Source organism: Mus caroli, unplaced genomic scaffold (genome assembly GCF_978045245.1).
Source record: "Mus caroli unplaced genomic scaffold, Mus_caroli_1 scaffold_8, whole genome shotgun sequence".
Taxonomy (NCBI): Eukaryota; Metazoa; Chordata; class Mammalia; order Rodentia; family Muridae; genus Mus; species Mus caroli.
Genome location: NW_028227263.1, coordinates 90,946,246 through 91,522,961, shown reverse-complemented (window position 1 = coordinate 91,522,961; position 576,716 = coordinate 90,946,246). Strand labels below are relative to the sequence as shown.

The window sequence follows — 576,716 nt, the reverse complement described above, 5'->3', positions numbered from 1 at the left end:
TTTTTAAAGGACCAAGAAGTGGGAGTGAGTGGGTAGGGGAGCAGGGCGGGGGAGGGGGTAGGGTATGGGGACTTTGGGGATAGCATTTGAAATGTAAATGAATAAAATATCCAATAAAAAAAGAAAAAAGAAAGAAAAAGGAGCTATAGAAAAAAAATCTGGATCCGGGCGTGGTGGCACATGCCTTTAATCCCAGCACTAGGGAGGCAGAGGCAGGCAGATTTCTGAGTTCGAGGCCAGCCTGGTCTACAAAGTGAGCTCCAGGACAGCCAGGGCAATACAGAGAAAACCCTGTCTCGAAAAAAACAAAAACAAAAAACAAAAACAAACAAACAAACAAACAAAAAAGCTGGAAAAGAAGCCTCCTCTTCAGCTCTCTGTTGCCCTCCAGTTGGGGGAGGGGCTTCATTCTATAGGAGAGGATAAGGTTTGGAGCAGCACAAACACAACCATTCTCTGTAGACATGAACAGCTTAGTAATCGTTACAAAGAATAGATACACACACAGCTTTATCCAGTCCTTTAAATTGATTGCCTCCTGTGAATTCTGCTTTCATTATTGACAGTGTAGATCAAAATTTAGAGGTACATTTTTTTTGTGGATCAGTTTCATTGCAAGTCTTGAAAAATAAAGGAGAACATTTAAATATAAAAGATAAATTATGTGATTCTATTTTTCAAAGCATGACACTTGCTTGAAACTGTGGAAATTAATAAAGCATCAGTTTTCAAGATAAAATAAATTTAAAATTATTATTGTCTACTCATATTTAGAAAGTGTGTCTTGTCATCTTCCCCGGTTTGTGTTATGATGCTAAGTAGAGGTAATCTTCAGAGATTTTCTTTCAGAAATGAGTAGAGGTCAGATAGAAAATGTGAAAATAAACAGTTAATATTCATTGTCTAAACTACAATGAGTATTTGTATTCATGTCTTGCTAGCAGGTATGTTAAAAGGACTGGGGGTGGGGAGTTAACCAAATGGGTGTATCATGTGTAGGGAAAGCAAGAGAAGGAGAACAGAAGTCAGTGGTGGGAGGGTAGAATCTCTAGGACATGCCACAGATCTGGGACATGACACAGATCGTGTGTCCAGCATGGCTCCAGAGGGATGGAGTGACATGGTTCCCACCCCTGAAGCAGGGCCAGCAGGCATGGGTCTTCATGTTCCTCTTTCAGAGAATGTTATCCTCGCCAGGGTTATCATGGAATGTTCCCTCTATCAAGGATAATGACTCCACAATAATCAGAAACAGCACAGTTCCAGGAGGCAAGGCTATGTCTAATATTCCTCAGCAAAATGGCAGTGCTGTGACCTGCAGGACAGCCCTTAAGACTGTGAGAAAGAACTCTGAAAACATGAGTTCAAGAATATATAAACAGAATTTCTCAACTATGTAGAAATATAAGGATGCAATATAAATTGTATGAGGGGGTTTCACCAAAAGAACAGAAGCAGCTGCACTAATGAGTCAGTAAAAGGGAAAGGAATAAAAAAAAAAAAAAAAAAAAAAAAACAAGGTTTATGGTTCAAGTAATAAAAGAGACACCAGGAAGCAAGGGAGTGGTGATCAGTGATCTTAGGGCAGGATTCCACCCAGCTAAACTTTTTGTTTGTGTTTACAAAGGCAGGCAGATCTCTGAGTTCATTTTTATGTTAAAACATGTACTTGAACCGGGTGTGGTGGCGCATGCCTTTAATCCCAGCACTCAGGAGGCAGAGGCAGGCGGATTTCTGAGTTCGAGGCCAGCCTGGTCTACAAAGTGAGTTCCAGGACAGCCCGGGCTATACAGAGAAACCCTGTCTTGAAAAAAGAAAAAAAAAAAAAAAACAAAAAAACAAAAACAAAAAAAAAAAAAAAAACATGTACTTGCTATTTTTTCTAAGGGACTAAGGTCATAAAATGCTGATTCGTGGGTTAATCAAAAGGGAACCTTGGGCGGCCGGATCAGCGACAGGGTAGCGGGAGCGCAGGGTTGCCTGACACCCGCCAGCTACCCACGACCCCCGCCGCAGGATTTTGGGACTGCTGGTGAGTGGAACACAGCTTCTGCTCCAGTCCAATCACGCGGGACCTGAGACTGCTCTGGTTGGGGAGAGAGAAATCCGGCCCACACAGGGCCACAAGCCTCTTCCGGTCAGAAAAGCACCTGAGCAGCTGGGGCGCAGGGTCTGCTGACACTCGCCAACTGCCCACAACACCCGCCACAGGATCTTAAGACTTCTGGTGAGGGGAGCACAGCTTCTGCTCCAATCCAATTGCGCAGGACCTGAGACTGCATTAGTTAGGGAAGCAGAAACCAGCCTGAGTAGGGCCACAGGCCTCACCCGGCCGGATCAGCGCCAGGGTAGCGGGAGCGCAGGGTTGCCTGACACCCGCCAGCTACCCACGACCCCCGCCGCAGGATTTTGGGACTGCTGGTGAGTGGAACACAGCTTCTGCTCCAGTCCAATCACGCGGGACCTGAGACTGCTCTGGTTGGGGAGAGAGAAATCCGGCCCACACAGGGCCACAAGCCTCTTCCGGTCAGAAAAGCACCTGAGCAGCTGGGGCGCAGGGTCTGCTGACACTCGCCAACTGCCCACAACACCCGCCACAGGATCTTAAGACTTCTGGTGAGGGGAGCACAGCTTCTGCTCCAATCCAATTGCGCAGGACCTGAGACTGCATTAGTTAGGGAAGCAGAAACCAGCCTGAGTAGGGCCGCAGGCCTCACCCGGCCGGATCAGCGCCAGGGTAGCGGGAGCGCAGGGTTGCCTGACACCCGCCAGCTACCCACGACCCCCGCCGCAGGATTTTGGGACTGCTGGTGAGTGGAACACAGCTTCTGCTCCAGTCCAATCACGCGGGACCTGAGACTGCTCTGGTTGGGGAGAGAGAAATCCGGCCCACACAGGGCCACAAGCCTCTTCCGGTCAGAAAAGCACCTGAGCAGCTGGGGCGCAGGGTCTGCTGACACTCGCCAACTGCCCACAACACCCGCCACAGGATCTTAAGACTTCTGGTGAGGGGAGCACAGCTTCTGCTCCAATCCAATTGCGCGGGACCTGAGACTGCATTAGTTAGGGAAGCAGAAACCAGCCTGAGTAGGGCCACAGGCCTCACCCGGCCGGATCAGCGCCAGGGTAGCGGGAGCGCAGGGTTGCCTGACACCCGCCAGCTACCCACGACCCCCGCCGCAGGATTTTGGGACTGCTGGTGAGTGGAACACAGCTTCTGCTCCAATCTTTAAATAGTGACAACGATAACAACTAACCCCAGAGATTACCAGATGGCGAAAGGTAAACGTAATAATCTTACTAACAGAAACCAAGACCACTCACCATCATCAGAACCCAGCACCCCCACTTCACCCAGTCCAGGGCACCCCAACACACCGGAAAAGCTAGACACGGATTTAAAAGCATATCTCCTGATGATGATAGAGGACTTCAAGAAGGACGTTAATAACACACTTAAAGAAATGCAGGAGAACACTGCTAAAAAGGAAGAAGACAATAAAGAGGAAGCACAAAAATCCCTTAAAGAATTGCAGGAGAACACTGCTAAAGAGTTACAAATCCTTAAAGAAAAACATGATAACATAATCAAACAGGTAGAAGTCCTTACAGAAAAACAGGAAAACACATCCAAACAGATGATGGAAATGAACAAAACCATACTAGACCTAAAAAGGGAAGTAGACACAATAAAGAAAACCCAAAATGAGGCAACACTGGAGATAGAAACCCTAGGAAAGAAATCTGGAACCATAGATGCAAGCATCAGCAACAGAATACAAGAGATGGAAGAGAGAATCTCAGGTGCAGAAGATTCCATAGAGAACATCGGCACAACAATCAAGGAAAATGTAAAATGCAAAAAGATCCTAACTCAAAACATCCAAGAAATCCAGGACGCAATGAGAAGACCAAACCTACGGATAATAGGAGTGGATGAGAATGAAGATTTTCAACTCAAAGGACCAGCGAACATCTTCAACAAAATTATAGAAGAAAACTTACCAAATCTAAAGAAAGAGATGCCCATGAACATACAAGAAGCCTACAGAACTCCAAATAGACTGGATCAGAAAAGAAATACCTCCCGACACATAATAATCAGAGCAACAAATGCTCTAAATAAAGATAGAATACTAAAAGCAGTAAGAGAAAAAGGCCAAGTAACATATAAAGGCAAGCCTATCAGAATTACACCAGATTTTTCACCAGAGACTATGAAAGCCAGAAGATCCTGGACAGATGTTACACAGACACTAAAAGAACACAAATTCCAGCCCAGGCTACTATACCCAGCCAAACTCTCAATTAACATAGATGGAGAAACCAAAGTATTCCACGACAAAACCAAATTCACACATTATCTCTCCACGAATCCAGCCCTTCAAAGGATAATAACAGAAAAAAACCAATACAAGGACAGGAACCACGCCCTAGAAACAAAAAGAAGGTAATCCCTCAACAAACCTAAAAGAAGACAGCCACAAGAACAAAATGCCAACTTTAACATCAAAAATAACAGGAAACACCAATTTCTTTTCCTTAATATCTCTTAATATCAATGGACTCAACTCCCCGATAAAAAGACATAGACTAACAAACTGGCTACACAAACAAGACCCAACATTTTGCTGCTTACAGGAAACTCATCTCAGAGAAAAGGATAGACACTACCTCAGAATGAAAGGCTGGAAAACAATTCTCCAAGCAAATGGCATGAAGAAACAAGCTGGAGTAGCCATTCTAATATCTGATAAGATTGACTTCCAACCCAAAGTCATTAAAAAAGACAGGGAGGGACACTTCATACTCATCAAAGGTAAAATCCTCCAAGAGGAACTATCAATCCTGAATATCTATGCTCCAAATACAAAGGCAGCCACATTCATTAAAGAAACTTTAGTAAATCTCAAAGCACACATTGCACCTCATACAATAATAGTGGGAGACTTCAACACACCACTTTCACCAATGGACAGATCATGGAAACAGAAACTAAACAGGGACACAGTGAAACTAAGAGAAATTATGAATCAAATGGATCTGGCAGATATCTACAGAACATTCTATCCTAAAACAAAAGGATATACCTTCTTCTCAGCACCTCATGGTACCTTCTCCAAAATTGACCACATAATTGGTCACAAAACAGGCCTCAACAGATATAAAAATATTGAAATTGTCCCATGCATCCTATCAGATCACCATGGACTAAGGCTGATCTTCAATAACAAAATAAATAATAGAAAGCCCACCTTCACGTGGAAACTGAACAACACTCTTCTCAATGATACCTTGGTCAAGGAAGGAATAAGGAAAGAAATTAAGGACTTTTTAGAGTTCAATGAAAATGAAGCCACAACATACCCAAACTTATGGGACGCAATGAAAGCATTTTTAAGAGGAAAACTCATAGCTCTGAGTGCCTCCAAAAGGAAACTAGAGAGAGCACACATTAGCAGCTTGACAACACACCTAAAAGCACTAGAACAAAAGGAAGCAAATTCACCCAAGAGGAGTAGACGGCAGGAAATAATCAAACTCAGGGGTGAAATCAACCAAGTGGAAACAAGAAAAACTATTCAAAGAATCAACCAATCAAGGAGCTGGTTCTTTGAGAAAATCAACAAGATAGATAAACCCTTAGCCAGACTCACTAGAGGGCACAGGGAAAGCATCCTAATTAACAAAATCAGAAATGAAAAAGGAGACATAACAACAGATCCTGAAGACATCCAAAACACCATCAGATCCTTCTACCAAAGGCTATACTCAACAAAACTGGAGAACCTGGATGAAATGGAGAAGTTCCTAGACAGATACCAGGTACCAAAGTTGAATCAAGATCAGGTTAATGATCTAAACAGCCCTATATCCCCCAAAGAAATAGAAGCAGTCATTAATAGTCTCCCAACTAAAAAAAGCCCAGGACCAGATGGGTTTAGTGCAGAGTTCTATCAGACCTTCAAAGAAGATCTAATCCCAGTTCTTCACAAACTATTCCACAAAATAGAAACAGAAGGTACTCTACCCAACTCATTCTATGAAGCCACAATTACTCTGATACCTAAACCACAAAAAGACCCAACAAAGATAGAAAACTTCAGACCAATATCCCTTATGAATATTGATGCAAAAATCCTCAATAAAGTTCTTGCTAACCGAATCCAAGAACACATCAAAACAATCATCCATCCTGACCAAGTAGGTTTCATCCCAGGGATGCAGGGATGGTTCAATATACGGAAATCCATCAACGTAATCCAGTATATAAACAAACTCAAAGATAAAAACCACATGGTCATCTCGTTAGATGCGGAAAAAGCATTTGACAAGATCCAACACCCATTCATGATAAAAGTCTTGGAAAGATCAGGAATTCAAGGCCCATACCTAAACATGATAAAAGCAATCTACAGCAAACCAGTAGCCAACATCAAAGTAAATGGTGAGAAGCTTGAAGCAATCCCTCTAAAATCAGGGACTAGACAAGGCTGTCCACTTTCTCCATACCTATTCAACATTGTACTTGAAGTCCTAGCCAGAGCAATTCGACAACAAAAGGAGATCAAAGGGATACAAATTGGAAAAGAGGAAGTCAAAATATCACTTTTTGCAGATGATATGATAGTATATATAAGTGACCCTAAAAATTCCACCAGAGAACTCCTAAGCCTGATAAACAGCTTCGGTGAAGTAGCTGGATATAAAATTAACTCAAACAAATCAATGGCCTTTCTCTACACAAAGAATAAACAGGCTGAGAAAGAAATTAGGGAAACAACACCCTTCTCAATAGTCACAAATAATATAAAATATCTTGGCGTGACTCTAACTAAGGAAGTGAAAGATCTGTATAATAAAAACTTCAAGTCTCTGAAGAAAGAAATTATAGAAGATCTCAGAAGATGGAAAGATCTCCCATGCTCATGGATTGGCAGGATCAACATTGTAAAAATGGCTATCTTGCCAAAAGCAATCTACAGATTCAATGCAATCCCCATCAAAATTCCAAATCAATTCTTCAACGAATTAGAAAGTGCAATCTGCAAATTCATCTGGAATAACAAAAAACCTAGGATAGCAAAAACTCTTCTCAAGGATAAAAGAACCTCTGGTGGAATCACCATGCCGGACCTAAAGCTCTACTACAGAGCAATTGTGATAAAAACTGCATGGTACTGGTATAGTGACAGACAAATAGACCAATGGAATAGAATTGAAGACCCAGAAATGAACCCACACACCTATGGTCACTTGATCTTCGACAAGGGAGCTAAAAACATCCAGTGGAAGAAAGACAGCATTTTCAACAAATGGTGCTGGCACAACTGGTTGTTAACATGTAGAAGAATGCGAATCGATCCATTCCTATCTCCTTGTACTAAGGTCAAGTCTAAGTGGATCAAGGAACTTCACATAAAACCAGAGACACTGAAACTTATAGAGGAGAAAGTGGGGAAAAGCCTTGAAGATATGGGCACAGGGGAAAAATTCCTGAATAGAACAGTAATGGCTTGTGCTGTAAGATCGAGAATTGACAAGTGGGACCTCATGAAACTACAAAGCTTCTGCAAGGCTAAAGACACCATCAATAAGACAAAAAAACCACCAACAGATTGGGAAAGGATCTTCACCTATCCTAAATCAGATAAGGGACTAATATCCAATATATATAAAGAACTCAAGAAGGTGGACTCCAGAAAGTCAAATAACCCCATTAAAAAATGGGGCTCAGAACTGAACAAAGAATTCTCACCTGAGGAATACCGAATGGCACAGAAGCACCTGAAAAAATGTTCAACATCCTTAATCATCAGGGAAATGCAAATCAAAACAACCCTGAGATTCCACCTCACACCAGTCAGAATGGCTAAGATCAAAAATTCAGGTGACAGCAGATGCTGGCGAGGATGTGGAGAAAGAGGAACACTCCTCCATTGTTGGTGGGATTGCAAGCTTGTACAACCACTCTGGAAATCAGTCTGGCGGTTCCTCAGAAAATTGGACATAGTACTACCGGAGGATCCAGCAATACCTCTCCTGGGCATATATCCAGAAGATGTCCCAACCGGTAAAAAGGACACATGCTCCACTATGTTCATAGCAGCCCTATTTATAATAGCCAGAAGCTGGAAAGAACCCAGATGTCCCTCAACAGAGGAATGGATACAGAAATTATGGTACATTTACACAATGGAGTACTACTCAGCTATTAAAAAGAATGAATTTATGAAATTCCTAGCCAAATGGATGGACCTGGAGGGCATCATCCTGAGTGAAGTAACACAATCACAAAAGAACTCACACAATATGTATTCATTGATAAGTGGATATTAGCCCAAAACTTAGGATACCCAAGATATAAGATACAATTTGCTAAACGCATGAAACTCAAGAAGAATGAAGACCAAAGTGTGGACACTGTGCACCTTCTTAGAATTGGGAACAAAACACCCAGGGAAGGAGCTACAGAGACAAAGTTCGTAGCTGTGATGAAAGGATGGACCATTTAGAGACTGCTGTATCCAGGGATCCGTCCCATAATCAGCTTCTAAACGCTGACACCATTGCATACACTAGCAAGATCTTGCTGAAAGGACCCAAATATAGCTGTCTCTTGTGAGACGATGCCGGGGCCTAGCAAACACAGGAGTGGATGTTCACAGTCAGCTATTGGATGTATCACAGGGCTCCCAATGGAGAAGTTAGAGAAAGTACCCAAGGAGCTAAAGGGATCTGCAACCCTATTGTTGGAACAACATGATGTACTAACCGGAACCCTGGAGCTCTTGTCTCTAGCTGCATATGTATCGAAAGATGGCCTATTCGGCCATCAATGGAAAGAGAGGCCCATTGGACTTGCAAACTTTATATGCCCCAATATAGGGGAATGCCAGGGCCAAAAGAATGGGAATGGGTGGGTAGGGAAGTGGGGGGCGCTATGGGGGACTTTTGGGATAGTATTGGAAATGTAATTGAGGAAATTATGTAATAAAAATATTAAAAAAAAAAAAAAAAAAAAAAAAAAAAAAGGGAACCTTGGGTAAATGACTGAATTGCTTTGTAAATGAAAGACTGGTCTTTGGTATGTAAGAGCTGAGCTATCTAGAGAGCTATTTCAGCTCCTTTAGAATTTTTCTTGCAGGTTTTTTGACTTTGTTTGGAAAATCCAAGAGCTTTCTAGAAAGCTAACACATCTCCTTCAGAAGTTTTGTCTAGTAGGTTTTCAGACTTTGGATGGAAAACCCAAAAGCTATCCAGAGGGCTAATACAACTTTTTTGCAATCTTTCTAACTGGCTTTCGAGCTACCTAGAGAGCGATCTAGCAAGCAGACAACAGAGCTGTCAGCTTGCAGCCCATCATTGACTTTGAGTTGTTTCTTCCACCGCCCCTAAACACCTTCCTCAGGACCCAATCCCAAACCAAGGCTGGTCCTTGGCACTGGGATGGGGCAAGGCCCCAGGGAGTCTATGGGAGTGACTCTAGCTGAGACTCCTAAGACTGGAGGAGATGGAGCCTGAAGTAACCACCTTCTGTGGTCAGGCAAGACTCCCAGTAGAGAGATAAGGACAGCAATTCACCCACAAAACTTTCAACCCAGAATTTATGGAGGGAATGACCAACCAATGACTGGTCCAACTTAAGATATATCCCAAGCACCAATCCCTTACACTATTAACAATATTTTGTTATGCTTGTAGGCAGAAGCCTAGCATCACTGTCCTCTGAGAGATTCCACCCAGCAGCTGACTAAAACAGATGCAGAGACACACAGCCAAACATTGAAAGGAGTTCAGGTACTCTTATAGAAGAGTTGGGGGAAGAATTGAGGGCCCTGAAGGGGATTTAAAACTCCACAGGAAGACCAACAGAGTCAACTAACCTGGAATCTTGTGGGCTCTAAGGGACTGAACCACCAACCAAAGAGCATACTCAGGCTGGACCTAGGCCCCCTGCACATATATAGCAAATGTACAGCTTAGTCTTCACGTGGGTTGTCCAACAACTAGAGTGGGTGCAAAAGCTGTTCCCTAAAGCTGTTGTCTATCTATGGAATATGTTACCCTAACTGGACTTGCCAAGTCTGGCCTCAGTAAGAGAGGATGTGCCTAGTCCTGTAGAGACTTGATGTGCCAGGGTGGAGGGGTGCCCAGAGGGGGCCTCCACCCTCTCAGAGGAGAAGGGGAGTGGGGAGGGAAAGGACTGTGTGAGGGGGAATCAGGAAGAGGACAGCAACTGGGATGTAAAGTGAATTCATTAATTAATTAATTTTAAAAATAAATTAGAAACCAACAATCCAAATAACCCAATTTAAAAATGGGGTACAGAGCTAAAAAGAGAATTCTCAGCAGAGGAATCTCAAATGGCCAAGAAGTAAAGAATTTTTCTGCATCCTCAGTCATCAGGAAAATGCAAATCAAAAGGACCCTGAGATTCTGTCTTATACCAGTCAGAATGGATAAGATCAAATACTTAAATGATAGCACATGCTGGCAAGGGGAACACTCTTCCATTACTGGTGGGAATGCAAACTTGCATAACCACTTTGAAAATCAATTTGGCAGTTTCTAAGAATACTGGAAATAGTTCTACCTCAAGGCCCAGGTATACCACTCCTGGCCATCTACCCAAAAGATGTTCCACCATCCCACAAATACACTTGCTCAACTATGTTCATAGCAGCTTTGTTTATAATAGCCAGAAACTAGAAACAACTTAGATGTCCCTCAACTGAAGAATGGATTAAAAAAAAAAATGTGGTACATCTATACAATGGAATACTATTCAGCTATTAAAAACAAAGACATCGTGAATTTTGCAGGCAAATGGATGGAACTTGAGAATATCATCCTGAGTGAGGTAACCCAAAGACAGATAGGCATATGTGGTAGGTACTCACTTATAAATGAACATTAGCCATAAAGTGCAGTTCAACCATGTTACAATCCACAGAACCAAATAACTTGGAAGTAAGGAGGTCTCGAGGCAGAATGGGTGAATCTCACTCAGAAGGGAAACTAAATAGTCTTTGGAGGAAGATGGAGAGAGGGAACTTGGTAAAAGAGGAGAAGAGGAAGGGGATGGGGATGGCACTCAGATATGTGGGAGGCAAGAGAGAGTTCGGAATGAAAATGGAAGGGGGGGGGCATCTCTGGTGACTAGCTAGAGGCCTGGAACAGCCGAGGATACAGGGAGTCTGTGATAGTTTATATATGCTTGGCGCAGGGAGTGGCACTATTAGGTAATGTAGCCTTGTTGGAGTAGGTGTGCCATTGTGGGAGTAGGATTTAATACCTTTGTCCTAGCTGCCTGGAAGCTGGTCTTCCACTAGCAGCCTCCAGGTTAAGATGTAGAACTCTCAGCTCCTCCTGCACCATGCCTACCTTGATGCTGCCATGCTCCCGCCTTGATGATAATGGACTGAACCTCTGAACCTGTAAGCCATCCTCAATTCAAATTTGTCCTTATAAGGGTTGCCTTGGTCATGGTGTCTGTTCACAGCAGTAAAACCTAACTAAGACAGAGTCTAAGGGGGAACCCTAGCTGAGATACCTACCAAAGTTGTATAACAGAGACTGAAGTGGCCACCTCCTGTAGCCCAGGCAGGACTTTCAGATGAAGAAGGGAACATCCACCCATAATATCTTCAACCCAAAATTCACCTTGTTTACAAGATGTTCAGGGACCATGCTGGAGCAGAGACTGAGGGAACAACCAACCAATGACTGCCCCAACTTGAGACCCACACCATGTGAGAAACCAGTTACTCTGACACTTCTAACAGTACTCTGCTATTCTTGCAGACAGGAGCCTAGCATAACTGTCTTCTGAGAAGCTTCATCTAGCAGCAAATGGAGACTTTAGAAATTTTAGCATAATATTGTCTTAGTCACTGTGGTAGTTTGAGTAAGAATAACCCATATAGGCCCATATATTGAATGTTCTGATTAGCAGTCCCATCAGCATCTATGAGATGGGAAGGGCTCCTGCAGATGTTATGAATAGAGCTGTAATTTGTCTGCATTGAAACAGTTCTCAGTATCTCATTTTCTCCATTGGTAGTACATGGTACTTGGTAGTACATAAGGATCTTTCTTTCCAATCATCTCTTTGCCTTTCTTTCACTCCTTACTCTCTGTTTTTATCATCTATTAATGTCTGGATGGGAGGGTCTGACTTTTCCCTTTGGCTCTTGTGTCTGTGAAGTGGCAAGAGAGTCCTGGTGGCCAGGAACTTGCCCAGAAAGAGCTCACCAATGTGGCCCCAGCTTGGCCAAATACCCAAGGCACATACTACTCTAGTGTACCCAGCAGAAAGTCTCTGTAATTCAGATGGAAGAGGAGTATACCAAGAACAAGTATACCAAGTATACCAAGAACAGAGGAGAACCAGCCAGCAAGCTCCATTTTACTGACATCTTCCTGTGGGACTGCTCAACTTGGGGTCCTGGCATTCTCCTCTGTTGCACAGCAAGTGGGCAGCCAGAGAGCCAACTCTCTCTCTCTGAATATCTGTCATCCTGGCTAAAATCAGACAGACAGACCTTGGAACTTCTCAAGCAGAATAAAGGACAACTGAAATCAGATACCCAGCCAAGGCATGGAAGAGCGGTCCTTCCTTCCTTTCACTAGAGTGGCAGAAAGAAGAAAAAGGGGGCACAAGGAAGAAAGGATGACAGAAGTAGAGTCTCCAACGAGAACATGGATAGCCACAGTGCACCGTGGAGCAAGGAGCAGAGGAGAGATAGACCCTGAACCCTCCATAGGCCATCCTTCTTAGTTCTTGACATCAGACACCAGAGAAATAGCTGACTCAACCGACAGAGGCACTGGCTCTTCCCTACAAGTCTCCGTCCTGATAGAGCTTAACACTGATGACACCATTTTGTTTCAATCTATCAACAACTTCCTTACAAGAAGGTGATAGGTGTCAATTCCTCCAATGGGCATATCATTCCTGGAAAGGCAAGCCTAATGGTTTGTCTTCTGCCTTCATAACTCTGCACCAAGTCACATCAGAAAGCATGCTCCCATGCCTTTAGTTGGAAATGCTCCATCCAACAACCAATCAGGGCCTGACCGGCTAGCCTCAAGCTTGTCCCTGTCGTACCCCCCAGTAAAGCTCACGGCTGTACCTCTCCCTAGCACTGCACTATCTTCCTATCCAGAGTACAACCTGGTGGATTTAATACAAGACTGAAAAATAAAAACTGCCTGGTTAGTTTCTCCTGGCATATTCTCTCTCACCTCTCTCCCTGCCTTTTATGTAAAAACGTCATCTAACACCTTTAAAAACATGTTCCTGAATCTGCAACACACAGCTGCGTGAAGTATTTCTTTCCTTCTCTCATTCAGCAAGTATTCAGTGCTTGGTTTAAGCCATGTCATCCTGCAGGGTCAAGTGTATATTCAGAGAGGAGAATTATTCCACAGGGCAACTGTCTTCACTTGGGTAGGTCAGGACTGGTCATTGTTGTCCAGTGACAAAGAATTGCGGCACTTTTGAGGTGAAAGTGTCAGGAGTATTCAGAAGCTGCTTGGCAACCAGCTCTGTGCCACGGGCTTAGAGAGCAAAATATCCGTCCTCCCTTGTCCAGTTTGCTAGCAGACTAGCTCAACAGATATTCAGCCCAAAAAGCTAGTATAAAATAATAATAAATAAATAATAATAATAAATTACAGCAAGGATCACTCAGGAAATGTGGTGCATGAAAACACTGACATTTTGTTTAGCCCTAAACTGAAATGATGAAATTCACACTGTGGCAGATAGAAGTAGAAAATCTATACGTGAGGCAATCCGGACACAGGAAGAAGATGCAGCAAATTCTATCTCGTATGCCACACTGCTACTCTTTGTAGAGTAGTGGGTAGTTTATATGTCAAGAAACTGGAAGAGGAAGGAAATGCCAGGGGAAATGCTTTAAAGATGAGAAGTGGAAAGGGGAAACGGGCAAGAGCATTGTGAGAGAATGGGGGATGGTGAAGAACAGCAGTGGAAAGAGCAGAGAAAAAAGAGAGGACCGGCCAGAAGGAAGTGAGCCTGAAATGCCATGAGTGGGCAGGGCAGTTGCCTTAAGAGAATTCATTGCTTTTAAAGAAAACCCAGGGTTAGTTCCCAACATCCCCATGGAGACTTACAACTGCCTGCTACTCCAGTTCCATGGAACCCAATTTACTCTTCTGACCGCTGAGGACTCCTGCATGTACCTCATGTGCATACCTACACTCAGAAACAGACATACACATAAGATAAAATAAGTAGCCAGGCAGTGGTGGGACACGCCTTTAGTCCCAGGACTTGTAAGGCAGAGGCAGGCAGATTTTTGAGTTCGAGGTCAGCCTGGTCTTCAGAGTGAGTTCCAGGATAACCAGGGCTACACAGAGAAACCCTGTCTGGAACAAAACAAAACAAAACAAAACAAAACAAAACAAAACAAAACAAAACAAAACAAAACAAAAAATAAATTAAATAAAATAAAATAAGTAAGTACATATTGATTTTTTTCTGGCATGGTATCACTTTGTATCACTTGCATGTCCTAGAACTCATAATGTAGATCAGGATGACCTCAGAGGAGATCTACCTGTCTCTGCCTTCCAAGTGTTGGCTTAGAAGGCATACATCACTATACTAGCTTTTAGAAAGAAGGAAAGAGAGAGAGGGAGAAAGAGAGAGGGGGGGAAGGAAGGAAGGAAGGAAGGAAGGAAGGAAGGAAGGAAGGAAGGAAGGAAGGAAGGAAGGAAGGAAGGAAGGAAGGAAGGAAGAATATGTCGCTGGGCAGTGGCTCACACCTTTAATCATAAAATAGGCACAGGCAGAGGGCTATACAGAGAAATCCTATTGAAACAAAGAAAAAAAGGAAGGGAGGAAAAAAGGAAGGGAGGGAGAGAGGGAGGGAGGAAGGAAGGAAGGAAGGAAGGGAAAATGACATAAGGAAAACTGTTTCTATACTAATTGTTTAAGTAAGAAAATAATGTTAACAAAAGAATAAATGACTGGGATTTTTTTTGTAAAAATATTTCTGTTTTTCAGATACATGTGCATATGTGATATATACATATGTACATATACATGTGTATATATAGTATATATCCATTATATAATATATATATATATCCATTATATACTACACACACACACACACACAAACATATATATATATATATATAATACTAAGGTTCAGTACTATACTACACTTTTCTGTTTATTTCATTTTCATCTGTCTGTACCTTAATTCTGATCCCTCCTTTTTCTCTTCATAATTTTTCTTAGATTTATTTATTTCATTATTTTATGTGTGTTAGTGTTGTGTACCTCAATGAATGATGTCTGTGTACCATGTGCATTCTTGGTAAGCTAGGAGGACAGAAGAGGATATTGGGTTTCCAGGGACTAGAGTTACAGTTGTATCCTGCCATGTGGGTGCAGGGACTCAAACCCAGGTCCTCTTGAAGAGCAGCTAGCTCTCCTGTCTACTGAGACAACTCTCCAGCCGTTTTTATGGTTCCAATTTTTCTCTATCTGTGATTTTTCTTTTCTTCTTCCTTCAAAAATTAATGTCACTACTATAGCATTTCTAAATTCTATATTGGTTTTTTTCCACAGCTTGCTAGTGGTGGCAGCAGTGGTATGTTACTTACTAGTTGGCATAGTTTCTAAGCTACTTGTCTGGCTTGCCTTGGTTTGTCCTTGTCACAGATCATGACCATGCTCTTTCCAGGCATCCAGATCAACACTTTCAGTGTATTGATTAGACTCTCTATCAGTGAGCTACACCCTCAGCTAGCTGAAAGTACTTGTCTCCAACTGCTAACACTGCACTTCCACCTCCCTAAGATGTATTACGTTTTTACATTTCTTTTTACTTGTTACTATGTGTTGTAATTTTAATGATATGTATATAATTTTCATACAAGTATATACAATATGTTGTGCATATCCTCCCCATGGAAATTATTATCACCCTTTTTCACCTCTCCTATTAGTCCTCTTTATCCCTCTGGACAGTCTGACTTCTGCTTTAATATCTTATAAACATACATGCTTTCACATAGCTCTACAACATTTAGTAATTACATATGGGATAAAACACGTGATAAATATGTTGGAGAGATGTCTCAGAGGTTAATAGCACTTGCTGCTCTTGAGAAGACCTGGGTGCAATTCCCAGCACCCACACAGAGGCTAGCAGCTAACTATATGTAATGACAGTTTTAGGGCTCCAACACCCTCTTTTGGCCTCTTTGAGCACCAGGCATACACTTGGAGCACAGACATACATACAGGTAAAAGTACCCATATATGTTAAAAAACAGAAGCAGAACAAAACAAAGCAAAAGCATATGATATTTGTCTCTGAGACAGGCTTATTCCCACAATAAGGTTATCTCCAGTTGCATCCCTTTCCTTTTCAGTTTATAATACAATAATATAATATGATACGATATAATATAATTCTTCTTTCCAAATCCTCATAAACTCCCCCTCCTTGCTCTCTTTTAAATTCAAGAACTCTTTTTCATTAATTGTTGTTAGGTGCATATATGTACATACACAATACTCTTAAGTATAACCCGCTCAGTGTGTAGAACTTGTATGTGTTTTTAGAATGGCCATTCGTATTGACTAGCCGACTTAAACCCCATTGCCTTCATCTGTTCTTCTTTTGTAGGATACCTAGGCAGTCTCCATAACTTATCTGTTGTAAATAGTGCTGCAATAAACATTGGTGTGCAAGAGTCTCTCAGATAGGTTGGCTAGGAGTCCTTGGGGGCTGACACTAGTAGTCATATTGAGGCAGGAGTTATTATTATTTCGAGAAAGGGGACCAGGGTGAAAACTTGAAGCTGCTAGTAGATGATCCGGTGAGAACAGAAGCTGGAGTTACTAGAAAAATTAAGGGTTAAACCAACATAATTTGCAGTGCTAAGGAAGACCAATAAGAAGCTTGTGGCTGAGTATGAGATACCTAGGTTAGACAAAAACAGGAATAAGTCTCTGGGCAGGTCACTGCAGCCCAGCTGGCCACTTGATGCCCTTTAGAAGCCTATGGAAGGCTCTGCTGTTCTTTCATATATATTTTTTCTAATATGAATAATTATAACTGGTTAACTTATAAGATCACATCTAACAAGCCTGCACTCGATTCAGGAGATACCCCAGACCACTCGGCAGACAAGGAGTTAAATTAGCTTATGCCTATATTTTGAAATGTTTTCCTTCTTTTACCTCTAGGAATTTCAGAGTTTCTGGTCTTATATTGAGGCCTTTATAGTTTGAGTAGCTCTTTATTCAGAACTAGAGATAAAGAGTTCCCTTCATCTGCATATCAAGTTTCTCAAAACCATTCATTGAAGATGCTGCCTTTTCCTTCAATGTGTATGTTTTTATATTTGTCAGAAATCAGGGGGTGGGGGTGGCTGGGTTTTAGTATCTGGGTATTCTACTCTGTTTCATTTCTTTGATTTTTGTGTTTCAATAATGAGTTAATCTGGGCATTTCTTATGAGCAATGTCGTGTACATTTGTCTCATTCAAAGCCACAGTTTTCCTGTGAAGTCAGTTCTAGCTTTGGTGTTTGTAGGAATTTATGTCACATTGATGTACTTAACTCCTCTCGTCTTTGACCACTTTAAAAAGATTATTCAGTGGTTTTTCGTCTAAAGTACTCTCATTTATTTCCACGCATGCTCTTGCTCCAAGTAGTATCTGGCAGACACGGAAGCAAAAGCTGCTCCTGGCAAACTGGAAACCCACCCGAAGGTGCTGGGCAGGGTCCTGCTGGCTGTTAACCTCGGGAGGAAAAATCTCACATGTCCAGTTTCCTCAGACTCATAGGCACTCACTATGAAAACTTTCTGGATCTGGACCTATTCCTTCCTCTAAAACTGATCCTCTTCTGCCACCTAGTGGCAAAGATACACGCTACATACACTGTCAAAGAGGCGAGCGAGGAGGGATGTTCAAAGACAGTGACCATAACAAAGCAAGGAGCACAGTGGTGTGCATAGTGTTCTGTCATTTGTGGAGAAAGTCTGGGATGTATGTAGTTACAGTTCTGCTTGTGTCTGTGCAATAATGGAAGGATGTCCTAGAGAAGAAAAAAAATGATCCACGGAGCAAGGAAGGGTGCACCAGACCTGTTGGTCTAATAATGCTTTGTTTGATGTTCCCACTCTCTCCTTAAAGGTCTTTTGTGCATATGTTATGGTTTCCTCTATTTCTAGAGAATTTATGTGCATGCCAGTGTGTATGTCTGTATGTGTTTCTTATTTTATTTGTGTGGATCTTTGTGTTTCTATTTGTTCGTTTGTTTTGTCCTATTCACATCTGTTTGGGTTTTTTTTTTTTTTTTTTTGGTTTGGGGGGGGTAGTCTCATTTTATTATTTTTTTTAATGCCTGCTTGATAACCAATGAGAGAGAGCAAGAATGGATATGGATTTTGGTAGGTAAAGAGGTGGGGAGAATCTGGGAAGAATTGGTGGAGGGGCAAACATAATCAGAATTATTGTATGAAAAATCTATTTTCAGTTTTTGAAAATAAGGGAGAAGGATTGCCCACTAGTGGATAGTACTTTAGAAAGAGTCACGACCTATAAAGTGTTCACCTTTCAAAGAACACTTCCTCCCGCCTTCTCACTTGTGGAGATGAATAAAGGCTATAAAATGTTTAAAGTTAATTTAATTCCCTGAGAGAAAAATTAATGATTACTTTTCTACATTTTTCTTAAGTATTAAATAGTTCTTAGCATCATTTTACTCAATTAACATTAAAATCTATTAAATTTTAGTTTTTTAATGTTTTCCATTGGACAAGGCTCTTGCCTTTTGGGTAGCCAACTATTGCTTTAAACATTAAAAAAAATAAATTTCTGTTTGCATAGTGATGCCTCCTTAGAATATTCCTGTAAGATGAGGTGGTGTGGAAATAAGGGAAGCCAGACAGGAATTTGCAGAATTGTTCTTCAGTCAGAACAAGTGAAGGGCTGTAGTCTCTCTAGGGAATTCAAGAGCATGTGCGTATGCATGGGCTCATGGGGTTTTATAGGACAGAAGGAAGAGGATTTTGGGGTGAAAATGTCCATCAGCACATCATGAGCTCCTCTGCAGTCTTGAAGTGACAGATCCTAGTGGGTTTGATGTACGTAGCTTCCACGGGTGTTATTGGTCATGTCAACCCTTCTGTCCTGAGTTTCTGAGTCCATCCTGAAGCTCTTATGTTGTTAACCCTTCATTCCTGACCCTGAAAACAAATATTTTTTAAACGGGGGGGAGGGGCTTTCCTTCTGCGCCCAGAGCTGAGCCTGTGCCACAGCTCTCCTTGCCCAGATCCTGCCAGAAGAGAGCAGGTCTCCCAGGAGTGCTGACACACCTGAGAGCATAGGTAAGACCACCACTCCTGCTCAAATACCTGGCTCAAGAGGGATCTGCCCAGACCATCAGGACACAGGAACCCAGGAGCAGCCTGGGACAGGAACCTTCTAGTATCTGTCTGCACCCCAGAGCTGACCATGTGCCACAGCTCTCCATTCCCAAATCCCACCAGGAGAGAACTGGTCTCCCAGGAGTACTGACACACATGCTCACAGGAGGGACAAGCCACAGTCAGAAACAGCAAGACTAGCTAACACCACAGATAATCAGATGGTGATAAGCAAGGGCAAGAACATAAGCAACAGAAACCAAGGCTACTTGGCATCATCAGAACCCAGTTCTCTCACCACAGGGAACCCTAGATACCCCAGCACACCAGAAAATCAAGACTCTGATTTAAAATTGCATCCCATGATGATAAGAGAAGACTTTAAAAAGGACATAAATAAGTCCTTTAAGGAAATACAGGAGAACACAAGTAAACAGGTAGAAGCTCTAAAAGAGGTAACACAAAAATCCTGTAAAGAATCACAGGAAAACACAGCCAAACAGGTGAAAGAAATGAACAAAACAACTCAGGAGCTAAAAATGGAAATAGAAACAATAAAAAAAAACTCACAAAGGGAGACAACCCTGGAGATAGAAAACCTAGGAAAGAGATCAGGAGTCATAGACGCAAGCACACCAACAAAATAAAAGATATAGACATGAGGATCACGGGTGCAGAAGATAACACAGAAAACATTGACAAACAGTGAAAGAAAAGGCAAAAAGCAAAAAGTTCCTAACCCAAAATTTCCAGAAAATCCAGGACACAATGAGAAGACCAAAGACCTAAGAATAATAGATATAGAAGAGAGTGAAGATTCCGAACTTAAAGGGCCAGTAAATTTCTTTAATAAAATTATAGAAGAAAAACAGCCGCCACAGGATCTTAAGACTTCTGGTGAGTGGAACACAGCTTCTGCTCCAATCCAATTGCGCACGGGACCTGAGACTGCATTAGTTAGGGAAGCAGAAAACCGGCCGGAGTAGGGCCACAGACCTCTTCCGGCCTGACCAGCACCGGGGTACCTAGAGCACAGGGTCGGCTGACACCTGCCAGCTACCCACGACCCCCGCCATAGGATTTTGAGACTTCTGGTGAGTGGAACACAGCTTCTGCTCCAGTCCAATCGCGCGGGAACTGGGACTGCTTTGGTTGGGGGGGCAGAAATCCGGCCTGAGTAGGGCCACAAGCCTCATCCGGTCTGACCAGCACTGGGGTAGCTAGGGCGGCGCAGGGTCGGCTGACATCCTCCAGCTACCCACGACACCCGCCACAGGATTTTGAGACTTCTGGTGAGTGGAATACAGAGTCTGCTCCAATCTTTAAACAGTGACAACAATAACAACTAACCCCAGAGATTACCAGATGGCGAAAGGTAAACGTAATAATCTTACTAACAGAAACCAAGACCACTCACCATCATCAGAACCCAGCACTCCCACTTCGCCCAGTCCAGGGCACCCCAACACACCGGAAAAGCTAGACACGGATCTAAAAGCATATCTCATGATGATGGTAGAGGACATCAAGAAGGACTTTAATAACACACTTAAAGAAATACAAAGGAACACTGGTAAACAGGTAGAAGACATTAAAGAGGAAGCACAAAAATCCCTTAAAAAAAGGCAGGAGAACACTGCTAAAGAGTTACAAATCCTTAAATAAAAACAGGATAACACAATCAAACAGGTAGAAGTCCTTAAAGAAAAACAGGAAAACACATCCAAACAGATGATGGAAATGAACAAAACCATACTAGACCTAAAAAGGGAAGTAGACACAATAAAGAAAACCCAAAATGAGGCAACACTGGAGATAGAAACCCTAGGAAAGAAATCTGGAACCATAGATACGAGCATCAGCAACAGAATACAAGAGATGGAAGAGAGAATCTCAGGTGCAGAAGATTCCATAGAGAACATCGGCACAACAATCAAGGAAAATGTAAAACGCAAAAAGATTCTAACTCAAAACATCCAAGAAATACAAGACACAATGGGAAGACCAAACCTACGGATAATAGGAGTGGATGAGAATGAAGATTTTCAACACAAAGGACCAGCAAACATCTTCAACAAAATTATAGAAGAAAACTTCCCAAATCTAAAGAAAGAGATGCCCATGAACATACAAGAAGCCTACAGAACTCCAAATAGACTGGACCAGAAAAGAAATACCTCATGACACATAATAATCAGAACAACAAATGCTCTAAATAAAGATAGAATACTAAAAGCAGTAAGAGAAAAAGGCCAAGTAACATATAAAGGCAAGCCTATCAGAATTACACCAGATTTTTCACCAGAGACTATGAAAGCCAGAAGATCCTGGACAGATGTTATACAGACACTAAAAGAACACAAATTCCAGCCCAGGCTACTATACCCAGCCAAACTCTCAATTAACATAGATGGAGAAACCAAAGTATTCCAGGACAAAACCAAATTCACACATTATCTCTCCACGAATCCAGCCCTTCAAAGGATAATAACAGAAAAAAACCAATACAAGGACAGGAACCACGCCCTAGAAACAACAAGAAGGTAATCCCTCAACAAACCTAAAAGAAGACAGCCACAAGAACAGAATGCCAACTTTAACAACAAAAATAACAGGAAACAACAATTACTTTTCCTTAATATCTCTTAATATCAATGGACTCAACTCCCTGATAAAAAGACATAGACTAAAAAACTGCTACACAAACAAGACCCAACATTTTGCTGCTTACAGGAAACTCATCTCAGAGAAAAAGATAGACACTACCTCAGAATGAAAGGCTGGAAAACAATTTTCCAAGCAAATGGTAGGAAGAAACAAGCTGGAGTAGGCATTCTAATATCTGATAAGATTGACTTCCAACCCAAAGTCATCAAAAAAGACAGGGAGGGACACTTCATACTCATCAAAGGTAAAATCCTCCAAGAGGAACTATCAATCCTGAATATCTATGCTCCAAATACAAAGGCAGCCACATTCATTAAAGAAACTTTAGTAAATCTCAAAGCACACATTGCACCTCATACAATAATAGTGGGAGACTTCAACACAGGGAAGGAGTTACAGAGACAAAGTTTCGAGCTGTGATGAAAGGATGGACCATCTAGAGACTGCAGTATCCAGGGATCCATCCCATAATCAGCTTCTAAACGATGACACCATTGCATACATTAGCAAGATTTTGCTGAAAGGACCCAAATATAGCTGTCTCTTGTGAGACTATGCCGGGGCCTAGCAAACACAGGAGTGGATGCTCACAGTCAGCTATTGGGTGTATCACAGGGCTCCCAATGGAGAAGCTAGAGAAAGTACCCAAGGAGCTACAGGGATCTGCAACCCTATAGTTGGAACAACATGATGTACTAACCAGAACCCCGGAGCTCTTGTCTCTAGCTGCATATGTATCGAAAGATGGCCTAGTCGGCCATCACTGGAAAGAGAGGCCCATTGGACTTGCAAACTTTATATGCCCCAATATAGGGGAATGCCAGGGCCAAAAGAATGGGAATGGGAGGGTAGGGAAGTGGGGGGCGCTATGGGGGACTTTTGGGATAGCATTGGAAATGTAATTGAGGAAAATATGTAATAAAAAATATTAAAAATTTAAAAAAAGAAAGAAAAAATATAGAAACATAAAAAAAAATTATAAAAGAAAACTTCCCTAACCTAAAGAAAGAGATGTCCATAAACACACAAGAAACCTACAGAACTCCAAATAGACTGAATCAGAAATTCCTCACATCACATAATAGTCGAAACACCAAATGCAAAAAACAAAGAAAGAATATTAAAAGAGAAAATCTACCAATATGAGCTCTCAATTCTGAACACCTATGCTCCAAATGCAAGGGCAGCCACATTCATTAAATAAACTTTACAAAAGCTCAAAACACACATTACATCTCACGCAATAATAGTGGGAGACTTCAACATCCCACTCTCATCAGTCGACAGATCATGGAAACAGAAACTAAACAGAGACACGGTGAAACTAACAGAAGATATGAACCAAATAGATTTAACAGATATCTATGGAACACTATCCTAAAACAAAAGAATATACCTTCTTCTCAGTACCCCATGGTACCTTTTCCAAAGTTAACCATAAAGGCAAAACAGGCCTCAACAGATACAAGAAGATTGAAATAGCCCCATGCATCCTATCAGATCACCATGGGCTAAGATTGGTCTTCAATAACAACAAAAACAACAGAAAGCCCACATACACATGTAAAGCTGAACAACACCCTACTCAGTGATAACTTGGTCAAGGAAGAAATAAAGAAAGAAATTAAAGACTTTTAGAATTGAATGGAAATGAAGGCAAAAAATACCAAAACTTATGGGACACAATGAAAGCCGTGCTAAGAGGAAAACGCATAGCTCTGAGTGCCTCCAAAAAGAAACTATACAGAGCATACACGAGCAACTTAACAGCACACCTGAAAGCTCTAGAACAAAAAGAAGCAAATACACCAAAGAGAAGTATACAGTAGGAGATAATCAAACTCGGGGCTGACATCAACCAACTAGAAACAAAAAGAACTATACAAAGGAGAGGTGGCTCAGTGGTTACGAGCACCGACTACTCTTCCAAAGGTCCTGAGTTCAAATCCCAGCAACCACATGGTGGCTCACAACCATCTGTAACAAGATCTGACTCTCTTCGGGAGTGTCTGAGGACTGCTACAGTATACTTTCATATAATAAATAAATAAATCTTTTAAAAAAATAATCAACAAAATCAGGAGGTGGTTCTTTGGGAAAATCGACATGATAGATAAAACCTTACCCAGACTAACCAAAGGGCACAGAGACAGTATCCAAATTAATAAAATCAGAAACTAAAAGGGAGATATAACAACAGAAACTGAGAAAATTCAAAAAAAAAAAAAAAAGACCATCAGATCCTACTACAAAAGCCTATACTCAACAAAACTGGAAAATCTGGATTAAATGGACAAATTTTTAGACAGATACCAAATACCAAAATTAAATCAGGATCCGATAACCTGTCTAAATTGTCCCATAACCCATAAAGAAATAGATAGAGTCATTAAAATTCTCCCAACTGAAAAAAGCCCAGGACCAGATGGGTTTAGTGCAGAGTTCTATTAGACCTTCAAAGAAGACCTAATTCCAATTCTCCTCAAACTATTCCACAAAATAGAAACAGCAGGTACTCTACCCAATTCGTTCTATGAAGCCACAATTACTCTGATACCTAAACCACACAAAGAGCCAATAAAGAAAGCGAACTTCAGACCAATTTCCCTTATGAATATTGATGCAAAAGTACTCAATAAAATTCTCCCAAACCGAATCCAAGAACACATCAAAATGATCATCCATCATGATCAAGTAGGCTTCATCCAGGGATACAGGGATGGTTTAATATATGGAAATGGGGAGACAACACCCTTCACAATAGTCACAAACAATATAAAATATCTTGGTATGACTCTAGCCAAGCAAGTGAAAGATCTGTACAACAAGAACTTCAAATCTCTGAAGAAAGAATTTGAAGAAGACCTCAGAAGATGGAAAGATCTCCCATGCTCCTGGATTGGCAGGATTAATATAGTAAAAATGGCCATCCTACCAAAAGCAATCTACAGATTCAATGCAATCCCCACCAATACTCCCATTCAATTCTTCATAGAGTTAGAAAGGGCAAGTTGCAAATTCATTTGAAATAACAAAAAACCCAGGATATCGAAAACTGTTCTCAACAATAAAAGAAGTTCTCAGGGAATCACTGTCCCTGACCTCAAGCTGTATTACAGAGCAATAATGGTAAGAACTGAATGTTATTAGTATAGTGACAGGCAGAAAGATCAATGGAATAGAATTGAAGACCCACACACCTATGGTCACTTGATCTTTGACAAAGGAGCTAAAACCATCCCATGAGAAAAAGACAGCAGTTTCAACAAATGGTGCTGGCACAACTGTTGGTCACCTTGTAGAAGAATAAAAATTGGTCCATTCTTATCTCCCTGTAAAAAGCTCAAGTCCAAGTGGATCAAGGACCTCCAAATAAACCCACATACACTGAATCTAGTAGAAGAGAAAGGGGGGAAAACCTCGAACACATGGGCACAGGGGAAATTTTCCTGAACAGAACACCGATGGCTTATGCTCTAAGATCAAGAATGGACAAATGGAGCTGGGCATGGTGGTGCACGCCTTTAATCCCAACACTTGGGAGCAGAGGCAGGCAGATTTCTGAGTTCGAAGCCAGCCTGGTCTACAGAGTGAGTTCCAGGACAGCCAGGGCTACACAGAGAAACCCTGTCTCTGAAAAAAAAAAAAATCGACAAATGGGACCTCATAGAATTTCAAAGCTTCTGTAAGGCAAAGGACACTGTTAATAGGAAAAAAACACAAACAACAGATTGGGAAAAGATCTTTACCAATCCTACACCTGACAGAGGGTTAGTATCCAATATATACAAAGAACTCAAGAAGTTGGACCCCAGAGAACCAAATAAGCCTATTCAAAAATGGGGAACAGAGATAAAAAGAGAATTCTCAACTGAGGAAACTTGAATGGTAGAGAAGCACCTAAAGAAATGTTCAACATCCTTAGTCATCAGGGAAATGCAAATCAAAACAACCCTGAGATTCTACCTCACACCTGTCAGAATGACTAAGAGAAAAATCTCAGATGGCATCAGATGCCAGTGAGGCTGTGGAGAAAAAGGAACACTCCTCCACTGCTGGTGGGATTGCAAGCTGGTACAACCACTCTGGAAATCAGTCTAGCTGTTCCTCAGAAAATAGTACTTACTACCTGAGGACCCAGCTATACCACTCCTGGGCATATACCTTGAAGATGCTCCAACTGGTAGTACAGACACAGGCTCCACTATGTTCATAGCAGTCTTATTTATGATAGCTAGAAGCTGGAAAGAACCCAGATATCCCTCAACAGAGGAATGGATACAGAAAATGTGGTACATTTACACAATGGGGTACTACTCAGCTATTAAAAAGAATGAATTTATGAAATTCTTAGGCAAATGCATGGAACTAGAAAATATCATCCTGAGTGAGGTAACCCAATCACAAAAGAACACACATGGTATGCACATATACCACATGGTATGCACTCACTGATAAGTGGATATTAGCCCAAAAACTTAGAATATCCAAGATACAATTCACAGACCACATGAAGCTCAAGAAGAAGGAAGACCCAAGTGTGAATGCCTCAGTTCTTCTTAGAAGGGTAACAAAATACTCACAGGAGGAAATATGGAGACAAATTGTGGAGCAGAGACTGAAGGAAAGGCCATCCAGAGACTGCCCCACCTGGGGATACATCCCATTTACAGTCACCAAACCTAGACATATTTATGGATGCCAACAAGTGCATGCTGACAGGAGCCTGATATTGATGTCTTCTGAAGGGCTCTACCAGTTCCTGACAAATACAGAGGTAGAGGAAGCACTGGGAGACAGAGAAAAGAGAATCCTGCGTAGTCACTGGCAAGCCAGGCTATCCTATCAGTAAGCTCCGAATCAGTGAGAGGCACTATCTCAAAACACAAGGTAGAGAGTAATATAAGATACTCAGTGACCACCACGTGTGCAGACTCCTGAACACATATATGTATACATTCATACACAAAACATGTAAAGCCATTTCTCAGTGGGTATTTAAAGATTCATTTATTTGTATTTTCTACATGGGTGTTTGCCTCCATGTATGTACATATACCACATGTGTACCTGGTGTCCAAGTAAGCAGAAGAGATTGTCAGCTCCCCTAGGACTGAAGTTTTGAGCTGCCACATAAGACCTGGTAATTGAAATCAGGTCTTCTGGAAGAAAGAGCATCCTGTGTTCTTAATTGCTGAATGGCTCCAGCTCCTGAAAGGGATTTCTTGTAGTCCAGGCTGGCCTCAGCTCACTGTGCGGCACTGGCTGCAAACCTCTGTTCCTCCTGCCCCTACTTCCCAAGTGCTGAGATCATAGGTTCATATGCTTTTATTCATCTCCAAAGTACCTCATCTTGAAAATATTGCTTCAATTTGAACTTCTGAAACAAACCGCTAAGGTGTTAGACATGAGTTGTTCAAAAGATTATTATTTCCTAATGAAAATTAATTTACCGAACCATTTAAAAGAACTTAGAGCAGATGCATTTGGGGACGGGGGAGTTGGATAGCAGAGAGGCAGGAAGGGAAGATTTCACTTTCACTAACTTTGCATTTATATCCTTTGGACTTTATGCCATATGCATTTAATGCCTATTCAAAACTCTCTAAAAAAAGTTTAAAGCTCCATAGAATGTTTGTTCCTATGCTATGTGCAGTCAGAGAGACCAAATGTTTTCTTTTCCAGGATTATGCATTTTAAAAACTTGTTCCCCATTCATTGTTTTTTAATAGTATTTTAAAACATTTCACAGGTTATGAATTGGGGCTAGAGAGATGCATCAGTGGTTAAGAATGCTGACTATTCCTCCAGCGGTCCGGACCTCAGTTCAGTCCCTGCAACCACATGGTGGCTCACAGTCATCTGTAATTGGATCTGATGTCCTTTTCTGGTGTGTCTGAAGATGGTGACAGTATACTCACATACATAAAATAAATAAATCTTTTTAAAAAAAAAACATTTCATAATGTCTCTTCTGTATTTTAAATAGAATTAAAATAGTTTTTAAAAAAGAAACTGAACTCATTAAATTGCATTTGACCTAAGTTGTTCAGTTTATCCATCAGCTTTTGGTTTTCCTAATTTTGTGTGGTCCCACAAAGTTCCTTAAGTTTCTTCCCTGTTTTCTGTTTCCTCAGGGGTTGGCATCCTGTGTGAACATTTTAACTGGACCCTTTGGCAAGTATGTAAGTACTTCTAATTATGCTGGCTATATGGTTGTCTCATGAAAATAATGGGAACACTTTCTGGAGATATTTTTAAAACTCGAGTTTAAAGAAATGTATAGCATTTGCGATGTAGCTGAGTGGCAGAATGCTTGCACCGGGCTCTGGGTTTGGTTTCCAGTTCCAGAGGGGGGGAAATAATTTATCGGAATGTCATAAACTGTTCTTACTTGTCTTATACAGTCTGTTGAGGGACTGGGAACATGCAAAAAGGAACCTGGGAATCTGGAACCTGAGCAGGGTCATTAAGACGTCCCGCTACATTTGTTCTGTCCCTTGTGCTATGTGAGAGAAGGTGAGAGTGTTCAGAATGGCAGGTGAAGGACCAGGAAGAGATGAGGGGCTTGTGCTTGTTCATCGTGGTTCTGTAGGGGAGGATGCATATATGGTGGAAGCTAAATGTTAATACAAAAGAATCAGAGCTCCAAAATGTTAAATATGTATGCATTTGAAAATGTTAGAATATCCTAAGAAAAGTTCAGGGTAAGCTAGATAACTGGCAGCCACTCAGGCTCATCGGTGCATCACCCTTGCATCCAGAGCGGCATCAGTCCTGCGCTCTCCATTGGTATATAGGTAGTGGAATAGGCTCTATTACAGGAGAGTAAAAGTTGGCTTCTATTCCAGCCTTTGCTCTGAACAATGGCATAGAGACTTACATTTATTTATAATAAATAAATTAGTTTAGTTTAGGCTTTCTCCCCAACTAGCTCTTGACATATTATTCCATTTATACTAATCTAAGTCTGCCAAGTGACTGGTTACCTCTCCTCAATTTCATAGTCCAACTTTTTCCTTGTCTCTGTTGTAAATCTCCCCTGCCTCTCTCTTTCCCAGAGTTCCACTCTCTGTCCAGAGGTTCCACCTTACTGTTCTGCCTTCTGCTATAGGTCATAAGCTTTTTATATTCACCAATCAAAAGGTGCCTTAGGCAGGCAAGAAAGGACAGAGCTACATCTTCACACTGTGTACAAAAACATCACTTCAACACGGGTGCACTTTGACTTACTTGTATTTTAAAACCATAGTCAGTTTTCTTCTTCCATGATAATCCCTAGGGTTCAAACTCAGGTCACCAGGCTTGGCAGCAGGCATTTTAACAGCTAGGCCATGTCACCAGCCCCTGGAAATATACTATTTCTTCAAAGGCAATCTGCAACTCCAGGGCCCGGGTGATAGTTTACAAGTTTGATAATGCTACTGAAACACCATGTAATCCTGATGTGCATTCTGATTCATTAAAGGAAAATTAGCTCTTAATTGGTGCATATAATTTTTATATTCAGGACTATAAAACTTACTAGTGAGACAGAAAGTCAACTGTGCAGAATATTTCTTTATTGATTGATTTCTTCCTCTCTTTCTTCTTATATTTGTTTGTATGAAGAATGACTGGAGGGCAAAGAAGAAAACAATAGCTCTATGGGTGACGGCATGTAATTATTACTGGTAATTCAGTAGTATATTTTTAGTTTTTTGGTGGAGGAGTTTTCCAGCTCACTTAACAAACAACAGTAAAGGCTTATCAAATAACACAGAGTCGTCCTTGCAACTATTTAATCAACCTTTGACCTGCTTTGCTCATCACCTTTAGGCACGTTATAAAATTTTAATACAAATGAGTAATGTGTAATTCTAAATGTCTGTAGCATTAACTTTTGCTATTCATCTACACTCATAAAAGAGTCAACAAAGCCTTGCTTTCTACTCTTTGATCCTACCACTTGCAAATGTTAGCTCTTGTGCTCAGAACTAGTGCACAGCTTCAACACCAGTACTTGGGAGACAGAGGCAAGCAGATCTCTGTGAGTTTGAGGCCAGACTGTTCTACACAGTGAGTTCCAAGAAAGCTAGTGCTACATAGAGAGACCCTATCTCAAAAAGGAAAAACAAACAAAAAAGAATGCTTACTGCAGAACCCCCATCAGACAGCTCACAACCTCTATAACTCCAGATCTATGGAATGCAGTGCCCTCTCCTGGTCTTTGTGGAAAACCACAGTCACATGCACACACACAGACACACACCTGTGCATGTACATACACACCCACACAAATACATTTGAACCCGTATATGTCAATAGGGTGTTTATTCTTTCCAGGCTCAAGACAAAATAGTAGAGTTAATTAACTATACTATTGAAATAATCTAAAATGTTAAATCCAGATGTTTCTTGAATTGGAAATATTTATGTAACACTGTCAATTCTAAGCACAGAGGAGACTACTTCAAGCAGATATCCTTATGTGCTAAATCATTGTTCAGGCTACTCCATGGAGAAATTCAGCTAAAGGCTGGCAAAAGTAGAGGTGGTAAGCCTAGATATGGGATAGCAGTGGACTGGACAATCTAGTGATGGGGTTTAGGGGAGACAGATAAATTCAAGTACTCTGTCTGGAATTGGTTAATTTACAGGGAGAGTGTTTGGAAATAGTTTAAGGAAAAGAAGAATCCAGATGCTCTTAGGCTTTGTCCCTGAGTAGTGAAGAGGGTGATGAAAGAGAAGGAGGGACTGGAGTTGGAAAGCAGGGATTAGGAAGTCTGGCTTAGGGGGCTGAGGAAGTAGCTAAATGGCTAAGAGCACTGACCACTCTTGCAGAGGACCCAGGTTCAATTCCCAGCATCAATATAGTACCTCAGAACTATCTGTAACTCCAGATCCGTAAGACCTGAGTCTCTCCTGACTCTTAAAGACACCAGGCATATCTGTGGTGCACATGCACGCATTTAGGACAATACTCAGACACGTTAAATAATTGTTAATTATTTTTTAGTTAGGATAATTTTTAATTATAAAAAGCCCCTGAAGTGTCAGGAAAATACTCTAAAGTACAGTAAAAAAAAAAAAAAATGAGCGGGTGTTCATTACACACCTGAATGACCTGCAGTGGTTTCTTCTTGAGAACAAGGGCTCCAGAACTTTCCATATAATTTTATACTATGTCCCTGCTTTTAGAAGGACTTATTGAGAAGAGGACATTGAGGCATGGGAATACAGGGGACGGCATGAGATCAGACTTCAGGGAGTCACATGGGCTTAAAAAATAAAAAGAATTCTGTTTAGTGACCAGAGATGGTTCCATCGGTAAAGGCACTTGCTGCTAAACCTGACAACTTGAGTTAAATCCCCAGGACCCAACCCCCCCCCCATGGTGGAAAAAGGTTGTTCCAACTCCAATAGGTGGTTCTCTGACCACTATATTCACAAAATACCAAGTATGTGCCTATGAATGAATACATGTATGTATTATATACATATGTATGTAGATATATACATAATAAAAATAAAGATTTCTGTGTTAAACATATAAGTATAATATGCCTTTCAGACATACAAGCTCAAATGATAGTAGAAGTGAGCTTGGAGGAGGTAGGGGGTGGAAAGTGCAAGACTTGACATCAACACACACAGTTAAACAGAGAAACAGATGGCAAAGTGGCCCTAAAGACTAAGTCCAGGGAGAGCCTAGTGTTTTGTAAGGTATTAAGATTATGTAGGATGGGGAAACTAGTGTGGCAACAGTGCCTAAGACAGCAGTTTTCACAGTGGGTGAATGAATGGTCAAGTAATTCATTATGGGCTACACTAGATCCACATTGAACAATGTTAGCATGTGGTTTCTTGCCTGTCCTGGTGACAAGGAAAGACACTGGCTATGCACGTAGTGAAAAGGTGTTCTGTATCCCTAGTCTGTGGGTGGCTGTGGGAAATAATGTGCTTTCTCTGGTTGTGATGGGGTATAAGAGCCTTCCTGAGATGACACAGGCATGTGCTAGGTGTTTTTCCAGGTCCAGGCTCATTTCACTGAATTAGTCCACTCATCAAAGTCCACACACTGCCACTGTTCTCCATCTTAGAGTCCCACATTCCCATTCATCTTCAAAAGCTGTGTGACTGTGCTGCCGTTTAGTTAATTAATCCCTCCCTGTGTTGGGTCAGATTTTGTTTGGTTTGGCGTTTGTTGCGAAGTGCTGTAATTCACACCCTTTGATCACGTCACGGTTTTGTAAGAGTGCGTTCAGCAGACTCCAAGAAGTGGAATTGCCAGACCTAAGCTCTTGTACTTTACACTTTAGTTAAAGGAGCTGTATCCTCCAGACCTCACCAAAATTCTGGGCTGAGGGTTTTTTTTGTTTTGTTTGTTTGTTTGTTTGTTTTTAGCTTAAAAAGCACAATTGATTTCAGAAATGCCTGAAATGGACTTCTTGTGCCAGTTTAAGGGGAGACATAGTTTGTCACCTACATGGTGAGGGTCGCATTGTAGGGGTTCCATCGGTTCATTTACTCCAATTTCTTCAATGTCCTCTTTTCTCTCTCCATGTTCAATTGATGCTCTTTGTCCATGCCCCATGGTAAAGAATAAAGAAATGGAAAGTCAATATATAAATAAATTATTGCAAAGACAAGTGTCTTCCCAAAAGCTTGAAAAGGTGAGTTTGCTGGCATGATCCTGTCGTCTCAGCTCCCATACTGCAGACTGGCTAGTTCTTATCCCCAACCCTTTTGCTGACTAGAGAGATCTGGGTTATGAGCTGAGCTGAGAGTAGTGAGCGGATGACTTTTATCTATTAATTGTATACTGTAAATGAGTCTTATTGTGGCATATATTTTGAGAGAAAGTCTTTTTAGAAAGAAAGAAAGAAAGAAAGAAAGAAAGAAAGAAAGAAAGAAAGAAAGAAAGAAAGAAAGAAAGAAAGAAAGACAGAAAGAGAGAGAGAGAGAGAGGAAGGAAGGAAGGAAGGAAGGAAGGAAGGAAGGAAGGAAGGAAGGAAGGAAGGAAGGAAGGAAGGAAGGAAGGAAGGAAGGAAGGAAGGAAACTTAGAGAATAGAAAGTAGAAAAAGAGAAGATACATTTTTCTGAGTAATTCAAAGATGAGACATATTTATGAGGCCACATAACTTCACAGCTAGATGGGCAATTGTTTCCTGCCCATTCTCCTTGCATCAATCAGGATCTCCACGTGGTTTTGATTGGCAATTCTCTGACAGCTGAGGACAATGAATATTTTTCACGTATTCATTGGCCATTTGTACTTCTATCAGTGCATTTGCCCCTAGATTGTTAGTTCTTTCGGTGTTCAATAGTTTTGGTTCTGTGTTTCCTGCACTTTCTGTCTACAAAGATGTTGGGTGACCAGCTTGCAGTGTCTCCCATTCTGCACATAGCCTCTTTGCTCTAATAACTCTCACCTTTGCTGTGCAGAGCCTTTCAACCTCATGCAACTGCATTTGTGAATTCTTGCTATTATTTCCAGACCTGTTAGAGCCTCCATCAGAAAGTCATTGCCTATTATTTGTGTTTTCTTTATGTTTTCCTCTAGTAGTCTCAAAGTTGCTGGTCTTACATTCAGGCTTTTGACCTGTTTTCACTTGATTTTTGCAAGGCTCAGGGCTAGGGATCCAATTTCAGTCTTTGATTTGTGAGTATCAAAAATCAGCACCATTTATTAAAGGACCTGTCTTTTCCCCAAAGTATTATTTCTAGCATCTTTATTAAGATCTGTGGCTATGTGAGTTTAATTCTGCATTTTTCCTTTAATTTAATTAAGATCTGTGGCTATGTGAATTTAATTCTGCATTTATACGCCATTTTCCTCCCTACACAGGGAGGATATAGTAGCAAATGGTTTGCTGCACAGACACTGTATCTAATTTTACTATTTGTCTCACATATTCTTATTTCACTTTAAAGGAGTACTCACAGTCTTCTCTCACCAAAAAATAAATAAAACTTTATGAAGTGATGCTTCCAAAACTATCAGTGCAAAAACATGAATGGGCTTGAGAATAATGCTAAGCCTGGAAACCACTTGTGCCTTGCCATAGAAGATACAGTAAGACTTTGTTTCAGGCATGGTTCATATTTTGCAATTTTCAAATGTGTCTTCAGTGTTATTCATTCTTTATGGGTGCACTCAAAATAATTATAATATATATACATACATATATATTGTTTTATATATATATATATATACATAGTTATATATAGTAATAAAGTTTTAGGGTATCCATGTCAGACCAAAATGGATATTAATCTCATAGGTAAGGGAACAGTTTGGTATATTTTGATTTTAAAGAAGAAAGTAGGTGTCATTATCAGAGGTATGGTGTTCTTGTATGCTTCCATTTCAATTCCCTGTAGAGCAGCTGCCAATTAAAGCAGTCTTAAGTTTACTACTATGCTTTTCAGTGGCATCCTTCACTTACTGTGTCACTTTCCTTACATATGGTGCACTCTGAAAACATTTATGTATAGCCTATCTTCTTGTGGAAATATAAGCTACATGATGACAATGACCTACTGGATTTTAGCTCATCATTTAATAGGTAGGACAATACTTTAGTGTGTGGGGATGGGTATACGCACACACACACACACACACACACACACACACACATGCATGTGTGCCTTCTTTCAAAATGACAGCTCACTATGTAGCCCAGAAGAGCCTTGAACTTGCCCTGCAATGTAACAGAGTGGGCACTCCTGCTCGTTAGCTAGTTAGTTAGTTAGTTAGTTAGTTAGTTAGCCTACACTTAAAATATTTACAGAGCTGACATTGTAGTTCAATGTTAGAGCAATTACCTAGTATGCACAAGGCCCTGAATTCAATCTTTAGCACAATAAAATGGACAAAAAGATGTAACTCTGTTTTAGAAATATTGTGGGGCCAGGTGATGGTGGTGTACGCCTTTAATCTCAGCACTCAGGAGGCAGATGCAGTTGGATTTCTGTGAGTTCGAGGCCAACCTAATCTGTAGAGTGAGTTCCAGAATAGCCAAGGCTACACAAAGAAACCCTGCCTCAAAAAAGAAAAAAAGGGTGTGTCAACAAATCTCTATAAGTTTGAAAATACTATCTCAGGAAACAGAGGCAGGTGGACCTTTGAGTTCAAGAGCAGCCTGCTCTACATAATTCCAAGCCAGCTAGGGATACACAGTTCCACCTTGTCTCAAAACCAAAGAAACAAGAAACTCAACAACAACAAAACAAATAACAAAGCATAAAGAAACAAAAGAAAAACCACACATGTAAACAAACACTTGTGTGAGGAAATATTTCTCATGCTGGTGATCGCAGATGTTTCCTCTCTCTCTCTTTTCCTTTCCTTCTTCCTGTTTCTCTCTTCTCCTCCCTCCCCCTCTTCTTTCTCCCTTCCTCCCTGTTTTCATTTCTTTCTCTCTCCCTTCCTTTCCCTTTCCTTTCCTTCCCTTCCCTTCCCTTCCCTTCCCTTCCCTTCCCTTCCCTTCCCTTCTCCTTCCTAAGGGGGTGGGATGATTGAGAGAGAGAGATTGAGAGAGAGAAAGATTAAGAAAAAGGGATTGAGAGAGAAAAAGAGATTGAGAAAGAGAAATTGAGAAGGCAGAGAGAAATTGTAGCCTTCTCTGAGCCTGAAAGGAAGCCCTGTAAATGCTAAGAAAGCACTGTAGCACTAAACTGTATTTCGTGTTGGGGCAGGTCAGGAATGTGAACAGACATGCCAGTCTGCCTTGTGGTGATGTTGCAATAGGACTTGCTGTGACACCACTAAGACACAACAGAGGTACAAACACTTGTGCCCACCTTGCAATATGGTAAGGAACATGGCAGCATAAAAACAGATGTCCCTGCTCTGCTAGTCACTCTCAGACATAGTAGGCATGCAGATAAGTGATCAAATACCACCGCATGGCATTGTGGTGCCTGCTCAGCAAAATGGCAGCACTTAGACATGGTAGTCCAGAAACAGGCATGCCTAGGCCACTACACAGTGGCTCTGGGACATGTAGGAGTGCACACAGGCATTCTCAAGCAACAATGTAGTTGCCTAGACCCATCTGTTCACACATCAGCCATGGCATTGGGTCTAGGCCACCAGGTGGTGGGGTTAGGAGATGGTTGGCATGTGAAAAACCATGCTTAGACCACCATGTGGCAGCTCTGGAGCAGAGCATGCATGTGAAAAGAAGAGCCAAGGGGACATGAGTGGCTGTGATGGTTTGTATACGCTTGGCCCAGGGAATGGCACTATTAGGAGGTGTGGCCTTGTTGGAGTAGGTGTGGTGTTACTGTGGGCATGAGCTTTAAGACCCTCGACCTAGCTTCCTGGAAGCTAGTCTTCTCCTAGCAGCTTTCAGATGAAGATGTAGACCTCTCAGCTCCTCCTGTACTGTACCCACCTGGATGTTGCCATGTTCCCCCCCTTGATGATAATGGACTGAACCTCTGAACCTGTAAGCCAGCCTCAATTAAATGTTGTCCTTATAAGAGTTGCCTTGGTCATGGTGTCTCTTCACAACAGTAAAACCTTAACTAAGACAGTGGCATAAGAAGAAAAGAACTCAGCAGATTACCTTGCAACATTGGAACAAGGCAGATGTCACTACATAGTGGCCCTGAGACATGGCAGACCTACAAACAAGCATGCCTGCATGGCAGAACTACAAACAAGCATGCCTAGGCTATTATGTAGTAGAACAGAGACACAGTAAGTATGTGAAGAGTCATGCCCAGACTTTCATGTGTCAGTGCTAGTGAACAGGAAGCATGCAATCAGGCATGGCAGTGCTGCTGTGTGGTGGTGTTGGAACATGATAAGCATACATGCATATAGGCAAGCCCACTCGGCCACATAAAAAGGTTTGTGTGTGAACAGGTGTGCCCAGTCCATCACGTGGTGATATTGGGACATAGCAAGTATGCAAACTGGCATTCCAAGGCTACCAAAAGGCAGCTCTGGGACACAGCAAGTCTGTAAACAGGTGTGCTCAAGCTGCCAAATGACAGTGCTTGAACACAGCAGACTTGCAAACAAGTGTGCCCAGGATACCACATAGTGTTGTGACATGACAGATATGTAAGAAACACTTCAAGGCCACCATGTGGCAGCACTGGGATATGGCATATGTGTAAATAGGTGTGAACAGGCTGCCATGCAGTGGCCCTGGAACATGGCAGCCATGTGAACAGAGAACACAGTCCACCATATGGTATTTACTGGGACACAGTAGATTTGTAGATAGGAATACCCAGGCCACCATGTAGCAGCCCTGGACATACCAGGTGTGCAAACAGGTTATTCCCAGGCCGCTGTGGTGTGGCACTGGGACATGCAAGCATGTGAACTGGGATACACTTCATGTATAAATAGTTGTGCCCTTGTGTGATGGTTCGAGTAGGTATGAGTGCTTGCCCATAGGGAGTGACACTCTTTGGAGGTGTGGCCTAGGTAGAGTCGGTGTGCCCTTGTTGGAGGAAGTGTACTGCTGTAGAGAGGACTCTGAGGGCATATATGCTCAATCTATGCCCAGTGTGGCTCACAGTCTCCTTTGCTGCCTGCCTATCAAGATGGAGAACTCTCAGCTCTTTCTCCAGCACCAGGTCTGCCTGCATGCCACCATGTTTCCTGCCATGACAATAATAGACTAAACCTCTGAAACTGTAAGCTAACCCTAATTAAAGGTTGTCCTTTATGAGAGTTGCTGCAGTCATGCTGTCTCTTTACAGCAACAGAAACCCTAACTAGGACACCTTGCCACCAAGTGACAGTGCTCATGCGAGGCAGGCATACAGGGAGGCATGCCCAGGCTGCCAGTGGGTGTCCCTGGGACACAGCAGGTGTACAAGCAGGCAAATCCAGGTCACCACATGGTGGTACTTGTACCCAGCAGGTGTGTGAACCTGAAATTTGCAGGTTTCTAGTTAAGATGATTTCATCTATAGCAAATAAGACTTGCTGTCTATGTGGATGTTGGGTGGTGATCATATCTCAAGAGAACAGATCAGACACTGCAGTTTTCAAAAGAGAGGAAGGGGTGGCAGGTCCACAAAGCAGAGGTCAGCAGTTCAATGTTAGCTGGGTGGTCTTGGATCTGAGATGGAGCCACGTTATGGTTTCAGATGCCTGTATCAGCTGATATCTCTCAAGGAAATTTGGTGATCATAATTAATGGTAAAGCTTGCTGTATTTTTTTTCCTTCTTCAGACCTTCCTTTTTTCAAAATTTTTAATTTCCTATAAAGGCTCCGACTTTGGGGTTCTGAATCATCAGAAGTCAGAAGTATGCGTCATCCTGCTGTGTTACATGAGGAATGGGTTCAGAAGTCAGTATCATTTGTAGCCTTATAGCTTCTTTCCAAGAAATAATGAACTGAACTAGACAATGGAGGATGCAGGGTTTTATTTTGTTGTTTTGTTTTGGTTTGGTTTTTGTTTTTTTTTTCATTTTTTTATTGTTTCTTTTTTTAATTTTTAATATGTTTTATTACATATTTTCCTCAATTACATTTCCAATGCTATCCCAAAAGTCCCTCATACCGCCCCCCACTTCCCTACCCACCCATTCCCATTCTTTTGGCCCTGGCATTCCCCTATATTGGGGCATATAAAGTTTGCAAGTCCAATGGGCCTCTCTTTCCATTGATGGCCGACTAGGCCATCTTTCGATACATATGCAGCTAGAGACAAGAGCTCTGGGGTACTGGTTAGTTCATCATGTTGTTCCAACTATAGGGTTGCAGATCCCTTTAGCTCCTTGGGTACTTTCTCTAGCTTCTCCATTGGGAGCCCTGTGATACATCCAATAGCTGACTGTGAGCATCCACTCCTGTGTTTGCTAGGCCCCTGCATAGTCTCACAAGAGACAGCTATATTTGGGTCCTTTCAGCGAAATCTTGCTAATGTATGCAATGGTGTCATCGTTTAGAAGCTGATTATGGGATGGATCCCTGGATACTGCAGTCTCTAGATGGTCCATCCTTTCATCACAGCTCGAAACTTTGTCTCTGTAACTCCTTCCCTGGGTGTTTTGTTCCCAATTCTAAGAAGGGGCACAGTGTCCACACTTTGGTCTTCATTCTTCTTGAGTTTCATGCGTTTAGCAAATTGTATCTTATATCTTGGGTATCCTAAGTTTTGGGCTAATATCAACTTATCAGTGATTATATATTGTGTGAGTTCCTTTGTGATTGTGTTACCTCACTCAAGATGATGCCCTCCAGGTTCATCCATTTGGCTAGGAATTTCATAAATTCATTCTTTTTAATAGTTGAGTAGTACTCTATTGTGTAAATGTACTATAATTTCTGAATCCATTCCTCTGTTGAGGGACATCAGGGTTCTTTCCAGCTTATGGCTATTATAAATAGGGCTGCTATGAACATAGTGGAGCATGTGTCCTTTTTACCGGTTGGGACATCTTCTGGATATATGCCCAGGAGAGGTATTGCTGGATCCTCCAATAGTACTATGTCCAATTTTCTGAGGAACCGCCAGACTGATTTCCAGAGTGGTTGTGCAAGCTTGCAATCCCACCAACAATGGAGGAGTGTTCCTCTTTCTCCACATCCTCGCCAGCATCTGCTGTCACCTGAATTTTTGATCTTAGCCATTCTGACTGGTGTGAGGTGGAATCTCAGGGTTGTTTTGATTTGCATTTCCCTGATGATTAAGGATGTTGAACATTTTTTCAGGTGCTTCTCTGCCATTCGGTATTCCTCAGGTGAGAATTCTTTGTTCAGTTCTGAGCCCCATTTTTTAATGGGGTTATTTGACTTTCTGTAGTCCACCTTCTTGAGTTCTTTATATATATTGGATATTAGTCCCTTATCTGATTTAGGATAGGTGAAGATCATTTCCCAATCTGTTGGTGGTTTTTTTGTCTTATTGATGGTGTCTTTAGCCTTGCAGAAGCTTTGCAGTTTCATGAGGTCCCACTTGTCAATTCTCGATCTTACAGCACAAGCCATGGCTGTTCTATTCAAGAATTTTTCCCCTGTGCCCATATCTTCAAGGCTTTTCCCCACTTTCTCCTCTATAAGTTTCAGTGTCTCTGGTTTTATGTGAAGTTCCTTGATCCACTTAGACTTGACCTTAGTACAAGGAGATAGGAATGGATCGATTCGCATTCTTCTACATGTTAACAACCAGTTATGCCAGCACCATTTGTTGAAAATGCTGTCTTTCTTCCACTGGATGTTTTTAGCTCCCTTGTCGAAGATCAAGTGACCGTAGGTGTGTGGGTTCATTTCTGGGTCTTCAATTCTATTCCATTGGTCTATTTGTCTGTCACTATACCAGTACCATGCAGTTTTTATCACAATTGCTCTGTAGTAAAGCTTTAGGTCAGGCATGGTGATTCCACCAGAGGTTCTTTTATCCTTGAGAAGAGTTTTTGCTATCCTAGGTTTTTTGTTATTCCAGATGAATTTGCAGATTGCACTTTCTAATTCGTTGAAGAATTGATTTGGAATTTTGATGGGGATTGCATTGAATCTGTAGATTGCTTTTGGCAAGATAGCCATTTTTACAATGTTGATCCTGCCAATCCATGAGCATGGGAGATCTTTCCATCTTCTGAGATCTTCTATAATTTCTTTCTTCAGAGATTTGAAGTTTTTATTATACAGATCTTTCACTTCCTTAGTTAGAGTCACGCCAAGATATTTTATATTATTTGTGACTATTGAGAAGGGTGTTGTTTCCCTAATTTCTTTCTCAGCCTGTTTATTCTTTGTGTAGAGAAAGGCCATTGATTTGTTTGAGTTAATTTTATATTCAGCTACTTCACCGAAGCTGTTTATCAGGTTTAGGAGTTCTCTGGTGGAATTTTTAGGGTCACTTATATATACTATCATATCATCTGCAAAAAGTGATATTTTGACTTCATCTTTTCCAATTTGTATCCCTTTGATCTCCTTTTGTTGTCGAATTGCTCTGGCTAGGACTTCAAGTACAATGTTGAATAGGTATGGAGAAAGTGGGCAGCCTTGTCTAGTCCCTGATTTTAGAGGGATTGCTTCAAGCTTCTCACCATTTACTTTGATGTTGGCTACTGGTTTGCTGTAGATTGCTTTTATCATGTTTAGGTATGGGCCTTGAATTCCTGATCTTTCCAAGACTTTTATCATGAATGGGTGTTGGATCTTGTCAAATGCTTTTTCCTCATCTAACGAGATGACCACGTGGTTTTTGTCTTTGAGTTTGTTTATATAATGGATTATGTTGATGGATTTCCGTATATTGAACCATCCCTGCATCCCTGGGATGAAACCTACTTGGTCAGGATGGATGATTGTTTTGATGTGTTCTTGGATTCGGTTAGCAAGAACTTTATTGAGGATTTTTGCATCAATATTCATAAGGGATATTGGTCTGAAGTTTTCTATCTTTGTTGGGTCGTTTTGTGGTTTAGGTATCAGAGTAATTGTGGCTTCATAGAATGAGTTGGGTAGAGTACCTTCTGTTTCTATTTTGTGGAATAGTTTGTGAAGAACTGGGATTAGATCTTCTTTGAAGGTCTGATAGAACTCTGCACTAAACCCATCTGGTCCTGGGCTTTTTTTGGTTGGGAGACTATTAATGACTGCTTCTATTTCTTTGGGGGATATAGGGCTGTTTAGATCATTAACCTGATCTTGATTCAACTTTGGTACCTGGTATCTGTCTAGGAACTTCTCCATTTCATCCAGGTTCTCCAGTTTTGTTGAGTATAGCCTTTGGTAGAAGGATCTGATGGTGTTTTGGATGTCTTCAGGATCTGTTGTTATGTCTCCTTTTTCATTTCTGATTTTGTTAATTAGAATGCTTTCCCTGTGCCCTCTAGTGAGTCTGGCTAAGGGTTTATCTATCTTGTTGATTTTCTCAAAAAACCAGCTCCTTGATTGGTTGATTCTTTGAATAGTTCTTCTTGTTTCCACTTGGTTGATTTCGCCCCTGAGTTTGATTATTTCCTGTTGTCTACTCCTCTTGGGTGAATTTGCTTCCTTTTGTTCTAGTGCTTTTAAGTGTGTTGTCAAGCTGCTAATGTGTGCTCTCTCTAGTTTCTTTTTGGAGGCACTCAGAGCTATGAGTTTTCCTCTTAGAAATGCTTTCATTGCGTCCCATAAGTTTGGGTATGTTGTGGCTTCATTTTCATTGAACTCTAAAAAGTCCTTAATTTCTTTCTTTATTCCTTCCTTGACCAAGGTATCATTGAGAAGAGTGTTGTTCAGTTTCCACGTGAAGGTTGGCTTTCTATTATTTATTTTGTTATTGAAGATCAGCCTTAGTCCATGGTGATCTGATAGGATGCATGGTACAATTTCAATATTTTTGTATCTGTTGAGGCCAGTTTTGTGACCAATTATGTGGTCAATTTTGGAGAAGGTACCATGAGATGCTAAGAAGAAGGTATATCCTTTTGTTTTAGGATAGAATGTTCTGTAGATATCTGCCAGATCCATTTGATTCATAACTTCTGTTAGTTTCACTGTGTCCCTGTTTAGTTTCTGTTTCCATGATCTGTCCATTGGTGAAAGTGGTATGTTGAAGTCTCCCACTATTATTGTATGAGGTGCAATGTGTGCTTTGAGATTTACTAAAGTTTCTTTAATGAATGTGGCTGCCTTTGTATTTGGAGCATAGATATTCAGGATTGACAGTTTCTCTTGGAAGATTTTATCTTTGATGAGTATGAAGTGCCCCTCCCTGTCTTTTTTGATGACTTTGGGTTGGAAGTCAATCTTATCAGATATTAGAATGGCTACTCCAGCTTGTTTCTTCATACCATTTGCTTGGAAAATTGTTTTCCAGCCTTTCATTCTGAGGTAGTGTCTATCTTTTTCTCTGAGATGAGCTTCCTGTAAGCAGCAAAATGTTGGGTCTTGTTTGTGTAGCCAGTTTGTTAGTCTATGTCTTTTTATCAGGGAGTTGAGTCCATTGATATTAAGAGATATTAAGGAAAAATAATTGTTGTTTCCTGTTATTTTTGTTGTTAAAGTTGGCATTCTGTTCTTGTGGCTGTCTTCTTTTAGGTTTGTTGAGGGATTACCTTCTTGTTGTTTCTAGGGTGTGGTTCCCGTCCTTGTATTGGTTTTTTTCTGTTATTATCCTTTGAAGGGCTGCATTCGTGGAGAGATAATGTGTGAATTTGGTTTTGTCGTGGAATACTTTGGTTTCTCCATCTATATTAATTGAGAGTTTGGCTGGGTATAGTAGCTTGGGCTGGAATTTGTGTTCTTTTAGTGTCTGTATAACATCTGTCCAGGATCTTCTGGCTTTCATAGTCTCTGGTGAAAAATCTGGTGTAATTCTGATAGGCTTGCCTTTATATGTTACTTGGCCTTTTTCTCTTACTGCTTTTAGTATTCTATCTTTATTTAGTGCATTTGTTGTTCTGATTATTATGTGTCAGGAGGTATTTCTTTTCTGGTCCAGTCTATTTGGAGTTCTGTAGGCTTCTTGTATGTTCATGGGCATCTCTTTCTTTAGATTGGGGAAGTTTTCTTCTATAATTTTGTTGAAGATGTTTGCTGGTCCTTTGAGTTGAAAATCTTCATTCTCATCCACTCCTATTATCCATAGGTTTGGTCTTCTCATTGTGTCCTGTATTTCTTGGATGTTTTGAGTTAGAATCTTTTTGCGTTTTACATTTTCCTTGATTGTTGTGCCGATGTTCTCTATGGAATCTTCTGCACCTGAGATTCTCTCTTCCATCTCTTGTATTCTGTTGCTGATGCACATATCTATGCTTCCAGATTTCTTTCCTAGGGTTTCTATCTCCAGTGTTGCCTCATTTTGGGTTTTCTTTATTGTGTCTACTTCCCTTTTTAGGTCTAGTATGGTTTTGTTCATTTCCATCATCTGTTTGGATGTGTTTTCCTGTTTCTCTTTAAGGACTTCTACCTGTTTGATTGTGTTATCCTGTTTTTTCTTTAAGGACTTGTAACTCTTTAGCCATGTTCTCCTGTAATTCTTTAAGTGAGTTATTAAAGTCCTTCTTGATGTCCTCTACCATCATCATGAGATATGCTTTTAGATCTGTGTCTAGCTTTTTCGGTGTGTTGGGGTGCCCTGGACTGGGCGAAGTGGGAGTGCTGGGTTCTGATGATGGTGAGTGGTCTTGGTTTCTGTTAGTAAGATTATTACGTTTACCTTTCGCCATCTGGTAATCTCTGGGGTTAGTTGTTATTGTTGTCACTGTTTAAAGATTGGAGCAGACTCTGTGTTCCACTCACCCGAAGTCTCAAAATCCTTGGCGGGTGTCGTGGGTAGCTGGAGGATGTCAGCCGACCCTGCGCCGCCCTAGCTACCCTGGTGCTGGTCAGACCGGATGAGGCTTGTGGCCCTACTCAGGCCGGATTTCTGCCTCCCCAACCAAAGCAGTCTCAGTTCCTGCGCGATTGGACTGGAGCAGAAGCTGTGTTCCACTCACCAGAAGTCTCAAGATCCTGTGGCGGGTGTCGTGGGTAGCTGGCGGGTGTCAGCTGACCCTGCGCTCTAGCTACCCCGGTGCTGGTCAGACCGGAAGAGCTGTTTTTTTCATTTTTTATTAGATATTTTCTTCATTTACATTTCAAATGCTATCCCGAAAGCCCCCTATACCCTCCTCCCGCCCTGCTCCTCCTTCCTGGACCTGGCATTCCTCTGTACTGGGGCATATGATCATCCCAAGACCAAGGGCCTCTCCTCCCATTGATGGCCAACTAGGCCATCCTCTGCTACATAGGGATGCAGGGTTTTAAAAAAAAAAAAAAAACAGACTCAAATTGATCAGAGGAAAGGCCCTGCTAAAGGTATCTGTCAAGTTTTCCAATCTCAGTAGATATTCCAGAAATCCAAGGTTTTTAGGGCTTTTTTTTTTCTTTTTGGCTGTTGTCTTTTAGCTGTTTAACCACATCTCTATTACTGAATTGTTATCATGATAAGAGCATTCTTTGTTTTTACTTTTATTCTTCTCTCATACCTTATATTCCAATCACAGTTTCCCCTCCCTCCAATCCTTCCAGCCCCTCCCCCAACCTCACCTCTCCCCCAGATCAATTCTTCCTCTCTTTCCCTTCAAACAAAGAGGGGCAGGGAGCAGGCCTCCCAGGCATATCCACTGAATATGGCCTAACAAGATCCAATGAGGCTGCACAAACCCTGATGTTACAGCTGGATGCTGCAACCCAGTAGGAGGAAAAGGGTCCCAAGAGCAGACAAAACGAGTCAGAGACACCCCTATTCTCACTGTTGGGAGTCCAACAAGAATGCCACCCTACACAACCATATGGTATATGCAAAGGACCTAGCTCAAACCCATACAGTGTGTGTGTGTTTGTCTCAACAGTTTCTGTGAGCCTCTCTCTATGAGCCCAATAACAGCATTTTTAGTATAAGAATGCACTGAGGCCCTTCTCAGCTGTTAATGGATTTAGGCCTCTTCTAGTCTAGAGAAGTATTTCAGCAAGGGATTCCACATGGTTCTGTATTGTTCCTAAGCTTTAGACTTCTGTTCCTTGTCCTTTATAGCCTGATTAGACAGAAAATTGCAATGTATTTCTAAAGATAGTGTTCTTACAGCACCCCGTCCTATATCAGCTGTAGTTTACATCCTCACTGCCAAGAGGATGAGAATAGGGGCTCTTTTGATCCTGCCCGGGAGCCTCTACTGATAAAATGAGAGATTTATCGCTTTAGCTGTATATAAACTGGAGTAGAGAGTCTGCCCATTGAGGAGTGAGGCACTGGTAGGCTCATGTTCCACTGAGTAAAAAGAGGCCTGTTTGTGGCCTTCTTACAAGAAATACTTGGTTCAGCTTCTCTTTGTCTGGGCATCAGGTTTATAGTTTGATTATATGGCTCTTGCTTTAACATTCCCATCTGAATGCTCCCCTTGAGGTTTCTATAACAGCGTGGAGCCGGTATTGATAACATAATCTTTTCCAATTTGGATTCTCATAACCCCATTTCCCTTCAGTGGGAAGATACCATGTAGTTAGGCAGATAAAATATCCTGAGTTTGTTCTGATTTTAATGATTCTAAAACCTTTTGAGTGGCCCTTAGTTTTCTCATAAGGGCAGTTCTCTTTCCAATTATCCCAGGTATATCATCATATTTGTTTGCAACAATTATAAGACCTTATTTCATTCCAAGGAGAACATTCATATCATCTAGAAGGAAAGGCTGTTATCTGGGAACATAACCAAGCACAAATCAGCAAGTTTCCCCAGGATATGTGTTATTCTTGAGTATAGAAGGACTAGCATAAGCTTTTGTAGCAGGCTCCAATCCTAGAAAACCATTGGCCCAGATGCCTTTCCCAAATCTGGTCACACAACAGGGATGTAGTGGGATTATAGACATGTTGGCTCACATGCCATTTCTGAGGCTGGTGTTGTCGGAGGCTATACAAGTATGTTGGCTCACATGGGAATTCTGAAGCTGTTCACATTGGAGGTTGTATGCCAAACTGAACTAGATCAAATCAAGCAGGGTTTGAATGGGCATGTTGTAGCATGTGGCATTTCCAATCCTGTTCACATAGAAATGGGTCATAAATATGTTAATCCACATACCATTTCCAAGCCTAGTCATATCAGGGGCTGTATAGGCAGGGTGTCTTTTCTGAACCTGGTCACATTTGGGGATGCTGAGTTATAGCACAGGTGGCACTAGGACATAGCACAAGGGGAAACAGGCATGCCTGTACCATCATGTGGCAATACTGGGACAGGGCAATTGTGCAAACAACCATAACAAGGCTGCCATGTACAGTGCTGAGACACAGCAAACATGCAAGCAGGCATGCCTATGTTACCACATTGTGCTGGGACAAGACATGTGTGAGCAAAAGCACAGCTAGGCCTCCAAGTTTTAGCACAGGGACACCTAGGTATGTGAACAAGTGTGCCCTGTGTGCTATATGGCAACCCTTAGACACACCAGCCATGCAAACAGGCATGCCAGTCCACTGCTTGGTGGCTGTGACACAGCAGACACGTGAACAGGTATGCTGACGTCACCAAATGGCAGCACTGGGACAAGACAGGCATGAAAACAGGAATGCCCTAGCTGTTGTATGGCAGTGCTGGGACACAGCAAGTATGCTAATGTGTGGAGCCAGACCAGAGTGTGGTAGTGCTTGCTGGGATGTGGCATGTATATGACTAGGCCAGCACATGCCCCCACTTCACTTTACTACTTGGCAGCCCTGGTATAGGACAGGAGTAAGAACAGGCATGCTCAGGATGTCACATGGCATGCAATAGCCATTCTAACAGGCATGGCCAGGTGGCTAAGTGGCAACAGTGACAATTGTGTAAACAGGAGTTCCCAGGTCACCAAATAGCATCACTGATACATGGTAGATGGGTGAACAGGAATACCCAGGCTGCCAAGTAGTGGTGCTGGTGCGTGGCATGCATGGGAACAGGTCTGGCCAGACCCCCAAGGGGCAAAGCTGAGACCTTCCAGGTGGGTAAAGAAGCATCATGCCCAGGTTACCTCATAGCAGAACTAGGCTATGGCATGAGTACAAACAGACCTGGAAAACCAGGTATATAGCAGGTGTACAAACAAGCACTCTCAGATCACCCAGGGATGGCACAAGGACATGGCAGTTGTGTGAATAGGTGTGCTCCAGCCAGTGTGGCATCACTGGGATCTGGAAAGCTGATAAATAGGCATGCCCACGCTACCAGGTGTTGTCACTAAGAAACAGCAGGCATGTACGTTGGCAGCCCTGGAACACAGCATGGTTGCAAAAGAGTGTTCCGAGGCTGTTATGTGGCAGTACCAGGACATGGCAAACACTGCAAACCATAGCCAGGCCACTCCGTGGTTGCACTGGGACATAGCAAGCATGCAAACTGATATGCCCAAGCCACCATGTGTCAACCCTGGGACCACCACTGTAAGCATACAAATAAGCCTGTGGAGAAAAAGCCATGACAACCCAGGGACTCAGCAAGTGTACAAACAGTCCTGCCCAGGTCACCATGTGAGAGCATGGGAACATGGCAAGGGAGTGAACATGTGTACCCAGCTGCACATGTGGTGGCACCGGGACACAGCAGGCAGGCAAACAGGCATACCAGTGCTGTCATTTTGCTGTGCTGGGACAGGATGTGTGTGCAAAAACATGTGCCTAGGCCACCATATGTGAGAACAATAACCAAGTGTTGGCATTGGAACACAACAGAGGTATGAACAGGCATGCCTAGGCTGCCATATGACAATGCTGGGACTCGTCAGGTGTGCAAACAAGTGTGCCCAGGCTACTGTGTTTCGGGAATAGAAATTGCAGGTGTGTGAAGAAACAGTGGTGACAGTGGGATATGGCAGGTGTGCAAACTGGAAGACCCAGGCTCTCTTGTGGCAACCCAGTGGCACAGCAGGAGTGTGAACAGGCATGCTTATGCCACCGTGTACAGATGAGCAGATGTGAAGAAGGGTGCAGCAGGTCAGCATGTAATGATATGCATGGCATGCAAGCAAATAGGTGAGCCTGGATCACCAAGTAGGGGCATAAGAGCATGGCAAATATGCGTGCAAACAAACCTTCCCAGGTTGTCAGGTGACAGAACTGGCACATGACAATCATGTTTACAGACAGGCTGAGGTGGCCAAGTGGCAGCACAAGAACATGGCAGGCATGTGAACAAGTGTACCTACTCCACTAAGATAATTGCCAAAGCCACAACTTGATTGCATTTAAATATGGCAACTATGCAAACAGGTGTGCTTAGGCCACCATATGTTAGCACTGGGACACAACAAATGTGCAAATGGGCTTGCCCACACTGCTCCATGGCTGTGCCCATACACAGCAAGTATGTCAACAGATGTACCTAGACTGCCAACAGATGTACAGCACTGGGACACAACAAGCACACAAACAAGGATGTACTCATCCTTGATGGCCCATGATGACAGTAGGACATTAGGAGTGTGCACACAGCAGTGCCCAGGTCACAAGTTGGTGGAGCTAGAACATGGCAGGTATGTGACTAGGCATATCCACAGTGCCCAGTGGTGTTGCTGAAAAAATATAGGTGTGTTACCTGGTGTCCCTAGGCCACCAATCAGCAGATCCTGGGACACAGCAGATATGTATACAGGTGTGCCCAAGCCACATAATGCTGGCTCTGGAACACAGCAAGCATGCAAACAAGCCTGTGCAAACTACTATGTCACCACATAGGCCCTGTGATATGGCAGGCATGGGAAACAGGCATAAGTGGCCACTTTTGATGGTAATGGCAGTTGTGTTAACAGGAGTAACCAGATTGGCATATATCGGCACTGGTACACAGTATGTATGAGAACAGGCAAGCCCAGGCCACCATGTGTTAGTGCTAGAACATGGCACACATACACATGAGCAGGCATGTCCAGGACAAAGAATGGGGACTCAGGGACATGGAAATCATTCAACCAATCCTGCCCAGACTGCCAACTGGTGAAGCTGGGACATAGCAAGCACAAAAACAAGTTTATCAAGGCCACCAAGTGGTGACACAGGGACATGGCAGTATATAAATAGGCATACCACCAATACCACATGGTGGCACTGGCACAATGCAGGCACTAAAGAGGTATCCCCAGAGCACCCATTGGCAGTGCTGGGATACAGTGGCTGTTCAAACAGGCATGCCCACGGCACCAATTAGCAGCCCTGGAACATGGCAGGAGTATGAACAGGTGTGACCAGACTGCCATGTGGACACAGACATGCCCTTCTTGCTGTGTGTGGTGATGCTCAGACATGCCATCCATAAAACAGGCATACCCAGACTGCCAAGTGGTAGTACCAGCACATGGAATATGATCAAATAGGCTGCTATCTGCTGGCCCTGGGGCATGGAAAGAATGTAAATAGTCCTGTCCATGCCATCATGTGACAGTGCTGGCAAACACATGTGTCAATAAACATACCCATTTTGTTACTTCATGGACTTGGGACATGGAGACATGCAAACAGATATGCCAAGGCTGCCAAATTGCTGTACTAGTGCTTGACAGACATAGGAACAAGTGTGCCTGTGTCACAGTGTGACAAGAGCACTGTGACACAGCAGGCATGTGACCGGGCATGCTCAGCATGCTGCATGATGGGGCTGGAACGTGGCAAGTATGCAAAAGGGTGAAACAAGGCTGGAGTGTGACAGCCCTATGACATGATATGAATGCACAGCCGAGCACAGGTGGCCACATGGTGGCACTGACTCATGACACATATGGGAACAGGCATGCTCAGGCTGCCAAGAGGCAGTTCTGGGACACAGCAAGCATGAAATGCACCTGCCCTGGCCACTATGTGGTGGCACTGGGAGATGTACAGATGTGCCCACACAGCCACATGGCAACCCTGGTACAAAACAAAAGAATGTTAACACCATCCCTGTGTCACCACATAGCAGTTCTAAGATATGAGAGGCATGTAAACACGTGTGTCCTGCCACCATGAGGTGACACTCTTACACAGTAGGCATATGAATGGGATTGCCCACACCATCAAGTGCTAGGATGTGTAGCTGTACAAAGAGGCATGTCCTCACTGTCACATGTTGGCACCAGGAAAGAGTAGGCATAAACATTGTGTCTGTGACACTCCATGGCCATGATAGGGCACCACAAGTGAGATGTGCCAATGCCGCCAAGTGGCAATGCTACAAAACATCAGGCATGTGACCAGACATGCCATGGATATGCTAGACACAGAATACATGCAAACTAACATGCCCACACTGCCACGTGGTATCCATGGAACATGGCAAGTACATAAACCGTTGTTCCTGCACCATCATGTGTCACTGTGTGAACACAGATGGTGTGCAGTCTTGTTTGCATCACCAAGTGTCAATAATGGGATGTGTCAGGTGTGTGAGACAATATGGATACATGCCACCATGTGGTGCTGTTGGGCTTTGGGAGAGATGTGAACAGGTGTACCCAGGCCACAAAATGATGCTGCTAGGATGTTGCAGGTATGAACAGGAAAGATCATCCTGCCTATGGCAGCACTGGGAGATGGCAAGGGTGTGAAAGAGCTGTGTCTGGGCCACAGTAGTGATGGGACTTGGCAGATGAACAGATAGGCCTGTCCCCACTAGGTGGCACAGTGGCAGGGGACACTCATAATCAGGTGTGCCAGCGCATCCATGTGGAGGCACTGGACATGGCTAGCCTACAAACAGGTATGTCCGTGCTGCCACAGGGCAGCAGGGGACATGGCAAAAATGCAAACAAGCATACCCCTGGTGACACATATCAACAATAGGACACAGCATGTTCAAGAACAGATGAGCCCTGGAACATAGCAGGTGTGTGAACAGATGTTTCAAGGCCACCATATAGCACTGAGACATGGCAGGTGAGAAAAAAGGCATCCTTCAGCCACACGTGGTGGCAGTGCAGTATGGCAGGGGTGTAAAGGGGCTTGCCCATGCTTCTACATCACAAGGCTGGGATGTAAAATGCTTGCATATAGGTAATTACAGGCTGCCACGAGGCAAAATCAGACATAGTAGGCATGCAGACAGGTATACACATACCATAAGGAGCCAGCAGTGGGGCCACAACACCATGTGCTGGCACTGGGACTCAGCAGACATTCAAACAGACCTGGCTGCACAGCCATGAGTTAACAGTGAAGACCAGCAGATGTGAAAACAGGTGAGCCTATGTTACAATGTAATTGCACTGGAACACCTCAGAAAAAACAGGTGTGTCATATGGTGATGCTAGGACAGCAAAGGCATACAAACTGGTATATTCTGCCACCATGTGATGACACTGGTCACAGAAAGCACATGAACAAGTTTGTCAGAGGCATCACAGGGCAATGCTGATATGCCACATGTGCAAAGAAGTGTGACCCACCAGCACATGGTGGTGCTTGGATGTGGCTGGCATGTGAACAGATGGGCCCACACTACTACATAGCAGCCCTGATACAGAACAAGAATGCTAACAGGCATGGCTGTGCCATCAAGCCGCAGTTTTAGAGCATGAGAGGCATGGAATAGATGTGCCCTGCCACCATGTGGTAGCACTGGTACACAGCAGGCACATGAATGAGTCTGTACTATCATGTGGCAGCATTGGGATGTGGCAGATCTGTAAATAGATGTGCCTTGCCACCATGTGGGGTGCTTGTATGCTCATTTGCAAGCTATCCTGTGATCCTGAGCCTTAACAGCATGGGCACACATGTTCACATGTAATCTGCACTGCTCACCTTGCAGCATTGGTATGGGCAAATGTATATTCACATGCAAGTCATACTGTGGCTAAGATGATGTTGTCACTCATGCTCGCTCTCAAATCACAGTACAGTGGCATGCCACAACATTATGGGCACAAGTGTTCATGCATGCACCAGGCCATGGTGGTGTGCTACAGTGTCATCCACATTTGTGATCACACATGAGTCTCACCCCTGCATCATACCTCAATGACATGAGCATGCATGTTCCTGTGTAAGCAGCTCCACAATACCATGCTGTAGTCTCATGTGCATTCATGTTCACATGAAAGCTATGGTGTAGCATCATGTCATGGTAGGGGGGACACACGGGTTCACATATGATACAAACCATGGTGGCCTGGTTATGTTTGGTCACATGTGAGCTGTGCTGTGGCATGATGCTGCAGTAGTGTGGTCATATGTGTTCAAACATGGGCCATGCCATACTGTGATGCCATTGTGTTATTTACACACATGTTCACTTACAAGCCATGCCATGCTCTGTGTTGTGGAGAGACAGGCACATATTTTCACATGCTAGCCACACTGTGGAGGTACGGAAACACATGTTCACAAGCAAGCTGCACCCTAGCACAGTATTGGGCTGACAGGGGCATACATGTTACACATGAGACATGCCTCAGCCTCATGCTGCAGAAAAGTGGGCATGCATGTCCACACACTTCAGCTTAACATGACAACATTAAATGATGGCATGGTCACACATGTTTAAATGTGAGCCACATTATAGTACTATGTCAGTATACTATGCTGCATTGCCATTTCTTGATAACATGAGTACATATATTCACATGAACTTTGTGTCATGTCCCTGTGCCACAGTTTTATGCCATGGTATCATGAGCACATGTGTTCACACATAATCTGAGCCACAGAGTCATGCCATGACTGAGTGGACATGTATATTCACATATAATCCACACTGTTGCATCATAAAATGTAGGTGAAAGTATATGTGATTACATACTAGATGTGTTATGTTCATATATCACAAAGACATGGTCATGCATGTCCTCACATGAGCCATGCTATGGTGCCATCCTAGTGTGCCATGTCAGCATCATCTCATGTTATCTTGGGCACAAATGTTCACATTCACACCATGCCATGGTACTGTGACATCATTCCATGGTGGCATAAACATACACATTCACAGGCAAGCCATGCCATGGAGTAGTACTGCTATGACATTGTCACGTGTGTTCACATGCAGTCTATACCATGGCTCTTTACCCTGGTAGAATATATATTCCCATGCAAGCCACTTTGTTCCATGCCACAATGATCTACCCCACTGATGTGGGAGGGAATACATATTCATATATGCTGGGGGCCAGCCGCGGTGGGTCTTCTTTGTTGTTCTTGGTTCTTCTTGAGGCAGCAGAGGGGAAAGAGAGTTGGTAGGAGCAAGACTTAGTCTTATGAGATATTTAGAGTTGCTGTATAATAATAAAATGTTCATCTTTCTAAATCTAAGTTACTTTGCTACTGTAGCTGACCTGCCTGAGTCCCTTTGAGATCAGAAACTTCAGTCTCTGACATTTAGCACCTCACCATAAAACAGCAGACTATTAAGTAAAGGATTAATTGCTAAAGCCTTTCCCCTTTTGTTGGGATGCCAGGCTAGGGGGAAGTGTGGAACAATAAATTTCTATTGAACCAGGAGAAGAGAATCATGCTCGCACAAGGAAAAACTTTTACACAAGCAAATATGGATTAAACTCACATAAATTCATGCATAGATTCATTCATACAAATTTCTTAAATCTCCATTCAAACCAGTTGGGTCCAGCTTTCATACTATCTCATAATTACATACTTACACATACTCATCCATACTTACATATGTTTGTGAAACAAAAGATCAAGTGCCAGTGCAGGAAGAACTCACTCATTCCAGATGAAAATGAGCTCCAATCTTTATTGCATGGAGAAAGAAAAAGTTTCTACCCTTTTATTGCTAAATGAATTAAACCCAAGTCTGTAAGAAGAAAGCTTTGCTCTTTTTAATAAGATTAAGCCTGCCTTGCCATTAAGAAAATACCTGTTCTGTCCCATGGTAAGGAAAAGCCTGCCTGCTCCTTCTACTCTCTTTGCAGCTTCTTCGTTTTCCTCTTCTCCTTAACATTCTGCATATTGCTCTCTTAGTATTTTAAGTTGCCTTATAGTTTCTAAGTTATTCCACTCTGCACTCTCTTTCTAATCTTGCTCTCTCCTCCTGCTCTGATGTCACAATAATGCCCTTACTCTCAGTACCATTATTCCCAATGCTATGCCTTTACTTCTAAGTTCTTAGGTTTAGTTCTGTCTTAAAAATGTGTCCTCACACTCCTCCATTCTTGGTGGGTTGCAAGCTTGTACAACCACTCTGTAAGTTAGTCTGGCAGTTCCTCAGAAAATTGGACATAGTACTAGCAGAAGATTCCGCAATACCTCTCCTGGGCATATACCCAGAAGATGTTCCAACTGGTAATAAGGACACATGCTCCACTATGTTCATAGCAGCCTTATTTATAATAGCCAGAAGCTGAAAAGAACCCAGATGTCCCTCAACAGAGGAATGGATACAGAAAATGTGGTACATTTACACAATAGACTATTACTCAGCTATTAAAAAATGAATTTATGAAATTCTTGGGCAAATGGATGTATCTGGAGGATATCATCCTTAGTGAGGTAACCCAATCACAAAAGAAGTCATTAGATATGCACTCACTGATAAATGGATATTAGGCCAGAAACTTAGAATACCCAAGATACAATTTGCAAAACACAAGAAAATTGAGAAGGAAAACCAACGTGTGGATACTTCATTCCTCCTTAGAATAGGGAACAAAATACCCATGAAAGGAATTACAGAGACAAAGTTTGGAGCAAAGACAAAAGGATGGACTATCCAGAGACTACCCCACCTGGGGATCCATCCCATAATCAGCCACCAAACCCAGACACTATTGCATATGCCCCAAGATTTTGTTGAAGGGACCCTGATATAGCTGTCCCGTATGAGTCTATGCCAGTGCCTGGAAAATACAGAAGTGGATGCTCACAGTCATCTATAGGATGGAACACAGGGTCCCCAATGGAGAAGCTAGAGAAAGTACCCAAGAAGCTGAAGGGGTCTGCAACCCTATAGGTGGAACAACAATATGAACTAACCAGTACCCCCAGAGCTCGTGTCTCTAGCTGCATATGTAGCAGAAGATGGCCTAGTCAGCCATCATTGGGAAGAGAGGCCCCTTGGTCTTGCAAACTTTATATGCCCCAGTACAGAGGAACTCCAGGGCCAAGAAGTGGGAGTGGGTGAGTAGGGAAGCAGGGGGGGGGAGGGAACTTTCCGGATAGCATTTGAAATGTAAAGAAAATATCTAATAATAAAAAAAAAAAAGTGTCCTCAGCTCTGTCTCCTCTCTTTGTCTTCAGCACTTATACATCTTTCAGAATACATGATCACATGGTAAAAAGTTCACCACAAGTTTATACATAAATCCAAATCATAAATCGAATAAGAAGTTTACAAAAGAGAATGTTTACTTGCGTGTTCATTAGGAGAAATTATCTGGCTAAACATCCATCACCTGTCACCAGCTTTGCAGGTTCATGGAGGATTAAAAACCATAACTCCTGTGACCAAGGTATTAGTGAAGTTTAGTATAGATAAACCAAATCATTATTTCATCTTCTGTCCTCATACCTATAGTAAATCCCTAGTTCCCTTTTACATTGGTTAATGGTTTAACAACCTCTTGGAATGTGCTCTCCTGGGAACTAAAATGGGCCTGGGGAAAGAGACAGGAGGGAGGATAGCCCATGTCCAGCCAGAGTTCCTCCTATGCTCTGGGCAGGAAGACACAGGAGGGCTGTCAGACGCTTTCCACTAGGCTCTGGGTGGGCATCTAAGCCACTGACCCCACTCAACATGGGGTGAGGGGGTGGACAAGGGGCAGCCCCCAACCGGGGGCCAGGGGCAATACCCTGTCACCCCTGGTTATGGAAGAGAGGGCTGAGGGAGAGAGGTTCCCACACAGGTGAGAGTCTATGCAGAGGGCCTTGATGAGCAGAGACTGCCAATGGTTTTAGAGCTTTAATATAGAAAGGCAGGGGGAAAGAAAGAAGGTAAAAGAGAAAGAGAGGCCGGCCATGGCCAAGAGGAAAGAAGGGGGAAAGGAGAGAGAGAGAAGAAAGGTTAGAGAATAAGAGGGAGAGAAAGGAAGAGAGAGGAGAGGAGAAGACAAAGAGAGGAGAGAGCAAGGAGGAGTCCCTCTGAAACAGGCCCTCTGAAAATACGCTGCTATCTTTTCTGTTGCTAGGTAACTGGGGAGGAGTTTAGCCTGAAGGTCAGAAGCTTGGGACTTTGCCTATGTGACTACTAACCCTGCTTCTCTTGTGGAGGCTGTGGGGGCTGTAAGTTCTACAGGAGACAGAGTTCCAGGAGCATGAGGGAACACCTACCATGCTAGGTAGGTGAATTATCACCACTCAGGGATTCAGACCTCAGCTCAACTGGAAACCAGACTGTCTGTGTATAGCCCAATGCCCAACATGCTCTGAGTAGTAGATGCCTGCTTGCTATCTCAGAAGCAATTAACTCATGACACTAAAGATTGGCAGAGTTCTCAATGCAGTTTTTCTTATCAGAGAGAGCCTAGGAGCAGTCCCACTGTAAAAGAGCTTAATAAATACAGATAAAATTTTAGGTATTCTTATAGGATCATCATTAAGAGTTAAGAAATCATCTATTTGTCTATATAGCATCACTATAAGACAGTACATCTTCATAGTTCTATGGACAAATACCTAGTGATTTTTATATATGTTTAAAAATAACAGCAAAAGCATATTAATAACAGAAATCTTTCCTAAAATGAATTTCTCCTGGAACTTGCCTACTGAAGCAAATCCGTCATGGATTATGATCCAAGGTGGACTCATATCAGGAAGATTATCTGTGAGTTATTAGCTTCTCCTATAATGGCTCCTGACACATATATAATCTATGCTTCTGCAGTATGCTGTGCAAGCAAGAGCATATGCGTACACATGTGAACCATGCCGCAGCACTGTGCTACAGTGGCATGGGCACACATATTTAATGCAAGTTCTGTCACAGCACTGACCTGACATTGTGTGGTTGTGTGGGCGTGTATGTTCGCACGCTGAACCAAGGCACTGTACTATGGCAGTATGTGTCTGCATTTCACATGTGAACCATGCCTTAGCAATGTGTAATATATTTATTCACATGCTTATTCACACACAAACTGTACTGCAGACCATGCTGTGGTAGAGTGGGCCTACATGTTCACATTTGAGCTGCACCACTATCATGTGGTAGCCTGTTGTAGCAGAGTGCTGTGGTTATGAATATGGTTATGCATATTCACAAAATCTGTACCTCAATATCATGCTCTATGCCATGGACATGTGTGTTTATACTTTTCCTGTGTGAGCTGTGCTGATGTACCATGCCATGGTGGAATGGGCATGCATGGTCCCATAGGAGGTATGCCATGGCACTTTGCCACAGTGCCATGCTGTGGGCTGCATGGGCATGATTGGTCAAATGCAAACCTTCCTGTAGCACCATGCTGGGACAGCATATGCCTAGGAGTGGCATGGCACTAAGTGTAAGCTTATGTGTGAACACATAACCACACACTACTGTGGCATTGCCATGAAGTGGGTTGCTCCTGAAAACATGTGTTAGCATCACTGCCCCACTGCACTTGGCATGATTCACATGTAAACACTCACACCTGTGCTGTCACTGTAAGGCATGACAGCCTGGTGTCCCAGCACAGTGCCCTGGCACATCTCAGGTATGAATATGCATGCTCATGTCACATGGTACCATGGCAATGTTTGTGTGTAAACACGTGTGTCAATGCACCATGGAGCAACGCCAGAGTGTAGCTCACATGTGAACACATGAGTGCATACTGGATGGCAGTGCACTTAGCTTGGCTCACATGTTCTCTTAGTTAGGGTTTCTATTGCTGTGAAGAGACACTATAACCACAGCAATTCTTATGAAGAGAACATTTAATAGGGGATGGCTTACACTTTTGGAGGTTTAGTTCATTATTGTCATAACAGAAAGCATGGTGGAAATCAGGTCTGCATGGTTCTATAGAAGGCAGCAGGAAGTGAATTGGCTGAGGCCTCAAAGCCCACTCCCACAGTGACACACTTCCTCCAACAAGGCCACACATCCTAGTAGTGCCACTCTCTATGGGCCAGGCATTTAAACATGAGTCCAGCGGGCCATTCTACCATGCATGTAAACACCCATGTTCACAATGCCATGGCACAAAATCATGAGTCATTGCCTATGCAAATAAAAAAAGTCTCTTGATGCTGTAGCAGCACAGAGCAGCAGTTTGAATGTGAACATGTATGGCCACTAAAAGGTAAAAATATCTCAGTCGAGCAAATCCTGACACAGAAACCCCATGCCCAAGGACATCTGCTAGCACAGATGGCTCCCATCTGAAACCGCAGCTCCCATGCTCAAGGATAACTGTCAGCACAATTTCTATCTGAAACTGCAGAGGCAGAACTAAGGCTAGAAGTGTTTGCATTGGACAACCACCACCCCACAGATGGCCCTTGCCATTTCAAACTCTACAAAACCTCAGATAGCCCCTTCCCCCAGCCCCCATTCCTCAGTGTAGAACTTCCTTTCCCACAGAGAGCACACTGCCCCTCAATTAAAGAGCAATCCGCTTCTGCTGAGCTCGGGGCTGGACTCCCATTTCTTTGTTGCATTGTCCAGCTTTATCCATGATCTAACGCCCACTCTGCCACGGCACAGTGCTTTGGCACAGCTTGAGTTTGAACACACATGGCCGTGGCCTGAAACACAGTGCTGCAGTGTGTGTGTGGTTTCATATGAACACATGAGCACATGGCACTGTGACATTACACTATGACACAACTCATGTCTGAAAGGTCAGAGGTGTAAGAAACCCAGGAAATGTCTCACATGGTATTTCCAAGACTATTGGAGTCACAAACATGAAATAAAATGAAGCTAAACAGGAAGATTATTTATGTTTACTTTGTGTTATGCCATGTATGGAGGAGGATGCACATCTAATCGAGATTTTAAGATATTATACAAATTTGTAAAGCACCATTATTACTGGCTCCCTCCCCAGAGCTACCTGAGAGCTAATGGTAAGTAACAGGAGGTATTGAAAGCCTTTTGTAAAGCACATTTGCAAGAAGACTGTTACCTGTAAAAGTACAGTGTCTGCAATCTTTTCACCTTGGTATTCAGTAATTGCAAAGGACTCCTGCTCAGTCAGTAGGAAGGGAAAGCACAGGAGATTGTCCCTTCGGAAAGGAAAGGGGGAGATGTAAATGAACCTTGTCTTAAATATTTGGCTCCTCCTACTTCTCAGTCTTCTGTCTTTTGATTCAGTGGATAAAACAATTCTCTGCTAACCATTCTTCTGCATCCCTACAGTTTGGTGCTTTTGCACTATCCCCAGAGGATTTAGGTAGTTCAAATGAAAGGGGATATTGAGGTATACCTAACCTTGTCTCTTTGAAGCTCCAGGGATTCTAAACATTTTTTACCCAGAGGAGATATTTTTCACAGGGGGAAATGCATACAGAATATGAGCTGATTTCCTATAAGACACTTAGGGATTTTGAACAGGTCCTCTCTTCTTGTAGAGATACTGCTCCATATACTGTGGGAGGATAGCTGAATCAGAGTGCCCTATACCCAATGACTAGAACAAGCTAACAGGACTTGTTTTAAACCTGCTGAATTCCATCTATTCTGGATTTGGTGGCATGAGAAGACAGACCATTTCTTAATCTGTTCTCAAAGAAGTATTAGAAATGGTAGCCTTGGGCAATGCTATCAGAGAATGTTATGGGTCTGTACAGCCACCTTGAGCAGCAAAAGGTCATTTAGAAGGTTACACAGGAACTGCAGTGGCATTGAATCTCCACGCCTGCATCCTATAACTGAGATAGGATATTCTTTCAGTCTGTGGGACTTCCTGGCTCTATGCCTGTGGTTTGTCTTTATTTCTGACCCACCAAGCCTCAATACTCTTATCTTTGCTTCTAATTTTCAATTATAAAGACACAGAAGGCACTACTGAGTTGCTTATATATCTGCTTCAAATGCCTTTTCACTATGAATAATATTTTAAAATTTATCTCCATGGCTCCAGCTACATATGTAGCAGAGGATGGCCTTATCTGGCATTAATGGGAGGGAAGGCCCTTGGTCCTGTGGAGACTTGATGTCCCATCATAGGGGAATGTTAGAGCAGTGAGGCAGGAGTGGGTGAATGGGTGGAGGAGCACACTCATAGAGGCAAAGAGGAGGGGGAATGAAATAGGGGGAATAGTGGATGGAAAACTGGAAAGGGGGATATCATTTGAAATGTAAATGAATAAAATGATTGATAAGAATATTAAAAATATACTATCGCATGTGGTTTTAGCTCACTAAAAAACTGTCTCTGGGAGTTGGAGAAAGGACTGAAGGAGCTGAAGGGGTTTACAGCCCCATAGGAAGAACAGCAATATCAACCAGACAGACCCACCCCCAGAGTTCCCAGGGACTAAGCCACCTACAAAGGAGTATACATGGCCCCAGCTGCATATATAGCAGAGGATGGCCTTGTCAGGCATCAATGGGAGGAGAGGTCCTTGGTCCTAGGAAGGCTGGATAGGTGCCCCAATGTAGGGGAATTGAGGGTGGGGAGGCAGGAGTGGTTGGGTGGGTGGAGGAACACCCTCATAGAAGCAGGAGGAGGGGGGATAGGATAGGGGGTTTCCAGGAGCGGGGAAACGGGAAAAGGGGATAACATTTGAAATGTAAATAAGGAAAATATCCAATTTAAAAAGAAAACAGAAAAGAAAAACTAGGGAAAAAAGAAAGAAAGAAAGGAAGGAAGGAAGGAAGGAAGGAAGGAAGGAAGGAAGGAAGGAAGGAAGGAAGGAAGGAAGGAAGAAAGAAAGAAAGAAAGAAAGAAAGAAAGAAAGAAAGAAAGAAAGAAAGAAAGAAAGAAAGAAAGAAAGAAAGAAAGAAAGAGAGAAAACTGGCTCTGGATCTGAGACTTGGCCTGCCCACTTCAGACCCAAGCATGTTTGTTTCAAGGTTTTCTCCAAATCTTTGTCCTGAACCAAGCTGACTCTGTGACAGGAGAAATGAGACTAAAATAACAACCTAAAAGGGCACTGTAGGGCTGAAGAGATGACTCAGTGGTTAAGAGCACTGACTATTCTTCAAGAGGTCCAGAGTTCAATTCCCAGCAACCACATAGTGGAAAAATAACATCGTAACCATCTGTACTGGAATCCAAAGCCCACTTCTGGTCTGTCTGAAGAGAGCTGTCGTATTCTCACAGACATAAAATAAATAAAATAATGATTTTTAAAAAGGCATTGTGTGTTTTCTTAAGACCAATTACTAGTAAACTAGTTCCAATAGAAATCACCCCACTTCCTGTTTCAGTCTGTGCCCCAGAACTGACCCTGTGCCACAGCTCTCCATACCCAAATCCCACCAGGAGAGAACTGTTCTCCCAGGAGTACTGACACACATGCTCACAGGAGGGACAAGCCACAGTCAGAAACAGCAAGACTAGCTAACACCACAGATAATCAGATGGTGATAAGCAAGGGCAAGAACATAAGCAGCTGAAACCAAGGCTATTTGGCATCATCTGAACCCAGTTCTGACACCACAGCAAGTTCTTGATACCCCAACACACCAGAAAAGCAAGATTCTGTTTTAAAATTACATCTCATGGTGATGATAGAGGACTTTAAGAAGGACATAAATAAGGCCCTTAAAGAAATACAGGAGAACACAGGTAAACAGGTAGAAGCCCTTAAAAAGGAAACACAAAAAATCCTGTTAAGAATTACAGGAAAACACAACCAAACAGGTGAAGGAAATGAACAAAACCATCCAGGATCTAAAAATAGAAATAGAAACAATAAAGAAATCACAAAGGGAGACAACCCTGGAGATAGAAAATCTAGGAAAGAGATCAGAAGTCATAGATACAAGCATCACCAACAGAATATAAGAGATAGAAGAATCTCAGGTGTAGAAGATACTGTTTTGACTGACAAAACAGTCAAAGGAAATGCGAAAAGCTCCTCACCCGAAACATCCAGGAAATCCAGGACACAATGAGAAGACCAAACCTAAGGATAATAGGTACAGAAGAGAACAAAAATTCCCAACTTAAAAAGCCAGTAAATATGTCCAACAACATTATAGAAGAAAACTTCCCTAACCTAAAGAAAGAGATGCCCATAAGCATACAAGAAACCTACAGAACTCCAAATAGACTGAATCAGAAAAGAAATTCCTCCCGACACATAATAGTCAAAACACCAAATGCACAAAGCAAAGAAAGAATATTAAAAGCAGTAAGAGAAAAGGTCAACATATAAAGACAGACCTATCAGAATTACACCAGACTTCTCACCAAAGACTATGAAAGCTAGAAGATCCTGGGCAGATGTCATACAGACCCTAAGAGAATACAAATGCCAGCCCAGACTACTATACCCAGCAAAACTCTCAACTACCATAGATGGAGAAACCAAGATATTCCATGACAAAACCAAATTGACACATTATCTTTCCACCAATCCAGCCCTACAAAGGATAATAGATGGAAAACTCCAACACAAGGAGGGAAACTACACCCTAGAAAAAGCAAGAAAACAATCTTTTTTCAAAAAAAAAATAAAATAAAAGAAGATAGCCACACAAACATAATTCCAGCTTTAACAACAAAAATAACAGGAAGCAACAATCACTATTCCTTAATATCTCTCAACATCAATGGACTCAATTCCCCAATAAAAAGACATAGACTAACAGACTGGATACATAAACAAGGCCCAGCTTTTTGCTGCATACGGGAAACTTACCTCGGTGACAAAGACAGACACTACCTCAGAGTAAAAGGCTGGAAAAAACTTTCCAAGCAAATGGTCCCAGGAAACACCTGGAGTAGCCATTCTAATATGGAATGAATCTAGAAAATATCATCCTGAGTGAGGTAACTCAGTTTCAAAAGAACACACAAGGTATGTATGTACTCACTGATAAGTGGATATTAGGCAAAGAGCATAGAATACCCACGATACAACTTATGGACCATATGAAACTCAAGAAAAAGGAAGACCAAAGAGTGGATGCTTCAGTCCTACTTAGAAGGAGGAACAATATAATCAAGGGAAGTAGAGGGTTGGAGGAACTTGGGAGGAAGAGAAGAGGGGAAGGGGAAAAAGAGGGGCAGAATCAGGTATGGGAGGAGATAGAGGAGATGTACAGAGAGGGTCAGGAAATTGAACAGAGGTGTGTAGCAATGGGGCACGGGGAACTGAGGGTAGCAACCAGAAAGTCCCAGATGCCAGGAAAGCAAGAGCCTCCCAGGACCCCACAGGGATGACATTAACTGAATACCCCACAAAGGGGAGGGAGAACCTGTCAAGACCATATTCCAGAGGCTAGACATGCCCCCCCCCCACTGGTTGAGGGATGGGGCCACCTACCCATCTCCAAAATTTTAATCCAGAATTGCTCCTGTCTAAAGGAAACACAGGGACAAAGAGTAGAACGGAGTCTGAAGGAAAGGCAATTTAGTGACTGCCCCACCGGGGGATCCATCCCACATGCAGACACCAAACCCAGACACTATTGCTGATGCCAAGAAGTGCTTGCTGCAGGTCTGGGCCTGATGAGCTTTCAGTGCAAAGAGTGGAAGTGGATGCAAACCCCCCATCCCTAGCCCAGAAACTATTTCCAAGTGATTATCACTGGCAAATGAAAAACTAGCTTTACCTTTCTCTAACAGTGTCTCACTTTGCATACAAACAACCCTTAAGGCCAGGCTTCATGCCCAGCAATTAGACGGTCAACAGAAAACAAACTTAGTGGTAATAATGGAGGATTGTGCTGCTGATGATGATATATTGTTCTGTCACATAATGCTTTGTTTGTTCTTGTTGCTTTTTCTATTTCTTACCCTACAGGTATTCCGCTTATATATTATGGTTTCTGATTTTGTGTCTTTAGGGATGTCAATGGATGCCAATGTGTTTGTCGCTACATCTATATGTGTTTCTTATATTTTTCCTTGGCTTTGTTTTTATGTTTGTTTTTACATTTGTTGGTTCTTTCCTTTTCAGATTTGTTTTATTTTTATTTTATCTTATTGCTTTATTTTTTTTAATGCCTATTTGTTTTGTAATGACAAAGACCAAGAAGGATATGGATTTGGTTTGGTGGTAAAGATCTGGGAGGAGGTGGTATAACTATAATCAGGATATATTGTATAAAAAAAATCTATTTTCAATAATTTAATAATTTAATAATTAAATTTAATAATTTAATAATTTAATAATTTTAAATTTTAATAATTTAAAAAAAAAAGAAGTGCTTGCTGACATGAGCCTGATACATCTGTCTCCTGAGAGCCTCTGCCAGGTCCTGACCAATACAGATGCAGATGCTCACAGACAACCATCAGACACAGCACAGGGACCCCAATGGAGGAGTTAGAGGAAGGACTGAAGGAGAGGAAGGGGCCTTGTCTGGCACCAATGGGAGGGGAGGCCCTTGGTCCTGTGAAGGCTCAATGCCCCAGTGTAGAGGAATGCTAGGGTGATGAGGCTGGAGTGGGTAGGTGGGTTGGGGAGCACCCTCATAGAAGCAAGAAAAGGGGGGATTGGATAAGGGATTTGCAGAGGGGAAACTTTGAAGGAAATAACATTTGAAATATAATCAAATAAAATATCCATTTTTTTAAAAAAAAGAAAGAAACCTCCTGTCTTAGTCAGGGTTTCTATTCCTGCACAAACATCATGACCAAGAAGCAAGTTGGGGAGGAAAGGGTTTATTCGGCTTACACTTCCATGCTGCTGTTCATCACCAAAGGAAGTCAGGACTGGAACTCAAACAGGTCAGGGAGCAGGAGCTGATGCAGAGGCCATGGAGGGATGTTCTTTACTGGCTTGCCTCCCCTGGCTTGCTCAGCCTACTCTCTTATAGAACCCAAGACTACCAGCCCAGGGATGGTCCCACCCACAAGGGGCCTTTCCCCCTTGATCACTAATTGAGAAAATGCCTTACAGTTGGATCTCATGGAGGCATTTCCTCAACTGAAGCTCCTTTCTCTGTGATAACTCCAGCTGTGTCAAATTGACACAAAAATAGCCAGTACACCTCCCCACTGATTGTGATGACCACTTAAATCTGTCTGTTCCTGTACAGCTAGAGCAGCTGCTTTTCTTTTGGCTGTATCTGTCTTTGTTATAGACCTCCAGCAGGTGATTACCAAACTACCTGGTGATGTTAGTAAGGCCACTGCTTTACAGCTCAAGTATTAGGAGAAATAAATAAAGAACTAGAAGTAAGAACTGCTCTATTACAAAACTGGGCCACACTTGATTATCACTTATTGAAAGAATGTTTGGGATGCCAGCAACTCTCTGGCCACTGTTTATCTGACATTCTGAATAAACTAGTGTGTAACTAGAACAGTGAGTGGGCACTGTTTGACCTTTCTCACAATCATAGCTCTAGCCACCCCAGGTTGAATGGCTCTCCCCATTTCTTGGTTCTTTAACAGAAATGTCCCCTGTTCTTTGCTGCTTCCCTGATCTTCCCTGTGTCCAGCGTTCAAATCCCAATCTTGTTGCTCCTATATATAACTACATGCTTCGGGGTTTGAGTTAAGGTTATGTGCGAATATAATGAATTTATGATCTGGGCATAGGAGCATCCAGTGTGAATTCTGGAATGCCAGCAAACGTGTGAAGGAACACAAGAATGCCTGTGGCCTTCTTCAACTAGCAGAGACTAGTCGGGGCAAACGACGTTCCCATATGTCAGTTTTCTGAAGAAAAATAGCAGTGCTGTGCTTTGTATAACCTTGAACATGCTGGCCTGTGAATCAGGCCTCCTTGCTGAACTGTCACTTGTAACTGTTATCATGGGAGCTCTAGCCGTAAAAATGAACCTTGAGATGTCACTTGTACTCATGTGCTAGATTGCTTTGACTCCCTCCTTTCCTGTCTTAGTTCTGCAGGCAATAGTCAGGAGAGGAGCTTATCTGACCTCTCACAGTTGCCTTTCTACATTATGGATCAGGTTGTTGAGCTGGACTTGGGAAGTCATGCCTAAATCTCCACACTACGGAGGCTGAGACGGAGGATCACTACAGTTTTGAATCAGGTTGGACTCTACATAGTGAACTCCAAATCAGCCTTATGTCTCAAGGGGAAAAGTCTCTTTGTTGATATGCCCAGAACAACTTATTATGATTAAGGTTGCATTTATTCTGTAAATAAATATATTATTCTATAAATAAAACTGCGAAGACTTCCTCCACATGAATATGGAGGAATCAGTCATTTTATAGTTCTTTGATTTCTTTCATTAGTTTTATGACTTTCAATCACTGATTTGTTTTTATTACTCATTTTTCTCATTTTAAGCCTTTTATATAAGCATTTTTGAGGATTATGGAAAGACTTGTTTTTCATTGAAAATTCATAAACTAAACTTTGGTCAGTTTTCCCTCCCATCAATTCCCAGATCCTTCCTCTCTCTCTCTCTCTCTCTCTCTCTCTCTCTCTCTCTCTCTTTCCCTCTCCCTCTCGATCCCTTCTTCCTCTCTCTTTCTCTCTCTCCCTTTCAAACAGGCAACTTTTTTTATTTTTTTATTTTTTTGAGTCAAGGTTTCTCTGTATAGCCCTGGCTGTCCTGGAACTCACTTTGTAGACCAGACTGGCCTCGAACTCAGAAATCTGCCTGCCTCTGCCTCCCAAGTGCTGGTATTAAAGGCGTGCACCACCACAGCCCAACCAAACAGGCAACTTTTAAAAAATTTAAAGCACAAGAACTACATACAAAAATGTACAAAGTCAGAAACCATAATATATAAGCAAAAGACCCATAATAGTCTTTAAATTTTACCCAAAAGGTAATATGATACAAAAAAAATATCTACAAAAGTACCATTGAGGGCTGAAGAGATGGCTCAATGGTTAAGAGCAATGGGTACTTATCCATAGGTCTTTAGTTCAATTACCAGAAGCCACATGGCAGGTCACAACCATCTATAGTGGAGTCTGTCTTCTTCTGTCTGATGTTCTCTTTTGTCATGAAAGAATACATACAAATAAAGTGCTCATATACATAAAAAATATATCTTAAAAAAATACCATTGAGTGCATTTTGTCTTGGCCATCTACTGATAGTCCTGATGCCTACTCTTGACTTGTTTATATAGCCAATGAGATTCCACTAGAGAAATACAATTTTTCCTTGGCAAACAGTTGTCAATTAGACTTTTTTGGGAATAGGAAATATTGTGGTCCACTTCCCCATCTCAGCTCTGGGACTTCATTTGGCTTGGACGTCTGCAGGCCCTGTGCATGCTGCCACACTCTCTGTCGGTTCATAAGTGTGTCAGTCCTCTTATGTCTGGAAGACACTTTCCTTGGTGTCATCCATCCTTTCTGGTTCTTACTATCTTTATTCCTCCTCTTCCACCTAGCTACATGAGTCTTGAGGAGAGGCATTGATGCAGGTATCCCATTTAGAATTAAGGGGCTCAAAGACTCCAACTCTATACATTGTCCAGCAGTGGGTCTCTGAAGATGGCTAAGTGAGACACAGATCTGAGCACATATCAGAATCTCTTTATAAATAATTTTATTGTATATTCTTTCATCAGAAAAATAGTATTTGCTTTTCCCTTAGGTCCATGGCCTATGTAGTCTCATCCTCTTGGACACCTAAACAGTATCAGACGTGGGTTGTGTCTCATGGAGTGGACCCGAATTGTGATCAGACAGTGGTTAGCTATGTCTGTATTACCATTGTTCCAGAGTATCAGGTAGGCAGGTCACCATTGTTGATTGCAGGGTTTGGAGCCTAATTGGTGGTTATCTTTATCATCTTGTAACATGCAGATTGCCTTCCAGTACCATGAACACTAGTTAGTAGGGGTGAAGGCTTTGGTTAGGCCCAGCTCAAATCCTAGATGTTCACTGAGATATGCAAGCGTTGATGTCAGTAACAGGGCCTTACCATCAGCTGTGGAGAGCAGCGATTATCCTTAGTAATTGCCTGAGTTGTTCAGGGGTTCCACCATGCCCCTTTGGCCAAGACTCAATTAAATGGAACCCACTCCTGGAATGGGAAGTTTCACTTAGTGATGAAGATGTCTAGTTGGGGCATTGTCTCCCTGTTATTTGGTGACTCCATTAAGATTTCTTTCATATATGTATATATTTAAATAAGCTTCTACAGTAGTGCATTTCTCTATGACCCTCAAATGGCCCTTAGTGCTAGGAGTCCTTATTCATATTCCCTCTCTTATCTCCTAGGACATCCGTCACTCCATTTAATCCATGCATTATAGTCTTCCCCATAGCCATCTCTCCATAACTATATATTCTACTTCCCCTTCCTTAGAGAATCCTTCTCTCACCTCTAACCTTTTATCTATACCTAACCCTAACTTCTGTGGTCACATTGACTGTAGCATACCTGTTGTCTTATTTGGGTTTTATTGCTGTGAAGAGAAATCATGACCACAGCTACTCTTGTGTCATGTAGAAAACAAGTTTCTGACCTGGATCTCGGCATGGAGATCTTGAGGCATAGTTGCTATGAAAATCTTAGGCCCAGGCAAGGTAGGACATGCCTTTAATCCCAGAAGACTAAGGCAAGGAGATCACTGAGTTCAAGGTCAGCCTGGGACAAAACAAGTCCCAGATCCAGGTATGATGGTGCTCACCTTTAGTCTGGGACACACCTTATGATGGAGACCTTGGACATTGGACAAAGGAAGATTCACTCTTCTTCGACACTTGCATTTACCTGCCAGCACATATGTTGGAAACTACTGCTACAGAAGACCAGCTAAAACAACTAGCCTTGTGGGACTGAGTGAATACTAGATTCTTGGACCTCCAATTCACAGCTGACCACTGTTGGGGAGTCGGACTATAATAAATTTCTCAATATAGAAGGACATTTCATACGTTCTGTGACTCTAGAGAATTCTGACTAATACAATCATTAAATGTGAAATAGCTGTTATCACAAAAGTTTTGCCCCGGGCCTTGATTCTGTTTAGCCCAGTCATGTTTTCTTTGTACCTATGTACTTTTCTTTCTGTGTTAAAGCTGTTCTTTCTAATTAAAAGCTGGATTAAGGGCTGGAGAGATGGCTCAACGGTTAAGAGCACTGACTGTTCTTATGAAGGTCCTGAGTTCAAATCCCAGCAACCACATGGTGGCTTACAACTACAACCATCTGTAATGACATCTGATGCCCTCTACTGGTGTGTCTGAAGACAGATACAGTGTACTTACATATAAATAATAAATAAGTCTTTTGGGGTGAAAAAAAAGCTGAATTGATTTGGGGCAGTTTGGCATTTAAATCTGAAGAAGTGTTTTTAAAGACGTGTTTGTTAAAAAATAACTGGAGGAAGAAGAACCAGAGGTCAGCTCTGTACTAAAAGTTTCTTCAGACAGATTTGCTTTATTAATATAGTTAGAAATTTTAAAGTTATTTTCTTATTTATTAAACTTGTGTAGAAAAACTCAAACCCATTTATTTTTTAAATATAAACTAACATTTCAACAATGTGATATTTGCAAGAAAATTTTTAAAGGAAAATCAATTTTAGAAATGCATTTCTTAATTGGACATAGAACTACTGGAGGATCCAGCAATACCTCTCCTGGGCATATATCCAGAAGATGTTCCAACCGGTAAGAAGGACACATGCTCCACTATGTTCATAGCAGCCTTATTTATAATAGCCAGAAGCTGGAAAGAACCCAGATGCCCCTCTACAGAGGAATGGATACAGAAAATGTGGTACATTTACACAATGGAGTACTACTCAGCTATTAAAAAGAATGAATTTATGAAATTCCTAGGCAAATGGATGGACCTGGAGGGCATCATCCTGAGTAAGGTAACACAATCACAAAGGAACTCACACAATATGTACTCACTGATAAGTGGATATTAGGCCCAAACTTAGGATACCCAAGATATATAATACAATCTGCAAAGCACATGAAACTCAAGAAGAATGAAGACCAAAGTGGGGTCACTGAGCCGGGCGTGGTAGCGCACGCCTTTAATCCCAGCACTCGGGAGGCAGAGGCAGGCAGATTTCTGAGTTCGAGGCCAGCCTGGTCTACAAAGTGAGTGCCAGGACAGCCAGGGCTACACAGAGAAACCCTGTCTCGAAAAACCAAAAAAAAAAAAAAAAAAAAGTGGGGTCACTGTACCCCTTCTTAGAATTGGGAACAAAACATCCATGGAAGGAGTTACAGAAACGAAGATTGGAGCTGTGACGAAAGGATGGACCATCTAGAGACTGCCATACCCAGGGATCCATCCCATAATCAGCTTCCAAACGCTGACACCATTGCATACACTAGCAAGATTTTGCTGAAAGGACCCTGATATAGCTGTCTCTTGTGAGACTATGCCAGGGCCTAGCAAACACAGAAGTGGATGATCACAGTCAGCTAGTGGATGGATCACAGGGCCCCCAATGGAGGAGCTGGAGAAAGTACCCAAGGAGCTAAAGGGACCTGCAACCCTATAGGTGGAACAACAATATGAACTAACCAGTACCCCGGAGCTCTTGACTCTAGCTGCATATGTATCGAAAGATGGCCTAGTCGGCCATCACTGGAAAGAGAGGCTCATTGGACTTGCAAACTTTGTATGCCCCAGTACAGGGGAACGCCAGGGCCAAAAAAAAAAAAAAAAAAAAAAAATGGGAATGGGTGGGTAGGGAAATGGGGGAGAGGGGGGAGGGTATGGGGGACTTTTGGGATAGCATTGGAAATGTAATTGAGGAAAATACGTAATAAAATATATTTTTAAAAAAAAGAAAACTTGAGAATGGAGGAAATTCCTCAGTGCCAGCAAGTTGTACAGTGCTAAATTTATGTCCCTTTTGTAAGCAGTCATCCACTCTAGATGATGTAGTTGGCCCTTTCCTCTATAAAGAGGCTGCTCTGAGTTACCTCAATAAACTCATTGGCTTACCAGCCAAAAAAAAAAAAATAAAGAAATGCATTTCTTAGATTGTCTAGAGTGTCATTTCTTGAGTTCTTTGTGTATATTGAATATTAACCCTCTTTCGGATGTAGGATTGGTAAACATTTTTTCCCAGTCTGTTGTCTGCCATTTTGTCCTATTGACAGCGTCCTTTGTCTTACAGAAGCTTTGCAATTTTATGAGGTCCCATTTGTCAATTCTTGTTCTAAGAGAATAAGCCATTGGTGTTCTGTTCAGGAACTTTTTTCCCCTGTACTCATGCATTTGAGGCTCTTCCCCACTTTCTCTTCTATTAGATTCAGTGTACATGGGTTTATGAGAGGGGTATTGATCAACTTGGACTTGAGTTTTGTACAAGAAGATAAGAATGGATAGATTTGCATTCTTCTACATGCTGACCAACAGTTGAACCAGTACCATGTTTTGAAATGCTGTCTTTTTTTCCACTGGATGGTTTTAGCTCCTTTGTCAAAGATCAAGTGACCATAGCTATGTGGGTTCATTTCTGAGTCTTCAATTCTATTCCATTGATCTACTTGCCTGTCTCTGCACCTATACCATGCAGTTTCCATCACTTTTGCTCTGTAGTACAGCTTGAGGTGAAAGATGGTGATTCCACCAGAAGTTCTTTTATTGTTGAGAATAGTTTTCACTGTCCTGGGTTTTTTTTTTTTATTTCAAATGAATTTGCAAATTGCTCTTTCTAACTCTATGAAGAATTGAGTTGGAATTTTGATGGGAATTGCATTGAATCTGTAGATTGCTTTAGGCAAGAGGGCCATTTTTACTACATTAATCCTGTCAATCCATGAGCATGGGAGATCCTTCCATCTTCTGAGATCTTCTTCAATTTCTTTCCTCAGAGACTTGAAGTTCTTGTTATACAGATTTTCCACTTCCTTAGTTAGATTCACACCAAGGTATTTTATATTATTTGTGACTATTGTGAAGGGTGTTGTTTCCCTAATTTCTTTCTCAGCCTTTTTATTCTTTGAGTAGAGGAAGGGTACTGATTTGTTTGAGTTAATTTTATATCCAGCTACTTTGCTGAAGTTGTTTATCGGGTTAAGTAGTTCTCTGGTGGAATATTTGCCATCACTTAAGTATATTATCATATCATGTGCAAATAGTGATATTTTGACTGGGGTACAGAGCTAAACAAAGAATTCTCAACTGAGAAAACTCGAATAGTCAAGAAGCACCTAAAGAAATGTTCAACATCCTTAGTCATCAGGGAAATGCAAATCAAAACAACCCTGAGATTCTACCTCACACCAGTCAGAATGGCTAAGATCAAAACTTCAGGTGACAGCAGATGCTGGCAAGGATGTGGAGAAAGTGAAACACTCCTTCATTGTTGGTGGGATTGCAAGCTGGTACAACCACTCTGGAAATCAGCCCAGTGATTCCTCAAAAAATTGGACATAGTATTACCTGAGGACCCAGCTATACCACTCCTGGGTGTGTTCCCAGAAGATGCTCCAACATATAACAAGGACACTTGCTCCACTATGTTCATAGCAGCTTTATTTATAATAGCCAGAAGCTGCAAAGAACCCAGATGTCCTTCAACAGAGAAATGGATACATAAAATGTGATACACTTACACAATGGAGTACTACTCAGCTATTAGAAACTTCATTAAATTCTTAGGCAAATGGATGGAACCAGAAAATATCTTGAGTGAGATAACCCAATCACAAAAGAACACACATGATATGCATTCACTGATAAGTGGACATTCACCCAAAAGCTCCAAATAGCCAAGATATGTTCACAGACCACATGAAGCTCAAGAAGAAGAAAGACCAAAGTGTGGGTACTTCAGTCCTTCTTAGAAGTCCTTCTTAGAAGGGGTAACAAAATACGGGAGCAAATATGGAGACAGTGTGGAGCATAAACTGAAGGAAAGACCATCCAGAGACTGCCTCACCTGGGGGTCCATCCCATATACAGTCACCAAACACAGACACTATTTTGGATGCTAAGAAGTGCATGCTGTCAGGAGCCTGATATAGCTGTCTACTGAGAGGCTCTGCCAGAGCCTGACATATACAGAGGTGGATGCTCACAGTCAACCAGTGAACTGACCATGGGGTCCCCAATGGAAGAATTAGAGAAAGGACTTAAGGGGCTGAAGGGGTTTACAGCTGCATAGGAGGAACAACAATATGACTAGACACCCCCCAAGTGCTTCCAAGGACTAAATCACCAACCAAAGGGTACACACATGGAGGGGCCCATGTCTCCATCTACATATGTAGCAGAGGATAGCCTTGTGGGATATCAATGAGAGGAGAGGCCCTTGGTCTTGTGAAGGCTCAATGCCCCAGTGTAGGAGAATGCCAGGACAGGGAAGCAGGAGTGGGTGGGTTAGTGAGCAAGGGGAGGGGATGGGATGGGGGGATTCAGAGGGGAAATGAGGAAAGGGGATAAAATTTGCAATGTAAATAAAGAAAACAGCTAATAAAAGCAAAAACTGTTTAAAAACAAACAAATAAGGGCAGAGTCTTGGCTTTCTATTCTCTAATACAAGAATAGAAACTTTAATAATTTTAGATCTTAATTTGAAGAATTTGAGGGGAAATTTTCCTTACAGGATGTATTTATTTTAATACATATTTTCACCTTTTCTATTATGTGATGGTTCCTCTATCTGATTTTTCAGAAGGCTCTTGTCACCTGTTTTATTTTCCTCTCTTTTAAAAGTGCCGTGTATATATTATCCGGTTATCTTGTATATCAAGTATAATGTAGATGTTTCTTTCTCATATAGTTCTTATGGGTTTGTGTTAGTTATAGTAGAATACTTTCCTTTAGCAGTATTTCAAACATCCATTTTCTAAATGTATCTTTTGTGTGCCTTGGGAATGAAATATGGAATACTCTAATCTGTTTTCCCTCATGTACTTTCTTTGTCTTTACACAGAAAATTTGAAGATCTTTTTCTTAGCACAAGAAGCACACTTATGTACTTAAATTTAAACTGCTCTGTTTTAAATTTAGTTTTTAAAGTAGTAAGGTACTATTCTGGAAACAAAAAAGAATTGATTTCATCAGTGTTAGAATGGGAAGTAATTTAAGTTGAATACTTTAAATACCAAAGAGTTGGCTGTAAAGATTTATCACTGATCCAATTATATTGCTAAAAGCAAAATTTTACTTTTCCAAATAAAAAATGGTGTAGGAGTGCCTACATAGGAGTGGAAAAGAAACTCTGCTAGTGCTATTTTTCACATCAAGTATAAGATGAATAGAACTCATGAAAGAAATAGTGAACTTATAGAAAATTAAACTAGCCTATCAATGGTGTAATTCGTATCAATTGCTTTGTAACTAGTGATGTTATAGGAGCATTATCTGTGGCTACTTTACACTTGATTTAAATCAGAGACAAGTGTTTCCACCCTTTGAAAGTTGAGTGACGTAACCCAATCACAAAAGAACACACATGGTATGTACTCACTGATAAGTGGATATTAGCCAGAAACTCGGAATACCCAAGATACAATTCACAAAACACAAGAAACTCAAGAAGAAAGACCAAAGTGGTCCTTCTTAGAAGGGGGAACAAAATACCCACGGACAGAGTTACAGAGACAAAGTGTGAAGCTAAGACTGAAGGAATAACCATCCACAGATTGCCCCACCCCTGCCAGGATTCATCCCATAAACAACCACCAAAACCAGACACTATTGTGGATGCCAACAAGAGCTTGCCGACAGGAGCCTGATACAGCAGTCTCCTGAGAGGCTCTGCCAATGCCTGACAAATACAGAAGTAGATGCTTACAGTCATCCATTGGACAGAGCACAGGATCCCCAATGAAGGAGCTAGAGAAAGTATCCAAGGAGTTGAAGGGGTTTGCAACCGCATAGGAGGAACAACAATATGAACTAACCAGTACCCCCAGAGCTTCCTGGGACTAAAACACCAACCAAAGAAAACACATGGTGGGACTCATGGCTCTAGCTGCATATGTAGCAGAGGATGGTCTAGTAAGTCATCAATGGGAGAGAGGCCCTTGGAACTATAAAGGTTATATGCCCCAGTATAGGGGACTGCCAGAGCCAGGAAGTGGGAGTGGGTGGGTTGGGGAGCACGGGGAGGAGGGAAGGGATAGGGAGTTTTCAGGGGGGAAACTAGGAAAGGGGATAACATTTAAAATGTAAATAAAGAAAATATCTGATGAAAAGGGGAAAAAAGAAAAGAAAGTTGAAGAAATAACATCTATTATAAAGTAGAACAACTACTATTGCTATTATGGAATAAAAGGAGGAGGGTACAACATAAAGCTAAGATCAGCACCCATTTGGAAAGAGCCAGACAGTAAGTAAGACACAAAAGCCAGGCTGTTTCTGTGATACTTACTTAATTGTGCAGCTGCAGCCCAAAAGTAACTGTAGATATGATTACAAATTAATTCACCCATGCTCCAGCAAAACTGCTTTATGCCATCAGTCTGGGTTTGCCTGACAGAAGATAGTATGCTAATTCCTAAAACCATCAGCTAGGCACTTAGATAGTGTGACAGGGCAAGAGAGTGCAGAGGTTTCTCCCATCTTGTATTCTTACAGTGGCCATTTCCGGTTTAACTGAAATTTGACCTCTTGATGGAGAATCCCATAGAAAATAACTCAACTGTATTCAAGGAACCTGAGCTCAAGATGCCCCAGTTAGCTCATCTTAGCTTCTGCTAAACAGCCTACTTATGCAGAAGCCTCTCCAGCTAACTGCTTAATTATCTGTTAAATTGCCTGCTTCTTCCAAGCATCCTCCTACACCTACCTTGCAGCTGCTGAGCAAGATGCCATGATGTGCGATTTTTTGCCTTTAAAAACCCTGTGCACTGGACACTTGGGACTACACATAGGTTCAGAATACATGAGTGTAGTCTTAGCTGGCTGAAATAAAGACTTTGAGCCCGACAGGCCTTTAATCCTGCAGAGGATTTAATGCATAGAAAGGCTGTCTCTATGCACTCAAAGCTAACCTGATCTGCATAGTGCATTCCAGGACAACTAGGAATATGTAGAGAAATGCTGTCTTAAAAAAAAAAAAAAAAAAAGACTTTCAATTGGCTATAATCTGTGCTGTGTCTGAGCGGTCAGCTCTGATAGACTCCCCAAAACAAAAGGACTTGAAAACTTGATTCTTTCAAAAAGAAAATTGATTACCTAGCTCTCTCAATCCACAAAACCCAGTTGGATATGGTTAAATTTTTTCAAAATAGTTCATGAAGACCATTGAAGGAAATTAGTCCAAATATTAGCTTATCAATTTACCTTCCAAAAAAATGAGATCTTTATAAACAAGGGCACAAGAAAGCCACCAAACTGACAGGTTCGTGGTTGAGAATAATGTTTTTGTTATAGACATGAGAGAATGAAAAGTTAGACACCTTTGAGGTAGCCCAGTGTGGCCAGGGCTATGTCTCTGGGACATAGAGAAGGGCAGACAAGGGCTGTCTTTCTTGAAAACAGGGAAAATCTTTCCAGATTATAAAGGGGGGGGGAGCTGCAGCTGCTGGTGGGGTAGCATGGCTCCTTTGACCTGGAACAGTCTGGAAGTTTAGTGTTGGACTTTCATATTACACGTCAGTAGGGACTGGAGGAGTCTGGAGTTAGTGTGATGGTTTGTATATGCTGGGCCCAGAGAGTGGTACTATTAGAAGGTGTGGCCCTGATGGAGTAGGGGTGGCCTTGCTGGAGTAGATGTGGCACTGTGGGTGTGGGCTTTAAGACCCTCATCCTAGCTGTCTGGAATTCAGTATTCTGCTAGCAGCCTTCAAATGAAAATGTAGAACTCTCAGCACTCCTGCATCATGCCTGCCTGGAAGCTGCCATATTTCTGTCTTGATGACAATGGACTGACCTCTGAACCTGTAAGTCAGCCCCAATTAAATGTTGTCCTTCTAAAAGTTGTCTTGGTCATGGTATCTGTTCACAGCAGTAAAACCCTAAGACAGTTAGCACTGGCTTGTCAATAGGGAGCAGAGACCTCATCTGAGATAGGGAATATCACTTCCTGGCAGACAGGTTCCTGAAGAATGCTGAGAGTATCAACTAGTAATCCTATGTATTTCCTGCCAGTGCCCTAGTTGAGCCAAAACTGTCATTTGGACCAAGTCAATGGGCCTATACTTTGGAGAGTAGACAGGAGTGCTTTGTGTTTTTTCTTTGGACCTAAAAATCTTAAGGTATATTGAATAGGGGTATCCCTATTCAGAAAATAGGATGAACAAATTAGTAAATAAATTAGAAGGAAAATTGTTGATTAAGTAGTATAGTATGGTTTAATTTTAAGGGTTTTTTTTCTTTTTTTTTTCTTTTTTCTTTTTTTTTTTTTTTGGTTATAACATTTTTCCTCCCCTCTCATCCTTCGAAACACTCCTACATATCATCACCTTGCTCTCTTCCAAATTTGTGACCTCTTCTATTATTAGTTTTTATTGCATGCATTATACATATAAATATGTATTTCTAAATACACGTGCTCAGACTGCACATAACTTTTATGCACATTTTCAGGGCTGACAACTTGGTATTGGATAAGCAATGGCTTTGCACTTCCCTGGGGGAGGACTATTTCTCCGGCTCTCAGCATTCCTTAGTTCTTATGTAAGGTTGAGTCCTCACGGAGTTGGTTTGGTTGATTCTTTGTTTTTGAGTTCTTTGTGTACTGTAAATATTAATCCTGTAAGATATAAAGCTACCATGGTCCTAGGAATCAAATTGGGTGCTCTATAAGAGCAGCAACTGCTCTTAACTACTGAGCCATCTTTTAGCCCCAACATTTATTTTCTTTATATTATTCATTGTGACTGTGAAGAAATCTCCAAGTAGTTTTAATTGCATCTTTTGGAGGTCTCTGCTTAGTTTCAGGCTGATTTATTGACTAATCGATTTATTGATTTGATTTGATTTTTCTAGAGTGTTTCTCTGTGTAGCCCTGGTTATTCTGTGACTCGATCTGTAGACCAGGCTAGCCTTCAGAATTAAAGGCATGTGCCACAGGCTCCATTTTTAATTGGGTTGTTGACTTAGTTGGTTTGTATATTGCTGTGAAGAGACACCATGACCACAGTAACTCTTATAAAGGAAAACATTTAGTTGGGGCTGACTTACAGCTCAGAAGTTTAGTCTATTATCATCATGGCAGGAAGCATGTCAGCACACAAGCAGACATAATGCTGAGAAGGAAGCTGAGAGTTCTACATCCAAATCAGCAGGCAGCAGGAAGGGAGAGTGCCCCTGGGCCTGGCTTGAGTATTTGCAATCGCAAAGTCTGCCCACAGTGACACACTTCCTCCAACAAGAGCATCCTACTCCAAAAAGCTCATACCTCCTAATAGTGCCACTTCCTATGAACCCATAGGGGCCAGTTTTCATTCAAACCTCCACAGCTGTGTTCTCGGTGTTTAGGAGTTTAGATATGAGGTGTTCTTTGTATAGTCTAGATACTAATACTGTCAGATGCATACCTGGTGAAGATTTTTCCTAATCTGTAAGATGCCTCTTCACTGGAATTATAGTGTCCATTGCTGTACAACTTTTGTAGTTTCATGAGGTCTCATGTATTAAATGTTGGTCTTGATGTCTGCACTACCAGGGCCCTGTTGAGAAAGTTGTGTCCCAATGAGTTCAAGTGAATTCCCTAGTATCCCCTTTATAAGATTCAGGATATGGGTCTTAGGCTGAGGCCATTGATCCATTTGATGTGGTTTTATGTGGGATGAATGATAAATATCTAGTTTCACTCTTCTACATGTAGCTATACAGGTTGACCAAACTCATTTCTGAAAGATGCTGTCTTTTCTCTGATCTGTATTATTGATCTATTTATCAGACATCAGGAGTGTGAACATATGTGTGGGGCCTTAGTTCTAGTCCATGGGTCTGTTTTTATGCCAATACCATGCTTATTAGTATTATTATTACTATAGCTCTGGAAGTATAACTTAAAATCTCACATGGTAACACCTCCTGAAGATATTGTTCAAGATAGTTGGGCCATCCTGAGTCTTTTGTGGTTTCAAATGAAATTTAAGAATTTTTTTCAATTTCTGTGTATTGCTATATGACAATGTGATGACTATTGCAATAAATCTATAACTTGGTTTTGGTATGGTGGCCATTTTCTCACTAATAATTTTACCAATAAATGATAATAGGAAGCTTTTAGATAGCTTTTCAATTTCTTTTCTCAGTATCTTGCAGTTTTCACTATATAAAATTTCTATAACTTGGGTAAATGTATTCCAAAATGTTTTGGGGATATTGTGGGCTGTTTTCTTTTTCTGATTATTTTTCCTCTGTATGTATTTGGTTGGTTGGTTGGTTGGTTGGTTTATTTGTTTGTTTGTTTGTTTGTTTGTTTGTTTTACACTCCATATTTTATTTTCCCCCACCCACCCACCTTCCTACTGCTCCACATCTCATAACTCGTCGCCAAACCCCTGTCTCCACATGGATGTCCCCACTCCCCATCCCAACTGACTTCTAAACTTTCTGGTGCCTCCAGTCTCTTGATGGTTAGGTACATCATCTCTGAATGAACACAGACCCAGCAGTCCTCTGTGTATGTGTGTTGGTGGCCTCATATCAGCTGGTGTATGAAGCCTGTTTAGTGGCCAAGTGTTTGAGAGATCTCGGGGGTCCAGATTAATTGAGACTGCAGGTCCTCCTACAGGGTTGTCCTCCTCCTCAGCTTCTTTCAGCCTTCCCTAATTCAACAACAGGGGTCAGTTGCTTTTGTCCATTGGTTGAGTGCAACTATTTGCCTCTGACTCAGCTGCTTGTTGGATCTTCCAGAGTGCAGTCATGCTAGGTACCTTTTTGTGAGTCCTCCATAGCCTCAGTAATAGTGTCAGGCCTTGGGACCTCCCCTTGAGCTGGAGCCCTCTTTGAGCCTTTTGCTGGACCTTCTTTTCCTCAGGTTTCTCTCCATTTCCATCCCTGTAATTCAGACAGGAACAATTATGGGTCAGAGTTGTGACCGTGGGATGACCCTCCCCTCCCTCATTTGATGCCCTGTCTTCCTGGTAGAGGTGGGCTCTATAAGTTCCTTTTCCCTACTGTCAGGCATTTCATCTAAGGTCCCTCCCTTTGAGTCCTGAGAGTCTCTCACCTCCCAGGTCTTTGGTGCATTCTGGAGTGTTCCCCCAACCTCCTACCTCCAGAGGTTGCCTGTTTCTATTCTTTCTGCAGGCCCTCAGGGCTTCATTTCTTTTCCCTCACCCCAAACCTGATAAGGTTCCCCTCTTCCCCCTTATTGCCTCCCCCCTCCCACTTTCCCTCCCAAGTCCTTCCCTCTTTCCCTACTTGTGACTGCTTTCTTCTCCCTCCCAAGTGGGACTGAGGCATCCTCACTTAGGCACTTCAGCTTTTTTACCTTTTTGAGTTCTGAGGACTGTATCTTGGGTATTCTGAACCTTTTTTTTTTTTTTTAGCTAATATCCACTTATTAGTAAGTACATACCATGCATGTCCTTTTGGGTCTGAGTTACCTCACTGAGAATGATATTTTCTAGTTCCATCCATTTGCCTGCAAAACTCAGGATATCCTCCTTCTTTTTTTTTTTTAATAATTTTATTACATATTTCCCTCAATTACATTTCCAATGCTATCCCAAAAGTCCCCCATAGGGCCCCCCACTTCCCTACCCACCCATTCCCATTCTTTTGGCCCTGGCATTCCCCTATATTGGGGCATATAAAGTTTGCAAGTCCAATGGGCCTCTCTTTCCATTGATGTCCGACTAGGTCATCTTTCGATACATATGCAGCTAGAGACAAGAGCTCCGGGGTTCTGGTTAGTACATCATGTTGTTCCAACAATAGGGTTGCAGATCCCTTTAGCTCCTTGGGTACTTTCTCTAGCTTCTCCATTGGGAGCCCTGTGATACATCCAATAGCTGACTGTGAACATCCACTCCTGTGTTTGCTAGGCCCCGGCATCGTCTCACAAGAGACAGCTATATTTGGGTCCTTTCAGCAAAATCTTGCTAGTGTATGCAATGGTGTCAGCGTTTAGAAGCTGATTATGGGATGGATCCCTGGATACGGCAGTCTCTAAATGGTCCATCCTTTCATCACAGCTACGAACTTTGTCTCTGTAACTCCTTCCCTGGGTGTTTTGTTCCCAATTCTAAGAAGGGGCACAGTGTCCACACTTTGGTCTTCATTCTTCTTGAGTTTCATGCGTTTAGTAAATTGTATCTTATATCTTGGGTATCCTAAGTTTTGGGCTAATATCCACTTATCAGTGAATACATATTGTGTGAGTTCTTTTGTGATTGTGTTACCTCACTCAAGATGATGCCCTCCAGGTCCATCCATTTGGCTAGGAATTTCATAAATTCATTCTTTTTAATAGCTGAGTAGTACTCCATTGTGTAAATGTACCATAATTTCTGTATCCATTCCTCTGTTGAGGGACATCTGGGTTCTTTCCAGCTTCTGGCTATTATAAATAGGGCTGCTATGAACATAGTGGAGCATGTGTCCTTTTTACCGGTTGGGACATCTTCTGGATGTCCAGAGAGGTATTGCTGGATCCTCCGGTAGTACTATGTCCAATTTTCTGAGGAACCGCCAGTCTGATTTCCAGAGTGGTTGTTGGGACATCTCCTGGATGCCCAGGAGAGGTATTGCTGGATCCTCCGGTAGTACTATGTCCAATTTTCTGAGGAACCGCCAGTCTGATTTCCAGAGTGGTTGTACAAGCTTGCAATCCCACCAACAATGGAGGAGTGTTCCTCTTTCTCCACATCCTCGCCAGCATCTGCTGTCACCTGAATTTTTGATCTTAGCCATTCTGACTGGTGTGAGGTGGAATCTCAGGGTTGTTTTGATTTGCATTTCCCTGATGATTAAGGATGTTGAACATTTTTTCAGGTGCTTCTCTGCCATTCGGTATTCCTCAGGTGAGAATTCTTTGTTCAGTTCTGAGCCCCATTTTTTAATGGGGTTATTTGACTTTCTGGAGTCCACCTTCTTGAGTTCTTTATATATATTGGATATTAGTCCCTTATCTGATTTAGGATAGGTGAAGATCCTTTCCCAATCTGTTGGTGGTTTTTTTGTCTTATTGATGGTGTCTTTAGCCTTGCAGAAGCTTTGCAGTTTCATGAGGTCCCACTTGTCAATTCTCGATCTTACAGCACAAGCCATTACACTTCTATTCAGGAATTTTTCCCCTGTGCCCATATCTTCAAGGCTTTTCCCCACTTTCTCCTCTATAAGTTTCAGTGTCTCTGGTTTTATGTGAAGTTCCTTGATCCACTTAGACTTGACCTTAGTACAAGGAGATAGGAATGGATCGATTCGCATTCTTCTACATGATAACAACCAGTTGTGCCAGCACCATTTGTTGAAAATGCTGTCTTTCTTCCACTGGATGTTTTTAGCTCCCTTGTCGAAGATCAAGTGACCGTAGGTGTGTGGGTTCATTTCTGGGTCTTCAATTCTATTCCATTGGTCTATTTGTCTGTCACTATACCAGTACCATGCAGTTTTTATCACAATTGCTCTGTAGTAGAGCTTTAGGTCCGGCATGGTGATTCCACCAGAGGTTCTTTTATCCTTGAGAAGAGTTTTTGCTATCCTAGGTTTTTTGTTATTCCAGATGAATTTGCAGATTGCACTTTCTAATTCGTTGAAGAATTGATTTGGAATTTTGATGGGGATTGCATTGAATCTGTAGATTGCTTTTGGCAAGATAGCCATTTTTACAATGTTGATCCTGCCAATCCATGAGCATGGGAGATCTTTCCATCTTCTGAGATCTTCTATAATTTCTTTCTTCAGAGACTTGAAGTTTTTATTATACAGATCTTTCACTTCCTTAGTTAGAGTCACGCCAAGATATTTTATATTATTTGTGACTATTGAGAAGGGTGTTGTTTCCCTAATTTCTTTCTCAGCCTGTTTATTCTTTGTGTAGAGAAAGGCCATTGATTTGTTTGAGTTAATTTTATATCCAGCTACTTCACCGAAGCTGTTTATCAGGCTTAGGAGTTCTCTGGTGGAATTGTTAGGGTCACTTATATATACTATCATATCATCTGCAAAGAGTGATATTTTGACTTCATCTTTTCCAATTTGTATCCCTTTGATCTCCTTTTGTTGTCAAATTGCTCTGGCTAGGACTTCAAGTACAATGTTGAATAGGTATGGAGAAAGTGGACAGCCTTGTCTAGTCCCTGATTTTAGAGGGATTGCTTCAAGCTTCTCACCATTTACTTTGATGTTGGCTACTGGTTTGCTGTAGATTGCTTTTAACATGTTTAGGTATGGGCCTTGAATTCCTGATCTTTCCAAGACTTTTATCATGAATGGGTGTTGGATCTTGTCAAATGCTTTTTCCGCATCTAACGAGATGACCATGTGGTTTTTGTCTTTGAGTTTGTTTATATACTGGATTACGTTGATGGATTTCCGTATATTGAACCATCCCTGCATCCCTGGGATGAAACCTACTTGGTCAGGATGGATGATTGTTTTGATGTGTTCTTGGATTCAGTTAGCAAGAACTTTATTGAGGATTTTTGCATCAATATTCATAAGGGATATTGGTCTGAAGTTTTCTATCTTTGTTGGGTCTTTTTGTGGTTTAGGTATCAGAGTAATTGTGGCTTCATAGAATGAGTTGGGTAGAGTACCTTCTGTTTCTATTTTGTGGAATAGTTTGTGAAGAACTGGGATTAGATCTTCTTTGAAGGTCTGATAGAACTCTGCACTAAACCCATCTGGTCCTGGGCTGTTTTTAGTTGGGAGACTATTAATGACTGCTTCTATTTCTTTGCGGGATATAGGGCTGTTTAGATCATTAACCTGATCTTGATTCAACTTTGGTACCTGGTATCTGTCTAGGAACTTCTCCATTTCATCCAGGTTCTCCAGTTTTGTTGAGTATAGCCTTTGGTAGAAGGATCTGATGGTGTTTTGGATGTCTTCAGGATCTGTTGTTATGTCTCCTTTTTCATTTCTGATTTTGTTAATTAGGATGCTTTCCCTGTGCCCTCTAGTGAGTCTGGCTAAGGGTTTATCTATCTTGTTGATTTTCTCAAAGAACCAGCTCCTTGATTGGTTGATTCTTTGAATAGTTCTTCTTGTTTCCACTTGGTTGATTTCGCCCCTGAGTTTGATTATTTCCTGCCGTCTACTCCTCTTGGGTGAATTTGCTTCCTTTTGTTCTAGTGCTTTTAGGTATGTTGTCAAGCTGCTAATGTGTGCTCTCTCTAGTTTCTTTTTGGAGGCACTCAGAGCTATGAGTTTTCCTCTTAGAAATGCTTTCATTGCGTCCCATAAGTTTGGGTATGTTGTGGCTTCATTTTCATTGAACTCTAAAAAGTCCTTAATTTCTTTCTTTATTCCTTCCTTGACCAAGGTATCATTGAGAAGAGTGTTGTTCAGTTTCCACGTGAATGTTGGCTTTCTATTATTTATTTTGTTATTGAAGATCAACCTTAGTCCATGGTGATCTGATAGGATGCATGGGACAATTTCAATATTTTTGTATCTGTTGAGGCCTGTTTTATGACCAATTATGTGGTCAATTTTGGAGAAGGTACCATGAGGTGCTGAGAAGAAGGTATATCCTTTTGTTTTAGGATAGAATGTTCTGTAGATATCTGCCAGATCCATTTGATTCATAATTTCTCTTAGTTTCCCTGTTTAGTTTCTGTTTCCATGATCTGTCCATTGGTGAAAGTGGTGTGTTTAAGTCTCCCACTATTATTGTATGAGGTGCAATGTGTGCTTTGAGATTTACTAAAGTTTCTTTAATGAATGTGGCTGCCTTTGTGTTTGGAGCATAGATATTCAGGATTGATAGTTCCTCTTGGAGGATTTTACCTTTGATGAGTATGAAGTGTCCCTCCCTGTCTTTTTTAATGACTTTGGGTTGGAAGTCAATCTTATCAGATATTAGAATGGCTACTCCAGCTTGTTTCTTCATACCATTTGCTTGGAAAATTGTTTTCCAGCCTTTCATTCTGAGGTAGTGTCTATCTTTTTCTCTGAGATGAGTTTCCTGTAAGCAGCAAAATGTTGGGTCTTGTTTGTGTAGCCAGTTTGTTAGTCTATGTCTTTTTATCAGGGAGTTGAGTCCATTGATATTAAGAGATATTAAGGAAAAGTAATTGTTGCTTCATGTTATTTTTGTTGTTAAAGTTGGCATTCTGTTCTTGTGGCTGTCTTCTTTTAGGTTTGTTGAGGGATTATCTTCTTGTTGTTTCTAGGGCGTGGTTCCTGTCCTTGTATTGGTTTTTTTCTGTTATTATCCTTTGAAGGGCTGGATTCGTGGAGAGATAATGTGTGAATTTGGTTTTGTCGTGGAGTACTTTGGTTTCTCCATCTATGTTAATTGAGAGTTTGGCTGGGTATAGTAGCCTGGGCTGGAATTTGTGTTCTTTTAGTGTCTGTATAACATCCGTCCAGGATCTTCTGGCTTTCATAGTCTCTGGTGAAAAATCTGGTGTAATTCTGATAGGCTTGCCTTTATATGTTACTTGGCCTTTTTCTCTTACTGCTTTTAGTATTCTATCTTTATTTAGAGCATTTGTTGTTCTGATTATTATGTGTCGGGAGGTATTTCTTTTCTGGTCCAGTCTATTTGGAGTTCTGTAGGCTTCTTGTATGTTCATGGGCATCTCTTTCTTTAGATTTGGGAAGTTTTCTTCTATAATTTTGTTGAAGATGTTTGCTGGTCCTTTGAGTTGAAAATCTTCATTCTCATCCACTCCTATTATCCGTAGGTTTGGTCTTCTCATTGTGTCCTGTATTTTTTGGATGTTTTGAGTTAGGATCTTTTTGCATTTTACATTTTCCTTGATTGTTGTGCCGATGTTCTCTATGGAATCTTCTGCACCTGAGATTCTCTCTTCCATCTCTTGTATTCTGTTGCTGATGCTCATATCTATGGTTCCAGATTTCTTTCCTAGGGTTTCTATCTCCAGTGTTGCCTCATTTTGGGTTTTCTTTATTGTGTCTACTTCCCTTTTTAGGTCTAGTATGGTTTTGTTCATTTCCATCATCTGTTTGGATGTGTTTTTCTGTTTTTCATTAAGGACTTCTACCTGTTTGATTAGGTTATCCTGTTTTTCTTTAAGGATTTGAAACTCTTTAGCTGTGTTCTCCTGCAATTCTTTAAGGGATTTTTGTGCTTCCTCTTTAATGTCTTCTACCTGTTTACCAGTGTTCCTTTGTATTTCTTTAAGTGTGTTATTAAAGTCCTTCTTGAAGTCCTCTACCATCATCAGGAGATATGCTTTTAGATCCGTGTCTAGCTTTTCCAGTGTGTTGGGGTGCCCTGGACTGGGCGAAGTGGGAGTGCTGGGTTCTGATGATGGTGAGTGGTCTTGGTTTCTGTTAGTAAGATTATTACGTTTACCTTTCGCCATCTGGTAATCTCTGGGGTTAGTTGTTGTCGTTGTCACTGTTTAAAGATTGGAGCAGAAGCTGTGTTCCACTCACCAGCAGTCTCAAAATCCTGTGGCGGGGGTCGTGGGTAGCTGGCAGTACTCTGGTGCTGGTCCAGCCAGAAGAGGCCTGTGGTCCTACTCAGGCCGGTTTTCTTCTTCCCTAATTAATGCAGTCTCAGGTCCCGCACGCAATTGGATTGGAGCAGAAGCTGTGTTCCACTCTCCAGAAGTCTTAAGATCCTGTGGTGGGTGTTGTGGGTAGCTGGCGAGTGTCAGCCGACCCTGCGCCCTAGCTACTCCGGTGCTTTTCTGACCGGAAGAGGCTTGTGGCCCTATGTAGGCCAGATTTCTCCCTCCCCAACCAAAGCAGTCTCAGGTCCCGCGTGATTGGACTGGAGCAGAAGCTGTGTTCCACTCACCAGCAGTCTCAAAATCCTGTGGCGGGGGTCGTGGGTAGCTGGTGGGTGTCAGCCGACCCTGAGCTCTAGCTACCCCCGTGCTGATCCGGCCGGATGAGGCCTGTGGCCCTACTCAGGCCGGTTTCTGCTTCCCTAACTAATGCAGTCTCAGGTCCCGCACGCAATTGGATTGGAGCAGAAGCTGTGTTCCACTCACCAGAAGTCTTAAGATCCTGTGGCGGGTGTTGTGGGTAGCTGGCGAGAGTCAGCCGACCCTGCGCCCTCGCTACCCCGGTGCTTTTCTGGCCGGAAGAGCAATATCCTCCTTCTTAATAGCTAAGTAGTATTCCATTGTGTATATGAACCACATTTTCTGTATCCATTCTTCTGTCATGAGGCATCTGGGTTGTTTCCAGCTCTGGCTATCACAAGAAAGGCCGCTATGAACATAGTGTAACAAGTGCCACTGTGGCATGATGGAGCATCTTTTGAGTATATTCAGGTAGATCTATATCCAATTTTCTAAGGAACCTCTAGATTGGTTTCCAGAGTGGTTGTACCAGTTTGCAATTCCACCAGCAATGGAGGAGTGTTCCTCTTTCTCCACATCCTCTCCAACATGTTATCACCTGAGGTTTTGATCTTAGCCATTCTGATTGGTGTAAGGTGGAATCTCAGGGTCGTTTTGATTTGCATTTCTCTGATCACTAGGACTTTGAGCATTTCTTTAGGTGCTTCTCAGCCATTCCAGATTCCTCAGTTATGAAATCTCGGTTTTGTTCTATACCCCATTTTTTGATTGGGTTGTTTGGGTTTTTTTTGTTTGTTTGTTTTTTGTTTTTTTTTGGTTTTTTTTTGTTTTTTTTTTTTTTTTTGGTGATTAACTTCTTGAGTTCTTTGTATATTTTGGATATTAGCCCTCTATCGGATGTGGGGTCAGTGAAGATTTTTTTTCCCAATCTGTAGGTTGCCAATTTGTCTTATTAACTATGTCCTTTGCCTTACAGAAGCTTTCCAGTTTTATGAGGTCCCATTTATCAATTCTTGATCTTAGAACATGAGCCATTGGAGTTCTGTTTAGAAAATTTCCCACTGTGCCAATGAGTTTAAGGCTCTTTTCTACTTTTTCTTCTATTAGGTTCGGTGTATCTGGTTTTATGTTGAGATCCTTGATCCACTTGGACTTGAGCTATGTGCAAGGTGACAAATATGGGTCTATTTTCATTTTTCTACTTCATAAAGCCAGTTAGACCAGCACTGTTTATTGAAAGTGCTTTCTTTTTTACATTGTCTATTTTTGGCTTCTTTGTCAAACATCAAGTGTCTGTAAGTGTGTGGCTTTATTTCTGGATCTTCAATTCTTTTTTTATTAGATATTTTCTTCATTTACATTTCAAATGCTATCCCGAAAGTCCCCTATATCCTCCCCCTGTTCTGCTCCCCAACCCACCCACTCCCACTTCCTGGCCCTGGCATTCCCCTGAACTGGGGCATATAATCTTCAAAAAACCAAGGGCCTCTCCTCCCATTGATAGCCTACTAGGCCATCCTCTGCTACATATGCATCTAGAAACAAGCTTTGGGGGATACTGGTTAGTTCACACTGTTGTTCCTCCTATAGGGTTGTAGACTGGATCTTCAATTCTATTCCATTGATCAACGTGTCTGTCTCTGTACCAGTACCATGCAGTTTTTAATCACTGTTGCTCTGTAGTACAGCTTGAGGTCAGGAATGGTGATTCCCCCAGCCATTCTTTTATTGTTAAGAATTGTTTTCACTATTCTGGGTTTTTTGCCTTTCCAGATGAATTTGAGAATTGCTCTTTCCATGTCTTTGAAGAATTCTGTTGGGATTTTGATGGGGGATTGCAATCTATAGATTGCCTTTGGTAGGATGGCCATTTTTACTATGTTAATTCTGCCAATACATGAGCATGGAAGATCTCTCCATTTTCTGAGACCTTCTTCTATTTTTTTCTTGAGAAACTTGAAGTTATTGTCATACAGGTCTTTCCCTTGTTTGGTTAGAGTTACCCCAAGATATTTTATATTATTTGTGGCTATTGTAAAGGGATTTGTTTCCCTAATTTCTCCCAATGCTCATTTCCAGGGACAATGACTTTCTCCTGGCATCCTTTCCTCCATTTGGGACTCTCAAGACCTTGGATACGTCCCTACTAGCCTGCCCTGTGGTGGTTTACATATGAATGATTCTGGTAGGTTCATATGTCTGAACACTTAGCCCTCGGCAGGTGGTAGAGCTCTAAGCTTTTTGGTTACAATTGCTCTCTCTCTCTCTCTCTCTCTCTCTCTCTCTCTCTCTCTCTCTCTCTGTGTGTGTGTGTGTGTGTGTGTGTGTGTGTGTGTGTGTGTGTGTGTGTGTGTAGGCTACAGAATGAATGAGTTCAAGAGGTTTTAGAAGTGGATGGAGAAAAGATCTGTATAAACAACAAGTTAGACCAATGCCAGGAGAAAGCTAGTGGTAGAAACTGCTGGTGAAACTGCTCGAGTCAGGCTTGAGAGTGAAACTGCAAATCTGGATGCTGGATAAAGACAATAAACATGATCTGGAACAGAAAATAAGTTGTGTGTCTTGTTTGTTGATCAATATGTGAGCTCTCAATGGCTGTTTCAGCCATAATAGTCCCTAACCCTCTGCAACCATAAGCTCAATTAAACTCTTTTTTTATAAGTTCCCTTCATCATGGTATCTTATCACAGCAAAAGAAACTAACACAGCTCTTCTAGCTTGTACTGTAGCACAAAGAAACAGGTAAACTACCTGCCCTTCCTGGCAGAGCCTCTCACAACTACTGCTTGTAGAAGATTGCTCCTCCAGTATACACATCCTATGCTTTGGCCCAGCCCAGTGAATCCATCTGACACTACTCTAATTGCACCCTCCCCAATTCAGAGGCTGTTGTGGAGTCTCATAGCCAGAGTTTTCACCCAGCCTAACGAGTCCCATCTGTGCATTCTGTAAACTCCAGCCCAGATTCCTCTGTCCATGTTAGACACACAATAATAATACGATGTTTTGTTTTGGTTTTTTTTTTACAAAATGTGGAAGCAGTACAAGGGAATGCCAGGGCCAGGAAGCTAGAGTGGGTGGGTTGGGGAGCAGGGCAGGAGGAAGGTATAGGGGGCTTTGGGGATAGCATTTGAAATGTAAATGAAGAAAATATCTAGTAAAAATTTTGTTTAAAATTAAAAATGTGGAAGCTATAGGGCATCATTAAAAAAATCATTGAATTATTGTCATAGATGAAGGAGAAGAATCCCAAGTCAAGGCTATAGACCAGATCCTCAACAAGAACACAGAAGGCAACTTTCCCAAACTGAGAACAGGCATACTCATACAGTTACACACACAAAAGGCCAACTATATAAGAGCATAAAAGAAACCCCTTATAGAATATCAAAGTTAAAATGATAAATACATAGAAAAAACAAAAAATAGAATATCGAGGAAACACTAGTCATGGATTTAAAACAACAACAAAAACTATCAGAGTTAGCAGCAGATTCCTCAATGGAAAATTTGACAGTCAGAAAAGACAGGAGCAATGCATTACAAGTTCTAAAAGTCCACAAATGCCAACCTAGATAACTAGACCCAGAAAAACTAGTTGACATCATTAAAGAAGAAAGAAAATTTTTCAATAACATAAACAGGCTATAAGAATTTATGTACTTCAAAGGCAATCCTAAAGAAAATGTTGGAAGCAATACTGTAGCTAAGGAGAGGAGTCAGCATGTCCAAGATACTCTAGAAAGAAAAAAAAAAATGAAGGTATAATTATTGAAATACATAGAAAAACAGAGAGGTGGGGGACTACAACCAACACATAGCCTTTAAAAATAAATATTACCGTCAATAAGACAAAAAGACCACCAACAGATTGGGAAAGGATCTTTACCTATCCTAAATCAGATAGGAGACTAATATCCAATATATATAAGGAACTCAAGAAGGTGGACTCCAGAAAATCAAATAACCCCATTAAAAAATGGGGCTCAGAACTGAACAAAGAATTCTCACCTGAGGAATACCGAATGGCAGAGAAGCACCTGAAAAAATGTTCAACATCCTTAATCATCAGGGAAATGCAAATCAAAACAACCCTGAGATTCCACCTCACACCAGTCAGAATGGCTAAGATCAAAAATTCAGGTGACAGCAGATGCTGGCGAGGATGTGGAGAAAGAGGAACACTCCTTCATTGTTGGTGGGATTGCAAGCTGGTACAACCACTCTGGAAATCAGTTTGGCGGTTCCTCAGAAAATTGGACATAATACTACCAGAGGATCCAGCAATACCTCTCCTGGGCATATATCCAGAAGATGTCCCAACCGGTAAGAAGGACACATCCTCCACTATGTTCATAGCAGCCTTATTTATAATAGCCAGAAGCTGGAAAGATCCCAGATGCCCCTCAACAGAGGAATGGATACAGAAAATGTGGTACATTTACACAGTGGAGTACTACTCAGCTATTAAAAGGAATGAATTTATGAAATTCCTAGGCGAATGGATGGATCTGGAGGGCATCATTCTGAGTGAGGTAACATATTCACAAAGGAACTCACACAATATGTACTCACTGATAAGTGGATATTAGCCCAAAAACTTAGGATACCCAAGATATAAGATACAATTTGTTAAACGCATGAAACTCAAGAAGAACGAAGACCAAAGTGTGGACACTGTGCCCCTTCTTGGAATTGGGAACAAAACACCCATGGAAAGAGTTACAGAGATAAAGTTTGGAGCTATGAAGAAAGGATGGACCATCTAAAGACTGCCATATCCAGGGATCCATCCCATAATCAGCTTCCAAACGCTGACACCATTGCATACACTAGCAAGATTTTGCTGAAAGGACCCAGATATAGCTGTCTCTTGTGAGACAATGCCGGGGCCTAGCAAACACAGAAGTGGATGCTCACAGTCAGCTATTGGATGGATCACAGGGCTCCCAATGGAGGAGCTAGAGAAAGTACCCAAGAAGCTAAAGGGAACTGCAACCCCATAGGTGGATCATTATTAGGAACTAACCAGTACCCCAGAGCTCTTGTCTCTAGCTGCATTTGTATCAAAAGATGGCCTAGTAGGCCATCACTGGAAAGAGAGGCCCATTGGACTTGCCAACTTTATATGCCCCAGTACAGGGGAATGCCAGGGCCAAGGGGTGGGGGTGGGTGGGTGGGGGACTGGGGGGGGGAGTGTATTGGGGACTTTTTGGATAGCATTGGAAATGTAATTGAGGAAATTACCTAATAAAAAAATAATAAATAAATTAAAAAAAACAAAAAAATAAATAAATATTAATGGCTGTCTTAGTTCTGGTTTTTTTACTGTGAAGATACACTGACCAAGGCAACTCTTATAAAGAAAAACATTGAATTGGTGCTGGCTTACAGTTTCAGAGGTTTAGTCAGTTATCATAGCAGGAAGCTTAGCAGTGTCCAGGCAGACATGTCCAAGTGTGACACAGCCCCCCATCATGGATGGAATCTACTCATCTTACCGTGTTCCTCACCGTCCTGAAGCATCTAGACTGATAGAAAAGTGAAATGGCCTTGTGAAGACACAGTTACAGTGCCAATTATGTGACAGCAGACTGGAGAGCTGTGGCAGGATTCTCCAAAGGTGATATAAGCTTTGAATCGGCATCAAGTATATGGTACTGTTTCTCCTCTACTATAGCTTGTAAGTCATTCTGATAAACCCCCTTTTTAGTTGGAGAGAGAGAGACAGAGAGACAGAGAGACAGAGAGAGACAGAGAGAGAGATTCATTCTGTACACTCTTTTCTCTAGAGAACCATGACTAATACACAGGGGATAGTGGGAGAAAAAAGAAGCGGTAGTAGAAGATAACGGGGGAGGGGGCAGATATGAAAAAATTCCACTACATTGTACTTAGCTATGGTGTGTCCACAATGGTATGGCTGTGGACACATGATGGATCAGAAGGAAAATGTAATTCTAAAACACTTCACTTTGTAGACTGAACATGAACAAATAAAAAAGTTTTTTAAACACCAGAAAACAGAGAATGGCATTCGGGAAGAGGCTTGCCCGCTTCCTCCTTTAAGTCCCTCAGAACTCAGAAGCTTTCTCCTCACAAGTCACTGATAGCCCCAGACACAGTCACACACAGCAGGTTTCCGAAGCACGAATGCTTCCTCTCTTCTGGCTCAAGAGGTTATCAACCAAAAGTTATGCTCCTTGGGTGCCAAGCAGCGTGTTTCATGAATGACTGTCCCTAAATGGATCGTGGAGACTTTACACCCCTTGCTTCCCCACTTTGTGGAAGCCATTCCCATCCTTATCCCCATGTCACCTCGCCCATTTCTACTTCTGGGGTCACATGGCCTCAGCCCTGAATTAGCATCCCATCTCCCTGTGCTTTTCCCTTAGGAAGACACTTGTGATTGGATTTGAAGGCCATAGATAATCCAGGGTGCTTCCCAATGGGCAAAATCCTTACTTAGTCACCTCTACCAAGAGCACTCACAGGTGGAAGGAAACACTTAAAGGTCCCAGGCAATGGGGCCTGGGTTTCTTTGGACTGAGCTACTCTGTGGCCTTTGCCTCAAGATGTTTGTCTATCTGAACCAGCCTCCTTCATAATCTTTGTTTTCTTCTTCCTCCTGGGCATGTCCTTGGTCTCCTTGTACTTATCAAGAATGCTTAGGAAACAGTATCTTGCTGTCCTGAAAAGAAAAGGGCTGTAAAGAGGGTGACACATTACATACTGTGAGAAAACATCTAAAAGTAGGTGAGTGTATCCATGACGTGTTACAGATCCAATAAAACAGATTATAGTCAAAATGAAATAATTCCAAATTCAGAAAACAAGACACTACATATAAAATTTTCAGAGAATAAATGCAGCATGCTTAGTCCCACCCAGGACATCCACACTACACTCCATCCCCCCGCCCCCCAAGGCTCAGGAATCGTCGCAGAGGGGTAGAAAGAATGTCAGACTCACATGCAGTGAATGACTACAGGGAAACAGTGTCCTCTGTACACACCAGGCAGCTGCACACATGAACCCAGAGTGGTTGTGATAGCATGTGTAAGACTTGTGCAAACTCAAGCCGGGCCTATTCCCAAAATAGAGAGGAAAGTTAGACATGGAATCCTGCACACTGGTTGAAGAGCTGCTAAAAGTCGGTTTTCTTTAAGAGTATGGTGCCTGGTAGGTTGGCTACACCCCAGTGGATTCACACTCCCTGGGTTCACAAACCCAAGAGTATATGGGAAACACAAACAGGAATCAATGGGTGTAACTGAAAATGAGAACACAAGGGTGGGTAGATAGTGGAGATAGGGTGGATTTGATCAAAATATACAGTATAAAATTCTCAAAGAATTAATAAAAATACTTTTGAGACAGTCTCTCACTATGTAGTCGTGGCTGATTTGGAACTCACAATATAAACTAGACTCATTCAAATCACAGAGCTCTGCCTCCAAGTGCTACCCTTTAAAAGGGTGCACCATCATATCTAACAAATAAGTTTAAGTGTGTGTGTGTGTGTGTGTGTGTGTGTGTGTGTGTGTGTGTGTGTGTGTGCAAAACAGCAAATTCCATGGCATGAGAGAGCATAAGATGTGAAGGAAATAATTCCCAGCTTGTGCTTTACAAATACATCTCATATGCATGCCTCAGTGGCAGGTAGAGACATCTCCTGGGCCAGCAGCTCTGAAGACAGCAGCACTAGTGTATGGAGAGTTTGAGGTTCCTGCCAGCAGGCAGCATGGGAGGAAACCAGACACATGTTTCGCTTCTTGTTTCTAGCTCTGCAATGCCCACAGCTCACTATGTGTTTCCTGGATAAATGAGTGAGAAAACAGATGGCTTCAGTTCATCAGAGATCTTTCTCCTAAGAGAAGACCTTAGACTAAGAAAAGCTCTTAGACTCATACCTGGGTCCAGGTCCACCCCAGTGCTGTAGGGAAGTCCCTCAGAACTTGCTCTCTAACCTTCTCAACCCCTTCTTTCTTTCCTTCCTTCCTTCCTTCCTTCCTTCCTTCCTTCCTTCCTTCCTTCCTTCCTTTCTTCCTTCCTTCTTCCATCTTTCCTTTCTTCTTCCCTTCCTTCTTGTGCATATGTGTGTGCATATATTGATGCACTTATATATGCAGTGTTTATGCACAATTGTGGGTATGAGGGCCAGAGCTTGACATCATCCTCAATGATCATCTGCATCATTAAAATGTTTTTAACATTTATTATTGTATATCTTATGTGTGGAGTGTACATGTGTGCACCATGTGCATGCCCAGTGCAGGTCAGATTAAGATGTCAAAACTCTTGGAACTGGAGTTATGGATGGCTGCAAGCCACCAAATAGGTGCTGGAAATTGAACCCAGGTTCTCTGTAAGAGCAGTAAGTGTTCTAAACCACTGAGCCATCTCAGCAGTTCCTCCCCCTCAGTTTTTGAGACAGGATCTCTCACTGAATGTAGAGACAACCAATTCAGGTAGAGTGGCTGGACACCATGCTCTAGAGATCCTCCTGTCTCTGTCTCCCCAGCCCTGGGGTTACAGATGTGCACTGTCATGACCAGATTTTTATGTACATGCTGTGAATCTGAACTTAGGTCCTCACGTTTGTGCAACAAGCACTTCGCAGTCTGAGCCGTCTCCACAGCCTTTCTTCTCTGAACCACCCCCACACCCACACCCACACCCCTTTCCCTCTGCCCAATCTCTTTAATGTCTGACTGCTGGGCTTTCATGTGATCTCTGCAGATAGGAGGGAAGATTTGGGCCACCTGCTGTCCCTAGTTCCTCTTCTGTGAGCTGAAGTCTGTTGATTCTCTGCTGCTTTCCCAGTTCCTATCTGTGAGCCCTCCAGTTTGCTTACTCAAAGGAGCCCAGGCCATCTGCTGGGATGCTGCTGCCCCAACTGCTGCCCTTGCTCTGGGTGTTTAAGTGGGCATCTGGAAACTGCTTTACTCTCCCTAGAGAGGTCATAGGTACGTATCTGTCACTGACACTGGAGTTACAGTCTGTGACGGTGCAGGAGGGTCTGTGTGTCCTTGTGCCCTGCCACCTCGTTGAGTACCCCATGAACAGGTGGTCAGATGTTGCCTTTGGGTACTGGTTCCATGAAGGGGAAAATACACACCCTGACTCTCTGGTGGCTACAAACAAGCCATATCAACTAGTGCAGAAGGGGATGCAGAGCCGACTCCACTTCTCTGGGGACTGCTCCTTGGACATCAGAGATGCACAAAAGGGTGACAACGGTTCTTACTTCTTCAGACTGGAAAAAGAAGGCAAAACATGGAATTTCTGTGAGGATAGGATCTCTGTGCATGTGACAGGTAAAGTACTTGCTCCATGTTAGTCACAGAAGCTTACAGGGCAGGACCAGGACCGTAGCCTGAGAGTGACTGGGGATGAAGCAGGGAAGTGGAAGAGTTGAATCAAAACCTGGGCTTCTCAATAGCTGTCCTTCACCCCCATCCTGATCCTGCATGTCTTTCTCTCCTTACCAGACCTCACTCACACCCCCAACATCAGCATCCCACAGACACTGGAGCTTGGTCGTCCTACCAATGTGATGTGCTCTGTGCCCTGGGCTTGTGAACGGGGAACACCCCCCATCTTTTCCTGGATGTCAGCTGCCCTCGTATCCCTGGGCCCCACGACCACACTCTCCTCGGTGCTGACCCTCACTCCCAGGCTCCAGGACCATGGAACCAACCTCACCTGTAAGGTGACCTTCCCTGGAGCTGGTGTGACTGTTCAAAGGACTGTCCAGCTCAATGTCATCTGTGAGTTCAGCCCAAGGCTGGGGATTCATGGTAGCTGTATCATAGATTATAGTTGGATTGGGGACAGTGTGGACCCAGACCTCATCCCTCTTGCATTCTATGATTTCTGAGCAGTTATGAGAAATGTTGCTGAAACCTGAGATGTTAAACTCTTTTTCTTTTCTCCAAGATAATTCACAGAACTCCACAGCCCATGTCTCTGGAAGAGTTGGTCCAGGTAGGGGGAATCATCTTGGGTTGGATGAACAGGGTCTCTTTAGCCCAGAGCAGGGTTCATCCCTTTTTACCCTGAACATAAAGACCCACTTCCTAGAAAGCTAATGACCCTCCTCATTCACAGCACAAAGTTCTCCCCGCACCCCGATTCTTTCTCAATCCTTTGGGCTTCTGGACTCACTCCTGAGCCATTACAGGGATAGGTCAGCATTCACTTAACAGAATCACACAACCGAGACACTTTTAGTCCATTCATGAATCTTCCTGCAGCCTCAGCACTTGAGTCTGTCAACAGCTTTGATCTGAATGCTTGTGCAGGAGACATGGCCATATGGGGCAAACATGCAGAGCAAACACAGAGGGCTGTTCACAGAAATTCAGTTCCCTTCTCAGAACAGACCAGTGACTACACCAGGTACCAAGCTTTGGTTTATCCACATATGGCCTGAGGGAACTCGGGATTCAGTAGCCTACCCACCATTGTGCCCCCATGACTCTGGTACACACTGAGTGGATCTCGTTCTGTGGACAGCTTCTATTCTCTGGCAGCCATTCCATTGATGTTATTTTCGCCAAAAATCAATGTGCAGTAAAGAGTTTTGTATCTGTTTTCACAGGTGTGTGTGTGTGTGTGTGTGTGTGTGTGTGTGTGTGTGTGTGTGCCTGCCTACCTGTCTGCCTGCCTGCCTGTCTGTCTGTCTACATGTCTGAATTACTAATTCCCAAGTGCAAATTACAGTGGAGCTTGGTGTCTCTCTGATATAGAGAATGGTGAGCAAATGTTTCTTCATGGACGTTGGATAGTAGAACATTCCCAAAAGGAAGCTAGGAGAGTTTGTACTTCCACCAAGGCACTGTGGATGAAACCCTTTCTGTTTTGTTTTAATTTTGGTCCTAAGGACTGATCCTAGGATGAGCATTGACCCTTATTCTTGTCCACGCAAATATTTTGTATCTTTATCAATATCAGGAGATGTTTGGCATCGCCTTGGACTTTGATCAGATGTAAAGATGTTATGTACTTTGAACAGATAAAAAGAAAATGTAGTGATGGAGAGAGCTCAGTGGGCTCAGAGCTTGCCTTGCAGGGACCTGAACTCAATCCCCAGAATCTACATTTCACACACACACACATACACACATTCACACACACATACACACATTTACACACACACATACACACACACATTCACACACACACACATTCACACACACACACACATTCACACACACACATTCACACACACACATACACACATTCACACACACATACACACATTCACACACACACATACACACATTCACACACACACATACACACACACATTCACACACACACATACACACACATTCACACAAACACATACACACACATTCACACACACACACACATTCACACACACACACACAGAAAGAGAGAAAGAAAGGGGGCGGGATATAGTGTCACTTGCTTATAATTTTATAATTCCATTGCTGGGAAGATGAAGAGAGGCTCACTGGTCATTCAATCTAGCTTACCATACTGTTAACTAGATGTTAACAAGGTGAGTTGCAGGGCATTTAGCAACCCTGTCTCAAAAAAAAAAAAAAAAAAGATTGATAGTTGAGTTTAAAATCCTGTGACTATTATGAGCAGCGTTGTTGAGCTCTTTGTAACTTGTTTTATGAGACAGGGTCTCACTATGTTACCAGGTTGGCCTCAAACTCATGGAGATATTCCTGCCTCTATCTCCTGAGGGTTGAGATTAAAGGCATTTGAGTTCCTTATAAATTTAACTTATAAATTTAATAATTCTTCCCTGGAGGCTGGAGAGATGGTTTACTGGTTAAAGCTGCCCTTGGAAATCACCTGGATTCACTTCTCAGCACCCACGTGGTGGCTTGTAGCTGTCTATAACTCCAGTTCTAGGGGATTCAACAGCTTCTTTTGACTTCAGAGGGCACTAGACCCTCAGATATGCACATGCAGACAAGTAAAAATATAAATTTTTAAAAGAGTTCTTTTTGTGTGCTTGACACCAGCCTCTTACCACAATATACAAACGTGCTCCCAAATTCTGTAGGTTATTGATATTTTCCATTGCAATTGTTGGTTTTGATGTTTGATGCAGAATCTTGCAATGTAGCACAGACTGACTTTGAACCCATAATCCTATTGCTTCATCCTTCTGACTAGCAGGATCACAAATGACCACCATGCCTCTGTGACAGAGGCTCTAATCATGATAGAAAGTGATTTTTCTGATATATTGTTGGACAATGGGATGAGGGAGTCATGGTATGGACAGAGGCAGTCTCAGGTCTGGGGATGAAATTTGGAAGGCCATATCTAAGCACTACTGTGAGAGGGAGGACTCTGTCTGGGATTAGGATGTAAATTCAGCTCCATCTACCTTTCTTCAGGGAAACCAAGACCCCTGGCAGATGTGGTACAGGTAGCCATGGGAGAAGCGGCTATCAAATTCCTGCTTCTTGGGATCTGCTTCTTCTTCCTGAGGTGAGTGTTGCTCCTTGGACGAGAGAAAGGTTTGGGATTCAGGCAGGGAGTTTGTGGGTACTAACAGTTCCTCACTGTGATGGAGCTATCTGTCAAATGTGGCCATTTGGGGAACGTCAAGACAGAGTTTTCTAGAGAAACAGAACTGATAAAATGTATGTACACACACACACACACACACTCTGGAATTATTAGAGTGGCTTATGGGCTATGGTCTACAGTCCTACTATTTCAACAATGTCTGTCTTCTCACGGAAAGTCTAAGAGCCAAATAACTTGTTCAGTCTACAAGGCTGGATATCTCAGCTGGTCTCCTGAATACACTGGAATCTCAAAGAAGTAGACTCTAATACCACTGATGGGATCAACTTGCCAGAGAGAGTGAGAACAAGCAAGCAAAGAACAAACGTTTCTGTCTTCCATGTCTTTTATATAGGCTGCCACCAGAAGCTGTGGCTTAGATGTAAGGTCTACCTCCCTACCTCAAATTATCTAAATTTACAATAGGCCTTCCCAGCTTAAATGATTCAATCAAGAAAAAATCCTTCACAGGAGTACTTCACCATTTGGCTTAATTCCAGATGAAGTCAAAATGACAACTGAGAATTCCCATCATAGGAAGAAGGCAGTCTTCCACAGCTAGGAGGTCCTGTGCCCTATGTATCTCCCCCCACCCCCCAGCCACCCTTACAGTCCATGACAGGAGTTCAGGACAAGAGGAGACTACTACACCTGCTCCCTTTCATGCCCACATTGAAGGCTCTGTCTCCTCACTCAGCAAGAGATCCCATAGGAAGAGAGTGGAGAGACCAGCAACACCCATGGATCAGGCAGACGCTGTCATGGATTAGTCTCTCAGGTGAGTGATATGGGATCCCAGTGTTTGACGTGCTTCAGGGCTCTTCCCTGTGATGGACCCAGTATGGCCTGGTTTAGCATGGCCACTGGTTATCTACTTACCGTCCTGTGAGTCCACATCCCTATTGTGTCCCATGATCTCCTGGATCAGTGGTTCCATTTCTTTCTAGAACTGGTTGTGATTCTTTATGGTCACCTCTCTACACCCTCACCCCATGACCTATACTGACCCCTTTATTCACCCAATCTTGATCATCCCCAAACCTCATCTTACCATAGTCACTGACTCTCCCTGTGTCCTGCCTCTGTAACAGGGCTCCAGATCTTAGTAGGCCTCCAGACCTTAGCACCACTCATTCCATAATGGGAGTACTATTCAGGCCATAAAACTCAGCACATGAACAGTTACACCAGCCAAAATGAAAACAAAGACCTAATCCATCCAAGTCCATAGTTCTGGGAAAATCTTTAAAGATACTAACCTGGTCTTTTGGCTTCTGTAGTTCTGCTTCTGACGAACTGTACTTGTTAACTGAAATATGTCAAACTAGAACAGTGTTTTTGTACTTAAAGGCTCATGCCGAGAAAGGTTTGATCTCTCCACTGGGATCCCACACACCCAGTGCAGTTGCCAGCCAGCTAATATAATTTTTCTATTGGATTAAACCAGTGTCTCTCTGGTGGATACCTCCCAATATTTCTGGAGGTTCCATCAAGATTCCACAGAGACCAGACCCTGAGACACTGGGGGTCTCAGAGCCCATTAAAATGGGAAAGAGTATGGTAGTCAAAGAGCTCCTTGGGGAACACAGCCTAAGTTCCAGATCCCCAAGACTCCCTTTTATCAACTGCTGCCTGCAGTTTTGGAAGGGTCTGACAACTCCATTACAAAATGAAACAAATTAAAAGTCACCTGGTCTGTCACCTCCAGGGGTAAGTCTGGTTAAGGGGCCTTCTGTTTGGACACATAGGACAGGTCAGGCTGTTGATCCAGTGTCCAGATTCCCCAGGTCTGTTCAGGTGTCTGAATGTGTGCTGGCTACCCCTAGCCCCTAGTTGTCCTCTCTCTCCTCCTCTCTCCTCTCTCCTCTCTCCTCTCTCCTCTCTCCTCTCTCCTCTCTCCTCTCTCCTCTCTCCTCTCTCCTCTCTCCTCTCTCCTCTCTCCTCTCTCCTCTCTCCTCTCTCCTCTCTCCTCTCTCCTCTCTCCTCTCTCCTCTCTCCTCTCTCCTCTCTCCTCTCTCCTCTCTCCTCTCTCCTCTCTCCTCTCTCCTCTCTCCTCTCTCCTCTCTCCTCTCTCCTCTCTCCTCTCTCCTCTCTCCTCTCTCTCTCTCTCTCTCTCTCTCTCTCTCTCTCTCTCTCTCTCTCTCTCTCTCTCTGGTGTGTGTGTGTGTGTGTGTGTGTGTGTGTGTGAAAGAGAGAGAGAGAGAGGGAGCTCTGTATTGACGAGGTCAATACAGTTTCCCTGTATTGACCAGTGGCTCTCTCTGGTTTGAGAATCCCCTGGCTTAAGACCTGTGCCTCGTCCTAGTGGAGACCCAAACCCTTTTGTCTCTGCCAGGTTGCTCATAGACACTGCCCCCCTCAAAAAATAAAATAAAAACCCTCACCTGTCCATCCTACTCCCAGAGTGAGAGCACTTGCTTGTTTTGTTGCTTGACTCTTGCTCAGGGTTGGTCCCTGGGTGGAGGTGAAGAAGGACTGGGCTTCTCATAGGGAGAGGGAAATAGTTTCCCCAGGTGAGTGCTCCCTCTTCTCTGTGTCTGTTCTAAGCAGCCCCCCAAGGGAGGGGGAAAGTTTCCCTGGAGTGAGCCCAAAGGAAAAGAAAGTTCCATTCCTTTCTCTTTTATGATGTATGTCTCATTTTTAACTAATGAACAGTATAATTGGAAAACTCAAAACCCATCATTTTTTTAAAAAGTAAAAGATCTATCCCTGGGCCAGGCAGAGGGATCGTTGCCATGTGACACAGCAGGGACAGAATGGATTTCCCTTCTGTCCATCTCTGACCAAGAAGATTTAAACATCCATTAGGTTCTTTATAAAAGGATTAAAGACAGCTGCTAAAAAAGATTTCCTTTGTCACCCAGTTGGTCCCAGATATTAGAAAAAAATTGCAAAAGGTTAAAAAAAATTGCAAAAGGTTAAAAAAAAAAAGAAAGAAATATAAACAGGTTCCAATTGCTGGAGGTAGCTCAAAAGGTGTTTAACCACAAAGAACTGAATGGGACAAGACCTTTTGTACAAAGTAAAAGCTATCGTCACCATCTCTGATAATGAGACACAGACTTACAGATACCCCAAAAAATGTTGGTGTCTTACCCTCTGTCCGAAGAATATCTCTTAACTGGAAGTTCTGCCTCCAATCAAAGTCCAAAATATAGTTGGACTATCTCTCATATTAATAATAAAGGTTTCTGGGGATATGGGTAGAAACCAACTCACTAGGATTAGCCCAACACCAAGTTCCTATAATTGTTCAACTAAGCAGTTCGGCTACCCCAGATTAAAAAATATCCAATGACCCTGGAAACAAAAAGGGAAATTGCAGTCCAGATTGCTTCGCTTGGAGAGACAGGCATCTTTGTGTGCTGTCAGTCACCCTGGAATGTGCTTCTCCTGCCTGTGAAGAAAACTGTGACATCTTATTCTCATGAGTCTGAATCTTCCAAAGAAATAGGCCTACACTCTCTCAGACCTGAAAGATGCATTCTTCAGCCTCCCACTGGCAGAGGTGAGTGAACCATGTTTGCGTTTAAACAGACAGACCAAGAAGGCGTTACAGCAGGCAACATACTTGATCCAGGTTACTCCAAGACACTAAATGCAGACTTCTTGCCCTTCTGTCGGAGGTTTCCTGGGGGAATAGATTATAAAGGGACCACTGAGGATCTGCTGCAAGAGTTACAGACCTGGGGCTACAGAATTTCAGCTAAGAAAGCTCAACTTTGTACATCAGAGGCTGCCTGCCTATCTTAGCTACCGGCTGAGGTGAGGCAAAGGGAGCCTGTCTCAGAGTAGGATTGCTGTCATCCTTCAACTACCAACTCAAAAGACAGGTTTGAGAGTTCCTAAGTACTGTTAAGTATTGCTGCCTCTGGATAACAGAATTTGTGGAAATAGCAGGGTCTCTATACACCAGCAAAAAGGGGGACACTGAGCTCATAATCTGAACAGAGACTAAACCAAAACACATCTGAGGCTTTAAAAACAGCTCTGATAGCCGAAAAACCCTGTCTCAGGGGGGAAAAAAAAAAAACAGCTCTGATTTTGGCTCCAGCCCTAGCACTTCCAGACATCTCAAAACCTTTTTCATTGGTTTGTCCATGAAACAACAGATACTACAAAAGAGGTTTTAGCTTTAGGACCATGGAAACTTGTTCAAACAATTGGACACTATAGTCACAGGTTGGCCCACCTGTCAAAGAGCTGTAGTGGCTACTGTTAGTCTAATGAAAAACAAGCAAACAAGTTCACTCTGGGTCAAGATCTTATACTCACAGCATCCCATGGCACAGCTGAGGCCCTCCTCCTCCTCCGAGGAACACCAGAACACGGCTGTCTAATGCCTGTGTGACCTAGTGCCAGACCCTACTCCTGGCCCACCCTTGAGTCTAGTTTAAGAAACTATCTTCCTGCTATCTTTTTGCCTGGTGACAACTCCCAGGTGTTCACCCATGACTGTCACAAGATCAAAGATGAATCCAAGTATGTTGGAACTGCAGTTCTTCCTTTAACTTAAGCATTTTGGACCCCAGCCGGGTACCAAAGCCCAGAGAGCAGAAGCAATCAATTTGACCCAGGCTCTCAGACAGGAAAAAGGAAAGGATAGTTGCTATATTTTAACTACTGTGCATGTCCATGGTATGATCTGTGGAGAACAAAGGCTTCTCACCACTGGGGGAAAGATATGAAAAACAAACAGAAAATCTTGGCCCTTGTAGAGGCTATTCATCTTCCCTTACAATTTGCTATCACAGGCCACTGACCTTGCTATCTGACAAATCACTCTAAGACTAGTGGGGCCTATTGATATTATGATAGCTACCCAGTGCTACCTGAGACTCCATGGTAAACAAAAATGGACAGCTCAAACCCACAAGCTGATGATGAACAACAGAAGGACAGACCATTCTCCCAGAAACATCTGCCAGGACTGTGGTAACTGACCTTCACCAGGCTCTGGAATCCACAAAATAGAGTCGCTCAGACCAAGGTTTGTTATACCTAGACTGCATGCCTAGCTCAGGATAGTTTATTAGCTCAGGATATCTCAGCCAGATACCAGTTTTGTGCTCAAGTAAACCTAAAACAGATAGCCCTTACCCAGGAAGGGGTCCAAATGAGTAACCAACACCCTATCAAACTCTGGGAAAACTGACTTCACGAACATCTGGCCCTCCAGGGGAGGGTGAAAGTACTTGATAGTTTTTATAGAAACTATCCATCTTTTCCGCATAGGTAGAACCAGTCCGTACCTGGACTAAAACTGCTCAAAGAATAGCTTAAAAGCTCCTCCAGCAACTGGTTCCCTAATTGGGTCTCCCTCTAGCCAATGGGATTTAACAATGACCTGGCTCTAATAGACCAAATTTCCCAGTTAATAGTTAAAGCTTCAGAAATAAATTGAAAATTTTATTGTACATATAGACCTTAGATTTCTGGGCAGGTAGAAAAAATAACAAAATTAAAAAAAAAAAAAAAAAAACATTTATACCAAAACTCTCAAGAGTCCAGCAACTCTAATGACCTTTCTTTGCTTTGCTTTGGGCCTGCTGCACACCACATAAGAAGGGATTTACCCCGCATGAGAGTATGTTTGGAAGACCTCCCCTGCTGCTTCCCAGGCTCAGAGACCAGCGCTTGGTAGAACTCACTAATTACTTCTTTCTCAAGTCACTACAGACATTCCAGTCCTCCATAAAGGCTATTCACTGGGCTATCCAAGCTTGCTTCTAAGTCCACCACCAGTTTCCCCTTGCTTGAGTCTGCAGGTACTCTCTCAGTCAAGCAAAGTAGCCAAGGGGGCACTGAAACCAACTTGGACAGAATGCTACAAAGTGCTTCTCTTCATTCCTTAGGCTGTGAAGATGGCTGGCATTACACCATGGGTCCACCACTCTCAAGTCAAGAAAGTCATGGATGATGGTGCCAACTGGACTGTCTCTAGACTATGGACTTATTAAAATGAAATTTTAGTCTTGCTCTTCTACTCTCTGCTCCTCTACATCCTCTTAAGTCTTGTATTTTATTCTATGGGTATGAATATAGGGTTGTGGCCCCTCCCCCACAGCCCTCAGGCCTGGAAGTAGTAACTGAGAAAGATGGATACAGGGAAGGTGTTAACCAGTGTGACTATAAACCACTAACCCATAATCATCTTGATCTCTGCTCACTGATGCCCACTTTAAGTGTTTGGTTGTATTTAAAAAGCAAAGATATGGGAGTTTATCTTTTGAGATAGAAATGCAGTGTTTACAATTCTATGTGTGCACTGAGGCTGGGCCCCTTAGTTACCAGAAACAAGAGAGTTTCCACTGCAAAAATTGGGGTTATGAGACTAAGGCTTCCTGAAATTTCCTTTTAAAAGGTTCTGGCCTTTTAAAAGGAAAGCCTGGGAAGCCTGGGAAAATCAGACTCTATGCTACAGGAAGGAACAGAATCTATCAAGAGATAGAGTTAATTATTCCCAGGCAAAAATCAGTCAGGATTGCTGGTTAACCTTAGGCACCCAGCACCCAAACTACATAGGATAAGAGTGAACCAGACTGTCCTCCCATAGACTGACAAAACTCACTGTGACTGGCGCAGCCCAAATTAACATTAGAGAATTTACAAGAGACTAAAATTTGTCTAATATCCAAAACCTTCAAGCTACACACTTCCTTATTCTGATGCCTGCCCTTCAGCCTTGTGGGTTAACTCATCTGGAAAACAGCAGTACTACTGAGACTACTTGGTGAACGTGTACTAATGGCTTGACTAAAAGTGCCTCTTCTGATGCTTTCCAAACTAAGTAGACAGATTGATCAGGCCTTGCAGGTATTAAGAGCTTCTGCTGCTGAATTAAAACAACAGTTACATTCCCTTGCAGAGACGTCCTCCAAAGTTGAAGAGGCTTTGACTTAGTTCTCCTGAGATAAAGGAAACTATGTATGGCTTTCAAAGAAACCTGTTATCTCTATGCTAATTATTCAAGAGTATTTAGGAAAAAAAAAAAAAAACCACCTCAAGATTGGGAAAACAAGGGGGCTGGAGAGATGGCTCAGTGTTTAAGAGCGCCAACTGGTCTTCTGAAGGTCCCAAGTTCATATCCCACCAACCACATGGTGGCTCACAACCATCTGTAATGAAATCTGATGCCCTCTTCTGGAGTGTCTGAAGACAGCTGCAGTGTACTTACATATAATGAATTAAATAAATAAATAAATAAATCTTTAAAAAAAAAAGATTGGGAAAACAAAAAACAAAAACCCCAGTACTCTGGAGGCAAAGGCAGGAAGGTCTCTGTGAGTTTGAAGCCAGCCTAATCTACAGAGTGAGGTCTAGGACAGCCAGAGCTACACAGAGAAACTCTGTCTCAAGAAAAAAAGAAAGAAAGAAAGAGAGAGAGAGAGAGAGAGAGAGAGAGAGAGAGAGAGAGAAAGAAAAGAACAAAGAGAAGAAAAAGGAAGAAAGATAGAAAGAGTGAGTAAAAACAAAGGAAGAAATGAAAGAAGGAAGGAACACAAAAAGAGACATGACAAAGACAAAAAATAAATAACACAATATCAGTATTTGTTCTTTTGGTCACCCTAGCTAGCTACTCTGCTATCAACACTGGCTGAGCCTTTAGGTCACATTCTTTTTTTTTTTTTTAAGATTTATTTATTTATTATTATATGTAAGTACACGGTAGCTGTCTTCAGACAGACCAGAAGAGGGTGTCAGATCTCATTACAGATGGTTGTGAGCCACCATGTGGTTGCTGGGATTTGAACTCTGGACCTTTGGAAGAGCATTCAGGTGCTCTTACCCGCTGAGCCATCTCACCAGCCCCTTAAGTCACATTCTAATTAGGTTAACATTGGGGTTTTGTCCACATGGTCATCTCGTTAGATTCGGAAAAAGCATTTGACAAGATCCAACACCCATTCATGATAAAAGTCTTGGAAAGATCAGGAATTCAAGGCCCATACCTAAACATGATAAAAGCAATCTACAGCAAACCAGTAGCCAACATCAAAGTAAATGGTCAGAAGCTTGAAGCAATCCCTCTAAAATCAGGGACTAGACAAGGCTGTCCACTTTCTCCATACCTATTCAACATTGTACTTGAAGTCCTAGCCAGAGCAATTCGACAACAAAAGGAGATCAAAGGGATACAAATTGGAAAAGATGAAGTCAAAATATCACTTTTTGCAGATGATATGATAGTATATATAAGTGACCCTAAAAATTCCACCAGAGAACTCCTAAACCTGATAAACAGCTTCGGTGAAGTAGCTGAATATAAAATTAACTCAAACAAATCAATGGCCTTTCTCTACACAAAGAATAAACAGGCTGAGAAAGAAATTAGGGAAACAACACCCTTCTCAATAGTCACAAATAATATAAAATATCTTGGCGTGACTCTAACTAAGGAAGTGAAAGATCTGTATAATAAAAACTTCAAGGCGCTGAAGAAAGAAATTATAGAAGATCTCAGAAGATGGAAAGATCTCCCATGCTCATGGATTGGCAGGATCAACATTGTAAAAATGGCTATCTTGCCAAAAGCAATCTACAGATTCAATGCAATCCCCATCAAAATTCCAAATCAATTCTTCAACGAATTAGAAAGTGCAATCTGCAAATTCATCTGGAATAACAAAAAACCTAGGATAGCAAAAACTCTTCTCAAGGATAAAAGAACCTCTGGTGGAATCACCATGCCGGACCTAAAGCTCTACTACAGAGCAATTGTGATAAAAACTGCATGGTACTGGTATAGTGACAGACAAATAGACCAATGGAATAGAATTGAAGACCCAGAAATGAACCCACACACCTATGGTCACTTGATCTTCGACAAGGGAGCTAAAAACATCCAGTGGAAGAAAGACAGCATTTTCAACAAATGGTGCTGGCACAACTGGTTGTTAACATGTAGAAGAATGCGAATCGATCCATTCCTATCTCCTTGTACTAAGGTCAAGTCTAAGTGGATCAAGGAACTTCACATAAAACCAGAGACACTGAAACTTATAGAGGAGAAAGTGGGGAAAAGCCTTGAAGATATGGGCACAGGGGAAAGATTCTTGAATAGAACAGTAATGGCTTGTGCTGTAAGATCGAGAATTGACAAGTGGGACCTCATGAAACTGCAAAGCTTCTGCAAGGCTAAAGACACCATCAATAAGACAAAAAAAAACACCAACAGATTGGGAAAGGATCTTCACCTATCCTAAATCAGATAAGGGACTAATATCCAATATATATAAAGAACTCAAGAAGGTGGACTCCAGAAAGTCAAATAACCCCATTAAAAAATGGGGCTCAGAACTGAACAAAGAATTCTCACCTGAGGAATACCGAATGGCAGAGAAGCACCTGAAAAAATGTTCAACATCCTTAATCATCAGGGAAATGCAAATCAAAACAACCCTGACATTCCACCTCACACCAGTCAGAATGGCTAAGATCAAAAATTCAGGTGACAGCAGATGCTGGCGAGGATGTGGAGAAAGAGGAACACTCCTCCATTGTTGGTGGGATTGCAAGCTTGTACAACCACTCTGGAAATCAGTCTGGCGGTTCCTCAGAAAATTGGACATAGTACTACCGGAGGATCCAGCAATACCTCTCCTGGGCATATATCCAGAAGATGTCCCAACCGGTAAAAAGGACACATCCTCCACTATGTTCATAGCAGCCCTATTTATAATAGCCAGAAGCTGGAAAGAACCCAGATGTCCCTCAACAGAGGAATGGATACAGAAATTATGGTACATTTACACAATGGAGTACTACTCAGCTATTAAAAAGAATGAATTTATGAAATTCCTAGCCAAATGGATGGACCTGGAGGGCATCATCTTGAGTGAAGTAACACAATCACAAAAGAACTCACACAATATGTATTCACTGATAAGTGGATATTAGCCCAAAACTTAGGATACCCAAGATATAAGACACAATTTGCTAAACGCATGAAACTCAAGAAGAATGAAGACCAAAGTGTGGACACTGTGCCCCTTCTTAGAATTGGGAACAAAACACCCAGGGAAGGAGTTACAGAGACAAAGTTCGTAGCTGTGATGAAAGGATGGACCATTTAGAGACTGCCGTATCCAGGGATCCATCCCATAAGCAGCTTCTAAACGCTGACACCATTGCATATACTAGCAAGATTTTGCTGAAAGGACCCAAATATAGCTGTCTCTTGTGAGACGATGCCGGGGCCTAGCAAACACAGGAGTGGATGTTCACAGTCAGCTATTGGATGTATCACAGGGCTCCCAATGGAGAAGCTAGAGAAAGTACCCAAGGAGCTAAAGGGATCTGCAACCCTATTGTCGGAACAACATGATGTACTAACCAGAACCCCGGAGCTCTTTTCTCTAGCTGCATATGTATCGAAAGATGGCCTAGTCGGCCATCACTGGAAAGAGAGGCCCATTGGACTTGCAAACTTTATATGCCCCAATATAGGGGATTGCCAGGGCCAAAAGAATGGGAATGGGTGGGTAGGGAAGTGGGGGGCGCTATGGGGGACTTTTGGGATAGCATTGGAAATGTAACTGAGGAAAATATGTAATAAAAATATTAAAAATTAAAAAAACCCTAAAAAAAAAGGATAAGTCCACAAATTGACTCATTCACAAAGACCAGTGGGGAAAGCAACAGGGTCCCAGACCTTAGAAGGCCCCAAGACCTTAGCACTCCTGACTCCATGACAGAAGTACCACTCAGGCTATAGAACTCAGCGTTTAAACCGTCACACCAGCCAAAATGAAAACAAAGACCGCATTCATCAAAGTCCATAGTTCTGGGAAAGTCTCTAAAGGTACTAACCTAGCTTTTTGGCTTCTGTAGTTCTGCTTCTGGCTAACTGTTCTGTTAACAGAAGCATGTTCAAAGCTCACCCTGAGAAAGGCTCAGTGGTACATGAGCATCCCAAACATCCAGTGTCCCACTGTAGTCACCTGCCGACTAATAAAGATTTCCTGTTGGCTTACACCGGTGTCTAAGCAGTCTTCTCTGGTAGATAAACCACAATGCCTCAATGTCTCCCTAGCACTGGCCTCCAGGATGGACTTGCAGATGTGACCATCACTTCCCTCCTCCACAGTTGTGTTCTTACCATGGATAGAGACTGAAGGACATGGCAGTCTGCACACTGAGCCCTTCCACCCTGCATGATGATCCTACCACACTGCTGGTCCTACCGTCCCACACCAGAAACTGTGCATGTACTCGTCCCACTCCTAAATTCCCTTCCATTCCCTTTTTCATCTGTCCTTGTTCTAATCATCCACAGGTTTAGCCTGTGTGTCCCATTGGGTGATAATGCTTGTGATGCACACAGGGTTGTGCGGAGGAATAACGTCATCTGCTATGTGTAGACCATTAGTGATTAATACCAAGCTCTTACCAGGGACTTGCATTTTTGTAGGACTGAAGATGCATCTCCATTTCTGTTAGGAAGAAATTGTCAATCTAGTGATCACAACTTAAATGCAAAGAAATAATTAATTAGAATAAATAAGGGGATGTGTATTCAGATAAATCATGCAGAGGAGGGGGTGGTGACTCTGGAAACAGTCTCTTAGTCTGAAGGCATCTAGTGATGTTTCTCCCTCAAAGTGAAGAGGAAGAAGATCTGGTGTATTGGCAGGAGGGCTGAGGGAGTGGTCCCAGGAAGAGAGTGCATTGACTTAGGGGTAGAAACAGACTGCCCAGCGGGTCATTTGGGGACCTGTATCTGATGTCCTGTCATCCAGAGAAAGAGATGGTGATTTAGAGGAAAGAATGGCAGGATGCCAAACAAGAGGCCTTGAGAATAAAGCAGGAATGCAGAACCTTTGAGGAAAATGAAGCTGTGTGGATTTTCACATTAACAGGATTCCATGGCTTCCCTGACTAAACAGGACGGGGCAGATCCTAGAGCTGTGAAGAGAATGGTGTGTTTGTAAGCTTTCCATCACTGTGGAAAAATACCGGAGACAAACAATTCAGGAGGAGAGGTCTAGTCAGAATCAAGGTTCGAGTTCACACTGCTATTTGGCTCTGCTGCTTTTGGCCTGTGGTGACAGTGGGCATCATGGAGCAAATGCATGCTGAGGGAGGCCTATTCACCTCACGGCAGCTGGGAGGGAAGCATGCGGCCAGGGGATGTGTCAAGGTGCCAATAACCATTTCAGATGCACAACTCTAATGTCCTGTCTTCTACAAGGCTCTGCCTCCTACATGGTCCATCATACCTGTGTAACCCCATCAGCTGAGGACCAAGGCTTTAACTGTGAGTCTGAGTGAGGGACATTCCATGCACAGATTGTACTTAAGTGGAAAGGGCTGCTACATCCTAAAGGAGATGGTGGTTGCTTGAACCAGGTAGCTCCTATGAGGACATGTGTTTGATGCATGTGGACAGTTAGGCTAAAGGGGGTTGGGGGCGGGGAGGAGGCAGAGGACTCACTTGGCTGAGCAGTCTTGCATTTTGATCCAACCCCAGTTGTGTATTTTAGCTTTTGTTTCCTGTTGCGGTGGACTGGGTCATATTCAAGTACATATAGTTTCACAGATTCAAGGTCCAAAGCCTGCCTCCTGTTCTCCAGTGTTTTTTTTTAATTGATTCTTTGTGAATTTCATATCATGTATCCCATGCCCACTCATCTCCCTGTCGCTCCATATGTGCCCTCCACCCTTGCAAACTCCACTACAAAAGAAAACAACAACAGCAATGCAAACATCTCACTATGGAAGCTGTGGTGTGTCGTACAGCTTTGCTTGCAAGTGTTTATTGCATGAGTCAATATTCTGGTTCAAGACCTCTGGCTTCTGCTACACTGTAAATCCTGGTCCTCACTGGGACTCCTCTCAGATACCTGTGGTTGCCTTGTATCACGGATATCCTGCTGCTTTGGTTTCTGTAGGACAAGCCCCTTCATGTGCTCCAGCAGTTCATAGATGGAGGAGATGTTGGAGTGGGCCGACTCAGAGCCCTGGATCTGGGTCTGGATGGTAGCTGAATTGCTTAGCCTACTCGCTCTTTTTTTTTTTTTTTTTTTTTTTTTTTGGCCTCGAACTCAGAAATCTGCCTGCCTCTGCCTCCCAAGTGCTGGGATTAAGGTGTGCGCCACCATTATCCAGCAGCCTACTCGCTCTCTTACACCTACACCACCAGGAAGAGCTCTTCTATTTTGCCCTGGCAAGGGGGCCAGACAAGGGGCGGGGCCAGCTCTCCTGCCTGCCTGCAGTAGTGGTATTTGTAGGAATAATAATAATGATGATGATAATAATAATAGTAATGGTCCATTTTCAAAATGAAAATGCTTTGAGCCAGGTTAAGTCTATCTACAGATGAACAAAAAGCTTGAGCCCCTTCTAGATTTTGGTAGTCTACTCACCCCAACCCAAACTAAGAGTAGAACAGAGAATTGCTAACAGCCAAGCCTGCTTATTATCTGCAGATGTGACAAGGTCATGTATCCAATATGCTTTCAAATAAACAGGATGATCATGAACTGCCTGGCTTCACCTTGTTGGGTCTCCTGTTCTTGCCATTAGGAAGTAGGAGTCCATGTTTCTCACAGGATTGACTGGCTGAAGACCCCCATTTGACACTTTCATCCATTCTGAGCTGGTCAGTTCTTTAGCCCAAAACCACTCACAAGGGATGCTCTCATGGAGTCATGGGAACGGACGTGAGACTTAGTTGGAGAAAGGTCAGCAAAGTTGAAAGAAAGGTTGTGGATTGGGGGAGCACAGGTAGCCCCGTGGAGAAGTGTTGTCAGGTAAAGAACAAAATGATGTAATTTGAGGGAAATGAGCAGAATTGGAGATTGATATGATGAGCAGAGTAAGTTAGGCTAGAAATTCACAAATGCCATGCTGTCTGCTATACATGAAACGCAGGTTTCTTTATGCACACACACACACACACACATACACATACACATATAACATGAAAGAAGGTAGGAGACAGAAAAAGAAGGGGCAGGGAAGATGGATGAAGATAATGGGAATGTTTATGAGCAAAATGTGTGGTGTAGTGGACTGAAAGATTGTTAAGCAGTTCCTTCACAGACTGAACACACACTAATACAATCTAAAAAAAACAAAAAGGCTGTGGTCTGCTAGGGCTGTTGGATGGACACCTCCCCCATGAGCCTCTGATGGACCCTGACAGTGTCACACACAACAGGTGTCTAAATCACAGATGTTTCCTCTTTCTGTTCAGCAGGCCAGAATCTGAAATTGGATGCTCTGTGGTGAAATGTCCCTCCAGAGAGCCAGGGACTGTTCACCTCTCACCTCTCCGGGTGGTGGAAACTATTGACATGCTAACCTCCTGGCCTGTGAATCTTGTCTCTGCCTCTGCAGTTGCATGAACTTTCCCTTGCATCTGCAACACATCTCCCTCTGCTTCTCTCATAGAGGGACAATTGAAATTGGATGTGAGGACCAGTTGGGTAATGCAGGATTGTCCCTGCTCTGCAATATCCTTTATGTAGTCACTCGGTGAAACTGAGTGTGGTGTTTCATGCCTGTTGTCCTAGCACTTGGGAGGTAGGATGGTCAGGAGTTCAAGCTCATCCTTAGCTACAAAGCTAGTCCAAAGTCAATCTGAACTGCATGCAACTATGTCCTAAAGAAATCTTTAAATAAGTATAAATAGCTTGCTTTATTTCCTCTTGAAAGCAGCAGCTTCACATTAAAGGAAGAGTGATTGCAATTAAAAATAGTCCAGGGATATGGACAAACATCTCTCCAAAGCCAGACACGTGCATAGTCAATACACATGTGAGAAAATGCTCAACATAACCAGGCATTTGAAGTGCAATTCAGAGGCTGGGAATGCATCCCAGTTGGAAGAGAGCTTGCCCAGCATCATATAAAACCAGCATGGTGGCTGTGATGGTTTGAATGAGGAGAGCTTGTCCAGCATCATATAAAACCAGCATGGTGGCTGTGATGGTTTGGGTTAGAATGGACCCCATGGACTCATCGATTTGAATATTCGGTCACCAGGGAATGGCGCTATTTGAAAGAATAAGGAGGTGTGGCCTTATTGGAGGACGAGTGTTACTGGAAGTGAGCTTTGAGGTTCTCAGAAGTCCAAGCCAGGTCCAGTGGCCCTCTCTTCTTACTGCCTGTGGATCTGGATATAGAATTCTCAGCAATTTCTCCAGCACCATGCCTGCTTGCATGCTAACATGCTTTCTTCCATGACAATAACAAACTAAACCTCTGATACTGCAAGCAGGTCTCACTTAAATGTTTTTCTTCATAAAGAGCTGCTGTGATCAGTGTCTCTTCACATCAATAGAAATCCTAACTAAAACAGTAGCCCTTGCTTACACTTCCAGCATTTGGAAGATAGCAGCAGGGAGATCAGAAGTGTAACATGGATACATGGTGAGTTCAAGGCAGACTGAGAACTATAAACACAAGCGTAAATACATAAATAAAATCAGCATCGTTATGTTGTTCCCAGGAAAGCAGAGGGAATGGACATCATCGTGTTAGGTGATGTAAGCCAGACCAAGAAGTACAGGTAGGAAATATTTTCTGCTGTGTGCTATTGAGTTTGGGATCCCTAAGAAAAGACCATAGACTCAATCCAATTAAAGCTAAAAAAATTTGCTTAGCTACTGCCAGCAGGATAACAGGACAACAGTCTCTGAGCCAAATTTGAGATGGACTGAGAAAGAGAGTGAGGGAAGGATTGTTAAATGTGAAATCCACAAGAAGACTTTCAATACCTACAAGCAATCAAAGACTAGTCTGTTCTGCCAAGTGAAGTGGCTAAGGCAACTCAAAAAACTCCTTTGGGTACCTGTGTAAACAGGTTATTGAAGCCAAAAAAGCAATTAGTCGTATCATCACCAGTAGATGGCCATAGCTGTACATTTCAGAGTGGGGTTCACTGAGTCAGGGATTCTGGGAACTTATCATTCATGGATTAGAGTCAGAGACAGAGGCTACTAGGTGCTGGGCATAAAATGGGGTTTCTTTAGTCATCATAACACAAGAACATGAAAACAGAAGAGAGACAAGTAGGGATATTGGGGAAATGGGCTGGTAGAATGGGACTGAGGTGTAAGGGAGAACAGTAGAGGGATAACTGTGATCAAATCACACTCAGCACATGCATGAAAATGTCAACATGGCCCCTCAAAATGAACACATGCCAACAATAACCTACAACCACAATCAAATACCACTTCATGCCCACTTCAAGAATAACTATTGAAAATGGGAAGTGGCAGGTGCTGGCGGGGACAGAGGAACTGGAACTCCAGGGCACTTCTGCTGAGAATGTGACAGGATGCAGCTGCTGCAGACAGCTCTGTGGTGGGACCCCAAACAGACACAGACACAACACCTCTGACTGCATCCTTTCAGGGCTGAGACCAGGGTCTAGAGGGAACTTCCATGGTCACATCAATGTTAGTCACCTCAGCTCAAGGAGCAACACAGATATCCACCTCAGAGCAGCAAGGCACACATAAAAGAACATTATTCATCATGTGTGTGACAAGCAAAGACCTGGACTGCATCGTAAGGTGAAGCCAGCATTCCTGTCTAATGGGACAGGAACAGCATGAGTTCACTCCCAGGAGGTGACTGGCAGAGTCACAGATGAGCAAAATAGAAAGTCTCTAAACCAAATGGAGTACCAGCCCTAAGAGAGAACATAGACATAAGCCCCATCCATCCCCAAACCTAGAAAGTCTCTAACCCAAATGGAGTACCAGCCCTGAGAGAGGACTTAGACATAAGCCCCATCCATCCCCAAACCAGAAGCTATTTCTAGTTGATAACCACTTGCAAAGGAAAAATTAGTTTTATTCAACTGAGTCTCACTTGTGTATACAAACCATTCTTAAAACCAGACTCTGTACTGAGCAGTAGATGGCCAACACAAAAATAACTCTTTGGTATTTTTGGAGAGATATTTGGTCTCATAATACTTTGTCTGGGCTTTTTTTTTTTTTTTTGCCTTATAGATCTTTTGCTTATATATTATGTTTTCTTTTCTTTTCTTTTCTTTTCTTTTCTTTCTTTCTTTCTTTCTCTCTCTTTTTTTTTTTTTCTTCGAGACAGGGTTTCTCTGTGTAGCCCTGGCTGTCCTGGAAATCACTCTGTAGACCAGGCTGGCATCAAACTCAGAAATCCACCTGCCTCTGCCTCCCAAGTGCTGGGATTAAAGGCGTGTGCCGCCACTGCCCAGTTATATTATGTTATATTATGCTTTCTGATTTTGTTTTTATGGGTGTTGTGTGTGTGTGCCAATGTTTGTGTCTCTGCATCTATATGTGTTTTCTTCAGCTTGTGTGTGTGTCTGTGTGTCTCGTTTAGTCCTATTCTGGTTTATTTCTGTTTATCATATATTCCTGTTTGCTTTCTAATGAGAAAGACAAAGAAAGAAAGAATATAGATTTGGGTGAGTGGACAGTGTGGAGAATATGGGAGGAATCTGGGGAACCATAATCAGAGTACATTGTATGAAAAATGTTTTTAGTTAAAACAGAAAAGTGTTTTACATGTGTGGATGTTTTGCCTGTATCTATGAATATGCACCACATATGTACAGTGCCTTCAAGTACTAGAGGAAGTTGAATCCCTGTCACTGACAATACAGAGGGTTATGAGCTACTATGTGGGTTCCAGGAACAAAACCCCAACACGCTGTAACAGCTTTAAGTGTTCTTAAGCACTGAGCCATCTCTCAAGACCCTCAAGACTCTCAGCTTTTTAAAAAAGATTTATTTTATTTTAAATTATGTGTATTTGGGGAGGTGATCACGTGATCAAGGTGCTCTCGTGCTTCCCTCTCTAGAGGAGGTGGGACTTGGAATAATGGAGCTGACAAGTGAGGCGGACTAAAGTCTCAGGCATTAGCTAATGTTATACGCTGCATCAGGCAACTTGTACTCCCAGGGTTAAGTAGAGGCACGTGAGTAAATTGTACAATCACAAGGACAAACCATATGTAACAGCCAAGCCATGAGTGGTAAACAAGCTGCCTGTGACATAAGCTGCACACAGCAGACAAGCTACACACAGCAAAACATGTTTTTCCATAGAGGCATATAAATAATAATATCAAGTTGTAGTTAACAGTCTGAAGTAAACTCATTCCTATCTGCTACACCTGTGAGTGTCACAAAAGCATAATCCAAGAATAGTTCTGTGCTCTGAGGAAACTAAGATCATAGGATTCCTGTCTTGTTTCCTCACAAGCACTCAAAAAAGCTCCTCACATGACTCCATCCTTAGAACATGTCCCAACACCCACTGATTCCCCCAAGAAGACACTGAGTCTCCCCAAGTTGGAACTGTAGGTGTTTGTGAGACACCAGCTTGGGTGCTGGGCACTGTACTTAGGTCACCTGCAAGAACAACATGTGCTCTAAGACTTCTAAGCCATCTCCATCCCCAAGTCCTTGAGACTTTTTGAGACAAGTTCTCACTGCATTATTCAGGCTGGCCTTGAACCCACAGTCCCCCTGCCACAGCCTCCCAAGGGTGTGTACTATCTATCACACTTTGGAGACATCTCTCATTAAACACAAAAATTCCATCTTGGAAAGATCAAAGGAGTTGTGGAGATGGCTGGTCCTGAAGGCTACTTCTTATGAAAGTGCTTCTTTGAGTCACCTACTTATAAGTTTAAAAAGAAAAATATGGTAAATCTCTAATACAATGTTACCATAGTAAGGTAAAGATCCAAAATACATTGGTGTTGCCTTCTCCAATATATCATCATTATCATCATCATCACCACCAATGGTACATGCAAACACATTTGGCATAGTTTGCTGTTAGAGCATTACACGTGAAAACCAGGGTGAGATGCTCACATATGACAATTAAAGTGACTGAAAGTGAAGAATGAATAGATGAATGGTTAAGTACCTTCATAATTCCAAATGCTAGACTGGGTGTGGCACATACAGAGTTCAGAAACTCACTTAGTGGGGAATGCAAGTGTGTAGTCACCTGGGAAGCGGTTTGCTATCTTCACACAAATTTAGACCTGATGGAGCATATGCTCTAAATCTAATGTTTATGGAGTGTAAAGTAGAAAAAAAGCAGTGGAGAGGATCTTAAACAGCATGGAGACTTTGCAATAAATCCATTTTAGTGGCCCTGAGGCTGCGCCCATTCGCGGCATCCCTCAGCCATCGCCTACACAGTTGGAAAATCTTCCCCTCAATAGCAGCAAAAGTTAGCTGCTAGCTTTCTTAGCTGCCAGCACGGGACATTCCCAGCCTAGAAGTCTCCACTCCAGGCCCCCTGAGAACAAAACACCAGAGGTGTCTGTCTCTGTATTTTCCACCATCCTGTCTATAGCTCCTTGGTCCTCCTCTACTGAGACCTCAGAAAACTCCAGGCACTTCACTCTGCTATTTGCCTCCACCCCACTGTTAGCCAGGTCCCCCACCGGATCCAACATCCACAATCTCAAGGAAAGCTCTTAGGTGTGGTCAAGGAGATCCCATTTTTCACTGTGAAGAAAATATCAGACAATGGGAAGGATGGTGACGGGAGGGAGGGAGGGAGGGAGGGAGGGAGGGACGGAGGGAGGGACGGAGGGACGGAGGGACAGAGGGATGGAGGGACGGAGGGAAGGAATGGAGGTGGTAGTCATGTATGGGATATATTGGTCTTAGGGTCCCAGAAGTAGGCCTGGGTGGTGGGTGACTGCTCTTCAAGGGCCAAGGGCCCTGACAGTGCTGGGCTCTACATCTGTCCCTCTGAGGTAGCCACAGTCCTGGTCTCACCCCTGCTTCTAGTAGGGATTCTCCAGGCCTTCTATTTCTTAGTTACTCAGAGAGGAGCCCAGACATACATTTCTCCTTAGTAGCTCTTCAGCTTCAACTGGGCATCATGCTGCTGCTGCTGCTGCTGCTGCTGCTGCTGCTGCTGCTGCTGCTGCTGCTGCTGCTCTAGGGGATATAAGGAGTGGAGGATAGAGTGAAGGCCAAGTAGAGTTACATTCTGGAAGGGAGGAGGGAGGAGATGGTCCAAGGATGGCCTGTGTGTCCTTTTACCTAAAAGCCTGTGGCCAACAGTCACTCTAGCTTACAACTTGTATTATCGTTGTGGTGCTTTAAATAGGTTTGGCCCTCATTTACTCATTCATGTTTGATGCTTGACTATAGGCAGTGACACTATTAGGAGGTATAGCCCCATTGAAAAAGGTGTAACCCCAGTCAGAATGGCTAAGATCAAAAATTCAGGTGACAGCAGATGCTGGTGAGGATGTGGAGAAAGAGGAACACTCTTCCCTTGTTGGTGGGATTGCAAGTTTGTACAACCACTATTGAAATCAGTCTGGCGGTTCCTCAGAAAATTGGACATAGTACTACAGGAGGATCCTGCAATACCTCTCCTGGGCATATATCCAGAAGATGTTCCAACTGGTAATAAGAACACATGCTCCACTATGCTCACAGCAGCCTATTTATAATAGCCAGAAGCTGGAAAGAACCCAGATGTCCCTCAACAGAGGAATGGATACAGAAAATGTGGTACATTTACACAATGGAGTACTACTCAACTATCAAAAACAATGAATTTATGAAATTCTTAGGCAAATGGATGGATCTGGAGGGTATCATCCTGAGTGAGGTAACCCAATCACAAAAGAACTCACATGATATGCACTCACTGATAAGTGGATATTAGCCCAGAAACTTAGAATACCCAAGGTACAATTTGCTAAACACATGAAACTCAAGAAGAATGAAGACCAAAGTGTGGATACTTCGTCCCTCCTTAAAATGGGGGAACAAAATACCCATGTAAGGAGTTACAGAGACAAAGTTTGGAGCTGAGACAGAAGGAAGGACCATCCAGAGACTGCCCCACCTAGGGATCCATCCTATAAACAGCCACCACACCCAGACACTATTGCATATGCCAGCAAGATTTTGCTGACATGACCCTGATATAGCTGTCTTTTGTGAGGCTATGCCAGTGCCTGGCAAATACAGAAGTAGACGCTCACCGTCATCTATTGGGTGAAACATAGGGCCCCCAATGGAGGAACTAGAGAAAGCACCCAAGGAGCTGAAGGAGTCTGCAACCCTATAGGAGGAACAGCAATATGAACTAACCAGTATCTCCCTGAGCTCGTGTCTCTAGCTGCATATGTATCAGAAGATGGCCTAATCGGTCATCATTGGGAGGCGAGGCCCTTGGTCTTGCAAAGATTATATGCCCCAATACAGGGGAATGCCAGGGCCAGGAAACAGGAGTGGGTGGGTTGGGGAGCAGGGCAGGGGTGGGGAGATAGAGGACTTTCAGGATAGCATTTGAATTGTAAATGAAGCAAATATCTAATAAAAATTATTTAAATAATAATAAAAATGAACGAAAAGGTGTGACCTTGTTGGAGGTTGTGTGTCACTGTGGGGGGCAGGCTTTGAGTTCTCCTAAACTCAAGCTATGCCCAGTGAATCATTCTCCTCCTGCCTTCAGACTAACATGTAGAACTCTCAGCTCCTCCAGCACCAAGCACACTGACATGATAATAGACCAAACCTCTGAAACTGTAAGCCAGCCCCAATTAAATATTTGCCATATAAAAGTTGCCTTGGTCATGGTCTCTCTTCACAGCAATAAAACCCAAACTAAGACAATAATCTTGTAAAGTTTTGTGTCTTCTAAGACATGTAACAAGTTTCTTTTTTTTTCTTTCTTTCTTTCTTTTTTTTTTTTTTTTTTCTGGTTTTTTTGAGACAAGAGTTTCTCTGTGTAGCCTTGGCTGTCCGGGAACTCACTTTGTAGACCAGGTTGGCCTTGAACTCCCAAGTGCTGGGATTAAAGGCGTGTGCCACCACGCCTGGCTACGTAACCAGTTTCAAAACAAACTCCCTACCATGCTGATTTCAGTCAACTGCTATAGAAAATCAAAGCCTACTACTCAGTCAAGAGATAGTCTTATAGGCCTTCTTCTTAATGCCCCAAAGCTGTGCATAAGGATATGACAAGAGAATGGGGACAGGAGAGTGGGGACAACAGCACCCAAATTAGCATACAAAGCAAGACTGTTTTCAGGGAAACTGGACACTTCCTCATCTGAGCTTTACACAATACCAGGAGAGAGCTCAAGCCAGTTGGCAGAGGAAACACAAGCACACTTGCGTTGTGTCTTTCCACAATGTCAGAGTTTATTGAATAGCAATAAATTCACAAGGCTTGCTGGCTTTAATGACAGCAATTTGCCATAAAATCTTGGTAGCCTATGTTAGCATTCTCTCTAAGCTCAACCCCACAGTTACCTGGCAACAGCCAGGTATGCTCCTCCCCACAGTTACCTGGCAATAGCCAGGTAGGCCTGACCCACTATAAAAGAGGCTAATTGACCCCCACCCCCCCATTCTTTCTCTTCCCTTCTTGCTCCCACTCTGTCCCTTCCCCCATCTCTCCCCATTCCCTTCTCCGTCTCTCCTCACGTGCTCATGGCCAGCCTCTACTCCTCTACTCCTCTTCTTCTCTATTCCTCTCTCTCTGCCTTTCTCTGCCTCTACTACCCTCTTAACTCCCCTCCCCATGCCCTGAATAAACTCTATTCTATGGGCCTGCTGAGACACCCTCTTCTTCCATACCTCACCACAGTTCCATAGAACATATCCCCTCCTCTCTTTATCTTTTTATAAACACATCAGCCTAGATGAATACAAGTTCCAACCTTAATTACCAATATCAAGTCTCATATCACACAGCACACAATAAATATATCCAAATCTGTCCTTGTCTCTATTTCTGTCTCTCTCTGTCTCTCTCTGTCTCTCTGTCTCTGTCTCTGTCTCTGTCTCTGTCTCTGTCTCTCTCTCTCTCTCTCTCTCTCTCTCTCTGTGTATGTGTGTGTGTGTGTGTGTGTGTGTGTGTGTGTAGGCTACAGAATGAATGAGTACAAGAGGTTTCAGAAGTGGATAGAGAAAAGATCTGTATAAAGAACAAGTCAGACCAGTGCCAGGAGAAAGCTAGTGGTAGGAACTGCTGTTGACGCTTCTAGAGTCAGGCTTGAGTGTGAAGCTGCAAAATCTGGATGCAGGATGAAGACAGCAAGCCTGGTCTGGAGCAGAAAATAAGTCAGGATCAGGGCACTGCAGATTAGCTCCAGATCAGCAGGAGAACAACTGGGCATTTGAGGCAGTGGGAGGGCTACATCAACAGTGGGGGACTTAACCAAGTCCTTGATGCACACACCAAATGATAGGTTTGTGTGCAGCCATAACATCACAGTGGTGGGTGTCTATCACTTATGGCATCCACATGAGGGAGATACAGCATTTTCTCCATCTGGTATGTTTGATAAGTCCTTGTGTCTGGTTTGCCGGATTTAATACATCAGTCTGCCTTCACAGTTCCAAGTCTCCCCCATTCAACTTACAGTGTGGCTCCCTCTCTAGTCCCAGGGTCAAACTGTCTTTGCTTTACACGGTCGGTGCCTGTCTGCTGCTTTCTCTGGGTCTACTCAGCTGCAGAATAGAGTCAAAGGCCTCTTGTAAAACAGTCTCCTGGGGCAATGCACAGCTTAGGGGATAACAACTGCTTTATTCAATATGGAGTAACTTAGCCTGGCCTCAACAAAGTCCTTCCTTGTGAGGGATTCATCTAAGAAAAAGTCAGGCAAGTACCAATTGGGGTGGCAGGTGCTACCTAATGTGGACGGTTTATAAATGCTCAAAGGCTCCAGCTGCTGCTCTGACGACTTTGCCCACGTCTGCTCTCAAGAGTGCTTTCCCCTTTTATATTTTGAAAATGACGTTTTAAAATTTATTTTTGTATGGGGTGGAGGTACGCACACAAGGGAATTATAAGACTACTTATGGGACGTGGTTCTCTCCTATCATGTGGGTCCACACGATGGGATGCAAGCAGCCAGGCCTGACAGCCAGCAACTTTATTAAGTAAGCCAGCTTTTTTGTCTTGTTTTGGGTTTGTTGTTGCGGTTGTTGTTTTGATTTTTTGTTTTGTTTTGTTTTCCGAGACAGGGTTTCTCTGTATAGCCCTGGCTGTCCTGGAACTCACTCTGTAGGCTGGCCTCGAACTCAGAGCCACTTTCCCTTTCTTGAGAACTTGTTCAAGGGTTCTAACAAGAAAGCACAACTGCCTGTACTGTAACAAGAACAAGTCCTCCATAGGGAAGGTCGGCCTAACCCAAAGCTGTGGGTGCACAAAGAACAGTAATAGAAAAGCATCCCCGGCCAGATGGGTGACAGACAGCTGGCCCTCACATACATCTCCACCTTACCTAATAAACCAGCAGTTTCATCATGTGGGCAGTGACCCCCAATAGGGATCACATATCAGCTATTTACATTACAATTCGTAAACTAGCAAAAGTATAATTATGAAGTAGCAATGAAGTAATTTAATGGTTATGGGTCATCCCAGCGAGAGGAACTATATTAAAGGGTCACAGCATTTGGAAGGTTCAGAGTCATTGTAATACATAAATGGGCACTATCTCTGCTTTAACCATATGTTCCTGGTCTAATCAGAAGCATGTGTTTAGTTGGGGAGCTCTGAGAGCCCAGTTTAGGTCGTCTGGAGGAGAAACTGAAGGCCGGAGCATGAACAAATAAGTCACGATGTTCAAAAATGTCGGAAACTATACCCTGAACCGAAAAACTGGTTAGCTCAAAATGCATCAGAATTTAAACCATTAATCAAGCGTATCCAGAGTCCCTTATTAACAATGATTAATAATAAATAATGGCTAGCTGTCTGAAGACACTCGGATTTCCCAGTGTGCAAGCAGAAAGAGCACATCTCTTCCCCACACACGGACACACAGCATCCAGCTACCAGCATCCACTCCCATCAGCACCTTCCCCAGGCACAGCTCCGGGGCTGCCGAACTCTCGCGGAAACATCCTCCACATCTCGAAACCCTGGTGCCGGGCCGGGCGGAACTCTCGCGAGAACAGTCGCCGCTTAGCAGAGACTCCTGATAGGTAGGCCGCGGCTATGGCCCGGCCTAAGTCGTCCGGGAGCCGGATGGACAGACAGCTGGAGCATGATGTGTGCGAGCTTGTCCGGCAGGTTACGGGGCTGCAGGACGAGGCGGACCCCAACTTCCAGCTGGCCCTGGACTTCGTCTGGTCCAACTTCAGGTGTGGGATCGCGGCTGCGAGCTGAAGTCGCGCGGGCGGGCGGGTCCGGGTCGGGAGTGCGGCCTCCGGCACCCCTGGGGCTGCTGCTGCTGTGCCTTGGTTTCCCCCCTTAGGTGCCCTTGCGAGAAACCTGCAGTTGCAGCGGCACATTCCTAGAGAGCTGTTGACTCTGCTTACTCACACGCAGTACGGTGCACATCAAAAGTCATTTGATGGCTGGGAAAGTGAATTTTTAGCGCCAAATTCTGATCACATCCTGTTAGGGTTTTTTTGTTTTGTTTTTTGTTTTTTTAGTCTCACCAACCCCCCTCTTCTCTTGCTCGGACCACTAACAAGTTTCCCCGCTTCTATGTCCTCCCTTTGCATTGCATAAAACAAATTCAAGTTCTACTATTGAGCAACACAACTAGGCATACTATAGCATGCCTAGTAAAACTCACCCTAAACAGTGAACAGTTTGTCAGACTGTGATCCTGATTCTAAGCGCAGACGTGAGTGTCTGCCTAGTTCGTGAGACTACAGACCTCTCAGGTTCATGGGAAGCAAGCCAACGACCCAAAACCACAAGTGCAATTTCTAGTTATAATCTATAGAAAGAACAAGGATTCAAAGAAATCAGGTAACTCGAAAAGCAGATGTACCACAAGTATTTTTCTAGTGGCAGATAGGAGGGAGGGGATAGTCATTTTAGAGTTGGGAAGAGACATAGATGCTGTATAGTATAACAGAAGTATTAAAAGCATACCTATAACATTCTGTCACCAGTGTCACCCGTAGAAAACATGTGGCAGTCACCTTGTGTTACAGTTGCTTTATTTCCACACGTTGTTCGTTGTTACATCAATGACAGCCTTTGGTTCCACTGCTAAATTTTAGGTTTTGTTGTTGATGATGTTATGTGTATGATTTGACTCTGTACACATGTGCATGTGTGTGCCTGGTGCCCAAGACAGCTGATCCCCTGGAACTGGGATTATAAACAGTCTGTGGGTGCTGTGAATAGAACTTGGGGACCCTGGAACAATGGCAAGGTCTCTTAACCCCCGAGGCATCTCTCCAGACCCTTTCAAAGCTTTCTAAATATTTGATAATTGTACATGAATATGTTTGCTTTTCTTTGTATTTCATTTTGTACATTTAGCAAAATTATTCAGAGGACAAATGTTAAGATTTAACTGGGCTTCTCTCTTACATTAAAAAGACAAAGAAAATCCAGTCACAATGATGTATGCCTATAATTACATCAGAATTTTGCACTAAAAATTATACCCACTTGGGTGGCTCAGGCAGGAGGATTGCTGTGAGTTGAAGGCTATCCTTAGCTTCCTAGTGAGCTCAGAGCCACATAGCAAGACCTAGCAAAAACCCTAGGAAAATATGTTATACTGAACATAACTGTGGGACATATAAAAAGACAAAGGAGCCAGAGGACAGGTTGTCAGGGGTGTCAGACATATGCAGGGACATGGAGAGCTGTGACTCAAGTATACTTAGCTACCTGACAGTAAATACTGTCATGTAACATTGGCATTAAAAACTGTATTTTATCTTTACCAGATTTCATCGTTTCTTGGATGTCAACAGTCACAAAGTAGAAAAAACAATAGAAGGGTATGTTGATTCTCTGTCTATATGTATTCACTGATGCATTTTCAAAAGCTATTTAAGTTCTAATTGATTTTTTTTAATATTTTAGAATTTATGAAAAATTCACCATTCATTCTGATATCAACAAAGCTGCTAGTTGGAAGAGATTAACTAAGGAGTTTCTAAATGCATCTCTTCCCAGCACAGAGAAAATAAAGGTAAGCCTTCAGTTGTGAGCTCTCCAGTTATAGTCACTCTTGTTGCTATTGCTGCTCTTTGTTGTTCCGAGACAGGGTTCTGTGAAGCTCTGACTGTCCTGGAACCCACCTTATAGACCAAACTGGCCTCAAACTCAGAGATCCCACCTGCCTCTGCTTCCAGAATGTTGGGATTAAAGGTGTGGGCCACCACTGCTCACTGCTGGGCTTTTGTAGTCACTCTTTGCAGTATAATTATCATCACTGTGTTATCTCTTCATAAACGCTCTATTTAGTAGTATCCCCTGACTGGAGCAGGGCCTCAGAGAGAATGAGGTAGCTGTTGCCTCAGGTTTGGTAGGACATAAGTAGTGTGCTCTTGTTTGCTGTCTCACTTGGAATTTACTATGGTTACAGAAATCAGAGCTATTTGGTTACCTTGAATTTCTCAGATAGCAGCTGTAGCCCAAATGTGCTTTTATATTATGTCAGGGGCTCCAAGGCCACCCTTAGGTACAGTGATTTGCTACAAGAATTCTTAGCACTAGTGTCTTCTTAGTCTAGCATCATCAGTTCTATTGTTTATTACCATTAACTCATCTAGATTCCCGTCAGGAAAGAGATGAGTAGAGCAGAAAGCAGAAATGAAGCACATGCATGGTAGGCTATGCCTTCAGGGTCCTGTAAGTGTAATCAAGGAGGTTCTCTCACACAGCAGCACAGCTGCCTACTGATGTGCTTCTCAAAATGCTAAGCGATGCTTGGGGAAAATTAAATGGAGATTACATCCTTTGTTGTGTGCTCTGAGGCTTTGTATATGTGCACATGTGCTCCACTTTGTTGGTGATGGTGTTTATTGGGTCTTTTAAGAATTTCATACAGTGAATTTTGGTCATATTCACTGCTACTCCAACTCCTCTCAGACCCATACTCACCCAATTTGTGTCCTTTTTTATTCTAATGCATTAAATCTTCATTTGTGCTGCCTCTGTAGTCATGAGTATGTGGCCTTGTACACCTGCCCTGTTGTGGACAGAGAACAGTTTCTGTCTCCAAAACTACAAATCTTCCACATGATGAGCTGTACCACTCTTGGGCACACAGCCAAAGGACTCGATATCCTGCTATTGAGGTTCCTGCTCATCCCAGTCTTTGTTACTCTCACAATAGCCAGGAAGTGAAAACAGCCTACTAGTCCTACAGCTGATGAATGGATAATACAAATGTAGTGTATTTATATAGTGGAATATTATTCAGCCCTTAAGAAAAATGAGATTAGAAAATTCACAAACAAATAGAGCTAGAGATCACCAAAACCCAGCAGGAAAAAGATCGCATGCTTTCTCTCATTTGTGAATGTTAGCACTGAATCTTGTACCTGTTGTCTTAGTGTAAGGAAACAGAGAACTGGAGGGTTGCAAGTTCAAGGCCATTTACATATCAAGACATACCATCAACATACCTAAAACAAAGCTTTTCCTGGCTACATTGACTGAAGTTCCAGATTTCCTAAAGAAAAGCCCATAATTCTTCAAAACTACCAATTTTTTTTTAAATAGGACAGTATGATTCTAGATGTGAGCTTTCCCTATTATTAACCAGTTAAAAATTCTTAGAACTGTTAAACAATCCTTTTTGGAGAATGTTCAAAGCTTTGGCTGCCTGCTCCATTAATTGTTTTCTGCATAGCTAGCATTACAGTTTAGACATCAGTTCTATGAACAAGGAAAGACTCAGAAATTTGGGTCATAGAAAGGCTAACATGCAAAAATAGTACTTTTCATTAGATAGATTTGATTGGTTTATGAGAGTCATAACAAAGATCTATTGAAACTTGAAATGTCTTGACAGTATGGTTTCTAGTGAAAGAAAATCAAAAGACTTTTAGGTTTATTTAAAAAAAAATACTGAGCCCTCCATAAGATAAATGCAAACGTAACACCAGCAGGGCTGGCGACATAGCTCAGCAGTTAGGAGCAGCTACTGCTTATCCAGAGGACCTGGTTCAGTTCCAGCACCACGCACAAATGCCTGCCTGTAAGTCCAGTTCCACTCTCTTCTGGTCTAAGAGAGTGCTGCATGCATTTGCTGCATATACACACATGGAAGCAAAATACCCATACACATAAAATAACAAGTAAATCTTTAACAACAAAGGCCAAGAGCATCTTTGACTTGTCTGAGTGTAGCAAACAGGTACACTTGTACTCTGTGCAGTTATAGATGTGCAGTATTTGTGCTGAATGTAAATGTGATTCTTATAGAGGTTATAGTCAAATAGTCAAACTGTTAGATATGTTTAATCTTCAGGATGCATATTGCTACTGGAAAATAACATCACTTAGCCATAATGTCATGTTCTAGAGAATTATATTACAGTTCTATAGAAATAAAATCTTTAACCCAGTCAAATGTCTTATGCTTGTTAGAACTAGGGAACCAAACCTCATGTGACTTAGACTCCTTATATGTAAATGTTTGAGTTATGGAAGAAGTTTAGAGAATACAATTTACCTTACGATAACTCATGTTTCCTAAAATGAGCAAAGCAGGTGTGTAAACAACTGTTGTGTAGCTCTTTCATGACTCAGTCTGGCTTCAGAAGCACTTACCAACCTCAGGCTGATTCACTTATCTCTCTTTTTATTTTAAAGACAGATGCACATTATTCCATACTGTCACTCCTTCTGTGTCTGTCTGACTCTCCTTCAAACAGCAATTATGTGGAAACACCGAGAGAAAAAGAAGTGGGTATGTTACCAGATACAAATTTATTTTATTGTGTATAATCATCAGGATTTTTATTAAAAGCTAAAAATCACAGCCAAGGCTATACAGAGAAAAAAATTATTTCTTTTGCTTAGGATGAATGCAAAATTTCATTTAAAATAAAAGCTCTGGCTTTGTGAGTTAACACTTTTATTTTACAAAGAAAAAACTCAACACTTGAAGGTGAAGTAATTCAGATGGTTAAAGAGAAGTTGGAATTCAGATTTATTAAGTGTGTCTTGCTTGCTTGATCTCTTTTTTTTTTTTTTTGGTTTTTCGAGACAGAGTTTCTCTGTGTAGCTCTGGCTGTCCTGGAACTCACTTTGTAGACCAGGCTGGCCTCGAACTCAGAAATCCGCCTGCCTCTGCCTCCCGAGTGCTGGGATTAAAGGCGTGCGCCACCACGCCTGGCTTGATCTCTTTTTTTAAAGGACAGTTTCATGTAGCCCAAGCTGGCTTCACACTATGTAGGTGAGGATGACCTTGAACTACCTTAAGGTCGAGGACTACAAGTGTGAGCCACTTTGCCCAGCTGTCCTTCAGCTCCATGCTTGCTACTTCCTAGTCCCGAGTGTCTCAATATTTTCAAATTTAGTTCCTTGAATGCATTTTTAATTTTATGTGGGTTTCTTTTTACTTGTAGTTTTATGGGTTCTAGCGTTGTTGAGGGTTTTTTCTCCCAGATATTTATGATAAAACTGAGGTTCCTTTGTTAAATTGTAGAAAAGAAGGATGATTTTGACTGGGGGAAGTACCTGATGGAAGGTGAAGAAATTGGCCTTGGTCCAGATATTGATACGCCGGTAAGTGGCTTTTGTTTTGCTGATGTAAATATAAGTACTTGCCCACGTGGCAGCAGTAGTTCTAGTGCAGCCTTCTGCCATAGCACCTGCTGTTTAACAGGAAGTCTCTTCACTAAGCCAGTGAGTCTGGCTCCTCAGCTGAAGGTGCTCACTGCCGAACCAAACCCCTGACTTGCATGGTGAGAAGACGCCCCTGCAAGTTGTCCTCTGATCTACACATGTGAGCCGTGGATGAGCATACACACTCTAAATAAAATGCAAAATATTAACATTTTAATGATGTGGATTGTGGAAGGTTTATTAATATTCTGGGCTAAGTCAGTGTATGTCAATATTATTTACATATTAAATAATAATATAATTATTTGGTGTTGTTTTAAACAGAAGTAAAAGGGGAAATTTTTCAAATTACAATATCCTTTCCCAAAATAATTATTTTTAAGTAGGTCAGTGCAATAAATGTACTAAGTGATTAATTATATTTAGTTCCTATTGTACTTTTAATCAAGGAAATTGAAAAGCATGTGTTATTCTCAGTCACCGCTTCAAAGCAGTAACACATGTGGGATTCTTTTGAAATTCATTCGTGGCTCTTGCTACTTTCATTCACAGACATTTGAACTCACATATTCATCACAAAAAGTAAATCTGGCTGAGTTGAAACTAGAAACAAATTAGCTTTCACTAGCTCTTCAATGACTCATAGAAACTTCTGTCTGCACTCTGCCCTTCCTTGTCACCTCAGTCTTTATCTACACTACTCCCATGCATGTAGACATCATAGACTAAGATCTTCAGTCTTGGGGGGGGGGGGTGCGGGGAGGGCTTGTTTTAAGACAGGGTTTCTCTGTATAGCCCTGGCTGTCCTGGAACTCACTTTGTAGACTAGGATAGCCTCGAACTCAGAAATCCACCTGCCTCTGCGTCCCAAGTGCTGGGATTAAAGGCGTTCGCCACCATGCCCAGCCCGTCCTATGATTTTTATCACCTCAAATCAGACTGTCACCATTATGAAAACTTATGAGATGAAGGCGGCTTTTGCTTCTCTTCAGAAATGTTCTACATTTTTAAGCCTAAGTCACTCCAATTGTTACAGTCTCAAGAGTAAGATCTTTTTTCTCCTTAAATCAGAATTGGTCTGAAGACAGTGATGATGAAGATGCACAGCAGCCCTTGAGCAGAGAAGACTCTGGGATACAGGTAGACAGGACCCCATTAGAAGAGCAAGACCACAACAGAAAAGGGGGGCCTCAAGTCTGCTGGGAAGGTATTATACATGGTTCAGTGCTGGTGATTTCTCACAAGAGGTGTCAGGTGACAGGCTGATGACTAATGGCATTGATGAGACTATTGCTGAGCTCTGACATTTCCAGTACAGTGGTTCTCAGCACTCCTGATGCTGCAACCCTTTAATGAAGTTCTTCAGGCTGTGGTGACCCACAACCATAACATTGTTTTCTTGTTACTTCATAACTGTAATTTGCTACTGTTATGAACCATAATCAAAGTACGTGCTATTCGGAGTATCTTATGTTACCCACGGGTTGAGAACCACTGTGCTAATTGATCTTGAGTGTGTACCTAAGAAGTAGCACTATAGCTTTTATCCCTTCTGTCAGTTCAAAAAGGAAACATAGCACTAATATTCTAATATTTTAGTACTATTTTATTTGTAGTGGCGCTGCTATGTTTCTGTTTATACCATGTATAAGCCTGGTGCCCACAGAGGTAGAAGAGGGCATCAAATCCCCTAGAACTGGAGTTACAGATGGTTGTGAGCCACCATTTAAATGGCACACACTTGGGCTCTCTTCAAGAACATCCAGTGTTGTTAACCATTGAGCCATCTCTCCAGCCCTAGAATGTAGTTTTTCAATAGTAGTTCTGATAACTTGGTCCTAAATGCATTCTTTGTTGTTATAAAAGGGTTAACCATTCTGAAGTTAGTAAAGGAAGAAAGTTTACTGTAAGGTTTGTTTTTGACTTGAATGCTTATCTTTTCATCTGTCAGTGAGCAACTAGGATTGGTAGAAATTTTAGAAAATACTAGATTAAGATAAAGAAATCCTACTATACATATTTTGTCCACTGTTATTTCTTAATGCCAATCTTAATACCCCTTTCCTGTCGGCGAGTTTTAAACACTTGTTCTAATTTATTTGCTATCTATATGTCAGTCATTGCTCTGCATTGCAAACATTGTGCCTACTGGTATGGTAAATTACATAATTACATTTATATGTAAATCTTGTTTCCTTACCTTTCCTTAGAACTCACTCCTAAGATCTGTCCATATTAGCATGGGAACATCTCTTTCTCAGTTCTTAAACTGTTATTGAAGTCTGAAGTTTGCAGTTTGTATTTCCAACACACTTTCCCTTGATGATAGGCCCCAAGTTACCTCTGCTACCCCAAGCTCCCTGCTCCATCTGCTCTTGTGTGAGAATTCGGCTTTGATATAAGTTCCTGCCTCCATAATCTCCTAAGTACTAAGTATTAGGTCTGGGGAGTTGTCTGCACTTAGCTGACAACTGGTTTTTTAAAGACTTCACATATTTGTTGACTTGACTCTTCTGTGTATTTCTTGATAATTGCCATCATTTACTTGTTCCAGTGGAGTTTGGGTTGTTTGTAGACAGGGTCTCTCTGAGTCCCTTCTCTTCCCTCTGACTCCCGAGTGCTATGATTATAGAAGTGTACCATCATGCCCCACTTCATTTGGTTTTGTATCTACTGCCTTCTCTGCAACATTTCTTTGCTGATCTTAGTTCTCAAGTTAAACGTTTTGCAGATAGCTTTAATCATCTTGCTTTTTAAATCAAAAATAATCTCTGTTCCTCATATTTTTCAATCAAACCAGTGAATTTGAGCCACTGAAGAAGTGGTTGAGTACTTAAGAGAGCATGCTGCTCTCCCAGGACCAGGGGTCGGTTCTCAGCTTCCAGGTGAGCTGCTCAGAACCGCCTGTAATCCAACTCCACAGGATCCAGCATCCTCTTCTAACTTCTCCGCCACTGCAGGCACACACATACATTCACACACTCGCAAACTGTTACATAAAGAACATTTAAAATCTTAAAACAATTTTTCAGATGGTCAATGTTTGGTCTTGAAATTTTTGCTTAAAACCAACATTTTCCTGTATTTTTGTGAGGGCTTGTTTTATTATTGTTGCATTTGGGGAGGATTTATTTTCCTTTTTTTTAGGGTATTAAAATAATTGTATCATTTACCCCTTTTCTTTCTCCAAGCCCTCTCAAATGCCTCCTCCCTTTGTTCTCTTTTACATTCATGGCTTTTTTGTTGTTTCATACATGAATACAAACTACTTAGACTATAATGCTAATTTGTATGTATGTTTTCAGGGCTGACCATTTACTTTTGGTATTGGACAACCAATTGGTGTGTTCTGTCCTGAGGAAGGCTGCCCCCTCCCCAAGCTCTCCACATTCCTTGGTGGCTTGTAGTTCTTTGTGTAGGGGTGAGATCTCATGAACTTTCTCAGATGCACATTAACATGTCTGTTGTTGTTGTCCTTGTTTAGGTTATGTTCAGGCAGCCATGTTGGTGAGACTTTATGAGGGGATTTACTGACATTCCTAGGATGCAGAACCGCAGAGCAAACTCCTGTTTTTCTACAGTCTTTCTGCTTCCTCTTCTGCAGTGGTTTCTGAGCCTTAGATGCCAGGAGTCTTGAAGATGTATCAGTTGAGACTGGGCTCTACAAATCTGCATTTTGGTTGGATGTCTTTTTCTGTAGTTGTCTTCATCCTTTGCAAAGAGTTTTCCTTAATGAGAGATGAAGACTACACTTTCCTGACTAGACTCTGGATAGGATCACATTTGAATCATTAGATGTCTCCAGAGTCGGCTTTTTATATGCCATGAGACTAAAGACTAGCAACATCATTGTTTGATGGTTTTATCTTGATTATGCATCAGGTTCTCCTTTGTACTTTATTACAGATCTTCTGCCACTTTAGTATTTGTCTACCCAGGGACAGACTTGGTGTTTTTGTAGCTTGTGGTTTTCTGTCTTAATGTATAGAATACATATTCTATCCTTCACTGCTTTTCAAAATTGCCTTATCTCTTTGTGAACCTGTACTCTGTGGACATTTTAGAAGCAGTGTGACAAATAATTCCAGCTGGATTTTTAGTTAGGGTTTTAGTAAATTTATAGATTTAACTTGGGGAAGCTGACAATACCTCCATTTTTTTCTAATCATCTTATATTGTGTTAGACTCTTCTTGGAAGTAAACATACTCTACCACTGAGCATACCCCCAGTCCTATTAAGATTTGTGAGTTCTTTATTGTTCATGTTCTCTTTTATATTCTCAAGTATTCATCTAGTGGTTTCTGTGTCTCTTAGCAATTTTTTGGTTTGTTTTTTGTTTTTTGTTTTTGAGACAGGGTTTCTCTGTGTAGCCCTGGCTGTCCTGGAACTCACTCTGTAAACTAGGCTAGCCTTGAACTCAGAAATCCACCTGCCTCTGCCTCCTACGTGCTGGGATTAAAGGCCTGTGCCACCACGCCCGGCCCGCCTGTTAGCATTTTTTATTGTTATGGATCTTGAGCAATTTGTTTTACTTTGATTACGTAGGTATAGAAGAACACTGTTGGTTTCTGTGGTTTGCAGTGTTGGGCATTCTTCATTACATTACATCTTCATTGTAAATTTGGTAGTTTGTTGGGTTTTGGGGGCTTTTTAGTTTGTGGGCAGTAACAGTTTTATCCCCTCCTTCTAATTCTTTTGGGTTTTCAAGACAAGGTTTCTCTGTGTAGTCTTGGCTACCCTAGAACTAACTAGACCAGACTTGCCTTAAACTCAGAGATCCGCCTGCTTCTGCCTCTCAAGTGCTGGCATTAAAGGCATGCACTGCACCACCTGGTCCTTCTAATTCTTAAACCTTCTATCTTTGTGACAACTTGAGTAAATCTAGATCATCCCTCTCACAGACTACACTGTGGCCATGGGAGAGCCCTCATAGACATGGTTTCATCCCAAGGGAGCTACACTTTTAGTCAGGAGGAGGTGAAAGTACCTAGTCACAGTAAAAATTGATATGTATTCCACTTTTTGTGGCAGATGAGCCAGATAGCCGGAGCTGGCTGGAACAGCATGTAGTCCATCAGTACTGGACAACCAGGCGCTTCCGAATTCCACACAGTACACATTTGCACTCCAATTTAGCTGCTGTCTGGTAAGCTAAACTTCCTGTTTAATATAATGACAGAACAAACTTTGATGGTTAAGAATATAACTTTGATTTGTGATTTAAATCAAGTCTGGAATTGTAAACTTGTTAATTTTAAACAAGTGTAGTGGAATGTATGCAAGAGTGCACATAACATCATGGTGGGGATGAATTGAAGGTCTTAGACACATTAGACAGCACTGTTTTGTTGACCTAAGCCTTACCTCCCTTGAGTAATTTCTAATTAATTTTAATATCATGAAATTACTAATGGTACTATGTTTATCTTCGTTTTAAGTAGATTGGTGTATGCTAGCCTGTATCTAATTTCCATTTTAGTGCACTTTCTATAAAAATACACTAATTTTTTTTAAAAATTGCGTAGTTTTAGGCAATTGATTGAATGACAAAACAATTGTAATTGCTCTGAACATGCTTCATTAAAAAGATTTCAGTGAATCTGAAAAACGAATATAGAGTGAACTTAAGGCATTTATTGTGTTTATTTGTTAATTGCTGAGTATAAAATTGCATATATTCATTGAGACGAGTAATTTTACTTAAAACTTTTCTGTTGACCTTTGATGTTTGCTCTTTAATAGGGACCAGCACCTGTACAGCAGTGAGCTGCTGTATGTTCCAGATGACAGGGTGGTGGTTACTGAGACACAGGTCATTCGGGAAACCCTATGGTAAGATGCGTCAGCCTGGGAGCTTGTACTATTGAGGAGTAAAATTGTTTTGTTCTGTGTTTAAGGAGTAGATTCAAGAAGTTCATTCTACTTGGAGGCTAGCAACAGGCCTTAGGGATGAATTTCAGACTTTAGGTTTCACTGTGAAGCATGTGTAATTTTGATATGTTCTTTCCCATTTTAAATAATTTGGAATCGAGTTAGACCATCATTTTTGAATATCTGAATTTAAAGCAAGGTTTGCTGTTGACTCTTTCACCTGCAATGTGTCTGTGAGAGTTGTCTATGCTTGTACCCAACACTGTGAGTCTACTGCAGCCTCTGATGAGCCCCTGGGTCTAGATGGTACTAATATTCGATCAACATTCTTACAGTTTTAAACATGCAGGGGTATCTTTGTATCTTAAGGAATTTAGCGGCTGTGTCTGTCTGTGTGTGTGTGTGTGTGTGTGTGTGTGTGTGTGTGTGTCTGTGTGTGTGTGTGTGTATGGGGCGGGGCGGGGCGGGGGGGTGATTGAACTTATAAATGATGGTAAAATAAATATTTTGAGTCTTAATCCTGTGAAGTTTGACAATCTTCCCATTTTCGTGCAATTGACCCATTTTGCCCCCCAATTTTGAATTTTCAAAATAAAATTCTCAACTATACTTTAATGATTATTTTAGTAGACTTCAAGCATATTGACCTTGATCTTTTTTTATTTCATTTCAGGTTACTTTCAGGGGTGAAAAAGATGTTTATATTTCAGTTGATAGATGGGAAGGTAACTGTGAGAAACAATATTATTGTAACTCACTTGACACATGTAAGTATCTGTTGTTGCTTAAAAATTAAATTTAAAATTAAACAGTCTTTTAAATGTTGGTAATATACCTTTAGGGCATTTTACATTATCAAATTTATTGAATAAATTTAAAAACTCTAAAAAGCAAAATTAAGTTGTGCTTACTGGGCTTAACCAATTCTTAAATATTCGTGACATTTAATTTTTATTTAACTTTCTTTTTTCTTATATTCTATATTGAGAAAGCTGGATACTGTAATGATTTTTTTCTGTACTTTATGTGTGTTTTTAAAAAGTATAAGCCATAATTCTGTAGTGTGTATGAACTGATTGTTCACTGTTTCTTTTAAATATGAATGAAACTCATTATGTTCCTTTGTCATGTATCACACAGTTTGTTTACAATTGAACATGTGTGGAAGGCAGCTTTGAATACTTATACTTGACTTGTGTTCTAGAGCTGTTTACGATCTGTGCTGGAACAAATAGCAGCATATGGCCAGGTTGTGTTTCGGCTCCAGGAGTTCATTGATGAAGTCATGGGGCACAGCTCTGAAAGACCACCACCAGGAAATGGCCCCATACCTAAGAAGCAACCTGACGCTCCCTTTAGAACCTACCAGGCCTTCATGTGGGCCCTCTACAAATACTTCATTAACTTCAAGGAAGAGCTTACAGAGATTGAGAAGTGTGTCATCAGTAGTGGTAGGTCATCTTTTTTTTTTTTTTAATTCATAAGCCACCTAACTCACTTTGAATATTTTTAAAGTTATTCAGTTATTGATAAAACATTTAAAATTACATGGCAAATAAGTAATTCTTATAAATATATTCATTTTTAAAGTGATTTTAGGGCTGGAGAGATAACACAACAAACAGATAAAGACACTTGCCACCCAGCCTTACAGCCTGAGTTTAATCTGTAGGACTAGGACTAGCATTATAGAGGGGAAAACCAGTTCTTTCAAGTTATCCTCTACCTCCACATGTGCACTGTGGCACACACACATCTACCTCCCCCGGCCCCAATACACACATGCACGCGCACGAACACACACACACACAAATATGTAAATGAAATAAAAATGTTAAATAATTTTGAAGCTACCGTAAATTTTTATTTTTAAGACATTTGTCTCTAAAAATCCAAAATTACTGAAGAGCTTACAGTGATCACTTTTCTTGTTCCAGTTCCCCTGCCAAGACAGGCAGCTTCTGCACATGCTTTTAGAGAGAACTCCCTCATTTCCTTCTACAGAAAACTGTTTGTTCATACCATACCCCAATTCTCCGTGGTGGACATTGGGACTGTTCCCACTCTACTATTGGCAGTACCTGCAGTGGTTACCTCTTAGACATTGCAGTAGTTACACACATGCAGAGTGGAACTGATACATCAAAGACTTTATGTAATAACATGTGACTTTTGCTAGATTTTTCTGTATTTCTCTACAAGAGAATATAGGTACGTTTATGCTCTTGCCTGCAGGGTCTTGTTATATATTACTAAACTTTTGTTCTTTACAAATATGACAGGTGTAAAATGGTCAACAAGTATGTGGTTTTTTGTTTTTCCACCTGTAATTTTCTGTTTTGTTAATTAATTTTGTTTAATTAAGGACAGAGTAGCACAAAGAGTGCCCATGTTTGCTTGTCTCCATAATTCTAACATAGAGTCAGCTAGGAGACTGCCATGTCACTGCAGCGCATTAGCCAGACTACAGGTCCAGCAGTGTGGGGAGGCGTAGCGCCCTTGCAGTCTGCCACTTTACCACGTGTATAGAACTATACAGCTGCTTTGATGTTCAGGATAAGGAGCTGTGTCAGTGCCATTTGAGAACTTGGTTGAGCCACCTCTTTGTAACTTTACCGTGTGTAGTTTTAGTTTATGTTCTTTACATGAAGTTTAGTGCCCTTCTATTACATTGAAGACCATTTGTCTTTCTTTTCTGATTTATGTCTGTTCCCATATACATTATTTTTGTCTGAGTTACCTTTTTCTCCCTGACTTATGGAAATTCCATCTTTAAGGAAGATATGATATTAAAGATAATGGTATTAAGATATGATATTAAGGGGCTGGAGAGATTGCTCAGAGTTTAAGAGCATTGGCTGCTCTTCCAGAGGTCTTGAGTTTGATTCCCAGCATCTACATGGTGGCTCATAACCATCTATGAGATCTGGTGCCCTCTTCTGATCTACAGGCATCCATATAGGCAGACCAGTGCATACATAATAAATAAATCTTTTTTAAAAAGAGAGGATATTAAAACCTACCACCCTCCATCTGGCTATGCCTTTCCATATGTCAAAGAAAAAGCATTATTAGCATCAGTATTATATGTTGGTCACAGATGTCTTTTCTTGCTATTCAGTTTGATTTGTTGATACTTAACAGATACAACCATAACACTTGCAATAGTGGTGAACAAGTTGGCACCTCGATTGGCGCAGCTAAAGGTCCTGGACAAAGTGTTTAGTACTGGAGTGGCAGAAGTTCCACCTGATACTCGAAATGTCGTCCGGGCATCTCACCTGCTTAACACCCTGTACAAGGCCATTCTTGAATATGACAATGTTGGAGAAGCCTCTGAACAAACTGTATGTTGGACTTTTGGGTGAACTAAAGTGCATGATGAAAATATAGAACCTGTATAATTCCTTGTTAAATGATGTTTAACTCATGGTATGCCAGGCAGTTGTTCAAAGTTTTACAGCTTCCAAATGTATGGCTGGCTTACTACCTTTAATTACCAGAAGAGCCAGGAGGATGAAGCAAAAGGAAAGCAAGAAGTAAAAAATACCTATGTGACTTATAGAGATAATCATTTAAAAAACAAAACAAGACTTTACATAAAATACAGCCAGGAATGGTGGCGCACACCTTTAATCCCTGTACTCAGGAGGCAGTAGTAGGCAGGTCTCTTGGGTTGAAGGCCAGCCTGGTCTATATGAGAAAGTATAGCCCATGTAGAAAGGGCTACATAGTGAGACCCTTTTTAAAAAGGAAAGAGATCACAAGTCTATGACCTGGAGTGTCTAAAGTGGTCACAGTGTGTAACAGACTTCTACGAGCTAGGGGTGGGAAGTTTTCAGTACAAATGTATTTAATGCTACTGAACTTAAATATTAACTGGCTAAGATAGTTGTGAACATGTGAAGTCAGAAGGCTGAGGGAAGAGGGTTATGAGTTTGAGGTGATACTAGGCTACATGTGAAGACCCTATCAAAAATAAGAGACTAGGCTGAATTTTGTGTTATAAGTACAAATCCAATTAGAGGCTGGTTGGTAAGTTACTGGTTTGTTCCAGTGATTGGTGGGACTATTGTCTTCTTTCCATTTAAATGTTGAAGTTCAGTACATAAACGGATTTGACTTTTTTCATTTATGCAGTATTTTTCCTATTAGTAGCCAAAGGAGAATAAAATAATTCTCTCATTCTTTTTTGCTTATTTGGGAGTAGAGGTGGGAACACATGTGCCACAGCATGCCTGTGGAGGTCGGAGGACTTGAAGAACTTGGTAGGATCAAAGTCAGGTTATCAGGTTAACAGGCTTGGCAGCACTATCTCCACTAAGCCAAGTAGCCAGTCCCATTTTCTCATTCTTGGTTGACATCTTACAATGGTACTGTGTAGACAGTGCAGCCATATGCCTCTGCCTTGGCTGTGTCAGGTTCAAAATCTGATCTTCATTCAAGGAGATGTCTTAGTTTGCATTTGCTTTCAGTTGCTGATAAATACATTGACCAAAAGCAACTAGAGGAAAAAGGGGATTATTTGGCTTAAACTTAAACACTTGGACTTACAAGTCCACCATTGAGGGAAACTTAAGTAGGAATTTAAGGCAGGAACCTAACGGCAGGAACTGAAACAGACAGCATGGAGGAATGCTGCTTGATGTCTTATTCTTTGTAACTTGCTCAGCTTACTTTATTAAACAACCTAAGGCCAAATGCCTGGGGTGACACCACCCAGAGGGGCTGGAACCTTCCACATCAGTCATTAATCAAGAAAATGTCCCACAGACCTGCTTATGGGCAATCTAATGGAAGCCTCTTCTTGAGTGAGGTTCCCTCTTCCTGATGACCCTAGCTGTGTCAACTTGACAAAAGCTAACCAGCACAGTTGACCCCTTATCCATTTGACACACAAATATGTCAGGATTAAACCATAACCTCTGCTTTCTTGTTTATCCCTAAGATCTTATCCTTACAACATAAAACAGTATAACTTCAAAAGTTCAGTCTCTTTAAAACATAAAGTGTCTCTAAAATCCACAATCTATCAAGTCCTCCTGTATGCTCAAAATAAGTTACATCTTCTCTAAGAGGGAGGAGTCGGGGCACCCGCATAGTATGAGCAAAGCAAAATCAAACTTTTTAATTTAATTTTATTTGTAATTCATTTTTTACACTTCTTATTCCATTCCCCGCCCCTCCCCATCCACCATTCGACTGCTCCACATCCCACACCTCCTCCCCACCCCCACCCCACCTGACCTCTAAACTCCCTGGGGCCTCCAGTCTCTTGAGGGTTAGGTGCTTCGTCTCTGAATGGACACAGAGCTGGAAAATCCTCTACTGTATGTGTGTTGGGGACCTCGTGGCAGCTGGTGTATGCTGCCTGTTTGGTGGTCCAGTGTTTGAGATATCTCGGGGGTCCAGATTAATTGAGACTGCTGGTCCTCCTACAGGGTCGCCCTCCTCTTCACCTTCTTTCAGCCTTCCCTAATTCAATAACAGGGGTCAGCTGCTTCGGTCCATTGGTTGGGTGCAACTATCTGCCTCTGGACTCTTTCAGCTGCTTGTTGGGGCTTTCGGAGAGCAGTCATGATAGATCCCTTTTTGTGAGCATTTCATAGCTTCAGTAATAGTGTCAGACCTTGGGACCTCCCCTTGAACTGGATCCAACTTTGGGCCTGTCTCTGAAACTCTTAATAGTATAATCTGGGACCCAGTTACAATTTTGGGGGCACCAAAGAGCTTAGGCATCTCTGCCTCTTGGGTTTTGCCATTTAAAGCACACATAGCTCACCTTATAAGTCCAAGTGAGCTTCAGTTCACAGATGTTACTGTGCTTAGCAGTGGTCCCAGTGTTCTGGAATCTCTAATGCTGGAGTTTCTACAGGTTGCACTTTCACCAGTAGCCTTCTGGCTTCCCTATAGGGAGTCTGGTTCTGCCAAAAAGTGTCAAGCCTCCACCTCTCTCCATGACCCAGTCAAGTCCTGGGTCTCCACTGCAACTGAGACTACTATTACCAATGGCCCCTCCTTGCTTCTTATGGTACAAGCCTCAGCTACTCTCCATTTTGTCTTCATGCCTTTAAAACCAGTACCACAGGAGAGACACTTAGATATGACCAAGTTTGTCAAAAGCCAGATCTATATCCAGGTATACTGAAGAAGGCAAGATGTGGCATCAGCAATTGGGGTCGGTGCTGATAGTAACTGGCTCCTGCACCCCTGCATGCCATCCGCTCCCCAACCCCACCCCCAAATCCTGAAGGGGATTTATAGGACTACCACTAATAGTGCTGACCATAGCAAAACTTAAGTATCGGGCCAGGCTTCTTGTCCATTCTTAACTCTTAGTGGCCAGTGAGAAAGAAAAGGATAGATAGAAAGTCGTGCATATTCTTTCTCTCTCTCTCTCTCTCTCTCTCTCTCTCTCTCTCTCTGTGTGTGTGTGTGTGTGTGTGTGTGTGTATGTGTGTTGTACCCAACTACTCGAGAATTTTACAAGTGTACACATGCATACATGCAAACACATTTACATACATACATACATATAGCAGAGTCCCAACAACCACACTTTTTTTAAATTTTATTTTCTGAGACAGGGTTTCTCTGTGTAGCCTTGGCTGTCCTGGAACTTACTCTGTAGACAAGGCTGATCTCAAACTCAGAAATTCTCCTGTCTCCGCCTCCCAAGTGCTGGGATTAAAGGCGTGCGCCACCATGCCCGGCATCCAACAACCACACTTTTTTTTTTTTTACTCTCTCAGCATTTTTATAGCTTCTTAGACAAAAGTTCTTTTAAAAAAATTACCTCACAGATAAAATGTTATACAAAAGGGAGTTACAGAAGGATGTTGATAATAAGTTCAAAGCAGTGTTTGTTTCTATAGGCTCATCGTAATTCAAAACAACAGTTTCACCTGGCCTTGCTTTATCATAGTGCAAACGTGTAGCCTCATCCTTGGACCTGACCTAGAATGAATATTTTCCTGCGTCACAAATTTGCCCCAAGCCTCATTGTCTTCTTAGTGCACTTTATAAAAGCACATATGCAGCCTTTGCTTACTGCCTTATGAGGAAGAGGTACTTTCTAGACTTGATTCTACCTTTATTACATCTCTTTGGCAAAACAAAACCATCTCCTTAAACTTTCTTCCTAAAATTATTTGAATCAAATCAGGAATTCTATAAAATCATTAGTAGATCTATACAGCATTATTATATGAAATACATCTTGATATTGATCTGCAGGAAATCTGCCCAATAGGGTGAGCTGATCATTAGGCTGTGTTATAATGGCAGGAAAGGCCTATCAGCAGCGAGAAGCAATTCTGGGGCTGTGCCTCTCTCTCAGAGCTCACCCACTGCAGCCATGCCAAATGGTGGGTCATCTCCAGAAAACTCTCATTGTTTGCCATATCATTTTCTAATGGCATGAGCCACAAGGTCATCTGCCACCATGAGATGCAGCCTTGGCCCCCTCTGGGCCACAGCTTCTGTGTTCTTACCCTGAGGAAATACTACCTGAAGATTTTGACTCAGTGATGCTGATCTCCTATTAATCACAGTTGATTCTTCAGTCCCTGCTGACTAGAAACCACAGATTCTTAATTTACATATACGTGTGAATGTCCCCAATAGAGTCTTAGAAGGAATCTCAAACTTCCTGCTAAGTCTTCACAGCCAGGTTGCCATCGTCTGCAGTTCTCTTAGCATTCTTTTTTTCTCTCTTTTTTTTTCATTTTTTTATTGGTTGTTTTGTTTATTTACATTTCAAATGTTATCCCCCTTCCCAGTTTCCCCTCCGCCGCCCCTTCCTCTCCTAGCATTCTTCCCTGCCAAGCTCCTATACATCTCATTAAATTCATAAGTACTCAGTGACTTTTTTTTAGTATATTCATAAACTGGAAGCAATTCATCTGCCTCCGCTTCCCAAATATTTTTTTTCAATTTTTTATTAGATATTTTCTTCATTTACATTTCAAATGCTATGCCGATAGTCCCCTATACCCCCCCCCCCCCGCCCTGCTCCCCTCCCCACCCCCACCCCCACTTCTTGACCCTGGCGTTCCCCTGTACTGAGGCATATAAAGTTTGCAAGACGAAGGGGCCTCTCTTCCCAATGATGGCTGACTAGGCCATCTTCTGCTACATATGCAGCTAGAGACACGAGCTCTGGGGGGTACTGGTCAGTTCATATTGTTGTTCTACCTATAGGGTTGCAGACCCTCTAAAGTTTTGCTAATTCTTTTTTTCCCCCTTCCCCCCCCTTTCCCTTTCCCTTTCCTCCAGCCCTGCTCAATCTGACCCATAGGTTTTATTGTTGTTGTTTGTTTGTTGTTTTTGTTTTATTTCTCATTAAGGCCCCCTTTCCTCCAGCCCTGCTCAATCTGACCCATAGGTTTTGTTGTTGTTGTTTGTTTGTTGTTTTTGTTTTGTTTCTCATTAAGGATGGTTGTGAGCCACCATGTGGTTGCTGGGATTTGAACTCATGACTTCCGGAAGATCAGTCAGTGTTCTTAAGCGCTGAGCCATCTCACCAGCCCCCCTCAGTGACTTTTTCATATCAAAGTTCCAAAGTCCTTCCACAGTCTTCCCCAAAACAGCACAGTCAGGTCACACACACCAATAGTCTACTCTCTGGTACAATTCCTGTGTTAAATTGCTTTCTCTTGCTGTGAAAAACACCAGGATAGAAGGAAACTTGGAGGGAAAGGGTTTGACTTATACATCCATGTTATATAGTACATCATCCAAGGAATCCAGGGCAGAAAGTCAAGGCAGGATTAGAGCAGAGCAGAGCAGAGGCAGGAGCTCCTCATGGCTTGCTCAGGTTTCTTTTTACAGCACAGGACCAACTGCCTAAGAATGGTACTACCACCATTAATAGACTGGGCCACCACATCAGTCATTAATCCAGAAAATACCCCACAGAATTGCCTGCAGACCAGTCTGATGAACAAATTTTCTCAGCTGAGGTCCACTCTTTCCAGATGACTCTAGCTTGTGTCGAGCTAACAAAAAACAAATCAGTGCAGGAGGGCTCTCGTACAAATGATGAATGTTATATTTATCCCATATTTATATGGATTTCCAAGTAAAGATCTTGCAGTTTACATTTTGAGAATTTCAGCTTCTTCGTTTCAAAATGTATAGGCGTTTTTAAAGGTGTTTCTCGAAATGTTTAAGCTTGCTCTTAACCTAGTAAGAGGAGCGCTGAAGACTAACCAGACAAGGTCTCATCCTTAGGTCTCCCTCCTGTTCTCTCTCTGGGTGGAAACAGTGAGGCCCTACCTACAGACTGTAGATGAATGGATCGTCCATGGACACCTATGGGATGGTGCAAGGGAATTTATCATACAGAGGTGAGGCTTTGCATAGAGTTCAGGGGATTCTGAATGCAGGCATTTACTTGACACCACATCAAACCAAAATCTTAGTTCTTAGCAAGTTGTACATGTAACTGAGAAGGTGGGTTGCTGAAGCACAGGCATGTCCTACTCTTTCTTTATAAGGAGATGTCAGGTCCCAACCAGTTAAAAATATCCTTGAGGGCTGAAGAGATGGCTAAATGGTTAAGAGCAATGACTGTTCTTCCAGAGGTCCTGAATTCAATTCCCAGCAACCACATGGTGGCTCTGAACTACCTATAATGGGATCTAATGCTCTCTTCTGGTGTGTCTGAAGATAGCGACAGTGTACTCATGTACATAAAAAAAAATCTTTAAAGATATCCTTGAGTTTTATAGCAGTTCACATCTTTTCATAACAATTTATATTTTTGAATGGTGTTTAAATGCTTCCTATGAGATAAACCAAGATGACATCACCTGTTATAACCTACTCCCATTATAAGTTACCAGTAAGATATGACAGTAGTATAGAATATGACTTTGTGACATTTATTTCTTAAAATAAGCTACATATTTTCTTCTTAATATAATATTTAATAAAGCAAATAAAGAAAAATGTTAATCCATTTTCAACAATTTCCCACTAGTTAATTGACTTTTCTGATCAAAATCATAAGCTGGAATGGAAAACTATTTCTACTTTTCTAAAGGGAACTAAAGTAGTTCATACTCAGTTTAACTTTATTCAGGAAAATATTTCATTTAAATTTTAATTCAATTGAGAGTACTTACTTTGTACATTAAACTGAATGAAGATAGATAAGAACTATTCCATATTGAAGATCACTTTACTAGCAGTTCATATTGCTACAGTATAGAATGTCTGAACAACTCATCTAAACTAAAAACTAGTATACTATTGTTTTAAAGGAAAAGAAATTAACACCTAAAATTCTTTTGAATCTCCTTAGGAATAAAAACGTTCCAGTAAATCACAGAGACTTCTGGTATGCAACGTACACACTCTATAGTGTATCTGAGAAGACAGAGAATGAAGACAAAGTGAGTGACAGTGCCAGCGCCAGCTCTGGCAGTGACCAGGGCCCCTCGAGCAGACAGCACACCATGGTGTCCTTCCTGAAGCCTGTCCTGAAGCAGATCATAATGGCTGGCAAGTCAATGCAGCTGCTGAAGAACCTCAACTGTGCAGAGGGCCCTGCGTGCCAGGCAGCAGCCAGAGGTAGCAGCCTGCTTCTTCTCTGCATGACTTCTCTGGCCTGCCTTATCTTTTCCATTCACTCTTGTCATCCTCAAATACAGAGTGTCCACAGCTGTTTTTGTCAGTAGGAATTATCACTGTGCTTTTTGTTTGTTTGCTTGGTTTGGTTTTTTGAGACAGCATCTCTACATAGCCATAGTCCTAAAGCTCACTGTGTAGACAAGCTATAATGGGCCACTGTTGATAGTGTCTTTTCCAATGAGACTGACTCCTGTAAGTCTTCCTGTGATCTTATACAGTATGGTAGTAACTTAACTTTAAGTACACTGCTGCAAAGAGTGTTCTGTTCACAATAGAATTAGCTATAGAGCATGGGAGTTCATCGAAAATGTTCCGTTTAACTGAGAATCAAAAGCGGTTTTGATGTACTATAAAGATAAAACATCTGAGTTCGAGGCCAGCCTGGTCTACAGAATGAGTTCCAGGACAGCCAGGGCTACACAGAGAAACCATGTCTCAAAAAAAAAACAAAAAACAAACAAAAAAACCCAAAAGAACAAAAAAGATAAAAACAGTGATAGGTCTTTGTAGATAATAAAAAACTTATCAAGAACTATAAAGATGAAATTCACTCTTAAACATTTTTGTTTACACATGCACACATGTGGGCGAGTGTCTGTGTTGTCTGTATTTTGTATGTCGTCTATGTATGTGTATGCCTATGAAGGCCAGAGAGGGCAGTGGAGAGCATTGGATTTCTTTCCCTTTTTTAAAAAAATGATTCATTTATTTATATGAGTGTTCTGTCTGCATGTACACTTGCATGTCAGAAGAAGGCATCAGATCTCATTATAGATGGTTGTGAGCCACCATGTGGTTGCTGGGAATTGAACTCAGGACCTCTGGAAGAGCTTCCAGTGCTCTTAACTGCTGAACCATCTCTCCAGCTCAGCATTTGATTTCTCAAAGCTGGAGTTAACATGCAGTTGTGGGCCACTTGAAGTGGGTGCCAAAAACCAAATTAAGGTTCTCTGCAGAGACAGTATGCTTTCTTAGCTGCTGAGTCATCTCCTCTCCACCCCAACCTCGTCATCCTTTTTAAAATATATTATGTCTGTGTGAGTATATGCCACAGGTAAGGATGATGATGGAGATCAGAAGCAGGCATTAGATCCTCTGCAGCTGAAGTTAACAGGCAGTTGTGAGCTTTCTAATGTGGGCTGGGAACCAAACTCTGATCCTCTGGAAGAATACTTCGATGCTTCTCTCTCTCCAGCCTGTGAAACTTACTGAAACTTGTTTGGGGAACAGAATTCATCCTGTATATTTGTATTTCAGATGCAGAAAGAAAAAGCTTATATACCCTCTTTCTGGAATCTATACAGTTACGTCTTCAACATGGAGAAGATTCTGCTCCACACATTCTTAATGAAGATCAAACAACCAAAGAGAACCTTATAAAGATGCAGTCCATTGCTGAAAGGCATCTTGAGCTAGATGATATTCATGACCCACTGTTGGCCATCAACTTTGCAAGGTGATAACATACACACTATATTTCAGTGACTGGGCTAGCAATATCTATGCAATGCTTTGTAGTTATTTCTGCCAGGTAGACCTTTCCCTCCTTAAAAACAAAACCCTTTTTCTTTCTAACAGATGGACTACAACAAGATGTTGTGTTCACCTATGTCCAGTGCATAGTTTTGCTCTTGTTTACAAAAGCAAACAGAGGTGACTCAGCTGACATCTCTCTTGTACCCTAGCAAACCCTAGGAATAGTGTTGCTCACCTAGAATATAGGTCCAAATAAGCTCTGTACTGCCTCCCTCTGTATTTATTACATGTGTTTGGGGCTTAGAATTCTGTGAGGAACTTAACTCCAGTGGAATAAACCATTAATACCCTTCATTAATACCATTCACCCTGTATAGCACTAATGAAGGACTGATTCCAACACACTGACTCTAATGGCAGCAGTGATCTAGAAAGGATGTACTGGGGGAAAGGTTTCTTCTTTCTGTAATGATTGATAATCTGAAGCTAAAGGTAAAAATGGGAGTCTAGGTTTTGGTTTATTAGAATTGTGTCAACAGCGTCTCATAAAAATGAAGACTCACTCACATTTTAATATTGAAGGTTGTATTTGGAGCAGAGCGACTTTCATGAGAAGTTTGCTGGTGGTGACATATGCGTGGATAGATCATCAGAGTCTGTGACCTGCCAGACTTTTGAATTAACACTGAGGTCTTGCCTCTATCCTCACATTGATAAACAGTATCTACATTGCTGTGGGAATCTCATGCAAACCTTAAAGAGAGATTTCAGGTAAATAAATAAAGAAAGAAAAATAGAAGAAGAAGAAAGAAAAGGGCAATTTAACTCTGGAAGTAATAAGTTGTTAATAACCAGTGGATTCTTTTCCCCTCCTTTTCCTTTTTTTTCTTTCATTCTTTTATGATTGTGTCTATTCTGTAAGATAATTTTTGACGTCTATATTCCAAGCAAACTTTAATTAGAAAATGGATACGTATTTGTTGACAATCTTCTTTTGAAAAGAAGAATAGCCAGGCAGTGGTGGCGCACACCTTTCATCCCAGCACTTGGGAGACAGAGGCAGGTGGATTTCTGAGTTCAAGGACAGCCAGGGCTGCACAGAGAAACCCTGTCTTGAAAAACAAACAAACAAAAAAAGATCAATTAATAGTCAAGATTTAAGTATATTGTGACTTTAATTATTTGAGGATCTGTGTCAAAAGAGTTACCAAAACAAAGAAAGGCTCAGAACATGCACAGTGTGCTCTCAGAAGAACAATACCAGCTACTTGATAACAGATAACCGGTTCCAAGTCCGACTGATTTGTGTCCACGCGTAGGCTCCGTAAAATTGGTAGAGTTAAGGGTGCTAGTTTGCTTTCGATTGCTATGATAAAACACTGACCAGAAGCAGCTTGGAAAGAAAGGATATATTTTGCTTACAGCTCACATTTCATCCTTGATGGAAACCAAAGGAGGAACCTGGAGGCAAGAGCTGAAGCAGAGAGAAACACTTCTTTGACTTGCTCCCCTTGGCTTGCTCAGCCTACTTTCTTATCTAACCCAGGACCACCAGCCCAGAGGTGGCATGGTGTACAGTGGGCTAGGCCCTCCTTATCAGGTGTGAATCAAAAAGAAGACCCTGGCAGACTTGCCTACAGGTCAGTCTGATGGAGGGTTTTCTGAACTGAGGCTTCCTATTCCAGGATGACCCAAGGTGTGTCAAGTTGTGAAGAACTAACCAGCATATTAGGTTAAATACAGAGCTTAATAAGTAGGATATTTAATACGGTAGAATCTGTCTTTCCCTTAATGCTCAGCAGAAGACTGAAATGAAATATTCCGTGTAGTAACTAAGTCAATATTTATATGGTGGAATTTTAATTAATTTTGTTTGATTTTTGTGATTTTGTGATTCTCAAAGTTTTGAGAAGAGTGACTATTTCTAATGTTAGTGACTGTTTTACACACATCTGTCTGACAAGTGACTGTTGGTGTCTAACCGGGGTTTTGCTAGAGTCCCACAGGACAGGCATAAGATGTGGTCCCTTACTTGTCGTGTCTCTCGCTTTCAAGGCTGGTGGAGTACTTGCAGGCCATGAGGAATTTTTTCTTGATGGAAGGTGGAGACACCATGTATGACTTCTATACTTCAATTTTTGATAAAATAAGAGAAAAGGAAACCTGGCAGAATGTGTCTTTTCTTAATGTGCAGCTCCAAGAAGCAGTAGGACAGCGCTATCCTGAAGACAGTTTACGGTAACATAAACCAAGAAGTCATTTATGGGTTTTTACATGTAATTATTGTCACTTTTTGTCCTTATGCACAAAATACCTAATTGAAGCTACTTAAAGGTGGGTACATTTTGGCTCACAGACTGAAAGACTTGTGTATGTCCTAGCAGGGAGGATGAGTTTGGCAGAGCAGATAACACCTTGTCAGAGGAAAGAGAGTAATTCACTAGGAAGTAGGATAGGAAACAGCTCCAGGAATACCACAGTCCTGAGGGCACCTCAGGAAACTGCTTAGTCCAGCTTAGCCCACCTCCTGCATTTTCAGAACCTCCCAAAACAGCGCTAGTGTTCAAAACATGCATATAGAAGGCAGTACATACTCAGGCCACATCACATATGTTAGCGTATTCACAGTAACCATACAAATTATTTTGCAAATTAGAAAATGAAAGCTGAGCCAGGCAGTGGTGGTGCATACCTTTGATGCCAGCACTGGGAGGCAGAGGCAGGTGGATCTCTGAGTTGGAGGCCAGCCTGGTCTACCGAGTGAGTTCCAGGACAGCCAGGGCTATACAGAGAAACCCTGTCTCTAAAAAAGAAAAGAAAAAATAAATAAAAATCAAAGCTGAGATAAGATGGTATATTCTTGTGGTGCCAGGTATTTAAGGTCTGAGACAAGGAACTCATCTGAGTCTGGGAATTTGGGGCCAGCCTTTATCTCCAGATGAAACACAAAGGAAAGGCTAAGGAGATGGTTCCATGGATAAAGAACTTGCCATATAAGCATAAGGACATAGTTTGGATCCTTAGCACCCATATAAAAAAAAAGGCATATTGGCATGACAGTCCATCTGTAATCCCAGCAATTTGGAGGAATCAGGTGGTGGGGATGTGTCTGGTAAAAGCTGTCTTAACAAAACTCATGTTCAGTGAGCGCCCTGCCTCAATCAGGCGAAAAGTACTCACCTCTGACCTATACACAGACACAAACACATTGCACACACCAAAAGCGAGAGAAGAGGAAGGCGTTAGTTAAGTCAGCAGCTGGTGTGTAAGTGGTGGCCTTCTGAGGGAGGGGTCAGCAGGTCAGCACCAGCCAGCTTGTTGAGTGTGATGGCGTCTATGATGGGTCTGGTTTTAAGTTCCTCTTCACTAGTATTACTAACTTTTATCAGCCCTGCCTCCTTGAAGGCATCCATTGCCTCTCTGGCAGGCCAGGTTCTCCTCATGACTCAGCCTTACTCTCTTCCACCACAAGGGATGATACCCATCGCTCATACTCAGGCCCCTTTGTGTGCCTCAGACCAGACAGAAAAGGAACTTTTCACTTTCAGGCTTCCTTTTTCCCAGCCTCCTATCTTACCCACGACCAGGCCATGTTCTCTCTTCTGCTGCATTCACATGTTTTTCCTTCCCCAGTGCTGTTCTTCCTCACCCCAGGCCTCCTTCAGTGGTGTGCTCTTCCACTCACGACCTGCCAGTCAGTTTGTCTACTCGGTGGTGCACCTTGTGTTTTGTGTGTCATGAAAGCAGCTCTTCAGATCTGGTCTGGAGGCAGAATAGATTCTGTCATCTGCATAGTAAGCACTTAAGTGAATGTTGGGGCTGGTGTGATGGCTCAGCCGTTAAGAGCACTGACTGCTCTTCCGAAGGTCCTGAGTTCAAATCCCAGCAACCACATGGTGGCTCACAACCATCCGTAGTGAGATCTGATGCCCTCTTCTGGAGTGTCTGAAGATAGCTACAGTGTGCTTACATATAATAATAAATAAAATCTTTTTTAAAAAAAAGTGAATGTTGTTGTAAGAAACTGCTAGAAACTAAAATAGCTTCATCTAGTGCCCTGTGCCGTGGCAATGAGTTGGCTAGTTCCTGCTATTCATCCACTGCCCTTACCTCTTCCGTCCTTGGATGCCTTACTTTACATCTTCCATAGTTTGCACCCAGGTTATCAACTGTAGCACGCTCACTATCAGGACCTGCAGATCACAGCGGAGCAATTCTAGTCCTTGCCCATAGTGCCGAAATGTAAAGTTTAGTCTTTCTAACCTGGCTTTGACCAGAATTAAGTTCCCAGCCTATTCTCAAAGTTTGTTTTTTAATTCTCATTCCCTTCTAACATTGTCAAGTATTTTTAATAACAAAGCTCATATTTTAAATTGGATGTTGGAGCACACACAACTATAATCCCAGCAATACAAAGGTAGAGTCATAGAAATCTCAAGTTAAAAATCAATCTACAATACCTAGTGAGAGACTGTCTCAGAAACTAGATATGTTGGCACAGTCATTGGGAGGCTGAGGCAGGGAGGTCACCTTGAGTTCCAGGTCATCTGCACACCAAGACCTTGTCTCAAAAAACCAAAATTGCTGGTTGAGGTAGCTTATATCTGTAATTCTAACACTCAGACGGCTGAGGAAGGAGGATGGCCATATATTTGAAGCAAGCCTGGACTGTACAGTGAGACCCTGTATCAAAAGTTGGGGTAGGGATGAGGGGGGATCAAAAACAACTGTGCTCATTTCTAAAAGCAAGTCCCTGTTCTGAGGCATATGCCAGAAACTGTAAGTTAATTAGCATGCTTGTATTTTGTGGAATGTTGCAGGGTGGGTGCCATGGTTGTATGGTCCTGTTATTGTCACGACCTCGCTCACAGTAGCTAAGTGTTGTACCATTAAGGGGCGCTCCCTGACCATGAACCCTTCTATAAGAATGTTTTTATATGAACATAGATTTATCACAAACTAAAATGGAAACTTCTTTATTTAGTTTATCTATATCGTTTGAAAATGTTGATTCAACAAAGAAGAAACTACCCGTTCATATCTTAGATGGTCTTACCCTAAGCTACAAGGTAAGAGATAACCTTTTAATTTTTTTTTTAATAAAAATTGTTTTTTTAGTAAAATTAAGGTATGTAAGTAATACTGTATTTTGGTTTTTCTGTTTTGTTTTGATTTGGTTTCTATAGGTCCCATGGCCTGTGGACATTGTTATAAGTGTAGAGTGTCAAAAAATTTATAATCAGGTGTTCCTTCTCCTATTGCAAATAAAATGGGCAAAATACAGCCTGGATGTTCTACTATTTGGTGGTAAGACTTGATTTCAATAAATTAACTAATTTGATTTTAGTCCTGGAAAATTTTTTTATAGGTTGCCTTAGTCAGGGCTTTATTGCTGTAAAAAGACACCATGACCACATTCAACTCATATTTGGGGCTAGCTTACAATTTCAGAGGTTTACATCTTGATCCAAAGGCAGCAGAAAAAGACTCTGTCTCACTGGCCAGACTTGAGCTTATGAGACCAAAAAGCCCACCCCAGTGACACACTTCCTCCAACAAGGCCACACCTCCTAATAGTGCCACTTCCTATGGCCAAGCATTAACACATGAATCCATGGGGCCATTCCTATTCAAACCAGCCCATAGGTTTTCATTATTTTTTATATGTAAACAAACATCAAACTGGCACAGATGTATGACAGCATTGTTAACAATCCCCAACTATGCCGGGCAGTAGTGGCACATGCCTTTAATCTCAGCTTGGGAAGCAGAGGCAAGCGGATTTCTGAGTTTGAGGCCAGCGTGATCTACAGAGTGAGTTCCAGGACAGCCAGGGCTACACAGAGAAACCATGTCTTGAAAATAAAAAAAAAAAAAAAGGCGATCCCCATCTACAAGAATGAAGTTTGGTGTGGGGGGAGCGGTGCTTGAGAGATGGCTCAGTGGTTAAGCATACTGACTGTTCTTCTAGAGGTCCTGAATTCAATTCCCAGTAACCACATGGTGGCTCACAACCATCTGTAATGAGATCCTATGCCCTCTTCTGGTGTGTCTGAAGACAGCTACAGTGTATTCATATATGTAAAATAAATAAATCTTTATATTAAAATCCCCTTATAATTCTTTTTTAAAAAAAAAAGAATGAAGTTTGAGGCTAGAGGGATGGCTCAGCAGTGAGGAGTACTGCCTGTTCTTCCAGAAGATCCATTTTGGGCAGCTCACAGCTATTTCTGATACCAGGTCCAGAATATCAGACCACCCTGGTCAGGCCTCTGCAGTGCACAGTGCGCACACAAACACAGACATCACATACACAAAAATAATGAAGCGTCAGGAACTCATAGGGCTGATCTTCAATGTAATAACGTTTTAGGAATTGACTCTAAGTATTCTTATGTCATGCAAAAAGTTTAGTGAAGGTCTGACAGGTATTTTTCTAACTTCAGTGGTGATGACAATCTATTTATTATTTATCTGTCTTCCCTGTGTCCACCCAGTGCTAGGATTAACAGATGTGTGTCATTATAACTGGTTTATTCAGTGCTGGGAAGTTAACCCAGAGCCTCAAGTATGCTAAACAACTACTAGAGCAACAGAGCTACAGCTTGGTATAACCTGGTATTTATCTTCCCAAGGCATGGAAATGCCCGTGTTAGGTTCCCAGCCACGCTGCTGCCTTGTCACTTTCAATCAGTTCCCTGTGTGCTCATTTTGTCCTTTCACTCATCTGTAGAACTGGGTAATGCTGCTGAAAGATCCCAAGCAAAGGAAGACATTCCACGTGATCAGGACACAACCTCCCAGTTTGGACCACCAAAAGAGTCATTAAGACAGCAGATTCATCGCATGTTTCTCTTAAGAGTGAAGCTCATGCACTTTGTGAATAGTTTACACAACTACATCATGACCAGGGTTGGTATCTGTCCACCTATCTTCTCTGTTCTTTTGTCTTGTGTAAGTGGTAGTTCACAGACAACATTTATTGTGTATTTATAGCTATACAAGAGTCACAGAACACTTTGAGATTATGGAAAAAAAGATAAATAATTTCAAAAAAAAATAACATGTCAGTGAGATAATATAGTCTCTCTCTCCCCCAAAAGTCCTTAGCTCTTCAGTTAAAGGTGGGAGTTCATGAGTCTCTATACTAGAATCACAACAGGCTTGATCTTATGGAGGTACCCACAGCTGCTGTGTGCTTCCTGAATGCAGTGGTTCTGTCATTTCCATTAGACACTGTTTGGCTCTGCCCTCCCTGATCACCTGGTCTCATAGTCTTTACCCCTCCTCTTCTATGATGGTGCCTGCCTTAGTGGGGGTTGGAGGGCTATAATGTAAATGCCCCATTTGTGTCTGAGCCTTCACAGAAACCAGCATTGTGTCCAGAGACTAGTTCTTACCTACATCCATAAGAACGGGCACACCAAAGCTCCTATTTTAGAATGACCTTTAGAACTTGTCCAGCAGCCCACTAAATTTCATCACTGGTGATAGCTGTCTCTGGAAAACGGCATCAATATTTAATAATAGCCCAAATCCTTGGTAAGGGTGATGTAGAAGGAAGAGGTTCAACTGAATTATATACTTTTTTAAAAGAAGGAGTTGGCTAAGGAGACAACTCAGTGATTAAGGTGCTTACTGCATACACATGAGGACTGATATGCCAAACTGTTGAGGCTGGCCAGCAGCTTGCAACGAGAACGGTTCAACTGAGATGGCAACTCAAGCTGAAAAGAGAGGAACTAGACGGGGCGAAAGAAGAAATGGAGCCAAGTCTCTGATCAAAGCTCAATTTTACTTGTTCAGACACTCAGTTATAAAAGAAGGGGGAGGGGACCCGATTCCTGCCAAATAGTCTTGGGGTCCAGTAGCAGGGTGAGCACATGTGTGGCTCCAAACAGCAAAGCAGCACGGTCCAGCAGTGGGCGTGGCAGAACGAATGAGCAAGAAGCTCCACCCCTGAGCAAGCAGGTTCCAGGCTGGGGGAAGGGAGACTACACTTAATAGTGTGAAGGAATGAATAAGTGGGAGCTTCATTTCTTTACTTTTCTATTTAAAGTAAAGTTAGGTTTCTCTTGGAGAAAGACCAATACTGTATTGTGTAAACTTAATCAAAATTCATTGGAATTGTTTGTATTGTAAAAATGGCACTTAGGTTAGGACAAACGTTTTTATATTTCTCAGTGTTTTTTGGTTGGTTTGTTGTTGAACCCCCTTTCCTTTAGGAATCCTGTTCTAAGGGAAGGTATTCATTCTGTGTTCAAAATGGCTGCCCAGAGGCTGGTTCTGCCATTGTCTAGGGCTCAGAAAAACAAGCTTTTAAGGAACGGTATTAGGGGTTGTACGTATACTATAGCTCAGTGGTAGAAATATGTGTTCAACAATGTATGAAGCCTGTAGTTATTAATAACTGAGTTTGAGTTTGGATACCCAGAACCCACATAAAAATCCACTGTGAAGCTGGTAGTGCACGCCTTTAATTCCAGCACTCTAGAGGCAAAGGCAGGCAGATCTCTTGTGAGTTCAAGGCCAGCCTGGTCTATAAAGTGAGTTCTAGGTCAGCCAGAACTACACAGAGAAACCGTGTCTTAAAAATCAACGTGTGGTTGCACAGACCTAGGGAAGGAGGCAGAAACAAGAGAATCCTAGGACAAGCTGACCATGTGACCTGCACAAATAAATGGGTGCTAATTTAGCTTCTTGTCTTTTTTTCTTCTCATTCAAGATTCTTCACAGTACAGGGCTGGAGTTTCAGCATCAAGTTGAGGAAGCCAAAGATTTAGATCAGTTGATTAAAATTCACTACAGGTATTTGTCAACCATCCATGATCGATGTCTGCTGAGAGAAAAGGTATGTAAAATACCATGTCAGGTATAACAGTGGGGAGAAACGGTATCTAGGCATGTAGCAATGCCTTCCCACTGTGGAATGTTGAATTCTAAAACTATTGTCATGCACAATCTTATTTTTAGGAAAAACTAGGTTAAATGGGGTTATAAATGTGTGCACCGCTACCACTAATTACATTTAAGAAAAATAGAAGTATCCAGAACTGGGAACTTAAGTCTTCAGTTAGACAGTGAAAATGTACCAATTCATTATGAATATCTGGAACTGAATAGTTTTGCAACCATTGGAACTTCTGCCTCCCGTGCACTGATGAATCTAAATGTCATTTAAGAATGAAAGTCTGCCATCCTGGAATGCAGATTTACATCCCATGTGGGCTTGGTTCAGAGCCTCACACCTTCCTTATACATAAAGATAGTCATTGGAATGTTGTGCTCTTGCTGTGATTTAAGTTAGGCAAAAGTATTGGTGTCATTGTTATATAGATACAAAGCCCATCATATTTTATCTCAAACATTGATCTTTAGGTCAGCTTCGTGAAAGAAGCCATCATGAAAGTGTTGAACTTGGCGCTAATGTTTGCAGAAGGTTGGCAGGCAGGCCTAGGGGCTTGGCAGTAAGTATGTGCTATGTGATAACCTGTATTGTGACCATTTCTAACTAGCTTCATTTGAGGAGTCTTTCCACCCCCAATCTGATAATGGTTCACATAACACTGTGACTAGCAATTTAAAAGTGTAGTTCACTGGCTTACCTACTCTGCATAAGACCTGGAGTTCAAGCCTATGTACCAGCAGTACATAGAATTTAGTGAAACTAGAAAGCATCAGGAAAGTCAGTTTTCTTATCAGGCACAAGCAGTTTAAAAAACTAAGGTCTTTTAGTTAAAATAAGCAAACATCTGGGCTGGAGAGATGGTTCAGCAGTTAAGAGCACTGGCTGCCCTTCCCGAGGTCCTGAGTTCAATTCCTAGCAACCACATGATGGCTCACAACTATCTCATAATGAAATCTGATGCCCCCTTTTGGTATGCAGGTATACATGCAGATATACATTAAATAAATAAAACTTTTAAAAAAATAAGCAAACATTCTTAGATTATCTGCATGGCTCAATTCTTATTGTACACACGTTCAAACATGGAGAAGTCTAAAGGGCAGCATAGCACGTCCGTGTGACTCACCTCAGCAGTTTCTGAGGAAGACCAGTTCTGACCATGAGCCCCACCGCTTCACACTTGCTGAAACATTTTAAAGTAAATGATGGGTATCATGCTGGGTTACTTTCCAAATTTCTATGTTTGTAAGCTCTAAAAGATGATGTATATGTATTTTTTCACTTGTGTCATTTAGAAAGGCAAACTACTTAAAGTCAATAAACAGAAAAGAGCCAGTCTACAGGAACATCTCCAGTTTTGTTGTTGTTGTTTGTTTGTTTGTGTTTGTGTTGTGTCTGTGCTAGGGTTTGAACTCAGGACCTTACTCACGTGTGCTATGTAAATGCTTTACTGAGCTACACTACCAGCCTGGCTATCTTCTTATGTCAATTTGAATATATAGTTCAATGCTTAGCCTCTGTCTCCTTTATAAAATATATGCAGTGATAATTTGCTGAAGTGGAGCTTCATGTCTTGTGGCTTAGAGGTTTTCTTGTGTGCTTGTATGAGGAGTATATTCACACAGATTTGTGAGGATGCATGTCTCTTTGCACATGGAGGCCAGAAGAGGTGTCTGAGTATCTTCTCTATTATCCTCCACAGACTCCTCTGAGACAGAATCTTTCCTTGAACCTGGGACTTAATTTTCTCAGCCAGAGTGGAAGGCAGTAAACCCCAGCAAGCCTTTTTGTCTCCTCCCTCCTCAAACTGTGGTTCCAGGCATATGAGAGGTTATTTGTAGACGCTAGGATCCAAATTCTAGACATCACGGCTGCACGGCAAACACTCTTAACCACTGAGCTACCTCTCCAACCCATGAGTAGGATTTAGAACAGTCTGTATTTAGTCCGTGTTAATCAAGAGGGGAAAAGTTCACGTCAGTGCTGCTGTCATTCAGAACCTTAGACTGGAGCCTTGTGACGGGGAGGACATTTCCTAAATGAAGGTTTAAAAACACTAGTGTGGGCTGGTGAGGTGACTCAGCACACAAAGGCATTTGTCACGCAAGCCTGACAGCCTGAATTCAAGCCTCGAAACCCACAGAAAGGTGGAGAAAGAACTCATTTTGTAAAGCTATCTGCTGACATCATCACGCAGATAGCACACACATACACACATTACTCACAGACATGCAAATACAAAGAAAAAAAAAATCAGGCTAGGAGTGTAGCTCTGTGGTGAAGCATGGCCCATGTCCTGCCTGAGTTCTGTTCCCCACAACTCAAAGCAAGAAAATAGACACCTTCCTGACGATATGTCCTCTCAAAGTTTACAAAACTACTTTAATCTGTAACACTTACCTAGATGAGGGGTCACTATTCCAGATGCTCTACTGAATTCATTTCAGTAAAGTTTTCATTTCTACAACAAATTGTCAGCAAAAAGCAGGGAGGAGGACGTTAAGCATTTCAGAGCTGATATGGGGACATAAATAAATGTTTGCCTATTTAGAAAGGGGAGGCTGTAAGGTCATGAGGTAAAGGCTCTGTGTACAGTAATATTTATGAAAGGTTTGTGTTTTATGAAATTTGCTTCTAAGTAAGTACTGTGGTAAGGTTGAGGAGGGTTTGTTGGCTTTAGGTAGATAACTGCCAGAGATGGTTGATGAGCTGCGCACGCACACACACACACACACACACACACACACACACACGCTCGCGCACTCAACCCAGAAAGGAAACTATGACAGCAAAGTAATAAATACACCATAGTCAAACTTGGTAAGCCCATGAGTACACACAGGTTATTAAAAGGAGTATGGATGATAGGTCACTTAGCAGACCAAGAATAACCAAAATATATCAGCTATGCCAGCAAAAGGGTCACAAGGATTGGGTGACGATTCATCAGAGCATCGTCCCATCCCAGGACCCCTCTGCAGGACCTGCCGCCAGCTTGACAGTCTCGTCTCTGTCCCTCCTGGGCAGGGTCTCCTCCGCTAGCACTTACTACCTTCTGTAAAGGTGGGGAAGGGACATCAAGAAGCTTTCTAGTTTCCACCTCCCACCATGGGATTTTATTTACTTCATGAGTTCCTAGCATTCCCCTCTCTCTCTGAGTTGGGGGGGGGGGGGAGATATCAAGAAATGTGTCAATTTGGAGGAAACCAACATGAACATACTATGAAGTGTTTTCCTGTGTCTGTTTTGGATCTGAGTTCAAGGCCAGCCTGGTCTACAGAGCGAGATTCAGGACAACCAGGGCTACACAGAGAAACTTTTGTCTTACGAGGGGAAAGAAAGATAGGCTATGAGTCTAGCTAGCTACTTAGGAGCCTAAGCACATTAATTTCCTATCAGTCCTAGCCAATATGAGACTCCGTCTATGAAAAATAATACAAATTAATGTAAAGCAGTGTTCCCTAGTTTACGATCATTAGTTAGCCTGTAGGATTTTAGAAATTATTCCAATGAGAATTTCATAGCCTGCCTATTACTAGTTCCTTAATATGAACTGAAATTTGCTTTCTTTCTTAGAATGGAATCGATAGAGAAAATGGAATCTGACTTTAAAAACTGCCACATGTTTCTGGTAACCATCTTAAATAAAGCTGTGTGTAGAGGGTCTTTTCCCCACTGTGAGTACATCCTCTTACATTGTCACTGCCTTCCAATTTCATTGTACCTAAGTCTGTGTGCCAATATTTGTTACTAATCACATGGTGAATTGGGCTTTTTCCATTTCAAAACTGGGAAATACTTAGTGATGATTTGAATTGGTTCGGCAGAATTATGATGGGATGGGTAAATAGCATATTGTATCACTAAAACTAAAGATCTCCTTAGTCATGTGCCTTTTATTCCAGTGGATTTCTAAAGCTGAGATGTAGCAGCTTGGAGAGTTGATCTCTCACTCTTGACTATCATATGAATTCCTTTCTAAATGACATTTTTTAGCAAAATTCAAAGCTTCTAAAACTGCCTCTCATTACAAAGAAATGTGGATTTTTACAGTTCAGAACATAGGGTGTGAAGGAGATAAGAAATTTGTGAAGTTTTGAAATTTGAGGAGTTTTTAGTATGCTGAGATAGACTAAGTGATGTCTCTGCCCATCCCTCCTTTTTTTTGGTAAAGAAAGTATATATTATGTCAAGCCAGGAGATGGTGGTCATTCATGCCTTTAATCCCAGCACTCAGGAGGGAGAGGCAGGCAGATCTCTGTAAGTTTGAAACCAGCCTGGTCTACAAAGTGAGTTCCAGGACAGCCAGGACTTCACAGAGAAAGTCTGTCTCAAAAAACAAATAATAATAATAATAATTAGTATTCATCTCTTCTCCATTTGTGTACTTTCTGACTGTTAGACACTTATTTAAGAATGGCCAAATGTGAGGCAGAGGCAGGCGGATTTCTGAGTTCGAGGCCAGCCTGGTCTACAAAGTGAGTTCCAGGACAGCCAGGGCTACACAGAGAAACCCTGTTTCGAAAAAAACTAAAAAAAAAAAAGAATGGCCAAATATGAGAAAGTATTGCAGTCTGTCTGTCTGTTTAAGCAACATTAAGTAACATTGGTGCATCTGTCTATGTTTACACCGGGCCAAGGTTATAGAAGCAAATGCCATCTCTAGGTTAGAATATGGTACTGAACTGTGAGCTAACCCAGGATTTACACCGTGTAGAATAAATGTTGTGTTCAATGAAAGGCTTTTTTTTAAGATTAAAAGATCTGAGAGCCCAGCACTCGGGAGGCAGAGGCAGGTGGATTTCTGAGTTCGAGTCCAGCCTGGTCTACAGAGTGAGTTCCAGAACAGCCAAGGCTACACAGAGAAACCCTGTCTCGAAAAACCAAAAAAAAAAAGATCTGAGATAAAAATGTCATCAACTTTTTCCATTTACATTAACAAATGTTCTCTTTTTTATATATTAAAATACTGATATTTTAATTTTTGAAAAAACAACTTTAAATACTTTTAAGTTTTAAATTCACTGCAGTCTTAATCAAGCATTTAAACATATTTAGAACTAATTTTTAACCTCTTTTTTTTCCCCCCCCCACAGTGGAATCTCTTGCACTGTCGCTCATGGCTGGCATGGAGCAAAGTTAAATATCTCTAATTTAACAAGTACCTTAGACTTCAGCATCATCCATGTACATATTCACTGTTTCCAGCTGAGAAATAAGAATCTGTTTATTTTTATTTATTTTTATTGTTAAACCTGTCTAGACAAATGGATTATAGGTATTTTTCGAGTATTATCGAGAGTTATGTATATAATATTGTATATCTAATTGTAAAATATATAGGAGTTGTATAAAAATAGACTACTAATATTTCTTTTCTTCTAAAAGATTGACTTATTTTAATGTATATGAGTATTTTGCCTGCTTGTATATATGTACATACTTGGTGCTCAGAAGCAATAAAAGAACATCAGATACCCTGTAAGTTTTACATTTCCTCTTACCTAAAAGTTGTCTTAGATTTCACTATCCTGGAAGTATTTTTATGTGCATAGAAAATCCCAAAAGAAAAATAACAACCAATATCAATATATAAACTGTACTTTACTTAAGGCCAGCTGTTATATATCGATTTTTGGCATTTATTAGCTAACCAGTAATATCTCAAATAAAAGTATGTATATCATCCCATTTTTATATTTCATGTGTATTTCTTAGTGGGCACTGTATGAGAACAGATGGATGATGGTGTAAGCAGATCAATATGGTAAAGATATAGCAAAACTTTGGCCAGCTGGGTCAAACGGATAGCCCTCATTCAACCATAACACAATATATATTCTTAAGCATATATAATACATTTACTGAGATAGTCTGTCTACTCTGTGCATGAAATATACTTAACCTATTGTTTAATTTATTTTTAGAGACAGAGTTTCTCTGTGTAACAGCCCTAGATGTCATAAAACTTGCTCTATAGACCAGGCAGGCTAACCTCAAATTCAGAGATCCTTCTGTCTCTGCCTCCAGTGTGCTAGGATTAAAGGCATGCAGTCTATTTTTGGCTTCTTGAAACAGTCTCACTCTTTAGGCAAGGCTTGCTCTGAACTCGGGATCCTCCTGCCACAGTTCCTAAGTGCTGAAATTACAGGCATGCACAAGCATTCCTGGCATATGGGTTTATTTGGCTTGTACTTCCACATCTCTGTTCATTGGAGGAAGTCAGGACAGGGCCTCAAGCAAGAGCCTGGAGGCAGGAGCTGATGGAGAGGCCATGGAGGGGTGCAGCTTACTGACTTACTCAGCCTTCTTTCTTTCTTGTAGACCCCAGAACCTCCAGCCAAGGAATGGCATCACCCACAGTGGGCTGGGTTGTGCCCCATCAATTAGTAATTAGGAAAATGCCCCACAGGCTTGCCTGCAGCCTAATTTTAAGGAGCTGTTTTCTCAACTGAGGTTCCCTCCTCTGATAACTCCAGCTTGTGTGAAGTGACGTAAAACTTGCCAGCAGCACACTTATTCTTTTAGAAACAAAGCACATTAAAAAAACAAACCTCCAATCACAATACAAGTAAAATAAGTGAACAAAAGCTATAAGAATAAGGTTTTATATTAATTATATAGTACTTAGTTCAAGATCACTGTTCTCATAGAACAGTGGTTCTCTACCTTCCTAATGCTGTGACCTTGTAATACAGTTCCTCATGTGGTACCCAAACCATAAAATTATTTTTATTGTTTCTTCATAACTATAATTTTGCTACTGTTATGAATTGTAATATAAATATGTGTTCTTCAATGGTTTTAGTTAACCCCGGTAAAAAGGTTGATTGACACCTAACGGGGGTTGCAACCCACAGGTTGAAAATCCTCTGCCATAAAGAATCAGTTAAGTTAGTATAATGTTTGTGGCTGACAGGGAAGTTAAATCACTTAGACTGAAGACCACATGGTCTGCCCAAGACCAAATGGACTGTCCAATAGGGAGATGAGCCAGGGGGGCCTGTGGTAGGAGCAAGAGATTCACAGAAAGGCAATAAATATGTCCTTGTGGAGCTAAAGTGTCAGAGCAGCCCCGGAGCAGTGTGCTTTTGGGGTTCTGCTGAACTTAGCCCTCCGTCTCTAGCAGGAACTCCAGACCAAGCCTTGCTGTAGGTACTGCTCCTGATACAGGCTCACTGAGCCTGGTATCTTTGTGAGTCTCTGTCAGATATGGCCCAGAAGCTCTGGGAAGGCACTTAGAGGTATAATGGGCTGAATAAACCATTGTCTCAGTGTACAAAATAATATTTTATGTATCAAAGTAAGAAATGAAAATTTCGTTCTGAGGTCACTCTTTTCCTATAAATAACCAAGATACTCCAGGATAATTTATTTAAAAGACTTTTCTCCATTGAATTTTTTTAAATCCACTAATCATAGATGTGTGAATTTATTTCTCTGCACTTACCTCTATTCTCTTTTCTTTTATATGTCTATCCTTATTTCTTCCAAGATCAGACAAAACCAGGCACATTCAGGGTAGTATGGTAAAGATTTGTATGATGTTTTTAAATCTACATTTGAGTCATGTAATTATTCATCTTTTACCTAGATTCTTTTGTCTACTCTAGACCCTTTGCATTCTCTTATGAATTTTAGGACCAGCTTTTCTAGCCATCAGAAAAGACCATTGGTATGGAGATAGTGAGTACATTGAACTTCCAGACATTGGGATCTGGATAGTAAGCATGCTGAGCCTCCAGACACTGGCATCTAGGCATCGAGCACATTGGGTCTCCAGACTGATGAGGAGTGTGCTGTCAAAGTCTTCTGACCCAGAAACCTGGGATCTTTGCTCTGTATTTAGTCCAAAGTGTTTTCAGCAGAGTTGTTTTTCAGTGTAAAAGTTTTACACTTTTGCGGGAGTGGTGGCGCACGCCTTTAATCCCAGCACTTGGGAGGCAGAGGCAGGCAAATTTCTGAGTTCGAGGCCAGCCTGGTCTACAAAGTGAGTTCCAGGACAGCCAGGGCTAGAGAAACCCTGTCTCGAAAAACCAAAAAAAAAAAAAAACAAACCAGTTTTGCACTTTTGTTAACTTTATCCCAGAGTATTTTCTTCTATATTAGTACTGTGGATTTGTTTTCTTTATTAATTAGTAATTGTTACTATATAAACATAAGTGATTTATATCAGTCTTCTATCCTGCTACTGGCTGGCCTTGTTCATCACCAGCACTCTCCCATTTGTACATGCTTCCTTTATGTGGTGTGTATGTGAGATCCTGTTATCAATGAGTGCAATCCTCTGGCCTGGAGATGGCTCAGTCAGCAAGCATGAGAGGACGTGAGTTTTCTCTCCAGCACCCACGTAAAAAGCCAGGCATGGCAACGACAAATACTTATGATTCTAGCACTAGGGCTCCCTCGACAGCCAGCTTATCCTAATCTGCAGGCTCAGGGTTCCAGTAAGAGATCTTGTCTTACAAAACAATATGGCAAGGCCCACAAATGGCTCATTAGGTGAAGTCCTTGTCACACAAGCCTGATAACCTAAGTTTGGTTCCTAGAACCTATTTAAGGGTAGAAGAAGAGAAAATTTGGAAGCTGGAGAGGTGGGCTCAGCAGTTCAGAGCACTGGCTCTTCTTCCAGAGGACCTGGGTTAGATTCCCAGCACCCACATGGCAGCTCACAACCCACTGTAGCTCCAGTTCCAGCACCTCAACCTTCTGGGCTCCACAGTCACCAGGCACACATGTATTGCACAGACACACGTGCAGGCAAAACATTCACACACATAAATAATATAAAATTCCCTTTTAACAAGTGGTTGGCTCCCTAGGAACACCTGGTAACTGCACGTTTTGGTTGTTTTGTTTTGTCTTTTGTTTTTTGTATTGTTTGTCTCCTTTGTTCTGTGGGTCTATTGGTTTTATTACATTGGTTTCTGTATGTTGAACAAACCTTTTCGTCCTATAATAAACCCGACCAGATCATGATGTACATGCTTTTGGGATCAATTTGCTAATGTTTTCTTTAAGATTTTTGTGGTTTTGAATATTTGGTAAAAATTCACCAGTAAGGAGATCAGACCTTAAAGTTTTCTTTGTGGTAAGTTTACTTCCTGGTTAAACTTGATGGATCCCAGAATGGCCCTGGACATCTATAGACAACAACTCTGGTGTTCCAAGAAATGATTCTGCCTTTGAACCTTTCTGACCTTGTGGAAGGAGAAGCAGCCTCAGAGATTTTTGAGATAACAAGCTCAGCAGCTAAGGGCACTTGGAACTCTCCAGAAGACCCAAGTTTGGGCTCCTGCACTCACAAAGACAGCTCACAACCACCTGTAACTCCAGGTCCAAGTAATCAGATGATTCTGACCTCTGTGGCCACCCACACACATAAGGCATATACTCATAGGCATGCACACACAGAAATAAGATATTGTAAAAAGATTTCTGGGACCCCCTTGAGTTCTTTTCCCAGTTCTGAAGATCAGTGTTGCTGTTAATTCATTCAGCAAGTGTTCTACTCTTAAGAGTTTTTTTTTCTTTGCTGCTGCTTAGACAAAACTGGATTTTCCAAATCACAGAGCAGCTGCCCTCAAGGTGGCACTCATTAGACCCTTAAGCTCTTTAAGTATATGCCCAAATCACTCCCTTTGACCTTGTTTCAAGATGTACTGTCTTCTCGGTATACTCTTATTATTTACCAGAGGTCAAATATTTGGGGCTCTCTCATCTTGAATTTCTAGTCTTGGATGCTAAAGTTCTAAAACCTATTTTTAGAGTTAATTCAGTGCAGCCTTCTATTATAGTAATACAAACGACTGTGTGTCTAAAGTGTGCATGTTTTTCCTTTTGGTACTGTTGGGGATGGAACCTAGGGTCTTGCACATGCTAGGTAGACATCCTACAACTGAACTACAGCCTCCACAACAAAACTGACTAATATAGAAGAACAGAAAATTGGTACTCGTAGTGGAGCTCTTTAAAGACGTGGAAGCGTCTTTGGAACTATCACAAGTGCTGATGCAAACAGCATTATAGACACAACTCATCCAGAAAGAGACAGGTAAACTAATCTCCAAGGAAAGACCTTGTTGGAGCATTGTGGGAGGTAACTCAGTCACTACAGTATTTCCCTAGCATACTCAAGGCCCTGGGTTTGATACAGACCACAGGATACACTGGACTTGTCAGCATATGCCTACAATCCCAACACTCAAGAAAAGTAGGATTAGGCATTCATCATCAAACACATAAATGGGGAATATATTCAAACCATTTCCAGACCTCTGTAGATAGCCCCACTAGCTGCTGAAGTATTAAGTTTACATGTACCTATAAAAGCTACCAAAACACCAGAAGTAGGAAAGTATTCAATCTAAAGGACTAAAAAAAATAGGATATTTAAAACTATTTAAATGTGGAAGACTGTTTTATTCCTAGGGTTGAAAATAAGAGAAATGTCTACCTGATTCAACATTTCTATTCAGTATTATACCAGAAATGGTACATGATACACAACAAAAAATTCAGATTGGAAAATAAGTGAATTATTCATAAATTGTGTGGTTTTATATATGAAGTAGAATATGCCTTCCCAGTGAAAAGCCAGTCCACCATTTAGAGATTAATAAAGGAAAAACTAATAGTGCATGTCAGGTCCTGGCTAATGCACAACAGGGAAGCAGAAATTCATCTGCATGTGTTTCACATAGACAGGAATTCTAAAGTTGGGTTGTTTGAACAAATAGTGATATTTAAAATGTAAGACATTGCCATAGCTTTTAACCAAGTTCATCCTGTCTGCCTGGCAGAATTAAACTCTTTCTGATATGAGGACCAGAGAGCTCCTTTAAATTCTATCTTGTATAACAATATTAGTAATATTAGTAATTTTATTATTACTAAATATTAGTAATATTAGTTTACTATTTCCAGTTTTGCCTATATTATAGCTATAATTACAAATCAAAACTTTTTAAGTATCAATAAGCAAGTGTTGTGTGACAAATTTGAAGAAGAGGAACACAACACATATGGGTCTAATCGCCCCAGAAAGCAAAACTACACTCTTGGTGCAGCATGATTGCACTATAAAGTCCAACCAACTCCGTTTCTGAGAGTACACAAAAAACCACTTGAGCAAACATCCTATGGCAACCCCACCCCCTTTAGCATAAGCCAGTCAGACTACAACAGCAGGGTCAAGTACATATAGACAACCTAAGACATCCTGCAGAAAATAGATAACCTAGCCACCCTGTTCCTTGGGTGGTTTTGCGCCCATGTTTGGTTCCTGCAGATTACACCAGAAATGCAATTTTTAAAATACTAACTTGCTGACTGTATGGAAATTTCCAAAGCATACTATAACTACAATAAGCACCCCGTGCCCCTAGAACTCAGGACTCTCACTTCTGACCCACTGTGACAGTGATGGTGAGAGTCCTTGTGCAAGAGCCCATAATAAAGGCTCTTATGTGTTTGCTTCGGAATTGGCTCACCAGTGGTCTTTGAGGTCCCTGCACCATGGGCATTACAACACCAGAAATGAAATCTGAAAGATAATTTGTTTAAACTCCACAGGGGCAAAATATACTCCAAATCTGTTATATAGATTTCAACTTTAATTGCAAGCCATACCTCTCTCGATTTCTGTGTTACTTTCTGTTGCTGTGATAAAATGCTATGACCAAAGCAACTTAGAGGAAAAAGCATCATTTGGTATACAGAGGATTTCCTCATCCCTTGGGGCAACCAAACCCTGGGGGCTAGTATTTAGCAGCACAATATATAGCAACAGACTACCCTCCACGCACCAATATTTTTTCCTTTGGTGGGATGGAGTTTGAATTTCTTCCTTTTCCATGGTGTTTCATGTACCCAACTGCAATTGTGGTTTGAAATACAAGACAGGCTTGTAGTTGTAGAGGGGATACTGTCCATCACTGTGGTAGCATGCTAGCAAGAGCCATGAGGCTGTCCAGTCAGGGAGCAGAGAAAAAAACATGAAGTGAGATCAGGTATAACCACAGAGCCCACCCCCGGGGACATATTTCTTCCAGCAAGGCTACACCTCATAATGATTCTGTGGAGTCCACAGTGTAGACGCTTGTGTGTGTGCTTTTGAAGCAGTAGCATCTAGAGGCTCCACTGTGCAAACACACAAGCCTGTATAGGCTCCCTATCTGGGATGAGTAGATGAAGTTTGCACCTTCTCAGGAAAAGTCCATCACATAATATTTGGCTATTCTTCCCCAGATTTCTATAGGCATTATTAGTCTCAGACGGTAAAGATTTTGAAGAAATCACTCTGGAAATCAGTCTGGCGGTTCCTCGGTTCCTCCGGACATAGTACTACCGGAGGATCCAGCAATACCTCTCCTGGGCATATATCCAGAAGATGTTCCAACCGGTAAGAAGGACACATGCTCCACTATGTTCATAGCAGCCTTATTTATAATAGCCAGAAGCTGGAAAGAACCCAGATGTCCCTCAACAGAGGAATGGATACAGAAAATGTGGTACATTTACACAATGGAGTACTACTCAGCTATTAAAAGGAATGAATTTATGAAATTCCTAGCCAAATGGATGGACCTGGAGGGCATCATCTTGAGTGAGGTAACACAATCACAAAGGAACTCACAGAATATGTACTCACTGATAAGTGGATATTAGCCCAAAAACTTAGGATACCCAAGATACAAGATACAATTTGCTAAACGCATGAATCTCAAGAAAAATGAAGACCAAAGTGTGGACACTATGCCCCTTCTTAGAATTGGGAACAAAACACCCATGGAAGGAGTTACAGAGACAAAGTTTGGAGCTGTGATGAAAGGATGGACCATCTAAAGACTGCCATATCCAGGGATCCATCCCATAATCAGCTTCCAAACGCTGACACCATTGCATACACTAGCAAGATTTTACTGAAAGGACCCAGATATAGCTGTCTCTTGTGAGACTATGCCGGGGCCTAGCAAACACAGAAGTGGATGCTCACAGTCAGCTATTGGATGGATCACAGGGATCCCAATGGAGAAGCTAGAGAAAGTACCCAAGGAGTTAAAGGGATATGCAACCCTATAGGGGGAACAACATGATGAACTAACCAGTACCCCGGAGCTCTTGTCTCTAGCTGCATATGTATCGAAAGATGGCCTAGTCGGCCATCACTGGAAAGAGAGGCCCATTGGACTTGCAAACTTTATATGCCCCAATACAGGGGAATGCCAGGGCCAAAAGAATGGGAATGGGTGGATAGGGAAGGAGGGCGGGTATGGGGGACTTTTGGGATAGCATTGGAAATGTAATTGAGGAAAATATGTAATAAAAAATATTAAAAAAAAAGATTTTGAAGAAATAAACTGCCATTGCTGATTTTTGTATACACGGGTCCATCTTTAATTACTCAGGACTTCCTCTGCTCCTTACACCTAAGTAGCCTCTTGTCTATTAACTTGACTTGAATTATTAATACCATCCTGTAGACTCCTTACGTAGCTTGTATAAGAATTGCTGAAGCCGAGGTGAAGATGGTAAGCAGTGTGACTGTCTTTGTTTGCTTTCTCTGATCAATGCCATGATCACAGGCAACCTGGAGAGGAAAGGGTTTGTTTGGCTTTCGTGTCATAGTCCATCGAGAGAAGTGAAGGCAGGAGTCTGGTGTCAGGAATTGAACCAGAGACTGGATAATTCCACTTACTGACTTGCTCCTCATGGCTTGTTCAGCTTGCTGTTTCACTGCACCCAGGACCACCTGTCTAGAGGGGAGCCATCATAATGGTTGGGTCTCCCCCATCAATCACTAATCAAAAGAATAACCCCATGGACTTGCCTACAGGCAATCTGATAGAGGCGCTTTCTCAATAACGTTCCCTCTTTCCAGATTATCCTCGCTTGTGTCAAGTTGACCAAAGAATAAATATAACCAGGACAAAGACCTCTAAACCAAATGTGTCGTCTGGGATTACAGACAATGGGTTGCTTCAGGGTGTATTAGGAGGGGATACAGTGATGGCTGACACATCCAGGGCTACCTTCTTTACACTGCTGGTTTGGACAAAGTGGGTTCATTTGGTCTCTATAGTACAACACTTTATGCCCAGTTCTGCAGGATTGCAGGTAATTACTTGAGACATTCTAATTACTTCTGGGTCATTATAGGGTTCATGTCCATTTACTAGATCACTGGTTATAATGAGACAAAAACTGCTACATTGACCTTGGTCTCATGGAGAATTTAACCAAAGGTGGATCAGAAATACTGCTGACTTGACTGTGAGTTCCTACTCCTCCCTTAGTGGATGTGGAAATGACTATTTGGGTCCCTCCATTTCAGTATGGGCTCTGGATGCACCTATATTGCCTGAAAATTGAAGATATGAACATTCCATTCACTAATTTAATCAAGTTATTAATTGATATTTACACTACATATCAACACGTGGAATACCTTACATTCAATCCATATTTTCTTGTACAATATGTGTATATAGATGTATGTAAATATATACATATACATACACACATATATAAATATATATTTGCTTATATATTTGTATATAATACAGATATATTTGCTTTAATTTGTTTTATATATACAATATATATATGCTTTAATTTGTTTGGGTTTTTTTGAGACAGGGATTCTCTGTGTAACTAACATGGCTGTCCTGGAACTCATTCTGTAGGCCAGGCTGGCCTTGAACTCAAGAGATCTGCCTGCCTCTGCCTAGCAAGTGCTGGAATTAAAGGTGTGTGCCATCACTGCCTAGCTATAAATATATTTGTATTCTTCACTAAGACAGGAGAAAGGGAGGGAGATAGTGATGCACTTGTCATAAATCATGGGAACAGCTGTGACAATCTCTAGTCAGTTTACATAATTTCAAACCCATTTCCAGTTACAAGCAAAGAGTTCTTTAAAATATACTTGTGCATTTCACCTGTGGGTGTGTGGAACTTCACCTTTAGTATGTTCTCATATCTGCTGGCATGACACACTGGTGGGTTTTCTACTAATTATATTTTAAAGAATTATTTTCCCCACAAAAGAGCTTTTATTTTCTCTCACCACAACAAAAATTTAAATCTCGTGTGTATTCAATAATAAATAGGTCAATTTTAACCTTCATTTCCACTTGAAAAATTCCATTTCATTTAAAAGTTCTTAATTTTTTTTAAAAAGATTTACTTATTTTTACTTATTTATTTACACTGTAACTGTCTTCAGACACACACCAGAAGAGTGCATCGGATCCCACTACAGCCACCACATGGTTGCTGGGAATTGAACTCGGGACCTCTAGAAGAGCAACCGCTGAGCCATCTCTCCAGCCCTCACAAATGGTTTTTATTTTTATTTTTTTAGTTTAAAAAAGTTGCGTTGATGAAATATTGTAAAAACGAATCAATCTGTTTTTCCTCCCAGCCCCTGCTCCCAGAATGATCACTGTGAGACTAACTACTTTTTTTTTTGTTCAATAACTCTCTCATTTATTTGTTAATTACCTTACATTAGAGGCTTACATTTGAATACAGAATAAGTTACACTTTCTACACACCTCAATGACTACCACAGTGACAGCTAGACATCAGTTATTACATCCATTTTTCCATTTGGCTCTGCTATAAAGAAACATAAAATTAAGTGACTTGTCCTGTATCAGATGCTCCTAAGAACTATGTTCTTAAAGGATGTTGGGTACCATTCAATGAACTCGACTATCTATTTGTAAATTCTTTACTTTCAGAGCACAGCGTCTGTGTTTTTGTTTTTTTTTTTTTAATTAGGTATTTTCCTCAATTACATTTCCAATGCTATCCAAAAAGTCCCCAATACACTCCCCCCCCCCAATCCCCTACCCACCCACTCCCACTTTTTGGCCCTGGCATCCCACTGTACTGGGGCATATAAAGTTGGCAAGTCCAATGGGCCTCTCTTTCCAGTGATGGCCGACTAGGCCATCTTTTGATACAAATGCAGCTAGAGTCAAGAGATCTGGGGTACTGGTTAGTTCATAATAATGTTCCACCTATGGGGTTGCAGTTCCCTTTAGCTCCTTGGGTACTTTCTCTAGCTCCTCCATTGGGGGCCCTGTGATCCGTCCAATAGCTGACTGTGAGCATCCACTTCTGTGTTTGCTAGGCCCCGGCATTATCTCACAAGAGACAGCTATATCTGGGTCCTTTCAGCAAAATCTTGCTAGTGTATGCAATGGTGTCAGCGTTTGGAAGCTGATTATGGGATGGATCCCTGGATATGGCAGTCTTTAGATGGTCCATCCTTTCGTCACAGCTCCAAACTTTATCTCTGTAGCTCTTTCCATGGGTGTTTTGTTCCCAATTCCAAGAAGGGGCACAGTGTCCACACTTTGGTCTTTGTTCTTCTTGAGTTTCATGCGTTTAACAAATTGTATCTTATATCTTGGGTATCCTAAGTTTTTGGGCTAATATCCACTTATCAGTGAGTACATATTGTGTGAGTTCCTTTGTGAATATGTTACCTCACTCAGGATGATGCCCTCCAGATCCATCCATTTGCCTAGGAATTTCATAAATTCATTCCTTTTAATAGCTGAGTAGTACTCCATTGTGTAAATGTACCACATTTTCTGTATCCATTCCTCTGTTGAGGGACATCTGGGTTCTTTCCAGCTTCTGGCTATTATAAATAAGGCTGCTATGAACATAGTGGAGCATGTGTCCTTCTTACCTGTTGGAACATCTTCTGGATATATGCCCAGGAGAGGTGTTACTGGATCCTCTGGTAGTATTATGTCCCAATTTTCTGAGAAACCACCAAACTGATTTCCAGAGTGGTTGTACCAGCTTGCAATCCCACCAACAGTGAAGGAGTGTTCCTCTTTCTCCACATCCTCGCCAGCATCTGCTGTCACCTGAATTTTTGATCTTAGCCATTCTGACTGGTGTGAGGTGGAATCTCAGGGTTGTTTTAAGTTGCATTTCCCTGATGATTAAGGATGTTGAACATTTTTTCAGGTGCTTCTCTGCCATTCGGTATTCCTCAGGTGAGAATTCTTTGTTCAGTTCTGAGCCCCATTTTTTAACGGGGTTATTTGATTTTCTGGAGTCCACCTTCTTGAGTTCTTTATATATTTTGGATATTAGTCCCCTATCTGATTTAGGATAGGTAAAGATCCTTTCCCAATCTGTTGGTGGTCTTTTTGTCTTATTGAAGGTGTCTTTTGCCTTGCAGAAGCTTTGCAACTTTATGAGGTCCCATTTATCGATTCTCGATCTTACAGCACAAGCTTTTGCTGTTCTATTCAGGAATTTTTCCCCTGTACCCCTATCTTCGAGGCTTTTCCCTACTTTCTCCTCTATAAGTTTCAGTGTCTCTGGTTTTATGTGCAGTTCCTTCATCCACTTAGATTTGACCTTGGTACAAGGAGATAGGAATGGATCAATTCGCATTCTTCTACATGATAACCGCCAGTTGTGCCAGCACCATTTGTTGAAAATGCTGTCTTTTTTCCACTGGATGGTTTTTGCTCCCTTGTCAAAGATAAAGTGACCATAGGTATGTGGGTTGATCTCAGGGTCTTCAATTCTGTTCCATTGGTCTACTTGTCTGTCGTTATACCAGTACCATGCAGTTTTTATCACAATTGCTCTGTAGTACAGCTTTAGGTCAGGCATGGTGATTCCACCAGAGGTTCCTTTATCCTTGAGAAGAGTTTTTGCTATCCTAGGTTTTTTGTTGTTCCAGATGAATTTGCAGATTGCCCTTTCTAATTCGTTGAAGAATTGAGTTGGAATTTTGATGGGGATTGCATTGAATTTGTAGATTGCTTTTGGTAAGATAGCCATTTTTACAATGTTGATCCTGCCAATCCATGAGCATGGGAGGTTTTTCCATCTTCTGAGATCTTCTTTAATTTCTTTCTTCAGGGACTTGAAGTTCTTGTCATACAGATCTTTCACTTCCTTAGTTAGAGTCACGCCAAGGTATTTTATATTGTTTGTGACTATTGAGAAGGGTGTTGTTTCTCTAATTTCCTTCTCTGCCTGTTTATCCTTTGTGTACAGAAAGGCCATTGACTTGCTTGAGTTAATTTTATATCCAGCTACTTCACCGAAGCTATTTATCAGGCTTAGGAGTTCTCTGTTAGAATTTTTAGGGTCACTTATGTATACTATCATATCATCTGCAAAAAGTGATATTTTGACTTCTTCTTTTCCGATTTGTATCCCCTTGATCTCCTTTTGTTGTCTAATTGCTCTGGCTAGGACTTCAAGAACAATGTTGATAGGTAGGGAGAGAGTGGGCAGTCTTGTCTAGTCCCTGATTTTAGTGGGATTGCTTCTAGCTTCTCACCATTTACTTTGATGTTGGCTACTGGTTTGCTGTATATTGCTTTTATCATGATTAGGTATGGGCCTTGAATTCCTGATCTTTCCAAGACTTTTATCATGAATGGGTGTTGGATTTTGTCAAATGCTTTTTCAGCATCTAACGAGATGATCATGTGGTTTTTGTCTTTGAGTTTGTTTATATAATGGATTACATTGATGGATTTTCGTATATTTAACCATCCTTGCATCCCTGGGATGAAACCTACTTAGTCAGGATGGATGATTGTTTTGATGTGTTCTTGAATTCGGTTAGCAAGAACTTTATTGAGGATTTTTGCATAGATATTCATAAGGGAAATTGGTCTGAAGTTCTCTATTTTTGTTGGGTCTTTATGTGGTTTAGGTATCAGAGTAATTGTGACTTCATAGAATGAGTTGGGTAGAGTACCTTCTGATTCTATTTTGTGGAATAGTTTGTGAAGAACTGGGATTAGATCTTCTTTGAAGGTCTGATAGAACTCTGCACTAAACCCATCTGGTCCTGGGCTTTTCTTGGTTGGGAGACTATTAATGACTGCTTCTATTTCCTTAGGGGATATGGGACTGTTTAGATCATTAACCTGATCTTGATTTAACTTTGGTACTTGGTATTTGTCTAGAAACTTGTCCATTTCATCCAGGTTCTCCAGTTTTGTTGAGTATAGCCTTTTGTAGAAGGATCTGATGGTGTTTTGGATTTCTTCAGGGTCTGTTGTTATGTCTCCCTTTTCATTTCTGATTTTGTTAATTAGAATGCTTTCCTTATGCCCTCTAGTGAGTCTGGCTAAGGGTTTATCTATCTTGTTGATTTTCTCAAAGAACCAGCTCCTCGATTGGTTGATTCTTTGAATTGTTCTTCTTTTTCCACTTGGTTAATTTCACCCCTGAGTTTGATTATTTCTTGCCATTTACTCCTCTTGGGTGAATTTGCTTCCTTTCGTTCTAGAGCTTTTAGGTGTGTTGTCAAGCTGCTAATGTGTGCTCTCTCTAGTTTCTTTTTGGAGGCACTCAGAGCTATGAGTTTTCCTCTTAGAAATGCTTTCAATGTGTCCCATAAGTTTGGGTATGTAGTGTCTTCATTTTCATTAAACTCCAGAAAGTCCTTAATTTCTTTCTTTATTCCTTCCTTGACCAAGGTATCATTGAGAAGAGTGTTGTTTAGTTTCCACATGTGTGTTGGCTTTCTATTATTTATTTCGTTATTGAAGATCAGTCTTAGTCCATGGTGATCTGATAGGGTGCATGGGACAATTTCAATATTTTTGTATATGTTGAGGCTTGTTTTGTGACCAATTATGTGGTCAATTTTGGAGAAGGTACCATGAGGTGCTGAGAAGAAGGTATATCCTTTTGTTTTAGGACAAAATGTTCTGTAGATATCTGTCAGATCCATTTGTTTCATAACCTCTGTTAGTTTCACTGTGTCCCTGTTTAGTTTCTGTTTCCATGATCTGTCCATTGGTGAAAGTGGTGTGTTGAAGTCTCCCACTATTATTGTGTGAGGTGCAATGTGTGCTTTGAGCTTTACTAAAGTATCTTTAATGAATGAGGCCGCCCTTGTATTTGGAGCATAGATATTCAGAATTGATAGTTCCTCTTGGAGGATTTTACCTTTGATGAGAATGAAGTGCCCTTCCTTGTCTTTTTTGATGACTTTGGGTTGGAAGTCAATCTTATCAGATATTATAATGGCTACTCCAGCTTGTTTCTTTCTACCATTTGCTTGGAAAATTGTTTTCCAGCCTTTCATTCTGAGGAAGTGTCTATCTTTTTCTCTGAGATGAGTTTCCTGTAAGCAGCAAAATGTTGGGTCCTGTTTCTGTAGCCAGCCTGTTAGTCTATGTCTTTTTATTGGGGAGTTGAGTCCATTGATATTAAGAGATATTAGGGAGAAGTAATTGTTGCTTCCTTTTATTTTTGTTGTTAGAGTTGGTGTTCTGTTCTTGTGGCTGTCTTCTTTTAGGTTTGTTGAGGGATTACCTTCTTCCTTTTTCTAGGATGTGGTTTCAGTCCTTGTATTGTTTTTTTTCTGTTATTATCCTTTGAAGGGCTGGATTCGTGGAAAGATAATGTGTGAATTTGGTTTTGTCGTGGAATACTTTGGTTTCTCCATCTATGGTAATTGAGAGTTTGGCTGGGTATAGTAGCCTGGGCTGGAAATTGTGTTCTCTTAGTTTCTGTATAACATCTGTCCAGGCCCTTCTGGCTTTCATAGTCTCTGGTGAAAAATCCGGTGTAATTTTGATAGGCTTGCCTTTATATGTTACTTGGCCTTTTTCTCTTACTGCTTTTAGTATTCTATCTTTATTTAGTGCATTTGTTGTTCGGATTATTATGTGTCGGAAGGAATTTCTTTTCTGGTCCAGTCTATTTGGAGTTCTGTAAGCTTCTTGTATGTTCATGGGCATCTCTTTCTTTAGGTTTAGTAAGTTTTCTTCTATAATTTTGTTGAAGATATTTGCTGGTCCTTTGAGTTGAAAATCTTCATTCTCATCTACTCCTATTATTCGTAGGTTTGGTCTTCTCATTTTGTCCTGGATTTCCTGGATGTTTTGAGTTAGGATTTTTTTGGATTTTGTATTTTCTTTGATTGTCATGCCGATGTTCTCTATGGAGTCTTCTGCACCTGAGATTCTCTCTTCCATCTCTTGTATTCTGTTGCTGATGCTCGCATCTATGGTTCCAGATTTCTTTCCTAGTGTTTCTATCTCCAGCGTTGCCTCAATTTGGGTTTTCTTCATTGTCTCTACTTCCCTTTTTAGGTCTTGGATGGTTTTATTCAATTCCATCACCTGTTTGGTCTGGTTTTCCTGCAATTCTTTAATGGATTTTTGTGCTTCCTCTTTAATGTCTTCTACCTGTTTAGCAGTGTTCTCCTCCAATTCTTTAAGGGATTTTTGTGCTTCCTCTTTAATGTCTTCTACCTGTTTAGCAGTGTTCTCCTGTATTTGTTTGAGTGTGTTATTAAAGTCCTTCTTGATGTCCTCTACCATCATCATGAGATATGCTTTTAGATCCGGGTCTAGCTTCTCCCGTGTGTTGGGGTGCCCTGGACTGGGTGAAGTGGGAGTGCTGGGTTCTGATGATGGTGAGTGGTCTTGGTTTCTGTTAGTAAGATTATTACGTTTACCTTTCGCCATCTGGTAATCTCTGGGGTTAGTTGTTATCGTTGTCACTGTTTAAAGATTGGAGCAGACTCTGTGTTCCACTCACCAGAAGTCTCAAGATCCTGTGGTGGGTATCGTGGATAGCTGGCGTGTGTCAGCCGACCCTGCGCCCTAGCTACCCCGGCGCGGGTCAGACCGGAAGAGGCTTGTGGCCCCACTCAGGCCGGTTTTCTGCTTCCCTAACTAATGCAGTCTCAGGTCCCGCGCGCAATTGGATTGGAGCAGAAGCTGTGTTCCACTCACCAGAAGTCCCAAGATCCTGTGGGGGGTGTTGTGGGTAGCTGGCGAGTGTCAGCCGACCCTGTGCCCTACTTTTTTTTTTTAAAGATTTATTTATTTATTATATGTAAGTACACTGTAGCTGTCTTCAGACATTCCAGAAGAGGGCGCCAGATCTCGTTGCGGATGGTTGTGAGCCACCATGTGGTTGCTGGGATTTGAACTCTGGACCTTCGGAAGAGCAGTCGGGTGCTCTTACCCACTGAGCCGTCTCACCAGCCCCGACTAACTACTTTTTAATAAATGCCTAGGCCACAAGCGTTGGCTCAGTCCCTGACTAGCTCGTAACTTATTTAACCCTTTAAACTATTCTATGTCTCACACGCGGTTAGTTACCTCTCCTTCAGTCCCAACCTGCTTCTTCCTTGGTGTCTCCTCAGCTTCTCTCCCTCAGAGACTTGCTTGAATCCTTCACAGTCTCTCCCTATGGGCTCCTTTTATATTCTCATTATTTCCCAGAATCTCCTCTCTTCTTGCCAGTGTCCCATCTCCTATTTGCTGCCTCAGCTCATTGGCCATAGGCATTTTTAGTGACAGGTGACACTGAGATTCTCTCTACAGCATATAATGATATAATTCAAATTGCCTGTAGGATAGTTAAATGCCAGTATTGAAACTTAATCTCTAGATTACAGTTCTGTAGAAGTAGAGGAACATTATCAAGCCTGTGTTTTGTTTTTTTGCTGCACCAAGGAATCAACATGTTACATTTGTATTATCATTATAGTTTAGGTTTTGTAATTTTTATTATACTCTTTTTATGCATATGTAGAGAAGCTATAAGGATCATACTTTTGAATAAGTTTAACATCTCATTATTTTGTGATAAACCTAAGATGGTTAAAACACTGATGTGTGTCTGTTGAAAATACAATTACATGAGTTTTATTTTTCTGATATTAAAAGCTACTTAGTAAAGATTTATTTCTGTTAAGTTGGGGAAAACAAACTGGTGTGGGAGTTAGGCATGTTGGTGAATGCCTGTGACTTCAGCACTTGAGGGATGGCGACATGAGCTGGTGTTCAAGGCTAGCCTGTGTTACATTAGTTACTGTCAGACCCCAACGACAAACAAAATGTCCAAATTCTTAGCAGTAAGGAGGCGCGTCCGGAGTGAAGAAGGGTAGGAGTTTGGAGCTATTCTACTATGTTAATTAACTTTTCCCTTCCTTTTCTGGGGGTTTAGGGAGGGCAAATTCAAGTCAGGTTTTCTGTTGTCTGCCATTCCTAGGAGTCTGAACTTAAGTTTGCCAGTCCTCAGAAGGCAGATGAGATGGTAGCACTGTTACTTTAGGGGCCAGAATGGGTTCTTCCTTGGGTCTGGAGCATATACATGCCCCACCAGCCTTGCTCCCACCATTTAATACATACATGTGCTCCTTCTCTGTCATGGTTGTACCTTCCGTATATCTTTTGAAGTTCAACCAGAGGCAGGACAGGAGGCAGTGAAAATTTGGGGGACATGCGGAGGAAGATATGCCCATCACTCATGGATTTACTGAGGCTTCTCACCATCACTGAGGAGAAGTTATAGAAAAACGAATCACCACTCTGTTGTTCTTGCAGAGGTTGAATTCCTATGACCCATGTATGGGCTCACTGGCCCACACCCAATTGCTGGGGGATCCAACGCCCTTTTTGGACCTTTGCGGGCCCCAGGCACTCTTCGTGGTGCATAGACACACAAGGAAGCCAAACGTTCATACACATAATGATGAATTCCCTTTTTTTTTAAAAAAGTATCTTTAGTAAAACTTCCAGCTCTATGCTGGCTAGTCCTGGAATTCTTTCCTCATCTGGCCTTAGCCTCAACAGAGGTCCCCCAAATCAGGGAAAACTCTTGAGGCTGGTGAGCCTGGCAGTGTGGAGCTGAGTCTCCATCCTCTCCCAGCCGGCTTGACGGGTGGAGCCCACCAAGCAAATCCCGGCTTCCTTTGCTGCGGTGACCTGAGCAGCAAGCGGCAGGGGGGGCTACGGTACGGGAGACTTGGGGGCCGACCGGGCTGGCCTAGAGGAGCCGGACCCAAGGCAGCCAGCGGGAGGAGGGAGGAGCGCCGGGAGGAAGAGGCCGAGCCGAGGAGCGCCGCCCCGGAGGAAGGGGAGGAGGCCGGGTGTTTCCTGGTGCATTCCCGACCCGCCCAAGTGACTCATTGGGGTAGGAAAGCTCCCGGGGCCCGCCCTGGACAACCGAAGGCGGCGCAGACCAGGTAAGGGCGGTCGCCTGGCCTCGGGGTCCTTGCTCCACTGTAGTCCGGTGGGGCGAGCCTGCAGACGGCCTCGGCGGAGCCTCCGGGACTGCACGGCCTCCCGGGATTGCCTCCTGGGCTCTCGAGTCTCCCGGTCTCTGCACCGCAGCTCCGGAGCCCGGGACTCCCGGCCCAGCTCGGCGGCTCCAGGGCTCCCTCCCCGGAATCACATTCCAGAATCCCCGGGCCACGGGCTCTCTAATGCAGATTCCCTGTTCCCTCCGCGCTGCGCAACTTGCACTCCGGTGGCCCGGCTCCCGCGTCCCGGACCCCGGAGTCCCCGAACCCCCGCCCCGACTCACCCTGGATTCTAGGATCCCAGATCTCGCGCTTCCGGCACGAGGTTTAGCTCCAAAGAGGAAGAGACAACGTTAATGTTTAATATTTTACTATTGAAAAGTAAGGAGCGACGGATATTTATGTTGCACTAAAGTGGCAAAACAACCCGAGTCCACCATGGTTCTGCCTTCAGAGGAAAGGAAGGAGAGTGTGGTCTAGGGAAGCCGTCCTCAGATTCTTGGAGAGAGGCATTTTGGGCTTTGTTAAGGAAACGGGATTGTTCAGGAGCAGTAGTGCGCCGCCGCACATTCGTAACGAATTTTGTACTTTAAGTCTAAAGCATCTGCGTAATTTGTAACATTTCGTGAGTGTGAGAAAAGAAGGAAGAGATATGCAACTGGGGATCGGTGAGGGGGCGAGGCAGAGGGAAGCATCAGGCAATCCGTGTGTTGCATGGGTGAGCCCAGAGATTTCTCTTGGTTATCGGCTAACAGATCGCTTAGTTGAGTCGTGTTTGAAGCACCGCTGGTACTGGGGTACTCCTGCAGGTACTGATACTGAGATCAGCGCTTGCCAAGGTGGGGGTATTGATCCTAGACCCTGGCCAAGTTCACTGGCTGGAAGTTGAAGCACGCGAGACCGGTGGTATGCCTGAATACCAGCCTTGTCCTAGTTCTGAGTATGTTAGTGGTTCTTACCAAAAAGCCTACAAGCACATAGCCTGAAAGAATTAATTCAGCTTTTAAATACATGTAAGTTACTGCAGACATGCATTGTAAGAATTCAGTAGGAATGTTGCGGGGAATATTTCTTTTTCCCTCTTCCCCTAACAGCATATTCACTGTAACATTGATAAAATGCTGCAGTTGAAAAGTCCCTCTAAGAAAATACATCCTCTAAGTATTTGTGTATTTGAGGAAGTATGTATTAAGGTTTTTTAAAAGAATAAACATTGTATGTGTGTGTTTGTGGTATGTGTGTTTTTAGATGTGGGTGCACAGGTGTGTGAATGTGTTTGTGCATGTAGAGGCCCGAGGCTGATTTGGCGTTTTCCACCTTATTCTTTGATACAAGGTCTTTCAGCTGAACTTAGAGTTCACTGATTGGACTAGTCTTGCTCGCCAGTTTGTTTTGGAGGTCCCCTGTCTCCGCTTTGGAAGCAATGGGACTTGAGGGAGGTTGCCATGCCCATTGGCGTTTATGTGGGTTCTGAGATCTGAACTCCTGTACGGCTATCGGCTATCTGCTGAGCCATCTCCCTGGCACTTAAGCATGTTTTTAACTTTACATATAGTAATATTCATGCTTTGGAGTGTTGACTGCCACTGTAATTAAGATGCCAAACCGGTTCCTATCACCTCAAGATTTTCTTTCCTGTGTCCCTTGTAGTGAGGTCTTTCATACCATCAAATCTTGGCAACTGCTGATCTTTTCATAGTGCTATTTTGCTTTCTCCAGAAAGTCCTGTGGCAATCTTGGAGTCTGCATTTAAGATGGTTCTATGCTCTCAGTAAAAAGTATGGGGGTGTTGGGGAGGGGGTGGCTATATTTAAGGCCATCCAAGGTGTTTTACCAGCCAAACACCATTAAAGTGAAAAATGAATGATTTTATATATATATATATATATATATATATAAAATATTATTTGGTTACAAAAACACTAGTCAAATATGTTTGTAAGAAGTAAAGTCAGTGCTTTGAAAAGTAGAGCCTTGGGAAGGTGGGGTGGCACGCAGGGAGAATAGGTGCACACAGTGGGTATAGGTGGCACACAGTGAGCATAGGTGGCACACAGTAGGTATAGGTGACACACAGTAGGTATAGGTGACAGACAGGTCTGACAACCTGAGTTACAACCCACAGTGGAAGGAAAAGACTAACTCCTGAAAATTGTCCTCTGACGTCCACAAGGACACGGTGATTTGTGCTGAAATACTCCCTCTCCCTATGAACACACACCATACCAAATAATAAATAAGGACTTGTTTTTAAAAAAATGTAGTTCTGGATACAACCTGGAAGAAAGACTAAAACATTCTTCTCTCTTTCCCTTTATCTTACCATTTCAAAAAAAAAAAAAAAAGCAATTTTAAATATGTATTTGACAAGTGTGTGGTTGTTGTGGCCTGCATGAGTTTGTGTGCATCACATTCATCAGATGCCTGTGGAGACCAGAAGACGCCATTGGATCTCTTTATCAGGAGATAAAGGCTATTGTGAGCTTCCATGTGGGTGCTGAGAACTCAGCATAGATTCTCCTGAAAAGCTTCTAATTGAAGAGCCATCTTTACCCCTCCTGAGTTTTGAGACAGGGTTTCATTCCATGGCCCAGACAGCCTTGAATTCATGGTGCCTCTACATTAGCCTTTTTGTGTGTAGGGAGGGGAAGGGGCTTGAGATAGGGTCTCACAAAGTCCTGCTGGGGCTTGAACTCCTGATTCTCCTGCCTCCACCTTCTGAGTGCTAAGATTGGAGGTGTGAATACCACCACCTTTCCTGTCTATCTCAGCTCCTTGAGTGCTGACATTACAGAAATAAGATACAATCTAGCCTGAAATAGTACTTTTAAAGGTGAGAAAATTTACAAACACCACCTCAACAATTTTTTAAATAGTTCAGAAGTATGTACAACTGTATGTGTACTGAAACATTCTGCTCTGACTTTAGCCTCTTTTCTTTTGTTTGAATTGGAGTTTCTGTAACACCGATTGCATTCCATGTGTTACACATTTTCACTTATTGATGCTCAGCTGGAATTCCTTAAATGTTTCTATTTACAGAGAGTTCAATAATTCTTGGTTTTTTTTTTGTTTTGTTTTGTTTTGTTGTTGTTGTTGTTGTAGCCCTTGCTGTCCTGGAACTCACTTTGTAGACCAGGCTGGCCTCGAACTCAGAAATCTGCCTGCCTCTGCCTCCTGAGTGCTGGGATTAAAGGCGTGCACCACCACTCCCGGCTGAGTTCAATAATTCTTTCTATTGATTGTATAATACAGTCATGTGTTGCTCAAACCATAGGGATATATGCTAAAGTATATCTGCACAATTCTATCCCTGCATCAGAGTTTAATTAGACAAATGAAAATAGGTACAGATATTAATTACATCATATAGTTCTAGGAGTGCTGTGATAACTGGCCAAATCATTGATAGGCAGTGTCTTTAGTGTGGGTGTGTTATAATGTATTTGATCGGTCTTCTGGGTATTTTTCTGACACAAGTGTCCATGCACCACGTGTGCACCTGGTGCCAGAAGATGACATTAAATCCCCTGGACTGGAGTTGTAGATGATAATGAGCTGCCATGAGGGTGTTTAGAATTGAACCAGGGTCCTCTGCAGCCAGTGTTCTTAATCACCGAGCCATCTCTTCAGCGCCTAATATTGTGCTTTAACATTTATCTCCACTCCAGTTGATCTTGTGTCAGTATCCTTGAGTACATGCTCCAGGACATCACTCTGAAGGTGTCTCACTGTTGTATTGGTGTGAAGAGACGCTTCAGCAAAGGCAACTCTTATAAAGGAAAACATTGAATTGAGGGCTTGCTTGCAAGTGTCAGAGATTTAGTTCATTCTCATGGCAGGAGTATTGTGGTAGGCCTGGCACTGGAGCAGTAGCTGAGAGCTACATCCTGATCCAGAGAGAGGGAGACAGGGAGAGGGGGAGGTAGAGAGAGGAGAGAGGCCTGGCATGGGCTTTTGAAATCTCAAAGCCCAGCGGCTGTGACACATTTTCTCCAGCAAGGTGGCACTTCTAATCCTTCCAATACAGCACTTCTCAGCCTGTACATTGAGGTCCCTTTGGGGACTGAACGAGCCTTTCACAAAGGTTGCCTAAGACCATTGGAAATATTTCCATTATGATTCTTTTTTTTTTAATTCTTTTTTTTTGATTTTTAATATTTTTATTACATATTTTCCTCAATTACATTTCCAATGCTATCCCAAAAGTCCCCCATAGCGCCCCCCACTTCCCTACCCACCCATTCCCATTCTTTTGGCCCTGGCATTCCCCTATATTGGAGCATATAAAGTTTGCAAGTCCAATGGGCCTCTCTTTCCATTGATGGCCGACTAGGCCATCTTTCGATACATATGCAGCTAGAGACAAGAGCTCCGGGGTTCTGGTTAGTACATCATGTTGAACAGTAGCAAAATTTACAGCTGGGGGTCAGCCCAGCATGAGGAACTTTATTAAAGGGTGGCAGCATTAGGAAGGCTGAGAACCACTGTTGTAATCCTTCTCAAATACTGCCACTGTCAGACGAGGGAACATTCAAATAGATGAGACTCTGGGGACCATTCCAGTTCAAACCACCAGGGAAGGGAAATTGTGCTCATGTTCTTAAGACATCCTATGTTTCGTGCATCTTTGTAAGCCAGTGCTCCCTTTCTGGTAAAGGTGAAGATCATGAATAGTCTCTGTTCTGCGGGCCTTGTTTATGTGCTGTAGCATTAGAGCCTCGTGGAAAATGAGTGGGTGTGGCTGTCTGCCAGTGAAATTCTTTATGTAAAAAAACGACGTCCTGTAGTTTGCTGACTTCTCAGTTCACGTATTATTTGCCCAGTCCTTGAAATAGATGCAGCTGTTATTTACCACACTTGGTGGATGAAGCATGGACAGATGAAATAGTCCAAGATTAGATGGAAAGCCAGGTGTTGAGTTCAATCATTAGGTCCTTAAATTTGCCAGTTTAAAAAATTAGAAGAAAAGGTACAAAATACTGTCCTCTAAATGTTGGACCCTCAGTCATCTGTTGAATCAGTATTACAGCAGGGTACCTTCCTGGCTTTAGCTAACCTCTCAGTCCCCATCGCCCTCAGTGTCTGTCTAAAACACAGTTTTTGATCTGTTTCACTTAGTAGCAACTGCTAGGGATAAATTAGGGTTCTATTCTTCTAGAGCATATACATTTTTACATCATGCAACTTTGTTGAGAATTCTTTTCATAAATAACTGCTTTACACAAGCAAGGATTTTTCCTCCTTGTCACCTGTAGCTGCATGTGTTGACTGGGTTGTAAGGTACCTGTATGCTTGTAACTGTTATATCACAGTGCTGGATTGTGATCGACTTTCATAGGCCTGCCAAGGCCCTGGCTAGTCTGGTATCATTATGCAGTCCAGGATGGTCTCAGACACACAGTCATCGTCTTGCCTTCTGAATGATGGGGTGCCCAGCAAGTGCCACAATGTTTGGCTATGTTTCTTTTAGTAATAATTTTTTTTATTTTCAAGTTCCTTTTTCTGTATCAGGCTAGTCATTGCCATTATTTTTGGGTTTTGCTTTTCATTTTGTATCTTTGCTATTCTTCTGACAGGGTCTTACTATGTAATCTTGGTTGGCCTGGCACTTACTATGTAGACCAGTCTGGCTTTGAACTCATGGAGATCCACTTGCTTCTGCCTCCTGAGTCCGAGGTTAAAGGCTTATTGCACCATGCTTGTTTGGGGTATCCTTTTCCATTCTTTTGTTTCACTTCTTTAGTGTCTTTAAAATGTGTTCCTCATGGCTCCTTTGGATTTTTTAAAACCATTTTGAATATCTCTGCCTTTCAATTTGAATATCTTGGTTATTTACATGTAATGAAAATTAGGTAATATTATGATTTTTTTTAAAGCTATTTTACTATTCTGTTTATCTGGAGAACTGATGGCTACCAGTAGCCTTTGTAACCCAGGTTACAAAGTATCTAATGGAAGGCTTCCAGCATACTTTAAACACAACATTTGTATCTGTAATATTTTTAAAAGATTTTCATTAACAGCTTCTGAGCAGATGGTCCTAAAGAAACCATGTTGTCCTTCGGCTTCTGGGAAGGTGGCAGGGAGTAGGGGGTGGGTGAGCCCTGCAGAAACTCATAGTTCTTTCTAGTTGCTCCCCAGCCAATGTTAATATGCTTGCTTCTTCAAGCCTGGCTGTGAAGGCAGAAATGGTGGACATTGAACTTCGGCTTCCAAAGGTTCTAGTTATGAATGAAACAGATGGACAATGATAGCTATAATGACCCTGAATCCACAATGCCTGTGATTTGTATTCACACCACATCCATTCTCCTGGCCAAACTTGTCAAGTTCTTTACTTTATATTCCCCAAGCTCATGCAGGGATTTTGTTCCACAGAGAAGAAAAACTGATAGTCAGAAAGCAGTGGTTTCCACTCCTGAATGTGATTGCTTGTAACCTTGTCCTGGCTAGCACAGCTGGCAAGAATATCGGATTTCTTCTTCAAGCCACTCAATGAAGGAAGACTTTGGTCTGAAGAATTGTCAGTGGGAACACAAGTTAAGGCACAGCTCCACACTGAATCCTCTTAATATTTGGGGTCTTGACTCAGGTAAAACCAGTTCCTTGCCCAAATATCGAGACTGGCCAGCATGAAGCAGATGTTGTAATTTATTAAAAGAATTTAAAAAAGATTTATTATTATTATTATTATTAAGTACACTGTAGCTGTCTTCAGACCCACCAGAAGAGGGTATCAGATCTCATTACCGATGGTTATGAGTCACCATGTGGTTGCTGGGATTTGAACTCAGGACCTTTGGAAGAGCAGTCAGTGATCTTTTTGGGTTTTTTTTTTTTTTTTTTTTTTTTTTTTTTTTGGTTTTTCGAGACAGGGTTTCTCTGTGTAGCCCTGGCTGTCCTGGCACTCACTTTGTAGACCAGGCTGGCCTCGAACTCAGAAATCCGCCTGCCTCTGCCTCCCGAGTGCTGGGATTAAAGGCGTGCGCCACCACGCCCGGCTCAGTCAGTGATCTTAACCACTGAGCCATCTCTTCAGCCCAAAAGAAAATGTTTACATGGATGTTTAGTGCAAGAGTTAAGAGAGACATGATTAATTGCCTTTACAATAGCCACACGACATACAGAGAGTTAGGATATCTGTACTGTAAACAAAATTAATAGTCTATTTGGTTTTGTTTTTTTGGGTTTTTTTGGTGTGATTCCTAGACAATATCCAGGATAGGAGTGAGGCTTTACTGTGCTGGTTGGTTTGTCAACTTGACTAACCTGGAGGGAGCCACCTGAGAAAGGGAGTTCCAATGAGAGAGTGTCTGAGATCAAGCAGCAGGCAGGTCTATAGAGGATGATTATCAACTGCCAATTGATGATGGAAGACCTAGCCTATTATGAGTGTCACCATTCCCTATGCAGGAAAGAAGTAGATAGAGAAATCTAGCAGAGAGCAAGTAAGCAAGGGTCCATGCATTTATTCTGTCTCTGTGCTTGTCTGTTGATGTGATGCTTTCAGTTCTTGACTTGATTCCCCTGAAGCAATGGACTGTAAGCTGGAATTGTAAGCCAGATAAGCATTTTCTTCCGAGTTGGTTTTTGGCATTGTATTTGTCCTAGCAAGATGAATGGATTTAGAACATCTGTTGAAGGTCTTACACATTAAGCCTGGTTAGCTGCTATTTTAACATAAAGGAAGCCTTGTCTCTATTTCCATAACCTTCACAGCAAATGTGCATTGGGCTGGAATTCTTGAATTTCAGCTCTGGAGTGAGGGTATCCGTTCTTATGCACCCGTATGTAATTCAAACTGCCTTTCTGTCCTGCCTCAGAATCACACACCCAGAGCCTTACTTGGCGCTGCAGCAGCACTAAGCTGCACCCCAGCCTAGAGCTCTTCTATTTTAAAGTATGTTCTTTTGTTTACCACCCACAAACCATGCAGCAGCCTCTACAGAAGCAGGGAGCCTTCTCCTCTTGGCTCCCTGGGGTCAGCTGCCTTCAGAGATCTTTGACTGTGCTTGAATCTCAGAGGTTGTTGAAATTCAGCTTTGTTTCCGTCCCACACACCAGACTCAGAAGGAGTTTGTACAGACCCATTTGTGTGTTATTGTTTGCTCTGATTGCAGGAGTCAGGGGCGGGGGTGGTAATCAGCGTTATAACTAGAGTTCTCCAGAAAAAACAGAATAAATAGGGTATACACGTGGGGCGGGGGAGGCAGACAGAAACACTGAGATCCACTTTAGGGAGTTGCTTCACACAGCTGTGGAGACTGGCAGATCCAGATTCTGCAAAGCAGTCTAGGCTGGAACCGCACAGAATACTTAAATGCTGCATGCAACCTGAAACCAAAGACCACACAGAAGCAAAATGCTCTCTTTCTTGAGGGCTGTCGGTATTCTTTCTTTCTTAAGACCTTTAGCTCATTGGATGAGATCCACCTAAGTTGGGGTAGTCTGCTTTGCTGAAAGTTGACTGACTTTAATATTTATCTCATTTAAAGATTATCATCATAGCTATGTCTAGACTAGAATTTGACTTTGACCATAAACTTCCTAGATAGTTGTCACAGGGGTGAGTCTTGGTATTTTAATAACTTGTGTTTTAGAGAACTGCCGTCTCCCACAGAGATCAGGTCGGTGTTCCTTTTGTGGGGACACTAAGTTGCTTGTCTTCTGGAGTCTAGCTGAGAAGAAACTGTACCACTCATCCATACAAGCTATGAGAAGCTGTGAACCCCCACTTCCCTGTCCCGTCATCCCCTCTTCCTCTTCTGTAGCTCATGTGTCCTGTCGTTGCTCTCAGCAACCCGGTCACTTCTTTTCTACTGTCTCCTGGGCCCCTTTCTAGTTCTCTCGGTTCTCCTCACACGTATTCTTCCACCCACACAAACATTCCCCCCATCCCAGCACCCCCAAGACACGGTTTCTCTGTGCAGCCTTGGCATTCCTGGAACTTGCTTTTGTAAACTAGGCTGGCCTCGAACTCAATGATGCACCTGCCTCTTCCTCCCAAGTGCTGGCATTAAAGATGTGCTTGTGCCACCATAGCCTGGGCACACGTATAACCTTTAGAAGCTAGGATATCCGTATGTGAGAGATCATGTGGTATTTGTGTTTCTGAGCCTGGGTTACCTAACTTAATCTAAGGCTTTTCAGTTGTTCATAGTAACTGTGGTTGTCTGCACAAAGCCTGCCCAAGAGTAAGTCAGTCAATAAGCCTCTACTCGTACCTGAGGAATTGTGACTGGTTAGTGGATTCTGGGGGAAGTCATTTTGCTGTAAGGTATGTTGATCACGTTCCAGTGGATGGCCCTTACACCCAAGAGTATGTGGGTAGCTCAGACTCAAGACTGTGCGTTATTTAAACAAACAAACAAACAAAAAACAAGAAAGCTAGAGGCAGGGCAAGGAGGTGAGGGTGGCACCTAGCGGGTGGGTTGGAAGTGAATGTAATAAAAACACCTTATATGAAATTCTCAAGGAACAAGAAAGGAATTTGCAGCTCCACTTTGCTGCAGATTTTGCAATTTTATTTATTTATTTATTTATTTTTTAAAAAGATGTATTTATTTATTATATGTAAGTACACTGTAGCTGTCTTCAGACACACCAGAAGAGGGAGTCAGATCTTGTTACGGATGGTTGTGAGCCACCATGTGGTTGCTGGGATTTGAACTAAGGACCTTTGGAAGAGCAGCCGGGTGCTCTTACTTGCTGAGCCATCTCACCAGCCCCCGCAATTTTATTTTTTTAATGGCTGAATAAGATTCCAATGTGTATATATGGCCTGTTTTTGTTATCTTTTACTCTGAGAATGGGTGATATCTGGGCTAATTCTATTCCCTGGGTGTTTTGAAAAGAGGTGCAGTAAAGATGGATGTGCAAGTGTCTCTTGTAGTAAACAGAATAGGGTAGTGGCTCTAACGGTTGGGTATTGCCATCAGCTGTAAACACGGGTTGTTTCCCTACATCCTCAATGGCACTTGTCCTTTTTCAGGTTTCATGAGTTTTTAATTATGGTATGTACACCTGACTATAGGTGCCTAGAGAGGCCAGAAGAAGGTATTGGATCCCCTGGAGATGCAACTGGTGGTGGTTGTCAGTTGCCGGACATGGGTGTTTGAGAACCGAACTTGGCTCTTTTGAAGGAGCGGTGTGTGTGTTTATCCACTGAGTCATCTCTGGAACTCCTCATCTTTTTTAACTTGATGGTAATCTTTCTGACTGGGGTGAGATGGAATTTCAAAGTAGCTTTAATATGCATTTTTTGGATGGCTGAAGATACTTAATTGTTTTAAAAGTATTTATCAATCATTTATACTTCCTTGGAGAACTGTCTTTGTTTTATTTGTACATTTAATAGGTAGAAGTTTTGTGTGTGTTTTAATTTTTATAGTTGTGCTCTTTAGTTTCTGTTACCTTGATGATCAGGCTTGAATATATCGTCGGAGAGGGAGTCTCTGTTGAGGAATTGTCTCTGTGGTATTGGCCTGTGGGCTTGTCTATGGGACATTTTCTTGAGCATTGACTAAGGAGGAGGGCCCTGTCCACCGAGGGGCCATAAAACCAGGCTGAGTAAGTCACAGGGAACAAACAAGTAAGTGGAATTCCCCCATAGTCTCTGCATTAGTTCCTGTCTCCAAATTCCGGACTTTGCTAGTGATTGACTGGTACCTGGAACTTACATAAACCCTTTCCTCCTAGGTTTATTTAGTCATGGTGTCTATCACAGCATTAGAAAGCATACTAGGACAACACATATATTCTAGAATATATAAATACATACACACATCTCATCATCAATTTATTGAACTTAGATTCAAATTTTACTTTTAAATTAATTCTCTGGAATTACTCATTGCCTTAATACTGTCTGACATGAGAGGGTTTTCTGGCTTCTGAGAGTGACATCAACAGTTTGCTGAGTTGTAGACTATTAGAAACCACTTCCTCCCCAGGCCCAGGCTGGCACTCTTTGGTAAATTTAGAAATGAAAGAGGAAATTCCAGAGTGGAAGGCTGAACCATTTGGCATGGTAAAAGCATTAGACCTTGCAATATCTCCTCAGTTCAGTCTCCAGCCTCCCAGCCCCCCAAGAAAACAGAAGTTACGTTTCGGAAAAAGGAAGCAAAATGGAAAAGCAAGTAGCTTGACCTGGCAACAAGTTTGCTGCAGTTCTGCCAAAGTTGTCATGTCTGAAGTGTAGTGAGTGACTTCATGAATGGGTGAAGAAGAGGATTCAGAGCAAAGCAGCAGCCAGCCCACACCAGCAAGTCATTGAAAAGGGATGGGGCTGCAGGCCACAAACTGGCTACTGTATAGGAATGTGTAGGAATGTGCCCAGTCATAGAGGCAGTAAGAGAAATGCAGATTAAAGAACAGTTATTATAGGCAGTGATAACAATAAGAAGGGTTCTAGTTGCTTTTTTGACAGTGTTATTAATTCCTTGGATAAATACTCAGTAGTGGAATTGTTGGATCTTGTGGTAGACCTATTTTTAATTTTTTGAGGCACCATGTACTGTTCCGTAGTGACTGGACCAGCTCAGTGTCATCTAAGGATTCTCATGTCCCTACATCCTCACCAACATTTTTCTTTTTAATAACGGTCATTCCCTTGGGAAGTGGGGATCCCTCGTTGTGGTTTTGCTTCATATCTCCTTGGTGATTAGTGATGCTCTTCACATAACTTCTTTTGAGAAACACCCAGTTGTCCTTTGTCTAAATATCCTTTGACCATCTCAAAATGGAATGAGTTGCTTTTCTGTTGTTAAATTGCCTGAGTCCCTTAGAGTCTTTATTCACTCCTTGTCAGGTACATAATTTGCAGTGTTTTCTTTCATTAGATGCCGTTCCACTTACTGAACCGTAAGTATGACAGTGATCTATGACTTCCTTGCCTGATGATCTCAGTGAGAGTACACCTGCCCTGGATTCACCTTCGCTTTAAAGTTAATCATGTGACCTAAGAATCCTTCCTATGCTGTGTCAAAAATGGCTTGAAATTACAGGACCCAGCTGAGGCTTTCCCATGAAGTGTCTCTTCCTTAGGCGCTCTCTGTGGGCAGGTATTTCAATGGTGATGGTTCACAAGAACTTTGTGCATGATGGGTTCTCTTTGTTTATCCTGCTGATAGATGGCTAAGTACCTGCGAAAAGTTCTTGGAAAAGCCAGCAGGGAGCCAGCTGGGTGATTAGAATTATGATTCACCTAAAACCCAAACAACTGCAGCAATATCAACAAAACCTTCTTCCTCTAGGTCCCCTCCTTTTGGGTCATTGTTGGGGAGAGGTGCACTGTGGTAGTTGTGGCTTTGGCATCTCTGGGGCAGTCTCTTGTGAGACTCTCTGCCCTGTGAGGTCTGTGGAGTCTCTTGGTCTTTGGAAGAGGGAGATGTTGAAGCTAATGGACATTTTCAACCCAGATAGCCTGCGGGTAGGAACCTTGGTAGGTAATTGGGAATTGAGTGTGGAATAGATGGGCCTTTTATTGGGTCACAGACAGGTTATTGATGATCTTAAGAAATCCTGGGAGGAAGCTGGCCCAAGGACCACAGAGGGCTGATGCTTCTTGCGGCTGTGCCTAGAGAGAAGAGGCTGGCTGCGGATGGTAAAAGGCTGTACTGTCCAATAGAACTGTGCCCTTTCTGGGTAAGAGGAAGGAAGAGTCAAAAAAGAGCATGTACTGGTAGTGTGATTGCCAGGGACAGACTTTACTAGCTTGCTTTCTAGTCTTGTGAATAAAACACCATAAGTAAAAGCAATCTGGGGAGAAAGGGGGTTTATATGGCTTTCACTTCCTGTCACAGTCTATCACTGAGGGCGGTCAGGGCAGGAATATGGAGGCAGGAACTGAAGCAAAAGCCAGGGAGGAATGCTATAACTAAGCTTGTTTCCCATGGCTTGTGCAGCCTGCTTTCTTTTATTTTACTTTTGAGACAGATATAGTCCTGGCTGTCCTGGCAATCACTAAGTATAGCAAACTAGTCTTGAACTCACAGAGATCCACTTGCTTTCTTATACTACTCAGGACCACCTGCCCAGGAGTGATACACAATCAGTGGGCTGTACCCTCCCTCATCAATCATTAATCAAGAGGCAATCTGATGGAAGCATCTTCTCAATTGAGGTCCCTCTTCAGAGATGACCTTAGCTATGTCAAGTTGACAGAAAGCTTACTAGAACATGAATCAAGTGGTTGCTATGTACCCAAACCTGTAGTTGGCTGCTCTAGGGGAGCTGTGAGGGTCGCAAGGGAGAAGTGGGGACTGGGCAGTATTGATTGTGTGAGGATGGCATTCTTAGCTGTATGCTTGCTAAGAAATAGGAACTTGCAGATTGATCCATCGCCTGTTAGTGACAGGCAACAGGCAGTTCCTTCCTGGAGAAAACATAACTTCTGGCTGTCATGATGAGCACTGGGGATGCTTGGTGATGTTCTTAGGGTGGAGCCTGGTTCGTGAGTGTATACCTGCTCTTCTGAGTGGAGCAGATACACCATAGTTCTGTCTGAGCATTCAGGCTGACACAGGCTGTTTCCTGTGTTCAGGCTGAGTCAAGGTTGTGGAGGTGGTCCATGGGTGAAAGGGAACCCTGTGAACTCATGCTGACCTGGAAGCTGCTCAGTGGGCGGCTGGAGCAATCTACTCAGTGTCTCAAGGCTCAGCTTCTGCTTTCTGTAAATGAAGACTACCCAGCAGTCTATTCTGGACCCTGCCAGTCCCTATGTCTTGGGTATCATCACTCTCCTAAGCACAAGAGAACACCAGTGGAGGAACAGTTCTAATGATATAATAAGAAGCCCACCCCATCCCCACAAGGGAGACTCATGCCAGTCATCCAAGCATGGTCAAATTGTCAGCCACTGGAATTTTGCTAGTGTTTTCTTTCTGAGAGATATACTGGGAGCAATGGAAACTGCAGGGACAGGGACAGTGTGTGTGTGTGTGTGTGTGTGTGTGTGTGTGTGTGTGTGAGAGGGGGGGGGGCTCTGCCTGTCTGTCTGTGCCTGTCTGTCTTTAACTTGCTTATAGATCAGGCTGCTCTCAGCCTTCCATGTGCTGGAATTAAAGGCATTTACCACCATCACCTGGCCCTTTCTCTTTTTTAAAATGTACTTTTTCATGTAAATCCTTGGCATCAGTCCAAGTATGGCTGTGATGGTTTGTATATCCTTGGACCATGGAGTGGCATCATCTGAAGGTGTGGCCTTGTTGGAATAGGTGTGACCTGGTTGGAATGGGTGTGTCACTGTGGGTGTGGGTATAAGACCCTCACCCTAGTTGCCTGGATGTCAGTCTTCCACTAGCAGCCTTTGGATGAAGACATAGAACTCTCAGCTCCTCCTGCACCATGCCTGCCTGGATACTGCCATGCTCCCACCTTGATGATAATGGACTGAACCTCTGAATCTGTAAGCCAGCCCCAATTAAATATTGTTTTTTATAAGACTTGCCTTGGTCATGGTGTCTGTTCACAGCAGTAAAACCCTAACTAAGACAGAAGTTGGTACTGGGAGTGGGGTATTGCTGTGATAGGCCTGACCATGTTTTTATTTGAAAGAACTTGGATTTGGGGACTTTGTATTTGGAAAGCAATGGAATGCTTTAAATGGGGCTTAATGGGTCATCCTAGTAGGAATATGGAAGACTTAGTTGCTGGGAGTGATTTGAACTGTATTGACCTGGCCCAAAAGATTTCAAAGGAGAATTTCAGAATGTGGCGTAAAGACTGGTTTTGTGGTATTTTGGTGAAGAATGTGGCTACTTTTTGCCCTTGTCTAAAAAGTTTGCCTGAGGCTAAGGTGAAGAGACTTGGATTAATTGCATTGACAAAAGAAGTTTCAAAAAAGCCCAGCAGAGACTTTGTTCTCTGGTTAAGTCTTATGAAGAGAAGTTTAAACAAGAATAGCAAGTTTAGAAAGGAAAAATATGAAATATATGGTTCAAGTATTAAAGGAGTACAAGGAAGTGAAATGGAGCAAAAATCTTGTGTTCTAGGAGATAACAGATTAAGGGAGTGGAATCTTGGGGCAAGATTCTACCCAGTTTAATTAGATCCAGGCATGGTGGTACACACCTTTAATCCCATGAGACAGGCATGCTGATCTCTGCATTCAAGGTCAATCTACAGAGCAAGAACCAGGATAGCCAAGCTTAGGCAGTGAAGGATTTAGAAAACAAAAAGCTAGTGATAATGTAATAGTACAAGTGGGTCATGTTCTAGTTCCTGCAAGCAGCAGAACTCAGCAGCTTCAGCCATGTGACTCTGGCTCTAGAGTTAAGAATGGAAGGAACTACTGGGAAAATTGAAGCTGGTTAGCTGGAGCTAAGGAATTAGCAGTGATTAAGAAGAGACAAGCATCACTGAGGTGAAATCTTCTGGAAATTGTTTTCTGAGAGCACAAAGAAGCTGTGTTCCAGAGATAACCAAGGTTGCACCTCATGCTGCGGCTGGACTTGGTAATATGTAAGAGTCACTCCGGTGGTACTGCTTGTGAAGAAATGAAGGGATAATGGAGAGAAGCTGAGGCTTAGCACTGTGAGAGGCCAAGGAAGGCCATTGGAGAAGGTGAAGCCTCAGCTGTAGTTGATGGCCCAGGACGAAAGGGGTCATGCAAAGGATTTGAGGCTTGGCACCCTGAAGAGAGCCTATGAGAGGCTATTGGTGAAGCCTAGTTGGAGTGGAATATCCCAGTGTATTGGAGATGTCAGTATCATGGAGTGATCACCAAGAACTGCAGCCGTAGTGGAGTGGATTAACCTGAGCTTAGAGTGCTACAGAGCTGGAGAAGTGATGGACCCTTAGGACGAGCCCAAAAGATCAAGTGGAATCCCAGACACTGAAACAAGAAGCTGTAACATTGAAATTGCCTTGGAGATTCAAAGATGTTAATGATGCCAGAGCCATGGGATACATGCTGAGGAAAGCTGCTAACAGGGAGTAGAACCAGCCCAGGAGAAATACCGCTTTGACATCAGCCATGGAGATGCAGAGTTTGGCGTTTGCCCAGCTGGTTTCCTACCTTGCTTTGAGGATTACAGTTAATTAAGTTGAATGAATCTCAGAAGAGACCTTGAACTTTGGACTTTTAACATTGTTGCGACTGCTATAGACTATGAGGACTTTGAAAGTTGGACTAAATGCATTTTGCATTATGCTATGTTTAAATATGGCCCCCATAGACTCATGTTTTTGAACAAGTCTATGGGGACCAGGGAGTGGAATGTGATGGTTTGTATATCCTTGGACCATGGAGTGGCATCATCTGAAGGTGTGGCCTTGTTGGAATAGGTGTGACCTGGTTGGAATGGGTGTGTCACTGTGGGTGTGGGTATAAGACCCTCACCCTAGTTGCCTGGATGTCAGTCTTCCACTAGCAGCCTTTGGATGAAGACATAGAACTCTCAGCTCCTCCTGCACCATGCCTGCCTGGATACTGCCATGCTCCCACCTTGATGATAATGGACTGAACCTCTGAATCTGTAAGCCAGCCCCAATTAAATATTGTTTTTTATAAGACTTGCCTTGGTCATGGTGTCTGTTCACAGCAGTAAAACCCTAACTAAGACAATGGCTCAGTGGGTAAAAGTGCATGCTTTGTAAGCCTCATGAGATCCCTGGATGTCAAAGCCAGGTAAGAGGTAAGTGGAGTGGGGCTGTTATATGTAATCCCATCATTCCTATTTGGAGATGGGAGGCAAGATGGAGATGGATACTGGACAACAGCTGGAAACTAGTCAGCCAGCCAATGTGGTGTTAGCAGTACAGAGTCCGAAATAAGAGAGACAGCATCAGCAAAGTGGAAGGTGAGAATGGACTCTGGAAAGTTGTTTTCTGATTTCTGCATTGTCTCGCACATGCGCATGGACACACATGCACACGCAATGAATGAATGAATGAATGAATGAAATAGACAAACAGAAATTTGTACTTGTTGCTATGGTGAGACATACCAGAATTCCACGGGACATGAATTGGACAACACAGCTGTGGGCAGAGAAAGCTATTGGAGATGCAAGCTGGAGAGTGACATGATCAGAAGTCTGCATTACACAGTTAAAATAAAAAGAAAGAATGGCAGCTTGGTGCGACCCAGACTTAGTGCGCAGGCTGCTTGGGGCAGTGTCATGAAGCCTAGTGTCCAAGTATGGGGTGGGGAGGGGCAAAGAGACCACTGTATTATGGGAGTGGCTCTAGTGGCTGCCAACTGAGGATGAGGGCCAATGTATGTGATATGTGGACAGGTACAATTTCATTGCCTCATCCCTGTAATATTGTAAGCCAGACTGATTTATTTGTTGTTGGAGTTGTTCTTTGAACTTCTGAGTTGCTGCTTTTGAAATTGACATTTGGAACTTTTGGGTACTATAAGTGAATTTCTTCTTTAGTAGCACTAGGTCTGTTGTTTTGGTTCTTAGAATTTTGTTTATTTTTATTTTATGCATATGAGTATTGTCTGCATGTGTATATGTGCAGTGCCTGCTGAAGCCAGAGGAGGTTATCAGATCCCCTAGGACTGAAGTTATAGCCATCGTGAGTTCTCATGTGGGTGCTGGGAACTGAACCTGGGTCCTCTGCAAGAGCAGCAAGTGCCGTTACCCATGGAGCCGTTTCTCCAGTTCCTTTGCTTGCCTGCCTGCCTGCCTGCTTGCTTTCCTGCCTGCCTGCTTCCCTGCCTGCCTGCTTCCCTGCCTGCCTGCCTGCCTGCCTGCCTGCCTGCCTGCTTGCTTATTCATTTGTTGTTTGTCTCCATCCTGTAGCCCTGGCTGACCTCTAACTTGATCTTAGATCTGCTTGCCTCTGCCTCCTGAGTTCTAGGATTAAAGATGTGCACCTCCACATTTGACCTAATGGTTTTTAGTTATAAGCATCTTACCCACGCTGTCATAGCAGTTACATATATGATAAAAGTGGCTGCAGATTAAGCCTTGCTTAATCTTAGTTCCGTGTTTAGCTGTGTTAAACATGGGAGAAAAAGGAACAATTCAATTAGGCAGGCTTTAGAAATGATTTCTTATTAGTTTGAACAGTTTGAAAGTGGATGTTTCCGTCTTTCTGAGAAGGGCTTTCATTTGCATATAGAAGAGGAAGAAAATGGGACACCTTGTATATATTAACAGGAACATGTCATCATTTATCTTTCTGTTTGTGCTATAGTTAGGCAAGCACACTCCTTCCTTTTTGTTTTATAAATTACTATACAAAGTACTAGGTTTCATCATGGCATTCAAACACAATTTGGTTTTGTTGGTCTTCCTCCCAGTTCCTTCTACCCTTGCATGGGTTCCCAAGTAGTCTCCTTTCTGTTTCTGTCCCCTGTGTCGTATTGGCCTCCCTGCTTCCTTAGAAACACCTCTTTCCCCCTCCTGTGGTTTCCTTCTAGTTTCACAGCCTTTCCTTATTCTTAGACCAACATTTGTGCATAGCCTTTTTAAAAAGTGAAAGTTTTTGTTTTATGTGTATGATTGTTTTGCCCTCATATATATGTAAGTACATCACAATAAGTGTAGTGCCTGTGAAGGCCACAAGACCTGACATTGATCCTCAATGCCTGTCTGGTCACCCTTAAAATATTCTCTGTGGCTGTTTCTCTTGATTGGAGCCCGTGTCCCCTGGCACTGCTGTCCGGTGAGTATATACACTCACTGTTTTCTTTGTCCTTCTTAGTCTCCTAGCATTGTACCAGCGACACAGGTCGAACCTCCGTCCTGGTGTTCTGATTTTTACTCCTTTGTGCAGCTTTGTGCAGGAACTTCTGGGTTTTTGTTGTTGTTGTTTTTACTTTTTGAGACAGTGTCTTGCTAAGTTTGTAATACCCCAAATTAACCTGTAACTTCCTGGGATGCTGACAGTTGTAGTTCTTGGAAAATAACAAAGCCTCATGGGAAAGTATGGTGTCTTACGGTTTTGTCTGTAAAAGCCCCTACAACACATGTCTTCGGGCCAACTCAGTTGGGAATTCCAGGTAGTGGCCCTGACCAAAGTCTTACCTTGTTCAGTATTTAATAAAGCCTGCTTCAATTTTGGCTCAAAATAGTGGAACTGGTTTTTCTTCAGCAAATCTCAGGATTAACAAATTACCTGGGCCGGTCTTGAAATTACTCTAGCTCAGGCAGAGCTTAAACTTGTTATCCACTGCTTTTTAGTCCAGTAGTTTGGATTATAGGCTTGTGCCACAAGCTTTTGTGAGCCTGAAGTTTCCAAGGACAGCTTGTCTAAACATGAGAGCATCTGTTCTTGGCTATCTGCCTGAAATTACCCAGAGACAGGGAAAATTATCAAGTCATAATCAGTTTTGTAAAGAAACAATAGTTTAATTATTCATCATTCTTTGTTTCAAAATGCGGTTAATTGTCTGCTTGTCTAACTATAGTTTTGCAAAAGCTATTTCACTTTTTCCTTGGGTACTGACTTTGTGAATCCGGAACTGGTGCGTTTGAGAGCAGGAGTATGGCAGATGCTGTGCTGTGATCATAGTGTGCAGGCAAATGCTGGGCTTGGAGCACAGTGTGTAGGCTGGATGGAACAGTCCCAAGATGCATTTCATAGGTTGCTACAAGTTCTCTCATAAGACATCGTGTTTAGGACATGGCTTGAGTTTATCCACTTGGCCTGCCTTATTCACAGTCTGCTAGCATCTACAGGACTCAGTGGGGCCAGAACGGGGAAGGGTGGGGCTCTTAGTCTTGGGCTGCTGGCAACTCCTATGGATCTGTCTGTTATTCCAGCCTCACACTGCCTCTTTCCTGAGCCTTAGGCCTGGGCCAGTTTTGTCTGCTAACCCTGGCCTTGACCCCAGAAGTCTAGTTGCTCATCACTGGATAACGGACACACATTATTCAGGACTAGATCCCCACCCCCACCCTGTGTGTGTGTATGTGTGTGTGTGTTGCTTGTGTGTGTATGTGTTGCTTTATGCCTAGGGCTCTCAGTTGAGCTGGGGGCTTTTGAGCACCATTCTGCTTATCTTATCAGTATATTGGGATGACCCCACCATGGGAGTGGCCATGAGAAGGACTTACTGAGGAACTTCTATGGAAGGAGTGAGTCATCAGTGAGTGAGTGACATGTGAAGGGAAGGAAGATGCTCAGCAGCCCTGCCACACCTCCAACATGATGAACACTTACTTCTCTTTCTGTGGGCACACCGAGACACTCAGCCTCCTCTCTATCTATGGTACCCTGGTGCTGCTTGCTCTTACCTGGTGCCTTGTGATGCTCACCCGGTGGTCCCTTGATCAGACAGTGAAGTAAACAAACCTGCAGTGTGCAGCTCCAAGCTCAGACTGGGTCTCTCACTGAGCGAATGCTGAGTGAGCACTTGCCCGATACAAATTACCAGCTAACCTCCCTCCTGAGCCTTGAAGATACTTGGTGACTAGCTTGGGAAATCACTTGAAAAGATATTTTAGGACACTCGATAACAAAAATGAGTTGACGACTTATTAAAATACCAGCTCTGATACGGTATTTCAATTAGTTTTTGTAACTTAGGAAGTGTAGGATTTGGAGACACATGTGAACATGGAGCCTCTGCCAGGAGAACAGAGTCAGAGAAGAAAAGCATCCTTGATCCTGCTTACTCAGCTAAACCACAAAAGGGTTTGTTATGTGTGGGTCAGCACAGGGCCTGAGGAGGCTACGGCACCCAGAGTTTGGACACATGGAGCACTAGGCTTTGTAGGCCAAGCTTGAGCAGGTGGTTGTTTGCTACAGAACAGACCTCGGAGTCTACATTAAGCGTGTATTGTTTTCCTAACTATCAAAATGCCAGTGCACGCTCTCCCTTCCTTCCTTCCTTCCTTCCTTCCTTCCTTCCTTCCTTCCTTCCTTCCTTCCTTCCTTCCTTTCTTTCTTTCTTTCTTTCTTTCTTTCTTTCTTTCTTTCTTTCTTTCTTTCTTTCTTTCTTTTCCTAATCTTACAACCCAAGGGCATTTGGCCCCCTACCTGGGTGATTTTCTCTGTGTGTGTGTGTATGTGAGGCCTGTCACACAAAATACCACAGATTAGTGGGAACTTATGTGCTCACAGTTCTGGAGGCTAAAAGTCCAAGGTCAAGGTTATAGGAGGGCTGGTTTTATCTAGCACTGTCCTAACGTGGCCTCTCCTAGTCTCTCTGCTCACACATGATGTGCTGTTCTCACCAGACACAAGGGGTGGACATCTGTGTGTATGATTATGTCATTAAACTGTCAATGGCTTATTGGTAGCACCAACAGGAATAAGAGTTATTCCAAATAATGTGGTTTAAATTTTACTGTGCGATATTCATATTATGGTATCTATGCTGGCTAGTCTTAAGTCATCTGAAAGGAGAAAACTTCAACAGAGAAATTGCCTCTGTAAGATCAAGCTATAAGCAAGCCTGTGGAACATTTTATTAGTGGCCTGTTGGATCATAGCAAAAAGGAATCTCACCCTGTGAGCAATTTCCAGACTTCAGTTTATAGACCCCCCCCCCCTTTAATTAAGGAGTAGTCAGGTTCCTCTGAGGAAGGAATTTGATAAAATACCTTTAAAGTTCATTCGACGCTGTCCATTCCTTCCCTAGAGGGACCTACAGCTTCTTTTACAAGGGTAACTACACTGTGGAAAGGAAACAATCAGACTTCTCCGGGTCTGTTAGATCCTGGTTCTGAATTGATGCTGAGACCAGGAAATCCTAAGAAACATTGTGGCCCTCCTGTTGAAATAGGAGGTTATGGAGGCCAGATGATTAATAGAGTTTTGGCTGACGGCAGACTCAAAATTGGTCCAGTGGGTCTCTGAACTCATCTTGTAGTTATTTCTAGTCCTAGAATGTATAATTGTAATAGATATATTTAGAAGTTGAAAGAATTCTCACATTGGTTCCCTGACCTGTGGAGTGAGGGCTCTTATGTTTGGAATGGCTAAATGGAAGCCTTTAGAACTGCCTTTGCTAGGGAAAATAGTGAATAAAAAACAGTATCGTATCCCTAGAGGAAGAGAAGAAATTAGTGGCACCATTAAGGACCTGAAAGTTGTGCTTGGGTGTGTGTAGCAAGGGGTTTCTAGCACATCTCTCTTTAACTATCCTACCAGCCAGTGCAGAAGACAGATGTATCATGGAGAATGACAGTTGAATATTGAAAACTCAATCAAGTTGTGACTATGATTAAAGCTGCTGTACCAGATGTGGTGTCCTTATTAAGCAGACTAACACATCTGGTACCTGATATCCAGCTATTGATCTAGCAAATGCCCTTTTCTCAGTACCTGTCCATAAGGACCACCAGAAGCAATTTGCTTTCAGTTGGCAAGACCAGCAGTATACCTTTACAGTTTTAATTTAAGGATATATTAACTCCCCAGCCCTGTGTCTTAAGTTAGCTAAAAGGGATCTTGATCATCAGTCTCTGCCACAAAATATCACATTGGTACACCATATTGTTGACATTTTCTGATTGGGCCACATGAGCAGGAGGTAGCAACAACCACTTTGGACTTGTTGGTAACATGTATGTGCATCGAAGGATGGGAAATAGACCCAACCAAAATTCTATGGCCTTCTATATCAGTGAAACTTTTAGGGAGTCTAGTGGGGTGAGACATTAAGAGATAGTCCTTTTAAGATAAAGAATAAGTTATTGTACCTGGCCCCTCCTACCACCAAAAAAAGAAGCACACTATTTAGTTGGCCTGTTTGGGTTTTAGAGACAGAACATTTGTCACTTAGGTCTGTTACTCTGGCCCATATACCACACGACTTAAAAAGCTGCTAGTTTTGTGTGGGGCCTGGAACAGGAGAAGGCTCTTCAGCAGGTCCAGGCTGCTGTGCAGGCTGCTCTACCACTTGGACCGTATGATTCAGCAGACCCGATGGTACTTGGGATGTCAGTGGCAGACAGAGATGCTTTTTAGAGCCTTTGGCAGACTCCTACAGGTGAATCACAGAAGAGACATTTGGAATTTTGGAACAAGACTCCCATCATCATCTGCAGACAATTATTCTCCCGTGAGAGACATCTCTTGCCCTGCTATTGAGCCTTAGTGAAAACTGAACATTTGACAGTGGGTCACCAAGTTACGATACAACCTGAGCTGCCCATCATGAGCTGGGTATTAATCTCACCCACCAAGTTATTGCACAGCAGCAATCCGTTATCAGACAGAAGTGGTATATACATGATTGGGCTTGATCAGGTCCTGAAGGCACAAACAATTTATGTGAAGAAGTTTCCCAAATGGCTATGGTTTCTATTGCCATTACTGCCATGCTGTCTTCTGCCAAGTATGTACCTGTAGCTTCATGGGGTGTGCTCTATGACTGGTTCATGAGGAAGAGAAGACTAGGGTATGGTTTACTGAAAGTGGGGTATACATGATCCACCCCAAAGTAGACAGGTGTCTACTTACATTACAACCCCTTTCTGCCACAACACATCAAAGGATGCTCATATATGCATTTCAGGATGACCTGAAATATACCAGCGAAAGGAAATCTTCACAGTGGGCAGAACTTCAGGGTAGTACATATTGTCATGCATTTTGTTTGGAAGGAAAAAATGGCCAGATAATGCGAGTGTTTACTGGTTCATGGGTTGTAGCCAGTGGATTGCTAGATGGTCAGAGACTTGAAAAGAGTGTGATTGGAAAGTTGGTAAGAAAGACATCTGGGAAGAAGTATGTGGATAAATCTCTCCATGTGGGTGAAGGATATAAAGATACTTGTGTCCCATGCTCATCAAAAGGTGACTTCAGGAGAAGAGGAGTTCAGTAATCAAGTAGGATAGGATGACCCGTACTGTGGACAGTCATCCTCTTTCCCCAGTGATCCCCATCATTGCCCAGTGGGCCCATAAACAAAGTGGCCTAACAACATGGCTGACACTGACCTGGCTATAGCTGCTGCTGAGTGCCAGATCTGCCAACAGCAGAGCTCAACACTGAGCCCCAGATATGGTACCATTTCGTTGGGTGACCAGCCAGTGAGTAACCTAGTGGCAGGTTGACTACATTGGACCACTTCCACCATGGAATAGACAATGCTTTGTCTTGCCTTGAGTAGATACTTATTCTGGTTATGGATTTGCCTTTCCTGTGTGATGCTTCTTCCAAAACTTGCATCTGTGGACTTAGAGAATGCCTTGTTGACAGTCAGGATATTCCGCACAGATTTGCTTCTGACCATGAAACTTAATTCACTGCCAGACATGTGTAGACAGTAGGCCCACAGTCATGGAATCCACTGGTCTTACCGTGCTCTCCACCATCCTGAAGCAGCCGGTCTGATGACCTTTTGTAGCTACAGTTATAGCACCAATTAGGTGGCGGCATCCTGAAGGGCTGAGGCAGGGTTCCTTTCTTTCTTTGCTTTCTTTTTCATAATCTTAAGTTCTGCTGGCCTAGACATTGTAGTTCCAGAGCAGGGAATGCTCCTGCTAGGACCCTGAACAAACATTCTGTTGAGCTGGAATGGTCTTCTCACGTCCTTAAACCAACAGGTTTAAGAAAGGAATAACAGTGTTGGGTGGGGTGATTGATCGATTACCAAGGGGAAATTGGATTGTTTCTCCACAATGGAGATGAGAAAGCACATGTCTGTAGTGCAGGAGAGTCCTTAGGACCACAGTTCTAAACTCATGACCCCTTTGGGACTCAAACAACCTTTCCACAGGGATCACTTAAGATCATTGGCAAACACAGACATTTACATTATGATTCATAACGGGAGCAAAATTACAGTTATGAGGTAGCAACAAGTAATTTTATGTTTGGGAGTCATCATAACATGAGGAACTATATGCAAGCATCCCAGCATTAGGGAGGTTGAGTACCACTACTTTAGGATGTCTCTTGGTACTAGCATGTCCTGTGATTAAAGTCAGTAGGCAACTACAACAACCTAATTCAGGCAGAATGACCAAGGACGTAGACTTGTCAGGATCGAACGTATGGGTTTTCCTCTAGAAAAGAGCCTCGATCCGCTGAGATACTTGCTGAGGAAGGAGGCTATACAAGTAGTAGAGTAAGGTAGTTATAAATACCAGCCAAGATCACATGACCAGTTACAGAGACAAGGATTATAACTGACATGAAGGTTGATTTTTGTTAAGAATGTGATTGTACAGTTATTGGTGTTTTCCTTCCTCGATTTCTTTATCATGTAATGTAACATCAGTTAAGAGAATATCAGTGGTTATCACATCTAAGTTTGTGATACTAAAAAAAATGTCCCTCAAGGGATGTTACCACCTATTGTAAATTTCTAAAGTGTCTGCCATTGTACATGGGATCGTTATATCATGTTAAGTATAATTATGACTTAGGTATTGTTTTCATTTAGAGATTAACCATGACATGAGATATGATTCTCTGTCGAGTTGACAAGGGGTGGACTTGTAATGGCTGATCTTGGTTGTCAGCTTGCCCACCTCTGGAATTAACTAAAACCCAAGCAGCTGGGCACTTTTTTTCTTAAAGATTTACTTTTTCTTAAATATTTATTTATTTATTTATTTATTTTAGTTTATGTGTATGGTATTTTGCCTGCATGCACTGCAGTGTGCACGACATGCATGCCTGCTGCAGTGGATCACCGGGCAACTGAAAGTACAGACAGGTATGAGCAGCCATGTGGGGTACTGGGAATTGAGTCCCTGTCCTCTAGAGGAACAGCCAGTGCTCTTAAGTACTGCACCATCTCTCCAGCCAGAGGGATTTTTTTTCTTAGTGAAATCACTTAAAGTGGGAAGACCCACTGCTGATCTTTGGTTTGAGGAGGGAGGATCCACCTTTAATCTGGGCCACACCTTCTGCTGTCAGCCGTGCATGGTGGCGCATGCTTTTAATCCCAGCACTCGGGAGGCAGAGGCAGGCGGATTTCTGAGTTCGAGGCAGCCTGGTTTACAGAGTGAGTTCCAGGACAGCTAGGGCTATACAGAGAAACCCTGTCTCAAAAAAAAAAAAAAGAAAAGAAAAGAAAAGAAAAGAAAAAAGAAAAGGACATAGAAGAAGGAAGCTGGCCCCCTTTCAAAAGGAAATGAAAGACATTTTATTAGAATTAGAGGAAAGTAAACAGGTCAAACAAAATGGAGATCTCAGCTGCTTCTAGAAGGAGGCAGTCTGTGATGAGAGGAAGAGAGAAACCTATGCATTCTAACGTTCAAGATAGCAGACCAGCTCAGCAGTGCTGGAGACCTGAGATTGCGTTCCCGGTGGCTGGGGTGGTCGGCTGGGAGGATGGCTCATTTGGAGAGCATGGGAGTGCTCTGAGTAGTTGTAGAGCAGACTGGCTTAGGATTTTGGCCAGTGTTCATAGAGTTCTGCTTCAGGCAGGCTTAGCAGTGAGGGACTGTAAGCATTAAAGATGAATACTTCTAGCTTAGTAAGTACATATGCCATTGATAGGGAAAAAAAAAAACATTTTGTTTAAAAAAGAGAACAAAAATCTAGCCACACTTTGCCGGGAGGAGACAGCTTTTCCTTGTCACGCTTTGCCGGGAGGAGACGGCTTTTCCTTGGTGGGCCTCCACCTTTTCAAATGGCATTTTCAGTTTTGAAAGGGACAGCTGTGGTGCCTTTTACATGCCATTTCAAATTCTAAGGAGGAGGAGTTCTGATATTTTCCCTTCCTTGAAACTAGTGTGTTACCAGGGAAACAAGCTGCTCCTACTAGCTGACCTGCTGTCAGTTTGGAGATGTTTATTTTCCTTGTTTTCTTCCCAATTCTGTCCATTTTTGCTGTGGAATTTGAAGGATTTGGGTTTGATGCAGACAGAGCTAAGGCCATTCTGCCATTGGAGCATGGCTCCTTTTATGGTGTAAGGCCATGGTTTAACTACAGTAACCTACTTTCTCTGAAGGCTAGTGCCCAAACTCACTGGCTTCCATTTGACTAGTTCTTACTTGTTTGCTCCTTTCTCTTTTACTTTCACTAACAGATCAATCTATCCATCTTTAATCCTTTTAGATCATTTATAGTTAATGTAATTATTGATGTTTGAATTTAGCACTGTTCTCTTCATTAGATATATGTGTTATTCATTCTTTCTTCCTTTCTTTCTTCTCTTTTCTGGCTTTGTGCTATTGGTTTGTTTGGTTTGGTGCTCAGAATTGAGTGCAGGGCTTTAAGCATACTAAGCAGTCTATCACCGAGCTACACTGTCAGCCCTCTTTCCGCCTTCTTTTAGAATTTGAGCATTTTGTAGTATTCTATTTGAATTTATCCCACATTGTGTCTATTTAATAGTAATTTCCAGTTAAACCTAAGACTTTGTGCACTCAAGAAAAACAATCTACCACTGAGCTAAATCTTGAGCCCAATGTTACTTTTCAGCACTGTGTAGCTCTTTGCTAGTGGGTGTGGTAAAGACTACGGAGTACATGCCTATTAACTTTCCCTAATCCTTAGGGCTAGAGAATGTGGAGATCTTACCACCAGGTAGGGTTGCTTTTCTCTGGTGAATTGAGTTCCCTTTTGTGCCTTTGTAATCTGGGTAAAATAATTGAAAAACAGACTTAGAAGGTTGCTTGAGAACCATTTTATTTGAGTTTTTGAAAACAAAACAAAACACCCAACAGGGCAGGTAAGCTGTAAATCTTGGCAGTTCCCAGGGAGAAGGGAGCTGGGAAAACCCATGCCTTGAGTTAGGAGCAGCAATGCATGTGTCTAAACAGCCGTTAAGGAAAGCATGCATAGGGTTTCGGCTGGTGTTCAAAGAAGAGGTAGACAGGAGGAAGGGACAAAGTTACAGCTCAAAAGATGGGCACCCTCAGCAGAGAAGATCTGCAGGCAGTGACCCTGAAGGAGGGGCTTCTGGGTTATCTAAGTACTGTAATTCATTAAAGAAATGATTGCTTTTCCCATGTGCTTGGTTAGCATGGTGAATTAGCTAATCAGGTAATCTGTCCAGGTAATTGAATGTCTAGTTGGATTGTCTGTCTGTCTGTCTATTTGATCAATGTCCTGTTCCACCCCATCCCCTCTGACAAGATGGAAGTCCCATTACCACTTTCCCTTCAACCTCGGGCACATCAAGTCTCTACAGGGCTAGGCACATCCTCTCTCACTGAGGCCGGACAAGGCTTTTATCTCTCTCCACATAGTGCTGGCTGGCCTTGAACCACAGGAATCCACCTGCCTCTGCCTCCTGAGTGTTGGGATTAAAGATGTGTGCTGCCATGCCCAGCAGTTGGAGTAACTTTTAAACATTTTTTTCCACAACATAACATTTTTATTAATTATTTAGGAATTTCATACAATGCATCCGTCCTTTTCCCTCTGGCCTGCCTGTGTGCTTAAGCTCATGTGGAGAATTGTCAAGTTTTCTACATTTTATCTTTCAGTTCTAAGAATCTCCACTGTTCACAGACATGCATGCCGACAAAACACTCATACACCTACATTCAAATAAAAAATAAAATTACAGCCGGGCAGTGGTGGCGCACGCCTTTAATCCCAGCACTTGAGAGGCAGAGGCAGGCGGATTTCTGGGTTCGAGGCCAGCCTGGTCTACAGACTGAGTTCCAGGAAAGCCAGGACTGCACAGAGAAACCCTGTCTCGAAAAAACAAAAACAAAACCAAAACAAAACAAAAATAAAATTACAAAAAAATCTCCACTGTGTTCTCATTTCTTTGGTTTGTTTGGCTGCTTGTTGTTGACCCTGAACTTCTCCATTTGGTTATTGGGACTTTTCACAGTTGATGCTTTGAAGTCAGAGGTAGGAACTGTGACTTCCTGCTGTTGATTGTATAATCACATCATGTATATTAATGAAAATGCAATTACATCAATTTCCCCCTTTCTTCCCTCCAGCCTGCCTCAGGTAACCCCTCTCGCTCTTTCCATGTTCCCCATTCCTCTCAAATTCATAACCTCTTTTTCTTGATTGTCACTGTTACATATTGGTATATATATTCATAATATATAAACATAGCCTGATGAGTCTGTGTGGATATGGTTTCAGGGCTGATTGCTTCGTGTTAGATATAACCAGTTAGAAGGCTTACTCCCTAGGAGAGGCTAATCCTCCTTCTTTTCCTATGGGTGGGACCTATAAAAGAGCACAGAGTCCTCGTCCTCACAGATAGCACTAGAGAAACCAGGCATGTTACACTCACAAAGGCTTAAAGGGTATACCTGCTTTCCACCCAGAAGGCTGGGACTGGATGTTGTTAATAGCCTGGTGAACTTTCCTATTCTATAGAGCTAGGCCTCACTTGAATTCCTCCAGACTGGTGAGCATCAATTCTCCCTCATTAGAACCAACTCTTAGGAAAGGTTTACTTTACATATACTCTGCAGAAGAGTTAGCTATTCTTATTACAAAGCTTTCCTACCTAGACGACAGCTGTCCTGAGCATGGTTTCTCAGTCAGTAGAACAAGCATATGACACACTTTACAAGGGAGTTTCAATGTAGTCATGCCTTAAGCTTTGTTGTAATAATTATCAGAAGGAAACTTGTTTTCAAAGTTGTACTGTGCTTAAATATGTCAAAAATAAACCCCACTGGAGGGTCACCTCTGTCAGCCATAACATTTGCAGGGAACCCCCACAGGGACCCTTTGAGATTTTTACCCCTGTGGTAAATGGTGAGTAAAAATGGCCCGAATGGGTATATAGAGGGTGGTATTATTAATAGGTGTGGCCTTGTTGGAGGAAGTGCGTGATTAGTCACGGACTTTGAGGTTTCAGGAGCTCAAACCAGGCTTTATGGTTCAATAGTTTTCCTGCTGCCTGCCAATCTGGATGTAGAACTCTCAGCTCCTTCTCCAACACCATGTCTGCCTGTGCACTGCAGTGCTTCCCACCATGATGATAATAGGCTAAACCTCTGGAACTGTAAGCCAGTCCCAATTAAATGGGTTCCGTGTAAGAGAGGCTGTGGTCTTGGGGGGTCTCTTCACAGCAATAAAACCCTAAGACAACCCCCTTCTGCCTTAGCATGTTTATCGATACTGCCATTGTTCAAGTCTTATTTATGCAACCATTTGTAAAATACTGTTTCACAGCAGATATCCTGGCGTTTTGGCTCTTAGACCCCAACATGTGACCTGAACTGTAGATGTGTAGGATATGTGATGTAAATGTATCCATCGGGGGTGGGTTTTCCAAGAGCTGTTCATCTCTGCATTGTGTCCAGTTGTGCTTTCCTGTAATTCTCCAAGAGCTGTTCATCTCTGCATTGTGTCCAGTTGTGCTTTCCTGTAATTCTCCAAGAGCTGTTCCTCTCTGCATTGTGTCCAGTTGTGCTGTCCTGTAAGTCTCCAAGAGCTGTTCATCTCTGCATTGTGTCCAGTTGTGCTTTCCTGTAATTCTCCAAGAGCTGTTCATCTCTGCATTGTGTCCAGTTGTGCTTTCCTGTAATTCCCCAAGAGCTGTTCATCTCTGCATTGTGTCCAGTTGTGCTGTCCTGTAATTCTCCAAGAGCTGTGCATCTCTGCATTGTGTCCAGTTGTGCTGTCCTGTAATTCTCCAAGAGCTGTTCATCTCTGCATTGTGTCCAGTTGTGCTTTCCTGTAATTCTCCAAGAGCTGTTCATCTCTGCATTGTGTCCAGTTGTGCTGTCCTGTAAGTCTCCAAGAGCTGTTCATCTCTGCATTGTGTCCAGTTGTGCTTTCCTGTAATTCTCCAAGAGCTGTTCATCTCTGCATTGTGTCCAGTTGTGCTTTCCTGTAATTCCCCAAGAGCTGTTCATCTCTGCATTGTGTCCAGTTGTGCTGTCCTGTAATTCTCCAAGAGCTGTGCATCTCTGCATTGTGTCCAGTTGTGCTGTCCTGTAATTCTCCAAGAGCTGTGCATCTCTGCATTGTGTCCAGTTGTGCTTTCCTGTAATTCTCCAAGAGCTGTTCATCTCTGCATTGTGTCCAGTTGTGCTTTCCTGTAATTCTCCAAGAGCTGTGCATCTCTGCATTGTGTCCAGTTGTGCTTTCCTGTAATTCCCCAAGAGCTGTTCATCTCTGCATTGTGTCCAGTTGTGCTGTCCTGTAATTCTCCAAGAGCTGTGCATCTCTGCATTGTGTCCAGTTGTGCTCTCCTGTAATGGTCTCCATTTGCTCTAAAAAGAAGCTTCTTTGGGGAGAGATGATACTGCATTTATTCTGGATATAATGATAAGATTTATAATGCAGTTAGGAATTATTCTGGACTGGTAAAGTGGAAGTAGCAGATTTTCTTCTGAGATCCATGGCCTCAGTAGCCCCAGGAAGTTGCCTAGGAGGTCTTTATGTGCTGGGTTACTTGAGTGGAAACTGGACCTTGTGGATGTTATGCTATGAGACTTTGGTCTTACCATAACCACTGGAGGATGTTGCCGCTTTTACGTTTATTAAGCAAACAGCCTGTGTTCTCTGGGCTGTAGCTCTGTTTCAGTGCTGCTTCTGCTATGCCACTTAGACCTGTCTTCCGCTGTGTGTTTCAATGGCTATATGAGACCTTTCTTGTGGCCTTATAAGTACGCGCAGTCTTAGATCAATACTTGTGCTGTTTGAGGTCAGTCTGGATTTTTTTTAAAGAATGTTTATTTATTTATTTTATGTGCATGAGTACACGGTAGCTATCCTCAGACACACCAGAAGAGGGCATCACATCCCATTACAGATGGCTGTGAGCCAATCATTCATTCAGTCTGTAGTTTGATGAGCAGTTCTGAGGACTCTCTGTTCCTCAGCACACTGACTGAGGACTTACTGGGTCTCTGGAGCCTCCCTTTTCAGTTTTCGTCTTGGACTGTGACTCTGCTCCTTCAGAGGACACAAGGGCAGCGTGCCAAGATGCTTAGAAGACTTGTGTTATACCTGCACCTCTCTGCATTTCGGTCCTGCCTTGGTGTTTATGATTTTCTCTCTAACAGCCACTTCCCTAGTTCACCTTGGACATACTTCTCTAATAGCATGTCTGTGATTCCAGCCTGCCTGATTCTAGCTGTACTGCTGGTGGTCAAGGGCAATGCTCTGACGCCTATCTCTTATATATTTAGAATAACCATGCAGTAGATGCTGCCCTCTTGCAGCCATGTGAAGGGTTAGCATAGAGGGTACTCTGGGGGCCCTAAGCACTAGCAACTAGGTCTGGAGCGCCAGTATAGAAAGGGTGTGGGAAGTGACAGCAAATGTAGTATCCAGAATACTCTATAGTAACCAGGTATCCTTAGTTAGGGACTCTATTTGCTGTGAGGAGACACTATAAAACTCGTATAAAGGAAAACACTTGATTGGTGCTGGCTTACAATTTCAAAGGGAGGGAAACATGGCAGCATGCAGGCGCACATGGTGTTGGGGGAGCTGAGAGTTCTGCATCTTGATCCCATAGGCAGCAGAAGCAATTGTGTGCTATCCTGGGTGTAGCTTGTGCATAGGAGACCTCAAAGTCTGCCTGCACAGTGGCACACTTTCTCCCACAAGCCACACTTATTTCATCAAGACCACACCTCCCTAATCGTACCACTCCTTAGAAGCTAAGCATTCAAACACATGTCTGTGGGGCCCATTCCTATTCAAACCCCCCCCCCCCCCCCAGGTAACTATGAAGGTCAAGAGAGCCTTCCCAATAAGCCTGGAGGAAGGAAAGGCTCCCAAGGATAGTCCCCAGGCCCTGTGCTCTGGTCGTCTCCAGTGCCCTTGAAAGAAAGGGAAGAGAAGCCCATGTGACCCGCTGAAAGCTTGTTGTGTATTCCAGGCCACAACTTTCCTCACGGGTGGCTCTGTGCTTTGTTCCATTGCAGGATGGCTGCCCAAGTGACACTAGAGGATGCACTGTCCAATGTGGACCTCCTGGAGGAGCTGCCTCTGCCTGACCAGCAGCCCTGCATCGAGCCCCCACCGTCCTCGCTGCTCTATCAGGTAGGTCTTGGGGCAGATGTGACGCAGCTGGCTGCTCTGACCTCTCAACCTGACCATTTGTTTGTTTGTTTTTTCCCATTTTCCTTCAGCCAAATTTCAACACCAACTTTGAAGACAGAAATGCATTTGTCACTGGCATTGCAAGATACATTGAACAAGCAACTGTCCACTCTAGCATGGTAATGTGTCTGTTTGTTTCTGTATGTCTTGCAGGTGTTATATTTGAACAGCAAACAAACTATATATTTCCTGATAGATTAGGTTGAGAGAAAAATAAGAAAATGTCTTATAGTTTTAAGGAAGTCTTTGCCTTTATTATAAAAACAATGGATATTCTTTTAAAAAACTTAATCTCAAGATGGGTGGTGGTGGCACATGCCTTTAATCCCAGGGATACTCAGGCAGAGGCCAGCAGATCTTATAGAGTGAGTTCCAGGACACCTAGGGCTACATAGAGAAACCCTGTCTTGAAAAACAAAACAAACAAGCAAACAAACAAAAATGTCTCTGGCCCAGAGAAATTCTTTGCCAGCATTGCAAGGGTACCTCTTTTGGTTAGCGATCTTTCTTCTTCCGTGTCTGTACTTAAATATGTATATACTCATATGGGACTTGGGTTTTCTAAATGAATTCTGTTGTTGTAATTATATATTTTGATGGTTTATGAACATTTTCAAATCATGGCATTTACTAGAGAAAATACCTTTAATGTCTGCATAACCCATATCGCAGTGTCTACAGTTGACTATTTTTCTACATCCACTGTTTCCCCTTTTGTGTAATACAGAATACCGTGATGAACATATTCCTATATACTTGTAAAAATGAAGTTATAAAAAGAAAAGCAGCAGTACTTTTAACTCATCTTAAAAACCATTGCCAGATTTCTAGTCACATCTTAAAGAGCACCTATGGGTTTTTACCCTTTTTACCAAAGCAAATGGTATGGAAGTAATGGAACTGAACATCAAAAAGTAGACTTTAAAAATGATGGTAGCCCTCTTCTTGTGGACCGCATCCCTAAACTTTTAGTGCTGTAAGAAGCAGTCTGTCTTTTCCTCCTGTGTATCCTGGGCTGGCAGCTCTGCTTCTGGACCCTGTGTGAACCAGGAAGCTTGTGTGACTGGAGAAGAAGCTATGAGCATGCCATGTCTTGCCCAGGCTTTCACCCCACTAGCTTCAGGTCTGCATTACAGGTAGTTACTTAGGGTTAAGTGGGGCCAAGATGTATCTCTGTGGCAGCTCTCCTCAGAAATGACGGCATTGTCACCCAGAATCCTTTGCAGCCTGTTGAAGCTGAAGGGGATGTTTGCAATAGTTATGGTGGTCTGTCATGTACAGTGTGCCTCTTGTCAGGCTACCGTGTCTCAAGGGGGTCGGTAGGGTACTTTGTGGGACTACCGGCAGTTTCCATCTCTCTCTGTGCTTGTTCTTCTGCTTGTGCGTGATTTGTCCTGTGTATTTTGCAGAATGAGATGCTAGAGGAAGGCCAAGAGTATGCTGTCATGCTGTACACCTGGAGGAGCTGCTCCCGGGCCATCCCTCAGGTGCCTTGACCTTTTCTGCCACACCTGTCCCCTGTCCTACCAGGCCGCAGCATCTCACCCCCTTGTATGGTTGTGGAATGCCGGCTTCAGCGTGCTAGGACTCTCACTCTGAGTTTCTTTCTTTGTGCTCAGGTGAAGTGCAACGAGCAGCCGAATAGAGTTGAAATTTATGAGAAAACCGTGGAAGTCCTTGAACCCGAGGTCACAAAACTGATGAACTTTATGTACTTTCAGGTAAAACGTTAAAATAATAAGAGGGGTTTATTGCTAAGGAGTACGGACCGCGTGGTCTACAGCAAAATGACCGTATCAGGCAAAGGAGGACTAAGGCCTTGGCGGCCGTCTGGAGTGACTCGTTCTTTTGCATTTCACCTCTTGTTTAGCGTGGATTTTTATCCTGCACAAAAGCTCGCGTTCATCACTTCCAAGTGCAGGATATGTCTAGTTTTTCAGCTGTTTTCTTGTCTTCCTGCTACCCTCTGCTTGACCTCCTTTGACTCTTCACTTGGGCCACATGCAAGAGACTTGCTGGTTCTTAAAGTAGTAGAAATACCTAAACAGTTTTTAACTGTAGCTTTCCTTGATGTTTTGTTTTGTTTAATCTTAAAGGTTCCCAAGAAGAATCCCCTCTCCGTTCACCTCTGACAGTCAGCATCAGTATGATAGATGTTGTATGGGAGCATTTTGCTCATTAACTGTCTTCAGTTGTTTGCTGTTGCTATAACTGAGTACCCCAGTGAAGCTGCTTAATGAAGAAAGGGTTTCCGTTTGCTCACAGTTCAAGAGTAGAGTCCAGCATAGCAGGGGGACTCGAGGCAGTAGGAACTTTAACCACCGGGTCACTGCCATCCATAATCATGACACAGAGTTAAGAATCCATACTGTGTCTCAGCTCTTTTCTCTACTTCCACAGCCCAGGATGCCAGCTAGAAGATGGCATCACCTATAGCAGGTGTGTCTTTGTGCCCCCATCAGTGTAATGAAGGTAGTCCCCAGTAGGCAGGCTGGCAAACCCATCTGCCAGGTGATCATAGATTCTGTCATTTCACAATCAGCAGTAATGGTTACCATCACAGTAGTTTCACTGGGATAATCAGCAAACTTCTTTTACTTTAGTAAAAGATGCAGTTGGTGACCTGCAAAATACCCAAAATACAGGTTTTTACAGAGCATAGGCATGGAAATTGCTCAGACAAGGGACTCTATCTGAGACGGAGGGCGATCCTAGAGCCTCACAGAGAAATGAGGGACCATCCTGTCCTTGAAGCGTAGTTGTGAGTTTGATAAGCTGCTCACTAGGGCACTTCTGCCTTCTTCCCCTTTGTGTGTTCAGAGAAATGCCATCGAGCGGTTCTGTGGGGAAGTGAGACGCCTGTGTCACGCTGAGAGGAGAAAGGACTTTGTTTCTGAAGCCTACTTGATCACCCTGGGCAAATTTATCAACATGTTTGCTGTGTTGGATGAGCTGAAGAACATGAAGTGCAGTGTGAAGAATGACCACTCTGCATATAAGAGGTGAGCTTAGACTTGCAGCGTGTGGCCGGTCTACTCAGAGAGGGCCTGTCTTAGCTTTACAGGTAGCAAGTGCATATCTCCTATGTGCTAAAATCATCATTTTTAAAAAGATTTCTTTCTTTTCTTTTTTTGTTTTGTTTGTTTGTTTGTGGGGTTTTTTTTGTTTTTGTTTTTTGTTTTTTTCAAGACAGGGTTTCTCTGTGTAGCCCTGGCTGTCCTGGAACTCACTCTGTAGACCAAGCTGGCCTCGAACTCAGAAATTCGCCTGCCTCTGCCTCCTAAGTACTGGGATTAAAGGCATGTTCCACCATGCCTGGCTTTGTTTATTTTCTTCTTTATTTTATTTGAGTACACTGTAGCTATCTTCAGACACACCAGAAGAAGACATTGGATCCCATTACAGATGGTTGTGAGCCACCATGTGGTTGCTAGGAATTGGACTCAGGACCTCTGGAAAAAGCAGTCAGTGCTCTTAACTGCTGAGCCATCTCTCCAGCCCATCATCTTTATTGATAGGGGCTACTTATCAGTCTTGGAACCGTGAATACGTGGTGCCAAGAATAAGGCAAGGAGTAACTAGTAGTTTAAGGGTCTTACACATCTTGTGCAGCCTGGAGTTTTTAGGTGTGCTTCAATCGTTTTGGGGGAATCTGGGAGCTTGATTCCCTTGAGATGATAAGCATCTACATCTATCTCTGTTCACTGTGTGGAGGTGCTCGCCCTGAGGGACTGCTTATTGTTGAGAACATGGGCTTTTCATCCAAGCACACCTAGTTGAAGTCCTCAGAGAAGTCATCTCCCTTGTTTGTCCCTTGTGTGCTAAGGGGCACTAGCACTTCATTGAAGACACGAGGTAGCCCCATGCCCTGTTGGCAGGTGTCTTAGAATCTCACTGAGCATTCTAGGGCTTCTGGACAGCTAGCTCTTTGCTAAGGCAACTTCAGCTTCCTTCTTTGAAGGCAGAGAACTTGTAGAAAGAGGCCAGCAGTGGTGTATTAATCAGATTTTGATGTTGCTGTGATGAAATACCTGAGGTTCAGATTTAGGGTAGGTTTTCTGACTGTAAGAGGTTTAAAATGAGTCTTCCCACTGCAAATGATCGATCAAGTATATCTGTCATAGCTATACCAAGCTGCTTGAGTTTTACTTGACTCCAGACGTAGTCAGGTTTACAGTACGATTAGCAATCACGTTACCTTTTATATTCTCATTCATTCATATTTTCTCATTCATACTCATCCTCTCTGTCTCTCGGTCTCTCTCTCTCTTTGACTCTCTCTCTGCCCCTGCCCCCTCCCCTCTCTCCCTCTCTCTCTCTCTCTCTCTCTCTCTCTCTCTCTCACACACACACACACACACACACACACACACACACACATTCATAATCATTTCTTTTGTGCCCAGATGATAACTTTCACTACATATTCTGAGTAGAATGCAAAAGTAGCCCACACAACTCTGGTGGTGAGCCTTGACTGAAATAGAACACAGTGTCCTCAATTCCTTCCTTTCTTGGTTGTCATGGCTTCTATCCTAGCATCTACTGGAGTCAATAAGGTGAATATAGGAAAGGATAGAGCATTACTATATCAGTGAGATGAACTATATTCAAGTTTTCAAAATATTAATTTTTAAAATTTTGATTTAATTACTTTAGGGAGTTCTCATTCCGCAGTTATCATGTGTTGTTCATGGTCCGATATGGCTGCTTGAGTTCTACCCCCAATTTATATCTGGTGAACAGGGAGGAAAGAGAACATAAAGCCGTACTCTTTCTTAGAAGTAAACATTCAACTTCCTGATACTCCTTTTCATCATATCTCATGGCCCACCCCTTGGTTACCTGGCCACAGCCTCTGCAAGGGAGACGACACATTATCATTTCAGGCTGATCATGAGGAAGAAAAGAAGTGAATTCCTCATGGATATGGTCCTTCCTTGCGGAACCATAAAAGTTTAAGATTCTGGGTTGCCCAGATAGAGCCTCGTGGGCAATTTCTGTTACATGTAAAGACTTCTCACAGTTTCTCCACACAGACTTAACATGTGCCTTTGAGGATTTTACTGTGCAAGCCCTTTTGTTTGCCTCACATTGTGCAGCTGAATAGTTGGCAAATCTAGGGCTCTGGGAAGTTCCATACTAGTGGGCTGAAACAGTGTCACTGGGGAGGGCCACTTACTTCTCATTAGAAATAGTGGTGGCGGAGAGGGTTTCGGAAAGATCCTTAAGAATGTGTTTCAGGGCTTTTTGGAGTCAGAATATGCATAGACAAGTTCTCCTCTGACACAGACACTAGGAGTCAACACTTTGACCTGTAGATAAAGGTAGACATTCACCTATGCATAGGAGAGACCAGAGTATAGATACCTGTGGATGAAGTCCATTGGCCATGAACAATAGAGTACAAAAGCTCTCTGGTGTATACGATATGTCTGTGTTGGCAAAAGTCTCCCCTAAAGTCAAAGTCAGGGATGCTGCAAGAGGCTGAAACCAAAAGCAGCTACTTCAACACATATTTCTGCAAATAACTGCAGGCAGAGAAGAATAGTGATTTTTTTTTTCTCCCCAAGGTCCCCATGGGGCCTCCTCCACCCTCCCCAATTAATTTGCAGATATGTTTTGGAATTGCCTCTTTTCTTTCTAGGGCTGCTCAGTTTTTACGTAAAATGGCAGATCCACAATCCATCCAGGAGTCACAGAATCTGTCCATGTTCCTGGCCAACCACAACAAGATTACACAAGTAAGGCCCGTGTCTCTGCACACCATTGACATCCTGTGTTGCTGGTGAGGCTGGAGTGGGCGGCAGCTAATCTCTTTCCTTTGTGCTCCAGTCTCTGCAGCAGCAGCTTGAGGTCATTTCTGGCTATGAAGAGCTCCTGGCAGACATCGTGAATCTGTGTGTGGATTACTATGAGAACAGAATGTACTTGACACCCAGCGAAAAACACATGCTTCTCAAAGTACGTGTGTAGCGGAGAGGGTCCAACCTTCCTCGGGGATTAAGCATGGCCGTTTGCACAAACGGCTGTACTTAGTCGAGAATCCTCTCCAACCTTCTTTTTTAAATTCTCATGCTGTCATGTATGTAGACAGCATCTCTTGAGTATACACACATTCCCTTTGCTTTGCTCACCACCTCAGCACACAGTTGGTCGTTGGCCTGGGGCACTATCTGCTGAATTTGCCTGCTGCTCCAACTTGTGACACATCCTTGTCGGGAGAGCACCTGATGGGTGGTCTGTGATAGCAGACACGTCATGACTGTGACTGTGCTGGCTGATGCAGCCCTCGTCATGTTCCCAGGACACATTGGGATTGTGTAGCTGCCTCTTGCCAGATTGAATTTATGAGTTTACATAGACACTGAAAGCTAAGTTTAGTAGTAATGCATGGCTGTGTCTTAGGTAGTGCAGTTCTACAAGAGCCTTGTTATTCAGGTTAGACTAATCAGTGCTGCATTGGTTCGTAGCAGCTAGCCTCTAAACAAAATTACCCTTTGTAACCCAGTTTCAATGAAGGAAAAAATGCATACGGTCTGGGAATAGTAGGTATTAAACCACAATAAAACCTTAAAAAATATACAGCTTAACACAGTCACAGTCGCTGTGAGCTAGGTAACTACTGAATCTGACTATGTGTCATTTCAGAGGTTAAGTATTCTTGATTGTATGCCTGCTTATCCTTGTTCATGATACTCCGGGGACAGTATTGTTATAATTGTAGCACTTGAGTTTAGTAGGCCAGAATTAAACTTGTGGCATTATTAAGGAACCGTCTCATGAGTCCCTTGTGCAGTTGTCTGCATCTACTACCTAAGCACTGTCCTCCGCTCAGCAGGCGTTGACACCTGAGTGTCTTCGGAGGAAGCTGAAGTAGGCACAGGAGATGACACGGACAAGGGGAAAGGTTTTATTTCAGAAGGAAGCTCTTTATTTCATAGCACTATTGAGGGAAGGGTGATTTCTGATTTCAGAGTTAGCAGCTCTGGCAGCGTGCATCTGTGTGGGTCAGTTCACAGGTCCCTGTGTTTTCTTTGCAGGTCATGGGATTTGGTCTGTACCTGATGGATGGGAGTGTGAGTAACATCTACAAACTAGATGCCAAGAAAAGAATAAATTTATCCAAAATCGACAAGTATTTCAAGGTGAGTTTCAAATGTATGTATGCATGTGTCATATGTGTACGTATATAAAAGCATATATATATATATATGTGTGTAAATCTATACATGAATAAACATTTTTGACAAAGGCTTTTGGCTAGTTCAAAATATTGATGATAAAAGTGTTTATGGGTATATGCATTGAATTTTTGCCATGTGAATCTGTGAGTGATTGTGAAGCATATGACATGACTGACCTCTCTTTTGTAAAGGTGGCTGCTGTCCCCTTCCCGCTCCTTGCCTTGCTTTCCCCTGGGTTGAATAGTGTAGAAATAGAATCATACGATTTTTCTCTCTTTTTTGCCTCTGGCTGTGTGTGCCCAACCCTCTGTTTGCGAAAAGAATCCCCATGGGAGCCTGTGGGGAGGGCTTGTAGGTTTGCTCATTTTTATTTTATCTTGTGCTAGAACCATTTTAGTAGAGTGATATATACCTGCAAGATTCAGGAAGGAAAAGGTTTCTGCCTGCATGTCTTCCTGTAAGACCTGTAAACACGAAGAACAATGATCTAGGTCACTTGCAGCGTTCTCCTGTGTATATGACCAGTGCATCTTTACTGCCAGTCATGGTAACTAAATTACAGATAAATTAGCATCTCTTAGCTTCTTTCATTCTTTTGCTCTAGAAATATTTTACTAGGAAATTACCTTGCAGCTCAGTAACTGTTGACTCTGAATCTTCCATGCAATGATGGTGTCTTTAGTTACAGAAGAGCCCCTGCAGAGATGGAGTACAGGCTTGCATGCCGCACCAGGAGATCGGGATTTCGAAGTCTAGCTCTAATAAAAACCTGTAGATGTGTAATTTAATCAGTCACTTTGCAAATCAGAAAAGGCAATTATCTAAAACAATAGCATCCTAAGTAGGTTGCTCTGGCTGCTTTTTTGGTAGTGGTTGTTACAGCCACTTCTAAGACCCTTGGCATTTCCTTCTGTGGTTTGTGGAGCTCTGATCAGAGGAATCTGATACCTCTTCTTTTGTTTAGCCAATGTCTGGCTAAACCTAGATGTCTTGCCCAGAGCATTTAAAGTATATCCATAAAAAGATCCTACAGGGAAAACCTGGGTTTTCCACAAGCATGTCGGATCTTTATAATCTAGGCAGTTGGTATTGTAGGTAAGCTGCCAGGAGGCAATGGTGCTCATAAAGCAAGCAGCATTACATCAGTTAAGACCCAAGTCTTGAAGCTCCGTATACCTGGGTGGGAAGAGAAGCTAGGGGCTGACTGAGCAGGTTAGGAACTGTTTGACCCCAGTCCAGGAAAGTACTGATGCATAGGATTCAGATAAGATCCTCGATCCAGGGCTGGGGGACGGCTCAGCAGGATAAAATCATCTTCTGTATAAGCTTTACAAGCGGCGTTTGGTCCCAGAACCCACAGAAAATGCCAGATGTGGTGCTGAGCATCTGTAATCCGCTCCTCTAGCAAGATGGGAAGTGGAGACAGGAGAATTATCTGCAAGCCCAGAAGCCAGTTAACGTGGAGAATGCAGAACAGCTCTGTCTGTGGTGCTTGGAATGAGAAATGTTCCCCTTAGCCTCAGGTGAGAACACTTGGTCCCCAGTTGGTGGTTGGTGCTGTCCAGGGAGATGGTGCTGCCTTGCTGGAAGGAGTCCCAGGTGGGCTTTGAGCGTTTATGTGTTGGCCCCACGTCCAGCTCAGTCTGTTTACTTTCTTCATCTGAATGAAGATGTGCTCCCTCAGCATCCTGCTTCAGCCATCTGCTGCAGTGCCTCCCAGGCCATCACGAAGCTCTCTCTGGAACTATAATCTAAAACAAACCCCTTTGGTCCTGGTGTTTTATCATAGCAACAGAGAAATAACTAAGATGAGAAGAAAGGGAGAGATCTAGCTGCAACAAGGTAGAAGGAGAGAACTGATTCTGGCTTCTTTCTATGTGATTGCTGTGGCATGTGCAGCGATTGTATAATAATGCATCATGATGATGGTGATGATGACGATGATGATGATATTTTATAATCTACAGTCCATGGCTCCCAAATAAGAAATTGAGTCAGCAGATATGACTGACACAAGGCTTGAATATTGGTAATGGGTAAGGTCTTGCATATAGGAGGAGTAGGTAAACGAGGGATGTGTCAGCGTGGAGGTGGAAGTTGTGCTCCGGAGGGACACAGTGGAATTCACCTTCCACTCATGCTGTCCTTTTTAGACAGGACTCACTTTTCCTTATATCTTGATGCTGCTGCTGGTGGTGACATTTAGCTTTTTGATTTTTGTTTTCAGTTGTAGTTTTTTTGAGAACTTTATATTTGAGCACTGTGTCTACATCACTTTAACCCCCTCCTCCAACTTTTCCCTTACCTCCATTGCAAATTCAGTGTCTTTAATTATTTATTGTCACACACACACACACACACATATGTGCACGTACCCATGCATATTCACATGTATAGCCTACTGAGTCCATTTTGCATAAGTATCTACAACTTGGGTTTGGACAGCCTGCTTCCATGTTCAGCTGTGTATAATATTTTTGCCTTCTGTTCAGCCGTATACAATAATCTCATCTCCACAATTTTTTCATTAATTAATTTATTCACCTTAAGATCTTGATCGCAGCCCCCCCCTCCTCTACTCCCAGTCCTACCCTCAAACCCCTCTTCCCCAGTTTCCCTCTCCCTTTCTCTGAGGTACCCATAGGTACCAACCTTCCCTGGCACATCAGGACTGAGCGCATCCTCTCACTGAGGCGGACAAGGCAACCCGGCTAGGGGAAAGGGATCCATAGGCAGGCAACAGAGTCTGAGTCAGAGACAGCCTCTGCTCCAATTGTTGGGAGACGCACATGATAACCAAGCTTCGCATCTGCTACCTTAGTGTAAAGGAGCCGAGGTCCAGCCCCTGCATGCTCTTTGGTTGGTGGTTCAGTCTCTGTGTACCCCCATGGCCCTAGGATAGTTGACTCTGTAGATCTTGTGGTGTCCTTGACCCCTCTGGCTCCCTCAGGACTTGCCATAAGTCTTTTTCACTAGACTCCTTGAGCTCTGCCTCTTGTTTGCTGTGGGTTTCTGTATCTGTTTCCATCAGCTACTGGGTGACAGTTATGCTTGGTTTCTGTCTGCAAGCATAGCAGAGTATCATTAGCAGTGTCAGGGTTAGCTCCCATGGAATGAGTCTTAAGTTGGACAGGTCATTCGTTGGCCATTACCCCAATCTCTGTTTCATTTTTATCCCTGCATATCTGGTAGGCAGGGCAAATTTTGGGTAGAATGTTTTGTAGGCTCACCTTCTCATTTAGCTGCCTACAGTAAACCCGCTCCCTTGATTCAGAGGTTTAAAATACATGTGCTGAGTTTGTGCCTGGGTCAGATGCAAGGCCACCCAATCCCATCTATTCTATACTTGTTAGGTATAAGCCATGCAGGTCACAGATTTCCAGGCTTAATTTTGACAGTTTGGCTTAAACTAGTAATCCATCCATGACTTTTACTTTTACAACGTAATGGAGTACAGATGTTTAAAGAATTCCCTTAATATTCTGAATTTCTTTGATGTTTGTCGGAATGCTTCCTATTCACTTGTGGTTCTGTTAACTCGCATTCGTTCTTTCTTCTCATTAGTTGGGTAAAGGACTGGTGACCTTGTTTATCTTACAGAACCAGCTCAGAGGTTTGTTGGTTCTTTGTATTGTTTTCCTTGTTTCTATTTCATTAGTTTCTGCTTTTTTTTTTTTTTTTAATTTTTTTTACTAATTCTTGCTGTGTCGGTTTGAGTTAGGTTTTTTTTCCTTGGCTTTTCCAAAATTTTGGATTGCATCATGAACTTATTGATTTGTCTTCTTTATGATTTATCATTATGTGTATGGTTAATTTGCCTGCATGTATGTCTGTGGAATGTGTGTTTGTTTTGTTTGTGTGTATATATGTATGGGATATGTACGCATTGAAGTAGGTGTGGCTGATGTCAGATGTTTCCTTCTGTGTCTTTAACTTACTTTTTGAGATAGGATCTCTCCCTGAACCTAGAGTTCATTGATTTTGCCAGGCTAGTGGGCCATTGAGCTCTAGGGGCCCATGCATGCTCTGTCTGCATACAGCTTCTGCATGGGTTCTGGGGAACGGAGCTCAGGTACTAAAGCTGGCATGACAAGTATATAACCCACTGGATCTCAGCCTCGCTGTCTTCTTATCGGCTGATCCTTCCTGGTGTGTCCCTGGTGTGTTCCTTTGTGTTAATGCTATTTTGTCTTTTCTGCTCTGTTTTCTATTGACTTGCCATTTTTTGTATGTTGTAGAGTTAAGTCTTTTATTGGATATGTGTTTTAAGAATACGTGCAGGGTAGGAGGCACAGCTCACAGAAAGCTTTAGAAGATGCAGAATTGTTAAACACGATGGCTTTTTATTTTCTTCAAGAGAAGAAAGGAAAGGATGCTTTTACACCTGGAAGAGGGCGGAGTGAATGTTGTCTGACAGTCTGGTGATCTGTGGAGCCAGCTTCCTGAATTCTGCCAAATCCTGGGCATTGTTTAGGCCTTGATCCTGAGCCTTGTCTCTCAGTGACTAGAACCCATCCTAATGAAAAAGGTCCCATGTATTTTGCATCCTTCACCAATAGAATCTATCCTTATGCTTACTATAAACCATTCCTCCTTAGGCCTTGCCCTGAGCTCTGTTTCTCAGCCAGAAGAGCGCGTTCTTCCTGTCGGGTCACAGTGCTTTGCTTTGTTATGAGGTGCTTTCAATGTCGCTGCCCCTAAAACTTTGTTTATGGGAATTGCACATGGAGACTTTTTCCTAAACTTTGAGGATCAGACACTGAAGTTTTGATCCAGTCTGGCTGACCAAGTCCGGCTGTGCCGAGTTTTCATGCACTCATTTCTTTGAGGTTGCCCTGCTCGGGGTGAAATCTGCAGGGACTCCTACCATCCCACCCGGCCCTGTCTCAACTCTACCCCTCAGCTTTAAAAAGATAGTTGACAAGTAAATCCAGTTTATATTTATGGAGTATAATCTGATGTCTTAATACATGTATCTGCTGTGAACTAATTGAGTTCGTATTTATTTTTCATGTATTTTTCATTAAACATATTCTAATAGTGAATTTCAAGCAATGTAAGATCGTTAATGTTGTCAGTGTGAGATCCATTCCAGTGCTGAAACTTTATGCCCTGAGGCTTCATGTCCCCATTCCAGCTTCCTCTTGCTGCTGAGGACTGAACCCGAGGTCCCACACACGCTAAGCATTTGGCTCTGTCATTGAGCTGTGAGAGCTTTGTCCTCAGCCCCTCTGCCCTTCACTTGCTTTATGGTGTTATTTGATCAACAGAAGTTCTTGATTTTATTGTGTCCTTGAGAGAGCCAATCTTTTCATCCCTATACCCTTTAAAGCATCCCAAGAATGTTCTACTATGTTACCTTTGTGTAGTACTGTGTTTCCTTTTTCATCTAGATCTATAAGCCCTCCCTGGAACTGGCTCCATATTTGTGTGTGTGTGTGTGTGTGTGTGTGTAGGGGGTAAGAGCTGACATTCTGGTTTGTTTTTTTTTTTTCTAGTATTCAGTTTACCCTGCTTATTTGTTACAGAGACATTTATGTCTGTTGCTCCACAGCCTCTCTAGCTTATAAATTAGTCTGTGGATCTAACCTGGGTCTCTGTCTTGTATTCTGGCTTTCTTCCTTGATGCAGGCCACACTGCCTTACTATCCAGCTTTCTTCCAGATGCGCTTATTTAGAAGACAATCTCTTCCAGTTTTATTCTTTAAGATAATCTTAGATACTATTGAGATTAGGCAGCAGAGGGTACCTTGGTGGGTCCCGGCCAAGGTATGCTGTAAAGATCATGTCACATGATAGATCTAATGCAGGAGCTTTATTGGGGGAGAGGTGAGAATGAAAGGCTGTCTTGGAGTGGGAATATGAGAGAGAGATAGAGACAGGGTGGAGGAAAAGAGAGAGAGAGATCATTGCTGTTCAGATGTTGAGAGGGACCTTTTAAAGGTATACGTGCACGCTTTTCAATATATATTTTAGAACTGGTTTGCTGGTTTACAGACAAAAGCATTTTCCTACTGAAATATCTATTTTCATTCCATAAATATTGGTGCGACCTCGGAGTTTAGCTTGGTACTAGAAGTGCTTATACTTGATATGTACATGACCCTGGAATTTGATTCCTAGCAACAACAACCAAGAATAAACTTAATGAAAACTATCAGGTCCAAAGGAAACTCCATTTCCCAAATTCCAAAGGCAGAAGGGAAATATGGCGACCTGTGGTGCCTGTCAGCATACAAAAGCTCATGCCGGCCTCCAGGCTCTCTGTGTATTACATGTACCTGTTCCACATTTCCATGTCCTGCTGGCCTCTTAGTTCTTCTTTTCTCCTCTCCCACCCTGAACTCCCTCCAGCTCCTGGGCTTCCCTCCCCCAGCTACTCATACGCCTTATAACCCTGTTATTTTTGGTATGCATGAGCTCTTGCTGTCTTGTTCTCCCTCTCTCTGCGTCCTCTCTGCTGCTGCTTCTCAGTCTTCTCTGTTCTCTCCCCTGCTGTTCGTCCCTCTTTTGCAGATAGCCCTTGTCATGTCCAGTCTGCTGGCCATGTTCAGTCTACTGCTTTCTCTTTCTGCTCTGGATTCTTCAGGTGCCTCTGCCTGTTCTTTCTCTCTCTCTTCTCTCTCTCTCTCTCTCTCTCTCTCTCTCTCTCTCTCTCTCTCTAATACGTGAATATCACATTCCATTCATTGAGAGGCTTCTCTAGGATTTTTTTAAGGATAGAACTTTTGCTTTAACATCTTATACGTCTTTTGTTCATGAGTATGTAGATCTATTGTAGACTGTTAGCCTATAAATTTTCATCTAAGTGTTACGAATATACAGAAATGCAGCTATGGCTATAGCAACACTAGGTAAGTTAAGTCTTTAAATATATTTTCGTGTGTTGTTTCTTAAATTGTATTTTGTTCTTTTTAAAGTAGCTATTTATATATTGGATGATTTACAACTGTGTTCAACTCAAGCTAACAGCGTTAGTTATTTTCCTAGTGATTATTTATTTGGTGCCTAGATGTACTTTGTGACATTCTCTCTTTCTTATGTGAATATAGCAGCTACAGGTGGTTCCACTCTTTGGAGATATGCAAATAGAACTGGCAAGATACATCAAGACCAGCGCACACTATGAGGAGAATAAGTCCCGGTAGGAAAAAAATAAGCTGATCCCTAGAGCTTGCATTACTCTCTAGGCACCTTTAGATAAAATGCATTCATCTAAAGTAGTTACCTTGACATTCTCACGGGGCATGGAAGCAAATATCCCATATGGTAGCCCCTCCCAAGTGTGGCTGTTTAAGTTTAATTAAATTCATTGATAAAAGCACTAAATATTTTAATTTCTTTAGTAAAGCAAACCACAGTTTGAATGTTCAGTGGCCAATGATTAGCATGTTGGGCAGCAAAGACTTAAGATATTTTTATTATTATAAAGATTTCTACCACACAGTGCTAGTTGAGAATATAAAAATACTTTTCTGGATCCAGAGATGTGGTGAAACACGCTTGTCAATCAACCCTGGAGAAAAGCAGGGGCTATTCGTGTATATTAACAGAGTTTACAAAATTGTCACCTGAGGGCTAAACCAATCCAGGCCTATGTTTTTAAGGGCCCTAGGACTGAGACTGATCTTATATGGTTATTAATGGGAATGGTTTTTTACAAAAAAGTGGTGTGTGTGTGTGTGTGTGTGTGTGTAAGCGGAGACCTTCCCAGATGTGACAGAGACACTGTGGCCCCAGGTCCTGAAGCACCTACTCTGTCTCTATGCAGAGAGTAGTCGCAGCTATCAAGGTTCAGTGGCTTACTGTTACAACTTACTATAAGCATAGGATCTTACTGTATGATGCACATAGCCCATTGAATTTCTCAGGTGTTTTTACTGATTTGTTGGGCACTCATACCCGTAACCAGCCTGTACTAACCTACTTAGCTATGATTTAGACTTTGGATTTCTCCCTCAGGGAGTCAGCTAGCCTCTCCTAGTGAAAGCTGTGTAGTCCGTGCTTCAGGTTTTATAAGCCCCACGTGGTTTCTGTCAAATATTCCTTTAACAACTCTTTGGTGAACGTAAAACTTGTTGAATGGTCCTAGGCACTGTGCTGGTGCCTCTGGTCACACAGGGCTCCCTCTCCATGCCCAGGTGGACCTGCACGTCCTCCAGCAGCAGCCCGCAGTACAACATCTGTGAGCAGATGATCCAGATCCGTGAGGACCATATGCGCTTCATCTCCGAACTGGCACGCTACAGCAATAGCGAGGTACGCACCCACTGCACCATCCAGCCCGCAGAGCCACATAGACTCCCGAGTGTTGGTTTTATTCTTTTGCACGCAACTATTTACATTAATTGTTTTGAAAAAATCTCAGATTTTTAAAAAAACCATTTCTTTAAACTGGCAAAACTAAATAAATTCCCCAAACCCAAACCTAAATACTTAAAATAAAAACAAAACACTTCAGAATTGATGAATCAGTGCAGTTAGTCTTGTCTGTGTCTGCTCAGATATATAAAATACAGCTTTGCATCAGGAAAACACTGGGAGGACTGGAACTGGTAGAACACTTGCCTTGAATATATATGACTGTTGAGTGTAAGCCTCAGTCTAAAGGGGGTTGGGAATGAGAGGGAGGACGGGGGCAAAGGGGTGGGGTCAGAAGAGGAAAAAAATAAAAAAGACAAGGAAAAAGAAACCAAAAGAAAAACTAAGGAGAGGATGGAGCAATAGGAACTAAAAGGAGAGGGAAGCTATCAGGGGAAAGAAGACATCTTCTGGTCTATGGGCCTTGTCATATTTAGAAAGATGTCAGTCCTAAGGCCACTAGGTTGGCACAGAGAGAACACCTCTGTGGATCTGGATTGGGTTCATTTCCTCTGCCAGGTAAAGAATTGAAAGTCAGGAAAAATGAAGCACGCCAGGTAGCATCAGGGGGAATCTCAGACATAATCAGCCAGTGGAGAACACTTTTATTAAAAATGAGCATCCACAGCAGCAAGGCACACAGAAAGATTCCCTAGAAGGCAGAGGGTGGACTCTGAAGGGTTCATGGTGTGCTGAAATCGGGGCAGTCTTCTTCCCCTATTTAGGGTTGCTCACTTTAAATAAAGGGAAGCTGACACACCCACAACTTTGGCTAAATGTGTCTGCTCTAGCCTTGAACTTGTTAGACAGGTCGGCCTGTAGGGCCTCTACTGGTACAAAACGCCTGTCTGGCCTTTGTCTCCCCGCCAGGTCTTCATCTCAAATTAGGAAGGTGAGGATAAAGCAGGACGGTTATGACCTTTGTTGTCCATCTGTGGGACCTTTATTGGCCTCTCATGGAAGTTTAACTCCTCGTTCCTTAGTAGGTACTGTCTGGGAAGTCTGGGCCTAGAGTTGAGTTAGGAAGAGACATCTCCCAGAAATGGGTCTTTATAATTCTTTACTGTTCTGTAGTCAGGTTGCCATGACTGCTTTTGTTTTTTGGACACACATTATTTTACCTATGCAGCATGGCTACTAGGCTTGTGGGATAAGCAAGAAGGTAGTTACAGCCTTTGGGAGGATCTAGTCAGGAGAAGCATGGAAGTCACTTCTGATCTTAGTGAGCAGGCAGTGATGGCATTGAGCAGGCAGTGATGGCAGTGAGCAGGCAGTGATGTGAAGGCCACAGTGCAGTCATAACTTGTATTTATGTGAGATCAACTGTGAGGAATGCAGGTCTTAGTCTGGTTTTGAGAACCAGTTGGTTCTCCGGGTTTATAGGAGAACAGTTAACACAAGTAGACAACACTTTTGCTTTCTGGTCATAAGCATTGCAAGATTTGAAACACTAGTAATGGAACCTAAATGACTGAAAAAGCCTGCTTCTCCAAATGTCTCAGGTTGTCTGCTGTTCCCAGGATATACCCTACCTAACTGGGTAGTTCCCAGTGAAGAGGTACCACCAGACCACTGTTCCTGCTGCTAGTCCAGCCTGGGGTGTACAAATGGTTAGTGGATCCCAGCTCCATGGGACTTCAGGCTGTGCTTGTAAAATGAGTTAATAGGAAACTCTTGAACAATATGAACATCTGGAGGAATGAAGAGCTCCAGTTAAATGCATTTTATAGCATTCATTGCCTGGCTTCTTCCTAAGGTCTGTGATAGGTTTTTGCCCCACCTCCCTCTGGGTTTTTGAGACAGGGCTTTTTTGTAGCCCTGGCTGTCCTAGAACTCACTTAGTAGACCAGGCTGGCCTCAGACTCACAGAAATCCATCTGTCTTTGCCTCCTTAGTGATGGGATTAAAGCTGCTCCCAGGTGGCTTGCACCACCACCTTAGTTCTCTTTACAACAAGATGGTAAGGTTTTTGTTTGTGGGTAGCCATGAACCCTCAGCCCATTGAGTGTTGTGATTCCTGCATGCACCACCACACCCATCTTTTTATTTTTGATCCTGACTTGTGGTGAATCTGAAGTGGTTTCTGGTTGTGGTTTAGCTGTGAATGTGTTATGTCGGAGCTTACAAGAACATGCATGTGTCTTTATTCAGTGTTAGAACTTAATGAATAATGATAGTTTACAAACTGATGGTTTTGTTGAAAGTTTTTTTGTTTTGTTTTTGTTTTTCGAGACAGGGTTTCTCTGTGTAGCCATGGCTGTCCAGGAACTTGCTCTGATCTCTCTGTAGATCAGGCTGGCCTCAAACTCACAGCGATCCACCGGCCTTTGCCTCCTGAGTGCTAGGATTCATTAAAAGCATTTTGCTGTAACGTTCCAAAGTTCTTGAGAGCTGAGGCAAAAAGTTTTTTTTTTTTATTTTGATCTTAGTTTGCTAATATTAACTTCCAGATGACACATTACAAAATGACACAGTCACTGTACCTCTATATACAGGTATGTATAGATGTAGGTTACAGAATGGCAACCATGAAGGTAAAGGAGGCTGCAGCCAAGTTGAAGTAATTTCAAGAAAGGAAGCTTGACTGGAGGCAAGCCTAAGGCTGATAGCAATGCAGAGGGCTCACCGTGGGCTCAGACAGTGAGCTAGAGGCAGTTCTGCAGTTAGTACTGCTGAGTCACAGGTTTGACCTGAGCCTCAGGGTTGACCAGAGCTGTAGAAGCAAGGATCAGGACCACGGAGGATGCAGAACAGAGGACAGGAAAGTCTAGATTGATGAAGAGGCAGCAGTTCCAGATGGGCAAATATATAGACAGGCAGATGAGTAGGCTGTGGTAACCATGGAGACCAAGCTGGGCTAAAGCCCTGGGACAGCTGAGCTTTCTGCCCATCTCTTGACACACATACTGAGTAGTCAGGTGACAGGTCTCTAAGCAGGCTATCCCATGGTATAGTTATGTATCTGTAGGAGCATGGCTCTATAGACTTATATGCCTACCAAGTATCTGAGTCCAGAGGCAAATGCTGCTTGTAAAATGAAGTTTATTAGGGCAAGGCACAACCTGAAAAAGCAGTTTCTAACATTGAGATGTGACTTAGATCAGACCACAGCCAGTTCTCAACAGGTTTGGATTTAAGTTATCCCCTGACTAATGTTGTTGAACATCTTTTCACATATTCATTGGGCGGTTATACATCTCTTTTGTACAAAGGTCTGTTCATGGGACTGAGCTTATAGCTCAACACAAGAGTATCCAGCATGTGTGAGGTCCATCTCCAACACTGTGTAGTTAAAATAAGAACAACCAAAACTCCAAGTGGTACCTACTTGTAACCCCAGCACTGAGGAAGCAGATGCAGATCGATCGGTAGTAGGTTCAAGTCTCTTAGCTACGAAGCAGAAAGGGGACTATGTTCAGACTCTTTTCTTGTTTTTTTGTTTGTTTGTTTTGTTTTTAACTGTTTTTCGAGACAAGGTTTCTCTGTGTAGCCCTGGCTGTCCTGGAACTCACTCTGTGGACCAGGCTGGCCTCGAACTCAGAAATCTGCCTGCCTCGAACTCAGAAATCTGCCTGCCTCTGTCTCCCAAGTGCTGGGATTATAGGCATGTGCCACCAGTGCCCAGTGTTCAGACTCCTCTTTTCTTTTTTCTTTTCTTTTCTCTTCTCTTCTCTTCTCTTCTCTTCTCTTCTCTTCTCTTCTCTTCTTTTCTTTTCTTTCTGTCTTTCTTTCCATATGGGACTTTGAAATAGATTTCTAGAGTAGCATTTCTGGATGCTATATGAGCTTTGCTGGGGAGATGAAACTACTGTCTATTCCAGATAGGGCACTGATGGCAAATCAAAGAAACAATTCTCTCCAAGTCTAGTTTCACGAACTAAGAGTTTAACTGGGGTACTTGCAGTATCATGGATAGTTTTCAGATAGTTACATAAAACTGAACTGAGCAGCCATGAACTCCTTACACACTGAGGAGAGGAGCAGGCCTTCCAGTGACCTCTCCACACAGCCCTCATGAATGCTAACAGGTCTCCTGAGAGAGTTCAAGAGTTCTTCAGGAAGGCAAGCCACGGCAGTGAGACCTGAGGGAAGCTGGGTGGGTTTTCTTAATGCCTTTGCCTCTGTGCCCTAGGTAGTCACAGGGTCTGGCCGGCAGGAAGCCCAGAAGACAGATGCTGAGTACCGGAAGCTCTTCGATCTGGCTCTGCAGGGCCTGCAGCTTCTGTCGCAGTGGAGCGCTCACGTGATGGAAGTGGTAGGCACAGCATTCGTCACGGGTGTGGGCATCGGAGTGACTGCAGTCACTCCTAGTTGCTTAGAAGTGCTTTTACTCCAGACCTTGGCAGTATCCTGTGAAGGGTTTCATCTTTTCAGATAGAACTAAAGCTATGGGGGTTGGAGGACAGCTTGCCGTGGCAAGAATGTTTACCAGCAATGCTACTTTGGCCATCAGGCTCGGTGACAAGTGCCCTTACCATCTCTCCAGCTCCCATTCGTCTCCTTTGTCCAGCATCTCATCTTTTGGACTTGTAACCATTTGCATCTTTAAGGTTTAATAAAATGTTTCCAGTAACATAAAAACATTCAACTATAAATTGCATATGTTTTTCCCTTTTAAAAAGTGTTCTTTGGGTTTTTTTTGTTTGTTTGTTTTTTGTTTTGTTTTTTTCGAGACAAGGTTTCTCCGTGTAGCCCTTGCTGTCCTGGAATTCACTCTGTAGACCAGGCTGGCCTCAAACTCAGAAATCCACCTGCCTCTGCCTCCCGAGTGCTGGGATTAAAGGCATGCTCCACCACGCCCAGCTACATGGTCGTTTAAAAGGCAAATTTTTGTTTTAAATGCAAACAAGTCGTAAAGTTTTACTTGTTCAGCATACAGTAATTTGACATTTTACCTGGGTTAGTTCTTAAGCTTGGTTTATATGACTGAGTGTTTGCTATTTTTTTTTTGAGGTGTGGGGGAGGGGCGAAGGGGAGGGAGGGAGAGAGAGAGAGAGAGAGATTGGGATTGAGATTGATTCAGAAAGCAGTACATGTTTTAAAAGTTCACTTCTTGGTGGACTCAGCCATGCTATTATTGTCTGTCCAAAATCAAGTATTTTGCTTTCAGCATAGAATTAATCTCTCTCCCTCTCCCCCTCTCTCTCTCTCTCTCTGACTGCATTAGTATTCCTGGAAACTTGTACATCCAACAGACAAGTACTCCAACAAGGACTGCCCCGACAACGCTGAGGAGTACGAGCGAGCCACACGCTACAACTACACCACTGAGGAGAAGTTTGCCCTGGTGGAGGTGAGAAAGCTCTGCTTCCTGTGCTCTGTGCCGCCGATAGTGCTGCCTTCCAAAGGCAAAGGGGAAGCATGGACAGACTGTTGTGCGATGCCATTGCTTGTATGGTGGGCAGCCCACTGCGTCTGTTAGAGAGAAGAGGGGCTGTTAGCTTCTTAGGTATGTGTTGGCAGCCTGTCCAACGCAGGGAGCCAGCCCCTCAGTGAGAGCTCGTGAGTGGAGCGTGGTCTCTCAGAAGTGGGAAGACAGGCGATGGAGTGGGATTTGGCCTCTGCCCCATGAGAGGAGAGCCATACGACAGGCAGGCTTGGTTGTTTCCTAGTCATAATTAGTCTACCAATTCTTCACTGGCACTTATCTGTGATGTCTTTGGAGTTCAAAGTCTCCACCTATTTTTAAAATTGATTATTGAATTGTAAGAGTTCTTTAGTTCCCTTTCTAGGTATTGTTGTTAAGCTGCGCTTACATTTCTTTCACCACCTCATCTTGGTTATTCTGTGTTCTCTTTATAGTTATTCCTAGACTAAGCTACCTAGTGATTGGCTTAGGAGTGAATGAGGTAGCGCATGAGCTTAGTGACCACTGGGCAGAGCTTCCTCTTTTGAAGACTTATCATCGTCGTCGTCATCATCATCATTAATTATTATTAATTATTACCTATGGTAATAATGATAATTATTATTACCTACAGTAATATCTACCTTTTTATTCTGAATCTGATCATCTATATCTTACTTGTTTTTCCTTGGCCAGCCCTGCTGGTCAGTATTTATGGTTTACGAAGCAACTTTTGTCTTTGTTGATCACTCATTGGACTTCTCTGTTGTTTTATTCCTTTCTTTTCCTGTGTTGTAAAGATAGAAACACATACGCACACATAGTTCAATATTCCTTCCCATATACTTTTAGTGGTACACTTGACTATTCTTTTTGTAAATTCATGATAATGATCACATGACTATTACCTTCAAGCTTTGCATTTCTCATGTTCATATTCAGAGCTTGGCTTCACCTTTCAGCCTTCTCTTGCTTCTTTGAGTCCAAATACATAATGCCTTCATTTTTATACAGGTATAGTTCCCATGTGCTCTTTAGTTTATTTTACTTATTTTATGTATACGGGTGTTGCCCATGGAGGCAAGAAGTGGTCACTGGACTTGGAATTGGAGTTGTAGATGGTTGTGAGTCACTATATGAAGGTTGGGAATTGAACCCAGGTCCTCTGGAAAAGCATCCAGTGCTCTTAACTGCTGAGCCATGTCTCTAGCCTCTGCCTTATGCACTTTTTTTAAAAAGTAAAAGTTTCTTCTGTTTTAAAAACAAACACTTGACTTCATTTTTTTTCTAGTATTTTTTCCACGTTTTAAGTCAACAAGTGGAATTTAATGTGCAAACTCTTGCAACTCCTTGTCCTTTCCTGATTCCTTCCATATTTGCATTTTGAACATTTACCTCTGCATTTGAAGTCCATCACGGATGGACATGGTGGCCAGGGTGTCCTTGAGTCAGATGTACCGCTGCCCTCAGGGAACTCATGGTGAGACGAGATGAGTTCAGTTCCTGGCAGGCACAGAGCACACCCGGTCCTCTGCTCTGGGGAAGGTGGCAATGGGACAAGGTAGCTTTGTAGTGGAAAGGAGGGAAATCAGGGAAAGGTCTGTGAGTGAGAAAGAGACCCAGGCAATGAAGGACTGTCCCCTGTCCCTGTCCAGCCACTGAAAGCTGTGTCCTTACAGGTGATTGCCATGATCAAAGGCCTGCAGGTGCTGATGGGCAGGATGGAGAGTGTGTTCAATCACGCCATCAGGCACACGGTTTACGCTGCGCTTCAGGACTTCTCCCAGGTGACCCTCAGGGAACCACTGCGACAGGCCATCAAGAAGAAAAAGAACGTCATCCAGAGGTCAGCCTTCCAACCCTCCCCCCCAGCCCCAAAGCAGTGGATGGAGCCTAGATTCAGACAGATGGAGTGTCATATTTTCATAAGTAGACTCAGTACATTTATTTTTAACTCCTAGTTATATTTTTTTGATGATTATATCTACATAGAATGTAGTGAGTCCAGTTGATATCCTGAACAACAGTAGCTAGTTTACGACTGAAATCAAGGAGTTTGGCCATCCAGGAACAAGTGACGATTCCAGTCTCCAGGTAGTCAGGGATACGAAGCCCCACATTCTTCTCTCTCCCCCAAATATATCATCCTTGGCAGGTTTCTTTTAGATTCTCCTACAAGTCTGGCAAAAATGACCTAGATATGGTAAAACTTAAGAGATCTTGAGAGTTTTAAATGTGAGCTTTTTATATAAGTTGACTTTCAAAGAAACGTGTAAATGAAACCTAGTAGAATTCAGGAATTTATAGTGCTGGTTTTGCTTTACAGTTGCTATGCTTTTTACCTAAGATAATATTGGTTTGTAGCATAAGTAAAATTCCATACTGTGTGTACATTGTAATGCTCCAAAAGTCTGAGAGAGAGAGAGAGAGCTCTTACATGTATGTACATTTACATGTGTGTGTGTGTGGTGTTAAGGATGAACATGGATCCTTATACATACTAAACATACTTTACTACTGGATCTTATAAACCCAAAACTTTGTAATGACAGTATAATGCCATAGTAGACAATTGCATCCTATATTAGATAATTTTATATGCAAAATTATTTAATCCATCTGGATATATATATGTATATATATATATATATATATATATACATATATATATATGTATATTACTATCCTTTTTAGACTTGTTCTTGTCCCCTGAGAAAATTTACTTATATTCAAATATTCATAGCCTCAAATAGATATGAAATCTGAAACCCTCCTCGTTTCAGCCTTTCACTTTTCGTTGGAGGCATATTGGATATAGAAGTCCTTGCCCGTGATGAAAAGCAGACCTGTTCCACTAGGCAGAGTCTATAGAATGCATACTATACTTTGCGTGTTATTTACCACGTTCCCCAAGAGGTTGCCAGAGTCCCCATGAGATGTCTCAAGTCCTTGGGCGGTGCTCCTTTAATATCGCCTGTTAGCAGTGGGGTTACATTTCCAGTGAGCCAAGGCACGTGTCCAGTCCCCTGAGTTATGTGATGGCTTCCCATTCCTCAAAATGATTGGCCACAGCCAGGGGGAGCTCTGCTGACTGGGTAGGCTTTCAAGAGTTCTATTCTCTCTGCCCTCACTTAGCCACCTGGCCTATGCTCATGAAGTTAAACCTTGCTTCCTGACTAATTGGTGCAAACTACAGCTGAGATAAGCCTTTTGGGGATAGTAGTAGCACTAAAGGATGCCCTCTGCTTTTATAACTTTCATATGAACTACACCCTTAGCTTGTCTCAGCCAGAAGGATTTCTTTGTGCGTTGCCTGTTAGGTGAGGAGATGCTGTGATTGTAGAAATCCGTGTCTGATGACTTTATGGGGTTGTTCAGTGTCCTACAGGCCATCAGGAAGACTGTGTGTGACTGGGAGACTGGGCATGAGCCCTTTAACGACCCAGCTCTGCGGGGAGAGAAGGACCCTAAGAGTGGTTTTGACATCAAGGTGCCACGCCGTGCTGTGGGACCCTCCAGCACACAGGTTCTCGTCATCTTTATCCTAGCACTGGGCTAAGGGTGGGGTGGGGGGCAGATGAGGCAGGGCTGAAATAGTGGTTGCTGGATCTGCCCGGGCACTCCTGTTCTGCCTGAGGCTTTTCTTCTCTTCTCCTGTACCCTGCCCAACTCAATTTGAAACCTTACCTGAGACTGTCCTGTGAGTATCTGGTTGGTTCATTTAACTGCAGAAGTCATTTGACAACAATTCTACCTCTGTCTATGAAATATATGCCTACATTTTTCCTATCTATGCTGTTTCCTTTTTGCTTTTTGGAGACAGGGTCTAATATAACCTAGGCTAGCCTCCAGTTTCTGATCATACGACCTCTGCCTCCTGAGTGCTGGGATTATAGTATGCTCCTCCATGCTCAGCACCCCTTTTGTATTTTTAAAGGCAGAGTCTTACAGCCTTGGCTGGCCTGGTACTCACTGTACATAGCTCAGGGTTAGCTTCGGCCTCAGCGGTCCTCTGTTTCAGCCTCCTAGCCCTGCAGGCATGTGCCAGCACGTCTGTGTTTCCCTTTCAGTGTTTAAATGTATGACTGTAATTTTCACGTCGAATCTATAAATCGAGCGCTCCTAAAAAATGAACTGTGCTTTCCTATGTCGTGGTCTGAAGCCACCGTTTCTGCTTTCTCTTCCGACGTGTGTCGGCCTTCCTCGGGGTGCTTCCCACTGACTTACACTTGGTTTATATGCTCCTCTGCTTTGGGAACCTGTCTTCCTTACACGTCTCTCTCAGAAGCCTCATACTCTCTATCCCTCCTGTAGCAAGGTACTAGCAAAGCCCATGGCTGGGTCTATACGGAACCCTCTGAAGATCAGGAGGAAGGCTCTTGGCCATTCTTGGGGTCTGTGTGAGGCATATCACTGCCCTCCGCTCTTCCATTCCATTTGCCTGTCCCTGTGTCCCCCCGACTCAGACCTGTGCATCATGTGACTAACGGCTCTCTCCCGCTTCTCCTTCCCTGTCTGTCTATGTCTAGCTCTACCTGGTGCGCACTATGGCTGAGTCCTTGAGCTCTGCCGAGCTGCTGAGGCAGCTCAAGTCTCTGGGCATGGAAAGGCTCTTGCATGTGGTAAACGCGTTTCTGAGGCAGTCGTACACCTATCCACCTCTTTTAACCTTTGGTGGTAAGACATCGTTTGTTTTTCTTGTTGATGCTTATGGCACGGAGGCGAGCTGCTCCTCTACACATAGCTCATCCTAAGAGGCAGCGTCTTGGCTATGTGGATCCCCAGGCCCTCTGGACAGCCTGTCTGTGTCAGGCTGATTGTGGGCGTGGGACTTAGTCAGAGTGTAGTGGAGCAGTTCTTCTTCTATAGATTTTCCCATTTGATGTAACTAATGTACCATTTATATTTTTTTCCCCTACAAATATCTCCTTGGATAATACAGCTTTACATGGTGAGAACTATGCTAGAGTCCCTCATTGCAGACAAAAGTGGTTCCAAGAAAACTTTGAGAAGTAGCCTTGAGGGGCCCACCATATTGGACATAGAAAAATTTCATCGAGAATCATTCTTCTACACTCACTTGATAAATTTCAGTGGTAAGAGACAGTGCTGACCAGAATATCCGGCCTGGCATGCTCTAACCCTGCTAACACCACCCGGGACGCTTCTGCCTACCTCACCATTCTCCTGCCCATCTCTTCATGCACCCACATGGTGCCATGTCCTAACCTTTGTGGTGGTGGCTAGACATCCTGGAGATGCCCCCTCCTTCCCCTAGTCCCTTGCCATTCTTGGCCTCTGCCATGGTCTCTGTAGGACATGGCCCTTAACAGGTCAGGGACAGCAGGGCTTTAGTTGGCCCTGTCATGTGAACACAAAATCAGGGTCACAAAACAGGGAAATGGAACCTCTTACCTGGATCAAAATCCAGGCATTGATGCGTAGAAGACACGGCCCCCTGTTCCCCACCGCCCAGGTAGCGAAAGTGCCCTGAGACACACTAGCCACCATTTTGGTGACACCAGCCACTTTGACCTGGCACTGGTGGGTGCTTTCTACCCTCTGTGTCTGCCTGTGGCCTCATTTAGCTGTTCATGTCTTCTGCTTAGAGCAGGAGGTCAGGCCTTGGGGTGTTGCAGGCCGTGAAGTAAATAGTAAGACTGTTGTTGCTAGCTCTGAGAACAGACAGTAAATCCTGATAGTTTAATTCCATTTCTAGTTTTGTATTGGTTAAACCATTCCTGAATGTGCACATAATCCTAGAACTGGTGTTTGCCCTACATAAAGGGAAGGACAGGTTGAATATCCCTCATCTGAAATGTATGGGACCAGAAATGCTTCAGATGATGAGTCTAGGGGCGGGCAGCAGGTAGCTAACTATATATAATGACAAATTTGGGGGATGGGATCCAAGTCTAAATACAGTGATTTTGGTTCACCTCGTGCGCATAGTGTGAGGATTGAACAGTCATGTTGCATACCCTCATTTCTGTCAAGTGCAGTTGCTGCCTCGTGCCGCTACACTCATCTCCACCTGTGTCTGCATCCAAGCACACTGTTGCACACTTCCTCAGAGTTGGGACCCTGTCACTGGGACACTGCATTACCATACCATACTCTGTGTGTGTGCATTTGGATCTCAGCTCAGCACGTGAGACAGGCTATGTAATGTTTCACTTAGGACATCACGTGAGACGGGCTGTGTGATGTTCCACTTAGGACGTCACGTCGAACCTCAGCATTTTGAGATTTGGGAGCATCTGAGATTTCTGGTTTTCCGATTAGGGATGTTAATCCTGTTGTCCTATTTTCACATCTCCTTTTCAAAAAGTTGTCACCCCTGTTCTTGCCAAGAAGGGCTCCTAAGATCTCTGATGGCAGGATGACACTAGCTGCTCAGAAGGTGTAGGTTCCTGACCTATACTTATAGCATACCCGTGTTCGTCTTGTCCCTCATGTGAAGTGTCCAGTGACCCCTTCCTGCTTGCATCCATGCTGCATGGCTGGGAGCTAAGCATAGAGGAGTCACATCCCGTGTGCAACACCTCTTGTTTCCTCTGTATTGAATCTCTTCCTGCTCATGAATGATAACCTATTGTCGTTTGAACCCTTCCAAGAAACACTGCAGCAGTGCTGTGACCTTTCCCAGCTGTGGTTCCGAGAGTTCTTCCTGGAGCTGACCATGGGCAGGAGGATCCAGTTCCCCATTGAGATGTCTATGCCCTGGATTCTGACTGACCACATCCTAGAGACCAAGGAGGCATCAATGATGGAGTGAGTGTCCTCCCTCTGAGAGGCCTTGGCACACATGCATGTACCTTCACACATTCATTCAGAATTAAAATAGAAAAAAACAAAAACAAAAAACAAAACCCTCAGTACTGATATTGATAAAACACTTTAAACCACAACATGGAGAAGGTAAAGTCATGGAAGCCTTTGTCTGGGTAGCTTTTGTGTGTCCTTCATACAGGAGCAGGCACCTGGTGTTCTTTATTCTGGTGGCATATTGTAGACCTATGTCATTCATCTTTGTACAGGAACACCATTTACCATGGGAAGTAAGGAATTGGTTTTTTTCATATGACAGTTAAGTGGTTTTCTTCATTTGACAGCTAAATTTCTCCAGAGTAGGCAGCTGTGAGGGCCACAAGTCCTTGGCTTCACTGGCTGGGAAGTGACTGCTCTCCCCCTCTGCAGGTACGTCCTCTACTCCTTGGACCTGTACAACGACAGTGCCCACTATGCGCTCACCAAGTTCAACAAGCAGTTTCTCTATGATGAGATTGAGGCAGAGGTAAGGGACCAGCTTTAGCTCCTTTTATTAAATACCTTGTCTTAGTTAGGGTTTTACTGCTGTGAACAGATACCATGACCAAGGCAAGTCTTATAAAAAAACAACATTTAATTGGGGCTGGCTTACAGGTTCAGAGGTTCAGTCCATTATCATCAAGGTGGGAGCGTGGTGGTATCCAGGCAGGCATGGTGCAAGCAGAGCTGAGAGTTCTACATCTTCATCCAAAGCTGCTAGTGGAAGACTGACTTCCAGGCACCTAGGGTTGAGAGTATTAAGCCCACATCCACACTGACACACCTATTCCAACAAGGCCACACCTCCAAATGGTGCCACTCCCTGGTCCAAGAATATACAAACCATCACATACCTTTTACATTTTAACTTATTTTTCTGAGGATTCAAATAATTAAACTTTTTTAAACTGCACAGTAGTTTAAATGGTGATATATACTTTTTGGTAAAATACACTTTATGGTGTAAGTCCTTCTGACTGCTTCTCTTTATACATTGGACAATGGTAGGATGTGTTTTTCCACCAAACAGTAAGCAGTTCTGCATCACTTTGTGTTTCTGTTAGGTGGATGCTCGATTCACTAAACCAACCCTTCTTTTTAAGAAAATGACATTGGGTTTTAAAACTCAGAAGTAGTAAAACAGTCCTTTGCTGAACTTCTTGGTGCATACACTTTTTTTCCCATTGGGCGGTTGTATTTTGTTGTTTGAGACACTGTTTCTCTATGTAGTCCTGGCTGTCCTGGTTCTCCCTATGTAGATCAGGCTGACCTTGAACTCAAAGATCTGTCTGCCTCTGCCTCCTGAGTTCTGGCATTAAAAGCATGTGTTACCATTTGCTTGGTTCCTCCTCCTCCTTCTCCTCCTCCTCCTCCTCTTCTTTCTCTCCCTCCCCGCTCCTCCTCCTTGTCCTCCTCCTCTTCTTCTTTTCCCTCCTCCTCCTCCTCTCCCTCTTCCTCTTCTTTCTCTCTCTCTCTCATATAGTCAGTTTTGTTGGTTTGTTTTTTATGTTAAAATGCAAATATTTTAATGCTTACTTTTTTCAATTATGGTGTTCTAAAGATGCAACCACTGGATTAGACAAAGTCTTTCATGACTGATTATACCTCTTAAATACCTCAGAACACACAAGGACACTGAGTTAATGAATACAATGAATGAATGAGTATAATAAGAAAAATAATGGGGTGGGGCTGGGGATTTAGCTCAGTGGTAGAGAGCTTGCCTAGTAAGTGCAAGGCCCTGGGTTCAGTCCTCAGCTCTGAAAAAAAAGAGAAAAGAAAAGAAGAAGAGAAGAGAAAGAGAAAGAGGAGGAAAGAAAGAAAGAAAGAAAGAAAGAAAGAAAGAAAGAAAGAAAGAAAAAGAAAATGGGACAATTCGGTTTGATCACAGAAATTTAAGAGGAAATTTCAGGACCTTGGTTAGAGTCTGTGCTGGAGCTTAAGTACTACTTCATTGTAGACCGAAGTTCAAGGTAGGAACTTGCTAGGAGAAAAATGCTTATCCTCTGAAGACTCATTCTAAGAAATAGGGCACCAAGCATTCTGTGGGAACTGGTTAGCCATGAAGAGAGCTCTATTAGTAAGGACAGCAATGGAAACGCTTGCTACCTGTAGAGAGCCTGAGCCTGCTTTACAAAACAAAAGCCCATGGAGTGGTACTTACAGACATAGGTGTGATGTAGTTTCACCACCCCTAAATAACCCTCAGGGCACTGAAAGGATTCCCGGTGTAGCTCTCTCCTGGCATGAGAAGCTTCCACTGAACACCAGACATGGGATGACCTAATGATGGACCTTCTCAAAGTAGTCTTTGGAAGCTGTTGGTTGGCTGGATCATAGGGGATTCTGGTATCCGTGTTGGGCCGACTTCTCCATGGGTTTCCACAAATTGGAATGCCTTCACCAACTGAGGGTTTCCTCCAGGTTGCTCCTACCAGAAGGTCATTGACACTCAGGTGCTTGGTGACACTATTAAGGTCAATAATGAAGAGGCCTCTGAATGCAATGCAGCACCTTCACCAGTGCCCTGCAGTCTCAGGCTATTTGCTTAGTTAAATTGACAACAGTATATTCGTGTGGCCCAAACCACCATTCTTCCTTTGTGTAGTGATTCTTCTTTGGACAAGATGGAAATCTGAAACTGAAACTACTTAACAATCATGAAAAGTCATTGGCTTGGTCACTGAAAGCAAGGATATCCATAGGAAACAAATGTGAGATCCAAAGGCTGGAAAACAAACACCAAGTATTTCCGATTACAGTCTTCAAGACTCAGCTCTTTGAACAGCTGGGGCATGGAATGAGCAACTGATGCTAAAGGCAAACTCTGCCTGAGCAGAGGCAGACCACTGTGTGCCTGTCAAGCAGGTTCTTCTAGAAGCAGTAGGCCTGAAAACTGCCAAAGTAGAAATACCCCTGGAAGTAGCACTCATATTCTGAGCAACTGAGGGAAGAACAACCTTCCTGTCTGCCGCAGCCGCCATCTTCAGTATATAATCAGTTTATTGGCATATTCAGGGCAGGTTGCGCTGGATTTCACAAGGATCATTTTCTCAAGTATATCATGTACTTTGAACATAGTACGTAGCATATCTTCAACTTTGAACTTCTGATCCTCTTCAGCTACATAGGTGCTGTGACAGAAATGTGCTTCCTACCGTGCCTGGCCTTTTCTCAGTAGTGTTCCCATCTAATTTTCTATGCTGGCATGGTGGTCATCCCTGGTCACAGCACACTTTATATGCTCTGTTGGACAGTAAGACCATCTCTACTTTCTTTTCTAATAAGGACCTCAAGCCAGGTATTGGTGTATACACCTTTAATCTCAGCACGTGAGAGGCAGAAGGAAGCAGATCTCTTGAGTTCAAGGCCAGCTTGGTCTACAGAGCAAGTTTCAAGACTGCCAGGGCCAGGCGTGGTGGCGCACGCCTTTTATCCCAGCACTCGGGAGGCAGAGGCAGGCAGATTTCTGAGTTCGAGGCCAGCCTGGTCTACAGAGTGAGTTCCAGAACAGCCAGGGCTTATACAGAGAAACCCTGTCTCGAAAAACCAAAAAAAAAAAAAAAAAAAAAAAAAAAAAAAAAAAAAAAAAAAAAAAAAAGACTGCCAGGGTTACACAAAGAAATTGTGCCTTGAAAAACCAAAACAGGAACCCCACCTTGTGTTGAAGGAGGAGTTTGAAGCTAGGAATAGTGGTGAAAGACTCCAAAACTCCCAAAGGGAGGCACTTACTCAAGCCTCGGGTCAGCCGCGCACCCAAGAAGACACTGAGACCGAACTTAAGATGTATAGAGAGTAAGATTTAATACAGCAACGACAAGAAAGCACATAAAAAAAGCACATATACCAGATATCTGGGGTCGAAACTCATGCAGCCAGCAAGGTGCAGAGGAGATTCGGCAACTAGCCCAAACTTTTCACAGGCTTTTATAGGAGAAGGGTAAGGGGGAACAGGGCAGGGAAAGTACAAATGTGCGTCATTAAAGAGTTCTGCCAAAGGTTATTCTCAGGGACTTTCCTATATTTTGGCAATGTACTCGATCTATTGGAACATTCTGGGGTAGTACCAGGAGGCCCCTATCTCAAAAATGTTCTTGGCATAGTCTTTAGTTGGGAGGGGTTGGACTCTGGGGTGAAGAGTTTAAGAATGTACTCTGAGGTAAAAAGTTCAGGAGTGTTCCGAGAACAACCTCCAGATGGGAGGGGTAGGAGAATTCAGGAAAAGTTCAGTTTTTCCTCTTTCAGTGGCACATAATTAATGCCTATAATCCAAGGATCCAAAAAGCTGAGTCTAGTGGACCTTGAGTTCAGTGTTAGCTTGTGACATATAATGAATCAAAGCTTGCTTAAAGCAACAGCAAAATAAGCAAGGAAAAGCAGAAACGTTTGTTTTGGGGTTGTGATTTGATCCTGGTTTCAGGAGTTGAGATCTAACATGGGTTTGCTTTTTGCCAGGTGAATCTGTGTTTTGACCAATTTGTTTATAAACTGGCAGACCAGATATTTGCATATTACAAGGTTATGGCAGGAAGGTAAGTGTGTCGTTTGTGATTCCCATGCAGAATCTTGGATAATTTGGTTTGAGATTTCTGTTAAAATGAACAGTGTATGACAAATGTCCCGCCTTTCTTCTGCACCAGTTTGCTTCTTGACAAAAGGTTACGGTCAGAATGCAAAAATCAGGGAGCCACGATCCACCTCCCCCCATCTAACCGCTATGAGACGCTGTTGAAGCAAAGGCACGTGCAGGTGAGCTGAGGGACTCTGCTGAAGTGGGGCTTGGCAATGATTGGTTTGTCTTCGAGCCAGCCAGATGCTTACAGGTATTGTTGCATGTGAATGTCATAACAAAGTGTTAAGGTGTTTTGTGGTTTTCCTTCCATAACCACTTCCTCTCTGAGACCTCAGGGTTGCCCAAGCTAGTCTTTTTTTTTTTTTTTTTCTTAAAGGCTTTTCTATTGCTTAGAAGAAAACATTTATTTAGGGCTTATGCTTTCAGAGGGTTAGAGTTTATGACCATCAGGGCAGGGAATGCGACAGTTTTGCATGATACTGGAGTAGTAGCTGAGAGCCCACATCTGATGTCACAGCCACTAGGCAGAGATAAAACTCTGGAAATGGCATAGGTCTTTAGAAACCTCACCTCAGAGCTTTTCCCCCAATGATACACTTCTTCTAACAAAGCTATGCACAGTCCTTCTCAAACACTTCCACCAACTGGGGACCAAGTATTTAATCTTGTGAACCTGGGGCCATTATCATTCAAACTACCGCAGATTATAATACACTTACATCAATTCCTCTTCCAAGTCCTCTCTCCAAAGCCTCCAGAATACTTCTCTCTCTCTCTCTCTCTCTCTCTCTCTCTCTCTCTCTCTCTCTCTCTCTCTCTCTCTCTCTCTCTCTGTCTTTCTCTCTCTTTAAATTTATAATCAATTTTGTATTTTTTCAGGGCTGACTGTTTCGTACTGGATAGCCAATTTTTGTGCTCTTCCCTGGGAAGACAATTTCTTCCGTTCTCAGCATTTCTTAGTTGTGTAGGGGTCTGGCCTCCCTCATAAGTGTTCCCCTTTCCATGTTAGCTTATCTATTTGTGTTCAGGTCACATTTAGGCAGCCATGTTGATGAGATTTTGTGGGTATGCTTCTCAGGAGACACAATCTCACTGCAAACTCTCTGTTCTTTTATAATCATGATGACTACTTTCCCACAATGATTCCTGAGCCTTAGTGAAGGAATTGTGTTGTAGATATATCACTTGGGGCTAAGCGCTATAACTCTGTTCTCATTGGTTCTGTTTTTCTGTAATGGTCTCTTGTCTGTTGCAAAGAGAAGTTTTCTCTCTCTTTAAAGATTCATTTATTCATTTTATGTATGAGTGTTCTATCTGCGTGTATGTTTGCATGCCAGAAGAGGGCATCAGATCACATTATAGATGATTGTGAGCCACCTTGTGGTTGCTGGGAATTGAACTCAGGATCTCTGGAAGAGCAGACGATGCTCTTTAACCACCGAGGCATCTCTCCAGCCCTGAGACATTTTCTTGACAAGGGGTGAGAACTGCACTTACCTGTGGGCATATTTAGAATTTAGCTAGGGCATATATGAGTTTATTAAACTGGCAGTTACAGGTTTTCCTCTGAGATCCATGACTTCATTAGTTCTGGGTAGTTGGCTAGGTTTCCAGTAACTGGCATAATTCACCTGCTGTTGAGTGGGTCTTAAGTCCAATGAGTTAGCTGCTGGTTACTGCCAAGGTTTGTGTGCCACTATTGTACCCTTAGGTCTTATGCCATGGTTTTGGTCGTTGTGGCTCATAAGTTAATGTTAGGTGAGTCTTTTGGGTGCCTCCTCCTTGGGACACTTGTATGGCATCTTCTGGTACTATGGAAGTTAGTTCTTAGGGAGGAAGGCTTTAGGTCAAGTCCTTTGGGACTTGTGGTTGAAGTGCATGATGTCTTCAGCAATAGGGACTTAGCTTCCACCTCTGCTTAGGAGGTTTTGGGAGTCACTTGTCCAACCCTGACAAACAGCTTTAAAGAGGGCTTCTTATGTGCCCAAGGCTCATCTTACACTACTGGGCTTCCCACTTTCGCTTGAAATTTTAGGTTTATGCTTAGACAGTATATAAGAAGGTTACATTTTATATTGGACAACCCTTAACTACATGGGTGAAATTGCAGCTCTCCGAACCTTCATTGGCTTCTAAGAAACAGGTCCAGTCTGGGAGAGTTGCTCCTTTTCCAAGAGCCCCGCATTCAGACCTTTACATGAATAAAGATCGCACACGGAACATTAGTGAGCACACCACAGAGATACTTGTGCATCCATGTTCACTGAAGCATTATTCAAATAGCCAAGGTATAGAACTAGCCTGTCAACTGATGGGCGGATAAAGAAAACAAAAGTGGGATCTATATAAAATAGAAATTTATTGACCTGAGAATAAGAATGAAATCTACAGGGAAATAGAAGTGGGAATCACCATATAAGCTAAATAAGGCAGGCTCAAGAAGACGAACCAGGCATGTTTTCTCCCATATTCAGAATTTATATTTTCTATGTGTGTGTATCACTAAAACAGCAAATAGTGATGTACTAAATAGTACCTTGCTCCGTTGCAGACTCTGAATACAGTAGTAGGCCCGGTATCATCTGGCTTGAGGCTCAATGGTAGAGTCCTTGCCCAGCATCTCTGTAGACTTGGGTACCAGCTTCAACATCACTTGTGTGTATTCATGTGAGTGAATGCACACACATGTTCTCACATACACACACAGAATTTTTTGTATTTTCTTTTGATATAGATGTCTTGGGTGTTTTATATTGCTGCTTGTTTGTTTTTGTTGTTTTAAAAGATCTTTGTGTTTCCTTTTTGTAAAAAAAATATTTATATGTTTTTGCTGAGGGCTTTGTGGAGTGTACGTGGAGATCAGAGGACAACTTTCATGAGTCTCTTATTTCTTCCTATTATTTGGGTCCCAGGGATTGAAATGAGGAGGTCAGGCTTGGCCATCGTGCCTTTCCCTACTGATGAGTCCCACCAGGCCTGTGTTTATTTTTTCCCTTGCTATACCTTGCCCTCTCTCTCTTCTCTAGCTGCTCGGGAGATCCATTGATCTCAACCGTCTGATTACACAGCGCGTTTCAGCAGCCATGTACAAATCTCTAGAACTGGCAATTGGACGGTTTGAAAGTGAAGATTTAACGTCAGTAGTCGTAAGTACTAGAACTATTTTTTCCCTTTCTATTGATAAGTTAAATTATTAGTAGGTCAGTTCTTGAATAGACAATAAAAGATGGGAACTGACTGAATATGTCAAGTATCATATGACTACCTAGTCTTAGTATTTGCAATCTACGTTAACTTAAAAGAGAAAATAATCCTGATCGTAAATAAATTACACCTACTGAGGACAAAGATAAAAGTCTACAGACTCCATTATAGAGAAGAATGAAATGAAGAGACTGAAAGGAAGAATTTATATATTTTTTATTATAAAAGTTTGTGTTAGATGATTTTGTCCCAACTATAGGCTAAGCAACTGGCCTAAGTAATGATAATATTGCAAAGGCTAAGTATAGTAAATTCACTCACCACCTACTGATATCTCTGCTTACAGTTACTTTATCAGATATATCTCCATTGTAAGTCAAGGAATACATATATATATATATATACATACACACACACATACACACACACACACACATATATATATATTTACACACACACAGAGTATATTACTTGGGTTTGTCTATATGGAGTTTATTACTTGAGAAAACTGACCCAAAGTGGCCAACACCAGTTGGATTATATACAGGTGGTGGGGACAGAGCTTAGGACTTAGATAGTACATTGAAAGGTGTTAGGTAGTGATTTGTCCAAATTGCCTTTGTCCAAGTAGGTGGTGGCTTGTGGGCAGTAGTGGATGTGTGAAAGTGACCATAGAGGAGAAAAGACCAGAGCCCAGTGGATATGACTATAGAAGGAGGAGCTTAAGTTGAGTACTAAACTCTGGTCACCTACAAAAGTCCAGTTTCATGTGGTTATGGCCCACATCTTGGTGGCCACCTCATTGCAACCTTCCACTGTCTATCTCCCCATGTACTAGTCCTCCTAGGAACTTTCCTGGATGGCCCACCTCATCTCACATCCTTGTCTCTATGATCCTCTAGGAGCTAGATGGACTCTTAGAAATCAACCGTATGACACACAAGCTGTTGAGCAGGTACCTCACACTGGACAGCTTTGATGCCATGTTCCGGGAAGCCAACCACAACGTGTCTGCTCCTTATGGAAGAATTACCCTCCATGTCTTCTGGGAGCTAAACTATGACTTCTTGCCCAACTACTGCTATAATGGCTCTACCAACCGGTAAGCATGCCATTAGTATCACAGACATGTTTGGACACTCCAGTACAGGTGCATCTACAGCGGGTGATCTTCTGCCGTGACTTTCCAGACTTCCCCCTTTAACTCTGTCCCTCTTTTTTCCTCTGAGATTTCTCATGTTCTGTTCTCTCAGGCCTTCCTGCTTTCTTCTATTTACAAGGATAGCCCTGGGCCAGGACTTGGCCAGATGGTCATCACTTTTCATGTAGAAATAGACCACTGGTGAAAGGCTGGCCATTGAGGCGGGAGAGCCAAGGCTGTGCCAGCTCACTTAGTTGTGCCTGTAGATAGGCTCTCATGTGCGTTGGAATGGCTGCTGGAACTGTACTGCCTACTTTTAGTCTCCCTGATGTCAGAACGTGGCCGGTGATTCTGCTTCCATGTTTCTGTCTGAAGTGTTGAGGATCATGAGAGTGTAGGAATGCCTTCCTTCCCACTTACCTTCTTGCTGTTGTATTAATGGGAATAAAGTAGTCAGTTTGGTGGTAGAACGGTTGTTTCATATTTCCTACACCGGTCGGCAGAATGGAATTTCCTTGCGACCAATGTGATCTCTTTGTGTGAAGATTACCAGGAAGAGGATATTCTCTTAAGATGATAGGTCTACCACTGGTCAAGTTGACTTCTGTGTCTGTTTAAGGTCATTGCTCCGAAGTTTCTCCACTTTCCAGTTACCACTTTTCTGTTTAAATTTTGTAGGTAATTTAACTGAGACTACTTAATAGTCATACTTTGTAGGTATCTAACCCACTCGTTTCAGCATCTGTGACAAATGCTTATTTGTCCCTTGGGGGTTGAAGAGTGAGTTTCTAATTCCTTCATTCCTTTGCAAATAGTAATCATTGTCCAAGTTAACATTCTTTTCTTTGTTGGTGATTATAAGTATAATCAGGGATTCCACCTTAGAGTTTGTGTCTTCAGTTGATTTCTGTAATCAGCACCATGAGCACCTATTGTTTACAATGGTGTATGTGTATCCCAACTGTTTTATAAGTACCACTTTATCTTCTGTACCACAAGATGGAGTGTGTGGGTAATTGGTGTGCTCACTGGTACTAGGATGTCAGTGTTCTAGAGCCTTTAGGGGGTAACACTAGGGAGTACTTATATGCTCACGGCTTTAGCTTTCTATGGCTGCTGTTAAATGGAGAAGTGTTTTCTTACAGTTCAAAACAGTGTGTCAGCAAGCTACACTTCCCTTTTAGACTCTGGGTGGAATCTCTGCTTGACTCTCGCTGGCTCATGTAGCAACTGTTCCTGACACTCCATGGTTTGTAGCAGTATCATGCCACGACTTGCACTTACCGTGAAACTATCTCCTTCTGAATCTCTTTCTCTGACCCTTATTTTCTTCTTGTAAGGACAATGCCCATATAGATCAGGGGCCTTACTCTCAGCTCCTGATCTTATCACCAAGTCCATGAGTAATGGCCCTATTTCTACCTTCTTGCTATGGAAAAGGAGTTTGAAAATATCTTTTGGATGGCCCCATTTTAACTTGTAGTAATTATGTATACTTGTATTTTATCCCTGTATAGTTATCTATATCTTAAAACTGAGTACATTCTGGTATCTCCAGTTGCAATTCAGTACCACAATATTCATTTGAGCCATCACTCTGTGTTTTTGAACTTCCTTAAACACGGAAAAGATCCCTTCTCTTATTATGGTGACTTGTCCAATTAATTACACGAAAGGCAAGCTACTTTAAGAATTGCTGATTCCGACTGCTGTAAAACAAGCCTTCCCTCTATAGTTCAGCATTTGTTTTTGGTATCTTTAGATGAAAAGAATATAGGTACTAGTGTGTTAAAGTCACTTTACAGGAAGAGGAGCAGACTCTGCCTATTCCTTTTCTCTAAAAAAGAGGACAACTGGACAGAACACAGGTCACCTGTTTTCTAATACTAGTCATTTGCTCTGCATAAAGGAAACAAGAGAAATGTCTCCTGGCTGTCCTAGCTTCCTGTCTAGAAACACATTCTGAACAAAGTCCAGAGAAGGTCAGTCAGGGTAGAGCTTGGGAATCCTGCTGCAGGATGAACCACAGTAGAGCTTGGGGAAGCTCAGACAGCTGGGATGTGTAGAGTCAAATATGGAAGAAGTGGCACCCTCACAAAAGCAGCTCTTGAAACCAGCATGAGCTCTGTGGTGCTAGGGAGCTGGAGTCTGAGTAATTCACAGAGCTCGTAGCAAGATGGATCATTTGCTGTCCTTGTCAGCACTTGATAGAATCTGTAAAGTCTCTTGCCTTAGTCTAAATTCTAAACTACTGCCTGCTTTGCCTTCCCATAGAAGTACCATAAACAAATCATTAAACGTTTACTTGATGTGCAGATAAACTTTGCTGCTCGCTGCCTCAAAATCAACACTCTAAAAGAAAACAGAACCCAATAAGAAGGTATTACAATGTCCAGCACCCAATCTGGAATTAGCCCAGTATCAGAAAAAGGTGACCTATAATGAAGGGAAAAATCAGGTCATAAAACACAGGCAGAGATGACAGTGCCAATATGGTCAGAAGACAAGAGTGTTAGCCATTTAATTATTCGTAAAGATTTTAAAAAGTCAAACATAACAGAAATAATGATTTTATAGAAGAGAATGGACTGAATTAATACTGTAAATACAGAATCAGAAGTGAAAACTCCATTTGCTTAGCTAAATGTTAGATTCTATTTTGCAGAAAGCCACTGAATTCAAAATTGTTACAGCAGGAAATATCTGATGCAAAGCTGGGAGGGAAAAAATTGCTGAACAAAATGAGAATGGCTTCTGTGAACTGTGGCATGATGTCACTTGTTCTTATAGTTGTAATTCTAGTAAGAGCTTATCGCTGGAGTGGAAAGAATATTGAAGTTAATAGTGGCAAATTTGCAAGTTTAGTCAAAACTGTGCAGCTGTAACTGAGGAAGCTCACCGAGCTTATCAAGTCAGACGTGGAAGGGAACTGCTGGCTCAGCTCAAAACGGGGCAATGAAGTGCTGAGACTTGACTTTCAAGTTAGTGTGCAGTTACAGCTGTGGGGGTTGGTGCTGAACAGTTTCCCTATTCAGGGATTTTGACAACCCCGCTGAACTCTAGTATCTGAGGGCATAGCATTTCACAAGACTGCCTTCATTTTAGAACTAGTTATTAGTGATTCGGGTCCTGAGGTCTACCATTCACTGACCAGCCGGCTGAATTCGGGAAAAATCTCCGCCCAGGTAGTAGATCTTCATGAGATTCCTAGTCGTAGTGACTGGGCTGGTTTCCATCCTGGAGATGTGTTACCTTCAGTACTGAAGCATCTGATATGGACAGGAAGATTTGTTCCAGCCAGAGGCCAAGTGGTTCTTATCACGTGACCATGCTCACGAAAACACCAGCAACTGACCCCCCTCCTCCCATTGTCCTCTGCTGTCACCCAGCCTACGTCCTCACTTTCTGGTCACGTCACACGGTTGGTCTTTCTATCTTGCCAGTCTTATTCTGAGGGTTTCACTTTAGCGTAGACCCAGGTGTGACCCAAGAGGCCATCAGTGAGCATTGTGTATGCCAAGGGCATCCGCTACTCTTCTATTGCTGTGATAAAACATCGTGGCCAAGGCAGCTTAATTAAAAAAAAAAAAAAGGGGGGGTTGTCTGGACTTAAACTTCCTGAGGGTTAAGAGTCCATCACCTTCATGATGGAAAAGCATGCCAGCAGGCAGGCATGGCAGCTGGAGCAGCAAGATGAGGACTTGCATCTTGAGATATGAAACAGACTTTGAAACATCAAAGCCCCACCCCAGTACCTACCCTAATGGTGCCATTGACTGGGGACCAAAGGTTCAAATGCCTGAGGGTAATGTGGGACTTTTCTGAAATCAACATGCCTCAGCATGGCTACATACTATCCTTTTGAAAGATGACATACAGAGGTTTTTTGTTTTGTTTTGTTTTTCCTGAATACAAATTGAGAAGATTTGCAGCCCACTGTTACTAGGGTCTGACACCTACCGTTCAGTAGGCGAGAATCTGGCCCCTTAACCGCATTCTCTTTGTGAAACCCTTGACCTGGCAGGTTCCTGGCCTCTCGGGTGCACTTGCTTTCTCTGCTAACTGTTGAAAGGTGCTTCCTTCTTAATTTACTATACTACAATGTGAGTTCACCAAGCTCACAGATGTATATGATCAGCAAACCTGTGGGTGTGTTATTTTACATGTGTGAACATTTACCTGCATGTGTGTGTGGGTGTTACATGTGTGCCTAGGGCATGTAGGATCAGAAGAGGACATTTGGTCCCTTGAAACCAAAGTTACAGATGATTGTGAGCTATCAGGGAACTGAACCCAGCCTTCTGTAAGAGCAGCCAGTGCTCTTAACTGCTGCGCCATCTCTCCAGCCCTGTGTTTCAACAGCAATTTGGAAGTTTTTGCTTGAAATTTAATGTCGTTTTCTAGATGCAGTCTTGACTGAATTGGGTTAAACATATTTTACTTGGCTTCTTCATAGTCCAAAACTAGTGCTCTAAGTACCCAGGATGTCACCACTCATGTTGTAGACTCCTGTTTTCCCCCATTTCTGGTACATGCCAAAGCCAAGAATGTGTTCATTATAGATATCAAGTCCTGCTTTAGAGTTAAGATAGTTTTGATGCTACTAGGCCTTTGTGAATTAGAAGATGTGTTTATAGGTAGAAGGACAACAGAGGTTCCTACTCTGGCTTGGATTTACTATTATTTATGGCCGTTTAGATAATTTATATATATTTAATTCTATGGGGTTTGATTTACTAGAATTTTCCTCTTTGATGTTGCCAGCTAACAATGAGAAAGATTTACGATACATAATAAAACTTTTGGAGCTCAAGAATTTGCTATTAAATTTGGTTTTCCTTATTTTCTCTCGTACTCTTTCTCCCTTAGGTTTGTTCGGACAGTATTACCATTTTCTCAGGAATTTCAAAGAGACAAACAGCCTAACGCACAGCCCCAGTATTTGCATGGATCCAAGGTAGGTCGTTTTCTCTTTATGTCACCATCGACTTCTATTGCCGTGGTAAGCACCTGACCACAATCATGAAGGGAAAGTGTTCATTTCAGTTCACAGTTGTCGTCCGTCCTGAAGGGAAGTCAGCAGGAAACTGGAGGCGGGAGCTGAAGGAAAGGACAGAAACGTTGCTTACTGCTTACTTGCTTACTGACTCGCTCACCTGCTTCCTTATGGCTCCCAGGTCTACCTGCTCAGGGGTGGCACTGTCCCCACTGGGCTGGGCCCTCCCACACTGACCTTTAACCACAGAGCACCCCACAGACTTGCTTCTTAGTTGAGGTTCCCCTTCCCAGGTAACTCTAGGCTTTGTCAAGTTGGTAAGAAACGGAGAAAGAAAGGTATTCCGTTTTAGTCCTTGAAGACACTGGGGTGATTTTTAAAAGTTAGTTGTTTTCACTTAGCATACAAATAGTTGGTTATAGCGTTTTCATACATAGGTGTCATTATACTTTGTTCTGATGTGTGCAAAACTTAATTATCTGGGGCTGGCTATAAAGAGAAAAATTCACACACACACACACACACCACACACACACATTCTCACTTGCTGGATGAAAGGAATTCAGACAAGCTCCAATGACTTCACACAGACTGACAGACAGACCATTGGATGGATGAGGAAAGTGTTAACATGCAGGCCCCAAGCATTTTATATACACATAGACACACGTGTTGGTATATGGAGCAGACTCCAACAAACTGACTCCAACAACTTTCTTTTCTCCCTAGCCTTTTGTACCCCCTAAGGCAGTTACTGTATAAGAAGAAAATCATCTCATAGACACTACTTACGTACATCCTTAACACAATCACCACAAAAACACACTCTTCAAAAAACAGATTAAAAGCTGGGCGTGAGCCGGGCGTGGTGGCGCACGCCTTTAATCCCAGCACTCGGGAGGCAGAGGCAGGCGGATTTCTGAGTTCGAGGCCAGCCTGGTCTACAAAGTGAGCTTCAGGACAGCCAGAGCTATAAAGAGAAACCCTGTCTCGAAAAACCAAAAAAAAAAAAAGCTGGGCGTGGTGGCGCCCGCCTTTAGTCCTAGCACTTGGGAGGCAGAGGCAGGCAGATTTCTGAGTTTGAGGCCAGCCTGGTCTACAGAGTGAGTTCCAGGATAGCCAGGGGTACACAGAGAAACCCTGTCTCGAAAAACCAAAAAACAAACAAATAAAAAAAACAGCAACAACAACAACAAAAAAACAGATTAAAATCATTATCCAAAAAGAAATGATAATAGGATTATTGACTGTATTTTTTTGAAAGTTACACCTAACTAAACATTTCCGGTCTATCTTTCTCTCCCCGACTTGAATGTAACTCAAAGCAATAATTCTTTTGTCATCGATTAGCAGGTTTTTTCCTATGCTTAGCTGACAATTTGTGTTTACCAAGAAACAAATCATCTGTTCTCTGTTCTTACCCTCATCATAGAATTGTTTACTTAGCTCATAACCCTGTCTTCTCATGGCCAACTCCGAAACTTGTGGTCTTATCCCTAGATGTGAGACCCAGGAACTCAGAGCCAACTTTGAATGACTGTTTCCTTAGATCGTTAGTTTGTCCCAAGCCTGTTTTCCTGGCTGTTACATTACATGCTTGGAACACATGAAAGCTCACCCTCCTCCTTTTCTACCCTGTGCAGCCCTTACTGTTTCACAAGGGGGGAGCACTTTCTAGTCTTTATTTTAACTTTGTTAGATCTTTCTGGCAAAACCACTTAGACTATCTCCTTAGACTTTGATTCAGCCACCTTACTCACTTCCTAAAACGACTTAACCATATCAGGAATTCTATAAAATCCTTACCTGCTAGGAACCTAGGATGTGAGAGGTGGTCGGCAGTGTGACCAGGAGTTTGGCCAGTGCCAGGACACCTCCCTGCTCTTCCCATGCTGTTTTCAAGTGTTCTGCTGTAGAGTGCAGCTGACAGCAGGAACAGATTTTTGTGTGTTCAAGACCAAGATTGACTCTGGTTACAAGGATCCAATGTCCTTTTCTAGACTCCATGGGCACCGGGCCAACCAGTACACATACATATTAAAAGCAATAGTTGTAAGGTTATCATGACAGATGACACAGACCTAGAGGACAAAGACCTATGTCTCGGGTTTCTACCGCTGTGCTGGAATACTGACCAAAAACAGCTTGGGGAGAAAGGGATTCATTCAGCTTTTACTTTCACATCACAGTCTACCACTTGAAAAAGTCAGGACAGGAACTCAAGGCAGCAACTAAGACATAGGCCATGGAGGAGTACTACTGGCTTGCTCCCCATAGCAGCCTGCTTTCTGACACCCAAGACCACTAGCCCAAGGCAGTACCACTCACAATGGGCTGGGGCTCTCCTGCTTCAATCACTAATTAAGAAAATGCCTCACAGGCTAGACTGGTGAAATGGCTCAGTGCTTATGAACAGTGGCTGCTCTTCCAGAGGACTTGAGTTCAATTCCCAGCAACCACCTGGTGGCTTCTGTCCATATGTGAAAGGATTTGATGCCTTCGTCTGACATGGAGGTGTATAGCCAACAGAGTACTCCTACATTAGATAAATACATAAATATATAAGAAATACATGGGTAAATTGTTTTTTAAAAAAGAAAAGGCCTCCCAGGACTGTCTACTGGCCAGTTATATGGAAGCACTTTCTCAACTGTTGTTACTTATTCTCAGATAACTCTAGTTTCTGCCAAACTTCAAAAACAAAAAACTGGGACAGCCTGCAAGTAAACACTTTTATTAGATCTGAGAAACAGAAAGAAAATTAATTTGGAGGACATTTTCTTTTTTGAGTCAGGGTCTCATGAAGCATAGACTTGCCTTGAACCTACTCTATGGACCTTGAGCTATTGATCCCTCTGCTGCAGCTTCTCAGATGCAATGATAGGCATGTACCACCATGCCTGGCAGTGGAAGATGTTCTTAACCCTTTCCTTTCCTATCTCATCTATGCTCCTGGATGTGTCTTTGGTGATTGCTGTGTCCTTGGATACCTGTGGCATCATCCAGAAGCAGATCTGTAGCTCTCACCTCACATCATAGAACCTAGATCGGTGAACCTAGATCAGGTTTCTCCAGGCTGCCGTCTGTTGTCTTCTAGTTGAGACTTAGGCAGGAGAATCTTGAGTGGAGCTATGAGTTTTGGAAAATTTTTTTTTATTTTATTTATTATATGTAAGTACACTGTAACTGTCTTCAGACATGCCAGAAGAAGGCGTCACATCTTGTTATGGATGGTTGTGAGCCACCATGTGGTTGCTGGGATTTGAACTCAGGACCTCCAGAAGAGCAGTCAGTGCTCTTAACTGCTGAGCCATCTCACCAGCCCCCAGAGTCTAAATATTTTAAGTAGAGCATTTACAACCTTGTCCTCTCATAAACAGAGCAGCCTCCCTATCTCTCATTGAGATTTGCCTAATCCATTGAGTAACTAAACACCCAGTTGGGTGAAGAAGCCAGGGACCATGGGTGTACTGAGCACTGGTTCCTCTACAGCCACTGGCCACAGGCAGGGTTACTCTGGGAGTCAACATCATCACTTGCAATATGAAGTCAATCCATTTCACTAATAGTTTCCAGGTTTTGCTGTTTTTCAAGCAAACCTCTTACCAAGCAAATATCTTACTCAGAATCCCCAGCCTTTGGCATTCAGTGGTAGACTTCAAGGAAGACCTGGAGAGGAGGGGTCGTCTGACCTGACCTGATTCTGCTTCTTTCAAGTGTGATGTGATATGATGACGTTGTAGGGGTTGGCACTGCACAGGCAGAGTGTGTTCCATGTAGCCAGTCTTCTATGAACAACATAAGCTCAGAGTCTTGTTTTAGGGGTCCACGACAAGTTACACATCTGAGATTCACAAAGGACTTGGGGCTCATAGTCATTTATGTTCATGGCCTGCGGCCGAAGGACAAAGCAGGGTCCACACAGGTAAAAGACGAATGAGATAGAGGTGAATTTTCCTTCAGAGTCTAAACAGGTATGTGTTTAGACTCCTCCCAGGGAGGAGAAGCCATCTAAATCATCAGGACAAAGGCTTCCCTAGGGCTGGGAGGTAGGCACATACTACCTATGTAACCAGCTCTGTCTTCTAAAACCCGTCAGAGAATATCAGTTATTATAGAAAATATGTTTACGTAGGTGACCATGCTCGTCATGGGTTCCAGATGTAGAAAACCTTATCGGCTAGTAACGCAATGACTATTTTAAGGAGTAAGCTCCTAGGAGATGCAGAGGGCCTTCTTCAGGTGTGCTATGTCCTTTCTTGTTCACCTTCCTTGTAGCCTTCGTGTGGTTCTCATTGTATGCGTAGGGCATGCTAGACAGTAGTAAAGGGAAGGAGGACAGAGGGACCAAAGTGGCAAATGCTGGCAACAGTAGACTTAGCACAGTATCTATATGAAGACATACTTAGAAATATTATAGATGAATATTAAAATGGAACTGTGTTTTTTATTATATTTTAAAAAGACTTTATTTTATGTATGAGTACTCTGTCTACATGTACACCTTCACTCCAAAAAGGGCATCAGATCCTATTACTGATGGTTGTGAGCCACCATGTCGTTGCTGCGAACAGAACTTAAGATCTCTGGAAGAGCAGCCAGTGTTCTTAACCACTGAGCCTTCTCTTCAGCCCCAAGATAGAATTCTAAAAACTGTTTTCAGTAACCCAGTGGGACTGAAACAGAAGAATAGGAGACAAAGAACAAGCAGAAAATGAGAACTATAGGTTTACACCTCACAATACCAGCGTGTAAATGTGTTAACTGTAAATAACTGTAAATAGCCTAAATACATTCAAAAGACAGATTAGCAGAATGGATTAAAAGATGATTGGGACCAGCATGTAGATATGTACTTAGTGTGTATGAGGTCTTAGGTTTGATTCTCAGGATAAAAGCAACAAAAATTCTTAGCTCAATTATATATGCTCAGCTTAGCTTGATTTCAGTTTATGATACCAAAAGATAAAGGAGAGAAGAGAAAAAGATGTGTGATACAAGTATTGGTCAAAACAAAGCAGATGTGGCTATATTACTTACTACACGATAAACTAGACTTCAGAGCAAAGGACCTTACTAGGAAAATACTTGGGATATGCCAATTCAGCATGTTTCTTTGCCAATGAGAGCTTCTATACAGAAACAAAAATTTCATTTTTAAAAGAAAAAATGAGATACTCCATAGGCTACACAAGAACTTCAGCTCTTCTCTGAGCAACCCATGTTGCTGGAATGAAGGAATGAAGAACTGAAACTCAACACTACATGGCATCAGGATGCGCTCTTAAGTGGCCATGGACATTTACCAGGCTAGACCATATCCTGAGCTACAAAGTAAACTTAAAACTTAAATCTGGCCGGGCGGTGGTGGCACACACCTTTAATCCAGCACTCGGGAGGCAGAGGCAGGCAGATTTCTGAGTTTGAGGCCAGCCTGATCTACAAAGTGAGTTCCAGGACAGCCAGGGCTATACAGAGAAACCCTGTCTCAAAAAAACAACAACAATAAATAAATAAATAAATAAATAAATAAATAAATAATAAAAATAAAACTTAAATTTGGAGTTGAAATCATAGACATAGAAAACTCAAACTAGAAACTCATTTTTAAAAGTTAAGACAGGCTGTGGATGTGACTCCGTGGATAAGAAAGAGTACTTCCTGTGCAAATGTGAGGCTCTGAGTTCAAGTCCCTAGCACCCATGTTATAGCACAGGATTAGAGGGGCCATTACCACAATGCTGTGTGGGGATAGAAGCCATCAGGTCAGAGAAGTATTAAGGGAAATTTAGAAGATACATGGAAGGAAATGAAATCCTTTAATTCCGCATCTCCCTGTTTTCCATACCTGGTCCTTTCCACAAGGTTAGTGACCCTTCCTGCATGGAAATCTTTCGTCACCTACCCATGCTCCAGTCAGCTCTTGAATATCTTCTGCCTCCCTCAGAGGATGGTCTCCACTGTCCCATTATTTTCTCTGCATACAGTTTACTCTTTAAAAAGATGAAAACCTCCACATCAGTAAGGGCAGTGTAGGTTACAAGGGAAGTCGCTCCTTCGCTTAAGATGTGGTAAAAATTGAACACATCTCCCAATGCCGTCTGCATGAATGTGTGAGAACGATGTTGAAAACTGTCCTCTTTTCCCTAGGCTTTGAACCTAGCCTACTCAAGCATTTATGGCAGCTACCGGAACTTTGTGGGGCCTCCTCACTTCCAAGTCATCTGCCGGCTACTTGGTTACCAGGGCATTGCAGTAGTCATGGAAGAGTTGCTGAAGGTTGTCAAGAGCCTGGTGAGTTTTCCTGGAATGAGTTTTCCCTGTAGCATGGATTCACTGGGTTGGATAAACACAGCCATTTGTGGGTAGGAGGGGTCTTCTCTTTCTGTCTGGGATGTGTAGCTGAAATAGAAAAAAATGCTTCAACTTAGCTTCAGACATTTCTCCTAACTAAAGAGAATGGTTCTGGATATAAAAGGATGTCACTGTCCTACCTCGTTCTCAAGAGATTGAGGCAGGAATTTTGCTTAAACCCAGGAGCTGCAGGCCAGCCTAGAGAACATCTGATCTGTCCCTTACAAATAACACCCCCAGTTTCCCAAAAGGAGAGATTGAAGTTATAGGACTGATTTATCATTGTTTGTTGTTTCTGCCTGTCTGAGATATAGTCTTACTATATTTAGTGTAGGCTGGTCTCAGTCATCTTGCCTTGGCTTCTAGATTGCTAGTATTAGAGATCTGTACCACCATACCAGGCTTTGGGAATGGTTTATAACCAGAATATTATGTTTATAATAAGAGAATGTTGCTTCTTCTACTATGCAGAAGTCTTATCAAAGACCACCACTGCAACCCTAAACTTGAGGGGAATTAAAAACAAAGTAGAAGACAAAAGTCCCAGCCAAAAGATGCTTGCCACAGTCTGTTCTCTCCAGTTTTGTTTGTTTGTTTTGTTTTGTGGTTGTCTGTGATATGTAGATATGTAGATACTGGAAACCAAATGAGGGTCCCAAATGAACAAATGTTCTTAATCACTGAGCCATCTTTCTGGCCCCCAACTCTATAAATATATATATTCTTGTTTTTATTTGTGAAGTATGGATTTTCATAACACACAGATCTCTAGGAACACTGTATAGAGGTATATGGAGATGATACTGACCACAGGAAGTTTACAGACCCTCAGGTATTTATGGTAGGCAGGAACAGCCACTATAGGGATAGATACGTCAGCTGTGGGCCGTTCAAGTGTTCCAGTGAGAAGGCAGTGAGAAGTCTCCTGACAGATGAAAGTGAGCTGCACAGTTAGTGAGGCAAGTGGTATGTGCTTTTGTTCTGGAAACAAATGTGAGTAAAGGACTTAGATGCACATGTGTAGCCCCAGAGTGAGGTCAGAGTTGTACACATGTCACCATCTGCACAGAAGCCTGGCTTATGTTATTATTGCTATGAGAAACACCATAACCCAAGGCAAAATGAGGAGAAAGGGGGTTTTGGGGGGGGGGGGGGTTGCTGTTTTTTGTTTGTTTGTTTGTTTTGGGTTTTTTTTTGCCTTAACTTCCGTAAAGAAGTCAGAACAGGAACCGAAGCAGGGCAGGAAACTGGAGGCAAAAGCTGGTATAGAGGCCGTGGAGGTGCTGTGTACTGGCTTGTTCCTCATGGCTTACTCAGTCTGCTTTCCCATAGAACTCAGAACACTTGCCCAGGGGTGGCCCCACCCACAATGTGGTGGGCCCTCCAACATCAACCATGGATCCGGAAAATACTCTACAGGTTTTGCCTATATGCCTGTAGCCCCATATTATTGAAGCATTTTCTCAGTTGAGGCTGCCTACTTTCAGTGACTCGAGTTTGTATCATGTAAACATAAAATGGGCCAGTACAAAGCCTTATGGTACAGGTTTTCGCAAAGGGAAAATGATGTCATTTATAGACCACAGTGGACTTTTTCTTTTAATTCATAGTCAGCCAGTCTCCCCCCTCCCCCCTTTCTCCTCCCCTTCCCTCTCTCTGTGTCCCCATGTATATAAATCTCAGATCTTTTACTTTTAGAGCAAGCACTCTTACCCACAGGCCACCTCTGTTGCTCCCACCTTGTTTTACGAGGCAGATTATTGTACTGGAATAGAACCAATCAAGGCTAGACTGGATGACCAACAAACCCCAGGGAACCACCTCTCTGTCTTACTGGTCCTGAGATTACAAATGTGCTGCACTGGTTTTTTTTTATTATTTTTATTTATTTTTTAATGCATGATTTGGGGCTTGATCTTAAATCATTATTCTTGCATGGCAAACACATTATGGATTGAGTTATCTTCTCATCCCTCATAATTTCATTATTATTTTTCACTATAAAAGAATGTTTCAAAATCTTCAATCGTTTCTCCTTAATTTGTTTGTTTGCTTGTTTTTTTGTTTGTGGTGCTGATTGTCGAACTTAAGAGCCTTACACATGTGTTCCATCACTGACTTTAACCTATTCTTCCATAATTTATCTTTTTGGGGAAGTGTATTTCTTTTTCATGTTTTTCATGATCTGCCCATATTGTGGGAAATATTAAAAGAATGGCATTTCCCATGCTATGCCCGGCAGTGACGTGCCACAGCAGGTTGTTCTCATCTCAGCAGACTCTCTGGCCCAGAGTTCCTGAGACATCTCCACTCAACTAGCTAAGTTCACTTGGTAGGTCGCTGCCACACCAGCCCCATGCAATGACCACCCACCTGGCGGGTTAGCTGTCACAATTCCCATTAACCCAGTAAAATCAAAACTCTTAGAAGCTTATAATTAACCAGTCAGATTTATGTAACCAATAAATTCTCAATTCACAAGATGCCTGCACAATATTTTCAGAGCCAATTGATAATGATACAAGCTGCCCACCTCCAGCGCTTGCCTTTAATCCCAGCACTTGGGAGGCAGAGGCAGGTGGATTTCTGAGTTCGAGGCCAGCCTGGTCTACAGAGTGGGTTCCAGGACAGCCAGGATTGCACAGAGAAACCCTGTCTCGAAAAACAAAAACAGAAACAAGAACAAAACAAAACAAAAAACCAAGCTGCCACCTAGATTAGACAAGTTATCACAATTATTCTATCCTTTATGATATTTATAGCTACCTGTGGCTGTTTAAAGCCATGTGGAATCTGGATCATCTTCCTCTTGCTCCATCTTTCCTCCTCCTCCTTCCTGTCTCCTCCGTCTCCCTCTCTGCAACTCTTCACTCCGCCTCCCTTTTCCCTGTCCAATCACAGGCTTCTTGTTGTATTAATAATTAATTTAATTGGACAGGAAAAATCCAGCTGCATGGCCATCTTTTAGTTAGGGTTTCTATTTCTGTGAGAAACCACTATGACCAAAAGCAACGTGGGAAAAAGGGGTTTATTTTAACTTTCATGATTCAATCACAGCCCGTCATTGAAGGGAGTCGGGTCAAGAACTCAAGGCAGGAATCTGTAACAAGGAAGTGATACAGAGATCTGGAGAAGTGCTTGCTCCTTCCTGGTGTCTTGCTCAGCCTGCTTTCTTATAGCACCTAGGACCATCTGGCCAGGGAGTAGCACTGTCAATAGTGAGCTAGGCACTCCTACATCAATCATCAATCCAGAAAATACCATACAGACTTGCCTACAGGCTAATCTTAATGGAAGCATTGTCTCAGCTGCATCCATCTTCCTAAGTAACTCTAGCTTGTTTTAAGTTGACATCCAACTATGCTGTATAGCCCACTAAGTATAAAGAAAGTTTGAATCTGAATTTGTGGCCACCTGAGTACAACCTCAGTCCATCAAAGACCTGACATTGTCTTGAACTTGTAGCAAAGGTTAACAACTCTGAGAAGTCGTAGAGTTATAACAGGTTATATGTAATGCCTTAGTTACTGTTCTGTTGTTGTAAGGATACACCATGAATGTCCAAGGCAATTCTTATAAAATAAAGCATTTAATTGCTTAACTGTAGGCTTGGTTACCGTTTCAGAGGGTTTGTTCATTATTATCACAGCAGGGAATGAAAGAGCACATTGGGCAGACATGGTACTAGAGAACTGGCTGAAAATTCGATTGTCAAGCAGCAGGCAGAAACATCAACACTGGGCCTGGCATGGACTTTTGAAACTCAAAGCCTAATAATGCCCGCAACACACTTCCTCCAATACTCTTTCTACTCTTTCTCAGATATTCCAACTCACTGGTGACTAAGCATTCAAATAGATGAGCCTATAAGGGCCATTTTCATCCAAGCCATCACACTTAACTAGAATGTAGAAGAGTTTAGTCATTTGCCCATCTGTGATCTTCGGGACCACTCACACTTTATGGACTGTTCTGCCTTAAAATCCTTGAAAGTTGGAAAAGAAAATTAGGAATGCAGCCCTCATGTGGCTAAACACAAAGGTGACATGGTCTAGCCTGGAAGCCATCCTAAGTCTGTCAGAGGAAATAGAAACTATCTTACAGGGGCTATTGCTCCTAGAGCTGTTGGCACTCTTGGTGTTGACAGTGGGTCAGCATGGAACCTACATGGGAATGTGAATCCTGCTGCTTTATTTCCTGACTACTTCATGTCTTAGAAAGGGACTTGTATTTTAGAGTGTGAATATAGTTCTCTATAGATGCTCAGTAGAGGGTACTCTCTTTTCACAGGTGGGATTTCATTCCCGAGCCAAACTGATTCTACAAACTTGGTCATAACTGTATTTTGCTCATGGACTGATTTTTAGAGCACACACTTCCCAGAGCCATCCATGAAAGGGAGGGAGATAGCTGACAGCCTTTGTCTTTTGCAGCTGCAAGGCACAATCCTGCAGTACGTGAAAACTCTGATGGAAGTGATGCCCAAGATCTGCCGGCTTCCGCGACATGAGTATGGCTCTCCTGGTGAGCAAAGGTGGCTGGGGTACCCCGCATGAGTACAAACCTCATGAGAAGGGAATCAAGTTGATAAAGACCAGATTTGAAAGAAACCCAAACCAGAATCTGCCTGTTTAGAGTAGAACAAACACACACACCTTACAACTGGGTAGCAGGCAAGTGTGTAGGACTTTGGGGTCAGTATTTGCAGTTAAACAACTGAGGGACCCAGCTTGTCAACTAGCAAGGATTTTGGTAATGGGGTATTGAACATATTGTTATCCCAGATCCTGAAAATAATCACCTACCAAGAAAAGCAGAGGGAGCTTAACTACCAGATCCTAATGCCCTCTTCTTGGGGACAAGCATTTAAAGCAGCCACACGGCTCTACTTCCTATACCCTCCCTCTGGCCTCTTACCCATTAGATAGTCTTGTTGGTCTGTAAAGCATTCTGCCTCATCTGGCTCAGGCTGTAAGAACTTCACCCATGGTCCTTGGATGTGTACTTACTTCTAGCTCAACCTTCATGACTTGCTGCAGGCTGGTGTAAGGCTATCCAAATAAATATCCATAATGAGCTCAGTGTTGCTTTAGGATTAACCTCGACGCTACAGACCTTTGTCACTTAAAAGTACAGGGCAGTGGTGGTGCACGCCTTTAATCACAGCACTTGGGAGGCAGAGGCAGGTGGATCTTTGAGATCAACACCAGCCTTGTTTATAAAACAAGTTCTAGGACAAACAGTGTTACACAGAGAAACTGTCTCCAAAGAGAGAGAGAGAGAACACGAACAAGAGAGAGAGAGAGAGAGCGCGCGCAAGCATGCCTTTTATAAACTCTGAGAGAGAGAGAGAGAGAGAGAGAGAGAGAGAGAGAGAGAGAGCACGCAAGCATGCCTTTTATAAACTCTTACGTGATGGTATTGTCTCCAAAGATGACATCAGTTAGTTCATTCTTTATCACTATGAATAAATACCTGTGAAATACCTTCGTTGCTGGAAGCATGTGATAATCTCCATAGCCAGGTAGTGTTAGAATAGCAGTGCTAGTGCTGTGCCTGAATCCCTGACACTTCTGCTGCCACAGGCATCCTAGAGTTCTTCCACCACCAGCTGAAGGACATTGTGGAGTATGCAGAGCTGAAAACCGTATGCTTCCAGAACCTGCGGGAGGTGGGCAATGCTGTTCTCTTCTGCCTGCTTATCGAGCAAAGCCTGGTGAGTTCTCAGTTCAGCCCATCTTAGCTGGGCCAGAGTTTTCACTGCTGATGACAAAGAAGTTTTCTTTTTCTCTTTTGTGTTTTCCACACCCCTCTTTAGAAAGGGTATGAGGTGGGCAGTGTAACTGTTTATGGTTCCCTACATTTAGAAAACAAGAATATAATGTCTCTTCGTTTAAAGAGTGTTTTTCCAGTGGACCGGAAAAGTAGCTCAATGGGACATTAACACTATTCCAGTAAATTCTGTGGACAATCGTTTATTTTGTTCTAATGGGAAAAGTGGAACTTTTCTGCACCAGACATTTATCATCTTTTTCACTATGAGATCCCCTTCCTGGAATGACTTTTTCTACTCTGTTTTAGTCTTTAGAAGAAGTCTGTGACCTGTTGCATGCAGCTCCTTTCCAGAATATCTTACCTCGAATCCACGTAAAAGGTGAGTCTGCATCATAAACCAGAGTTCACCTTGCACATGAAGGAGTCATACTTATTACACTGTGCAGCCAGAGAAAAGGCCAATGTTCAGTTATGTTGGTGCCTGTTGAGTCTCTGTAGGGTGTGTCTAACCTGGTTAGAATCCATAAACTCAAGTAGTTATAATAGTTATAAAGTCTAGAACCCATTTCAAAATAATACAGAAACAGGTACAGGTTCTGTAACAGGATAATAAAAACAATGACCACCAAGTTGATAGATGTCATAGTAGATGACGAGTAAAGAGGTTCACTGTTCTATTTTGCTTTAGATCATGTTTAGAATTTTCAGTGAAATTTGAAAACTGCACATTAAACTCTTCCATGTTCCCCCATTCTGTAAATTATTACATGAAAAAGTTACACTAGTCCAAGCTGAAAGCAGATTCTAAATGGTTACATTAGTAAACTTGTTAGCTTGAATTAAAATAAGCCATTTTAATATATTGTATATTTTAACATACTATAATATACTCTTTCCAAAGAGAATCCCCACCCATGGAGTCAAGTGAATCTTTAAATTTCTGTTAAAAATTAAACTTTGGCAATTTTAAAATCTTACATAAGGACAGAGCATAATAATGTATTTTCCAATGCAGAGGGGGAGAGAGTTGATGCCAAAATGAAAAGACTAGAATCCAAGTACGCCCCACTGCACCTTGTCCCACTGATTGAAAGGCTGGGAACCCCACAGGTAAGATGCTATGGTTGCTAGGGTTTGTGTACTGGGTGGAAATTCACATCAGGCCAGTGGAACAGCCAGAAGTTACTGTGAGGTCAAGACTGTTGGAAGAGTTGGGAGGATTAGAGAGAGGATTCAGAAAGGGCTGAACATCTATCTTAGAAACAAAGATGTACTCAGATGTTGCCTGTTGTTATACTCCACCCTTTCATGAACAATTGTTTGTTTTCCTTTTCTTTTTGAGACAGGGTTTCTGTGTAGCCATGGCTGTCCTTGAACTTGCTCTGTAGACCAGGCTGGCCTCAAACTCATAGTGACCCACCTGCCTCTGCCTCCCAAGTGCTGGGATTAATAGTGTTCATCACCATTGCCCCAAGCTTTTTAAATAGAGTTGCTTCTTAGAAGAAATTGTGACAAAAGGCAAGGTATCAGAATGAAGTTTATCCCTGGGCAGTGGTGGCGCACACCTTTAATCCCAGCACTTGGGAGGCAGAGGCAGGTGGATTTCTGAATTTAATGCCAGTCTGGTCTACAGAGTGAGTTCCAGGACAGTCAGAGCTATATAAAAAGAACTTGTCTCACCAAAAAAAAAAAAAAAAAAAAAAAAGTGTATTTGTGTGTGCTTAAGTATATTTGTGTGCCATATGCATTCAGTGCCACACAGAGAAACCCTGTCTCAAAAAACGCCCCCCAAAAACCCAAACAAACAAAAAAGAATGCAGTTTACCCTAGATCTGGCATACTTAACTGTTTGGACCATTGCTGTTTTGAACCAGAGTTTTTGTTTGAGGTTGTCTTATAGACTCTGTTCAGTGGCATTGCTGGTTTCTAACCACGAGATGCCAGTAAATTTTTTGTGACCACTAGAAATATCTCTACTTCACTCTTCTAGACAGAAGAGTGAAGTATTTTACAGTATCTACAGTATTTTAATCTTTAGCATATAGATAACTGCTGATATAACCTGTTGATGCTGCAAAACCCTGTTCTGCCAACTTAGCATTTCCTACCGAGTAAGTGGGCTGGCGGTAGTTTGTTTTTAGCCCTTTAGTATTCTATCATGGCTTGTAATATTCCATGTACTTTTTGCAGCAAATTGCAATTGCAAGAGAGGGGGACTTGCTGACCAAGGAGCGTCTCTGTTGTGGTCTGTCCATGTTTGAAGTCATCCTGACACGGATCCGGACCTTTCTGGATGATCCCATCTGGCGTGGGCCCCTACCCAGCAATGGGGTCATGCACGTGGATGAGTGTGTGGAGTTTCACAGACTATGGAGTGCCATGCAGTTTGTTTACTGCATTCCTGTAGGGACACACGAGTTTACAGTGGAGTAAGTGTGTATGTGTGTGTGTGGGTGTGTGTGGGGGGGGTGTTCTGTGACTCTTTGGAAGAGTGGGAGAACTGGCAAGGAAGGTGGTTGCTGAAAGGAGTGTGAAGTCGGTACACATGATGAAACTCTTTTAGAAAGTATACAGACATTGCACTGGTCTAATGCCACTGAGGTGTGGCTCCTTTGATGACAAAGAAAGGATCTAGCCTGAGTATCTGGGAATTATTTGAATCTAAAGCAACTGAAAGCAAAGTGGACATTCCTGTTTGTGGGTGGCAGAACCATGATGTTATTCTTGGCAGGTCTGTTGCTTATGAAACAGCATGCTAAAGGTACCCAAAATTGGCATTATCAAAAATTAGAAAATTTCTTATTTTTTTATAGTCAAAGTAAAGTTTAAAAAACAATTGCATAAAAATCAATTCTACGTAGATACACATATGTGCTTGTGCACACCTAACACAAGCACATATATACAACAGTATATTACAAAAGTAGAAATGCATTTAAATTTAAGAATTTGTCTTTCGTTCTTTCTTATTAAAGAAATGTTTTGCTCATATAGCACATACTCCATTCAATTTCCTTCCCAAATCTCCTCCCATCCAGATCTAACCCTGTTCTGTCTTTTCTTAGAAAACAAAAAGATACCTAAGGGAAATTTTATTTAAAAAAATAATAAGACAAAGCAAAATTAAACCAATCAGAGTAAGACAAAACAACAAATAAAGAGAAGGAAAGGAACCAAGGGAATGAACCATACAGATGCAGAGGCACAAGTCTCTGCATACACAGGAACCCTGTAAAACCACACAACTAGAAGCCATACCACATACAAAGGATTGAGCAGGGAGAGAGAAAACCGTGACACATTGTAAGAAAGAGGACCATTGGAGAGCTCCTTGACTGTGTTTCCTATTGCCCGTTTACTGATAAGCATGGGGCCTACTCTTAAGGGTAGTTTTGTGGGGCTGGTGATGGCTCAGCGGGTAAGAGCACTGACTGCTCTTCCAAAGGTCCTGAGTTCAAATCCCAGCAACCACATGGTGGCTCACAACCATCCATAGTGAGATATGACACCCTCTTCTGGTCTGTCAGCTACAGTGTACTTGCATATAATAATAAATAAAAAAAAAAAAGAGTAGTTTTGTTTCCCAATGAAACTCCTTTGGAGAAAAATCAATTCTTTAAATTTCAAGTGTATAGTAATTAGAGATAGCTGTGGGTTAGAAATTAGGGTGTATGTCCATTTTTCATCTCATTGCTAGAACCTCATCTGGTACAAACTGGTATATGCTGTGTGCATGCTACCATTGTCTCTGTAAATTTATATGTAAGGCAGCCTTGTTGGGTATATATCTTGGGTTCTTTGTGTCTTTCATCTACACTGGCTTTTACACTTTTTTTTTAATTTTATAAGATATTTTATTTACATTTCAAATATTATTAGTTTCCCCTCCAAAAATCCCCTATCCCCTCCCTGCTTCCCGTGCTCCCCAGCCCATCCACTCCCGCTTCCTGGCTCTGGCATTCCCTTGGGGCATAGAATCTTCACAGGACCAAGGGCCTCTCTTCCTATTGATGACCAACGAGGCCATCATCCTCTGCTACATATGTAGCTAAAGCCACATGTCCCACCATGTGTTTTCTTTGATTGGTTGTTTAGTCCCAGGGGAGCTCTGGGGTACTGGTTAGTTCATATGGTTGTTCCTCCTATAGGAGAAAATTTCTTGTGCTCATCTTTCTCCCATCTGAGGAACTGTGGACAAAGGAACTAATGTAGCCTGATTGGAGACACTCATTAGAGTCTGCCTGTTTGTTCATTCTCCTTATTGCTTGGTGCCTCTACTAGGCAGTGTTTTGGAGATGGGCTCCACTGGGCTGGCTGCATGATCATTGTACTTCTTGGACAGCAGCGGCGCTTTGCTGTGTTGGATTTCTGCTATCATCTTCTCAAAGTTCAGAAACATGACGGCAAAGATGAGATCATCAAAAATGTGGTATGTAGACAAAATCTAATGCTTAATATCCTAACATAAAATTCAAGCAAATATAAACATTATTATGTTTACTCTAAACAAAACATAACCCAGAAAGTTTTAAAAATATTTTCTATTTCCTTTTTCTTTTTAAGGTAATTAGATCTACTTATCTTAACTGCATTTTCAGATTATTGACACACTATTCTAATCTTTAGCTTCCAAACCATGCAGTTTTCAAACGTTTATTACCTTTTTGTCATTTTATAAAGTTCTCCACAACTGAATTACAGAAAATATTATGTTTTCAAATGTTTTCTCTTCTCTCTCTTTTAGAACATTATTGGTAAACTTTCTTCTGCTTTCCATATGACTTACTTCACAATAGGCTTAATGACAGAAATGTCACCATTGATTATCTCACTTTTCAACATCTACATAGCTCCGAGGATTCCCCTGCTTAGTCTCCCAAAGCTAAAAGGAGTGTGTTTCCCCTGGAGGCCTTCAAAGATGAATGTGCTTTCAGTCTCCTTTTAGTCAGTGGCTGAACTTCAGTTTCTTGTAACTGTAGAAACAAGGTCCATTTCCTGCTGTCAGCTCATTTCCTCACATGCTTTCCACATGGCCCCTTCAAATGACAGAGCACCACCCACTTTTGCCATATCTTTCCTGTCAACAACTTAGGAAACTGCTTAGATTATTAGACTGTGTCTGATCAGGCAATCCAGTTCTCTTGAAGTCACTAAGAAGACTATCCATAGTTGCAAAGAAATTCAATATGGGCATGTGTGAATGGTTATTCTAGTTTCCGTACCTTCTTTATTGGCTCTCTGGAATATAACCAACATATTTTTTCTGCTATGTCTCTGAGGTAACCAATTCATTTCAGGTTAAGTTAACCAGAATTTTTATTTTCAAAATTCTTAAGTTTTAATTTGGTTCTTAAAATCTTGGCAGGTATATTCAAATTGTCATGTCTTGTTATTTTATATAGCATATATAAAATACAAATTTTATATTCTGATAATTAAAGGCCCTGGAGTCAGACATTTAAGACTGGCATTCTTGTGTTTGATTTAGATGTGTCCATTAAAGATTTGCTGTGGTTCACTGTTCATTGTTACCACCCTGGGTTATTAGAGCTTCTCATGACGTCTCCAGCTATAGTATGGGCTGTCTCTTCACTCCAGTCTACTCTTCTCACATTTACCTCCTGTATGAGCAGAACCAGCAATGCTCTCAAGTTCTGTTTCTGTGATCTTTATTTATCACAGCATCTTCTCAAAAGATCTTTAACCATCTTCTCCACAGAACTGTTAAACTGGAAATATACAACTTTTGCATACTAAACTTTATTTTATATATATTAATATATACTATATATTAATATTGCAGCTTCTGGCTCATAGGTTCTTTTTCTTTGTCTGCTTTTGGGATTTGGAGGAAAGGGTCATCCAGCATGACCGGGAACTCACCATGTACCCAGGCTGGCCTTGAACTCAAGTAAACCTGTTTCATCTTGAGTAGTAGAATACTGACATAAGCCACCTCTCCTGGCCAATGGGCAGCTGGTAATTGAATGAACGTCGTGTTTTTAAGTTTTATACTTACAATACTAAGGTTACAGGGTGAATTTAAATGGGAAATGTATTCATTATTCCAACTGGGATATTAGAAAGATGGTAGGAGTCAATTTAATTTTCTATATTTTTTCTCAAGTAGAATCCTTGAATTTGAAAGTACAATAAATATAACGGTCTGATCTAATTGTAGCCATTGAAGAAGATGGTGGAGAGGATTCGCAAGTTCCAGATTCTCAACGATGAGATCATCACTATCCTGGACAAGTACTTGAAATCTGGTGATGGGGAGAGCACACCTGTGGAACATGTACGCTGCTTCCAGCCACCCATCCACCAGTCCCTAGCCAGTAGCTGAGGGCTAAGCTCACAGCATCCCAGTAACTGATGGCACGTTTGTCTTTATGTAAACTATATTAAAATTTTTAGGGGCTATTTTCCATTATGTCTGAACCTACTTTTGATCTGAAAGCTTAACTTTATAAAATGTACTTATTTTTCTATACTAAAATTGTATATGCCTTTGGAATTGGGAAGTCTGAGAATATGGTTACCAGTTGTTGCCATTACGGTATTAACAAATATTTTCATGCTGAATATTCCAGTAGCTAGTTATAAAATGCTAAATTCACTCATCCTGTACGAGCATACCAACTAATTGTATTAAAAAAAAATAAAAAAACAAAAAAAGACCTCTACCAGTTTCTTTTAAATTTAATGACGAGCTTTGTTTAAGGATTTTTCTGATGGCCTTTTAGGAACTCTTTTCTAAGTCACAGTTTCCTTTTATGCCAAAATAGTGAAATTGTTTCCTCTGTTCAACTAAATCCAACAGTGAGTCTGATTTGTGAGATATGACTTAACAATTAGAGAAATAAAAATTAATGCAGTCTGTTTGCGTTTGTTCATTGGCATAAACATCCCTGTACATACCCACATTTCACAGGACGTGTTCAATAGGACAAGATCATGACATCTTTCAAACACAACTAGAACTTAACATTCAGGTCTGGGCAGGGATGACATGAAAGCCAGTGAGATGTAAGACAGCAATTGTGTTGTCCATGAAGGACATGAAAGGAACACCAGAACTGCAATGGTATGTGCATCTACTCTTTAAGGCCAACAGTGTGGGGGAGGGCAGGGGTTTTGACACTGCAAAAAGGGAACTGGGCCTGGCTGGCCCCAACAGCTCTCAGCATACCTTCTCGATTGCTGGGGGAATTATCTCACTATAGGACTTGGACATGTGAAAAACAACAACCCAATTTTGCTGTACTATCAGAAGTATCAAAGTGGAGAGAAATTAATTGAAAATCTGGTACAGTGATGTGCCACTCACATCCCAGCTACATGGGAAGCTGAGGACTGAAGATCAATGGAGCCAAGAGTTCAAGGACAGCTTAAGGAACATAGTAAGAGCCCTGTCTTAAAAAAGAGAAACATCACTGGGCTGGGAAACCCTGAAGTCCAAAAGCTTTAAGCTTTATTTTACACAGAAAATAAAACACAGGTACTATCCAGCTGTACTGTAAACCTGAGTTACATTTTAAACAAGCCTATTTATCAAAAAGTTACCTAAAATATTTTTGTTGATATGAATAGTCGTAATAGCATCTGTACCGACCCTATGAAGTGTAGATTTTAAAAGTTAACCACTATATTACCAAGTGATAGGCCAAATAAAATGCTTGCGTACAAGATTATGTACGTATAAAGTGTCGTATGTACAACACACATTCTCAATGAGGAAACTTTTCACCCCCAAGGGAATGAACATTGGCTTTTTTTTTTATGTGCAAAATAAGACATACAGTACATAAAACAGACATAAATTATATTTGTGAGGATAAGGGGGAAGCCTATTCTCTCTGACATTTATAAGTTATATAGGAAGGCTGGAACTGTAGCTCAGTTTTAGAACATTTGTGTAGAATATACTGGGTCCTGTGACTGGAACCAAGTATGGCCCAAAAAGGACTTACATAGAGGGAGGCAGTCAGAGAAGGCAAGAGTCCTTAAGAGTGCCAATAATAAATAGAACAAAGCTACCCCCACTCCAAAATAAATATTTTTTCCCCCACAAAACCAGTATACTAAGCTACTATACAACCATGGGCAGGAACAGGAAACAGCTTCAGCTCTTCCTGTCAGTGAGGGATAGGATGGAGGGGAGTGATTTTTTTTTAAGCTAGTACATGACTTTGAAGTGGGCAAGTCTAAAGCCAGAGAATGTTCCTTACATTGGCCTAACCTTTTTGTACCTGCTTATATTTTTCTAAATATTTTCTCACAGTTTCTAAAAAAAAAAAAGCAAACTCTGAAGCAAAATAAATCACTTGGTTCAAAGAGACCTATTTTACAAACATTTTAAATCTAAGCAATTAGGATCAAAATAAGGATTTTGTTCCAACCTGCCATTTTATGCAAGCATGAGTTTCTAAATTTAAGGAAACACAAGTTTCTGTTGATAACCCAGAGTTAAGGGCTGAATGACAATCTAACCCATTCTGAACCACACTGAAAGGTCCAAGAGCTCACATAAAATGACACAGAGATCTAGTCACTATGGAAACAGCAAGTACGGACTGATAGCACAGTGGGTTTTTCCAAAAGGAGGCCAGCAGATGTGTGTGGGAAACCAGATGTTTGGGTGACAAATCACCACCTGAGAATTATTTTCTTAGAATCACACACACATATCTTTATAATCAAAAAGCCTTAGTATGATGAGGTATTGATGGAATTGGGATCACAAATGTACATTTTAATGTTCATCACCAATGGAAAAAATAAAACATTTTTATAAGCTTAAAACTTGTCATTAGTGCATTTAAATTTCTGGAGAATGAATAAAAATGTAAAATACCTTTACAATAATACAATGTTATTAGAAATTAGCCATGTACTGAGGTCATATTAGTGAGCTACCATTGTTTAACTATAAGAAAAGTAATTTCTTGATCCAAATTAGTGAAAACTTAAAAAAAGATTGTCTTTAGAGGACATTATTTGAGGATAATTTTTTTCAGATACATTCTGATACTCGAAAATCACTTTATAACAGAATTATAGGTTAACGTTTCAAACATGTCCTTAAAAAGATGTCAGGTTTCCATTCCTACGGGAAATATTTTCACCAGTGTGTTCAATTCCACAGGGTAAGTCTTCTTCATTATTATTAAGAACTTCATACATACTAGAAAGATTGCCATTCATTGCCTTTTCATCTTTTCGAAAAGATACTGGCAGACTTGCTAGACTAAAACTGACATCTTTAAAGGCATGCAACAAAAATATCCCCACAATGATTGTGAAGAAGCCACTCAAAGTCCCAATGACATCATCAACAGGCATATCCTGCCATTCTTTAAAAAGAATAGCTGAGCAAGTCAAAACCGAAGTTGTAAAGAACACATAATATATTGGAGTCACAATGGAAGTGTTGAAAATGTCCAGAGCCCGGTTTAGGTAATTAATCTGTGTGCTCACACAGACCACAAGGCTAAACAGTAGAATCCAGGCGAGGGGGTGCTGTAGAACAGGCTTTCCAGTCAATAACTCTTTTATGGCGATACCCAAACCCTTCACACAGGAGACTGAAAATGCTCCAATCACAGAGCAGATTGTTATATACACAAGAATGTTTGTCTGTCCATGTCGAGGTCCCACCACAAAGATGAATATCAAGGCCACAATGACCACAAATGTTGCAAAGACCACAAAACCTAGAGGAAGCAAAGAAAAGCTCTATTACAACAATGCACACACAAAATCATCAGGAAAGGTATACATAACTCCCAGTACTGCATCCTCAGATATATCTTGCCTATAAAACTATTTGATGGATTCATTTTGAAATGTTAAAGACTTCGTAAGTTACTCATTGTAGGTAACTCCTATTCACACCAAAGAGACACAAGACACTACGAAAATAATTCCCAGGTGGTGACTTCTCTCTTGATCCTCTAGCAAAGTCTCACCTACACAAATACATCAGAAGTACATACTGGAGGGCTGGAGACAGTGCAGCTTGCAGAGTGACTGCCTGGAATGTGCAAAGAAAGCCCTGGATTCGATCCTCAGTACCACTTTGTAAAAGTACACAGTCTAAAATTAAAATATGCTTCATAGTATTAAAAAAAAAGAAAACACCACTAACATTTTTATTTTTATTGGTTTTTCAAGACAGGACTTCTCCTCAGGCCCTGGTTGTCCTGGAACTCAATCTACACCAGGCAGGTTGTCCTCTGCCACTTGAGAGCTAGGAATAAAGGCGTGGGGCAGCATCAGTAACACTTTTAATGTATACTAAATCACAGGGCAGGGGGAAATGATAATCAGAACAGGGGAAGGAGATGCCAGTGTAGACTAAGTTCAGGAAGTACCCTTGAATGTTCATCTCTATTTGCAAAAATCAGTTATGGCCAGGTGGTGATGGTGTACACCTTTAATTCTAGCACTCAGGAGGTGTGTGTGTGTGTGTGTGTGTGTGTGTGTGTGTGTGTGTGTGTGTGTAAAAATCAGAAGTTATGAGTTGTTTTTTTAAAAGGGACACATCTAGAAATAAAATCAAGTATCAGGATAAGCAGCAAGTCAACAAGAGAACCTATAATCTGTTGGGGTCCTGGTTGAGTATGGAGATATGTCACAGCTGACAACTGTACAGTTATGTAGGCCAGCCACAGTTCTCAGGGATTCTCAGAAGTTCTCCACTGCACATAGTACATAAATAACCTTTTGTATGGAAAGATGAAAAGGGGAAATGGGAATAATTGAGGGGGAGGGGCACGTGCCAGTAATTCTAACAGTCTGGAAGCAGAGGCAGAAGCATGTGGGACTCATGATTATCTCTGGCTATAGGAAAAGTTGAAGGCTGGCCTAGGCTACATAAGACTTTGTCAAAAAGAAAATAAGAAAAAAAAAGAACAGGAAACAAATCAAGGCTAAGAAAAGTCACTCTACTTCAAATTCCACAAATAACAGGCTATTAAAGCAGACAGAAACAAGGGAAGAAAGGCAGTAATAGACATATTTCTGAGTGTATCAAAAGTACAGGGTAACTCAAATACCACAGTAAATCTGAGAAAACTGAATCCTGAGCTGAGCATGGTGGCACATACCTATATTCCTAGCACTTGAAAGGCAGAGGCAAGTAGATCTCTATTAATCTGGAGCCATCTTAGTGTATACAGAGTTACAAACAAGCCTAAGTTACATGGTGAAAATGTGTCTTAAAAAAAAAAAAGTTGGATTCTACATGTTGCATCAGAATGTGACTCAGTAGTACAGAACACTCACACCCACTGTGGAGCAGTTCAAAGGTGACAGGGAACCAGATAACTGGTTCAAAGTCCACCCAGGCTGCCTGATGTACTTTAGACAACTTGAGAGTAGAACTAGACAATAGAGAAGAGTTCAAAGAGGAAGGGAAGTGATGATTTCTTCAGGATATTTAGGAATAACTAAGCAAGTAAGATAACGATCATGAGGTAAATTTCGAGCTATACAAGAAACCTCCAATCAGCTGGCCAGCTTGGCTATAAAGGGAGAACGTGTGAAAATCCGAGAAGAGAGAAAGAAGGGGGTAATCATAATGTTTAAAAATAAAGGTTTGATTGTAAGGAGGATATAAAGAAATGTAGTAACCCTATATAAGTGTAATAAGTACCGGATAATGACTATGGCTAAGGAAATAGCAATGATAGAAGGATAGTATTTGTAAATTAAAAACATGATTAAACAACAAAAAAGACAAGAGGCTAGGGACACATGAGAACCATTTCTTATAACCTGTGCAAAACAATTCATCTATGTACACACAAAATCTAAATTAAAATAAAAATAAAATTTAAGTACAGTAACATTAATGAAGTTTTTCTTACCTGGATCACCTAACTTATGTGACATTTCATTTAAGGTCTCAATCTCCTCTTCCTTTGGAGCATGAATGACCATAACTGTAGACCCTAGAATACTTAGCAAACACCCAATTTTCCCATGAAGATTAAGTCTTTCATTTAGGAAGTATGAAGACAGAATGGCACTAAAAGGAAGAATAAAGGTTGAACACTTATATTAGCTCTTTTCAAACTTTGAAAATTAACAGACTTGCAATGCAGATCACTGAGCTCACACAAAAATACTTCTAGGCTTTTGACAAAGAAAATGTACAATCAGGTCTTAAAAGTTTGCTTAGCTAGAAAGCACTGTCTCTTCACCTGAATTTGTGAGCATCCAACTAGCAGGATAAAAATGTGGCCTCTGCCTCCATTCTGTACCTGTCTCCTTTGTTCAGTAAGTATATTCTGCAATCACCCTCCTAATCAATTAGCCTGACCAATCTGACTGAGACTGCTTGGCTGTGAATACTGTGGCTCTCTGTCTCTATCAACTGGGAACTCATGTCCTTCCCAGAAGACAATGTAATAAAGCACTGCCTGCCCCCTTGCCTTTCCAGCATACTTACTATACTTCCTCCCTTGTCGTCTTTACTGCTTCACTCTTAGACTGGCATTTTTGTATGAGCTGTAGAATCTATTCTAGGACCATCATAACTGTTGCCCTAAAACCCCTGGAACAAAATGAACCACCTCCTTCATATACACTGAAACTGTGCATTTATCATCTTTTTACTACAAGACTCCATATGAAATATCAAGTGGTATAATTTATACAGCCTAGTTCTTAATAAAAACTATATCCAAGCCAATGCTTCAAGTTTACAAAACTTCTATGTACAAAGTTTGCCTTCTATTTTAAAATTACATTTATTTATCTCCCCCCTCACCCCCCATCTCTGTTTCTATCTGTGTGAAGACATGAAGACAGCTTGCACACGTAGGCTGTCTCCCTTCCGCCAAGCCTGGCAGTAAGTGCTTTCACCTGCTAAGCCATCTTGCCAGCCCTATGTATTGATTTAATTGTGTATGATTTGCCTACAGTCATCCTAAATTATTTGGAAATACAAAGTCAATAAACTATAATCTGAGAACATTTCATTATTAATTTGCCTATATACTGCAAAGTTTTTATAACTTATAGTTAGTTTTATTCAAACCTAAAAATAAAGTACAGAATAAACAAATAAGTTCACAGTATAAAAAAGAAAAGCTAAGAATAAAAACATAATCATATTTTATATATAATTTAATAGAAAGGGCAATAGCAGTTCTCAACTTTCAAAATAGTAACCAAAATCCAGACTTGAAATAGGCTTAGCTATTAGGACCAACCATTACAGTAACAAAACAGGACAAGTTTTAAGTTGGTCTTACGAAACAAGTACCTCACGCCAGTCTTTCGACCTCCGCCCCACCCCACCCCCAAGACTTGATGTTCTGTAGTAGTTAATAAATCCTACCTACAGCAATATATGTATACTGAATAGTAAATGTTAAGGCAAGTAGCAACATTTCTAAAGTTTAAATCACTATGCTGGTCCTGGATATAAGCAGAAGGAAGGATTAAAATGGTTTTGTCCCACAAATTAATAACTAACTATGCAAAGAAGATAACTTTGAAATAACACTACTAGAGATTATTTAAAAATCCTTAAGGGTGTACAAGTATACTGACATATAATTAGCACACTAGTATCATACAGACTAAAATACCATTTCTCACATGAAATACAGTCTTACCTTACGAGGACGCTGAGCGCACCTAGTGGAGTCACTAATGTGGCCGGAGCAAATGCATATGCAGCAAAATTGGCCACTTCACCGGCTCCCACTGAAGAGATGAACAATAAAAACCATCTCAGACAGGAATGGACTCAGTTCGAAGATGTCTGCATTTTATGCAACACATACCTATTACTTTAACTATATTGTACTTCATAACAACTTCCATATCTTCTCTCATCTAGGTCCAAGTGCTATAAATTGCCAACATCTGATACCAATAACCCAAGTAAATGTAATTAAAAGCAATAATTTTAATTTAAAAGATATAATTTATGCATAAGGGTATTAATATATTTGTCAACCAGGACTACAAATACACTTTAAAGAAAGCTGACACTGATACAAAGGTAAATTTCTTAATTTTTTTCTGGATTCTTCTTTTTTTAAGTCAACTTTTTTTTTTTTTTTACTTTTTGAGATGCTGTTTTGGCAGTTCAAGTGCACACTTTCAGCTCATCTTGTTTCCTTCTTCCCTACTCCTTTTTTTTTTCTTTTCTTCTTGCCATCTTGGCCTCCTTTTTAAGAGATGAAGTCTCATTATGTTTCCCAGGCTGAACCTCATATGGACTCAAATGATCCTGCCTCAGCCTCCACACAGCTGGAGCTACAAGCTCATGGCACTTTAGCAAAGACACTTTGAAGGGGGAGGATTTTTTTTCTCCAGCTTTGTAACTTGTTTTCAGTGACAATGTTGACTGATTCATCAATATACTATTACTATATGCTTTCAATACTGCTTTCTGTTTGACTAGTATTTCCTAGTACGCCCCTTCTTTGGGATGTTTTGTTCTTGAGACCAGTTCTCAATATGTAACCTGGATTGGCCTCATACTTTTAAATTTTGTGTTTATTTTGTGCGCATGAGTGTTCTGTCTACAGTACATCTATGTACTCTTTGCATGACTCGACCTCCAGAGGCCAGAGAGGATAGTGCATATCTTGGAACTAGTTAGAGACAGCTGTGAGCAGCCAGTGCTCTTAATTACTGAGCCATGTTTCAAGCTCCCGGCCTCAAACTCTTGATCCTTCTGCATTAGCCCCTTAAGTACCAGGATCATAGACAGGCAAATGTTACCCACAATTCTAGGCTGCATGTTTTTATTACGTTTTTTGGTCAGGCATACAAAGTAGTGTCTTCCACTGACATTTCCATTCACAGTCCATCACTGAAGGATTACTGGCTTTCTTTTTTTTTTAATTTTTATATGTATATTTTATGTGTATGAATGTTTTTGTTTGCCTGCATACAAGTATACTACACGTGTGCCTGGTATCCAAGTAAATCAAAGGAGGACTTGAGCTCCCCTGGTATTGACGTTACAGATGGCTGTGGGTTTTCTGCAAGAACAACAAGTGCTCTTAACCATGGAGCCATCTCTATCCAGCCCACCTTGGTCTGCTTTTTTATATAATCCAGGATAACCCACCCAGGCTGATATTGCCCAGTGAGCTGGGCCCTCTCATATCAATCATTAAGAATATGCTCCACAGCCGGGTGTGGTGGCGCACACCTTTAATCCCAGCACTTGGGAGGCAGAGGCAAGCAGATTTCTGAGTTCGAGGCCAGCCTGGTCTACAGAGTGAGTTCCAGGACAGCCAGGGCTACACAGAGAAACCCTGTCTCGAAAAATCAAAAAAAAAAAAAAAAAAAACCAACAAAAAAAAAGAATATGCTCCACAGATAAGCCCTCAGGCCAGTGTGATGGAGGCAATTCCTCCACTGAGGTTCCCTCTTCCTCGGTGACTCCAGATTGTGACAAATGGACAAAAAAATAATTAGCACATCACTGACCTGAGTCTGTTCTCTGCTTACATGACACTGTCAAAAGGGATGGCAGGGGTGTGGTATTTGAATTTTAAGTCTTATTTTTTCCTGACTGATATTTCCTGCCTCACCTAAAGAGTAACTGGGGTGCTGGGCATGGTGGAACATGTCTTTTAATCCCAGCACTTGAGAGGCAGAGCCATGTATATTTTGAGTTTGAGGGCAGACTAGTTTATAGAGGCTACAAGGGAAATGCTGTCTTGGGGAAAAACGTTTTTTAGAGTAACTGGGGCTACAAGTACACACCACAGTGTCTGGCTCAAACACTGTACCACTATATCCACCTTCACTTCTTTTTGATATTCAAAAAAGTTTTGTGTAAAACTAACTGAGAGGACATGCCTGTAATTCCAACACTTAACATAGAAGCAGCAGGATCAGAAGTTCAAGGTCATCTTTAGCTGCTAACCTCAGCAGTTTAAGTCCAGTCTAGGCTCTGTAAAACCATGTCCTTTAGTTAACTAACTAATGAGAAATGCTCTCACTATGTAGCTCTGGCTGACCTTGAACTAGCTATGTAGACCAGGCTGACCTCAAACTCAAGAGACCTGTCTGCTTCTACTGGGATTAAGTGTGAGCAACCATACTATGAGTTTCTATCTTTAAAAAAGTTTCATACAAAAGATTTTAATATCAAAGCTGCTGCTTATGGTCACTAAGGCTTTACATACTGCTAAACCCAATAGTCAATGTTCAATCCTCACTGGACTTACTCTGTAGCAACATCATTTGACACCAACCAGAACTGTTTCCCCAAACCCTATCACTTGGTTCCAAAAAACAGAAGGCTTACTTGGTCTCCCCTTGTTATTTTGAGGCTTAGTTCCAATCTCTTCCCTCCTCTACTCCTGAACTCTACATCAATCTACTCTGTATTTTGAGTATCTGATATCTGGACTTCTATATATTCTCATTTCCTAAGCAATCTTTTGGTCTTAAAGAGATAGCAACTCCCAAATTTTTTCACCAGCCTGAATGACTTAGTCAAAGTCCAGAGCTGTCTAACTGACAATCTCACATATCTGTTTAACTATTTAATATAAACTTTTAACATTAATGCACTCAGAACAAACTCCTGATCTCCTCCTAGCTGACCTGCTCAGGTTCTTGCTAACCTTTAGCAACAGAACAGTCATTTCTATTGACTGTGACCAAGTCTTCAATGTCTTTTCATACCATACATTTTGTCAGTACTACATTGAAAACATATTCAGAACTCATTTCACTATTTCCTGGTACTACCTTGGTCCATGCTGTCACCTCTTTTTTATATAGTCAATCTATGCATCAACACAGTAGGCAAAGAAACTATATCATATATTTTATTGAAGCTCTCCAAAGAAGGCTTTCTATCCAACAAATTCAAAATCCTTTCTGTGACCTGAAAAACCAATTGCTTAATAAATGCCCTCATTTCTCCGACCTTATTTCCTTCTGTCCTTACTGCCCTAACTCCCTTACTACTGAACTTTAATGCTTCCTGAAGGTTTCATATTCTAGCACTACCTATGGAGCAAATCACTCTAAAGTATGTCAGTCTAAAACTAGCAGTTTACTGACATGATTTGCTGGCCCAGACTTTAGCAAATGGTCAGGATCTTTTAAGAGCCTGGGTCAGATATAAACCAAGGCTGCAGTATCTGAAGGTTAGAACCATATTCCAGGCACTGGTATGACTGGCTGCTGTTCAGGGATCCCTGTAAAGATAGTTTTAAAGTATTCACAGCAACTGGCTTCCCTAAAAACAATCTAAGAAAAAAGGGGAACGCTGCACATCCATTTATGATGTAGCCTTAGAAGTCATACATCACATTTCCTGGATTCTGTGACCATAGGAGGCCAGTTCTAACTCTATGTAACAGAGGATTACTCAAAAGTATGACTACCAGGAGGCAAGAACAACTGGGGGCATCAAAGAGAAGGCTATCCTATTCACAGGCAAGTCCCAGTCCTAGCAAAAGTTTAGCATAGTAGCAAAAGTATTTAGTTACTATTTCCTTCATTTCAGCCGGACGTGGTGGCCCACGCCTTTAATCCCAGCGCTCGGGAGGCAGAGGCAGGCAGATTTCTGAGTTCGAGGCCAGCCTGGTCTACAGAGTGAGTTCCAGGGCAGCCAAGGCTACACGGCAAAACCCTGTCTCGAAAAACAAAAACAAAAAAAAACAAATCCTATTTCCTTCATTTCAAAGTTATTTCCTAATATGGCAAGATATCTCACATCCTCAGCTGTCTATTACTTTCCAGTAAGGTTTGTCCTTCCTGGTCTCCTATCTCAAAGTCTATCTACTTACTCTCCAGTTTATATCCCCCTTCTAGCTTTGTATCTTCCCGCTACAAGCGCGTGCACACACAGAGACAATCAGACAGACAGACAGACAGACACACACACACCCCTTTTACCCTATTCATCCTTCTTACTGTTTGTAAGCTTCTTATAAGTGGGCACTTTTGGGGGGTGTGCTTTTTTCCTTTTTCTAGTATATCTTCAGCACTAAAAACAATGTCACAGCCGGGCGTGGTGGTGCATGCCTTTAATCCCAGCACTCGGGAGGCAGAGGCAGGCGGATTTCTGAGTTCAAGGCCAGCCTGGTCTACAGAGTGAGTTCCAGGACAGCCAGGGCTACACAGAGAAACCCTGTCTCCGAAAAATCAAAAAAAAAAAAAAAAAAAAAAAACCAACGTCTCGATGTAAGAGATGATCAACAGATAAGCATCTGTTATATCTGTTATCAAGTCTCAGGTATCTTTTCTTTTTTCTTTTTTGAGACAGGGTTTCTCTGTGTAGCCCTGGCTGTTCTGGAACTCACTCTGTAGACCAGGCTGGTCTTAAATTCACAGAGATCCACCTGTCCCCCCAGTGCTGGGATTAAATAAAGGTGTGTAACACCACTGCACAGCTTATGGCTCAGGTGTCTGAAGGACAATTTATTTCACATTAAAAATATTTTTCAGTAAGTCTTATTTACATTGTGAGTCTTATTTACTTACATTGGTATTCTGCCTCTATGTATGTCTGTTTGAGGGTGTCAGACACCCTGGAATTGAAATTACAACAGTTGTGAACTGTCATGTAGATGCTAGGATTTGAACCTGGGTCCTCTGGAAAAGCAGCCAATGTTCTTAACCCCTAAGCTATCTCTCCAGTCCCATTAAAAGATTAATTTTGTGTCTCAGAGTTTTACCTGAATGTATGTATGTACACTATGAGCATGTTTGGTGCCCAAAGAGGTTAAAAAACCGAGTGGGATATCCCAGAACTGGAACTATGGATGGTTGTGAACAATTATATGGGTGCTGGGAATAGAACCACAAGAGCAACATGTGCTCTTAACTACTGAGCCATCTTTCCAGCCCCCTTCACTTACCTTCGTAAAGATAGTGACCAAAATAAAAATGAACAGTCTTGAGAAATAATGGAGGGAAAAAAAAAATCTGATTTTTTTCCCCCTAACTTTCATCTTATATATTTTTTCTTTTTTAAAGTGCTAGGGAATCAAATTCTGGGTGTTTTACATGTTAGGCAAGTTCTCTATTCCTCCGTTCCCCAACATACACACACCTTTTAACCGACTTATCTAGTAATTATTTTTTAAGGCAAAGATATATCAAAAATGTTTTAATCAGATTAGTTCTTATAAAGATCTTATTATTTGAAATAAATAAGCGATTAACTAAACTACTTTTATAGGCTTCAATCTATTTTGAATTTAACTTATAAACACAAAATGTTCTAAACTTTGCTAATATGAGCTGTAACAACATATGCAAAGTATTTAACATATAGCTATAATGCTTTCTTGAAATGTTCTCTATACATACTTGACAGCAGTCCAGCCCACCACAACCATTCCTTAAGATATGCATGGCCTCCTTGACCTGTGAATGAAGAAATAGTTTATTTTTCTGGAAGACTATCATTCTCTTTAAAGCCTATAAAAAGTATTAATTAATCACAGAATTAAAAGTATCTGATATGATATTTCTTGGATATTTCAAGATTGCCTTAGAAAAAAGATATGAGGATCATGACTCTTAAAAATATTTATCTTTGTACTATAATCTGGAGTTAAAGGACTAACTTAACCCTCATACTTAGCATCCTTTTTAAAAGGCGGCTTTAATGAATAAGAAAGATGAACCAACAAAAAGTAACAAAGTTGGGCAGAGCGGTGCACACCTGCTATCCCAGCACTTGGAAGTCTCAAGTGAGATGAGTCCTACAAGTCTGAAGCCAGCCTGAAATTCAGAGTACGCTCCAGGAGAGCCTGAACTTCATACAATTGGATTCTTTCTAGAGGGAGGGGGATTGCAGAAATAGATCAACTTCAAATGATTTAGTCTGCAAAGAGGAAAGCTATTTAGACATAATTATGTAGTCCCACCTAAGAAGACACTACGGTCCTACAAAGATTGAGAAATGCTCACAAACTAGACTGCCAAGAGACAATCTACTTTTTCCTTGACCAAATTAAGTTGAAAAGCAATTGGTACTTCAGCCATTGTCCGTTTTAAGGGAAAAAAAGTGAATTTTACAAGCCTATAATTTAGGAATAACAGGGATGCCTTAAGACTAAGGTTGAATGGGTATAGAAAATAAATGAGATGCTAGGATTTTCTTTCTCCTTTGTCCATTAAATCATAAGAGACTCTGTTTTATGTTTTAACATTGCTCAATTAGATCTGGCCACAAAGATAGTCTATTCATGAGGTCCAATAAGGTCTAAAATGAAGCACAACAAGGAAGATAGAATGTAAGCACTAATATCTCATAGTGAAGGGAACTGTAATGGATGTCCATGGATTGAACTAAAGTTCAATTATACTGAGCATCCTCCAGGGTACTGTAACACATCTGTAAATTTGGGGGAAACAACATACACCATTCAGGTCAATTACTGGAAAACGCAAATCAGGCAAGACCGTTCTTTCCTTTGTTCAATTTCACATCATCAAGAAAAACATCTAAAGCAGAAGTCACAAGTTCTATCACGAATAAAATATCCCAGTCTTTAATAAAAGCCTGGTTCTACTCATGGATCAAATTTCCTCCTGCGCAGATATAATGAAACTTAAACCTTGGAAACTCCTTTGGCACTGGTCCCATTCCTATTTTGACAGTAACTATAAAAGGAAGAAGTTAACTACTTTTGACAACTTATTTTTCTCATTACAAAGCTGGTATCTGATTATCTATTAAATATTTAGAAATCACTTGAGCAATGCGAATATTCAAATATAATCACAAAGAATGAAGACAGTGTGTCTATACTCAAAGAACCCGAATGTATGAGTATATATGTACTTTTTGATACCTAAAGGACATAACTTACCTGCTCTCATGGAGCCTTTCCTGGCAAGTCGCAGAAGGCCTTTTTTTTTCAAAATGAAACTCCCTCCAATGAAAATGCTGGAGGTCATAGCCAATCCCAGACCAATATAAAAATCATATTTTCCACGCCCCAGGCTCATTTCGTTAGTTACTTAAGTTCCTGTGAGTGACATTGATCACCGAACAGAGAAACTGCTTGTACAGGAGACAAGGTGACTCAGTCCTCAAACCTAAATGATATAAAGTAAGGTGAGGTTTTCACAAAATAATCATGAGAGCTCATCCACAAGTCATTTCCCTCCTCATAAGAGAAGAAAGAAAATACTTCCGTACTAGTCCTGTTCCTAATTGGACAGTTCCTAGTCCTCCTACAGAAGGAAGCAGTTAACTACTTTTGACAACTTATTTCTCATTACAAAACTGGTATCCGATTATCTAATAATTGATCAAAAATCCATATATTATTTAAATTTAGCACTAACCTAATTATGTTTCTTCAAATTATGGCAAAAGAGTGGTCTGTAGTAAGTTTGGATTATTTTTATAAATTTTAGCTTTGTGTTGTTTTAACTATTTCCAATCTTAACTGATAGTCTATAATATAATTTTGCTGTTAGGAAAAGAACAGAAGAATTAAATATAACAATACATGAATCTAGGTCATCAATATATTTATCTACATATTTATCGATATATCTATCTATGTTCATACAGAGGAAATTTTTTCTTATGCAATATTGTTCTTTCAGAAATATCCTAGCACTCAGAAGGCAGATGCAGAGGGAACTGGAGTTTGAGGCCAGTTTAGGCAACACAGGGAGCCCCTAGACAGTTAAGGGAAAGGAAGCTGTAAAGATATAAAAGTATATAATTGATCATCTATTTGCCCTATCTGGAAACATAGACAGGACAGTTTTAGCACTATTTTGTTAGCAAAGGATGACAATTTTAACAAACATATCTACTGGGATATGGACTATAATATTGTTGGTCTTTAGAGAACATAAGGACCAGACAGCTCAGTTCAAAGCTGACAGATGGTCCATTTATTTTCCAAATGAACCAACGCATGAACTTCACTGATGTTAAAACTAAGGTGTACAAAGCAGAGGGGGAAAAAAAAAATAAACATGCTTTTTTTCCAGCTCTCAGCATCCCAGATTGGGCTTGAAATAAAAATACTCCTTCCTCAGCCTCCTGAGTACAAAGTTATAGGACCACTGACACCATACTTGGCCCCATAATGTTTCTGTTCAAACAGTATGTATTAGATGCATGCTGTATGCAATAAATATTATTTTAATCCTCTAAATAAATGGTAAGGTTTTTTTGTTTGTTTGTTTTGCTAAGTAACTCAGTGACCAAGCATGTCTAATATGCACAAAGCCTTATATTTGATTCCCCAGGAGCAACACAGCCATGCAAATGTACATAACACCCATGCAAATGTACATACAAAACAAATGTGGTAACTTTTAGTCTTCAATAGGAAGGCAGACAAGAAAGCAACAATAGGGCTGGTGAGATGGCTCAGTGGGTAAGAGCACCCGACTGCTCTTCCGAAGGTCCAGAGTTCAAATCCCAGCAACCACATGGTGGCTCACAACCATCCGTAACGAGATCTGGCGCCCTCTTCTGGAGTGTCTGAAGACAGCTACAGTGTACTTACATATAATAAATAAATAAATAAATCTTTAAAAAAAAAAAAAAAGAAAGAAAGCAACAATATACACTATAGCAACAATAAACACTACCACACTAAGTTAGTAGCACTCCAAACAAAGGGGAAAGACCAGCAGAGGTTCGTTATGACTCCCATAAACTTCAATGAGATACTTCTCATCCTACTGATTTGGGACTTGGCTACCAGGCTTGTTCTGATAAATGGGAAAGAAAATGCATGTGGCAGATTGCCAGTTTTGCATCTGGACCAAAAGTCTCCCACACTTTGCTTATTCCTTTATACCCTGCCATGTGATGGTTAATCTTGGTTGTCAACTTTACTACATCTAGAATCAAGGAAATGCAAGCTTCCAGGCTCTCCTGTAAGGGGTTTCTTTGATCAGATGATCTGAAGCAGGAAGACCCACCCTAAATGTGGGTGGCAATGTGGAAGAAGGAAACTGCTTTCTTGCTTGCTTGCTTGCTTGCTTTTTTTGGTTTTTCGAAACAGGGTTTCTCTGTGTAGCTGTGTAGCCCTGGCTGTCCTGGAACTCTGTAGACCTGGCTGGCCTCGAACTCAAAAATCCGCCTGCCTCTGCCTCCCAAGTGCTGGGATTAAAGGCATTCGCCACCACTGCCCAGCTTAGAAGGTGTATTTTAAAACCTTTAATGGAGAATTACTAAGCCAAACACAAAAGTTTCTACATGCAGATCTTTATTTTTCAGAAGTTAGATGAAAACTAGGCATGATGGCTCACTCATACCTTGTAATCCCAATATTTGAAATATTTGAATATTTGAAATATTTGAATATTTGAAATATTTGAATATTTGAAATATTTGAAATATTGAAATATTTCATGCAAGTTTGAGGACAACCTGGGATACAGAATAAGAGCCTCAAAAATAATAAAAAATTAACAAAATTTAAAATAAGTAAATAGGACATGTTGGGTAGGCTTTACACAGTACTGGGGATCTCCATAAGACCCACAAAAAAATTCTGCCTACATTGTTCTTTTCACACTCTACATGTTTATAAATAAGTAACCTGAGCTCTAAGCAAATTATTGGCCTTGTAAGACCACAGCTTTCTGGCAGCTCTGAAGTATGCAGTAAAGCATGTTGGGTTGGTTTTGTGCAGGACTGGGGATCAAACTAGGTTTTTACAACTAAGCCAATATCCTTGGCTCCCATGTTGGAAATTTTATACTTACTGTACAAAGTCTGTTGAACTGTTTAAGTCAATCATCTAAGGGTTATATAGGGATAAACATCATTATGTTCATAGGTTCAAGTTAGCTGGTCAGTTGTGATAATTCTGTATGTTTTCCTGTGTTGTGAACAATGGGTTCTGTGAGCTATCCTCTTCACTAGGTGTGTTGGTTAGGATTATCTAAAAGAACTGAGCTTTTTGCATGACCATACATATTAAAAGAGGCTTAATTTTTTTTAAGTGGGTATGAGTGTTTCACCTGCATGAATATGTACTGCATGTGCCTTTGGTGCTCATGGAAGTCAGAAGAGGATCTGTGAGTTACAGATGGTTGTAAGCCACCATATCAGTGCTTGGAATTGAACCTGGGTTCTCTGCAAGAGCACCTCAATTTGAGAGAGGAAGTATGATATGGAAGGGACTGGAGGAAAGAAAGGGAAGTTTAGAGAAGTGTTGTAGTTAGATTTTAGTTAAAAAATAAATAAATAAATTGAGAGGGGGAAAAAGGCAAGTTGAGGTGGTACATGCCTTTAATCCCAGAATTTAGAAGGGAGACAGGTGGATCTCTGAGTTCCAAGCCAGCCTGGTCTATAGAGCTAGTTTTAGGACAGCCAAGGGTACACAAAGAAACTCTATTTCAAAAAACAAAGAAAAAAATCTAGAGAGAGAAACACAAAGAGAAACAAAACCAGCTGGTTCTAATATCAGTAAAGGCATGCTAATAGAAAGCAGTTTCCGCCAGGCGTGGTGGCGCATGCCTTTAATCCCAGCACTTGGAAGGCAGAGGCAGGCAGATTTCTGAGTTCGAGGCCAGCCTGGTCTACAGAGTAAGTTCCAGGACAGCCAGGGCTACACAGAGAAACCCTGTCTCGGAAAACAAAACAACAACAACAACAAAAAAAACTAATAAAATACACCTTCAATGCTGAAAAGCTGCAGGAATCTTAGGGCAGAAATCACAACTAAGTTCCAAAAGGAAAGTCGCCCCAATAGTCCAATAGTCTAAGTTACTATCCATCTTGTGAAGGAGAACAGGTCAAAGAGCAGCATCAATATAACACTAATGCCAGTAGTCATCTATATAAAACATTTCCTGGATTCCTCTTTCAAGGGATTTCTAGCCTTCCCTCTGCAGCTCCTAAGGCAAGATGTACAATGTAGTTCTAAGTAAAGAGTTTGGAGACTGTCAGGCTCTGAGTGTAACAGATACATGTAAGAAAAGGAAAAAGCTAACAAATCTAAGGTACCGCTCTATGTGCCCAAACACTTGTCACCTCATGTTTAAAGGTGACTTCCTCACACCCTATCTGACTGTAACCACCAGCTACAGAGATGGAAACACATGCAGGGAGGAGAAAAGTAGGATTTCTGAACAAGATGGACAACCACTTCTATATACTATCAAAATTTTTAAAAAAAGAATTCTGCCTACATTGCTGCTAATCAGACTCTGCATGCCTGGTTACTTGTTTATAAGCAAGTAACCTAACCTCTAAGCAAATTATTGGTCTTTTAAGCCCACAGCTTTCTGGCAGCTCCTACGTATGCTTCATGTTTTCTAGATCAATACAGATGAATAGAATGAGCATCAATTGACCCTAAAAAATTAAATCTGCCTATTCTAGAGTGGCCATTTAATATGTAATAAATAGCTTCACCTAGATCAGCATTGTAATATGGAACCAAATTGCCAGAGCCAGAACTGTAAAATATCAAAGTATGATAGGAAGTATTATCACTAGATATTGAGTAAAATGCAATGACAATGCTCACAGCCTGGGAAAAGGATAAATTAAAAAAAAAAACTGTCAGCCAGGCAGTGGTAGCACATACCTTTATTTTCAACACTTGAAAAACAGATGCAGGCCAATCTCTGAGTTCTAAGCCAGCCTGGTCTCCAAAGTGAGTTCCATGATAGCCAGGGCCACACAGAAAAATCCTGTCTCAAAAAACCAAAACCAAACCAAACCAAAGACCAAAATCCACTAACTATGCAAACACTCTTGTCATATAACAAGGTAGAAGATGAAGACTCACAACTGAGCTGTCCTCTAATCTTTACATATGCACCAAAGAATACCCTCACACACAAATGTTTTTTATCTACAAGTGAACAATAAATAGTCAAAAAATGTTCAACAACCTTAGCTATCAGCAAAACATAAATCAAATTGAACTGCGATTCCATCTCAACCCAATCAGAATGGCTATCATAAAGAAAACAACGGGGGAGGAATAAGGAAACATATTAATGGATGTGTAAACTAGTACAGCCTATTTGTATGAAAATACTTTCAAAAACTAAAAACAAAAGACATGATCTAACTATACTATTTATAGGTCTGTACCTGAAAAAAACTGCTGACAGGCCAAAAAATCATCTTCATATAAGTGTTTACTATAGATCTGTTCACAAGTCACAAAATACCAACCGCTGATGCCTATCAACAAATCAACAGAAAAAAATGTGTCAAACAGCAGAACCTCTGTCACCCAACTGCCGGGACTAAAGGCATGCATGGGCCACCACTGCCCTGCTTGGGGAAACAGCATCTTTAGACTAACAAGGTTGGTATGAACTACATATAATATGAGCTCACAGAGTCTGTGACAGCACACACAAGTTCCACCACACACATCCCAGCACTGAGAAGGGGAAGCAGACGCAAAGTTTCATTCCTACTCAAGAAGCAATTTATAACCAATCCCTACTGGGGAAGGGAAAGTCAGTTTTTCCAATGCAATGATACTGGATACATCAACCACACTCCAGGAACAGTTAGCTAATGTAAAATGGACTCCATGGTTTTGCTTTGTTGTATTTTTGTCTTATTGGTTTTCTCCTTTCTATCAATGGATCTATTATCTACTGTTGTTTCAAGAGAAAGGAGAACATGAAATGGGGGAGGGGTGTCTAAAAGAAACGGTAGGAGGGGAAAGACAATTACTTTGGCTATCTGTGGGGGTTTCCCACAAAAGCACTCATTTGTGGTAGCAAATTTTATATGAACGGCTTTCTAGAATTAAGGTTGCTTTTTCAGTCTGTTTACTTCTGGAAATATACCAGTTGGAGAGTCGTGCAGACTTATCTTCAATTCTAAGGTAGCCACAAGCCACTAAACTCGGAAAATTAATGACCTCATTTGGACTTACAGTTTACTAATAGGACATATGTGTGAATGTCCTGAAAAAAATGAGTTGCTTTGATAGTCTCTGATCCTGTTCCTACTCTATAACTGAAGGTCAAACGAAGCTGAGCACATGCCACGTGGGTATGTTTTATAAGACAGGGTCAAGCTTAAAAGACAGCAGAAAGAGAAAACAGAGGCATGGAAGATAGCTCAGCAAATATGAGGGCCCAAGTTCAAAACCCTGCACCAAAGTTATAAAAAGCTGGGTATGGGGCTGGAGAGATGGCTCAGTGGTTAAGAGCACTTCTGAAAGTCCTGAGTTCAAATCCCAGCAACCACATGGTGGCTCACAACCATCCGTAATGAGATCTGACGTCCTCTTCTGGTGCATCTGAAGATAGCTACAGTGTACTTAGATATAATAATAAATAAATCTTAAAAAAAAAAAAAAAAGCTGGTATGGCCCTCTCAGACTTGCTTGTTACCAGCACAGCTACGGGCTCAATGAGAGACCCGGTATCAAGGTAGTGATTAACAAAGCAGGACATTTAACATCTTTAAGTGGAAGCAGCTAGGAATGAGAAAACGGGTGGGCAGAGACATTAAATAACTTGTTATGCACAAGCAGGAAGCAGAACCAGACTCAAGAGGTGCCATCCTTTGTTCTACCCTTTTCTCAAAGGTTGCCGCCTAGTCACAACAGGTGAAGTGGGGGGGGGGGGGGAGGGTCCCAATGTAATTACCAATAACTAAGACCTTTCCTTTGTTCCACACCAAACTTTTTTTTTGTTTTTTGTTTGTTTGTTTGTTTTTCAAGACACGGTTTCTCGGTGTAGCCGTGGCTGTCCTGGCACTCACTTTGTAGCCCAGGCTGGCCTCAAACTCAGAAATCCGCCTGCCTCTGCCTCCCAAGTGCTGGGATTAAAGTCATGTGCCACTACACCCAGCTCACACCTAACTTTTAAATCTTAGCTCCTAATACTGTATTTCACACACTTTGTGTTCTTTCCATGGCTGCCACTTTAATCTACTCCTAATTGTCTATTTACGGGCTTCATTGCAAAGGGCCCAATCAAAAAGCACTCCTGTAAGCAATTCCTAGTTGAATTCCAGGAGCCAAAGTAACTACCATGTTTCCTGAATTCCCTAGACTTTAGCCTATTCCATTCTGAATTTCCTAACCTGTATTAAGGTTACTTATAGAGATCATAACCTCCTTCACTGTGGCTCTCAGTGAAGAACTGGCTTGCCTATAAATCACATTTACTTAAACTAACAAAGGTGTTCTGAGTACATAATGTATGAACAGGGGATAGAGTCATGAAGAAAAACACAGACCAAAACTCTGGTCTTCATGAAAGTTACCTCCCAGACGGAGGCAAGGTAAAACAAGAAATAAAAGGGCACTGCAATGTGGTAAATGCCATGGTGAAAAATAATGCACACTAAGGCGCTAAGGGAGGAGGCCTTGATGAGGTAACACTGGGCAGACTTGAAAGGGATGGAAAAAGAACAAAGTGGCACTATAAACGCAGGCTCTACTTAAGAGCAGGTATGCTGTTTTCTGGGAAAGGAAAGATTACTATGGTTGATTCTAAGTGAGCCAAGTTATGTGAGATACCACAGGAGAGTAACATTCCAACACTACATGTTAGACCACACGGGAGCCCTATAAGCAAGACACAGAGCCAAAAAATATGAACACACCTGCAATCCATTTATTCTTACCTATAGTCCTCACAGAACTTTATACAAGTGTCAATTTCAAATTTATCTACACAAAATCAATACAACTAGCTATATACAAAATGTTATAGCTGGGAATGTTTTAATCTGAGATATGTGCTTAGTTCTACAATAAAGAAATATGTAGAACTTTATTTAGTTTGTCAAGTAGGGAGTTTTAAAGTCTCTAATACAATTTTTACTAACTATAACCTTCATGTTAAACATTAAATCTCACAACTTACTCTACATACCTGTTACTTTGCATCCTTTGATGCAAGTCTCTCTTCTACCCCACCATCACATGTCATGTCGCTCTACAGAGAAGTTCTTGTGTCTACCACAATAAATGCCCTCAAGTAAGTCAGATTTAGGTAAAGCTTTTTATATTTTATATAGAAAAAAAGTTGGGTACTATTTAAGCATATGTGACTCATTTTATATCTTCACAGAGCTTCAAAGTCAGAAGAACTGCTTTCCTTACATCAAAGGGCTACCGCTTCAAACACTATCAGAAGATAGTGTTATTTCTCCTTGACAGCCACAGAAAACACAGCTCAGAATGTTAGGCACTCATGAGAGGATCACTCAGAAAACAGAGTGGCTCTACTAATCCTGACTGCCATATCATCTTAAAATGTTAGAACTGAAGGGTCTCCTTACGGAGTCCAGGCTGGCCTTGATCTCGAAATCATCCTGTCCCAGCCTCCAGAGTGCTGGAATTACAAGCTTATATCACCATACCTGGCTCTAAAAGTCCAGCTCTTAAGCCTACTTCTACATAATTTTTACTACTATCTAAAGCTTATAGCAGTCTCAGCTTCAGGTTTAGCTCATTTTTCTTGTGTGTGCACACCTACAAGTAGTAGTGGGGTTTTCTAAAACTAAAGAAAACAGCATTATCAGTCATTCTCCACCTTATTTCTCCAGATGGGGCCTCTCAATCAACCTAAACTTTACTGACTCAACAAGGCTACCTAGACAAGAGATGGGCAGGAACTGCCGGGCAGTGGTGGCACACACCATTAATCCCAGCACTAGGGAGGCAGAGGCAGGCGGATTTCTGAGTTCGAGGCCAGCCTGGTCTACAGAGTTAGTTCCAGGACAGCCAGGGCTACACAGAGAAACCCTGTCTCTTAAAAACAAAACAAAACAAACAAACAAATACTACAGAAACAGAACCTAATCTCCGATCTAACTTAGCAATACTGTTAGAAATTAAAATTTTAACTTACATGTAAGTTTAATATGGTCTTTCTTTTAAAAAACAGAGATGATTTATTCATTCTCATTTTCTTGGAAACGCTATCCTTAATTCCCATTTAAAGTATTTAACCACGGCAGAGTAGTTCCACCCTGGAAAGAAGAAAATATGGAAGTAGGTGAAAGGATAGAAAATTACTAAATACTTAGAAATATAGTTACTGGCCTTCATGTTCTTTCACTTAGTAGGTACTGTAAGGGCTTCTACATACAGCTTACTGGCATGAAAAACCTCAAATCTCAGACTTCCTCTTTTAACTTTAAAAATAATTAATACGGTATCAAACGAGCACATGATATAGAATCTAAAACTACACTCAAGACCACTCCTAAACTAAATGCCTTGCCATTATTGTAGAGAAATCAAAGAAGTAGGAACCCCAAACCCTGCGTTTTGTGTAAACCCTATTAAGTGCCAGGGAACTGAGTCAAGCAAGCTCAAAACGTTACAGCAAGCTGAAACCATCTTCTGAAAACTCACGAAGGCAAATAAAACTGATATAGAGAACTTAACGAGTACGTGACCGGACAGGGCCAACCAGCCAGACTTCCGCCGGATTAAATGGCAATCAATCCGACTCACTGCGGATCACAAGGGAAGCTGAGTCCACCCCAGAACTCGCGAAAAAGCAAGTCGCCCCGGGGGCCCTTCTCCGACCTCAGGCGGCCGACACAGCCCGCAGCTCCGCCCTGGAGCTCGCTTACAGGAAGTAGCTACCTTAGGGCCGTCGCAGGCCGGCGGGCGACTCGGCTCCCTCCGGGACGCGACCCCGGTGCCCGCTCAGACCCCCACGCAGGCAGCTCGCTCCTGCGCGCACACAGCCACCGTCTCCGGCGACGTCCCGCGGGAAGTTCGTGCATCCGGGACTGCAGTGAGCGCCGCCTCCTCCATAGGAGAGCCGAGAAGAGCCTACCTCGGACAGCCTTCGGCCGCACCGCGGCCAGCACCAGAGGAGCCGCCGAGAACCTGCCGGGAAACCTGGGCGCAGATTAGTGACGTAAACCGCGCGCGCGCTGGGCAGGCACAGCTCAGGCCCCGCCTCCGCAAGGCTCTTCGCTCCGCCCTGACAGCGAGCTGGAGGAGCCGTATCTTCTAAGGTCATCTTTGCTCACCTACTGATCAAAAATCCAGCCCTGTTATTTAAAATCCGATTTCCTGGGAGTCTTCACGTGGGACCTTTGGGATGGAGGGCGTGGGTTTGACCGCAAAGGGCGGAAATAGGCGGGACAAGGAGGCAGGTTTCCAGGGAAGAAGCGGTAAAGCTTGTGGAGGACCTTGTGATTTGGACAAGAGATCTTTTCCACGGGATGCACAGGAAACAGTAATAGCTTTTTCTCGGCTGCTTTTGCTTTGAAAAGTCCATTGAGGGCTGCTGAAAATCCTTGTTTACAGGTGTAAAGGTCTTTGAATATGTTACTCCAAGAACATTTGTTTGGGTGTGTTTGGGAGGGGGATCCTTGTAAAATGAATTATACATTTCTTGAAACATTAAAAACAGCACTGTAGGCCGGGCGTGGTGGTGCACGCCTTTAATCCCAGCACTTGGGAGGCAGAGGCAGGCGGATTTCTGAGTTCGAGGCCAGCCTGGTCTACAGAGTGAGTTCCAGGACAGCCAGGGATACACAGAGAAACCCTGTCTCAAACAAACAAACAAACAAACAAAAAAACAGCACTGTAGTTTTCCAATTTCCTATCCTAATGCTTTGGAAGTGATGGCCTAAAACATTGCGGGAGTGGCCAAGTAGCTAATTTAAAAGCTACTCTGCTGTGAACTTGACAACCAGATACCCAAGTGTCTTAGAACTGGCTCTTGAGGGCTTATTTTGCTCAATTTTTAGGTTCAGCTAATTTCTAGATGACATGCAAGTGGGACTTTAATGATCAGGTAAATACAGAATGACTCCAATTTTTCCACCTTTCCAGGTGTCCACAAATTTTACAGTACCTGCATCTCCACTCTCCCTGAATCTGCATTGGCTGGGGGAATGGTATTGAGCAAAGAAAAATGCAAGTTATCTGAATGAAACTTGATAAAAAGCCGGGACTGGTGGGCAGGAGAGAACAATGGAGAACAAATGTAGTACAGTGTAGACCAGGAACAAAGCCACCGTACTGACTTCCTGGCTAACTCATAATTGCTGGCAAGGTTCAGGTTGGTTCACATCAGCAAAGCTGCCCCACTGACCCATCGGCATAAGAGAAAGAATAAGTGATTGCCACCTCATTTTGGTTTAAATTGATAGGCAGCAATAACTTAAGTGATAAAGATGGCAACAGTCATCTCCAAAGACCTGTTGATTATCATAAAGGCACTGGTTGGTTCATTTGAACAGGTGTGTGCCACGTGTGAGATCAGCATTGTAATTTACCCATAGTAAAGAATTATCTTGTGGCGCCTCCCTCTCCTTTTCCCTTCCTCCCTCCCCCTCCCTCCTCCCCATTGTCCTAAACATCCATTGTCTAAACATCTAAGATACAGATCCTTCTCATCCATCTACTTTCATCATTATAATCCTTTAGCTACTGTCACACTCATTATCTTGTCCTCCAAGCCAGTACTTACATCACACAGTGGAGTGAGTGTGGTGTGTGTGTGTGTGTGCCTATTTAGTATGCTGCAGGCTCCTTAAATGTGCAAATCATTTTTCTAAGTCATAATGTTCCATATCTAATATTGTGTGACTGTTCAAGCAGTGATCATGGATACCTTTAAAGCTTTAAAATCTAATTTTTGTAGGCCCTTAGGAGACAGAAACAGTAGGATTGCCACAAATTGAAGACTAGCCTGAGCTACATATACATTTTCAGGGAAGCTTGGTTACAGTGTGAGACATTGTTTCCAAAGGAAAACAAAACAAAAGAAAAATTAAATAAAATTGTAATTCTCATATGTTCCTGATGGAATTTAAAATAGCACAACCTTGGAAAATGGACTGACAGCTTCTACAAAAGTTGACTATAGTTAAAGGTGGTAGCAGATACCTTTAATTCCAGCATTTAGGAGGCAGAGTTCAACCCAGTCTGATCTACACAGGAAGTTCCAGGACAGATAGGGCTATATAGACAGATGGTGTCTTAAAAAAATAAAAATAAAAAAGGTAAACAGCCGAGTGTGGTGGCACACGCCTTTAATCCCAGCACTAGGGAGGCAGAGGCAGGCGGATTTCTGAGTTCGAGGCCAGCCTGGTCTACAAAGTGAGTTCCAGAACAGCCAGGGCTACACAGAGAAACCCTGTCTTGAAAAACCAAAAAAAAAAAAAAAAAAAAAAAAAAAGGTAAACATACTGCAACCATATGACCCAACTGTATTAGTTATCTATCAAAAAGAAATGAAAGCATGCATATAAGCATGAGAGAAATTGTAAATAAATATTCTATAGTGGTTATATTTGCAATGATAACAAGTACACCTGTACACATCGCAAATAGTCTAATGTGAGTAAGTCAATAAACAGTATCATATCTATATAGTGGGAAACTAACCAGTAATAAAATGGAGTGAACTACTGATAGATCCTATAAAATGACTGAGTCTCTGAGAATTGAAAGCCAGCCTCTCCTTGTACATAAAATATCTGGCTAAGAGAATGAAAAGGAAATGGGAGCTGGAGAGAGGGCTCAGCAGGTAAGAACACTGGCTGCTCTTCCATAAGACCAGGGTTCAATTCCCAGCACCCACATGGCAGCTCACCAGTGTAACTCTAGTTCCAGAGGATCTGGCACCCTTGCACAGACAAACATGCAGGCAAACACATCAATGCACATAATAATAATAAATCTTGGAAAAGAAAATCTAGGGAATAGGAAGTAGCACATAGTGACAAAAAGTGATGGTGTGGAGGAGGGGCAATAAAAGCAGGTTTCAAGGACCCAAAGGAAACTGGCATAACGACTGTTTTCAGTTTTGTTCCTGATGTTACTTTCATCACATACACTGCATGATATGCTTGTGCTGGTTTGAATATGCTTGGCCTATTATTAGGAGATGTGGCCTTGTTGGAGTAGGTGTCACTGTGGTGGTGGTATTTGAGGTCAGATATGCAAACTCCACCCAGTGCACAGAGAGGATCCTTCTCAGTGCCTTTGAATCAAGATGTACTCTTAGCTCCTTCTCTAGCACCATGTCTGCCCCAGTTAAATGCTGTCCTTTATAAGAGCTGCCTTATTCATGGTGTGTCTTCACAGCAATGGAATCCTAACCAAGAAAACACACTAGATGATTACAAACTATTATGTGCCAATTATACCTCAATAAAGCAATTAAATAAATGTCACTTCTACAACACCAGTCAAGACTTATAGTAGGTTTTTGTTTGCTTTTGCTTTCTGAGACCAATTCTCACTAGGTAGCTATACCTATCCTAGAACTCACCAGGCTTTGAACTCACAGAGATCTACTCACCTCTGCCTCCCTAACTCTGGGATTAAAGGCATGCACTACCATACCCGGCAGATAGTATTTTTTGTTTTTTGTTTTTTTCAAGACAGGGTTCGTCTATGTAGCCCTGGCTGACTTGGAACTTGCTCTGTAGATCAGGCTGGCCTTGAACTCACTGAGATCCACATGCCTTTGCCTCCTGAGTGATAGGATTAAAAGCCTGCACCACAATGTCTGGACTTAAAACAGTATTTTTTAAATGTGGCTAATAAATAGTTGTGTGTGTGTGTGTGTGTGTTATATTATCACAAAAGCACAGAACTGAAGAAAAAAATCATATTTTCCACAAGCAACACCTAGCACTAGAGTTGCCCTTTCTCTAACTTGCTTTTTGGGGGGACATTGGGAGCTTGAGGGAGGTGAACTTGAGCTCATAAGTATTTAAAACTATTATATAATAGTATAAATACCATATATTAAATATTATACATTAAAACGATTGTATAAGTGCTTTTCAGTTAATATTAGTTTACTTAAAGCCATAGATGACCTCAAATGTCTAAGAGCAGGGTAAGAATCACAAAAGTTAGGTAATGTGCTACGACAATGGGAGAATGGTCACAGATAAAGGGAAGCAGCAGGGGCTGGAGAGATGGCTCAGTGGTTAAGAGCACTTGCTGCTCTTCCAAAGGTCCTGAGTTCAATTCCCAGCAACTACATGGTGGCTCATAACCATCTGTAATATGATCTGATGCCCTCTTCTGACATGTGGGTGTACACGCACATAGAGCACTCAAACACATTAAATAAAGCTTTAAAAAAATTTAGAAAGAGGCAGGAAGAACAGACACACTCTAAATAGGCACACTCTAATATATAAGAGGGGCCTTTGAAAGGATGTAATGTTTCCATAACCAGGATAAAACCTGAATTGAACTTTCGGTTCAGGGGCCTAGAAACCAACCTGTGTTGTTATAAACCCGCAAATCTGTGGTAATTGAAAATGGTCAAACTATGTCAAATTTGGATGAAGAGAAGATAGCAAAAGCTATCTTAAGTAACTATAAAAAGGAACAATTTTATATACAGGCAAAAAAAAGAATTTGGGGGGCGGAGGGTTGTGATGTCCTAGAACTCACTCTGTAGACCAGGCTGGCCTCAAACTCAGAAATTCACCTGCCTCTGCCTCCCAAGTGCTGGGATTAAAGGCATGTGCCACCACACCTGGCTTATATACAGGCAAATGAGTTGGACCATTTCTCTCCATCTGGTTCACTGTTTCATTTATTTTACTTAGATTGTTTGTATTTTGCTACTTAGTTGCCTTGCCACCCATTAACACAGTCCAGTTCCACTCTGAACCCCTTTTCATGTCCTTGACTGAAAACCTCTCTCTTGGAAATACTAACAAAGTTTTTGGCTCTTTGGGTTTTGTTTTGTTTTGTTTTGGACTGAGACAGAATCTCTACCCTAGGCTGGCCTGGAACTCATTGTGTAGCTGAAAGTAACTCAGAACTGATTCTTCTGTTTGCACCTTCTAAGTGCTGTGATTACAGTGTTAGGGCTCAGGAATCGCTGAAGGATGACCCCGGACTCATATAGTATACAAGATCAAAAAGCATTTATTCTGCAGAAACAACCAGCATGTAGGCGTCACCAACGTGTTAAAATGACAACCCAGACAAAGATACTCAACCCTCTTTTATAGGGAACTGGGGGAATTTTCCAGAAGGACTAGGTAATGTCTAATGTGATTGGTAGGGGCCAAAGCCCAGACTTTAGTACAATTTTGGTTGGCTACTATGATAGGGTTAGATAATCTAAAACCCATTAGTGGGTGCCAGAATGCTGCAGATGGACTGCTTTCCTGAATTATGAATGATTAATCACAGGATGGCCTGCCCAGCACAGATGGCCTATCCTGAGATAAGAATCTCCTATTCACGTGGCTATCTTCAGGCTGTTCCTCCTGTGGGGGATTTTTTTTTATCTTGTCCCTGGACTTTGGGGTCTGCTGCTGGAGCAGACGACTTATGGCCTAGTTTCATGGTCTGTTCCTGGAGCAGATGACCTACGCCCTGGATTCATGGTCTGCTCCTGGCACACATAACCTATGGCCTAGTTTCTGAGTTGAGACAAAATGGAATGAATAGACCCCATAGACCCTTTCAACAGGAATGCACCAGTTTCAAACTGTTTCTTGACTCTTCTCTCCACTTTTCCAACTAAAAAGCCCTTCCTGAAACTAGCATCCAAGGTTCAAAACCAGTAGGCTGAGTGTGTAGCTCCATGGTAGAATGCTGCTCTGACTTGTGCAAGGCCTTGTGTCCTACAGAGGGACTTTTCCAAATCCTGGCCAGAGTAACTCCATCTTAAAGCTGTTCTGTGTGCCACCCTGCACCAACACAAGCCATTCTTTCCAAAGTTGGACGGTGTTTTCCAAGACTAACAGAATTCCTCATTAGGACAAGGTCTGGTTTTGTTTATGTTTTAAGTTACCTTAGTGAGTAGTCATCTCTACTGCTTTTAGTGCTCTGAACACAGGTTTGCATTTATTCAGCTGTAAACTTACAGCCATATAAAATAACTTCATGTGCATGACACTGTAATTGCGGGTGATAGAAATGTTCCATGTTATCCATAGTCATATAAGTAACCCTAATCCATTTTTATTTTACTAAACTTGTTGGAATCTTTCCTTGGTCTGTCTGAGCCCTCCTTATATGAGAGGAATAGATGTTTCTTTTTCTCATTAATTAAAATAACAGGTTGGAGGGGAAGAACGCTAGTTAAAAAAAATGCTGTATGTGTAAAAGGATTGGTTGTATCTGCAGCAACAACAACAAAAGAGCAAAAATCATATAGGACAGTAAGAAAGATTTTAATGGCAAGATTCCTGGTGATGCTTAGAGTACTAAAAGTGTGCTATGGTACTTGTAATTTTTCTGAGCTTAAAATATAAAATATACAACTCAAAATATGAAAAAATAGAATAATAAGGCATTCTGTGAACTAGGAGAGGAATTCACAGGATGAATTCCTTCACATATAATAAATATGCCTCCTGCTGTGGTCTGAATGAGAAACGTCCTCTACCAACTCATAGATTTGAACATTGGCTGGACTTGGTGGCAGTGTGGGGTTGGAAGCTTCACAAGAAGGAGCCTGCTGCTGAAAATGCATGACTGGTGGCGGTAGCTTGACTCCCTGCTTCCACTCTGCTTTCAGGGCATACATACAGAATGTCATCAGCCAGCATCTTTCCTCCTGCCACACCCTGTCCTCCCCACGGTGATGGAGTCTCCACCCTTCTGAAACTGAAAGCCAAAGTACTCTTTCTTCTTTAAACAGCTTTTGGTCATGGTATTTTATATCGCAACAGAAAAGTAATACAGAAGTGTGGGTGAGAAAGGCAGGGTTGTTGCGGTGAACAGCCTGTGTTAGTTTTGAGGGGAATGTGGAAGACTTTGGAGCCTTGGACTAGAAGACAGGTTAAATGTTCACATAAGCAGAGCTTAGAAGTTTACCCACTTCCTTAATGGAGTTCAACCACCGTCCTTGAACTGTTCACTACAGCAATTCTAAGAGTAAAGCGGGAAGTGGAGGGAGAGCTCACCAGGTTTCTGAGGGGAACAAGGACTGTAGCAGCTAGGCTGAAGGCCATTTTTGTGATGTGTTTATAAGGAATCTGATTGCCTATTCTGCCTATTTCCTGAGAATTTTCATGATGAGGCTAAAGTAAGAAATTGACTATTTTCATTTCAAGACAATATAAAATTGAGTATGGGATATGGTTATTGCTAATTTTTCTTATAAAGAAAAGTCTTTCCTAGCAAAAACTGTGGAATGTGTATTTAAGAAGATTCAAACCTTTGTTTGTACCTCTCCTGCTTTGAAAGACTTTTAATCAATTGTTTTAATCCCCTGAGATAAACCAGTTGTGCAAAAGCTTCAGGCTCATTTCCTTTTCCTTCATTTCTTCTGTGCAAACTCTTTTTGAACTAACCAATCTCAAGAGAGTGGGGGTGGCCCAGCAGATGGGGGGTGGGGGAAAGACAGTCACCACCCACTTTAGAATAAAACCCAAGTGCCCTTCCTGCCCTAGCATGCTTCCTCTTCCCATCAGACTCTAAATCTAGACTAAAGCTTTGCCTCGTGGGGACACTTCAATTGCAGTCCTAGCAACTAGCGGAGTAGAATGAACTGAAAAATGTGTAGCTTGGAGAGGAAAAGAGCAACCAAGCTTAAAGCTACAGCCAAGCCCTGTGCTGAAAAGGTAATAGTTAATTAAAGAAGGCGGTGCCATTAGAGAAAAGCCTGCGGCTCAGCGTTAGAATGAGAAGGGTTACCTCAGGGCAAGACCCCACCCAGCTAAGCTTTCCAAATTATGGAAGAAGGCTTTATGGGTTTCCTCTAAAAAGCAACAGCATACAAAAACTTCTGCTACTGTAGAACACGGGTAGGGAGGGTTCCGTCCTAAGCTGGTAACTTGTGGTCAAAACAGGAACAATACCAGCCTGGTCTACAAAGTGAGTTCCAGCACAGTCAGGGCTACACAGAGAAACCCTGTCTCTCGAAAAAAAAAAACAAAAAACAAAAACAAACAAACAAAACCAGGAACAATATACCTTGCAGGCTAATGGGAGACCAAAACAGGAAAAAAAAATATCCTTCAAAAGCTAAGAATAAGTTCCTGTGTGTCCTATGTTAAGTCCTTGTAAGTAAGGGTTTCTATCTATAATTTAGAAAGTTCCGAGCCGGACATGATGGTACACACCTTTAATCCCAGCACGTGGGTGCAGAGGCAGGAAGATCTCTGAGGCCAGTCTTGTCTACTAAGTGAGTTCCAGGACAGCCAGGGCTACACAGAGAAACCCTGTCTCAAAACCATCCCCCTCTCCCCACCATTCCAGGTGGTAGGGCACAACTTTAATCCCAGCAGTTGGGAGGCAGAGGCAGGTGAATCTCTGTGAATTCAAGGACCAGCCTAGCTACAGAGCTAGTTCCAGAACAGCCAGGACTACATGGAGAATCCCTGTCTCTAGGAAAGAAAGAAAGAGAGAGAGAGAGAGAGAGAGAGAGAGAGAGAGAGAGAGAGAGAGAGAGAGAGAGAGGCAGAAGAGAAGGAAAAAGAGGACTAGGAGGAGGACTAGGAGGAGGAGGAGGAGTTGTTTCTGCTCGTCCTGTGCAGGCTAAGGTTTCTGTTTGTTAAAGAATAAGTTTCTGTTTGTGCATGTGTTAAGTGCTTGCAATTTAAGGTTTCTATTTGTATTTAAAAATAAGTTCCTGTTTCTTAGATCTGCTATAACTGCTTTGCAACTCCATCCTTACCCTTGTTCCTTCTTTTTTATTGTATTTTTTAATGATTTATTTTTATTTGATATGCACTGGTGTATGTATGCCTGCATGTATGACTGTATGAAGGTGCTAAACCACTTGGAGCTAGATTGGCAGTTCTGAGTTTGCCACGTTGGGGACAGGGGTTGAATCCGGATGCTCTAGAAGAGCAGCCAGTGATCTTAACCACTAAGCCATCTCTACAGCCTCTCCTCTTCCTTGGGCTGTATAACAGCCAACTCTCTAGCCCCTGTGAGCACATTCGCTCTCCTATAAAAGGGACTTTAAGCCGTCAGCAGGGGCTGCTCTCTTAAAACTGAATGTACGGTAAGACAGCTGGCTGGCTAGTCTCAGGTGCATACCCAAATACAGCTTACTTTATTGGAAATTGAGGATTTCATCTCTTCTCCTCTTAACTCAAAGGTTTAACAGTAACCAAATCTAGCAGTGTTGTCCATATGGAACTGGTTTTAGAGACATGAAAGGTAGAAAGAAAGAAAGAAAGAAAGAAAGAAAGAAAGAAAGAAAGAAAGAAAGAAAGAAAGGAAGGAAGGAAGGAAGGAAGGAAGGAAGGAAGGAAGGAAGGAAGGAAGGAAGGAAGGAAGGGGCTGGTGAGATGGCTCAGTGGGTAAAAGCACTGACTGCTCTTCCGAAGGTCCTGAGATCAAATCCCAGCAACCACATGGTGGCTCACAACCATCCGTAATGAGATCTGATGCCCTCTTCTGGTGCGTCTGAAGACAGCTACAGTGTACTTACATATAATAAATAAATACATCTTTAAAAAAAGAAAAGAAAGAAAGAAAAGGAGAGGATTTTACATTCTTTCTCTACAGACTGAATCACTAAGGTCAAGCCATGTGTGATTAGGTTGGAGTCCTTGAGAGGGCACTGAATGAAGTCCAGATGGTGTTAGGCCTATGTTAAGATGGAAGTACCAAGATGCTGGGGATGCCAGGGCTGTTAGACATCTGCCAAGCAGAGCTACATACAAGGATACAACCAGCCCAAGAGAAACATTTGTGCTTTGGAGGGCAAAGCTGGAGCGGCAGAGCATCTAAGCTCTTGGGAACTGAAGACCCAGATACTTGACATGGAGCTGCAAGATTTGATGTTTGTCCTGCGGGGTTTCAGACTAGCTTTGACCCAATCTTTGGCAATGGGAATGCATATTTTGTGCCTTTTTATATTTAAACTATGTAATTTGCTTTTTTTGTTTTTTGTTTTTTTAATTTTTTATTTTACTCGAGTCACAGGTAAGAGGTTGCCTCGAGTCTCAGAAGAGGCTTCGGACTTTTGAAGTGTTAAAAGACTATGGGGACTTTTGAAGTTGGACTACACAGTTTTGCATCATGAGATGCATGAACTTATGTGGTCCAGAGGCCAGCTGTGGAGGTGTGAATAAGAAGTGTCCCCTGTAAGCTCATGTAGTTGAGCATTTGTTCCACAGATGGGGGTACTGTTTGGGGAAGGTATAGAACTCTTAGGAGGTAGAACCTTGCCGAAGAAGTATGTCACAGGGGGCAGGCTTTGAGAGTTTATAGCCTTGCCTTACTTCCTGCATGTTCTCCCTGCTTCCTGCATACAGATTTTAAAATGTGATCAGCCAGCTCCCTCCCGCTACTTACCTGCTGTCCTATCCCCACACAGGCTGTCTTATCTCTCTGAGATAAATGACACTTACTGGTCCTTAAGGCAAATCTATTTTATCACAGTAACATGAAAGTAAAGAATACATCCCCTAAGCAAAATACACAAGTAAACTAATAAATGTAAAGTCCAAAGGAAACTCCTTTTCCCCAAATTCAGGTGGCAAGACAAACGCCAGCATTCCTCAGGAACTTGTGAAGCTGGTTCCCCTCTAGGAAAGAGCCATTTCCCTTACCTCTGGCAGAAGGGACATGTGGGAACCTGTGATGTCTATTAGCATCCCAGAGAGCATGCTGTCCTCCATGCTCTCTCAGTATCCCAAGTATCCAGCTCTTCTCTCGCCTCCTCTCCTACCATAAACCTTCTCCAGCTCAGGAGCTCCCCTCCCCCAGCTGCTCATTTCCCCCTCCAACCTGCTGTTTCAGTGAGGTGTTCTCTTTAGTCCCCCTCTCTGGGTTGTCTCTTAGTCCTCTCTTTTTCTTCACTTGCCCCCCTCCCCAGGTCCAGCCTGCTGGCCATGGTCAGCCTGTTCCTTTCTCTCTCTGCTCTGGACTCTTCCAGATGCCTCTGGCTGTTCTCTCTCACATCTATAACAAAATCCTTCGGCTTAACCGTATCATGGAGCAGTCATGTTGTCAGCTTATACAATAAACATCTGCTGTATTATGGGCTGGCATGATAACTCAGTGATTAAGAGCACTTGCTGCTCTTGCAGGGAGCCAAGGTTTGAATCTCAGCACCCACACTGGACAGTTCATACCCACCGAAAGCTGCAGTTCCAGGAGATCCAATGCCACCTTCTAGTCTCCTTGGGCACTAAATGCATATGGCACACATAAATATACTTAGGCACACCACAAATACACATAATTTTTTTTGGAGACAAGTTATTTTTATGTAGCTCTGACTGTCCTGGAACTCACTGTGGAGACCAGGCTGGCCTTGAACTCAAGAGATCTGCCTGTCTCTATTTCCTGAGTGCTGGAATGAAAGGCATGCACCACCATGCCCAGCTTGCACATAAATAAAACAACAAAAATGCGATACATTGGGATGATTTAGAACCTCAGAGTACATAAGAATTCCAAGCATTGAGAAAAACCAACACAGACTCAGCTAGAAATGTTACTTTATTTTAAAACATATACATAATAATAAATATTATTGTAAAACTTAAGAGCCTTTTTTATCTACATAAGGCAATTATAACATGCTATGACTACTTCTATGAAGGAAAATATAAGCAAGTCTTAGACACTGATAGATATGTATGTGTGTACTAACTGGAAACTTCGCCCCCACTACATTTATGTGAAAAAGCTTTTACAGAACCATCATTTGGCATTCTATTTAATTTGTTGCTCTCATTATATTCATTTCATGAGGAAGTAATAATTATCCTTTTAAAAAGCTAAACCAGGTTTACAACCGAAATGCCACACCTTTAAACTTTCATAAAGTGCAAAAATACGGATGGGCTGAAATGCAAGGCCTTGTGACAAAAGCAGCCTTCGGGATGTGTCAAGGGGACTCTTTGGCGTTAGTGTTTCGGGAGTTCCTGACATCTGCCTGGCATCATCAGGACTAAGGTGCCCTGGTAAGCTGGAAGTTCAGCATGTCTCATGAGAAATTCAATGCTACAGAACTGATGGGACACATAGGCTCCACGTACAGCACACAACCCAAGCAGACCACAAAGGAACTCATCACGTCATCATAATTTGGTCTTCCCATTATTTTTGAAGTTCATGTTTTATTTCCTCCTCCAACAAAATATGTAAACCCTTAAAACAAAAATTAAAGTCTTAGGGAATCACGCAAACTTTATACCCAGGGTTCTCCTCACTTGCTTGGTGTTCAGAGCTACATGCTCTACAGCACAGTGTTGATCAGACTCCAACGTCTGCAAGCTTCCCAGCAGTTCTGAGCATGATGCTCCCACCTGCCATTTCCAGAGAGTAAGTGAAGGTACTCTCGGTTTAGAATGAATTTTGGAGGACCTTCCTACAACTTTCGAGGTAGAAAAACCGAGGCACAGAAAGGTTAAAATATTCACATATATATCCACAAATCAGGAGAAAATTGGGGGAAAAAAATAAGTCTACCGGAACTGGAGAGATAGCTCGGTGCTTAAAAGCACCGGGTGCTTTGCAGAGAGCTCAGGTTGAGTTCCCAGCCCACATGGTGGAGCACAACCTGCAGATGCTCCAGTTTCAAGGGATCTTCCGCCCTCTCCTGGCCTTGGTAGATACTGCATGCAGGTGGTACACATACATACATGCAGGAAAAACAGCCCATATAACATGAAATAAATATAGAAATTAAAAAACAAACAAACAAACAAACAAACAAATAAATCCTTCCTGTCTCCATGGGCCTATAACTATACTTTTAAATTACTTTGGGTACATTTGAAATAGATGTTTATTTACATGGTCATTTTTTTTCTATATAATATCATTTTTAATAGATATCTTTTGATACAACAGCTGTTACTTTTAAAAATATTCTTTTGCTGCATTTAATTGCATATGAGAAATGTGTATGATAAAAAGTGAGTAGTAATATTGGGCTGAATGTTCATTCCTATTTCTATAACTCTTAATTTTCTTGCATGGATAATATAGTATACGGATCTTGCCAGATGCGAAAAATCACCTATGAGCAAAATTACAGACTCTTAAAATTCACCAGTGACAACTATCACGTGTAAGTGAGAAATACAAAAAAAATATGTGGTAAACAGGCTGATGGTGTGACTGGTGAGCCAAGTAGCCTTTTGCCAACTCAAATGAACAGAATCTAGCAGTGACTATAAGTAAAACATAGGAAAAATGTGGCTATGTCCTTAGAAACTCTGTGCTAAGGAGCTGATAGTACAGTTTTGGTCCCTGAGAAGGCTTAACACCAAGATTCTCTCCAGCCCTGCTTAACAGACTAACAAGCTCCTTTGTGTCAGTCACACTGAGAATACTTCCTTAGATCTAATTCATACCATCATGATGCCTTTTAAAGATCACAAAAATACTGACTAAGATGTAGTAGCTATCCAAGAGAGGAGCACTGCTCTGCTAGGCAAGTCTGGAATAAAAGTATCACTGCTAACGAAAATTATGACTATGCAGGAGGCCCAGTGTAATGACATATGCTTGTAATCTCAGCCCTGGAGAGGTTGAGGAAACACAGTTCAAGGCTACCCTGAGACACACAACAAGACCCTTTTAAGGGGATGAAGAGAGAAAAATTATGCAGCGGGCAATAGTTGATGCTCACTAACACTTGTTTCAACAGACCGTCTACACCTAAAAGTCACTACATCTGAGTACTTGACAGAGCCTGGAGACTAGCTTCTAAACGTTCAGCACAGCACCAACCAAGAACTGGACTGTTAGGACCAAAGGAAGAGGATCTGTGACTGCAGGTTTGAGCATGGTTCTAGCTAAGTACACACGAGCAGGCTAGGGATCTAGCTCAAGGGAAACTCTTGCCTAGCATGCATAATGCCCACGTCTGAATTTCCTGGTAGTACAAAAAGAGAGAGGAAAACAGATGTGAGACTCAATGAGAGGGAAAGATCAATATATTATTCCTATGATTATTTCGGAAATTTTTAAAAAGCAGAAAAATGGCTTAAACAGTAGAAACGGAATCTTATAGTTGAACAGAGAGAGCAGTGAAATATGTTTTATTGGTATTTTCGTAGAAACAACTATAGTGATAGTATCAATGATCAGCAATGAAACAGTTCCTCTCCAAAGGTTCCAGTGTAGGCAGTTATGTCTTCCTCCTCTAGAACACACAGAGCCTTTGTGCAGACCAGAAAAATGTTCCATATGGATCTGGGCTCTATCATCAGTTATCCCTACCTGATTTTATACTGATTTTATACCTGATCAATACTTACAACAGGAAAAAGCCTTTTCAAATAGAAAGATATGTATAAGCAAGGGCACTGTCCAAAAAGAAGAGGAGAGTAATGGCTTAAATATCTTCCAAGAGTAATTCTCTAAGTTGTTCCAAAATTTTTTATTTTAATGATTTTAAAGATTTGAGGGGGGGGGAGTACATAGTAGGCATGATTTCTTAAGTTTTATCAGAAAGAAAACCCAAAACTATATGATAATGAAAGTGTTTCTTGTTTGTTTGTTTGTTTGAGACAGGGTTTCTCTGTATAGCCCTCGCTGTCCTGGAACTCACTTTGTAGACCAGGCTGGCCTCAAACTCAGAAATCCTCCTGCCTCTGCCTCCCAAGTGCTGGGATTAAAGGTGTGCGCCACCACGCCCGGCAAAAGTTTTTCTTATAAACTCACTTTTCGAGAGACCAGTGAGAGATTCTTTTGCATTCTAGATTTCCCCCCAGAGCTCTGACTTGGGAAATTATATTTTCTTTTGCATTTCCAAGTGAATTGTGAAAAACTGGATTTGTATAATAGTAAGTATACATCCATGTGCACTACATTAAATTTGAAAATTAGGCCCTATTCATGATCATTACTTGGAAGTTAATTGTGATAACTTGCTCTTCCAGAACAAAAGCATGAAACCTACTGAAGCAATCTGCTAACCAGATGTAAACCTGGGTGATCTGGCCGTTCCAGAACCTTAGGAGAACTATTCATACTATAAAATCTTGCTTTACACATGAAATATTAGCCTTTGGATATTCATGGTATATTGTAGATTGAAACTTCAGATATATCAACAGGTGCACTTAAACTAACTCCATGGGAAGTAGCAAAAACGAACAAGGTAATTTCCACATTATAAATTAATTCACTGTACTATTATAGCTATATTCTTACCTCAGAAACTTTCGTATTAAAATTATACAGATCCTGCTGCATAACACTTTCCATTTATGTTCTGTTCAATAAACTAAGTTTTATATTACTAAAGATACTAGTGATTAAAAAAAAAATTCAAGAGCCAGGCAGTGGTGGTGCACGCCTTTAATCCCAGCACTTGGGAGGCAGAGGCAGGCAGATTTCTGAGTTTGAGGCCAGCCTGGTCTACAGAGTGAGTTACAGGACAGCCAGGGCTACACAGAGAAACCCTGTCTCGAAAAACCAAAAAAGAAAAAAAAATTCAAAAGCTGACACAAAGAAGAATGAACTCGAACATTTACTAACTACTGATTTATGCAAGGTTTTCAATTGTTTGAATCACTTTGTTGCTGTTCTTCACAAATTACTGACTGATACACAAGATCATTATTCATGTTTTCACTTTATTGAGTCTGACAAATGGCCAGAAAACAGATTCCTTTATGCTAAACTACTATTTTACTCTTTTTTTTCCCCCTACAGTTCAGAGAACTATTATTTGGGTCTTTTGGGGGATGGGCTGAGACAGGGTTTCTCTGTCTAGTCCTGGCTGTCCTGGAACTTGCTCTGTAAACCAGGCTGGTCTCAAACTCAGACATTTTAATCCTTTGGGGATTAAAAGCATATGCCACCAACATCCAGTTATAATTTGGGTCTTTACTTTAAAAATGCCCCTTCTATCTGGAAAAGCACATTTTTTTTGTCTTAGTGGGGAGTTTAATTGGGTATTATTAAAATTCATGTTCTCCTTCACCTAACTTATTTATTCAACCCCATTCTTTTTAACTTGGACTATTCCATTCAGATAAAACAAAGCAGGTAGAATATACAGCATCGTAATACGATGCTATATTGTGTTGCCTTGTATCTTCCTCCAATTTAGTGCACAGGAAGGTTACTATGGAATAGAGGGATGGACCATGTCTGATCTAAAATACTGCATGATTAACAACTATTTCCCATCTAAGAAGGTTGTTTTGTTTTGTTGTTTCTCTTTGATGCTGGCCATGAAGCCCAGGGTCTTGCATACAATCAGAGGTTTAGGAAGAGGCTCAGTAAGAAAGTATAGAAGGTTCTATCATTTCAAATGAGAAGGTTACATTGTTTTCATCTTTGCTAGAAACTCCCTTAGAAAGTACACATGACACTTTGTAGAAAAAGTCCTAAACTGTGTTCCTGGATTGAGGTGCTTTTACTTTGTTTTGTTTTGTTTTGTTTTTCGAGACAAGGTTTCTTTGTGTAGCCATGGCTGTCTTGGAACTCACTCTGTAGACCAGGCTGGCCTTGAACTCAGAAATCTGCCTGCCTCTGCCTCCCAAGTGCTGGGATTAAAGGCCTGCACCACCACCGCCTGGCTGAGGCACTTTTACTAAACTCTTGCAGTGTGTACTAAAGAGACAGTCTCTAATGTAACAACCTTAGCATCAAGTTCAATACTTTATTTCTTCTGAATGGACACAATACTGTCTGAAACAGAAAGCAGGTGTTTTTCATAATTAATCCAAGTAACAGAGGTTAAGTGCAAATTAAATATCTCTTCATACTTACTCAGTTGTCCTTAACTGGATGACAATCTACATCTGGGTCAATTTTCAAATTGTCCTCTAGCTTTAGATTTTTGCTATCTTCCACTGACCATAGTATTTTTCTAACTACTTTACATATCTGTAATTAGAACAGTTAACAATATACACAATAATAGTTAAATTAAGTGAATAATTCAAATGATAAAGGCACTAAAACTGATGTGAGCTATCGGACAGTTGCCCTGTCGATGGAACTCTGCGTCACTGCCATTAACTCCTCTCTCTCTGCTTACCTCGGCTTTTGGGGGTACATGTAGGAGAGTCTGGTTGTTAAAGGACTAAAAACAACTCGATTCACATACCGCTTATTTGAGTAAAATACCTGAATGCTATACATGCTTAACACAAGCACAAGTCACTCACGTTTACTGTACAGAGCCAGATTTCACTTCCTTTTCCAAGGTACTCTACGAATATCTGCTCCCCTACAAAGACTAACTAGAAAGACCTCATCCTTATCTTCTGGTAAATGATGTTAAAATGTTTTAAACAATTAATGAATGAAAGCTTCTAGGTTAATGAAAATGAAAACAGAATTTGTCTCATCAGAGAGAGTTTACACCCAACCAACCATCGGGAGCTCTGTGCTGCAGAGGTCTGGACCTCACCCTGGTGCAAAGCCTATTGTCCACTGGATTATTAGTTCACAGGCAACTCTCACCGAGAGTCTCTTCTACTTGACATGTAGTAAGAACCACAGACCCCCTCCAATGCCTGTTCCTCAAGCCCCCACCCCTTGGTTGCATCTTAGTCTGTTTTCATATTGGATTTGTTCATCTCTCCAAGGTTGAAGTTGAATTCTTTGAACACCTGTATGAGGACAATTCCCACGGAGACAGTTGTAAATCCACAGGCCATGCCCAAGAAGTCCACCAGGCCCACATTGCTCCACTCCCGGAAGAGGATGGCTGAAGCCAGTAGGACCAGCGTGGTAAACACAACGTAGTAGATGGCCCCAAATACAGAGGAGTCGAAGCACTCCAGGGCCTTGTTGATGTACCTGAATTGGACAATGATGCTGCAGCCCAGGACAGCCAGGAGCACCAGGCACAGGCAGAGGGCTCTCTGACTGGATGGATTGTTGTGCAAAATGTCTTGGGCTGCCAGCCCAATGCCCTTGGTGGAAGGCACAGTGAAACTCCCCAGCAAGGAGCAGATGCTGATGTAGACCATGATGTTGGTGGGCCCGTGGGCTGGTGCAATCCAGAAGATCAACAGCAGCAGCATGAGCAGCACGATGCACAGGTAGCCCACAAACACTGCAAGACAGATGGCACACAGTGACCAGGGAGGCCATCCCCCGAACACCATCCAGAGGTCAGAGCTGAACCAGGGCCCGATCCCTTTCCAGCCACCCCTTCAACCAGGGGGAGAGAGACCTAAGGGAGGACAGGTAACCAACCACTCAATAGCTCTAACTTAAGTTTATTAACACTCACTAAGTCCATTCCACAAAAAAAAAAAAAAATCAGACAGTTATGTAGCTTAGTGGTAGAGCACTTGCCCAACATACTCAAGGTCCTGGGTTTGATCCCAAGCATGGTAAAACAGAAAATGTGTAGCTCCAAGCTACTGCAGCCACAAGAGTAATGTTAGGCGAGAAGAACTGTTGCCTTCCCAGGAATGTCCATGCCTAGGAATCTTTGCCTTGAGTCCTTTACCATTAAAGACCTCATTATAATTCTGCCTCTGGTTGGATACAACCCTAACCAGGCTACAACTACCCAATGCCCCTCCAAATGGATGGAAACATGCTCTAATGAAAAAAAAATCCATCCCCAGGACTCCCAGGACCAAGCCTGGAGTAGCTGAAGAAACTGTGACCATCTCCATTGACAGGAAGCCCCTTCATGGCTCCCAACAGAGATGTGAAATGCTGCCCTAAAGTGTCATAACTACTAATGTTTATATGACCTACTCCGTCGGTACCATTAAAAGCAACAACAAAAACAGGTTTACAAACCTGAGATCAAACAAACAAACAAAATCCAACAACAACAAAAAACAAAGTGGCAGTTGGAGAGATGGCTAAGAGGTTAAGAGCACTGACCAGTGGCACTTCCAGAGGTTCTGAGCTTAACGCCCAGCAACCACATGGTGGCTCACAACCATCTGTAATGGGGTCTGCATCTGATTCCCTCTTCTGGTGGGTCTGAAGGTAGCTACCCTGTATTCATGTACATAAAATACATAAATAAATGTTTTTTTTTTAAACAACAAAGCTAGTCACATGGTGGACTTTATTTTTTCTTACTGACTGGACCTTGTTCTGTTATTCTGACTGGTCTGGCATACCTAAGTCCAAAGGATCCTCCCAACTCAGCCTTTTTAGTAGCCGAGACGGTGGGAAGAAGGCACCACTGCATCCAGCCACAAGATGAATTTTCTTCCTTCTGAGTGAATTTCAACAAATGTTTATAGAATACTTTCCACAGAGAGATGATACTAAAGGTGTAACAGGGCGTACGCTAAAGTAGATCATCTTAAACTGTGGCAGTGTTTAGGCCCAATTCAACCTGTTCAGTGGTTCTCAACCTGTGGGTCTCAGTCTCTTTGAAAGGTCAAATGATCCTTTCACAGGAGTCACTTAGACCATCAGAAAGCACAGATACTGACATTATGATTCATAACGGTAACAGAATTATAGTTATGAGGTAGCAATGAAAATAATTTTAAGATTGGGGTCACTACAATACAAAGAACTATATTAAAGGGGCCAGCATTTGGAAGGTTGAGAACCACTGACCTACAGGATGCATACAATGGGTCTGGGTGTGGTACAAAGAGTACACACAACCATAAATTATCCTATATTCTTCACAACTTCTGAATGCTTCCTTGGACGTCTAGCTGAAATATCTGGTTATTTAGTTACAAATTATCAGAGCTAGAGGTTATATGGGTAGTTCTTGTACATATTTCATACACATTAAAATTTTCACAAATGCAACTTCCATGTAGGCTGCAGGATGGTTATTCTTTCTGATTGAGACTTCAAGAGTTATCATCCTCCATTTCAGAGAGGCTATACTGCTGATGGCAAGTGTTCATGCTGATAGCATAGGCTCAGAGTAAGTCATGAACATGCTATCTCATGTCAGTTTCTATCTATGTCAACCGAATATTAACAGCATTCACACCTTTTGTGTGGTCTGCCAACTTTTCCAATAGTTCTATTTTAGTATTTACATTAAAGGTAGAATCCTGCTATGGCTTCTTTATACAGTTCACCATTATATTGACTGCTCTGAAATTCCTGGTGCAAGTTGATTTCATAGGTTGTCCTTCACAGATCTGGAAACCAGTGGTTATGCCAATCAGTCCTGTAGACATGCACAGCAACAAGTATGCACATGCAAACAAGCAAGCCAGTAGGAGGAGCTCAGGCCCTCGAGAGAGCTAGCCCTGTACCGGAGGCAGCCTTGGGAAGAGTCAACGGAGGGACAGTTAAAAGCTGACTGAGAGCTTCACCTACAAACTTGCCAACTGGCAATGGAGGGCAGAAAGAGTGGTATATGTAAGCACAATATACTAGCTCCCTATGGGCCAGGTTTGGAAGATAAGGGTGTAAAACCAGAAGCAGCCTGAGTACAGGCATAGGATCAGCAGCACAGTATGAATGTGGATCTGTCTGGGCTGGCACGCATGGAAAGATGGATACAAAGAACCTTGATGCCAGAAGGGACAAAATCAGATGACATTTCAGAAGGGTCTGTAAAATCAAAAAGGCTGGCATGATAGGAACTGGAAGTAAAGGGTAGTGGAGACTGGCCTCATCCAAGGCTGCCATGAGACAACTGAGGCATCCTGGCTAATTAGATAAAGAAGGGACAAGAACGCCAGCCATTGGGGTTGGAGGGAGGCTTAGACAGCAGCCTCAGGAGCTATATGTGAGAATGAAGCGTTCACAAGCAGGAAATCCTCTTTCCTTTTCTGTCTCAGCCCGAGATTCTCATTTCTCAGATGCCCCCAGATGTGTGACTTTCCGATCTGTGTATCAAGCACATTTCCATCATGGTCCTCTTTAAAGGAGCCAGTTTATGCCTTTTCTCTTCAGTAACTCAACCTCATGAAACTTACATCATGGACACCCTGTCTATCTAGTCAGATTTGGTCTCTAAATCTGCCCTTCATAAGGTAAAACAGTGTATGTGTTCCCCCACCCCCGCAGCATAAGCTTCTGCTTTCTGAAGTGATGCTGCCAGCACTGAGAAATGTGGACATCGAAGCACTAAGTATCGCCTTCACTTCCTGCGGGGCCATGCACCTTAGCCATGGTCCCGACATTCTAACACTGACATACACACCCCAGTCCCACCATGCTCCCTCTAAATACCTTTACAAACATTTTCTCTGACCTTCCGTCTTTGAAATGTTAGACGTTGTATATTGGGGGGAGGGGTGGAAAGATAATTAAGTGGTGGTTTAAATTTCCTCTAGGGCAAAAATTACTTGTGCCGTTTGTACCTTTAGATGAGAGGGGGAGGGAGGGATAAAGGGAGGGAGGGGGAGAGAGAGAGAGAGAGAGAGAGAGAGAGAGAGAGAGAGAGAGAGAGAGAGAGAGAGAACAAGAGCTGTGCCATGCATATACTGGCAGCACTGAGTGGATTCTGTAGGTTAAAGAAAAGCACCAACAGTTGAGAGGGTAAAGTGGAGTATGGATGGGGCTGGAAGAAAAGGAATGTGTGCACTATTTGCATGCCTGGTGGCTGAGGAGGTCAGAAGAGGGCATCAGATCCTCTAAAACTGGAGTTACATGCGATTGTGAACTACCATATGGATGCCACAAATCAAAACTCACTGCTCTAGAAGAGCAACAAGTGCTCTTAACCTCTGAGCCATCTCTCTAGCCCATCAAATTACATTGTGTACATATATTATGAAATTCTCAACAAATGAATATATTTAAAGACATCATAAAATCATCATCACCAACAAAACAAAGTTGGACGTGGTGTCATATGCCTGTAATGTGAACAGTTAACAGGTTGAGGGAGGGGGACCATAACAAGTTTGGGGCTAACCTATGCTACATAGCAAGCACCAGGCCAGCCAAGCTATATTTTGTGACCCTGAGTAAGAAAAAGAAGCACAACAGGAGGAGGTAGAAGGGAAAGAATAATAATAATTATTATTATCATAATCATCATAAGAAAGTTGTCAGTGAAGGAGCTAGAGAAAAGACCCAAGGAGTTGAAGGGGTTTGCTGCCTCATAGGAGGAACAACAATATGAACAAACCAGTACCCCCCAGAGCTCCCAGGGACTAAACCACCAACCAAAGAGTACACATGGTGGGACTCATGGGTCCAGCTGCCTATGTAGCAGAGGATGGCCTAGTCAGTCATCAATGGGAGGAGAGGTCCTTGGTCCTGTGAAGGCTCAATGCCCCAGCGCAGGGGAATGCCAGGGCCAAGAAGTGGGAGTGGGTGGGTTGGGGAGCAGGGGTAGGGGGTAGGGGATAGGGGATAGGGGATTTTTGGAGGGGATACCAGGAAAGGGGATAACATTTAAAATGTAAATAAAGAAAATATCTAATAAAAAAAGTCAGAATCATGTGATTTTATATTTTACATGTTCTTAATATTTCCAAGTTAATTATACATAAGGCTGGAGAGAGAGATCAGCAGTTCAAAGCTCATACTGCCTTTGCAGAGGACCCAAGTTTGTCCCAGTACCCAAATGGAGCAGCTCACAACTGAGTGAAGCTGCAGTTCCAGGACGGTGTGACACCTCTCGCCTCCAAGGGCACCTGTACTCATGTGTACAGAGGCATAGCAAAGATAAAAATAATATAGCATAGTTATACATATATAAGTTACAAATGGATAAATAAGTGGGAACATTCACACCCATCACAAGTAAGGGGTCTGGGAATACGGCTCAGAGGGGCAAGGCTGACTTAGCCTGCATAGGCCGAAGTTCCATTCCTGGCTTGGGGAAAGATAACTTATAGATGTGCTCCTCTGGAAATCGTATGAACCTTTCAGGGCACCCTTGCCTAGTTCACAGAGTTGTCAACTTTTTAACACCTTTGTCTTTATTCTCATACTCAGAAAATACAAACTTTATGAGAATAAGGAAATATTAAAATGTGAAATGTTTGCAGAGATGATGGTTTGAATGAAAATGACCCCCCCCCCACACAGGTTTGTATATTTTAATACTACCAGTTGGTAGAATTATCTGGGAAGGGTTAAAAGGAGTGGCCTCGTTGGAGGAGCTGTGTCACTTGCTGGCACGCTTTGAGGTTTCAAATAAGTTATGCGAGCCCCATTGCTGTCTCTCAGCCTCCTGCCGGTGGAGGATCAAGCCCGTGAGCTCTCAGCTGTTCTGGTCAACATTCCTTTGCTCCATCATCACAGACTCTTAACCACAAGCTCGCTCTGAAACCATGAGCCCAAGTAAATGTTTTGTTTCGTAAGCTATCATGCCCATGGTGTTTTGTTGCAGCAACAGAAAAGTAACTAAGCCAACAGGCATAAAATACCAAAGGGAAATGACGTCTTAACTAGCTTCAATATGAGGTCTCCAGGTAATCAAACCAAACTTAAGAGTACCTCTGAAAGTTGGGTTTGGCATGTCCTCATAGCCAGCTGATGTACACACAGAAATGGACAGCCAACCATGGTCTGTGGTCAAAAATCAGAGTAGACATTGTACTCCTGCCCCGCTGGAAATCATCAGGACAGAGTGGTAGTATGAGCTGTCTGGCTTCCTCAGGAAACACACTGAGCCACCCGCTCTGCTAAGAACGAGTTACCTGGATTGGTCAGCTTCTCCTCCAACTCGGCCTGCGTGGTCACGCTCTCAGACTTCGGGGAATGGATGATCAGCACGACAGAACCTGCGCAGCTTAGCAGACAGCCCAACTTGCCCAAGATGTTGAGCTTTTCCTTTAGAAGGTAAGAAGCTAAAATGGACCTTCAATTAAGGAAAAGAAATCGTTACACTTTAAGTCAAACTTGTTCTTACTAGTTGAAGATACTTTATCTAGAAGATTCATACGTTTTTAATAGGTGTATTTTATTTTCATTGCTTTTTTAAAAAATGTTTTTATTTGTATTTTAGCACTGGGAATCAAATCCAGGGCCCTGCGTATGCTTTACCACTGAGCACCATGTACACCCTGCCCAGCATTCACTCTTTACAAAGAGAAAAATGAACCATTAGATATTTATTAAAGGTTTTTTTTTCAGCACAATTGGGTTTTTATATCATTTTCATGCATAACCAATATGTAGATTGTAACATCGTAACTCATATCACTGAGTAGTTTTAATTATCATATACATATAAAATATATGAGAAGAGGAAATTTTATTATTGACCAAAAAAATTTCTTCTTTACTTAAAAACAAAACAAATAACACACACACACACACACACAAAATAAATAAATAAATAAATAAATTCAGAAATGCTAACAGCAACTGAAGTAATGGAAGAAGGAATACAGATGGTTACTTCTCACTAACATTCAAAACTTAAAAGATCTGGCACTATTTCTTCAAATACAGGTAATGTGTAGGTATCAGTGTGTTCATCTCTTTTCCCTTTACAACATCAGCATCCAACCTGAATGGGGAAAAATGGGCTTCCACTAGGTCATTCCTATTGTGCTGTTATTAATACCGAAGATATTCAGAGGACGTGACCATCCAAGAACAGGATGCAATGGGTTCATGGTTATACTGGATTATTTACTTTGACCAATAGTCCCCAGACAGGATCCACACAGAAGCTAAGGCTACAAGCTAATGAAGAAGCAAGAGAAATGTCCCTTATTCTTGCTGAAATGAACTGACAATAGACAGTTGACAGGGGAATAAAAAAGTACCCAAAATCATCTAGTGTGTATTATCATTTGTATTTTTTAGGGAAACAAAGTTAAACGAGACAGAACGTCACTGTGTAGCCCTAGCTGGCCTCTGCTTTAGTCTCCCATGAGCCACTACACTCAGGCAGTTCACATCATAAATGTCTTGTCAATGGCTGGGCATTAACACAGTTTCCAGCCTGCGATGTTACTGGGAAAGTGAGTCATCGGAAAAGGAAGGCAGAGGTCTAAAGCGAGGCTTTGAAGAGGGAACTGGAACCAACAGAAGGGCGGAAGGGAGGGCTGCCTTGGGAAATCCGAGCGAACGGCAAGCAGAAAGCGGCCACGAGAGGGCAGCAGTGGGTAGAGAAAGAACCAAGTCCATGAAGGGTCATAATGAAACCCATCACTCTGGGTCCCAACTAAAAAAAAAATAATTAAAAATACTTACAAACAAAACCAGAAAAAAATAAATAAAATTAAGACTATATGGTTAGAACTTAAACGTTGCCTTCCCAGGGGAGTGAGAGAGAGGTAGGTGGCTGCAGGAGAAGACTGAAGAAGTGGATGGGCAGGGCTCCTCTCAGCCCTGGGAGGAGGTAGCTTTGAGTCACAGTAACTGAGGAACAAAAAAACTTGTCTTTTGCAGAGAATCAGTTGATGTTTTCAGATGCCCTTAACAGGTGCCTGGGTAAGGTGAGGATGCTCGACTCTAGACTCTCTCTCGGTCAGTGGCTCTCCTTTCCTAGTTATCCAATACTGGGAGGGGGGTTGTTAGTAACTGTAAATTAAGATTACATTTACTTTGGAAGAAATATACTAAGCCATATAAGTGAACTGAGAAATCCTTAACTTGTACTTTGGTAAATAAAGAGAATGGAAGATGACTAGACAGACCAGGCGTAAGAAGGCACAGGTTAGCGACCAGAGTTGGAAGGCTCACCCTGTTAACACACCACACTTGAGGCTATCATTTTCTGAATACCTGCACATAGTTCCCACCTCCTGTCTTATACTACTTTGTGCGAAGTCAACACAGTATACTATACTGTACCTACAGTTTCGCCCTAAAGGAGGCCTAGTCATCCAGTTTGGAAAGTAAACTGCATTGCTGAGATAATATAATAAGAAAACCATGGCAAAACATGCCTGTATCTTAAATCAGGGCTGGGATGGTTTGAATGGCGCCCATAGGCTCATATTTCGGACTACTTGATCCCTAGTTGGTGGAACTGTTCGGAAAGGGATTAAGGGGTGTGACCTTGCTGGAGGAAGCGTGAAGCTGGTGGAGGGCTTTGAGGTTTCAAAAGGCTGGAACCATTTCCAGTGCTGTCTCTGCCCCCTGTTTATGGATCAACAAATGAGCTCTGCAGCTATCCCTTTGCTCTGCCATTGTGGGTTCTCACTCTCTGAAACTGTAAGCCAAAGTGAACACTTTTTGCTTTTTAAGTTGCCTTGATCAGGGTGCTTTGTCACAGCAATAGAAAAGTAATAAAGGTAGGGGTCTATGTTGCTGCCCAAAGAATCAGGAACAAAAGGGGGAGGGTCACAGAACAAAAAACAGAGAGCTAGGTTCACCTGGGACAGCCGTCAGACTGTGCCATGGTTGAAAGGGCCTGCCATAAACAAAAGCAGAAAGATAATGAGCCTGAGTCACAAGGCCAGATCACCTCCCACCGCACTGCAAAAGACCAGAATGTAATAGCCACACGTAAAAGTGGGTTATTGATGACTTGTAAGAGTCTTATATACGGAAGTACAAACTCCTTATCATACACATCATTTGAGACATTTTTTTTTCCTATTGTGAATGTTCTTTTCTTGATGGCAATTTCTGGAACATAGTGTTTAAAATGTTTATTCACGTGTTGTGTATGTGTGTGTGCACGAAAATTCTATAGTACACATTATGTCAGAGGTCAGAGGACAACTTAGGGGAGTTTGTTTACTTAATGTGGACTCTAGGAGTGAACGTAGGTCATCCACCAGGTCTGGCAGCAAACCTGGTGGCAGTAAAGGTATCTTTACCTGCCGAGTCTTTGCACTAGATCACTACTTATTTTAAATTTATTCTTTTTATCAGTTTCATACAAGATACAATGCACCTTGATTAGGTCTACCCCAACTCCATCCTGCCACTCACCTTGACCTCCCAGTCAAGTCTCCCTCCAACCTTCATTTCTCTGCAGAATAGACATTTTAAGTTTGGTATATAGTTTATTTTTTTCTTCATGTGATTCTGGTATCATACTTAAATAACCCATTCCCTGATTAAAAATTATAGTGACTTAAACTGTTGTGTTTTTTTTTTTTTCTAGGAGTCTGCCAGTTTTAGCTCTTGGACAGATTTTGAGTTCCTTTTTGTGTGGTGAGATAGAAGCAACAACTTTGAATATTTGCCTGCCAATGTCAGCCTGTTTGTTGGCACCATTTGGTTTCTTTCTCCATTCTGGCAATGCTGGGATCAAGCTTAGGACCTTGCATGTGCTCAGAACAATGCTGAGTAGACATGGCAAAAGCGGACACACATGAGCTACCACCCCAGCCCTTCAGCACATTTTTTAGAAAGCCTAGTCTTTCTTATAGAGTTAGTTCAGTATTTCTGGTGAGAAATAAGTAAGATTGTCAGTGTATCTCTGAAATCCCAATCCTATTTTTATCAATTTGTATACCTGGCCATAATCCAGGTTTTGATTTCCATAGTGTTTATTTTATTTTATTTTATTTTATTTTAGATGAGGGCTCACTATGAAATCCAGTCTCATCTCAATCTTGAAGTCTCCTGGCATCAGCCTTTCAAGGGCTGGGCTTACGGGCACACACCACAGCATGCAGCTTGATTACTGTTTTGTTTTTTAAAGATTTATTTTTTTTATGTATATGAGTACAATTATAGCTGTCTTCAGACACAGCAGAAGAGGGCATCAGATCCCATTACACATGGTTGTGAGCCACCATGTGGTTGCTGAGAATTGAACTCAGGACCTCTGGAAGAGCAGTCAGTGCTCTTTACTGCTGAGCCATCTCTGGCCCCTGATCACTGGGTTTTGAAAGAAGTCTTGAAATTGGAAAGTGTCATTCTTCCAGCTTTCTTTATATTTTCAAGATTGTTCATCTATTTAAAATTTTCTCCATATGCATATAAATTTTAGGAACAGTGTGCCAATTTCTATGAAGAATTCAGATGGGATTTTGATGGAGTTGGGCGGACCCTACAGATTAATGAGAGCACTACTATGGTAATATTTTTTTTCCTGGCCTGTAAAATATGGGCCATTTATTATATCTCCTTTAAGTACACTCAGAAATATCTTTTGGCACTAGCATCTGCTTGAAGACTGCGAAAGACTTTCCTAGTTTTCAGGGTATGACTGCCCTTTTTTGTGAAATTTATTCCTATTTCATTTCCTTTGTTCTACTGACTATGTAACTTTAATTTTTATTAAATATTTTTATTTAGTATCCATACATGTGTACTTGGACTCAGTATACTGGATTCTATTCCATCTCTCTAATTCCTTCCCACCCCAGCCCCTACTTTTCTCTCCCAATGTCATGTTCCCATCCTTCCTTCTACACACCCCTTCCTTCCTGCCCCTCCCTTTCATATCAACTGAGAACATTTAACACTGTCTGTATGAGCATGGTATGAGACCGTTTGCATGGATAGTCTCTCAGGGCCAGTATCTCTGAAGAAAAGTGATTCCACCTCTCCCAGTAGCCATCAGTCCTGGAACGTGCTAGGAATTCTATAGGGAAAGAGAAATAATAAGTTTACCCAGATGTGAGCACTTGAGCTCCAATAATGATTGACTTTGGCACTGGGTTACTATGCCCACTGGGTTAAGAGTGGAAAAGATGATATGAGACTAACCAACCACTTTATGTACCATAAGATGGAAGAATTAACTGAGCCAAAACCAAAACCAAACAAACAAAAACCTGTGAATTGCTAAAATCTGTAATCGTTCTGCTAAATGGACATAATAACTAACTACCCACTAAGTTCTTGGCTTTCTCAGCATAAATGAGTTTGTCTCCCAATTCTTGAAGGGGATGCTTTTTTTTTTTTCATTTCTATTTCTTTTTTTAAAATTAGATATTTTATTTACATTTCAAATGTTATCCCCTTTCCTGGTTTCCCCTCTGAAAAGCCCCTATCCCCTCCCCACTTCCCCTGCTCACCAACCCACCCACTCCCACTTCCTGGCCCTGGCATTCTCCTACACTGGGGCTTGGAGCCTTCACAGGACCAAGGGCCTCTCTTCCCATTGATGACTGACTAGGCCATCCTCTTGGACTGAGTACAGGGTCCCCAATGAAGGAGCTAGAGAAAGTGCCCAAGGAGCTGAAGGGGTTTGCTGCCCCACAGGAGGAACAACAATATGAACTAACCAGTACCCCCAGAGCTCCCAGGGACTAAACCACCAACCAAAGAGTACACACGGAGGGACTCATGGCTCCAGCTACATATGCAGTAGGGGACACTTATTTTTACAGTGGATGGTGATTAATACAGAGACCCACAACTGATCAATGTACAGAGACTACGAGACTGTGGAATGATTAGTTCTAAGTGGAACATGGGAATCAAACCCCTCCTTCAGAGATCATTGCAGAAGAGAGGGTAAGCAGAAAGACTAAGAGCCAGGGGGGTTGGGTGTCTGTACAGAAACAGGTTTTACCTGACCTGACAGTGATGTTAATAGCATGCATGAACTCCAGTGGTTGTGACTGCTTGCACAAGGCCTGTACAAAATCAAGCTAAGCAAAATTCTAACATGGGTGGGGGAGGGACTCATATACTGCCATCCAAAAACAGGAGTAAGTTTTCTTCAGGGACGATGCTCCAGGGAAACATGTTCCAGGAGATGGTCCTACATTTGAGCACATACAGGTAAGCATTAAGTGGACTTGGTGGGTGTTTTAATTTTTTTTCTAAAGCATATATATATAGAATGGAGGAAAACATTGGGAAGCATCAGAGAGGCACTAGAGGGGAGGGAAAGGGGGAAGATAGCTGATCAAAATGCATTGCATGCATACGTAAATTTTCCAAACAATAGGAATAATCAGTGAATATTTTTGTTCCTTGCCTTTTCTTTTTTGGAGCTATTTTTTTTAAAATAAGAATTAGAAATTTGTATTTTTTTTTCTTGAAACAGTTTCAGTAGGTTCTCTAGGAATGTGTCCATTTCTCCTAAATTACCTAATCTGATGCCATTTAATTATTTTCATTTCTACATAGTTGTAGAAATGTCCCTATTTTATTTCTAGTCTTAGGAATTACAGTCTTGTCTTAGTTCATTTCTGTTGCTATAAGTAAGTATCCCAAACTAGGTAACTTACAAAGAACAGAGGTTTATTTAGATCCATTCTGTAGGCTGAGGATCCAAGGGTAGAGCACTGGAATCTGCTTAGCATTTGACTCCCACGGCCTAGTGGAGGAAATCATGTGGCAGGGTGCAGCGAATGCGTGAGCTCAGGTCTTTCCTTCTTACAAAGGGCACTGATGCAGTCACCAAAGTGGCCCTCCTGACCCCATCTATGTCACGTGCTGTCATCACATTCACATCCTCTATTATTGTCACAGATATTAAGTATGTTTTACCTACTTGTTTTTCTGTCAACAGGTTTATGCCTGCACGTATGCCTGTGTATCACATGCGTGCTTAGTAGCTGTGAAGGCCCTGAGACTAGAATAGGGACAGCTGTGAGTTACCGTGTGGGTGCTGGGAACCCAACTGAGTCTTCTGAAGAACAGCCGGTGCTCTCAACCATGGAGCCAGCTCTATTTTCTCTCACTTTTTTTTTTCTACTAAATTTGGTCACATGTATTCTGAAGTTGTCTTTTTGTGCATTTAACTGTCTATGTCTCCGCAGCAACCCCCTTCGTGAGGCTCACAAACTAGGCCGAGGGAGCAACAGAACTGCACATTATAGCAGTCGATTCGGTGGTAACAAATCCAGTCCTGGGAGAGCTGTACTAATCCCAAGCTTTCCCTCCCCATTTCTCTTTTTTCAAGACAGGGTTTCTCTGTGTAGCCAGAACTTGCCCTGTAGAGCAAGTTGGCCTCAAACTCAAAGAGCTCTGCCCGCCCGTGCCTCCCGAGTGCTGGGATTAAAGGCTTGCGCCACCCCCACCTGCTTCAGTAATCGCTTTTAGTGATGTGATCACTATTTAGAACTGCAAATCAAATTTCAGTATTAGTATCTATGGAGACAAACCACATCCAAGTGCTTGGCTTACTAGAAAAAAAATTTTGTTGTTGTTGTTTTTTTGTTTGTTTGTTTGTTTTGAGACAGGGTTTCTCTGTGTAGCCCTGGCTGTCCTGGAACTCACTTTGTAGACCAGGCTGGCCTCGAACTCAGAAATCCACCTGCCTCTGCCTCCCAAATGCTGGGATTAAAGACGTGCACCACCACACCCAGCCCCCCCCCCCAAATTTTTTTAAAGATTTATTTATTTATTTTATGTATAAAAAGCACACCACTGCTCTCTTCAGACACACCAGAAAAGGGCATCAGATCCCATTGCAGGTGGTTATGAGCCACCATGTGGTTGCTGGGAATTGAACTGAGGACCTCTGGAAGAGCAGTCAGTGCTCTTAACCTCTGAGCCATCTCTCCAGCCCTAGAACATGTTTTTAATAGACCTTCACTAACTGTATCAACAGAGCCTGCTACAAAGATGTGGGTGTTTTGTTGTACCTTTGAAGACACTAATAATAAACAGACTAGGATAGAAGAGAAGTAAGAACTGTTTCATCTCATGCATATGTGGACTGCAGCTTTATATCAAACAGACCTCCATCCTTACAGAGAAGAGTGTGATAAATATATTCAGTTCAGTTCTGTGTTCTGACATCAGCACTGACCGACATCAGGCAGTTCACGACAGCCCCTAACTCTAACTCCAGGTGATCCAATGCCCTTTTCTGGACTTCCAGGGAGCCTGCACTTACATGTACACATACCCACACATAGACCACACATATACACATAATTAAAAATAAAAGAAATTGTTTAAAAAAACAAATAAAATTAAATAAAAAAATAAATCTTTATCAAGATGTGGTGCTATGTAACTTTTATCTTAGCACCTGAGGTAGAAACAGACTACCTCAAGAATAGCCTGGTCTAGATAAGGAGTTCCAGGCCAGCCAGGGCTACAGCTCAAAAGAAAACAAGAAAGGAAAAAAAAAAAAGATGGAGGCTACTCAGTCTTGTACTTTGTAGCCTCTAGAATTATGAACCAAAATTAAAACCTTGCTTCTTAAAAAACAAATTATCCATTCTTAACCATTTTGTTCCAGCAAGAGAAAATGACCTTGGTGACCAAGCCAATAAAGAGGGAAATTTTTGACACCTGTCACTCTAAGTCTTTACTCTTCTCTACATCATATTCCTGGTCCCTGGAGCCATGACATTCCTTGTGACAGGCAGATATTTCAAACCATGAAACGCCAACTTTAGTACGCCAAGTTCCAGTTTGGATTGGATCACCCTGACAGAGTAAAGCCCAGAGTTCCCACTCATCACTCGGTATCCGTTTGAAGGACTGTGATGACAAATCCTTGGCCACATACACTGATGCCCATGGGCCATGTGCCCAGCTTTTGTTCGGTAGCTTACTGGAATGAGGTGGGAGAACACTGGTCTAGCAGAGGATGCTAACCATCCTCATAAAACACGAGCTGACATTTTACAGAAAGATTTCTGACAATAACACACTGTGGTATGAGGAAGACTCTAGGTTCTAAGAAGTTTTTCAGAGCAAAGCCCAGGAGGGTAAAAGCAGCAGATTCAGTGATAGCTATGAATAAAGTAGAATTTAAAACACTATACGGTGAGTTCTCAGAGAAGCATCAGTAACAGAGAGAAATACATTGGTAGGGTTACAATGAAAATATAAATTCTAAGTACAAAAGATCTATCTTCATCAACTACTTTATTTTTTAAACAGAAACATTTACAATGAAAGTGTTTTTTTTCCTATGTAAACTGAATATTAAATATCAAAACAATGTCAGTTCTCACCCAAACGGTACTCCAAGGGCACCTAAGGGAGTCACCAGGACTGTAGGAACCGCAGTGTAAGCTAGAAAGTTTCCAATCTGGCCGACAGCCACTGTCAAGAGAATCACAAGGTTACATTACAAAGTTCCCTTTTTTTTTAAACTTTTTTTTTTTTATCACCAATCAAGATTTTGCAAGATTCTGTCCTGAAAGGGCTTCTTCTGCACCACTTCTGAGGAAGCAAATCTACATGCTTGAAGATCCCAATGACAGAACTTCACTGGTCTAAGAAGTAGTTTCCACTCTGTGGAAACAGCCAGCGCTATCACAGTAGCAAGTACAACACTGAATACATTCACACTCTCTAAACGCTATCTTAAAATATTTTAACTTTTACATTTCAAACTCATTTATTTATTTATGGCAGACATGTACCATAAAAGCAGAACACTGGCACCATGTAATACTTGGGCACATGCATGTGCGCAAACATTTTTCATTTATGGTGCCAACAGTCAAAAAAACTTTAAACTATTTTTATGATATACACAGTAGTTTCTGTGTACACTATAGAAGTACACCAAGGTACCAAACTGTTTCTGACTGCCACTTTATACCCAATGACCAATCTTTCCTAGACAAATGGGGCTAACAGCCTTCAAGTGACCTTGGACCTGCTCCAGCCTGAAATGCTGTCCAGAGCTGGGCTGTAGGACCCCGAGGTGTGCTACTCCAACAGAACTTAAAAGGGGCCTCCCCAATGAGCACAATCAGCCTCAACTGAGGTAGCACTTTGCTTAAAGGGCCATATATGACAAACCGCCTGATTATTAAAAGAAAAAAATCACAGTTTATTATTTAAGTTATAGAACATGATCTTTGGTCTGCAGCTGGAGCCCCTGCCTCCTTCTCCCAGGTCAGCCATTCCACACTTTCCCATCTATTCTCTTTCAGCAGAGAGAAGGACAACAGGAAGAGAGTGAATCTGACTTGCAGAGAGTAGAAGTATAGGAGGACCTTCAAAGCCACACTCATCTTGCCCTCTCCATCCCCACCCATGTGATAACTTTAGAAAAAAATATAAGAAGACTGTAATCTACTATATAAACCACTTACTTGCAATTGTGCCAGCCCACCACACAATGTCTGTTAGGTAGGAAGTACCTATAAAAAAAGGTGAGAATATCAGGAAAGCAAGCTCATTTAGTGGTGTGTGTGTGTGTTTATGATGTATATACACTATAGGTCGACCTATATCTATAGGTCTATGGGGTTTATTAGACGGGGGGCCATCAAGCCCTAGCATTTCATCTGTTGGTGCTCTGGAGTTACAGATACTCATGACGCATTCCAAGATTTCTACATGGATGCTAGGATATGAACTCAGAGTCTCAGCAATTACACAGCAAGCCCTAGCAAATTACCTGTTTGTGCTATGGAGTTACAGATATTTATGACAAATTCCTATAATTTCCTACATGGGCACTAGGATATGATTTCAGAGCCTCCGCAATTGTACAGCAAGCATTCTTACTAACGGAGGCGTCTCCCTAGCCTTAGGAAGAAGGTTTATAAACCATATGTAAGTACTGGAGAGATGGCCCAGAAATTAAGAGCACTTACTACTCTCGCAGAAGACCCAAGTTTAATCCCTGGCATCCACACCAGGCAGCTCACAACTGTCTGTAACTTCAGTCCAGCCTCTAAAGAGGTGGTGTACACGACCCACCACCACCACCACCACCACCACCACCACCCACATGCTGAGAAGGCCAGGCTGATTCCATAACAGGCTTCAAATTGGCAGTTAGGAAGACTAAGCCTAAATCTTTGTTTTCAAGAACTGGGCAATTCCAGGCAAGTCTAGGCCTCAGAAGCTGCCCTGTCACCTGGCCTAATGAGGCAAGGACAATGGGTCAGCAGCAGTTTCCAGACTTCCTCAGTTACTTTGTCAGCAATGGTTTCCAGCCCCCATGCCCCAGTAATGGAATGTCCCTAGAGATGGAGTAAGATAAGGGTCACCTAACCCTGGAATGTCCTAATATGTTTTAAATCAGGCCTTTGAGCACACTTGGTGGCCTGTGAACACACTTGGTTGTCTCTCTATCTTGGTAATGGGAGACCCCAGCATGCTGGACTTCTGCAGAATAAAACACTCTGGGTTTATATACTATTTGAGTCCTGGCTATCATTCTTTGGTGAATTATAGACTCTTACAGTGTGTAATTAAAATTTTTCAACCTTTAAAAAAGTTATTATATACATTACCAAGTAAGAGATTCACAAGGACACTTAGAGAACTCCTCACATGAAAACTAAGCAAAAAGGAGTGAGTGTTAACTTGCTTACTCAGCTCATTAGTAATCTTTAGTCTATCAATTGGCGAGAAGCCACTGAAAGTAGTAAAGTGGGGTTTGGATGGGTTGTTTTGTTTTTTTCTCAACCAACCCAGGCTGACCCAAAAGACAAACAACTTGCTCATAGATTGGTGTTCCTTGACTAAATAAGTCACAACTTAAAACATAAATATTCTTGGGACTCTCCATCCTATTTTCCTGCCTCATGGGGAAATAAATTCTATTTATTATTGCTGTGTGAATACAGGGCTATTTATTTTCCATATACCCCGACTTGAAGGTGATTATCAAGTCCAGAGGGAACTCTATTTCCTCAGATTCTAGTGGTTAGACAAAAGCCAGCATTCCTCAGGAACTGTGAAGCCAGTTCCCCTCTACCAAAACTAGTCATTTCCCTTATCACTGGCAGAAGGACAAATGGCTCTTTGTGGGTGGTGTTTATCAGCATAACAAAATGCATGCTAGCCTCCAGGCTCCCTCAGTATCCACGTGCTTATTGCACATTTCAGAGTCCATCTACTCTTCTCCAACCCCATCCTACACTTGCCCAGCTCAGGAGCTTCTCCCCCCAGCTATTCATTCTCCCTATAACCTGCTCTTTGGGCTGTGCTCCCTCTTCTGTCTGTGCTCAGCCCTCCTCTCTGTCTCCCCCACTCCTACTCTGTCTCCCTCTCTGCTCTCTCTGCCTTTGCTTGTCTCCTGACCAGGACCAGTCTGCTGGCCATGTTCAGCCTGTTACTTTCTCTCTCTGCTCTGGACTCTTCCAGACGCCTCTGGCTGTTCTCTCCCTCATAGCTACACTAAAAACTTTGCCTTTACTCATATCATTGAGTGGTCGTGTTGCCAGTGTATGCAGTGACGTCTTGTTACCTGGGAAATTATCTCCATATCCTTAGGTTAGTGTGCTGTCTACAGTAAAGTGGTCAGGGAAATTTGAGAAAGGTAATCTACAACACAACAAAGGTAAATAAGGTCTAATGGCTGGAAAGTGGGGAGTCAGTTTAGTTGGGAGTCACCAGGCTGTGTCAGTCGGCAGGTGCTGGGAAACTGCAGATCCCTGAGCAAGAAGAAAATATATGCTTGTGTGTGTGCACACATATGGATGTATGTCTGTAAAGGTCAACAGACAACCTCCAGAAGTCAGTTATCTTCTCTCACCGTAAGTCCCACAGATTAACCTCAAGTCCTAGGCTTACACTGAATGTGCTTTTCAGCCAATGAGTCATCTGAGCACGCATGAGGACTTCTGACGTTGGAGCAAATCCATCTTGCACTATAAAATGGCCAGGAATGGAATGCTGTGCTTTGAATATGAAATGTGCCCCAGAAGATCATGTGTTTGGAAACCTGGTTCCCAACTTCTTGTGCTGTTGAAAGGTTGGAGAACTTTAGAAAGTAGAGCCTTACTGGAGGAAGTATGTCACTAGGCGCATCTTGATGTTTAATAGCATGGCTCTCTGCCTCCTGACTGCAGACAGTGTGACCAGCTGCCTTCATGCACCTGCAGCCTTGTCTTTTGTAACATAACAGACTGGATTCCTTCTTAATCTGTAAGGCTTATGGAATAAACTCTCCATTAAGTTGTTTCTTGAAAGGAATTTGGTGACATCAAGTAGCAAAGGAACTGATAGCAAGGATCACCCACAGCGCAACTGTTGCCCAACAGCAGGAATCTTGTGAATTAACAAGATGCATGACCAAGGAGAGGATCAGTTCCTAAAGGCGCCAGGATAAACACATAAAAGCAGCCAATATTAAAGGAAAAGTAGAAATGTTCCTGAAAACTGAGTACGTGAAATTAAAAACCATAATGTCAGAAAAGGTGCACAATATGTAAGTAACCCATTAATGGTGACAGATGCCCAACCTTGGTCTGTCTGTCTGTCTCTCTCTTTTGTTTTGTTTTTTGTTTTTTCAAGACAGGGTTTCTCTGTGTAGCCCTGGCTGACCTGGAACTCACTCTGTAGACCAGGCTGGCCTCGAACTCAGAAATCCGCCTGTCTCTGCCTCCCAAGTGCTGGGATCAAAGGCATGCGCCCCCACTGCCCAGCTGCAACCTTGATCTCTTCTGGGACCTAGACCTCACCTAGCTCTGCTGTATTTCCAAGTTTGCTTGTTTCTCTCATCTAATAAACTATCTTTTCCTATTCCATGTGTCTTTGTCCAAATCACTGTTTGCAGACACAAGAACCTGATAATTTTAGCAGCTGTGCTCTGAACTCAGATGTGCACCTATAACCACTGTCATATCAGGCAGCTAGGAGGGAAGCAGGAAGACTTTCAAATGCTCTCATCCTTAACAAGATTACCTACCACAGCATAATTCTCTCCTTCCTCAAACACAAGGAAAAGATGGGAAGTTCCCATGGAATGCCTGATCAAAGGCTGAGGAACCCATATTCAAACACTTTTTAAATCTTTCCCTTCCAAGGTGCCCAGGCTTAGTTCCTAATGATATAATAAAGACCATGACCAAAACCAACATGAAAGGAAAGCTTTTTTGGCTTACATTTCCCAATCACACACAGAGCATCATTGAGAAAAGTCAAAGCAGGAACCCGAAGGCAAGAACTGAAGCAGAAGCAGAAGTCATGGAGAAACACTGCTTACTGGCTTACTCCTCATCGCTTACTGAGCCTGCTTTCTTTTTTTTCTTTTTTTTTTTTTTAATTTTTTTTAACTTTATCTGTATTTATTTTATGCTGAATTTATTCCCGGGCCATGAGTTTTTGTTTCTTCAGTTTCTTCTGGGATATCTTTTTCTTCTGTGCAACCTCCTCTTCTGGCTTTGGAACGATCTGTTCCTTCTCAGTGAGGATCATCTCAATGTGGCAGGGGGAGCTCATGTATGGGTTAATCCGGCCATGAGCTCTGTAGGTTCGTCGGCGCATCTTAGGTGCCTTGTTCACCTGGATGTGTTCAATGACTAGAGAATCTACGTCTAAACCCTTAAGTTCAGCGTTACTCTCAGCATTTTTAAGCATGTGCAGCAAAAATTCAGCACTCTTTTTTGGCCACCGACCCTGTGTCCAGCCCCACTGTTTGGCCTGGGCGCACCTACCGACTCCACCATTATACCGCCGGAATGGCATACACTGCTTCTTTAAAGTGACATCCTTCAGATACTTGGTGGCTTTGCGGATATGCATACCCTTGATGGCCTGGGCGGTTTCCCGGGTGTTCTTAAAGTGAACACGAAGGTTTGACCCTCTTGATTTGCATGATTTTGTGGGGTTTTCTGGGTCAAGAGAGTAGCGAACCATCTTGGCAGGTGACCTCTGGCCGCTTACAGGAAGAGCGAGCCTGCTTTCTTATACAACTCAGGGCTGCTTGCCCAGAGATGGCACCCCCATGGTGGACTGGGCCGTCTTACATCAACCATCAATCAAGAAAATGTTCCACAGACTTGCTAGTAGGCAAATCTGATAGAAGCAGGAACCCACGTGGACCCCAGCCAACTTATAAGATACCCTCCCAGAGTTATACACACATGGAGCTGCCTGTCACCCAAAGGCATAACTGGTCACATGGGCAACAAAGACAGTGATGCCACATGACCAGCCAAAGTGGCAACAAGTATGGGTTTGGCATAGCGTTGTAGTGTTGGAGACGCAGACGTTCTCTTAAAACCATTGTCATCCACTGTCCACACCCACTATTCCTCCTAGCTTTCTGAAGCCTACTGAGCATGACATGGTATGGCAAATTCATATGGGACTCGTAACCACACCACAGCAGCTCTCACCCCCTGCACCCTCCTCTTGGGATAATTCTCCAGGACCCTCTCCTGACCCTGCGTTGGGGAGGAGCAGGATTCAACCCTGGCCTGTGAAGGTTCTCAACACCTGTCTTCTTCACATGCAGACACCATCTGTGACTCCTAACTGACTCTACGCCCCATTTTCCTACCATTAGGCTTTTATTTACTTGTGTTCTGTCATAGGCTACTTTTCTCAAATACTCCTGTGCATTTACTGTAGGCAACACTAGCCGAAGGAAATGGAGGTAAGACATCACCTTAAGGGTGAGGTCTAAGGAAAACATGAATGCCATTGCATTAAATGGCAGTCTAAAAACAAAAGCCATAGTCATGCCTTCAAGCAAGCTTTTCTCTGAGACTAGTCACCTAATAACTTAAGAGGCAGGGTACATTCCATCTAAGTAAGAGAATCTCAGGGCAGAGACATTGCAAGACTTAATCCCAAGACAGAGAAACAATTTAAGCAAGTAGTTCAACCCTCTGCCAAAAGAAAGAGTAAATCTAGAAGAATTGGATGTTAAAACTGGTGCTTTTTTTTGTTTGTTTTTTGTTTTTGTTTTTGTTTTTGAGACAGGGTTTCTCTGTATAGCCCTGGCTGTTGGCTGTCCTGGAACTCACTTTGTAGACCAGGCTAGCCTTGAACTCAGAAATTCGCCTGCCTCTGCTTCTCAAGTGCTGGGATTAAAGGCGTGCGCCACTACCGCCTGGCAAAACTGGTGCTTCTAACTGCACTGAAACTATGGTCACCCTCACCCTGAGATGCCTGGGTTCAAACGATGGAAAAGAGGGCACTCTAACCCACTAGATCTCCTTGAGGACTCACTCGACTTATTCCAGAAGCACTGGTATTTGTCTCTCCCCCCTCAGGATCATTATGGGAAACCTGCCTTCATTTCCCTTGGACATTACAACACATCTTCAATAAGTGAAATAAGTCTGATCCTGAGAACCTAAAGAAAAAGAAGCTAATATTCTACTGTAACATCATAGGCCTCAAAACAACTCCAGCGATGGGGAAAGTCAGCCAAAGGATGTTGTTAGTAACTACAACAACATTCTGCAGCAAAATCTATTTTTGGGGAACTAAGGGAAATGGTCTGAAATGTCATAAGTTCAGGCTCTCAAGGTTCTTCACCAGGAAAGGAGACCATGTAATGCAAAAGCAAGTGACAATCCCGCCTGGTGTCCAAACCCTGCTTTTGAAAAAGAACATCATGGAATGCATAGAGACCCTGTCTCAAAGTAAAAAACAATGGGCAATAGGCCTCAGGTAAATATCTTCTCCCTTTCAATTGAGACCCACACTACCTCCATATTCTCCTACTTACCCCAAGGTACCAGCAAAAAGGGAACCCAGGCCTGCAGGGGCTTCCTCTCGACCATTCTCCCATAAGAGAAGTGCCTAGACTTGTGGTGACAATTTGAGTCCCTTTTCAATCACAAATCTTCAATATTATAAGATATTAGGAACATTTCTGAGGAATATCACATTTACTAGTCATTTCTCAACCTTACCTTTAGCTTATGACCTCACAAGTGAAGACCTACACTTCTGCCTACTTACTTTGTTACATCCCTGAAGGAAAAGAGAGAATCTTGGAGATTACTTTAAGAATCCATACAAACAATTTATTTGGTAAAGTTGTAATGACAATCTCTCAAATCAGGAAGCCACTACTAGGACTCTAACTTCTTGTCAGGGAATCATAGTCATAGGCAGATGATAGGAAGCTTTATTGCAAGAATAAAAAAAAATGACATTTAAATAACTATGACAACATTAGAGAAGATAGCTGCAGAAAGGAAGAAAACCCTGCTCTATTTCCCAACAGGCTAATTGAGGCTTTCCTGGATTCACTAACATGGATCCTACATTCACCAAAGTATAAGCCCGTCTGGGTTGATATTTTATTATCCAGTCAGCATTAAAGTCTAAAGAACACCTCAGGAGCAAAAGAGTCGACCACAGAACACTCACACTTTGCTGTTCCACACTATTCTCTTTGCGTTTAACAGTCAAGATATAGAGGAAGACCAAAAGGAACAAAGACAAAGGCATTGGCTAGATCTAACCCAAAGGATCCACATAAGCCCAGCGATTTAAAAGAAAGAAGGAGGGAGGGTCAGGACGTTAGGCATGTAAGAGCACCAACCAGCACCACTCCATCCTGAGAGTTCACTGTGTAAGGACCTGGAAGTCTAACATTGGAATGTGGATTGATGCAGTCTCAGAGCAAGTCTCAGAGCAAGTCTCAGAGCAAGAAGAACCCAACCCCACCCGCAACATCATGGCTACCTTAAAGGGCTGAGGGCGCCCAGGAAATAGGCTAACTCCTGATCCTTGCTGAAGTACCTTGAATTATCCTTGAAATATCGGGTAAGAAAACTCATCTGTTACAGATAGTGAAGCTACTTACCTGGTCCTTACCTTTCCCTGGAAACCTATCTTCCTAATCTACAGGCACAGTGCAGGGAGGGTGTAGAAGGAATCCCCTCCAAGAGACTACTTTACTACCTCAAGCATCTGTCAAATTGAAAACCAGGTTTTTAATTATGTATTCCTGACAGTAGTTCAATAACCTCCCATCTTGGAAAGAGACTTGTGCTACTTAAGGGCAATCTTGTAATTGTCTAGGGCCTCTTGAGCTCTGATAAACCTAGCCTTCAAAATACCCCCTAGAAAGTAACCAACAAAAATGGTCCTGACTGTTTGGGGGTATAAGGACCCCTGGATAAGCTAAAACATCTTGCTCCAGTCAAAATCCATTCAAAACCTGGGATAAGTTATCTAGTCAAAACAGGTCCATTAAAGAGGGAAGTTGACTTAGAAATACAACCTATCATTGAAACTTTCTACAACATGTCTGTCAGTTTCCATGTAAAGCCCTACTCTTCCTCATACATAAGGCACATGGAGAAAGCTGACTCTTCCAAGATTTAATCTTTGTCAGAGCAAGAAGACAATAGGGGGGGTTGTAGAGCCAAAAGACACCCTTTCTTTTTTGCATTCCTTTACACCCTGAACCTTGGTTGGTTGGTTGGTTGGTTGGTTTTGTTTTGCTTTTGGATGAAAAGACCCAATCACTAGAGCTTTCCAACAGAGTGTGTGGACAACCTTCCCTCAAGGGTTCAAAAACAGGCCCCATATTTTGCTGCATCATTAAAAACAGATCTTAGGACCTAGTTTTGACACAAGGAGCCATTCTCCAACATGTAGGTGATGTTTCTATATCTACTAGAGAAACCTCAGACCAAAATACCATCAAAATCCTAAACTTCCTGAAAAGAAGAGACAAAAGATGAGAGAGAGAGAGAGAGAGAGAGAGAGAGAGAGAGAGAGAGAGAGAGAGAGTAAGAGTATATAAATGAATTATCACCATAGCTGCCACATCAAGTTAGGGACAACTGAACTACTTCAACCAAGAACAAGACAGCTTCTTGAACATGGCTCAATTTTGTCAAATTTGGATTTCCAACTTTGGATTAAGGACAAAAACCTCTCTATGCAGCTAGTAAGGGTTGAGACTCTGAGCCCTTCAAACAGGATGCTCAATAAAAGCAATTTTTTAATCAGATAAAGTGGGCACTCACAGAAGCCACAGCAGTAGGCATGCTTGATCTCCAAAAGTCCTCTCTGGTATTTGTGGTGGAAAAGCAATCTTGTGATATTGATTAAATTTGTAAGACAGAACTGAGACATGTGGCCTGATTTTCAAAGAAAGTAGACATCCGAGCATCAGAATAGCTACGCCATCTAAAAGCTAAGGCAGCACTCTTTGTTGAAGAAGCTTCTACACTATCTTTGTGGCAATCACTAGAAGTTCTCATGCCCCAACAGGAAAAGAATGTATTAGAACTAAAGGGGCCAGATACTATCAAGGAACTGTTCTTGCCAACCCAGAGGTAACTACTAAAATGTGACAGCTTAAAACCACTTCTGATTTGGCACACCTGTGTACTGAGATCCTCTCACCTGCGGCAACTGGATTTCGTTGAACGATCATCTGCTGGACAATCCAGAATAGATATAGATATGTTACATATCAAGTGGAGAGTTTAAGATAAGATGTGCAGTGGTCAGTTAGAGAGGTGTAATTGATGCCTCCCTACGACCACCATCCACCCAGGCCCCAAAGGCAGAAATGATAGCCCTAAGGAGGAGACCCATTCTGGGGAAAGGGAAAAGGAAAGGAAAAGGAAAATAATACTTACACTGATTCAAAGTATACCTTCATAACCTTACATGTCAGTGCTGTGTTTGGAGAGAGTGGAGACTGCTAACGGCTAACAATCTGACCATACTGAGCAATAGATACCAAATCTATTGGAAGCCATCCAACTCCTACTAAACAAATGGCATTTATCGACAAGAGCTATCAGAAGAACATGTTTAATGATGCCCAAGGAAATAGGCTGACCAAAAGAGAGGCAAAAAAGATAGCCTTACAAATTCCCCAAGAATCAACATTATTCCTTCCAAACACTGATGTGCAGGAGTTGGAGTGGGCTCTAAAAGAGAACAACCAAAAGGAATCACGAGTCTCTGGGGAATAAGATACTAAGACCCCAGGCCCTACCTACAGTAGAAACTAATTTAGAGACTACATGATTCAAGGAGAGATGTCACTTTAGGCATAGTAATCTAACTGTTCCAAAGACAAGGATTGATCATCATTGTGTGTGAAGTCCACACTGTCTGAATATAGAACAATTTTAGTTATCTGTGTCCTCTGGACTCCTTGATCCAATCTACAGGTGAAGACTTACACAGGTTAAGGACTAAAAACCAGATGTGCCTTCTTTCCCCAGCTTCAAGAATGTTGGTATATGTAGACACCATCACTGGCAGGACCCAGGCTCCCCACTAGGTCTGAAAAGGCTCTTCCAGAGGCAAAGGACTCTATGGTGGTTTGAAGAAGTATGGCCCTCATACACTTACATGTTTGAATGCTTCGTCATTGGGAGTGGCACTATTAGGAGGTGTGTCTTTGTTAGAGGATCTGTGCCACTATGGAGGCAGGCAGGAGCTCATATATGATCAAGCTACATCCAGTGTGGCACACGGTCTCCTGCTGTCTTTGGACCAAGATGTAGTACTCCCAACTCCTTTTCCAGCACCATGTCTGGCGGCCCACTGCCATGCTTCCCATCATTATGATAGTGGCTTAAACCTCTGAAACTATAAGCCAACTTCAATTAAACGTTTTCCTTTGTAAGAGTTGCTGTGGTCATGGTGTCTCTTCACAGTAACAGAACCCTAACTAAAATAACCTCTTCAAAGCAATTACCAAAAGTTTTGCCTTCATACTCATTACAAAGCACAATGGACTGTCTTTTACATCAGTGAACACCCAGTCTATACTGAATTCCCTGAGAAAGGAAAACTATCTTAAAGGCCACAGTTCTCTGGCAAGTTTAAAAGGTTCTAATATTAAATTGATCCTAACAACACTTTACCAAGATATCTCTAAAAATTACTAAAGCTGAGCTGGAGAGATGGCTCAGCAGTTAAGAGCTCCAACTGTACTTCCGAAGGTCATGAGTTCAAATCCCAGCAAACACATGGTGGTTCACAACCATCTGAATGAGATCTGACACCCTCTTCTGGTATGTCTGAAGACAGCTACAGTGTACTTACATATAATAATAAATAAATCTTAAAAAAAAAAGTTGGGAGGTGGTAGTGCATGCCTTTGATCTCAGCACTTGGGAGGCAGAGGCAGGCGGATTTCTGAGTACAAGGCCAGCCTGGTCTACAAAGTGAGTTCCAGGACAGCCAGGACTATACAGAGAAACCCTGTCTCAGGGGAAAAAAAACCAAACCAACCAAACAACCAACCAAACAAAAATTACTAAAGCTATTGTTCATTGCCCTCCTGAGACTCAGAACAACTCCAAACTCTTGACATGAGGCTCAGTCCCTATGACTGACAGGGAAGGACTTCTCATAATCAGACCTATCTTACATCCTGAGGTCAATCAGATGTTCTACTATAGAATAAACCTAGGCTAACAGGGTCTACAGGAAAGTGGAAGCAAAATGATTCCCAGCTCCAAGGATCTGGCCACAAAAACTATAACCCCTGAGGACCAGGTCCTCCACAGAACCTGGAAAAAAGAACTGATGAAATTACTGGGTCCTTGACAGAAGGGACCTTGCTCAGTCTTGTGGCTGTCCAAACTGTAGAAATCAACAGCTAGGATCATTGTCTCCAGGATGAAATAAATAACCTCAACCAAGAAGTCCCATATGAAGACCTGGAACCAATCAAATATCTCAAACTTTCTTCAAAGAACAAAGATAAGTAACACCTTGATGACTATTCAGGCAGGCTTTCTGACACAGCCCCTATTCCCTGTCTATAAGAATCATGACCCTGAACCAATGTTTAAGAGCTTGTATGCTCTAAGACAGATGTAATCATTTCTCCTGCTCTCCTTTCTACAGAAATAAACCACCTACTATTTTGCATTGTAAATAAGGTAGCCAGCCTCATCAACTCCTCTGATTTCTGATTTTGTCCTACCAGAAACAAATGCCTTTTAGAAGCCTACCAACTGGCACACACACACACACACACACACACACACACATAAACACACACACACAGAGTGTATATACTGAATATACAAATATACTCAGTAAGCAACCATTAACAGGGTAGAAGTAGCTGAATTACCCGGCCCTCCCTCAAAGACTCAGGGATAGCCACCATATCGTATTTCTACTACACTAGAAAAAGATCATCAGGACCCAATTTGACCACAAGGAGCCATTGTACAATATGTAGATAATGTTTTAATATACAGTCCTAACAGGGAAAGCTCAGACCAAAATACTATCTGAATCCTAAACTCCCTGACCTTTTGAGGCTCCCAGGTCTCCTAAAAAGACTCAAATCTGCGTTCTATAAGCAGAATCTTGCCCTCCGAGAACCTCTCCTTATTATCCTGGTGTGTAGTACTGGGTTTTTCTTTAGTGATGCTACACTCTAATGTAGTTAACTCAACTACAGATGCTTTCAAACTTACCTTGGCTTTAAACTCTTACCCCTTTCCTAGCACATAATCCTAGCACATACACATTCCCTACACATAATCTTCTGCTCCACTTTGTGCTTGCTCTTGACCTGGAAAAGAACACCCATCACTAACCATTACAGCCTAAATACTTTTAATTTCCTCTGCCAAACAAGTTATTCCATTACTTTTTAACCCAGCCACACTCAAATTCTTAAGCCATGGGCAGAATGTTGCCAGATTCTTTGCCTGAATGGAACACAAATTATTTTTAGCTCAGTTCCCAGGAGAGTGTATTCATCTCTGAAATTTGATGAGCTAGGGGTCCACGTGTATTGTTCTTTTAGCATCCTGGGCTTCTAAACCTATCTAATAGGTCTAACAAAAGTGACCTGCTGAGTTCTATCTACAGCATTCTAGAGTGTCCCTGGCCTGAAGAACTCAAACTCTTCAACATTCCACATGCAAACCAGTTCTGCAGCGCTAAGAACCTGTTCATCACAGAAACAGACACAAACTGAGGAAAGCTTTATCCTAACTCTCCATTTAGGGGGGTGGGGGGACACACAGTTCACTAGGTAGGAAAGCATGGCAGCAGTAGCTCAAGCTAGCTGGTCACACCGTGTTTGCAATCAGAAAGCAGGGAGTGGACAGAAGTGGGACCAGGCTATAAAACCACAAGACCTGCTCCTAGTGGCCCCTGCCAGCAAGGGCGTATACATTTCCTAAAGGTTTCAGAATATCCCAAAACAGCATCAAAAGCTGGTGAGCAGGTGTCCAAACACGTGAGCTGACGGGGGACATTGAACATTCAATCCAGAAGACCTTTCTATAATGAGAACTGACCCCGTGTTGTCAGTGGCCAGTTCCCTGGGCGCTCCCTTTTCTCTACCCTGGTATTCTCAACATCAGTGACCTTCAGAGAGTAAATGGCTGTTAATGATGATTCAAAAATGGTGCTATTACCAAAGTAGGGAGAAAACTGGGATACCAAGTACCTAGAAATAAGTAAGTAACAGGCTTTTGCTGCTCTGTAACAACGGGTTCCACTAAAGTCACAGCGTTCCAGGGCTTTCCACTTACTTTTCTCAGTAGGCGCTTTCACTGGAATTTAGGTCACTCTTACCTTTTAAGCCAGTATCATATTTACATGCATTTCCTGCCCATGAGCATGATGGCAAACTTCCTCTGCGTGTGAGCTCCTCTGCATCTGATACTTCCCATTCTCACAGTTGGTAAAGCCCCAGCACACATCCCAGGGAAGAGTAAAATGTATGTGCAGCTTTGTACATCTACGCATCTGTGCCAGGTTCTCTACTAAGTCACTACCCATATTCCTTCGTCCTCCTTCACTGAAGGGCTCCCTCCAGGGAGCCTGCATTCCCTATCTTGTCCTAAATCTACTGGATTTTGTCAGCTTTACATTTGTAACTGTTTTACATAATGTAACTGTTCCTAAAGCTTCCGGTCACAGGAGTAACACCCTCAGGATTACTTCTTCAAGCCGAATCCACCTTTCTCTTCCCATCCTATCCTCTATCACCACACAGATTCTCTGGCCAGAACAAGAATAGGAAGGCACAGAAATGAGCATTTGAGATTTTCTGTTTGTTACAAGTCATTGTCCTAGGTGTTGTCTGTTTGTTTGTCAACTGGACACAAGACAGAATCATCTGGGAAGAGGCAGATCCCTCCATCAGCCTGCCTGTAGGCAAGTCTGTAGGGCACATTCTTGCTTAATGACTGATGTGGGAGAGCCCAGTCCATTGTGGACCTTGCCTCTTGTGGGCAGGTGGTCCCAGGATGTCTAAAAAAACCAAGCTCAGCAAGCCAGTATGCAGCATTCTTCAATGGCATCTGCTTCAGTTCTATCTTTTTGTTGTGCCAGTGCTATGACCATGTTGGTTTTGGAAGGATAGTGGATAGAATTTGTAACTTTTGGCTGAGAAGGCCATTGAGAGCTTAATGGGCTGATGTGGGTGGGAGCTTGAAAGACAGAAATGTTGAAAGAGATGCACATGATTGATGCCTGGCTTTTGAAGTTTCAGGAGGAAGCAAAGACTCTATCCGGGCCATTCATGTGATACTCTGAATTAAGAGCCTGTAGTTCTATTCAGCTGGGACTGAAGAATCAGCTGTGGTTAGTTAAGAAGACACCAGCACCACTGGGATAATTACGTCTAGGAATGTTTCCTCAGGGTCAGCACACAGAAGATGTGGTCCAGAGGGAGCCAAGATTGCATTTCATACTGACAGTCAAGCCTGGTAACATATAAGAATCACTCAAGTGGCATTGGTTTTGAAAACATGAAAGGGTTATGAACAGCAGCTGAGACTTGGCATTGTGTGCCAGGTCTGAAATCCCTCAAGAGAGGTCAGGAGAGGTCACTGGAGCAGTAAAAAGTCCAGGACTGAAGTGGTCGAGAAACTGAGGTTTGGCACCATGTGGCAGGGTCAGAGTCCCTGAAGAGAGCCCTGGAGAAGCTATGGGTGGAAGTCCAGCCTAGCTGCAGCAGGAAACCCCAGCATTTCAAAAATGACAGTACTAGGGCTGGAGAAATGGCCTAGCAGTTAAGAGCACTGATTGCTTTTCCAGAGGATGGGAGTCCAATTCCCAGCTGTGTGGCAGCTCACAGCTCTCTGCTCCAAAGAATCTGACACCCGTACACAGATATATGCTCAAGCAAAAACATTAATGTACATAGAAATAAGTAAAATAAGCTTTAAAAAAAAAGAGACACTACCATTGTATGACTGCTAAGGACAGCAGCAGCTGTAAGTGGAGCTGGCATGAGCTTAGGAGACAAGCTCCCTGCACTGCAGAGGTGTGTGTGTGTGTGTGTGTGTGTGTGTGAGAGAGAGAGAGAGAGAGAGAGAGAGAGAGAGAGAGAGAGAGAGAGAGAGAGAGAGAGATGGCCCAAGCCTTTTGGAGAAGCCCAGAAGGTCCTGAATGAAGTCCAGATATTGAACAGTGAACTATTTACGTTGTTAAGAGTTTGCTTTTGCTTGGTTTGAATGTGGCTGTGTCCTGGTTATTCCCTCCTAGAGTAGAGTGTATTTAACTTTGTTTGGTTTTGTGAGTCCACAATTAAGAGACTTTGGGTGTCTTAGAGGAACTTTGGATAGTCCAGAGAAACTACAAGTATTTAGGAGTAACTTTCAATGTTGAAGGTGAGTCTGAATGTTTTGGGCTTGTCTGTTTGTTGTTTGTTTTGTTTTCAAAACAGGGTTTCTCTGTGCAGCCCTGGCTGTCATGAAACTTGTTCCATCAGGCTGGCCCGAGATCCAAGAAACCCACCTGTCTCTGCCTACCAAAGGAAGTCTGGGATTAAAGGTGTATGTGCACCATGTGCACCACCGCCAGGCTGCCTCTGACTTTGGATGTCTTCAAGAGACTGAGCTTTAAAGACTGTGGAATTTTAAAGTTTGAAATATGTTCTATATTGTTATACAGATAATTACTATAACATCTTGGGACAAGAAAGAAAAGGTTATGGCTTAGCAATGATGGATTGGTGAGCAGCAAGTTGAGAAGGGGTCACTGTGCTAGCTTGCTTTATGTCAACTCCACTCAAACTAGAGCCATTGTGGAAGACAGAGCCTCAGTTAATAAAATGCTCCACCAGATGGGCCTGCAGGCGAGCCTGTGGTGCATTTTCTCAATTTCTCAGATGCCCTGCAAGGACTCCGAGAAGTTATACTTTACTGTATAAAGCTCAGAGGTTGCAATGAAGACCCCAGAATGTTGGAAATGCCAAGACAATGGAATATCTCCCAAAGAACTGCACAGGCACCAAGTGGAACCTGCACAGGAGAGAGGCTACATGAGCTTCTTGGGGGTAGAGCTGGAGGGGCGGTCCTGCTGAACTCACCGGAGCCTAGTTCCTTCTAGTTCCTTCTACAAGTTCATGGAGCTGCAGAATTTGTTACGTGGCCCATCTGGTATGGATCTTACTCTGTGCCCAAACTTTTCTTGCTATGTCCCTACACCTTTCTTTTGGAAAGGGAATATTTATTCAATGCTATTGTGTGTTGGAAGTGTGTACCTTGGTTTTTATTGTATTACACTGTATACGTGTGTTAGTGTGTATATGATGGGTGGGACACATGCCATAACATGCAATGTCAAAGCACATCGTGGAGCTCTTGCTGGCCTATTTCCTTCTTTTCTTGCCTTGCCTTGCCTTGCCTTGCATTTCTTTCTGTCTGTCTGTCTGTCTTTCTTTCTTTCTCTCTCTTTTTCTTTCTTAAATGTTTCCATATAAGATCAAAGTTTAAAAATATTCTTGAGTTTCAAAAGACAAGGTAAGAACAGTTAGAAGACTATGGAGAGACTATGGAGTATGCCAGGTGTGATGGCACTGGGTAGGTAGAAGTTCAAAGTCACCCTTAACTTCATGTTGAGTTTGAGAGAGAGAGAGAGAGAGAGAGAGAGAGAGAGAGAGAATGAGAGCTTGGCTGTCTCAAAAATCAATTATTTTAAAAAAAGATTTATTTATTGTATATATCTTAAGTACACTGTAGCTGACTTCAGACATACCAGAGGAGGGCATTCGATCTCATTACAGGTGGTTGTGAGCCACCATGTGGTTGCTGGGATTTGAACTCAGGACCTTCGGAAGAGCAGTCAGTGCTCTTAACCTCTGAGCCATCTCTCCAGCCCAATCAATCATTTTTTAAAAGACTACAGGAATGTTTATAGTTGGGATGCAGTTTGCACACTGTGAGCAGCTCCACTCCAGTACCAGTTTTCTTGTTTCCTTTTCTAATTGCTGTGATAAAAATACCCTAATAAATGCAACTTAAAGGAGAAATGATTTATTTTGGCTAAGTTTGTGGGTACAGCTCATCACAGTGGGAGTCACAGCAGCAAGGAGCTTGGTTTCTTTTCTCATTACCGTGAACACACACCTGACAAGAAGCGACTTATGGGAGGAAAACTTTGTTTTGGCCCACAGTTACCGTTCAATGGGATGCAGTCCTTCATAGCAGGGAACAGTACCAAGAGCAGAAGGCCAGCCTGTCACATCTCATCCAAAATCACAAGCAGAGAAGACACAGAAAACAGGCTGTACTATAGAATCTCAAGGCTTGCCCTCCAGTGACTGACTTCCTCCAGAGAGGCTCCACCTTTTAAAAGGTCCACAACCTTCCCTGTGCCCCAATCAGGAAACCAAGTGAACACATGTGACTACTGCGGGACATTTAATATTTACACTACAACATAGCTGATACACACTCCCCAAGCCAAATAGCTACCTGCCTGCCTATGCCCTCCCTGAGACAGCAGAGTATCTCCTTAACCTGTGAGCCAAAACCATCCTCGCTCATGGTGCTTCCAGCCAGATAGGTGTTCACAGTAACAACAAAGGTAATAAGAATAACTCATCACTAAAATGCTCCTGTCCTGGAGAGGCTCAGCTCTGCGCCTGTAAAACACTACTCCCGGTTCCTCTTTTACCCCGACATAGTGAGTAACGGTTAACACACTTTCCATCTGCCCATACGTTTGAACTGCTCTGAGGACCTCATATAAAGGACATCACACGGTAGTGTTCTTTCAGGACAGGCTTACTTCACTTAGCAGCATGCCCTCAAGATTCATCTATGTTTTAACGTCCTCAAGATTCATCTATGTTTTAATGTATCAAAATTTCCTTCTTATTAAGGGCTGAATGATACTCAGCCTTAAAAACAAACAAACAAACACACATTTTGCCATCTGCTAAAGTTTGGATCTAGGATATTTTCCAAAGGGCCACATGCTCAAAGTTTAGTCCCCAGCTTGTAGCACAGCTGGAGGTAGCAGAACCCCTGTAACACCCAGGGCTAATGGACCGTCTTAAGTCATTCAGTCATGCACTCGAAGGAGACCTTGGAACTCCGAGCCCTTCTTTTCTCCGTCTTTATCTTCCAAGCTCCTGCCTGAAGTACTCGAAATGAGATTTCCAAAATTATGAGTCAAAGTAAACATTTTCTCATTAAGTCGTCACAGTTGTTTGTTACCGAAGCGGAAAACTCACGAGCACACCATCATCAGTTAATGGATTGAGTCACTCCCATCTGTTGGCTCTGTGAACAATGCTTTTAAAACTAAAAATGCACCATCTCTCGATTCCCTGCTTTCACTTCCTTTAGGTATGGGCACGCTATTTCAGGTCTTTGCATAATCCAAGAAGTCGAATTTCTGGGTCGAATGGTAATTCTATATTTAACACTTTGAGGAACAAACATGCTACTTTCCAAAACAGCTGCATCGTTTTACATCCCCACTAGCACCCCATAAGGGTTTTAAATTCCCTAACTCCTTGCCAGTGCTTGTTTTATGTTTCCTCGCTGACAGTTATTCTTGTGAGTGTGAGGTAGAATTTTATCTTGGGCTTGGTTTCTAAAAAGGAAATTGGAAAGGATCAACCAGTTCTTCCTGGTCTACAGCATCCAGCATAGACCCCAGGGATTACTTAGGAAACACCCTCAGCCAGCTCTGAAGAACCAACTTTCCTGAGCCTGCTCTCCAGGCAGCCCTGGTTCCTCGTTATCACCATCCATGAACAGCCTCTCAGCCTCGGCCCCTCCTCTAACTGGTTATCACCCTGAGAGCTATGGATACCAAGAATTTGTTCTTATCAGACGCAAACAGAAAACCGGAGCTGGCTCATGCCTACCTGCCTGAGGTACGTGGTTTCTCAAAGTCCCACCAGAGATCCTTCCTCACAAACTTGGGTGATACAACTTCTTTTCTTAATCATTTATGTATTTGGCTTTTTGATACATGTGTCATGCTACACAGCCCAGTCTAGCCATGAACTCTATGTAGCCCTGGCTGGCTACAAATAATCCCTCCCGTCTAGCCTCCTAGGTGCTCGGATTACAAGCATGTGCCACCACACAGTCAATAGAGTTTATTTTCAACATTGTTTAAGACCACCTCAATTCAGAGAAGATTCCCCAGGCAAGGCATTGACAGCAAGAGCCCCTCTGCCAATGAGCTGCTATAGATACTTGTCCAAGTCTCCAAGACCAGTGAACTCTGTACTATATTCAAATTTCTCCCTTTCTGCTTTAACCCTCCACCCCTTGCCTCAAATCTCCTTGAATATACTCAGGGTTTACTGTGGCATACCCAGTCCTATTACAATGCTCTTTAACACCCTGAAACAAATAACCTTATTTTGGGGGCAATATCTGGTTACTATTTAGATAGACTGATGGTTTGGACCTTAAATGTCCACTAAGGGACCATACATACACCAAAAGTCTGGTTACTAGCTCATGGTGCAACTGGAAGAAAATCCAACCTTCAGGAGAAGGGGCTCAGTGAAAGGAAGTTGGATTGTTTGGTACATGCCTTTAGAGAAGTTGTGGCGCTCTTCTTCCTCTGTCTCCCTGGCTGCCTAAGTTAACAGTCACCTAAGGCTTTAATCACCACATGCGCCAGGACCCATAATATGCTATGCCACCACAGGCCCATCTGCAGGTTACCCATTCTTCTGCAGGTGACACTTCCACGGGGCTCTAACTCTGGACATTTGGGGCAGCTGGCCCTCTACATACATACAAGGTTCCAAACAAGTCTTTTGAAGAATACATCTGCGGAACTAGGGATATAGTTCAGCAGATAGAGTGCTGCCTAGCATGCATAAAACCTCAATTTAGCTCCTCAACCCTGCGTAAACAGGGCATTAGAGTGCATACTTGTAATCTTAGCAAGTGGGAAGTGGAGGCAGGAGGAGCAGAAGTTCAAGGTCATCTTCAGCTTCTTCAGCTAGACAGCCTGACATGCATGGGAATCTGTCTCAAAAACAAAGAAAAAGTCCATACTGAACATGTTTGAACTTTTTCTTGTCATTATTCCCTTAAACAATAAAGTGTAACAACTATTTACATAACATTCAAAGTTTTACAGGTTATTTACAGATTATTGGAGGGATAAATAGAAGTTAAGTAAAAAATACAGATAGAGGATGTCATAAGTTATATGCAAATACCATACCATATAAAGTCAAAAGCAAGGGACTTGAGTATATACAATTGTAGTCTCTTCTGGGGTCCTGAACAAATGTCCTGTGAAATTATGAGTGAGACCTTTTGCCCAGGTCCCACTTACCTCATTCAAAGGCACAACAAAGAAGACAGGTAGTTGAATCCTGAGCCTGTGCTTTCAAAGGACACTCTCCAGCCCTGCAGGAGTTACAGTGGGCCCATTTATTGAGAAGGTCCTTTGAAGGCGAAACTCAAAGCCAGTAGGTCCCCAAACCTCTCCGTAGAAGAACGACTATTAGAATTTAGCTTTTCTGAAGCTTGGACTTGCTAGACATGCTACCACATGTCACTTATAAAGGTATAATCGTCTAAGGAAGCATAGATAGTTACAGTAGAAGAAATCATAATGCTTAGTCCCCTTTAACCTAAGAACTCAACCTTCCAGGTTTTATTCTCCTCTCTTTCTCTCTCCTCTTCCATTTCTATTATTTGATGGTTATCAGTTCTGTTGGTCTTTAAGTAGGTCTGACAAAAGATCATGGGAAGTTTGTTTTACTTTATTTTATGAGAGCTTAGAAGCTCAAGCTGGGATTATAGGCACATGCCATGTTATCTGGCCTGTGAATAGATTTTAAAACTGCTGTAGCTTCAGTATCTATAACAGGATATAGCATAAGAGTTTCAAAAATTTCTGTTAAACAAAGTAGATTTACTAAGGCAAGACTAAATGCCTTCCACCACCATCTCAATCTATAGCAATTGGTGGAAGGTGACGAAATAAAAAAATTAATGAAGGTTACATTTTCTCTTTATTAATTTAAAGGCATAGTACGGGCCCATGCGTAGTAACACATACCTGTGATCCCAGCTACTCAGGATGTTAGAGCAGGAAGATCAAGAGTTTGAGACCAGCCTGGGCCACACAGTGAGAGACTATTTCCTAAAGTACATACATACATACATATAATATACAGTACATTGTTATAAATAAAAGCATCCATGATTGGTTTGGGTTTTTAAAAATATGGTAGTTAATTGACCCAGAACTTCAAAAACAATTCTAGGTTAGTCTTTGTTTTCTAATTGAACACAAAAACTGAGCTAAAATAACACACTCTTTCTTGCTAGTCAATTGGTTTATCTTATTAATGTATTTTTCCTAACTAAAGTCTGTACTCAAATTCCTTTTGTTTTCCTCTAATGTCTGCTATGTGTCCTCTGATTCCTTCTGGCTCTGAGAGTTCCTCAGATTTCACGGCCTTGATTGGAAGACCAGACAGGTATTTCGTAGGATGTTCCTCAGCTGTTGTTTGTGTACTTTGTCATGTTTCTCTCACGGTTATCCTGGTGTTGTGAGATTTGCAAGAATACCACACAAGTAAAGTACCCATCTCACTCAATCCTATAACAGACACATATTTTTTTTATTTTTTGTCACAACAAACACTTATGCCCAATTTTAGTGCCTGTACACATTGACAGACAGTCTCCAACTGTAGTTGCCTAATGTAGACCAGATGTGTTTGTACATTACAGACACATCTGCATGCTTGGGAGATCCTATCTCGTTTGACTTTGGTTTTTTTATTAGGATTTCAATGCTTTCATTTTGAAATAAATTTATTTAAATAAACATTACTGGTTTTGTCCTTTCACTCAATATTTTCAATTCTTTGTCTCTTTTCTGAAGCTTCCTGGCTACCCAGCCAGCTTAGTCAAAATTTCAAACGTGTTCTGGAATTGGAACTAATAAGTGTATTTACCTCTCATACATTGGCAACCAGGTCGTTACCCTTAGAGCTCTTGAGGTTGTGGCTCCAACCACAAGCCTTTCTTGGTTTCTCTGAAAGCAATGTTTACTTTCCCCTTCAAAGTATTCTGCCTCTTACATGCAGTGCCTGTCACAGGCCTCTCAACACAATGACATGGCATGGACAAAGAAGGTCTCTGTGCCTTATCCCACTTCCCTATCACTATGGAGTGATATCTGATGACGGGCTGACCCAGGGCATCCTCAGCAGGGGGTGGGAGGACCGTTTGCATGCCTGTTTGATGTTTTCTTCACGCTTTAGACACTTCAGACAACCACAGGTAAGTTATCTAAGGATCCCAGGGCAAAAGCCGCCGGGAAGAACAGACCTTGCAATCAGGGTGACAATGGGCACCTCAGTGAAGACAGTACATCCTCTGGACCCACCACACACCCTTACTTCTTCACACCACCAAGTGTTCTCCCAAGAGCACCCCAGGCCCAGTCTAAGTGAAAGGCAGGCCTGGCTCCACCCACCTCTGGATCCTATGAATAGGAAGCTTTGCCTGACAGTAGGTGAGTGAGGGCCTCTGGGCATAGGGCTCCAAGCTGAGCATTTGTCCCGATGCTCTGCTGCGGGGTAGGGGTTGGAGGACTGGACAGGTATAGGAACGGGGCAAGATGTCCGGTGAAGGGCTCCTGAAAGAGTGAATAAGGCCTCCCGGGTCGCTGAGAAGAGACAGAAGGAGACCGCGTAGAATGCGGAGGTGATGCCTGCGGGGTAGCCAGGGGAGCCGGCCCGTGCTCTGTGCACAGACACCCGCAGACGCGTGGTGCGGACCCCGGCCCGACCTCCGCCCGCCCTACCTCTCCTTTTAGCGCGCACAATGCCCTTCTTCTGCAGCACGAACGTGGACCCGTTCACTAGGCTGGACACCACAGCCACGCCCAGGCCGAGCGACACGGCGGCGGGGCTCGGGCCGCGCGCCCCCTCCCCGGCCGCCGCAGCCGCCGCCGCAGTCCCCATGCCGCCCGCGCCGCCCTCCGCTGCGCGTGCGCGCGCCGCGCCCCACGGGCTTGGTGGAGCGGCGCGGGGCGGGGCGGAGAGGGAGCCGGAGTTCGGGGTCGGACTGCGAAGTAAGACAGGGGTGGGAGCGAGCTTAGGGGGTGAATGGGAACCATGCGGTGGGGACAGAGGAGGAGCCGAAAGGCTTCTGCGGTCTGTGTGCGTAGTATAATAATTCCGTAAAGCGTGCTGGTGCAGCGCCTGGGGCAGACAGCTCTGCAGTACCAAGAGCCCTAGGGCGTCTGGTGGGGATGGTCAAGCTGTCCCCAGAGGAGCCCAGGTCTTCTAGGAACTCTGATCTGTACTACCAAAGAGATGCTTTCTTCTTTGCTGCTTTGCTCCCTGGGAGGTCCGCTACCTTCACTCTAGATCATTGACCTTGTGATCATACTGTAGTGTTTCATTTTAATTCTTAATAAAGTATATCAAGATTATAAGAGAAAGTTATTTTGACTCACTTCGCCAACTCTCACTAAGTATTGTGGGCCATTCCCAGGCTTTCAAAGGCAATGCACATTTTTTTTTTGTCTTTTATTGAGTGTTACGTAGCAATCTATTTCCATGTTATCACACAATTATTGTTTTAATAGCTGTGTGATGTCTATGAAAATATAATGTATCAAACCATTCATCAGATTGTCGGTTGTTACGTTGCTCCAAGTGTTTGTTTTTCTATTCTATAATCATGCTATATTGAAAACTAATTTAAAAAAAAGTTTGTTTAGGAAGTATACATGTCTTTTTGAAACTCTATAACGCAGTGTTATTGCTGAAGCAATAGAAAATTGGACTATTTATGCATTGAAACTACTGTACGGTTAGCAGCGCAGTTGTGTTGAAGGCCTTTAATCCCAGAAGGCAAAGGCAGACAGATCTCTGTGAATTCAAGACCAGGCTGCTCTTCAGATCGAGTCCCGGGACAGCTAAGGCTACACAGAGAAACCCTGTCTTTAAAAACCATCCCCACCAACACCCTACTAAGCCAGTCTACCATTGTTTCCTTCAGGGTGATAATTTACTCATAAAAGTCACCATTTCTGTCAGTGAGGCAAATGAAACCACTGAACTAGGGTAGTAAGAGTTTTTTTTTTTTTTTTTTTTTTTTGGGGGGGGGGGGAGGGGACAAACTGCCAGGCTGATCCAGAGACTGGAGAATAGCATCCTGCCAAATGAGCCTTGTCAGATTTATGGAGAGGAGACCTGCTGGCCAGACAGTCTGAGAGTTGGTGTAGGGACTTGGATCTGTTACAGACTGAGCTGATCAGAAACCAGGTGACCTTTCCCTGAGATCCTTGACTGGTCAGGGAAGAAAAGGGGAATTTCTGACCACCAGAAACTGAGGAATGCTGAATTTAGGTTCCTGTGTACTCAGTTATAACCTTTCTGTTCACTGGGTAAGAACCTGGCCTGGTGCAAGCGGTTGTCTTCAGATATTGTCAGCAGCACTGACACAGGCCTGCTTTGTGACCTAACTATTTTAACCATTTTTAAATGTGCACTTCAGTGGCACTAGCTATGTTCCCAGTGCACAGCTGCATCTGCCACTATTCTCTTTGAAAACTTTTCCATCACTTTCATTTCTACATCACCGCAAGCCAAGATAGACGGCAATTAGCTATGAGTGTCTGTGAATTTGCCGATTCTGGCTGTTTCACATTATGGTGAATGTCCCTGGTGACTAGCCTATTGCTTGGAGTGTATACTCAGGGTTGAAACACATTGTACCACATTTAATTTTAACAACTTCATCCCTTTTTTACGCATGAGTAGTATTCAGTCAGATTCATATGTAGCATTTTGTTAATTTATCTGCATCTCTTTAAAAAAATTTTTTTTACCTGTATGTTTGCCTGCATGTATGGGTGTATACTAGTTGTGTTCCTGATACCTGTAGAAGTCAAAAGAGGGCCCTGGTTCCCCCGGAACTAGAGTTACAGATAGTTGTGAACTGCCACATGACTGCTGAAAACTAAGCCCAGGTCTTCTGCAGGAGTGGTGAGTACTCTTTATGGCCGAGCCATCTTTCAGCTCCTTCTTGTATCTTTTAACCATTGTGAATTAAGCTGCAATGAAGACAGGTATAAACGTTTATATGAAGTGTCTGCTTTTTTAAAAAAAATAATGTTTATTTTTACTAGTAACTGTGTGTGTGTGTGTGTGTGTGTGTGTGTATGCATATGTATATGTGTGTATACTTGAGTGCAGGTACCTGCAGAGGCTGTTGTTGGATCCCCTGGAGCTGGAGTTACAGGCTATTGTGTGCTACTGTAGATTTGGGAATCGAACTCAGGTCTTCTACAAGACCAAAGCATATTCTTAATTAAAAAGGGATCTCTCCAGTCTATTATTATTTTTTAATATTACAAAGCTTATTTTTGACCACTTAAGTGCATATGATTCATACAGATACACATGCATATGTGTAATTAAAAGTGAAAAAAATTCTTTTAAAAAACAGACACTTCATATAAACTTTCACACCAGCATTCATTGTAGCTTCATTTGCAATGGTCAAAATATCATTATTTAAGCTTATTATTTTCTAAATTACTTTTAAGCCAAGGATAGTAGTATAATTCCAGGACTCAGGAGACAATGAGAAGGTAATTTCAAGTTCTAGGCCAATGAGGTTGTCTCAAAAAGGATCTGGGGTGTAGCTTAGTATCAGAGTATTTGACTAAGCTTAGATTATTGTTAGCACAGAAAAAAAAAAAACAGTTCTTGAAATAAGCAATAACTCCCATGGATAATTTCAGCAAATGAAGGTAGCAGAACAGCGGGAAGTGAAAGGTGGCCATTTGAATGAGATTGGCTCCTATAGGTTCATATGCTGGTCCCAGTTGGTAGAAATGTTTAGGACTTGGAGGTGTGGCCTTGTTGAAGGAGGTGTGTCACTGGTAGTAGGCTCTGAGGTTTCAAAAGGCTCTTGCAAGTCCCAGTTAGCTCTCTCTGCCTCTTATGTGTGGATCAAGATGTACTATCTCAGCTGTTCCTGCCACCCTGCGTTTGTGTGGAAATCATGGACTCTAACCCTTGGAAGCTGTAAGCCCAACTAAACACTTAAGTGGTCTCGATCACCATGGCTTTTGTCACAGCAATAGAAAAATAACTAACACATATTTGTAAAAAAAAAAAAATCTTGAACCTTTGAGGTTACTTATTGCTCTAGCACCTTGCCCTACTTATTATTAAAATGTGTACCTGACAACCAATCAACATCTGTGCAATTCCTGTTAATCGATGTAATTGCAATAACCCATTTCCTATAATCTCCTTGGTGTCTTCTTATTGCACAGTGTTTGTTTTTCATCTATAAACTAGACCCTTGAGGCCATTTGGAAACTTTTTCTGTATAATGCCTGAAAGGTAGATACTTTTCCCCTATCAATGGTGGTTAGTGATACTGTGCCTTGGTTGTGAAAACAGGAATCCAAGAGATTGCAGATGACCTTGATCAGCTGTTATCCATCAGCACAGGAAGAAATATCTATAGGAACAGCCATCTCCCAAGGAAGTATGTCTCACCTTGGGCAAACAGTTTCAGGAAGGAGACATTACAGGAGAGAAATGTGGGCTATGGCTACAACAATTTGCTCATTCACAAAGCCTGTCAGCCTGCCCCTAAAAAGGGTTGTAATTATCTTTTTCCCTTGGCAGACCCTTCCATTGCTCACAGGAAAGAGGCTGTCCCTTGCTATATGCACTAATGAATACAATTCTGTCTGATAAAGTCGGATTCTGGTCTCGTTCTGCCATTTCTTTATGTTGCCTCAGAAACCTAACAGGTTTTATTGCTGTTTCTTTTCTTTTTTCTTTTTTCTTTTTTTTTTTTTTTACTTTTTTTTTTTTAAATCTTTTTTATCAAAGGTAGTTAGCCCCATAAGAATTCACATCTTCTTAATCATTCTCTAGCCTTTTTGCATAATTAGGCAATTGCATCAGTGTGGTGGTTTGAATGTGTTTGAATGCTTAACCTATCAGGAGAGACACTGTTAGGAGGTATGCCCTTGTTGGAATAGGTATGGCCTTGTTGGAGGAAGTGTATCACTGCTGGAGAGGGCTTTGAGGTTTCCTATGCTCAGCCTAAACCCAGTGTAGCTCACAGTCTCCTGCTGTTGCCTGTGGATCAAGATATAGAACTCAGCTCTTTCTGTAGCACCATGTCTGTCTGCAGGCTGCCATGTTTCCTGCCATGACAATAATGGTCTAAACCTCTAAAATCATAAGCCATCCTCAATTAAATGTTTTCTTCTGTAACAGTTGCCATGGTCACGGTGTCTCTTCACAGTAATAGAACCCTAACCAAGACTACCAGGTTGTGAAGTCTTACTCCAACAAGTAGAATGAGACAAAGTCACCATCTTCTTTTGTTTGTTTTTGTTTTTGTTTTTGTTTTTCGAGACAGGGTTTCTCTGTGTAGCCCTCGCTGTCCTGGAACTCATTCTGTAGACCAGGCTGGCCTTGAACTCAAAAATCCGCCTGTCCCTGCCTCCCAAGTGCTGGAATCGAAGGTGTGTGCCACCACTGCCTGGCCAAAGTCATCATCTTTACCAGGGATAAAGTGCAGAGACCTCTTGACCAAGAAGTTCAGACTCTGGTGCATGCTTTTTGCAAAAAGAATTTTCTTGTTAAGCTACTTGCATTTGGCTTGTGTGTTCCTTTAATGCAACATTGAAATTATTTGTTTTTACTGGGCATGTAGAATTATTTTCCCACTGGATGATCATCATCATTTTGGCTTAAACTGTTCTCACATTCAGTATGCTTCAATTTGCCTTGTAGGGTGACGTTTTTTACATCATATGTCTAAAGTAAAGTTAGTAAAATCAAACTGTTTGGAGTTATGTGTCTCTTAACTCTGTTTCAATGTTAGATGACATCATTTGACTCCTTGGGATGAGAAAAGAAGAAATAATGTCACTTTGTAGTTTAAAGAAGAAATAATGTCACTTTGAGGTCTCCTGTGCTTAAAGCTACACTCAGTGTGGTACGCAGTCTCCTTGTGCTACCTTCAGATCAAGATGTAAAACTCTCAGCTTCTCCAGCACCATGTCTGCCTGCACAGTGCCATGTTGACTATGATGATAATGAACTAAACCTCTGAAACTGTAAGCCAGTCCTAATGAAATGTTTTCTTTTATAAGAGTTGCCATGGTCCCACCGAGCGTGGTGGCGCACGCCTTTAATCCCAGCACTCAGGAGGCAGAGGCTGGCAGATTTCTGAGTTCGAGGCCAGCCTGGTCTACAAAGTGAGTTCCAGGACAGCCAGGGCTACACAGAGAAACCCTGTCTCAAAAAAAAACAAAAAACAAACAAACAAACAAAACAACAAAATAAGGGTTGCCATGGTCATGACCTTTCTTCATAGCAATGAAAACCATAACTAAGACACTGCCTGTCTTAGATTTCTATTGCTGTGATAAAATAACATGACCAAAAACAACTTGGGGAAGAAAGGGTTTATTTCAGCTTATAGTTTCTAGTTCATCATTGTGGTGGTTTGAATATGCTTGGCCCATGGGAAATGGCATTATGGAGGAGGTGTAGCCTTGTTAGAGGAGGTGTGTCAATGTGGAGATGGGACTTTGAGGTCTCATATGTGTACTCAAGCCTTCTCCTGGCTGCCTGTAGAAGAGTTTCCTCCTTGCTGCCTTCAGATCTCCTCCAGCACCACATCTGCCAACTTACTGCCATGCTTGCTACCATTATGATAATGGAGAGAACCTCTGAAACAGTAAGCCAGTCCCAATTGAATGTTTGCCTTTGTAAGAGTTGCCTTGGTCATGTTGTCTCTTCACAGATATGAAACCCTAGCTAAGACAACCATCCAGGGAATTCAGAGTAGGAACCTGGAGGCAGGGGCTATAGAAGAGTGCTGCATACTGACTTTCTATCTATGGCTTGCTTCACCTGCTTTCTTCTAGCTCCCCGGACCACAGTTTGTATCACTCAAAATGAACTGGGCCTTCCCACAGCAAGAAAATGCACCAAAATACTGCCCTTCGGACCCCAGGAGGCATTTTATCAATTGAGATTCTCTCTTCTAAAGTGGATTCCTTGTTAACTTGACATACAAATACATTACTATTCAACTGAAAACTTCCTTTCCTCATTTGTACCCAAGATGGCATGTTAATATTAATACCACAATATAATACATCCCAACACTTAAAAGTTTCAGATCTTTAAAAATCCAAACACTTCATAAGTTCTGCCACTTTAAAACATCCAAAGTATCAAAATTTAGATCTTTTAAAAATATTCTGAGTCTCTAAAATATCCATAGTCTCTTTGAAACTACAACATCTCCGTAAAACTACCAAGTCTCCTTAAACTTTCAAAATGTCTCAACTGTGGGCTCCTGTAGAATAAAATAAGCCTCATACTTTCTTATTCCAAGAGGGAAGAGCCAGGGCAGAGTCACACAGCCACAAAGTCAAGGCAAAACCCAAGTCCATAGTGTAAAGCTCAGTGGCAGCCTTTAGGGACTCACAGTTTTCTGACTCTCTCCAAAGGGCTTGCATAGCTATCCACAACACACATCTGCTCATCTCCTAAGCTCAGGCCAGCTCCAATCGCAGTGGCTGTTGTCCATGGCAGTCATTCAATGGTACTGTCACTTCTGAAATGCTGGGGTCTCCTGCAGCTTCTGGGCTGCACTTTCACCAATAGCTTCTCCTGGATTCTCTTCAATGGCTCTAATTGTGCCCCCATGGTGCCAAGCCTCATCTTCTTTCCATGATCACTTCAACCCTGGACTTTCTACTGCATCTGGGGCTTTACCTTCATCAATGTCCCCTTTTGGCTTCTTTCTCTTCAAGGACTTCAGGCCTGGCACAAAACACCAAGTCTCAGTTGTTCACTAGGACTCCATAATACCTTTAAGGTCAGTATCACCTGAGTGACTCCTATATGTTACCCAGTTTGGCTGTCAGTATGAGATGAAGCCTTGTCCCCTACCCCACTCTGGACCACAGTTTCTTGTGTTGACTCTGCAGAAACATTCCCAGAAGACTTCGCCTCAGTAATACTGGTTCCTTCTTAATCACTGCTAATTCCTCAGCTCTAGCTGTCTGGCACTGATGGTCTCAGAAAAGCAAGGATTTCACTTTAATTGCTTTTACTTCAAAATATCACCAAAGCCCACTGATAGACTTCTTGCTTTGCTCTCAAACTTCAGAGGTCAAGCCTTCATCATCTGCATTTTTCTTAATACTCTTATCTTCAAGTCTCCCACAGAATGGTACACTGAGCTCTGAGCACTCAATGACTTTCCCAGCTTCAAGTTTCAAATGCCCCCAAAATCCTCCCCAAAACAGAAGGTTCAGTCTGTCAGCAATGCCCCACTGCTAGTATCCATTTCTCTCTAAGGAGTTATTGCTGTGATAAAACACTACTACCTAAAGCAACTTGGGAAGGGAAGGGTTTTACTCAGCTTACAGTTCCATATCACAGTCCATCAATAAAGGAAGTTGGGGCAGGAACTCAAGCAGGGCAGGAATCTGGATGAAATAGAAGCCATGGAGGAGTGATGCTTTCTCTCCAAATTTTGCTCAGTCTGCTTTCGTATAGCACCTATGACCACCAACCAGCCCAAGGATAATGTGGAACCGAAATGGTCCAGGGTTATGGAGGAAGGGTCAAGGGAGCTTCCACCCTGATACCTCAAACATGAGGATGGCAGGAGCTGGCCACTTCCCCTGCTCCCAACCTGGCACCATAAAGCTGGCTCCCCCACCATCAACCCTAGCAGGGATTTATTACCCTGACAGTTATTAGGCTTCTTGTTTGACTTTATAAGCCCTCTGCCACCCCCCACTCTGCAACCTACAGCCCCTGAGTTTGTAGATGAAATATCATCCAACACCCCTGTTCTGGCCAATGGTTCACAGCCACACAAACCTTTCCCCAGAGACCCTGACCACCTCCCTGGGGACATCAATACATCTCCCCCCAATAAATGAACCAGTTCTCCAAAGCTGTTCCTGGGTGTGTCCTTTGCCTGCACACTCATCAACAACTGAGATCCCGTACTGTACCCAACCACTCCCTGTTGAGCTCTCCTCCCTACAACTCAGCTCCCTGTGCAATGATCCTGGCTACCCCAAGGGGGGAAGTGGACATGGGGCAGCAGGATAGTATTGACCATAGTAAGCTAGGCACCCCACATCAGTCATCAATCAAGGCTATAAGTGCCACAGGCCAGACTCCTGGGGGATTTTTTTTCTGTTGAGGTTCTCTCTTCTAAAATAACTCTATCTTGGGTATCAAACTAGCCAGCATCCTACCTTTTGGGGGTATTCATTTTCTCCCATTTGCTAAGGTATATAGCATTTAGAAAGACTACATATTAATAGTTCCATTTTTATTTGAGCTCTCAAATATATATTATATAGGAATATATTCATATATATTTGTTATATATATGAGTATATAATGTATTATATAATACAATGTTCATTATCTACACTGTTCTCTTACAGTTTTCCCATTTATCTTTCAATCTTTCATGTCATTCTACTTTTTTAAATGAATAATGGTATGGTAGCTTGAGTGAGAATGAGCCCCATAGGTTTCCACACAGTTGAATATTCAGTTCCCAGTTGGTGGGCTGTTTAGGAAGGACTGGGAACTATGCCCTTGTTGAAGGAGGTGTGTCACTGGGGATGGGATTTGAGGTTTCAGAAAGCTCATGCCAGGCCCGGTCTCAAGCTCTGCCTCTTGCCTGGAACAGGGATGTAAGTAAGCTCTCAGCTACTACTGAAGTGCCATGCATGCCTGTTTCCTGCCATGATGGTCATAGACTAACCCTCGGAAACTATACGCAAGCCCCCAATTAGATGCTGTCTTCTATAGCTGCTTAATTCATGGTGTCTCTGCAGCAAGAGAACAGTAACTAAGGCAGATGTTATATGTAAATACAAGTCTTTGAGTTCTTTTTGTCGTCCAGGCAATTTTGAACACTCAGTCTTAGCTTTAAAACAATGTTTTGTTTTTGTTAGTTGGCAGTGGTGCATACTTTTAATATTAGTGCTCAGGAGACAGAGGTATGTAGATCTCTGTAAGTTCAAGGCCAACCAGGTCTACAGAGCTAGTTCCAGGACAGCCAGTGCTACACAGAGAAACCTTGCCTGGTAAAAAACAAAAACAAAAAACAGTACAACAACAACAAAATCAAACAGGCAGACAAACAAACAAACAAAAAACCACCAACAAAAAATGCAATAACCCCTGAACCAAACTGGTTTACCTCCTTTTGGCTCTTCAGGATTTATTCGAATGATTGACTGTTACTTTGATAGCCTACCTTCGTTTGTTATCCCAAGCTTTTGTTCCCGCTGGCAAGAACACACTCGGGACAACCAGAATCTTCTGCAGTAAAAGCTTTATTGCTTCTTCAAGAGGGAAGACCCCGACCCCAGAAAATGGAGTCGCTTATATAGCCCTCAGCCATGGCGTTTCAGCACCTGATATGGCGTGTCAGCTCCTGGTTTGTTGCTCGCCCATCACCCCACTACTACGCCCCAAGATGAGCAGTGACTAGGAGTGGATTCACTCTCGCACCTGCGTAGAAGGCTTGTTTACTAGTTAGGCACAGTGGAGGCCAGCACCATCTTATAATGGTGATTGCTCACGGCACAACTCTCCACATCTCCCCCTTTTTATTTTATTAAATTGAGGCTGGACTAGGTCTGTGTAATTATGCCCATCCACTGTGGCTCCTGTCTTAGGTCGTTCCTCCAATGTCACAGCCTTTCCTGTCATAGGGTAACCCTATCGCCACCGGGCCCCGTGTCTTAGGTTGATCTGTGCATGAGGAAAGTTGCCCATCCCTGGATACCACAGTGCTATGTGACAGTAACTACTAAATGACCTAGGGTGAACTCTACAAAAGAGGCCAGCCACCAATGTCAACTAATTTTTGAGCATAGATAGCCAGATTTCGGGGGAGGCCCCTTGCTCAATGGCAGCAAGTGCTTGAGCTATCACAACCTTGTCATTTGTTTGTTGGGTTCTGAGCTTGCAAACCAACCAGAGCATGAACACAAGTCCACAGCAGGTGGCAACACCAAATAAACCTACCCCCACCCATTCCTTAAAATAAGAAAATGCAAATGAAATCCAGGAGGAGAGGCCCTCTGTCAATGACAGGTCCACTCGTGTTGAGTTGATCTTTAAAACTGCCACCCTCAGGGCCTCAAGAGTCTCATCGAATCCCTTGGACCAATTTCCTGCAAGATACAAGGAAAGCTGTCTAGACAGATTAGCTGCATAAGTAAAATTTTCATATTGGACACTGGTAATACACAGAGCTTCCAGTTTTCTCTCACAACCCAACTGGGCCATCTGGTATAGAACGCCTATCTGTTCCTCTGCCAGGCCAAGGCGCTGATTCAAAATCATCAGCCCTCCCTTTAACTTGGTACTAGCAGAAGTTTGGACAGTGATGGCATCAGCCAGATCTGCTGAAAGCTGATTTAATTTTGTGCCTGATTGAACCGCACTAGCCATAGCGTACCCTGCAGCTGTAGCAGCAGCTGCACTGGCTGAAATTGCTATGATCACGGCAGCAGTAATGCCAAAAATCTCTTTTTTGTCGAAACAGAGATAAGGTGGAGGGTGTTTCCACCAGAACAGGGATCCAACGTGGGATCCGTGCCATGGGTGTTCTTTGTTACATCCCAACATTGAGAAATCCAACAAGAATCATTGGAACAGACTTCAAATGAATCATTTGAAAGAATAAACAAGAAAGGGGGGTAAACACAGACTGGGGTAGATGGATAATTAATCTTGTTTACCAAAGTTTTATTGAACCCAGTGATCTCTACACTGGTATTAGTATATCCATAAGAGTCCAGGGAGGCAGCATGTATTCCCCAATACTGAGCAAATCTTGAGATGCCAGTAAAAGAAGCCTTTCCAACTGCTCCTCCCTGGATAAAGATCAAAGGATTGAGTTCTGTACAACTGCCATTGACTCCACAAAGCACCCACTTGTGAAAGGAACGCATTCTAAAGTCCTGTATTAAAAGTCCCTTTTTCATAACAAATTCCTTCTCTGGGTCATCTATCATGTTGGGAGAAAAGGAAAAGGTTTTATTCTGATCTGCCCAACGAGTGATGGAGGATTGACAATCAGACCAAGGCAAGATCAGCCCTTCATCTTCCAAGCTACAATGAGGGGCTATTTTTGGTTGGTGGGGACGTTCTTTGTCTGAAAAGTTAGGTGGTAGAAATGTACCATTAACCCAAATTGCCTCCTGCCAGAAGGTCCGATTTGTAAAGGTTATATCTGCGTTGGAAGTATCTTGGGTTGTGCTTACCCAACCTCCTCGGTGCTCATTAAACATCCCCAAAGCTCGGGCTGTGAGGTTGATAAATTTTTCTGGTCCATTAATTTGAAAACATAAAGAACCCTGTTCTAATAAAGAGCGATTTTCTCCTAATGGTGCTCGGGTGGGATCATAGGGTAGATATGGTAAATCTAATGTTTTATTAGTAGTAAAGAATTTTGGAAAAACTATAGCATCATGGCGAACTGGCATTGGTTTAGGGAAAGTCGAGAGAATGGCCCATCTCTGTCCGCCCCTCATACTAGGAACCTGAGACAAGTTCAGCATTGTCAGGATCAGGAGCAGTCCTCAGGAGGTCAGCATCTTCCACACCATCCTTGATTACTATCTTGCGGGTGAGTCGTTCCGGCAGCCAAAATGGGTTGTCTTCACTCTGTGGAAAAACACAAACAGCTCCCCTGGATCTTATCAAAATAGGATCCGGGCCTTTCCACAGACCAGTTAAGACATCCTTCCATTTGACCATTTCTTTTGGTCTATCAGGGTCTGAGCTATGTCGATTGGCTGCAGAGCGACCTTGCTCGTCAAGATTCAAGAAATTAAGTGTAAAGAGAGCCATAGATACAACTACTCTTGGCACTGAGGGCAGAGTCTCATCAACTCCCCCCTTTTGTTTTATAAGATAAGACTTGAGTGTACGGTGGGCACGTTCCACAATGCCTTGTCCTTGAGGATTATAAGGAAGGCCAGTCAGGTGAGTGACATCCATTTGATGACAAAATTGCTGAAATTTAGTAGAGGTATATGCTGGCCCATTATCAGTTTTAAGAATTGTGGGCTTGCCCCAAGCACTCCAAGCTTCTAAACAGTGCTGTATAACATGAGAGACTTTCTCACCTGTTAAAGGTGTAGCAAACATAACACTAGAGCAGGTGTCAATGGAAACATGTAAATATTGATTTCTTCCAAAGGAGGAAATATGAGTGAATCCATTTGCCAGACCTATAATGGCCTGATGCCTCGGGGGTTTACCCCTACATGAGGAGTAGGCAGAAATTGACAACAGTTTTGACATTGGGTGACAATGTCACGAGCTTCCTTTCTGGTTAAAGTGAAACGGCGGTGTAATGTTTCAGCTGTCACGTGGAAGCGTTTATGAAACTCCCTTGCAGCCTCTGCCTGAGAGGACAGAGCAGCAGCCACGATTCTAGTGGCTTTGTCTGCCAAGTCATTTCCATGAGACATGGGGCCAGGAAGGCCAGAATGAGCCCTGACATGAGTAATATACATAAGATGTCTTCTATGTAACAAGGCTGACTGAATTTGCTGAAAAAAAATGTAAGCAAGCTTGCTAGAGGGTCTAATTAAGCCAGCAACTTCAAGCATATTAACTGCATTAACCACATATAAGGAATCAGATACAATATTGAGCGGTCCCAGAAAAGTTTCAAGGACTTCTAGAACTACCAAACACTCTACAACCTGGGGTGATGTCTCATTATCTTGTTTAGATATTAGTTGGCCATTTACTACATATGCACCTATACCAGATTTGGATCCATCCTTATACACTACTACCCCATCCGGAAGTGGGTGTTTGGCTGTTATTACTGGAAACACTATGGCTTGGCTTAAGGCAAATTGTAAAATTGGATGTTTTGGATAATGATTATCAATTTGTCCTGAATAAGAGGCAACCAAGACTGCCCAATCGTTAGTTGTTGCTGCCAGGGTTTGAACTTGAGCAGAAGTATAAGGCACAATTAACATATGAGGTTCTTTCCCAAAATGATTAATGGCTGCTTTTATCCCCGTAAGTGCAAGTTGAGCAACTGCATTAGGATACCACTCAATGATTTTTGCAGGGGAAGCATTAGGATGGACCCATAATAAGGGTCCATTTTGCCATAAGACTGCTGTTGGTAGCTGTGCAGTTTTTAATATGCACAATTCAAATGACTTTGACTCGTCAATGCGTTGTAATTGAGCATCTTGTAAGGTTTTTTCTATCGTTTGTAAAGCTTGACATGCAGCTCGGGTAAGTGCTCTGTGGGAGGAGATGTGGGTATCTCCCTCTAATATGTCAAATAAGGGCTTTAATTCTGCTGATGGAATTTTCAAAAATGGTCTTAGCCAATTAATATCTCCTAGCAATTTTTGGAAATCATTCAAGGTATGTAGTTGATCTTTGTGAATCTCTAATTTTTGAGGAACAATTTTGTCAGGATAAATGAGTGACCCTAGGAAGGCTCCCATTCGAGTAACTTGCACCTTTTCAGTGGCCACCTGCAATCCCCATTGCCCTAACGTTTTTACTAATATAGGGTATGTATCTTGCAATAACTGTGAATTTTTATGGCAAATCAAAATGTCATCCATATAAATTATCACCTGTAATGATGGAAAATGCTCTCTAACTGACTTAAGTGCCAATTTCACATACAGTTGACACATGGTGGAACTATTCACCATCCCCTGAGGTAGGACCTTCCATTGGTATCTTTGACCCGGTTCTACATGATTAATGGCTGGGATGGTAAATGCAAATCTTTGCCTATCTTGAGGGCATAAAGGTATAGAGAAAAAGCAATCTTTAATATCTATAATTATAATTTCCCAATTTTGGGGTAAGGCAGAAAGCAATGGTAGCCCTCGCTGAACTGGTCCAAACAGGCACATTTGTGCATTAATTGCTCTAAGATCATGTAATAAGTGCCATTTGCCAGATTTTTTTCTTAATTATGAAAATAGGTGTATTCCAGGGTGAGGTAGAGGGCTCTAAATGACCCAAGCGTAGCTGTTCAGAGGAACAGCTTACAGAGGAAGTTGTATGGGTTCCTCAATGGCCTCTGTTCAGAAATTAGTGAATTAGAATAAGGATTAAATATGAGATTGATTTTAAAAGAAAAAAAAATCAAGGTAGATAAAGTGGTTAGGAGCAGAAGTTGGCGTGTTGGTATGTTCTACAGATTTTAGAGTTTGTTAATGCTATGCAAGGTTATAATTAATAAGTAAGAAGAGGACAGGATAAGATGAGGATGAGAAACTGAAGAAAACATGTAAGACTAAGAGGAGGAATATTGAGATATGGCTGTAGCATATAGTACAGAATTCCTTTACTAATTGTGTGGAGAAAAATAATAGCCCTAAAAACTAACTGAGTACTATACAAACACAAGTAAAAACAAACAAAAAAAGCTGTGAGACATATATTCCAGACTGCAGATTAAGTAATAGGAAATAGATTTTAAAAAACTACGAGCACATCATGGACATCTGGACCAGATGTGCTGAGATGGAAGGTGACGTTCTCAAAATCTTGGTTCAGTTTTGTGAAGGCCCTATGTAGGCAGTCATAGCTGTAATGAGTTCTTGAGTGCCAGAGCCATGTCAAGCATTTAACATAGCCTTCCTTAGCCATCCTCTCTGCCACAATGCTTCCCAAGCCTTGTGTGTGTGTATGTGTGTGCGTGTGTGCATGTGTGTGTGTGTGTGTATGTGTGTATGTATGTTTGTGTCTGTGTGCATGTGTGTGTGCATGTGTGTATGCATGTGTATGTCTTTGTGTGTGTGTGTGGTATAAACATCTTCTTTAAGGCCTAACACTCAGCATCCACTTGTCCCCAGCACATTGACAAGTCACGAGTCTCTGCTTCTCTGCCGTGGAAGAATGCTACTTGCTTGTCATGGCTTGCTTGACCACTTTTTTTTTTTTTTTATATAAAACTAGCCCTGACAGTTGGATAAGAAAGCTAGCTGCAGGGCCGGGTATGGTGGCGTCTTTAATCTCAGCACTTGAGAGGCAGAGGCAGAGGCAGGCAGATTTCTGAAAGAAAAAAAAGAAGAAGAAAGCTAGCCGAAAGTGAGGCAGTCAGCAGCATTTTCCCACCATTTCTATCTCAGTTCCTGCCATGACTTTCCTCAACGACAGATGGCGACCTGGAAGTGTAAGACAAACCTTCTTCTTATGTTGCTTATGGTCAGAGTGGTTGTTTTTAGTTTTAAATCAAGAAAATGAAATGTTTATTATATAAAGTACATTTAATGAAAATTACCAACATTTCCAAAGCAGGCTTTAAATAGACTTACAAGAAGCTATTTCTTGTCAGTATGATAAAAAAAAAATGACAAGTTAACATGTTGATTCTTCTAAAAGTCAACTTATATATTTAATACAATCTTTTTAAAAAGCATACTTTTTTCATGATCTTGTTTGTTTGTTTGTTTGTTTTTTCGAGACAGGGTTTCTCTCTGTGTATCTCTGGCTGTCCTGGAACTCACTTTGTAGACCAGGTTGGCCTCAAACTCTGAAATCTGCCTGCCTCTTCCTCCCGAGTGCTGGGATTAAAGGCGTGGGCCACCACGCCCGCCGTTTTTTCATGATCTTGATGAATTTATTCTAATGATAGAAGTCAGGAAAATGCATGTGAGTTATAGGCTCATAGGACAGTCATAGTCATTCAAAGGGGCTGAGTACAGATGCAGGCCTTTAAAATTACTTTGGTTTTTAGACTATAGTTACATCATTTCCCTCTTTTTTTTCCTTTCTCCAAACCCTCCCAGACACCCTGTCTTTGCTCTCTTTCAAATTTATGGCTTTTTTATTAATTGTTATTCTATTCATATATGTATATACATATATACTCCTAAATATAACCTGATCAATCTATATCATGTCACTCATATGCATATATTCAGGGTTGGCCATTTGGTACTGGATAACCAATTGGTGTGTTTTCCCCTAGGGAAGACTGTTTCTTCTGCTCTCAGGATCCTGAGTTACCTGTAGTTCTATATGTATAGTTGAAGCTTCATGGGTTTTCCCTCACCCACGTTGGCATGTCTGTTGCTGGTGCTCTGGTTGAGCTTATGTTTAGGCAGCCACGTTGGTGAGAAATTACTGGTGTCGCTTCTATCATTCCTATAAAACACCATCTCAAAGCAAACTCCATGATCCTCTGATTCTTACAGTCTTTCTCCCCTCTCCTCCACAATGTTCTCTGAGCACTGGATGCAGGAGTTGTTTTGTAGATGTATCCATTGGGACTGTGTTCCACAACTCTGCATTTTGATAGGCTGTGATTTTCTGCAATGGCCTCCATCTGTTGCAAAGAGAAGTTTTCTTTGATGAGGGATGAGGATGACATTTATCTGTGGGTATAGGGACAAATATTTAGAATGTAGTTAGTAATTATGTTGTTTTAGTAAAGTACTAGTTGTAGATTCTTCTCTAAAACATAACTTCACTAGCCCTGGCTAATTATCATTCCTTCTTGCACGCACCCTGACTCGCCAGCAAGAACGATGCAGGATCCTTCTGCACACGTTTATTGGGAGAGCTTGATTGCAGAGGCGAAGAGACCCCAAGCCCAGAACTGGTGCTGCTTATATAGGCCTCGGAGAGGCGTGTCTCACACCCGGATTGGTTATTCATGGGTTATGCTTACCACCTCATTTGCATGCCTCACATCTGATTGGTTAAATTATCTCTCATCTGATTGGTTAACTTGTCTCTCATCTGATTGGTTAATTTTGGTTAATTCTCAAAACCTCATCTTGGCAAAAAAAACTTTACTGCCTATGTATGCGTGGTGGCCAGCAGAAGCCAGTGCCACCCTGCAACGGCACATGTGGCTTACCACAATTCCTTTCTCATGGAATGGGTCCTGAGAACAGTTTGAGAGTTGTTAGTCACTGCCAAGACATGCATGCCACGCCACTATTACACCCTTAGGCTTGTCATATTGTTGAACCATGCTGATCATTGTTATGGTTCACAGGTGTCACTGATGGGTAGGACTCTTGGTTGCTTCCCTCCTTTGGAAGTTTACATGGTGCCTTCTGCTACCATGAAAGCTAGTCAGCTAGTCTTCAGGAAGAAGGCAGTCATGTCAGTTCTAGCTCAGGGTCCTCTGAGCTCTGCATCTGAAGTGCATGGTGTTCTCAGCAATAGGGATTTACCTTTCATCTCTAGGTGGGGTTGGCAGCTAAGAGCAATAGTCATAGCCTGCAATGTTTTGGGAATCTCTTGGACAACCCTGATAGCTGGATTATTTTATCATAGCAACAGAAAATCAAACTAGAAAATTGTATTATATGGGTGGAGTGTTGACAAAATTTTGGCTAAGAATAGCAAGAATGGGAAGAGATTAAAAAAATATAATCAGTCTAGCATAGTCTTCACTCTTAGAAGGCTGAGACAAAAAGACCCTGCAAATAAGGTCATCATGTGGTCTTTGGAAAGTTTTAAAAAGAAAAGTGAGAGAAGAGAGAAAGGATTGGGGGTGAAAAGAACAGATCAGGATAGTGGATCTGCTAAATTCAGGGTATTAAATAATGGGAAATATATTTGACTAAGAGAGAGAGCTGAATGAAGGGACTAGTTGGGGGTCTCAATCTTGAATCATTAGTCTTTTAGTCATCTTAGGGTGCTGCATCCCTGGTAAGTTGAGTTACACTTGGGAGCTGACAGTGGATGCTGGAAATGTCTGAGAATTTTTTATTTTCTATAAAAGTTAGTATGACAAAGGATTATATCACCTGAACAACCCTTTCTCTTTGCACCGATTAGCCAATCACTTCAGATTGTGAAGCCTGGCACCCATCAATTGGCTAAGTCAGTGTCATCACCTGCACTAGGAATGAACACCAAGAGGTCATCTTAGTTATGTCTGCTTACTAGTTTCTTTCGTGTTCCCAGAAAACCAATTTTGGGGGTGGGGGGAAAAAGGCCTTTTTGCTTTGTTCATGTGTTTCTTTGTGCAACACCAAGATTTTTTCTTTCCCACAATTTGGGAGCTTTTCCTATATTTTTAATTCATTTATGAATGTGTTCATATTCCTAACCTTGAAGAAGTCATGTTCCATACCTCATTGCTATAGCTCCCAAGGTCATGAGCGAACTATACTCTCTTAGTAAGTAATAATCCCAGGTTAGAATGTTTCTCAGCAATGTGGGGAGCACTCCAGAGAATACCTCAATGGCCAGGTCACTTGGGCAGAATAACAAGATAAGAATCACCTAGAATGGCAGAGCACTGCTTGGTGGTGGAAGTTGGGTAAGAGAGAGGAAATGAGAGGTGCCACTGCCATAAAGAAAATGTGGAGTCCTGTTCATAGCTCATGGGCCACTGGGGACTTCTGAAAAGGCTATGGCTAAAAGCAGGCAAGACAGGACAATACCCTACATGTGAATTAGTTGGAGACAGATGAAACATTCAGATTTAGAATGCAAGACACCTCCATTACAGGGACTGAGACCGGCCATCAGCGTGGAAGAGACCTCTGTTAAGGGAAAGGGAAACCTCTGATAGGCTAACTCTTGTGAAGCCAGGAAGAGAAATAATTTAGATAATAAGATCTTTGGGGAAACAGAAACTTCCAGATAGGGGGGTCCAGAGGCTTCTCCACCTCATTCAATATACCCCTCGTGCCTCAGATAAGGAGAGATTGAACACTTGGAAGAGACTTCTACAACCCAAGTGTAACTGCCTATCTTCTCTCTCTACACACAGGATTCTCCTTTCTTTCCCTCTCCATCATGTTCCCAGAGAGTTTGGGAGACTTGATAAGACCTAGGGGAGCGCCACTTATGCCGCAGTTCCCTTTTTCTTTTCTTTTTTTTTCTTCGAGAGAGGTTTTCTCTGTGTAGCCCTGGCTGTCCTGGAACTCATTCTATAGACCAGGCTGGCCTCGAACTCAGAAATCTGCCTGCCTCTGCCTCCCAAGTGCTGGGATTAAAGGCGTGTGCCACCACTGCCCGGCACAGTTCCTTTTCTGAGTAAAACCACCAAACAAGACTGCTAAGGTTTTAAATCAGGATTAACTATTTTCAGTAAGTCAATTTTAGCTTTAAATTCCAGTCAACACGCAGGGTCATAGATCTGTCTAGTCTTAGCCTAACTAACTAGGTTCTCAGATGTGACAAGATAGCACTTAGTGAGCTCACCTCCTCCTACTCAGTTTCTCCATGTGCTCCGGAGCAACAGCGCCACCTATAGGCCCAGTGCTCACCTCTCGTTACTTTTGCTCTTAATGGATGGATTCCTTTCCTAGCAGCAGCTTGTGTCTAGGAGCTGAAGAGATGTAAAAAGGTGATCCAGACGGAAATTGCTTGATACTCACCATTACGCTTTGTGTGGTAAGACATATGGGCTCACCTTTCTTGTGTGAGACCGTGAATTAATTCATCTACTTCTTTGCTTTGCCATTTTGAGCCTATATACCTGATAATTTTTCCTCTTATATTCTATGCCAACCTAAATGTTTGGTTAGTGATGCCATTATGGTGGCAACAGCCATGTGATTTGACTTCTGTTTTGGAGAATGAGATCATTAAGATGTTGGCAGCTGTGTTACTTCACTGCTTCCTTGGTTAATGAAGCTGCATACCTTGAACCAAAATGGTGGCATCTATATAATTTCCTAGTACCACTGAGCCTTCAGGGTATCACTACACCCCTAGAATGTCATGCACCTCAGGCATTCAGTCACATATCCCAATTCTATTTTCACAACCTCCAACTTTTGGGTTTTACCTTCCTGGATGCCTAATGGGATCATGGAAATGGGAAGCCCAAACTGAGACTTCAAAGTGACATCTATTGCCAAGTAATAAAGCCAAAATATTTTTATATCAGACTAAGGATAAAACATTATATAGTTTATTTATCTACTGGTTTCTAGAGGAGAAACTTGAGAGTTTTCTGAGCCCTGTGCCCCTAAGAGCATCCAGTTACCAAAGAGAGCTGACAGAAATGGCTGACTTGGAAGACTGGCATGACTTTTTGGCAGCCCAGGGGAAAACTTGGAAGAGTGTACATCCCACCTGAGACAGCCAGGAGTTAGAGTAGGAAGCAAAGAAAAATGAGTCTTCTTGATTGGGATGCTGGGAATGAAGGCTATGCTGGGTCTTAACACCCAAACTTTCTCCCAATGTCTCCAAGCCTGCTTTTCTCTAATTGGGATAGAATTTTCTTTTCCTCCCTGCGACTCCTTTGTTCTATGTCTGTTTCTGTCCCACAGGGTCTGCTAATTTTGCGTTTACTTTCCAGTTACAGTGGTGTGGGCACACTAGGGAGAAAGAAGCAGTTGATGCCATCCTTCTCCAAGTTCTTTGACTCCAGCATCATAGGTTTTCCAGGGTGTTCTTAGCTGGGTTCTGCTGGCTGCTGTACACATCAATTGGATGGTGTTGTACTGTGTGATTCAGTTCTCTATTGGCTACTTGTGCTCATTCAGAACCAAACAAATGGTTATAGGATATAATTCTCTGGACTGTACAAGGAACAAAGAGGGTTATTTTGTTCCTGCCTTCTGTTTTCTGTAAGGTTTACTTGGGACCTTACAAAGCTCCACAGTTGAACAGTACGCACACATGTATTATTAACTTATTGCATTACCCTACTGTGTAGTTTGGATTCAGCTCTCTTTTCTTAAGGCAGTATTTTACAACAATAGCATGTGAGCCAAATAACTACCAGGTACCTAGGAACCTCTGTATCTGCTTATAAAAGATTGGTACATCAATAAGAACATCTGTGTCTGCTCACAAAAGATTGTCACAGCTGGGCTCACTGACTATTGATAAAGATTAGGATGGCTGAATAATTATTTTCTCCCAGAACCGAAAATAGCAAGTCACATAAAGATATGTAAAAACTGAGAATTCGTGTGTCATGCTAAAATTTCTAAGTTCAAAATATTCATGTGAGACCTCTGCTTAAATATAGATCTAATCAAAGCTTATTTAAAAGCTTTCCTTTTTGTTTTTACCCTCGCTTAATCTAATATTACACATAGTGAAAAGTCCTAGACTGGTGGCTGGAGAGATGTCACAGCAGTCATGAGCATGCACCATGGTTCAGTGCCCAACTCCCATCCCAGGCAATTCACTGCTTGTGGCTCCAACTCTGGGGAGATCTAATGCCTCTGGCTGCTTCATGCATGCACTCGTATTGACAAGCACATATGCATACACACACACACTGACATACACATAATTAAAATAAAAATAAATCTTAAAAAAGTACCAGACCGGTATAAGAACTGATCTTCTGTGCATTCAATTACTCTATTTAGAGACCAATACTAATGTCATCAGGAGGATTAATAAGGTTGAATAATTTTCCTTGCCCTCCAAAGTCAACTAGGTCCCAGGGAACTGTGGGGCATTTCTCAAAATGACCTGTAACTGTGGGGGAATCACCTGTTCTTTTGTTTAAGGACGCCATGAGGGCCCACCAGTGAACTCTAACTAGTGTCCATTCTACAACAAAGGATAACACAGAGCAAAATATTGCTGGATGCTTCCCAGTGAAGCCACAGCCAGGTCAAACAAGGCCTTTGACTTATCCTCACATAGACAGGACAACTGGTACAAGAAAGGCTAGAGGAGGCAGAGAGTCACCTCAAGCCCAAGTGATTCCTGAGTACCAAACTCTCAACTGGACTTAACAGTAACAACAACAACAACAACAACGAGATGTATTTTGCCAATTTGAATGGTTTAAAACAGGAATAGCTTTATTCAGGAAAGTGTAACCAAAGGCTATGATGATTGATATGTTTCCTCAACAGTTCAAGGAACCGGTCTTAGTTCACTTTCTATTGTTGTGATAAGCTCTATGATCAAAAGCTTTACAGCTTACAGTCCATCATGTAGAGAAGTCAGGGTAGAAACTCAGGGCCAGAACCTGGAGGCAGGCAGGAACTGAGGCAGAGACGACAGAGGCATGCGGCTTACTGGTTTGCTCCCTATGGCTTACTCAGCCTTTCTCTTATATAACCCCAAGTATGGTACCAGCCCCAGTGGGCTGAGTGGTCCCACGTCAATCATGAAACAAGAATGCACAAATGAACTAGCTTGCCCAGGATTATACTCCACAAACAGTCTTTAATTTGTGAGATTTTTTTAAATACTGCTATTTCTCACTAATGATTTCTTCTTGATAAGAAAAATGCTGCTCAGGTATAATACTTCAATATTTTAATATTGAATATTGCTGCGCTTATCTACAGCCCACTATTATTTTAACATAAAAATTAAAAGATGGCTACGATTCTTTCTTCCCTCTATTTATATGCTGATTCTAGCTACTCCAAATGACCCAAAAGCCTATCCTGGGTCCATGAGGAAGACCCAATACATGGGAGCTCTTGATATCCCATCAAGAGTTTCTAATGGAGCCTGGCAGTGGTGGTGCATGCCTTTAATCCCAGCACTTGGGAGGCAGAGGCCGGTGGGTTTTTTAGTTCAAAGCCAGCCTGGTCTACAGAGTGAGTTCCAGGACAACCAGGGCTACACAGAGCAATCCTGTCTCAAAAAAACAAAAAAAGATTCTAATGGATTTTGACTTGGACATTTAAAACATATCCACTCTGGGGCTGGAGAGATGGCTCAGCGATGAAGAGCGCTCTTTCAGAGGTCCCGAGTTCAATTCCCAGCAACCGCATGGTGGCTCACAGACATATGTAATGAGATCCGATGCCCTATTTCTGGTGTGTCTGAAGAGAGCAATTGTGTACTTATATACATAAAATAAATAAATAAATAAAGATTAAGAAAGTCCATATCCTCTCTTCTTGCTTCTCCTGTACCCTTGCCAAGGACTTATAAGGGTAATAACTTTTGCATTTAGTTCTCCCTCACATCAATTTCCAGGGACCAGAGAAGGACTCCAGTTCCTCTCTACACCTGTCTCCTATATGCAGTGACAATTCTGGAATTTTGGTTTCTTTCTTTTTTTTTTTTAAAGGATTTATTCATTTCTTTCATGTATGTGAGTACACTGTCGCTGTTGTCAGACACACCAGAAGAGGGCATCAGATCTCATTGCAGATGGTTGTGAGCCACCATGTGGTTGCTGGGAATTGAACTCAGGACCTCCGGAAGAGCATTCAATGCTCTTAACCGCTGAGCCATATCACCAGCCCGAATTTTGGTTTCTTTAAGAAACACAGAAATATTATAAGAATGTGCTTTTGTTTTAAGCCCAGGTGTGGAGTATGGGGCTGCTTCAGACTGTCCACAATAGATGACTGTAATTTGCTTCATGCTGTAGCAGAGGCATGACTTTGACAGCTGTAGATATTTTCTGAGATTGTATGATGTTTGGAATTCTGGGGACTTTCCAGAGGGTATATAAACGCTAGGGCTCAGAAAGGCAGGGTGGGTGGTTGTTGGCTGTTGTTGGTTGCGGTTTGTTAAGAAGTTATATGCAAAGAAGAAACAGCAACAAGAAAAAAAATTGATATCTCCATGGAGAAGATCAAACTTACCCCAAGGAACTTGAAGTCCATAACCAGGAGAACATAGTCTATTGATACTGTCACCTACTTTCCAACTCCTGACTTTATTCAGGGGTCCTCTTTTCTCTCTTATCTAGAGTTAGGGGGTGAAAGGGTGGAAGAAAGCTGCAGCAAAATAGCAAAAGTCAGATATACAAAGGAAACTACCAACAACACACTTTTGGGGTCTTTTAGATAGATCCACTGGAGGTATACCCTGCCTGCCATGTCTGATGGTCCCGTTCTGCTTAAAATAGTCAGACTGGTAATTATCCCAATTTCTTCATGTGAGTGCCACTTCTTCAGAGGAAGGGAAAGTAATTTAAAAAGGTAAAAAAACAAAAACAAAACCAAACCATTAGCTAGGGCAGTCCAGGGCAAAAATAATATAAAACCAAAACACACACCCACATTTCTCTCTTGCCAAAAAGCACAAACAGTCTTTGGTTCTCTTGGCACTTTGACCTTGGCTAGAAACCAGGGATGTCTAGAAAGTTTGTGCATGTGTGTGACCTCTAATCTGCCGCCTAAATAATTCTATCTCTTCAGAGGGAGAATAGTAAAAGAGCAGTAAAGCTCTATTAAGAGAAGACTGCTTGTCAGGAGAATAGAATCTCTGCCAGGGTGAAAGCCTTACATTCCAGTTGAGACAAGTCTATGAGTCTTGGGACCCTAGTAAGGTGGGCTCACCTTAAGTCATGCTTGAGCCATCACTTAACAATAATTTACTGTTAATCAACACATCACAAAGTCAGCATATGCTTGCTAACCTCAAAGGTAGTTAAAGTGACAAGAACTCATACTCTGAATCTCCCTCTTTGCACTGATTAACCAATCATGTGGTTGTGAAGTCAGGCTCCTTCCAATGGGATGAGATACAGTCAACACCTGCATTTTGGGATTTTAGGGATACATAACAGGGAGCACCTTGGGCATGCCTTGCTTGGGGTTTCAAGAACCCTTTTTTTGAAAAAAAAAAAAAGTCACCTTGCTGAGCTACTCTTGTTTTATTCATGTGTTCTTGTTTCATTCATGTGTGACACAAGATTATTTTACCACAAACCAAAACCAGGTCCTCTGTAAAAGTAGCAAATATTCTTAATGTCCAAGCCATCTCTTCAGCCATGTATGTTAAATTACTAAAGAATAGTTTCATCTTATCATGTTCTTATACACAAAATCCTAAAGATGATAGGAGCCAAGTTATGAAGAATTTGACAAGGACAGTCTTCCCAAGGGACTGGAAGATAGACAGCTCCCTGGTAGACATGCACAAGAAAAAGGGGACCTTGGAAAATTAATGTATTTTTTCTATTGAAACATTTAAGATAGCTGACTGCCTGCGTTCTTTCTCCTCTCCAAGATAAAGACTTAGTGGGGTTTTCCTATCAGAGGGACTGTTCAGTGAGACTTTCAAATCTCCCACTAACAGGGTGTCCTGTATGGAGAAACAGCCAGCCCCCCTTTCTTTGTCTAGATTATACATTTCCCTGCAATAGCCCAAACTAGCGAGTTTTGAGGGACAGAGAGAACTACTTATTGGCAAAACATATAAAGATTTTGCCTCTGACAGAGACCATCTACTGGTAATGAAGCTGTCATGCCTCAGGTTCAAAGCCCTGTCCACCCTAACTGTATTTTGGATGTGGTTGAATTTGAAACCTTGTTCAGATACTTTCGAGTTGAAGCAGAAGTAAATTAGAGTCACACAGTCTTTGGGAGGTGTGATAGACTGTGGACCTTTTATACTGCTTCCTGCTGCTTGAAACAGACATGTGATGTCTGAGCTATGTCAAATCCCTTGACCCTTGGGAGTGAATTTGAAGATACATACCAAGGATGACAAAAGACAGGCATTTTAACGTTGCAACTGGGCCACCATACCACTGTGGCATACCCCTCGTTGCTGCCTTCTAACACGTGGGAAAAAAATGAACCATCGTATTTAAAACAACAAATCGCACCCAGTTCCTATTACAAATGTTCTAAGTCCTTTCTTTGCCTTCTCATGGAAAAGCTTAATTTCCAAATGCTTGGAGATTGTGTTATGTTTTATTTGTAGTTATTTGATTATTCCATGATGACCAGAGAACATATTTTGTGTAATTTTAATTGCTCTTTCTTACTCCCGCACCCCTTAACCCAGGATCCACCTGCTTCTGCCTTCCTGGTGCCAGGGTTAAAGGCGAGCACCACCAGGCCTGGCTCAATTACTTTTTCTTAAATTTCCTCTTCTGTCCACTGACTCAAAGGCCAAAAGGACGCTGTCGTTAAAGCACAGAGAGCCTCGAGAACCTCGTCCCGCTGCAAATACCTTAACAACTTCGGGTCCCTGGAAGCAAACACAGTCTGGGAAGGGTTGAGACAGGGCAAGCCAGTGTGCGTGCGCACAAGTCCCACCTCCCGGCGTCTGCGGTTGGCTCTCGCCGAGCGGGTGAGTCTCAAGAAGGAAGCTGAGTCGTGTTGAAGGAAGCGGAAGTTGGGGGAGGGGCATGCGACGCTGCTCGTCCATTGGCTGAAGCCGTCTCTCAACCTTGCGCTATTGGGCGGGCGCAGCCATGCGTCAGCGTGCGCTTCGGGCCGCAGACTGGATCGCGAGCGCCGGCCGGCTCCTGCAGGGAGTGTTCCCTCAGCCGGCTGGCGGAGCAGGCGGCGCCAGAGCTGGCCGAGCTGGGCCGAAGGAGGGCGGAGGGGCCGAAGACGGGCGGCGCCAGGTCCGGGAGAGCGGGGCCTGGAGAGCGGCGGGCGGAAGGCGGGCGTTGGCGCGGAGGAACCAGGGCCTGTGCGCCTCGGAGGCCGCGCAGTCACGGCTGTCTTTTTAGTATTTGGGCGATTGTTGTAGATTTATCTGCAGACATGACTTTTGTTTATTTACCACACTCCGCCGGACTGCTGTAGGTATAGCGGCTGATGCACACTGGTGTCATTTGTCGTTGCGATAGTGAGTTTTTTTCCTGACGTGTGTCTGTGTGTGTCCCTTTGGATTTAAAGGAGTGGGATGACATTGTGCAGTGGTCGCCTGTGACCACTGTAGGTCCGGCCGGCGTATTGGGAAATCCCAGCGACTCTACCTCTATTGGAAGTGGTATTTCCCTCCCTTCTCCCGTTCTGGGGCCAGCTTTCCCTCTCATCCCTCATCCTCTCGTCCCCTCCCCCAGCTCTCCTTCCCTGTTTTATGTTCTGTCTCGGCCGCGTTAAACAGCAGGATGGTGTAAATAGCAGTTTAAAGAAGCTCGAGGGCTCCAGCGTTTGTGTTTGACTTGCAGGTCTGACCACCCGGAGGAAACATGCCTTCTGAGTCTTTCTGTTTGGCTGCCCAGTCTCGCCTTGACTCCAAATGGTTGAAAACAGATATCCAGGTGGGGTGAACATGGTTTTCTCTTTTCTTTGTCTGTTCCTGTCTCTATAAAAAAAATGTTTGCTTGAGGAGAATGTGTGAGAGTGAATGGCAATTAGATCTTGTCTTAGGAAGATTATTTCTTATAATTTACAATGTGACATTTATTATGACTGTTGAAGAGATGCTATGTGGTTGTGTCTTAATTGAAGTTAGTTGTAAGTGCAAGAAACTTGAGATCCAGTTATGCAATTTTTCAGTATTTTTATTCTGGAGGCTTATTTTTATTTGTTTATTTTTTAAGATAGGGTTTCATATTCCCAGGCTGGCCTTGAACTCCTCAATGTAGGTGAGGATGACCTGACATCTGATCCTTTTGCCTCCACCTCTTGAGTGCTAGCATTGCAGCACCTTACCACCTTGCTGGGATTATGTGGTATAGTTAGGCAGGTATTTTACCAGCTGAACTCCATCCCAGGTCTTGCCAACACTCTTAATCAAGACTTGACTGTTGTTTGTTTGTTTCTTTCTTTTTTTTTTTTTTTTTTCCCCTCTTATTTTTAGAAAGGGTCTCACTGTTAACTCACCGTGCCTGGCTGGCCTCTGCATCCTGAGTCCTGGGATGAAAGGCATGCCCTGATACTTTTGCAATTGATTTTGCATGTCCTGATACTATGCAGGGAAGCAGGGAAGTGATATGTAGTTAGCATTTTCTGCGATTTTGTATTTGTTCTCCCGGAGAGGTGACAGTTTAGATGAGCTGTTGGTTTTATATGTCAGCTGTAATTAAGAGAAATACTCAGATTTTCACACCAGGAACAAGAGAAACAGAATGCTGGCTTGTGATGGTAATGTTTAATAAAGTAATTACAAGTGTTATCAGGAAATTATGAAATAAATGATCACAATAAAATTTTTGTTGATGGTTCCCTATAAGCTACTGTTTATGAATAGTTTGGAAGAGTACTTTTGGATCTGGATATCACCAGCTTAAAAAAGTGTCTGACATGTTTCTATTGTCTGTGTATTCTCTCCTCCTTTTTGAGGTGAGGATGCTGAACACATTAAATATTTGTCAAACAATCGACTTTTTGTAACAGTCTTAGGAATAGCTTATTATCAGCAGTCATTACTGTAAGGCAGCGTAAGCAGCAATTGGTTATGGAGTTTTATAAATGGAAAGTTATTGCCTTCTCTTGATTTCCTTTTCCCTTTAAACTAGGGTTGAGTGCTGGTAGATCTGAGTCCAAGTGTTGAGGACTGCTGGAGATGACTGTTGGAGATAGTAGGTTTGCTGCTCATGGTGTGCTGTGATAGGACTGAGCTAAGGGATTGAAAGTGCTTTGGTAGTTCTTAACCTTTGTTGTTTAAATACTTCTTTTTGTTTAGCTGTTAGTGTCTGCTTTCTTTTTGTCTTTTGTAAGCAGATTGGAGAGGTGAAAAATAAGTGATTTTTTATATCTGAAATACTGAGAGTCAGACAAACTTTAAAAAACATTAAAGACTTATTTTTGTGTGTGTATGATGCGAGTCAGTGTGTTCTTGTTGGAAGGTGTGCATGTGCCGTCCATGTGTGTAGAGGTTGGAGGACAACCCCAGTGTGAGTCTTGAACTTCTGCAGTGTGTGCAGCAGGATCTCTGTGTATGTACTCCAGCCTGGCTGGCCTGCATGCTTCCATGGGAAATGTTCCTGCCTCTGCTTCCTGCCATCCTGTAGGAAAACAGATCACAGACACACTGTGCTGAGTTTGGCTTTTATATGACCTCCAGGGACCTAAAGTCAAGTTGTCAGGCTTTGACCTAATGACTTACCTGCTTAGTCAACTCCACACCCCAGGACAGATGCTTCAAGATTTGCTGTTTGGAGTTAACATATTTTGAGACACTTGTTGCAATAAGGAGATTATTCTAAGAGTTGGGAGCTTAGCTTAGTGGGAGAGTGGATTCCTACTGTGTTCAAGGAGTTGGTTTAGATTGTCTTTGATGCAGAAAAACCAAACCAAAAAACCCCACATTAAACAAAACCAGAGAATGATTCCCTGTTACCTAATGGAGTTGTTCCCCACCCCCCCCCCCTTAGTAAGCATAGCTGAATAACTGCTGAATATGAGTTTTAGTATTTTGATCTAAAACCAGCTTAAGAATATATTGTCTCTGAAGCAGGAGATATACAAGACACACAGACACAGACAAACACACACATAGGCACACACATATACATACACATATATACAAAATGAAGCTCCATTCATGTCTTAGAGTACATATAATTTTATATTTTTCTGTATTTATTCAGTGTGATACTAGTATTTGGCCCTTTTTAGATATTTTAAATTTATTTATTTTTACATATGTGTGTAAAAATATATATATATGTATGTGTGTGTATACCACATACATACACACACACACACACACACACACACACACACACACATATATGTATACACACACACACACACATGCACACTTATATATCCAGACATTGTGAACTGGGGAAATGGCTCAGTCAGAGCTTGTTTTGCAAGTGTGGGACACACACACAATGGTTGATGTTGGTCATAGGTCCCACATTAGAGAGAAAGGCTTACTAAGATGCTAAGCTCTCATTTCCTGAAGGAGCTGAGGGGTTCAGCCTTACTGAAAAAAGACTGTCCCTGACCAGCTCATTCCAGTTACTTTTATTCAATCATTACATAAAATTAATTGGGGCTAGGAAAGATTCTAACTATCAGTGTTATCTTGCCCTTGCTGCCTGAGAGAGCTGACAACTCACCCAAATCTTAGTCTCCTTCGACCATGGCTGACCATAATCAAAAGACCTCTAGGTCTGCCTGGAGTGTCTTAGGACCAAGGTTTGTGCAGCTGCAAGCTCTCACATGGCACCAAATGCATACTTTCCAGGGAGACTACAGTTCTTCAAGGTTCAAACAGTGTCAAAACAATTTCTCAGGTTCTACTGATTAACCCAAATGTACCAAAGGCTTTGCTGAGGTATTTCATTCAAAGCCAGACACAAAGGCTTCACTTTATATATCTCTGCAAACACAAATTCTGATTTCCATCATACACATAACTGTCAACTGACTGTGATGGCCCTTCTGTAGTCTCTGTGACTAAAGTCAAAGACAGGGATTCCCAGACAAGCTCAATACTATCTGAACGATAGGCGCTTGGTTCAAGTGAGAGTCTCTGTGTCAGTAAATAAAGGATGGAAAAGGAAGAGACCTAATATCAAATTTTGTCCTCCAGACACATTTGCATGTATGTGTACCTGCACACAGTAATGCACCAATACACACACATGCACACAAGCACGTCGAAAGTCTCTCCACACTTTAATGTTTAGCATCCCTAACTTTTAAGTAGATTCATTGAGGCATCTAGCTTTCCTTCAATATAATTAAGGCCTAAGATGTGTGGCCATATTTCTATTATCTGATGTAATTGTACTTTTCCATTAAACCAAAAAGGAAATTACATAAAGGAACCGAGCATAGTGAACTTAGTGCATTGCACCTTTAGAGTTTTCTCCCAATCTTGATGAAAGGTTTAGAGTATGTTTTTGAGCATGAGTCCAGAATAGAAATTTGTTGCTCTTTCTTACATAAGTTGCATTCAGGAATTTTCTATTTAAGGAGTCTTTGAAATGGCACATGAAATTAGATATGCACGAAGCATTTGTAAACCTTTTAGTTTTGAAGATAGTGATAGACTCAGGAAGTTGCCAACAAAATAATATGAGTGCGTTTTCTTTTACCGGATGCTTCCAATGGTTATACTTTACTTAATTGGTATATCAGAATCAGATTTACAATATTACAGCTTATGTGCACAGTTCTGTGCCTTTCTGTTGTAATGTCAGTTCATGTAACCGTCACCACTAGAGGGACCTACTTGGTGATGCTCCCTTGTAGTGACTTCCATCCCCACCTGTGATCTCTGGCACTGAGAACTGATCTGTTCTATGGAGTTGTTATTCTCAGGTGGTCATATGCTGTGTGGTTTTTCTGAGATAACTTTGTTCATTTAGCATAATTCTTTACAGTTTTTGAGTTACAGCAGTAATTAAATCTGGACCATCTATTTGTCTGTATTTGACAGTCATCAACTTTAGGCTTAAAGTGTACTTAAAAATTAAACGTTGAATATAAATATGGTCATATTATGCTTAGACATATCAGTAGATCAAAAGGTGTATAAGCATGGACATTTAATGAATGCTCTTCTTATGGTTTTGACTAATTACCCAGCTGGTTGCTTAGATGCTTAAATAAAAGAATATGGTCAATGGTTAGTTGATGTATTGGGATTCTCTTTCCCTATTTAAGTATTGTTTCTTCACAGTAGAATTCTATGACAGCAAGGGTTTGCTATTTTTGTATGTAATATTTTGTGGGGTTGATTTAATGCATTATGTACAGTTATTAATTTGGATGTTCCCTATGTTGTTATTTTTCTTAAAAAAAACCAAACAAAAAACAAATCTTCAAATAGAAGTTTGACTCTGTTGTTCAAGTTTAAGGAACACACCCAAAGGACAGTGCCTCACTATGTGCTTCCAGTAACTGATAATCTCATTCTTTTTATTTTTTATTTTTTATTAGGTATTTTCCTCATTTACATTTCCAATGCTATCCCAAAAGTCCCCCATACCCTCCCCCCCCATTCCCCTACCCACCCACTCCCACTTTTTGGCCCTGGCATTCCCCTGTACTGGGGCATATAAAGTTTGCAAGTCCTATGGTCCTCTCTTTCCAGTGATGGCCAACTAGGCCATCTTTTGATACAAATGCAGCTAGAGACAAGAGCTCCGGGGTACTGGTTAGTTCATATTGTTGTTCCACCTATAGGGTTGCAGTTCCCTTTAGTTCCTTGGGTACTTTCTCTAGCTCCTCCATTGGGGGCCCTGTGATCCATCCAATAGCTGACTGTGAGCATCCACTTATGTGTTTGCTAGGCCCCGGCGATAATCTCATTCTTAAATAGACAAAACCCCATGTTGATAAAGAAATAGAATAGGAATGGAGAGAAAAATAATATATATTTTTGTGTAATGTTCAGTATATGATCAATTAGAATATCACAACTTATTTTAAAGTATTATATTGTTTTCCAGTTTAGAATTTATAGCTTTAATATTTATGTGTCCTCTTGTAATAATTGTCTTTTTTTTTTTTTTTTTTTGGTTTTTTGAGACAGGGTTTCTCTGTGTAGCCCTGGCTGTCCTGGCACTCACTTTGTAGACCAGGCTGGCCTCGAACTCAGAAATCCGCCTGCCTCTGCCTCCCGAGTGCTGGGATTAAAGGCGTGCGCCACCACGCCCGGCATAATTGTCTTTAATATGCAGATAATAATCTTTTTGTTTTCCTTTCTGGTTCTCATCTTTGATCTTCAGTTCATTTTAAATGTTTTTGAGTGATTATACATTGTTATGTCCTGTTTTTGTTTTTGTTTTTGTTTTTTTTCAAAAATCTTTTTTAGATTTTAAATTTTATGTGCATGAGTCTTTGGCCTGCGTGTGTGTAAGTGTACCATGTATATGTCTATTGTCTCCGGAGTCTAAATGAAGGTGTCAGATCCCCTGGAACTGCGGTTTGAGCTGGTTGTGAGTGCTGGGAGTTGAATCAGGTCTTCCAGAAGAGCAGCCAGTGTTCTTAACAACTGAGCCATCCTCTAGCCTGTTTTTATTTTTAAAACTGGGAGGAGGTTTGTCTTTTTAACTTGTGTAAGATAAAAAATAAGCTTCATACTTTCTTCCTCCAAGAGGGAGGAGCCGGGACAATCCCAGTCAGATGGCAGCAGACCTGAAGTCCAGCAGTGTAAAGCTCAGTGTCAGCCTTCCTTCTGGGACTCACGGTCCTCTAGGCACCAAAGGCCGCAGCACTGGTGCTTCTCTGCTCTTGCCACCCACTGCACACACAGTTCCCTTTTTAGGCGCAGCTTGGCTTCATTCCACAGGTGCTGCTATCCATGATGGCCCTCCCTTGGTACTGGCATCTCCAACATTCTGAGTTCTTGTCTGAAATTAGGCTGTACCTTCATCAGTAGCCTCTTGGGGCTCTATTCAGGGACTGTAACCTGCTACATGATGCCAAGCTTCAGCCTCTCTTATACTCCTCCAGTCCTGGGCTTTTCACTGCTATTGAAGCTGCACCTTTACCAGTGGTCTATCCCAGGTCTCTTTCAGTGCCGTATATGCCTTCACATGGGAGACTCTTACATATTACCAAGATCAGCTGCCAGTGTTAGGTACCTTGGTTACCTCTTGTCTACAGCTTCTGTGTGCTGACCTTGAAGATTATACCCAGAAGATTATACCTTAGTGATGTTGGCTTCTTAATTGTTGCTAATTTCTCAGCTCCTACTGTTTAGTATCTAGTATGCTAACAAGGCAAAGGTTTCAATTTTTTTTTAGCGATTCAAGTCTCTTAATCATAGCCAATTTAGTTGACTAGATCCACAGATTCTTAATTCTTTTTTACACAAATAGCCCTGCTGGAGTCTTGCTTGTTCTGAAACTTTTCAAGCCAGGCTTCCATTGTCTGCATTGCTTTCAATGTTTTAGTCTTCCAAGCTTCCACAGAACAGCCAATTGAGCTCTGAGTGCTCAGTGGCTTTTCTAGCCCCAGATTCCAAATGCTACCATAATTCTCTCCAAAACACATGATCAAGTTTGTCCTAACAATGCCCCACTCCTTGTACCAATTTCTGACTTGGGTCTCTGTTGTAATATAACACCATGACTAAACTCAACTTGGAGAGGAAAGGATTATAGTGTGTAGTCCATTATCCGGGGAAGTCAGGCCAGAAGCCTGGAGATAGGAACTGAAGCAGAGACTGTGGCTAAATTATTTTTACTGGCTTGTTTCTCAAGGCTTGCTCATTCTGTTTTCTATACCCCAGGACCACATGCCCAGGGATGGCATCACTCACCATGGGCTGGGCCCTCCCACATCAGTCACTATTAAGAAAATACCCAATAGACATGCCCACAGGCATTTTCTCACTTGTTTTCTCTTCTCAGAAATGTCTAGGTTTGTGTTAGATTATTAAAAACCAACCAGCACAGTTGTTTGTCACTTTTCATGGCAAGCACTGTCAGAGTTATTTGAACATTATACTTATGCAGGAAGGTAACACATAACACATGAATTAAAATATTTTTTGAAAAAAATTGAAAAATTGATGTTCTATTTTGTAAATATTTCTTGAAAATGTTCTCTATTGATGTGTTAAATATTATGGGTAGGGTGAAAAACAGCTCCTGCCCAAAAGGTGCCAATATTTAAGCTGGATTATTAGCTAAGCAGAGATCATGTGATATGTAATGTGAACAGTACTAGGAAAATTAAAAGAGCTAGCCAGCCATTGTTTATTGTGAACCATTAAGTTGTAAAGGGTTGGATACTTATCTAATTGGGTTTGCTAGCAAAAACAATGTCAAGGTAGGACGCTTTTAATCCAAAGCTTTTGGGAAACAGAGTTAGGCAGATCTCTATGAATTTGAGGCCAGCCTGGTTTATAGAAGAAGATAGAGGTTCCAGGACAGCCAGGACTACACAGAGAAACTCTGTCAAGAAAAACCAAACCAATCCAACCAACCAGTTTTAAGCCCAGAGTCAGGTCAAGGTAGGATGTTGATGAATTGAAAAGGGTAACAGAAAGCAGCCTTGCCTTGGAGAGGATGCAAGTGCATGGACTCCTGGAGTACAAGTATGATACTAGGTCCACATAGTGAGACAGCATGAGTTCCTTTGTGGAGATGTATGCAGAGTATGGAGAAGTCAGAGGAAAATGCAATTGTTCTCTCCTGGAGTACTGTTTTTTATTTTGTTATAAATATTTTGAGACTTGATTAAAAAATCCTTATCTATTAACTACCCCCAAATTTTCAGTTTTATGCAGTATAAAATAGTTGATAATGATTTGCTATAATAGTTTTATAGGTAAGTGTAGTTTTTATTGGTGTTTTAATTATTTAGGCTTTGTAAATCTTGTTAGTTTTTTAAATTAAAATATTTACTTTTATTTATTTTTTAATTAATTAATGTATTTGTTTACTTCCCAAATGCTGTCCCCCCACCTTTCTGGTCTCTTTGTGATTGAGTCCCTCCCCTATCCTTTGAGAGGGTGAATCCCCCCGCCCCCCCTGGTTATCCCCCTACCCTGGCACATCAAGTCTTGACCAGGTTAGGTGCATCCTCTCCCACTGAGGCCAGACAGGGCAGCCATGAAGACTGAGCTGCCTGTCTGCTACATATATGCCAGGGTCCGGGGGCTCGTTCCAGTCCTTGTATGTTCTTTGGTTGGTGGTGTACATTCTGAGAGCTCCCAGGTATCCGGGTTTGTTAACTCTATTGGTTTTCCTGTGGGGTTCCATCTACTTTTGAGCCTTCAATCCTTCTGCCAACTCTTTCATAAGTGTTGTGAGCATATGTCAGGAGTGTATGGGTTCCCTCAGACCTCCTCTGATCCCCAAGCTGGAGTTATAGGCAGTTGTGCGCTGTCTGAGATGCTTGTTGGGAACCAAAGTCAGGTCGTAAAACTGACTTTTCAGGGAAAAAGGTCACAAACTGGTGGGACAGGCCTATAACCCCAGCTTCTTGGGAAACTGGAACAGGAGAGTTGGAAGTTTGTGGTGCAAGAAAATGAATTTGAGGTTAGCCTGGGCACCTCACCTCAGTAAGGCACTATCTTAAAAATTTCAAAGCAGGGAGGGGAGTGGGGAGTAAGGGGAGGGGTGAGAAAGAAAAGGGATAAAGGAAAGGCTGGGAATTTTGGATATATAGTTCAGTGGTAGAGCGCTTGGCTCACGTATATGAGATCAGCCTGGATGTTAGAGAATACCCCAGGAGTAATGAGCTGAGAAAGGAAGCTCTTTGCCCTCACATGACTGTAGGTCCATATAACACTAGTGGCCCAGTGTGGTCATGGAAGGGATGAGCATGGACTCTTTGTGTGTTTAGGGGATAGGAGCAGACTGGCATAGCACTATACAATTGAAGTTCTCACTGTAGTATTTTGCATCACTCCATTTGGGTTCCTTTTTATAGAGCCGTTAATGCTTTTATCTGCTGCGTCAGTCACTGATACCAGTCTGTTGAATGATTCTGTCATTTGCATTGATCAGTTGCTCTAGCTATAGTTTGATAGATGTTTGCTAAAAATGTGATTAAATATTGAACATTATAATAGATGTTATTTTATGCCACATTTTGTTTTATGTCTTTTGTTTGGAGATGTAGTAACACTGTTTCCCACGCTGACTTTACATGTTTTTGATCCAACTGCTTCAGCCTTCTGAATGTCTGTGAGAATAGGCATTTATTATAGTACCTGGCAGTGGATTTAATTTTAGCTTAGTTTAGTTATTGTTGGTTTTTTTTAAAGAAATAAAGATTGAGAGTATGGGGGTATGGTTAATGTACAATGTATATGTATACGAAAATAAAAATGAGAATGAGTTTTTCTTGGGCATATATAAAAATTGCTTTAGATCAACTTGTTTTCAAACAAATGTTGGTCCATATAGTGTTTTTCTTAGATAATTTGTCTTAACCACTGATGCATACCCTTCTTAAGACTGCCTGATGCTAGGTCGGTAGATGTTTTCACTGTTGCAGTTGTGTTGCTTGAGCCCATGGCTCATGTCTGTTGGTTGTCAGTTCCTGCAATCCTTCACATTTTCCTCAAGCTGTCCAGTCTGTGCCTTTCAAGAAAAGATTACTTGCTGTGTACACAGCTTCTGGTTCCATACTCTTCCTGAGGAGATGCCAACCACATCCCTTTATCGAACATAGGGAAGGGATGGCAGAACAAAGTAACTTTTCTACCAAAATCCAACATGGTGAACTCTCGGGTTTGTAGGCCAGGGATGACTCAAAGGCTTCTGTGACACTAAAAGCTTACCTCTGCCTGAGTGGGGATTCATGAAAACTAACCCTGGAGCTCTGTGGATGGTTTGCAGGTGATTGAGAGAGTGGATAGTCTCCTCTCTAGGCATCTGCTTACTGCTTCTATAATCTGGAGGGGAGTCCTTGTAAATCTTGTTAGTTTTAAGGACTTTCTGAGACTTGTAAATTGTTTACTTCTTAGTCTTATGAGTTGCCCCTCTTCCTTTCTGGATGCAAAGTTTGAGTTCTGAAGAAATTGGTACATAATTATTGTGGTGGTTTGAATGAGAAATGTCCTTGGCTTACATATTTTAACACTTGGTCCCTTAGTGTTGGTACTGTTTGAAGAGAATATGAAACCTTTAGGCAAAGCTTTGCTGGAGAACTACTTCCAGGGGTGGGCTTTGTGAGTTTATAGCTTCACCCCACTTGTGGTTCCTTCTTCTGTTTGTGCTTGAAGGTATGCTTGCTCAGGTTCCTGCTCCCACTGTCTGCTCTCAGGCCCTTCCTGCCATTATTGCCGGCAGTTTTGCAAATCACTTTTGAACACCAGTGTCTCTGGTTTAGGCTGTATTTCAGAACACTGATATGTGGATACCAGCTAATCTGTGGTAATCCTAGAGTGTATTTTGGGCTGAACATGGTGGCCTTCCATTTCTCTTGGGATGTTGACATTTCCTGTAATCTGTCATATATAAATCACTTGCTGTGATTTCCAGATTTGGTCTTCTATCTTGGAGCACTGGGTAAGATCTAGGTTTATATTTATGATATATTAGTAGGGAGAACTGTTGATGGTGAGTAATTTACTCTTTGAGAAAAAAAATTGGCTAAGTAAGGATCACTGTCCTAGTTTAGGTTTCTTTTGCTGTAATAAAACACTTTGACAAAGCCAGGCGTGGTGGCGCACGCCTTTAATCCCAGCACTCGGGAGGCAGAGGCAGGCGGATTTCTGAGTTCGAGGCCAGCCTGGTCTACAAAGTGAGTTCCAGGACAGCCAGAGCTATACAGAGAAACCCTGTCTCGAAAAAACAACAACAACAACAACAAAAACAAAAAAAAAAAACCACTATGACAAAAAGCAAGTTGGGAGAGGGAAGGGCTTTTTGACTTGTACTTCTACAACACTGTTCATCATTGAAGGAAGTTAAGACAAGAACTAAAGCATGATAGGATCCTGAAGGTAGGAACTGATGCAGAGGCCATGGAAGAGTGCTGCCAACTGGCTGGCTCCCTATAGCTTGCTCAGCCTGCTCAGGACCAGAGATATCATCACCTACAATGAGCTGGACTCTCTCCCATGACTCACTAGTTAAGGAAATGCCTGCCTCCAGCCCAATGTTATGGAGGTATTTTCTCAATTGTGATTTCCCACTTCTCACATGACTTTAGCCTGGGTGAGGTTGAGCCAGAACAATCACCATAGGCCCTTTCTCCTATAGTAGCTCTCTGAGGACCAAGCCTTTAACTGACCTCTGAGGGACACTGGCTTAAATTGCAGCATTAGTATAAATCTCTGCAGTTAAAACTGAACTAATTCTATTATTTATTTATTTATTAAGTATATTTTAAAAATTTCAAAATAGCAAAAACTCTTTGAAGTTAAACATTAAGAAAATGACAATTTCAAGCACAGTGAGAACAATTATCAATAATATTTCCATGATGTCTATAGAACATGATTTTAATATTTTCAACTGTTAATATTCAACAAACAGAATAATTATTTTAAGATATATTTCGTTGTTATATCTCCCTTTTCATTACTAATTTTATTAATTTGGATACTGTCTCTGTGCCCTCTAGTTAGTCTGGCTAAGGGTTTATCTGTCTTGTTGATTTTCTCAAAGAACCAGCTCCTGGTTTTGTTGATTCTTTGTATAGTTCTTTTTGTTTCTATTTGGTTGATTTCAGCCTTGAGTTTATTTCCTGTGGTCTACTCCTCTTGGGTATATTTGCTTCTTTTTGTTTTAGAGCTTTCAGATGTGCTGTTAAGCTGATAGTGTAAGCTCTCTTTCTAAGAGGCACTTAGAGCTATGAGTTTTCTTCTTACCACTGCTTTCATTGTGTCCCATAAGTTTTGGTATGATATGTCTTCATTTTCATTAAATTCTAAAAAGCCTTTAATTTCTAAACTGAACTAATTCTTATTCTTGTGTTTTTTTGTTTTTTTTTTTGTTTTTTTTTTTTTGTTTTTTTTTGGTTTTCCGAGACAGGGTTTCTCTGTGTAGCCCTGGCTGTCCTGGAACTCACTCTGTAGACCAGGCTGGCCTCGAACTCAGAAATCCACCTGCCTCTGCCTCCAGAGTGCTGAGATCAAAGGTGTGCGCCACCATGCCTGGCTCTTATTCTTGTTTTTTATTCTTTGCCTTTCTCCAGTTTCATATCTGATCTGATGACTGATCTGAGATGACCATAATACTTTCCTTGTCTTGATTAATCGACTCTTGATTCTGACTCCTTCACTATCGCTTCTCAGCCTTTTGGCTAAGATCAAGTGTAGTATCTGACTCATTCACTTTATTTTTTTGTACTTTCTTCCTCTTTCTCACTCCTTTATAATGGTAATTATATGGAGGCTTGTAAGGCTCATGGGTTCCCTTGAGATCTGGCATGAAGGTTGAATGTAACTCCTGTAACAGAGCACATCTGAGCCTTGAGGCTTGGCCTCTTTGCCTGTAGCTGTTGGCCCTGTGGTATGGACTCGATTCCATTGATAGGTCTTAACTGCTGTTCTCTCACTTAGAGCCATGCCTTCCTATTCCTTCATTAAGCCTCAAGGTAGGAGCACTCTTGAGTACAGTTTCAGGAGGTCCTACTTTACCAAGAGCCCTCTGTTAGGGTTTCAAGCTATTTCGTTAGTAGTGTGAATAGTGCTAGCATAGGGCTGAGAAGAAGAAGTGTGTCTATGGGACTAAGCAGCATGCCAAATTAGTTTTTTATGACTTCGTAGCAAATCACTAAACACAAGTTTAACAACTTAAAACAATTCACTTCCATTTTGACATTTTGGTGGGTGAGGAGTCTGTAGTGTAGCTCAGTCTCCTGCTAGCTAGCTGTTCCTTGCCCTCATCTGGGCTCCGGAGTCCACACTGACCAGCTAGACCTTGTGGTTATGACTTGATGCCCAAGGTTCAGAGGCTGCTCTTTTCTGCTGGCTTTAATTTGGTCAAGTAAGCTCCAAAGATAAGATTTCTTTTGCTTAACTAGAAGCAATGGGTTTGGAGCCTTAACTTATTTGGTATCAAAGCACTTAGTAGTGTAACCCACCATCTTATTTATGGTCTTGTATGTAGTTTGTCAAGAGAGAACACAAGTTGAATGTATATCCCACAGGACTAGAATTTTGTGTACCATCTTATCCTATTATTGATCATCATAATTTGTAAATGTGAGATCTGAATATTTACTTGCATAAATTGGTTGGGAGAGAACTATGAAGAACTGGAGTGAAAGTATAGAAGAGTTCAGGGCTGGAAAGATGGCTCAGCAGTTAAAAGCACTTACTATTCTTGCAGAAGATCTGGATTCAGTTCTCAGGACCTACCTAGTGACTCATAATTGTCTGGAACTCTAGATCAAGGGGATCTTATGCCTGTTTCTACCTCTGTGCACTTCAGCACATATGAGTTAGATACAGGATAACGGTCATCAAGACAAAAAAAAGCAAATGGTGATGTGAATGGTGGGAAACAGGAACTGATATGTACTGTTGACAGGAATGTACTCAGAGGATTCAAAGGCTGCATATGGTAGATGCTCACTGTAGTACCCATGCTTACAGTTTTCTAGTCATAACTGCCAAGGCATGACATCAGCTTTGGTGTCTGTCAGTAGGAGAATAAGTAAAGAAAATATGGTGCATATATAAAATACACACACACACAGAGACACACATACCCTATACGCATGCTCTCTTGATCCCTCTCCCCCGACTCCTTCCTCCCCCCACCTCCCACCACAAACACACAAAGACTGTTTCTCAACTATTAAGAAAAACAGGTTCAGGTCATTTTTGAGAAAATGAAAGGAAATGATACTTATGAGCAAAATAAGCCAGATTTAGAAGGCAAAACCTGTTTTCTGTAGTGTGTAGAATCTCTTTTTTTTTTCTTTTTAAAATAAAAGTAGGGGGACTCTTAAGGACTAGACCAGGGATAGTTTTATCTGTAGAGATGGCTGTGCATAATAGAGTAGATGTGATCAAAATATCTTCAATGATATGTGAAAATATTAGGAAACTCATTAATTTGTATAAGACATTTTATTGTGACACATTGTTGTAACCCTACGACTAGGAAAGCTGAGACTGGAAGACTGGAGTTGGAGGCTGGCGTAGGCTACTTAGTGATAAGCAGGGAAGTGAGTCACTAATAAATCAGCACAGTGTGCACTCTGCTATACAATGTGCTCTTTGACTTCACTGCTTTTGTTGCATGATATTTTCACATGTTACTTATTTTTAAATGAAGTAAGCAGTTCATTGTTTTATTACTGAGGAATTGAATAAAATAAGGTGGGGAAATCAAGATTTTTCCCATGCTGTCTGTTGCTGCTGGTAGGTGATGGATCATACCTTGAATCCCAGCACTCAAAAGGTAGAGGCAGGCAGATCTGAGTTCAAGGCCAGCCTACTATACAGACTGAGTTCCAGGACAGCCAGGGCTACATAGAGAAACTCTTGTCTTAAAAAAACCAAAACAACAACAAAGACTGTCACTGAAACACTATACATTTTGAACACAGGACTTGGAAAGATTGAGCTAGAACTATCTTGAAGGCCTCTTGTATGAGGGCTGGCTCTCATAGTGTCAGAAGACGGTATATAATCTTCCAAGGGAAAAAGTAATCAGTACCACCCAGCCCTGAAGCCTGCAGACCATAGCTACCACTGGCCCAGTAAGATATCCCCAGTGGTGTAATAGTTGCGCTTTTATTTTGAGGATAACTATACTATAAACCTAGTCAACTACTTGTGACTGGAGAAGTCATAGACCTTAGAGGTGAACCTACTTTGCCATTTTCCTAAATTGATACAATTTCTAACTGTATATAAGTATATATCTTGTATAAGTATCTTATATAAGTATATATCTTATATATCTTATATGAGTATATATAGCATGTGTGTAGTTCTCACTCCTCATTAAAGAAGTTTCTTTTGGTAGCAGACAAAGGCTGTTACAGAGATTCAGAGCTGGTCATTGAAATAACTATGGGGTGCCCAGGCCCAATTGATATAATACAACCCCCTCACCTAAGGCACAAGGAACATCATAGATGAAGGGATGGAAAGATTTTTGTTTAAAGATTTATTTATTATTATACATAAGTACACTGTAGATGACTTCAGACGCACTAGAAGAGGACATCAGATCTCATTGTGGGTGGTTGTGAGCCACCATGTGGTTGCTGGGATTTGAACTCAGGACCTTTGGAGGAACAGTCAGTGCTCTTAACCACTGAGCCATGTCACTAGCCCCTGAAAGATTTTTTTAAGAGCCAGAAAACCAAGATGCCTACTGTGAGTGTATTCTAGACATGACAGGGGTGCTGCACCCATGAAAACACAATAGCATGGTTACCTGTACAAGATTGAACACAATGTCAGCATCAGTTGACATGCCAGTGTGGATGGGGAAATTCTACAAGGCCTCATCCCAGGTCAAGAGCTATTAGTTCGCTTTAGTGATGAAGCCCTTGGGTTAGTCACTCTGAAGGTCAGCCCTAAACACATATGAACAACACTAGGTAGACACAGTAAGTTGTGTATCTTTTATATATGTGTGTATAGATGTGTTTTATATATACGTGTGTGTGTGTGTGTGTGTGTGTGTGTGTGTGTGTGTGTGTATGTAATAATAGGTACAGAGGAGGTCATGAATTTGAGAGGGAGTGATGGGGACAGTAGTTGGAAGGCAGAAGGGTGGAAATAATATAGCTAGAGTACACATGTGAAATTGCCAAAAATATAAAATCTTTGAATAAAAAAGATTTATACTGATCTAAGTTTATCTTTTGTATTTGCCAGCTTGCATTCACAAGAGATGGACTCTGTGGTCTGTGGAACGAAATGGTTAAAGATGGGGAAATTGTGTACACTGGAACAGAATTAACACAAAACCGAGAACTCCCTTTGAGAAAAGGTAGGAATTTAAATGCTTATTTTTTTATTTTGTAAGTACTGTTATAATGGCATGTTAAAGAAAAAAATTAAAAATTACATGCATGTGTGTGTCTCTGTGTATGTAGGCAGGCAGGTGCTGTGGTATGCATGTCAGGGTACATATATGTGCGAGCTTGTTCTCTCTGTTGTGTGGTTTAGTGATGAGTACCTTTGTATGCTGAGCTATCTCTTTCTCCCACTTCAAAAATCACCTTTATTTATTTGTGTGTATAAATTGCCTTTTTGAGCATCGGTCTTTGGATGTTGTTTTTCCCTTCGGTCATTTTTGTCTATAATGTTAGTTAATATTTCAAATTATTCAGATACTTTGTTTGTGTTAACTAGTGTATAGCCTGTTTGAAGTTATGAATGAATAGCTTTTAATTTAAACTGAAACAGATCTTCCCATAACTAGCAATCCTGTATAGGATTATAGTGATAGATTCAACTAGCCTGCTTGATTGAAATCAGCATCAAGACTTTAAAAAAGAAGGATGGATGCCAGCACTTACTCAGATGTGTTGTATCTGAAAAGCCCAATTACGGCTCACTGCAGAGTTTGTTGAATGTCATTCCAGTATCAAAAAATCATTTTTAGAAATTTTTTTTCTTTTTCAAGACAGTGTTTCTCTGGCTGTCCTAGAACTTGCTCTGTACACCAGGCTGGCCTGCCTCTGCATCCTGAGTGCTGGGAATAAAGACATGCACCGACACCACCCAGCTTACTTTTAGAATGCATAGTTTTTCTCTTTGTGCAATGAATTAGTATACTGTTGATTGGAAAGTATGTGAGGAAAAGTATTATTAGCTTACGTTTTTGGTTGCATTATCTAGCAGAGTGAGCTCTGTTTCTTGTATTTATGTGAAAATTTCCATCTACACATGGAGTAATTGAAAGATATGTACAGTGAGTGGGTGCAAACTCATGCCCTTAGTGTTTGACTCAACTTGTTTATTGTATGGTCTGGCCTCCTGCATATTGTTACCTTGAGTTACCCTTTATTAGTGTGTTAGTGTGTGTGGGAAGGGGTGTGTGTGTGTTTACGTTTGAAAGCAAGTGTGCATGTGGAGGTCAGAGAATAACTACAGGAGTCAATTCTTTCCTTCCACCTTGATTTTCAAGGCAGAGTCTTATTTCTGCTGCTCTGTGTGCTCCAGGTAAGCTGGCCCCAAAGCTGACAGGATCAAATATAAAACAAAATCTATTTTTTGTATTAAACCTAGGGTTTCCAGCATGCTAGGCAAACACTCTGGGTCATGTTAGGCAGACATTCTGCTGTGCTATACTCAGCCTACAAAATTTGTTTTAAATAATAAAGCCTTTTAGTATTTATAATATGCAAAAGTTGGATTGATGTACAGAAAATGTTAAAAGTACAAGATTTCTAGTTTGGGCTACAGTATCTGGCTGGACTATTATTTTGTTTTGCCTGAAATTAGTCAGTTTACTCCTCTTGGGCCTTCTCCACTTAGTCATTAGCAGCTCTCTAGGTCTTAGGCTCAGTACAGAGATGAACAGAGATGGCCTTGGGTAGTTTGTACAAATCTCCTCATCATTCCTAAAGTCCTAAGATTAGTCAGTTGCTAGCTGGTCCTCAGATGAGGTGACAACCAACCTGGACTTCTGTTTAGAGCTAACCTTTAGGATTTCCTGGGGCCTTAGGAATGTTAGCCTCTGGTCTTTTTCTTCTCTGCAATAAGGGTGTTTGTTTGTGTGTATGTGTGTGTACATGTGCACAAGTGTACTGCTGGGGACAGAGTATACTTATAGTAACGTGCTCTACTATTGAGCTACACCTTTTTATTCTTTCCAGCATTTCTTAATTTAGTGTTTGGATAATTTGTGTTCTGGGTCTAGTGTATCTTTTGATTCCTGCAGTCATGAAAAGGAGAATGTATAGACACTAAAGTGAGCTTCTTTCCTGTGAGCCGGTGTTGCTAATTATTATAATATTCATCGTGCTCTCGAGGGACTTGCTTGTTCTTGCTCTGGTATTCTGATTTGTGCTCCTGAGAATAAAGCCTAAAGCATATTTGGAGATGTTCTTGTTAACTGTGAAAAAATTTCCATCCTGAAGAAGTGAAAGTAAGTAATATGATCTCTAATACAGTAAACTTAACATGTATGTGTTCCTGTAGTCCCCATCTTAATCTGGATAGTTTTATCGTTGTCCAAATTCCCATTGTTGTTCCTTTCATCCTCCTTGAGTCTACTTCATCCAGTGATCTATTCTTGAGATATCGGTAGAGTGTTTGATGTACCTTTACTGTTAGGTAAATAGAATATGAGGCTCTTTTGTTTATTTAGTTCTTTGCGCCATTTGGCGTTTGTTCCAGAAAAATCTCTTGCTAATACTGGGAACAGACTGCAAGCAAGACCATGAAAAGGAAGAAAGGGAGGCAGATAGATTAGAATTGTAGAGAGCACAGTTTATTGGGACTTATAGAACCATGCCTTGGTGGCAGCAAGACCAGATAGATCCTACAGTTTGGATCAGAAAGAGGGATACATTTATGATTGGAGAAAAGTGACTTCATCGTGACTAGAATGTACTTGTTTTTCTCTTGATTCAATCAGAGTCAAATGTGCCCTGGCAGCCAAGGTCTATTATTCCATGTACCATTCTAATGGTTTTGTGTATTACGGTTTGTTGTTAAATGAAGCAGGAAAAACATAATAAGGCTACTGTTGGTAGCCATGGTGGTCATGATTTACGATGACATCAGTATGGCCAAGTCATATCTATCAGGCAGGAGAGGGTCATGGGAACTACTACTTGTAGTCAGGCCAGCAGAAGTCGTGTTACCCAGAACCTACTGCTTGTAATTGGCATCTGAAGTGGGAGCAGAGCCTTTAACCTGTGTGTTTTGTTCTCCAGTTAGTTGCTACCAGAACTGAATTAAATTGTTGGACATAGAATTGGTGTTAACAGAGAATTAGAATTGGTTGGTGTGAAACACAGTAAAATGTAATATATATGTGTGTGTATTTGTGTATTTATATGATTATTTTAGTTAGAGCCTTCTGTGACTGACCTTGTTGACATTTCAGAGTTTTTCCATTTTCTCTTCAAAACTATGTAAGGGGTTTCAAGGTACTTATTACTGTCTGAGACTTTCTAGTGGTCTGAGGTAGTAGTTTTTAGTTTTTCTTTTGACTCAGTGCTCCTGAATTATACTTCAGTGATAATTGTTCTTAAAATTTGTGTGTGTGTGTGTTTACGTTTATGCGCCATGGCGTGTATGTTGAGATCAGAGGATTACTACCTCTGGGCTATGGGGATTGAACGCAGATTGTCATGCTTCACTGAGCCATTTGCCATCTCAGTGATAGTGGTCTCGTGTAACAGTGGTTCTCAGCTGTCAGAAGAGAAGAACATTGTGTGGCTTAAAAATGATTTCAGTTTTGTCTCCCTAATTCTCACTTTGGTGATTCAGCAATTTTGAGTCACTGAATTAAAGCACTTAATGGAGAGTACAAATAGATAAACATTAAAGGTGAACTTTCTTAGTTGTGAAATCTAGAACATAGATAAAATATTTAAAATATTTAAAAGAAACCCTTCATGTGTTAAAAATTAAAAATCTCGTGTATTGTATTCATTAATTACTAAATGAACCATGCTGAATCTTTTGTAGGATTTTTTTTTTAATATTTAATGTGTATGAGTACACAGTAGCTGCCCTCAGACACACCAGAAGAAGGCATCAGATCCCATTACAGATGGTTATGAGCCACCATATGGCTGCCGAGAATTGGAAGAGAAATCAGTGTTTCCAACTGCTGAGTCATCTCTCTAGCCCCTTTTATAGTTTTAATTCATGTGTCTTTAAAAACCTGAAACATTGAGTGACTGATGTGTGCCGTAGCTCTCGCATGTTTGGGAAGAGCATTTGTAGAGATTGATAAGATCTGATTCTCTCTAAGATGTGCTCTTTCCTTTCCTCTTACAGGGTCTTTATTTTGAGACAGGACCTTACTCTCTAGCCCAGGCAGGCCTGGAACTTACCATGTGACCCAAGACAGCTTTAAACTCATGTGCTGTGCATTATAGGTGTGAGCTGCCATGCTCAGCTTTACTGTTGCATTTTGAAAAACAATTATGGACTTGAACATTTTTAATTCTTCAGATGATGGTGTCGATGCTCAGAGTGGAACCAAGAAAGAAGATCTTAATGACAAAGAAAAGAAGGAAGAAGAAGAGACACCTGCACCTGTGTATAGAGCCAAGTCAATCCTGGAGAGCTGGGTGTGGGGCAGGCAGCCAGGTATTACACTTTCTGACAGTAGTGGGTCAAGTTGTCGTTTGTTAATGGAATTTTCTAAAATCAACAGCTGTTGGTATTGCAGTAAAGCATGTCTGATATAAAATATAACCATTTTAAAGTATATTATATAACATACTGTATATATGTTATATATAAGTTATATAAGTTCATACTATGGCACAAAATTACTACCACCCAGATCCATTGAAAACTACCCCTACAGCTCCCCAGGTAGCTACAGTCAACTTTGAAGTCTGCACTTCACTGTTAAAAAGCATCACATATAAATTGGCTCAGATAGTATAGTATTTATTCATTTTATCTAGCTTATTTCGCTTTGTATACTTTTAAGTTCACCCATGCTGTGGCCTTTTAAATGTTTTAAGTGTCATTGTTTTGTGTGCATATTTTGATTCTTTGTGTACTGGTTGGTGGACTCTTGGTTTACTTCTCTCTTGTTCTTTTCATAACAGTAACCTTTATTTACAATTAGTGTAATATAGGAAGCTCATCTTACACGAGTTTCCAAGTAGTTACTAGAATCAGAAACAACTCTAATAAACATAAATATAAAAGTAAATAAACAAATGAATCAGAAAAAAAACATTCTTTGTAGAAAAACTACAAAAGGCACAACCTTTCTAAGTGTGAAAAAGAGTAAACATTATTAACCACCAAACCTCTATGACCTAGTCTGAAGGCAGGCTCTCCCAGTGAGTACCACCACTCTTGGCCTTGAGCTCTGATTCATTGTCATTATGCCCTAAGTAGATGTCTGCTGCTGTCCTGAACTTGGTTGGCCAGGCTCTGTGTAAGGTCACTGCTTTTAGTTCTGTATGTGTTGCCGTGGAACCATTGATGGGCCGTGGTAACACTAGGATGAACTTTTTAAAGCACTAGGACAGTGTTTTCCAGAGGCCACACTGTTTTTCACTCTTTGAATAGTACATAAAGGTTTCGGTTTCTCCAGGTCCTTGATAACACTTGTTACTTTCCCTTTGATAATATCCACCCAGTCAGTGTGAAATATGGAGTGTTACTGTTTTGATTTGTATTTATATTTAACGATATTGAACATTGTTTTTTCAATATGCCTACTGATCTGTAAATGTTCTTTGGAGAAATATTTATTCAAGTCTTTGTTCTTGAAAATATATTTTTTATTTTTTTAGTTATATGTATTATTTTTTTTTAGCATTTCTAAATTCATCTCTTCTTTTTATCCAAGCAAGTAAAGTTACACTTTTATTCTTTGGTCTTCCATTATTATATTTACTTTAACATTTTTAAATATTTGATGCATTTTTGTTTCAAAATTTGTTTTCATGTGTGTTGGGGCTTGATCCTAGGGCCTTTTTTTTTTTTTTAAATTAGGTACTTTCTTCATTCACATCTCCAGTGCTATCCCAAAAGTCCCGCCCCCCGCCCCCGACTCCCCCACCCACCCACTCCCACTTCCCGGCCCTGGTGTTCCCCTATATTAGGCATATAAAGTCTGCACGACTAATGGGCCTCTCTTTCCACTGATGGCCAACTAGGCCATCTTCTGATACATATGCAGCTAGAGACACGAGCTCCGAGGGGCACTGGTTAGTTCATACTGTTGTTCCACCCATAGGGTTGCAGATCCCCTCAGCTCCTTGGGTACTTTCTCTAGCTCCTCCATTGGGGGCCCTATGATCCATCCAATAGCTGACTGTGAGCATCCACTTCTGTGTTTGCCAGGCCTCAGTATAGTCTCACAAGAGACAGCTATATCAGGGTCCTTTCAGCAAAATCCCGCTAGTGTATGCAATGGTGTTAGCGTTTGGAGGCTGATTATGGGATGGATCCCCGGATATGGCAGTCTCTAGACGGACCACCCCTTCGTCTCAGCTCCAAACTTCGTCTCTGCAACTCCCTCCATGGGCGTTCCGCTCCCAATTCTAAGAAGGGGCAAAGCGTCCACACCCTGGTCTTCGTTCCTCCTGAGTCTCATGTGCTTCACAAATTGTATCTATATCTTGGGTATTCTAAGTTTCTGGGCTAATATCCACTTATCAGTGAGTACATATCATGTGAGTTCTTTTGTGATTGAGTTACCTCACTCAGGATGATGCCCTCCAGATCCATCCATTTGCCTAGGAATTTCATAAATTCATTCTTTTAATAGCTGAGTAGTATTCCATTGTGTAAATGTACCATATTTTCTGTATCCATTCCTCTGTTGAGGGGCATCTGGGTTCTTTCCAGCTTCTGGCTATTATAAATAAGGCTGCTATGAACATAGTGGAGCATGTGTCCTTCTTACCGGTTCAAACATCTTCTGGATATATGCCCAGGAGAGGTATTGTGGGATCCTCTGGTAGTACTATGTCCAGTTTTCTGAGGAACCGCCAGACTGATTTCCAGAGTGGTTGTACAAGCTTGCAATCCCACCAACAACGGAGGAGTGTTCCTCTTTCTCCACATCCTCACCAGCATCTGCTGTCACCTGAATTTTTGATCTTAGCCATTCTGACTGGTGCGAGGTGGAATCTCAGGGTTGTTTTGATTTGCATTTCCCAGGGTCTTTTATAAGCTAATTTAATTTTGTTGGCTAATAAACCATTTTGTATAATTTAATTTCTTTCAAATTTGATGAGTCGTGTGTTATGGGTCAGTTTCTAATGGGCTCTGTTGATTGTTTCCTATGTACTTGCAAAGAAAAACTATATATTTTTCTTCTCTGTGGATTTTTTCCCCCTGAAACTGGCTGTCCTGGAACTCACAGAGATCCGCCTGTCTCTGCCTCCCGAGTGCTGGGATTAAAGGCGTGCACTGCCACTGCCTGTCTTGCTCGGTGAATCTTCAGTAGGATTTTGTTGTGCTTTATAGTTCTGAGGGTGGAAGCCAGGCTGTACATGTTTAGGTAGCCCTTCATTGAGTTACAGCCTAAGCCTTAGTGTATGAATCTTAATGGGCTCAAGTTACTTGCTGTTGTCCAAATGTTCTTTGTTGGAAGTATTTAAAAAATTTTAAGTTAGCATATAAGGTCTTAGATATCATTATGACATTTTTCAAACGAAATATGTTGTATTGATCTACTTCTCCTCAACTCCTCCTTGTAAGAGACCATCTCTTTATCAACTGTCATGGCCTGTGTGTTTTTCTACCCACCCTCTCCTTCCTTGTCACCTATTTCTGCCTTCCTTTATGGTCTCTTTTACCTACACTTATACCTGTTTATATATGTACATGTATGTATCATAGCTTCTGGTCCTCATGATGGAGGACATGCAGTTCTTGTCTGAGTGTGGGTCACCTCACTTAATATTATACTTTGCAGATCCATCCATTTTCCTTCAAATTTCATTATTTCATTTTTCTTTACAACTGAATATGACTCCTGTTGTTTATGCACATCACATTTTGATTATCTGTTCATCTGTTGATGGACACTGAGATTCTTCCTACTTGTTCAGTACCTTATGGGGAAGGAATTGCACTAAGACATAAAACTGGATTATCACTCCAGACTGGCATGTGTTGGCACTCTGTACCGTCTCAGGTTGCTTTCTAGTTTGGAGGATGTAGGTAATGAGAGAACACAAACAAGAACTGGGGAACTTTGGAATGTTTTTAGACCATTTTGTCTTAGACACCTACTTTCTGCCTTCGTGCATGAGGTGAGGTTGCACTGATGTGTATGGCCTTCTCATACAGTGGGGCATTTAGGGTGTCAGTGCCTCCATTGTTATATGTAGAATTATAGACTACTGATAATCATCACAGGTTCTGTTCCATACATTGTGGGTTTCAGATGTGGTTGCTGAAAGTAGTCAGCATGGAGCACTGCTTGTTTAGCACATGCTTAGAGTTTATGTACATGAAGTCTCCCCCTACACTCTCTTGATTGGGCCTTGTTCTCTGTCTCCTTTGTTTTTCTAGTGGCTCTGTTGTGGTGAGAGAGAAATAGATCAAAGTCTGACTGTTATCTTCTTTTCCATACTAGGAGTATTGAAGCCTTTAGAGTTAGTTGTGGACTTTGAGTTCTTTAGGCTTTACTTCATGTATGTTTAAAACTCAGTAATTAGGTACATGAACTTTTAGGATTTTTTTTTAAACTGGCAGAAGAGAAATATATTAAAACATTGAGATTCCATCTTTTTTTTTTCACTGTTTTTTTTTATTACATATTTTCCTCAATTACATTTCCAATGCTATCCCGAAAGTCCCCCATACCGCCCCCCACTTCCCTACCCTCCCATTCCCATTCTTTTGGCCCTGGCATTCCCCTATATTGGGGCATATAAAGTTTGCAAGTCCAATGGGCCTCTCTTTCCAGTGATGGCCGACTAGGCCATCTTTCGATACATATGCAGCTAGAGACAAGAGCTCCGGGGTACTGGTTAGTTCATCATGTTGTTCCAACTATAGGGTTGCAGATCCCTTTAGCTCCTTGGGTACTTTCTCTAGCTTCTCCATTGGGAGCCCTGTGATCCATCCAATAGCTGACTATGAGCATCCACTTCTGTGTTTGCTAGGCCCCTGCATAGTCTCACAAGAGACAGCTATCTTTGGGTCCTTTCAGCAAAATCTTGCTAGTGTATGCAATGGAGTCAGCGTTTAGAAGCTGATTATGGGAATGGATCCCTGGATACGGCAGTCTCTAGATGGTCCATCCTTTCATCACAGCTCCGAACTTTGTCTCTGTAACTCCTTCCCTGGGTGTTTTGTTCCCAATTCTAAGAAGGGGCACAGTGTCCACATTTTGGTCTTCATTCTTCTTGAGTTTCATGCGTTTAGCAAATTGTATCTTATATCTTGGGTATCCTAAGTTTTGGGCTAATATCCACTTATCAGTGAATACATATTGTGTGAGTTCCTTTGTGATTGTGTTACCTCACTCAAGATGATGCCCTCCAGGTCCATCCATTTGGCTAGGAATTTCATAAATTCATTCTTTTTAATAGCTGAGTAGTACTCCATTGTGTAAATGTACCATAATTTCTGTATCCATTCCTCTGTTGAGGGACATCTGGGTTCTTTCCAGCTTCTGGCTATTATAAATAGGGCTGCTATGAACATAGTGGAGCATGTGTCATTCTTACCGGTTGGGACATCTTCTGGATATATGCCCAGAAGAGGTATTGCTGGATCCTCCGGTAGTACTATGTCCAATTTTCTGAGGAACCGCCAGACTGATTTCCAGAGTGGTTGTACAAGCTTGCAATCCCACCAACAATGGAGAAGTGTTCCTCTTTCTCCACATCCTCGCCAGCATCTGCTGTCACCTGAATTTTTGATCTTAGCCATTCTGACTGGTGTGAGGTGGAATCTCAGGGTTGTTTTGATTTGCATTTCCCTGATGATTAAGGATGTTGAACATTTTTTCAGGTGCTTCTCTGCCATTCGGTATTCCTCAGGTGAGAATTCTTTGTTCAGTTCTGAGCCCCATTTTTTAATGGGGTTATTTGACTTTCTGGAGTCCACCTTCTTGAGTTCTTTATATATATTGGATATTAGTCCCTTGTCTGATTTAGGATAGGTGAAGATCCTTTCCCAATCTGTTGGTGTTTTTTTTTGTCTTATTGATGGTGTCTTTAGCCTTGCAGAAGCTTTGTAGTTTCATGAGGTCCCACTTGTCAATTCTCGATCTTACAGCACAAGCCATTACTGTTCTATTCAGGAATTTTTCCCCTGTGCCCATATCTTCAAGGCTTTTCCCCACTTTCTCCTCTATAAGTTTCAGTGTCTCTGGTTTTATGTGAAGTTCCTTGATCCACTTAGACTTGACCTTAGTACAAGGAGACAGGAATGGATTCCATCTTACCCCCAGACAGAATGCATATCATTAAGAAGACAAATGACAAATGCTGATGAGGATGTGGCCATAAAGGAACCCTTATACACTGCTGATGGGGCTATAACTTTAGCCACTAAGGAAATCAGTTGGGGATCTAAACACCCTCTACCTCAAAAGCAGAAATACCATGTATTCTACCCTGTAGAAATTCTGATTTTTCACCTTGAGACCAATGTAGAATTCAGGGTGTTGCTCATCTTGTTTTCCATGACTGTTAGCCCTTAGGCATTTCAGTTTTAGTTTGCCAGTGTGCAGGCCTGGTTTCCTACCTGAGCATGCTCAAGTAGCCAGAAAACTGGTATCTACCATTCAAGGGCGGTTGGATGTGGCTTTGTGATTACTGTCAAGGTCTGAGTCTTGAAGTGTGGGGACTGTTGTAGTAAAGACAGGAGATAAACACAGGAGCATTGATAGCATGAGGGTTAGTTACAGGTAATTTAATTTACAGTGTCAGGTAACTTAGTCTATAGGCCAGGATTTTTTAAGTTATTTTACAGCTACTTAAAAAAACAAAAAAAAAACCCAAAAAACAAAAAAACCAAAACCAAACAACAACAAAAAACCTCTTGTGAAACAATTAAGACATCCACTAGAGAGAGTAGCTTAAGCATTTATTATACAACATGACTACTTTATCTTCCATTAGAATAGTTCTATAATGTATTTTTTCATTAGTTATTCATATTAAATGTATTGAAATACTACTTTTGAATTTGGGGAGACCTATCTATAGCATACATGTAAAACAAATAAGGTGTGGTGGCTCTCACTTGTCAGTCCTAGCACTAAAGAGGAAGAGACAGGCAAATCCCTGAGGCTTGCTGGTAAGCCAGCCTAATGTACTTGGCATGGTCCAGGCCAATGAGAAACCCTGTCTCCCTAAACAGGTATATAGCACATGAAGGATGATGCCCAAGTTTGTTCTGACCTACACACACACATGTCTGTTTGCCTACACACATGCACAGGAGTACATGCACATATGTACAGAAACACACACACACACACACACACACACCCCTCTGCACTTTTTGACCTTAGTTACATAGTAAGGTGGTTGGAGGTTGTTGTTTTTCTAGAAAGTAGGCTACTGAGAAGTTTGCCTTTCTAGTTTTGAGGATATGTTTATTCATTTGGGCTAAGCCTTGAGCCCAGGGCCTTGTGTATGCTAAACGAGTGTTCTATGGCCCTTCACTTTTGTACTAGCAACTTGGACGTGGTGGTTACAGAGAATCAATATACAATGAATCCCAAAAGCCATCCATGTCCTGTGCTGTATACTCCCTCTGTGTGATTTTAGTTAAGTTCTTTATCCTCTCTGCCTGAGTTTCCTATGTAGACATACAGTATTACCAGCTAATATGTGCACAGTGTTTAGTGTTTTGGGCAGTATTGTATACTTAAGTGTTTCCTATTGTCATTGTCTAATTTCTCAGTATTTTTGACAACCATGCCCAAGATACTGACAAGTTAGGGTGTTTTCTTACCTTGTTGTTTCAGATGTGAATGAACTGAAGGAGTGTCTTTCTGTGCTGGTTAAAGAACAGCAAGCCCTGGCTGTCCAGTCAGCTACCACTACACTCTCAGCCTTGAGGTTGAAGCAGAGGCTGGTGATCCTCGAGCGCTACTTCATTGCCTTGAACAGAACTGTTTTCCAGGAGAATGTCAAAGTTAAGTGGAAAAGCAGCAGCATTTCTGTGCCTCCCACGGAGAAGAAGAGGTAAGAATAAAAATAGAAGAACCCTTTTGCCATCTCTATGTTAATTCTGGCTCTTTTTAAAAGACAGTTTCTCTATTACTAAAGATGTGTCTAGACATACTGTTTTTTATTTGTGGATACTTATTAATATATCAGCATATTTCCCCCATGGAATTAACTAGTATCTACTAAAATATTTAAGGCTCATGTAAAATTGTACTTTTTTCTAAATGTAACGGAAAGTTCTTGTCCATAGAAGAGTGTCAGAATAACTCTTATTTTACATGGTTCAGAGCTTGTTTCTTTGGTTGTGATAGTGGCTTTTGTTCCCTGGAATGCACATGGGAATTGTGTAGTAAATGCAGCAGTAAGGGTGGGGGACCCTCATCCATCTTGCAGACAAGCGTTAATCGTAGCTTCATTTGGTTTCCTCCTCCCCGCATCTCTACTCTGCTTTCTTTTTCCTCTCTCTCCTCTGTCCTCTTACCTCCCTTCTCCTATCCTTCCCTTCCTATTACATCTGGTCAAAATCATGTTGTCATATTTAGAGTAAGTTTTCGTGTTAACTGTACCAAGGGACCTCTGGGGTTTATTTCCATTTGAAAATAGTTGGTGTAGTGGTATATATACTAGAGCCTTTGTGTCTGGCTGTGAGTGAAATGTCTAAGCAAAGTGTTTGCTATGTGTGGATCAATCATAAGAGGATAATTTTTTTGAGACTGTTTGAACCTTGAAGAACTGTAGTCTCCCTGGAAAGTGTGCACTTGGTGCTATGCAAGAGCGTGCAGCTGCACAAACTTTGGTCCTAAGACACTCCAGGCAAGCTTGGTCTTCTTACTTTTGATTATGGCTAGCCATGGTCAAAAGGGACTGAGATTGGTGTGGGTTGTCTGCTCTCTCAGAAAGCAAGGGCAAGATAACTTTGGTTGTAGTAAGAATCTTTCCCGCCCCAATTAATTTTATGTAATGATTGAATAAAAGTAACTGAAATGAGCTAGTCAGGGTCAGTCTTTTTTCAATAAAGCTGAACCCCTCTGCTCCTTCAGAAATTAAAGGCTTAGCATTTGCTGGGCTTCTCTATTGTGGCACCTGTGATCAATATCAGCCATTTACCTGGCCAGTCAAAAAGACTGATACAAAGGCAGACTCAAGCCAGACACAGTGGCTTCACCTTACATATCATTACATCATCTTGGGGCATAGTTTTTCATTTTCTAACCACATAGGCTGCAGCCTACAATGATGGTCAGTGCTGTGAGAGCACTGTATATGTGAGTGGATGATGCTAAGAGACCTTACTGTGTTGACCATATTAACTTAAGATACAGGATTGTCTTGAATGCTCTGTTGACTTAAGCATTAGTGACTTAATTGGAATATTTTTCATTGGTGAAGAAATTCCTAAAATTAAAACATATGGTAGGTTGTATTTATTTGTCCATGTGCACACACAGACATACAGACACACACATGAAGCAGTAGTAAGAAAAAAAAGAGGCTATTATTTTGAGAGTGGTTTTTATACTGGCTTAGGGCTATAGCTTCTTTCTTGGGATCAAGAGATTCTGACTGTCCTGAGGAGAGCTAAGATTCATGGTGTCACAGGAACAATTTTCCTCAAGGGAAAATGTTGGTAATAGTCTTCTAGACTCTTCTGATCAGATATGACATAAGTACATAGCTTTAAAGGCTCTATTTTATAATACTTATATTTATCATTCAGAAATATATCCCTGTGTTTCTGGCATCCAGTGCCTCCCCTGGAAGCAGCAAATAGCTCTTCTCCCTTAATAGTCACTCAGAGATGTTCACACAGCATCCCTACACTACTGAGGCTCTCACAGATGAATGCACAAAGCCTTCCCTGTACTATTGAGACCCTCACAGATAAGTGTACAGAGTGTCCCCTGAAGTATTCATGTCCTTACAGAGAAACTTTTCCTTTACAAAGGATATTTTATCCAAAGTATAAAAAAATGACACTAAAACCCATAAAGGACCCTGATAGCTAAAGAAAGAGCATAGGCCATACCCTGGTCTTACTTTATTTTATTATTATTATGTTCCTCTGGCTGACCAGTTGTTATAGCCGATGTGTTTCTTTGCAGTGCCCGTCCCACAGGCAGAGGGGTAGAAGGTCTTGCCCGAGTCGGATCCCGAGCAGCACTCTCCTTCGCCTTTGCTTTCTTACGGAGGGCCTGGCGTTCAGGTATGTGTGCATCGTGCCATTCTGTTTCCTTCATCAAGCAGAAGTTTTGGGTTCCCTGAGCAATTCTGCCTCAGCAAGTTCCTTGTTGGCCACTACCAGCTAGATTCCCGGGTCCCTGAGACCATCAAAAGACCAGGGGCATAAATGTCTTTATTCTCTTTACCTTAAGTTTTTTGTTTTTTAAGAGAAGAGGCTCCAGAGTCTTTTTGAGTTTCCAGATCTTTGTTTTAAGACAGTGTTCATTTATTACAACCCCATCTCACCTCTGTCACCATGGAATGAAAGCCTTAGTAAGAAGTTATCAGTTGAGCACCCATAATCTGAAAATATGCAGTCTGACATGCTCTAAAGTCTCTTTATCCTTGATTTCACAAATGGAAAATCCCTTACTCAGGGATACGTTGCTGTTGTAATGCAGTCACACTAAAGATACTGCATAAGATTTCCTCCAGGTTCTCTGTGTAAGATATACGTGAAACAGAACTGAAATTAGACTAGAGTCTCCTTCTCAAGGTCACACACACACACACACACACACACATGCAGAGAGAGAGACAGAGAGAGAGAGAGAGAGAGAGAGACAGACAGACAGACAGACAGACAGACAGACAGACAGAGTCACTTCTGGCACCCAACGTTTCATGTAAGAGATGCTCAGTCTTTATTGTTTATGTGAGAGACATCAAAGGAGGAATGGAATTTCAACAGTATGTTAGAGTTTGGCCTGTTGAATGAAGAATTGCATGTGTGTGTTTTCACCTGAGGTTTTGGAGCCTCAGTAGGAGTGACTGGAACTCAACTTGTCACCAGTCCCTAAGGGTGGGCAGCCTCCTCTGACTCTCTGTGTTGTTCAGGTGAGGATGCGGATCTCTGCAGTGAGCTCTTGCAGGAGTCCCTGGATGCCCTTCGAGCTCTTCCTGAAGCCTCCCTCTTTGATGAGAGCACAGTATCGTCTGTGTGGTTGGAGGTGGTAGAGAGAGCAACGAGGTTCCTCAGGTCTGTCGTGACTGGGTGAGTTTGTACTTTTCTTGCATTTCTATGGAATAGCTCTAGTATGCTTGAGCCTCATTCTCATCTTCTCATATCACTGCGACTTAGGGAACTTGATGTCTAAGTTTTGCTGCTGTGTTTTCAGCATACTTTCAAGATCTTGTATTCACATTAAAATTGTTTTTGTACAGTTTATTTTGTGTGTGAGATATTTGTGTGTGTCTGTGTGTGTGAGATAGAGAGTGTGTATTCGTAGGTGCATGTGCCACAGTGAACATACAGAAGTCAAAAGGCCTCTTCTTCTACCATGTGTGTCATAGGCATTGAACTCAGGTAAACAATCTTGGCAGCAAGTGCCTTTACCCACTGAGCCAGTTCTCTGGCCCATTCTCAGCTTTTTAGATGATCTAATTCATGATTATTGTGACTTGACCCAAGAAGCTATTATATTGAATGTGATAGAAAGTATCAGCTGTTTTTTGTTATTTATTGTTTTTTGGAGGTATTTGACTATCCATCCATCCATCCGTCCATCTATCCATCCATCTGAACCGAGCACTTCTTGTGAGCCTCTTGGTGATAATGAGGAGCCGCTGTTTTGAGGGGTTGGTGGTGCTTACCTTGAAGTCTTGGTAGATAATATTTGAGTACATGGTTAGTCAAACAAAATATTCTGGCTAGTGCTGGGGATGTGGCTCAGTAGTAGAACAGTTGTTGAGCATGGACAACTGGGTCTGATCCTTTTCTCTACAGGAAAAAGAAAACAAACCAAACACATGAACCTGTTTGTTAAGTTTACTAGTGCTATAACAAAAGCCTTGGACAACCAACTGAGAGGAGGGAAGGTTTTCTCTGATTGTTTTAAGGACTCTGTTACTTTGGACCTGTATCAACACAATTCACCATGGAAGAGCCTGTTCAGTCCATGGCAGCCAATAAGCAAAGAAAGAGGAGATACCAGAGCTGTAGTGTTTCCTTCAAGAATGCACCAGCAATGATTAACTTTTGTACTCTGCTCTAGCTACTAAGTGTTCTGCCACTACTCTATAGTGCCATGGATTTGGGACTAGCCAGTTAATACATGGGTTTGGCAGGCATTTATGATCCAAACTGTAGCATATAGCTAGTTATACTTTTTTATTTTTTGTGTGACTGTGATGAGGATGGGAGTTTTGACTTGTCCTATCTGATTCAGGCTGGGCAGCTGCACCCCTCCTTACACAAACTGATAATCCTAGACAGCCCTGTTCCTAGGAAGGTGACCTTAATATAGACACCCAGTTAATTGGCATAGCACACTATAGTCCACAGCTCCTGAATGCAAGTGGTTCTTAATGCCTTGATAGCTGAGACTATAGGAATATGTTTCTGCTCCTGGCTTGGATAGGAATCTGTAATTACTTTTTTTTTTTTTTTTAAGTTAAAGAAAATACAAAATTTAGTACAAAGACACATAGAAAGAAAGTTAGTGTGCTCTTGAGTTGTTTTTAGCAGAAGCCATTCTCTTTAGCCCCATAATCAACAGGGATGCTTTTGGTATCTTGCACAAGAACCACGAGTCTCCTGGGAGTGCTGATGAAGTCTTTGCCATAGAATTTTTAAAGCTAAAGCCCTGAAAATACCCGCAGATTTAATTTAAAAATTAAAAAAAATTTCCAGTGTCAGTTATAAAGTCTTTGCTTCTGAATTTTAGGTTTAGAAAATGTGTTACTTATTACTGAATAACAGTTCAAATATTTCTTTGATTTGAAATATAAATTTGCATAGATGTGCCTTTAGATCCTCTGGTGACTTTAAAATTTTTCTAACTTTATAGGGAAGTTGACTATATTTTGTTCAAATTGGAAAAAAAATTCGTAAACACACATCCACCTACCCACCATCCTATCTTCCCCCCTTTGCTTCTTTTCTTGAGATAGGCTCACATGCAGTCCAGGCTGGCTTCAGACTATTATGTAGCTAGGGATGACCATGAACTTCTGATCCTTCTGCTTCCACCTCAAGTACTAGGCTTATAGCCCTGTGTAACCCTGCCCAGTTTATGGAGTAATGGGTATGGAAACCAGGGGCTTGTGCATGTAGATCAAAGGACTCTACCAACTGAGCTGCAGCCCAGCCCCATTAAAGACCTTTCTACTCATTTGTGTGGAATGCAAATGATTTTATGTTTTAGAAACATAGGATGTCTCTTTTGGTGTAATATAATATATCTATTCATGCTTTCTAAAACTGCTTGTTTAGTAGGTGGAAATAGAGCTCAGTAATAGAGCCTCACACCTACTGTGTCCGTGGCTTAAGGTTCAATCCTACTCACTGAAGGAAGCACCCCCACTAAAAGACCATTCACTCGCTCTTTCCCTTATCTTTCCTCCCTTCTATTCTCCCTCTGCTGTGTGTGTATGCATGTTTGAGCAGTGCTTGCCTTTTTACATGGGAAAGTAAATATTACTAGGGGGTTGGTATGATTTAAAAATTTCTCCTTTCTCTGATGTTGCCTAGTCTTCCTGTTGCTGTCGTTTCAGAGATGTTCATGGAACACCAGGGACCAAGGGGCCAGGAGGAGTTCCTCTACAGGATCAGCACTTGGCTTTGGCCATTCTACTGGAGTTGGCTGTCCAGAGAGGCACGCTTAGGTGAGTTATGGCTCAGATCACCTCAGGAGATAGTTGTGTATCTGAAAAACCTGCTGTGTTGTGGAATTCCACTTAATTGTTTGTGGCTAGAGCAAATTATGTTCTGGGTAGACCTTCATTCCAGGACCCTGTGTTATTATTATTATTTTAATAAACCTTTTATTGATTTTTTTTTTTTTTTTTTTTTTGTGAATTTCACATCATGGACCCCAATCCCGCTCATCTCTCTGTCCTCCGTTGTGTCACACAGTACATACACCCTTTTACCCAAACAGCTTTTCTTGTGAATGATCATTGCAGTGAGTCATTGTCTGGTTCAAGGCCTCTGACTTCTGCTACATTATCAGTACTGGATTCTCACCAGAACTCTTCTCAGATATTCTGTTCTTGTCCCATATCATGGAGAACCTGCATCTTTTGATCTGCAAGACCAGCCCCTTCAACAGTTCATAGATGGGGTAACTGTTGTGGTGCACCAAAGCCCTGGATTTGGGCCTGAGTGGTAACTGAGTTGGTCAGACTGACAGTTCTCTCTCACTCATGCCATGGGGCCAGCTCTCTCTTACTAAACACCTGGGCAAGCTCTCCAGTACTGCCCAGTCTAGGGGTGGGGCCAACTACAGCTACAGCTGGTGAGGGATAGGGCTAGCTCTGCACAGCCCTCATAAATCCACGCGGTCTTTGGTGGTAACAGATTCCCACTGCTGCATGTCCATGGACCCAGACATGGCCCTCAGCTGTAGCATGGGCCAGGACCTCCTTGTAGCCTTAGGTGGCATCGTCAGCTACTCAGATCAGGCTGTCTGTCACTCCCCTTGAGTCTCTAGTTCTGCCTCTCTTCATTGTGCATACACCATTCTGCTTCTCTTTCTTTTACCACTCTACTGCTTACTTGCTCATCTTAGTGGCACCCAGGGCGTCTGGGTGCCTGGGGTCATCTCAGAGTACTATGCCCTTCATATGCTGTGTGGTGGTGGTGGTGGTCAGCTTGGGTGTGCTCTGACCACCTAGGCTGTGTGTGACAATGGGTGGGGGTTGTCTCAGGCTTGCTCTGCCTATCTGGGCCTGTGGGCCCAGGCAAGGGGACATCTCTGGCCCCCTGTGTTTATTCTTGTGATAGTCTGTTTTGCTATCTTTATTTCTTTTTAGGCTAATTTATCTAGTCATCTAAGAGCTCTTCTTTTAACATGTTTTCCCCTAAGTAACTGTTTATTTATTTTTCTGAAATAGATATTCTTAATTTGTTGACTTAAGATTCTAAAAGTTTTATGTACAAAGTAACAACTTCAGTGCCTTAACTATTTTTATGCTTTTTAGTAGACAACAATTGTCTTTGTTAATTCTTGGCATTAAGTCTGTGATTTAATTGCCAAGAATTATTTCTATGACATAATTTTAGCATCTTTTCATATCATTGTTCTATTATTTGAATTATTTGTTTGTTTAGTTTTGATGTGGTATGGCAAACATTAATTTATTTTTACTAGGGAATAAATATCCTTCCTTTTCAGCCAAATGTTGTCTGCCATCCTGTTGTTGCTTCAGCTGTGGGACAGTGGGGCCCAGGAAACTGATAATGAGCGGTCTGCCCAGGGCACCAGTGCTCCTCTTTTGCCTCTGCTGCAGAGGTTTCAGAGCATCATCTGCAGTAAGGACGTGCCACACACAGAGGGCGACATGCATGTGAGTATCACCTGGGGTTTTGTGTATAGGTGACCCTTTCTTATTCTGATAATATCAAAGAACTAGGTTACTTTAGGTAGGTCAGAATGTGTACTTCCATGGGAGTAGGTATCTTTTGGGTGCATTTGTTTACTGGTGGTAGGAACAAGTAAGTGAGATGGGTCAGGTATGGAAGGTCACATGTACTATACTGACAAGATAGAAATAGAGTATCATATATACTATAGAGATTCTTCAAGATGGCAGCTTTTAGATTTGGACTTAGGAAGATGACTATGGTTTGGTGTGGATCCACTGACCTAGAGAGACCTGTGTACTGCCTGCCGTGTTAACTTTGCAGACTTCTTCACGGAGTCAGCTGTGGCAGTGTCTGTGTGTGTGGTTTAGTGTCTGTGTGTTCCCAGAAGCTGCTTGATTGTTTGGGGAGTGAATTTTAGATCCTGTATTAGGCTGTTTTGTGTAAATGTAAACAGATACTAGTGAAATCTGAGGGCTTTGGCTCTTTATCTATTTGTCTTTTCTGTAAAGACTTAGGTGTTTGATACTCACTTGGGCCTGATTGATGTGTTGGCACTCTTAAGTGATAATGAGACTGTTTTTACAAGAGTTAGAAATATGATACTAATTGACAGCCAGACCAGGTAGTACAGACCTGGAATATTTAGCTACTTGGTAGGTTGAGACAGAAGGATCAAAGATTTAAAACTAGCCCAGGCAACTTAAGGAGACCCTGTCTCCAAATTTCAAACGGGTGGGGTGGGGATTGTTAAAAGACTCTTAGAGTACTTGCCTAACAGTAGGTTTAATACCTGGGACTGCAAAACCAGAAGATAAATAAAAATTGCTTTCTAAAGTGGGCAATATTCATATTAAAATGAGGGGTTTTATTTTTAGCTTTCAAAGGCATGCTGAAGTACTGTGTTATGTTTCAGAGAGCTTGCTCTGTGTTTCTATACGTTTTTTAAAAAGTGTGTGTGTGTGTGTGTGTCTGTCTGTCTTATCTCTATCTCTGCCTTGTGTAGAGAGCAAAGGTCAGTTTGGGGTTTTCTTGCTCAAGAGCCACCAACCTTACTTATTCTTACTTGTCTAGAATTCCTCAGGTAGATCAGACTGGATGGCCAGTGACCTTGTCTCAACCTCCCTTGTCAGGGATTGCAAAGGCACAGCACTGTGTCTGACATTTTTTATATGGGTTCTGGGAATTGAATTCAGGACCTCTTGCTAAGCACTGTATGGACAGAAGTATTTTTCAGTTCCCTTATTAGAGTTTGAGAGCAGTCTTCTTAAAGGGTGGTTTGGCTGTATTAACAGTTCATAAAGTATTTGCACATGTGTGGTACACAAGTATATAGATTGTACAGTCAGTGTATGTCATATGTCATGTATGGGGGTAATAATGTATAGTGCAGTTGTATAATCAACATTGTTCTTTGATAGCTAAAATAACACAGGAAGTATATAACTAAATAATAAAACATAAATAGTGATTAAAAGTTGATGGTGGTATTTTTTCTTCCACTGTTTCTCACTATGCTTATTTCTCTCTCTTAATCTAGCTTTTATCTGGCCCTTTAAGCCCCAATGAGAGTTTCCTAAGGTACCTTACTCTTCCACAAGACAGTGAACTTGCCATTGATTTACGACAAACTGCAGTTGTTGTCATGGCTCATTTAGACCGTCTGGCTACACCCTGTATGCCTCCTCTGTGTAGCTCTCCAACATCTCATAAGGTATGTGCTAGAGTAGTGTAATGATACAAATCCTTCCAACCTTGAATGCTCTAGGCAAGTACTTTAACACAATTTTAGTTTCTTTTCTTGTTGGTGTGACTTAAAAGCAAAAAACAAAAAAACGATAAAAACAACAAAAACTCCACATAAAACTCCCTCAAAACTGTCAAAAGCAACCTAAGGGAGAAAGAGTTGCTTATTGTAGCTCATAATTGGAGTGTACATGGCAGCAGGAACTTGAAGTAGCTGGTCACATTGCATTCACAGTCAGTAATGAAGAGAGCAATGAATGCTTACTAATGCTCAGCTGGCTTTTTTCTCGGATAGTCCACTGCCTAGGGAATAGGTCCACCCACAGTTAAGATGAGTCTTCCCACTTCAATTTAAATAGCGAGATAATTCTCTACAGTCATGTCAAGAGGCTCACCTCCCAGGCTATTCCAGATTTTGCCAGGTTGATAATTATCACTAAGCATAACAAAGGCTAAGCTCCAACCAGTTTAGTATTATTTGTGTGGTGTATAATTCGGAGTTCTTGTAGATTCTCATTCTGTGTATAAGCCAAATTTGTTATTTCTGATAGTGGTGGTTAGATTGTTTAAATATGCCAGTAGTTCAGAGTGTGGGTTAGTGTTCTGAGTGGGTTATGAAGAAAACACACATGTTCAGAAAATGCTTCGATCAAGTGGGCTGTGCTCACTTAAATAGAGGGCACCTACAGCCCTGAAACTAATTGAATTTATTGTGTAGGTATAAGTACAGTATAGGAGGATAGGTTAAGTCAGTCTCAGTGGGAGGTCTCTACAGGGGAGCAGTCCCAGCTTGTAAACATCTGGGAGGGAGGAGGAAGTGTAGTCCTTGCTTTCATATGCACCTTGAGTAATGTTGCTCTGACTGGGGAAGACTTTCTCTTTTTTCCTGAATCTGAAGCATTCCGGTCTTTGAAATGGCTGTGCTCATATCAATAATGTAGTTATTCAGAGCTTCACCACTCTAGACAAGTACTAAGGGCTTAGTGACTGAATTAGGGACCTGGGAGAGCTTACCTTTGCCCTCATGACAGCAGACTTCATGCCATGTGTAGGGAAATGGCAGAGAATCTTTTTATATGTTAGTGGTGGAAATTAAACTCCCGGCCTTGTTCACTCTAATCATATATATATTGTCGCTTGAGGTACTTAGTGTATACTGGTGGTTATAATGTAATGACAACGCAGTCATATTTTATGTAGAATGTATAAATAACAGTATGGTAGGAGTAGTTATTGGCCTGTGTGACAAGAACCTGAACATGCCTGTCCATCAAAGACATCATGTATGAACATAGCTGCTGATCACAATGTTCCTCCTATTGTAGCCGTGAGAAAAGCAATGTTTGGGGTGGAAGTATTCCTGTCAAGATTATGCAAAGTACTCCTGGCTTTTAATCCAAGCTTTCTACTTGGGAGATATATATATATTGTACTTATATATAATATATTATGTATTTTTCTGTCTATCTGTTTCTACATGGTTCAGAATCAGGATTCTATATAACAATATGTTAGCACTATTGTTTCCTCTCTTGCTTTCCACATGCCCTGCATCCTATCTGCTTGATCCAATTTTTCTAAGCTTGGTCTGTAACTTTTCACTGTTCTCTGGAATGGACATATTAGTGGTAGCATGTTACAATTATTCTTTGGCTTCTTCTTTTTTCTTTAGCTTTTTCTTCTTACCAAATAGATACACTGGCATCTTTCTGTATAAGTAAATAGAGATTGTCTTGCCAAACAGTGGTGGCGCATGCCTTTAAGCACTTGGGAGGCAGAGGCAGGCGGATTTCTGAGTTTGAGGCCAGCCTGGTCTACAAAGTGAGTTCCAGGACAGCTAGGGCTATACAGAGAAACCCTGTCTTGAAAACCCCATTCTCCCCTGCTCCCAAATAGAGATGGTCTCTTAGTTTTTAAAAGCTGTTTTAATACATATGTGTTGAGCTTTACCTGTCAGATTTCTCTCTCCTCCTTCTCTACCACTTCCTCCTGCAGTTGTTGTTATTATTGTTATTATTATTGTTACTGTTTAGTGTCTCACTATGTAGCCCTGTCTGGGCTGGAACCTGACAATGACCAGGCTTTGGCCTTGAATTCATAGAGTTCTGCCTATCCTTGTCTCTGGAGTGCTGTGATGAATGGCATGGCCTACCATGTCTGGCAACATACCTTTTTCTTAATTACACTCTTTTTAATGGACACCTGAATTATTGACAGAATGTTGCTGCCCAAATAATACTGTGTTATGTGATTTGGTACATATTTCTCTGTTTATCAGATGTGCCTTTGCAGCATTAGTGAGATAACCCAGCATGGGCTAGTTATCTTCAACTTGTTCCCAAAAAGCTTTGTTCTAGTCACCCTCACCAATAAAAGCATTTTCGCCCATCTGTATGCTTGGGCTTTTGATTTTCTCCAGTTTTGACACAAAAATAACCTGATGTGGTTTGAGCATTGAAAAATATGTTGAAGGGCCAGCTTTTGAATGGTACTTTTAAAATGAAATGTTATGGACAAATCACTCAGAACATTTACCATTTAACTGAGGTAATGTGAAATGTTCTGAGTTATTTTAATGTTTTCTTTTTTACTATTTATTTCATGTACATGAGTAGCTGTAGCTGTAAAAAGGGCATCGGATCCCATTACAGATGGTTGTGAGCCACCATGTGGTTGCTGGGAATTGAACTCAGGATGTCTGGAAAAGCAGTCAGTGCTCTTAACCGCTGAGCCATCTCTCCAGCCTCTATCTTGATGTTTTCAATCAGTCTCTTTACTTGTTTTGCTTTTAGCTTATGTAGTATGTCTGTATTAGTCCTGGGTATTTTCTTACTCTAAAGAAAATGTTTACGTGTGTTCTTTTCTTACAGGGATCATTGCAGGAGGTCATAGGTTGGGGGTTAATAGGCTGGAAATACTATGCGAATGTGATTGGTCCGATCCAGTGTGAAGGCCTTGCCAGTTTAGGGGTAATGCAGGTCGCCTGTGCAGAAAAGCGGTTCTTGATCTTGTCCCGCAATGGTCGTGTATACACACAGGCTTACAACAGTGACATGCTGGTAGGTGCTGAGTGTAGTGTGTTTGCATGCCTCCTTCAGTGGTGGGGTCCCTGCTATAGATGCAACACAGTCTAGTGTTCTTGGTCATTGGTGTCTGTTCATTGTATATTATTAGTCATGTTAAATTATCTCAGTTATAATTATCAGGGTTTTGAGTTTTTAAGATCAAGAACTCTATCAGATAATTCCTAATGTTAATCATGATTGCTTTTTGAAAACCCAATTTTCACATGTATGGCAGTTAACAGAAGCAGAATGGGGTCTAATGAGCATTGCAGTACCATGTGTGCTCTCATTTAAGGAAAGTACTTGAGTTGTGCGTCTGTTACGCAGGCTGCCTGCCTTGGGATTCCCACATCAGCACTTGTCATTCCATGGATCACTTGGAGAATTCTTAATGTTCTCTTGGTGTTGGAATGGAGAACAGGTCAGAAGCCCTGAAGATTCCTAGTCTGTCTATTTGAGTATGTTTGCTCAGGGAGAATATAAATGGGAGAGTCATCCTGTGTTCATTGTTCAGCACTATGACTGACTAATGTTATTCTTGACTTTACCTTTCTAGGCTCCACAGCTGGTCCAGGGTCTTGCCTCCAGAAACATTGTGAAAATTGCTGCCCATTCTGATGGTCACCACTATCTGGCTTTGGCTGCCACAGGGGAGGTGTACTCCTGGGGCTGTGGAGATGGCGGAAGGCTGGGCCATGGGGACACAGTGTATGTATAAAAATGTTTCAGAAACTGCTATGTTTCTGGTTGTCCATATCCACAACAGAATGGAAAATGTCAGGGGTGATTTTATCTACTGTAGAGTTTAGATAAGGAGGGAGATAAAACAGGATGCTCCCCTCTCCTCTCCTCTCCTCTCCTCTCCTCTCCTCTCCTCTCCTCTCCTCTCCTCTCCTCTCCTCTCCTCTCCTCTCCTCCCCTCCCCTCCCCTCCCCTCCCCTCCCCTCCCCTCCCCTCCCCTCCCCTCCCCTCCCCTCCCCTCCCCTCCCCTCCCCTCCCCTCCCCTCCCCTCCCCTCCCCTCCCCTCCCCTCCCCTCCCCTCCCCTCCCCTCCCCTCCCCTCCCCTCCCCTCCCCTCCCTTGAGACAGGATCTCACTAAGTAGCTCTGGCTGTCCTGAAACTCACTATGTAGACCAGTTTGTCCTTGAACTCACATATAACTGCCTGCCTCTGCTGAGATTAAAGATGTGGGTCACTGCCCCTGGCCTGTGTCCATTCTTGATGAATGACTCCTTGAGAACTTTGCTATAAGTAGAAGGATTGCCAGAATTAGCAAGAGCTAACAATTATCCCTTCTATCATGTTTTCTAAATATAACAAACCCCACATATTGTCCTGTTGTTCACATCGTACCATATCTTCTGTTGGTAGGACTCCTGGAACCATGATGTTTTGTTTACAAGCATAAAAAGCAATCTTATCTTTTTGTGTTGAAGGTTTTGGTTACCATGGAAGAATAGAAATAAAACAGGAAATGGTTAATTTAAATGCTCAGGGGTAAAATCGAGAGATCTGCCAGTTCCCACAGAGTAATGGAACCATTTTAAATTGTGTTGTTTTAAGTGGAGCCTGGTAGAAAGACTTGGCAGTAGGTGGGTGTGCTATTCCCTGGGCAAGCTTACTTCATGGGGTCAGAGCATCAGCAAGGAGCAGTCAGGTCAAGTAAGAAACGTTCCCAACCTTAACTGTGTCTGAGTTGGCGGAGAAGGGACTGGAACGTATATGGCCTGTTAATACTGGGAGGGCTGAGATGGAAACATCACTACTTAGAATATTCTCTGGGAAGATTCTCAAGTCTGCTGGAAAAGTAATGATATGTATGATGCATTATTTTAGAGTTCAGAAATAACCCTAAAGCTACAATGTAAGAAATTGAGAAAAATGAGGTAAAACCAGTGACACCTCCCCCATCCGCTTCCCCCCAGCTCCCACACACATACCAAATTTACTATTGGATAGGCTTTGGCAAGCTCATTCAGTGTAGGAACCACCACAATCATGAGAGAACGTGCTACCATTGCCCCAAGGGTTGTCTTTGTATCCTTTGTAGTTATTCCCTGATTTCCCTCTCTAGCTCCTGCCATCCATTATCTTGTCCTCTGTTCATATTATTGTCATATCTAGAACTAATTATCATCAACTGTATAGGAGTTCACTTCTGACTTTCACATATAGTAATATTTTGCAGCATAGCCATGTTGTAGGGTGTCTCAGCATTCATTGCTTTGTTGCTGATAGATAGTGATTGGGGACATTAGGAGCAGAGCTGCTTTATTTGTTCTTTGTATAAGTCTTTAATAGATACTCTTGCTGGATCTAAGTTAGCAAGCAGTGATGTTTGGTGTTTGAGCTAGAAAGGCAAAAAGTCCTGTGCTCTGATTACCTCTTCCCTTTTTTCTATCTCTTATGAAATGCCTACCATGTTGTTTGTTGTCTACCTTCCTGCAGGCCTCTGGAGGAGCCCAAGGTGATCTCGGCTTTCTCAGGAAAACAGGCTGGGAAGCACGTGGTGCACATAGCATGTGGGAGCACGTACAGTGCGGCCATCACTGCCGAGGGGGAGCTGTACACCTGGGGCCGTGGGAACTACGGCCGCTTGGGCCATGGTATGTCTGCTGTACCTGAGCACAATCACGAGGTAGGAGGAGCTTGCTTCTTTTGAGAGGCATTGAGAATGACAGTTGTTTCTGTTTCAAGGCTCGAGTGAAGATGAGGCCATTCCAATGCTGGTGGCTGGACTCAAAGGTCTAAAGGTCATTGATGTTGCCTGTGGGAGTGGAGATGCTCAAACCCTGGCCGTGACTGAGAACGGTATGTAGAGCTTATGCTGCCCTGGGCAGTTTCTTAGGGATGTAGCCTGGATGAATGAGTTTTGGAGTTGTATGAACTTCCTTAGGGTGCCCTCCCTGGTAGGTGAGTGTATTGTTTACTTTTTGTTGCTTTGATAAAGCACAATAACCAAGGTAACTTGTAGGAGGAAGAGTTATTTTGAGTTATGTTTCCAGAGGATTAAAGTCCATCATGGCTGGGACACCTAGTAGCAGTCAGGCAGGACAGCTGGAGCAGAAAGATTACATCTTGAATGCAAGCACAAAACAAAGAGATGCAGAGGTAAAGCTTTTTACACTCCAAGCCTGCTTGCAGTGATGTCCTTCCAGCAGCAGTCTGAAAACCTAGTGTTCAGATGCCCAAGATTATGAGGGACATTCCTTACTCAAACTACCACAGTAGGAGCTCAGTGGCTTCAAAGAGGCCCAAGAATTTCTCAGGATTTGGTTCTGGAAAGCAGGTGGCTGCCTAGGGGCTACCACCTTTCCTAGTGGGTATTTAATTTTCACTAAAAATTACAGCTAAATAATATAACTGACATTCTGAATTGTCACTATTATCACCCAACATTTAGCCTCATTACAGGCAATCTTTCATAGTCTTTGTATGCTTTACAATCTAATGTATGTTACTAAATCTCTGGTTTTCTCTTTATGTTTTATTAGTGAGTCTGAAAAAAAAATATATATATATATAAATTTGTTTTAGTATTGTGAATCTTGATTCCAGGATCTAAGTACTCTGTCACTGAAATTTATTTCTATTTAGCCATAGTTGTATATTTTTGTGTTTATTAGTGAGACAGTATTTTGCTAAGTAGTCCTGAATGTCTCTGAACTCATTTTCCTCTTGGCTTAGTCTCTATAGAGCTGGGATCACAAGCGTTTGTTACCATGCATAGCCCATATATGTATGTATGTTTATGTATGTATGTATGTACACATACATATATGTATATACATATACACATATGTGGAGAGGGAGAGAGATATCATGTAGTGGTTCAGATTTGATGGTCAGAAATGCATCCATTTTTACAATGAATTTGTCTGTCTATATTTTGGTGGTCTCATTTCTGTACCATGTCAGTCGTTGCATCAACTGGGGAGTTTCTTAGTCTGTTTTTTCTTAAAGAGGTTGTCTTAGGGTTTTACTTCTGTGAACAGACACTATGACCAAGACAACTCGTAGACAACATTTAATTGGGGCTGGCTTACAGGTTCACAGGTTCAGTCCATTATCATCAAGGTGGGAGCATGGCAGCATCCAGGCAGGCATGGTGCAGGAGGAGCTGAGAGTTCTACATCTTTATTTGAAGGCTACTAGGACAAGGGTATTAAAGCAATGACTTGACCTACTCCATAAGGCCACACCCTGGGCCAAGCATATACAAACCGTGACAGAGGTTGAATGGCAGGTAGAGAAGTGACTATGGAGAATGTCTTCGGTTCGAGATAAAATGTTTTCAGTAATCCATATGTACCTAGAGCCTACTGTTTATACATAGACATGTTCAGAAGCGCTGTGCTTCTGCTGCTTTTTGAATTCTACAGAGAATAGTCATCTGAAAGGACCCTTCATTATTTATAAATGTCCACTACTGAATGAGCCATATTTCACAAAACCCTTAACTAATGGGTTTGTTTTGTCTTGTGAGAGAACCTTGCTGTTCTGTCCAGTGGGCCTTGATCTCTGGGGCTCCTACCTTCCTCAGCTTTCTGAGTGCTGGTACAACTGTGTAGGAGTCAGAGTTCCTGGCTATGTTATGCAAGTTGTGCTTAGGTTTTATCCTTGGTATTCTTTGTAAAATTTCTGAGGAAACTTTTATAATGATAAGATGTTTAGGACTAGGAATAGTAAGGCTATAAATATTGCTCACCTCACACTTGTGCTTTTTTGGCGCAACTCTTTCAGAAAAACGTTTCTTCTGCATGATTGTGTTCTGCAGTGACTGGTGCAGTGGAAGCATCCTGCCTGCCTGTGCTGTCTGCTTTGGGGTCATAGGCTCACTGGAAACATTGGCTTAAGTGTAAGCGGTAGAATTTTTAGGCAGGACAGAAAATGAGGCTCAGATTCGGAGACATATGTGCTCACTGAGGTTTTTTCCCTCACTGATTAGCTAATAGTGTATCCTTTATAGTTTTCAGTTTAGATGACGGATTAGCCTGGCTTGATAGCTAGCACTGTGTTGGAATGCTTCCAAATTGGCTTGCTTATGTGTTGTTTCTGGCTGGTTTAGTAGTAGTGGCATAGTTGGGTCATTATTACAGCCTGTATCACACACAAAGACTAAAGAAAAGGATTATTTTATTTTTCAGAAAAAGTGCATTATTCTTTGGTTTGGACAGTTGAAAGCAGAATGAGAACTGAGTTATTTACAAGCAAACTGAAAGTTTTATTGTTTTCTTTTTTTTTTTCCTTTCCTTCTGGACTTCCTCTTACAGCTTTTTCTACTATGTTACTGACCAGTTTTTCCCCCCAGTTTATTGAGGTTTTGCAAATGATTCAGGTCAGTTTTAAAGATCATGTTTGTATTGTATTGTGCCCTTTTATGTCATATTTAATTAAATTACATTGCACTGATATGTGCCATTGGGAAGTACTGCAGTGTTGTGGGGACACCACAGTGCACAGTGCAGGCAGACTCAAGGGTGGTCAGTCAGAGACAGCATTGCCACACACCTCAGTGCTCATGTCTTGTGAGCAGTGTGATTTTGTTCTGTTTATTAGGATTTAGTTGAAGCAGCAGCATTGGTCCCAAAAAGTAAGAGTCAGACCTTTGTTTCCCATTTAATCTAAAAAAATGAAACACCAGCTTTTATTTTTAAAATAATATTTATTTTTATTTTATGAGTATGTATGTTTGCCTTTAAGTATGAATGAGAGAGAGAGAGAGAGAGAGAGAGAGAGAGAGAGAGAGAGAGAGTGAGTGTGAGAGAGTATGTGTGTTACCCAAGGAGGACAGAAGAGAATGCCAATTCCCTGGAACTGGAATTTAGGATGGCTCTGAGTGCTGAGTGGGAACCAGAGTCCCCTTAAGAGCATCAAGTATTGTCAGCCACTGTACCATCTCTCTAGCTCTTGTTTACATTTGCTAATGTATCAATCTGAAATATACGTTAGATTACATTTAGTCAGTAATCTGCATTAACTATATATAGGTAAGATTGATTTATGTGTTTTATGGGTTATATTATTTTCAGTCATTTAAAGCTTCCACTATGATGTGCAATGATTTTTACTTAAATGTTTTTTTAATTTGTGTTTTCTAGGCCAAGTGTGGTCTTGGGGAGATGGCGACTATGGGAAGTTGGGCAGAGGTGGAAGTGATGGCTGCAAAACCCCAAAGCTGATTGAAAAACTTCAAGACTTAGATGTCATCAAAGTGCGCTGTGGAAGTCAGTTTTCTATTGCCTTGACAAAAGATGGCCAAGTTTATTCATGGGGGAAAGGTGACAATCAGAGGCTTGGGCATGGAACAGAAGAACATGTCCGTTATCCCAAACTCTTGGAAGGTTTGCAAGGTGATTGCAGGAGTAAAATTAATCCCTTATAGATCTATTTTTTAGAAATCTTCAGATTTCTTTTCTTACCTTATATCCAGTGAATGGAGTGTCATTAGAAATATCTTGATAGCTGTAAATAATGAAAAGTGGCTTATCTATTTTAATAAATGTCCTAAAATTATTCTCATCAAATTTAACTTTTAATTCATTTACTTTGAGACTCAGTGTGCTGTGGTGTTGCAGCTGGAAGTCGGCTTGATTTCTCCTGAGTTAGTCTGCTGTGACCTTTATTTTGGTGGTAAGGTGCTTGGTTACTGAACTGTGTAATCTGCTTTGAAGATTGAGGAGGAAAGGGAAGTCCAGGAGTAGTTGTGAGTGAGGGTCCTCACTATAGCATAGAGGGTGGGTCGCCTCTGAGAGATCCTCACATAGTCTCAGGCATTCTTGTTAGGAATGGCATGTTTGGAGAAAGAACCATTAAAACCATGGAATTTATAAAGGAAAAACTCTCCTTTTTTCCTTATAATGTTTGGCCTAGTGGGATTGTAGATTGTCTCCATACTGTCCTAAGTGGGTGCTGGTGAAGTATATACGAGCTGACAAGAAAGCAGAGAAAGGTGAGGTCAGTGAGCCAGCAAGGTTAGTACATGGATGCCCATTGGACCCTTTGGTATTTTATTTAGTTCAGAGTGAAGCACACTCTTCTTAAAGGGCTAGCTTATTAATTGTTAAGGGAGTAGTCCTTTTGTGGTCTCCTATTAGTTTATTCACAGATCAGGATTTGGCCTGCATTTTGTTTCATGGACTAGCTTAGTGGATCTCTACACTAATTCATTTTCCTCTCTCTCTGTTTCTTTACTGAGGGGTTTGGAAATAGGGCTTTCCAGTTTTGGTTCTTCAGTTTTATTTACAGCAGGTTACTACTTTAGTCAGTGGCAGTCTTCTGTGTTCATCAGGTGTTTAATCCCCAGGCTTCTGAGATAAGTGGTAAAATAACACAGTTCACTGTTTGCACAAATCTATTGGAAATCAGTTGGCCTCTAACAGTTTTCTCCATTCATACAGAAAATCTAGGTTTCTAGTTATTAAGTAAAATTTTTTGAATTACTTTACTATAGGAATATTTAAATTACTATTGATGTTAACTTACAGTAACTGAGACTTATTAGGTAACACTTTTCTTCAGCTGACTTTGTTGACATTACATGGAAACACACTGTTGATTATGTTAGATTCACCTACAAGAAAAGGTATAATGCTTTACTTCTAAAAGGTATACTTTCTTTCACAAACAAAGAGATGCTTACATCATGTGGCTTTGAGGAAAGGTATTTAGTGAAGAGTATGCTTTGCATGGCTATATCTGGGATACTGAAGAAAAAAAGTCATTAACCGAAAATACCATTTTCTCACTAACATAATTAAATGTCAGAATTAGTGGGACCAGGATTGACAAAATGGCTCAGCTAGTAAAGGAACTTGCTCTGCAAGTGTGGTGATCAGAATTTCATCCCTGGGACCCCCATAGGAAGAGAACAAACTCTACAAACTTGCCCTCTGACCTCCTCTTGTGTTCTGTGGCATGCCCTCTCCTGCCCAGTAACCAATCAGCCAATCAGTTAATAAGTTAACTAATGGGGGCTGGAGAGATGGCTCAGCGGTTAAGAGCATTGACTGCTCTTCTGAAGGTCCCGAGTTCAAATCCCAGCAACCACATGGTGGCCCACAACCATCCATAACAAGATTTGGCGCCCTCTTCTGGAGTGTCTGAAGACAGTTTACTTACATATAATAAATAAATAAATCTTTTAAAAAAATTAATTAATGATGAGAATTTTTTGGTGGTCAAACATGTTTAAAAAGCAGTTTCTCAGGCAGCCTATCTATTAAAAGAGCCAAAGGAGTGCTGCTTTAAGTTTGTTTGTTTGTTTATTTTTAGGTTTTTTTGGGACAGGGTTTAAAGCCCTCAGAAGTTCTTGAACAGTGCAGATGAATAAGTTATCAGGCTTTCTGATGATCTTCTTAGTTAATTACAGGATGTATCTTTTTATGTTGTGTATATATATCTGTGTGTCTGTATCTTATCCTGTATGAATAAGACTGGGGATATGAACTTAAAAAATCATACAGTGTTTTTGAATACAATTCTGAATAAGGAACGTTAAAAACAACTTGATATTGCAGCTCTAGCTTTGGACTGCATTATTAACAAATCAGAGTTGACAAGACATGGCATATATTTTAATAGCATAGTCAAATCAAGTAAATTGAGCTTCATATTAAAGGATGTGACTTGTCAGAAGTTAGTATTGAACGATTTATGTTCTTCTGTAGCTGAGAGCAGATGTCCTTACAGCCATAGGCTTAATGGGGTAACTGTGTCCATCTTCTCTCTAGGGAAGAAGGTGATTGATGTGGCTGCAGGCTCCACGCACTGCCTTGCTCTCACAGAAGACAGTGAGGTGCACAGCTGGGGTAGCAATGATCAGTGCCAGCACTTTGACACTTTGCGTGTGACCAAGCCAGAACCGACTGCACTCCCAGGACTGGACAGCAAACACATAGTTGGAATCGCTTGTGGGCCTGCCCAGGTACTGACTACATAGTGAGCTTTGGTGTCATGTACAGTTTTCTTTTATTTTCTAAATGCTTACTGCTAGTGTGTAGAAATACCCGAGTTTGTGTGTCATCCTTCTGTCTTGCAGTCGTTTCACAACAAATTACTACATTTAGTTCTTTCAGCCTTTTCTTCTGTACATTGTAGAGACAGCATATTCTTCCTCTCTCTTCCTCCCACCCTCTATCTTTAGCTCTTCATTGTTGGTTGTGTGTTGCTTCTTTTTTTTTTTTTTGGGACATACTCTAAATGGATGCTGAAATTTGTTCAAAAAAATTTTTTTTTCTGACATTATGTAAGTTAAGTAGTTTTCATATTGGAACGTTCCAGTTATCAAATATTGACTAATCTCTGCATTACTGCTATAACTATTGGTCATGGTGTTTTATCCTTCTGATGTTTATAGGTTTTACTTGATAATATATTGTTATTTGTGTGTGTGTGCGCGCGCGCGTGTGTATGTGCGCACTCTTCAGGGTTACTGGCATCCAGCTTTCTTTGTGCTCTTCTTGCTTGCTTGATTTCTATGAGGCTAAAGCTGGCCTCATGAAAAGAAATAGGGCGGCCGGGTGTGGTGGCTCTTGCCTTTAATCCCAGCACTTGGGAGACAGAGGCAGGCGGATTTCTGAGTTCGAGGCCAGCCTGGGCTACACAGAGAAATCCTGTCTCGAAAAACCAAAAAAAAAAAAAAAAAAAAAAAAAAAAGAAAAGAAATGAAATAGGGCACTTTGCCTTGTGTTTTCTAAAAGAGGTTATATACAATGCTATTTCTTCTTTAAATATTTGTGAATTCATCTGAGCCTAGAAATATAATTCGAAATACAATTTCATTAGACGTTCAGTCTTTAAACAGGAATAGAGGCATTCCTGGTTTCTCTTTTCATGGGTAGGGTTTTTTTTTTTTTTTTTTGTGTAATGGCCCTCAGAAATTGTTCCATTCTGTTACAGTTGTCCAATTAATGGATAAAGGGTTTTTTTGTTTTGTTTTGTTTTTTGTTGTAATTATCTTTAATCTTTTTTTTTAACAGTCCAGTAAATCCCCCTTCCTGTCTGCTCTGGTCCTCCCTCTGACAGTTCCTCATTCCATTCCTCTTCCCCCATCTCCAAGAGGATGTCCCCCTCCTACCAACTCCACCAGGCCTCCCCGCTCCCTGCAGCCTCAAGTTTCTTGAGGGTCAGATGCATCTTCCCTCACTGAGGCCAGACCAGGCAGTCCTTTATGTATCAGGGTCCTGGGACCAGCTTGTGTATGCTGCCTGGTTGGTGGCTCCATGTCTGAGAGATCTTGGGGGTCCAGGTTACTTGAGACTGCTCATCTTCCTATAGGGTCACGCCTGGCCTCAGCTTCTTCCAGCCTTTCCCTAATTCAACCACTGGGGTCCCTGACTTCAGTCCATTAGTTGAGTGTAAGTATCTGCACCTGTCTTGGTCAGCTGCTTGTTGGGCCTCTTGGAGGGCAGGCATGCTAGGCTCCTGTCTGTAAGCACACCACAGCATTAGTAATAGTGTCAGGCCTTGGAGCTTCCCTTTGAGATTGATCCCAATTTGGGCCAGTTGTTTTGTTTTTTTAAGTATTCTCTGACTAAGCTCTTGAGGTCATATTGCCATTTGGATACTAGTAATTTGTATATTTTTTTTGACTTCAGTGTTTTCCCTGATTACAGGTTTAATTTTATTGATCTTTAAAAATAATTACTTTCAGTTCATTTTTGACTCCATATTTTTTCTTAACTATGCTGTTTTTTCCTCTTTTTAAAGTGCCTTTCACTTCAGCTTGCTTGGGCTCAGTTTTTAGGTTACTTAAAGTGGCATCCCAGGTCATCGGATTTAGCCCTTTTTTGTCTCTCTGCATTCCATACTATAAAATTTCCCTCTAAACTCTTTGTAGGTGAATTGTTCTCTGACTGTCAGTTTCCTTCCTTGGAAGGTTGTGTGTACACTGCTTAGAGCTGCTGTTGGGCCTCTGTAAGTTGTGTGCTCACTCCCAGCCATTAGTATAGATTAGTAATTTTGTGAGTGAGAACAGTTTGGAAAACACTTCATGTTTTTTTTAGGTGTGGAAATGAGGTGGGATGGTGAAATAGGAGAGGAAATTAGAGATAGTTTATAAGCTAGACAGCCGTGAATTTGGGGATGTAGAGGGATGAATAAGTGGTAACATGGGGTATTTTCATCACACTAAGTGGCGAGTCTCTTCAGTGGATCAGACTATTGATGAACCTACAGATTTCATGTTAGGTTCCTTTTTTCTTGCACAGAGCTTTGCGTGGTCATCTTGTTCTGAGTGGTCCATTGGCCTTCGTGTCCCTTTTGTAGTGGACATCTGCTCAATGACGTTTGAGCAGCTGGATCTCCTGCTGCGTCAGGTCAGTGAGGGGATGGACGGCACTGCTGACTGGCCCCCACCACAAGAGAAGGAGTGCATGGCTGTGGCAACGCTGAACCTTCTGCGACTGCAGGTGCTAATTTTTTTTGCTGGTTTCCTGTCTTTTATAAATGCCTCAGGCATTCCTGAGTGTGTTCATGGGCATTGAGTGTGTGAACTTCACCCTATTCAGTGAATTGATAATAAAACCTTGAAAGTATTTTAAAGTAAGATTATGATGGGGTTACGTGTATACTTGATCTTGTTTTGTTTTTCAGAGAAGTCAGTCATTGCATATAGGTAAGAGTATGTACAGAATCAGTTCTTTGTGCCATAAGCACCTTCCTGACATTCATGTGGGGAGAGTGTGTATGGAAAAATGCCTGAGACAGTAGAAGAAAGAGAGGGGTAAACTCCAGTTGACAGACCATTGTTCCCTGGATTGTTTTTTAGACTGTGAAAGCTGTATTCAGTAATTTGGCTCCCTACATCAGTACCTTCTCTTCCTCACATGGGTACGAAAATCACCCAGCCTTTCTACTAGTCTCTCTTTCTTACTCTTGTAGGATGATTCTAAGCTGCCTTTTAACTATATTAGATACTGTTATTTTGTTTGTCTCTGAAAGAGAACATTTCCAATTAAAATTTTAGAAAGAATATTGTCTGATTTTGAAAATACATTATTTTTTAAATTATGCCTATGTATGTGTGTCTGTGTATGGGTATGCAGGTAGGTATGCTAACTTTAGGAAATGGTATGATTTTATGATTGTAAAATAGTAACAAAAGTACTTTAGGGCTGGTATAACAGTATAATTACTTTTTAATTTTTCTCTAGTAGAATTTTTAAAGATGCCATACTCAAAATGTAGTCCTTTGTTTTCCCAGTAGCCAGTTGACTTTGTCACCATTGCTAATTTACACTGTCTTCTGATCAGATCACTTCCTCAGATTCCTTCTTTTAAGGGTTTTCTTTTTTTCCCTTCAGGGCATGTGAGATTAAAGTTTGAAAAATGTTTGCTTATCTTAGCTTTTCAAAGATAATTGATTAAGTTAGAGGGGGGACCTGTTGCAGAAATTTCCCATAATTAATAAGCTCTCTGCCTAGAGCAGCCATCCTGTCTGTTGTGCTCTCTACCAGGAGCCACAGACATTTATTTAATACCTATTATAACATCTATCTGTTATGCTCTCTACCTAGAGCCACAGACTTCTATTAATTAATATCTGTTCAGAGCAGGCAATTATCACTGCTCTCTCTACTTGGAGTCAGTGACTAATATTCCTTATCTAGTTCTGAACCGCAGTGAAATTTCCCATCTTTAAATATCAAAAGGTTATATTTCTCTCTTTATATCAATGAATTACCTGGTCTGGAGCCCTTTGAACCTTTGTTTCCCGATTCTTTATTCACAGGGAGGAGCTGAGTGTAGAAAGACACTCATTGTCTGTGTCCCTGTTTGGGGGTTGGGGAGGCAGGGTGGGGAGGGACAGTTACGGGAAAGCAAACACAGAAAGGCTCTCTCGGGCATAGATGCCTCTCTGCCATTCTCTGTAGGCCGCTCAAACCCAGTCAGCTTCAAATCCATCCTGCTGCAGCCTAGGTCACTGCCCAAGCCCCATTCAGGGGTTGGAGGGCAGTGAATTTTTATCTCAGGTTAGTTGAGTTCAAATCAATATGTTGGGTGCCATTTTGTTTCGGTAAATCTCCAACCCAAATATGCCCTGGCAGTGAAAACACAACTCTCTTAGGAGACAGCTGTATCAGGCTCCTGTCAGCAAGCACTTGTTGGCATCTACAATAGGTAAAGCTTTTTAAAATGTAACTTGAGTTTATGGATGTTACTTAGCCTTTGAGTTCATGTTCTCATTGAGTTTGAAATTGCTCTCTACTTTTAATCTATATCCCCTTAGAGAAGTCTAATAAATATGTTGAACTTCTTTTTATATCCCTACTTTTCAGGACTTCTTTGGTAGTTTTAAATCTTTGTCTCTTTCACCATTCATCTCTCAATCTTATTGTTCTAAGTGGTTTACTTATTTCTTCAGTTCAAAAGTTGTTCCTTTAGCTCAATAGGCCCTATTACTGAATTATTTAACAGTTATTTATTTGGAGTACTGTATAAGATGGTGATTCCAGCACATTTTCCTAGGCCCATGCAATCGGAGCCTCTGTGTATGCAAACCAAAAGTATGACTATTAGGGCAGGACCTAGAATGTAGAAGGGGCACAAAGGAGCTTGCCTGGCCCTGCACACTTCTGTCTCAAGGCTTCTGTTTTTGGAACTGTTTTTGCATTTCTAAAAAGTGGTCAATTTTGAAGCCTTTGTTTTTAATCTCAATATTTTTGTTTTCTGGTGTCTGCTTTGTTGTTGTTGTTGTTATAGTGGTTTTTTGAGATATAATTTCTCTGTGTAGTCCTGGAACTTGCTCAGTAGACCAGGCTGGCCTCCAACTCATAGAGATCCATATGCCTCTACCTCCCATGTGCTGGGATTAAAGGTCTATACCACTACTGTCCTGCTTGTTCTTTATTTTTCTAGGATTTACTTTTATTTGGTTTCTATGTATTTGCATCTCTATATGAGTGTATGTGTATGGGTGCTCATGTTGGCCAGAAGAGGTCATTGGATTCCCTGGAGTTGTAATTACAGGTCATAGTGAGCATGAGGACATGAGTACTGGGAATGAAACTGTTTCCTAAATTTATAACTGAGTAAACTTCTGAGCCATGGTTCCAGTCCCAACCTTGATTAAAACATTTTATATTACATTTATATATTCGTGTGTGTGTGTGCGCGCGCGCGCGCGCGCGTGCGCAGCAGGTTGTTAAGCTTGGTGGTAAGTGACTTCATTGTCTATTCAGTATTACTGGCTCTCTGATCCTCCTCTTCCTCCTCGTCTTCCTCCTCCTCCTTCTTTTTTTTTTTTTTTTTTTTGGTTTTTCGAGACAGGGTTTCTCTGTATAACCCTGGCTGTCCTGGAACTCACTTTGTAGACTAGGCTGGCCTCAAACTCAGAAATCCGCCTGCCTCTGCCTCCCAAGTGCTGGGATTAAAGGTGTGCACCACCACGTCCGGCGATCCTTAACTTCTAAGAGTATTTTTCATATGCTTATATGTACTTTTTTTTTTCCTTTTTTAATTGTCACCATCTCTAGGGACATAATTTTCTTTGAAAAATATTCTCCCTCATGTTATTTTGTTGCCGATAATGCCTGTTCCTTTTCATAGTGACAGCAGTTTCTCTTGGTTTGGTCAAGGTGACCCTAGAAGCCAGTTTTGATTTTGTTTCCGTTGTGTTGTAGGGTTTTACATGCTGTAGTGGGATCAGGTGCTCATTTTGACCTGTGATATTTGTGCTTAGATGGGCAGTAGGCTGTTATCTGTAGCTACTCAGAAGGTAGGCTGGCTCCCTGGTTTCTGGTGCACTAGAAACTTTGCATATGAATAGTGCAGCACTCTGTCTCACTAGGCTGGCAGATTTCTAGGGAAAGCTCAGGTTGAGCAGGTGGTTGTGAGGAGCTTGGGAGCTGCTCTTCTGGTCACTGCATGGCTGATGTAAAGGCCAGCCTGGGCCCTGCTTTTTAAGGCAGACTCCTGCCTTGTCAGTGTACTTGTTTTTCTCTGAGGACTTTGCTTGTGTGCTGTAGTTTGGTTATCTAGTTTTAAACTGTGGTTGGTTCCAGGCGTTTTTCTGTTGGATATAGACTGTTGGGGATTGCACTGATAGTTGCTGTTCTACATTATTTAGTCCTCTGTGCTGATCTTGTATTTTGCAGTTGCATAGTCAAAGCTGGGTATGACATTGTTTTTGTAAAGTACTTTCACAGTGAGATTTCCCAGCTATAGTGGTTAAAAAATTTTAGTAGTTTTTAAAAATTCATGTAAGGATCAATCTTTGTAATCTGAAAATTAAAATTTGAAATGGTCCCAATTTGAAACTTTTTCAGTGTTAATGTGATTCTGTCGATGGAAAATTCATTGTACACCAACTACTTCGTGTGTAAAAATATTTAAAATAATGTAGCTGGGCATAATGGCGCATGGCTTTAGTCCCAGCTCTTTGGAGGTAGAGGGGAGTGGATTTCTATGAGTTCAAGACCAGCCTGGTCTACAAAGTGAGTTCTAGGACAACAAACAAAATAATGTATAATTTATGTCCAGGCTATATATCTAAGGTATATGGTATAAGGTATATGAAGCACAAATAAATTTTGTGTAATACACGAGTCCTTTAAGTTACCTCCTATGTGTGAACATATTCCAATATCTGAAACCTTGAAGCATTTTGTGTAAGGGATGTCAACTTGAACTGAAAAGTTAATTTTGTTTATATAAGTAACATTTCAAATTAAACTTTATTCAGTCTTTCATTAGGATTTGGAAAAATACATTTGCTTTTGGATGTTCTAAATAATTTTTTTTTCTTTTTATAGTTGCATGCTGCCATTAGTCACCAGGTTGACCCGGAATTCCTTGGTTTAGGTCTGGGCAGTGTGCTCCTGAACAGCCTGAAGCAGACCGTGGTGACCCTGGCTAGCAGTGCAGGAGTGCTGAGCACTGTGCAGTCAGCTGCCCAGGCTGTACTACAGAGCGGCTGGTCTGTGCTGTTGCCCACAGCTGAGGAGCGGGCCAGGGCGCTCTCAGCACTCTTGCCCTGCACAGGTGAGCTTTTGTTAGGTGAAGAATTGGGCCCAGACAGGAACGTGGGATGGCACTGATCCACATTGCTAAAAACAAACGGCAAACTTAACAGAGCAAAACCTTCCTTTTTCAGTTTCAGGCAATGAAGTGAATATAAGTCCAGGTCGTCGATTCATGATTGATCTTTTAGTTGGCAGCTTGATGGCTGATGGAGGATTGGAGTCAGCTTTAAATGCAGCCATTACTGCAGAAATTCAGGTATGGCCCTAGAAGTACAGAGGAGTCAATGAGTGATTTTACTTAGTGTATGGTTGAGATTGAAAACTCTGTACTCAGACATTATGTAGGAATCGTGACTATAATCATTGAAGAACCCAAAATGTAAAAATTTTAAAGAACCCAAACTGTAAAAATTTTAGTTACATACAAATTTTTAAAATTTAAAACTGTTTTTATTTGTGATAAAATGATCCCACCTTAAGTGTCCACTTTGATGATTTTGACAGATCCTTCCATCACATAGATTATTTTCATCACCCTGGAAGATCCTTATGTCCCTTTGCATTTAGGCTACTCCCCTGCCTGTAGATATCTGCCTTGAATGTCATGTAAATGGCACAGTAGGTAGTAATACCTCTTCTTTTGCCTGAATTGATGGTTTTTGTATTTAACCACATCACAGTTTGTTACTACTTTGTTCTTATGATTGAGAATTTTTTCATGCTTTTTATTGTTGAAAAGTACTCCATTGAATGCTTGTAACACTTGTTTGGTTGTTTATGGTTTTAAGTCTACTGTGATCATTAGGATTATTAAGTTCATCAGGGGAGAAAGTGGGTGCTAACCCTTTGAGCATGTATTTTCCCTGTGATTAAATACTTTGGGGAGGCATTAGCTGAGTTCTAGGATGCATGTGTGCTTATGTATTTCCAGATGGGCTCTGTTTCTTACAATTGAACATGTATGTGAGAGCTGCAGCTCTTTCCTGACTCTGTATGAGTCATAAAATACTTAGTATTGTCAGAATTGGTGGCAAAGATTTCAGTGTCTTGAGGCTGGAGAGATGACTCAGCAATAAGAGTACTGGCTGCTGCTCTTCCAGATGACCTTGATTTGATTCCCAGGACTCACGTGCTGGCTTACAATGTCTAACTCAACTTCTAGGGCATTTGATGTTATCTTCTGGCCTCTGCCAACACTGGGCACACATGTTGTCCAGACATACATGTAGGCAAAACACTCAGCACATAAAAGAAGAGAAGAAAAGCAGAAAGAAAGAGAATAATATATTTAAAACCATAGCAACCAGGAGGTGGGGTTTCTGACAGGGTACAAGCAGGCATGGTCAGCTGCGTGCATCAGCAGCTGAGGCTAGGACTGCTGTGCTACTGATGAGGTCACTGTTCACCAGTTTGTGTTTTATGAATTTCAGGATATAGAAGCCAAAAAAGAAGCACAGAAGGAAAAAGAAATTGATGAACAAGAAGCCAGTGCCTCCACATTTCATAGAAGTAGGACTCCTCTGGATAAAGACCTAATTAACACTGGGATCTATGAATCATCTGGCAAGCAGTGCTTGCCTCTAGTTCAACTCATACAGCAGCTTCTTAGGTAAATAGTATTAGCTGTGTTGTATTTTAGTTTACCGTTACTGTTTTAAACAGTTAGTGAAATCTAACACTAAACCCTGAAGAATGGGTTTAGCTGTGGAAGACTTACTCAGAAGATTATCTAGGATAGAGTTTTAGAGTGAAGAGAAGGTTTTTAAACATGGCTAAGAGGAGAGGCTATGGAGAAGTTTGTAACACTTTACAATTGAAGTGTCATAAAAATATTTGTATGTCCATTAATCAAGGAATAACACTTATGGCATGGTCACATTTTTTATTTTTATATTTTTTATTTTATATACATTGATGTACATAACCTGCATGTATGTTTGTGTGAGGGTGTTAGATTCCTTAGACCTGGAATTATAGATAGTTGTGGACTGCTGTGTGGAAGCTGGGAATTGAACTCAGGTTTTTTGGAAGAGTAGCCTGTGCTCTTCACTGCTGAGCCATCTCTCTAACCCAGGCAAGGTTACTTTTTAAAGAAGTTAATACTACAGCCAAGGCTACACAGAGAAACCCTGTCTTGAAAAGCAAAACAGAAAAAAAGACAAAACCAGAAAACCTTATAAGACAAACTTATAAGAAAAACTTACAAGATAAGTTTTAATTTAAATTAAAAATGTAATGAAAGAATATTGAGCCGTTCTTTGGAAAGCCGGTTTCAGGTGTAGTAAGGATGAAATGAACTCAGACTGTCATCAAAGTTAACCTGGGGAAGGGTCGAAGCCAGACATATTTGGATAAAAAAGATAATTCAAAAAGTCAGTGAAAGAAATCACATTTGGGGGTTGGAGAGATGGCTCAGCAGTTAAGGCACTGACTGCTCTTCCAGAGGTCCTGAGTTTAATTCCCAGCAATCACATGGTGGCTCACAACCTTCTATAATGGGATCTCATGCCTTTCTTCTGGCATGCAGGTGTACGTGCAGATAGAATACCCATAGACATAAAATAAATACATCATTAAAAGAAAGAAAGAAATCACATTCTTAACATTCTGTTTTCTGAATCTAGGCTCTTTGTTTATTATGCTTTCAGTTTTGGGAGAGGAGGCAAAGGGACAGACTAGTATAACCAGCTTGGCTTTGAATTTGCTATGTAGATAAGTGCAGCCCTGAACTTCTGAATCTCCCACTTCTTCCTCCTAACATGCCTAGATTGTATTTTATATTCATAAAGAGAGTAGAGCTCTAGTGGGCTGGCCCAGGAAGTTGCCTTAACAGCAGGAGCTGATATTTTGACAGCAGCTGTGTCCATGTTTGCAGTAGGTAGGGTAGATGTAGCTTCTCTCTTCAGTAGGTTAGTGATGGAATTTTGGTGATTAAGTTTTAAAACTAATTGTTATTGTCAGTTTTAGTAATAAAGTGATAAAGTTTTCAGTGATAAAAATCAATAGAAAGGACGGTACAACTGAGGGTGGACTCAGTTGTAAAGTGCTTGCCTAGTATACATGATAGCTTCAGTCTCTAGTACTCAAAGAATAACTACACACACACACACACACACACACACACACGCACACATGCACATACACACACACACCCCAATAGTTTTTTCCTGAGTTCATGTTGAAATGATAAAATTTTCAAAGTATTTGAATGTGTTAGCTTTGTGTCACTGTGAGAAAGGATTTATTTCGGCTCATCATTTCATACGTTTTACTCCATGGTTAGTTGGCTCTGTTGCATTTGGGCCTGTGTTGCATCATGGTAGAAGTGTATGGCACAGCAAAGATGCTCATCTTTTTTTTTTTTTTTTTGTATAAAAATTTATTTTCTTTTTTTTTTTAAATTTTTTATTTTATTTTATTTTAATTAGGTATTTTCTTCATTTACATTTCCAGTGCTATCCCAAAAGTTCCCCATACCCTCCTACCCCCACTCCCCTACCCACCCACTCCCCCTTTTTGGCCCTGGAGTTCCCCTGTACTGAGGCATATAAAGTTTGCACGACCAGTGGGCCTCTCTTTCCACTGATGGTCGACTAGGCCATCTTCTGATACATATGCAGCTAGAGACACGAGCTCCGGGGTATTGGTTAGTTCATATTGTTGTTCCACCTATAGGGTTGCAGACCCTTTAGCTCCTTGGCTACTTTCTCTGGCTTCTCCATTGGGGGCCCTGTGATCCATCCAATAGCTGACTGTGAGCATCCACTTCTGTGTTTGCTAGGCCCCAGCATAGCCTCACAAGAGACAGCTATATCAGGGTCCTTTCAGCAAAATCTTGCTAGTGTGTGCAATGGTGTCAGCGTTTGGAGGATGATTATGGGATGGATCCCCGGGTATGGCAGTTTCTAGATGGTCCATCCTTTCGTCTCAGCTCCAAACTTTGTCTCTAACTCCTTCCATGGGTGTTTTGTTCCCAATTCTAAGAAGGGGCAAAGTGTCCACATTTTTGGTCTTCATTCTTCTTCAGTTTCATGTGTTTTGTAAATTGTATCTTATATCTTGGGTATTCTAAGTTTCTGGGCTAATATCCACTTATCAGTGAGTGCATATCATGTGAGTTCTTTTGTGATTGAGTTACCTCACTCAGGATGATGCCCTCCAGATCCATCCATTTGCCTAGGAATTTCATAAATTCATTCTTTTAATAGCTGAGTAGTACTCCATTGTGTAAATATACCACATTTTCTCTATCCATTCCTCTGTTGAGGGACATCTGGGTTCTTTCCAGCTTCTGGCTATTATAAATAAGGCTGCTATGAACATAGTGGAGCATGTATCCTTCTTACCAGTTGGAACATCTTCTGGATATATGCCCAGGAGAGGTATTGCGGGATTCTCTGGTAATACTATGTCTAATTTTCTGAGGAACCGTCAGACTGATTTCCAGAGTGGTTGTACAAGCTTGCAATCCCACCAACAATGGAGGAGTGTTCCTCTTTCTCCACATCCTCGCAAGCACCTGCTGTCACATGAGTTTTTGATCTTAGCCATTCTGACATGTGTGAGATGGAATCTCAGGGTTGCTTTGATTTGCATTTCCCTGATGATTAAGGATGCTGAACATTTTTTTCAGGTGCTTCTCAGCCATTTGGTATTCCTCAGGTGAGAATTCTTTGTTTAGCTCTGAGCCCCATTTTTTAATGGGGTTATTTGATTTTCTGGAGTCCACCTTCTTGAGTTCTTTATATATATTGGATATTAGTCCCCTATCTGATTTAGGATAGGTAAAGATCCTTTCCCAATCTGTCTGTGGCCTTTTTGTCTTATTGACGGTGTCTTTTGCCTTACAGAAGCTTTGCAATTTTATGAGGTCCCATTTGATGGTTCTCGATCTTACAGCACAAGCCATTGCTGTTCTATTCAGGAATTTTCCCCCTGTGCCCATATCTTCCAGGCTTTTCCCCACTTTCTCCTCTATAAGTTTCACTGTCTCTGGTTTTATGTGGAGTTCCTTGAACCACTTAGGTTTGACCTTAGTATAAGGAGGTAGGAATGGATCAATTCGCATTCTTCTACATGATAACCACCAGTTGTGCCAGCACCATTTGTTGAAAATGCTGTCTTTTTTCCACTAGATGGTTTTAGCTCCCTTGTCGAAGATCAAGTGACCATAGGTGTTTGGGTTCATCTCTGGGTCTTCAATTCTATTCCATTGTTCTACTTGTCTGTCACTATACCAGTACCATTCAGTTTTTATCACAATTGCTCTGTAGTACAGCTTTAGGTCCGGCATGGTGATTCCACCAGAGGTTCTTTTATCCTTGAGAAGAGTTTTTGCTATCCTAGGTTTTTTGTTATTCCAGATGAATTTGCAGATTGCCCTTTCTAATTTGTTGAAGAATTGAGTTGGAATTTTGATGGGGATTGCATTGAATCTGTAGATTGCTTTTGGCAAGATAGCCATTTTTACAATGTTGATCCTGCCAATCCATGAGCATGGGAGATCTTTCCATCTTCTGAGATCTTCTTTAATTAAAGATGCTCATCTTATGGTGGCTTGGATGTAAATAGAAAGACAGGAAGGGCAGGACTCCCATTATCCCCTTTTAGGGGACAAAGTTTCCAGTGACCAGAGGTCTTTCTACCAGGTCCCATTTCCTCAAGGTTCTATCATCTCCCATTAGTGCCCAACTGAGGACTAAGTTTCTGTTAGCTGTACTTTTGTGGGCTGTCTCTCAAAGCTAGAGCATGGGGTAAATATATTAAATTTTGAGTGTTTCCTTTTACTTTTATTTATGTGACTAAAAATTTATATATAGGTGCTCTTTCTCTAGGTCTTCTTTTTATTTAGTGAGTGTGTTTTCCATTCCTATGGCAGGTAGGTTCCCACATATGCCACACAGTTAGTTATACCTGGTTTGCTAAGACTCTTTGGAAATCAGTCAGAGAAGCCTTTTGAATGCCTCTAAATCTAGGCTGTTAAGATAAGTATATATAATGTGCCATTTTTGTATGAATAGACATTTTGTTCTTCCAGTAATGATCAGAAGATACTTATATTGACTTGATTAGTTCAGTTTTTACAAAATAGTCTAAAAATATAAGAGAACCTAGAATCATTTCCTGTCATTTATTTCTTAAAAAATGGGAGTTGATGAAATTGATCCTTGCTAAAAATAATGAAGAACAGGTTTCAGACTGATTCTTGAATTTTTTGTTGGCAGGTACTATAGAATATTATTCACATGTGAAAATAAGAGTCCTGATGCTTTTGTAGTAAATGAACTCTATTACACATTCTGATTATGGATCTGAACTTTGTAATAAAGGAAATAAACTAAAGTTTTTATACCATTAGCTCCTTAAGATGTATCATTTTATAAAAGATGTATTATTATTTAAAATTATGTACATATGTATGTGCCTGTGTGGGGGTATGTGCATGTGAGCATGGGTACACATGGAGACCATAGGCTTATATTACCTATGGTTGCTGGGAATCAAACTTGGGTCCTTGTAATTTCTGAGACATCTCGCCAGCTGCACCCCACTGAGATGTATCTTGACTGTGAAATTCTAGACCTATTTCTTCTGTTGCATGGTTGTCAGGGCTACTTACCAGGTAGTGAGCTTGACAGGGGAGGTCAAAGGGAACCTCACTATGTGTTCATTGTAATGTGTGATCAGGGTGAGTTCCTATACCTTAGCAAATATTACAGTGTATAAGTTAAATTATTGTAGGAGCCCTGGCTACTCAATTTTTTCTTACTGTCCTGTCTTCACTCACATTGTTCAAAGTTTTGTATCAACCACAGTATAGAAGCTATCAATATTTTTTTCAATTGTCTACTGTTACAGTAGGAATTAAGAGGTGAAGTCTCATAAAACATGAAATTCTCAAAAGACATTAATATTTAAAAACAGAGGTGTAGCCCAAAGTATGCTCTTATTCTTTTCTGATGAGTAGGTCCCAGGAGGTCTTCTGGGGACCATGGTAGGTGTTGGTAGCTTAAATATATTTCTGCCTGGAGCTGCTGGGGTAGGTCTGATTGGTGGCATCCCTGGAATCAGGCTTGACTTTGGCTCTTGTCTTTTCTATTTCTCTTCATTAATTTATTCCTTTCTTTCTGTTCTCAGGCCTGGCTCACTTGGGGCTGGGGTTATGGTTACTTAGCAAGAATTCCATCTGGTGTTCCCTGTTTGCTTTGAACTGATTTCATGCTGACCTCAGTTACACCCTGCTTATATAGATAGTAGCCCCCCAAACAAACAAACAAACAAAGCCTCAGGTAGTCCATGTTGCAGAATCTCATTCTAGCATCACGGTTCTGATGCCTCTCTACTTCTGACCCTTGTTCTTTCTACCTTTGTTCCTTTGTACCTGGCTCATAGAAAGGAAGCTTCACTACTTTTTAAACTTGGTAGACGCTCATGACTTTATTCCCCTCGTCTCATCCTTGGCAGCTCAAGTCTCCGTACATAGTAGGGACTGAAGCTACTCCTCCATGCTGTGTTTGGGCATCTTAATCTAACCAGGGGCGATTTATACTCATTTTAGTATTCCTTCCTATGTTCTCTGCTCAAAGGATCTCCATATGCCATCCTTCAGCAGGTGCTGAAAGCAGACTTGCAAAGGCAGTGTCGTGATGTGGTACATTTTGACTTTTAGAACAGATGGCATTTATATTTGAAGTACTGCTCTGGAGGGGAAAAAATGAGTTTTGCTTTCAAACATTTGTATAGAACTCTACCTTTTTGAGCAAGATCTGCTCTCATTTTGTGTCATTGATGTTCTGGTAGGGCTTTATTAGATCTTTGGCATCTGATCAGTTTGGAATGAGAGTGTCCTTGCTGCGTGCAGATCCATCTCATACATTTGGTGGGTAACTTATGTATGATTCTGCTAATTATTTCATGTAAAGTTCTTTCCTTTGCTTTTTAACAGAAAACCTTCATTTTTTCACTTTCTCTTCCCTTCCTTAGAAACATTGCTTCTCAGACTGTAGCCAGACTGAAAGATGTTGCTCGCCGCATTTCCTCATGTCTGGACTTTGAGCAGCAGAGTTGTGAAAGATCAGCTTCACTGGATCTGTTACTGCGCTTTCAGCGCCTGCTTATTAGTAAACTTTATCCAGGAGAAAATATTGGTCCAGTCTCAGATACTTCCAGTAAGTTATTTTAAGACATGAAGTGTCTTATACATTTGGAGCTTTTAAATTTTGTTTTCGTTTTGTTTTGGTATGCTCTGACTGTGTATCCAGATGTGGTTCTCAAACAGTACTAAATGTACAAATTCTGGAAGCTACGTTTTTAATCTACTTTTTTGAGCATATATATTTATACTAATCACTTTAAAAATATGTATTTATAAAAGTTCATTTTTACATATGTGACTCCTTTACCTGCATGTATATATGTGGAGCACATGTATGTTTGGTACTCACAGAGGTCAGAAGAGGGCTTCAGGTGTCCTGGAACTGGAGTTATGGTTGTAAGCTGCCATGTGGGTGCTGACTGTCTCTCCAGTGGTGGAGCACTACTATTTTACTTAATTGTCTAAGCATTTCAGTCCTTAAGGTTATCAGGCATGCAATCAATTCATTATCCCTCTAGTTCTGTGATACAAAAAAGAGCCAAAGGCTGAGGGTAAATTATTCTTATTGGGGTAGATAGTTAACCCGAACAACTCAGTTGTAGGAGAAAACTTTTAGTAATGAAAATGTAATTTTGTAACTCTTCCTTTAAGGTCCTGAGCTAATGGGTGTTGGCTCTTTGCTGAAAAAGTACACAGCCCTTGTATGTACACACATTGGAGACATATTGCCTGTGGCTGCCAGCATCGCTTCTAGCAGCTGGCAGCACTTTGCAGAAGTGGCCTGTGTAATGGAAGGGGACTTTACAGGTATCTTTCTGTAGTGTTTCTTTACTTTTTTAAAAAAATCTTTCTTTTACTTTGACTGGACATATGTTAACTTATTTTAGGAGACTGGTAAAAGCTATGGTGTATCCTTTACTGGTAAAACTGTGTGTTCAACTCTACATTTTCTAGTCCCCTTATTCATTTTTTTTATTCTTGGTGTTCCCCTACCCACCCAACCCACTCCCGCCTCCCTGCCCTCGCATTCCCCTACATTGGGGCATCGAGCCTTCACAGGACCAAGGGTCTCTTCTTCCATTGATGCCTCTGTTACATATGTGGCTGGAGCCATAGGTCTCTCCCTCCGTACTCCTTGGTTGGTAGCTCCCTGGGAGCTCTAGGGGGGTGGTGGGGTCTGGTTGGTTAACATTGTCGATCTTTCTATGGGGTTGCAAACTCCTTCAGCCCCTTTAGTCCTTTCTCTAACTCCTCCATTGAGGACCCTGAGCTCAGTCCAATGGTTGGCTGCAAGCATCCGCCTCTGTCTTTGTCAGGCTCTGGTAGAGCCTCTCAGGAGACAGCTACATCAGGCTATTTTTATTCTTTAATCCTTTTTTACAGTCCAGACTTCATACCCCTCCCAATCTGCTCCCCAGAAGGCTCCCCGTCCCATACCTCCTCCCCCTACCCCCAAGAGGATGTCCCCATCCCCTCACCCCCACCCCACCAGGCTTCCACACTCCCTGAGGCCTCCTCAGAGTTAGGTGCGTGTTCTCTCACGGAGGCCAGACCAGACAGTTGTCTGCTGTATATGTGTCAGGGACCTCATATCAGCTGGTGTATGCTCCCTGGTTGGTGGCTCAGTGTCTGAGAGATCTTGGGGGTCCAGGTCAGTTGTGACTTCTGGTCTTCCCACTAGTCCCCTTGTCTCTCCATCCCTCCTTCCTTTTCTCCCTTTCCCCTTTTTGTTAAGTAACCTGGTAACGGAATCGTATAATACAGATGGAGATGTAGGGAGATGAGTGCTTAGGATTTCGTTACATTTTGACTATGAGTTGCTACTCTCAGAATGATGTGCTAATTTTCTGAGATCAGAGCATTATTTTGTAGGGCTTATTTTTAGATGGTAAGAATATTGCCAAACATGTACTTTTCTGAATACATCACACACAGGTGAAATAGGTCTGTGTTTGAAGTTTGTATGTTTTTGATTTTTTTTTTTTTTGGTTTTTTGAGACAGAGTTTCTCTCTGTAGCCCTGGCTGTTCTAGAACTCACTCTGTAGACCAGGCTGGCCTGGAACTCAGAAATCTGCCTGCCTCTGCCTCCCAAGTGCTGGGATCAAAGATGTGCGCCACCACCGCCTGGCTGAAAATTATTTATGTCCCTTTCAGAACTACCAGTCCAAGAATCTATTTCGAATCAAGATTTTTAATAGTGACAACTAAAAAGTCCTATTTGTGAAAAAAAGTTGTCTTAAAGCTGTACTGCTCTCTTAAAAAAAAACCAGTACTATGCTAACAGAAATATCCTAACACATAATAAGCCTTTCTTGTTCTATGACATAGAATTTAAACATAGTGCAAGGTTATTAATTCTGTGTTGTTTTGTTTTGCTTTTTTAACATTGAGCATGCTAGGGGCCTGCTGTCCCAGCCCACACTGTAAAGAGCTTACTGCCTTTTTTTGTTTAAATATAGGTGTACTCCTTCCAGAGCTAGTGGTATCCATCGTGCTGCTGCTCAGTAAAAATGCCAGTCTAATGCAAGAGGCTGGAGCTATACCTCTGCTTGGAGGCCTCCTGGAGCACCTGGATCGTTTCAACCATTTAGCACCAGGAAAGGAGCGGGACGATCATGAAGAGTTGGCCTGGCCTGGAATTATGGGTATGCTATCTTCACTTAAAGCACCTTCACTGAGGGAAGTTTTACTTTTGTGTGCTATAACCCAGTCCTTCCTTTCTGATTGAAAGAATTTGAAAAAGGAAGTCTAATTACTGCTATTTTCATTGATGGACATGTGAGTGAGAATAGATTATTATCCAAATAAGAGATTTAGGTTACATTTAAGAGAGATTTTTCATTTAGTATTTGAATTCTGAAATTTAGAAACTTTTCAAAAGCCCTTCCCTGAGTGGTTTTTCTATAAGTCACTATCAGGTGATTAGGTATAGAGAACCCTGGTTGTGGCTGACTTTCTGAAGTCATTCATGATGTTTTGACTTTGGTGAACAGGGAATTCTGTATTTAATTGACTTTGTCATTTTAGTCATTGTCTGTTGTTGTCGAAAATATTTAATCTCAATTTATATTCTCTATCCCACCTTTGATTATTCAGTTCCTGGATAAAAGACACACATCTTTAATATTTATAAGACTTAATCAGCATTAAAGTTGGACAGATAGTTACCCTCTCTACTATTAGAATCTATTTCCTCATCGATAACCCCATTTTATAGTTTGCCATGTTTCATCTGGGCTGCTCTTAACTTTAATTGGCTAGCCCTCATAGCCATATTTTTATGACTCACCTTCCCCATGGCAGCCTCCTTCTCTTTTCACCTTCTTGTGGTCCCTCACACTCCAAGGCCAGGCATCTCTACCCCCATGTCTCTTGTGCGTAGTTATTAGCTGTTGGCAAGGTCACAGTGTACTTGTGGACTCTCTCAGTCCTGGGAGCAGCCAGGTCATGGCTAGTATTTATCATTTACAATACATCAAAAGATCAAACCACAAAAGTATAGTATGTAGCAAGTTAAAGAAAGCTTTAACTTCTCCATTTTCGAGCTGTGGAATATTTGAAGCTGAAGCTAAGCACCCCTCTGTGTGATTCTGGTGTTATGAGTTCAGAATTAGCCAGAGTTATATATTGGTTTTCATGAAAGCTCTTGCTAGCTGATTTTCTTTCCTTTTCCCCTTTACATAATCACCTTTACACACTGAGCTTAAACCAGAGCTGACAGAACAACTGAAGAAAATTGCCTAGGATGTCTAATCAAGTTTTTTACATTTTTAGAAATATTTTATTTTATTTTTTTAAAGATTTATTTATTGATTCTATGTAAGTACACTGTAACTGTCTTCAGACACTCCAGAAGAGGGAGTCAGATCTCGTTACAGATGGTTGTAAGCCACCATGTGGTTGCTGGGATTTGAACTCCGGACCTTCGGAAGAGCAGTCGGGTGTTCTTACCCACTGAGCCATCTCACCAGCCCGGAAATTTATTTTAAAATATAGTTAAAACTTATTTCAGTCCTATTTTTCTATTTTTATTTCAGAGTCAACTTAAATGTTGCCTTTTTTGTTTTCTCTGCTAAATTTGATTAAGAGCATGAATTTGATCAAATTTTACTGATTTTAAATCCTTTTTTCTTGATGTTTTAAAAAATACTTTTATTATCATTTGTGTGTGCATTGGTTAGGATGTTGAGTGATGGTGCATGTATGCTAGAGCATGAACGTGGAGGTCAAAGGACAACTTTGTGGAGTCAGTTATCTCTTTACACATTTACATGGCTTCTGGGGATTGACCTGAGGGGTCTGGCCTGTGTGGCAAGTGCCTTTATCCACTGCGCCATGGAGCTTGTAACAACCTTAAAAAATATGGAAATATATTATTTTATAAGCTTCCAAAATACATGTATAATGCTCCTCCCAGTAATCATTGGTTGACAAATAAAAGACCCAATGCCACCTGTGGGAAATCTTTTTTTCAAGCTGTTGTTCACTGATGTGCCAGAGACGACTCCTAAATATACAGGCTATTGCTGTTGCTCTTGGTTGCCCACAAGAACTTGGTGATAAGGCTGTATTGCTGGGGATACTACACACATTCGTCTCAGGATGTGGACAACTCAAGCTGGTACTGGTCTAGAATCTTTATCCCTGCTGGCTAGCCATTATGTACCTACCTGGAGAGATGTAAATTTAGGCTGGGGATGGGAATAGAGTCATTAACATTCTTTTTATTTTTAATTTATCAATTAGATTTATATTAATAAATTCTCAACTCAGAAAGTGCCCACAGGAAGAACTTAAAACTCAATTGATATAAACACAAGCTACACACCTAGATGGAGCAAACACACCCTACTTATTATTTACTCATCTATCTAAGAAAACCCCAGGCCCCCAGGACTGAGTGGTTCTGGTTCCTCTTCCTCTCCTTTAGGCTCCATCTTGTCTCCTAATTTTCCTTTCTGTCTCTCTGTACTCATCTCTAAAATTCTCAGCCCATCTTCTTTTTCCACTGCCCAATCGTAGGCTCTAGCCTTATTTTTCACCTGCCCTCAGCTGCTTACAGACAGCAATCTACAGTGAGATCTTTCATACCACAGATATTCAGAAAATGTACATTTGAAAACAATCTAGAAATTTGTAGATTTCTAAATTAAACAAAACAAAACAAAACAAAAAGAACCAAATAAGATACAAAGGGACTAATGTTCTAATCAAAAGATCATTCAATTGAATTTTAAAAGCAAAAACTTATGCTGCCCATGATAGATGTACTAAAAATCAGAGGTAGTAGAAAATATAAAAAAGGAATAAAACAAAACAAACCAAAAAACAAAGCAAAAATCAAAACAAAACAAAAAACGACAAAAACAACAAAACAAACAAAAGCCAGATGAGCAAAACATACAACTGAATTAGGAAACCTGAGAGACTTAAAAAGATTCTATGAATATAGCAAAATAAATTTCAAGGAAGTCTTTTTGCCAATGAAATAGGCATTCTATAGTACAAGAATTGCTGTAAAAGTTTTTTTTTTTTTTAAGATTTATTTATTTATTTTATGTATATGAGTACACTGTAGCTGTACAGATGGTTGTGAGCCTTCATGTGGTTGTTGAGGACCTCTGCTCACTCTTTTATAAGTACACTGTAGCTGTCTTCAGGTGCACCAGAAGAGGGCGTCAAATCTCATTAAGGATGGTTGTGAGCCAGCATGTGGTTGCTGGGATTTTAACTCAGGACTTTCAGAAGATCAGTCAGTACTCTTACCCACTGAGCCATCTTGCCAGCCCGTAAAACTTGTTTTAAATGTTATAAAAGTATACACAACTATTAGAAACCAAAAATAGCAGAAAATAACAGAACTGTAATTTCAATTACTTTGATACTTAGCAAATTAATACTTCCTATTTCAAATTCCCTGTCCCTATAACCCAAGGCTCCATTAGATCAAAAGTGACAAGACTCTAGAAAGCATGAAAGATGTCATCCATCTGAGTGTCCTAACTGTACCCATCAAACACAAACAATGGGAAAATACTATGCTTTTCAAAAACCCACAGAACATTCATCAATGTAAACCAAATGCTACACCAAAGATTTCTTGTTCAGTTAAAAGAAATTAATTTCATGCAGAATATGTTCAGCAAATCAAGAGAACTAAATCATAATTCAATAACATTTTTAACCTAGAGATAAACCCTGTGAACTATAGCAACAATTAGTGTGGCACGATGTAAAAATGGTGTAAAAATGGCAGAGATGTTATATAGGACTAACAGTTGTTGGTTGGGTTTAAGATTTCTTCGTAGGAGGAAATGCATCTCTGGAACTGTAGATCTGGTCAGAGTCATGGTTGGGAGTTCTTAGGAAACACTGGTGAACCTAGTACTGTTGCTTTGCTAAATGGACACAGTATCAAATTGACCTATAAAGTTTTATGCCAGCACCCATGTACTCTGTGGATAGCTCTCAGACTTCACCAGAGAAGTTTCTTTGTACTGTGGCTGGTAGTGGAGGAAGAAGCTTGTGACTGGTCAAAGTACAGAGCACAAGGTACAAGTGTCTCTGGAGTGTACAGCCACACATTGGATATCATTCTGACTCCCTACCCACTCCAGTGCTCGTGGACCATCCTGGAGAGGGTGTAGACATATTTCAAGAGCCAGAGAGGTTTGGGAGGACCAGTGTGAAGCAGACGTCCAGACACAGCAGAATTGTTGCACTGTAAAACTCATAGCACTCGTGGTTGCTTCCGCAGACCTGTGAAAGATGAGGGTATTCACCATTGTAACATGGATTGTGACGGGGTTTCTAATGATTTACTTCAAACCGAGGAGCTATGGAGAGTTAATGGTGTCACTTTTCTTTGTGGATGTGGCTCCGGGACTAAAGTAGAAGAATCCGTACTCATGAGTATATGGGCAACAAAAATTGGACTGGGTAGATTATTAAAAACAAAAACAACCCCCCCCCCCCAAATCTTGAGTGGGTATGGAGCAGGTGGGCCAGCATCTGGGAAGAATTGGAGGAGAGGGGGAGGTGACAAATGTGATAAAAATACATTGTATACATGTATGAAATTCTCAGAAAAATTATTTAAAATGTTATATTTAAGATTGGATTTTTCATGATATACTTTGATCATATTCACTACATTTTTCTGCCTTATTCCATTCCCCATCCCACCAGATTCTTTTTTCCCCCCAAATTAATCTTTTATCCACTTCCCTCCACTCCCCTTTCTTCCCTTCCTCTCCCTCCCCTTCCCTTTCTTTCATGGCCCACTGCATTTAATTAGTGTTGTCTTCTTAAGTGTTGGTAGGGAGCTGTTACTTAAGACAAAGGCCATAAGTGGCTATACTATTGAGTAATATGTAATATGTAATATGCTCTCTCAGCAGCTACTAATTGCATTAAGTGCTCTGGGAAAGATGGGGCCTTATGAACCAATTCCACACGCATGATGTTCTATTGATAGGCCCAGTTTTGTGCATGTACCCTCACTTCTGAGAGTTCATGGATATAACAGTCAGGCATATCTAGAAGATAGTTTCACAGCACTTCTCCCCATTCTGTCTCTTATCCCATTTCTATCTCCCCTGCCACCTGAGGAGTAAAGGTGGGGAGCATTATATATGTCCTGGTTAGGACAAACTCTCAACAGTCACTCAAAACCATCTTTAAAAAACTTTTGTGTTATATCTATATCTACACACACACACACACACACACACATGCAGTACACACACATGTGAAGACTAGCTCTGTGTTTGCTGGCAGGGAAAGCTGTGTTTCATCTGTCTAGGTTAAGCATGGAAACATGCCAAGGCTGTTATAAACACTGCCTTATCTGGGCAGGTGCCCTCTCCAGGATGAATGCTTATTGCCATTTTATTATCAAGTAAACATTTGCTCCTGAACAGTCTAGTTTTTAATTTTGTCTGTTCTTGGACCTCACATGAATGAAGTTGTACAGTTATATCTTTGGGTCTGCCTTCTTTTCCTCAGCATTGTGTCTCATAGCTTCATGTTGCAATCAAGTTCTATTTTTACTACTATATGCAGTATATCATCATTTGCCATTCCCTTACTTATTGATTCTACCTGCTGATTCCAGGTTTAGGTTACAGCAAGTTTTGGCTTATACAGTGTTGTGCTCCTTGGTGGAAGTGCTGGGTTTTTTCATTTGCAGATGATAGTTACTGTAAAATGACACTTTTTTGTAGCTACTGTGCTAGCTTTCATCTCCATTACTCAGTTTGAGGATTTTTGTACTCCTGCATCAGGACCTGGCACCTGTCCTTTTTGGTGGATATACTGTTGTATCTTGCTGTGGCTTCCCTCTTTGCCTCCCTCTGTTTTTGGTGGTAAGGATCAAACCCAGGATCTTGTACACCCCTGGCAAAAATTTTACTACTGAATGATATCCTAGTTTTATAAATTTTTTTCAGATTATTATTCAGGTTTAATATACTTCTACATGTGTGTTAACCAGGTGAGCATTCTCTTTGCAAAGTGCCAACTCAACTCTTATTCATATTTTTCTTCTTTTTAAAGTAATTATATACTTTGCATCCAATAAACCTTTGGCTTTATTTCTTGAAGAATTTTTTTCTTCTCACACTGTTTTCTGATGAACAAAAATTAACATTAATGTCGTCAATTCTTTAATCTTTTTCATTTTTCATTGTGCTGAGATGGGGATGATTCAGGGGATAAAGTATTTGCTATGCAAGTTTGAGGATGGAGTTTGGATCTCCATCATTCACAATTAAAAAAGCCTGGTGGTAGCCAGATGTGAAGGTGCATATCCTTAACCCTCCATACTTGAGAGGCAGAAATCTGGGTTTTAGGCCAGCCAAGGCTATATAGTGATAGGAAATCCTGTCTCAAACCCAAAAAGAAAAGGGGGAAAAAAAAGCCTGGTGGGTGTAATCCCAGCTTCTAGGAGGTGGATATGGGAGCCATCTGGGCAACCTGACTAGTTAAACTAGCCAAAATAGCTCTAGACTCAGCAATAAGTAATAAATTTGGTTGATTTTGATCTAAGAAGACAACAGACAACATAATCTACCTCTTGCTGCCTTACACCTATGCATACATGGATTAAAAACACACTATAATCGTGCAAAAAAAGGTCTTTTCCTATTAAAGTTTTCATCTGTATTATGTTTTAAAAGATTTATTGTTGAGACATTTGATCTGATGACTGATGTTTGGTTTCTATTTCTTTAGAGTCATTTTTCACTGGTCAGAACTGTAGAAATAATGAGGAGGTAACACTGATACGCAAAGCTGATTTGGAGAACCATAATAAAGATGGTGGCTTCTGGACTGTAATTGATGGAAAAGTATATGATATAAAAGACTTTCAGACGCAATCCTTAACAGGAAATAGTATACTGGGTAAGGCTTTACTTTTTATTCCATTGTTAAAAATTACAGTATGTGTGATTTTAAGTAAAGTCCACAGTTTATGAATAATTTCTTACATTTAGCCCCAGGTTTAACAAAATCTGGGACTTTGGTTCTGGCTTCACAACAAGTTTAGGTTCAAGTTGAAGAATTTCTCATCATCAAGCTTTTCTTCCTGTTGTTTGTTTTATTTTTTGAGATACGAGTTTTCTCTGTGTAGTTCTTGGCTGTCTTGGAATCTTGTAGACCAGGCTGGCCTTGCACTCAGAGATCTGCCTGTCTCTGTTTCCCAAGTACTTTGTAGAACTTGTTCTAAGTTCTGAGTTGCCCGAGTCAAGCGTGGGAGAACGGCAGATTCTTCCGAGAGAGCAACCCAGACTCACTTCCTGTCTTCTGTCTATGAACTAGAGCTGAGCAAGCTGCACTGAACTCATACTGCTCTTCCCCTTTTTGTTTTAGCTCAGTTTGCAGGGGAAGATCCAGTGGTAGCTCTGGAGGCAGCTTTGCAGTTTGAAGACACACAGGAATCCATGCATGCCTTCTGTGTTGGCCAGTATTTGGAGGTGAGGCTGTGGGCCTGCTTTGTGTGAAATAGAGGAGGTGCCCTTCTTAAGTGCCTGTTATGGTATGACTTTTTACTTAGTTATACTAATAGTTGGACATAAAGTATTTATGTTGGCTTAGGATTTTTTGATAAATAAATTTGCATTTTATGTGTTAAGGTTTATTATATACAAGTTTTGAAGAGTTAACAACATGCTAGAAATAGAGAAATGTTCAAAAAAGAAAAGAAAAGAAAAGACATTAAACTTTGTCTTCACAGTTCATTTGTCAATTTAGAATCTTTCCCCCACACCTGAGACTGGGTTCTCCCTCTTATGCTCCAGAGCTGTTATTTGTTTTCTCCTGTTTGCTCTCTAGTGTTTTATATGCTATTAGTTGGTTGCTCTAACATAAACTCATTATAGGATGTGCTAACAAGTACATTTTTGTTCTGATCGTGATAGACAATCTTAGGCACATAAGCTGCTGTTTTTTTTTTTTGATGTTGAAATTTTAATTAATTTTGTTTTCTGAACCAACAAATTAATTTTCCAGCCTGACCAAGAAGTTGTTACCATACCAGATCTTGGAAGTTTGTCTTCACCTCTGATTGACACAGAGAGGAACCTGGGCCTACTTCTTGGATTGCATGCTTCTTATTTAGCAATGAGCACACCACTATCTCCTGTGGAGGTTGAATGCGCCAGTAAGAACAAATTTATTTTTTTGTTAACCAGTTTTATGGTGCAGTACTTTGGACAGAAATGCCTAATGGGAAGAACATGCCAAGGAGGGCAGGAACCTTTAGAGTGGATGTCTGGAGACAGCAAGCTGGCCTCCATGTCTGCTAAGTTGCCTGTGAACTAGACTGTACTCCTTGTATTCCTCCCTGAGACTTGTCATAGTAATGGAGGATGAGTTTCACATAAGTCAGCAAAGAAGGAGCTTGAAGACTCTAGGGTTAGATGAATGGAAGGCACTGTGCAATCTGGCAGGAGGGGCCCTACCCACTGCCAGCTCAGAAGCTTGTCTTTGGGGGATAAAAGGTGCTTGCTAATTCTTTCTATAGCACAAGGTGATTAGGGTCACCTCAGCCTGTGTTTTAGAAGAATTGATACAGCCTTTTATGAAAGTTCCCTAGCACTTCAAATCTAGATATCCAATAAGAGCACTGAAAGCATCCCAAATTTGATTGCTGGAGTGATTAGCAGATTAGATTAGATTTACTAATAAATTAGGTCCTCAGTGAAAGCCTGCAGTAATGTTCCTGCTACTAATTTTCTAGTGGGGTTTCCTCCAGTGAGACATAAGCAGCTATAATTAATACTCCTAACTCCCACAACAAAAGGTATATATTCCTGTCAGACTTACCTGATCCTGCATCTCATATGCTACAGTACACACAGCTCTCCTTTCCAGTCTTTTGCTTTCCTATTAGTAAGATTTTTTTTTTTTTGATGATTGTGGGTTTGTTAAAATATTGTCTTGTTTCTTTAGTTTTATGAACAATCCAGATTGAAGATGGTCTTTATAGAAACCTTTCAGGCATGCTGTCTCTTGTCCGCATGCTCAGTATTTTTGTCTTATTCTAGAACTCAGAATGCTCAGTTGTCACTTCCTCTTCCTTTAGCCCAGTGGTGATTTTCTGACTTCATGCCCTTGATATGCCTCTGCTGTCTTCCCTTCACAACTGGAGTTGAGTGCTGAGCTCTGTAAGGGGAGCTTTTGTTATGTTATCCAAGTCTTCAGATGGTGCGGTACCTTAACAGATCCTAAGTAAATCCAAGTAGCATGACTGACAGGCCCATTTGGCTACATTATGCATGGTAAATGAGATCAGCTGATAACACAGAAAGTCTGAGTGTGATTTAAGAGTGAAGTTTAGGCTTTTGTAGAAATTGTTCTCTCTACAACTAATCAGGATCCTCTAGGTACTATATTTCTTCCATGGGCACAGCCACAGTGACCTACCTCTGAGGGCCTCCCACTGGGCACACATCTTAGAGGTCTCAATAAGAGACCTCTAGCATCACAATATTGGGGACCAAGCTCCCAATGTATGAATCCTTTGGGAACATGTTAAAGCCATCTCCAAATCAGACTGCACAGACTTGTGAAGCCTGCACTGGGTTCTAGTATCATTCATTTTAGTTCTATCCCTGTTGTCAGATAAAACACCTTGGCACAGCCTTGAGGATAAGAAAAGGCTTATTGGCTTACAATTGCAGATTACAGTCCATCATTGTGGGAAAGTCAAGGCAAGAACTTGAAATAGCTAATCACTCACACAGTTGAAAGCAGAGAGAAAATGAATACTACACAGCTCACTGTCTGCAATTTCAGTTCAGTACCCAGATCCTGAGAATGGTGTCCCTCCTGAGCCTAGGTCTTCCCAGGTCACTAGATGCAGTGAAGGCAATCTGCCACAAATGTTCAAGGATCCATCTCGTCTAGATAGTCTCTTATAGGAAGTCTCTTCTCAAGTGATTCTAATTCTGCATTTTGTCAGGATGTTGGTTTGTTCAAACTAACCATCACAACATCCTTAGGTATATTACACAATCAGAAACTTCTGGTATAGAGAATGTGAGTGTGTTAGGAACTTAAGAATGCTGCTGAATTTCATTTTTTAAATTGAGTATTCAGTTCAGGATTTTAACTTATTTTTTCTGTGTGTTTATTTCTGAAGAGTTTATTTCAGTTTCTCTGTAATGAATACTTATACATTTTCTAGAGTGGCTGCAGTCATCGATTTTCTCTGGGGGTCTGCAGACCAGCCAGATTCACTACAGCTACAATGAAGAGAAAGATGAGGACCACTGTAGCTCTCCTGGGGGCACACCCATTAGCAAGTCCCGACTGTGTTCTCACAGATGGGCCTTGGGTGATCATTCTCAGGCATTCCTGCAAGCCATTGCAGACAATAACATCCAGGACTACAATGTGAAGGTGAGCTAGATTCTTCTGACTTAGCATTCTGTATCTTCAACATAGCACAACTTTGTGTGTTATTTGGAGATTTGGTATTGAGGTCATAAATTGATTCTGCATTCATAAAAGTGAGGTATAGATCACATGTTGCAAAAAGTTGGGTAAAAGCTGTAGTGTGTTGGGGTTTGTGAAGATTTACCATGGCTCTGAGGTTATCTCTAACCCTTCTTCTTGCAGGACTTTCTGTGTCAAATTGAAAGGTACTGTAGACAGTGCCACTTGACTACACCGATCACGTTTCCTCCTGAGCATCCCGTGGAAGAGGTTGGCCGTCTTCTGTTATGCTGCCTCTTAAAACATGAAGATTTAGGTACAGACCTCAGTATTCATGTGTTTTAATTACATTGTAGACCTTTCAAATGGCATGTGGTATACATTAATTCCTACATTGCCTTTTCACAAAATGTCTTTTCCAGGTCACGTGGCATTATCTTTAGTTCATGTAGGTACACTTGGTATTGAGCAAGTAAAGCACAGAACATTGCCTAAATCTGTTGTGGATGTGTGTAGAGTTGTCTACCAAGCAAAATGCTCACTCATTAAGGTGAGTGGATTTTAATTCTTTTTCCGTGTTGTGTAGACTGTTGCCAAAATACTTATTGTTAAGTCCATTTCCCTATTTATCTTGGCAGACTCATCAAGAACAGGGCCGTTCCTACAAGGAGGTGTGTGCTCCTGTCATTGAACGCTTGAGGTTTCTCTTCAATGAATTGAGGCCTGCTGTTTGTAGTGACCTCTCTATAATGTCTAAGTTTAAGCTGTTAGGCTCATTACCACGTTGGAGGAGGATAGCTCAGAAGATCATTCGAGAAAGAAGGAAAAAGAGAGGTAATAATGGAAAAAGTTGGAATATATTGTTACAGTGTATATTTTCTAAACCTTTGGCTGAGTCTGCGACTTCAGAGGGAAGTTTTTGATACTGGCATGTATCAAAATGCCTGTGGCATTTCCATGTATTGTCATAGTATTTATGTATATTTGTGATTGAATGCAACAGTTTTGGTTATTTTAGTAAGTTGATAGGAAAAATTTATAACATTGTCCTGGTAATGAAATTATTGGTACATTTCATCTTATGATTTGATATTGCCATTTTTGTAAGAAAATGTTTTGTTGTTTTGAAGTACTGAGTAAAAGTTTCCCTCTATCTTATTTATTGTGCTGGGTACTACCTGCAGTTTTGAGGACCTTCAGTGGGTGCTCAAAACTGCAGGTAGTAAGTACCAAGTGCAGTACATTGGGCTCAGTATGAGATGATTGTAATAATAAAGCAGAATAGTTATAACTGTTGAATAGAGTGGGCTTACCTGGTTAGAGTCATTCTTCCCTCAAACTCACTTTGGAGAGGAAAGAGTTCTTACAACACTCAGATCACACTCTCTCACGGAGGAAAGTCAGGACAGGAACTCCAAGTGGAATCTGGAGAGAGGAACTGAAGCAGAAGCAATGGAAGAGTGCTGATTACTGGCTTGCTTCGCATGACTTGCTCAGCTCATTTTTTGTAGATCCCAGGACCACCTTCCCAGGGATAGTATGGTCTGGGATCTCCCACATCAATCATGTATTAAAAGAATGTCCCAGTGGTTGTCCATAGGCCAGTCTTGGGAGGCATCTTCTCAGTTGTGGTTCCCTCTTTTTAGATATACTCTACCTTTGGTCAAGCTAACAGAAACCCCAGCTTATCCATTCTTGCACATTAAAGTATTTAATTAAAAGTTACATAAATGATTTTTATGTTTTTAATTATAGTTCCTAAGAAACCAGAATCTATTGATAGTGAAGAAAAGATTGGAAACGAAGAGAGTGATTTAGAAGAAGCTTGTGTTTTGCCTCATAGTCCTATAAATGTAGACAAAAGACCTATTTCCATGAAGTCTCCCAAGGTGAAGTATGTTCTGTGATTCTTAGATTGCATTATAGAAATACTACACACAAATGAATCTCTGGTACCATGCTGCTGTACTAAACACCTGCAGGGTAGTGAGTGTGGTGTGTTGCTATTTTAAGTGTGATCCCAGCCTGCTTAATAAACTTGGCTGACAGTGTTCTGGCTAGTTACACTGCTGGAAAACTATTTCCTTTTGTTTTTGGCTCAGTATTGATTTCTTTTTCTTTTCTTTTTTTAATCATTCATTCATTTTCCTATTTGCTTGAGAAACTATTGGTTCCTGATGCTATTAATATTTTTAAAAGTAATATCTGTTACTTAATCAATGTAAAATATTGGCAACACAGAATGCTTTCCAAGCTTGTGTTACAGTGTTTTGGGTTCTGATCCTAGCATACAAACAACAGAACTATTGGTAGCTTGTTTATATTCAAAGAACTATTATAGTACACATTAATAGGTTAAACTAATTGTTTATATTGTTCTTTTTTGTTAGGATAAATGGCAACCATTGTTGAATACAGTTACAGGGGTTCATAAATATAAATGGTTAAAGCAAAATGTACAGGGTCTTTACCCACAGTCTGCACTCCTCAATACAATTGTTGAATTTGCCCTTAAAGAAGAGCCAGTAGATGTGGAAAAAATGCGGAAGTGCCTACTAAAACAGGTAAGACTTTCTGTGGCACGACCCTTTGCATTGAGTCAGATAGAGCACTGACTGTAAATATTGTTATTTTGCAGTTGGAGAGAGCAGAGGTTCGTCTGGAAGGGATAGATACAATTCTGAAACTGGCAGCCAAAAGTTTTTTACTTCCTTCTGTGCAGTATGCTATGTTTTGTGGATGGCAAAGACTTATTCCTGAAGGAATTGATATAGGGTAAAGCTTTATAATTTTTTTCTCAATATGGGAATCTTGACAACACACTAATGTTCTTTTGAAGTTAAAAGTCTGGCAATGTCCCAAGCCAAATTCTGTTTCTTTGTTTGAAAGGGAACCACTTACAGACTGTTTGAGGGATGTGGATTTGATCCCACCATTTAATCGGATGCTGCTGGAAGTGACTTTTGGCAAGCTGTATGCTTGGGCAGTTCAGAATATTCGATCTGTTCTGATGGATGCAAGTGCCAAGTTTAAAGAGCTGGGTGAGCTTAACAAAAAGTGATAATTAAAAGGCGTTATTTTAAAACTGGTGTTATGGTAATGTCTGTGATTGCAGCAGTGCCATATTCTATATGTTGTGTAAATTTACAAAAAGGTTACTTTTTGCTTTAGAAACCTGTTCATCAGATCAATAATCTTAGGTGCTTTTAGCCTTTTTTTTTTTTTTTTTTTTTTTTTCTTTTAAAGATTGAGAATAGGACTTCGAAATTTTGTCAAAATGAATTATCTCAAAATATTCTGAAAACTACATTGTTAGGAGTATTATACCATATTCTTTAGGGTGTCAGTGTTGTAAACTAATACTTTTCTTCTAGATAAGTATTCTAGATTTGAGTATCTACAGAGAAATAATAAGACTTGTTGTTTGGTAGTAAAGTGAAAGATGGCCAAAGATTTTTAGAAAACATGATACTGTTTTTAAACTTTAGGGTGCTATTGTATAATATGGAGTGCCACACTTTGGGGTGCTCACCCCCAAACTTTTAAATTGGTATTTGTTTGCATTTTGTTTCCTTTTGAGTTTTTGGATCTTACTAAGAGTCAGGGTCTTACTATGTAGTCTTTGCCAACCTGGAACTCAATGTTTAGATCAGCTTGGCCTTCAGCTCACACAGACATCTACCTACAGAGTGCTGGTAAAAATTGTACTAGATTTATTACTGAGCTAACCTAATTTACCCCCTTTATACTGTATATTGAAGACAGAGATAGCAGTGTGTGGAATGTAGATAATGGGAATATCACAAAATAAAATAGATCTGCCCTAACCACACTATGTGGAAACTCAATTTTTTAAAAAAAGATACAGAAATGAACAAGTAATTAATAACCAAACTCCATTGTGTATTGATTGTGTGTATTGTACCAGAAGTAAGGAATTCAAAGAATGTCAATGCTTGTTAGGTATCCAGCCTGTTCCCCTACAAACCATTACCAATGAGAACCCGGCGGGACCAAGTCTGGGTACCATCCCACAAGCTCGATTTCTTCTGGTGATGCTCAGCATGCTCACCCTGCAGCATGGTGCAAACAACCTTGACCTCCTGCTCAACTCAGGCACGCTGGCGCTCACGCAGACAGCCCTAAGGCTGATCGGTAGGTAGTAAAGTATGCATAACATAAAAGCAAGCCTTTTAAATGTGTTGAGTTTGTAACTGAACAATATTAGGGACATTTTTTTTCTTTATTTATTTTCTTTCTTTATTTTATTTTCTTTATTTATTTTCTCTTTGATCTTGTTGCTTTGTTTTTTAAGACAGGATTTCACCACGCATGCTTAGCTTAGAGCTCACTAGGGAGCCTAGGCTGACCTTGAAGTTAAAGAGATCCACCTGCCTTTGCCTCCAGAGTGTTGGGTTTAAAGGTGTGGGCCACCACGCCCATCAGGGACATTCATGTTTTGAGCAGCTATTACTGCTGTCTTGTTTCAGAAATTTTTCATAAACACAAATTAAATCTATGTCCATTTGTCAGTCACTATTGTTGTCATGTTCCAGAAAACCAAAAATCAGCTTTCTGCTTCAACGGATTTACATTTTTGAGTATTTCATGTAAGTGCAGTCTTGCAATTTGTAGGCTTTTATATTTGAGTTTTAGTACACGTCAGTACTTCATTCTTTTTATAACTGAAAATGTTATTATTTGCCTATTTGACATTTATACACTGGTGGATAGATGGATTGTCTTACTATTTACTTTACTGAGTAGTTTTGCTAGGAATGTTTGTATATAAATTCTTGAATACCTATTTTTAGTTCTTTTGTTTATAAAAGGAGTAGAATACTGAGGTCATGTGGTAGTGTTACAGGTGGATACTGCATTTTGGAGGCCACCTACTGGTGTTTCCAGGTTGTTTTGTATTGGAACAGGAATCAGAGTAAACCTACAGATGAGAGAAACCAGGTTATTAAGGAAGAATGTATTTCTGAGCTATAGTGAGCACTAGTGAGCCATAGTATTTGAGGAGTGTAAGACTATGAATGGCATGTGTATCGCACAGATTGGTTAGTCTTATAGTGTGCAATGTTTGTGTGCATGATCTGGTACAGATAGCCTTAGGGAGAGATTTCTAGTTTTTCTGCTAACTGGCTTCTTTCATATACTGTTTTTTTTGTTTTTGTTTTCTTTTTTTTTTTTCGTTTTTCGAGACAGGGTTTCTCTGTGTAGCCCTGGCTGTCCTGGCACTCACTTTGTAGACCAGGCTGGCCTCGAACTCAGAAATCCGCCTGCCTCTGCCTCCCGAGTGCTGGGATTAAAGGCGTGCGCCACCACGCCCGGCATTTGTTTTTGTTTTCTTAAAGACACTCTATGTAGCTCTGCTTGGCCTGAAAGTCTATGCTCACAGAGAATCCCTGCCTCTGCCTCTAGAGTGTAGGCAGTAGGCCTGCTATATAGAAACATTAATGTCTTACTTCTGCTTCACTCCTTCCCAGGAATATGGGTGCTCCATTTTGAGTGATTAGTGCAGCAGACTCTGCCACTGAGTTGCACACTGGCTTCCCACATGCAAGTCTCAGCACTCTGGACCTTTGACAGTTTTATTACTGTGGCTTGGGGATTAAGGCCATCTCAGTGAATATGAAGTGTTCTCCAGTATTTTTGGTTTGCCTTCTAACTTAATGACAAATGACTTTAGGATCTGTTTACATCTTTGCCCATTTTTTTTTAAAATGAGTTACAATCTTTGTCTTTTTGTTACTGGGATATACTAGTTAAAAGAATTACATAAATGAAGCAAACATTTAAAAGAAGAGTTACCAATTCTTAAGCTCTTCACAAAATATGTTGGGTGATAGACCCTTGCACATCTGTAGACCTTTAACAGATGTTCTGTGATTTAAGGATAACTTTTCTGTCTTGTGAATTGTATTTTTCTTTGATGCACAAAAGTTGTAACTTCTGCTGGTCCGTCTAGTTTCCTCTCCTTTTGTTGTCTGTGCTTCTGTCCTTGTCACGAAGCCAGTGCCAAGACTAAGGTGGTGAAAGTTACCTATTACTGCTTCTGTAGGCTTTATTGTTTCAGCTCCTATATGTAGGTCTTTTGTACAGTTTTACAAATTTTACTTATTTTACATCTTGAGTGCAGTTTCCCCTCCCTCCTCTCCTCATTTCAGCCCTTCTCTCTCCTCCATCCTCTCCTCATTTCTCTTCAGAAAAGGACTGGCCTTAATGGATATTAACCATCTATGGCATATCAAGTTGCAGTAGAGTAGGCATCTCCTCTCATATTTAGTCTACCCAGTAGGGAGAAGGACCCCAGAGGCAGGCAGTGGAGTTAGAGATAGCTGCTTCTCCCATTGTTAGGAGCCCCACAAGAAGATTAAGCTGCACAGCTGTAACATATGTGTGGGGTGGGACTGGGTCAGTCCCATGTAGGCTTCCTGGTTGGCTGTTCAGTCTCTGTGAGCCACTGTGGGCTCAGGTTTGTAGATTCTGTAGGTTTTCTTGTGGTGTCCTTGATGCCTCTGGATCCTGCAGTCCTTCCCCCACATCTTCTGCAGGACTCTTCAAGTTCTACCTAATGATTGGCTATGGGTCTCTGCATCTGTTTCCATCAGTTTCTGGGTGAAGCCTCTTGAATGACAATTGGGTCAGATGACAATCTATGAATATAGCAGAATATCATTCATTGGCTTTTTAAACTTCATATGTGTTTGGTATATCATGAGTCTCTGGGCTATCCAGCCTCTGGCTCCTCGCCCTCTGGGTAGTGTCAGAGGTGTACTCCTTCTATGGAATGTGTCTCAAGCTAGACCAATCATTGATTATTCACATCCATAGTTTCTGTACCACCTTAACCCCAGCACATCTTGGAGGCAGGACAGGTTGTAGGTTGATGGTTTTGTAGCTGGATTGGTGTCCCAATCCCTCCATTGGAGTCTTCCCTGGTTATAGGAAATGGCCAGTTTAGGCTCCATATTCCCCATTTCTAGGAGTCTCAGGTAGAGTCACCCTCATTGATCCCTACTGTGTTTCTACTGAGTTTCTACTGTGCTAGGTTTCTAGCTCATCCCAGATATTCCTCCTCTCCCCATTCCTGTTATTTTTCCCAGTATTCTCTCCCTTCATCCTCTCCACACCTGATCCCTCCTGTTCCCATCTCCATCCCATACCCCTGTCCAATCTCTTCTCCCACCCACCTGAGTTGTCCATTCTGTTTCCCTGTACCAGTGAGATTCATGTGTAGTCCCCCCAACCCCTCTTGGGCCCTCCTTGTTACTTAGCATGGTTATCCTTTACTTTATGCTTAATATCCACTTAGACGTGAGTATATGCCATGCTTTTCTTTCTGGTTCTGGGTTACCTCACTCACAATGATCTTTATAGTTCCATCCATTTGCCTGCAAATTTCATGGTAACGTTGTTTTTAACAGCTGAGTAATAATCCATTGTGTAAAGGTACTATATTTTCTTTATCCATTCTTCAGTTGAGGGACATCTAGGTTGTTTCCAGTTTCTGGCTATTACAAATAAACATAGTTGAGCAAGTGTTTCTGTGGTATGATGATCCCAGGAGTGGTATAGCCAGGTCTTGAAATGGAACTATTGCCAATTTTCTGAGAAACTGCCATATTGATTTCTGAAGTGGCTGAATCAAGTTTGCTCTTCCACCAGCAATGGAGGAGTGTTTCCCTTGCTCCACATGCTCACCAGCATGAGCTGTCACTTGTGGTTTTGATCTTAGCCTTTCTGACAGGTATAAGATAGAGTCCAAAGTAGTTTTGATTTATATTTCCCTGATGGCTCACTTGGTAGACCAGGCTGCCCTAGATCCCCCTGTGCTGGGATTAAAGGCACGTGCCACCACCACCTGGTTTTCTCTTCTCTCTTTTTTTTTTTCTCTCCCCTTTTTTGATCCCTTTTCACCTCTGATTTTATTTATTTGCCTCTCTTTCCATCTTTAAATTAATTTGACTAAAAGATTATTAAGCTTACTGATTCTTGCCAAGAACTAATTCATTTCATTGATTATTTGTATTTTTTCGTTGTTGTTGGTGGTAGTGGTATTTGTCTGTTCATATTTTTTTGGTTTCAGCCCTGAGTTTATTATTTCTTGCCATCTACTTTTTAGTGTTATTTTTTCATTTTGTTCAAGAGCTTTAAAGTATGCCATTAAGTTACTACTTAAAAAAATATTTTTTAACATTTATTTTATGTAGTAACGTAGTGTGTCTCATATATTTGGGTTTCATTTTTCATTCAATTCTAAGACTTTTTAAATTTCTTTCTTCATTTCTACCTTTATTCATTTTTATTCAATAGTGAGTTGTTCAGTTTCTTTGAAATTTGTACATTTTTGTTGTTGTTGTTATTGTTGTTGTTAATCCTTGGTGGCCAGATAGGATGCAGGCTGTTATTTTAAACCTTATAACTGTTGGAACTTGCTTTGAGTCCAAGTATATAGACAGTTTTTGAGAAAGTCACATGAGGTGCAGAGAAGAATGTATATTCTTCTGTGTTTGGGTAATATGTTCTGTAAGTATCTGCTAGGCCCTTTTATTTATGACAGCATTTTTCCTTTTAGTTTTTGTTTGGATGATCTGCCTGTTTGCCAGAGTCTAGTTTTGAAGTTACCCATTATCATTGTGTGAGGATCAATGTGTATTTTGGCTGTTTCTTTTATGAACTTGGGTGCCCTTGTATTTGGCACATAAATGTTTCGAATTGAATTATTCTCTTGGTAGATTTTTCCTTTGACAGGTATGTAGTGTTCTCTATCTCTTCTTACTAGTTTTGGCTTGATGTTTATTTTATTGGATATTAAATACTTATACTGGCTTGTTTCCTGGGTCGATTTGTTTAGACTATCTTTTTACATTCTTGTTCCCTGAAATAGTGCCAGTCCTTGATATTAAGGTGTATTTTTTGAAAGCAGCAGTAGGATGGATCTTGTTTTTTTATTTGACTTGCTGATCTATGGTTTTTATTGGAGAATTGAGACCACTGATGTGAGAGTAATCAGTGAGCAGTTTGATTCCTGTTCTGTGGGGGCTTTTCCTCTCTTGATTTGTGTGTCTGAAATCATTTACTCCTTCTGTTTGCTTGGATGTGATTAACCTCTCAGACTGAAGTTTTGCTTCTAGTGCCTGCTTAAATTTTAGTTTTATCATGAAGTTTTTTCTTAAGTCTATTGTGACTGAAAGTTTTGCAGGGTGTAGTAGTTTGGGCTGGCATCAGTAGTTTTTCATAGAGTTTGTAGATCATCCATCTAGGCCCTTGTAGTTTTTAGAGTCTCCATGGAGAACTCTTAACATTCAGGTGTTATTCTATTCTGTTGGGTCTGCTTTTATATTTTACTTGGTTTTTTCTCTTGTACCTTTCAATTTATATTTTTGTACATGTATGTTTTGGTTATTGTGTGTCCAGGGGAATTTCTTTTATGGTTCATTCTATTTGGTGTTGTGTTTGCTTCTTGTACCTTAATAGGAGCCTCCTTTTTTAGGTTAGGGGAAATTTCTTCTATGCTTTTGTTGCAAATGTTTTCTAAACTTTTGATCTGAGTTTCTTCTCTTCTATTCCTTTTAGTCATAGATTTGGTTATTCCACAATGTCTAAAATTTCCTAGATATGTGTGTCTGGATTTTTTTTAGATTTAACTTTTGGGGGTAGGGTGGGGCTGAGGTAACCATTTCTTCTATCTTGTCTGTACTGCCTGAGATTCTCTCTTCTATATCTTTTACTCTGTTAGTGAAGCTTATCTCTGAGGGGTTTTTTTTACTTCTTAAATTTTTTTTTTATTCTCCAGTTTAACATCTGTTTGGGTTTTCTTGAGTTCCTGCAGGGTTTGGCCACTGGGCTCTGAGGTAGAACCTGTTCTTGGGTATTTGGGACAGATAGGAAGGAATGGGGATGAGTTAGAAGGGGAAGGCCTAGTGGACCCACAGGGAGGAGGAAAGCTGGGTGTGTCCTGAGGTTTAACAAAGTCCCAGAGAGTACAGTTAGAAAGGGAGGCCAGTCTCGAAAAACCAAAAAAAAAAAAAACCAAAAAAAAAAAAAAAGGGGAGGCCAGGCCCCGTCACATGATCTGCTACAAGGCTGGGGATGAGACTGGGGAACTTGTAATGGAGGAACTGAAGGAGAGTTAAGATTACCTACCAGATTCCTAGGCTGTGGTGGCCAGTGGGTTCTTAGGTAGAGAGTGCCTTTGCATATTGGAGGCTGACACAAAGGGGTGAGGTGAGGGAGAATCTAGAGTCCCTCTAGATTCTGCTGGTCCAACTAGAATCTAGAGCCCCCAAGGAACGGAGGCACAGTGGGGAGGAAAGATCTTTGCAGATGGTTAGCTATAGGCCTGGCCTGGATGAGGCTCTAGTATGAGTTTTTAAATTTAGTGCTAACCAGTTCTTCCTGATCTTTGTGTCTGTCCTTCCTCCCTTCCCTCCCTAGCCCTCTCTCTGTCTCTCTCTGTCTCTGTCTCTGTCTCTGTCTGTCTCTCTCTCTCTGTGTATTTGTGTTTGAGACAGGATCCTTCTGTGTAGACCAATCTACTTTGAACTTGCAGTTCTCTTGAGCTGCCACATCTGCTGATGTGTCTATTAAAAACAGGACATTGGAGGTCAGAAAGATGGCTCTGCAGATAAAAAGAACACTTAACCACTGTTGTGAAGATCTGAGTTCATTTAGTTTTCAGCACCCATATTTGGTGGCTTACAACTGCCTGTAATTCCAGCTCTAGGACATCTGAGGCTGTCTTTTAGACTCATGTTACCACTGTGCCCCCATGTACAAGCCCACATTTAGACATATAGTTTACACATAAGTAGAGACACAATTTTAAAAAAATAATAAAAATAGTCTTAGCTGTTGTTTGATGTTCTGACAGGTCCTACTTGTGACAGTGTTGAGGACGACATGAATGCTTCTTCCCGGGGAGCCTCTGCTACAGTGTTGGAAGAAACAAGGAAGGAAACTGCTCCTGTTCAGCTCCCTGTTTCAGGGCCAGAACTGGCTGCTATGATGAAGATTGGGACCAGGGTCATGAGAGGGGTGGATTGGAAGTGGGGTGACCAGGTATTCAGAGATTTCATTAACATCTTAGCACATCTTATGTATCAGTGGAAGATAGAGTAGGTGGCTGCCTGATTCAGGTCTTTAAGATTGATAGGTGACTTAGCTGCTGATTTCTGAACAATAAAATACAGGCAAAAGACTTTGTCCTTCCCTTGATGTCATGGGGATTTCCTTGGCTACACTGCTAAGCATGAGTTGTCTGAGTCCAAGTAATAGCATGCTATCAACAGCTTTTTTTCCTTTGGAATGGTTGATAGAGTATTGCTGTGGGGCCTACGTTCACAGTCTAAAGAAGTAGTCAGGTCACTGGGGAGACCACTTGCATTGCTAGAACACTCATTAATACCTTTGTTCAGAGTACCCTAGTCGAGAGAGTTCATTCCATGTCTCTGTTCTTTGATAAAGGAACATGAGCATGTGATTTTGTGGCATTTAAAGGTAATATGATCTGTACATTTTTTTCAGATATGTTTGAGTCAGGAGGAGGCTGATGGAAAAATCTGTGTACAGAATTTAAACAGGATCTATGGTGTGTCCAGAATAGGACACACACTCTCTTACCTGGTTTGTATTTTTACTCTTTCAGGATGGGCCTCCCCCAGGTCTAGGCCGGGTAATTGGTGAGCTGGGAGAGGATGGCTGGATCAGGGTCCAGTGGGACACAGGCAGCACTAACTCATACAGGATGGGAAAAGAAGGAAAATATGACCTCAAGCTGGTGGAGCTGCCTGTGTCATCACAGCCCTCTGCAGAGGATTCAGACACAGAGGATGACTCCGGTGGGTGACTCACAAAGTCTTGTAGTTCAAGATAGCTGGGCAAATTGTTCATGTGTTAGATGACCATCATTTCCCCCTGGAAAGTTAGTCAGTGGTCAGGATTCATCTGAAGACTACTCTGGCTGCACTCAAACAAAGATCCTGGTATAGCTGGGCCCAGACAAGTTGTTGTATCTTAACCTTTACTTCCTGATGCCCTTGTCGAGTAGGATGGAAGAGAGGGCGTGCAACATGCACACTCACACTCATGCTCATCTACATGTCTATAACTTAACAGGACAGCTTATGGGAGTCAGTTCTCCTTTCATCAACCATGTCTCAGGGGATTTAACTTAGGTTTTGTCAGGCTTGGTGGCATTGATCTCTACCTGATAATCCTTAAAAAACCAAAACCTATTTACTGATTGATTGATTGATTGATTGAAAGTTGAAATACAGACATTCCACAGCATACCTGTGGAGATTAGAAGACAACTGTGGGAGTCACTTCTCTCTTTTCACCATGTAGATTCGGGGGAACAAATTGAAGTGGTAGCAAGTACCTATACCTACTAAGCCAGGTTACTGGCCTTAGCCTTACTTTTGATTGGTTTGTGTGGTTGCCCAAAGCCTGATAGTATGTGGCATGGTGGATTCAGTGTTATGTTGTATTGTTCTGGACCCTTTGCTTTTTTGTCCATCAGCGTCAAGTTGCAATGTATGGCCCCACCTGCTTCCTTTAAGCACCTTCATATTCTTTGATTTAGAATACTTCAACCTATCTAGCAACACAAAGAATTTGGAAGTGGATCCAAGCTATAGAGTGTGCCTCTGCACCAAATGTGTGAAGCCCCCTTTTCAGCTATATCTGGCGTATTCCTAATTGTAGAATTAGAGCCAGGGAAGAGATGGATATGTGACAGTTGTGGCCTGCTTGTCCCACAGATAGACTGGCTGCCTATGCAAGTGGTCTATCAGTTGCCTTCACTCAGATTGTAGCTCCTGGACATTTGATAAGTTGTCTTTTTTTTTTTTCCCGAGACAGGGTTTCTCTGTATAGCCCTGGCTGTCCTGAAACTCACTTTGTAGACCAGGCTGGCCTTGAACTCAGAAATCCGCCTGCCTCTGGCTCCCAAGTGTTGGAATTAAAGGCGTGTGCCACCACCGCCCAGCATAAGTTGTCTTTCTAAAGAAGGGAGACCTTGCAATCATTTCTTTACTTCTGAGTTATATAATAAGGTTGCTTAAACAGAATGTTACTCTAAAGTCTCATTTTTTTTTTTTTTTAGGGTGGAATAGATGGCTCAGTTCATAAAGTTCTTATTATTGTCGAGCACTAGGACCTGAATTAGCTCCCTAGATAAAAGCTGGTGCAGTTATACTCGTGCTTGTCATCTGAACTCTGGTTGGTCTCAGATTCACTGTCCAGACAATGCTAGCCTAAGCAGCAATTCCCAAGATTCGTGAAAGTCCTCCCTGTTTCATAAAATCAAAATGGATGTTACCTGAAGAAAGAAGACACTTGAGGTTTTCCTCTAGTCTCTGTACACTATGAGTACCTGCATATTCTCCACCCCCCCAATATAATTTTTTTAAAGGAAGGTAGGGACAGAAATGATTGGGGTAGCTAGGTGCAGTGGTGAGAGGCTGAGACAGTAGGCTATCTTGGACCCAGGAGTTTGAGCTAGACTGGGCAACCATGAGACTGTCTCTTAGGAAAAAAAAAAGAAAGTGAAAACAAGAATAAATTCTAAGTTTCCCCATTTCTTGTCAAGATGTTTCCCTTTCTAATATTAAAACACAACTACGTCATCTATCATTCTTATAAGTACTGAGTTCAGGTAGCCACCTATTCTAAGTTTTAAAAAACCAGTTTGTTAGATCTGTGTACCCTCTAAATTTTACTGTGAACCTAGAACTACTCTAAAATACATTCTAATTTTAAAAAAAAAAGTGATATTAGAGACCTAAAATGATATCCATAGACAATTTTATTTGGGATTGTCATTTCTTATTGCCATCCTCCTTTTCAGAAGCAGATCAAGGTGAGAAGAACATTCACCCCACAGCGATGATGCTGACCAGCGTTATTAACTTACTGCAGACCCTGTGTCTCTCTGTTGGAGTTCATGCTGACATCATGCAGAGCGAGGCCACCAAGACTTTGTGTGGACTACTTCGAATGTTAGTAGAAAGTGGAACAACAGATAAGCCAGGTATGAAATGAATAATTATGGGACACAGAACCTCAGCATAGATATATTGTATAAATCTCTCATATTTGTGTGTTTGTGGGCTGGATGTTAGAATGTGAATCAGCATGGGTGTAAGCACTAATGTAATAAGGTTTCTGGGACTGCGGTACGAGGCGTTAGAAACAATGTATGATAAATAATAGAAAGTCCTGGCAGGGCTAGTTCTTCTCAGGCTACCAGGGAGAATCTGCTCTAGGCTTCTCTAGCATTGGTGGCTTGCTTGGCAATTTTTGTCACATCAACCTAGTCTGTATCTTCTTGTTCACATGATTTCCTCTGTACATGTGTGTTTATGTGCATGTGTTTCAGATTTACTTTTTACAAGAATGCCAGTTATCCTCATCTGATCTAATTTATATCTTTAGTGACTCCATTTCCAAACAAGACTATTACTAAGGACCATTTTGAGATACTAAACACTTTTAACATGTGAATGGCAATGGGGGTTGGGAGAGATGTATGGGAACAGTCAACTTCTAATGTTGTTCCTTTAGAGTTCTGGACATTAGGAATCTTCAAGGCAGGTGGTCCACAGAGCCATGCTCCTCACTGAGCTCTACAGGACGGTCCCCCTTTCCTTCTGTTGTCAGTCTGGGGCTGGGACCTCACTGGAGTCTCTGCATCTCTCTGCTTGTAGTCTGCATGACTTATGACCTTTTCTCTTCTGGGCACCGTTCATTTGCTGAGCTCACCCAGCCCAGCATGTCATCTCAGCTTTAGTATTAATCTGCGTAGACTTTATTTCCAGCTAGGACCTACTGCTGGTGTTCTTATTGTCAGTCGCAAATATTACTTGAGGAAGTTGGGTGGATATTCCTATGTGCATATATTTCTATGACTGTCAGAGAACTTGTGAACATACGTAACTGTTAGCATGTTTGCGAATGTGAATGCACATCGATGTGTTTGAATACATTTATGATTGAATGAGTGTATTTTAGCTCTGTGCATTTAAATTTCAGTATGTTGATATGAGATAGAATATGTTTGTCATTGCTGAGTGTTCTAGTCAGAGTTCTTTAGAGAAACAGAACTGATAGAATTAATCTATCAGAATAAAAACAGCATTTGTTAGAGTGGCTTACAGGATTTGGTCTGACTATTATAACAATGGCTGTCTCCCAACAGAAAGTCCAAGAGTACAGTAGTTATTTGGTCCACAAGGCTGAATGTCTCTGCTGATCTTCAGCTTATATAAGAATCACAAAGATTCTAGTATCAGTGAGGGAGCGAACTTGCCAGTGATAGTGAGGGCAAGCAAGCAAAGAGCAAACACTTCCTTTACGTGTGCCAGAGGTTCTTAATTAGTAGGTTGTGATCCCCCTTGAAGGTCAAATGACCCTTTCATAAGTGTTACTTATCAGATTTGCATTATAATTCATAACAGTAGCAAAATTACATTTAGGAAGTAGCAATGAACATGAGGACTTGTATTAAAGGGTTGTAGCATTAGGAAGGTTAGGAACCTCTGTTCTAATTTATATAGGCTGCTACCAGAAGGTGTAGTTCAAATTTAAGATGGGTCTTTACCTCAAATGATCTAATCAGGAGAAATCCCTCACAGGTATACCTAGCATCTTGGGTTTTAGGTAATTCCATGTAGTTAAGTTGACAACCAAGAACAGCCATCACGCTGAATGAATGAATGATTCTGCGTTGAGAGTGTAAAGGTGCATATGTTTGAGTGTTTCAGTGTGATTGTGAGTGAGTGAGTGAATGTCTGTGAGGGCATACTGATGTGGGCAAGTAGTCGCATCATCTGTGGTATGAATGAGCTTGTATGTATGTATGTTCCAGTTGTGTGGGTGCAAGTGTGAGTGTAATTAGAAGTGTATATATGAAATATGCTTGAATGTACAGGAAGAATTGAGGATATACAGGCATGTAAATCTGAGTTTTCCAGTGGCAGTGAAAGTACGGAAATGTGTATGTGGGTGAAGGGGATAAAAATAACTAGACCTGGTCAGTGAAGGGGCTCCAGCCAGATCAAATATGACAGGCGTGGTTCTGGCAGGCCTTGCCCTGATCCTCATTCCTTCTTCCTTCCTAAAACTGTTAGATTACATACCTAAAGCTAGCCACCAAGGTCCATTCCTGTATTTGGCACTTTCTTCTCCCGAGGCTAACAACCAAGGTCCAGCTATCAAAGTGTTGAAGTCCTGCAATCAAAAGTCCCCTTTGGCTCACCTAGTTAACTTGTCCAATTAAAATTTAGGCATCTCATCCTAACGCAGGGTTTCCCCATTTACTTTTATAAACTACCATTTGCCTATGGGCCACATCTGTCTTCTCTATCAAGAGGCACTCTACCTCTTCTCTCTTCTTTCTTGTTCCCTTCCCCTTCTTCCCTGTCCTCTATCTCCTCTCTTTGTTGCTTATTCCCTGCCTTTTGTCCTTCTGGAGCAAATAAATCTTTGTGTTAAGCACTTGGTTGAGGTCTTGGGCTGATACCGTTCCCTTTCTGTTGTGATAATATATGATAGCATGGAAGCAGTGATTGCATGTGCATATATATGTAAGTGAGCACATGCATTGTGTTGGTGTCAGACAGTGATTTCTGTGGTTGCACTATTTTAAAAGTATACAGGAACGTTACGGTCAGAATTTTGAGTGTCACAACGAGGAGGCTTGGTTGGTGATGCAGTGTGCATAGGTGGATGTGAGTGCAAGTGGACGTGTATGAATGTTAGAGTTTGTCTAAGTAGTTGTTTAAACATGTCTTATTTTATGTGTATGAGGGAGAGGGATGCATATACATGTAAAGTATGGGCATGCATCTTAGGTTCTATATGTATATGTGTAATGAATGGAGATTATATCATTCTGATTCTACTAGTGATCACAGTGGTGGTATAGGAGAGAGTGTGTGGGTGTATGTGAGTGACCATGGCAGAGAATGTTTGAATGTTTGAGTAGTTTATGATTTAGTCTTTAGTATATGTGAATGTATGAGAGTGAATGTTAGTGTGTGAGCCTATGTCTTATGTGAGCTTGGAGGGTTGAAAGGCAACACGGGGCAGAGGAAGTTGCTGCTATTACTGCAGTAGGATCTGGGAAGCTCCCAGCAGAGTCCTGTTGGAACTCAGATATCAGGCTACATGTCCTAGCTTGAGAAGGAATAAACATGTCCTGGGAAGCCAGGAGGAACAGAAAACTTCATTCTCACTGGAAATATTAGTATGTCTCTCTCATCCCAGTATCAGAGAAGTGAAAGCAGGGATCGTGTGCTCTGGCTACCTAAGAAAAGAACTGAGTAAAGTTCATTCTTAGTCTTCTAGAGCAGAGCTCGTGAACTTGCAGTGGCCATTTTAGGAGGCAGATCAAAATGAGATCATAGGGACAAGTAAGGCGCATGAAGCATATCGTTAATTACTGATGTTAGAATTATAGATTTTATTTCCTTGAAACTGTATAAATAGATTAACTAATTTGATTTCCATTCAGTTCAAAGGTTAAAAATAAATGCTGTGAACTGTTTGTTGAGCTAACTTAAAAACCTTCCTCTACTCCTCTCACATAGTCCTCTTGGAAAGTAGCCTATTGCCCAAAATGAATTAGTAGGTTATGTAAGATGTGAGGGTTGTGCTAATGCTTTGATTTCTCGAGACTTGGCTTGAGCATGTTTTGTCTCTTCTGGCAGCTCCTCCAGACAGACTGGTGGCCAGGGAACAGCACCGGAGCTGGTGTACACTGGGCTTCGTCCGCAGCATTGCACTCACCCCACAGGCCTGTGGTGCTCTCAGCTCCCCAAGGTGGATCACACTGCTCATGAAGGTTGTGGAAGGCCATGCACCGTTCACTGCTGCCTCCCTGCAGAGGCAGGTAATACGCTGCTGGCAAAGCCCAGTTCATTGAGAGACAGGGCAGTACGGAAGCTCCCCGACCTTGTAACCAGGCTTCTTTATTCATGCTGAATGTAGAGAGTAGCACTAAGTAGTTGTTCTGGCGTCGTAGGTTGCTGAGGTTCTTGATTACTGCAGTCGTGTAAGTTGCTAATGAGTTTATTGCCTTTATTTGCTCTCTGCCCCATTGGAATAGTAGTGCAGTTGCCAAGAGTTAAGTTTAAAGAACAACTTTCACTTAAACAAATTACATTTATTTGAAATTTCCTGCTAATCCTGCCTATTAACCAACTTGATTAATAATGAATCAAGTTGTACATCGTTAATTTTAAAGGAAGTAGAAAGAAGGTACAAATGTGTAATGTCTTTTAAAATTGTCATTTTGTGTTGTCTTTGATCAGATCTTAGCTGTTCATTTGCTACAAGCAGTTCTTCCATCATGGGACAAGACAGAAAGGGCACGGGACATGAAGTGTCTTGTGGAAAAGCTGTTTGGCTTCTTGGGCAGTTTGCTTACTACTTGTTCTTCTGACGTTCCGTTACTTAGAGGTGAGTGGCTGTGCCTTTACTCATTACTTCTGTTCAGTGAGCAGTGTACATCACAGCTTTTCTCTCTGCTTCAGAATCCACATTGAGAAAGCGGAGGGCCCGGCCCCAGGCTTCCTTGACTGCCACCCACAGCAGCACGCTGGCTGAAGAAGTGGTGGGGCTGCTCCGCACTCTGCACTCCCTGACCCAGTGGAATGGCCTCATCAACAAATACATTAACTCCCAGCTTTGCTCTGTCACACAAAGCTATGCCGGAAAGACATCAGAAAGGGTGTGTTTCATGTTTTCAAATAAGCACGGTGGGACTTTAGCTTTTAAATTATCTTTTAAAACACAAAGTGTTTTTGTTTTACCATTTAAGGGCATTTTAATGGAAATCATTATTGAAGAAGTTTATAATCCAGAAGGCAGTCATGTAAAAAGGTTTGCTTGAGCCTTCAAGCCTGGGACAGTGGAGTGAAATACTCTGTCCTAAAATAAGTTTATAAATAGTAAATGAGATAAAGTGCCAGACTCGTAAGGCCAGGCAGGCAGTTTGGAGGCCTGTGCGCCTTGTGCTTATTTGCCCTTTCCTTCCTTTCTTCATTAGGCCCAGTTAGAAGATTACTTCCCAGACTCTGAGAACCTTGAAGTGGGTGGACTCATGGCAGTCCTCGCTGTCATTGGAGGGATTGATGGTCGACTGCGCCTGGGAGGCCAGGTCATGCATGATGAGTTTGGAGAGGGCACAGTGACTCGAATCACTCCGAAGGGTAGAATCACCGTGCAGTTCTGTGACATGCGGATGTGCCGAGTTTGCCCACTGAATCAGCTCAAACCGGTATATAGCTTGTGCTTAGTATTGGGGGCGAAACTGGCTTGTGACATTAGAACTTGGAAGAACCTCTACTTTATGTCGCCTTCTTGAAAGCTATGAGAATCAGGAGAGTTACCTCTTTCCTTCTTGTGCTAGTTTATACACCCAAGGAAGGCCTGACTCATGGGGACACACAGCCAGGGAACTTTCAACATCCTAGACATAAAAAGGGATTAACAGTCTGTAAGGTAATTTGTAGAAGTTTGGCCCTGGTTCTTCCTCCCAGCCCTGTGCTCCCAGAAATAAGACTCAGACTCAAAATACACTTACAAATACCTTAACCGTATCACTTTCTAGTCACATCTTCCAGTTGAATCTACCATCTCACTTTATCCCAGAATTCCTTCTCCTTCCATATGTCCCACCTTCTATTTCCTGCCTAAGCCATAGGCTATAGGCTTTTTAATTGACAGGTGATGCATCTATACAATATACAAGCTATTCTCTCTACAGTAACTTTAGCAGTTTAGGAGTTTCTAAAACATTTTTATTGAATAAACTTCTAAAAAATGACTTCTAAAAAAACCATTTTTTCTTTAGTTAGAAAAATGTATTGTAATTATGTTGAATACCATATCTTAACTAGCTACTGTAGCATAAGCTCATGACTTAGGGACAGTAGAGAAGATTTATATAATTTTGATGTAATCCAAGTGCAATTTGACCAATTTTTAATAAAATAAGTGTTTTGGTTATATTAAAGGAATAAATACATGTAGAAAATTTGGAATTTACAGAAAATTTCTTAGATTTTAACAGTCACCCTGATGTTATTACTGACAACTGGTTATGAAAACATTAATATAGATTACATCTTATATATATACACCTTTGTCATTCTTCAGTATCTTTCAGAATTATTCTCAGTTGGACATGACTTGGGGTTTGTGTGTTTAAATTTAGGGCTCATGCTCTAATACGTCCCAGACTATACATTAACCTCACCAGCAACTCTGAAGGTTTCTGTGCTCTCTCATCAGCTCCCTGCTGTGGCCTTTAGTGTGAACAATTTGCCTTTCACGGAGCCTATGCTTTCTGTCTGGGCTGAGTTGGTGAACCTTGCTGGAAGCAAATTGGAGAAGCACAAAACAAAGAAGTCAGCAAAACAGGCCTTTGCAGGTCAGTATATAGTGCTCCGTGGTGAAGTAGTCAGAACGGGCGTCATTTGCCTTTTACTCAGAGTGCATTCACATGACTGCTAAACCTTGGAGTTCAAATGAATTTAGTGCTTATCAGCCTATAGTTGGGAATATAAGATACTTCTTAGGTTTTTGTCTTTGACCTTACATTTGGAACCTCAGTGCTTCTGACTGTAAGGGTTTAATTTAAGCAAACTTTTAGGATACTGTGTTCATTTTCTGTCTACCTCTGGCTTATGACACCATGGGTGTGAGCCCTTTGTCTTGGATTCTCTTGGCTTTGTCTCTGTGCATGGTGGATAGCTTGCTTAAAGCTTTCTTCCCTTTGGGTCTAGAGTACTACCTTTATGACTTTCCTTTTCCTGCCCCTTGGTTAATCTCTGAGATTGTTTCTTTGCTTGCTTTTTATACCATTGAAGTAGTTGTGGTTTCACTCACGACCCCACCTCATTCTGTCTGCTCTTTGAGCAGACTCCCCCGTATTTGTTATTGTTGCTCCAGCTTTTAGGATGGTAAACACCTTTAATTCTGCAGTTCACAACTCTGAATGGCAGGCCTGTGGATATAAACAACTGTTTGTCTCAAATTCAGTCTACTTTCTTGCAGCTGCCACCATTTTTCTCATCATGGTGAACAAACAACTGCCAGATGGGCCAAATTTAGGTGTTTTCATTCTCTCAACCTACACTTAATGTGCTGCCTCCTGGGCCTCCTGCATATCCTGCTGGGGAAAGCTATTCCTCCCCTGCATAGACCATCTCAGGGTGGCTTCCTTGGTCTGCTGTCAGACACATGTGGCATGGCTTCACATCACTGGACCAGAGAGCTCATTCTAGGGAAATGGCTCCAGTTATACTAGATGCATCTGAGAGAATCCCTCATAGGATTATTTTAAGAAAATAAGAAAATGTTTTACTTGTGTCTGGTTAGAGTTTCAGAAATTTGGGAAATATTTAATGATGACACTATATGTTTATGTGGTTCGAGTTTCCTGCTCAGCTCATTAAGACGGCTATCTAGAGATTTGAAGGAAGAAGCCCAGGGATCAGAAGAGTTTACTTCATGACAGTAATATGTCACTGATGTGGGTGATCAGTTCATTCCTGAAGGTCATGTCACTGCCTTCATGTTGCAGAGATGACATGGTCGGTGAAGAAGAGTCTGAGCTGGATATAAGGTTCTTACTGGGTTCCTTTGTTCCGTAGGACAAGTAGACTTGGACCTGCTGCGGAGCCAGCAGTTAAAGCTGTATATCCTGAAAGCAGGGCGGGCACTGCTTTCCCACCAAGACAAACTGAGGCAGATACTATCTCAGCCAGCAGTTCAGGAAACTGGAACTCTTCATACAGGTATATTTTTTTTCTTTTTCTTAGAAATGTTTTAAATAAATTTGAGAGAAAGGAAGATACTCTAGTAGAAAAATATACAAGAGATATGAATAATCAGGTCTTAAAAGGAGAATACGGGTGTCTTACACCCATACAAGGCTGTGGGGCCTGACTGCTAGTCACCAACTGTTAATGCAGTTGTCATCTTAAAAGATTTGTGAGTCTGAGGGTTGGGGTGGAACTCTCATGCCTAGCTGTGTAAGGTATGGTACAGGAAGCCAGTGCATTATCTAGAGTAGAGATGTTGGTTGTTGAAAAGTAGAGTGTTTAAATTGTGCTTTTAAATTCAGATGATGGAGCAGCTGCATCCCCTGACCTTGGGGATATGTCACCTGAAGGGCCACAGCCTCCCATGATCCTCCTTCAGCAGTTACTGTCCTCAGCCACCCAGCCATCTCCTGTGAAGGCAATATTTGATAAACAGGAACTTGAGGTACACTTGTCTAGTCTTGACAGTTTTAATTCAGTATACTTAGTTGTGAGTGACTAATTGACTAGCAGTTACTGAAGCAGTCAGCAGCGTTATTTGACTACCAATTCTCTTACCTAGCTTTCCTGTCTCTAACATGGGGTTTTATTAGTTCATTTTGAGACTCACTCATGAATCTGGGGCTTCCTGTAATGCAGCTCATAGAAGATTTTGGTCACTCACATTTCCTTATATGGTAGATATTAGATAGAAGACCATCTACAAACCTTCCTTATCTGCCCAGGCTGCTGCTTTGGCCCTCTGTCAGTGTTTGGCTGTGGAATCCACACATCCTTCAAGTCCAGGGTGTGAAGACTGCAGCTCCAGTGAGGCCACAACCCCAGTCTCTGTACAGCACATCCATCTTGCCAGGGCGAAGAAGCGCAGGCAGTCCCCAGCTCCTGCTCTGCCTATTGTAGTGCAGCTCATGGAAATGGGATTTCCAAGGAAAAATATAGAGTTTGCTCTGAAGTCGCTCACCGGCACCTCTGGGAATGCATCTGGTTTGCCTGGTATGACTTTTTCTTGTCCATGCTTGCTTGCTTGTGGGTTTGACATTGTGCTATTGGTCTTGGTGGCAGCTGAGTGTTTTTGCTCCTAGGTGTGGAAGCCTTGGTTGGGTGGCTGCTAGACCACTCTGATGTCCAGGTTACAGAGTTCTCGGATGCAGAAACACTATCTGACGAGTATTCAGACGAGGAGGTGGTGGAAGATGTGGATGATACCCCTTACCCTGTGGTCAGTAGCTTCCACGTGTCCTGTCTGTCTTATACGATGATTCTTCTATACTACTTCTTTCCATCTCTTAAAAGAACCAGTGAACTTTTCTATGAGATTTACCCACAATTCTGCCAGGCACATAGCAAAGTTACTGTTTTGCTGCTGAGATAATTAGCTTTTCTCCATTAAAATTTCTCTCAGTTTTAAAATAAACCATTGTATAGCAATCTAGTGATGTTGGGTAGTTTTTAGAATATACTGAAAACACTGGAAGATTATGCCTCTTGTAGACACAGTTACCTTGGAAGCTGAAAGCAGGAAGTTGCTTAACCCTGGGACTTCAAAGCTGGTCTTAGCAATATAGTTAGATATTGTCTGGTTAAAATACAAATAAACGTTCTGGGCCCTCTATAGCAAGAGAACCATGAGTTCAAGGCTGGTCTCCATTATATAGCAGTTTCTGACTAGCCTTGGAAGCATGGAAGTATTACAATCTGTATTAAAAATACCTGGTATGGTGTTGCATGACTGTAATACCACTTTGAAGACTGAGGCATAGGATCAAGAGTTGGAGACTAGCCTGGGGTACATAGTGAGAGCCGGTCTAAAGACAACCACCCAAGCAAGCAATAAATCATGTTTTGTGTGACATATTGATTTCTGACCTGAGAAAATTGTTTTATAAAGTTCATATTTTAGAGGCTTGGAAATTTTTGGATATTGAGAACTGTTAAAATTCATTTAGCCTGGATAGATTTCTAAGTGCTTAAGAGCACTTGTTCTTGTAGAAACTTGGATTTCATTCTCTGAACCCATATGGTGGCCTACAACTATATATAATTTGATCTGTCCTTGACTTAGTTAAGGTTATACTGCTGTGAACAGATACCATGACCAAAGCAAATCTTATAAAGGACGACATTAAATTAGGGCTGGCTTATAGGTTCAGAGGTTCAGTCCATTATCATCAAGGTGGGAGCATGGCAGCATTCAGGCAGGCATAGTGCAGCAGGAGCTGAGAGTTCTTCATCTTCATCTGAGGGCTGCCAGGCAGCTAGAGTGAGGGTCTTAAGCCCATGCCCACAGTGACATACCTACTCCAACAAGGCCACACCTCCAAATAGTGCCATTCCCTGGGCCAATAATATACAAACCATCACAGTTCTCTCTGGGCACCAGGCATGCATGTTGTATACATACATACATGTATGCACAACACTATGATATGATAAGATATAGTATATAAAATTTTTTTATAAATACTTATTTTGCATACTGTGCCATTGATATTAAGGTAGAAAGATTTTTATAAAGAAAACACAGTATTTCCTACTGCACTTGTTTATACTATAGATATAGTGAGTTTTTTGTTTGTTTGTTTGTTTGTTTTTCCTTTCTTTTTTTTTTTAATAGGGTCTTACTATTTACTATGGCTGGCCTGGAACTATGTAGACCAGAATGGCCTCAAACTCTTACAGAGATCCATCTGTCTTTGCTACCTAGGATTAAAGATGTGAGCCACCATGTCAAGCCAACAGTCTCTCTTAAGTATATTTCTCAATTCTTTTTCGAATATGCTTCTGTCATTTAGGCTGCTGGTGCTGTTGTGACTGAGAGCCAGACTTACAAGAAGCGTGCTGATTTCCTGAGTAATGATGATTATGCTGTGTATGTGAGAGAGAACGTTCAGGTGGGCATTCCTTAGGGTGAACCTTATTCATGCTTTGTCTGACAAATACTTGAATATCTCCCATATACTAAGCAGTAGTTGAGTTGATAGATACCCCTGTTCTCAGGGAGCCTGCTGACCTACGAGGAAGAGAGTCAGCCTGGCTTAGTAAGATCTGCTTATTAGAGACCAGCAAGGTAGCTTGCTCTTGGGATGGTGGTAAGATCTATGTTGGGAAAGTGCAAATCGAGCGTGAACTAGGATTGGAGAGTGACTGGACTCATGCTGAGACTTTGGTAAGAAGGCTTTTTAGGTTTTTATATTGATGACTATCAGTTATTGGGTACCTACTCATCTTGCTTGTTCTACAGTAAGTCTACCAAACCTAGACTTATTGTAGGCCCGCGTGATGGTGATTTTCTGACTTACTCAATGCTTTTGCATTTATCAGCTCAGGTTTTCTTTGATGGATTTTTTTAAAACCAATTCTAGTTGTATTACAATTTTTGAAGGAAAGACAGGATAAGCACCATAATTATTTTCAGTAATATAAGAGCTTTATTCAGTTTTCACAATGAATTGGTGGTCTGCTGCTTATAAAGGTGACCAAGAAGCTTTGGTTTGCTTATTATCACCATGATGAATTTCATCAGCTGTAGGATATGTTTCCACTGTTACTCTTTTTGATAATCAGAGGGTCCTCTTATGTGAACATTACAATCTGTAGCTACAGTGTTTTGTGGTGAAAGATGATACAGGCTCATGTATGTATTTCCCAGAGACATTTGGATCCCCTTAATCTAAATACTACGTATCTTAGTTTCCTTTCTATTCCTGTGATAAAACATCTCACCTAAAACAACCTGGAAGGAAAAGGGTTATTTGACTTACATGTCCTAGTCACAGCCTGTCAAGTAGGGAAGTCAGGGCAATGACTTAAGGCAAGAATCTGGTGACAGGAGCTGAAGCAGAAGTCATTCAGAAATACAGCTTACTAGTTTTGCTCCTCATGACTTGCTCAACTTGTGTAGACCACTTGTCCAGAAATGGCACTGCCCACAGCTGACTGGACTCTGCGCCATGAATCATTAATCAAGAAAATGACTCACAGACATGCCTACAGGCCAGACTGATGGAGGCAGTTCCTTACAGTTCCTTCCTCCTTAGGTGACTCTAATTGTGTCATGTTGACAAACTAACCAGCATGGTACTATAAGCATACATCTGGGTCTTAAATACATTTTTTTTCTGAAGAATAGAGAATGCTATTATATCTCTTGTTTAGGTGTACTTGACTTGACTTTGCATTTCAATTTTAGGTGGGAATGATGGTGAGATGCTGTCGAACATATGAAGAAGTATGTGAAGGTGATGTGGGCAAAGTCATCAAACTGGATAGAGATGGATTACATGACCTTAATGTTCAATGTGATTGGCAGCAGAAAGGCGGCACTTACTGGGTTAGGTATATTCATGTTGAACTTATAGGTGAGCACATCCCTTGTTAATGTATTGCACTTCTTAGACACAGTTTCCAGAAAATGAACAAACACTGATCATTGTCCATTTGCCAATAAAATCCTTAGGCTATCCTCCACCGAGTTCTTCTTCTCACATCAAGATTGGAGATAAAGTACGGGTCAAAGCTTCTGTTACCACACCAAAATACAAGTGGGGATCTGTGACCCATCAAAGTGTGGGGCTTGTGAAAGGTAACATCCCAGCAGCAGCGTGCTGTCCTAAAGAGCATACTTTCCTGTCATTTCTGTATACACTTATCATGTATTTACTTTAACTAGCCTATAAAAAGTTTAATGAAGATGTCTGAGAAATATAATAAGGGACAGAAATAACAGACATAAAAAATAGTCAAGTTAAACAAAACAGGTTTGGTAGAGAAAAATAGACATGTATTATTTTATCTTTAAATATTTGATGCTACAATACTGGTTCTTTCCCAGGGATTAGGGGCATATCTAGAACTTCTCAGATTATGCAAGAACAAAAGACTTCTTTTATATCTTAATATATAAATATATATATATATATATGTATATATATATTGCTTTAAAATTTTTAAATGATCGAAACAAGGATACGTTAAAAATGATTATGGCTGTTAAGTCAATGTTTTGAAAGAAGATTGTTCTTAAAGGATAGAAATTATTATTTATTAATATGGTTTTATTCCCTAATATATGAAGGTGCTAAGTGTTATTTTGGAGATTATAAGCATGAATAAAAGTAGAGACTATAGTTTATTAAACTAAGCATCGGAAACTACTTCTTAGTGCAACCATGTTAAGCCACTCTTCTCTCCTGGAGCTGACTGATGTTTTTGTGTGCCATTTCATCCATAAGTTTCTTACCTTGTACTTCTCAGGGAACACTCTTTATCACATGTGAGCAACTATAGCATAGTATACAGAGCCACACTGGTTTACTGTAGGTATATGCTGACTTTAAACGATCCTCAAGGAGTTTCTATCCTGTGCTAGCTTTCAGTGCCAATGGGAAAGACATCATTGTGGACTTTCCCCAGCAGTCTCACTGGACTGGGTTGCTGTCAGAAATGGAGTTGGTGCCTAGTATTCATCCAGGGGTTACGTGAGTTCCTGATTCTGTGATTGCTGAATTTCTTTGGGGAGGAAGTGTTTTCTTTTAAAATTAATTAAAAGTGACCTCATTGTTTTCTTATCAACTCATCTATTTTAAAAACAGGTGTGATGGCTGTCAGACTTTTCCTATCAATGGATCCAGATTCAAATGTAGAAACTGTGATGACTTTGATTTTTGTGAAACATGTTTCAAGACAAAAAAACACAACACCAGGCATACTTTCGGCAGGATTAATGAGCCAGGTAGATCTGAATGCTTATGTTTTGTCTTCCATCAAATATCACTAGCTAGGTAATGACTGGAGTTTGCTCTTAGGTTCGTATGTGTACAGTGAGTGTTGTAGAAGGAGCACAGGTAGAGAGAAGGGGCAGTCTGACCCATTTCCTCCCGCTTCCCCCTACTTCTTTCATTTTAGAGTAGTAAGGTTTGCTTGTCTGCGTTTCCATGAAGAAATGTTAGAATTACCTCCAGAAATTAAGAGCATGTTTGGTTGGTGGATGCAGTGGAAATTGGTGGAGTGTAAGTTTTCATTTGTATTATATATTTTTATTGAACTACACAGAGCCCAGATTTTGCCATTATAAATTTATAGTATATGGTCCTGTACAACTGGTGCTTTTATGTATTTGTGTCTACCCTAACAGACAATAGCATTTAACTTTCTCATCTTCTCTTCCCTATCCCCTGTGTCTTAGTTAGGATTTCTGCTGCTGTGATATAACACCAGGACCAAAAGTAATTTGGGGAAGAAAGGGTTTATTTGCAATTTACAAATTCATAATCCAGGAGACCATGGCAAGAACCATAGAGGAGTGTTACTCTCTCCCACCCCTGACTTGCCCAGTTTCCTTTGTTTTAGCACCCAGGACCATCTGATGAGGGGTAGCTCCCTCAAGGGCCAGGCCTGCCCACATCAATCAGTAATTAAGAAAATGCACCATGAACTTGCCTATAGACAAATCTAATGGAGGCACTTTTTTTCAATTTGCATTCCATCTTCTTGAATGACTCTAAGCTTGTGTCAACTTGCTTTCTGTGTCTATGAACTTGTGTACTTAAAGTAAATTATGTGGGCAGATGTGTCAAATATTTACTCGCTGATTGTGGCTTAGTTTACCACACTGTGTTGTGGTAAATATAGTTCTTGGGGAGCTATACCCCTTGCCATTTTTGCATATTTAATAGGGTTTTCTATCCCACTTCAGACCATATTGTTCCCAGTTAAAAGACACAGAAACCTTTAGATTTAGAGTAAGCTTACAAGTACTAGAGCTGGGCAGTTATCAGCCCCCTAAGCTATTTTGTCTACTTCCCTGTGGTGATCCCTGAGATATCACTTGCAGTGTTCCACCCAGGCAGCTCCTATCCATCAGGCCAGCCCTCATAGCTATGTGCTCACGATCCACCTACTCCATGGTGACTAACTAGCTTCCTTTCTATCCCTCTAGTCTCTACCTCAGACCCCAAGCCCGGGAATCACTGCTCTTGTCTACCTCTTTCCTGCCTAGCCCAGGCTGTCAGCAACTTTATTAACCAATCAGGGATAACTTAGGGGGCAAAGTTTACATAGCATCATTTGGTATAGGTGAGGATCTCCTCCTCTGGGCGACCAGATCTTGGGAGCCAGTATTTAGCATTCACCAGACCAACTCCTTACACACTGTCTTTAGGGTTCATCTGTGTTGTAATGTGTATCAGAATGTGTCTTGGTTGATAGTTACACTTGTCCACTATATGCATATACCAGGTGTTTTTATCCACTTATTTATTCATGGGCATTTACTACCCCCCATTTGGTTGTTGTGAATGATGTAGACATTAACATGGATGTAAAAGTATCAGTCTGTGTCTTGGCTTTACAGTCTTTGCTATGTCCCTCAGAGTTACTACCAGAACATTTCAGCATTCTTGTATTGACTGTCTGCTTTAGAGATGATGATCATTTCCAAGGCCTGCTTAACTATAGTTTTTTAAAATTTTTTATTATATAAGCCATAAACATTGTCTAAAATTATTCCTAAGCATTTGCTTTTCCAACTATTTAAATTTTTTTTTTCTGAAACTTGCGTTGTATTGTGAGGAAATAAACTGATGTGTGCGGGTAGTGTACTTTTGCAAGCCTTATTAACTCTAATATGTATGCATGTTTTATATGTAGGCAAGCTAGCCTTAAACTGTCTGTGTAGTGGAGCCTGACTTTGTTCCTCTTGCCTCTAGCTCCTCAGTGCCAAGATTATAGGCATGTCCTACTAAGCTTATTGTTTTCTATAGTTCTGAGCATTATCTTTCCTAGGCATTTTCCTTCATCACTTTGCAATTCTATGCCATTGGAATTTGGTTCATTGTCTTTCTGCTTAAGTCAGCTGGCCATTGTGGGGCCATTAATGCCTATAATTGTTTCCCCTTAATCTGATTTTGAAATATCTTTGTATCAACAAATAAATTTTACATGTGCATAGATACATGCTTTTTATATTTATCAATATTGGGTGGGTAAGGCTTCTTAATTCTATGGCTTGATATTTTTGGTTAGTTCTAGAAAACTGTCCAACCACCTTTTTTAGCATGCCAGTTTTGTGCCATTCTTTTATATTGGGGTTGGGGGTTGCTCTTGGCTCTGTATTTGCTTTTGTCTCATTCCTTTTTTGTGAACTGTTGCTTCTCAGTTCATGCTTGATGTTTTAGAGCCTCTTTATTGGAGTCTCATCTGTTGTAAACTGCTTATGAAATTCTTTTTTTTTAATATTTTTTATTACGTATTTTCCTCAATTACATTTCCAATGCTATCCCAAAAGTCCCCCATACCCTCCCTCCCCCACCCCCCTACCCACCCACTCCCACTTTTTGGCCCTGGCATTCCCCTGTACTGGGGCATATAAAGTTTGCATGACCAATGGGCCTCTCTTTCCAGTGATGGCCGATTAGGCCATCTTCTGATACATATGCAGCTAGAGACACGAGCTCTGGGGGGGTACTGGTTAGTTCATATTGTTGTCCCACCTTTAGGATTGCAGATCCCTTTAGCTCCTTGGGTACTTTCTCTAGCTCCTCCATTGGGGGCCCTGTGATCCATCCAATAGCTGACTGTGAGCATCCACTTCTGTGTTTGCTAGGCCCCGGCCTAGTCTCGCAAGAGACAGCTATATCAGGGTCCTTTCAGCAAACTCTTGCTGCTTATGAAATTCTTAATTGTATTGTTATATTTATCCTTTTTCTTGTTTTTTCAGTCTTTGTGTGTGGTCTATATTTATTCATTTCTGGTGTTCTAAATCATGTTTGCATGTAGTCCTTATGTACCTTTGTGTTCTTGGTTTTATATTTTGAAAATAAATATTTTATATGTATGAGTACTTTGGCTGCACATATGTCTGTGTACCATGTGTACATGCCTGATACCCATGGAAGCCAGAAAAGGTCTTTAGATCTCTTGAGACTGGAGTTACAGATGGCTGTGAGCCACTATAGGTGTTGGGAATTGAACCTGGGACATTTAGAATAGCAACTCTTTAACTACCAGGTCCCTGGCCCTTGCATATTAAACATTGTTTCTGGAATCAGTTTGGGCCTCATAATCACTTTGTCCAAAGAATGGGGGGAAGAGAGGTTTATTTTGTCAGGCCTTAGTGATAAATACCTTTTCAAGTTTATTTTTGTCAACTGTCCTTGATTGACATAGTTGTATGTTGAACTGTATTCTATTTTACAGCCCCTAACCTAATGTCACTTCAGAGATTACTCTTTATGCTTCCTGTTGGAATTTCAAATGCTACTTGGTTTCTGTGGATACCATGGCCCCCTTGTTCCTCTATGACAGATACTCAAGGGATCTAGGTGTCTCCTCTGCAAACTTCCATTTATCTCTAGCCTTCTTTAGCTCCTGGCCTTTTAATTCTTTTTTACCTCATTATCTGATACATTCAGACAGAGGTTTATTTACTTTGTTTTGTCTGGTTCTTCTAGTTGGGAAAGGCTAGCCGAAAATTTTAATTTACCATTAATGGACATGTAAATACTTTACAGATTTGACATTTAGCTCTGCATTCATATAAGCATTTTTATTTTTATTTTATATTTTGTGGTTTATAGAGATTGATCCAGGGGCATTCTGCCAGGCAAGCACTTTCCCACAGAACTATTCCCTCAGATCCTAAACACAGTTCTAATAAGAGTGTTTTCTACCCAGACATTAATCCCAGCACTTGGGAGGCAGAGACAGGCAGGCTTTTTGAAAAGCCACTTTTGGTATTAACCAGCTCTTTTAATTTAAAGGGACTTAAAAAATAGTCTAGTTAGAAGCTCCTTGCTATGTAATTCTCGTAGTTTCTCAAACATGGAGGCTCTGACTAGTCGCACAAGTGTGACTCTGTTTGACTACATGCTATAGGGCAGTCTGCAGTGTTTTGTGGCCGTTCTGGAAAGCAGCTGAAACGATGTCACAGCAGTCAGCCTGGAATGCTACTGGACAGCTGGTCCCGAATGGTGAAAAGCCTGAATGTTTCATCCTCCGTAAACCAGGCTTCTCGTCTCATTGATGGCAGTGAGCCCTGTTGGCAGTCATCTGGGTCACAAGGAAAGGTAATGTTTGGTGGGATGTGTCAGGAAATACTCTGATTTGGAAGGTGGATCGTAGACCTTTGCAGTGAACTGAGGAACCTGCAGCTTTCCTAATACCCTCTCAAAATGCATTTTATATTTCAGTTCATAAATAATTTTCAAGTTACAGAGTAGTATGTTGTGTATTTTTAGATTTTAAACAGAATGAACAACAGATTTTATTAAATGGCCAATTGATAAAAGGTTCACTGTTTTTTGTTATATTTTTATATATAAAGTATTAGTTGTTCTTATACTTCTGGCTAGAAATTTTTCTAACTTACAGAGAAGTTTTAGGGATTACACTAAAACTGTGTGTGCTGACAGGGCAGATCTGAGACAGGATGGAGGAGGTGGGGGCATTATCTTATTCTAACTATAGTATTTCTGTGACTTAGTATAAAATGACTGTCTCTAGCCAGAAGTCTATAAATATATTATATATGGGGCTTAGAGTGAGATCTTGCTCTAATTAGGTTGTGGTAAGGAGGGATGTGTTCCGGTAAATATTTAAAGGGTTGGTCTATGCTCCTGGTGGGTAAACATGGCTCTGCACCTGCCCAAGACCTCTGAATTCACGAATGTAAGACATGTAACCTTTACATTCAGTCTGCCTTAACTAGCTCAATGGTTGAGCTTCAAACACCCTCCCCACAGCTAGCATACCCTCCGCTCTGGTATTCCTGAGTTAACATTTTCTAAATCTATATTTTATCTTTGCTGCCTTGTTTCCTTCTGGGCAGTCCTCCCATGGGACTGCACCTTTGCACCTACATTTTGACTGCCTCACGCCTCCTACTCCTTCACAGTGTGGTCCATCCAATGCTCCTTTCATGAAGGAACCCCTTCTTCCCTCTTCTGTGTTTCTTGATAGGAAATCCTAAAAGTCCTACCTCTGTCCCCTGTCCAGCCATTGGCCATTGACTCCTTATTGACCAGTCAAAAAAAAAAAAAAAAACAAAAACAAAACAAAAAGAACAATGTTGGCAGGGACCCACAGCAGACATGTGAATTCCCATTTAAGCATAAACCAATTTCCCTACAGGGATGTTCTCGTTTTTCCAGAGTAAGGTTAAGTTTTTATGTTACATTTTGTATTTAAAAAAAAATCTTATAGGTTCACACTTCCACAATACTGTCTTATTTTACTTTAACTTAAAATATGGGTTTGTGTGTGTGTGTGTGTGTGTGTATGTATGTATGTGTATGTATGTATGTGTATGTATGTATGTGTGGTTTTACCGTGTAGGTTCTAGGGATTGAATTCAGGTCATCAGGTTTAGCAGGAAGTGCCTTTATCCTCTACGAGTTCTAGTGATAACCATTTTAGTAGATAAATATAACTTAAATTTTGGTTACTGAGAATGTTTTGTTTTTGTTTTTGTTTTTGTTTTTCCCTTTTAACAAAAGCATTGGATTCGTTTGGAGATTTTTCCAGATGTTCTTGTTCATAGATTAAAAATGATCGTGGATCCAGCGGACAGTAGCTACATGCCATCCCTAGTTGTGGTGTCAGGTAATTGAACTCATTTACTTTAAAAGAATCATCTCCTTACTTTTAGTAAAGATTATTTGATTTCTTTACTCTTTTTTGTTCTAGGTGGAAATTCTTTAAATAACCTAATTGAACTAAAGACAATTAATATCAACCAAACTGACACCACTGTACCCCTGCTAAGTGACTGTGCAGAGGTGAGTTGTGGTGGCCCTGTTCCTTTTTGTGTGATTTCATGTAGGATACGAGTGACTAGTATGCATTAGCACAGAGCCAAACTTTTCATTCTTAAATGATTTACATATTTCTTCAGCACCTTATTTTATACAACTCTTCTTGGTAAAGAAACAAAATTGATTACATTTTTACTGTTTTTTTGGTAGTAAGCATATGTGCATATTCCTAGTACTCTTTAAATAATTTGATTGAGGTTACTCTTTATATCTACAAGGATTTGTCAGCACTGAGTATCCTTCCCTAAGTGGTAGATTCTCTGGCGGTATTTGTGGTGCTTCTTTGTTGTTGCACCCGGTGGTTCAACTGCTGAACTTGTGAGACAGTCGTAAAATAACTCACAGATGGAATCAATCTGAGTTTATTGTGTCTCTTGAAAATTCTGAAGTCTCCTGGCAAAGTTTTTTGGTTAACCTGTAGGTTGGCTGTTCTCTCTGCTCATGGTTTCTTTAACTCCATGCAATTCCATTTGTTAACTCTTGGGGCTATTCTACTATTGGTGCTCTATGTATAAAGTTCTTGTGTATACCTATATGCAGTGTTTTCTCTACACTCTCCTTTAGCAATTTCAGGGTTTTAGCTTTTCAATTACTCTGATTCACTGAAGAGAAATGGATCTCTTCCTTCTTCTATAGTGTACAGAGTTTGTTTGTTTGTTTGTTTGTTTGTTTTTGAGTTCCTGTCTCACCAAGTTCATTATTGCCATATAAGTAAAAGCTAGTTAATATTTCTATTATGATTTCGTATACTATGCCTTTAATGAACACATTATCAGATCTTCAAGTTTTTTTCTTAGATTTACAGCATCTTTACTGTCTACAAATTACCATCTCTCTAGTTTTTATCCCTTTTATTTTTTTTCTCTTGACTTGGTGCTGTAGCTGAGATGATGAATACTATACCGTATAAGTCTAGAGAAAGCAGGTACTCTTGTTTTGTTCCAGTTTTAGGGGAGATATCAGTTTTCCTCCACTTAATACAATGTTGGTATTATATATACAACAAGGGGTATGTTCCATTTACTCCTAATTTCTTCAGGAATTTTTATCATTAGTTCAAATCTGTCAAGTGCCTTTTCTGTATTTATTGAGATGACTATGGGATTTCTGAATTTAGTCTATTAAGATAGTATTACAGTGATTGATTTGCATATATTGAACCAACCTTTTACATGTGGAATGAAACCAATCATGACATTATCTTATTAATGTGATTTTGAACTTAATTTGCAAAGGTATTTTTGTATCTGTTTATAAGGAAATGGGTCGTTTCATTTGCAGTTGTTTGGTTTTGATGTCAAGGTGATAACTGGCTTAGTAAAATGTGAGTCTGTACCTTTCCTTTTTGTGTTTTGTGAAATATTTTCACAAATATTGATTATTATCAGATTTTCTTATTATTCACCAGTAAATTCATCCAGTTCTGGGCTTTTCATTGTGAAGAGGTACTTAAATATTGCCTTAATCTCTTTGAATGTTATGGATTTGTTTAAATTGTTTAATTTTAGTATGTCATATACAGCTAGAAAATTTTTTGTTTCTTATTTATTTCCAAACTTGAAATGTACATTTTCAAAGTATTCTCTAATGATCTTGAGTGTTTCTTTGGATCCTTTTTTAGCAACTTTTTCAACTCTAGTTTTATCAATTAAAATTATTTCTCTCTTTGGTTAGTTTGGCTAGGGATTTGTCAACTCTGTTAGTCTTTCCAAAGACTTTCCAGCTCTGATTTTATGTATTTATTTTTCTTTTAGTTTCTACTTCAGTGATTTGTGCCCTTATCTTTATTATTTACCATTTAGGTTTAGTTTGTTTTTATTTTTATTTTTTTAGAACCTTGAGGTTTGTATTAATTGGGTTATCACTTGGTTATTGTATTAGTCAGGGTTCTCTAGAGTCACAGAACTTATGGATAGTCTCTATATAGTAAAGGAATTTATTGATGACTTACAGTCTGCAGCCCAATTTCCAACAATGGTTCAGTAGTAGCTGTGAATGGAAGTCCAAGGATCTAGCAGTTACTCAGGGAGTCCTACTAGAGGCTTATCCTGTCTGATACATTGTACTCTCATTGTAGGAACTTGGCATTTTCCTCCCTCATTTCTTCAGTGAGTCAATCAAACTAATTGTTTAATCATCAAGTATTTGGGTGTTTTCTAAGGTTCACATTTGGGTAGATTTCTGGTGTTTCTATACTGTATCCAGATACGCTTCAGGGATTATTTCTGTCTCTTTGTTTCTGTATCTGTGTCTGTTTCTGTCTCTCTTGATTGCTTTGTGGCCTGTAACATGATCAGATTTTAGAGATGGGTGGAGTATTCTATAGATACCTATTAAGTCCAGTTGATCTGTAGATTTAAAAAAAAGATTGTTTTGTTTTATTTTTTAGACAGGGGTCTCACTACTCAACATGAGACCTTAACTTGTCTGGAACGTTTTGTATATAACAGGCTGGCCTAGAATCCAGACAACTGCTTGCAGAGTAGTGGTGTGTAAGCGCCATACCTAGAGTGGATGGTATACTTTAGTTCTGATATATATATTTTTTTTATTTAGTTTTTAGTTTTAGCTTGGTTGGCTCATCTACTCTTATATCTGAGAGTAGGGTATTGAAGTTTCTCACTATTTGTCATGACCTGTGTAATCTTTCATGCCTTTTAGTGTTTGTTTTGTGGAATTTGGAGCATCAAGATTCAGGATATTAAATACTTACAATAGGTCCTCTTGATGAATTGTTCCCTTTATTAACATGTAGTAGCCCTCTTTACTTTTTAAATCTTTTTGTAATTTTTATTGCAGTTTACTTATCTGTCTACCTACCTACCTACCTACCTACCTGCCTACCTATCTACATACCTACCTGTCTAGTGCACCATGGCACATATGTAGAGGTCAGAGGACAACTTATAAGAGAGCTGACTCAAATCAAATTTGTGTGGTCAGAATTGGAGACAGGTGCCTTTACCTCGTGAGCCATCTTACTGGCCCAGTTTGTAGCAACCCTCCTTACCTCTTCTGAGTAGTTGTGGCTTGAAGACTGTGTTATCAGATGTGCAGATTGCTACCATCTTGTTTGCAACACCATTTGCTTGGTAGGTTGATTTCCAACCTTTGGCTCAGTTTTTGGAGACAACAGATAGTTGGATCGTGCCATTTAATTCAATGAGTTAGTGTCTTGGTTTCTTTTCTGGTTGCTGTGATAAAATATTTTGACAAAACATCATAGAAAGGGTTCATTGCAGCTGAGTTTAATGTTTTATCATTGCAGGGAAGTCACAGTGGCAAGAGCACAAGACAGTTGGTCACATCGAATCTTAATCTATATCTAGCGTAATAAATGAATGAGTGTATGCTCAGTTCCTTTCTGCATTTACATAACCCACGTCCCTGTCAGGATTTGGTGCCAGTCTCAGTGGGCAAAGGTCTTCGATTAACCTAATCTAGACAGTCGCTCACAGGCATGGCTGACCAAAGGCCCATTTCCTAGGTGGTTCCTGTTTGTGTCAGGTTGACAGTTCTATCATGAGGAGGTATATAGATCTTGCAGGTGGCTAGTTAGGCGCATCTACATTCATGGTTATCACTGAGACAGTTTTGTGATTGATGGTTTTGGTGGTGTTCTAGTTGGCTGGCTTACTGATACTTTTTTCTTTCTCTCCTGGTAGTTTTGGATGTTTGTTCCTCTGCTGTTTGACATGATGAATTCTTTCTGAGTCATGTGTTGTTTTCCCTCTCCCTTTCTTCTTCTGTTCTCATGATATGTATTCTTTCTTAAATTCTCTGGGGTGAAACCTCCTTCTTCCTCTGTGTACATCAGTCTCTTGGCTTTTTTTTTTTTTTTTTTTTGCACTATTGGCCTAATTGTCATTGAATTGTTATTTGTATATGCCTTTAAGCATTCTTACTTCTCTGTAAATTATTTTTTAAGTGTGGGTGGGTTTTGTAGGAAAGGGAGATGGGGTTCTTTTTTTTTTAAGATTTATTTATTATATGTAAGTACACTAGCTGTCTTCAGATACATCAGAAGAGGGCATCAGATCTCATTACAGATGGTTGTGAGCCACCATGTGGGTACTGGGAATTGAACTCAGGACCTGTGGAAGAGCAGTCAATGCACTTAACCTCTAAGAGATATCTCTCCAGCCCTCTGTAAATGTTAGTGAATAGATTTGCTGGGTATTGCAATCTTGGTTGACAGTTAATTACTTTCAGGGCTTGAAACACATCATTTTCTATTTCTTGACTTTTAGGGTTAGTGATGACAGGCCTGATTTTATTCTGATGTTTCTTCGTGGGAGGCTGAATTGCCTTTTCTTTCTTTCTTTTTTTTATATGATGTGCTGTTAGTTCTACTTTTTTTTTCCTTTTTTTTTTTAATTACGTATTTTCCTCATTTTCATTTCCATTTCCAATGCTATCCCAAAAGTCCCCCACACACCCTCCCCTCAACTCCCCTATCTACCCACTCCCACTTTTTGGCCCTGGCGTTCCCCTGTACTGGGGCATATAAAGTTTGCATGTCCAATGGGCCTCTCTTTCCAGTGATGGCCGATTAGGCCATCTTTTGATACATATGCAGCTAGAGTCAAGAGCTCCAGGGTACAGGTTAGTTCATAATGTTGTTCTACCTATAGGGATGCAGATCCCTTTAGCTCCTTGGGTATTTTCTCTAGCTCCTCTATTGGGGGCCCTGTGATCCATCCAATAGCTGACTGTGAGCATCCACTTCTGTGTTTGCCAGACCCCGGCATAGTCTCACTAGAGACAGCAATATCAGGGTCTTATCAGCAAAATCTTGCTAGTGTATGCAATGGTGTCAGCGTTTGGAGGCTGATTATGGGATGGATCCCTGGATATGGCAGTCTCTAGGTGGTCCATCCTTTTGTCTCAGCTCCAAACTTTGTCTCTGTAACTCCTTTTTAGTTTGCGTCTTCATTTGGTCATTGGTAGTTTTTAAAACTAAGACTTCAGAATCTTTTCCTAGCATTTCATCTCATTGTCTTTGTTTTCCAGTTCTGACAAATGTTAGCTTGTGGGGAAGTCATGGTGTACTGCTGTGTTACGGGGTTTGAATTTGTTTTGTGGATCTCTTGGTGTGTGTGTGTGTGTGTGTGTGTGCGTGTGTCTGTCTGTCTGTCTGTCTGTCTGTCTTTGGGTTGCTTTTCTCCCTTTCCTTTTTCTTCTTCTTCTTCTTCTTCTTTTTTTTTTTTTCATGTAACCCATGTGGATTGTCTTTCCTTGGATTTACGTTCAGGGAAAAGTGACTGAAGTAAACAGTTGTGATGATTCTTTGACAGTAGTTCCAGGAGCTGCAGGAGTGAGTTTGTGTCCCTCACTTGTATCCCTATAAGACCTGGAGACAGACAGGGACACTAGTATACTGGTTGAGGGAAATGTTACAAACACATCAGTGTTAAGAGTATCAGCATTTAAGTAGTTAATGAAGGAACTGTGGGAAGAAAAGTAAACAGAGTACAAAGGAAAGTGTATAGATAGGTTAGAGGCATAGAAATAGCAATAGAAAACACTGTATATCAGATTTAGAGAAAAGAGGCACAGACCTAAGAACCTTTTCCCACAGAGTATAAGTTACAGCATATCAGTTGAATACGTAAGATACCAGTATGTAAATGTGGATAAAGAATTAAAATTATAAAAGATTCATATATAAAAAATAAAATGTTAAAATCAAAAATTAATGATTAAAATCAATGTAAAATAAAATAGAAGGTATTACATTCTCATTGGAGCTTCTTGAACCTGGTTGGAGAGAGCTTGTGTTTGTGTTTGTTCTGTGCTTCAGTACCCTGTGCCAAATTTTGCTGCCACAAACTCCATGTAACCTTTGTATCTCCTTGCTTATTGCCTGGGCGGGGTTGCTGCAACTCTTAGATTCACAGTCTCATACATGCTCATGCAGCTCTACACTGTAGCTTGGAGTCTGGTGCTCCTGACTTTGATGCTGCACCATGTTCCAGATTTTGCAGCCTCTTCCCTGGGTCTAATTCACTTGTTTCGTGGGATTTCTCTATCCCAAGATCCCTTACCCTTCATTGACAGGTTGACAGGCAGACTTGCCTCAGTCTCTTTGGCATTCTTGCCACATTCCCACTGCCTAGCTGTGAGATCACCTGTTCTCCAGGCAGTGCTTGGGAGAGAGGATTTTAGGTGTTAGAAATATTCAATTTCAGATTCCTCCACCTCTTTGTAGTGTGTAGTTTGCTCATGTCTAGCTAACTTGAAATTCTTCCCCCAGTTTGAATTTTCAACAACCCACCCTGTTTCTTTTAGCAGCTCTCATGCTGTCACTGGGAGCTCAGAGTCCCTTCAGGGCACTGCCCTGAAGGTTCATCTGTCCGTACTCCTTGATATGCTCAGATGAGTGCTCAGATTGGGGTGGGGGGCGTGGAATAAAATCTACCACCTCATTTTCTTTTTACTGTCTCTATTCTTTCTGTTACTTTGACATTGGTGGCCTTTTATCTTGGCCTTCTATCCAGACACGTGAAATAACAAATGCAGTCTCTGATCTCCCATCCTCCCAGAACATTGTCTGTTTCTTGAGTCTAAGATGTTTGTTTTCTTATCCAGTATCACAGGTACATTGAGATTGCAATAAAACAGTGCAGGAGCTCAGGAATTGACTGCAAAATCCACGGTCTCATCCTGCTTGGACGCATCCGTGCTGAGGAGGAGGATTTGGCCGCAGTTCCTTTTCTGGCTTCAGACAATGAGGAGGAGGAGGATGACAAGGGCAGCACTGGGAGGTTAGAGTTTCTACTTACATTCTGTTGTGCTCGATTCCATCCCAGTCACAGGAGTAAATGCCTCCTCTGAATGAGGATAGCATCGTGCCTACTAGAGTGCTTGATAGAGCTAGTTGGGATTGGTCTCAAGAATAATTAATTTACAAGAAAATAAAACATAAAAAAATACATATTTCAAAACATAATCATGAGAGAGGATTGAAAACAAAGTTTACTTTTTCTTTTAACCTGAATTGTCTCTGTTTTGGTGTAAATCCTTGTAGCTTCCTTTTTCTTCCCTGTGTCAAAAGATGTTTTTCTACAGTCATGGTATAGTATCCATTTAATGTCTAGTTATTTTACTATTAACTTAAGTGTTTTACTTGTGCTTTATTATGGTAGAATATACTAAGCATAATCTTCCATTTCAACAATTTTAAGTTTATAGTTCAGTGGCATTAAATACATAGACACTGTTTTAAAACTGTTTCTGGATTGTCTTTAGGTTCTTGTATATGATTTTTATGGAATCTTAGACTTCTTGTTAGTCCTGACTTTATGTGTAATTGTGATGATGATTACTGTAGTTATCATTCAGCACATGTCTGGGGAGTGTCTTCTGTGGGTCAGTCCTGTGGTGAACATAAAAACTGAAGTCAGGCAGGCTCATCTACATCAGTTTGGAACTGGGAAGCGAGGGGAGCATGTGCTGCCCTGAGGGGCTACAGTGGAATGTTGCCCCCGACAGGAGTCAGTGTTTTATGAAGCAGGGTGAGCAGGCAAAAGTAATCGAGTTGCATATGCCAGGGCCAACAGATTCTTCATTTGTGTGTCTATTCCAAGACATATGGAACAAGGGCTACTTTAGGCTTCTTTGCAGAGCTAGCAACAACATCGTAGATACACTTTCCTCACACGTTGTGTTTTTATAGATGAATCTGTGCATGTGGAATTGTTCTGGCAATTATGTGCCAAACATATTGCTGTTTGTCCAACATTGCTAAGACCATGCTGAATTCCTAGTAGAACCAGAGCCTTGGCATTGGCACCAACTCAGTTGAACAAAAACTTTGCTCCGAGTTGCTTTCAGTGATGTAAGGAGACAGAGAAAATAATTCCATCTGCATTACTGCTCAATACATGCTTTTAGTCATGAGTAGGCCAGCAACTGTGGGTGAGCTATGTTATTTCAGGGTCTGTGGTATTGGTTTTAGAAGCTGTCCTGCCTTATTTTAAACTTCTTCAAAGAAGATGAAAAGAAATACTATATGTATATACTAGCTTATCTATAGTATATGTGAAAATTGTAGATTAATGCCTTCTCATTTAGTGGCCACTAAAATGAATTGGGCAGGTCTAATTAGTATATTTATTATATATGTGAGGTAATCAATGGCTTAGTGATGAGTTGTTGGTTTTTTTTAAATGATTGAATGCACTAACAGGAAAATTGACATTTGGATACATCTTGAAATTTCAAAATAATACTATTAATTAGCTAATAGTATCTGGATTAATTAACAGTCTAAGCAGTTTGTCTCAGAGCCAGCTCCCAAGTTGCATATGTACATAGTGATGATGATTAGCTGACCATTCAGTACTTAACATGGTACCATTCCTTGAACATTCTGAATGTCAGCTCTTGTTTCTCAGCCACGTTTAGACCAAAAATCTATTACATGATAATCTGGTACCTTGTACATTAATTTGCTCTACTTTGCCTATTATTAGATAAGTCAGCTTTTCTACAGTTTATTCCCATACCAATGTGTTTTGATCTCCTAAAGCAAATATTTATTCTTATATAACATTAAAAAAAAAAAAAAACCTCAAGTCTATATAAAGGGTGGTTTCTAGAACCCAAAACCTTCCATTCTTGTGAAAATAGATGTAAAAACAAGTTTAAAAAGGGAGTTGGGGAGCAGGGTTTAGCTCTTGGCCTCAAAATACCAGCTGAGGAAATCTTAACACTGTCCCGTGCACTATGAGACTTTTATCAAGTTGAGAACTAGTGCTGTGTCTGATTTTGATTGAGTTTCCTACCATCGAGGACAGGTCAGGAGATGGGTTCAGCAAAGTAGGTAGCAACTCAAGAATAAGAGGATGGCAGAACCTCTAGGCTAGTGGGCCAGTGGCCAGGCACTGTAGCTTGTGTTGTAGACAGAGAATATAAAGGAAGAAAGTAGCAAATTGCCTGATGTGTGTGTATCAGAAGAACCCCAATATCATGTAGTTAAATCTGTTTAATTTTTTTTTTTGAGAAATAAAATGACCACACACATATCTACATACAGTACCCCACCCATGTCCCCCAAATGCCACAAGACATACTTCTAGGTAGATTCTGGTAGGACTTTTCCCCAGTGGCCCCACAGGTCCATTTGGGTTCTGTTTACTGTGTACCCTGTTGACAAGTAGGACTTGTCTTGAGCTAGTGAAGCATTGTAATATTTACTTGTGTTTAAGAAGTAAGCAGATATGCACTGGATCATAGGAGTTTTGTCTCACAGAATCTTATCGTGGAGGAATGGCCAATTGATTTGATATCAGAATGTTCTCCATCAATAAAAGGCTAAAATATAAATTTTGCTACTAAAAGATAACATGTTGCTGGGTATGGCAATGCACACTTATTATCTATCCTAGCACTCAGGAGGCAGAGGCACACAGATCTCAGAACAGCCCAGTCTACCTAGTAAGTCCATGCTAGGCTGGACTACATATTCCATGCCAGACAGGATTACATACTGAGATCCTGTCTCAAAAACAAACAAACAAACGGACAAAACCAAAACAAAGTAATATATATTATGTTTGTTTGTTGTGGTGAAGGTAAGATACAATTTCCACCTACGCTTGTATAAGTGTTGGTCTCACGGAACACTTCCTCATACATATTGTGGGGTTAAAGCAAATCTTGTAAGAGCTCCTCAGAGTGACTAGAATGTGCTGTTACTTGGAGGTGCCCTTTGTGTTTTAAATGCTTTATTCTGAGTAAATTTTGTTTCTACTTTTGTTTTTGTCTAGTCTTATTAGAAAGAAGACTCCAGGGTTGGAATCAACAGCTACAATAAGAACCAAAGTGTTTGTGTGGGGACTGAATGACAAGGACCAGCTTGGTGGGCTTAAAGGCTCTAAGGTACTTATTTATGCCCTGTAGCTGATGCCAATGCTTACTGTTGCTTCTGTCTTGAGTCCCAGCAGGAGTCAGACTCTTTAAGGATATATGTTCTAAATGTGGTTTAGGAAATTCAGTTTTCAACAGTAATACACATTGTCAAATTGAGTTTGTGAGAAGTCTCTATCCTTTAGATATAGTTGTATTCTGCCTACCTAAAAGACTAGAGCATAAACTAAAACATGTGAAATGATTTGACAATGTATAGGTAAAACTATAGTTTATAATTATATCTTGCCTTCAGTACAATAAAATACTTAGACAATAATGTGTAAATGCCATAGTGGTACAAAGATGAATTAGTTGTGACTTTTGCTTACTGGATATTTGAGGTAGAATAGCCTTTATGGAGAGGATGCTTTGTGCGCACAGAGAAGTGGTAAAAATGCACATGGATGTACACACTTGTCATTGTGGAGTGGCTCATGGTTAGAGACTTAGTACTACTAAGTCTTGAGTTTCAAGGAAAAGCCGCATGACAGCTCCCATTCTTGAACTTCATTTCATAAATAATTCTGTTGAAGGCTAATTTGTAAAGTATTTACTTAACAAAAAAAAGATAAGATCCCTCACAATAAAAATAACTATAACAGATAATACACTGGGACTAAGATTGAATTCATTGTATAATATCTTAAGTCCCAAAAACAATTAACTCCAAATTTTAGTCTTTGGAGATAACTCCATCAGATGAAATCTACTCTTTTTAGTATTCTGTGATAACATCGAGTTTGTGAGAAGTCTTTAGTCATGCCCCTCTCTCACCGTTTGCTTTGTTTTTTTGAGACAGGGTCTCTTCACACACTAGACTCACTGATTAGGCTAGGTTGGCTAACCAGCAAGTTTCAAGAGGTCTAGCTGCATTTGTTCCCCAGCATTGAGATTGTAAACCATGCCTGGCTCTTTTTTATAGACTCTGGGAATTGAACTCAAATCCCTGTGCCTGTGTGGCAAGCCCTGGACTGAATCATCTTCCCAGCTCCTGGTCTAATTGTTTGTCTACCCTGCAAATCCAATTTAAGTCAATCTAATAGTATTCTTTCATCTTTAAAATACTTTAGCATGTATATGTAAGAGGTAAAGATTCCTGTAGCTAAGGTAATTCGAAACTAACAGCTGTTCTGTATATTATCTGGTAAGATCACTTATGATTTAAAATGTTTAAACACTATCTTTTTCCTTTGTTTGTTTTAAATATCCTATTCTAGATAAAGGTTCCTTCATTCTCTGAGACTCTGTCAGCCCTGAATGTGGTTCAGGTGGCTGGTGGTTCTAAGAGCTTGTTTGCAGGTATGATAATTCTAATATTGGAAAATTATGTTTATAATTTTTTAACATAATTAATTGTTTATAAATTTATAAACATAAAAATAGCTTTTATGTTCTGAAAAGTGGCACTTCTTTGGACTGTTCTTGCAGTGACTGTGGAAGGGAAGGTGTATTCTTGTGGAGAAGCCACAAATGGCCGGCTAGGTCTGGGTATGTCTAGTGGGACGGTTCCTATTCCTCGGCAGATTACAGCCCTCAGCAGCTACGTGGTCAAGAAGGTAGCAGTTCACTCAGGTATGGACATCAGTGAGCAGTTCCTGATAAGCTTTTGCTCCTTCAAGTGATTAAGGCCCTTAAGTAACTTCCTGAAGTGTCCTATATGAATCTTCAGTGATGAGAAAGATATTTTTCAAATGAGTTCATTGCTGTCCTTCACTTTCAGTTTGGCTTTGCTGAATATTTTTCTGAAGCACTATGCTAGGTTCCTAAGGAATGGAACTAAACTCTAGATACCAAGCTCAATTCATGCTCATAGTGGATAGGATATGATTAACAGACAATTTAAATGGTAGTAGCTTATACAAAACAAGAATTTACTTTTCTACTCTGTTAACCTCTAGAGCAGTAGTTCTCAATCTATGGGTCACAACACTTTGAGGGGGTCACATATCAGATATTCTGCAGATCAGATATTTACATTTTGACTTAGCAGCAAAATTACAGTTATGAAATAGTTTTATGGTTGTGGGTCACCAAAACATGAAAAATTGTATTAAAGGGTAGTAGCATTAGGAAGGTTTAGAACCACTGCTCTAGGGTTAGGGTCTGGGCCCATCTATAAGGCATCTACCTGTGAAGAACTTTGGCTCTTTGTGGGAAAGTGGCTATAATACTCTAGCCCCATGCAGCACCTCTCTAGAGTAGAAGTTGTTGCCCCTGATGATATGGGGTCTTCTGTGGAGGGATAAAGAGTAGAAAGTGAATGCTGGGTGTCAGGAGTCTCATCTGCTGCAATGCCCTGACACTCAAAGTTTGTAGAGCCTTGACTGGATAGCTAAAGCTCATTCCTATAACCTGAGGCAGATCATTGGACTCAGTGTCTGGAGTTGGTTTAAATAGTCCCACTGATGGTGCAGAGTGCTATTTGTAATGACAGTCTGACTAATTATCCTGTGCTCATTTTGTATTTTTTATCTAAGGATTGACTTCTTATATACTAAAAGCGACAGAAGCCCCACTAACAATCATTATTATTTTGCTGCTTCTTTGTAGGTAAAATATTTTAACAATTTATAATTTACTAAAAGTCCATTTATTTTACATATATGTTACTTAGATAGCTTGTATGATAAGTATGGTGATAATTCTGTTTATTCATTTAGTCAACACATACACATTGAGTACATGCTATATTCCAAGCAGAATGGGTAGCAAAAACCTTTGACAGCCTTCCCCTGCATGAATGTTGCAGGTGGCCGGCATGCTACAGCCTTAACCGTGGATGGGAAGGTGTTTTCATGGGGTGAAGGTGATGATGGGAAACTTGGACACTTCAGCAGAATGTAAGATTTCTTTCTTCAATCTCACCCATTAATAGGGAACTATTAAATAGTAATAATAGTGTATTTCAGTTATTTTACAGAAAATTAATGTTATAATTTATTTATTAAAATAAATATTTTTAAAAACCTGGATTAGATATGCTGTGATTTTACATAGTCTTTTAAGGTTTGATAGTTAGAGTGATGTATACATATATTTTTTATTGACCAAAGATAGGCCACCTCTGTGAAAAGACGTTTGATGAGGAGTGTTTACTCTTACCTTAGGAACTGTGACAAGCCAAGGCTCATAGAGGCTCTGAAAACCAAGCGTATCAGGGACATAGCCTGTGGGAGTTCTCATAGTGCAGCCCTGACATCCAGTGGGGAACTGTACACTTGGGGCCTTGGAGAGTATGGCCGATTGGGACATGGGGATAATACAACACAGCTGAAGCCCAAAATGGTGAGTATACACATTTTTATTGCTTATAAATAATATTAAGTCTAGGTTTTTAAAGACTTGAACATTATTGACTTTGTTTTCTCAGTTCCCATGCTTCATTCTGTTTTAAATTTGTCATTGAGTAGGTAAAAGTCCTTCTTGGTCACAGAGTAATCCAGGTTGCATGTGGAAGCAGAGATGCACAGACATTGGCTCTGACTGATGAAGGTAAGAGCTGGTTGTGATGGTAGGTTTCTGGCTGGGTATGAATGTTACCAACTGTTTACCCGAGGTATTTATTTTTTAAACCTAGGTTTGGTGTTTTCTTGGGGTGATGGTGATTTTGGAAAATTGGGCCGAGGAGGAAGTGAAGGCTGTAATATTCCCCAGAACATTGAGAGACTAAATGGCCAGGGGGTATGCCAGATTGAGTGTGGAGCTCAGTTTTCCTTGGCACTCACCAAGTCAGGAGTGGTGTGGACGTGGTACGTGAACTTCCTCAGTGTTATTGACAAATGTGGAGTGTGTGGCAAGCCTTGTGAACAGCCTAGTCTGTTTGTAAAACTTTCTTCCTTACTCATTTGACATTGTTATATATAAAAAAAAAAATCTGTATTAAATTGTTGAATTGAGATTACTGATGATATTACAGAAAGATCTTACAGTGTTTTTGTAAAGAAATCTAGAGAAGTTTTAAACCAGTTTGCATGAGGTTTAAATAGGTTTGAAAAAAAATGCTGTGTTTCTGGAAGCTATGTGAAATAAGGAGAGCAAAACAGACTTCTAACTTCATTTGGTGCTCAGAAAATCAATCAATCAATCTCTCTCTCTCTCTCTCTCTCTCTCTCTCTCTCTCTCTCTCTCTCGTGTTTGTGTGTGTGTCTGTCTTTATTTAAAAAGTGTGAAGAGCTGAGTGCCCAGACCATTCTTGGATGGCATGTCAGGCAATTAGCAACTCGGAAATACATACCACACAGCACTTGGAAGGGGAGTTTGCAGTGCTGTCTATTCTTTTTTATTTGTTTTAAACAATGAAATCTATAGTAACTGAGCTATTGTAAGACATGTTACAGCACGAAAGAGCTTACTGGCCAAGTTCATGAGTTAATTTGGATATGGCATGTAGTTTTAGAGTTGGAGGACCTTGAGTACTATGTATGACATCATCACTCCTTTCCAGAAGATGTATGGCAGTGAAAGTCTCCTTGTATAGCATTGCCAAACTGGAACCATGTAATGACATGTTGCTTTCTTCTCAGGGGGAAGGGCGACTACTTCCGACTGGGCCATGGCTCTGATGTCCATGTGCGCAAGCCACAGGTGGTGGAAGGACTGAGAGGGAAAAAGATTGTGCATGTGGCAGTTGGAGCCCTGCATTGCCTAGCAGTCACAGACTCAGGGCAGGTAAGGCTCTAGTGTCCTGTGGTAAGGTGCCCTCTTGGAGTGCTCATTGGGCTACACCCCTTATCTTGTCAAAACTGGAGTAATCAGATGGGTATGCTGATATATGTCTAGAATCCCAGCATTTGGAAGTCTGGAGCAGGAGGATAGCTAGTTGAAGGCTGGCCTAGGTTACATTAGTGGGTTGCAGGCCAGCCTGGGCCATACTTTTGCATGCCACACCAAGAAAATAAAAACAAAAAGTACCTCTAAACTCCTGAGATGCTTGAATGAGTTTTAATATTAGGTTGGTGCAATGGAATTGTTGAAATTTGCTATTTGATACTGAAATATATTCTTAAGTAAATAGTTTATTATGAATACTTCTTAATAATTATTTATGAGTACGTTTTTGTCTGTCCATCTGTGTGTATGTGTGCACAAAGAGGACATCTTTGTGGAGTTGGTTCTCCTTGTACCATGTAAGTCTTGGAGATTGAACTAGATCCCTAGTCAAGGACTTTTACTTGCTGAGTCATCTCGACAGCCCCTATTATGCATCACTTTAATGCACATTTCTCAATATGTGGGTTTTTGTTTGTTTGTTTTTTTTTTGAGTTTTTTTTTCCCTAATGACTTATTACTTGTCTTTATATTAAACTATTGAAATGATATTAGACCAAAAAAAAAAAAAAACCCAAAAACCAAATTTGAGTGACTTTCTTAAGTTTAAAATGAGTCATAAAGCAATGGCAACAATTCACAAAATCAGCAATGTGTCTGACCCAGGAACTGTTAACAATAGACAATGCAGTTCTGGCAATAGATGTTTTGAGAGGAAAGCCTTCAAGGTGGGAAGCATAGTGGCCGAACATCAGGAGCTGACAATGATCAAGTGACAACAGTCATGGAGGGTGGTTCATAGGGCTTCATAGGATATTGCCAGCTAGCTCAGCTTGGACCATTCAACAGTCACTCAGTATTTGGTGCAAATTGGAAAGTTTTGCATTGTCATCTCTTAATTTATGAACAATAGAACTGTTTTTGTTTATTTGTTTGTTTGTTTTTTGTTTTTAATATGTAACTACACTGTAGCTGTCTTCAGACACTCCAGAAGAGGGCACCAGATCTCGTTGCAGATGGTTGTGAGCCACCATGTGGTTGCTGGGATTTGAACTCAGGTCCTGCAGAAGAACAGTCAGTGCTCTTAACCGCTGAGCCATCTCTCCAGCCCCCTAGAACTGTTTTTTTGATTAGATTGTGCTATGCCATGAAAAGTGGATAGTATAGAACAACCAGCTGTGACGCGGGCTTGGTAGTTGAACAGAGAAGAAACTCCAAAAACACTTTCCAAAGCAAAACTTGCACGGAGGAAAGCCTGAAAAGGCCATGGTCATTGTTGATGGTTTGCTGCTCGTCTGACCCATTACTGCTTTCAGAATCTTGCCCAAATCTTTGCATCTTAGAAGGGTGCTCAGTAAATCAATAGCATGAGCCACAGGTTCAACCAGTGAATCAAAGTTTAAACTAGTTGGGCTGTGACCTTTTGCCTCATCCACCATATGCACCAGACCTCTCACCATTCATCTGCCACTGTTCCATACATGTTACAGGGGAAATACTTTCCACAACCAATGGGATACGGAAAATATTTTCTAAGAGTTTGTCAAATCCTGAAGCTTAGACTTTTGTAGAAACAAACGTATTTCTTACAGGCAAAAATGAATTTATTGATTATAATGGTTTCCACTTTGATTAAGAAATACTTCTTTTGACCTACTTACATGATTTAAAATGTAAGCCGGGCTTACATTTTAAAATGGAGCCGGGCGAGGTGGCGCACGCCTTTAATCCCAGCACTCGGGAGGCAGAGGCAGGCGGATTTCTGAGTTCGAGGCCAGCCTGGTCTACAAAGTGAGTGCCAGGACAGCCAGGGCTACACAGAGAAACCCTGTCTCGAAAAAAACCAAAAAAAAAAAAAAAGATTTAAAATGTATGCTTCAAAACTGTAATCTGTTTTGCACCAGCCTGATATTGGAGATCTGTTAGAATGGTGTTCATCTTGTTTACTGATAAACAGCACAGGTTGGGTTGGGGGCCTTTGTAAATCTCCTCTCCATTCTGAAGTCCATGTTGGAATATAAAAATTATCATTGAAAGTTACTCCTACCTCTAAGCTATTAGCAGTTTATACTGTCGAAAAACCTGATGCATGCTAGAGGCTGAGCCTACACAGTGGGAGGATATACTTAGAGGCTGTACCTTCATGAGAGAAGTTACATCTGCTTTATTTTGGAAATACACAGTATTTGATATATATTACTAATTTTGTTGCTTTGATAAGAATATACTATTACTAGCCTATTGAGCCATATTTTAAATTTGGTTTATGAAAGTGAAATTAGGATATTATTGTTTAGTCAGAAGTGAATTATTCTTTATAACTATAAAACCTAAAAAGCAAATTACTTGAAAAATGAGCATGGTAATTTTATTTTTCCTTTATAACTTATGGTGTGGCAGAGTTATTGCACTTAGTCAAAGCAAGGATGTGCCCTGCATCCTCCCATCCAAAAAAAATAATTAATTAGAATAATACTAAGTATTTATAATTATTGGGAAGCATTTTCATAGTTGATTTTTCCTCAGAACTGTATGTACTCATGTTCTCTGGATACATTGTATGTGATTTTTATCTTTAAGAGTCTAATTCTTTCAAGTACTATGACATGTGTTGTATACATTTTCAAGTAAGTGTTTAAAAATTATGTGAATTTGAAAAACATAAATTCTTTACCCCTTAACAGGTGTATGCTTGGGGGGACAATGACCATGGCCAACAAGGCAATGGCACAACCACAGTTAACAGAAAGCCAACCCTTGTGCAAGGCCTGGAAGGCCAGAAGATCACTCGAGTGGCTTGTGGGTCATCACATAGTGTAGCATGGACAACAGTGGATGTAGCCACACCATCTGTCCATGAGCCTGTCCTCTTCCAGACTGCAAGAGACCCACTAGGTGCTTCTTACTTAGGTAACACAAAATTTATAAACATTGTTCAAGTTTTTATGTAAATTTTTTTCATTGTCATGTTTGTTAAAATTTAGTAATGCAATGATGCCAATGTTATCGTATGATATTAATAAATCAATGTTTCTGTGTCTAAAGAAATACTAAGGTAAATTCATAAAAGTATACATTAAAAAAGAAAGACTTTATAGCATTCATCTTAGCAAATCAAAATAAACCTAAAATATGCACAAAATGGGAACTAATGAAGGTAAGAACAGATATTAGTAAAGCTGAAAACAGGAAAGTAGATATTGAGGCTGAATCTAGTTACAAACACTACTCTACACCATTTCTACTCATGTCTCTGGGACAGAGGCTGCCCTCTAGATCAGTACATGCTTCTTATCCAAGTTTCCTAGATGGTGATGTACTGAATTTGTCTTTCCATCCTTTGGGGTTCTAGTATTGGGCATCAAACCCAGGGCCCTGTGCACTGAAGTACATGCCTGATGCTGCAACCCAATCCAACAAGTCTAATTCACTGAGGGTGGTGGCAACTCTGGGTAGATGGTCCTGGGGATGGTCTTGGACTGCATGCTGAGTAAGCCATGAGGAATAAGCCGTTAAGCAATGTTCTTCCATGGGGTCTGCATCAGTTCCTGCTTTCAGGTTCCAGCCTGCATTTTTACTGTGATGGACTATGATTTTGAAGTATAAGCAAAACAAACTCTTTCATTCCTAAGTTCAACAGTGGGAGGAACTTCTTGAGCCCCTCCCCTATCTGTGCTGAGATTTTGGCTGGCAAGGAGAGAGCCTTTTGAGAACTCCCAGTGTATTTTGAATTACAGGGTTTTCAGCCTAGATGATGTGAGCAGGCGCTTCATAAATATCAAAGTGCAGTTGTTTCTTTTTTTCAAAATAACATAAATGCTCAAACCAGAGAAAAAGAGCAATCTCTGATTTTAAAAACATCTTCGATTTTTGTTTCCCTATTTCAGGTGTCCCTTCGGATGCTGATTCTTCTTCTTCCAGCAATAAGATAAGTGGTGCAAATAACTGTAAGCCTAATCGCCCTTCTCTTGCCAAGATCCTCCTGTCACTGGAAGGAAACCTGGCCAAGCAGCAGGCCTTATCTCACATCCTTACAGCACTGCAGATCATGTATGCCAGGTAGGCTGCTGTGTTGGCTTATAAATCCTGCCATTATGTAAACTTCGTGGCTTTGTAATATTTTAATTGGCCAGATGTTTACATGAATGTTGTTACTGTGTTAAGTGCTATGAGTTGCAAGTCACATACCTTCACTGGGGATTTCTAAGATCTTGGCATTTTATAATAAAATAAACTGAGTATTGAAATATGAATCAGAAAATCAATCTTAAGGATGTTTTCAGTTTTTTGATAATTCTATATCAGTATGAAAGAAGAGAAAGAATGAGTTGATAATGTATGGTGATATTTAAAAGATTATTCTTTGATTCACTTGCTGTCTTACATACTCATTTGTTGCTGTGGTCTCGGAGCCTGTTTTAGTCACTTTTCTATCTTTGGCCTCTGGTATCATGGTGGGATGCTAAGGCAGAGCAAACCCTTCTCACTTCAGAGTCAGAAGGTTCCAGTCCCCTCAGTAACATGTTCTGCTGACCCAGGGACACCCACTAGACTCTGTCTCTTACCAGCCCCACCACCTCCCAGTAGTGATAGCTGGGTAGTAGGACTTTACCACGTGGTCTTTTGGGGAAGGTCCAAATCATAGCAAAACTTAAATGAGTTAATCAATTAGTTAATGTGTCCTGGATGTGGATCTGATAGTTGTGCTTATATAGCTTAAGAGCAACACCTAAAACAGACATGGAGGGGAGAGTTAATTTGCTGATTATTATATCAACTTGTTATTAAACATCGTCTATTCCTCAAGTTCCAACAGTAACCCAATAGGTGCTCTGGCTTTAGATTAGATACTCTTGTACTTGTTGCTTAAGTATTATCATGTGCTGTGTAGTATAACAATGAGGCTATATTCCTAGAAACACATTATATTAAGGTTATAAGGAGCATATGCCTGTAAACTAAGCTCACTGGGGCCTTTCTAGTTGATATAGTCCTATAAAGTCATAGTTTAATATATATAATCCATTGTGGACTGAAATGCTACCGTATGTCTTATGTCTATAAAAAAGATTGGGGTATACATTTTAGCTTAGAGCGGTTGGCTACCTGGTTAATAATGCACAGTATTTTCTAAAACTCATTTGTATGTATTCTATAAAAATGAAGACATGCTTGTAGTGAGCACTTGACCTATCCTGCTGCTTCATGTGGTACCCAGATGAAAGGGTGGATCACCACAGCCCTGACTTTCTGTTCTGATAGAGATGCAGTGGTTGGAGCCTTGATGCCGGCCGGCATGCTCGCCCCAGTGGAATGCCCCTCATTCTCCTCCTCAGCGCCTGCCTCTGACGTGTCAGCCATGGCCAGCCCCATGAATGTGGAGGACAGCATGCTGCCTGCTGACCTTGAGGACAGGCTGAGTCCAAATCTGTGGCAAGAAAAGAGAGAGGTGAAAGGGAATCTTAAAGCAATATTGAATTTGAAGGGAAAGGTGGCTTTTCTTTATCTAGGGAACCCTACTTCTTCTGTCACCTCATTTTTGTGTCGCTATTTGATTTTGAGCTTGACTTAGTAAAATATGTTCTATTTAAAGAGATTTCTTAGTGTTGAAATGAAAATAGATTTACTCTTTTAAAAAGTCATCCCATAGAATTCTGAAATGTAAAAAGTCAGAAAACGAATTTGTTAACTGGGAAAAGACTCCTTAGAAAGATGTAAACTCGGTATAGTCTAACTTGTGGTCCTGCTGTTCTTATGGGCTGTTTTGGCTCACTAGGGTTGCTAGGTGATATGAGCACTGGATCATTCCAAAGTGCTTTAAGTAGTTTCTGTGTGCCATATAGCTGAACTTTTTAAACGTTTCCTCTCATGTATTCTCCAATCAGATCGTCTCATCTGAGGATGCTGTGACCCCCTCTGCAGTGACACCGTCTGCTCCCTCAGCCTCCTCTCGCCCATTTATCCCAGTGACAGATGACCCAGGAGCTGCCAGCATCATTGCAGAAACCATGACTAAAACCAAAGAGGTCAGGAAACATTCTTCTTTGACTTCAAATAAAAAATCGCCTTAAATGTACTCAAAAGTTAGGAGTCATATTTAGAGCTAGAACATGCTGTATCTCCTATATTAGTCACAGAAGCTCTCTGTAAAGTTCAAAGAGTGCATTAGTAATCTAGTTGGAAAAAATACAGTTTACGGATTTTCTTTTTAAAAATTAGGTGTATTATCATTTAAGTAGGGAAATGAAGATAAAGGAAAAGTGGCAGAAAGGAAAGTCTGAGAAGGAAAATGCTAGAGATTTGTAAGTTTTTGAGAAAGTTATAGAGAAGGTATGGAAAAATAAAAGGTGGCCATAAAAGCCTTTTTCATTGAGATACAAGTTAAAATCACAACCGCTGAATGAAAATGTTATTAATAAAAAGTAAAACTTAGAGATCAGTAAGATGAAACAAGGGGTTCTAACCTTACTCAGTGTCCTCTCGTAGATGTGTGGATGTATTTTGCGCCAGTGTGCAGGGTTGTCAGTGAGCTTGCTATGTGAGTATCTACCTATATGAGAGAGTTCTGTGACTGGACTCTGCTTTCTGCCAGTCCCTAGTTTAAGGCCTCTTACCTGTAAATTATACCCTTGTCCTGGATATTTTGTAGTATTGTTTCTTCCCACATACTGAGCATTTTGTGACTGAGGCTCTGAGATAGTATTTAAAGCCCACCATCCTATGATGATCTTTAGTGCACATATCAGGATATCTGCACCACATACTTTGCTTCTTTGTAACAATAACAGAGACAGATAGATATAGGCAGGCAGACAGACAGAGAAAGAAGACATCCTGGTAAAATGGTAGATTAGAAGCCATATCTGTGTGATTTAAAAAATTAAGATTTAAAATAAATTTTTAGCTGGGTGGTGTTGGTGCATGCCTTTAATTCCAGAATTTGGGAGGTAGAAGGAGGTGGATCTCTGTAAGTTCAAGGCCAACATGATCTACAGAGTGAACTCCAGAACAGCCAGGACTAAATACAGTAACCTTGTCTCAAAAACCAACCAACCAACAAACAAACAAACAATAATTCCTGTAAGAGATAGAGGTAAAGAAAACAGAAAGAAGCATTGGCAGGATCTCCTTGTGAGCAGAGCAGCCACTCCTTTCTTGGCCTCTCTCTGTATGCATGCACGTACTGCACTTGGACAGTCTCTCTGGCTTTTGCAGTGCCACTGATAAAACGACTTACCTGGCGTCTGTAGCTGCCTGACCTCATGTGAGCAAACTGGTGCAGCCGACCCAGATGAGGCATGTTCACAGACTAGGGCCTTGAGAGGACTCAGTAATGAAGAAGCAACTTCCAGCAAATAAGCAGTGGCTTTCTTTTTAAAAGGAGAAAATGTGAGTAGATAGGCTATGTTTTAGCTGATGCAATGAGAGTGGAAAGTAAAATGCTGCATCCTTGCAAGGTTCCCGGTGTGGACCAGACAGGGACAGCGAGGGAATAAAGAGAAGATACACAGAAACACAGAAAGCTGGGACTGAGTGGACTGCCCTCTCCATGGAGGAGCCACCGCATCCTGGAAGCTCTATATTTATTTTACAGAATTGAATAAGGAGGAGGGGTAACTGCCCACAGCTGAACAAGGAGGAGGAGTTATTGCATACAGCTGGATCAGGGGGACAGTGTAGACTTAGCCAACCTCAGCAGGAGCAATCTCTATAGGGGAGCAGTCTGCAGGCCTTAAACATCCCAGAGAAAAAAGCTATGGTGGACATTGTCTGCACACACACCAGCTTGGGCCAGAAGGGAAGCCCTCTGAGCCTCACTTTGCTGGGGGTGATATTTTGCTACTTTCCCATGGGTCTGAGGCTTGCAGTGGCTGTGCTCATGTCCACAGCACATATTCACTCAGGCCTTTTCTACTCCCTAGTAGTAAAGGAGTGAAAACAATTATAAATGTTATCTAAAAAGGTTAAAACATTATTTTCCAAGGAACCTGAGGAAGGTTGATGGTGTGAATGATATGTTAGAGATCCAGATGAAAGTTGTATATGAAATCTGATGAGTAGGGTAGGCTTCACATGGCATGACGTCCTTCTCACTCACATGGTGTGCTGCCTGCCTGGGCATAATAGCAAGGCATTTTTCCTTGGTGGATGCTAGATATTGGGATCAATCATGTCTTAGTCTGATTTTTAATGTTCTTTCCCCATTCCTAATATGTCCTTTGGGCTCTAGGACTTTTATCTCCCCATACTTCATTCTCTGTTTTAACTGTTGATTGTCAATTCATTTAGGATGTTGAAAGCCAAAATAAAACATCAGGCCCAGAACCCCAGTCCTTGGATGAGTTCACCAGTCTGCTGATCCCTGATGACACCCGGGTGGTGGTGGAGCTGCTCAAGCTGTCAGTGTGCAGCAGGGCTGGAGACAGGGGCAGGGAAGTGCTTTCTGCTGTGCTGTCCGGCATGGGCACTGCCTACCCACAGGTGAGTGATGGGGAAGGCACACTACCTGGGGCCAGCTTTCTCTGCAAGAGCCACTGTTCTTCACACATGGTCTCATCCTAGACTGCTCCATGGACAGAGGTTTAGAAGCTGTTCTTTAAAACAAAGTGTATCCCAGTTCTCCCCGTAGTTTCTTTTATCCATCTAGGACTGGTTTATCTTTTCTTTAAAAAAGATTTGTTTCTTGTAAGTGTTTGCCTGAGTACATATGCATAGCATGTTCACACATGGTATCTGAGGAGACCAGAAGAGGGTTTTGGATCCGCTTGAATTGGAGTTACAGATGGCTCTAAGCCACCATGTAAGCGGTAGGAACTAAACTTAGGTTTCCTACAAGAGTAGTGAGTGCTCCTAACCACTGACACATCTCACTAGCTCTCGTTCCTTAAAAACAAACCATTATTTTATTATGCTTTTTAGCTTATGTTTGGGGTCTCTGTCTCTGTCTCTGTCTCTGTGTCTGTCTGTCTGTCTGTCTGTCTGTCTGTCTGTCTCTCTCTCTCTCTCTCTCTCTCTCTCTGTGTGTGTGTGTGTGTATGTACACTTTGTAGGAACTGTTTTCTTTCTCCTACCATATAGTCCATATAGTTACAGGGATTGAACTCAGGTCATTAGACTTGGTGACAAATCCTGCCTTGCCAACCCTGTATATCTTATTTTTACTGAACAAATAAGTCCTTCTGTATACATTTGCCTGTAGTTTGTTTTTAGATATTTGGCCAATATTGCTTTGCCATGCAAGAATTCTCATTTTTAGGTAGACAAATCTGCCAATATTTTTCACGTCTATCTTCTGACAATATGCTAAAAATATATGACATTAATAATAATAATAATAACACTTCATTCCATTGTTTTCAAGAAATTTTCCTGATTTTTCTCCTGAGCATCTATATGATTTCATCTATTATGTTTACACTTTCAGCCATCTGCATTTTATCCTAATATAAAGAATAAAATATTGAGTGGTTCAGCTTAATTTTTTTAATATGTGGCAAAGCAGTGGCTCCAGCAATATTTGTGAAATAATTCATCCAGTGACTTGAAAACTATTTATCCTACTCTAAATTCTTACATGCGTTTGGATTTATTTACAGTCTTGTTTTATTTGAAATGATTTCTTTAAAAGTTTTTTATTACAATGTATATGAAAATGTATTTTATTTATTATGTGTGTGTTGTGGAACACATGTGAAGATTAGAGGGCAGTCTGCAGAAATTAATTCTCTACTTTCATTACATGGGTCCTAGGAATTTAACTCAGTTGCTCAGGCTAACAGTTGCAATCATCTTTAAATTGTCCTTGCAGAGGTGAGATGGATACTTGATGTCTTATCCTTATGTAATATTTGGGATTCGTAAATTAATTTATATAACTGTGCCTATGTGGCAGTGATATCACTTTGTCAGTAATGTAACTTTAATAAACTAAGTTGTAATCTAAACATGAGGGAAATAGAGGAGAATAATCCTAAAAAACAGAAAGTGGGATTTTTGTTTGTATGTTAAATTTAGGGACTGAAAATATTGCTCATATTCATGTCTTTTTAATTTTTAAATTTTATTTATTATTAGTGTGTGAAAGGTAGCATGACATGTATATGTGTGGAAGTCATAGAGCAGTTTGTAGAGTAATTTCTTGTTTTCTATTTTTGCATGGACTCCAGGTATCAAACTCAGTTTGTCAGGCTTACATGGCAAGTACTTTTGTAAACTGAGCCATCTATCTGGCTCAACCATGTTGGCGCCTGTGTTAAGATACTCCCTCTGCCATAGATGGGCCTGAATGGTTTGGTTGTTCCTGGTTCCTGCCCTTTGACCCAACTTGACTCCCCATGCTTTCTAGAATCTTGGTCATTATTATCAAATTTTTGCTCTTTCTCATGATATTTTTGTCCCCTAGACTTACTTTTCTCACCAAGAAGTAATCTTGTCTAGGTGTAGATGAGACTGTTATTATCACTGGTGTTTCAGTTTATGAATTGGCCTTAACTGTGTTTTTTATGAGGCTCCTTCCAAATGCTTTCCTGTGGATAGTTTTAATTCTCATAGTACCTTTACTGTGCCTTGATTTTATGTGTAAGAAAACCAGGTCTAAAATAAAACCTTTGTTTCTTAACTCAGTTTCCTTCCTTCTTTCATTTCTTTCTTCCTTTCTTTCTCGTGTGTGTGTGTGTGTGTGTGTGTGTGTGTGTTTGTATATCTGTTTATGGACACACATACACACTTGCTTGTGTTGAGGCCAGAAGTCAAGGTCAGGTGTCTTCCTTGATTTGTTTTCCATTTGTGTGTTTTGAGACACTACCTCTTACTCAGCCTGGAGCTCAGTGATAGATTGGAAAGATAGGAAACTACCCGCCTGTCTTTTCTTCCTAGGCACTAGGAATGCAGGTGTGCATTGCTATACACCTGGCTTTTTACATGGGCTCTGGTGATCTAAAGTCAGGTCCACATACTTACATACTATTGAGTCATTTCCCCAGCCCCTTAGCTGGGGGGTAACCCACCGGGTATTGGTTGTGGTTTGTTCTGTTTTTTTCCTCCAAGTCCTTCACTCTGCAGCCCTTTCCCTGTAGAAAAGCACAGAGCTGGTTGAGCATGGGTAGGGCATGAATGACCCAGGGGTGGCATTCACTCATGTTTCTATTCCTTTCTAGGTGGCAGACATGTTGTTGGAGCTCTGTGTCACTGAGTTAGAAGATGTGGCCACAGACTCACAGAGTGGCCGTCTTTCCTCCCAGCCTGTGGTGGTAGAGAGTAGCCATCCCTATACAGACGACACCTCCACCAGTGGTACAGTGAAGATACCAGGTATGTGGACCAGCCCTGGGAAGGGCTGCAAGGTCCACTGTCTGTAGAAGGGCTGTTTTGTAGCCACTTCCATGGGAATAGTCATTTCCTATTCATGAAAAATAAGAGAATAGGATTATTTTAGATCCTCTTCCAAAATGTTTGTAAAATACAATGCAACACAGAGCTACACTGTATTAGTTTGCTTTCTGCTGCTGTGGTAAACACCAATCAGTCAATACCAAAAGCAGCTTGAAAGGAAAGGGTTTATTTGACTTTACCTCCATGTCTCAATCCATATTGAGGGAAGTTGGGGTGGAAATTCGATGAAGAACTAAGGGAGAAACCATAGAGTGGATTTGCTCACTTGCTTGTGCTCCACTAGCTTTCTACTAGCTCCACTAGCTGGCTACTGTGCTATTTCTAGGCCTTTTCTTTTCTTTTCTTTTCTTTTCTAAGGCATTTTTTATTAGATATTTTCTTCATTTGCATTTCAAATGTTATCCCAAAAGCCCCCCATCTCTTCCCCCCGCCCTGTTCCCCAACCCACCCACTCCTGCTTCCTGGCCCTGGCATTCTGCACAGATAAAAGCTGAGTGGATAGTTACACACAATCACTGACTTTTGTGTGAATGATGATGCATGATAACAGTTGTAAAGTATCAGGCTTCTTCTACACTAATACTGTTCTTACATATCTGCATCTTGGATGGTGCTGTCCACAGTGAGCTTGGCCTCTCACATCAGTCAGCAATCAGGACAATCTGACCCTCAATTGGAATTCCCTTTAGTGACTTTAGGCTTTGTTAAGTTGATAGCTGGACCTAACTGGAACATATACCAAATAAAAAATTAATGATTCAATTATCAGGTCAATGTGCCTTCTCTAAGACCTAGGTCTAAAGTCAGCTGACCAACTTTTTGGAAGTGGCCCCTACATTCTGTGAAGTAAAATTATCCTGATGTTGAGCACCTCTGACGTACAATTTGGCAGCCTCTGTTCCTCAATTGTACATTTTTAGTTTCCTCCTCCCATCCCCCTCTTACGTAGTTTATCTGTTGAGACAGTCAAGAGGCTGGACTTGAACCAGATCTACTTTTGTACATGCCCACAATTCAGCGTGTTCCTCAGCCTGGTCCTTCTGATTCAGAGTGCCCTTGTTTCATCCACTTGGCAGACTGTTGATTTCTGCCACCTCAGTAAAGTACCTACTGTCTACACATTGTTCCTTAAAATGTTAGCTGTTGTTGCTGCTCAGCACCAAGATTATTGATTCATTGGGGGTAGCGGGTTGACAAGTAGTATTGTTTTAATTGAATGGTTTTTTTTTTTAATTAGAATACTAAAAAAGAAATTGTCTCCCACCTTTTAAGATGACTACCTAGGGATAGTGTCTACATGAAAGAGGCAGGATGCAGGCTTGATTCTTTCCTTATGTTTACTGTGTTTTAGGGGAATGAATCATTCCTTCCCCTGTCACTTTTCCAAAGTGCCTGTGTAGTATTTGTGTGTTTATGTCATTAAGAACTCGTTGACAACATGGCTTACAAAGGTTCTGGTGGTTTGTTGGTAGCTCCCATGCAGTCTGCAGTGGCACAGAATTCTAGGGTTGTCTTGTGTGTTTGCCTTCTGCCTAGAATTGCCATGATTTCAAGATCACACCTTGGTGCTAAGAGACTTGTTGCCACTGTGTTGCCACTATTTCTAAACATCTTCAGTGACAGAAATGAGCTTGATTGATAGACGAATACAATGTCTGACTTTCTTATGGCCCGCAACTATAAAATGCACAGTGTTTACTACTCTTGTTCCATCAGATCTGCATCTCTTTTTTCATGTTAGATCCTGAACAGATTGGGATATCTGTTACTGACAGTCAGTTTCTAGAAACAAAACGTGTCAGAATCTCTTCCTTCTTCATATCTTGCTAGTCTTTGTCTGAACTCTTTTATCCACTGCAGTAGCTTTAGTTATAACAGCTTCTTTTAGGTTCTACTGCATTAAATGTTCTTTCCTCAGCCTTCTGTCTGAGCATGCAGTGAACTCCTCTGTAGCTCCTAGGTCAGTCTTGTCCTCTAGAGGTGTGCCATTTAAACTTGAAAGGTTGCCTTGCTGCTGTTAAGCTCTTGGATCACTTACTCATCTGTAGTTGTGTGAGTGAGCAAGCTATTGTTTCCTTTTTTAAGTTATTCTGCTTTTCTGCAGTAAAAAATTGTATTAGATTATGTTTACTTTAGTCACTCTAGGTACTATTTACAGATACAGGGTGTACTTTTACCTCCCAGCGTTCTCTCAGAGCATTTTCTTGAATCAGTTTATGATGCTCTCCCCCTAACTTAGTTCTCTTTTCAGGGCATTGTGATATCTCTGTGTTGGGTGTCTTGGGTTCAGTGCTGGCTATTTCCTTCCTTGGGACTCTGTTGTATATTTTGAATCATCTTTTTCTGGTTTACGTCTTCATTTTGGACTTTTTTTTAAATTGTAAGTTGTTTGTGAATTTTAACACTTATATATTTCGGTTTTCTAATTTTTATCTGTTGCTCCTTTTTGTCTTGTGTCTTTCTGTCTATTGTTTTGAGGTGATGGTGGCAGTCATAGTGCTACGTGGAACCTTTCTGGCCAGTGTTCATTATCTATTGGGGTATGACTCCAAACTTTGTTTTTTTTCTAATAGTAATTTTTAATACTTTATTTTGTTCATTTTAAATGTGTAGAACATAGTATTGAACTTTCAGAATGAGGTAGGGCTTGCAAAAGTATTATTTTTTTTGTCTAGTTTTAATTTTAATATGTTGCACTTTCATGATGAATTTTAAAAACAGTGATGTTCGTGGTAGCACAAGCCATTAATCCCAGCACTGAGGAGGCAGAGGCAGGCCTATGAATCTTGTGAGTTCCAGGCAGGCAGGACTACAAAGTGAGACTTTGTCTCAAAACCACAAAAACCAGCTGGGGTATAGTAGTGCATGCTTTTAATTCCAGCACTCAGGAGGCAGAGACATGTAGATTTCTGTGAATTTGAGGCCAGCCTGGTCTATATAGTGAGTTTAAGGACATCTAGAGCTACATAGTGAGACCCTGTCTCAAAAACAAACAAACAGCAACAACAACAAAACCCAACCAAAACCAGCAGAACAGACAAACAAAAAACCTGAAAAGGAAACTTAAAAACTAAAGTGGCAGCTGGCAAAGTAAAGTGCTGGCAGTGTCACCATGAGGGCCTAAATTCAGTCCCCAGCCCATGGAAAAAGTGGGCCCACTGGGCTCTTGCCAGTGGGGACAGAGGCAGATGGATCTTAGGGATTCATTGGCCAACCAGCCGAGCTGAGTTGATGAGGTATAGGCCAGGGAAACCATAGTAGACAGTGCCTGAAGACCAGCATCTGCTTTGTCCTCTATACAGACAAGTAACTACACATGCATACAAATAATGCTCACATACATGCAATAAAAATTGAACAGGAAGTATTTCTACCTGGATCTTAAATAAAAATCATGTGATTGTCTTCCTCTTCTGTTTCCCAACTTCATACCCATCTACTAATCAAATATATGTTCCAAATTTACTAATTTCTTAGTAAGTCCAGGCCTTCTGAGCCAGTCCAGTATAATTTGTTTTCCTCCCACTCACTTCTTATGTCCCCTCACACAACATTCACATATGTCTCTAAAAATTAGTCAGAGCTGTCAGTCCTCCATGAAGAACTGCACAGTGTGTCTCTGTGACTGTGAGTGTAATCTAAAGTCCTGCACAAGGCCAGTCACATTCTCTCCTTTGGGTCCCATTCCTTTTCAAGGGTCTCTCCTGATTGTTCTTAAAAGACTTTGGATACCAAATATGTGAGAATCTACACTAAGCAATTCTCAGTAAATACCAGCTGGGTGTCCAGCAATTCAGCTAAGTTCTGCCACTACTAGAATACCCAAAGGGGGCAGTCTCACAAGTCTGTCCCAAGTTATAATGTCAACCCACAGTTTATATCAGATTTGGCTGTAAATCAAAAGTTCATACAACACGATTGTGTTAGTCACCTTTCCATCATTATAACAAAATACTTAAGGTAGCTTATAAAATGTAGGGGTTTGTTCTGCCTTGCAGTTAGGGAGGTTGCAGCACGTCATTTGCACAAAGCAGCATGTTGTGGGAATACGTGGGAGTATAGCACAAATCATTCACCTCACAGCCAAGAAGCAAAGAGACAGGAAGGAGCCACAGTCTCCCAGTCCTTTCCATGGGCACACTCCTAATAACTTCAGGCCCTGCCCACCTCTCATAGTACCAAATGGGTGACCAACATTGTAACTTACAGTCTGTCTTGGGGTTTTACTGCTGTGAAGAGACACCATGACCAAGGCAACTCTTATAAGGACAACATTTAATTGGGGCTGCCTTACAGATTCAGAAATTCAGTCCATTATCATCAAGGCGAGAGCACTGCAGTGTCCAGGAGGCATGGTGCAGGAGATGCTGAGAGAACTACATCTTTATCTGAAGGCTGCTAGGAGAAGACTGGCTTCCAGGCAGCCACACCCTCATATACCTACTCCAACAAGGCCACACCTACTCCAACAAAGCCACACCTCCAAATAGTGCCACTCCTGGGCCAAGTATATTCAAACCATGACACAGTCTTAGGGGGCCATTCAAGGTCACCCTTAGCACTGTCTTCAAGGCATCATAATATGGTTAGTCAGGTGATAGAATTGCAGCATGGAAGGTGTTGTGGAGGTGAGAGAACAGAACAGCTCAGTCCCGTGGGGTGGTTCTCTGGCCTTTTAGTCCATGGGCAGAGCCTTCCGTTGGGGGCTAGAGCTGGGCAAGATGGCCAACCTCAGGCTGTGATTTTGGTGCTGGTTCTTCCCCAGCTCCTACATGCAGTTCTGGTCTCACTCTTCCTGCTTTGCTGAACGGTGACTTCCACTTGCTCTCTGGAGTTTCCACTGTGTTTTCTGCTTGCTTATACTCTAGGTGCAGAAGGACTCAGGGTGGAGTTTGACCGGCAGTGCTCCACAGAGAGGCGCCACGATCCTCTCACTGTCATGGATGGTGTCAACAGGATTGTGTCGGTGCGGTCAGGTGAAGAAGGGAGGGCAAGTAGGGACAGTCCTCCTCACTCGTGCTCCATAAAAGGAGTTGTTAGCATAAGACAGGATACTGGTGCTTCATTCCATGGGAACTTTAAGGAAGGTATAGCAAGGTAATGAGTTGTGAAACAGTAGGTTTTGTTTCCCTCTTCCCAGTACTTAGAATAAGATGTGATCTGTGTGATGTGTGCTTCATACCACTATCAGAGAGGGTTATTGAGTGTCTGGCGTGAGAGATGTCCCGGCAGTTGGAGAACCATAGGTGTGTGAGAGTACTGGGACCTACATAGTATTGTTGGCATACTACAGAGCTTAAAGGAATTCTGGCCTGGCTGACAGTAAGGGTTTGGCTCATGGAGTGCTGTGTCTGGAGGGTGGACAGAATGTGCAGTGGATGGGAGGCACAGTGTGTGGTTTTGTGTACTCTGCCGCGCTCCATGAGGTCAGGAAGAGTGGTCTAATAAACTTGTTTAAAACTTTGAACATTGTAGAGTTGTTAATGCATGGATATGCATGTATGTGTGTGTTTTCAGATCTTTTTAGTGGGGGAGGGGAAGGTGTGTGAGTGTGTACGTGCATGCATGAATGTGTGTATGTATGTATGTGTGTATATGTTACTCGCCCTCCCACACACATACACACCTCCCTGTGCTGAGTATTGAACCCAGGGTCTGTGTGCATGCTAGACAAACATTCTACCACTAAGCTACATCTTCTTTTATAAAGGCTGAGGAATTTTCCCTGTGGAAGACTAAGTATGTAAATGGATGTGGTTTTGTGGGCTGCATGTGGTCTTTGTCTTAACCACTCATAGTGTATGTAGTAAGCAGCATGACTGTGTTGCATGGTGTCACATAAGTCCTTGCTCTAATGTGGTACAGTGATGATGTCCATGGCATTTTGATAAATGTCTGTCAAAAGAGTTCTAGTAGTAGTAGTATTTGTGCTGGTCTCACTGCTTTGAGATGGAAGTCCAGCAGGCTGCGTGTATGCTGTTGCCTCATGCTTCTACATCATTAAGTTGCTCCGTCTCTCCTGCTCTTTTAAGAGACTGTTATGCAGCTCCACAGATCCTTGGGTGTGACCAGGTTGTTCCATTGCTTCCTTGAGTACAGCCTGTCTTGGTCATGCTGAATTGTTTACAAATGCCCCTGGTGGGAATTTTAGATCTTTCTGCCATTGGCTAACTACCTGCCATACTCAGAAGCATTCTGAGAACCTACCTTGGTGTGGGCCTGCTCTCTCTGCAGTTGTCACAGTGCATCCCAGTTGTGTACATAATCATTTCCCCATTTGGTAGTAGCTTCTTTTGGGGAAGTGTGTATGTGTGTGCTTTCAGGTTCTCCAGTACGCGATCAGAGGTTGAATAGAAATCTGTGGAAAGGTAGAATATTTTCAACCCGCTGTGAATGTAAGCTTGAGAGGTCTTGGGCTGAAGGAGCCTGCTGACCTTCTGAAGTGGTGTGAACAGCTGTGCTTTGCATCTAGGGAGTCTTGTTGGTAAGATGGTGGAGTCATTTTAATTCCAGTGTGTACTTTTCTCCGCTAGGTCGAGAATGGTCTGACTGGTCGAGTGAGCTTCGCATCCCTGGAGATGAGCTGAAGTGGAAGTTCATCAGTGATGGGTCTGTGAACGGGTGGGGCTGGCGCTTCACAGTTTATCCCATCATGCCAGCTGCAGGTAAGAGGGCTGTGATTATCACCCAAGGAAGTGCAAACTTCCCATTGTGTGATTTAAGGATTGTCTTCTGCTATGGGAAAAAACAGAGTTCCTACCTGGGGAGAGGATCAGACAGAGAGCTAGCTAAGCTTTCCAGTTGTCAAGGTACTTAGCCCCATCCTCACCTCTTAGGAGTTGGTGCTGGTTGTGGTTCTTAATGCTTTTGGTTCACAGCTAAATGTCAGTTTGAAGAGTATGGCTCGGGGTTGGAAACAGTTGCTCACTGGTAGAATGCTTGCAAAGCATGCACAAGCCCTATGTTCAATCCTCAGTACAGGAAAACAAGCAACAAAATAGCAAAAAGTTTGACTTCTAGGACTTAGCAGCGCTGTGTTCTTCCCTTACTCTGTGTTCCAGTGGGAGTTGAGTTGTGAGTTTGTCCATAGGAGGTAGTCCCCACCATATCACATAGGGACATTTGCAGGACTTCTCCACAGGCCCTAAGGACCTCCTCTCGGATCGCTGTGTCCTCTCATGTCCATCCATGGACCTGGTGACCTGTCTCTTGGACTTCCGACTTAATCTCACCTCCAACAGAAGCATCGTCCCTCGCCTTGCTGCTTCTCTGGCTGCGTGTGCTCAGCTGAGCGCCCTAGGTTAGTGGGACGTCCATGGTCATCCTGTCTGTATACCTAACTTGACAAAGGTAGTCCAGATTCTAAACTTTGCCTGTGTGTTGTTTCAGCTGCCAGCCACAGAATGTGGGCTCTTCAGAGACTGAGGAGACTGCTCACCACAGAATTTGGGCAGTCAATTAACATAAACAGGCTGCTGGGAGAAAATGATGGGGAATCCAGAGCTTTGGTATGAAGCATTAGGGTTTCTAGCCCTATGACCCTTTCAGGATAAATGTGCTGCTATAATCATTAAAACCTCTAAACCAGCCTGGAGAATTGGGAATTCTGCCTACCTGTCAGGCAGCTTTGTCACATCTAGACCTTTTTTTTCTCCATGCTGCTGAATATGCAAAGTTCAGGCTGGGCTAATTTTTAAAGTCTGTGTATTGACCCCTGTGAATATAGGTCTGTGTTAGATTTTACAAGCCTGATTGGTCATATCCCTTTTATTGTGTTGTGATGAGAACATTCCATTCCAGTTATTTGTAACCACAGGAGATGAGCTGGATTTGTACGCCAAAGAGGGAAGTTCCCTGGGAGGGGCTAACTAAAACTAAGACCAAACCTTCTGAAAAGTTGATACTTTCTTTGCGCTATAGACACACCCTTTCCCAAGTTGAGAATTTAAATTCTCGTTTCCTTTTTTTAGGGAATATAAAATCCTTTACTTATAGCAATAAAAAAACCTGAGGCTCACCTGCATTCTGAATTTCTGAAATTCAATATTGTTTTGCTGTTTTTAAGAGTTTTACAGGCAGTGCGCTTGCTGCTTTGGTGAAAGGCCTTCCAGAAGCTTTGCAGAGGCAGTTTGAGTATGAAGATCCTATTGTAAGAGGTGGCAAACAGCTGCTCCATAGTCCATTCTTTAAGGTAGTATTTTACTTATACTTAAAGTGGTCCTATATAGCTCTTTGGGTAGGAGAGCCACTGAGAGCTGTTATGGTAGGGTGTTGTGTCATAGACCTGTTTGGGAGCAGACCTTAGTATCACTGAAGGGCTGTATGAAGTATGTCTCAGAAAGTGGTTATGTGATCAAAGCCTATATATAAAGCATGCTTTGAAATACACAGATGTTCTTAGTTATTGTATGATGTGGATGCCCTCACTGTTGTTGGTCTGAGTCTGTGTCTTCTGAAGCTGCTGTCTTCCTAGAAACTCACTCTGAGAAAGTGAGGAGCTTGGGAACAAGGGTCCTCATAGCTCAGGATGGTAGCCAGTGGCCTTCTCTCAAATATTAGCTTTGTTTCTAAGACTCCCCGTGTTTCCAATTTTTTGCTGACTGCAGGTGCTAGTAGCTCTTGCTTGTGACCTGGAATTAGACACACTCCCTTGCTGTGCAGAGACCCATAAATGGGCTTGGTTCCGAAGATACTGCATGGCCTCCCGTGTTGCTGTGGCCCTGGACAAAAGAACACCATTGCCTCGTCTGTTTCTTGATGAGGTAATGTGTGTGTATGTGTGTGTGTGTTAATTAATTAATTTTTGGAGTTGCTTTTGAGCTGTATGATGAAAAAGATGCCAATGTATAAAGACATAGTTTTGCTAAGCAATACCATAAAGAAGCTTATAGATAAAAACAGGTACTATAACATGTAAATTTCAATTAACATTAATTTTTTGCAAAGAACCAAGATATAATGATATGGTATAGACTTTTCTTTTTTTACCATCTAAAAGTTGACATGATAAAACTGATTTTTTGTACTAAGTATAAAATCATGATGTTGATGTTAGCGTAACTTCATATTACCATTTAAAGATTCCCCTTTCTTCTTACTGTAACTGATTTTATTCTTTTGTAAGGAAAAAGAGTAAGTCAGGTCTCACATTGTATCTTGGGCTGATCTGTAGCCCAGGCTGTCCTTGCTAGGATTGCAAGTGTGAATCACCACATCCAACTTATTTGTTTGACTCATTATTTCATAATATTGTTCCATAGGTTGCTAAGAAGATTCGTGAATTAATGGCAGACAGTGAAAGTATGGATGTTCTCCATGAAAGCCACAGCATCTTTAAAAGAGAGCAAGATGAGCAACTTGTGCAGTGGATGAACAGGTATTATTTCGGAACTAAGAGACAGTGCTGTACATAAGTGTTTTTACACAAAGCTCTTTTACATCAAATCTTCTTTTAATGTTTACTATAGGCGACCAGATGACTGGACTCTTTCTGCTGGTGGTAGTGGAACCATTTATGGGTGGGGGCATAATCACAGGGGACAGCTTGGAGGAATTGAAGGTGCAAAAGTAAAAGTTCCCACTCCATGTGAAGCACTTGCAACTCTCAGACCTGTGCAGTTAATTGGAGGAGAGCAGACACTATTTGCTGTGACAGCTGATGGGAAGGTAAGGGTACAGCTTGTGTGTGTGTGTGTGTGTGTGTGTGTGTTTGTGTGTGTGTGTGTGTGTGTGTGTGTGTGTGTGTGAGAGACAGAGAGACAGAGAGAGACAGAGACAGAGATATGCTTCATTAGGGGTGAAAAAGTTGAGACAAGCTTTTTTTGATTCTTGTATGTGTAAGGACTTTATTAAAGTACTATCTGAAGAATGATTATGGTAGCGCCATTTCTGTATAATATTTAGATATATTTTAACTACTTTATTTTTTGATTTTGAAGTACATTGCATCCATTAGCTGTATTACTTTTAAAAGTTAAAACACTTAATGTCTGTCAGTCTTATTTTTTTGTAATGCAGCTCATGGATATCTGTAGATAGCCACAATCTATAAGGGAATTTTTATTCCTTTTCAGTTTGCATGCTTATATATTTTTTTCCTTTTGGATAAGAGGAAGGGAGCTGTATCCTTATAATTGAAAATCAGGGTATAGGACTGGTTGGGGGAAGGGAACACAGTCCTCCAGTTATGTCTTTCTGGTTGTGCCACCAGTAACTCATAGGATTTTCTTCTAAAAGGCCTCACGTCTCAAAAATCTCACTCTCTCAGTAGCACTACCCTAGGAACCAAAGTTTTTACACATAGATATTTGGAAAACACTTCTCCAAACCAAAACAGTATATAACATCTTAAAATTTCCTGTGATTTGGGTCTTTAAGTTAAAATTTTCTCTGTGGTGTAAAATGTATTGAATGCTTATTCTTTGCGGTAACTACTAAATACAGGAGTATTTCTGTTTTCTCATCTTAGCTCTATGCTACTGGCTATGGTGCCGGTGGAAGACTGGGAATTGGAGGGACAGAGTCAGTGTCTACTCCAACGTTACTGGAGTCCATTCAGCATGTGTTCATTAAGAAAGTTGCTGTGAACTCAGGAGGAAAGCATTGCCTTGCTCTCTCTTCAGAAGGCGAAGTTTACTCTTGGGGTGAGGCAGAAGATGGGAAGTTGGGACATGGCAACAGAAGGTATTGTGTGAAAATACCAGTTTCAATCTCTTTGGTTTGCTTTAATGCTGACACACTGTATTGGTCTTTGTATTTTAGCACATGTGCAATAACCTGCTCAGATCAGGAATGTTCATGACTTATTTGTCAGAAATTGGTTCACATGTCACTGTATGTGGGCTTACCCATAGGACTCCTGTACTAGGAGGGAAACATTAAGTCTTGAGGTTTTTACTTCAGATTTTATGAATACTAAGCATCCTTTTTTTTTTTTTTTTTTTTTTTGGTTTTTTCGAGACAGGGTTTCTCTGTATAGCTCTAGCTGTCCTGGAACTCACTTTGTAGACCAGGCTGGCCTCGAACTCAGAAATCCGCCTGCCTCTGCCTCCCGAGTGCTGGGATTAAAGGCGTGCGCCACCACGCCCGGCTACTAAGCATCCTTTTGAACACCTTGTTCCTGTCCAGTGAATCACATTGGCATTTTGGGTATTATTACATGGAACCAAAACTATGAGTATAGAACAGATGGGATGAATAATAGAGAAGGTACCATTCTTCAAACAAAGGAACCACACTCAGTTGTTTTTTAAAAAATTTATTGCACCTACTACCCAAAGTAGAAATGGAAATGTATCTTAGAGTTAACTAAAAAACGCCACAAAATACACTGAATATCAGATAGCAATATAGAATTTCCTGAGAAGCAGGAAACAAACAAGGCTAGTTCAGAAAGTTTCTCCAGTATATCATGAGACAGTTCCCAAGTCATTAGTAGGAAGGTGAGACCCTGGCAGTCAGTGACAAAATCCTGTAGTTTAGAGAGGAGAGAACTGGAAATCTAAGGAGGTCAAAAGAGGTAGACTCTGCGGAGCACCATAGAGGAGAGAGCTGTATGGACAAAGAGACCCCAGAGACCGTGGAACCCAGTAAGGCAGTCATATATAAAGCCTAAGAAACCACACCAAATGATTGAAAGAAACTTCCTTGGTGCTCACAGAGAAGAGAGAGAGAGCTCCCGGAAACCTCATACAGAAAGGAATAACAAAAAATTAGAGAGATGACTTAGATTACCATTTGTAATTCCAATTCCAGGATGTTATGACCTTTGTGAGTACTGCACACATACTGTCCACTTACATGCAAGCAAAACACTCATACCAATAAATATATAAGTGCCCATTAACAGGAGAAACAATGAACCATATACTACTAGTATGATTCCTTTTCCAAAACTTAAAAAATGAAACCATTTTTCTAAATAATAGAGCTCAAAATTCCATCATTTTTTTAAGTTCCATCATTTTTGTGACTATAAATAAACCCTTATCAAGGTAAACTTTATAATGAATCTGTAGCCACTCAAAAATTGCATGTATGCAGAAGAACAAGAGATACACCTATATGAGGAGAAAAACTAGTCAGTCAAAACTGGTTCAGAAATGACACAGTGATAGAATGTTTTTATTTTAACCACATACCATGTTGTTAATAAACAAGTAAAAGCTTGAGCATGTTAAATAGAGCCTAAAATTTATTTAAATCAAAATCTTAACGATGAAGAATATGTTCACAGAAAGGAAAAATGAATTTTATGGAATTAATGCCTGAATAGATGTTGTAGAAAAAAAGACCAGAGAAATGGAAGACATAACCATAGAAAATATCCAGAGTGAAAAGGCCAAGGGAATAAAGGAATGTACAGCTCACAGAGCACTAGTGAACTATGGGACAATACCATATTTAATGTATTCGTAGTTAAAACATTTAAAGGAGGACAAGGAGAGATTTTAAAAATACCTGAAACTCCAAATTGACAGCTATAAACTCATAGGTGCAGTAACTTAAAGAATCCCAAGCAAAAGAAACATGAGGAGGAATATAAAGATAGCACCAAGCTATACTGACAGTAGAATTTCAAAAGAAGTTGGGACGGGTCATATTAAAGGCATATTTAAAGGAGTAAGAAACTATAATAAAGTAGTGCAGTAGGTGTGACATCAGAAAACACAGTCATCTAGAAAACAAACAGCAAGGTGAGATCTTAAACCTAGTATGTTTATATCAGGTGTAATGATTTAACACTCAGAAGTCAGACTCTGGTCTGGGGAGATGGCTTAGTCTGTTTTGACTTGGGGACCTGAGCTTGACTCCCTGATCCCGTAATTTAAAAAAAAAAAAAAAAAAAGGCATGGTGGCATACATGTCTAACTCAGGAGGCAGAGACAGTCAGAACCCTAAGGCGCTCAGTGGCCCAGTCAGCCCAGCAAACTGGACAAGTTTCAAGTCAGTGAAAGATGCTGCCTCACAAAAAAGGTGATGTCCTCTGAGGATCAACTAAGATTGTCCTTTGGTCTCCATACCCACACATGCCCATGATCACTGTACACACTCAAAATAAACCAAAGTCAAAATGATGGAAAAATGTGTACTATGCTAATACTAGTCCCAAACAAACCAATGCACAATATTTATATTAATATTGTATACAGTATTTTTTCACAGAAAAGAATATTGACAGGGACTAAAGTGTTTCTTCATGATGAAGTACTTCTTCAGGTCATTAAGGACACAGAGCAAATAGTAAGCTTAGTAGACACTGATGAGACTAATATGCTCCAACTATGGAGCTAGAGGGATGGCTCAGCCCTTAAAACTACTGGCTGCTCTTGCAGAGATCAAAGCCAGGTTTAATCCCTAGCATTCACACAGTGCCTCACAACCATTGTAATTCCAGTTCCAGGGAATCCAAAACTTGCCTCTGAGGGCCTTTCACGGGCATACTTGTAAGAACTGCTATAACTGCAAGGATAAATGAGACAAATCCCCATGGCCATGGTTATCAGTATCTTCCTTTAGTAGTAGATAAAAAAGTATGAAATACTTTAAAAATTGGGTAACTACAAATGACCTAATTAACATTTTGAGAATACTGTGACAAAATACTAATCCTTTCATGTGTACATGGAACACCTTCAAATGTAAATGTAGACTATGCCAAATAGCAGATTTTACATAGCAAAAGGATTTAAGTTCATACAAAGCTTATTTTCTTGTCTACAAGGACATTAAATTGGAAATCAATAGCAAATCTGAAAATCATCCCCTAATACTTGGAAAGCAAGTAATACATTTCTATACTCAATCTTAGCCAAGAGGTAGAAAAGCAATTAAAACATCAGAAAAACTGATAGATCAAAGAATGAGTGAAAAATCAAATGCTAAATAATTTTAAACAGAACGAACGTGAAATTGATTTACTAACGTGTGAAATCTAGCAAAAGCAGTACTTTGAAGGAAACTTATAATGTGAAGTGTGTCTTTTAAAGACAGTAGCAAAACTGGTACAAAACCGTAACTTCAGGATGTATACACTATAATATAGGAATTCCTGTTGGAGGAAGGACAGAGTACTCAACAGAAAAAAGGGTCAGAATCCTTAATACAGAAAGCCAGAAAGAACAAAGTAGGAAAATAGAGAGGAAGACTGGTTCTTGGAGGTAAATACAGTTAGCAAAACTTCTATCAAGACTGATGGTGAAGAGATTTCAGTTCACAGGAATTTTGGAGATGAAGTATTTTCGTGCATAATTGGCAGGTATCAAAAGATCACAAAGTAAAGCTGGGGATGTAGCTTAGTGGTTAAGTCCACCTTCCCAGCTTTCTTACCTCAGGCCTGGTGCTCTCTAGGACCACCAAAATAAAATAGATCTTTAAAATTAAAACAACAAAACATCTGCCACAGAAAAGAGAAAACAAAAAAACCTAGAAGTAGCAATCTAGTGTGATTGTGTTTTTCTGTAATCAAGGTACTTGGCTGAGGCAGGATAGAGGTCCCATGTTAGCCAGGCTGCCATGTGGGTTACTCTTGGCACTTGAGGACTGCATGCTGGGCCCTGTTTCAATCAGCAGAAATCACAGTTTAATAAACAGCTCTAAAGCAACAAAGATGACTTTTTAGAAGAATTGGACAAACGCAAAAACAAAAACCCAACATTCCACAGACTCAAAAACTAAGTTTTTGAAAATACATTTCACAAACCAAATGGCTGGTGATTTCTGATGTAATGTAACCTAATTTTTCAAAACCTTCAAGAGAAAGGAGAAGTCTCCCTGATATCTTTTTGTTTTGGGAGTCAGGATTTTGCTATTTAAAATTACTTGGGCTGGCCTCAAACCTATGATCTTCCTGCCTAGCCTCCTGACATTGCAGGTGTGTATCACTAAACCCATTTTGGATTTTTGTTTGTTTGTTTGTTCTTTTTGTTTGGAGGCCTTTAGGATGTTGAACAAATTTTCAACCACCAAGCTAGCCTTATACCCCAACTCATTATTTTTTTAAAAGACTTTACCTTTATCAAAACAAGACTCAAAATAATTCTTAAAATCTTAAGAAATCAAATCCAATAGTTACAAAAGAATAGTACTATATGATCAAATGGCATTTATGCCAGAATTCTTAATATTGGGTCCACACTAGAAATTGAGTCAATATAGAAAGAACAGATAGACATATAGTATGTTGAGCAGACCGAGTAAGAGCCAGGCAACACACACACACACACACACACACACACACACACACACTCTCACACCTATCTATCTATTTGCAAACAAAATATTCACTGGCTCATAGGCCTTGTAAAAACATATCATGGGTCTGGTTTGAAACTGTGAAAGCCTACTCTGGCTTTCAGCTACCCTGTGTAAAGGTAGGTAGGTAGATAGATAGATAGATAGATAGAAATCATTAAATTTTGATTTCAGAATCATTAAGTGATTTTTTTTATTGACTTTATAATCACTTAACTGAGAGAACATTTAGAGGCACATGCTGAATAAATAAGTAACACAAATGTTTAAATTTAAACAAATGTTTAAAGTTTAAAATATGTAAGAATAAGAATATTTTAGTAATATCTGTTGTATTTTTTTTTACAGTCCCTGTGACCGCCCTCGTGTGATTGAATCCCTGAGAGGAATTGAAGTAGTTGATGTTGCTGCTGGTGGAGCCCATAGTGCCTGTGTCACAGCAGCTGGAGACCTCTACACATGGGGCAAAGGCCGATATGGCCGCCTGGGGCACAGTGACAGTGAGGACCAGTTAAAGCCAAAACTGGTGAGAAGGTACTGGGTTTAAATGCCCAGGCCCAGGCTCAAGTGTCTGCTCATGCTGTAGTGTTGACATGGGATAGGGGCAGTTTGTCTCTGGTGTTACAATCTAGTAGTCATAGGTTTACCATTTATAAGTATGTTTTTTTATTGATGGAAATAAATTGTTTTGGTACATGCACACTCCTTGTAAAGGATTGAATGATCAGTCTTCATGGTGGTCACAGTTGACTCACTGCAACTCTGATGCCTGCTTTCTACAGTTCAGATTTACATTTTCATATAAATATAAATTTATATTGTTCATATAGAGAGGAATGCATTTCTACCTTAAATAATTATTAAACTTTTTTTTGTAAAGTCTTAAGCATTCATAAAGTAGTAACACTATTATTATTAAGCCTTTTTTTAGTGATCATTAGTTACTGTCAGCTGAACCCTGCATTTATTTTTCCTGAAGGTGGAAGCACTACAGGGCCATCGTGTCATAGACATTGCGTGTGGCAGTGGTGATGCCCAGACACTGTGCCTCACTGATGACGATACTGTCTGGTCCTGGGGAGATGGAGACTATGGCAAGCTCGGCAGAGGAGGCAGTGATGGTTGCAAAGTGCCCATGAAGGTATTTTCGATTTATGCGTCCCAGATCTCCGGTTTCTTTTCCTTCAGTGTACTTCTTAGGAGCATTCTGTTCATTGCAGGGGGTGCACTGGAGTAAAAAGTGACCAGAGGCGCCATTTGGATACCTTAGGTGCTGTTTGTGTTGACTTAGGAACGGCATGTAATCCAGATGCGTTTCAAAGAGCCTGTGGTTTTGTCTAGTGTGTATATCTGCTTGACATGCCGAACTAACATGGGTCCCACTTACTTCAGTTTACAGTGATAAATAGAGGACATCTAATGTAGGATATAGACTAGAGCTTGCATTTAGTTGATATGATGGATCTCAAGCAAAAAGAAGAGGCTATGTGTTGCCAAGTTATTAGGGTTAAGGGTCTACCTGTGCTGAGGGTCACTCAGTAATTTCTTAAAGCTGTCAGGTGATCTGACTGTCTTTGGTAAGTGGCTATAGAGATTGAGAGGAGCAATGAGTCTAGATCATATTAGATCAGGGTACTAGATAATTTTTCTCTGTGCCCCACAGTATGTGATTATGGTACTATGAAAGAAGACTAGGACTTGTATATGCTCAGTGTCTTTCTTACTGTACAGATGTGGAACAGAGAGTCTTGGGACACAGGCATCCTGGGGCAGAGTCAGACCAAGTGGTTCATACCAGAGGCCCTTCATACGAGGGACCTAGGTCCAACTACATAGCTTTTGTTTTAGAGCTGTGCTTCTCATTGCAATTGCTATTGATTCCAGAATGACTCTTTTAGTCTAAGTCAGTTTGAGTTTTTAAAGTGAAAATTCACAGTGAGTACATGCCATAATCACAGTACTCCAGGTTGTAAATTCACAGCTTAACTATATGAGACTCTAAAAGAAAAAAAAAAAATTAAATGAAAATCCACTGCTTCACTCACACAGAATGCTCAGTATTTATCTCAGGGTGGCACCCATTTCTGTCACCTCCTGTAGTCCTTTCCATTTTCTAGTACAGGTATATTGTAACCTCATTATAAGTTGTTCAGGATTTCTATTTTTATGAGGGAAAATGATTGGACACACATTTGAATATTAAGATGTTGAACATGAAAAACTCTGGAGGATGGTGTTACTGATGGCACTGCGACAGGGCGAGAGATCCAGACAGACTAGTTAAGAGAATGAGGTTTTAGTTAATTATAAAATTAAATATGGGTAATTAAGTAGGAAAGCATACACAGATACCACACGAAGCAAAGTTTGCTGGAGTTTGGAGGAGAAGCAATGACCAGAAAGTGAGGCCTGACAGGATCCTGGACATGGGATGTAGAGGGCAGACACTGGGTGTCTGTGGGGTCATAGCAGGTCATAGGATTGCCAACTGAGGGTGTGTTAATTATGTTGACCTGATCAGAGGTTCAGGACCCCAGTGCCCCTGCCCATATCTCCCCTGCTGTCTTTAACTGCTTCCTTGTGAGTCTCGGGGTCTGTGAGGAAAAGGACAGAGCTTATTATTGGACACTGGTACTATGGTGTCATTCCCAGGAGAGAAGACTTTAGACTTCACCTGGTAACATGTCCTAGTCCTTACTGTATCTAGCATGTTTCTGCTTCCTTACTGAAGCTAACTTTGATTAGATTAGATGTTAATATTGTATTAAATATTCTATGTGAGTACAGATTTTCAGAGTTTTTACTAGATTTGGTTAAGACTCAATGTGATTGCAACAGTCAGCAGTGACCTTGATGAAGTCTGCCTGATTGAGCCTTTTTCCTTTCTAGATTGATTCTCTCACTGGCCTTGGAGTAGTTAAAGTGGAATGTGGATCTCAGTTTTCTGTCGCTCTTACCAAGTCTGGAGCTGTTTATACATGGTATGTCAGACTGTGTAATCCCACGAATACCATATTTAAAGGTGTAATTTTGTTTGGGCACTTTGCCTGCATGTATGTCTGTGTACTATTTGCATGCCTGGTGCCCATAGATGCCAGAAAAGCCATTATGTCCCCTTGGATCTTAATTTAGCCATGATAGTGATTTATCATGTCAACTGGGTCTACTTGAAGAACAGCAGGTTCTCTTGATTGTTGAGCCATCTCTCCAGCCCCTAAAACCATTGAAACGATTTTAATTGCCTTCTTGTTAACTTCTGTGACAGGCTGTGATTTGGGTGCTGGAGTGTAGCGCTTATACCACTCGAGTAGCTGCATGGAGGGTAGCAGGGTGGAAGACAGGTGACTGTAGCTCAGTAAGTTGTGTGTTTTCCTTTAATGCAGGGGAAAAGGTGATTATCACCGGCTGGGCCATGGATCTGATGACCATGTTCGAAGACCTCGGCAGGTTCAAGGACTGCAGGGGAAGAAAGTCATTGCTATTGCCACTGGCTCCCTGCACTGTGTGTGTTGCACAGAGGATGGTAGGTTCAAGCCTGACGTTACAGAGCTGAGGCCTGTAACTCTAAGTTTATCTCACATAATTTGAATTGTAGTTCTAGAGACTGAGGGCAGGGTTTGATTTCCCTCATCGTCAGTCTTCTATGTTACCCTCATGAATATGTTGTGTTGTATGGCTTTGCAGAAAGGCCTGAGATACTGTCCTCAGACAGGCATCCTGTGGGTCAGTCCTTGGTATCTGGGAACTCTATCCTGACAGGCCTCTTTTCTTCCTCAGATGCTGAGTGGGGCTCTGTGTGCCTGAACTGTTTGTATACTGTGGTCTGTGCTGATAGCTGGTTTCCTCTGGGGTCTGGGGCTTGGGTTGTGCCAGGTGAACATTGTCCATCCCAGTGAAGATTCTTACTGTAGTCTGTAGCCATCATACTTGTGGATGGTGTGGCCCAGCAGGCAGTTTAGAACACTGAGGCTCATGAAGTGTTGCCAAATGTATTTCTCCACAATCTTGCTGGCCACAAGGGACAAAATGTCCATGGGAGCCTACCACATGGTGGCATCATTGAAAGCTTGAAGAAAGGAATGAGCAGTTTGCCATCAGGCCCCAGCTTCTTCAGGGCTACACCGAAGATGTTGGCAAACAGTACCAAGTCCAAAATGTTTATGCTCTACCTCGTGTCCCAGCTGGAAACTGGCTGCCTTGATCTCTCTTCGTGTACAGGTGGCAGCTTGCTGTACTATAGATATTGATCTCTGTCTCTGTGTACAGATGAGGTAGCTTAAGAGTGGAATGCAGCAAACACCAGATTGGAGGAGGAAATATTCCTCACAAGATCTAGGAAGGAATCTAGCACCTCCTGGTGTCTTCAACCCAGCCTTTGATGGTGGTAAAGGTGCCCAGCACCAGTACCAGAGACAAGCACACTCTGAGTACGTACAGAAAAAGAGCAGTACCCATGCACCCAAGGGCTCTCATGTCCAGGCTAGTGACACCTCCAATCAGGCTGCAAACTAGGCACAGCAGTAGCTCTCTGGAGAAGGTAGAGGATAGTGAAAGTGGTCAAGCAAGTGCACACTGGGGGTGAGGAGATAGATGGTTGTCCACAGTGCTTCAGCACCATCTGCTACCAAGACCACCAGCACCACTTTGAGCAGCACTAGCAGTTGGGCTTTGAATGCAGTGCTGTACCTGGTCCTGGGAACTACTGCAACCACCTGCTAATGTACTGTGGTCCTGTCGAGCTTAGTGCTGGGCCACCCATTTGTAGTAGCATCCACAGCCACTACCCACTTGGAGTCAACCTTTGTGTGATCAGCAGTTAAGCTGAGCTGCAATCAGGAAGTTCCTTGAGAGCCTAAAAAACTGAGGAAGAAACTTTGGAGGGGCCTTGGAGTTGTGTGTCCTCAGGCTCTTGGAGGCTGGAGTGTTGTTCTGGGTGCTGAAGTTCCTTTATTTTTCGTTATAGTGCTGGATTCCCAAAAGATGGGTGTTGAGAGCCCTGGGTTAGATTTTTGGGATCCAGGAAGGCTGGACATTTTGGATCCAGGAGTTCTTCAGGTTAGGACTTAGGCGTCTTTGACTCTGAGAAGGCTTGAGGGGACCAAGGGGGCTGACATCTGCAGGAAGCTCAACATGGGTGCTGTAGAACCAGGATGCCTGTGATGCTGAGATACCAGGCCTAGTATGCCTAGATATTGGACACACTGAGTACCAGAGCCCAGAATGGGGTGGGTAGAGGGTTTTGGGGTCTGGAGAAAAAAAATTCAGACTTCTACATACAAAAAGACAGGGTCTGGGAATGTGGAAACTGGCTCTCTGATTTTGTTCTTTTGTTTTGTTTTTTTGTTTTTGCTTTTGTTTTTTTTCAAGACAGGATTTCTCTGTGTAGCCTTGACTGTCCTGGAACTCACTTTGTAGACCAGGCTGGCCTCGAACTTAGAAATCCGCCTGCCTCTGCCTCCCGAGTGCTGGGATTAAAGGCTTTCTGCCTTTGTTCTTAAGTCTTCCTTTCAAGTAACTCTCAGGAGTTTTTGTTTTGTCCCATCACTCGTGTTACCACCACCAACTACTTGCTTAAGTCTATGTCTGCCGCGATTTCCCTCTGTGGATATGTTTTGTATTTACTAAGTATTTGTATGAAAAAAATAAAAAATCTACTTGAATGTCCCTTTTCTCATCCAGTATTTTCTTAGCTTATTTATTTGTTATCATTTGTCCTGGGTGGTACTGAGAGTTGAATCATTTAGTTGTGTCTGTGTGGGACCCATGGCTTCCTGACATAGTTCAGTACCAGATAGACATCTTTTATTCTGGCCTTTTCTCTGTCTACATTTACAACTCCTTTCTCTTTTAGTGATAAACTTGGATTCCACTAAATCTCTTAGTTATATTGATGTTCAAATTATGTCCTGTTTGGCTAGTTTGTATCTTCTTATAAGCCTCATTACTAATAAATGCTTCTTGGGATAAAAGATGGTCCCACTCCATCTTTCATGTTTCTGAGCCTTCACTTGGCTGTTTCCTTAGGAACTCTTGTTTGTTTAGAGAATAACATGTAAAAGATTCAGATGATGATTATGATCATTGAAATAGGGATCCATGCTGTCTAGGTCACCTTATTGATTGGAGCTAGGAAACATGTCTATTAAAGGCACACATCCTCGCACTTTGTGTCTGTGGTTGAAGGCTGCATTTACACATGCACCCTAGTTTCATTCAGCACCACAGGGTTACTTCTGGCTTGTTTGCTTTCCACACACATAACTTCTTTCTCTTTTAGAGATAAACCCGGATCCTTGTATCATTTCTATAATAGTTTAGTCACTCTTGGTTACCCTACAATTCTTTTTGTCCTCCCCTCTGTGGGTTCTTGCTTTGTCATAGGCTGCCACACAGACACACGGTAGATGCAATGGGTTATCCCAGTAGGGAGGCTTCCTTTCCTCACCCTCAGTGCCTCGCTTACCTGTGTGGACCTTTGCAGAGATGCCTTCTGAGGACCATGGTCAGTCACTCACCCTCTGACTTTATAACTGAATTCTGAATTTATAACAGGAAGAGGCAAGACATAGCATATTTCTCTTTATCACACAGACATCTTATTTGAGAAAGTGATACCTAGTGGCTGAATGATCGACCCTGAGGAGACTGCATTTGATGTTGCCAGAGAGCAAAAGCCTCATATCTGGTCTGCTCAGTGTATGACCTTTCATTTAGACCAATCTTTTTTATGATGGTACTTCACAGTTTAGGTCCAGTATGGACCCAGAAAATAAAATGAATTTTATGAATGATGAAGCCTATGCCTAGATTATGAATAACTAGGGAAGGATACATGTCTTTAGAACATATGGATTTTGTTCATCTTACAGATTGACTTTTCTTCATCTGTCTAGCATTCAGGAGCTGTCTAGGTTGTTAGGAACATTTCCCTAAGGTTCATCTTACTTGTTCTGTGGAGAAATGCTGCTGTACATATCTGGTCCAGAGAGCTAATAAACCAGACCAGACTAGAGTTTTGGCTGACAGGTGTCGTAGAGAGTCCTGGGAAGGGTCCTTAACCTCTTTAGCTACATGATTGATCACTGTGTGTTCACATCGAGAAGCTGGTGCTTAGAGAGGTGAGCATTAAGACAAAACAGAAGGGTAGTAAGTACTGCTGTTGTGATGGGAGGACACTGGAATTGTGCACTCACTGCTCCTGCAACCTAAGTTCATTACATTTACTTTTTTAGGTGAAGTTTACACATGGGGTGACAATGATGAGGGGCAGCTAGGAGATGGAACAACAAATGCTATTCAGAGACCACGATTGGTAGCTGCCCTTCAGGGTAAGAAGGTTAATCGAGTGGCCTGTGGTTCTGCACACACCCTTGCCTGGTCAACCAGCAAGCCAGCGAGCGCCGGCAAGCTCCCTGCACAGGTCAGTGCTAGCTGGATAGGTATGCTAGAATTGGGGCACATTGTGACAGCTAACTAACTATCATGCAGGTACAGCCAAAGATGGCTCATTTTTTCATTATATATTTACAGAGGTGTTTCAATGATAACAGTTCAGTTTATAGTACATGAAACGCTGCTATTAAGAACTGTACTATTGAGCTGGGAGATAACTCAATGATAGAGTGCTTACTTGCTTGGCATGCACAAGGAGGTCCTGGGTTCAATCCCCAGCACAGCAAAAACAAAACAAAACAAAACAAAAACAAAGGGAGTGAAAAATAGCCTTAATACTCGTACCAACCATCATTTGTCCAACAATGTATTGCCTTCTTTACATTTTGTAACTATATAAGGTAATTAACTGTATATGTGGCCTACACGTTTCTTGGTAAACTTATTTCTGCAAACTAATATTTGTAACATTCTTTGATGCTTATTTATCTTAAGTGATCAGATGAGCTAGAAAGAACATGATGAATTTTACAGACTACTCTCAGAAATCATAGTGCTGTTTTTTGGCTTTCTGTGCTTTGCTACTTAATGGACTCAATGAAACTGTGGTGTTTCAGGTACCCATGGAGTACAACCATTTACAAGAGATCCCCATCATCGCTCTACGGAACCGACTGCTGCTGTTGCATCACATCTCAGAGCTCTTTTGTCCCTGCATCCCCATGTTTGACCTAGAGGGCTCTCTTGATGAAACTGGACTCGGGCCTTCAGTTGGGTTTGACACACTCCGTGGGATCTTAATATCTCAGGGCAAGGTATTTTGTAGCAGTCTGTAGGACAGGATCACTGTGGCTATCTGTAAACTTTCACTCAACAAAAATCTGTATTCTGGGACTGTAGAACAGACTGTTCATTCAGCAAGTGGTCTTTGAGTGTCTCCTACATGCCAGCTATTTCTAAATACTCAAACATATTCATAAAAAACAGCCATGAAGCCAAGCCTCGAGCACATGGTTTTCTCTGCCAACCTGACCTTGAAGGTTTTTGGTCAGTTCCACTGACACAGGAGGGAAAAAGTTCTTAGGTAATTTCTTCTCCTATTATGACCAGCAGAGGGTTGGGAGCTTAGAGAGAAGCTCTGTACCAGGTTGTGTAGGTAGAGATTCCTTGCTGAGAGAGGATTTAACAGGGGCAGGAAATAGGCAGTCAGGGATTTTGGCATGGGATGGGTTTTTACCCATTGACGTTTTCATTAATCAGAGCTTCCCTGGCTGGAAAGTAAAAGATTAAGCTGTTGTATTTCTGGTGGGAAGCTTAATGTGATCCTAGAGAGGACTCAGCATTACATAGCAGGTATGGGAACACAGAAGGCGAGTTAAAGATCTCTCCACCTAGAAGGTCTGTGATTCTTAACATATGTTATCAAAGAGTATAGTCTTATTCTTACTGCTAAAATAAAATAAACATCATTGTTTTACAGTGATGTCCAAACAGTTACTCTCTTTTAGGGTGGGCTTTGTTGTACTGAACAGGAGGGCTGTGTATACCTTATCTCCACTGTGCCTGAGGGTCCTGAGCAATAAAGACGGTATCTAAGGGAAGATGTTCTCTCTGATAATAGATTCAAGAGGAAACCTAATTTCAACTATTTTTCCAGTAGTTAAAAAATGGCAAAGTTGATTCTATCATCTTCACTTTATCTTACCCTTCAAAGAAGAGGGGACAGTAGGCAGCAAAGAAGAAAAGGGTCTTTTCTTGTAGAGAGGGAAGAACATATAGACAGGTTGCATCCAATATGAGGTAGTGTGAGTACACCTCCTACGGGCTGCAAGCACCTGTGGGATGAGCTTCCACTAAGTTAATCATGGGGCCATGTGGACAGTGGTGTCAGAGAGCCTGCACTGAGGCAGTAACAGTGGAGGGCAGCATATAGTGGATGTGGGAAGGGCTCTGAGCTGAGCAGCCTTTGATTGACAGTCACTGGATGGGAGTGAGAGGAGACAGTGCACAGGTATGAGGTCTTAGTGCCCCTGATTCAGAGGAGCAGGTGGTGTGGATTTGAAAGGTGGAGGCAGGAGAATTGTGACTATGAAACCATCCTAGGTTACATATGAGTTTATAGCTAGTATAGGCTGATTACAGGAGTTATAAGGCCTTCTCTTAAAAACAAACAAATCAAAGCCACGCCAACAGTTATCACTAGAGGGGAGCTGGGCAACCAGGGATTCAGAGTCGGAAAATGCTCTGAGGAAGGAGCAGGGGCATGCTGGAAGGCAAGTAGAGTTGAGGCTGTACATGGACCATGATGGTAGATATTTTTCTACAAATAAACTGGAATCTCCTACCTTTAGTGCTTCCTGGGATTGCTTAATATGCTGCTTCTGCTGTCTCGGGTTTGAATTCTCTAGAGTCTGATCTGGGAGAGGGGCTTAGGATCTATAGGAGGCCTTTGTGCTTCTGCAGGTCTCCCCGTCCGTAGCTCTGAAAAGAGGGCACTGCTTCACCTGAACAAAGAGGCGTGAGACCACTGTTTCCTTTGAATACCCCCCAAGTGTCCCTTCCTGGATGATGCCCAGATTCTTACTGTCATGCCAACTCTGCCCTGGCTCTCTTCACCCTGGTGTCTTGCAGTGTATGCTTACAGTGTATTCCCTACCCCAGGTCTGGCTGAATCCATGAGATAGATCCTTGACTCAACAGAAAAGGAGCCATTTTCTGTTCTCAGGGAAATCTGACTTTCAGAAATAGACTATATAAAACAGCGGCATGGTTCTCAGACATGATGATTTCTATTTCAGCCTCTAAACTCTGTTTTTTCTTGTTTCAGGAAGCAGCTTTCAGGAAGGTAGTACAAGCAACTATGGTTCGAGATCGCCAGCATGGGCCTGTGGTGGAGCTGAACCGCATCCAGGTAGCTCACGCTCTCTCTATCTGACAGTTGTACAAGTGATACTTTCATGGTACAAGTGCTGTCCCTGCAGTCTTGGGGGATGGCAGCACTCATGGGCTTATGGAGCAGGCTTTCTGTATGTAGTATTCTGTGATGCAGAAGATTTAGGGGTTGTTTGTATGAAAATTAAAAAAAAAATTTACTTGGCATACACCAAAAGCACAGAGAAGTTTTTAAAAGGTAAAGTAAGAAGCAGCCATATTTTCCTCACAAGGTCATAATAGCCACTCTTCTATGTGGCCTTTGTATATTTGTTATACACAAAGCTAAGTCACTCTTGTAAATTGCTGAGTTTTTTACATGTAACAGTTCACATTCCTGTGAGCCTTGTAACCTCCTGACTCTGAGAGTTTTCCAGTTTAATAACCCAATATTGCTAACATAGTCTCGTGAAAAAAGGGGAAAATCAGTCCATTTCTGAATCAACACTGCTTCTAAATACACATAAACTTATGCTTTGAAATTTTTAATTAAAAACCCAGAGGAATCCCAGTCAGTCAATGATTATGATAGTGCATGGCATTTGACATTTAATACGCAAATGAAATTAGCCTCGCCTCTCGGATCAGAAACAGAGATCCATGAAGAACAAATTCTTTGTTACTGAACCTTTGTATTAACACATGATTTTTATCCTGATGGTGATGACATGACGAGAGTTTTTTTTCTGAATTGTACTTGGGGGCATTTTGGGTTAAGAGATCAAACTCTTGTCCTTTGTTGGACAGCACATGTGACCACATTGGTGGAACTGGTGTCTCTAGTGATGAACGTCATGGTATCTAGTGCTAGCTATAATTTGGTCCTCTAGTTTCACAAATAAATGGGCTGTTTAATTCAGCCCATAAAAAAAAGCTTTTATTTTTCCACCTTGGATGACGAGCATTTTAAAGTTTACAAGAAAAGGAAAACTGTTCATTCCTGGGTCAAGTTCCTGTCTTAGACAGACCTACGGGCTCCTTGGAGCCAGGAGTCTCACTGGGATGTCCGTGGCTGGAGGTATCAGTGAGCCCCTGACTGCTTAGAGCCTAGAGTTCTGCAGTGGGCATGCTGCTGCTGCTGCTGCTGTTGTTGCTGCTGCTGCTGCTGCTACTGCTACTGTCCTTTTTCCTTGCAGATTTTCAATAATACCTGTTTCCTGCTTGTCTCTCTGTCCCTACTTTTGTGTTTAAAAATGGCCAATATGTATGAGAAAAAACTGATAGCTTGACAAAAAGCACACAGACATCCTCAGAACAGTGGACAGTGTAGACTGACATCTGGGGCGCCTCCATCATCCACAGTCTTGGGCATGTTAGTGCAGTATTATATCCTAAGGGTAGAACGCTCTCCACAAACATTGGAATAGAATTGTTTTCCACCATGTCAGACTTAATAAGTCTCAGGTGAGTTCATGGTGACAGTGCTGAGTCAGCTTGGCCGTACTGCCTGAGGTCGACACCTGTCATGATGGTGCTCAGCAGTAGTTTCATGAGACTCAGGAAGGACTGATAATACTGCCCACTGGAAGGGACTCAAGAGAGTCCTATACACAGCTCATTTTCCTGGGGAGGTTTTTCTTTTGTATAATGAGTTTTAGTCAACCCCCACCACTACCTGATACTTTCACTTATATACCCCCACCTTCCCACCCCACTCCCTGCTGCTGAAACCTGCTTCTTTCCTACAAGTCCCCCTGTACTTTCCTGCCTGTGGTACTTGTGTGAATTTGTTTTAAGTTTTTGCATGAGCACAGATGGGGGTTATTTATTGGATCCTAGGTCGTCTTACTAGTTATTGTGGTTCTTCTGTTGAAGAGAGTGACACCCTCTGCTCCAAGTAACCATTAACTCTCTATCAGTAGACTCTCAGGGAGGGGTAGGACCTTGAGCTCCCTGGTGAGTTTTTAATTGTTATGAAAATGGTGCTGTTTGGTATGTGGAAAATCTGAAAAATAGATGTCTATAAAATCATTGAATATGATTTTTTTGGTTGAGGGGGTGTGAGCTTTTTTTTTTTTAAATGAAGGGTGGGCGTTGTTGAGACAGGATCTTGCTGTATATCTCAAACTGGCCTCAGACTTTAGCCTCCTAAGTTCTGGGAATATAGTACCACCACTCATGTTTAAATTCACTACAGAATTAGTTCAGAGTAACATCAGCTAAAGTTACCTGTGCTTCTGTTGTCCAGAAAAAGTACCACCTGTATATATGTTTTTTTACTGTCAGTTTTGTAAATGTGTCATATGGTGCTCATTTTTTTGTAGAAAACATAGGCAGATGAGCTTCAGTGTTAGTGCTTTCCAAGGCTGTCCTGTGGCAGCTTCAATGCTATCTCCATAGCATAACAGGAGCTGCTCTCCTCTGGGACCATGAAGCCTTTTAAGGGTTGCTGTGCAGTTGAAAGGAAATAGCCTTTGTAAACATGTAGCTAGGTGTGTGGTACAGAGAAAAGTTCATTCTGTAGGGAACTATAGTTTTGACCTGGAATTCACTGAAAGTTGGCTATAGATGGTAAAGTTTTGCTGGGGGACTCACAATGGAACTATGTTTGGATGGACAGTTTTCTTAAATTTTGCATGTTGTCATCCTCTTACATCGAGCAGCTGAGGCTACAAACTGTAGGAGGAGACAAGTCCATACCAGCATTAGGTTTTGTTTGATCTCCCCAGTGTTAGTTTGGGATAAGAACCATGGGTGTGGCGAGTGAGTGGTGACAGGTACAGTCACTAGAGTTGTACCCAGGTCAGCACAGTGAATAAAGGGAGGCGGTTACCATGACTGCTGTAGTACAGCTGGTCTTAGCCTTTAGAGAACCTTGGTATAGGTATAAGTTCTGCATTTCTGTCTCAGACCATGAGAAGGACCATGTAGTGAAGTAGTGGTAGTTAGAGTTGTAGCCATTGATGGAGCCAAGTATGAAAATCCACACAAAGGCAGTGTTACAAGCCAGTTATGAAGACCACCTTGGCTCCAGCCCTGTGTGAATAGTGATGATGGCGTATATCATTGCTTGCAAGTGTGTTTGTTCAGATTCCAGTTAGGCTGCTGTGGTATCTGTCACTGATGACCTGATGCCTAGGGTGGAGTTGCCTAAAGAGCTTTGTTTTGTGTAGTGTTTGCAGTAGAGATCTGTGTATATCAGTTCCTAGCACATCGGTGCTATGGCAAGGGAGGTACAAAGTTTGCTACTGACTCAGAACTGGAGCTGTGGGGAAGTAGGGTGCAGGGTCCATTAGGCAAAATCCTCTGTTTCTATGTCCAGGGATTTGTTTTTGTTTGCTGGAGACAGTAAGGTCCCTCCTTATGGGACCTGCTTATGGCAGAAGTCAGTGTTAACGTAGAAAGAACCAAAGTGTGCATGAGCTGTTAGGGCAGGCCAGTCAGCTACAAAGGGGGTCTCAGAGTACCGAATGAAGCGGAGGAGATTTGAGGATCTTTTATGCAGGCTTCTCTACAGCTGCTTCCAGGCTGTGTGTTTTCTGCTGCCCCAGTGTCTAATGCTTTTCATTCATTTCCTCTCTAGGTTAAACGCTCCCGGAGTAAAGGTGGGTTAGCTGGCCCTGATGGCACCAAGTCTGTCTTTGGGCAGATGTGTGCTAAGATGAGTTCCTTCAGTCCTGACAGCCTTCTCCTTCCTCACCGAGTCTGGAAAGTCAAGTTTGTTGGTGAGATTTTCTGTGCATATCTGTAGAACTTATTTGCTTGGGAGAGGGCGCCTGGGGGTAGCAAGCTGAGCAGTACATGGGTATCACATGCAGAGGATGAGAGTAGCCATGCCATCCTCCTGGTGCTGTTTCTGCAGGTGGAGCTGGGTGGCCTGTGTGTTGCTGATTCTCCTTTCCTTCCAGGTGAATCCGTGGACGACTGTGGTGGTGGCTACAGTGAGTCTATAGCAGAGATTTGTGAGGAGCTGCAAAACGGACTCACACCTCTTCTCATTGTGACTCCCAATGGCAGGGATGAGTCTGGTGCCAACAGAGACTGTTACCTATTAAACCCTGCCACCCGTGCACCCGTGCACTGCAGCATGTTCCGATTCCTAGGTGGGCCTCAGTTGTGTGTCATACTGCTGTGGAGGGTCGATACCACGATTAAGTTAGTGTGGCATCGCTTGTCTATCTCAAGGCAAAAGTGGGTATTATAAATACCTATGTTTAGCTTTTGAGACATTGGCAATGAAAGTGATGTGCAGTGATTTTTATGCGTTTTCCAACATTATGGAAGAGAAAAGGTTCATTTTGTACTTAGTGTTAGGACTTGATAGTGGTGAGCTAGCAAAAGTTATGACCATTCTTTGTACAGCTATAGGGACTTATATTTAGGCAGCATGTGACTATATGTTCAATGCTATATGCTTTCTTTGACATGCCTCATGACATTTGTGTTCTAAACATACCTGAAACTCGGGAGTGCATGGAGAGAGATGGCATTGGCAGTAGGCCTGTCATTCTTTGTCTAGGTCTGTGCAGAGTGCTGTCCCAGGGCTCCTCACCCTACCACTACCCATTTACAGAGAATCCACCTTCTTGGAGGAAGCCATCTCTTTGCTTTGCCATCAAAGGGACAAGAGTTGGCTTACTGTGGTTTAATTCTGTGTATGAAAAGAATAAGAAGAGTTAGCAACTTGTGTTATAGGAAGAAAAGGAAGTGAGTTTTGAGCAGGACCTGATGTTTCAAGGTGGGGCTAGCCCTCAGTTTGGATAGCTCTGGTTTAGAAGGCTCCAGGTGATACTCCAAGGTCTGTTTGAACAAGCAAAAAGCAACTTTTCATCTATTCCAAGTATATTCTGATTTTCTGTTTTAAACAATCAGGGGTGTTATTGGGCATTGCCATCCGAACTGGGAGTCCACTAAGTTTGAATCTTGCTGAACCTGTATGGAAGCAGCTGGCTGGGATGAGCCTCACCATTGCAGACCTGAGTGAGGTAATTTATCTGGGCTGTGGGTCTTGTTAAGGGGCTTGGGCTTTTCTAGATATCTGATGTAACATTCATGGGTAACTGACCTCTTCCTAGAGCAGAGAAAAGTGTGCATCTGAGAGAGTTGGTATAATACACACTTTATGTTGCTTAGCAACTGATGTAGCTTGATAGACAAGGGAAATCATGGTCATATGCAGAGCTGGGCTACACCTCAGGTTCCCGGAAGGGAGATGATAGGACTGGCACAGTCTGATATCCCTGAGCCACCTTGCTTTTTATGCCCTTTAAGGTTTAGGGTTTGGGTAGTATCAGTCACCTACCATTTATTCATTTTCTCAGCAGTAAAGCAGTATATTAAAGAACTCTCTGGATCTTTCTTAGCTCCTTGGGTATAGTACTTCCTATAGTCTTTTTTTTTTTTTCTTTTTCGGATTAAGTTAGATATGACTGGCTGTGCTTGGGCTCTATGATAGGGGAACAACCCAGGTTTAGCATGTATACTGTATTTCTCTTTAACAGGTAGATAAAGATTTTATTCCTGGGCTTATGTACATTCGTGACAATGAAGCCACTTCAGAGGAATTTGAGGCTATGAGCCTTCCCTTCACCGTGCCAAGTGCCAGTGGCCAGGATATCCAGCTGAGCTCTAAGCACACGCACATCACCCTGGACAACCGTGCAGAATATGTCCGGCTGGCAATAAACTACAGGTTTGTGATCATCTGTCTCTTTATTGCTTTGACTTAATAAGAAAAGTAGCAGATTATAGTTACTTGGGTATTTATGGTTTTTTTAGATGTATGGTATATAAAAATATACTCATTTTTCTTCAACTATTGCTGATCTTTGTTATGAATTTTATTTGGTGACTTGTGTTCAAAGTGCTTATTCCCACTTGAAATTTCTAGGCTTCTGTAAAATAGTGAGGTAAATATAATGTTCCCATTTAGGGGACAGTCCCCACAGGGATATCAGGCCTTCGTGCCCCTATATACTTTCTTTGTCAGCTCCTCAGACAGGAATATAGTTGGGGCCATGCCAATACAAGAGTAGCCTGCTCCAGACCCAAGTGTGCCTGTACCTTGACACTATAGCTTCTGTGAGGTATGGCACTATCATACCCAGCACTGACATCTGACAGTGCTTACAGTGTGTGTGGCTGCAGTTAATCATTGAGGTTATGTCCGGTGCACCAGTTTAAGTGAGCTCCCAGTAGTGTTGTGTATAAAGAGCATTGCCCAGAGCCATCCTCTCACTCCTCTCCTATGTGTGTGTGGTAGCAGTACTTGGGTGTAAAGCTTGGTACCAGCAGAATAAGGTGCCCAGTAAATGTACATGTGTAAGGAAGATTTGGTTTTTGTTTCTGTTTTTTAAGACTCCATGAATTTGATGAACAAGTGGCTGCTGTCCGGGAAGGGATGGCTCGAGTTGTGCCTGTACCCCTTCTCTCTCTTTTCACTGGATACGAACTGGAGACAATGGTATGTAGCTGCTTTGTGCTGTCTAGAGCTGCCTTGATACACTAGCCCACTTATTGGATCTTTTACTTAAAACCTTCCATTTGGAAAGCTAAGGCTTGACTGTGATAGTGAATGAGATGACAACACGCTTGTCCACTAGATGCTGAGGTTTAGCGTGGTGCACATGTCCTATAGGAACTTTATTAGAAAAAAAGATTAGATTAGATTCATGTTGAAATTAAAAAAAAAAAAAAAAAAAAAAAAAGGATGGAAGTGTGAGCCTGCTCTAATAGGTATTTTTCCTAGGTATGTGGGAGCCCAGATATCCCACTGCATCTTTTAAAGTCAGTGGCAACATATAAAGGGATTGAGCCTTCTGCATCCTTGGTCCAGTGGTTCTGGGAAGTGATGGAATCTTTCTCTAACACGGAACGCTCCCTCTTTCTTCGCTTTGTGTGGGGCCGGACAAGGCTGCCCAGGACCATTGCTGACTTCCGGGGCAGAGACTTTGTCATCCAGGTAGGTTCCTCTCCAGGATCACAGAGCTCTGTATTGATATCAGTGGAAGTGACTTGTGTGTATTCTGCCCCAGAGCAGTGAGAAAATAGATTCTGTACAATGAGAATGGGAAATACCTAACTCCTATAATTTGAAGTCTTTGAATTTTACAATTGAAGGTCTCGAACACTGTAGCCTATTTTTGCAGAGTGTATCTATGTCATAACCAGTACATACTATTGTTAACACCAGCATATAGATTTTGAATGTACATACTTCATAGAGCATTTATTTGATTTTCTCGTTGGATCAGATAGGTCTTTAAATATGCTAGCTACTATCAGAGAAAAATGAGATTGCTCACACATTTGAGAACAAATTTGCTTTGTCTTAGAACTCAATGGTCTGGTGATTTAAACAAACTCAGTTTACCTTTTAAGGTCACTGAGAAGGGGAAACCAGACCTAGCACTCTTCTTATTCTGAGATGGTGGTAGCAATAGCCCTTGTGACACATCTGTACTAGGTTATTAAAATGTCCATCTTACAGGAACATCTATGATAGCAGACAGTTTTTCCAAAACAACAATAAAGATTCATTTTTGTTGCTTTCTAGTATCTTGATTTATAGGTGATGCTCTTAAAGAATGTCCTCTGGTGGTCAAGTGGTGGACCCCAGTCTCATGCCCCATCCGTAGACTGGTGTCAGCTAGGTGACAGGTGACGGTTTTACCTACACTAGTAGGAGACAATGGGTTGGGCTTTTCCATTGGTCACCTTCATGTGACTGCTTGGTGATGATCAGAGATCACGGTAAAAATGGAAAATGGTTGGCTTCTCTTATTGCTGGTCCTAGGGATAAGTTTTTTTATATATATATATATCTAAAATTGGTTCAATTCTACATTTTCTTAATACTTTTATTTCTAGCCAAATATATGGATTCTGTAAAGATAATGTGAACACAGTAAAATAAATGCAGGGTTTTACTTATTCTCACCACAGTCTCTTACGAATATTCCCTACCAACAGGTCTTGGATAAATACAACCCTCCTGATCACTTCCTCCCAGAGTCCTACACATGCTTCTTTCTGCTAAAGCTGCCTAGGTATTCCTGTAAGCAGGTGCTTGAGGAAAAGCTGAAGTATGCCATCCACTTCTGCAAATCCATAGACACAGATGACTATGCTCGCATAGCTCTCACTGGAGAGCCTGCTGCCGATGACAGCAGTGAGGACTCAGATAATGAGGACGCCGACTCTTTTGCTTCAGACTCTACACAAGACTACTTGACAGGACACTAAGATGGAAACGCCATCAGGAAAAGATGTGGCTGAACAAGCAGGAAGAGTCCTGCTGTGTAAATTGTAAATGTCGAGTGCACTTGATGAAGAATACGACTCCTTGAAATGTGTGGAAGAGAGAGAGAGAGACTGACTGACTGAGAGAACTGTGTGGTAGGACAACAGCAAGATGAGCCTGTGCATGAGGAACTCACGGGGCACTTCCCCATAATGCTGCATTACCTATAGGACCTAGTGTTTACTACAGTGTAAATGTTTATATGGACACAGAACAGCATCACTGAAATAAAGCCTTTCTACTTGTGGGTGCAATAGATTCCTTCTTTTTCCTTTGCAGTGTCATCTTGATTGTATATTGAAAATACTGTGTAATGATGAAATCATATTATAAATATTTCAACTAATTTTACTCTGAATTTGTTTATTAAAAGCTTTTTGAACATTAAATTATTATTAATTCAATGCATTTAGAAGTGACTTAGAACAGAAAACAAAAATGCCATTCAGGCCTCTTCTCCCCAGGTGTACCATTTTAGCATATGCATTATGTGATTGGAATTGAGGCATTTTAGTGGACAATATCATAATTTCTATCATGGAAAGTGTATTTAATGTCTGTGTCATGTATATGCCAAAATTTTAAGCCCCTATAAATAAAACATGTGTCACAAAACTGTAGGCTGAACTTTCTTAACCAATTAGACTAGCACATGTGGATCTGCTACAACCAAACCATACTCAGTGACAAAGCACTGAGGCATTTATTAAGATAGCTGCTCTCAGGACCCGAGGAGGCCCAGGGACCCTCAGAGCTCCTTCCTCTAACTCTTGAAACAGGCCCTCATTCCCAGTCCCAATGACTGTTCCCACTGGTCTGGGTCAGGTGCACCCTTGGTCCTGTTGGCCACTGGGTAGGATTTGCTCTGTCTGGTAAGTTCTAGAGCACAGCATAGAAGAACTGCTGGTAGGCCTAGTGTGCTAGATCTTGAGTCCTAGTACCTAACTGAGTCAAAAATTTGTAGTTCATATTGGAAGGCATTTTTTCTAAAACATAATTGTAAACTAAAACTGAGTTGTCTTTGATTCTTAGTCATAGCTGCTTCATTTTGGTTCAAGAGGACACAGGACAACTAACTTTTAACTTTTTAACCTCATGCAACTTAAAATGAAGTCAAAATTCATTTTGGCAGATCAAAATTTGTGCGGAAAACCCTCCAGCAGTGAAGAGCGGCCACTTGGGATGAGTACAGCTCTTCAGCCACACTTGGTAATGTGTGCTGTGAGGTTTCACCAGTACTTTGAATTGCAGATTAGTTGGCTTGATGCATCATGGTTGTTTTACTACTAATAAAAACAGTAGTAGATTATGTATTTAGAATACTCAAGAACCTGCAGTCTGCTTGAATTTACAAGCAGTGTGGTACTACAGAGTAATCTATGTTCTGTTAATCATAATACCTGAAGCTGACTAATTTCATGAAGAAGATAGATTTAGCCTTTAATGCTAGCACTTGGGAGCCTGAGGCAGGAGGATTGTGGGTGCAAGGTCAGCATGGCTACCTTTCATGACTTCCTGGGGAGATATTAAGAAAAAATTCCATTCACCTTAGACACCAATAGACCAAAGAAAGGGTTCTGTTCAGTCCAGTTTGATAAACTGTAGAATTTATGGGAGTGACAGGAACATCCATGCCTGGCCCAAAAGACAGCTACACCACTGGAAAGTCCCCTGGGCTTTCTGGCCAACCACAACACTGAAGAGCACCCCTGTAGCGGCAAGGGTTGTAGTGTGTGAATCTCCTGCTGTTCTAGTTCTCTTTCTGTTGCCCTGATAAATTACTCTGATCAAAAACAAGTTGGAGAGCAAAGGTCTGACCTCATCTTACAGATCCATCGTTATAGGGAAGCTGAGGCCTGTTCTCAGGCTCACATTCAGTTGCCTTTCACCTACTTAGGGATGGTACTGACCTGAAGTGCCCTGGACCTTCTTGCATCAATCAGCAATCAAGAAAATGCCCCACAGACATGCCCATAGGTCAATCTGATGGAGGCAGTTGCCCATTGAGGGCTCCACTTCCCAGATGGGTCAAAATGACAACCAAGAATAGTCATCACACCTGGGCAACTTAAGAGGCAGGCACACTACCGTCTTCCCAGTCAACGGTTGACCTCTTCTATAACCTCATAGAAGACAGAAACTTCATGAGGATCTTGTCAGCACTGTGAGCCTCCTGAGCCCTCTCCATCTATCTGTGAGTGGATATTAATACTCTTCTTCATCTCAGGAGGGCAATGATTGTGTTCAACCTGAAGAAGACATGCATTACACACCATCTCCCTCCAGCTCTTACATTATCTCTATCCTCTCTTCTGTAGGTGAGTCTGCATGGGAATGGAATGATCGGATTGTTTTCTTCCATTTACGATTGGACATGGGGCTGCTATGCTCCAGCAACAGTACAGACTACAACAACAGATACTCTTAGCATTTGATTTCATAAAAGCATATGCAGTAACTGCTACCAGTTACTGTAAGGTGTTGCCTTCCACTACAGCTGAGTCATCTATGGACACAAACGCAAATGCTTAGAAAATAATTTGATAAACACGTTATACCTATTTAACAAAACAATAGCTGTAGCCACCTTACAGGGTATTGGTTTCCCTACCTCATGTTTTTGGTGCCAAACAGGAGTGCCTCCTCTGGTACTGACTTTAAATACAGTTGGAAAGTAACAGCTGTTCTAAATTGCAGCAGCAGGAGCAACTTGCAAGGCATGCCAGCAGTGTAATATGCAAGGGTCCATGGCCAAGCTTGACCATTGGTGACCATTTTCCTGTAGCCTCCATGGCACCTTTTGGAGCTACAAATGCTAGCCAATAGGGAACTTGTAGCTCAGTCCCAGCCTGATTTTTCTGTGGTTTTTAAAAAATTATTATTATAATTGTATTCAATTTATTTATTTGTTTTTGTTTTTTATGTCATATCACCAGTGTGCAGATTCCTGGTGTTCACATCTTACAACATTGTCATTGTGCATACTATATTGAAAACTGCTAACTCAATGATTTCCAAAATGTCTTCAAAAATTATAAGATATTTCAGGATAAAAGGATATGTGGACATTTTAAATCATAAAGTATTTCAATATATACATTCAGGTTTCCAAATTTATATATCTATTGATCTACAGGAAAAAAAAAAAAAGAAAGAAAAGAAAAAGCCAAGACAGGCTGCTCATGATTTGTGATGGTTCAAGAATCCTTTGCATCATGTAGCAGAAGATGGCCTAGTCGGCCATCATTGGGAAGAGAGGCCCCTAGGACTTGCAAACTTTATATGCCCCAGTACAGGGGAACACCAGGGCCAAGAAGTGGGAGTGGGTGGGTAGGGGAGCAGGGCAGGGGGAGGGTATAGGAAACGTTCGGGATAGCATTTGAAATGTAAATAAAGAAAATATCTAATAATAATAATAATAAAAGAATCCTTTGCACATTTTGTGATGGGAGAATGTAACTAACAGTCCGTGGAAACCACTCCAAACATTTCACATTTTAACTTATCTGGGGAAGCAATGCCTGGTGTGTTACTGTCTTGGTGTTGGAAGCAGGAGCTGTGAAGCACAAGGTGAAGCATCTGCTCCACTGCAGTGTACCCTGAGGTTAGATCCGGTAGTCGGCTTCTATGTATATGTGGGCTTTCTTTTGTTTTTGTTGTCATTGAAGACCAGCCTTAGTCTGTGGTGATCTGATAGGATGCATGGGGTTATTTTATTCTTTTTGTATCTGTTGAGGTCTGTTTTGTGACCGATTATATGGTCAATTGTGGAGTCGGTACCATTCATGGCACCTTTTGGAACTACAAATGCCAGCCAATAGGGAACTTCTACCTCAGTCCCAGCCTGCTTTTTCTGTATCTTACAACCTTCCGTATAGTGCATTCCATGATTGCATGTCCAGGATTCCAAAGGTCCATCCTTAGCAAGTAAGGATTGATCTGGGGGCTGAAGCATCATCTGAATAAGTTTTAGGCAGCTACACTACTGCAGAGTTCCCTCCTGTTAACTGTTCATCTCATATATTGAAGTAACTGAGGTAACACCATCTTGTCCTGACTCTACTTTGTGTTTGCTTAGGCAGTTCCCAGCCTTTTGCCCCCACAACTGTTACATATACCTTGGCAACACATTTGAGATTTCCATGACCTTGACTATGGCTCAGGGGTATTAACCAAAGCAAGTAATGTTTATGCAAGCTTAACATCAACTAAAATAACTAAAGATGGTATTAAGTCAAAAAATAAATGTCATGTCGTGTTTGAAATAATTACTATGGTCTACCAGAAACGAATGTTTTGAGGTTTACTCTGATCCTTGTCTAATGTTGATAGAAATTATGTTCTTTGTACTTTTTGTCTTTAAAAAGCCTGTGCCCTCTAAGCTTTGGCACCAAGAGACTCAGGCACGTGCTTGTTTTTGATCACTGACCAATAAAGAACTACTATCCTTTGAATCAGCATGGTTGTCTGTATCTTTCTTGCGTGGATTATTACAATACCACTTCAGAATGGTGAGTGGTTTCTGAGACTATTGTGAAGGCTTGTGAGCCCCATGAGCTTCCTCGGCACTGTGAGTCCTGGGAGACCCGTGAGTCTCTTGAGAGCCACATGCACCTTCCCTCTTTCCTCAGGGGGAAGTTACTAGGCTGGCTCTCTTAAGGGTCTCACACACCTGGACAGACCTCCCCGAATTAAGACAGTAAAAGTCATGACTGACCAACCCAGAGGGAACACACAGTAGAGCCGACCTCAAAAGAGAGTGGGAAGGAAGATAGGGAGTAGGAGATCATTCTACTCTGCTTAGCTCTGATGATGACTTCATGGCAGTATCACAATGGCAGGCGCACGTATGTACGTGGAAGATTACATCTCAAGGTGAGAGCCAAGGAAGGATTGGTTGGCCTTTCATAGAAAGCCTCTTGAAAGTCAGGACCTAGCTGCCAAAATCTCTTCTGCGGACACGACAAGTGTGACCTTAGAGCCTTCCACCAAGCTTTGCCTCTCGATTCCTTTCACTTCTAACATTGCCCATTGAAAACTCAGCTTCTAACACATGAACTCTTAGCGGCAAACCAAGTTCAAGGCCTGTCAATGCCTCATATACTTCACCATGGTGATTCCTGTCAGCAGCTGGTTTCCTTGCATGGAGGGGGGGGACTCCTAGTGCCGTAAGTTGCCTTTCCTCCAAGACTTGGCCAAGGCAACGCTAAGATCTATAGGTGTAGGAAGTGTCTTACTAGTTCTGACTAGAGAAGTTGGGGTGGGGGCTTTTCCCTCCAGAGGCCTAATCCAAGCAAGACTTCAGAAGTTGACCTTGCTGGCTTGGAAGATCACTGAGCCTGTCTGGCAGGTTTACTTATAGAAGCTACCTCAGAATTTAGGAATGGAGGTAAGTGAAAGACTCAGCTGGTAAAGTCATTTGCTGCCACATCCAATGACTTGATTTTGATCACTGGGTGCCACATAGTGTGAGAAAACTGGCTTCTACAAGTCCTTGACTAGCTCCACCCATCCTGTAGATGCATGAACAAATGCATATGCACACAAAATAGTTTAATTTATTAAAATGTATGGGACACTTGGAGTTATATGGTAAAAAAAAAATGTTGTATTCACATATGAAGTTATCAAAGAATGAATAGTGTTTTGTTTTAATCTACCAGTGGCTGTATCTAACCCAGGCTTTGTCTGAACAAGAGATTTTGTAGTAGAGATAGCTGGCTTATATAATGTTCAATGAATGTAATGTTGCCTGGATGAGTTTGTTTTAATCGGTGAGGTGTGTGCCCAGTCTGTGCTTACGCTGACTGTCCACAGTGGATAGGTACCACCCACAGGCTTAATTAGAACTCTAGGACTTCCAGAGAGAGCTCCCCAAGTCCATGTGCGGGTGGGTATGCTATTTAATTTACAAACACATTCCTTTGAAGGAGAGAGGTCTGTGGCATGTCAAATTCCTCTTTTGAAATGCTTGAGCTCTTTGTGAAATCCCCCTTTGAATTGCTCTGAATTCAGTTAGTGGAGCTGACAGGCTCCCTGAGACTGCAAAGGCACCCAGGCCTGAGCAATGTACTGGACCTCACTTCATCCATAGAACACACTGTCCATGAGGATTAATCCACCAGAGCAGCCTGGACAACCCGTGAGTGTGAGATTCCTGGGAGTATAAGTTGGCCTTGTGGCTTGGGGGTCTTGTGATCCCTCACCAGTCTCCTTTGTAAAGCGCATGCTTTGGCATTAACATAAGCTGATTAACCCTTAACTTTTTTTTTTCTTTAAATTGGAAAAGACTTCATAGCAGTGATCTCTGCCTAAGCATTTCTCTTCTCACTAAGACCTCACGGCTTAGGTGACATCCTTTCCACTTGAGAACAAGGCAGTAAGTCAGCTCTGAATCTTGGGATCAGAACTTGCAGTCAGGGGGTTCCTCTCTTCCCCCTGGGCTGTAGAAATAGGGTACAGGGTCACTACTTCTGGCAAAGCAGCCCTAAGGGGCTTTTGATTTCAGGGTCAGTGGTTCCTGTAAACTCTTGGACTTGCACAGGATGAAACATCCACCAGCCACCCTGGGGTAGTGTAGGCTTGTGAGGCTTAAGGTTGGGTGGCCAGGCCAGGGATGGGAGTCTGAACGTTGGAAGGGATGGTGGGCTAGGGAGTGGGGCTACTTTCTGGGAAGTCTCAGGGGCCTCATTCTGGCTAGTTTCTGTCTGCAGAGGTGACTTCCATGTGCCTTGGGCAGTGCAGAATGAAGAGCACACTAGGCCTCCTAGATGTTCTTAGGATAAACTCTACTCTTCCTACAGCTATAGGGAGGCAACTGTGATACCTGAATTCTGTTGTGAAAGATGTAAGTCACATACTCTATACTGTGCCACCACTACGGAAGTCATCTTTGGCTTCTTGTGGCTGTTTTTGCCAACATCTTTTGGTGGCCGTAGGCATTTGACTGGCCATTTATTCTGACAGGTTTCCCCGTGTAGATAGGTGCTAAGGTCCCAGTGGTTCTTGTGACTATTAAGAGCAAGAAAAGAAGGGTGCCTTCATTGGATCACAGAGGGTTTTGTCCTATTTTGTGGGGGCCTCATTGTTCCAACATCTCTTCCCCAGAGGTCTCAGGTGTAGGACCTGTTATAGGACATGAAGATATGATTGTCTAAGCCAGTCCATGGCAGGGGTAGGATTTTCTTCAGGGTTAAAGCCATGTAGCCCATCCCTAGAGTTGGCAAATGGAGTCCACTACAGATAGTTGTCAGCCACATAAACTGGGAACCTGATATTTGTCAATGCCTGCACTATTAACGTTTACAAATCCTCCTTATGACAGCCCCCCCCCCCGTGTTTTCTGTCCCACAACCAGGTTGTGATCCACTGTGGTCATGAGCCACGCCCACCCTTGGTACATAGGTAGTCTGAATTGAGACATCATCTACAAACTTCACAGGATGAGTGATCACAACAAGCTTGGGCTCTCCTTTGTATGGAACTGGGGTATCAGTGTTCATGTGCCACAATTGGTCCCTGCTGAGTGAGCAGCCCTTGGATTCATCCATCACTGAGTAGTGTGCTTTGCTTTAAAGCTTGTGTCTTACTAACATCTAGTAGCACTCTCAACCTTGGCTGGAGAAACTGCTTCTGTAGTGGGCAACACGTAATACAATGACTCACAACTGGTTAAAAGGCTGAGAATGAGTGACTATGGGTACCCAGCCCTGAATGAAGCATCTGCATCACCCCCCCCCACCCCCACCCCAAGGCACAAAGAATCTTGCATGAGAGGGTATAGAACACTGTATGAGTTGGAGACTGGGGAGGAGAGCTGTCTTTTTGATGTGACTTACCTGCTGTGTTCATGACCCCATGGCAGCTGTGGTTGCATCCGAAGGCCTACCTGTACAAGATCGGCAGGCAATACAAACTGAACTCAGTGGGTTATAAAAATAAACAAAAGGAAAGATATGGATAGGCAAAAAGATATTTTGGGGATGACTGTAGGTGATGATGATGTGGATAGGATCAAGATATGTTGTGTGACTTGTCAAAGAATAAATAAACACTATTAAAAAAAAAGTTAAAAATGTAGGGGCTCAGTGGTCAAGAGTACTTGCTATTCTTCCAGGGGAGTCATTTTTGGTTCCCAGCATCCACGTTAGGCAGCTAATAATCACCTATAATTCCAGCTTCTGGGCATCTAATGCCCTCTTCTAGCTTCTGTGGACACACACACACACACACACACACACACACACACACACACTAATAAAATAAACCTCTGAATGTTTTAAAAACTAAATATTCCTAGCAATAGCTATGCTCCAGGATAAACGATTCTCCCCAGGAGACTACTAACTTCCTCTTATAAGAAGCCTTTTTTTGTGCTATTACTTTGTGGACAGAGCCAAGAGCCTCAGTGCCCCAGCCATTCTTATGTAGTGCATGGCACTTGCTGGTAGTGCGCCTATGTGTGCTGCTTCAGGCCAATTCTATGTACAAAGAAGATATCCACATACAAAGTTTCTTATCAGGTTGGTATGTAGAGAAGTTGGAGAAAGGGCTACCCTACCAGTGGCTTGATCCAAGGAAGACCTCAGAAGTAGACCTTGTTAAGTCTGAAAGGCACCTGATAAGGCTTGGCTGAGTCTTTGGCAGGCTCACTTATAGAAGCTCCCCAAAAATCTATAAATGGGGGCGGGGGGGTGAGCAAAATGGCTCAGCAAGTAAAGGCACTTGCTGCGGAACCCAGTGACCTGACTTTGGTCACTGGAAACCACACGCTAGAAGGAGAAAAGTAACTCCTTCAAGTTGTCTCCTGTGGCATGCATGAACACACACACACACATACACACTCATACAAAATAGTTTAAAATTTAAAAGTCTATGAATGATGGGGGAGTGGAAAGCAGCTCCCTTGGCTGTTACAGTGACTACTTTAACCCTTTGCTGATCTGTATGGAGGCACTGGGGACTGCTGGATTCTGGGCACTGTGTCATCTTGTAGTTTATGTCTGCATGTATGATATGTCTTGTGCCTGCTTCTGTACCTGTTTGCATCTCTCTCTGTGTGTATGTACTTCATGAGTGCATTGGGTCTGTGCATTTTGTGTTTATAAGTGCATATCCCTCCCTCATATGGGCTTTTGGGTATTTGTACAGTTTGTGTGTTTCCATGTAGTTTATCATTTCTGTGAGCAGTCTTTGCGTATTTATTCATGGTCATGCGTGTGTGGTATGATGGAGCTTTCCTTGGATGTAACCTTGGCCACACTCCTGAGTTGGAGGAGAACAAGATAATGAGAAAGTTTATGCTCTTCAGTAGACAGTTCTTACAATGTAGAACAATTTATATTTCCTCAGTTCTTGCCTAAAGGTAAAATCTGCCACATCCTATGCCACCTTTGAAGGCTTGAGCTTGCTACACATGGCCGGAATTTTCCAAAAGCCTGGCTTCTGCAGCAAGCCTCTCTGTTTCCCAGCTGAGGCTCCTGCATGCTGCTGGACTATTCTCAAGAGGGGGCTGGAGGCACTGAGCCTTTCAACTTTGTGAAGGTCTGTGGGCGTGGCCAGCAGAGGGTGCAGTGAGGAGCACAAGCTATCCAACCCTCCCTCTGGGGCTGCAAGTGCCTGCTGAGAAATCTTACACCAAGGGTTGTGCTCCATCCACGACTCAGAGCCTTTGGATCTGGATACTAGACTTCACTGCTGGAGAGAGATCAGCGAGTCATCAGGTAAAATGGTGGTTGGGAGTCAGGAGGTAGTAACCTCTTATTCTGGGAAGCTAGTAGGGTAACAAGCCTATATTGAAAATGTGTAGATAGTGTAATTGAACAGTTTGTATGAGCATTTCTGATTTTAATCGAGTGCCCAGCCGCAGCAGTAATACTACTAGTAGCACCAGCAACTTTTGATATCCCTGGGAGGCTGTGTCCCAGGACAACGGGGAGTGTGGAAGAGAACTTAGAAATAAGAGCCTGACCTTTAGGCATTTTGTTGAAATGAAACTCAGTGAAGTAAAAACGTTAAATCCCTCGAGGCTGATGCTTCTTGTCTATTCACACACACAGAGAAATAAACGGGAATTCATATAGCCCACTCTTTTCCATAGCATGGTTGTTAAGTACAGGAGTCTGAGTGAGTGGACATCTTTGGGAAGTCAGAGCCCTGGAGCCTCTGGCTTGTAAAGCATTCTCGGTGTCTTTAACCTGCAGCGAAGTTGAGAATCACTGTTTAAATCAACGTGACAATTCTACAAAGCCTGCATTTGGGCTAATAGTTTTGAAGGGCAGCTGCTCACTGGAACTGCCATGAAGATGCCACTCCCTGAGGTTTGCCTGATGGCTGGTGCTTGATCTCGACAGGCAACAAGGCTCACTAAAGACTGGGGGCCTATGAGCACCAGTGTAGCTGGTGGTACCAACTCTCCTGTGAAAGCTTTGGGGATTCGAGCTGACAACAGAGGGAAGCTCAGATGGCAGGAAGGCTTTTCTGACTGTGTTTACAAAGGTTTGAGTGCAGTTGTTCACACTGGGTATAAATTAGGGCTGACTTAGGAGCATACGTTTTCTTGACACCCCCATCCTCATGATTCAGTTAGCCGAGTTCTAAGGACATGAGCAACTACATGAGAGGAGAGCAGCCTTGACTGCCATGGGAGACCAGCAATGGAATTTTGGCCAGGGTATGTGGTGTGGGCTAGGTGGTAGGGGGCAAGAAATGAGAGCTCACAAAAAAAGAAAAAAAAAATCAGACAAACAAAAACCTTTCCTGTCGAAAGACGTCTGCTTGTCTCAAAACAAAGCCAACCCACCAACATGAAACTCAAAGTGGCTGCTGGGTCAGGACAGGGAACATTTGGCTAGTGATGGGTTTTCAGGGTTAATGTGGGCCATGGAGATAGTGGATTAGATAGGGGTATGCTGTGGATATGTGGTAAGATGAGGCATGGGGTTACTATGGGATGGGTGGCTAAGGGAATTTTGGGAGTCCGGGATATCTGAACACCTTTACTTACTCAGAGACAAGAGGCTAAGAGGATAGTGGTCTGGGCAGCAGAAGAGCTGCAGCAGTGTGTGTGTGTGTATGTGTGTGTGTGTGATAAGTGAGGATATTCCCTCTCAAAAAGGTCTTTTAGTTAGAGGTAGAGAGAGGTAGGCCTGCAGTGAGATCCCAGAAATACCAGGAGAGAAGGCCTTCTAGAAGATCAAGAAACATCAAGGGAGGAGTGAGTCTTGTGTACCTGTTCTTGTGTTTGGGAAAAGAGACTCCACCCCCACCCCCAACAGTTACCTTGAGCTGCCAGTCCTTTTCCTTGCAGGATGTTGGGTTTTTTCAGGTGCTTTGATGAGGAATTTTTTCATTTTCCCCAACCCCCCTGTCGTGCCTAAGGGCAGAGGCACTCCCTGGTGTCTTGAGAGGCCCTGCCACCCTCACCTAGAAGGATGATCTATGCTTGGGCAGAAATGTAGTCCAAGTGGTACAGGGAACTTTTACTTGGGTGAAGTCCCTCTGAGGGATCCTGCCCTGCATCTGATGCAGAATGAAGATGTATTCTGCAATGCAGGGGGAATCAGAAGGAAGTTGTACTTGGGTCTCCTGCTTCAGGCAAAGGCTCAGGGCTTCCAAGTAGCTCTGCAGGATGTGCCAAGGGAAGCTAGCTGCACAGTGGTCGGGCAATAAGCAGAGCCACTCAGAGCCCAAACTGGCAGCTAGGCCTTTGCTGCACACAGGGGCTGGTTCCTGTTCCCGATGGATCAAGGGGCTCAGATAGACCCTGGCTGTTCATTGCACATAGCTTTCTCTTCCCTATCCGGAGCTATGATCCATGCAGTGAACTGTCTATGCTCTGGAGGCCCTGTGGGTATTTTCAGAACAAAGCCCTCTTCACCCTAAGACCTTTTGCTGCCTAGAGAAGGTCACCTCTCTTCCGGTGGTGGCCCAGGCTCTCCTTCCTGGTTGCAAGAGGATTCTTTAAAACAAGAAGTGATTAATAATCATGCCATTTGGTTGAATGATCCAGAAGCTTTAATAAAGTTCACATGCTGCAAAATCAAACCAAAGGAATAAACAGAGCAGAGGCCTGTGTTCTGGCCCTGCAGAGGGCAACAGCCTGACCTAGCTATCCTTGGCGTGACATTCCTTTGGCTCTGGGCATCCTGATTTCCTGATTTAAAAAGGGGCTGCCCCAAACTCAGCTACTTTGTTGGGAGAATGCCTAGCTGCATCACCAGTGAACATGAAATAACTATAGAGTCCTAACCAGTACCCACAGGCTCACCCCAACAACAGCGCTGCATAGCTGGTGGAATTGTGATGTTCTGCATAGAAAGCAGCCAATAACAGGAACTCACAGGACCCGAAGCACACTGGTTACAGTGAGACATCAAGTGATCTGGCTTTGGTGGCGTGCTTGGCACACACAGGGTGGGTTAAGAAGGCATCCACCATCCCAGCTAAGAGTTAGAAGAGGATGGTAGTTTACCAAGAAGCTGGTTGCTGAGGTATGACTTTGCTGAGCTGGCAGTACCGAAGGCAGTCCAGTTGCTTGGGACCTCCCCACCTTTCTACTTCCTGTCCCTCAGATGTCTTCCAGCTTGTTTGCACAAAACTAATCTCTGCTCCATTGGTGCCAACCACCTTACCATGCTCAGAACCCCCAGAGCCATGGGAAAGAGTTGAGACATTTTAGGTCCTGGTTCAGGACTCAGGGTGTACAGGCCTGGTTTGAGCATCCAGGGCATCTATCTCTTCTTAGGCATCCTCTTTTTAATCAAGTCAATTGCTGATCCATTCTCACCAGGTGAGAAATCAATGAATGATAGCACCAGGAGGAGAAAACTCAGAAGCAGAAGTCTCCTTCTCATCAATGACAGACTCCCTGCCCTGGACAGTGCCCCACCCTGTGTGTTGTGCCTTAGCTTTTGGCTGACTTATTATCCAGTGATATCTTCCAATTAAGCCTCTCTTATGTGTCTGACATGTCTCTGTAAGGATTTTCAGAGCCCAGCATTGACTTAGAACAAGGTTGGTGAGCATTACCCAGGCAAGGTTATAGGTTATAGAGCGAGGGCTTGGGAGAGATAAGAGTGACAGAACAGTTGAAAGGGGCGGGGCAAGGTTACAGGGAGCTTTGCTGGGCCTGGTGGGAGAGGAAACAGAACAGCTGGAGGGTGGGAGGCAGACACAACAGGTGGCTTAGGGTCAATTATGAAGACTGCAAGATTCCACTGAGTGTGAAACATTTATTAGTTTCCTTTCAAGAAAGCCATGGAATCTGTTCCTTTTCCTTAAAACAGAAGGATGATCTAATTATTTTTTTTTGTGGGGGTGAGTTTTGCTGAGAAAGAGCTGTCTTTGGCCAGCCTGAGGTACAAAGCCATGTCTCCCATATGAGGTCTTCAGAGAGAGTATTACACGCACCTGGCAGGGGAGGTGCACGGTGCCCAGTAGAGCTCAGCCAAGCTGAGGCTGTGAACACACAGCAGTGTTCACACTATGAACTGAGGGGTTTACAACCCCCTCCTCCTCCCAAAGATGGGCTGGTGCTAGGGTGGTAGGGTGACTCCAGAGGCCAGGCCGTGGTGGTATGGAAGTTTCCAGGAGGTCATAGGTTGGATCCTCAGAGGATAGGCTAGGACAGGGGTGTTTCAGTGTAAGAGATGACATCTATTTTCCTGTGAATTTCACGAATTCATTGTTTTTAATAGCTGAGTAGTATTCCATTGTGTAAATGTACCACATTTTCTGTATCCATTCCTCTGTTGAGGGGCATCTGGGTTCTTTCCAACTTCTGGCTATTATAAATGTGGCTGTTATGAGCATAGTGGAGCATGTGTCCTTATTACGTGTTGGAACATCTTTTGGGTATATGCCCAGGAGTGGTATAACTGGGTCCTCAGGCAAATGGATGGAACTTGCAAATATCATCCTGAGTGAGGTAACTCAGTCACAAAAGAACACACTCAGTATACACTCACTGATAAGTAGATATTAGCCCAAAAGTTCAGAATACCCAAGATTCAATTCACAGACCATATGAAGACCAAGAAGAGGGAAGATCTAAGTGTGAATGCTTCAGTGCTTCTTAGAAGGAGGAACAAAATACTCATAGGAGGAAATATGGAGACAACGTGTGGAGCAGAGACTGAAGGAAAGGCCATCCAGAGACTGTCCCACCTGGGGATTTATCCCATAAAAAGTCACCAAATCCGGACACTATTGTGGATGCAGGGAAGTGCTTGCTGACAGGAGTGTGATGTGGCTGTCTCATGAAAGACTCTGCCAGAGCCTGACAAATACAGAGGCTCTCAGCCAACCATTGGACTGAGTACGGGGTCCCTGATGGAGGAGTTGGTGAAGGGACTGAAGGAACAGAGGGGGTTTGCAGCCCCATGGGGGGAGCAACAGTGTCAACTGTCCAGACCCCCGGGAGCTCCCGGGGACTGGACTACCAACCAAAGAGTACACATGGAGGGACCCATGACTCTGGCCGCATATGTGGAGAGGATGGCCTTGTTGGACATTAGTGGGAAGAGTGGCCCTTGGACCTGAGGGTGGGTGTTCAATGCCCCAGTGTAGGGGAATGCCAGAGAGGAAAGACAGAAGTGGGTAGGTGGGTGGAGGGGGCACGGTTATAGAGGCGGGGATGAGGGAATGGGATAGAGGGTTTCTGAAGGGGAGGCCCGGAAAGGGGAAGCATTTGAAATGTAAATAAAGAAAATATTCAATTAAAAAAAACCAACCAACCAAACAAACAAACAAAAAAGAGATGACATCCAAATGGAAACATCTGGATTTACAATGTGTTCAGAAGAACTAGATAAAACATGTGACCCAAGAGGGCAGTGCCTGCAGTGTCCCCTAAAGAGAAGGCCACAGAAAGTGGGCAAGCAATAGCAAGCTTGCATTGAGTCAGGTGTTGGGTATGCCCACTGGAGAATATTGAGCTCAGAGCAGGCTGGGAAACTATCTCCACAGAGTGACTGATACTGGAAGCTGCAGTGGGGTCTCTTGGGGAGACTGCTGGTCTGTGCATGAAGCCAAGAAGAGCAGAAGAAGTCAGTACCTAAAGAAGATGTCCCCCTGTGGCCAAACCTTAGCAATTATGGAACAGCATCAGCGAAGTTGAGTGGAGCAGACCCCAAGAGTTAGCGGTGATTCTCACAGGAGTATTAGCCATCAAGTTGGGAGAGTAGAACATGGTGGAGGTGGGCTGGAGGGGGAGTGAGGGAGAAGAGAACCTGGTAGTCTGGAGAAGATATGCTAAGAAGGAGCTCAGGTGGACAATGGCTGTAGACTGAAGAGACTCAAACAATTATAAAGAGGTAATCTAGAGAGATCCCTTATGGCCAGAACCCAATGTCTGTCAGTGTTAAAAGCTTCTAACACAACCAAGACACTGACACAATCAACTTCCAGGGCATCTTAACCCCTGCATGGTCCTCTTGTGCCCTTGTGAGGGTACATCCCCAACCCTGCTCAGTTGCATGTACACTGATCTGTTCTCCCTGTCGATCCTGTTGTCACCTAAAGGATGCTGACACATGGGACTATGCAGTATGTGGCCATTGGAGATTTTGTTTTTCACTCTGAGTTCCCATTTTGCAAATTCATCCCTCTTGCTGTGTTTATGGGTTTCCTTTGCTATGGATGCTTCCCTTTCCTTACACATACACACACACACACACACACACACACACACACACACCAAAAGCAGCAAAACAACAACCACAAAACCCCGAGACTCCTCTGAATTCTTTCCCATTTTGACTGAGCTTTTATTTATTTATTTTTCATTATTTAAGACTTTTATTAACAGGTGCTTACAGTTTGTTGACTTTTTTTTTTGAAAAAAATCAAGTTGTAAAGTTTATTACAAATTAAAAATGAAGTTCTTAAAAATATCAACTTGACCAGATATGAAACAATTTAAAAACTGTTAAAGGTGTATTGAGAAAAACTAGGCCTTTTTTTTCCTTAAAAAACACGTTTGCCATTACCAAAAAGAGACATCTTTAGGCAAAAATAATAAAAACCCCATGCTTCATAGATAATGCAGATAGTTCTAATGTTATCTGTTAGCAGGCAAAAAGCAAGCACTTAAGGTCTTCAGCTCCAATCTTTGTTCATTTCTTATTGCTGGAATTTCATATTCATTTTGACTGAACTTTTATAAACAGTGAGATAGATGTCCAGGAAGACAATTGCTGGGTGATAAGCTGCACCTATGTTGAATATTCTGGGTGAATGACTGACAACTAGAACTTCATGATTGTGGAGAGTTGAAATGGTGCCAATCAGGATTAATTTAACCCCTTTGGTAGCCATTTGAGGTCTATGTTCTGTATCCTATGCAGCATCCTTTTAACTATCAGCAAAACCTTTAGAATGCATTAACAGGTCACTAACTTCTACCAACTCAGAAGCTAAGGAAGCTTACAGATAACAGCAGAGATTCCCTGCTTTGCTGTTTTCCACTGTCCAGATGTCCCTGTAGCTTTGTCTATTAGAAATGTTTTGCATTTACATGAAGTTAGGCAAAATACAGCATTTTGTTGACTGAACTCCTTCACTGAACAGTTTCCTCAACACTATGGCAGGTGTTCATGTTTCATTGTCTCTTATTGTTGAATTATATTCTGTTGTGTGGATCTCTATAGTATATTTATTAATTCTTGTTATTCTCTTGCATGACTAAACCATATTCTATTTTCCCATGGTACAAGATTACTTCTGGGTGGCTTAAACAACAATTAATTTTTCTACATTGTAGGAAGTTAGGCAGTTCAAGATCAAGGTATATGCAGATTTAATGTCCTGGTTCACAGATGGAGTCTTCAGTCAGTGTCCATATATACCAAGGAGAAAAGCAAGCTCTGAAGACTTAGAAAGATACTGATCCCATTCATGAAGACTCCATTCCTATGGCTTTCTTCCTCTGCAGACCCCAATTGCTCTCCAAATCACCTCCTAATGCCATCACATAGTCCCCAATCTCTCTCCAAAGATCATCTAACACCATCACATGCAGTAGACACCAATCTCTCTCCAGAGACCATCTCCTAACACCATCACTTGCAGGAAGATATCCCTCTGTGAATTTAGAGTTGGAAATTCAAGTATTTAGCACAAAACCCATCTTAATGGAATGCTCTAAAAGCCCAGAGTATTTAGTTCAGGCAGAAGACGATGCTCTTGAACCAGGCCAATCACATAATTTGCAGAGCCTTTTGGTAAAAGACCAGGGGAAAATGCCATCAATAAGGCTAAAGCAACACTTTCCTTTCTGGTCTTTCTCTCTTAACTTGTCATGATATATTTACTATTGCTTTAGGTTTTTATTTTTATTTACCTTTAAAAATAGGATCTTGCTATGTAGCCTAGGTGAGCCTGGCTTCAAACTCATGGCCATTCTTCTGCCTCTGCTGGTTGCTAGACTTTTAGATGTGAGCCTCCATGCCTAGCTATTTATGGTGTTTCAAAATTGCTGTTTAATACCATTATACTTAGTAATGAAAAATTTAGTTTTATTAGGCATCTTTGCACAGTGCAATGTCTATTTAGCATTTAAATATTGGAGCCCATTTTTGGTGTGTGGGATCCGCTAAAACAGAACTGGTGCTTTGTAACATGCATGCATACATGTAGTTTGCTCTTACCAGGATGAAAATCCTGTAAGAATCAAGCTCATCTGCAGCATCCCCTCCCTCCACTCCTCCTGGTTCCCCTGAACACCTCCCCTCTCCTACAGATCAACTTCCATCTCCCCTCCCCTCAGGAAAAAAAAAACAGCCCTCTGGGAGACATCAAAGGGACACAGCACAACAGGATACAATAAGACCAAGCACACACCCTCACATTAAGACTGGGCAAGGCAACACAGTAAGAGGAAAAGGGTCCCCAAAGTAGGCAAATGAGTCAGAGACACCCCCACTCCCTCTGGAGTCCCATAAAACACCAAGTCAACAACTTTAAAATATATGTAGAGGACCTAGTGCAGACCCATGCAGGCACTGTGACTGCCACTTCAATCTCTGTGAGCCTCTATGAGCCCTGCAGAGTTGATTCTGCAGGCTGTACTCTGCCTGTGTCCTAGACACCCCCTGACTCTCACAGTTTCTCTTATTCCTATTCCATAGGGTTCCCTGAGCTCCAAGGGGGAGTGACCCTATGGAGATCTTCAACTTGGGCTTTCTCTTTGCCTGTTGTTTGACTGTGGGTCTCTGTATCAGCTTCAATCAGGTGCTGATGACAACTGATTTAGGCACCAAGTATAGCAGAACATCGTTAGAAATCATTTCATTAATTTTTTCCAGTTGTCTTTGTTGGTTCTTCCCCTGGTCTCTGGGTCATCCAGCCTCCAGTTCCTAGTCATTCAGGTAGTGTTGGCCATGGGCTCCCTCTCCCAGCATTGGCCTCAAATTAGACCAGTCTTTGGTTGGCCACTCCCACAAGTTCTCCACCACCATTGCCCCAGCACATCTTGCAAACAGGACAGATTGTAGGTCAAAAGGTTTGTGTCTGGATTGGTGTCCCAGTTCCATCACAGGAAGCCTTGTCTGGTTACAGAAGATGGGCAGTTCAGGCTCTGTACCCCCCATGACTAGAAGGGTCACCCTCATAGATTACAGGGATTTTCTACTACACTAGATTTCCACATTGCCCCCACTCTTCAATTCCAATCATCTCTCTCTGTTCTCTCTTCCTCCATCTCCTCCTACCTATCCCCACCTGATCCTTCCTATTGGCACCCCTACTAATCTACTCAAAAATCTATTCAGTTTCTCTTTCCCAGGGAAATTCATACATCTAGCCTAGAGCCCTCCTTGTTACGTAGCCTTTCTGGGTCTGTGGATTGTAGTATGATTATCCTTTACAGCGAATATCCACTTATAAGTGAGTAATACCATGTTTGTTTTTCTGGATCTGGGTTATCTCACTCAGGATTTTCTTAGTTCTATCCATTTGCCTACAAATTTCATGATGTCATTTTTTTAAAAATAAAAAAGGTGAATAATACTCCATTGTGTAAATGTAACACATCTCCTTTATCAATTCTTTGATTGAGGGACATCTAAGTTGTTTCCAATTTCTGGTTTTTATGAATAAAGCAGCCTTGAACATAGTTGAGCATGTATGACTGTGATATGATAGAGTGTCCTTTGGATATGTGCCCAGGAATAGTATAGCTGGGTCTTGAGGTAGATAGGTTTTCAAATTTTTGAGGAAACCCTATATTTATTTCCATACTGTCTGTAAAAGTTCATATTCCCATCAGCAGTGAAGTATCTCCCTTGTTTCACATCCTCACAGTGTGAGCTGTCATTTGTGTTATTGATGTAACAGGTGTAAGAATGATCTCAAAAACAGGTGGTGAACCAACGTGTTGGGCAAGAATCCACTAGAAATGTAATATTATTAGCCTGAGAGTTAGAGTTTTATTTTCTCTGTGAGAGAAGGTGGCCCTGTGATGAGCCACATGGACACAAGCGTAGGAACCTTGAAACAAACAAAGTTCTCAGGTCTTCTGCTGTGGAAAGAGACAAGATGACTGCTCTGAGTCAGAGAGTTGGAGAATGGAAGCTGCCTACATCTTGGGGGCAGATATTGATTTAACTGTGAATTTATAAAATTGTGATCATGCTCTTTTTAAATATTTCCCACAGTAAAACAAAGAGTTGGTTCTTTGAGAAAACCATCAAGATTGAAAAGCCCTTATCCAAAGGAAGAGACAGAGAAAGAAAATCCAAATTAGCAAAATTAGAAAAGAAAAGGAGGCATAGCAACAGAAACCAAGGCTAGCCAAAGAATCATTAGGTCATATTTCAAAAACCTGTACTCCAACAAGTTAGAAAACCTAAAAGAAATGAATAATTTCACAATAGTTACCACTTACCAATGTTAACTTGAGATCAGGTAAACAATTAGATAAACCATGTACTGGCTGGTTTTGTGTGTACTTGACACAAGCTAGAGTCATCAGAGAAGAAGAAGCCTCAGTTGAGGACAAGCCTTCATGAGAGCCAGCTATAAGGGGTTTTCTCAATTAGTGATCAATGGTGGAGAGCTTTGTCCATTGTGGGTGGTGCCATCCCTAGGCAGTTGGTCCTGAGTTCTATAAGAAAGCAGGCTGGGCAAAACAGGGGAAGAAAGCCAGTTAACAGCACCTTCCATGGCCTCTGCACTAGTTCCTGCCTCCAGGTTCCTGCCCTGCTTCGGTTCCTGTCCAGACTTTCTTTGGTTATGAACAGCAATATGGAAGTATAAGCTGAATAGACCCTTTCTTCCCCAACTTGCACTTTGGTCAGGTGCACTTGCTTGGAAAATCTTCCAACTCTTTACTTTGAAGTAATGTCTACTTTTGATTTTTAGGTGTGTTTGCAGCAGAAAGATGGATATTGTTTTCAAATCCATTCTGTTAGCCTGTGTTTTTTTTTTTTTTAAACTGGGGAATTAAGTATATTGATATTGAGAAATAGCAATTTCTAATGATTTTTAATTCCTGTTTTTGTTGTTGTTGTTGTTGTTGTTGTTGTTGTGTGTGTGTGTGAGTCCATTCATTTGCTTTTTCTAGTATGAGATTATTTATTTCTGTTTTCATGGGTGTCTTTTTTTTTTTAATTAGGTATTTTCCTCAATTACATTTCCAATGCTATCCAAAAAGTCCCCAATACACTCCCCCCCCCCCAGTCCCCCACCCACCCACCCCCACCCCTTGGCCCTAGCATTCCCCTGTACTGGGGCATATAAAGTTGGCAAGTCCAATGGGCCTCTCTTTCCAGTGATGGCCGACTAGGCCATCTTTTGATACAAATGCAGCTAGAGTCAAGAGCTCTGGGGTACTGGTTAGTTCATAATAATGATCCACCCATGGGATTGCAGTTCCCTTTAGCTCCTTGGGTACTTTCTCCAGCTCCTCCATTGGGGGCCCCGTGATCCATCCAATAGCTGACTGTGAGCATCCACTTCTGTGTTTGCTAGGCCCCGGCATTGTCTCACAAGAGACAGCTATATCTGGGTCCTTTCAGCAAAATCTTGCTAGTGTATGCAATGGTGTCAGCGTTTGGAAGCTGATTATGGGATGGATCCCTGGATATGGCAGTCTTTAGATGGTCCATCCTTTCTTCACAGTTCCAAACTTTATCACTGTGACTCTTTCCATGGGTGTTTTGTTCCCAATTCCAAGAAGGGGCACAGTGTCCACACTTTGGTCTTCTTTCTTCTTGAATTTCATGCGTTTAACAAATTGTATCTTATATCTTGGGTATCCTAAGATTTTGGGCTAATATCCACTTATCAGTGACTACATATTGTGTGAGTTCCTTTGTGAATATGTTACCTCACTCAGGATGATGCCCTCCAGATCCATCCATTTGCCTAGGAATTTCATAAATTCATTCCTTTTAATAGCTGAGTAGTACTCCATTGTATAAATGTACCACATTTTCTGTATCTATTCCTCTGTTGAGGGGCATCTGGGTTCTTTCCAGCTTCTGGCTATTATAAATAAGGCTGCTATGAACATAGTGGAGCATGTGTCCTTCTTACCTGTTCGAACATCTTCTGGATATATGCCCAGGAGAGGTATTGCTGGATCCTCTGGTAGTATTATGTCCAATTTTCTGATTTCCAGAGTGGTTGTACCAGCTTGCAATCCCACCAACAATGGAGGAGTGTTCCTCTCTCTCCACATCCTCGCTAGCATCTGCTGTCACCTGAATTTTTGATCTTAGCCATTCTGACTGGTGTGAGGTGGAATCTCAGGGTTGTTTTGATTTGCATTTCCCTGATGATTAAGGATGTTGAACATTTTTTCAGGTGCTTCTCTGCCATTCGGTATTCCTCAGGTGAGAATTCTTTGTTCAGTTCTGAGTCCCATTTTTTAACGGGGTTATTTGATTTTCTGGAGTCCACTTTCTTGAGTTCCTTATATATATTGGATATTAGTCCCCTATCTGATTTAGGATAGGTAAAGATCCTTTCCCAATCTGCTGGTGGTCTTTTTGTCTTATTGACGGTGTCTTTCGCCTTGCAGAAGCTTTGCAACTTTATGAGGTCCCATTTATCGATTCTCGATCTTACAGCGCAAGCCTTTGCTGTTCTATTCAGGAATTTTTCCCCTGTACCCATATCTTCGAGGCTTTTCCCTACTTTCTCCTCTATAAGTTTCAGTGTCTCTGGTTTTATGTGGAGTTCCTTAATCCACTTAGATTTGACCTTGGTACAAGGAGATAGGAATGGATCAATTCGCATTCTTCTACATGATAACCGCCAGTTGTGCCAGCACCATTTGTTGAAAATGCTGTCTTTTTTCCACTGGATGGTTTTTGCTCCCTTGTCAAAGATCAAGTGACCATAGGTATGTGGGTTGATCTCAGGGTCTTCAATTCTGTTCCATTGGTCTACTTGTCTGTCGTTATACCAGTACCATGCAGTTTTTATCACAATTGCTCTGTAGTACAGCTTTAGGTCAGGCATGGTGATTCCACCAGAGGTTCTTTTATACTTGAGAAGAGTTTTTGCTATCCTAGGTTTTTTGTTGTTCCAGATGAATTTGCAGATTGCCCTTTCTAATTCGTTGAAGAATTGAGTTGGAATTTTGATGGGGATTGCATTGAATCTGTAGATTGCTTTTGGTAAGATAGCCATTTTTACAATGTTGATCCTGCCAATCCATGAGCATTTCATGGGTGTCTTAACCTCCTTGGGTTGTAGTTTTCCTTCTAATATCTTCTGTATAGTTGGATTTGGGATAGACATGTAGAATATATTGTTTTCTCCATCCATGGTAATTGAAAATTTTGCTGAGTAAAGTAGCCTGGGCTAGTATCTTTTGTCCTTTAGAGTCTATGGAACATTTGTCCTGGCCCTTCTGTTCTTTTTAGTCTCCATTGAGAAGTCAGGTCTGCCTTTATGGGCTACTTGTCCCTTTTCCCTTGCAGATCTTAGTATTCTTTCCTTATTGTGTATGTTTAGTGTTTTACCATCATATAGCAAGAGGACTTCCTTTTCTGGTCCAATCTCTTTGGCGTTTTATATGCTTCTTGTACCTTTATAATCACCTCTTTCTTTAGGTTAGAAAATTTTTCATTTATGATTTTGTTGAAAACATTTTCTGGGCCTTTGACCTGAGAATATTCTCCTTCTTCTATTGTTATTATTTTTAGGTTTGGTATCCTAGATTTCCTGGATGTTTTGTTTCAGAAATTTTTTTGATTTAACAGTTTCTTTGACTGATGAACCTATTTCTTCTATCATACCTTCTATGCCTGAGAATCACTCTTCCAACTCTTATATTTTATTGGTGAAGCTTGCCTCTGTAGTTCCTAACACTTACCTAGATGTCCCATTTCCAGAATTTCCTCAATTTGTGTTTTCTTTGTTGCTTCTATTTTCATTTTTTAGATCTTGAACAATTTTATTTGTTTTCTTCAACTTTTTTTTAGCTTTCTTTAAGGAGTTTATTAATTTTTTCATTTTTTTCTTTTCCTGGATTTTTGTAAGAAATTTATTCATTTCCTCTTTACAGACTTCTATCATCTTCATAAAGTTGGTTTTAAGGTGTTTTTCTTGCTGTAGTAGGATAGCTGGGCTCTGGTGTGGCATATTGCTCTAGCTGTTGTTGATTATGTTCTTATGTTGGCATCAAGGCATCTGGCTTTGGAGTGATTATAGGTCTAGGTTCTGATTTCTTTCTTTTTTTATTTTTTTTAAGATTTATTTATTTTGTGTGAGCGCACT

At 41.7% G+C, this 576,716-nt stretch overlaps 6 protein-coding genes, 1 long non-coding RNA gene, 1 other non-coding gene and 2 pseudogenes across 17 annotated transcripts; 6 read left to right on the top strand and 4 right to left on the bottom strand.

The window, feature by feature from the left end:
- Positions 1-9,114: 9,114 nt before the first annotated feature.
- Positions 9,115-9,176, top strand: LOC115031582 (U7 small nuclear RNA). Its single transcript, XR_003837261.1, has one exon. It is a non-coding gene; the product is annotated as a U7 small nuclear RNA (small nuclear RNA).
- Positions 9,177-96,085: 86,909 nt separating this feature from the next.
- LOC110299005 (myeloid cell surface antigen CD33-like) lies at positions 96,086-106,484 on the top strand. 2 transcript variants are annotated; one of them, XM_029479876.2, is made up of 6 exons: positions 96,086-96,253; positions 96,779-97,057; positions 97,227-97,274; positions 99,677-99,770; positions 100,549-100,629; positions 105,707-106,484. In XM_029479876.2, exons 1-5 carry the CDS (start codon positions 96,169-96,171, stop codon positions 100,619-100,621), a joined length of 579 nt encoding a protein of 192 aa, XP_029335736.1. In that variant the 5' UTR covers positions 96,086-96,168; the 3' UTR covers positions 100,622-100,629; positions 105,707-106,484. The 2 variants fall into 2 exon arrangements, with proteins under 2 accessions (XP_029335736.1, XP_021024232.1); XM_021168573.2 differs by having other exon boundaries at positions 96,092-96,604.
- Positions 106,485-124,779: 18,295 nt separating this feature from the next.
- On the top strand, positions 124,780-162,973 carry Tubgcp5 (tubulin gamma complex component 5). 2 transcript variants are annotated; one of them, XM_029479615.2, is made up of 24 exons: positions 124,780-124,954; positions 126,512-126,565; positions 126,651-126,759; positions 129,393-129,489; positions 130,231-130,310; positions 131,442-131,577; positions 135,403-135,517; positions 136,114-136,203; positions 136,916-137,009; positions 137,447-137,693; positions 139,387-139,589; positions 145,477-145,592; positions 146,552-146,820; positions 148,138-148,336; positions 148,939-149,127; positions 149,781-149,996; positions 150,412-150,594; positions 153,341-153,425; positions 153,543-153,663; positions 155,090-155,268; positions 157,082-157,207; positions 157,735-157,823; positions 160,841-160,941; positions 162,361-162,973. In XM_029479615.2, exons 1-24 carry the CDS (start codon positions 124,809-124,811, stop codon positions 162,405-162,407), a joined length of 3,291 nt encoding a protein of 1,096 aa, XP_029335475.1. In that variant the 5' UTR covers positions 124,780-124,808; the 3' UTR covers positions 162,408-162,973. The 2 variants fall into 2 exon arrangements, with proteins under 2 accessions (XP_029335475.1, XP_021021898.1); XM_021166239.3 differs by lacking the exon at positions 149,781-149,996 and having other exon boundaries at positions 162,361-162,972.
- An 18,178-nt stretch (positions 162,974-181,151) lies between these two features.
- Positions 181,152-276,248, top strand: Cyfip1 (cytoplasmic FMR1 interacting protein 1). Of its 2 annotated transcripts, none has more exons than XM_021166451.3 (31): positions 181,152-181,271; positions 214,017-214,134; positions 214,224-214,313; positions 215,604-215,681; positions 215,814-215,915; positions 217,015-217,196; positions 219,842-219,938; positions 220,030-220,158; positions 221,238-221,342; positions 228,434-228,525; positions 229,523-229,640; positions 233,875-233,997; positions 234,910-235,035; positions 236,769-236,935; positions 238,468-238,615; positions 240,032-240,185; positions 241,707-241,863; positions 242,290-242,386; positions 246,355-246,431; positions 246,540-246,648; positions 249,499-249,618; positions 250,579-250,778; positions 255,687-255,774; positions 261,964-262,107; positions 266,601-266,691; positions 267,753-267,883; positions 268,249-268,321; positions 268,958-269,052; positions 270,133-270,371; positions 272,224-272,371; positions 274,124-276,248. In XM_021166451.3, the coding sequence occupies exons 2-31, from the start codon at positions 214,018-214,020 to the stop codon at positions 274,286-274,288; spliced, it is 3,762 nt and encodes a 1,253-aa protein (XP_021022110.1). In that variant the 5' UTR covers positions 181,152-181,271; position 214,017; the 3' UTR covers positions 274,289-276,248. The 2 variants fall into 2 exon arrangements, with proteins under 2 accessions (XP_021022110.1, XP_021022111.1); XM_021166452.3 differs by lacking the exon at positions 240,032-240,185 and adding an exon at positions 239,619-239,766.
- Positions 244,183-244,883, bottom strand: LOC110297316 (thioredoxin-dependent peroxide reductase, mitochondrial pseudogene; annotated as a pseudogene).
- On the bottom strand, positions 275,400-298,757 carry Nipa2 (NIPA magnesium transporter 2). 4 transcript variants are annotated; one of them, XM_021166453.2, is made up of 7 exons: positions 298,488-298,757; positions 297,742-297,862; positions 288,774-289,002; positions 287,263-287,319; positions 281,574-281,664; positions 279,816-279,976; positions 275,400-277,658 (listed from the first exon to the last, which is right to left on the bottom strand). In XM_021166453.2, the coding sequence occupies exons 3-7, from the start codon at positions 288,910-288,912 to the stop codon at positions 277,027-277,029; spliced, it is 1,080 nt and encodes a 359-aa protein (XP_021022112.1). In that variant the 5' UTR covers positions 288,913-289,002; positions 297,742-297,862; positions 298,488-298,757; the 3' UTR covers positions 275,400-277,026. The 4 variants fall into 4 exon arrangements, with proteins under 4 accessions (XP_021022112.1, XP_029335964.1, XP_085697822.1 ...); XM_029480104.2 differs by having other exon boundaries at positions 298,684-298,731; XM_085841696.1 differs by lacking the exon at positions 297,742-297,862.
- Positions 298,758-310,247: 11,490 nt separating this feature from the next.
- Nipa1 (NIPA magnesium transporter 1) lies at positions 310,248-355,313 on the bottom strand. The gene is made up of 5 exons (XM_021167566.3): positions 355,119-355,313; positions 332,498-332,545; positions 331,403-331,493; positions 322,307-322,467; positions 310,248-316,803 (listed from the first exon to the last, which is right to left on the bottom strand). The coding sequence occupies exons 1-5, from the start codon at positions 355,276-355,278 to the stop codon at positions 316,292-316,294; spliced, it is 972 nt and encodes a 323-aa protein (XP_021023225.1). The 5' UTR covers positions 355,279-355,313; the 3' UTR covers positions 310,248-316,291.
- Positions 355,314-370,655: 15,342 nt separating this feature from the next.
- On the bottom strand, positions 370,656-381,338 carry LOC147003232 (uncharacterized). Its single transcript, XR_015047744.1, has 3 exons — positions 381,217-381,338; positions 371,398-371,765; positions 370,656-371,013 (listed from the first exon to the last, which is right to left on the bottom strand). It is a non-coding gene; the product is annotated as an uncharacterized LOC147003232 (long non-coding RNA).
- A 133-nt stretch (positions 381,339-381,471) lies between these two features.
- Positions 381,472-553,944, top strand: Herc2 (HECT and RLD domain containing E3 ubiquitin protein ligase 2). Of its 4 annotated transcripts, none has more exons than XM_021166289.3 (93): positions 381,472-381,616; positions 382,169-382,261; positions 398,167-398,281; positions 402,433-402,570; positions 409,898-410,117; positions 412,205-412,305; positions 413,160-413,316; positions 415,818-415,928; positions 417,440-417,611; positions 419,168-419,341; positions 422,244-422,432; positions 422,995-423,146; positions 424,887-425,044; positions 425,136-425,249; positions 428,540-428,791; positions 431,171-431,364; positions 433,649-433,849; positions 438,194-438,422; positions 438,535-438,659; positions 439,834-440,012; positions 446,387-446,571; positions 447,150-447,305; positions 448,959-449,144; positions 455,734-455,904; positions 456,373-456,476; positions 457,012-457,162; positions 459,191-459,405; positions 459,625-459,757; positions 459,864-459,991; positions 460,080-460,275; positions 461,197-461,330; positions 461,832-462,005; positions 462,080-462,216; positions 462,331-462,482; positions 463,405-463,596; positions 470,324-470,511; positions 471,098-471,290; positions 473,303-473,485; positions 477,165-477,346; positions 477,768-477,915; positions 477,990-478,186; positions 478,505-478,735; positions 479,752-479,890; positions 481,116-481,259; positions 481,589-481,731; positions 482,012-482,279; positions 482,369-482,505; positions 484,079-484,177; positions 485,476-485,644; positions 485,743-485,868; positions 486,655-486,763; positions 486,878-487,017; positions 491,160-491,350; positions 492,779-492,884; positions 492,969-493,060; positions 499,688-499,863; positions 502,870-502,981; positions 504,229-504,310; positions 504,440-504,583; positions 505,761-505,851; positions 506,119-506,296; positions 506,422-506,503; positions 506,589-506,760; positions 507,535-507,679; positions 510,463-510,688; positions 511,666-511,837; positions 513,041-513,227; positions 513,664-513,804; positions 516,068-516,259; positions 518,935-519,088; positions 524,038-524,145; positions 525,703-525,834; positions 526,311-526,469; positions 526,559-526,677; positions 527,235-527,360; positions 527,776-527,931; positions 528,430-528,545; positions 528,637-528,835; positions 529,638-529,852; positions 534,770-534,947; positions 535,401-535,562; positions 537,311-537,402; positions 537,805-537,944; positions 541,654-541,841; positions 542,431-542,628; positions 544,641-544,724; positions 548,268-548,409; positions 548,593-548,787; positions 549,557-549,669; positions 550,186-550,376; positions 551,042-551,147; positions 551,433-551,645; positions 552,656-553,943. In XM_021166289.3, exons 2-93 carry the CDS (start codon positions 382,190-382,192, stop codon positions 552,926-552,928), a joined length of 14,511 nt encoding a protein of 4,836 aa, XP_021021948.1. In that variant the 5' UTR covers positions 381,472-381,616; positions 382,169-382,189; the 3' UTR covers positions 552,929-553,943. The 4 variants fall into 4 exon arrangements, with proteins under 4 accessions (XP_021021948.1, XP_029335654.1, XP_029335652.1 ...); XM_029479792.2 differs by lacking the exon at positions 381,472-381,616 and adding an exon at positions 381,671-381,800 and having other exon boundaries at positions 552,656-553,944; XM_029479793.2 differs by lacking the exon at positions 381,472-381,616 and adding an exon at positions 381,671-381,843 and having other exon boundaries at positions 552,656-553,944.
- Positions 394,603-394,674, top strand: LOC115031681 (U2 spliceosomal RNA; annotated as a pseudogene).
- Positions 553,945-576,716: the final 22,772 nt, after the last annotated feature.

Bases quoted from the DNA above. Each gene is read 5' to 3' on its own strand.
- Tubgcp5 (XM_029479615.2), top strand. From the start codon at position 124,809: ATGGCCCGGCCTAAGTCGTCCGGGAGCCGGATGGACAGACAGCTGGAG. The intron at 137,010-137,446 runs GTAAGTATCTGT...CTTGTGTTCTAG, and splicing joins TTGTAACTCACTTGACACAT to AGCTGTTTACGATCTGTGCT. The intron at 146,821-148,137 runs GTAGCAGCCTGC...TTTGTATTTCAG, and splicing joins GTGCCAGGCAGCAGCCAGAG to ATGCAGAAAGAAAAAGCTTA.
- Nipa2 (XM_021166453.2), bottom strand. From the start codon at position 288,912: ATGAGCCTGGGGCGTGGAAAATATGATTTTTATATTGGTCTGGGATTG. The intron at 287,320-288,773 runs GTAAGTTATGTC...CTTCATTCACAG, and splicing joins GAAAGGCTCCATGAGAGCAG to GTCAAGGAGGCCATGCATAT. The intron at 279,977-281,573 runs GTAAGACTGTAT...TCTTCCTTTTAG, and splicing joins GCGCTCAGCGTCCTCGTAAG to TGCCATTCTGTCTTCATACT.
- Nipa1 (XM_021167566.3), bottom strand. From the start codon at position 355,278: ATGGGGACTGCGGCGGCGGCTGCGGCGGCCGGGGAGGGGGCGCGCGGC. The intron at 332,546-355,118 runs GTAGGGCGGGCG...CTTTTTTTATAG, and splicing joins TGTGCGCGCTAAAAGGAGAG to GTACTTCCTACCTAACAGAC. The intron at 322,468-331,402 runs GTGAGAACTGAC...CCTTAATTGAAG, and splicing joins GCCCTTGGAGTACCGTTTGG to GTCCATTTTAGCTTCTTACC.
- LOC110299005 (XM_021168573.2), top strand. From the start codon at position 96,169: ATGCTGCTGCCCCAACTGCTGCCCTTGCTCTGGGTGTTTAAGTGGGCA. The intron at 96,605-96,778 runs GTAAAGTACTTG...TCTCCTTACCAG, and splicing joins GATCTCTGTGCATGTGACAG to ACCTCACTCACACCCCCAAC. The intron at 97,058-97,226 runs GTGAGTTCAGCC...CTTTTCTCCAAG, and splicing joins TGTCCAGCTCAATGTCATCT to ATAATTCACAGAACTCCACA.
- Cyfip1 (XM_021166451.3), top strand. From the start codon at position 214,018: ATGGCTGCCCAAGTGACACTAGAGGATGCACTGTCCAATGTGGACCTC. The intron at 214,135-214,223 runs GTAGGTCTTGGG...ATTTTCCTTCAG, and splicing joins CGTCCTCGCTGCTCTATCAG to CCAAATTTCAACACCAACTT. The intron at 272,372-274,123 runs GTATGTAGACAA...ATCTAATTGTAG, and splicing joins ATGAGATCATCAAAAATGTG to CCATTGAAGAAGATGGTGGA.
- Herc2 (XM_029479792.2), top strand. From the start codon at position 382,190: ATGCCTTCTGAGTCTTTCTGTTTGGCTGCCCAGTCTCGCCTTGACTCC. The intron at 487,018-491,159 runs GTAGATCTGAAT...TACATGCTATAG, and splicing joins CGGCAGGATTAATGAGCCAG to GGCAGTCTGCAGTGTTTTGT. The intron at 505,852-506,118 runs GTAAGATTTCTT...CTCTTACCTTAG, and splicing joins CTTGGACACTTCAGCAGAAT to GAACTGTGACAAGCCAAGGC.